General features: G+C 41.0%; 3 protein-coding genes across 10 annotated transcripts; 2 read left to right on the forward strand and 1 right to left on the reverse strand.

Annotated features, from left to right (window-relative positions):
- Window positions 1-811: 811 nt before the first annotated feature.
- LARP4B (La ribonucleoprotein 4B) lies at window positions 812-36,568 on the forward strand (the record flags this gene model as incomplete). Its single annotated transcript, XM_082015349.1, has 16 exons — window positions 812-940; window positions 13,413-13,560; window positions 13,741-13,902; window positions 16,144-16,225; window positions 17,123-17,259; window positions 17,850-17,953; window positions 19,737-19,847; window positions 20,348-20,401; window positions 20,756-20,965; window positions 26,096-26,202; window positions 26,706-26,960; window positions 28,411-28,456; window positions 31,603-31,767; window positions 34,843-34,967; window positions 35,648-35,759; window positions 36,287-36,568. Exons 1-16 carry the CDS (start codon window positions 860-862, stop codon window positions 36,566-36,568), a joined length of 2,181 nt encoding a protein of 726 aa, XP_081871475.1. The 5' UTR covers window positions 812-859.
- Window positions 36,569-103,240: 66,672 nt separating this feature from the next.
- DIP2C (disco interacting protein 2 homolog C) lies at window positions 103,241-433,400 on the forward strand (the record flags this gene model as incomplete). Its single annotated transcript, XM_082015390.1, has 37 exons — window positions 103,241-103,325; window positions 285,122-285,193; window positions 297,398-297,508; window positions 313,468-313,593; window positions 314,453-314,662; window positions 320,715-320,846; window positions 322,189-322,308; window positions 323,248-323,445; window positions 333,465-333,556; window positions 337,461-337,571; window positions 349,786-349,909; window positions 350,536-350,645; window positions 351,998-352,100; window positions 352,454-352,518; window positions 354,329-354,422; window positions 354,540-354,659; window positions 355,483-355,597; window positions 360,044-360,183; window positions 361,777-361,913; window positions 364,138-364,346; window positions 365,165-365,279; window positions 370,396-370,597; window positions 372,723-372,832; window positions 373,562-373,642; window positions 378,638-378,761; window positions 380,397-380,518; window positions 383,221-383,332; window positions 383,451-383,560; window positions 385,816-385,946; window positions 395,550-395,718; window positions 396,689-396,859; window positions 406,141-406,202; window positions 423,694-423,751; window positions 424,864-424,938; window positions 426,049-426,223; window positions 428,082-428,205; window positions 433,148-433,400. The coding sequence occupies 37 exons, from the start codon at window positions 103,241-103,243 to the stop codon at window positions 433,398-433,400; spliced, it is 4,668 nt and encodes a 1,555-aa protein (XP_081871516.1).
- Window positions 433,401-448,348: 14,948 nt separating this feature from the next.
- On the reverse strand, window positions 448,349-514,439 carry ZMYND11 (zinc finger MYND-type containing 11; the record flags this gene model as incomplete). 8 transcript variants are annotated; one of them, XM_082015549.1, is made up of 15 exons in its annotated part: window positions 448,349-448,471; window positions 453,241-453,426; window positions 454,493-454,765; window positions 456,715-456,783; window positions 458,653-458,860; window positions 465,122-465,240; window positions 465,794-465,871; window positions 466,586-466,641; window positions 467,837-467,924; window positions 469,434-469,526; window positions 469,928-470,005; window positions 479,114-479,275; window positions 482,070-482,114; window positions 495,235-495,394; window positions 514,324-514,439. In XM_082015549.1, 15 exons carry the CDS (start codon window positions 514,437-514,439, stop codon window positions 448,349-448,351), a joined length of 1,854 nt encoding a protein of 617 aa, XP_081871675.1. The 8 variants fall into 8 exon arrangements, with proteins under 8 accessions (XP_081871675.1, XP_081871676.1, XP_081871680.1 ...); XM_082015550.1 differs by lacking the exon at window positions 482,070-482,114; XM_082015554.1 differs by lacking the exons at window positions 479,114-479,275; window positions 482,070-482,114.
- Window positions 514,440-576,716: the final 62,277 nt, after the last annotated feature.

Genomic DNA, 576,716 nt, shown 5'->3' on the forward strand with positions numbered 1-576,716 from the left:
TTCTCTCGCATGTTGTTACAGATGGGCTACTGGAATTTCCGAGTGAATAAGTAGCTCAAAAAGCATATTGCAACTTGCTCATAGTCCTTTTAGAAAAGAGAAATTAAAAAATTATCCTGATTTTACAACCCAATATTTACTTTCTGAGACTTAATGCTTTAAATGAGTGGTTCTGTTTTCTTAAAGACCAGATGTTATTTAAATAACAATATTAAATAATAGCCTCAAATTAATTTCAAAGTGAAGTTGCTGTCAGACTTTCAACTCTGTTTAGTTTTCTACTTGTCTAATCAAATAAAATAGCATTTTAGGATGTTGGAGCAGAACAACTGGCTGAATGTTACTAATCTAGCAGAACTGTTGCAACATGCTGCTTAAGATTTGCAAAGATTAGGTGACTCTCAGAGTAGTTGAAGACAAGGGTTTGTTTGTGACTAAATTCTTCTTAATAAGTTAAGTAAATCTACCAGGTGGTATGAAGAAATCATGGTTTGAAAACCAATCTGAGTAATTAAGGTGAGAATCAGGTGAAACTTTCCCAGTGGAATTTACCTGCTTGGTGCTGTGGCAAGTGTTCATCTGCACTCCCAAAGGCAGCCAGCGACTGAGAGCTGAGCGTACCTGCAAGATAGCTTTCTCCTCACCTTCTGCCATAATGTTTTCCCTGAACGCATAATCCTGACTGTATTGCATGGAAGTTCTTTGGACCTTCGGTCTGTATCAGCATGGTACATCTGGAATGGCTATGAGATCTCGGGAATTTCAACGACTACTTACAGAATCTTTTGCCTTCCTGTTTCCACAGCTTACAAAGGTGACCAGTAAAGTTCTCTCTGAGCAGCCAAAAAGTAGACAGCTCATGACTTCTGATCAGGACACTAAAGTTGTGGCTGAACCGCAGGTGCAGCAGGTACAAGAAGTTAAAGACGGTTCTCATCTAGTAAGTATTATAATTACATATTCTCCTGGTGTAAGTGTTGAATGAAACAGGCTTTTTACTATGTGTTAATCAAAACTGTATCTTGAAACATTTTAGAAAGTAGTTGACTGATAACATTGCAACATGAAATGCCAGAACAGAGCTGTTGAAGGTGGCTAACTCTCCATACCGAGTAGGAGCCTCAACTTAACTTTTCTTCAGCCCTACAGGGGATTTAAATAAACTGCAAGTTATGACAGTTTGCACTTATTTAAGATACAGAGCTTTTTAGACTGTGCAGGAATTGTATTGTCAATCTTGAGTTAGGTTCTACCTTACAAATTAGCATGTGAGGAAAATGCAGGAAATGCACTTGGCATGTATCTGTAATTGAAAAAAAAGTACAAACCTGTAAAATAGGAAATTGCATTCTGTAATGCGAATTTTGCTCAGTCAGTTCTGCCAAATGGCATGTGCTGCTGCTTCTGTGCTACTGTGCAGAATCCACTAAGTTGCTTTATGGGATGCTTTTGGCAGATCATACAACAGATAGTACTGCGTGTATATATGTTGCAGTAACTGTTACATACGTATATGAAGACACATGTATATATGTCTTCAAGAAGATTGAATACTTGATTTGTCTGTAAGCTCTACTCGTTATATTTTCATCTTTGATGGTTAACTGTATATTGGGAGGAATGTTTCCTCTTGGGACATCTTGAAGGGTTTGGTTTGAGTGTATGTTCTGCTAGGCACTTAGCCTGTCCTGTTCTGAGCAGCAGATACTTGCTGCTTCAACTTAACCTTGCAGCGAGCTCTAAGGAGCATTTTGAAAAGCACTGTAAACTTGTGCTTTTCTTTGCTAAGAAAGCTGGTGGGTTTTTTGTTTGTTGTCTTCCCCCCCCCCTTTAAATTGGTATTCTGGATTCTCTTCTGTTCTTTTTACCTTTCTCAAATGTGAATTCTGTCTATTTGACAGTAGAGGAAAAAGTTGAACCAACTTTTGTGCCATACTTTTGAAAGTTGGGCTTTTGCGATTTCTTTTTTCAATATTTCCCCCCCCCCCCCGTACTCAAGGCATTCATTCCAAGAAACCAGTGTGTAAACTTGAGTAAGAGGCTCTTGCAGATTTGCTTCAAAAGCTTGGAACTGTCAGTGCACTTTCAGCAAGTGCATTAGTATTAAAGGTGGTTTGATTAGTCTTCGCATTGATGCTAGTTCTTTTAATTTGACATACTAGAGTTTTTATAAAGCTACATATAAACTGGGATCTAAATCTTCATTTCTGTTCTTTCATGCTTATTTGGAGAGAGAGAGTAACCATTTCTTTTAATTTCAGAAAATCTGTCTGCTCTTTTCCTTAATAGAGGAGACTAATGTCAATTTGGGTATCTTGGAATGTAGACATAGTGCTATAATGGTGCATTTCAAATAACTACATCTTTGAGATTAAAGCTTTTCCTTTGCTGAATATTTTATTCCACAAAGATGAGACCTGTAGCTTATTAAGCTTTTTTAATTTATACCAGTATCATGCTGTTGTACGCACAGCGTAAGTAATTTTGTTGTACGAGAATCACTGCCAATATATGCTGTTAAAAGTAGTGTTCTCAGGATGATCTCTTCCATAATGGCATGCTTGCATCAGTATATTGTGCCAGTGCTGGAGGACTTTGCTTGCAAGTTTTGGGAACAAGGCTATAGTTTGAGGAGAACGTCATGGAGTTTAGGAAGAAGTTAGCAAACTAAGATCATTGAAACATTTTCATGTTTCCAAAAATGAGATAGGGAAGGAGAAAAACTTCTGAAGTCCTGACTCAATTGCATTTTCAAGTACGTGCTTCAGGTTAACTGGAAGTCTCTTGCCGTTCCTTGTGTGTCTTAATTATTTTGAGATCAGAGGGCTAGACTGCATAATGGTTTAAGTTCACATCTGTGGCGATCCCTACTTCAGTGTGTATTTGGTACAGGGCCATACTGCCATGGTATCTAGTGAGATTTCTAGGAGTCGTGGGTGTTTTTTTAATAGACTTAAAAGAAACTTGCTGAATTACATTCCTTAGCTATTTTAGTTGTGCTGTTCTACTAGGATCTGGTGATAGCTAGTCTGAGTGCTTTTGTGGCAATTCAGGAGGAAAGCTGTAAAATTTCTGCTGGAAATTTTGATACACCTCTGTAGATCCTGGAAAAATAACTTCCTGTATGCTAGTCTTAATTCTGAAGTGATGATATAAATATAGTTTATATGTATAGCTTAGTGGAAATTCAATATAGCATAGAATCCTCGGATCATTTGACAATATACAGTATTAGATACAGTATGTGCCAATTAAGAGTTAAGTAGCAGTTCATATAACATGCAGGTGATATTTAATAATTCAAGAGATCATGAATAGCTTTAAATGAGAGGTGGGTGGATCAGACCTTAAACTGAACATGTTTCAGTATATTGGCATCGTGAAGGATCAATACTGCTTAGTGTGGGTTCTTTGTCACGTTATTGTAGATTTAGACCATAAGAAAAGTGCTGAATAGTTCTGTACCTGTAGATGACTTCTAATGATAATGTTTAATTGCTTTAATGTGTAAAATGTGTATTTAAACCCTTAACAGTCCATTTAACCTTGATATATTGGAGGGAAAGTTAAGCAATCTGACCAGCCATTTCCGAAAGTTTGCAGTAGTGATGTTGCAACATCTGTTGTGATGCTGCTCTTCTCTTTTCCCTTAACTGGTGGTGGGCATGATATCAGGTATGGTCTGGGAGTGCAGGTTAATCACTGTTTCTTCAGGACTAGTTATGACTGCATTACTTCATAATTAAAAAAAGGATAAACGAAGTTGGGTGTCAGAAGGTTGTAAGTACTGTTTTAACTTGTGCAATTGTAACTCTAAAGCTAGACTAGATTTTATAACTTGGGTCTGTAAGACTATATATGGGATAAACTCTTACTTGTTGATAAGGAATAGGTACATGTAGAAATGAAAGTAGATAGGTGGGTATATTCCTGTTAATAAGCATGTTGACTTCTTGCCTTCTGCATAGGTGTGTGCAGGATGTAGGACTAAAATACTTTTTAAAAAAGAAAATTGTTCAATTTATGAAGGTACTGCTTCAGAGCAGTTTTGTTTCATGAAGAGGGAAAACCTGTTTAGGCTTTCAGCAGATGAGAAATGTACCAGAGCCAGAATATATATGTATAAGGGGAAAAACAAGATAAACAAAACCTAACCCACCAGCTGACCTGGGCTCTGAAGTGGCAGAGCACAAATTCTGTTAGTTTTTAAAGTGCTTTTCAAGTCAAGTGGCACTGTTTAGCTTAGAAGGATTTTGAGATGTACTGAGTCATGGAAATGAAACAACCAACCTCAGGTGATGTAGAATATCAGTGTGGCATTTTCTGCCTAAATTTTATGTTACTGTTTTTTTAGTGCTGATCCCACAATAAACAGTATTGAGAAATGGGACTTAATGAAGTTCTGTAGGTGCTTAAAAATAGAAATTATCCTTGGAATTCTTCGATAAAACCTTTGCACATAAGGAGAAGGGTATGGGAAAACTGGAAGAAGTTTCTGCTTGCCTGAACTGCTTCACCCATTTTCTTGCCTTTAGCTGATAGCAGAATTGCTTGTTAAGGCACTGGAAAAGTGGACTTTGCCCTGGTCCATCTCTTAAAAGCTCTTAGTTCCTCTCTAGAAAGTGTGTCATTAGTAATGGTTAAATCACAGAGGGGAAAATCTTGCTACTTACCTGACAAAGGAGTTTTCTGAATAGTTGTAAACTTTGCAAGTATTATTGTGGCTTTATACTCACATTAAGAACAGTTGAATTGTTTGCTCATGGCATTTCTTCAGAAAAACTATTATAAGTAACTCCCTCCCCCTTTCCCTGTACTTGGTTCCAGGGAATGCTAAAGAGAGGAGTGACTTGGCATAGTTTTAGGTCTGGATTCAAACATGTTGAATAACTTTGTCCCACTGGAGAATTAAAAAAAATGCAGCAGATGGCAGCAATGATGCATCAGACTTCTGTCCTTAAGAACAATGTAGCTGCAGGCACTTTGAGGCTTCACCTATTGGATAAGCTGGGAGGGGGAGCAGGGTAGTCATCCTCTTTTCTTACTTTGCAATTTCAAGGCAGACTTGATGAGGAAGGGATGTATTCCCTAGCCAATTCAGCAATCTTTTTTTATGGTCAGAGGATTAGTGGTGAGTAGGAGGTTTCCCCTGAAAGTTAGCCAATATGTTTCTTTCACATATACAAATCTGAGTCTGCCTATGGCATTTAAATTTCTATGGCATTTAAATATATGGTAACCTGTGTTTAAGAATATAAAGCACATTATTTTTTTGTGATTAATTTGTCCTATGAGCAGAATACTTGTCTGGGAAGAAAAAGCTGCATTGGCAGCTGTAGTACAGCTTTGCACTTTTTTGTATTACACAGTATTTATAAAGAGAAGTAGGATAAGAAATGACTCAAAGTAAATATTTGAATACCTTGGAAAAACTTCAGAGAAGAGAATAGAAGCATTCCGTGCTGTATAAGGAAGAACCGTTCACCTCTAGTCTGGTTTATGCTGCTAAATGTGAACTCCACTACTGTTACTGCAGGAGTGCTTCATAGTGACTGCAGTGCAGACTTAAAGTGAAACATTTCAATTTCTAGAGTACTTCTGCACTTGCTCAGTACTACCTTGTACTTGCAAGTTATTATCATAAGATTGTGAACAGTTTGGGATAACAAGAAGGCTTTTTTATGTTCTCTTCTACCTGATTTTAATACAGCCTGGTTCTGCTTACTGGGGTTCAGAGCAGCATCATTTTTTCCTCAACCTTCAGGTGACAACAGGAAACAAAAAATGGTTGCTTCTCTTTCAGTTCATTACTCCAAATAGATGTGAACTTAATTTACCAACTGATACAAATGACTAAAAGAGAGTTTAGTTGGGGTTGTTCAGCCTGGAGAAGAGAAGGCTCTGGGGAGATCTTATTGCATCCGTTCAGTACTTAAAGGGGGCTTATAAGAAAAATGGGGACAGGCTTTTTAGCAGGGTCCTGTTGCAACAGGACAAGGTGTAATGGTTTTAAACTGAAAGAGGGTAGATTTAGACTAGATCTAAGGAAGAAGTTTTTGACAATGAGGGTGATGAAACCCTGGCACAGGTTGCCCAGCAAGGTGGTAGATGCCCCATCCCTGGAAACATTTCACGTGAGGCTGGATGGGGCTCTGAGCAACCTGATTTAGTTGAAGATGTCCCTGCTCATTGCAGGGGGGTTGGACTAGATGAGCTTTAAAGGTCCCTTCCAACGCAAATTATTCTATGATTCTATAATTTATTTCTATGTTGACAGTAGTAGATTTTCTTTTCAGAAGTCAAGTAAGCAAAGGAGATTGAAAGCGAAAAAGTGACTGGACTTCTCTGGTAAAGAGCTTTTTTCCCCTCAGAGTTTTGGAAACAAAGCAGAAATCTTCCAGTGTGGTGGTGACAGGGACCATATAGACAATATAGACAAGACTGAACCATGTCTTAAGCCTAATGTAGGCTTTGTGGCTTGCCATGAAAGCAGCTGTAAAATAAGTCACAATAACAATCATGGGAAAAAAAAAGTAATGGTAGTGGAATATTAGAGCATGGATCTCTCTGTGTTAAGCAGCCTTCAGTCTGATAGTATAGTTTACGGTAGAAATTAAAATAGGTCCTTTACTAGTTAGTTGAAAGGCAGCTGCTTTAATTAGCCTTACTACCACTATATACTGCTGTATGAATTCAATGAAGCAATGAAGGCAAGTTGCCAAGCTAACTTGAAACTCTAATCAAGATGTACTTGAACTAAACTTGCCATAAGGTGCACAACCACTTGCAAAATAGCACTCAGCTCAATATACAGCTGAAATAAAGTTCAAGGATCTGTCTTGTCTTAACTTTCATCTGTGTTTTCAGTATCTTTTAAGTAACAGAGTAGAATGGTGCTGTAGTGGTACAGTCAGCAAGCTCTCTGGAAGATGGGGTCCAAATCTGAAATAGTAGCAATGAATTTGAGAGCAGATCTGGGTGACGTAAGGTTATGTAAAGGCAAGTAAGAACAACTCTGTTTAGAGCAGAGAAGATTGCTGGGTACTTTCAGCTTTTTTTACAGGGTTTCTATTTTTGAAGAAGCAGAACCACTTTTTTAGCAAGTAAAGGGACTTACAGTAGTAGAAGACTTCCAATATATAAATGCATATGTAGAAAGATGTTCTTTGCTACCATAAAGTCAGAAAGAAGTCTGTTTACATACAACAAAGAAAACACTGGGGACAGACTTTTGGAAGAAGTAGCATTTAGTCGAACTACCTTTTAAATCTGTCAGAGGCTCTTTTTTTGTAAAAAGAATACACAAATTTTATGGAGGTTAAGTATAACCATGAGATGGCCAGATGATCATGAGGCCCCTTCAGTGCTGTAAGTCGCTGAGGGATTATGTATTCTTTTTTTTTCATGCAGATAACAAATGAAAAAAAGGCTTGGAACAGAATTAGCTTCTGATAACGTACAATGACTGTTCAATGGAATACATGAGGTCTTATCTATCTTTAGCCTGTTTTTCCTAAAGAAGTAATCTTGGTGTAGGTTCAACTCTGGGGGAAGGGAGGAGAAGGACAAATTAGTCCAAAATGTGTTTGATCTAATGCCTTCCACTAGTGTAGTCTTCAAATCAAACTTAAACATATGAAGCCAGACTGATTTATCCTTGTGTAGAAAGTGGGAGTTGTATTAAATATGAAGGCAAGCAATTTTTTGGCACTTGTGGGCACTGTGAAAGAAGTTACTTAAATATTTTAATGATTTGCATGAAGGAAACTCTTCAGGAAATTGAACAATGGAATTTCATAAGACTCAGTAATACTTGTAAACAGACTGTAATCTCATTAGGAGAATTATTTGGCTGGAATATTACAGTGCATATGATGAAATACTAAAACTGCTCAGCAACTGGGATTTGGACTTTGAGTGGCAATGACATATGAACCCCTGCATGGTTTTAAAGTGTGCTATTTTTGGCAGCTGGGTGTTGGCTTGTCTCCTCAGTAGCAGTAGAAAATTAGTTTAGTGTATAGTCGAAGGTGATTTGCAATGAGAAGACTCCTCTGACACTACTTATTCAACATGGGCTGCTGCTTCAGTAAAGAATTGAGTAATGGCACGAATGAGGAGAAAACCAGCTTGTTACAAAAATCTGTGGAAGAGGAAGCACCAGAGTCAAGGATAAGTAAAACTTTATCTTCAATTTTAGGAACTGTGGAAGGCCAGGATATGCATACAGTGGGAAGGACAGTTAATGGGGCAGCTGCGATAGTCAGCATTGAATGCGTTCGTAGCGATGATTGTGCAGCGTCAGATTCTAAATCTGGGTTCTGGGATAGAAAAGCAAAATATCAGTCATACAAAAGCACGGAGAATATGCCCTATGAGAGCTCTAGGAGAACATATGACAGACCTTTTAGCTTCTTTAATTCCTTTAGTCACCTCCTGAAGGTCTCTGGTACATATGGAAAACTGCAGAAAAGTGAAGAAAAGAAAGATAGGATTATTAAAAAAAGAGCACCTAAAAAATCTAATGGTAATGCTCAGCACATGAACAATACAGAAAATAGTAATATTAATAATGAAAATATAGCCGCAGAAGAGCGTTGCTTGTTTGATCGTATTTCTACTTCACGTGTACCAGACATCCTAGACAAAGGCTTACAGGGTGAAATTTCCTTAAACAGAAATTTTCTGGAGGATTATGCAGCTACATGTGACCATTCAAGGCAGAATGAAACAACAGTACATGTTGAAGACAGCAAGAGTGACAGCCTACAAAAAGTTTCAAGTTCGCATAGAGACATGTCTCCAATATTTTCCTATCTTGATGTAGACAACAACCAAAATACAAAAGGTAGGGAGTTTTACAGTATTTGTGTTGTAGATGCTGAAGATCTGAAAGGGAATGAAGAGGTGCCAGCTACCGTGCATGAAGAGACTGCAGCAGACATAGATAACTCAGCTGTTACTGATGAAGGAATGTGCAGCATGGCACGACCTCTAGACAGTGGGGAGGAATTTCCAATGCAGCAGTCGGCACTAGTGGAAGCTAACTTTAATTCACAGAAAGAACTGTTTGAGTCTAAAAAAGAGGCTAGGTCAAACATGCAGAAAAAGGAGACAAGGAAATATTGTAGCATAGACATCCAATCTTCTTATGGTAACTTACTGGCTAACAGGTGTCAGGTGCATAGGTTAAATACTGACAATACAGTAACAGATGGCTTAAAAGTAAAAGTATACAATGAAGTCATCCCTAAGAAGCTACAAGGTGAGTTATATAGCATAGGTAATGCTGTCAGTTGGAACGAATCACTTCATAGAGCTTGTGATTCTGTACAATTTGCAGATGCTGCTGAAGAGGACCAATACAGCCCTAATTCAGAAAACATGAAACACAGTAATTGTGTTTCCAGTGCATTGTTAAACACCGAAGCATATAATTCAAAGAAAATTGAGGGAAGTCATGATTCTGAGATTGTACCATTTGATTTAAGTAAGCATCCCTCAAGTGTTGTAAGGGAAGTAAATACTGAACAGGTGGCAGAGAATATGAGGAATAACTTTAAATTATCATTAGAGTTACATGAAATGGACAATGATTCTTTTTTGGTGAGTCAACATGTAGAAAAACTTGCTGAAGAAGGCTACTTCCTAAAGCCAACAAATGAAGTAAACGCAACTGTGGAAAAGACAACATTTCAAGGAATGTATGGTGATAGCCAAATGTTTGCACCTGACTCTAGTGAACAACATACCATTCTGGAAGAATTCTTGAAAGAGAAAGAGAAATGTACAGGTACAGTTTTGCATAGCTGTGAAGCTTTGAATATGACTGAAATGCATGAAAACTTGGAAGAAAGTTCTGATTTTCAAACTCAAATTAAGGGTTCGACTGAAAACAAGGCATCAACTGAAGTTGCAAACCATAGTGGAACGGAGGAAGATGTCCGTGTGAGTATCACTGAGCTAAAAGGTGACATTCTTGAGGAAGCAGATAGCTTGAGCAGAACTCGATCATGGGTAAGTGATGGCACTTTGACATCTCATGAACTACATAACACAAGCACAGGTGAAATCTTCCTAAAGGAAGACAGCCTAGAATCTCAAATTTCACAGGAGTCGCTAGGGAATAAAGGTAAAGTGTGCAAATATTCAAATTCAGATAACAAAACCAGTGTGTCTTTTGTGTCTGTGGAACACGAGGATATGAATAAAATGGACATGAACTGTAGACAAGATGAGCAACAGGATGTATGTTTCTTCCACACAGTGGAAGCTCAATGGAATATGGGGACTGACTCAGCCGAAATAGCTGGGGATGTAGCAGAATCTGTAAAACAGACAAAGCTTGAAGTTCACCTAAACAAGACAGTTGATAACAAGGTAGAAAATGTAAAACAGAATTTGGATGCTAGCATTGTTGATCATGATAAAACCATCTTAAATTGCAATAAAGGCTTGACTCACGATCAGAATGCTTACTGTAACTGCACTGTACCTGTAGCTTTGAACAATTTTATGTGCAAGAGTGTAAAATTGATAGATGACACTAAAAATCTGGAAGATGCCAGTAATTTCTTACATAAAGCCCATAATTGTTTACCATCACTCTGTCAAAATTCATATTCTCATGTGTGTGATAAATCAGTGGAAGAGCCTGAGTTATATCACTGTACCAGTCCAGAAGCAGAGGTCGGGAACACCCAAGTTTCTGTTGGGCCTTTTACCGAAGTAGGATCAGAAACTCATGAAAAAGGTGTGTGTGATGTAAATGAATGTAATCTTCAGGATGGTGAAGTAAAACAGTGTGTCAGTATCCACTCAAAGGAGGAGAACCTCGCTGGTTTTAGTATGTCAGCTGGGAAACTAGAAGCTTTTACCACGGGGAATTTAAAGCAGTTAGAAGCCAAGACTACTGAACTGAAAAACACCAGTTACATATTAAATACTCAAATGAATGACTTGACCACAAGTTGGGAACAGATGCAGTCAGATCACAAGATTTTCTCAAACAAAGGGCTTGGAGTTTTTGTTGACCCAAAGCAGGTAGACAAATACGCTGCTACTCCTTCCTATGAAATACACAGTGCCTCTCCTGGTGCTGCAGGATTTCAGCAAGACAGTGAGTGGTGTGTATTAGATCTGATGGAAGACATATCGAGTGACCAAGAGCATTCCTATGAACTGGACAGACAAAATCCCCAAGTTGAAATATGGTCACATTTCATCAGTCTTCAGACTGGCAATGCTGATTGGACAAATCAGCTATTTTCTGATGCCGTTACTGTGGGTAATGGCGAATATCTCATGGGCTTTTTATGGAATAATACAATTTTGAACAATACCATGAAGAATGACAGACTATGTATAGTTAGTGAAAACTTCCAGAATGAACCTGAAGATTCAACAGGTGCTTCATATGCAGTCGGAAGATACCCATATCAGCTGCTAGCACCAGAAAATGTTGGTACCTGGGGATGGCAAGATAAAGATGAATTTGTGAGTATTCTGCAGAAGTGATTTGTTGTTAAAGCTTAAAGCTGAAGCTAGGAATTTGAGTAAGCCAAAGCAAACTTTGGTTTCATTAGATAGTTAAATATATCAGCTGTTATTTTGTTCTTAAGCTGACGACTCACTCTTTCTCTGGCAAAACTGAATGCTGTACAGAATGTAGTAGTTAAAAATGTTGCTGAATATTGATTTTGTTTTTTCTTTTTGGTTCTGTTTACCTTGTGTGAAAGTTTTTAAACATTGGGAAAAGTATCTTGATTGCAGATTCCCAATTCTAGATGAACTTGAGATTAACACTTCCATATGCGGAAGGGAAACTTTCTACAGACTTAATTGTGCTCTTTACCTTCATATAGGAAGAAATGTTTGTGGATTTCCTGAAATCTTAAAGTTCTTCTTTGGTGGCAGTTAGGAAACCTTTTGCCCACTTCCGGAGACAGTCTTCTGAGGTGCTGTAGAAAGGAGTGGCTGCAGGAGAGGTGTGGGGAATGAGCGAGGCTGCACCTTGGCTAGCTGGGGTCAGAAAGGAGCAAAGCCAACCTGCGGCAGCTGCTGCTCCTCTTCCTTCCCCGCTGAGCAGAGCCAGTGCTTGGTATCGCTCTCCGCACCGACTGTGTTGCAGCAGCTGCTCTGACCTTGCCCAGCAGTCGCAGTGCCGGCAGTGGATTGTGCTAGGGGCGAAGTTTGCTGTCTCCTGGGGGAACTTTACATATTAAAAATGGGAACTGATGGAACTTGCTGTCATCTTTGAACCCTTACTATTCAAGTAGTTATGTCAAACACTTCCACTCTTCGTAAGTCTTCTCTGTTATTCAGTACATGTGTTTAAGCTGAGATCCCTTAGATCTTTTTACCTTCTGGATGTATTTTCTATGTACTATGTTTATGAGTATCTGAGTGCATGTGTTTCAGAAAAAGTAAAGATTCATGGAGTTTTAAAGTGCCTGTCTTAAACTCTGTAATGTTCTTAGCATCCTTAAATTCACAAAACAAAATTTAATAAGCTCTTTTAGTATGTGTTGTCATGAGCAATACTCTTTCCCAGTATAATCATCATATTAAAACATGCCGAAGATGTTCTGAGTGTGGAAGAACTTAATGCATTTTTCTCAGACATTAGCAAAACAAGAGAAAACTGTCTCATGTTACTATCAAAAAAGTATTGTAGATGTTGGCACTGTAGAGAGCAATCTCTCTGAAGCACAAATACAACCAGTTATATAGTGGTTGTATATAACCATATATGACCATTAAATGTGTCCATTTCTAATCCAGGTTAAAGGAGATGGGCCTGAGATGATTTAACTGGATCTGGTAATTTATTCTTTTTGTCCTGCCTAGGGGAAAACTAACCTAATTTTTTGTTAATGCTCTATTTTTTCTCTTGAAGTAATGGAAGGAGTTGTCTCTCATTGCTTTTATTTTCTGTAATGGTTCCTTAAAACTGTTATATGTTTGTGTAAGTCCCAAACCCCCTGCCCTGTGCTTTTGTATTTTCTTTTTTTTAATGTTATTTCACAGAAACAGATGTGATAACAATATAGTCAACATTGAGTTAACATGTATATTAGAGAACTGCCTGAAGTCTAGGGCAAGTACAGGTTGAGTTAGTCTGTCAAAGGTGAAGAATGAAATTTTTGTTGTAGTTTGCTCTGCTTGGCTAGCCCTTTCTGGTGATTCTTCATCAGGGAAATGAATTCTGTGCTGCAAGATTCAGTCGTTTTTGTACCTGAAACAATTATTGAGTGGCAATTCAGTTAATATAGTCAGATGTGGAAAGAAACACTTGACAATACAATCTTGAGTTGTACATCTTATACTGTTATTTGAAACTGTACATACATATGCACAGGTACATGCTGTGCATCCACAAAGTGCGTAATCAAATAAATTTCTTTTTGTAGGAGTCAGCCAAGGTTTCTGAGTTAAATCCTAATGCAAAGGTTTGGGGAAATCATATGTTACACTTGGAAGCAAGTGGTGCCACTGATGGTAGCGTGAGCAAAACGTGGGAAGAAATACCTGACCAACCTCCAGATTGTTGTAAAAAAGGTATGAGTTGTTGCTCAAGCAAAAGCTAAAATTCAGTGCAGAACTTTCTCAATTGTAATTGCCTGTTTAAAAAAATGAATGCAAGTATGTAAGCAACTGTATTTCAGATTTAGTTTTAACTGTGATGTTACTGTGATTAGAAGGAATGCTTTTTGAGTGTGTTTGTCATCTCTGCTGCAGGACTGGATGCCAACGGTGATGGTGACAAAAAGCATCAGAATGCAGTGCTGACAGAGCTGCAGGAGCCATCACCAGCTGTTTCAGTGTCAGACCAGACAGATATGAACCCTTTGGCTCTCGATCATTCTGAGTATGAGTCTATGCATGAAACCACCCAGACAGGTAAGAGAAAGCTGATATTTGCTTGGACTTGGTCTAAAATAAGAAAACATATTTTGAGTTGAACAGCGAGCATCTATTTAAAAACAAAATAAAACAAAAAAACCCCCAAACTGCACCACTTTTATTGTTCAGTATGTGTTCTGTAAACAGACCCCAGAAAGTCCTGTCTCTCTTGCTCTCCTGCTTTGACATAATTTGGAAACCAGTCTCCTCCTGTTTGAGTATAGGCCTTATGAGGTACTGTACAGAATTGATCATAAGTTCTGGATATAACTGAGTATTGTTTTCTGGAATGTTACTTGGAATGCAAGTCCCTGGTGTAGTTGTTTACATTTAGATATCTACCTGTGTAAGCTGCATGTTTCTAGTTGGGTTGGATACTGAGGTGAAATTCATGTATCATTTGTGTCTCAAGTAGTAATGTTAATGTGTTTAAAGTTCTGTCTTGTACTTAAAATGCGAAAAAACCAACTTAGTCCAACTTCTTTGCATTCTTTTTTACTGAACTTTCACGATTTTTTTCAGTGCAACTGTTAGTAGCTGTAGGCTATACCAGATGGCATGTTTTAAGAAACTTCTGGAAACTAGGATGGTCAGCCATGCTTATATTTCACTGAAAGGGACAGAAGGTCTGCAAGATGCATGTAGGATTACTACTTGAATTGAGAAGAGGAAAAAGAAAAAACTTCAAAATTATCAAAAAATTGAGATGGGAAAAGAGGAATTTGTGTTGGGTGGCTCTTGAGATTCATGAGAGGTTTGCTCCTTTTTCATGGTGCTTAGCCCTTTTTATAACGTGTATTTAAAATGACCAGTATAGCATCCACAGTAGTTGGAAATCAAGACAGCTGAAATAGGACACAGTTGTGGCATCATCCTCGCTTGTGTTGAAAACTGGAAGTTCTCTGACTCCTCTACTTAAGGGTACTATTGGGGAATAACAAATAATAACTAACTGGCAAATAGAAAATTACATTAATGGTGCCTAGCACTCTAACAGGGAACAGTGTTCCTCAGCTTAGTGTTAGAACTTGTTCAGCATGTCCTTTACGTGCCCAAAATAGTTAACTTTTAACAAGAGTCAAATAGTGTTGTAGATCAGCTGAACAACAGGTCAGACCTATTCCCCTTGATGAATAGTGACATAGGTGGTCCCAACTCTGAAATCTGATTTTTATTTTTTTAATTATTATTTTTTAAAATGCATGTAATTTTGGTCTTTGCTAGGTTTTAGGCAAGGAAGAAAGAGGAGATAGAGAAGGGAAATAGTGGATAGTACATGATATGTGTATTTCTCAGGTGTTGGCATTGCCTACATCAGAATAGAACACGTGAAGGACAAAACAGTGGGAGGAAATTAGACATTGCTTTAGGAAGAAGAAAGGTTAAGGAGAGCTGAAGAAAAGGATGAAAGTTACTGAAGAAGGGAAGGGTATAGAGGGTAATAGTTGGTGTGAAATAATTTTTTTAAAAAAATAATTTACATTTATGTAACATGTTACTAAATGTTTTGTAAATCTCTAAAAGCTGCACTAAACTTCTGATCAGTTTATCAGTTATCCCACTGACACAATTAGTTTACCCTCAACTGACTGCAGCATATTGGGTCTAAACTAAAATGAATGTGAAATTAATGTTTTCCAGGTGATAATTTTGAAACTTTCAGGTATAACAAAAAAGTTTATTTCTCCTTCTTAACCAAGAGATTGTTAATTGATCACACATCTCTTGTTAATTGATTGGATATCTGCTGATACTTCATAACTACATTTTTGAAACTCTCTTTTCTGAATTAGTGTGTTGGGACTTTAGAGTGAGGCCAGAAGTGCGAAGTGCCTCCATTACATTGCTTGCTTGCAGTTAGTCAGCTGCATTAGTCAGGGTTTAATCAGCTAGGAATTGGTTAGTATCCTAAGACTGGAAGACAGATATACCAGCTAAATCAGTTCAGTATTTACTCTGAGATGTATTTGTAGCTGCTTTTCTAAAACTGCTTCAAATTTTTATATATTTGTAGAACAGAGGTTAACAATTGAAGACAGATACGGTTTTTCTTTTTTGTCTTAAACAAAAAGTGGTCCTGTATGATTTTGGTGCATGGTGAACTAAAACACAATGAACATTTATTGAATTTGAAAATTTGTTACTAGTTATATAACCAGTAATAGACATGATGGCTTGATTAAAATATAAGCGTGATATAGCAGAACTAAATTTTAAATTTAGTATTTTAATTATTAGGTGGAAGCGAACAGTTGCAGCCAGAAGGTCAGGAAGATTTACGAGAATTACTGAAAAAAACACTGGAATTCTGCTTATCTAGGTATGTATGTACCTAAATGTAGCAAACTGGAGAATAACTAAGAAGATCCAGTACCTAACTTGGGATGTATGTTGATATATTTCACACCTGTCACTTTAAAACTGAGTGGAAAGGAGAATTTCGGGGGAGGTAACATAAATTCCAGACTATCATGTTGATGTTCCTCTTAAAGTTTACATGAAACTTCTGGACCTAAAACATAAACTAGCAAATATACTGTTTTGAAGTGAGAGTAGTTGCAAGCAATTACAGATCAAGTGAATTTTTATGACTGTTACTTTTTTTTTTGCAAATCAAAACTGAGTAGTGTAAACCATTTGGTAAGCTTTGTTTAAGCTAATAATTTTGAAGTTTGCATTGATACAAACTAGGATTTTTGTACGTGCATCTGTAGCTCCCTTTGTATTTTAAGTTAAGGCTCAATTTAAATAAGAAAAAAATATTCAGGGCTCCGAATCATATACATTCCAGTATAGACTGATGCAAGATCATCAAAGGAGTTCACTTGTACTTAATTAGTCTCAGTGCTTGTGTCTAGGTAAAAACATCCTAAATACATGTCTTGTCTTAGAACAATTCCTAATCTGTATACTCCTGCATAACCAGTTACAGTCAGTGGTCATTTGAAGTAATAAACTCTTAACAATATTACATGTTTGTGGGGGTAATGTGCTGCCTGAACAGGAAGTTGCCAATACTATTACATGAAGGGAAAAAAAGGCAATTTCATGTTTTCTAGGAAGTGAAATATAGTAAATAATTGAATGGACTGGGAGTTGGTAAAAATGCTGAAAACAAAATTTAGTGTAGGAATCTGCCTTCTACTATGTGATGAGTTTTTGTCTCAAGTTTATTGATGAAAGTTACATCTGTGACATTTTTTTCCTCTCCCAACAGAGAAAATCTTGCCAGTGACATGTACCTTATATCACAGATGGACAGTGATCAGTATGTGCCAATAATGACAGTAGCAAACCTTGATCATGTCAAGAAACTCAGTACTGATATGGATTTGATTGTTGAAGTGCTGAGATGTAAGTAAAAATCCCTCAATGCTAGAAAACATTTCAGTTATTGCCGTAGGACTATTAATATGGATTTTCAACCTCTCTCCCTTTTTTTTTTTGGTATGTATCACAATCAAATGCCATCCTTTTTCTGTAAAGCATTAAATAGAGCGAGCAGCTTCCAGTTTAGACCATCACAATTATAAGACTGCAGTTTTATCAAAGCTACTTCACATTTGAGGTATTGAGTAATGATCTGTGTAAATGAGAATAATATGAGTTTAAATTCTCATAAAAGGCTACTGGACATTGCCACTAAGGTAAGAATCAAAAAAGAACATGACTCCATGTGTGCCTTAGAAGAAAAAGCTAATGAATTGGGATTTTCTAGGCTGGAAGAGTAGGAAGAGTGTGGAGATTTTAAAGGAACATGTCTACTCAGTTGCATATGTCTGAAAGTATCCTCAGTCATCTTCTGCTTGTTTCTTAATACTCAAAAATATTTGAAGTTTAGCACAAAAAGCTTTGCATTGTAAAACTGTCCACAGCATCTTTTGGTGTGCAAAACTGTTTTGATTGCATACAGCTAAAATAGATTTTTGTCTTTTCTCTCTTAGCGTTGCCTTTAGTCCAAGTGGATGAGAAGGGAGAAAAAGTTAGGCCAAATCAGAATCGCTGTATTGTGATTTTACGTGAAGTACCTGAATCTACCCCCATTGAAGTAAGTGTTTAATTGTTCACTAAAGAATGCTTTTCTCTTAGGATTTGTGAGTTAGATTTCTTCCAGATTTCAATAGGCATATCACATTTCTTACTACATTGTTAGTTTCTAACAACATTTCTAAACCTCAGTTTATTGTGTGTATTTGGATAATAAATACATTTGATAGAAGCAGTTGCTCATAGGAAGACTGCGGTAAAACCTTTAGTGCTACAGAGGGCTGAAAAACTGACAGTGCTGTGTTTGGTAGAGATACCGTAATTTTCTTCGTCTCTGGCTTATCCACGTGCACTTAGCTCAGCTTGTTGGATAAATAGCAAATGAAGATGAAGGAAGGTAAGTCTCAGAATGGAAAATGCCACTGCTGCAGCTTGAAGCTTGTTAGGGTAAAGTACTTAAAGCTTTGCAAACATTTCCATAATGCTGAAGGTAGAGGTGTCAACAAGTCGCTAAGGATCTCTGCTGGCTTGTGGAATGAGTGTGAGGGGAAAACTTGATCTTTTTGAAAGTTTTTCAATGCAACTCTGATGTAGCTGGGACTATGACTAACAAAGTCTAGAAAGAAATGATGGGGCCATGGATTAAACCATCTTGAATTTTCAAAAAGGAAGAGAAGGCATAGATTCTTGATGATGGGGAGATATTTTAATTTCCCCTCCTATTTAATTACACAAGGAGGAATAAAGATTCTGAAAGAGTTGCTCTTCTTGATAGTCTTCATACAAAAATAAAAAGTACTGAAGATTAAGGCCATTTCTTTATGATAAGTTTTTTATAAACAGCATGAAACAAAATACTAAAAGGAACTGGAGGGAAGAAGTTAGATATGCTATATACATAGTATAAAAATATCAGCTGCTTTTAGCTTTCTAAATAAAATGTAACCTTTCAAAGGCTGCCTAGATTTATAATATTACAGATTTTTTTTTTTTGCTGTCATCAGTTTGTCAGGTTGGATATATTAGCGTTGGGTGGTCATTCTTAAATGCTTAACAAAAACAAAGTTCTGGGAAGTCTTTATTTTCAAAAGAGGAGATCTGAAGTGTTTTATACATTATGTGTTTAAATTTGCCAGACTAGAAAATCTAAACTTAATCTGACAGATCTAATAGGATACATTTTCTGGCGTAGCATGATCAGGCTTCATTTAAGCTGCTAAGTTCCAAAATACTATAAGGCCTCCCAAGTTGCATTGCTTTTTGATGCTGCTCGCTTCAACTCTCTGACAAAAATAAATAATATGCAAATGGATTAAAACAATATAAAGTCCAAAGTGTGTTTTTTCTGTAGAAACTAGCTGACTGTTTTTGAGGTACCATAAAACCTGTTTCAAATACGTTAATCTGTAGACACTTGAGCTCAAGTGTATCTCCAGGTTTATGCTGAAAGGACAGGGTTCTCCTATCCCATGCAGCATACACAGGTTCTTGTGTGGCTCCGTGGTTTTGGGGACAGGGGAGAAATAGACATTTTTCTGCACTTGATGCCAAATTTAAGTGTCTCCTTACAGCCTAAAGAGCTTATCTCCCCTGATTTAAAGGGAGCAGGCAACTTCTACTTGCAGTACGGCCTGTTTGTATTCCTTCTAGCTAGTGGGGAGATTGGAGACTTAATGCTACTTGTAGATGTTCTGAAATTCTCAGTTCTGTTTTGTAAGCTTGAAAGTGCTTTTTGTCTTTCTTACTTGGAGTTCCAGAGTTCTGCACTTTAAATTGATGTTTTCTTCCATCCTTTTTTTTTTTCATCCCACCCTTTTCCTTCTTACCAAAACCACTTTCCTTAGGAGGTTGAAGCACTTTTCAAAGGAGATAATTTGCCTAAGTTTATCAACTGTGAGTTTGCCTATAATGACAATTGGTTCATCACGTTTGAATCGGAAGCCGATGCACAGCAGGTAATGCTATTTTTTGGAAGCATTTTGGAATATAACAGTAACCGAGGGTGGGATGAGGGTGGATTGATGGGTTGTAAACTGTATTACAAATGTGTAACAATTTAAAAAGAAAAATAGCCAAAACTCTAAAACTAGTAATGCTTACCCTTAGCTAATATCCAGTTATCGATACTATTAAACATAACCCTGTAAGAGTTTTATCTTGTTCGTGTATCCTGGCTTCCTTGGTAAAGCTATAATTTTTTTGTGCGACGAACATTGATATTTTGGATGACGCATTGAAATGCTTCAATTATAAGAACTAAAATCTTGTTTTAATGCTACTGACACACTTCTGTGATGATAATTTAGATCTTGCTGAATGCAGATTACATACGAGGGTTTTTGTTAGTCTAACATTAGCAGACATTTCAAGAATTATTGTTAGGCTTAGCCTGTCAAAACTTAAATTTCCTTTGTTTAAATTAGATTTGACAAATGTTATAACTAATCTTTTAAAGGCTTACAGATACCTTAGAGAAGAAGTGAAAACTTTCCAAGGAAAACCAATTAAGGTAAATAAAGCTTTATGGGTTTTTTGGGGCATGTGTGTATGTGTTCTGGTTTTAGTGGGGTTTGCTGTGTTTTCTGATATGAACTTAAGTGGTCCAATCTCCGCAGCCATTTGACCTGGAGATGGGTTTTGAAATGTAGCATGTGCCATTTTACTTCTCCTTTTCCTCCTTTCTGGCAGTGGTATATCCATCCCAGCATCAGGCCAGCAGGGAAGCATTCAGCTGTTCCTGCCTTTCTTGAAGGACAAAGCAGTGACTGACAAGCATCCAGTAAAAGTTTGAGAGCTGCTAGTTTGAACCATCCTGATATACTTTGAAAGGCTGCTGTAATAAATAATCTAATCTCCTTTGCAGGCAAGGATAAAAGCAAAGGCAATAGCTATAAACACATTTTTGCCAAAGAATGGATATAGACCTCTGGATATGAACCTCTACACGCAGCAGCGTTACACAACATCCTTTTACTTACCTCCAGTATACAGTCCCCATCAGCAGTTTCCATTGTACAGCTTAATTGGCCCACAGACCTGGTCGGCCACGCACAGCTACCTTGACCCTTCATTGGTAAGTCTTGATTATGAAACAGTTACATTCTTTTCAAAGTTGGTATTTTCTTACAAAGTCTTGAGGTGTAGGAAGCATGTGTATCCTGAAGAGAGGAGTTTAAGATACTGATTCTTCTTGAAAAACAGTTCTTCAACATTCTTCCTTTGGTGTACAAGATTAATTATTTGAAAATTGTATCTGGTATCAGATTGCAGTGTGATTCTTGCCTTAACCTTTAAGTTTTTGGGGCAGTTCTTTACTAAATATTATTAATCAGCCATTGCCAAAAGAAATAATAGGATGGTTGGGCTGGAAGGGACCTTAAAGATCATCTAGTTCCAACCCCCTGCCATGGGCAGGGACGCCTTCCACTAGACGAGGTTGCTCAAAGCCCCATCCAACCAGGCCTTGAACACTTCCAGGGATGGCGCATCCACAACTGCTCTGAGCAACCTGTTCCTCACCACCTCATAGTGAAGAATTTCTTGCTTATATCTAGTCGGAATCTGTCCTCCTTCAGTTTAAAGCCGCTATGCCTTGTTCTATCACTACATGCCCTTGTAAAAAAAAAAAAAAAAAACAAAAAACACCTCTCCAGCTTTTTTATAGGCCCCCTTCAGGTACTGGAAGGCTGCTATAAGGTGTCCCCAGAGCCTTCTCTTCTCCAGGCTGAACAACCCCAACTGTCTCAGCCTGTCTTCATAGGAGAGGTGCTCCATCCCTCTGATCATCTTCATGGCCCTCCTGGACTCACTCCAACAGGTCAATGTCCTTCTTATGTTGGGGGCCCTAGATCTGGATGCAGGACTCCAGGTGGGGTCTCACCAGAGTGGAGTAGAGGGGGAGAATCACCTCCCTTGACCTGCTAGCCATGCTTTTTTTGATGTAGCCGAGGATATGATTGGCTTTCTGGGCTGCAGATGCACGTTGCTGTCTTATGTTGAGCTTCTCATCAACCAACACCCTGAAGTCCTCCTCAGGGCTGCTCTCGATCCATTCTCTCTGTAGCCTTTATTTGTGCTTGGGATTGCCCCAACTCCTGTGTAGGACCTTGTACTTGGCCTTGTTGAACTTCATAAGGTTCACACCTCTTGAGCCTGTCAAGGTCCCTCTGGATGATATCCCTTCCCTCTGGTGTGTTGACTGCACCACACAGCTTGGTGTTGTCAACAAAGTTGATGAGGTTGCATTCAATCCCACTGTCCATGTTGTTGGCAAAGATGTTAAACAACATCAGTCCCAATACGAATCCCTGAGGAATGCCACTTGTCAGTGGTCTCCACTTGGACATTGAGCTGCATACCGCAACTCTTCTGAGTGCGACCATCCAGCCAATTCCTTATCCACAGAGTGGTCCATCCATCAAATCCATGTCTCTCCAATCTAGAGACAAGGATGTCATGTGGGACAGTGTCAAATGGTTTGCACAAGTCCAGTTATTACTAAAGACTTCTTTTAGTAACGGTTAAAAGCCTCTTTAGAAATTAGATCTTCAGAATATGTGTATGAATACCAGAAGAAGCAATTCTGATATATACTGAATAAAGTTAATGGAATCAGATAAATAAGCATAACTTGGTATTTTGATCTTGCAGCAGGAAAATAAGTTCTAGGTTAACATGCTGAATTACCCTATCTGGCATGTTATTAAAGCAAAATATTTTCTGTGCAGCAGTAACATCTTTTTTGACAATAAAAAATAAAATTACTTTCGCTAATAAAAAGATACTTGACTTATAAATGGCTTAATTTTTTAAAGTTTTCTTAAAGGGGCTATCAGTAAGCCTTAGAGCTAGGGTGGTAGCAAGAAAACCTTCTGTACTCTAATGGGACATCTGTTGCACCCTCCAATGCTGCTTCCATCTTCTCTCCCATTGTGACAGTCCTGTGAGAATTACCTTGGCCCCTTTTAGTCTGCCTTTGTTATCCTACAAAACCTAATATGAATCTATTTTTCTATAATGACTGGGGGACTAAGGTTGTCCTGTGAGGAACCTCTTTCTCCCCTCTGTAAATGCCTCTTCACTTGTGGCTAAAAGAAACTAGGCTAGCAATGCTCAAAATTAGAAGCTTTTTAGAGTTTTTTTGGCAGACAATTAAAGTGTCCTTGAACAAACTTGAACAAACTTCCTGTGTACCGAACAGCAAGCTAATTAAAAAGTTGGTGTGCTAAACACTGCACACACAGGGAAGGTAGCCAGAGCCCTTGCAGGGGAAGGCTTTTTAAGGGGGATGAAGAATGCAGAGGAGACAAATAAATGATGTTATTCCAGGAGAAAGGTACTGTATTAAGCAGCAATGAATGTGATTTTTCCTCTAGATAAACTAAGACTGACTATTGCACAGTGTTGCTGTAGGATAGTGAAGTAATTGGGCAGCACTGGTGTGGAAGACGTAGATTAACTGGCCATAGGTTGAAGCACAGTGTGTCAGTAGCCTTATGTCATCCGGGAACTTACGTGTTCCAGAAAGCTTACTCGTCCTGGCCTTTGGGGAAGACATTTCAAGCTTGCCAGCATTAAAGATCTCATACCTTTCTTAGTAAAAACAGAAAACTAACTGGCAGATCTTTGCCTCCCACTGTTTTGCAGCCTATTGTCATTGGTTAGCTGCTTTTTTTGTACATTAGTGTGATACGATGTTTCTTGAACCTTTTATAGGAAGAGCTGTATTTTGCTTCAGGACACGGTTTAGGGGACATGGTGGTGCTGGATTAATGGTTGGACTTGATGATCTTAAAGGTCCTTTCCAACCTAGTGATTCTGTGATTCTGAATAGAAATTACTTATGGGGAGAACAAGGACCACAAGGAACAATGGCACAGGAATAATTTTATGAGACAGGGTTGCAGTTTGCATGTGGACTTGTGTGCAAATATAGCAGAAGTTTCTCTCCTCTTCTGCCTCAGCATAAAGACTCACAGTGCTTTGTCTTGTCTCTAATTTGGAATTAAAGACACCCAGTAGTGTGGGCATACAGTTTTAGTTCTGAAACTAGAATATGGCAACACATGTCAAAATTCTAAAACTACCTACTTCTTCATCAGGTACTTAATAGTATTTGAGGAAAGATCTAGTTTGGGAAAGAAAGATCTGCTTGTGGGGAAAAAAAAAGTTACTTTTGATGAGGCAGATGACTTCTATGGAGAAAGCAAATTGATGCTTTTGGTGTTATTGGAATGTGAAAATGACATTTTCCTCCAAAAAGATCACCCATCGATAAAGAAGGAAGGAACGAATATTGTTAGTGTCCTTTTCACAGAATCACAGAATCACTAAGGTTGGAAAGGACCTACAAGATCAAGTCCAACCATTAACCCAACGCCACCATGTCCCCTAAACCGTGTCCTGAAGCGCCACATCCACACGTTTTTTGAACACATCCAGAGATGGTGACTCCACCACCTCCCTGGGCAGCCTGTTCCAATGCCTGACCACCCTCTCAGTGAAGAAATTTTTCCTAATATCCAATCTAAACCTCCCCTGGCGCAACTTGAGGCCATTTCCTCTTGTCCTATTGCTAGTTACTTGGGAGAAGAGACCAACACCCTCGTTGCCACAACCCCCTTTCAGGTAGTTGTAGAGAGTGATAAGGTCTCCTCTCAGCCTCCTCTTCTCCAGACTGAACAACCCCAGTTCCCTCAGCCACTCCTCATAAGACTTGTGCTCCAGACCCCTCACCAGCTTCGTTGCCCTTCTCTGGACACACTTGAGCACCTCAACATCCTTCTTGTAGTGAGGGGCCCAAAACTGAACACAGGATGACTCACCAGTGCCGAGTACAGGGGCACAATCACTTCCCTACTCGTTCTGGCCATGCTATTTCTGATACAGGCCAGGATGCTGTTGGCCTTCTTGGCCACCTGGGCACACTGCCGGCTCATGTTCAGCCGGCTGTCAGTCAGCACCCCCAGGTCCCTTTCCGCCGGGCTGCTCTCCAGCCACTCCTCCCCAAGCCTGTAGCATTGCATGCGGTTGTTGTGACCGAAGTTTAACTCATTTTAAGCAATGAGTTAAACTTGTTTCCCTTTAGTATGTTCAGTGTCTTTTCATTATTCAGGTTCAGTAGCTGCTTACTAGCTTTGATTGAATTTTATAGCGTTCAAGTTGTAACTATTAAAGCAGAAGGCACTTCAAAGCAATATTTTGATGAAACGTCGTTCCTAAAATAGCTTTATTAAACTCCTAATGACCTGGTTTTGGAGTCTGAGGTAGCATTTGCTGTCGTGTGCTAGGGTAGGCTAACAGTAGTTTGGCATGACAGCTTTGGTGTTAAATTTTATTTTTGATTAATGATTTGCTTTGACTTTTGCAAGAAAGGTTATACAAGCTTAAACATATCTTTATAGAAAATAGTCTTAATCCCAGCTCTTTCTTATCATTTAATTAAGTGTAGAAAGAGTGCTACACAAGACTTACTCTTCTGCATTTTAGTTATTTTCAGGGGGAGGAGACAAACAAGTATTTGCTAGTAAGAACACTTCTTAAATGAAACTCATTCATACATTTAAAAAAAACTGTGCTAGTGAGGTTGGAGAAATTACTATGAACACACTTCAAATTCTGAGGTATCTTGTTAACACAAAACATTGGGAAAACTTTCACTAATGTTGCTTCTTCAGGCAACAAGACAGTAATTCACATGTAGAATAAGGTGGTAAGATGTGAGAAGAATCAGAGGTCCACTTAACATCACTTATTCTCTAGGCTTTATTTAGGTGTCACATGGAAGATGAGTAGAATGAGGAACTAAAAAGATTTTTTGTTTTGTTTTAGGGAGGGATTCACATGTAAGAAAAACAATTACAGGCTGTGTAGGTTAGAGAGTCTCTGGCAAAGAAGTATCTCTATACTCTGATCATGCATAGTATGATGTGAAATAGAAGGAGTGTTACTTAACTTACAGCCATGAATTTTGGCTCAATGTTTTTCAGTTGTCTTACATTATCAGAACTTGAATACGTGTATTGGCTGTCTTCTCAGAAAAACAGCATTTTGTAAGTTGGTTACAAGGCACTGGACAAATGTTCTATTGCTGTTTGAGCCAGTCTTTTAAGTACTGCCCTGCACAGAATGGTATAAAATATGGGATTAGGAAAAAATAGTACTCAGTGGAGTTTTAATTATGACCATACAATATATTCTTTAGGTAACACCATTTCCAAATACTGGATTTATCAATGGGTTCACATCTCCAACCTTCAAGCCTGCTGCTTCTCCATTGACTACACTCAGACAATATCCTCCCAGGAACAGGCAAGTTCAACCATCTTCTAACAATATACATTCCATTTTATTATCTGGCATGTGGGGTGTTAATCTGCTTGGTTTAGTTACACCAGCTAACTTGAAGATACTTGTGAAATTGAACCTGGTGCAAGGTTAAGTGAGGCCAAAGGGCAGATGGTGCTGCTGTTAGTGGATGTACTGTTTCTAAATGTAAATGGACTGTCTGAAAGCTGAGAACTTGTCTGTTCCATGCTTTAGGGTATTCAGATGAAATACTCTGAATGATGTCATGTGATCATTCATACAGTATTTTCAGTTACAAGTAGTTTTTAGTTATGCCATAGTTGAAAATAGCAAAAAGGTTAATTCTGATAATTCACGTGACCTGTTAAAATGAATATTTATCGATATTATAAGTGAAATATGCAATAAAGGACTAAAGAGCTTGCTGCTTCTGAATTCTGTGTATAGACTTAGGCCTCAGAAGATCTCTCATAGTACGTATGTTGAAATGACTTTTGAATTTGTAGGAATCCTAGCAAGTCTCATATACGACATACAATACCCAGTGCAGAAAGGGGACCTGGGCTTCTAGACAGTCCTACAATATTCAACTTTTCTGCTGATCGTTTAATCAATGGCGTCAGGAGTCCACAGACGCGGCAGCCGGGGCAAAACAGGACACGGATGCAGAATGCTACTACGAGTTACACCAAGAGGGAAGTAGGAACTGGACGGATGGAACAGACCAGCGTTGACTCGTCTCCTGGATTAGGTAGAGGAAGGTGAGTCAACTCTGTAGTTGTCCTCTGAGCAACCCAATATTGCTGCTTCAAAACTACTTCTTTTAGTAAAGAGGTATGGTACTAGTACTGTTCTCATTACTCTTGGACTGAGACTGTCTCTTCTCAAAGATAAAATCCTGGAAAGTATTTCAGAGAAAGTGATAAATATAGAACAAATGCAAAGTAGACTTGCATACTTTCCTGCCCAATTAAAATCATTAATAGCAACTGATGAACAATTTACAGCCATAAGATCTAATCCTCTATCCTTTCCTTATCTGTTGTTAGAAAGTTTTTGCACGTTGACTTCAGTGAAGCAGTTCTGCCCATTCCATTGTTCAGTGGTGTAGACTGTGCACCTAAACCTCTACTAGCAGTGCTCATTGTTAATTTTTTCAGTTGACAGATGAGAATTTTGCCCAAATTAGACACTTAAAACCACAAAGATGATGGACAGGTATGGAGGGAGGAAAAAGGATTACATGCAACTAAAAAACCTATTGTTATGTAGTTAAACAAACAAACAAAAAACCCTACCGCCTGGGGAGCTGAAAATTGGTGGCACCTGTATTAATGTGAGAATTTAGCAGGCTTATTTTGGAATTTTTAAAATACAGTACAGTTCTCGTAGTGCTTTATAAAAGTACTGTGCAGCTTTGTTTATTGTAGGCTGTGTTTGCATCTCCAAGTAAATCACATTTTGAGTAACTTAGTGAATTGGAAGATAACTTGAGTCTTTTGCAGATGATCCTATATTAGACTTGTATCATTGCAAAATTCAGTGGGAATTTTTTACAAGTATTGTAATACTTCTCTAAATCTAATTTGCTGAACTGTGTTACAACTAATGGATGAAAGCATGATTAAGGAAATAGAAAACAAACTGTAGAATACAAAAATGTACAGGAATTGTCAGTACTTAGATTTATATTCTAATGTTTCGGTATTGGATACATTTAGAATATTAAGTCAAACAGAAAACTTAGAAAATATATTGAAACTGAGTTAGAAGGCATTGCAAATGTTAAACTGCTGCTTGGAGGGGCTTTACCTAAAGCAGGGCTGGGGGAGAAGTGCTGAAAATGTTTTGGAGGGCTTTATCTGAATTGAAAATAGTTAGGCATTTTTTCAAAGGCATAAAAAAAACCCCAAACTAAAACTTTTACCTTGGATATTGAAAGGTTTTGCCTAAGCCTTATATGTAATCAGCACTGAGATGCTTTTAACACAGGAATTATTTGTAACCATTATATTCTTATGCTGACTTGTATAATATCTGTACCTTTATTTTAATGAGAGCTTGCTAGAAGATTTTCCCCAAAACATTTTTTTAACAACCTGTCTAGAATGAAAATGGATGAAATAGAAATTTGAATTAATTTTTCTGTTTCACCAACTGCCTTCTATTCTTGTATAGGGAAGGTTCTGATAACTGCTTTCTTTCCCTTAGGAAGAACTCATATGGCTACCGAAAGAAAAGGGAGGACAAGTTTACAGTGAGTGTTCATGATCATATTCGCCTATAATAAAAGCAGGGTAACAAGGCAATAGTATGGATATTATGTGGAGTAGCAGGTGAGATAAGTTATTGCACAAGCAATTGTATGTCTCAGTTGACTGAAAACAGCGGCTTGTTAGTCACATGACTTTACTGCATTTGGGTATCAGAGAAGGTTGTCCATTAATGCAGAAGTCAGGAAGAAGTTAAAATTACTCTTTTACAGTAGCAAAAAATATCCATCTTAGTGTTAGTTTGTCAGCATGCCAGTGTTCACATTCAGGGAGAGCTAAATAGCTGAGCTAAAATTCAAAACAATTGATACTTGATTATAGTTTATGTAGATGATGAACAACATTTTGTAGATCCGTGTGTCATAATGTATAGAATCATGGAATGTTAGTTACTTAAGTGGTCAGTTCTATTTTTTTAAATGCCTCTCCAAGTACCACTTGGTAAGCGTATTGAAATATACAATATATAACACTATTGAAATACTACAGTTTTGGTAAACTTAAATTCAAGGTGAATGCCTAAATAGCCTTGATACTTGAAAAGGCTGGACTAGATGTTGTGTAGAAGGGAAAATAGTAATTTTTTTGTAGGACTTCAGGTTTGATTTGATAAAATCAGACAATTCTCTGCAATTCATTTTTGTTACACACTGCATGTTCATGAAGTTGAACTGGATTATTTCCTTATTCATGGTACAATTGCAAAGTTATCCCACTGCATGAGCCATAACACTTTCTTAAAGGTCTATAATTGTTGCATTTGTGTATTTGAGGCTCCTGCTGTTGAGCAGCCTTATGGGACTTGGATAAGGAGCATCAAGGTTTGGAAAGTACAGAACAACAAATGGTTCCTTCCCTTTGGTTGCTTTTAGTTCTTGTCAAATGTCTCAAAGCTCAGCGACATCAGGTTACATGTAGGATCCATACTTTCTTTTGCCCTTTCAAAGCTGCTTGAAATTTTAGACTGATGTTTTCCTATGAACATTTTTTCTGTCTTTGAAAGAACAAGGAAGTGGTACAGGTTAGGCATGTGAGTGAGTGCCTGAAGTGAAAGGATTACTTTGGACACTTACGGAGAAGAGAGGCTCTTCTGACTCAGATGACTTCAAAGGTTATTTTAACTTCAAGTGTAAAACTGGTAGCCATGATTTCTTTGAAGACTCACCTTTCCCTTCTCTGATCAGCAGGCTTTAACTGCAGTCTGTGCAGCCAGGTTCCTTCTAGTGTCTTCTGGCCCGTGAATCTTTAGTTTGTACTGTACAGTGATGCAACTCAAACAGAGGTGATAACTGCTGCACACCCACAGCTGTACACTGGGAAGGAGCATACTCTGAAGTGAAAGATTGAAATTTGACCCCTTTAGACTGTGGAAATAATTGATTCCAGGATTCTATTTCTTGTGTGATGCTGTAGTGATTAGATGGTTATGTAGGACAACACTACAACCAGTTGTATTGGAATGATGACTTCTGTTGATTTTTATTTTTTTTTAAAGGAAAGATTATAGAGAATATACATGAGAGAGAATGAACCTTTCTGATTAGATTGTATCTGAGGCTATAGACATAAGCCGATTACTCAACTTGTCATAAGTTGACTTGAGAAATTTTATGTAGTTGGCAGCTTAAAATCCATTTAAGTCCCCCCTGGTCTCACTAATTTAAGATGTTAATGCTACTTGTCTCTTAATATGTTGGGGTTTTTTAGGACTCCTCTGTATAACTTCAAATCTTTGTATAACAAATACATTATCTACTTCAGGACTTCAGTCCCCTTTAAGAAAACTAAGTGCTGTGATTTGAAGAACTGGTCTTAAAAAAAAGTGTCCCTCTTGCGGTTTGAGCTGGATAAGTGTAGTCTTGCTCCATGACCCTTTGACAGGTCATCTGACATCTGTTTTTGGAGGTTTGCAGCTTCCATTGCTGTAACACTCTTAGCTGTGTTCTGGGGAGTAATGCTGGGTTAGTAGCAGTCCTAGGATTTGCAGTTGTTCTTGCTTCTGTATGTATGTATTCTTTCCCTTATTCCCTCCTGACACACACTTCTTTTGAAATAAACTGTAGTCTGTGAAAAGACCTTGGGGGTAATTTTGTATCTATTACTGTTTTTTCTTCTTCCTTCTCATGAAGAGCAAGTAATGCAACACCTTTATGTCCAGAAGCATTGCTCTCGCATTCAGACCATCTTGATGTGCCCATAAATATTTTCCTTTTCAAAACAGGAATTGTCTCAAAGATTGCTTTGCTTTTGGTATTCTGCAGCAGAGATCATCTTAGCACAGGCCTGAGCAGTCATGAAGCAGTTAACTTCTTTGTTTACATAATGTAGATGAGGTTAATGGGTAACTTCAGTTACAGCATATTACAAAAGGAATTTTATTTTTTCAGTGTAAATAGAATTTAGCTTTACAAATCCTTAAAAGCAGTCCTCCCAAGTGATCTTTAACTGTGGTACTCTTAACTCCTGAACCGCTGTCTGTAGTGCAAAATTAGTTGCATTTAGCCCATTGATGTTTTTTGCCTGGGACATTGTTTTTCTTTTTAGATTTAGTTAAAAAAAATCTCCATTTTTTGACATTTATCTTTGCATTTTTATGAAGTGACCATATAAGTTCATATTAAGTAGATGAAAATTGCTGTTGTCTACCCCATGTGAGGCATGCTGCCTTGCGATTTCTTAATATATCTTAAAATGATATAAGAATTTTGTTGACTCCTGTCTTTCATTTAGAATGTTACTATCTGCATATAAATGGATTGCATATTTTCACTATATCGTGATATCTAACCAGTCTGTTTTACTTTCTGTGTCAGTGTAAGAGTCTATTCTGAAGGAAGGATCAGTGAGAAGACTTTTCTTACTATACCAGTATCACTAGCACTTATGAATATGAAATTTGTAAGGATGCTTATGCCCTCCCATTTAAATAATAGTTAAATATTTTAAGGGTAACAGTAGAAAATGAAAGCATTTATTCCTTGGTACTGTGTGGCTTTCTTGGGAGGTGGGATGGGGGAGACCTCTCTAGGACTTCACAGATATAAATCAAATACGAAATACAGTTTAGGGTCCCACGTCTGTCTTTTGTGTCATCCAATGTGGTAACCTCAACATGTTATTTCTATTCCAGAGAGGCCAAACACAGTCTCCACCACCCCCAAAACCTCCATCTCCTAGCTTTGAATTGGGTTTATCTAGCTTTCCTCCATTACCTGGGGCTGCTGGCAATTTAAAGACCGAAGATCTTTTTGAAAACAGACTGTCCAGTGTGGTAATAGGAACGTCAAAAGAAAGAGTGAGTAGCCAGCATTCATTTTTGTTGGAAAAACAAAGAAATGCATACCTCCTTGTTTTCAGATTTGGTGACTTATACATGGAAAAAACTTATGGTTTTTGTGGGTCATAAATGCTTTAAAAAAACAGCTGTCAAGCAACGTGTTGCTGCCGCCTTCACTTATAATTTGTTGGTTTATTCTCTTTGAAATGCGTGGAATATAAGCGCCAGTATAAGTAGATGTTAATAGCAGAGATTAGAAAATATGCTCTTCGCTGTTCATAATTACCTCAGGCTTTTTGATATACTCAGGTGAAAAATATGTGGTAAATTTTTCTCCTGTTTGAAACTCAGACTTTTGAGTTGCATAGAAAACACTTTAAAGTGAAAAAGACAAACTTAAGCATCGAGATATAAAGAAGCTGCCTACTAATTTTAGTACACTAGGAATCATAGCTGGAAAAACTGTTACCAAAACCAGCTGGATCCCAGTGTTGTCTTGTCATATTTCTTGGAAAGATAAAAATATACCAGAATGATTTGGCAACCACTGCTTTCTAGATGTAGTAGAGGTGCAGTTGAAAATGAATGTTCAGTAGCTGTTCATAGATTTCATTCTTAGAACTGTCTCTACCTTGCCATCTGTGAGTGACAGTGTTTTTCTCTCCATCGGGACTCATATAACCCTGTGCGCTATGGAACAGTCTAGGCTGTGGAAGGCTATATTGGCTGTTTTGCTAGATCTAATTTAACTTGTGTTTTTCTAGCTGTATCGCAACTGAAGAACTTAACCCCTGAATACAGCAGTGCAAGGCAACCTGATGAAACACCAAAATCTCTCTCGTGGCTCATCTCTAAAACCAGTCTGTTGCAGAAGTGTTTTCTTTGGTGCCCATGTATCAGGGGTGGGTGGGGAGGGTGTCTTTTGGTAAAGGAAAGAGGAAGCAGCAGGGCAGCCTGCACCTGAAGCAGTGATTGTGCAGACAAGCCACACGTTCTGCCTCCTGCAAGTGGCAATAGGGACAACTACATTCCAGGGTTGCGTTTAGGAGCAATGTGCAGGACAGTGCCATGGTAAGAGCAGTGTTTAACTGACTGTCAGCCAGTACTCCAGACTGTAGTTTGTTCTTGGCCAAAATCTATTTTAAATGTATTTTACCTCTCTTATTTCTGAAGTGCTTTTTTGGCTATCATATTTCAGGTTTTAAACATAATTCCAGCACTTGCTATTGATGTTGCAGCTGAAAACCTATTGCTCCTCCCATTAATTGCTCCTCCCATTACAAATCTAGTACTTGCTTTGCACTGTACTTATTGTGAAGAACTTAGACTTCTCCCCTGTAGAGGCAGTCTTAATATCAGTCAGGCACTGAGGTTTTATGATAGTGCAATGCACTGTCACATGAACAAACTTCCTTTGGTTTCCCAGTTTCTTTTTCTGGCTTGCATGAGTGAGTCTGTACCATTGTGTGGAAGGGATTGAGCTGTCTTTCCTTATTGGTGTTAATAAGGAATAAGATAACAGCAACTGGCTCCAAAGTGGTTGTGGTGTTCTACAAAGGTGTTTGAGTTAACGTTAGAATCTTGCCAATGTCTACAGCCTGCTTTTCACTTTGATCTCAACATTTTTTCATGTCGCCTAACATAGAGTTATGAAGTGCTGAAGTAGAGTTACACTGTGCTACTCTTGTTTTATAGATGGGCAAGTCTGGTGTACAGAAGCTGAGTGAACTTAGGTTGTATAATTTCCAGGAGTTGTTATCCAAGCATCATATCTCTGTGCTCTTTGTTTTGCGGTGCTCTTCTGGATGTAGCTCTGGGGAATGGCAGGTGTTAATCATCCCACATTTTCTAACTAGGAACCTGCAGTGCTGTCAGATCAGGGGCTGAGTGTTTTGGCTTAAGGAACAGCACTTGCATATCTGCTTGACTTAAAGCTATTCACATTTAACTATGTACCTACAATTTTTGATGACCTAGGGCCAGAATACTCAGCAACTTGCAATTGCAAGCCTTGGCACACTCTGTTATAGTGAGTAAAGCTACAGAAACTGTTCTTTTATTTTTAAACATCCACCTTTTATGGTTTAACTTTTACTTTGAGTAAAAATAGGGTTGGATCTACTGCAGTAATCTGCTGCCTGATTTAAAACAATGTCATCAAGTACTATTTCCCTTTCTAACAGTGACGACAGGGGTCTCATGTTTTATAAACTTTGAATGGTGGCTGTGCCTGGGGGAAAGGGGTGGCTGTCTTCTTCCTTTTGTGCTTGTGTTCTCCCATTGCTTTCCTTTCTGCTTACCAAAATCTGTTCTGGTTCTATAGTCAGACAGGTCAGAAGCAATACAAAAAACATAGCACTTTTTAAAACAAACAAAATGGTTATAAATGTCAGAAATATGTTTTTCAGTGTACAAAGTTGCCTTTCTTTTTTCTTATTTTGTGACAATTTAAATTTACACGTGCATCTTGAACCTATTTGGCCTTTATCTGGAAGCATAGTGTCACCTGGCACTAGCAGAATCTTCTGAGATAGGAAAAGCTTCTTTTGGTAGCAAATCACACTATAGCATAAGAAAGGGACTTTTAAAGGATGGTCATATCCTAGTTTGTAAAAACTTCAGGATTTTTTTTTTTTACAGTTTGGGTGTTTTTTAGCACCAACTGTTAGGATGATGCAGAGTTAGAGCTTTGAAGAAGACAGTTCTTGGTGCATAACTCTAGGAGACTTTTGACTTAATAGGCTAACTATGATTATGTGAACAGGCACAAAGCCTACTTTGTCACCAGCAGGTGCAAAATTCCCAGGTTGAAAGAAGGGATTTTGTCATCCAGATGTGTCCCAAAGGGAACTAAGCTTCCAAATTTTTGAGAAAGAACCACAGTGTGTGATTTATTTGTCTGTGTTTCTAAATAATTGTAAAGGAAAAAACTTATCTGTTACAATATATATGTTGGATCCTTCTATATCTTCCTGTAGTTCATTTAGCCTTATAAATCAACTTGTAAACTGTTTCTTGACTGTGTTAATTTTCCGGAAAACCATATTAATTGGATATTATGATTGCCCTTCTGTGCCTTTTTTCCTCCTTCAGAACGTTAATGTGGATGCAAGTACAAACACTATTCCATCGGGAATTCCTCGAGAGCCGTTGTTGCCAGTTTCTTCTACATTGCCCAGGACGTTTGAAAGGTCTCCTTCGCCATCCCAGTCTTCTGAGTAAGCATTTAATTACGTGGCTGTAATTATTCTGCTCTGAATCACGGTTGCATTTTCTCTCATCAGAAGGCTAGGTAGAACACTGTGAATAGCTATTAATATCTTAATCAATGAAAGCAATACTATTTTGTTGTATATTGTACTTATAGTAAAGGCAATAAAGCTTAATTTCTGAACAATATCATAATAGTGATTTCATCATAATAGTCATTCAGCAGACAAATTTAATGTTGTGTTTTGGTCTCTGCAAGTATTTAGAAATTTAATGAATACCTTATTGTCTTGTATTTAAATAGCTTTGAAACATAGAGAGCAAACCCACGATCCTGTGGGTAGTGCTGTTGCCTATACAATAAAGAAAGTTTTCAGTAAAACTTTATTTGGAACCTGCAAATCAAACTGAGGTGTTTGAGTAACAGGAGTAAGATAACTGAATGACCAAATGCTATCAGAATGTCATAAATACAGGTAGTGTCAAATTCCACAGGAATATCTTCTCTTCATATTTGATAACACTTTTAAATGCAATGCTAGTCATGATGGCAAGGGAAATTGCCTTAGGCAAATTATAGCTATAGCTTCTTATAGTAATAGTCAAAGTTTCAGACCTGTTATTAGATCACTCATCTACCATGAAGTTTCACTTCTCATGAGCCTTGCTTTCTCCTGGGTGCTTACAGGGACTCCAAGGTTGTGGATAAACAGCAGAGAGAGACGCAGAGTACAGAAAGGCTTTCTTCTTCCACACTCAGTACTGCATGTAAATCGGTACAAGTCAATGGGGCTGCCATAGTAAGTGACCTTATTACTTCACTTTCTCTTAATGATCCAGTTTGATGCATTTAACAGAATATTACTTCCATTGCTAACCAGTGTTGCTTAATCATGTGAGCCCAGCATCCTTAAATTTGTGTGCTGGTGGCCTCATGATTACTTGCATGATACAATTATGCAATTAACAGGGCAAAATTGTTCAAGATAACATGATGAATGACAGCACTTTATCTGAATTCTCTTCTTGGTAGTATCCTTGAGGTAGAAGCATCAATACATATGTTGATATTTAAACCAAAGTATTCATCATCTTTCAGCTGTTTTGGAGTTTGCTTGAATAGGAAGTATTTTGCCCTATGACAGTACCTCACTTTGGTGTTGTCTGTACAGCTTCTGTAAACTTCATATTCAAGCCCTCATCTGCATATTTTAGTGCAGCGGTCTTTTGGGACAAAGACTTTACCTTTTTTGTTCATAAAAGTAAATTATTTTTCCTCAGGATGCTTTGTTTAACTCTGCTGTCTTGTTTGCTTTCTATTTCACAGGAACTGCGGAAACCTAGTTATGCAGAAATTTGCCAGAGAACAACTAAGGATCCTCCTACATTGCAACCCCAGAAAGAACAGAAGCCAAACACTGTAGCATGTGGGAAAGAGGAAAGAAAGCCCACAGAAACAATAGAGAAAAACAGAGAACCTCCTCCTGCAAAGTCACATCCTGGACAACCCAAAGACCAGAGGAGACAGTCAGTACGCAGATCGTCCCCTCCAGCCGTTGGCAAACGCTTAAATAAAGAACAGAATACCCCTCCAAAATCTCCTCAGTGAAACTAACACCTGGGAGGGATTTGAAAAGAGGTCTGCTTCCCACAAATTAAACCCATGTTCCCACTTAAGATACCTGAGAATGAGTTGCTGGTTAGGAGCTTGCAGTGATACTAGGCATATAACAATGCCTGCAAGTTATTTTTCTGTGAAATACTCTTTCCCCTCTTCAACAAACATTCTTTTTTTTCTGGATATTTCTGGATAGTTGTTCTAAACCTTACACTTAGGTTGGTGCTTAATTGGAGGTGAAGCTTAGTGTGATTATTTTTTTCAAGATGTAAAATATTTGTCTTTAAAAAAAAAATCAACTTTTTATTAAGCCTCTCTGTGGCTGTGTGAGTGCAAGCTCTGTATAGTGAGTTTTTTCTAAACTGTTAAGCAGAAATGTGCTGCTGCAATATTTTTAATAAACTGGTCTGCAAGTACATATCTGAAGTGTCCAAAAGACTGGTAACGGCAGCTAGTGTGTAGAGTGCAAGAAAGTAGATATATTTTACGAATTAGTATGTGACCTTGAAGATTTTTTTTTTATTGGGCTGCTGTACAGTGTCAGCAAATGAACTTGCACTTTTAGGTTCAACGAGTAGTTGTTTCTAGCATTTTTAAAAATTTAATCTTTTTTTGATGTTTTGCACACACAAAATGAATCCTACGGAGCACCATAGCAGTCTTTCTAAAATATTTCCTTTTTTGACTTACTGCAAGCAAGTAACCATCTTCTCACTCTAGAAAAAAACTGGTGTTATAATTTGCGAATACAAAGCACATTGTGAATAGAAAGAATTAAGTCTGTGAGCTTCTATGGTGGTGAAGCCTGTTAGTGGATGTTATCAAGAGAAAGCACTGTAGCCTTCTTGTGATAACCTGAGCTTCCCTGTGCTTGTAAGGGAGTTAACTGAGTCAGCGCTGTATGTTCTGGTTACCCCTGTGCTCTGTGTAGACTTTTTTTTTTTAAACTCTGCCCCAAGTGCTCTTTGAAAGAGTTCATATCTTAGTCAGCCTTGTGTTGACATCTTCCTGTAACTACAAGCATTGGCATACGGATTTAAATTTTTTTCAAGATGTGAGATAATGGTGTTTGTTTTGTGTGGTGGAGGAAGAGATCCCTGATATTTACCTCTGGGATGAGGTTTCTCACACTTATTTACTTTAGAAGTGATGCGCTTTCTGAAGGACAAGGATGCACTAAATTAGCAAGTTTCTAATAAAGTTGAATATAAATTATTTTTGTTTTAAAATGCCTGAAGTTTTTCCTTAAGTGTTTAAACTGCAGGAAGTTCAGACAAAACTCATTCCTGCTGACTATGACAGTGCAGTTTATTCCACAAAAATGTTTATTTAAACAACTGATTTTTTTAAAGAATTATTTCCATCCAATATTTAAAGACTTGAATTTTATTTAAACTTGAAAATGACTTTGCCTTAACTTTTGTACAAGACAGCTTAGAGTTAATGAGGTCTGACCCTGTGGAGGGTTAGCATGAGTGGAATACAGAATTACTCAGTTACAGTATGTATCTATTGTCACTGGTCTTACTGGGTAAACATACTGTAGTACAGGAACTAGCAGCAGTTTTTGTAATATACCTTAAAGATCTTAAACAGTTGATCTTTTTCAGATTGTTGAAAAACCTGTAAATGCAAATAGTCAATACTGTATTAAATATGTGCACTTGGAAGTGTGTGCTTTGCTTGTACAGTTGTAAATAATCAGAACATATAAAAAGGTACCCTAAAGAAAAAATCTGATAAAAATTATTGATATTATAAATGTTGCTGTTGAGCTGGATGTAGATAAACTAAATGTTGTGGTTTGGATATTACTTTAATTTGTTGTTTTTTTCTTTTTCTTATTTTATTCTGGTGTGCTGAACTGACTCTGCCTCTTCACTGCAAAAGGGAAATGGAACGAAAGTCTTATTTGAAAGCCCTCAAATGTTTTCCTACGTCCCTCTAAAAACAGGCAATTTAACTAATTCGAAAGTCTTCTGCAATGTAAATAGTGAATTGCAGCAAACTAATTTAAGTCATTAATAAAATCAAATTTAATTGGAAAAAAAATGTAGACTGCTACAAAAATATACACTGAAGCTTACTTGTCTGCTTTCAAGAATATCAGTGCTTTCCTTAGTGTATGATTCATAGAACTGTAAAGTAACTATAGAAGATGACTCCCGATAAATTTCCTATTACAAGCACCAACTGGTAACTAGTTGATCTTTTAAATCCAACCTGTTGTATGCTGCAGAATTGGTCAAAATAGGGTGTGCTGGAAGCTGTTGATTTTTTTCTTGTTTGAAAAGCACACTTTGTGAATGCTGTGGGAGGAGATAGGACTCTGACAACATCACCAAAACCGCTCAACTAGTTCTGTCATTGGATTTTTAATATGCTTCTCCTTTCCCCAGTGGCAGTGAAAACGGTAGCTAGATTTGTGTATGGTTTAGGCCAGCTGTATGATTCATTTTGTTTGTCTGCTGCGAGTGGAAGGCTTACCAGCTGCAAACAAGCACAAGTGGTTCCTTACAGCGACTGTGTACAGCTAGTTATAATACTCAACTGATACCTAAGGTGAAACATTGAGACCAGCGGGATGTGTTGTGCTGTTCTAATGTATTCTGCTGCCATTTGTGCGAGGTCAATACACTGTAATTACTGCTTACCCAGCAACAGTCTGTTGCATCGAAAGTTTAAACCTTCCTCTGATGTGGTTTTTATAGCTTTTTTTTTTTAAAAAGAAGAAAGTGACATGCCAAATAGCTGTGTAATATACAACTTATCCTTACTGCATTTTACTTTGAGGGTTTTGGGGTTTTTTTCCACTCAATGACAAAATGGAGTTTTCGGAGTAGAGTTCAGAAGTTGCATGCAGACTGTTGCTACAATACATAGACAGATTAAAAATGCGGCTTTTAAAATGAAACACCTCCCAAAAGCAGTAGCTGAGTAAAAAGTTCAGGGATACGGTAATTAAAATTGGCATTCTACCTTGTAGGATTGTGTGTAGGACGCTTTTCATTTTGGAAATAAGTCAAAATGGGATCTGAGACGCTTCTTCCAGAAATTTAAAAAAAAACAACCAAGAACAAAGGTTGCTTTTAAAACTTAATATTGTTTCAGATCAGTCCCCCACCATGACACTGTCATTTGCCATGTCGAAATCTGTGAACAGTGGCAGATTTTTTACGTTGCTGCGTTATCCTTCAAAAGACTTCAGCAGCTGGCATTGAGAGGCCCTTGTCCCAGCGTGGTGCAGCGTGGCACGAGCGACAGCTGGCTGTGATGGTGCATACCCATCTCTGTATCTCCTTCCGCTAGCGACAGTTAGGGGGTTTTATGTGCTTTGTAACCTATTACACTAATAGCAGCAGACAATCGAAGATTTCTAAGGAGACCTAACAGCTGCCAATTCATGAAATGGAAGTGTAATATGGGAGCCTTCTTGAGGGTTTTTGTTTTTGTTCTTCTTCCATTAAGACTGGAATCAAGCTTACATGTAAACTATCAGTAATTTAAGTTTCCTTTTGTGTCATAAAATGTAAAACTGTCTAATTTGAAAAAAATATGTAGGTTATGAAAAATAAAGATTTAGGCACTGTTGAATTCCTGATTTTTTTAATTAAACCTTTCTTCAGCTGTTTTTTTCATTACCTTTTGTCTTTTGCTCCCATTTTTGGAAATTGTCTATTTCTAATTTTGGGAAAAAAATATCTTTGCTTTACTGTTCAGCACAACTGTTGTAACTATTACGTAAGGCTGTATAGCAGCAGCAAGAACACCTTATAATGTAACTCTGAAGGCAGCAATATCTATCTTTAGTAGGTAACTGGTTAAAACACACACAAAAAGCTGATGTGATGTTTTGTTTACTAGAGGTTATCTTCAGTAGTGGTTTCCTCAAATTATTAGATAAGGTCTTGACTTGGTCTTACATATGGATTTTAAAGTTTGGCTTAGTGCTCTGGTTGCATGGCTCTTGAATCTGGAGATGTCCTGGCATTATTTTCAGCTTTGGCTGGTTTTAGAGGTTTTCTGGTTATGCCTCGAGGGAAGAAGAGCATCTGGGATATCCTCCCGCTAAGTAAAAGGTCTGTTTTGGAAATACTTGAAACCCTCCCCCCTTTTTTTTTTTTTAGGTTTGTGTCTCATTCAGCTATGTCTGACCAAGCTTAACAATGGATGGAAGCATGGAAGTATTAACAATTGCTGTGTTTTACAAGCGTATTGGGAAGTACTGCAGTAGTATTCTTCAGGCTGGATGTTCTGTAAGCTTCTGGACAGGGTAGACTGCATGCTGCTTCATTTCCCTGCTACTGTCCGCTCAGAGTAGAGTAACGCAGGAATACCAGTGTATACTGGGCACTGCAAGTTCCTCCATGTTAGAAAAGCTTGGTATGTCAGTTAAACATTAGGCTTTGGTGGTGACATGGACTACAAGTAGTTGAAGACAACCAATTTTCACCTGAGCATATGAAGTATCCTGTTCTGTCTCTGGAACTCTGTTTTCTGTTACTTACTGTGTAAAAATGCACAGAACTTTGTCAGCAATGTTGCCATAATCCTAATGTGCAGAGATTGTGGATTTATTTGTTCACACAACAAAATTGGTCAGCGTCCTCTTTGTGCTAGTTTTCCCCAATACGAAGTGATGTTCAATGACGGTTGCAGCACTGTTCATGTTGAACAAGTTATTTTGTTTCCTCTTGGGCATGAGGAGGAAGAGTGAATATGGAAGATCACATGCAATTGAGTATCCAGAGATAACTTCCTGTCACAGAAACTGTGACTCACTGCATTTTGATCCTAAGGCTGCTTTAGAAAAAAACATTACCGATTTTTAAGTTTTCTAGTACGCTTTTACTTCACAAACCTCTGGAAGTTAAAACATAGTCCACTGATTAACATGGCTGGGCTTTTATGAGTGCAACTGCTGAAGTGACCGAGTTTCAAATTTCGCTGGTTTGTAGGTGGAAGTAACGCTACCCACTTCATCTCTGCTTTTGAGAGAACAAACCATGTAGCAATATAGTGCCCTGGTGCCACCCGGCTGTAGTAGCTCAGTTACTGCGACACCCAACCCAAGCATGGATATACATCTTTCATATAATTCAATGTTCAACTTCAGTTGATCAAATAGAAATTTGCTCCTGTTGAAGTGGTGGATGGAATACCGTTACTGAAATGTTATGCCAAATAAGCAAAAAACGCTGTGAAGAGGCTGGCCTGCCTGAGCTGTGCCATGGCCTTCCTTTCTGTTCACTCCCTCACGTCATCGGCACACTGGCCTGTCCGGAAAGGGTCCGAGAAAGAGGGTTTTTTTAGAATAGGTCAGAAGCTGCTGTTGTACCATCAGGAGAATGGAGGAAAACGTGGGAATCCACAGTCGGTGCCCGGAGGTGGCTGGTGTGGGAACGGCTCTGGCAGGGACAGTGTTCTCCGCTAGCCGAAGCAAGCTCAGTGTTTGCACAGTCAGCTTGTGACGAATGGAAGGTGAAAGGTCTTGGCTTAGACGTGGCCTGGCTTCTGCTTGCGTGTGTGGTGTTATCCTAGCTCAGGTGAACGGGCTCAATTCATCAAGCTTGGTCATTTTTGAGCCTTATTTTCATAACAGGGAGAAGAAGGGAGGAGAAAGGATCTGGGTTTTGCTTTAATGTTTTTGGATATTCTTATGTACGAGCTGTAAATGTGCTAAATCTTAAATCTGGCTTATGGTGATAGACTCTCAGAAGTCCTTGTGCATCATCCTGTCACAACTGGTTTGGGAGCAGTTCACTGTTTTGCAAAATGGAGAGCAAAACGTGCTTGTGCTGGGAGAAGGGAGTCCTAATATAAAATTGTCCCCTAATCTCTCTTTAATTCCTGTTACTTCGAAGAGCAAACTGCCTTATGTGCTTGTGTTATGCCCGAAAGGTGTGGAAACCATCCTGCCGCCTGGTAGCTTTACATCCCATTTACTGTAGGCAGACTGTTGTCTGCAGGGTAGTTAATCTATCATGGCTAAGGATATTCTGAGGAGGGAGGGGTAAATGGATGAATTTTGAGTTGTAAAACATACTGAGGCTGGAAAGCGCTCTGAAATCCACATGGATGGAATTACTCGAACCTAATAAAATTTCTCCAATGTCTTGCAAACCTGGAGCCAAAGCTGTGTGTGCTCTCCATGCAGCATGAGATGTCGGCCCAGGCAGAACAAGTGGGTGAAGTTCAGCAGGTCCAGCCTATCTGGCTGCCTCATCTCCAAGGCTGAGAGCCTTCTCCAGGATCTACAGTTCATAGGCTGTGGCACACATGAGAAACCTTCGTCACTCTTGCTTTTTGTCTCTGACTTCAACTTAGCTTGGGCTTGGGATGCCGGCACGCAGCTTGTGCAGCAGATCCGGCTCCGTGCCCTGCAGCAGCTCACAGCTCCCACCAGCCAGCCCCGCGTGGTGCTGCCGGCGGGAGCAGAGGTTCGGAGATGGGCAGTTAAATAGGCTCTCTGGGAATGAGGTCCGTTTCCTAACTGACACTTCTTGGGGGTCCACGGTATCTGTGGCTACCCTTGCCTACACAATCTTGTACTCCTCTGCGAGGAGGAATGTGATTTCTATCTTGTTCCCCTTCAGAAATAAGGTGTGTAAGATATTTTTTAGTCATTTTTTCTCTCCTGGTATATTATTCTCCCTTCTAGTGATTCAGTGCTCTCAAGAATGAGAGCTGCATTGCTTGTGGAAGATGGCAGCTCTTGATCCCTGCTCTTAAGAATTACACCTATTTTCAAAAATACAGTAGGCTTGGCATTTTGAAACATTTCTGTTTGCTGAAGCTTGGGCGGTTTTTTTGTCCCACTTGTTAAAACAAACTTGGTACTCAAAAAAGGATTGTCTTGATATGTATCAATTCTTAGGATCTAGGTTCCCAGACTATAATGTATACAACAAATTAAAAAAGCATGCTCTATCTTTAAATATTTATAGCTGTTGCAGGGTTTATGGTGTTTGTCTGATACAAAGTTCTTAATTTCTATGTTTGCTGGAATCTGTGTCCTTCCTACATACTGGAAAAATACTCCATATTCTCTAGGATCACTCCTGGTGGTACTGAGCAAAGATGCCTGCTTTGAAGCTATGGATAAGTGCTGGAGAGACCTGTTGATTCAGACAGTAGACACTGAAGTGATCGATTTGCTCAAGTGATTTGCTTGCTTGGACGGGCAGTCCAATGCCTCCTTCATAGCAAATCCTGTTGGAAATACACCTTTGCATTTTATTTTTCATTCAGATCGGCTCTTCCCATGGAGACCTAAGCTCAGCTGTGCTGGGGACGCATTGCTGCCATTCTACGTTACTGAGGCATGCTTTCATCCTAGCTGAGAAAATCGGAAGGTAGCAGCAGTGGAAGTTAGGTGCCAGGTGTAATGTACACTGAGCTTGGAAAATCAAAAGAACAAGAGATCCTCTTTAGAACTGCTTTTTAGTTCTGACATGGGAAAGGGGATATAAGTACCAAAAGTGGTTCCAGAATGGGAAGTGGGGAGGAAGTACAGCAGAGCTGGAAGTAGCAAGTCGTACTGGCAGCGCAGCGCAGGCTCCACTGTTCAGCCACAGCAGGTGCTGCTGTTCCAGTGGTTCTGACACCCTGGGACGCAGCAGACATCAGTGTGGTGGGCTGACCCTGGCTGGGCGCCATGTGCCCACCAAAGCGGCTCTGTCACTGCCCTGCTCAGCTGGACGCGGGAGAGAGTATATAACGAAAGGCTCATGGGTCGAGACAAGGACAGGGAGAGATCACTCACCCATTACTGTCACGGGCAAAACAGACTCGACTGGGGGAAATTAATTTAATTTCTTACCAATCAAATCAGAGTACAGATGATGAGAACTAAAACCAAATTTTAAAACCCCTTCCCCCCACCCCTCCCTTCTTCCCAGGCTCAGCTTCACTCCCCATTTCTCTCCCTCCTCCCCCCGAGCGGCTCAGGGGGACGGGGAATGGGGGTTGTGGTCAGTTCATCACACCTGGTCTCTGCCGCTCCTTCCTCCTCAGGGGAAGGACTCCTCACCCTCTGCCCTGCTCCAGTGTGGGGTCCCTCCCATGGGAGACCGTCCTCCATGAACTTCTCCAACATGGGTCCTTCCCATGGGCTGCAGTTCTTCACCAGCTGCTCCAGCCCGGGTCCCCCCACGGGTGCCGTCCTTCAGGAACAGGCTGCTCCAGCCTGGCCCCCGCGGGGTCCCAGGTCCTGCCAGCAAACCTGCTCCAGCCGGGGCTCCTCTCTCTCCCCACGGGGCCACAGGCCCTGCCAGGAGCCGGCTCCAGCACGGGCTGCCCACGGGGTCACGGCCTCCTTCGGGCATCCCCCTGCCCCGGCGTGGGGCCTTCCCTGGGTGTGGGTGGAGATCTGCTCCCCCATGGAGCTCCATGGCCGCAGGGGCACAGCTGGCCTCCCCGGGGGCTTCCCCAGGGGCTGCCGGGGACCCTCTGCTCCGGCACCTGGAGCCCCTCCTGCCCCTCCTGCTGCTCTGACCTGGGGGCTGCAGGGCTGTTCCTCTCACATCTTCCCACTCCTCTCTCCAGCTGCAGTTGCTGTTGCCCTTCCCCCCCACCCCCCTTCTTACCTCCGCTCCCCCGCAGGTGCTGCCACCATGGCTGATGGGCTCGGCCTTGGCCAGCAGCGGGTCCGTCTTGTAGCCACTGGCACCGGCTCTGTCAGACACAGGGAAAGCTTCCAGCAGCTTCTCACAGAAGCCACCTCTGTAACTGCCCCCCTCCACCCCCCCCAGGCCAAACCTGGCCACGCAAACCCAATACAGTTAGCTTTGTTTTGGCATGAAAAGCTTCTATTTTGTTTCTGCATCAAATATCCAACCCTCTTGGAGAAGGTCTAGAAGAGGCCACAGAAATGCTCAGAGGGATGGAACACTTCTCCTATGAGAGCAGGCTGCGAGAGTTGGGGTTTTTCAGCCTGGAGCAGAGATGGGTCCGGGGAGACCTTCTTGCAGCCTTCCAGTACTTAAAGGGGTCTTATAAGAAAGATGGGGACAGGCTTTTTAGCAGGGTCTGTTGCAATAGGACAAGGGGTAATGGTTTTAAACTAAAAGAAGGTAGATCTAGACTAGATCTAAGGAAGAAATTTTTGACAATGAGGGTGGTGAAAGCCTGGCCCAAGTTGCCCAGAGAGCTGGTAGATGCCCCATCCCTGGAAACATTCCAGGTCAGGTTGGATGGGGCTCTGAGCAACCTGATCTAGTTGGAGATGTCCCTGCTCATTGCAGGGGGGTTGGACTATATGACCTTTAAAGGTCCCTTCCAGCCCAAAACTTTTATCATTCTTTGAGTACAGAAATGTCTGAAAGCAGCTGTACTAACTCTTCTTCCTGTAACTTTAAGCTGTAGTTTCTATTGAGGGCTGCTCTTTAACTGTAAGAGGGTGAATTGCTGATGTTTATCTGTTGTGCTGCTGGCTATGAAAAGACTTGTATTATTTACCTGAATGTCGTAGATTTGGTGATCTCAACAGGCTGGAGAAAGGGGCCAACAGAAGTCTCATCAAGTTCAACAAAGGAACATGTAAAAGCCTGCACCTGGTGAGGAATAACCCCATGCACCTGGGGGGTGACTAGCTGGAAAGCAGCTTTGCAGAAAAGGACCTGGGGGTCCAAGTGGACAACAAGTTGGACATGACCCAGTAATGTGCCCTTGCAGTGAAGAAGGTCAACAGCATCCTGGGCAGCACTAGGAAGAGCATTGTTAGCAGGTTGAGGGGGGTGATCCTTCCCCTCTGATCAGCACTAGTGAGGCCAGACCTGGGGTGCTGGGTCCAGTGTTGGGCTCCCCAGTCCCCAAAAAAACAGTCATAGATGTACTGGAATGAGTCCAGTGAAGGGCCGTGAAGATGATGAAGGAATTTGGAGGGGTTCAGACTGGATGATCTCCAGAGTTCCCTGCCAACCTCAAGCAGTCTGGGATTTTGTGACCCAGCTGCTAGCTGGGAAGGCAGGTAGTCCTGTTTTGGCTTAGTTACTGACAGAAAAATTCAGATCATACTGTTCACTGTACTCGGCACTGGCGAGGCCGCACCTCAAATCCTGTGTTCAGTTTTGGGCCCCTCACTACAAGAAGGATGTTGAGGTGCTGGAGCGTGTCCAGAGAAGGGCAACGAAGCTGGTGAGGGGTCTGGAGCACAAGTCTTCTGAGGAGCGGCTGAGGGAACTGGGGTTGTTCAGTCTGGAGAAGAGGAGGCTGAGGGGAGACCTTATCGCTCTCTACAACTACCTGAAAGGGGGTTGTGGTGAGGTGGGTGTTGGTCTCTTCTCCCAAGTAACCAGCGATAGGACGAGAGGAAATGGCCTCAAGTTGCACCAGGGGATGTTTAGATTAGATATTATATTATAGATTAGATATTCTGTACTGAGCGGTCAAACATTGGAACAGGCTGCCCAGTGAGGTGGTGGAGTCACCATCACTGGAAGGTTCAGAAAACGTGTGGATGTGGCACTTCCGGACATGATTTAGTGGGCATGGTGGTGTTGGGTTGATGGTTGGATTTGATGATCTTAAAGGTCTTTTCCAACCTTAATGATTCTGTGATTCTGTGATCTAAGCCCCAGTGACAGCCACTGTTAGTTCTTCAGGCAGAGGCCTTTGGAGATGTAGTTTGGCTCCTTTTACTTATCAGCAGATAGTTTTCAATGTAGGGTTTTTTTCCTACCATGTTGTGAAATAACAGTTCATATTTTATTAACTGTTTCAAAGCCATTAACAAGTGTATTATAAAGGTGAAATATTGTAAAGAACATATTATTAAATAGCTTCTTTTAAAGTATCTAAATTGTATAACCAAATCTGAATAAGAACTTAAATTTCTACTGAAAATGGTAACATTTCTCAATAGTATTTCCCCAAATGTCAAAATAGAAGCTGAGTTACTTGGGTAACTAGTCCAAATTCTGATTATTGACCATTTTACAGCATTTACTATCACTGTCCTTTTAGGAACACAGGTAACATACAACAAAGCCCTGAGTAGGTAGGGACAAGGACTGATAGAAGATGCTGGTGTTCTATGGCAGCACATGGGACATGCCAGTCAGTACCAAATAAATACCAAAGAGTTGGAGAGTCTTGCTAGTGTGATGTCATGTTTGCATGCATATGGGGATCTTCCTGTACCTTCCAAGTTCTCCGAACATGTCCTGAGACAGGACATGTTCATCTGTGGGTCCTCAGGCCATGGGCAATCTGGGTGATTCAACAGCATGAATGGTGTTCTACACAACCACCTTCTGGCATTTGGCAGTATTTCTGGGGATGCCTCAGTGTTCTCTGGCTTGATTCCATTTCTGTAAGAACTGGTGGTTTAAAAATTAATAAAAGGTACTGTCTGGTAAACAGTAACAAAGCAGAGTGCAGAGGAAATTACATGCTTTGCACTAGGAAGCTTACCCAGGTGACTGCAGGGGCTTCTCACACTCTGTGGAGACATGAGCACCATGACTGCAAGACGCTTCTCCATTGAGATGTATAAAAGGCTTTGCTGGTCTTCTCTGCTTCTTACAATGTCTTCGATCCCTTACCCACAGCTGCCAAGTCAGACGGAGCTCAGCATGGTAAAAACTGCCATCAAATGACACTAGAATTGCCTCATGAGCAGTTAAATGGGAGATTGTGTTAGGCTGTTGTCTGCTAATACAGCATAAAAGAGCAAGGAATGTATATATAATATACAGAAATTAAGTTATAAACTACTAGGCAGTGGTAGGGACTCAGCTTGCAGACGGACATAAATTTAATTGTCTACTTAGTCGGTGGAGATCAGATCAATAGGCAATGGAACCTGGAGAGCTGTTCACCTGCATCCTGATCAGCTGAATTTTGATCCTGCATCTTGAGTAGCTCTTCAGGCTCCACTGAAACTTGAGGACATGCAGATACCCAGCTTGTATAGACACCTGTATCTGGATGTCTTGATCTGTGAGGTCAATTCCATGACTTGAATATGGCCAAGTGATACAGTTCTTTATTAATATAAAAATATATAGCACATTTTTAGTGGCCTCAATGACAGTTAATTGATAGTCTTTGTTTGGAAGCAACTGCAACTCATGGTTTTGGATTTGCGTTTAAATCTTTTCCTAGCTGCAGATACAGTAAAAACTACAGAATCATATAGTCTGAAGGGATCTCATGAGGTCTTCGGTTCAACATTTTGTTCGAAGCAGGATCAGAGGAGATTTCTCAGGGCATTATCTGGTTGGGTCTTGAAAACCTCCAAGGATGGAGACTGCACAACCTCTCTGGGCAATCTGCTCCAATGTTTGACTGTCCTCATGGGGAATGTGCTCCTCCTCAAATCCTTGTGCCTGTTTCCCCCCATCCTCCCTCTGCTCTGTTGTACAGACCCCAGTCCTGTTTTCTTGATGGCTCCCTGTACGGAAGGCTGCAGGTAGGTTTCCCCAAAGCCATGCCATCTCCAGACTGACCAGGTCAAGCTCCCTCAGCTTCTCTGCCCAGGGCAAGTGCTCCAGCCTCACCACTACTTTGGTGATCTCCTCTGAACTGCCTCCAGTTTGCTGATGTTTTTGTTTTGTTTGGAGCCCAAAACTGGTCCCAAAACTCTAGCTGCAGTCTACCTTCTAGAACTTTTCCACACAAAGGAGAATAATTCTAGTTGTCTTTTGCCTTTGCCTAATTGGAGACTTAGAAAATTTCCTAAGCCCACTTCTTTTAAGAGGCTGTGTAACACTTGACAAAGTCTAGTGAGGTGCAGTAGCTGCTTACAATCCTGATCACTGCTTCTCAGACTTGATGAGTACTTTTTGTTTGGGTTTTTTCTTGTACCCCATGGCTGCTGTTATGAGGCAGTAAGTTTTAGCAAGTATGGATTGCTATCTCAGTGTAATAGGGGAAAAAATGTCTAGAAGGGCCTTCAGGAAATGATGACCCTATCGCCTTGCTCTTGTACCCTCCATGCCAGACAGATTATTTGTTAGGTTTATTTTGTTTCCATGATGGAAACTATCTTCCCAAGCAATCTAGACCAGTGTTGCGCTGTCCTTACCCGGCTCCCAACCTCCTCCCCTATCGCCCTTCAGCCAGTCACCCCAGCTCCTCTTCCTGCTCCTCTGGGACAGGAGGAAGGAGTCCAAACCAGGCATGAGCACGGGCAAAAGAAAGGACAGACAGGGAAAAGCTGAAGAAAATTACAGTCCTGAAGAACGAGGCTTTTTGCTCCTCTTGCTGGAAGGAAGTTTTCAGTACACCATACACCCCTGTGCGCCAGCAGCAGCAGAGAGCCATGGCCAGCGGTGGAGGGAGGTTGCACAGGCTGGCTGGTCGTGCTGACCTGCTGTCCCACCAGCCTGCCCCTGCTGGCCCCACCATCGGCAAAACAGGGGCGCTTTGTTGAATGTCTCTCCCAGCCAAAGCTGGCTTAGGCCAAATACCTCAATGTCAGTGAAGTAAAAGGGTCATTCCCTGTTGGAATTTTAAAAATCCAGTTTATAAAAAATAAGTAGTAGTGCTGATTTGCATTTCAGCTGCTATTTAATCTGGTAGAAGAGAAGAAGCTGAGAACTTGTACAACATGATTTATGATGTCTTCAGTGTTTTGGCATTTATTTCAGTTGTACATATTATAGAAACCAAAGACTGTATCTCTTCAGCCTTAGGAGTGACTTTTGCCAGAGACGCATGACAGTAAACTAATGCTCCGAATGCCTTTTTGACTGCATCTGAGAATACTTTGCTATATGGAGCAGTTGCTTTCTCAAAGTGTTCTTCTTCCAGGACTGGGAAAACAGCCCTGTCTTATAAATACACTTCTAGTGCATTAAACCATTGACAAATGCAGCGTAGCATTCTAAACTAATTTGTCTTAAGTGGGCATCTGATGACTCAATTTATCTGAACTTAGTCATTTGGATGTGGCTCAGCTGCTCTGTTCAAAGGAAATCATCTGGATGCATCTGCTGTTTCTTGCTCTCAGTGCTGGTCTAGGACTGTACGAAAGAGAGCTGTGCTAACTCAGATAAGCTCGCATTTGATAGAGACAAAGAGCACACATGGGGTCAATTACTGCACATTGCCTGTTCCCTGGTGGTAACTCTAAGTCTAAGCCCAGAGGTCTGGAGAGAAAGCAGTATTCTTTCAGGAGAGTGTCTTTTCAAAAGAAATAGCCACCGATGTTGCTAAATCTACTAAGTGTCTCTCAACCACTCTACTTCGACTTAAGCCCATCCTTAAAAAAGGGATTTGCCAGACCTAGCAAATTGCTATGCTATTTAGAGTATATTGATTCTTAAAGTTACTGAAATGTGGTATTAAATACTAAATTATCAGTGTCAATTCTCTGACTATGGGTAATGTGTTTTTTACTAAGAAATCAGCAGATAAAGATTCATAGGATCCCTTTTATATTTTACAATATTTAAGAGATTGTCCAATTACAACAATATTCTTGGACATAAATTGCATAGCAACCTGGCACACCAGCCTTCTCCCACCAGCTTCCAGTGGAGAGCTCTACGTGTTGCCTCTCAATGTTCTTCTCTGTGGGAGGCACAAGTGAACTATCCGCAAGGTGTCAACTTCTACCCAGAGAGATGCCGAAGCTGTTTGTCATTAGTGATACAAAAAGTCATTTCATGAAGCACTTCACAGAAATGCCTGCAGTATGTTCTCATGTGTAGATATCTAAATGAACACCCTGTATCACGCTGTCTTTTGTTAAAGAGACTTAGCCTGTACTGGGGAAGCTTTAATGATATTTTTAAGAAGAAAGCACTGATTCTTTGACTAAAAGGCTGTTTTTACAAATACAAAGAAAATGAATGCTTTCATGCATGTTTTTAATGAGTTTGCATCTATTAGCTTCTTTTGCCTTTTATTTAGGGAGATGACTGGCTGATGAAATCACTCCCCCAAACCCACCTCAGGCTCTGGAGTAGAGGAGGTTAGACCCATGCTGCTGGGCTTTGGATATTTTCTGACACCGAGGAGGGGATTTCCAGACTTCTCCAGGCTAATGTTCTTTTTGGTGATCTGGGCTATAATTAGGCTTTCGAGAAGAATTGCTGGGAGATCTGACTTGAGCTAGTAAGAGCTAGCTTATTGCCAGGGCCAAATAAGACTCTACTGCTTATGGCTGTGAGGTGAGGCTTTAGTCTTTCCTGTGTCTGGCCATGTTACTGGAAAGCGGGATTAAAATGGAGACATGTGGGACACCTAGAAGTGCTAGGATTGGGCAAATACCCCTGTGTTGTCGTGTACCCCTTGGCTGGGAATATAGCCTAGCAGACTTCCATCTAGGCTAAGGTTTTTTAGGTTCTTCAGCCTCTGAGGCTAAGGGATGGTGATCATGTTTCCAACTCAGGTGAGATAAAATGACAACTTTTTGGAGGCTGGGAGCAAAGCTAGGTCTGTGCTTGTGGGTGCACAGCTACCTGGGGTCAGTAGCTGCAGAGAGCTCTTTGGGGAAGCCTTAGTCACAGGGCCTGAAGGCTTTGAACCCAGGGCTGGACGGGAAGGTGGCATTCACTCCTGCTGCAACAGGGATCCTTAGGGCTTCTCCCAAAGGCCTTTGGGCTGGCATGAGTAGGAGGTTCCCGTTACACTGGTTTGGGTTTATGCAAGGAATTCAGCAAAGCACCAGCTCCTGGTGGTTGTAGCTCTCCCTGAGGACATGGGTATCATGATTCGCTGGAACAAAACATTTAGGAATTTCAACATGTTTTGTTGGATTGAATTATTTTCTAATTAAAGTGTTCAAGCTTAAAATGCTAGGTCTGTGCCTACATGTACCTGAATAACTGCTGCTATCCTGAGACTTTACAGTCTTCCCGAATCTAGTCATTAAGATTTCCAAACATTAGCTGTCATCTCCCTGTAAAATTACATATTTTCATAGTACAAAAAATATTTTAACTAATGCCATTAAAAAAAAAAGGGCAGGAAGGCTGGGTCTTCACTGGTTAGGGAGAATGCACTGAGTGATGAAGGACTTGCTGTAGGAACTGCTGCCTGGTCGTCCACAGCATTTGTAACGCAGCTGATCTAGATCATGCTGGTTCCTTCTGGATTTCCGTCTACAAATCTCTGCAGAAACACCCCCTGCCCCATGCTCTCTCAAGCAGATGGTTAGGCAGATGAAGAGCAGAGATGTGCTACTTCAGCAGGAGCCTTATTGGTGCCAGAAAATCAAAAAAAACGAGTTGGTGGAAGGAAAATGTGCAAGAGAAGTGCAATAGAACGGGCTGAAACTTCCCAGCGAGGCGCTCTGTGCTGGAAGGACACGCGGGATGGTGACCAGGGAGGAGCAGTGACGTCTGTGGAGCAGTAAATTGACTCTAACTGAAGGAAAAAGAGGAAGGGAGGGAAAAGTGTGACCCGAGGTGTGAAGGGCTGGGATGGTCTCTGCTGTGCTGAGCATGGTGCTTGTCTCTCGGTGGCATGGGGGATGGGGAATTTGCACTGCTTCTCTACGTTAGATGAGGATAACAACATCAGTTGAGAGTCCCTTTAAATAATGTGGCACAATGGGCACATAAATGTCTCAGACAAGTGTGAATTTTGATATGTCAGGTGGGAAAATTAAAATTACAGAGAAGGCAGCTGAGAAGAGGGATGGTAGCTGGGATCACAGTGATTTTAGCGATGTCTAGCAGAGAGGAAAGGATACCAACAGGTCAGGGAAAAAGCAAAGATACGGAAAGTGGTCTATCAGCCGAGGCAGAGGAAAGCCCTCTGTAAGTGCTATAGCTCTGGGATTTGTCATGGATTTGGGAGGACAGTGACTTACAGCTGGTCCCAGGGCTCTGAGCAGCAGGAGAGATGATGTCTTGCACAAGACACCTTCAGCACTTTAAACCAAAGTCCATTAATAAACACCGCAGCGCTGAATGCATTCTGCTGCTTATTGGCACGAAGAGAGAATTGACCTTTTTGCTTTCTTCCCCTCTCCCTGGGAGCCTGATGGGCTGCGATAACCCACTTAGCGGGCGCGTGGGCAGCGGGTGATGGCGTCAGAGTGACGAGAGGGAAGCAGCTATGCCATATCCTTAGCGCTACGGCACTCTAAAAATAAACGGCATCTCACGTCGGGAGCCTCTGGCTGTGCCTCGGCTCTCCTCGACTGTTCCTCTCCCCAGCGTGTCTGTCAGAGCTGCTCTGCGGCAGCTGATGCGCTGCGCTGCCTCCGAAGCATCTGAGTCACCGGGCATCAGGCTTCGGGGAATCGGATGTTTTGGCACGGCAGGGGACATCGAGGAGCCATGGAGCCATCATCGGGCCCCACTGCTGAAATTTCAGGGACGTGGGCACCTGCGGCAAGCAGCTCCTCTGGGTGCCAAGCTGGGAAGGGGAGATTTGGCCTCATCCCAAATCGGCACCAGCAGCAATGGGCCGTAGAGCAGGTTTAACTCAACGCATCCGGCACAGTGTGGCAAAACCGCGCTGGGTGAAGGGAGCATCTCTGCTGCAGAGCTGGGGCAGGCAGGCAGCTGAGCTTGCTCAGGTACCAGCAGGTCCCAGGCAGGGCCTGACCAAGCACCAGAGGTGGTGGAGATGGTGGAAGGTGGCTACCTCCACAGGCCATGTCTGGTCCCTGCTGTGCTCACCATTTAATGCTCCCAGCGTGTGCAAACACAGGCTGTGCAGCTCCAGCTGTCACAGTTAAATACCCCACCATGGGGTGCGGCAGCAGAGGGTATGACATGGGGCTCGGGGGCATCTGGCACGTTCAACTTCAAGACCAGAAGGCTTATCTGGAGAGGCAACACTTTGACAGGTGACTGACTGGCACATAGCAACTGTGAGGTGGTTTCTGCAAACACAAATATGAAAAGCAGGAAAGAACAAAACAGAAAATAAACCCCAGGAGGACAGTATTGCTGTAAGAAAAGGTACACATGCCATCATCTCGCTTTCCTTGCATTTCAACTATGGCCCAGCACACCCAGAGCGCTCCAGCCCCAGTGCCTGTGGCCAACCACTGGGGCAGATTGGGCTGGGCTGGGAAGAGGCTGTGTTGGGGCTGTGGAGTTCATGCCATCAGTGAGACCAGCAGCCCCTCAGCAAGACCTGCTGCTGCTGAGGTCCTCACGCTGGCTCTTTATCCATCAACTACATGGCTCCTGCTGCATCTTTTCTCCAGTCCTAAGCTGTGACTGTTCAGCTTGGAGAAGAGAAACTAAAGGAGGATCTTATCTGTGTGTATAAATGCCTACTGAGGGAGTAAAGAAGATGGAGCCAGGATCTCCTTGGGATATCTATCTGGAGAATGGGTAAGAGGCAACGGGCACAAGCTGAAGCAGAGGAAATTACATTGCAGTATAAGAAAAAGCTTTTTTATGGTAAGGATGGTCAAGCAGTGGAGCAGGTTGCCCAGAGAGGTTGTGGAGGCTCTGACCTTGGAGATACCCAAACCCAACCAGATGCAGCCCTGAGCAACCTGCTCTGGCTGACACTGCTTGAGCTGGGGGGTTGGACTAGATGATCTCAAGAGGTCTCTGTTGGACCCCAGCCAGTGTGTGGTTGTGTGGTCCTACTCCATCATCCCTCCCCCAGCTCCTGCTGGCCATCTGACCTGCTGGCACAGCCATGTATAGTTTTCAGCAAGCTGTTTCTGGTGTTTCCTTTTTCCCCTTGGAGCCCCTGGGTCCTCCCCTTTTTGAGCAGTGTCAGGTGAGGTGGATGCCTCACCTTCACTAAAGCACAATAGAGTGTCGTGTCATCTTTAGATTGAGGGAGACTGAGTGGTAGGTGACGGAGAAAGGAGCTTCTCTTCCCTTCTTTAATTGCCTGTGTGACATGAAGGCAAAGCTTGTGACTTCCAGCACTGCTTTCCCTGAGCGGTCCTATCTCAGAGTCTGTCCCTAAGAAGATAACCAGAAGCTTGGATTGTTTTTTAAACAAAAGAAAAAAAGCTTTAACTAGTAGCAGATCAGAGATTCTAACATAACTTCAGGCTGAGATGGCATTAGAATGTACCAACTTGCTGAGGAGAAAGATGTCAGTCTGGGGTAGGAAACTACCCCTGGCTGCAGCAGCACTCGTTTGGCCAGGCAGGTTAATGATGGATGGGAACAGGCACTGCCGGGCTGGGGTCAGTGTGGGCAGGCTGCTGTGCCTGTGGACCTGGCACAGCACTGGTGGAGTTGGGACTTCATCTCGCTGGGTGGGGAACAGGACACTGACAACTCTCAGCATCAGCCAGCGTGCTCTTGTGACCGCTGCTGCTCCTGGAGAAAGCAGCAGCACATCGCCTGAACTGCATCTGAAGTGTTCTTGTGTGGGTGCAAGGGTAAAGAGCACACACATGTGTGTATATGCATTACTCTTTATGTGACCTGAGAGTTGTCCAACAATCCCAAAGAGCATGTAACGCTTTCCTGCATCACAGGAGTAACTGAAGTGAACCTCTGATGGGCAAAGATGAACCTCGGAAGTACTCTTCCTCAGCTTTTCCATCCAAGTTTGCTTGTACAAGTTGCCTTTTCTGGTGTCCTCTTCCAGTTTTTGGCCCATGTTTCACAATCTTCAGAGAACCCCCCCCGTACCTTGCCTGTGCCGTGTTTTCAGGTGAGCTCAGGTCTTTCTTGGCGTTTTGCTGTGGAATTGTGACTATTTCCACAACCTGATACTGTACAAGAAGGCTGGGGCTTCCCACAACTAGCTGGAAAAAGGAGCAGTGAGCATGTACCATGCTTACAGCACAGCTTGTGGGGGCCGATATTTGAAGGCATCACTAACTTCCCTGAAATGTCCTCCTGCACCAGCCCGCAGAAGCAGCTGCCATCGGAAGCTCCCATATTGCATAGTTTCTTCCCACGGAGTGTATGTCAGATTGTAAGTCCCTGAGAACAGTAGGGAGCAGAAGAAAAAGGACAGAAAACAAGCGTCCTCCTGAAACCCCAATTCCGATGTTGGGAGGAAAGACCTCAGCAGATCCCTGACTAAACTGGGGGTTTGTCCTGTTATCTTTTCTCCAGTAGCAATATCATAGCCAACTCCTTGCATCGTAGCTGAAGCTGCGCTGTTGCGTCCTCTCCTGCATCCCCTCAGTTGCAGACCCCCATGGATCGGGGTTTTGGCAGGGCCGTAGACACCTCAGAACGGCAGTGGCTTCCCTGGAGAGCTTCCCTGACACCTTGCACTGGCCGTGCCTTGTGTGGGCAGGAGTCCTGTTTGTAGGACGATGTGAGGAACTAACCGAACAGATAAACAGACCGAGAGAAGTAGAAATTTAAAGCTGAACTTCTCACTGTGTGAGAAGCACCTTGCAAGGCTTGGAGTCGAGAGGGTAACGCACTGGAAAATTTATGACAAAGTTTCAAAACATCCTGATTAGGATGCACAAGAGAAACAGGTCAAAAACAAGAATAAGCATTTTGAAATTGAAATTGAGTAGTTAGGCAAAACGCATATAATCACAACATGGTTTTTTGAAGGGAGGATGTGGCTTAAAGCTCCTGTTTTGTCAAGCAACAGAGACAAGAGGGAACACTTGGTTCTGGTCACTCCTAATTGCTTCCTCTGTGACTGCAAGATGTGCACAGAGGAGGAAAAGGGAGAGAATGGGAAAAGACCGGGGGGACACAGCATTTTCGGGATATTGTTGGTGCCCATGGCAGCTCCAAGGGAGCCACCGGTGGCAGCCAGGCCCCTGGGTCAGTGTCTCTCCTCGCTGGCCCAGGGGAAAGGCAAAGCAGCAGGAGAGGAAGGCAGGACAAAAATGGTGGGGTATGGAAGTAACGCAAGGAGGAAATGTTCATGAGTCCCAGGGCAGTGCTGGGAAAAAAACCCCCATCTAGCGTGTTGCCTTGAGCATCAGAAGGACCTTAGAGCTTCAAAACTGCAGCCTGATGGGAGTCGAGGCCAGTGCGACCCTGCTCCGTGGCTCGGGGAGTGCTGCCTGTCCTCTTGCGGGCCCCTTGTCCATTTGGTGGCCAAGCCTGCTCAGCCACATTGGTCCTCATTAGGCCGGGCATCGGTCACCTTGGGGCAATTAATTTCCAGCCCCATGCACGAGCTTAGCAGGTCCTCAGCATCATCCTTGGGCTGCATCTGTTGTTCAGACCGAGCCAGTCCTTTATCTCCCTTTGGCTTCTTCTCCTGTTGGTGTTTTTACCTGGGAGGTCCTGGAGCTCTCATCTACTTTTGGCAGTTGAATTTGCAGGTGACAGCTCCCCTGTTTTACAGAAGCTGCTGGAAGTATAGCAGCATGGCTTTTCCCTTACACCTTTGGTGAGCAAAAAGATGTCAAGTACTGAAGCACACAAAAGCAAATGCCGTCACTGAGAGCGCTCCCGCGGCGCAGCCGCCTTTCCCACCACAATTTTGGAAGAGAGCAGGCGGGGTAACAGATCTGACTCAGCCCCATGAGGTGGTGTTCAGAGACAGAGATTAAGAACAAGTGTGAATTAAATGAGGTTCAAAGTGTTAAACAGCAGACACTTCCCTAGTGTAAATATTTTGGCACAAAGCTTTGACAGGGTTTTAATCTAAAGGAAGCAGCGAGGCTGGAACAGACACATCTTCTGGCGGTTACAGGGGTACCCCTGTCCCGACCTGCGGCGCGAAGCGGTGAGCACCTGCCACGCTTGGGAGCCTGCATCACCTTCGGCAGACGTGGGTCCCATTCGATGGCAGAAGCTCTACCACCGCGTCCGGTCCCCAGCACGCCCTTTGCAGCGGCCTGGGTGGCTCCTAATGGCACCATAAACCCTGCCGGACAGTGGCCCCCTGACGTTACTACTTCTGGCAGGTTTTACCTTAACCGGTATCAAAGCATGCAGCTGCAAATAATGTTTTCTCCCTCCTCTGCTATTTGTCTAGTGCACCGTGAGAAGAAAATTGCAGTCTCCTTTCTCTACATTTAATTTTTCTATCTGGCACTAGAGGGCAGAAAGAAGGTCGGTGGAGCCTTGCAACACAGACCTGTCTCAGCAGCGGTACGAGGGTGCAGAAATAAATCTGTCTTGAAAGGCTTCTCCCTTTACGCATTACAAATGCCCATGGAGGGTTTCATGCCCCAGCCTCTTTAGTGCTATTAAAGTTTGATAGTTCAACATTGCATTTCAGAGGTAATACCATGCGAAGCAATTCTCCACGCTCCTCGGCAGGCACCGCGCCAAAGCAGCACCTCGGTTTGCTCTGGACGTAAAGCCGGCATCTGTGGTTTCTGCAGTCGGGGAAGGGACTTTGTGTGATGGAGAACATGTTTTCTCCCTTGCGGTGAGGCTGCCTGCCTGCCCTTAGCATCCCGTGTCCCCCCAGCCCAGCGCCTGCGAGAGGGTGCTTCATAGCCCCACGCAGGGCAGGGGGGAGGCACAGGGTGATGCAGCCAGATTCCGAGCCGGGAAGTACAAGCTCTTCACACGTTTGAGGGATTTCTCATTAAAATCAGTGAAGATGGGGCATTTTCATGGTGCACGCAGCTGGACGCCTCATCACATGTTTCTTCTCTCTGCCAGAGGAAACACTGTCTGGGAGCCACCGTGGCTGTGGCATGGAGGATTAAACCCCGCCGCGACGCCCGGTTCCCAGACTGCCTTTGTTGGGAGGAGAAAGAAGAGAGCACGTGAGCCCGGGAGGCTGAGCGCCGCGTGCCCTGGTCAGGAGGCCCCGCGGCCACGGGACGTTTGCTGTGGTCTGTAGATAAGGATGGGTCGCCGTGGGAAAGCCACGTGGGTCTAACGCCAACGGAAGAAGCTGGAAAACTGACTGAAGCAGCTCCTTCTGCCCGCCCAGCTGCCGCTGTTTGGTGGCTGAAGCGCGAGGGGCAGACGGCAGCGAAGAGCAGCTCGCTGGTTTATACACCCCCATTGAGCTAATTCATTTTATTTTTCTTCTGATTTTTGCAACGTCTGTAATTAACACGCATGACATAAGTAGTTATTTAATTGACAGATAAGACTAAAAATAGTCTTCCTTTTTATTTCTCATTTGATTCATCTCTTCAGTGTATCACTTACCAGGATGGAATGATCTGACAGTTATGGGTAGTGGAGAGAAACTAAATTTCTTAAATTCAAATGAAACTGTGCTGAAAAGGGTTTTCACAGTCTGCCACACTTTTTGACGTTATGAATTTTATTCTGTTTTCTACAGAGAAAAAGGAATCTTTCATATGCTGACAGTAAAAAGGACTCTAAAAGAGCTAGTAAATAGTCCACTGGTCAGGACACTTAATTTGTGGAAGAGCTGACACTGGGTTTATTGTCTGCTCATGTTGACCTCTTATGCACAGTTTTTCAAGAAAAGCACTATTTTTTCAAGCAAAACTTTGGTTTCAACTGATCAGCATTTCCTGAGGGGAGCGAACGACTGTCAAAACTCCTGACCACATCCTACCGCAGGAGCACCGAGTGCTGAGAGAAGCTGGGACTGAATCCAGCACTGCCTTGTCTCACCACGCACTGCAGCAGCACCTGGGAAAGAGTGATGTCCTAGGTCCCAGCTGTGCAAAAGCTCTGTACAGACCCACCCCAACACTGGTCTTTTCCTGAATTATTTTGCAAAGTCAGTCTGCTGATATTTGCATCCTGAAGCTAATTTAGCAGATCAGTTTTGTTCATGGTCTAACGTGTAGTTGTTCATTCCTGGACTGGAAGGGCTCGTGCTGCTGGCCCTCAGGAGCCACTGCAAGGTCCAGCTCCTTCTGCTGGCCCTAGGGAAGGGGAACAGTATCAAGGGAGAGGGGTGTGTGTGGTACCTGAACTCTTTATGTTTGGACAGCCAACACTTCTGCAGTGAGGTCTGATTGCTGAATTAGCCTTTGTTTAACTCGAAGACTATAGTCTTTACGAAAGAAAACCTCAGAAACTGGTTAACAAATGATACACACTCATACGCAGATTTTCAGGTGAACAAGTAATCCATTGGCTGAAATGGATTTGTAAGGCTTCTGCAAATAACACATATCTTTATGGGAATTAGGATTATTTCTCAAATAACATTTAAAAAAAAAAGTTTGTCATAAACTGCGGATAAAAAGCATAAGGTGTGCAAGTGGCACCTAGGCTGGGGTTTCTGTGTAATCTCAGCAAACACGCAGGAGGCTGAATAAGTCATTGAGTGTTTTACCCAGGATAATATTTGAAAGATGTCAGGAATATGTGAACGTAAACAAAGAGATGTGGGACAGTCATAGGAAATGATCCTCACATAGAGAGAATGAAGCTTATTCCTTCTCCAGTGGAAATAACCAATTTCAGGCAGAAGATGTTTGCATTCAGTCCTGTTGGCCTTAAACAGCCACCAAACAGTCAATGTTTGCTCTGTTCCTTAGCAAATGTGTTAGACCTATGTGTCCCATGGAAAAGAAACTTCAGCTTTACCTCTGATAGTGTTTATACATAGCATAAAATGTACCAGCTAACTCAAAATCACTGCAGGGAAATAGCTAACAGCATCACTCTCTCCTGAGATCACTCTATGGGGCAGATGCACACCCTTCCTAAAATTTCTGGAGTCCAAGATATACCAGACCCTCTTACTGTTTGGCAGAATAAGCCAATGCTTGGCTGGTCATCAACTGCTCCATGAAATATTTTGGTTAATAAAATATCTGCACATTTCTGTCCTATCTTTTATCCTTCAGCTGGAAGCTCTTTAGGACAGAGACTTTATTCTCTTTACTCCTTCATCCTCAGCTCAAGGGACACGTGGAAACGTGAAGGAGGATGGCACAGGCTGGTTTGATTTGTATTGCCTATGGGACCGGGAGCTCCCCAAACCGTTTTGTGGCGCAGTACAAGTGTTTCACAGGAGCCATGCCAAAGGATGAGCGTAGGGCTCGGTAACCAGGGCTTCCTCCAGCTCCACGCATTAGCCTAGGGCTCCGTCTAACCCAGCTGTGGCATCTCTAGCACATAAAAGCCGTCATCATAGTTTGTAGTACAACAGTGTACTCAAGAGAGCTACAGAAATGCAAGCTGGATAAATAGTGTATGTTTTCCAGGGAAAGAGGAAAAAGGGAATTTCTGTGGGTGCAGGGTGTGATACTACAGTTCTGTTGTTCTGACCAATTTTTAGGAAGCGAGAGAAACATTTTTTTTATATCATTAGCAGTGGAAACCCGGGCACAAAGTGACTGCTGGCCTGGCTGCAGCTACCCCAGGACACAGGAGACTCCCCCAGCCTGTCCCACCACCTCCCTCACACCATTGCAGCAGATTGTCACCTCCACAGACCTGTACGTGCCACTGCTCCACCCACCTGTTCTGCCCCCAAAGCCCACCTGTTAAAGCCTCCGCTGAAAATATTCAAGTCAAAAAAGTGTTTAACTTAAATGGCCTGATGAGAGCTAGGGATCAGCTGCAATCCCCGCCGTGCCAGCGGTCCCGGTGGTGGTGCTCCCCAGGGAGGAGACACGGCTCTCAGCAGCCCAAACCAGCCTGGCCTCGACGCGGCTGACAGCTTCATCATGTAGGCCTAAGAAACCCTTCCAGGTGTTCATCACCTTCCTGCGTTTCAGAGACCAGCACAGCTGCTGGTGGACCAGCTGGGTGCTGCTGGGCCAAATGGGCTCTTCTACAGGATGTGGCTCAGCGCCGCTATGTTGGGGGCTCCTTCGGTACAAGACGAAAGGGGAGGAAAATCTGTATCTCTGAGCAACTGTCACTGCTTCGTTTTTTTTCTGAAGGCTAAAGATAGACTCCATATGGGCTGTGCGCAGCGCGGTCTGACCATACATACCGTGGATCTTTTCTCTCAGCCTTTTTTTCAGGCGGCAGCAGACCTATGGTGAGAGGTACCCCAGTGGTGGACCTACTCCGCCAACAGCCTTGACAATGAGTGCATCGGATGGCTTTTCAGTCAGGTCAAGACAATAAATACCCTTTTATTTTACCAACTATACCTTACAAATATGACCTGTTACTGCAAGTTGCTCTTGCCAATCCACAGAGGAGAGATGCGCACAGGAAGGGAAAGCGGGGCGGGTTTGTTTCCCGCTGCCCCTGGGACGGATGCAGGGGAGGATGCTGAGGCCAGTCCCACCGCCTGGCTCGCTCAGACAGCCCCAGCCTCCCGCACAATGCAGCAGCACAGCCAGCTGCTTCTTTCTTTCTTCTCCTCCTCCTCCTCCTCTTCCTCCAGGAGAGACAGCCAAAGCCAAAGGAGGTATGGGGCTTACGGTTGGGGAAGGGGACCCCACAGCTACCCCTGCGCGGCGGAGACGCGAGAAGGCGGTGCTGGCGCTCAGCACCGCTGCCCCAACTCTCCTGCAACACTGCGCCGCGGCTGCCCGCGCAAGCAGGGTCCCCCAGATTTGTGCCCTGGAAAGCTCCAGCCCGGTGCGGGAGAGGGACCACGCTGCTGCTGCCGAGGGCTGCGACATCCAGCGGGGAGGCTTGCGGCTGCTGCCTTCATCACCCGCAGCCCCTGCCATTTTGGGGGCTGCTCGCCCAAGACCACACCATCACCATGTGATGGATGTGCAGAGCTTCCTCTGTGGGGAGATGAAAGTGCGGAGGGCTGAGTAACTCTCATCTCAGTTTGAAAAGCCAAATGAGAAAAAAAAAAAATCACTTTCATGTGTTTTTGCTGACATGGTTCTGTTAGCGGGGCTTATATCATTGCTACTGTCTGGTTACAGAAAAAAAATGCCCACCTGACTATTACCGCTTCCGCTACAATTTTTTCAACAGTATTTGGCATCTTCAGTCTCCTGCTGAAATGATCTCTGCAGTGATGGAAAGGAAAACTGTTCCAGGGAATGACAGACACCAGGCCAGAAGTGAGGCAGCTTTGCTTCTGCTTTGACTTGTTTTACCTTGACATTTCTGGACCTCACATATGCAGCCAGCAAGTAGACCTATGGAAAGGTGCTCTCCAGCTTCCGAGTCTCATGAAGGTTTTTGCATGTTCCAGGCATGGAAATAGGAGTAAACACCGGGGCTGAACCAGGCAGCTTTGCCTGCAAACGGTTTTTGCAGGCCTGGTTCTCCCACCGCTGCTGTTCGGTCTCCGTTCGTTGTGCTCACTGCTCAGCACGGAGCTGCTCTTCTGCCGGTGTGGGCGCCGGGCGGGAGGAGGAAGCCTGGTCCCAGGGAAAAACACAGGACAAACGTGCAAGGCAGCAGGGAAATCGCAAAATTCAAAACCCAAGCATGGAGGCTTCCTCCTCTGAGCGTGCATAGCATGACATGATATTTTTTAGGGAAATACCTGGTCATGGCTTACATGCACCTGGAGACATAACAGTTCCAGGACATAACTTTGCTTTTCCCTGTGTATCTGTAGTAGCTACCTGTGGTTTTGGGTCTCAAAGAGCCTCTTCCAGTGGGAACCACTGCTCAGTACAGGAGAGTTTCTCAGTGGCTGCAGTGTACAAGCAGGTTGTTTCCTCCCATCGCACATAAAGGTACATGTTCTGGAGACAGCCACCTTCACGCAGCCATTTTCCACTGCTCATTTTCTTCTCCCCTACCTACTGAGCTGTGAATTCCCTTATGCGCCAGTGGAGCTACTGCTCATTAAAACTAATCAGCTGAGCAGATGCTGAAGGAAATAATGGGCTGGGGAATAAAGAGGATGTTGGTCATACATTGCCAAAAATCTCTGCAACAGGTTTTTGTAGTTCACTGAGTTTTCATTCTACTCCAAATCAACATGCAAACCAGCTCCACTGGGAGGAAAGCAGTTCAATGAGGAAAGGAAACTTCAAATTATGAAGGATTGATTGCCAAATGATACAGAAGGAACCCATCATATAAAATATTCTGCACTGAACAAAGCTTGCAACACAGTAATGGATATAAGTGCAAGTCAATCTCATCCTACGGCCACCACAGCCATAATTGGCAAAATGAAAACTCTCTCCCTGCCCATGCCCTGAATGTGTACCTGTGATACGGGAAGCTAAGAAGGATGCTCTTGCTTTCAGTAAATTGATATACATTGCAGCGAGGAACCAAGCTCAGAAAATGGCCTACATTAAGTTTATATCCAAGTATACAAATAACTTAGGGCCAAAATTAGCCTTCAGTTGCATTAGTGTAAATGCAGCATAGCACCACGGGGTAGATGGCACTTTCTGGACTGTAAGAGGAGGGAGGATTTGGCCCTTAGAAGAATGTAACGGGAAGAAGGGAGAATGAATCCCATTATCTGGCTTTGCAGGGGAATTGACAGCGGTTTCCGTACGAGCGTGCTGCTCCAGATGGCACGCTGGCGAGAGCCCTGACACGCAACAAAGGCAAGGCTCAGGTATCAGCCTGCAGTGCAGGGGCACGCCAATGAGACTGGAAAACATACAGCAACAAAAGGTGGGGAGGTAAAGCCGTGTTTGCTAAGGTCATTTTTTCTAATGATGCCAGTTAAAACTCAACATAACAGCAGGCACGTTTTTAGCATGTCTAACGTACCCACTGTTTTTCTGGCAAGGATGTAGAATGGGGCTTCATATTTCATCTGTTTACCTTAGTGATGCTGCCTGATGCTCTTTTGCATCAGATGCCCAGAAAAACATATTTTCCCTCCTAACATAATTTTGTCCTTTTGCTTTATAACTTTATAATATAAAGAATTTTTTGGTGAGGCTTTATTTGAATGCAGCAAAAATCTCTGGTGACATTTTTATCAAAAATACTAGCTCAAACTGCTCCAGGAATGAATTGCCTCTCTCTCTCTTTTCTTGGTTCTTTGCTTGTTGCGTGTTGCTGACTTTTTTCCTCCTCTTTGTTCTTTTTTACGTATTTTTAATTCATTTTTATAGCCAAGAGCACAACTGATTCTCAATCAGAGCTGTACAAATAGCAAGCTTTCCAGTTTAGTTGGCCAAACCGGAAAACGAAGGGACAGTAAACTATGTGCATTTGGAGCTGATTTGAAACAATATTTCATTGGGAGTTAATTTCTACCCCCTTTAAGAAATCAGCTCAGCATCAAACAAGAGCAAACGTTTCATTTTGCAAGGTCATAAATCCATCTTTACTGACTTTTTTTGTTGTCTGAAACACTTTGTTGGGCTTCATTCCCCAAAACTGCTCTCAGTGGAGGTGAATGCAAGACTGCTGGGAGGAGAGATGATAATAGCACGGGGTAAGGGAGAAGACGCTTTCTTGGAAACAGATTTCCTGGGGCTGTAAATTAGGAGTCAGGCCAGACTGGAGGATTAAGGTCTGAGTGTCCTCATGCGTTTTGCGAGTTCATCCAGATTTTCACTTTGGGGATCTGCCCTGTAATTAATGGGCCTGAAGTTCAAGTCTGAATGGGAAGCTTGTGAACAACCCTTCCTGGAGCCAAACTTTTATAACCCCAGGGCTCAGATTCAGTGTCACTAAAAGCAAGTTGTTTTATTTCGTGGAGCTGCCAAGAGGAAGCACTCAGGACTGCTGGGAGATTCGAGTCCCCAGTGCAATCTTAGAACAAAGACTTTGAAACCCCAAATCCCCACATTCCCTGAATTCCACATGTCCTCTCCTTTCTGCTTCCCATCTCCCTCTACACATTCTTCTCTCCATCTCTGTAACACTGTCAGAGCTCCCTTTAATCAGGTTTCCTTCAGTGGGTTTCCTTCTTTTGCCCATGAGAAGCTTGGTTTGCTCCCTCAGGCTCGGCATGGATGGAGCTGCTCTTTCCCTCCTCTGCAGCCAGCAACGGAGGGTAGCATGGCCCCCTTTGCTTTTTATATGAGTAGTACGACGGTGACATAGGAACATCTGTTTCCCAGATAATTATTATTCCCAGTGAGGCTCAAATGTACAAGGCCTTTTTGCATATGTGCTGCAGGTCTTAGTGGCTTCCTGGTGGCTTCTGAAGCAGACCACAGCGAGGTTAGATGGCTGGCACACAGATGGCTTAAGAAGACAGAACCTGATTCTCATACCCTACAGAAGTCACGGACCGATCCCTTTTCCTCATTCATAATACCACGCCTGGGCTTTTCTTCACTACCCCATTCACTGGCATATCCCATGACTACAGCATCTCTCTTTCTCCCATCAGCAACTCTTTTCTTTTCTAAGCCTCTTTCTTTCTGCTTACTTTGCTCCATCATCTCTGATTCTCTTTACAATTTTTTTTTTAATGTTTTGCCACCTTTTTTCTGTTTGTATTTTCAGTAACCTCAATCTTGGGGTGGGGGAGAAGGAATAAAAATAACAACAAAATCCCTTATTCTTTTAATTTTTTAGATCAAAGATGACTGAGCAACAGAGGGGGAGAATTCAAGGCAGCCTTTGATGCACAGTATTGATGTTGGCTTAGCATGAAAATCTCCTTGTGCTATATTTGGGCCAATTACCAGAGGTCCACACAATTAACCTGAGACACACTAGTCCCATGTGAAGCAATGAAATTTAAGGCCTAGGGAGGTTATTTCGAATCTTAGATGTTGCTATGATAGGAGATTACTTACCCTGTTCCTTTGTATTTGATAGGAATTTTTGTGCTGAAGATTTTGATACTCCACAAGTTGTGCTCTGGCGGCATGCCCCTTGCTGTGGTACGTGGTTGCCTGCCTGCGCTGTTGGACTCTGAGCACCGTAACTGGGTTGTTTCTACGCTAGAGGTGCTTTTGCTCTCACACCTTCCAGATCCCCATGAGAAACGCCTCCCAGACTACTCAAATGGCGTTTGCGCTTCTGCAGCACTCTTCACAGCAATAAAGCAACACCAACCCTCTTCGTCATCCTGGTTCTGTTGGATTTTTGCTTTTCCTTCTTTGTACAGGATTTCTGCTGACCAAGTTTTGGTCAAGGCAAGATGTCACACAGCAGAGACGGGAATCTCTGAGACCCACATGCAGACTGATACAGCTTTGTCTCTGATGGGTGCCAGGGTTTTCTGAATCCAGCCACACCTCAGAAAACTCACTATTCACTGCAACTGTGAATATAATTCTTTTGTAAATGAAAATGCCCTTTATTTCTCACCTGCCCTACAATTAAGTAGTGCCAGTCCTCCACCCCTGCGCTACATGGTCCATTAGAAAGGAAGAGCTTCTGGTTCAGACAGGAACTCCTGGCTGAGCTCCAAAGCAGCAAGGGACTGCAAAGAAGGTAGAAAGAGGGACAAGATGAACATATCGGGTTGCACTACTGAGAGTGCAGCCAGCTGGTCAACGGAGGCAGTTCTCACAAGTCCTCCATGCAGGGCCTGTAAGGCTGCATCACTGTCCACTTTGGGGCTCCCCAGGACAAGATACCAGCAGACTGGAGTGGAAAGCTACCAAGACAGTCAGGGAGACTTTTTTTTAATTCTCGGGCCTCAGTGATTCTGTAGGACATCATGGCTCTGATCCACAAAATAATGTATCCAGCTGCCTGGGTCTCTTTGGGACCATTGATTCAGAGCTGCTGTGAGAAAAGACCCCTCTGCGGCTTGACTCCTTGGAGCTGGCTGGTGTTTATGCAAGATCAGGTATGTGAACATGAAAGATGGATCCCCCTCCCTCATAACATCCTCTCTTGGTGCTTACTTCATTACAGCTGGCTCTTCCCAGGCTCGGAGCCATGACAACTGACCTCTTGCCTCTCCCCCACCTTGTCTTTGAGAACAGAGTTGGTCACATCTGTCCGTGCTCTGGCACTGGTTCAGTGCTAAAAGCCAGCCCAAAGTACACTCGTCAGTCTCCAGAGGAGAAGCAAGAATACTTGCCTTTGCAGGTGTCCTGAGACTCCTCCTGGAAGAGCATAGACAAGGTCTGGACTGCATCAGAGCCAGATCCTATACACATTCCCCCTCCAGGGGCTGAAGAAACTCCTTTTATTGCTTGTAGTCTGGCATGAAGCCTGCTGGCACACACAACCTTCCTCCTCTTCTGTGGGCTCTGAGGCAACTGGCAATGCTTTTATCTCCATCTGACAGGTCAGACCACACTGGACAGCTGACGTGGTTTCCTACGAGGACCTTCTCAGGACCTGAACCTTGTTTCTGCAATCAGGTTTCTTCTGCCAGAGAAGGAAACATTCCTCTCAAGCCCTTGGGGTATAATCCTATATATCAGTTATGGACACACCTTTTGTGGGCTGGAGGCTCCTTATCTCTTATTCCTAGTAGCCTATGGTGAAAGCTTAGTCAGCACTTCTACCCTTTGTCCTTGTTTCTCCTATTTGTACCGTCAGTTGTTTAGTGGGCGGTGTGATCCCACTCTGGCTTGAAGAGAGCAAACTCTTCTTTTAGGTGGACTCAGGTCACTTTTGAGGTTTCAGGTTGCCGTTTGCGTCACTGAATAAAGCAGCGGTGCTGTGTTACCCTTAGTCCAGCAGTTCATATTTTTGCTGCACTTATGCTAAGGCACTTACCTCAAATTGAACAGGTTTGCCTTCTGTCTTGGTCTTGTATTAAAAAAATGTGTGAAGAAAACATATCTTTTTACCTATTTGTGCCTTGGCATATGGCAGCCATGGCTTTCCTTAGCGTTCCTCTTGTTCATTGTATCATATTTTGTTACATGTTTGGCTTCCACCATAGGGACAGAGATTCATCAGCTGATGTGGCCACCAAGCACTATACATACACACTGACTGGGCTTTACAAATCCAAAGTGCTTCAGAAGACTGGACAGCTCATTACTTTACAGGATCATTAAAGCTAGGAAGCAGATAATAAATAGCCCATTAAATCATCCATCCCCACCCCTGGCAATGGGCAATCTCTTTTTGTACTCATCACCAGCCATTTCACCTTGTTGAATCAGCTCAAACCCAAGGCTGATCCATTGTCAGGTTTACCAGCAACCTGCCAGCAGAACACACGAAGGACGGGCGGGCGTCAGACCTTCTGCGAGAGGAGAGCCGGGTCTCTGCCTTGTCCCCCACACCACATATCGTCCTCATCGCCCGTTGCAGCAGGAGCACCCGGGCTGCACGGGCAGGGTGGCAAAGCAAACTTGTTCCCCTCAGGGGCAAGAGCTCCAGGTCAAGGCTCAGGCAGCCACAGGAGCTGCCTGTAAAAGGAGCTTGGTAATTTTGTCACTTTTTATTCTACAGCAGTTTTGCAGATAAAGAGAAGACTTGAGTCCCCAAGGCTGTCCATCTGGCACCTTTCATGAGCACTAAATAATTCAGTAAAGAAAGTCTTTACATGTTCAGTGCTCCCTTCCTATATCTGACATGGTTCACCCAAAGCCCTCTTGAAAATAAAAATGCCTGAAAATAATGTTTTCTCAAAATAGTCTGAACTCCAAATATTTGAAAGTTTTCATCTTCTGACCTTTGGTGACCATTCTTTAATAATGTCAGATCTATGTAGGATTAAAACTAGAATTACACCAGTTGTAATAACCTTGTCTTTGTTAATTGCCTATGCAGCAATTTGGATGTCTTAGCAGGTACAGTGGAAGTGCTTTTCTTTGTGAAGAAGTTCTTCATTTCTTTTCATATTCTGCAACTTTCTTGAGCATAGTTGCTAACTGCCATTTTCCTATGCAAAATAGTTTCTTTTTTCCCCCTATTCCTCATGTTCTTTCAGTTTTATATAGAGAAGGAACAGGCTGCCCGAGTCTCACATCCTAAATGCTCAAAAAATGATTGGTATGTCTGGACAGCCAATTTGAGAAGTCTTCAAAGAAACCTGATTTGAAAACTGAGGTGCTCAGTACTTTCTGAAAAAAACTCTGAAAACCCAAAACCAAAAGACATGCCACTGTCAAGGTATTTCAGTCAGGGAATCTATTGCCAGTGGTATTTCTGAAAGCTTTTATCCACTTTCCTTATGTCTTCTCCAGACACAACGCATCCAAAAAAAAAAAGCCCTGCTGAGAGGGGACCTCCGTGGTGAAGTGGACTTTCTACCAGATAAAAACACATTTATATTCAAGGAAAGTGGCAAATATTTGGGCAGACTGCATTGAGTTTGTGTGGGAGAAGGGGACTGAACTGACTGCAGATGTTCAGAGGAGCCTCATGGAAAACCATTTTTAATGAGCCACAAGATATATTTTTTGAACCTGAAAGAGCTTGTTATTTCTCTGTCCAAGTTTAATCCAAGTGTATTTACTCCAGTCAGAAGCCCTATCCAGCAGGTCCTTACAGCCCACTGAAGCCCATAGGAGTTGAACACATGCTTCAATGTTCTCAAAGCCATAGTCTTGCATTATTTTTTTTTCCAGTTTCTGTGTTCCTCACACACTGGTCGGTGCATGTACCAAAGCAACACAAACAAGTCAGTAGGGCTGCCTGCAGATCACAGCGCTTCATCCCCTGTTTGCTTGAAACGCGCGGCCAGTGCCAACTCAAATTTCACCAAAAGTGGCGAGGAAATATGCGACGCACTTTGGCTGTGAAAGACACAGAAAATGGGTCTTCAAAGGTTTGATGGCGCATTAAGTCAGCAGACACTCAAAATGTGTCTGGGGAAGGTCACAGCCTGGCAGAAAGAGAGCCACGGGAGCAGAGGCGTGTGCCGAGGTGCACGGGAAAGTCTTCAAGGGACCACGCGCCCCGTTGGTGTGATCCTACACAAGGCTGGTGAGAGCAGTCGCCTCACGTGTGAGCTGGTCTCTCATCCAAATTCTGACCTCCTCCGCTGCCCTTCCCGTCTCACAAGTAGTAACTGCTCTCCAGGAATCATCCCAATCCCCAAGGCAAAAATTTTAGGTAGGCATCGTTTTATCCCTCCATCCATCTATGCATTTCATGGTAGCACTGGCTTATCTACAGCCTGAAGATTCAGGTCTCTTGGAAATCATCTGCCTAGTCTCTTTGGCAAGGGTGTGCTGGATAAGTCCCGCCATGTCCTAGTCCAGGTTAGGAAATTGTACCTTTATCTGGAGCAGGATCTGCCTCAATGGAACTTGCTGCCCCACCATGAGCAGTTGCATTTAGAAACGAAGAAGCGTGTATGGTGCTACAGGCATCAGAGCCCAGTGTGGGTGAACTGGGCCGCACGGTGAACACGAGATGTATTTATACCGCTCACCGCCCCACAGTTCAAATTCCCTTTTGGGAGCAGAAGCTCCAGCTTTCTGGCATGCAGACCATTTCAGAGACGTGGCTAGGAATACTGTAGGCTTGCTGGGAGGCACTGTGCTCCAAGCCCTTCCCAAGCTCATCGGAGAGCAAAGGAAAAATGGCAACTTCTGGAAATGCACCTTTCAGGAGCCAGGAGCAGGTAAAATGCAGGAGCTTTGCAGGGTCTTGCTGGAGCCGAGGGGAAAGCTGCGGTATGACGAGATGGCCTGAAACAGGAGGCTCGTGTAAATTAATGTAATTTAATGTAATTACATCTTTGATCTTCTCCATATTTACAAAATAGTGAATGTGGAACCCTGAAAGAATGCAAGGAAGAACTGACTTTATATGAAACCTCCCCGTAAACCAAGATCATTGTAAATCACCTTTCTCAGCTGCCGGTACCTCATCGGAAGGGCTGAACCTGCTCTCAGTGCTCCCAGCCCCATTACTGTCAGCACTGCAAGCTCTGCCAGGCTAATGCTGGCCAGGCTACATTTTGAAAAATCACAGGAAAAGCAGCATAAAATGATTACTTAGACTGCACGGTTCTGGGGACGGGGGCTAACTTTTTCTTGTGTCTCAGCACCCCACAGTGCCGTGGTATTAATCCCTGACTAGTGTCTACCCAGGATCCCAGGCACTGCTCTACTAGCTATTCTTGCAATTATAAGTATAAAATTTGAGAGAAACCCACATCATTCAGGTATTTAAAATAAGGCCTTTTAATTTCAACCTTAATTTCCTTGAGAGCTGGAAGGTTACATGTATATGCTTGTATAACCCTCTTATTGCAGTGCAAAATGTTTGTTGTCCTGCTAGATGTTTTGAGAACACCAGGGGTAGTTTTGCTACACAAATAAACAAGCAGAGGAATGAATGGAAATACTGTTCAATCGGGAGTCCCTCATTGATAAAATACCTGTCACATACCTCTGCCTAAAGCACACAGAGACACTTGTATAGCAATGTGGCAAGTGGCCCACTAATCATATTCCAAGTAAGTCCTAAAAAGGAAAATTTCTACAGTCTTCAAATCTATAGAGGAGCAGATGGATGATGGTAAACTCTAAGTGCTTTACTGGCTGCCTGCCTGCCATCCTCTGAACAAGGGCTAATAATAATATCACTTAGAAGAGCCGCTGAAAGGTTAGATTAGTTTCACTGCTGCAATTTGCAGTATCTGAGTTTACTCCATCCTTTGCTGTGACCACAGTCAACAAATTCCTGGGTGCAGTATGTTTACCCACTGATATGGGCTTGTGCTTACTTTTCAGGAGAAAGAAATCAATAGAGTCAATCTGTGTCCTAGTGAAGTCACTGGTAAAATACAGACAAAGCTTCACCAACCGTTTTTTTTTTTTACAACTCCCAGTCTCTTCAGTCAGGGGGCAGGGAGGAAAGCTTGCTCCCACTCACCTTCTGGCTGTTTCTCCAGCTTTTTAAGCCTTTCTTGATGGGACTTTGGAGTCTTTGGTGTTACATGTGCATCAAGGGAATCACAGTCTTACCTTGCACTCCTGGTCAGGCACGTGGCTAATGCTGGAGTGGTTTGCACAGCTCTGCTGTGATGCACAGCTCTGCGATGGCCAGGGGCACAACTTTGCCCTCCCTCTGACACGCTGCAACATGCTCCAGGATGCTTGGGACTGCACTTCACCCCAGGTAATCGTGAGGCAACCAATAAATAAAAATGGCTGGTTTTGGTGCAAAATTTCCTGTGCTTACAGTTCCAGCATCCTTCTGTCTGACTCACCGCCTTTTTGGAAGAGGCTTCAAGCACGACAGGCTTCACGCGCTGGCTGCTCCCCCACTGCACAGCCCTATGGCCAACGTCCCCATCGCTTGATGTGTGGACTTGGGGGCTGCATCACCTCCAAACGGAGGAAGCCTACCTAGACAGACAGGAAGGATGTGATGCTGAAGGGCATCCCAGTCTTCACTGGAAGAACCGGGAAGAAATGAGATTCCCTGAACACCTCATCCACTGCTCCAGAGAAAGAGGCAAGCAGGCAACGAGACAGATGGATGATCTGGGCTCCCACAGCTCTCCATTTCTTCATTTGCATGGCATCTGTAGCTTTGATCGCAAGACACCTGCTCAGAGGACTGTGTTTCTAACTTGCCAGTCAAATCAGTGCTTACCACAGCTGGAATCCAATAAAACTGGTATGATTTCTTTGTCAGACACATATTGGTGTAAAAATGTTCCTTTTGGGATTAATACATTTACTAACTGGGTGAAACACAGAAGGCCATATTTTCACATAGAATCATAGGATCATTTAAGTTAAAAAGACCTCTAAGATCATCAAGTCTAACTGTGAACCTAACATCGACAAGTCCACCACTAAACCGTGTCCCTAAGTGCCATGCCTACACGTCTTTTAAATACCTCCATGGGTGGTGACTCAACCACTATCCTGGGCAAGCCTGTTCCAATGCTTGCTAACTCTTTCAGTGAAGAAATTTTTCCTACTATCCTGTCTAAACCTCCCCTGCTGCAACGTGAGGCCTTTTCCTCTCATCCTAAAAATGCTCGTCATAGACTTCCCTACATAAAATGGTCATTCTCTACATGAAAGGTCCCATGAAACAGTCATCACAGGATTCCCTACATCAGGGAATCAAATGATCTTGCAATGCCTTAATTTCAAATATCTTCAGAAAACATCTGAACAAAACAACAAGGAAGCCTGGCACGTAGAAAAACGACTGTGGCACTTGGATCTATCTGTTTGAATTGACTAGTGCAACATGGAAAACGCTTGTTCTGCGTTTCCTGAACCTGAGATCTGAATGAGTCTCAATGGCCCATCCTGCTGATTGTTTAGTTATTTCCTTGTTTTCAGCTCTCTAGAAATGGCTATTGCTTCCATTTTAATTGTGAATAAATAGGAGCCATCCCAACTGCACCCACCTTTATCAGTTCTTGCTCAGACCATTGGCTTTCTTGGTGAGAGGACGAGGTTTGGTCCGTTTGCCAGGAGTTTGGTCACCGTATGAATCCTGCAATCTCCTGGGCAGGACAGGCAGGCTGTGATGCTCTTGTCACGGGATGATGTTACCAGCAGGTTTGCAATCCTCTACACCATCTTACTTTTTGATACCGATGATGACATCTCTGCCCGTTGCCAAGCAATCCAAACAACACAGGCAGGGTAGGCATTTGCTGTACAAGGGCTTTCTTATACTGTTGTTTAATACCAAATGGAAACAAAATAAATCACAAAAACCCCACGCATAACGCTACACTGACCTGCATTTTGCAGAGTCAATGAATGTTTTCTTTCCCCCTGCAGCAGGAGCTGCCAGCACTCCCTAGGGAAGAGCATCCGACTGACACACCTCATCGCATTCAGGTTTCCACAGCAGACATGTCTGATGCAGAGGACACACACAACAGCACGCAGGCACCCAGTGACACCCACGCACACAAGGAACCCCAGCAGCCTCATGCTAACCTAGGGCCTGATTATAGCAGCATCCAAATGGGCTGTTGCAGGACTGTGTTGTTACCACTGCAGTCAATACTAGCCCATCTATTTCATCGTTTAATACTTTCTGGTACTGAGAGATTCTGCATTGCTGGTGTTTGCAGCCAGCCTTTGAAATGTTGCAGAGGGAGTCCCTGGAGCTATGGAAATGCATTTTCTTTTTCCGTAAAAATTCACCTAAATTTTGCGGAGTTATGAACTTTGAAAACGGCAATTGCTCTTCTGTCCTTTCCCATTTCCCCCAGAAAAAGTTAGTAGTGGAGTTTCAAACTAATTGATCATGATTGTTCTGGTGCCCCAAAGCACGTCTACGTCCGCACAGCAGGGCTGGGCGCACTGAGGAGGGCCGGCTCCAGACCCACTGACAGGACGTGTTCCTCCAGCAAGGGCATTGCTGGGGCCTCCAAGTTAGCAGAGGCAAGGCGGGTTGGAGTAGCCTTAGCTGCCGTGTGAGGCCCTTCCAGGTCTGACGACCAGCACCGGCTGGATCAGATGTTGTGGAAATGGAAAGAAAGAGATCCGAAGCTTCATCAGTCCTCCCCTCTCCTGCTGTCACCTGGTGGGCCACCCCTCATCCCCTCAGCAGTGCCTTACGTGGCAGCTTTGTACGCACACCACCTGGTGTGGCCAGACACCGGCAGAGGTGGTAGCAACGCTGAGTAGTCAGCATGCTCTTTCTGGTGATAGAATCATCGTAGAATCAATACTGTATAACGAATGTATACAAAAAAGGACATAATAGTTAGACATACAATAACGGCATTTTTACCTCTTTATTTAAAATTATATAGAAAGTGACGGTTAGCAATGCATCAAAAGAATTCTATTTAGGCTTCAAAGTCAAGCATTGGAGATGAAGGAAAGGGGTTGATTAGTGTGCAACCTTAATTCTGTCCCCTATCTGCATTATGCTACAGAACTTAATTGTCGAATCACTTGTGCCTCAGGGATAGTCCAAAATGGAAGTTCAAGAGGCAGAATCAAGGCAATTTTAATGCAGCATTAATTTCCCAACTTTGCAGTACAAGTTTTTGCATCCTGAGTAGCTTTTCTTGAATATAATTTGTAAGACAAAGCAAAAAAAAAAATCTGCAGGAAGGGAAGTACAATTATTTATGAATGGGAAACTGAGACGTGGAGCAATGAAGGAGTGTGTTCAACATCACACAAAACAAATGGCAGCGGAGAGGGAATTGAACCTAGTTTCACAGTAGAGTTTTTGATCACAGGAAGCTGACCCATGGTGGAATACATCTGTGCAACTGTTTTTTAAATTAAGATGATTTCTATAAACAACTTTTGTCTACAATGCCTGTATTTTTATAGTGTTGGACTGTCACTTTCTCCTGAAATAAAAGCAGCCCATGTCCTAATTCACACGTAACGATGACTAGAGTAATATAGGAACCTCCTCTCTGTATTTTCTATTCTCCAATTTATTGCCCATCCAGGATTTTGCTTGCATCCATTTCCTTTACTGAAAGATGAGTTAAGAAAATGATGGCACTGGGACAAGCCTTTCCTGCAGTCCACCCTCTCCTCCACATTCTGCTCATGATTGTGGGGGCCCTGCCTGATGTGGAAGGCTTCTGCACTTCTGGCAAGTGATGCTCAGCACTGTTTTCCAGGAAAAGTAATTGCTTGTTAGTTTTCCATCCTTGCACGTGTGCAGACCTGGCAGGTGTAAGCTGGCCTTGGCGAAGAACAAGGTGCTGCTACTTGCAGCCGGTACCAGGACCCCGCTGTCCCCCCTGGCTGGCATGGATCAATATGACCAATGAAACAAGTGTGTCTGGAAAGCTATTGTGAGGTCTGGTTGTCTCAAAAATCCTGCTCAGTAGATAAAGGCTTTTGTGGTGTGCTGGGTGTTCTCACTGAGACCTTTCTGGAGCCAGGAGCTGCTGTGAAGCTGCTCTGACCACTGAGCATGAAGCCTTGGCCTCTCCTGGGAGGAGACTCAATGGTGGCATCTCAGCAGCTTCAGCAGAAATGTCATTGTGGCTACATCCCTCTTTGGTCCTTCTCCTGCTCGTTTCCGAAACACCCTGTCCAGGTGCCCTGTGGCCAACACAGCGCCTGCAGCCTCCAGGGAAGGACAGGGTAGGAGTTCCAGCGAAACATGGCTTTTCCCTCTGCTGATATTGGAGGCGTATTTCCCCCATCACCCTTACCCCGCACTATGTTCCCAGCCCGTGGAGGGAGCGTAACTGCTTTTCTCTGCAGCCTTCAGGAGCTCCTTCTCTTCTCTCCCTCTGCCAAGCACCCAGCCCTGACCTCTTCACGTACAGCAGCACATACAGCCCTGCCCCTACAGACACCGCGCACATGTGTACAGGCACCCTCCGGCGATGAGGCCCCTGTGCAGGCACCCTCCGGCGATGAGGGCCCCGTGCAGGCACCCTCCGGTGATGAGGCCCCTGTGCAGGTACCCTCCGGCGATGAGGGCCCCGTGCAGGCACCCTCCGGCGATGAGGCCCCTGTGCAGGTACCCTCCAGCGATGAGGGCCCCGTGCAGGCACCCTCCGGCGACGAGGGCCCCGTGCAGGCAGCTGGCAGCCAGGGCATGGCAGCACTCGGGGGACCCCCTCGAGCAACCGAAACCTCCCTGACATTAAATCCAGGCTCCTCCAGGACCGCAGCCCGTAATTCCTGCCAGCGTTCTCTGGGAAGTGGCTGTCAGCTTTGGGGATTTGTCCCATGCCGGGACACAGCTACGAAGCCTCCGTTTGATTGCACAGACCTGCTCTGCCGCTGGCGCCGCGCTTCGCACCAAGAGCAGGGGAGCAGGGCTGACGGCAGACGCGGAGGTTCCTGCTGCTTGGGGCAGAGAGACTGCGCTGCGCTCACGAGGGCTGACGCTACAAGGGTTAAAAAACATGCCTGAGCCAGCAGGCATAAATCAAAAAAATCTTCTCTCTTCAGTCTCTCTTTATCTACATATATGGCCTTCAGCTCTGCCTCCCACCAGATGACAGACGTGTACCCGCAGCTCCCTGCGAAGGAGCCAGGGTTTGACTGAATATCTCAGAATACTTTAGGTACAAGATCATCCTTCCCTTAGCCTGAACTCTGAATTAAACTGTCCCGATCTCGGAAAGTGTTGCTTAACCAGTGCTTTTATTTTCTGCATGCCTTGGTTCTGCCATTGGGACGCCTAGTACACACAAAAGCCTTTACTTGCTACAAGGGATTTACGACGCAGCCAGAAATGGAAGGGAAATGCTACTTGATGCCTTGAGATAACTTTGCAGCTCTCATCCCACACAACCACCTTGGAAACTGTGAGCTGCTTTGTGGCCCCTGTGGCAGAAAAAATCCATCTTTCCTGGTCTTTCCAGGTCACCCCTCTCTTCCTCAACCTCCTCGAGGAAATATATTTCCTTTACATACACAGATGAGTAACTCTGCAGAAAGCTGGAGAACTTCTCAGGACTGTTGGGTAAATGAGAAGTGAGAGAAGCTGGGCAATCCTTTTGTGAAGATCTCTGCTGTGGCATGGGTGTTTTCCTGGAGCTCAGTACAAGCTCACTGAAGTGACTGGGATGCTTAGCAGCGAAAGAAGATCAGCCCTTCTATTTACTTGGAGAGTTGCTGTGTCTCCCCTTTGATGAGGTGCTGACTGCGGCTTTTTCTCCATGACAGGCAATGGGTTAGAGGGCCAATGCAACCTGTGGTGGGACCAGACACAGAGCTTTGAAGTTACCAATACTGATAACAACTTAATTCAAGCTTTTATTTTGCAGCTCATGCCAAGGGGATCCAAGGGCTCATGCGTATGGTGAGGATTGGCTGTGTGCTCACACCCAGAATAAGAAGCTGGACTCACTCAACCCAACGTGGCTCCCATTTATGGACCCGAGTGACGCATCAGCCGAGTCAGACGCAAGGAAGATGTAGGCTTCAGCTATCTCCATTTGACACTGAGGATGTCTCCATGCTAAAAAGCAGTAGCAGAGGCAGTGCTGAACTTCCTTCTGACTTTTATGTTGCTACCTTTTAATGACCAAATGAAAGTTGGACAGATTGGTCATAAACTCCAGGGAATGTGTGGAAATCGATGACAAATTCCAGCAAGTTCATAACATAATTAATAAGCAGTTAATTATCTTCGATGGGAAAGCCTCGCTACAGGACGGCAGCACAGAGAGACACTGTGCGCTGTAAAAATAGAAAAAAGATAAAACTGTGATATTAAAAAAAGCTAGTTTTCAATTAAACAGATGCTAAAATATTACAAATACCCTGACAGACTAAACAAAGCTACAAGCTGAAATGGAATTCTATTTGTTAAAGAGAGGCCTTGACACAACTTTCTGGACTGTTTCTTCACCAACTTTCTTTCACCAAGGGCAGGGTGTCTCTCCAAGGATGTAGTACAGTCTGTGACACAGGAAAAATTAATTCCTACCCAACACTGAGCCAAGACATTGTTTTTTTTCTTTTGTGACAGTGTCCCACACCAACCGTGGCAGGACAACAGTGCAGCCCCGGGCTGGAAACCCATCACCCACACTCACGCTTGCCCAGGTGGCTGGTGATGCTCCATCTCTGATACCAACCCAGGGCCACCTCTGCCCTCATCCTGGGGCCGAATCCAACCCTTGGGCTAAGTCATCTTGGGATTTATAACACAGTACGTGGGTTGGAGGTTGAAGGTTGGAGGGGGTACCCCAAGGCATGGGGGTACCTCTTTCTGCTCATGCTGCCCTGTGGGCACAATGTGTGATTTTCATTTGCATAACCCCCATTGCAGGGCCCTCTGTGCTTTGCATGTGTGAAACAGCTGCTGAAGCACAGTTTGGTCCCGTTGTCTGTCTCCTGGGCCTGCCTCAAAGGCTCGATGTGGTGACATTTCCATCTTATCTAAATTAGACCCAACGTCATCAGACCCCGACTGCTTCCAAGAAGTGCGGCGTCACGGACGGTCCCCGTGATCTCCTGGGCACACACCACTGGAGGGGTTTCTTCTTACCACAGCTTACAAGATCTGCTTCTCACTGCACTTTATCCTGTGCATGTTTACTCTTTTATTTTCTCCCTGGATTTAAATGTTTCATCACCTCACAGTTTGTATTTATGACTGGCTCATAGGGGTGATTGCTGGGCATGCCATTGTACATCCACCTCAATGGTGAGATGCAGGCAGCTTCACTCTTCCCATTGTTTCATTGCTAAATCACTAATTCATCATACGTTAAAATGTCACACAAGATTTTGAAAGCCTTACTCACAAAGACGAGCATTTACTCATATGAATAAGCTTCCTTAAGTTATGGGTGTGATTCTATGCCCATTGAATTAAAGGGTATGACCTCTCAATCATGCTGTTAGGAGGCAAATCTAGCTCTAATTTTGGTTTTACCCATTCCTTATTCTCCCAAGACTTCCAGAAAGTCACATCTACCGGTGATTCTTCCTGAGACAGGCTGGAGGCATGCAGAAACACAGGCAAGGAGCTCAGCACCAAGGTATGAACCTCTTGTGCAATCTTGCCAAGGAAAAAGGGAACATGGCAGGTTGTTGGGCCAAATTTGTCCTTCACAACAGCTATGGGATAGATTTAACCATAACCAATTACCACTTCTGAATGCCATGCAGAGCACAATTTATTCTGCTTGACTCTAATTTGAAGAGAGGACATAATCTTTTCTTAGGACTTTCTCAAATTCTGAAGAAGCTTAGAATAACTGTAAGGTTAAAAACAGGGGGCAAAGCAATTACGGCTAACTTGCAGTCTCATAATTCCATGGAAGATCAAAGTAACCTATGTATCCCAGGAAAGACTTATTCCCAGTGTAATGTTTCTTACCATTTCTGCAAATGTTACTCTGTCCTTGCTTTAAATTAGATTTTTCTGTGGGAATTATTCTTCCAGCATCTTGTATTCACATGCATTTCCATCTCCCAAATATATACAGACATATATATATATAAAAATTTCAGTTGGATCGGTCCCATTTCCTCTTCATTTTTTGGAAGTTGCTCTTGTTACACAGAAGTAACTGCATCTTTGGGAAACAGTCCTAACTTGGCAGGTATTTTATTAGGAACATGGTGGGTTTTGACCATCTGAAGAGACATTACTTATAATGAACTCTCTTGCTCTAACTCATTCAAGATGATTCTGGAGATTTAAGCTAAGAAACATCATCTTAAAGTAAAAAAAACCTCGAGATTTAAAATGGTGCTTTATTAGTTTCAAAGCTGTGATATGTTACCTGTAAGAGCAGGAAACTCAGCTGAATTCAGTAACAGTAAGTAGACCTGCCTATCCACCTCAGGTGGTCTATCAAACATCCCTCCCTCATAGCCAGGCAACCAATAGCTATGACTAAGGTTGAGATTACACACAGCAAAGCAATGACTAAAGCAATCTATTATTTGGAGTACAGATGATGGCTATGGATCCATAGTGTTGAGGAACAAGTCAGTAACACTCTGTATTTAATACTGATCTTAGTTTATCACCTTGGGTAATTTTTAAGAGGAGTACAGCTTGTAGCTCTGAGCTTCTTGTTTTGATTTTAAGGTCACAAAAAACTAAACAAAAGCTTCTTTAAAGGACAGTTTCAGTTATTAAAAAGATGGTACTTCTTTCCATGGCACATTTTCCTAGCCATGAGATTTACATATTGTACCAGCCTATCCCATTCAGATTTATTACTGAGGTTTGCTAAATAAAGTTGCTGGAGGAACTAAGCTGGAAAGTGGTCAGACTTCAGCCTTAGTGCATTTAAGCTCCTAAGTCTGACACTCCCTCTCTTTTCCATGTTTGAGCAACTTGAATAACATTATTTTAATACCTTTTGCATACACAGTGTATATTTGCATGTCACCATTTTAAGTACAGTTACATTTTGGCAGCAGGGTGATACAGAGAATGAGTCGCGATAAAGAGTCCTTGGTTAGGCTCTAAATAACTGACTAACGCTCAGATTTTATGTCCCCGTTTAACTTTCACTGGCTCGAAGTAACTCAGTGGGTCAATTAATCCTCATAAAAGGAAGTAATTGCATTGCTGTTCTGACCTGGTCTGCAGAGAAAAAACAACATGCTATTTTCAAAGCAAGCAACTGCTGTACCAAGCCAGGGTCCTGGGCAATTTATTTAGTGTCAATTTGTGACAGCCTCCAAGATCTGTGCTGCTACGTCTGTGCATTTAATGTCATGGACCTGAACATAATTGCTTGTCTTGAATGCTGCAAAGTCCATTAAAGACCGTATTCCCTCCAGGAGGGAACCAAACCTGCATCTGTGATCTGTGTGGCAATGGCTTTGTCTGCATAGACCTGATGCAGCACGTGTTCTATGGCCCATCAGATATCATAAGCTATTCCTATCAGCTCAAGCAGCTGATAGATTTGTCCTGATGGCTTGTTGAGGAGCATGCTCACTCAGTGTGCAGGTATTTTGTGATTCATTATCTGTATTGCAAGAATGGTCCTATGCATTACGTACTGCAAACTGCTTATACTCTGCTCTAGAGAGAAAGATTTTTTAGACAGAAAATTTCCTTATTAGTCTTCCTGTTATGTTCACCACAATAGTACCTGAGGTCTATATCTAAAAAAGGAGGCGTGAACACACTGAGTGTGGTGGGGCTTCTAAACAACTAACAGGTTGAAGATGTTTCCTACCCACAGATAGGAGCTGGGTAACACCTGGGTACCTAGAACAGGAGGTACCAACACTAAGGTGAGATAAAGGTGTAATTTAATTTTTTTGCACCTTCCTCAGATTCTTGTGGCTTCTAGTCCTGAGTCCCCTCCAAGGAAAAGTGAGAACTAAGCACTGCAAAAAGAAGATTATTACATATGCTTTTCTTTTTCTGAAGAGGAGGCAGTTCTCGTTATAGCCAGTAATGCAATATATGGAGCATTCACCCAAGATGCAGGTGACAGATTAGATTCCTTTCTCTTACTGTGGAAATGTCCCACTAATTTCACATATATCCTCAGTTCATCTTTGATCCAGTGAATGTGCAGTGAATTGAATTCTGTGTGCTCCTTGCAAACTGTCCATGTTTGCTGGCTTTACCTCCTTCCCATGTAGACTTTGCATCATGCCTTGTCTTCTCTGAAAGTGTTAATAGTGTCTTTGCAATTACCTTGGTGCTGGGAACCAGCAGTAGACCCAAACATCAATCTTGCCAGAATTCATTTAGACAATGGCTTGTTTCATTTTCTCTTTTATAATTTAAATAAGCCATCTTTCACATACCTCTGTTGCTCTGCATGAAACTTTACATATGCGGGCCTGTGAGTAATGCCCCAGCACAGTATAAGTCCCTGAGGTTTGTTTCCCAGCGTCTTTCCCTGTTACAGGCAAGAGTAGATGGTCACTGAGCAGCATTAGAGAAAGGAGAGAGACATTCCCATGACTGCTGAGGAAAGACAGGGCCTGTGGCTGCCGTTTTATCGATTGCAATGCAGACATACACTTTCCTATGAACTGATGCAGTATCACTGTAGAGCAACATGGGAGAGTTTTTCTGCTGGAAACTCTGATGCAGGCTCAGAAGGTACGATGGCCATCTGCCCGCTGAACATCGAGTACCTTGCTTTAGTGAGTATGGTGCACTTTAGCTGTAGGTGCAAAGTTTAGGGGATTACTTTTGAGGTATGGACGTAGGAAGGCTTTTTACAATAAAAACAACAACACGCAGTTGAAGGTGTATTTATTATGCATTCATGTCCAAGGTTTCAGTGGGCCAGATTCACCTCCCTCACGTGTGTCTGCGGAGTAGCTCCAGCGAAGGGCACAGGATTACCGCAGGTTAGGCACAGGACTCCTTCCACAGATTCACCACTTTCATAAACATTTCACCTATGTAAAGAGTCTTATGTCCCTTGGCAGGGACAAGAGTTTTTGCTTGATATGTGAAGCAGCAGCAAACAAGGCTGCTCAGGATTTGTCTTGATAAGAAATCTTGGTTTTGTTGTAACTTCAACTGATTGCCAGTTACATCTAATTAGCCAGCACAGTCACCAGTGCTTGTCCAGATGAGACTGAACTGGAGGAAAGCTGATGTTTCTAATTCATCATTTGCAACTGTGTGAGGGAAGATTCAGATGTCCTTTTATGAATATGACTGACAAAGTTTAATAATTAATGTCTCCAAAAAAATGAGCTGACAAGATGAACAATACTTGTTTCCTTCAATGAAAAATCAGCCTTTCTGGTATAAGCTAATTCATAATCATCCGCCTTGAATTACAACACAACAAAAATTATTTCTTCCAGTCTTCTGTGTAGAAATAGGAAAAGAAATAATTAGCATGGGATGACACAACTGCAAAGGGTGTCTTTAGTTCAGCCATGTAGTCTGCTACACTAGCCACATGTGGAATTCAATATTTCGATGACAAATGAGAGCACTTACTACATTCCTCATTGTATAAATGACTCTGCAGCCATTGGTAAATAGAATTACGTAAAGGCCTGACTCATAAGATGCTATATTAAAAAGAACACATTGATGGGGAAGATCCCATGAAAGGCTTCAACATTTATACAGATTGAATAAAATTATCAAGGAATTACAATCATAAATTTTGCTAGAATGTTTTCCTTTTAATACTGAATGACAGACTCCCTTAAAGTAGCATGAAAGAAGAAACTAAAAAGGAAAAGAGTCTATTATCCTAAATTGATTCTTAAAGCATGAAACAATTTAGGAAAAAAATAGGAGGAGGAAAGGAAAAATTGGACTGCCAGGAAAACAATCTTCTCAATTTCCTAAATAGAAATTGTATGAAGAGTGATACACAATAATCTCTTAGACTGGTTCTCTAAAATTATATATCCAATTCTCATCAAGAGTAGTTCAGAAGAAAAGACTTTATGTAAAGCTGATACTGCTACTTGACAAATCCAAGATCTGAATGGGACACATCATTGCTTTCTCAGTGCTATGAAATGAAGGAGAAAAGCTACGGTTGGTGTTCCTGCTCCTTCTATTATCTTTTATAATGAAAGAATGATATCCTACTTGAATACACTTCAGTTCAATCACTGATGAATCAGGAGTCCCTCCCATACTCCCATCAAAGATTCTTGAACATCTGCAGAATCTGAGCTTTGATTTTTAAACAAAATCATTTCTAGGCTCTGTGTTTGAAGAGAAAGAAAACTTTCAAGTGTGAACTGAGTGCAAACTGGTGCTATTCTCTGCTACGAGCTGAGATAGTAAATCAATAGTGTTATGAAAAATTAACTCCCTCCCCATCTTCCACCTTTCATCTCAGTAGGCTGAAGACTCTGAAGATTGTCTCTGAAGAGTGATTTTAGTGTCAATGTTGTTATCAATTCATTTTTCTGACAAAGACTGTGAGGAACATGGGAATAGGACTGAGCGATCCTTCTGGGTCACTGAATTGACTCCCCTGCCATGGCAGTACTGCTGTATACGACTCTCCCCATAAATACATAGTACTCATTTTTTAAAAATCTAACTCTATTTTTTGGCCCCCACTATTCAGATTAAAGGCTTCACCGCTCCAGGATAGCAGGTACTTTCTTCTAAAACCAAGGCCAAATGTATTCACGAGCAGTTTATATTTGGTAGTGTGCCAGTATCACTCTTCAGTGTAAATAGCTCTTCTCCTTTCTTGATGTTAACCCACAACGTATTTAACAGTAATCATACCCCTTTCAGCCTTCATTTGCCAGACTAAACAAGCAAAGCTCTGCGAGTGTCCTCGAAGCTGGCCCCAATTCCCTGATCCTGCTAGAATTGTACAGGCTGTTTCCAATGAAGACTCACCAGTATATTGCAGAAGTGGCAATAATATTTTCCTAGCTTTCTTGCGAAAAGCCTCCTGAGAGTTTTTCTTTCCTTAATTATGGCAGGTCTGAGACTAAGAAGCTGATGAGAATTAGCCAGACTGATGAGGCTATTTAGAATATGCCTATGGACACTGGGCTGACGGAGTAGCAACACTTTTGACTGCCGAGAGAGAACTGGTGAGGCTCGAGGTCCCCAGGCATCTCAGCCCACACACAGTCTGGAAAGGAAAAGGGAAACAAAAAGCATTAGTTATTATTTCTTAAGTAATTGTTTTTGTAATCTATATTTTTTTAAAGCCTAAATGCACCTCTCATATTCCTTCTCCCCGCCCTGATGCTTCACAACAGAAACCAGTAAGGAAAACCAGGAACCGGGCAGGGCAAGGAGGAGGCTGGGCAAGCCTGGCAGGAGGGAGGGGGAGCTGGCAGAGAGAGATCCATCCCGAGGACACTCCTCGTCCCAGCGCTGCAACCACAGGGTGCTCCTGTCAGCCCAGCGCTGTACATTGTACACCTAGCCAAATGGTGGCCTTATGCCATCAATATTAGTTTCCCCGATGTCCCCACCATGATGAGAATTTTCAGAAAAGACACATTATAATAAAATGCAAACGGCATCTTTTCTCTGAAAATGCCCATAGCTGAGCGGGCAGCATAATGGTATTAATTCAAGCTTCTAAACAACATCACTGCTATTGGTATTGATCTGACACCCATAATTGATATTAATGGGTTGTATATTCAGTTTAGTTACTCCCTTCTAAAATATCACCTTGAAATTTTCCACTGCTGATAGTATGCAGCAGTGAGTCCCTTTCCAGAAGAGGCAACTGAAATGTGGTCGGAGACAGAGAAGCAAAAAGCAGCAGAGATGGAGACAGAAAGGCTATGGAAGAGTGTCCATAATGAGAGGAGAGGAAAGGCAGAGGAGAAAAAGGAACTAAAATGTGTCATACTATAGACTGGCTATATTTATATATAATGGTCGTATCTCTTGCAGGGGATGTCTCAGGCAGATAGAGGATAATAGTCTGCTTTTGCTAACAGCTTGGCCCAGAAGAAAAGCATTGGGCCTCTCACTAAGGAGAAGTTCCAGTAGAAGGAAAAAGGGCCAAGCATGCTTGGTGCCTCATTTCACGCAGACCTGGCCGTTACCAAACAGCTTTTGTCAAACTGCAGTAACAAGCACCACTGTTGGGAGCTCTCACATGCACTGCACCGCTTGGAGCACCAAGTCACCACCAGAGAGAGCACTCCCAGATCTTCTGGTCAGACAACAGAAAGCTTGGATTCAAGTACTGAGGTGAATACTTACACTCGTGATCCATGCAGACCTGCTTCACAAACAAACAGTTTAAATATAACTGACGTGTAAAGCATGCTACCCGCTGGAGTGTGCTGATGGAGATGCAACTCAAACACCATTATGGCCAAGTCCATAAAGACACCTTCGGCTGAATTTAAAAGCACTTTAATAAATCTTCCACCTTTATGTATGAATTCTAGATTAGGCTTAAAACACAAGGTGTGTCGTTTGATCTCTGAGACTGAGCACTCAGGACCGCTTTCCCAATGTTTCGTACTGGGTTGAGGGGAAGATGGAAGTACCAAGACTCGATCTTGGGAAAGTGCGTGCTGGAAGCCAAGCTCAAGTGAAGAAACGGTTTCATTACAATATCTCCCCCAACCTTATAATGAAGCATATTCAGAAGCTTGCTTCCACAGGTTTTCCACAGTTGACTTTTTTCCCCTCTTTTTCTGGCTGGATATATATTTTCTCTACCTGTGCTAGCTTGAAACTACAATTGCAAAGCTCATTGCCTTCCAGTGCCTGATTTCCATAATTACTGACCCTATTGAGGATGACAAGGGAAACCAAGGGTTTATTGTCCCCATGTACCTCCCAGAATGTCTGGTAGAGACATAGCATTCTGGAAAATTTGCTGATCACCTGTAATATTCAAGAATCCCATACAAAAAAACCCCATGTAACTAGAAATTTGAAGAAAAGGGTGTTATCTGAACGTAGTTCCAGTGTCCTCAGAACTAATTGCTTGAAGTGCTTGAAAGAAATCTGATGGAGTATAATAATTGTTGAGATGTTTTCTCACTGCCCCGGAAACACAGTGCTGATTTTACTGGACTTTGCATGTCAATTATGTGCAGTATTTCTGATAATACTCAGAAACCTCCTGCTGTGTGGGTAGGATTAATGCAAGATGGTACTGATGCAAATATAGCTTACTTGCTGAAAGTGAGCTGAAAAATCGTTTGGCATGTTCGCTAAGCTATACCCTTTTAGGCACATATCAAACTGTGTTCAGAAGTTGATGTTATTTCTGTGCATCAAGAACATAAATTAGAATCCAGACTTCATAAAGACAGCAAAAGACATTTCTACCAGAATGGGAGAAAGTATAGGTTAAGACACACAATTGAGTTTCCCCTGTTTAACAAGCCACCACAGACCACCTGAGCTACTGCAGCCAACCATACACATGCCCTTGACCTGTGGCAAACGTGGAGTAAAAGACCATGCAGAACTGATTTGCAAGCTGGCAGAAGCGAGCATGTGCTCCATGGCAGTGTCCCAGCTGATGTTCGGTAGCATGTCCAGTCAGGAGTCACAGTCCGTGGAAGACAGGCAAAGGCAAGAAGAGACCCACCTTGCTTCTCTGCAGGGTGGACACTTACCATTTTTCTGTTTTGGACTCAATGAAAATAGGCTGCTACCAGCACTCTCAGCCTCCAGTTCTGGGGAAGAAAGGAGAGCCGGGCACTCTTCACTGCAGCGCTGGTAGCTCAGTTGCGTGTTTGAGGCATGGATCTCCAAAGGTCTTTAAAGGTTGCTTTGATCTCTAGTGGTGCTGAATACAGCATCTTGCTGTGAATTTAATGGGATCCAGGAGAGCTCAGCACTCCTGAAAAACAGTTGGCTTGAATCTATTGACATGAAATACATTCAAGTTTTTTTCCTTGTACTAATTATTTAAGATGTTGAGTCAGCATCTTAGTATCAGGGATAGTAGACAACCTGCTAGCATTTCTACCTCTGTCTGCCCTGAACCAGTCACACTTTACATGAAGTGATTAGGGCATATAAGCAGGAGAGACAAGAGCTAAACTGATGCCATATAAACCTTATCTCATAGGATAATCACAGCCAGTGCACACTGATACCACTGTTGCTAGCTTACAAATGCAGCAGTGGATATCTCACAAGCTGTCATTACCTTTTCACTGGATGATACAATGATTTCTGTTCTCCAAAGAGAGATGTGAAACTTGCTAGCTGGATGCTCCTGTGGATTTGGAAATACCCTGCCGTACCAGCAATCCCGGCTGCTGAAGAGCACTCGGGTTTCAGGGCTTCCTCCCTGACGTTTTGCGCATTACCCAGCATAGCTTGATTTTATATGAAAAAAGTCATATTAAATAATAGTCTACATCCACTTTTTGCAAGAGACATGGCCAAGTATCAAGGTAATCTACATATTAAACTGTGTATTAAGGTTTGTGATGAGCTCCATTCCATGTTCTCATTTTAACCATTATCTCATCTCCATTTCCTGACCCTGCACCTCTTATGCTCTCTCCCAACATGAACTGCACTGGGTCTGACTTCATTTACCCTCATTAAAGACAGAAACCATCTTGTTACATATCTTAAAGACAGTTCTGAATTAAGAACTACATTCGATCTTTTTATCTGAAGGAATTTCTACTCGGTGTATGTATGTCTTGATTAATGTATAACTTATAATGATATCTTATGCAAGAGCAGTATCAAATATTCTTCACTGTGGCCTTTTACAGCATGATTTGACTACAATATGTCTGAATATTCAGTGTATTTAGAAAGCCTTTTAAACTGATATGGTGATTTTTCCACAAACCAATAGCTTTTACTCACGTGTCAATCTTTTTGGCATCGAATATCGTCTTTAAGCTTTTTGACTGTAAGTGACCCACAAAGACGAAAAAAAAACGTTAAGCTCCTTTTTGTTTCTGTTCTTTTTTTTTAATAAACCTGCCTTCTTGCCTTTATCCCTTTCTGCTGAATTTGACAGAGGAGGGAGAGACACTGGAGTCCTGCAGACTTCATGGAAATGGGTAGTGGGCAGAGGAAGGAGACCCAAATTACTGCCTGTCCCAGAGAGAAAGGCAGTGGGTCAAGCCCAGGCGTGCTAAGACATAGCACCCTGCTATGGGGACTGGGCACTGAGGACGAACGGGGTTGAAACTCCCACTCCTTTACTAAGATAGGAAGACAGTGAAAAAGTGTCTTTCTCTCAAGCTCTCCAAGCAGGGAAAGCCAAACACAACAATTCTGAGATATATATTTACCATATAAAAACAAACAGAGGAAAAACAGTGCACATTTTTAGTTTATATTGAAACAGAAAGGATATAAATCCAAGCCAAGCAAAAATCTCAGTAGTCACTAGTTCATCATCCCACAATACATATAACACCTGTTGAAAACAGTAGGTATTTACTCTGTCTCCCTAAGAAAAACTCAGCTCCTTAATATACTACCAATTACAGTTAGAATTATGTATGGATTATTTTACTGGTTTACTGACATGCTAGCAAACTAAGTACCTTGTTTTATTAGTAACATTTAAGTCTGTATTAGAAAAAGCATTTAGAATTCCATTCCTAATAAGAATAATAACATAGATTTTTGAAGGAAAGGCAAAACTGTCTCTATGTCATTTCCATGATACAGCCACATAACAAGGCATGATCCTAAAAGTGTATGAAATTCTGAGTTGATCATAGAACTGACAGCAGAGTAATTAAAGAGTTTCTAAATGCCATTTTGTTCACAGTGGTATTTTACTCTTCATGTGATATCTCTATAATAATCAATCATACCTGCATTGCACAGGTCATTTTTTCTGATGTATGCCTTTCCACAAATTTATCCACCATAATTGTGCCTCAGATACTACCTCTTTCCCTAACTTGCACCATTTTTGAAGCAGTTTCCAATTAAAAAAAAAAAAATGTCCACGAATGGATAAACTGTAATGTACAAAAAAGGCTATTTCAATTAAGAGTATGCATTATATACAATAACAGTGATTTGTTTTGCAACATCTATTTTATGCTGTCAAGCTACATAAAAAGCACTCTTGTCCTGCGGTAATTAAAAACAAGATAACACAGACAAGTGTTTTTACTCCCCTTTCTGTAACAGAAACGAGCCTGAAAGGACAAAAGTTTGGCTCGCCCTTTTACGTGCCTGGAAAAACAACAGCTCAAATAATGGGGCAGGTCGTGAGCCATTCAGGTGTCACCAGCAAAGGGTGAACAGATGCCACCAGACCTTGCCACTAATACTGTCTGGGAAGGTGAATAAATGGCAGTTCCTAGGAGCAAGAGCATTTGACAGCCCTTGCTTGGTCTGAGCCTGAGAGCCAGCAGCTCTGCGGGTGCGGACCTCCTCACCCACCAGCAGCAGCTCCTTCAACACCTGTCCTGAGGGACCGGCCCCCTCAGGGCTCTCTCCTGCTTGCCACTTGAAGGTCCTAGGCTGTTCGGTCATCACAGCCCAGGCTGATCCCTCATTCAAGCTGAGCAGAAGGTGCAAAAAAGCCCCTGGGGCTGGAGTTGCGTGCTGCCCAAGGCTTTGTGTCAAAGAGCTGTGGCTCTTCAGAAGCAAAGTCACAAGGACCACAAGGTCCCCAAAACGGTGGCAGGGCCCGGGGCACAAGGGGGCTATGGGAAGCACGGATGACGAGCAGCAGTGAAGATGAAGACATTTGGCTAAAGAACTGGCTGAAAAATCAAGTTGGGGATCTGCGAGAAACAAAACTGCCCGTGAGTCATCTCTGGTACATTGTGAAAACATGGCCTTTGCTAAATTAAAACATTACATGTGACAATATATCAAATTCATATAATCTTGTATTTTCATCCTGCAAACACACTCAAGCAAGATATCAACTGATTACTCCAGCTAAAGAGGTGATAATATCTTCTTCCCTTATACATGTGAAATTGTCACATCTGGATTTTTTTTCAGATGAGCTCCCAGAAAGCATTATAAAAAATCTGGAGTTACCTCACTTCTGCTGAATCAACGTCACAGCTCAGAGAGAGGTGAAACCCTGGAAAAACCGTGAATCGAATACTTTCCTGCAGTACGAATGGTGGTGTTTTTTTTCAGGGGAATTACCTAGAAGAAACCCGAGGACACAATTTAACTCCAATGGGAAGAAATTTTTCTTACTAATAACAAAAAAAGTGACAAAGTGTTGGGACATTTAACAAACTGTCTGTGCAAAGAAGGTTGGAGAAAATGAAGAAATTACTTGAATCCCTCCCCTGGGCAGAATTTCGTCTGAATAAATTATTTCAAGAGTGCATGACACTAAGTCTTCTCTATTATAGACAGTCACACCAATTAAACTGGTGTAATCTTTCTCATTTTGGATTAAGGGTACTTTTACTTCATCTTAGTTTTGATTTGTTCCCAAGTGATGCAACCTAACTGATATAACTCCAGTTTAATTTGAAATAAAAGTGTTTTAGATAGGTCTTAACTAAAACTGCTTAGAAGCAGTCTGTAAGTTACTCTCGTGTGACCTGGAGGCCTCACATCAAAATAAAAGTGTTCATATACCGACTTGCACCAAAAATATCCAAAGGTTTGAATTTCAGCCCATCTAGTTATTTCCCTTCTTCTTATCACTCAGACAAACCTGTGGTCGTGTACTCAGTTACTCTCAGTGGTTCGGCACTACGTACATCTGATAACGTTGGAAGTCAAAGCAAGAGTCCTCCTGAAGTGATGCAGGAGAATTTTTTAAAGGTCAGTAGATAGATCAGTTAAAAATCAGACAAAGAAACAGTAAAAACAGAGCAAGACAAGAGAAAGAAGCAAGATCAAAGTGTGTCACTGGAAGATTACTGGTTCTTGGGATGCACTGATGCCCTGCTTGGAGAACACTGAGCTCTCCTGCTTTCCCTGAAAGCCAAGGTTTAAATCCCCGAAAATGAAATGCTTTCCCTTTTAATGATGCTGAAGGGGCATTTTTGTAAAATCTCAAGGATATTCTTCTTGAAAATAGAAGGAAATACTGCAGGCATTTTAATGCATAGAATTGTCATAGTTTTTAAAAAAATTAGAATTGAATGGAATAGAACAGAATAGACTATTTCAGTTGGAAGGGACCTACAACGATCACCTAGTCCAACGGCCTGACCAGTTCAGGGCTGACCACAAGTTAAAGAGTGTTGTTAAGGGCATTGGCCAAATGCCTCTTAAACACTGACAGGCTCGGGGCATTGACCACCGCCTGTTCCAGTGTTTGACCACCCTCTCTGTAAAGAAGTGCTTCTTAAAGAAGAATTGCTTTCTTATATTGCTAAAGAAATGTTTAGCATTAGATAAACATGGCATCTGTGGCATTCATGGTATTTCCTACAGAAATGCACAAGTACTGTTAAATAACTGGTCCTCACAACACCTGATGAGGTAAGTAAATATTGTCCTGTTTCTTTGTGGCTGGATATTACCCCATTCTCTGGGTGATGACGACCCAGAGAAATTAAGTGATTTCACTGTCAGCCCCAATGCCCCTGGAAGCCGACAGAACTTAGACAGGTGCCTGTACTTGAATGCATTAAGATGATGAAGAAAAAAAGTAATTTTAGACTTGGGAACTGAAGTTCCCAGCTGTCAATCCTGCCGTGAATTTCCTGGACTATTTAAAACACAAATGTAAGTGCTTGTCACTGGAAGTTAAAGAGGAGAGGGATGATTAATCTGAGCCGCTGACATGGGGTTGTAGGCCAGTGCTGTTGTGTTGTGGAGTTTCAGTCTTTTCTGGTAAGAATAGCTCCCAGGGCCAGAGAGAAGAGGGGGCAGGAAGCACTGTCTACTGTTATTAAAATGGTCCACTGATCTCATGCCTTTAAGGAGGCTCAGATGAATAAATAGTCAAACATTAACCTTATTAGCTTAGAAAGGAAAGAAAAACATCGGTGCACAACGAAAAGCAGCAACGCGTGAGCCATCCTCTGCGGCTGCAGCTCGCGCTGCCCAGCTGTTTGGTACCCCTCCGCTGCCAGATGTGACGGCTCACCGTGGTGCTCACCGTTGGGTGCGTTAGTCCGCATCAGGGACACCGAGCACCGGTTTCTCATTTGAAAGGTATACTTTAATTCATTAATTTGCTGTGTAAGCGAGGTGAAGGCTAAATCAGTGACCCAAGCATTTGCAGCAAGCACACAGAAATCGGAACAACTGCTGGTTAATCCTGTTCCCAGCACTGAATTCAACCTCCATCTAATCATTTAACAAAACAAAAAAAAAGACATGAAATCACAAATAAGACGTTCCTCTTCTGTGCTGCCCTGAGGTAGTGTTAAATCATGCACCTGAAATAAAAACTGGGGATGGGGCTTCATGTTGGAGTCTTTGCCAGCAAAAACACGGTCGCATACTGTCCCTGGCTTTGAGCTCATAACTCAAGTAAGGAAACCGCATGCGAAGAAGAAAACTTCTGGGCCTTTCCATCAATAGCTATGTACACAGCAAGCGCCTGCCACTTAAGCCCTGGGGGGATTTTTTTGCAAAGGGTCAGTAAGAATAGTTTTTGTAGGGTACAGTTTTAAAAGACAGTAGCAAGGCTGCTCTTCCAGGAAAAGCATTTCTACAGAGAAGCTTTAGTACAGTTCTCTGCAACTCTTCTCCTGCGCTCAGCAAGCCCTAAAGGACTTCAGCCCGTAGAGAAGCTGGTACTGCAAACTTGAATCTTGAGAGAAATGCTAGGAGACCTCCTTCAGAGCCTCACGGTAACAGTGGAAGTCTCCTTCTGAGACAAAAATAAGGATGGAAGTTTCAGGACAGGATGAAATCAGATTTTCTGAAAAAACCTATCAGCCTCCCTGTGGAGATGGCTCAGAGGTGAAGAGCCAGGTCAGAATGAGGCAAGGATCTCGGGACAGCTAGGAGGAATATCGTTGAGTGTTGACTTCCCAGAGAGCATCCTTGTGTCCGCACTACGTTTGCTGAACACTGACTGAAATGTGTACTTGGTTTTTTGGAACAAGTATCTAGATCCTGTTGAGCCGGCACCAAGGTGCACAGACTAAAAAGTGATAAAGACCTAAGACTGAGTCTAAACGTTATTTATTTCTATTTAATGGAGTTACATTCTTACATGGATTGTGACGGTGAAAGTGATGGTGATGGCGATATTTTCTCAAAAGTCAAGTTCCTGCCTTAGAAAAGAAAGGGCTTTCAAGCTTCCAGAACGATAGAAGAATTGACCCTATGCAGTTAAATCGTGAGATCAGTAATTGTCATTCGTTTACTGCCTTTGTGCAAAATTGCTAATGGCAGATGTCAGATGTAAAAGAGTATGCAATTGGAGCAGACTGTAAAGATAATTATAACACAGTTTCTGAGAACAAAATTCAAGGTTTTTTGGTTGCTAAGTAGGAAAAAAAAGAAAATTTAAAGGTGGTCCCACTGATTATGCAAATATTCCAGAATATTTCCACTATTTTTCAGACCGGTCAGTTGGATGTGGCAGCAAAGAACTGTTGCTTCCAAGAGTCACTGATAATTAAACATCTATGCATTGGTGGCATAAATGCTCCAAGTCTTACCAGCAGTAAACCATCTCTCATTTCAGCTGGGAAAACAATTAAAAGATTGAGAAAAGCATATTTTTTCTGTGATCACTGATACTTGAAACAACATAATTATTCAAATGTTTTGGATGTGTATCTGTTAATCTGCATCAGCAAAGAGTAATCTATTGTCTTCTTGATTACCTTCAAGAAAGCATGAAACTGCTAGGACTATCTCAAACCATCAAAAACATTCAAAAGTAGAATGTTTTGAATTTTTACAGAGCATCATCATTGCAGATGGTATCCTTAATCCTAACTTGGGGTGATAACAATCAGGCTGACATGGATTTAACCTATCTTGGATAGTGCAAATTGGGAAAAATGTTCAATGGTTAAAATATCCATTTGTTTGCATGAAAAAATGTTAGTAATTTTTTCTCATTTCGCAAAGAATTTCACATTTGTAAAGGACATTTCATGTTTTCTGCTGTGAATCCATGAAAATATTAAGGCATATCCAGCGAGGAGTTTATCCGTGCTGTAGTAGAAAGAATCTTAAGGTATTTTCCAGGTATTAGAAGTTATTTTTGTACTTCAATTGAGCATCGACCTGTTGCAGTTTTAATGTTCTTTAGGAAAGGTGAAGATGGGGATCACAGAGAGGCATATTAAGTGACAGAATATTACTTATATTGCTTTTACGGTGTGCCAACAGTTTCGTATGACATCACCTTAAAGCAATAATCTGATCTTTGCTAAAAATTATGATATAATGCATTAGCTGGTGGGCAAGCTATTAAAAATTATTAGTTCTTTTTCCATGCAAGTTTTGTTTAAAAGAATGATATATGAAAACAGAAAAAATGGAAAAGAATTTACTCCAGGTTAAATTTGTTCTCAAATACTCAATTTCACATTTTCATTTCAGTAGACTGAAAAATTTTCTAAATCTAGTTTAAGAAATTTCGTTGAAGAAAAACTGATGACTTTTCAGGAAGCTGTAAGCATCACTGAAGTTTCAAACCTCAACCAAAGAGTGGACAGCTATTACTCCTGTGAGATGCGTGGCGCAGTGAGAGACCAGCTGTGCGTGTGCATGTGTTGGGAACCTTGTAGTCGAATATTGGGACATTTCCTTCCTTCAGATGACAGTTCCCTCAGTTTCTCTGAACTTGTGAAGTGTGTTATCAATTCCTAACTCAAATGCAGCAGTGGAAAGGATTGGGTTGGGGATTTTTTTTTGGTGTAAACAGGCTTGGTCTGACTGCAGGACCCTAATAAACACTTCTTACGTGTGGCTAACTTTCAAACCAAAGTTAATTTAAACTGTGCCAGTAAAGGCTTTTTATTAGATCTTTTGCTTTTAATAGAAAGAAAGATGTATGAAAAATATTAAAATGCATAAAATACCATTGTAAGAAAATACTTTTAAATTGATAGTAATCAAATTGTTCCTCTAAGAACAGCGGAAATGCAAACTGGAAAGAGAAATATCTAATATATTAAGAGAAATTATATTTCACAAGGTTTCTTTTTCTTTCCTTTTCCTGTGTGGTACCTCACAAGAAAGTTCCCTTTTATGCATCTTAGCTCAAATCCAGTTTCATCACCATGTGAACTAATAAGCCAGACTATGGGCAGAAGGAGCTCAGGCATGAATTTATGTTCCCTGCTGCCAGCTGTGCTACGAGGCCAGTAAGTTCTGGCACAGGGACAGGCGGGGAAAGGAAATTCTCAGTTCCCCCATCACTAGAGCTCACGTTAAGCAACGGTGTTAAGGAAGAAAATGACTGAAGGTCATAGTTCCTCTCAGCTGTCCAGGATTTGCCTGCACTTTTCTTTCTTTTTTATGATACCAAGCTGGGTGGGAGTGTTGATCTGCTGGAGGGTAGGAGGGCTCTGCAGAGGGATCTGGACAGGCTGGATCGATGGGCAGAGGTCAACTATATGAAGTTTAACAAGGCCAAGTGCCAGGTCCTGCACTTGGGCCACAACAACCCCATGCAACACTACAGGCTTGGGGAGGAGTGGCTGGAGAGCAGCCCGGCGGAAAGGGACCTGGGTGTGCTGGCTGACAGCCGGCTGAACATGAGCCGGCAGTGTGCCCAGGTGGCCAAGAAGGCCAACAGCGTCCTGGCCTGTATCAGGAATAGTGTGGCCAGCAGGAGCAGGGAAGTGATTGTGCCCCTGTACTCGGCACTGGTGAGGCCGCACCTTGAATCCTGTGTTCAGTTTTGGGCCCCTCACTACAAGAAGGATGTTGAGGTGCTGGAGCGTGTCTAGAGAAGGGCAACGAAGCTGGTGAGGGGTCTGGAGCACAAATCTTCTGAGGAGCGGCTGAGGGAACTGGGGTTGTTTAGTCTGGAGAAGAGGAGGCTGAGGGGAGACCTTATCGCTCTCTACAGCTACCTGAAAGGGGGTTGTGGTGAGGTGGGTGTTGGTCTCTTCTCCCACGTAATTAGCAATAGGACGAGAGGAAATGGCCTCAAGTTGTGCCAGGGGAGGTTTAGACTAGATATTAGGAAAATTTCTGTACTGAGAGAATGCTCAAACATTGGAACGTGCTGCCCAGGGAGGTGGTGGAATCACCATCACTGGAAGTGTTCAAAAAACATGTAGATGTGGCATTTCAGGATATGGTTTAGTGGATATGGTGGTGTTGGGTTGATGGTTGGACTTGATGGTCTTAAAGGTCTTTTCCAACCTTAATGATTCTGTGATTCTGTGATTCTGTACACTGAGTTGAGTCAGTCTATCTACACAATTCATTCATCTCAGATTCACTTTCATAAACTGTAGTGCATTAAGAGAGAGATGTCTACATGACTTTAAGGTATTAAAGCAGAGAAAGAGACACCACGATATACAGCGATTTACATCTGTCACATACCCATGGTAATTAACGGCACCTAAGGTGTCTAAACACCTGGGAGAAATGAGCCTCAGTTCTTGCCTGGGTAGCACAACAGAGAATGAAAATCATATGTGAGAAGAGTGGCCCATCCCTCCTCTTCTCCTTCTCCTTCTCCTTCTCCTTCTCCTTCTCCTTCTCCTTCTCCTTCTCCTTCCCCTTCTCCTTCTCCTTCCCCTTCCCCTTCCGTTCCCTTTCCTTCCCTTCCCTTCCCTTCCTTTCCTTTCCCCAGGAGAGGAATTAGAAGATGAGATTGGGTTTAATTTTTAAATGTTAAAAGAAATTAGAACCCAACTTGGAAATAATTATAGAACTATTTGCATGCCATTCAGACTTGATTAATGCATCTAACCAACTACTTTTCGCTATTTGCAGTATGGTAGCAGGTAGCCATCCCGCCACATTTGTGGTAGATACTGTAAAAGAAATAATACATTTCATGACCTGCGTGTGAGACACAAGCAGACGCATACAGGAGTGGGAGTGGAGAGGGGAAGGGGAGAAAATAAATTGAATTCAACTGGAAAAAAAAAGCAAGCAGTACATCTTTGCATGAGCAATGCCAGACAAGCACGTTCATGCTGTCCCATAGTAGGATTATTTCCTACAGCATATTCATGATTGTTTTGTCTATTCTGGTTTTATTGTTTCAAATTATGGGGATTCCACCATGTCCTTTGAGAGGCTCTTCCGCAGACTAATGCAGCTCATCCGTTGGAAGATTTCCCCGGTACGTGTTTCGGCTCCCTTTCTTATTTCCATCTGATTATTCAAAGTTGTATCCTCTTCTCCCCACCTTTTTGCCCCTTCAACTTCCTTGGTGCTTCCACCTTTAAGATAACCGTGGGCAGCTATCTGGGCCATCCCTTACTGTTGCTTAGCAAGCCGAGTAAGCACTCTTGTAATCTCTCCATAGAACTCAGTCCCTCCAGGCAGCTGATTATATTTGTTGTTTTGCTGTGAACGCCTCCTGCTTTTGACTTTTTTTCGCTACATTGGTCAAATCCTGACTCCCCACTCCCGCAGAGAGAAGAGAAGCTAACCCCTTCATTCACAGACACGATCATTTTACAACAGTGTCCAGAAGACACACACATCATCTTAGGTGCTTTATGTCAAGGTAGTAGTGCCTACACAAGAGCTTTTTCTTTTTCCTAAATGTCTTAGTGCCTTGCTCCCTTCCTAAAGTTATGATGCTGGGAACCTTTGTAGGACAAACCTGGCTTTGGGCTACATCTCTGCAACATTGGATACATCTTCTGCTGTGAGAGAGCTAGGAAAGAGAATTTCTATCTAGTCAAGGTCAATTCTACGTGGTCCTTCAAGGGTTTCACTCAGCTACCGACACCATAAGGTGATCTGTACAGAGCAGTCTTCAGTAGGATTTGACCTATTTGACTCAAATACTTGAATAAGTATTTTTAAGTAAAAATACATTTTTTTTCTTTCTTCTGTGAAGATACACATGTTCAAATGGGTCATTGCATGTAAATAACCCCAATCATTTTAACAAAAGCATTTGTGTACGAAGTCACTCACAAGCTGCCTTGACCAGGGCCTCTGCTGGAAAGGCATTACTGACTCCTTGTTTTTCTTGAAAGCAGACGAAACTGTACGCCATACGAATATCGCTGTGCCTTTAAAGAAAGGCATGTCTTGACAGAAAAGCATTTTACAAATCCTGACCATGCTAATTATTCACTGCATCCAAAATACAAATACTATCCTGCTTTTCTTGAAGTTGGGAGCGTTTCTACCACTTATTCTGGGGGGTGATCAGGACGCAGCCTCTTACCTGTAAATCGAAAGGATTCATGAATTAGGACCCGCTAGGGCAAATCTCATGACTTGCTTCTTTTTCACGGGAATTTCAGCATTTCATCAAATTCATTGTGCAAATTTACCTGCTTGAAATTTCAGTCCGCAAGCCTGGGCTCTGATCCTTTGCAGAATTAAGAAATCTCCCCTTATGAGATCAGCTGTAGGGGAGCAAGTGGGCTTTTCGAGGGAGGCTGCCATGGCCCCACATGTGTCCCTGTGCTGGGGTTTGGCTGCCAGAGCCCCCGGTCAAGCTTCCCGCAGCGCTTGCCCCTGCCTGCACCCAGCTCCGGGGGATGGGATGGCCCTGCCTGCCCAGGGGGTCCCCACAGCCCCCCAAATTCCCTCCACAGGAAAGAGCCACCACCCAGGACATCGCCTTAGCGGAACGTTTGCTGAATTCAGGCATTTCCATTTCTGCCGGATGAGTTCCAACCTCAGGTGATCGCTCTTCTGTTAAAAGCACCCGACGCCTGAAACGCAGTCTTGTGGTGGAAGCGCTGAGAAGATTTCAGGTGCAATGATGTGAACATTCAAATACTTCTCTTTAGGTCTTTTTATGTAACTTCACAAAAGGAAAAATTTGGAAAGCAGGGTGAACATCGCCAGTGTTGATTCTGCAGTGATCAGATAACGAGTAAAAGAATCGGTTCCTATCAGGATCGGGGAAGTAAAGGTGCAACTCGGAGATACGCAGTAGCGAAGGAAGCTGGATCACTGCAAAGCCTTGCCTTGCCTCCCTCTCGGCTGGCTCCACTGTACTTGAAAAGGCCGCTCCTGCAGAAGGCTGATACTTCCAGCCTATTTCATCCCACATAAAACAACAAACAAACAAAACTCGGATTCTCAGGTAGGAACCCTGGAGCACATTTGGATTTAATTGCTTTTCATTGTTTAGGTCTTAATGCAACGAACACGAAAGACCTGGATAATTTTTTGGATGTCTGTATTTGAAACACGCAGCGCACACCAAAAGGTAAAAATCTTACCCTTGTGTAGCACAGTGCCAGGGGAGAGGTATTTGTGTAGCCCTTAATGGCGTGTGTGTCGCCTTGCTTCTAAAAGTAATGGCCCTGCTGAAGAGACCCTAACCAGATGGCTCCCATCCTGCAGTGCATTGAAGAGTAGCTCAGGAGTGGTTAATACAAACCAACATATATGACAATAAAACAAATAGCAGCACCACAAAATGAAGGAACTTCGGGTGTTCAAGCCTTGTTTACAGCAGGCAACTTCAGCAAAGTATCCCAACCAGTTCTGCCACTGGTCTGGCTGAAGTGATGCTGGCATCGGCCGCGATCTGAGTGTAAACAGCTCTCCTGCGTCTGGGGCTGCCAACCAGCGAAAACAGGAGAAACCACCAGCCCTACGCATGCTGCAGGACTCGCTCCAGTGTTGATGCCAGCTCAGCACAGCTGGTAAAATGATGTAATTTGTTATTGTTCCACAACGTATTAAAAAATTACATTGTTTAGTATCGTCGCAGCCTAAGCTTTATCTTTTGAAGAAACTCCTACATCCTTGTTTTACTTCCACTGACTGAAGGTATAAGCCAAGACTGGCCTGCAGATGATTGCGCCTTTTTCTTTCTGCTAAAGTTCTGTCCTTCTAAGACCTGTTCTACCATTGAGACTCCCAAGGATTTTTGAAACGACAGGTGCCGTGGTATCTTGCTCCTTCCTTCTTGTGAGAGATTTAAAAAAGCAACCAACCAAAAAAAACCCCAAACAAAAAAGGGGGGAAATACATAGAGAGAAAAAGAGAAAAGAAAGATGCTCCTTGTGAAATGTAGTTGTTGAACCGAAGGGGAGTTTAATTAAACGTATTCAAAACTGTTCCCTCTTATGTTGGAGCGGTGTAATTCAGAGTACTGGTGCGTCAGTCCTTTTTACCATGTTCTCCAGATACAGGCTTGGTGACAGCCGGTACATGCTGGTGCCCAGCATGGGCACACCGCAGTGTCCACTCCGTTCTTCTTTATTGGACTAAGATTACGCTCCTCTTTCACGGAAACCTGCACCCAGGGTTTGGTGATAGGCGTTCCAGAATTGCCATGGCTTGTTTGGAATAGAACAGAATCGGACCATTTAGGTTGGAAAAGACCCTCAAGGTCATTGAGTACAGCCGTCAACCGAACACTGCCAAGTCCACCACTGGCTGAATGCAGGGAGCGTAGGTGAAAATGGGGGTACGCTGGAAGGTGTTCAGCAGGTGGGGAAGAAAAACAGGGCGCAGGGTGCCGCCGTGCTGTTCGCCTTTCTGGCGCCGACCTACTGCCTGGCCTTGCGCACACCCCTCCTTCCCCCCTTCCCCGCTACGGCACGGACCAGGAGCCCTGCTTCCAGCAGCGCTGCGAGGACGGAGGGGTAAAGCGCGTTTCCAGCCGCGCCCTGAAGCACGGTGCTGTGCAAAGCGCTGGAACACGGTGGCCCCGGACCCCGTCGGGGAGGGCAGCGGAACCCGCTGCGCCCCTGCGGGTGGGCGCGGCCCGGGGACCCTGCCGGGCGCCATCCCCGGCACCATGCCGGAGCCAGCCCGGAGGCACCCCGGCGCGCGGACCGGCGGCAGGCCGGGGTGGGGCGGGGCGGCCCCGCTGCGCGGCCGCGGAGCGCCGCCGGGGCTGGGGCGCCCCCTGGGGGCCGGCGGTAGGGGCGCGGGGCGGCGCGGTCACGTGGCTGTGACAGCGGCGCGGTGCCGGCCAGCAGCAGTCGCGGCAGCGGCACCGCAGCGCCAGGCGCCGCCGCCAGCCCCAGCCGGGCGGGGAGGAGCGGGCCGGGGCCGGGCCGGGGCGAGGCGAGAGCCGCCGCCGCCGCGGTGCCGGGCGGCGGGCAGGGGGGGTGGGTGGGCCGGGCCGGGCGCGGCGGGGAGCCGATGCGGAGCGATCGCGGGCGGGCGGCGGGAGCTGCCATGGCGGGGCCCCGCTGAAGGAGGCGGCGAAGGAGGAGGAGGAGGAGAGGGGAGGAGAGGAGAAACCTCCGCATTCCCTCCCTCTGCGCCCCGTCCCCTCGCGCGGACCGCCCGCCCGCCCGCTTCCCCCCCCCCCGCATGCCCGCCTGAGACCGCGGGGAGGACTCAGCCACCCGCCGCGGCCCCGCCGCCTGCCCGCTCCCCGTTCCGCCGCGGACAAAGGGGGAGAGCGGGGCAGCCTGAGGAGGGGAGAGCCCGTCCCCGCCGCGCGAGCATGGCGGACCGCAGCCTGGAGAGCGTGTCCCTGCCCCTGGAGGTGAGGGCCCGGCTGGCCGAGCTGGAGCTGGAGCTCTCCGAAGGTAAAGGGGCGGCGCGGCGGGCCCGGCGCTCGCGCGGGCGGCGGTTGGGGTGGGCGCGCGGCAGCGGAGCGGCGGCCCCCGGCCCGCTCCTCCCTCACGCAGCCCGCGCCCTGCGGCCCTGCTGCCCGCGGGGCTGCTGCCGGCCCGGCCCGGCCCCGGCGGCGCCCGCGGGCTCCCCTGACGCCCCCTCTCCCCCCACGGGCCCCGCCGGCGGAGGGTGCCGGCACGGGTGTTCTGTTCTGCCTGTGAATGCCCCCGGTCGCAGCGCTGGCGGGGGCGGGCGAGGGGTCTGGCAGCGGGGCTGGCCGCCCCAGCCTCGCACGCTGCGGTGTGGGAGGGGGAAAAATCCGTAGGGCTGGTTCGGAGGGGTTCCTGCCCTGCCACGAACCAGGCGGCTTCGCGGAAATCCGCCGCGTACCTGCGTGCAAAAACCCCCTCTTTGACCGTATGGAGGGACCGGCCACGGAGTCCACGCAACGTGTGTGTCGGTTGCAACAAAATAGCCCATGATAAGGTCGTTTTGGACAATGCGAGCTAGGTCGCTTAGAGGAAACGAATTTTTTTTTTTAATTGCGAGATTTATTTTTTTTTTTAAATATGTATAAAGCTTGTGGTGATTTTCTTGGCGTGGTTGATTTTGATGCTCCGCCGGTTCCTGGGCTGAGAAGGCTCCCCCGCAGCCCGCGTATTGCTGTTGCCGTGGCTGGGCGGGGGAGCCGCAGCCCCAGCCCGCCCTCGGCTCCTCGCCGGGCCCAGCTGCCCGCTCCCGTGCCGGTCAGCCCCGGCTGGGGAGCGAGGGGCAGGCAGCGATGCGTGCCCGTCGGGATCCCTCGCTGTGGGCACGGAGCGCCCGGAGTGCCGTCGGTCTTGGAGGCGGTTTTGGTCTATCGGATGGAATCTGTTCTTCCCAGAGGAAGAGAGTAGGGGGTATTTCTGTGTACTGATGCTAGGGCTGGCTCTTGACCGAAATGCAAATATGCAATTAGCTCCCCCACCTTTTTTTAACAAAAAAGGCAAATATCGGGGTTCGTTCACCACCAAGAGGCTACATCACTTCACAAGAAGGGGCAAATGACCCAGCGTGTCCCAAATTAGTTATTGGAAGTGGTCGATATATTGAGCTGTCTGTCTTTCTGTCTTTTTGTAACGGTTTGTAAGGGCTGCAAGCCAGAAAGTAAAATGCGCTCGAGCCAGTTCATCGGCAGGGAGGAGCTGATGTTGACATTGTATTTTCCTTTTAACGCTTTGAGGGTGAAGAGGAGAATGAGCTGCTGGGATTGCTTGTGGCTCTCATTTCTGTGCCTCCCCCTACCCGAGGGTGCCCTGAAAACCTGAAAGAAGAGGAGTTAAATACGATATTGCCTTTCTGTGATGCACTGCCTGTCGATTGGCCCTTATCTGTGGTAGTGAGAGTGGGAGGAAGGACTGTTTATATCACGGTATATGTAACGTTCTTGCTTTATGCAGAAAATGCTTCTTGGTGTGTATCACATCATTGTCTACACACTAACGTTAATTAAAACAGCTGTTAGTAAATGCTTGCCGAAGACCAAAATCAAACTGGCATAGACCTTCAATAAGAAATATGCTAATTCAGTATACTAAAGTTGTAATTCAGTTTTATGGTGCCATTTCTGTTGCTCTAAGCATAATCCAAGAAGGCTCTGAGGAAGTGGGACGTGGTTTGCAATTGGACATCTGTATCTGCACTGCTGTAACTTCCCTGCAGCTAGAGCTGGAATGAATTTAGTCCACTGACAGTATCTTTCCTTCTGTGCCACTGATGTTACACCCAGCAGATGGGATGGCTCGTGTTTTCTGGCTGTGGCAGCCTAAATGAAGATAGGTTGGAATTGGGAAGTGGGTGGAAAAAGGGTCAGCATCCCTATTTCACTGTCTTCCTCCAAGTTGCTCTGGATGTGCTCTTAGTCAAGTACATTACAGCGCTCAGTGCCTGAGAAAATGAAATCATTCATTACTTAAAGCTCCTACCTTTAGGCACCCGTGTTGCAACTCCTGGCCTGTTCCCAAAACTAATCCCTACAGATAATGGGATCAGTAATTTGTACAGTTTTGTTGTGCTGTAGAAGACTGGTCATACTCTGGCCATGCTAACTCTGAGTTAAATGGTTTTCAAGTCAGCTTTGTGCATCTTTATGCCCTTGAACATGCAGCACCTTACATATGTGCTTAACTTGACCATTATGAGCCAGTCCACTGGCTTCAGCAGAGTACATTAGCTGTGATATGCTTATGCATGTGCATAAATATTCACAAGACTGAGGTTTTAACACGTGTTAAGCTCATGATGTGTTAGGGTGTCTCTGCTGCCTTCGTGAAGCAGGAAACTCTTGAAGGCAATAGACGGGCAACTGCACACTTAAACGTGTGTTCGGGTCTCTGGTAACATTGGGACCTGAGGGTCTGCTGAGAATTGTGCCCCTTTTTAAAGTGTTTTCCTGAGTCAGACTTGCTAGGAGAATGTTTTTCAAATCCTAGAGGCCTGAATTGATCTGTTGTATTGTCTGTGAGCGTGAGTTTTTCAGTTCTGGAGGTACTGAATGCCATGGGTCTTACAGCTGCCGCTGTACCCAAGCAACCCAGTTCTCCAATGCCAAAACCTGTTAGGGACAGCGCAGCCTTAGGAACAGTTTCTGAAAGCAAGCTGCTGCTTTGTGGAAAAGAGAGAAGGATTTTTGCAAGATCCTGCAAAATCTTGTGGTAATCCTGCACCAGCAGGATTATTGCAAGATCGTTTCTTGGCTGTGAGCTAAAGCTGTCTCCTTCCTAGCTCTTGTAAGTGTCTTGTGTGATATGTGGGTCCTACCCATGCAATGCATCTGGAAACCTAACACAAAATAACTGGTGTCCGTGTGACCAGACTGCTAGTACTGTGACAGTAGCGCAGCGGGCACTGTGCAGGCATTGTAACTACAGTCTTCACTCATAGTCATCATACGTTTAAATTTGGCTGTGGTATTTCCCCCCTTACCTTTTAATCAAATTCCGAGTTCGTTGTTCAGCTCTGCACCAGGCATAGCCTCACTCGTGGCAGGGTTGCTGGCAGGAGAACCTCAGGAAGAGGCTGCCATACAGGTAGCACATGCTTTTCAGAGGATAGGGTAAAGTGTCTTTATTTGTGCGAGTGTTTCGGCAGTTGTGCACTGCTCCTTGGTTGAGAAGGAGGAACAGTTTGTCAGGAAGGTGTTTACTTGGTGTTCTGCTAAGATTCTCTCTGTGGCAGTCCTAACCCATTGGTTATTATGTGCAAGCCACATGCCTTCTACCTCCCCTTTGTTGTGGTCTGAATGGGCTTTTCTGTTTTAAACATAGCTATTTAAGAGGTACTATGGATGCAAATTAGGATAACCATTTTATATTTTGTTCGTTTAATTTCGTTCAGTCTGGAGAAGAGGAGACTGAGGGGAGACCTTATTGCTCTCTAACAGCTACCTGAAAGGGGGTTGTGGCGAGGTAGGTGTTGGTCTCTTTTCCCAAGTAACCAGCGATAGGATGAGAGGAAATGGCCTCAAGTTGCGCCAGGGGAGGTTTAGATTGCATATTAGGAAAAATTTCTTCACCGAGAGAGTGATCAAGCATTGGAACGTGCTGCCCAGGGAGGTGGTGGAGTCACCATCACTGGAAATATTCAAAAAACGTGTGGATGTGGTGCTTTGGGACATAGTTTAGGGGGCATGGTGGTGTTGGGTTAACGGTTGGACTTGATGATCTTGAAGGTCCTTTCCAATCTTAACGATTCCGTGATTCTGTGATTATTATGATTTAGAAGATGAAGATCGGTCAGAGTCAGAAATGCTTACCGGCGTACGCTGCACCTGTGTGCTGGTAGCCTGCCCCACACAGGGAGTGGGTGACGGAGATAGTCTAGCACTGATGAGTGCTGAGAATGACTTTCACGTTGATATGTTGGCATGTAATGTATTGTTCAGCATAAGGCATCAATAACACACTTCTTGACAGTGTTTTCGCTTCATTGGGGATGGAGAATTCTGTGCTTCTCAGAGCATAGGGGTGTGGCAGCAGTTTAAATTTGATGAATATTAGAAGTTGTGGACTCATCCTTACCCCATTAGATATTCTGAAGACATTTGTTTTGCTGTGTTTGAGTGAATATGCTTGATGCTGGCATGTTAACATACGTGTTCTTTGACAGTCAGTGGTAGTTTCCACTGAGCCTACTAAAGCTTGCATTGCTCAAAACTGTAGCCCTTCTAGGCTGATGCAATCAACATGTCACTCTGCAGTAGTTGTTCTTTAGGGCTGCTTAGAATTTTACGAGGCTTTAGTTTTCTAACGATGTATAAAATTGTACTGGGTGGTGAATCATCTTGTTTTTTAGAATAGCTTGGGGGCTGTTAACTGAAGAACTGATTTAATAAAACCAGGAGTCCTGAAATGTGCTCTTACTAAAAAAAAAAAAAAATAGTTCTACAACCCCTCCATTCTTAAAAACACTTAAGAATTTATTAAAAAAAAAAGCCCCCCCCCAATACTTTTATAATTTTCCCCTCAGTTTAAGGGTATACAAGGTTATATTTCCCTTCCAATTACTTCCTGAACCAAAATTAATTGCGAAAAGATGCTTTATAGTTCTTGCAGTATTTTATTCAAGTGTCAGATAACATAGCAGGAACACTTAAAGAACCACAGACGCCACATGGAAAATGTGAAAACCATCCTGTTCAGAAACTATTCTCCCTATATTCCATACTGTACTTCCAGGCATCTTCCATTTTAAACATGAGGTGTAGCAGGTTTGGCTTTTTTTGAAAGTCTGAACTTTTCTCCAAAGAGACTTTCAAAAAAAGTGTCATCAGATCTTTAATGAGTGGTTACTTACTCCCAAAGGCACTGGACACGCATTCAGCTAATTATTTTGGTCCTCAGCTTTCATTGTATTGACTGGCTCAATTGTATTCGGTAATATTGTTGGGTTGATTGGGTCAATGTCTGTCCAGGTTTATTATTTTATTTGGTATAAGTTCTGTCTTTTGTTGTCTGCATGTAGCCACTGGATTGGGGCCAGAGAACTGTAGTTAGCTCCTCTAGTTATTATTTCTCCGTAACATTTGCCAGCTGACTCTTCACCCTTGGAGAAGTTTCAAAGTGTGAAAATTTCAGTAACTACCACACCTCTGTGATTTGAGACACAAATCATCCTTTTAATTCACTCCTTGAGAGATAGTGCTCTGCTTAGCAAGTGAGTATCACCTGTCCAATGACAAAGTGTTAATACTTTCTGAGTTTAGGTGAGAAATGAAATAAGAAATTCAATACTCACGTTTGCTTCTTTTTGTTTTTTGAGCTATTAGGGTGCAGTTGGCTCATGTTTTCAGTTCTTTTTCTGGCAAAGAGAGGACTAATTTACTCAAAATACATAAAGCTGAAGTTTTCACATAAGTTACCTGCAAGATCTAAGGCTTTAAGAAAATATACCAAATACCATGGGGATTATGATAAAATCAAGAGACCTGGCAAGAGAAACTTTTCTTTCATTGTAAGATGACTCTCCTCTCATCAGCTGTTTCTTGGATGGTGCTCAAGTTTGGAGAGGGATAGTAACTAGCTTTTTTTAAAAACAGCTTGAATTCACTCACAAGTTAATAACTATTTGCATTTTAAGGCACTGGAATTTGAAGTTTGTTTTGTTTTGTTTTGTTTTTTTAAATATCTACCTACTTCACTTTACTGTGATATTTGGACTTAAGGGCTTTTAATGGGTGGTGTTTTGTCAAAAGGATTCTCTGCCACTCATTCAGTTGAGTACATTGTAATGCCTTGTAAAATAGACTATGCAAATCTCCAGGATGTTCCCAGAACAGCTGTCCCGAAGGCATGCTGTAAATATACCTTTATTGCCAGCTGATGCTGAGCAGCATTGATGCCCAAGGGTTACACTTAATAGATCACGCAGATGATCTTTCCTGTATTACACAACAGACATACTCAGAAAACTTTTCCCAAGGACGTGTGAAAATTGCCAACGGGGTGTCAGTTTTCTAGGCAAAACAGGCAGTAAGCGATGTATTTATAAGGAGAAGATGCATTGTAAGGAGCTGCCCTTTGCAGCTTCAGGGTACGTCTGTGTGATTCTGCTGCGCAGTGCAGGGAGAAGAAGCCAGCGCTGCTTCCCCTTGCCAAACCAACAGCACGACATACACCTAATGGTTGTGAGTCAATGTGCTGCTTTTCTCTAGAAGGGTAGTGACCTGCTTTCATTACTCCATTATAAGGGGAATGGTGCAATTTTGATTCAAATAGTCTTTTTTCTAGCAACCCAAATATCCATTGGTATTGAAGGAATTCAGATTTAGCACGCCTCTTTCCTTTGTGTTTAATGGTTGGACTTGGTGTCTTGAAGGTCCTTTCCAACCTTTGTGATTCTATGAATTTTTTGCAGGGAAAAATATTTTCAGGCTGTATAAAAGGCAGATAAAATAAACTAATTTTTGATGCAGGATTTGGATTGGGAGCAGCAGAAAGATCAATGTTTCTCTGAAGGGACATCAATAGTCTCCTTTAGGTTTTCATAGATTAGAATGGATGTTTGTGGTGTGGTACAGAGAATCCTAAACGTACCATAGCTCTTCTATACTTAAAAATGCATTGACTGCATTTTAATTTTTTAAGAGGCTATTTGTATAATGCGTCAAGCAGGACATATAATTTTTTAAAAATAACTGCTTTAATTCCCCGGCAACTGTCAGACAAGATGACTCACTGCGGTATAAGAATTCACCACAGCACATCACAGATTTGACACAAACTCTTAATCCATGTAAAATTATGCATGTATATTCCTCTACCTTCCTGGTGGGTGAGCTTCATTTTTGCCAAACTCCTGATGATCCCATTCTGACTTCTCTCCTCCCCTGCCTCCTTTTTTTCCCCTTTCTTCTTGAGAACCTCCTTGCAGTCTGTAGCCCCAGCTGTGGGCCTGGATGCCACAGTTTTCCTGGCTTGGCTTGTTAAGACACTTTTCGGATCATTAACAACAGCCCCCAATTCTCTCCTTGACTGTGGTGGTATGGGGGGCATTGTCAAAACATGGTTGCTCACCTCAGGGTTATTTCTGGTCTTTCTAGGTAGTTAGGATATTACTAGGGTAAACACAGACTAAAAAACTGGAATTAGTTTCATTTAACTCCACTTGGTGGAATGAATCGAGGAATTGCTCATTTTAGGCATGTGTAAATACATTTTTTTTTCCCGGTAATCTTATTTAGGGCTTCTAATTGCTACCCAGTATTATTTATCGCTAGGATTAAGTATAATTTTAAAACATGTATAAAGCATACTGAGGACATCATGATCTTCTGCAACAAAAAAGCAAATATAGGAATACTCAAAGCAATTCAGCTTGAGACAGATGCTGGGAAGACTGTGGCCATGGCTTTGGCTGGAGCCTCTTGCCACAGAAGAGGAGGCTTCTGCCCTAAAGCCACAGAGAGTCCTACCAGAGCAACTGTGCACGGATGGCTCTTGGGGGATGAACGAAGACGTGTCATGGTGCTTTCTTGTAGTTCCTTTTCTGAGGACTGTTGGTTGCTGGTTCATGGCAGTTTGATAGGCATAGTCTATTTGACACATAACCTGCAGTGCTTAGAGCAGCATTAAGTGCTGGGGTGTGGATAATTGTCACATTATTTTACAGCAGATGTTAACATCGAAAAGTATATGATGTCTGGTCTCAATGACCTCTTTTTAAGAGTATCGTGTTAAATGGTTGGATGACTAGAGAAAGAAGGAATTCTTACAAAGTATCTTGATAGCTTGGAGGGGAAGGAGGTGTTTCCTAAGAGTTGAAGGGTCAACTCATAGGAAAAAAAAAAAAAATTTGTTTGATTTCCAAAGACTGAACTGGACCACTAATAGTCCATCTTTTGGGATTCTTGAGGTGGTGTTAGCTTTTATGTGTATGGCTGGGTCTGCAGAATGGTGGCAGTTGAAGGGAAGAAGGGATTCTTCAAATGTTGTCTGCTTATATGGAAGTAAAAATGGGTATTAGAACCTGTGTTTGATTCTGTTGCTCTCTGGATCCGGAAATCATACCTCCACACTAACCATGACATCTGCAGTTTCTTCATTCAAATCTTGGCTTGATTTGTATAAAAGATTGAAATATCAAATAAAGATCTTGTAAGTCTGGTCTGGTAGGAGCTGTTTAGAAGCCAGGAAAATGTTTCTTAATGAACTCTGTGACAAATACTGAAGCGTAAGTAATGGAGCCTGCTACTTCACTGGTAGGCTGGTGGTTGAAAGCCTGCCTAGACTAGCAAAAGTTTAGAGACTTTTGGTTGGCTTAGAGACCCAAACGAAGTGTGCTGACACTTTTTTTCCTAGCGTGTGGATGCCCATGTGTCCATGAACAACCTGGCAAAAAGAGACCCTAGCAACAATCTCTTCACAAAAAGCAGGCCTGGACTATCCCTTCTGTGTGACCCCTCCAGATAGAGTTACATGGTATTAGGAGGATGATTCCAGGGCTATTGCATTTATCGCTGTTTAATGAGAAAATAGACCAAATTGGCCTTCAAGATTCTAATACCTCATTATGCAACAGTTTTGAAGTTGTACAGAAAGTTTCCTTACAAAATTCCTTTGCTCTATAACTACAGTCTTATACAGCTACATACCTTCAAGTTCATAGCAAATAATGAAACTTCACCTTTTTTTTAGGGGATACCCTTAGCCATATTAAGTCATACTTTTCATTGCTGTAATTACAAGGGGAATGAGCAAAATCTAGAATCTTGCATGCCATGCCTCTCCTATCCTTGTTGAAAGAAATGTTATTCAAATAGTGGGATAATATTTTTGATGAATGCTTGAACAAATAAAATTATGGCATTGTGGTGACATGTGAACAGTTCAGCTTTGGTAAAGAATCTTAAAATGGAAATTGTGTTGCAAATGCTAGACTTGTTTGATAGATGCCTGAGGATGAACGAACAACAGTTTCCTAGTGAAACAGCAAAATGCACAAACGTCCCTATTCTGAATGATGACAACAGCAAACCCCTCTGCTGAATTACTGACTTTTCTGGAAGAGCCCAGTTTCATTTGCCGTATTTTTTAGTCTAAAAAAAATGAATATGTTGTTTAGAAGATGGTGTAAGTTTTTCTAAGTGTTGTGAAGTAAGGAGTTAACTCTTTTTAGGAAAAAATTAAAAAATACTGTTGGACTGTGGAGTGATTTTTACTTCTAAGACGGAAAATAACAGGTTGGCAATACATTTAATTGGCTCTGCTTTTAATCAGCTCCATGTTGTAATGGAGAAAGTTGGTTTGTTGTGTTGAGCAACAACAGTGGACTAACAGGAATTAAATGTCTTTTTTTTTATGATGATGGAAAAAGTCTTGCATTTCATGTTTATGAATTTTATGCTGCTAAAGCATTTGACACATTCCAGTCACAAGGTTTTATCAATCTCTTTTACAACTCTGACTTTAGTCATACGAGTATCCATACCACAGACTCAGGAGAATTTGACAAAACAGTTCAGAAGAGATCTTTAAGAGTGACTGAGAGTAGACACAGAGATGTCAGGGATTAAAGCAGTCCTAATAAACATTGTTAAACCAGGAGAAAGTTGGAGAGTTTATTTTGATTATTTGATGAACCTTGTCTTGGGGAAGGAAAATATTTTCTCATAATGCAAAGTTACTTAATGTTAACAGTCAAAAATATGAGAAGATCCAGCTCCTAAAATTCAGACTGGAGATAAGACAGAAGGTATTAATATGAGTAGATAAACACTGAAACACTTGCGTACCAAAGAAGACTCAACAGCTTTACAAAAAAAAAAAATCTACCCACTAGTAGACTGGATAGAAGGCTCCTTTCTAAGAAAAACTGAATGATAAGAAGTTTGTCTATGTAGATAGAGACGTAAACCACTGAATCCACCCTTGACCAGAAATATACCAGTTTAAGTGTGGTAAGTACTTTTGTAGTGGTGTTTTATAAACATATTAGTCCAGTATTATGATACATATTTTCCTGGTAACTTAAAAAAATGCTGCAACAGTTGAGAATTTCGGGTTTAGTATGTTTTCAGTAGTTTACTAGTGATGACTTGACATTTACTTGCAGTAGTAATTTGTTTTAAATCAATATTGAACACTGTAAGGATGTGCATACACTACAGTTTGAGAGGATATCAAATGCTGCTCTGGTAATACTTGCTTAAATACTGACTACTCAGGTATTACCTGTACCTCAGGGGACTTCCGTGTAAGCATGAAGTGTCAGAACAATAAAATTTTTTAAAGCTGCCTTAAAATTTATCATATATGGCTGCATCATTGGCTTTTACATAAATGTATTGTCCTTTTTAGTAATTTGGAGAAAGAATAAGAAAGCACTCACTTCCTCTGAAGATTAATCCTTCCTGTATCCTATTCCCTGATACTTTAGGGACGTGAGGTCTGTACTCAACAACAAAATGAGTTACAGTAAGACAGCTAGTGTATTATTTTCCTTCTTTAGTTGTGTATTTCCTTTTAACTTTCATACAGTCGATATATACCATGGTGTATGTTTTTATTTAACAGATCTGTGAATATTGTTTCTTTCCTTCTCCTTTAGTGTTTCTTCAATTTCTTATTACTATTTGTAATTCCGTATGTGATTTTAATGCACCTTGAATCCGTGCTTTTTCAGCATACTAAGTTGCAGCTAATGAGAAGCCCCTTCCGACGTTGAAGGCACACCCAGTGCTCCTTGGAAGGTTTTGTCAGGATGGCTGCTCTTTGCTCTGATGTCTTTGCTTTGCCTCACTGGCCAGTCATGGTAACTCGGATTTGCTCTCTGCGTCATGATGACAAATGACGGCTGTAGCAGCAGTAAAAATGTCTCTGTACCTTTGTGCTGTCATCAGAAGGTCTGTGAAAACTGTTTTGTTTATTGGGAGTTTCACAAAGCTGGTATCTTTGACCTCCAGAGGCAGCCACTTCTGGAGCACAGTGAAACGTAGAGAGAATATATTCTTCCCTGCAGTGGGAGAAATAAGGTACTTCCTTTTGCTTAGCCCAGACACTCTTTTTCTTCTTGAGCACAATGATGCCTTGGCCGGTATTGCCTGCTGATGGTACTTCTGAGGAAGACTAGGATTGCTGTCAAGTCTGATATTTCCTCTTCAGCTTTACAGGTCAGCCTCCTTTCTGTTTTTTGTTCTGCAATGGCTGCTGTGTGGCCAAGCGAGCTGACTGGGGTCACCTTGTGGAAGAGTGAAGAAGCTGTATGGGGGATGCCTTGAGCCTGAAATAGGCACAGTGATGTTAAATTTCATCTTTGACTGCTGGACCTTTTACGGACGTTTGTAACTTCTGGTAACCTAGTCCGTAACAGTTTTCCCTCCTTAGTATACTTTTAGAACAACAAGCGTAGGAAGCCTGGGTTCTTTGTCATTAGTGCCAGTTTCTCTGTCCTTTTGGGAGGAATCTAGGCTGGTTCATGCACCAGCTCTTTGTACTGTTTAAGAAATATGCTGGGCTCTTTGCTGTCCTGAAGATCATGAGAAGACCACAGCATCTCTGAAACTTAAGGAATTTCAGTCTGAAGTCCTCTTACTGTATAATGCTGTTTGTCATTGCTAGGAGGTGGTCTGGCTTTGGCTGACCTGCAGAATGCTGTTCTGTGTATTTTAATAGGAAAATACCACCTGCGCTGTTAGGTCTATTACACATTATTCAAAATGTCAAATTGCATATGTATGCTGCTTCAGATGCACTTTGGCTGTTCATGACTGTAATTGGTTACTTCGGGTAAATAATAAATGTAGTTTCAGATTTAACTTGCTTTATGAACCATTCTGCTTTGGGACATACTAGAAATAACTCCAGGCCTCATCTGCCAACTTGTTCCTCTGTACTTTTTAGGACTGAAGCAAATTGAGTATCTAGGATTACATTAGACTTAAATTGTGAAGAAAGAAGACGGCTCTTCTTGAGAGTCAGCTTTTTTAACAGGATCAGCTTTGTGATCTGAATTTTACAGTCTTTTTACTTCTATCATAAATCTGCTGAGAGGCCCAAAGAAGTCTCCCCTGACTTCTCTGTACATACATAGTTGTTTTGCTAGTGGGAGGCCTTAGGAAAAGTAATAGTTTAAAAATGGTAGCTGATAGATGCTACCTAAATGTCTTATTTATGTAATAATAAAATGTGTTATGTATGCTTCTTCATCAAAAATTGTTCACATGGGTATGTTAGGGTTGAGAGAGAGAGAATAAAGCAACTAAGTAACATCATTCTGAAATACTGTGGTGTCTGTTTTACTCCAGGCTCCTTTTTGAAAATGCTATATGACTGTTGTCATGGACTGGGTCACCCCCCTTATCGGTTTCTGCATTCCACCTCTGAGCCCAGCAAGGGCGATAAAGCAGCCACACCTCCCAGAGCTGGACTCCTATGAGTGTACAGCAGGAATTATGATAAAATTACAATAGGAATTACAGTCAAGGGGGTGACTGAAGTCTCCCCAAAATAGAAATATGAGAGTACTCTCAGTGTAAAAGCTGAAGCTTCATTTCCAGGGGCTTAATTAAGGAGGGAGTGTAAGTTTTGACAGCATATATTCTTATATTTATTTTTTCACTCAGAATGAAGTCCAGTTCACCTAAAAATAAATGGCAAAAACTACGTTGGCATCAGGACTGAACTACTGGGTGTACTTCACTTAAAGCTATGTCTGTGAATAGTCAGAAACAATCTGTGATATTTAACTATCTATGCCAGGGTGTATGGCAGAAGGAAACAGATACTTCTTCTCCTTCTCTCTTTGTCTAGTCATTGCTGGTACTAAGAAAGCATTTTGTGTTTCAGACACAGCTTTTACATATATGGAACAGCAGGCCAAGATGTACTCCCAGTAGAAGGAGGTGGACCCTGGGAAACCAGTCCATATTTAGAGTTGTTATTACCAATTTTCTGGAAGCAGCTAGTGGTCACAAAAGCTCTGCAGCATTTCTGGTACTTTGTGAAAGGTAACATGGTCAGTATGTGGTCTCTTCCTATGTGACAGAGAAAGAGAAAAGCAGTGTATGTTCCTTTTGCTTTCATTTTTTCCTTGTTCTCACCTCTCTCTCTGTTTTTTACCTCTTGCTTCATTGTAAACTCTGGCTTTTTGGGCTTCTCTCCAAAGGCATCTGGCCTTGGTGTGGCAGGTCAGGGTCAGTCCTGCCCCATGGATTTCTGTTCTTGGGTCATCTGTCTTTCCACCAGTCCTCTTAAATGGCAGACTTGGTGGAGGATCACAGTGTAGCTAATTCATGGGATGCCTCCTTTTGCGATAGCTTCTTTTTTTTTTCACATGTGAAAGAGTGCTCATGAGGCATGTCAGGACCAATGTGCTGAAAATTGAAATCTTTTATTCTTAAGTTGATTTAAAACAAATTCTCATCTTGGAATAACAAACTTGTTAACTACTGAAATGTAAAGACTGTAGAGACACTAGATGAGGTGTATGTGTTCTGCTATTCATGCTTGATGTTTGCTTTTTTGGTTATTGCTTTTTACTTCTACTTTATCATGCTTGCTTAAAGCTAGATTAGGATATTCTCCATGCAGTGTGGAGCATTTATGGAGAAACATGAATCTTAAATTTCTTGAAATCTGATCTGGAGATAAGTCATGACATTTATTTTCCATCTAAAAATGCATTTCTCATAATAATACCCCCATTCAGCGTGGCGTTTTTTTTGTTGTGTTTTTTTTTTAATTCATGTGAAACCCACACTAAACAAAAATATAGCTTATAGGGCCTAAAATTGTAAAGAAACTACTTGCTGGCAATGGTGTCTGGGCGATGAAAGCCATTTAAATTGTTTGGGCATAAAGCACGGATTAGAACCTCTACCTTTGAATCATCTGTGCATATTTATGAGTACACCTGTTATATAAGCAGTGGCAGCATTGAGATTCCTCCTGCCCTGTGCCACGGTTTACAGGGTGAAGGAAAACAAGATCGTTTGTCAGCTTAAGTCTTTTAAATCCAAAGTGGAGCCTTATCTGCCTAATAGCCTAATACCAGAGAAAGATACTGTTTGTGTTCAGCAAGGCTGTATTCATGTGACTGTCAGTGGCTGAATTACTGCTCTCAGTTCTATATAAAGATTCCTGCTCCCACTCTGCCCCTCCCCGGTACTGTCATTCAGCACAATGTGCAGCATGCAGTATGGCTGTAAAAAGTCCCTGAAATACTGAAGTGTGTCTCCTTTCACACTTGTATATGGAAAAGAAGAAACGAATAAAGGGCCTTCTTGGTTTATATTAACTTCTTAGCTCTGTTGGGTTCAGCGCCAGCTGAGGCTGAGTCATGTAACTTGCACGCATTTTCAGGCATGGCCTATATTCAGGGGAAGAGCTGGGGGGTTGTATGGTTGCTATATCCTGCACTTCTCTGCTCAGTGCAAGTGTTCTGCTCAGTTTAGACTTTGGTGTTAATTTGAGAACCTACAAAATACCACTCCCTGGGGAGCCCAACTTGCAGCAACAGTGCTGAGGGTGCTACAGGATGTGGGATGAAGCTGGCTTTTCAAAGTCCTATCCAGTGTCCTAGCTGCCGTGCTACTGTTCGCAGGTTGATCATGATTCCAGTGATGCTTGGGGTTTAAAAACAAAAAAATAAAACCAAAAGAAAAAAGAAAACAAGAAGAGCAAGAAAATCTTGTGTTTTTCTTTTTTTTTTCCTCTGAGGATATTTCTTTTTGTAGCTTTATAAAGTTAGATCAATTCAGCAGTCTGCTACATAGAGCAGCTTTGTAAATAACTGCACCCTACTTTAAAACAGGGATGTGAACAATGTGGATGGTGGAAAAGATGGATGCATAGGGAAGGGATGTGTGTATGGAAACATCTTAATGCAATTTTGCTGCTGAATAAAGTATTTCATATAACTACACTATCTGAATATAAGGAAAAACTTTTCTTACTGTGGTGCACTGGCATAGGTTGCCCAGGGAGGTTGTGGACTCCCTATCCCTGGAGATATTCAAAAGCTGTTTGGACATAGTTCTGGGCAACCTGTTCTAGGTGGCCCTACTTGAGAAGGGGGGGTTGGACAAGATGTCCTCTAGAGGTTTCTTCCAGCCTCAGCCATTCTGTGATACACCTTTAAATTTCCACCGTTTCACTAATACGTAATTTTGTACTTCCCAGTACATTTCTCCTGGATTTTGCACTCTATGTGGTTCTTGGAATGATGTCCTCAGCGTCTCTTGCAGTATGTTCATACCTGCTATCAGTGGCTCCCCAGATGAGATCTTCTGTAGCACCAAGTTTTTAAGTTTCAGTTGTAATTATACCATGGGCACATTAATAATAGTCAACAAAAAAATGCAACATTGGAGGTGAAGCACACTGCATTAAACAGATACTTGATTTTAAAACTGTTTCACTTAAAATAATGTTACTGTTTTTTGTATGCAAAACCTGATAATGGCAGTAAATGTACACCTTATGTAAATGATCTAGAATTCAAGTGTGGGTAAGGTTGCTTGTGATGATTTTAATACTGTCATTATGATCATCACTCGGGTATATGACTGTCAATTAAACAATTTGTTTTTTTCTGTATGATAGAAGTATATGCCTGTTGATATCTGTGAAAAAGTAATTCCTTTGATTCTGTCAGGAGTGGGGAAATGAACAGAACTGAATGGCTTTGAAAATCAGTTTGTTTGATTACTTACTAACACCAATTTTAGAGATGAAAATATCTTGCAAGTTGATGAGATCTTTTATTATTTTTATTGAAACCTGTTTTGGGAGTTGCATGCAGCTGTAATCATGCACTTAAATATGGTATATTCTTTCAAAGTTTCATGTCAGTAATGCAATAATGAATCCTGGCTAGAAAGCAGTCACCGGACGCCTTGGCGTTGTAGAACCACCCGCAGTAAGATCTTACAAAAACACTTTGGTGGCTGTGGTCCTCAGTTAAATGTGTGGCCTCACTATTAATTCTTTCCTAGCTACCAGGCTTCCTCTTCCTCTCTATAAAAAGTGCAGTCCGAAGAGCTGGACTGTATTTTTTGGGGTATGAACACAGCTTTCAAATATCCACATCATCTCCTGACTATTCACTGAGCAGCTGGACATAGCTTTTGCAAGAGAAAGTTATGTAGACTATGGGCCCAATTCAGCAAAGCATTTTAAGTGTGTGCTTCAGTCTCATTGATACTACCAGTTTAACTTAAACTAAATTGTCACACATGGAGCGAGTGTATCTTTCTCCAGCATGGAAAACCCAAATCTTTGCAATCGTCATTGGTTGCTTAAAAATGAGGGTCAGCATTAATCAAAGGATCAACAGCCTTTCTTTTGGATTACAGTGTGAAAGGTTAGGGATCTTAAAAGCATTATTTTTTTTTTTTAGATGATGTTCCACTATATATTTAACATTGTCAGGTCATTAGATGAAGAACAACAGAACTGCCCATATCTAGTTCTCATTTTGTGTGCTTTCTCTGTGCTTTATTGAATTTATAAATTTAAAAATTTTGGGTGATGACGTTCTTAATTTCTATGGTATGAGGTTGGATGTCCTCAGACTTAGCTTGCGTCTGTACCACAGTCTCAGAAACAGAATTCCATCAATCATCACGCGTGTTCTGTCTGAAGAAGTGTCTTTGGTTGCCTTGAGGGGAAGGACAGTGATTGCAGGTGTCAGGATGGCAATATTGGATTCCAAGACCTGAAATCAGGCTGATGCAAGTAAGTCAAAAGCATGCTCTGCAGGGCACAGTGGTAACCCCAGTTCTCAGATGAGCAGGAGAGGAAACTGTGAAGTCTTGTGATATTTGAGAATCTGCTTTAAAATTCAGACTAACCAGATAACAAGGAGCCATGAGATAGTGCATGTCAGCCGAAGTATATAATACAATAAATGTCTTGGTGAAGGATATGTTCAGTATGCTTGCGGTGAGTTGTCAGAAGCAACGTGTCATGGAGAGGGGCCTCCTGTCTGCAGCCATACAGATACAATCACCTTTAAAGCCCAAGGCAGGTCCTTGTGTTCAATATATGGGGTGCCTTGGAGTGGCAGTGAGGAAATGAGGGATTACAGCAATTACCTTTACTCTTAAATACAAGGAGATCTAGGCACCTATTTTCTGGAAAACGTTTTGAGTCTGTTTCTCTTCACCTTTTGCTGTGAGGCAGGGAGGGGGAAGAAGCAAGAAAGAGCGAGCAAGGCTGGTGCCATTTTTTTTTTTTTCTTGTATTGCCTTAACGAAAATGGTTCATAGGCCAATTACTGTCATCACAAGCCAAAGACAAAAATGCCTATCTCCTGTTTTCCAGGGCTGAGTTTGCAACTCAGGCATATGGAAAATCTAGATCCCACTGGGTAGTTTTCCAAAGACTGTATTCAAGCCATTATTTTATGGGTAAAAGAAGCAGTTGAGGGATGGGTGAGAAGATTTTTTTTTTTTTTTCCCCTTTTCTTTTCTGGATTTTCACAATGTCAAAAGAAGAATGGAAGAGGCCAAGTGATAGGTATCTCTTTCTTTGTACTTTGACATTGTATAGCAAAAGCATAAATTGTATCAGTTTTAGGAAGTTGATAGTGTATTACTGTGATGAGAACATGAACTAAAAGATTCTGTTCAGGGTCACGGAATACCATTATGACTTGTTTTGCATTTTTATTTTCATCATGGCATCTTCCTCAGTGTACTTGTGGTCTTCTGAACTTGATCTAAAGGATCACTGTTTTCCCACCGAGTTTGTTTTGCTTCATTAAGCTGTATGAAAACGTAGTGGCTGCAAGGAGCTTGGTCCTCTTGTAATATCTCACATCTATGATTTAGTGGTTTAGGCCTCCATTACTGTGTTTCATGTGATCTGAGTAACGAAAGAAACTTTTTGATTGTTTGTGCAGTAAAAGGAATGGTCTGCAAAGCCTAGTACAATATTCTTGTTGGTAGCCACTGCTATGGGGTGAGGAGAGTAAGTTGTTACTCCATTACTGTGATGGAATAACTAAAATTTAGGCCAAAAAAATGTATTTGGACAAGGACTATGTATTCCATTAAAGGCTTTTCATGTTTTAACCTGGCAGGCAGCTAATGTGATACATTAGAGAACCTAAGAATTTAGCTGTGGAAACATCTCTTGACACAATGATTTATTTTCAGTGATATTTAAGGAAGTAGCTTTTTAAGTTGTAGAAATCAGTACACAGATGTCATTATTTTTACATGCAGTGTGTGTGTGTAGGCATATTGAAGATGTAGAGGAATATATGTGCAGAGAAAGATGGGGAAGGAAAAACCTCACACACTGACTCCTCAAATGAACAAATCTTCCCACTTAAGGAAATGTTATGGGAAGCAGCAGCTCCCTTAGGGATAGGCATGCGCAAGTTACCCCCGTTCTGAGTCATGGATTCTTCCTCAGCTTTGTGGCTCAGATGTGCAAGCCCCTTCCCCACCACGCTCCCAATTCCTTAAATAACAGCTGAGGTCAAGAAGGACAAGGGAAATATCACTGTCACTAAGAGGCCTTCTAAATCATACCAGGGTATGTGGGGTTTCTTGATGCTTGGTCTCAACTGTCTGGTACAAGAAGATAATTTTAATCCTATGTTATTTATCGCCTCTCAGTAGTGTTGTGGCTTTTATACTGACTTTCACCCTCTCTAATGAGTCGCCAATGCTTTTGTTGTTAAGCGGACTTAACAAGTATCTTTATTCCAGTTAGTTTTGTGATATGTATGTTTCTACTCAGTCACACGAAATGAATTACACGCTGTTGCTGAATTCACAACGATGTCTTTTGGCTCGGAACAATTAACCATAATGACCCTTGGTACGTCAAAATACACAGTGAATAAAGTAAAACTCTATTGTACATATCTTGAGGCTTATTTTAACACATTGCACCTTTCCAGTTGCAGTATCTGGTGATCTCTGTAGGGGCATTTTGTTACAAAATGCTTTGGCTTCCACTGAACTAAATTTAAAACTGGAGCAAATTCAGACCCGTATAATTGGTTGGGAAAATAATGAGAGAGGGAAGATGAATTTGGCAGACAGGGACACAGACATACAGAAAGTCTTTGGATGGAAGCAAAAGAACTTTGACATCCAAAGCTGGCTCAAAGACTTTGCAGCAGCATTCGGCAGAATTGAACCCTAGGAGAGGTGAATGCTGCTTCTGAACAAGAGCCCTTCGTCTGTCCTTGGGGTGGTGGCTGAACGTACATGTTCAGACCTCCCTGCCAGTGGCAGAAGCAGTGTTTGCTTCTCAGAGCCTTCGCATAGGCAGCAAAGCTGCAGTGGTTTCACCATCTGAAGCAGCGGCTGTACCAACAGCAGCTTGATTTGCCGGTGTCCAGGACCAGTTCTCCTGAAATGCCTCTAGACGAGCACATGCCCTTAAAATTATGTCTCCAACCAACATGTCAGTAAGTGCTACAGCATATAAATAATGACATATCAGTAGCTCAAGACGTGATCAGTGATTTTTTTTTTTTCTTTTAATTTTCTTTTTTTTCTTTGTGATATTTCAGGGATTCATAAGTTGATAGCTGTTTTGTTTGAGTTTTTTTCAGGTCAGAAGAAATTTGTATGTCTGCTGATCACACACACAGAAAAAGGTTCTCCCAGTAATTCCTACCTCTGGTCTAATATGCTGCATGCACTACAGTTCTTGTTAGATGACCATCCTTTCATGTGCTCGGGAAAAACTGTACTTTTGTTTCCAGCTTGAAGTTTTCCAGTGGTGATTCATCCTCAGGTCTTAGAAAAGGCTCTTATGTTTAGGAAACTAATACTGTATACGGCTTCTTAAAAAAGTATTAGCTTTGGACATGAAGTTTTGTCTTATTGACAAGCCTGAGGTGGAGATAACTTAGTCTATTGAGGTTGGACACCATTATACTTTAAGAAATGAAATTGCTACTATGGGAGCACTGTGCTACTACTTAAAGCCAAGAGCAAATACTTACATCTTTCTTTACAGTCTATTATAAAAGGCTGTGGAGCATTTTATTGTAGACTGTCCTGTGAAAACCTGACCAGACTGGAAATTGCAGTATGACATCCACATGGAAGAAATTCATATCGAATAGTGTTGTGAAGTTGTGCAACTTTGGATTATATTATTTGCTTATGGAAGTGTGTAGGTACAAAGGTAGTTACATGGGACATACTGTTTTTATTATGAGCTTAAATCATATTGACACCAATTAGAACTGAAACACACGGTTAAAAGCGGGTATATACTTAGGGCTTGCATGGTTAAGGACTCTGCTGTCTAGGGATGGATTACAGAACTGGAGCTAGAAGAAGAAAGCATCCACAAGAGCATGTAAAAAGAAAGGATACCTGGAAAATCCTAAAAGAGTTCAACTGATGATATAAGGGATTCAGTATGGGGAAGTCCAAGACTATATGAGGCATCTCAGCCATTTTGGGAGACTACACTGTATCCAGCTTTTTTAGTGTGAATAAGTGAACGCAAAATCTGCTTCTGCAACTATTTTTAAGCCCCCTGATCTTTCCAGTATTGATGTGGCATTGAATTCTTCATCCTCAAAGACTTTCACATTTGGAATAATTTTATTCATATTTTTTAATAATCTAAACAATATTTGATTGTAATACTGTACACTGCAAGAGAAGTCCTAAAGAAGGAATAAGCCTGAAGGTCCTTTAAATCTTTTTTTTTACTGGACTAAATGCTCCTACTTTTAAAGCTGGATAAGTAGTATTCTGGATGTAGCTGTAACTTTTTAAAAATGTTCTTTTAATAGGCAGGAACTGCAGTTCTGGAAACACATGGTTCTTCTTATTTCCTCTTGCCCTTTTTTATATCTGGCACAGACAATGAAGGAAAAACAGTAATAGTGTCCAGTGGACAACAAGAAAAATATGATGCTGGAACATTTTAGCAGTGAAGCAACAAGCATCTGTTCTTCAGCACCAAAGCTTAGTTTAACCTTCAGCCATGTTCTGTTGTTCAGGTGGGAATCCATCAGGGTGACATTGTCCTCGGCTGTCTGCACTGTCCCTTTGCTTATGAGTGAAGCTGAGGCAGCTGAGGATGTGTTCTTGTACCCAACTGTGCCACTGCTTAGTTCTGTACATTCACTAATATCATGATTAATATACTGTGAATTGAAGGACTTGGTGGCACACATTCACTTCTGCCACGTTTGCTGTGGCTTTCGTGGCTGCATTCAGAGGGAAGTGGTGGCAGCTGAATGCCAGCAAGAATGAGAGCATGTCTCTGCAATTAACTTTACCAAAAAGGATGCATCAGGGTTGAAAATATTTAGGTTGGTGTTCCAAGTGACTTATTTGACTCTCCCACTGTTCTTCAAGGATTTTAAAGCCTGTCTCTACTTCAAATATAATTTGGGGGGTTATTTTTCATGCCGGGTATAATACTGAAAAAAAAATGGTTCATTTGTCAGAGTTAATCATGGTATAGTTTATCACAAGCTTTTTTCATGGCTCAAAAACATTTAGTGTTCTTGCAGCTTTTAGATTTTCTTCTGTTAACAGAAAAAGCTCATCTAAGTTTGGAGCATACTGAAGAGGATGATCCATAGGATAGTCCAGACTTCTGCAGGCAGCCAATTTAGGTAGAATCTCAGAGCACCCTGTTGCCTATTTTTAAATGAGATGTCCACATCACTCCTGTGAAAGATAGTATCCAAAAATAAGGCAACAATTTACCCAAACAGCATTTGGTTTCTATTCCCGGAGCTCAGGTTTGCATGATCTTCATAAGTGCAGTATATACCTAAGTAGTTCCTTAGACCACTTTCTGCACAATTTCTCATAGTTCAGATTTGATATGTAAAATAAGAGTTTAATCAATATGTTGTCTTTCCTACATAGAAATATTTTTCTTTTGGTGTATGCTGTAAAAGTAGCACGTGAAACCCTGGGCCCTAATCTGTCAATACTAGCACTGAAAATCATCCAGGGCCAGGGCCAGTTCTCTGGTCCTGTGGTTGAGTGGCCCAGCCTGGCTCATGTGTAGGTATCTAAACCTTTTTGCAGCATATGGTCATATCCAAACCGCCTACTGTGAACAGTCTGTGATACATGCTATTCCCTGAACTGTGTCTGGGCATTATCTGGGACAGTGCTGGCTGTTGAGGGACAAAACTGTGTCAGTGAGAGCACTACCAAACAGAAGTGTGGGTCTGTGCTTCACCCCATGCCCTGGCCCAGCTGTATATCTTGGGTATCTCAGCCACAAATGAAAGCCTTTGTTTTTAAGAAGATAACATGACAACAGCCTCAAAATGAAGCTCTTCCCAAAGAAAAGAAAGTCAACGGAAGAATGCAAGCCAACTTGAATACTGTCCCACAGCAGTCCCATGTGGGGCTTTTGCCATCGCATTTGCCTTGCTTCTTTCCCAAGAGAGGTAAGTAGAGCACTCATGTTTCCTAGAGATTATGTATTTAACAGAATGATACGACAATGATAAAATAAGCTTGCCTTGAGATGTGGAGGTTTCAGATGTTAGTATTCACACCTTTTGTTGAAAGAAAAAGAGGGAGTATCATGCAAAGGATTACTGCAGTCTCTGCTGAGAACTGTGTGGTGCCAGTTCAGAGTTCATGAGCCCGTAGTTGGTGACTTGGCATGAAGGTGGCTGCTTGGCTTCCTTTTGAGGAGAGGTCATTATTGAGAAGCAGGAAGAAGAAAACAGAACTGACAGAAAAATAGTTTCCAAACTGAAAGCATTTGCTTTTAATCAGAGATGTTAATAAATACTTTTTTCTAAGTTTTGACATCCTGTATTTTGGTCAAATCTTTTTTTTCCCCGCATTTTTTTCCATGAGCTGATGTCATCACTGGATCCACCATGCAGTTTCAGAGCTATTGCTTTAGATTGCATCATAGTGTTAGAACTTCTCAGTTTTAACACAGAATGTCTTTCTTAGAACAGTAAGCAGATGGCCCATTTTAATCAAATCATGTCAATTTTAAGCAATATAAACTGTAGAACCAAAAGCAAGCTGGTTGAAACTGTGACTTCAGTTAGTACTTATTTTGGAAACTGCAATTTTATGCTTTTATTTAGTGTATTTCCAGAGGCTTGGGAATATGGGGGGGGGGGAAGAATGGGATATGGAAGAGTATTAATTTAAAAATGCTGTCTCCTCTTCTTGATTTCTATTTTGCATTTTCCTCCCATGTCACATCTCTGAAAATATTATAAGTCCTTTCGATCCATATTCATCCAATGATGTGTTTTTCAATTTGATTAGGATTTGGAATATGTTATTAAAACACAAGGATAGCTTATAGTAAAAATTAAGAGCCAGACAAACGCTTGTGTGTAGTTTGAAATTGTCATATTAAAAAAAAGTTCACACGAAGCTTAAGACAATTCAAGTGTTGCGATATGGTTTGCAAAATAAAAAGCAATCTGGGGTTTATTATAGTGTGAAATAATGAGACAATACACAACTGAATACATGCTTGGAGTTGGAAAAAAAAAAGTAGCGATTGTAACTACAGATCCTTGGGCTTAATTTCAAAAACAAATAAATGCAGTGTATCTGAAGAGAAGACTGTTCTTCTGCATTTGTTGTTGGTTTTTACACCCATCTAATTGTTGCACTCATTTCAGAGAGCAGCAACAGAAGTTCTGTCATAGTGTCTCAGTGTTTTGAAGTGTAAACCCTTTTTGTTTCAGACTTTTCTCGAGTAGGGAAGCGAGTGGTGCACAAAAATGTAATTTAGGAAGTTATTAAAGTGCTGTTCTAGATAGGGATGGTCTTGATACTGAGGCATAATACTTCTACCCTAGGCTACTGAAGTACCTCATTGATAGAAAAGCACAAACATTCTTTCAAATATATGGGTGTTTCTATTATGTGATGTGGTTTGTGTTTTTTTAAAATTTACTTTATGAGACTTCTGTTCAGGTACCTCACCTGGATATCGGACTGCTTGTATACTTACCTCTAAGAGGGTGCAGTTATGCTCGGAGGGAAGGGATTGACTCAGGTACATGACTGACAGTGTAGATTTGCCATCAAGAAGGTGTAAAGTCTTACTTACAACTGCTTTAAATTAAATAATCATAACCAGAGTTATTAGTAAATGACAGTAACGACTGTCATAGAAAGGAGCAGTAATTTCAGATTTGAGAAGTTATTTATTATACTCTCTTAATCTAAGAAGCAATAATGTTAACATTTGTGGATATTTAAAATATTTCTCTTGCCTCATAACACTGATACATTCTTCTGTCTTAGTTTGTGTCCTGTCTTAAGTTAAAAGAAGTGAGGTTGAATGCCACTTTGTTTCAGAATAACCGGACCCCAGCTATTGATGGCAAAGAGAATTTGTGATATCTGAAACTACACTGGGTCTAGCATTTTGATTTTTGCTGTATTTTCAGTAAGACCAAAAAAGGAAGCAGCAAAGACAGCCTTAGAAATCAAGGTATGTTGGGAGATCTCCTGTGAAAGAGTGTATTAGTATTACCACGCACCATTTCTTCAGTCCCTTAACTGCGACATGATTCAAGAAAATGCTCTGTTTTGAGCTTACATTAACCCATAAGAAGGGTAGTATTTAAGCATGTTGAAAAGTTGTCCTGTATATTGATGCTTTTTCGTAATCAAAACATTTCTGTCACATCAAACACAGGTTGGACCCCTTTCACGGTAGGGCAGTGTGTGTTAGGGGCCAGGGTGTTCTGAGGAGCATGGACAACAGCACAGAATTGTTCAGTATTGTTATTTACTTGTTTGTGTTTAGATTCATAAATCTTTTCTGTTTTAGCAAACAGTATTTTCTGTCTTAGCAAAAGGAAAAAAACCAATGGAACCATGCCTGGTTTCCATTCTTATTCCAGATTTATATGAATTTGCTGTATTAATCTAGTTCCATTTGCTCATGTTGGATCTCCTCATAGAAGACTCTGGTTTTGGCTCTCTTGTGTCTTCTAAATGGGTGCCACTTACTGCAACAATGCGCCTAATGGAGCCTAACTCTGTGATCTGCAGTTTTGGGGTTTTATTGTTATTAATGTGTGGTTTCAGATATTCTGGATATTTGTTTTTATGAATCGTTACAGTTTGCTTTATAAAATGATAAATAAAGTTAATAATTAACCACGTTCTGCCAAGAATTAATGTGTTTTTTGGTTTTGGTTGAGTGACAAACTAATAGGCCATAAGTATATCCCTGAATTTTCTTTTAATGCTCCCAGCCCTAGATGGGTGGGTTGCCTCTCGTGCATTTTGGTGGTATCATGCCACATCTGTGAACATCTGTGTGCCACACCTATTTGCATAAACTGGCAAAAATTTATTCCAGGTGTACAAAAATGATGCAACATTACAAAATATCTTTGAAGCAGTGGCACCTTTAACAACAGTGTATACCCTGATATTTGTTTAGTATTTCTCATTAATTCTTAGTGCATCCATGTATACATATCAACCCAGAATAAAAACTGTAGGCCTGGCTGTGATGCTGGAGATGCAAGTTAGTTCATTTGCCTTAAAGTCCCTAGAAACAATATGGTCAGATGATGTAATCCCAAATCTCATTGTTAAATTACTTATGTCTTGCAGAGGAATGTTCCGACCACATGTTAATTTTCAGTGGACAGTGTTTCTTTCTGTGTATGAAATAGTGCATTGTGTTGCAGAAAACAGTGCCATACAGTATCAGACCAGAAATACAGATGGAAAAAAATTCTTATCAACATTCATGTTTTCCGCACTTGCTCTGGGCAACATTATCTTCTACTGGGTTAGCTATATAAAGATCTGATGTGACAAAGTTTCCTATCATCTCCTTCCTATTTCAGTACATCTTCAAAATCTTAACGGTGTTAGATATACCTTGTACCTCTATGGTACTGTTTTCCCTTCCTATATAGATTACCGCTTAGGGCATATCCACACAGTAAATTTAGCTGTGTCCTAGCTCCACTGACAGCCACAAGATTAAATGTCTGTGTTCTAACTGGTGGTGTTTTGATGCGGAAAGTATCAAAGATATTCTTGAATTCTCTGGAAAAGCATTCTGCCTGCACCCCGAGCACTGATGTGAAAATTTCCACACCTGCTGCATCTGCTTGCTCATGTTTTAACTGCAAGTTTTAAAGGAAAAATGCTTAAAGATCTGGGATTAGCTGGCATTCATTGGAGATTCCTTTAAATCTTTATTAGTCAAAGGTGATTGACTAGTAGAAAGCATGAATCTGCCTGTTTATCAAAAAAAGTCATGTTGTTAAAATTTTTCGTAGCACACATGTCTGTTTTAGTGGTTTCATCTCAAAAAAGCAAGCTAGATACTTAATGTGATTTGAACATTTTGGACATGGTGCAAACTCTGCAAACAGTGTATGCAAGAGGTCCCTAATGGTTTTGGAGTCACCTGGCTGAGACCAGTCGGAAGAGTGGTACCCTGGATGCCGGACTGCACCTCTGAGCATGAACAGAGGTTGCTGAAGGCATGAGAATGTCCTGATACTAACTTAGACCATTTGTCATGGATGTCACTTGACTCTCCGTGTGAAAGCCTGCTGCTGTAGAAGCACAACTTGGCTGTCCACGGAGGGCGGTTAGGTAAAGAGAAGTTGGAACATCTGTCCTCGTTTGCCATCTTACATGGAATATTGGAAGGGTCTTCAGAAATTGTTGACTGGGAGAACGAAGGTTTGAGATTTAATATTGACGTGAGATACTACAAAAAACCCCAACTTAAGTTATTGTTCCCTGTATCCTTTTTCCTAAAAGGCACATCTTTCATTTTCATTTTATTGTTAGGTAAAACTGCTTTTACCTAGGAGAGAAATACCAGGAGGAGTATATCCTCAGAAATACTGAGGAGCTGTTACTGGAAAACTCTTGACTCCTACTATGTTTCTCAGAGAATATTTCAAGTACACTCATTTTTTCTAGGCATATATTCTGTTGCGGACTGATTTTCATTTATTTATTTATTTATTTATTAGTATTTGTTTTAACTGGTTTCAAACATGCTTTATGTGACAGTGCTACAACTAATTTCATCTCATCCTCAGAACAAAGCCAGGCAGTTTCCTGCATGAGGAGTGGGGGGACACATGTTTGACATTGGTCATTAGCAGCAATGAGCTGTTATTCTTGATCTTGCATGGGGCCTTATGGAGTTGTCTGCATCCTGAATAACTACTGCATTTACTTGTAGTTTAGAGATGCAAAAATCCCTTGATAGTGCAAAGGTAAACTGGCCTAGATTGCTGGGAAATTGCTTACAGTGCAAAATGCTCTATTTGTGTCACCCAGGCTAAAGATACGAAGCTTTTCAATAAGGTTGCAATCAGTTGTATATGTCTTAATGATTTTTTTATGCCTTCTATGACTCTGTTGACTTAAAATGTTTTGTAAAAAATCTGTTCGACCTTCAGATATTATATCCAGCTGACATTTGTGGATTTTGCTAGAAGAACAGAGAAGTATGGGGAAATTTTAATTGTATTTTTAAATTATATTGTATTTATCTTTTTAATCCAGGTGTGCTGGACACTAACAAAGTAATATTGTAGAAAAATGGTAACTTATTGCATACATTATAGCAGTGATGTGCTTCTTATGCAAACTATTTCTAAGAAGATTGAGTATCAGTGTCTGTTTTCAGTCTTACTGCAAAAATGTTATGGTCTGATGACTTGAGAAATGGAGACTTAAAGGTGATTGTGTCCAATATAGTTTGTGTCAACAAGAAGCTTAAGAAGATGCTGTTTTTGTCCAGTGTGAAAGTTAGAGGTACATGTATATATTCCTAGGTATTACCTCTGGATATGTGTGGAGATGGTATGGATGCTGTTTTCTCAGTCTTTGGGTGGTAGCTCAACGTGAAGTTTTCGGTACTTGTGAAATGGAGACAGAACTATTTTTCTTTCATTATTGTTGGGAGCATCCTTGCTTTTGGTGAATGCAAGGCTCAGTCACTAATAAGGATGGAATTATGTAAATACCCTGTCTCCCTTCCAGACAAGATATATAGACCATGTTTTTCCCCAGATGAAATTTCTGAGTGAATCTTAGCCCAGACAAAGTCAAGGCAACGCTTCCATCCATTTGTTTGAAGCCACGGTTTAATCCCAGTAGTTTGTTGAGTAACAACAGAGAGGAATTAGACTAGACTAGACTAGGCTATTTCAGTTGGAAGGGACCTGACCAAATCAGGGCTGACCAAGTTAAAGCACGTTGTTAAGGGCATTTTCCAAATGCTTCTTAAACACTGAAGCTTGGGGCTTTGACCACCTCTCTAGGAAGCCTGTTCCAGTGTTTGACCACCCTCTTGGTAAAGAAATGCTTCCTCATGTCCAGTCTAAACCTCCCCTGGTGCAGCTTTGAACTATTCCCATGCGTCCCATCACTGGATACCAGGGAGAAGAGCTCAACACCTCAGCTGATGGGAGCCTTGTCAAGTTTACTGCTGCTTGCACAGGGATTTCTTGCTAGCAGCCTGGGAGCCTTGCAGGGTACTGTGTGCACCATAATGTATACAGCAGAGGTGTGGCTCGAATGCAAAGGCATTTTCTTGAGCTAGAATACTAGTATTACTAAATCTCAACTGAATAGTCTAGAAAAGTGAATGTTCTTTTAACAAAACGTCAACATTTTTTGACACTCAGACACTCAGAGCAAATCATTACTTGTTCTACTATCAATTTTTTAATAATCTAAAAAAAATTATCAAAATCACAGAAGCACATCAATGTGAGAATATCACTGAATGAATTATTATTCTAGAGATATATTTTTGCTGTCTTATCACACAAACAGAATTATAATGCATGTTTCTGAAGATGGATACATTAACACCATTGGTATGTCTCTCTCTGTTTTGAGAGTTCTATATTTGTACTCCAGGGACTGCAGGGGAGACTTAAGGAAGTATCATTACAAGCATCTTGTAGATCTCAATCTCTAAACGTTGGTTACAGTAAACGTCTGCTACTGTGGTTGAAGACCAAGGCTTGCAAATCTGTTTTTCTGTTTTTTCTTTACTTAAAATTACTAGATCCATAAAAATCTTCCGGTCCTTGGATTAGCTGCCTGGTTGCTAGGGTGGCCTTCTCCGTAAGAGAGGTCTGGAACTGTATCAGTGGGTAACTTGTGCCTTGGTGGATACGTAGCTCACCAACTCGTAACAACTGGCTGTTAGTCGGCAGATTGACTGATGTGAATAAAATGATACTGAAGGGTACAATAAAACCACGGGAAATATACAATAAAAGTAGTTAAGCAATGTGTGTTTGATGCAACTGATGATATTATTCATGATAAAAATTCTTGCTAAGATGATTTTTGAAAGTGCTAAATACATATATATGGAAAAACAAAAAAGGGCAGAGCAGAACTCCACAGTAGAAGTTCCAGCTGTTACTTTTTGTTATGACATGCTTTCTGGCCAGATGGAGGTTTGTGATCTTCCTGTTTGTTAAGTAATACGTAGCTCTTCTTTTTTTATCTAAGTGTTGCTACTTTTTTTAATACCAGGAGTTTTTAGCAGTGATCTTTGAAGTGGTGGGTATAACGTGTTATACTTACTGCTGCTTAAATACATATGGTCAATTAATTATAAGTGCAGAATCTTTTGTAGAGGGAAACGTTAAGTAAAACAAAAGGTAAAATTGTAATTAACATGCCATCAACTTGTATCTCTTGCACCGTCTATGCAAAGAAGTACACTGCTTCAGTGTAGTGTTGTAGGCTGATAGTATTTTCTATCTGTAATTGCAAAAACAAATGGAAATGCTGTGTTGCATAGAGCAATAATTCACATACTGTGTACCGTAAAAGTATGTGAACAATACAACACAATACTGTACAATGTAAACAATATAAACTGAGTCATATTAAGATAATAGGAACAGAGCTCTAATAAAAGAGCGAACTTGTAAAATAGGCTGTACTTGAGATCAAAATTGTACCCATAGTCAAAATGGGAGTGGGAAACTAATACTATTTCATTGTGCATGGCTTTACTTGACACTGAAGTCGTCACAGGAAGCTCAAGATATGTTTATAGGGTAGTTTACAGCTTGCACTGCTTTTAAAAACATCAGGGGAGAAAAGAGTTAATGTCTTGAATAGTTATTTGTGGCCTTTTTTTTACTTGTGAGTTTCTCACATCCAGGAAACAAAGCTTTAGACAAAGAAAAGCTGTTTAAGAAACACTCTAGATCCTTGCTAGTAACAAGGACCTTGCTATTATAAATTAAGTACATCAGGACATTCTCGCTCTCTTCTGTGCTTCATTATCATAATTCAGCTTGGTGAAGACTGATTCATCATTGCTACAGTAAGGTGTGGAGAGCAGCTACCTGCAGGGTGCTGTTGTGCAAGGATTGCACAAGTACATAACCCCTGCTCTGAAGGGCTCCAGAGCAAACGAGCAGACAGCAGAGGGGTGCTGCGGTGGGCAGCAGAAACCAAAATCGCAGACTGATTTCGTTATTGACCCGGGTGCCCTTGGAGCGCTTGTTGGTTGCTGGTTTCTCTGCTGATCCATTGTCGCAGCTCAGAGGCTCTCTTCCAGCAATCATGCATTTGCAATGCACAGCCCACCCGGCTCCTTCCATCGTAGCCCTTTTCACAGGATGCAGCTAGCGCTGGTAGCGAGCTAACATCCCACCTCTTCCCACACTCCTTTTATTTTCATCTCCAGCCTGCACAGAAGCACCATGGGTTAGGTGTTGGGAAGGCTCTTACCAGCAACAGTCCCAGGCCGCAGCTGCAGAAATGAAAGAACTGCTTAGAAATCTCCCTGGGCATCATTTGGTAAGAAAGCAAATGCTGCTTCACACTTACTGCAGGGCTTTATCCTGAAGGGTTCTTCTTCCCAGCTGGTGCCAGTAAGGGTACTTTGTACCTTTTTTCCCCCCACTGACCTTCCACACTGAAGCTAGATGCCTGCATATCTTTCACATAAGCTATTCTGCTTTTATTTGATGTTAGTCAGAGACTGACTAACTAACTAAACTAATATCTCCCCCAGGAGATCTGGCAGTACTCGGTGCAAGGGTAGTAGATTGAAAGTGTGGGCCAGCTACTTCCATGTCTGTAAGTGATTGCTCATCAGAGGGAAGATTCGGCAGTACCTGTTAAACTAGAGGGTTTTCTCTCTTTTCAGCTTAAAGAGCTTAAATATAATTTTGTTCAGGAAAATTGTTCAACTCTTTCACAAATAGTTTTTATTGATACAGCTGTTTTCGTTAGAGAAAGTACTCTCTCTGCCCTTACTTCCATATTAACCAGATCAAAGAATGCCCCTTTTAGTTCTTGGATGCTGCAGAAATGCTGAAATTCTGATAGCAAATAGTCAGACTTGGACTCATCTTTCCATTTAAAAAGGTCTGAAATATCTGAAAATTACTCCAAAGGAAAATCTCTCAAACATCAGCAGAGTTTTTGCATTCTGGGGTAGACTGTAGTTGTCTTACGGTGTGCTCTAACATTTATTTCCATTCCTATTTTGAATGTTTCCCAAAATGAGCTTGATTAGAAAAGATCACAAAAATGCTACTCTTGGATATATTTAAGCCATATAAATACATACTAATACACTGATGAAACTTGCTGACTGTTCAGACCAATTCTAAGATACTGCCAGGACTAATGAAGGACTTACCATGAAATCCTTTTCAGTCCTACTTCCTGCTCCCTGAATACATTTAGTTCTGCAAGCCTGTGATGGTGAGACCCTATCCCATTTCCAAAGTCATGCGCAAATCTGTTGATTCTGATGGTATACTTCTTTGACATAATATCTTGTCCTGTCTAGAAGATCTGTTTGTTTTTCAAAAGATACGCATTCTGCGCAAGGACAGCTTCACCCAGTGTTCTGGTAAAGAGCCTGTTTTGAAATGCATGGAAATAGTGCACATTAATATGAAGGAACCATCTAGATACACAGTTTTTAACACAGTCCAACTTGTTTTTCCTAATCAAAGCCTGAATTCTTAGAGGAAGACTTTATGTTACGTTATAATGATATAGCAGGAGGTGAAGGAATAGGGATCTTTTTGACATTATGAAGTGTCTGCCATCCAAATTCTAACAAGCACAATCACTTGTACTTATTATTATTATTATTATTATTATTATTATTATTATTATTATTATTATTATTAAAAGAGGAAAATACAGTCATCACACTACAGGAACATGCTATGACAGTGTCTTCTTTGCACTTCTGCAGTGATGAAATGTATTTAGCTCATGTTAAAAATATAGTACCCTAGCTAGGAAGTGATAGCATGACATTCTGGAGACTGTGCTCAGGTATTCTGAGGTCATATAACTTCATTGTGTGGGTTGCATTCAGAATGGGCAAGTGTCCTGCACTGCATGTGTGGCTTTTTAGTGGTATATACTCTTACAAAGTGGCAGTGGGCCTTTTTTGTATTCTGTTGATGTAGCTAGCAAACAGTGGCTTACTGTTAGGAACCCATGATACTGTAATTTCAAGTGTGCAGAGAGAATTTAGTCTTTGAAAGACTGGAAGCTTTTTTGAACCTTTAATGGATTTTTTTAAAAGAAGCAAGAAAACCATAAGCTGTGCCTGAAATACATTGCTGAAAAATGAGATCTCTTGAAAACTTTTTCTTTGAATTAGGTATTTGGGATACCACCTTAGCTCAGTGCTCTCCAGAGATATCAATAGAAAAGCCCCCTGAGGCTCTGCACAGCAACTAAATTTTCATTTCCATTTTTCTCCTTCAGGGTGTCCTTGGGGCCTTGGAAACGTAGAGGATGAGCAGAGACATGCATCTGATACAAAGCGATAATTCGCGTGACATTTAGGCATATAGTTCTGCAAGACTCTAGCAGGGAAAATCTGCCCAAATTGGATCCATACTATCCTATCATCCTTATTGAGTGGTATAGATTAAAATCTAAGATGATATTTGGTTAACACATTTCAAATTTAAACTCAGGTAAGATATAAAAAAAAGAAAAAAAAAATTAATCTAAATCTACCAAAGGGAAAAGATTAAACTTTGGAGAAAATGAAGTATTTCTGTGTGTTAGAGCACATACAGAATGTCACACCATTTAAGTGCAGTGCATTTGGTTTCCATGATGTCTTATCCTAGCAACACATTTTCATGTTTTGTTATTTTCTGTTCTCCCTTACTTTTGCTGCAGAAGATACAGAATGCAGTGTGTCAGTTGAGGTCTCTGGGTGATACTGATGTAGGAGGATTAGATGAATTTCATGACAAAATATGTAGCTAGGATGATACCTTCCACTTTGATGTTTAGACTTCTTTAAAGTGAGAGTGCAATAGCGTTACATATATTAAATATTAAGATATAGTAATTTATCCCGTATAATAAATTTACTTCTAATTTATGTAGAGTATTGGCAGAACTTTCATGTGTTATTTAGTGATTTGGGGACAAGGTTTTCTGTGTTCCGATGTTGCCAGGCATTGCTTACTTTGGGGAGACATAAGATTTGCACAGCTTCGGTGTAGGTGAACTCTGAAAGTGTAATTAGAGTTGTGTGGTGGGAGGTATGAATTTGTCTAAGTGTTTGGTATTGTGTGCCGAAATGCATGAAATTAGATAGCAGGACCCTTTCTGTTCTTGGTAATTCCAAGTAAGGATTGCAGAAATACATACTTCTTCAACAGACTAAAGAGAGGTCAAATACTCAGTGTTATATAGCCTGGATGACTAGCTGCAGGGCCTAAAGCCATGCTATGTATTTGGAGCCCTTTGTAGTCCCTTCTTTCTGCTTTTCTTCCCCCCAGACTGCTGGTGGATGATGAGTAGGCTCAAATGGGACCCTGCATTCATGAGCTCAATCGAAAGCCTTTGGAAGCGATTCTGAATCTTTCCACCAATTTCAGTGGCACTTGAACCAGGGCCTGTGTTATTAACTGAAATTTGAATGCAAGCCAACTGCCTTGAGAGTAAAGTTTAATTTAAACTAATAATTTAAGCTACCTTATAGGACAGGGATCTACTCTGTTCAGCATGTTGAATCAGTATGTCATGCATTTTCTGTTTGAATAACTCCTACCACACTATGATTCATGGCCCATGCAATGCTTAGCATTGCGGTTTTGTCATTAAGCAGTGTGAACGAGACTGGAGAGGTCATAAAAGCAGCCTCCAAAGACTGCAGCAAGATACTTGAAACCACCTATTTAGAGACTTACCAGCTTCCCTCCTCTGGAAGAGACCTTGCTGGGGTCAGACCCCACTTCAGTTGAAGTTATGTGTGTAAATAAATAGGAGTTGTAATAGTTGCAAAGATTTGTACATTTCTGAAATGCCTCAGAGCATGCAGAGGCTTTTTTGACACCTTTTGGCACCAGGATCTCTCAATTTCTTGCTTTCTAACTCTTCAGCTGTAAATTCTGGTGTAAGGCGTGTTGGGCCAGTGTAAGTGTTAGGGCAGCAGTGTGACTGGGGTTGGGTTTAATCTGGTGGTGGTCCCGCTCCCTCTGTTTTGAGTGGAACATGAGTTTTTCCATATAACTTTTTCAGAAAAAGCAAATAAAATGAGCTTTTGAAATTTCCACGGGTCTGATTGGTCCCATTGCCTGTGCGTTGTGGCACAGCAATGATCTGTAAGAGCTTTGGATTTAGGATGTGGATGTAACCAGTGAAGTTTCAGCTGAGGTCCTGCTCATCTCATCTCAAAAAAGGGGCTCTGGGCTTTGCTGTTAACACCTGGGATCTCCTCCAAACTCTGACCGAATTTGAACACGTGCAGCAATATCCCAAGTCAAAATTCCAACTCTGATCATAGTATTGAGGCTTTCTTCTCTCTTGCCCTCAAAAGTAATATTGTAGTGCCTTAGAGGTGACAATGTTTTATTTATAAAATAAAACCTGTTAAGTTTATTTGGTTTATAAAGTGCTCTATAATGTATTCTGAGATTTGCTGCATGGATTATGCTATGCAGCAAAGAAGGTTTGCTGACAGTTTGATTAACCTGTACTACTAGATTTCTAGTTGCTTTATTTTCTGTAAATACATAATAACATACCAGTTAGTCTTAGCTCCAAGTAATATCATTAAATCAACGTAGCTCAGAACTATTGACTCAGACTGTATAATGGCTTAGTAAGCTTGGAATTTTTCACTAGTGCGTTTTTTAAAAGGACTTTTAAGAAAAATGCCCACATTCTTCTCATCCTTCATCAGTTTGTATATGCACAGAAATAAATAATGATTTGGATATATGCTAGTATGAATAACATGAGAGTATGCATATCCAGATTTAATCTAAGTATATTTTCACTTCCATGTCTTTAACGAACAAAACGCATGAGTTAAAAAGCTTTAAAATACAGCATTTGAGGCACAGCATTCTGATAGAAGTTCCTGGAGCAGAGATTTCAGCTGGGGTGCCCTGCACATGTCACTGCTAGAAAAGTGCTGGGCGAACCGTGTTTAGGCCATGGAGGATGAGGAACTCCTGTAAAAGCTGCCAGCGCTGCCCGATGAGTGGTGATGGTCATGGCAAGAAGACCGGCAGCGTGGGAGTAGGGGGAGACCAGCTTAAGGCTGCAGTTGGGTGGTAGGCTTGCTTTCTGCCGTGAGCCCTGCTGTTCCCTTTCCCCGAGCACTCACTGCTGTGCTGTCCCTACCTCCCTATGCCAGGGAAGATCTGGCTTGAAAGCTTTGCAGAAGTGTTTTGTAGCTGGATCAGTTCTTGATCCACTTATCAGCATTACTGTGTGACGGGATGGGAGTGTCAACACAGTGAAGGGGAGAAGGTGAGCCATAGGAGTGGCTGAGGTGGGAAGTCCTTGCTGAACCATGGCTACTCATGGGTGCAAAACCACAAGCTACTAGTGAAATAGGGGACACATTAATAGCAAGAGGAGGAAGAAGGGGAGAGAAATGGAAGCCTACAATGAATGCAAGACAGAAGTGAAACGAGAGGTTAGCATCTGGGGTGGTGAATAGGATCATAGGCTCAGACTGGGAGGTTAATACACATGGTCAGTTGATAAGTGACTAGTAAAATACTTTGCTCCATCTTCCCTCATGTTAAGCCTACGTACTTAGAATCCTAGAATAGTTTGGGTTGGAAGGGACTGCTAGAGGATATCTAGTCCAACCCCCCCGCAATGGGCAGGGACATCTTCAGCTAGATCAGGTTGCTCAGAGCCTCGTCCAACCTGACCTGTAATGTTTCCAAGGATGAGGCATCTACCACCTCTCTGGGCAACCTGTGCCAGGGTTTCACCACCCTCATTGTGAATTTCTTCCTTAGATCTAGTCTAAATCTAACCTCTTTTAGCTTTACACTGTTACCCTTGTCCTATTGCAGCAGGCCCTGCTAAAAAGCCTGTCCCCATCTTTCTTATAAGCCCCCTTTAAGTACTGGAAGGATGCTGTAAGGTCTCCCAGACCCTTCTCTTCTCCAGGCTGAACAACCCTAACTCTTTCAGCCTGTCCTCATAGGAGAGGTGTTCCATCCCTCTGATCATTTCTGTAGCCTCTTCTGGACCTACTCCCAATAGGTCCATGTCCTTCCTGTGCTGAGGGCTCCAGAGCTGGATGCAGGCCTCCAGGTGGGGTCTCACCAGAGTGGAGAGGTACTTGTCTGTGTTCCATGTCTGGCTGGAATGGAAGTGTGAGAAACAGAGACACGTCTGTTGTATATGTGAAAGTATGCACAGGAAGTGCAAAGCCATTTCATTTCACATTGAGGAAGCTTCGTTTTACTCTTGGAATTGAGAAATAAAAACCAGAGCATGCAAGTAGTGGAGAAACTAGATCTTGGTTGCTGGGTTTGGCCTTCAGTGGAATACACCTGCATCGATCTGATCTTTAACTTCCAACATACAAAGATATTCTAAGGTATATATTATCTATTTCTGAACATTGTTTTGCTTTTCTCTTTGAGGCCACAGTCTTTTAAAAGACTTATTTTATCTTAGCTTATTTTTATTTATCTGTATTTTATTTCATGTTATTTACAAATGTTGATCAACGTCATTTGCAACCTCCAGTTCTGTATTCTCTTGAATTTTTATTGCTCTATGAAAGAACACAAGCTCTAATTTAGAGTATGTATTTAATATTCCAGGTTTCTTACCAATCAAAGATGATTAAGAGTTGTGGAGGTAGACTAGTTAACTTCTGAAACACATTTAGCAGTTGCTTTGTAAGATTAATATTACATAGCGCAAGTGCTGATTTCTCCATCCCTTGCTGTACTGTCCTTTTGTTTCTCTGGAGATGCATTTCAGTGGGTGTGGAGAGATCTGAATTCATGCACTCACACTTTGTATTGCATTCCTGCCTTAATTTAGAACCTCTTGGAGACCAGCTGCAGCCTTATTTAAAAAGAGGAGAGGGTGGGTGCTTAGCTATGGAAGTGTCCTGCAGAATAGGAACAGTCCAGAATGAAGGTGTTTGTTATCTTGTCTTGAAACTGTGGGGTGTATGTCTTATTTTTTTAAAGTTCAAACACTCTTTTGTTTTTTCAAAAACTAAAGCCACCATTTCCACAAAATTATAGTAAGCAAGAAACCTAAAGTGAGATAAAATAGAGAGATACGGATGCCAGTCACAAGATTTATTAGAATTTTACAACTGTTTATTAAATTGAGTAGCCCTTCAGTAGAAGTAGAGATAGTTACTAAAATAGCAGATGTTAAGTACAATGTTTGGCTACTCATTCTGTTAGAACTGCCCTGCTGATATTTAATATGAAGAAACTATTTCTGTAATGTACTTACTATAAAGAAGCGGAATTTGTAGGATGTTCGGTTGCGTGCTTTTTTCCTGAAAATGGTGACAGGGGGTTTAATGAGGTTGCGCTGGGAACTTGTGTGTCCTTTGAAAACAACCTTTTAGTCAAAACACGATATGCATGGAAGGGCAGAACAGAGAGGTCACTGTGTTTGCCAGTGTGTGCCTAAACAAAACTTTTGGTTACAGTAAAGCTGAGCGTGGAGCCTGGAGACCATGACTTCACCTGCAGCTTTTACCCTCTGAATTCTCTCACGGGCTGCTAGCCCTATGAAACCACCCTGATTTATTTAGAACTGTTCATTGTTGTTTGTATCCGTTTGTTTATTTCTTTACCTTCTCCCATGTTATTTCCTGGTGTGTGACAAACCAGCTCAAATGAAATAGTACAGAAGTCTTTCTCCCAGCAAGAAGGAAACAGAGTTGGCTTTTAGTAGTGAATTTAAGATTAATTTCCACTGAGTTGGAGCTGATTTTATTGGGCAGATCTTCAGGGAGTTTAAACTTTTTCATGGGTCCAGTCTCCTGTAAGGACGGGGCACCTGCCCTCCCTGGCTTGGCTCTCTCTGCAGGGGCTGCAGGCTGACCCAGCCAGGGCTGGAGCCCGTCCTGCCTCCCCACTTGTGAAGCTGCGGTTGTCAACCTCCTGCCACCCTGCAGTCTGAAACAGTCTGGTGTTGCTAAAGACTGTGCTAGTGCCAAGTGTATCTTCAGGCAAAGATCAAAATTGCAGGCCTATGTATTTCTGCAGCTAAGGCTGCAAGCTGGTAATTAAAAGCGATTTTCCTTTCTTAAGTGGTGGTCTGACTTTGCACCTGCCCTCATCCTCAGGCTTGTGGCTTGGGAGAGGGTTCCTGTAAGAATAAATGAAAGCGAAGGATTCAGACTTCTGCAAATGCGATAGATGGGGATACATTTGAGGGAGCTGATTAGCTGTAGTATGAAATGAAAACTTGGTTAAAATGAGAGGATTTCAGATACACTGTCAGGTTCCATACCATGCCTTGGCTGTAACCTGCAGCAGTGCCCTACCAGTAACTTAAAACACTTAATTCACGCGCTTAAAAACAACAGTGTAATATGTGTGATGCTTAGTATTTAAACCTAGTGCTTCGGAATTGTTTTTTTATAAGCATGGCATAACTAAAGGACTGTTTGTTGTATTTGAAGTAAGAAGATGACATGAAATGTAATTTTGAAGCTGCTACTTCCCATAAAAATGGACTGGCATTTTGCTGTAGTCGTGACTTGAAGGGCCAGATTGTGGCTACTGTGTAAATGGAGGTGAGGGCAGAAGATGAATCCTCTCTGGATGCCCTACAAAGAGCCAGACCCATTCAGACTATAATTATGCATTTTTTGTTAAACTGGGATTTCAGTCAATAATAAACTCTAATCATCTCCTCTGGATGGGTTCTTACACCTTGTCTTCCGTTTTCTCCACTTTTCTCTTGACTCCCCCTGAACCCATTTTAAATTCTACTATTTTATCTTTATTCCTTTGGTTCCTTTTTTGATAACTTATTTTAAAAGATAACTTAGTCATTTGATCGCTCTCATCTTAAATTAGGTCTTTGGGGCTACTATTGTCAGGTTTTCTTTTTTCTTGGTGACTTACTGGTGCTTAATTAGAACCTTGTTTCATTTTTAAGGGCTAGTGAATATGTGTTTTGGTAGGATTCTATGATTTTTTTTTTTTCTAATACTTAAAGAAAAGATCTAGAACAATATTTGCATTCATATAGCAATTTCCGTCCTAATTCCCAGGCTGAAACCTATTGCTTTGCTGAATTGCAGCCACCTCAGAGGCTGTAGTAGCCACTGAGAATGAGGCAGGAATCTGGTTTTTTTCCAAAAAGCCCCGAGCTATCTTCTTTGTCCAAGGCAGGCACACAGGGTATGGGTATTTTAAGGTCTCATCTGAAAGATGCAAATGAACAGACTGCCATGAGTTAGAGGTAATTAAAACCACATATTGAGATAACTGGCCAATTCAGTTCTTGCTTTACTGCAGTCTATTTTCTAATCTGAGGGATATGTTATTACGGTGTTAAATTTTCTGTATGTTCACCAACGCACAGAAAAGGTAGGTGCATATAGGCTGCTTGTGCCAGCAGAAAAGAAATCTGTTTGCAAGCATGAATGATTTGCATGCCATCATTTGTGGGGTGTATGTGTGAAGCTGTGTATGGACAAATGGGGAACAGGTGAAAATCTGGTCTGAGATACTTCGTTCCTCATGAAATACAGAGCAGACCTGAGCCTATAGAGACTTTGGTCGCTTGGAAATGTCCAGGCAGAGGATTCTTTATACTGAAATTGTAATACTAAGTTGTCTCTTTTATGCTCAAGCAAATGAGTCATTTTCAGTGGCTGGTAGTAACGGGTGTAATTATCTCCTTGAGAAGTGGGATGGTAACAACCACATTTTCCAACAGCGAGGCTGTATAAAGCAGTTGTTATAATGTGCATGTTTCTGTGTCTGTTGTAGTTTTAAACTAGTGTTACTCATGATACTTGAGAACATTTTCACAGGTGGTGTAGGATGGACTAGTTTTGATTTTCATCTCTGAAAAATTTGGCTATTATTTTCTAGACATCTCTTTGAATCTGTGCTGGTGACTTTTCCGTCCTACTCCACCATACAGATGTCACAGGCTGTGAACACCTCTTGCTGGGGAAGGGCTTTTGGAGCACCAGCTCCAGCCCAAGACTCCCCCTCCAGCCGAAGTGTGGGACCGGTGCTCGGCCACACACTGTTGCCTCTGCAACGGGAGCTGCCCCAGCTGCATCCGAGGTGGAGGTAGCAAGCTGTGCTTGGCATTTTCCAACACAGTCAACAATTGCTGGTGGGATGAGTCCTTAGCAGTTGGCTATTGCACTCCTATTTTTGAAGCTCCTTCTGGTACCTCATTCGCTACAGATGATGTGGTCCAAATGGTGCTCTGTGCTTCATTTGTATTTACCTTGTGAATGAAGTCCCTTTTGCTTTCTCTGAATTTCTTTAATGAATAGCTGCTTTTAAGCAAGCTGGACCTTAGGTCTGAGAGGAATTAAGCCAGAAGCAAGAATAGCAGCAGTAATCGATGCCACTGTTAGTGGCTTAGCCTGATGCAGGTAGCACTTCAGTACTTCCTTGTCCAGGGCTGAGGAAATGAAGGTGAAGTTAGTTAGAACAGTATGATTTCAGTCTTGCGAATAATGAAAGATAATGTGATAGCCACACACAAAGGATTAATTTTTGCTTGGTAAGTTTAATTAATAACTTGCAGGAAGTCAATTCGTACCTTCAGTCAAATGGATGAAGGGCAGAAGATCAATTTTCCATTCGCATCTAGTTTCTGGCAGGTTTAGGACTCCAGGGGTCCTTTTTGCCCTCGCTACATTGAGAGGCAGCTTCTTCTAAAATGTGTGTTTGAGCCACGGCGGGGCAACAGGTGGAACTGATATTGTCAAATCTTACCTCTATTCATTAATCTCAAATAGTATTATGCCAAAGTGTCTGTATAAAAGCAATTATCATAACCTGTCTTTCTAAATCAGTATGCCACGGCTAATGTTTTGGCCTCCTTCCCTCTGATGCTGTCACGCTCTGGTGCATCCTATGTTTTTGCCTTGTAAGACTTCATCGCAGAACAAAATGCTTGAGGGTATTTTGTTTTCTTTTTATTCCCCTCCAAATAATGGATTAATTCTGTTTAACTGGGTTAATTGTTGTTAGCTAGGAAATAAATCTGTCCTGGCAGGGGGGTTGAATTGCAAACTGAAGTGACTTGTATTACCTAGGAATCTTAACACTCGGATATGATGGTGCAAGAAACTCCTGTGTGTTGTTGTGAACAGGTCTCCTTAACAAGGAGGGATTTCCCTGCGCTGCCTAGGTTGTAGGAAGCCTCAGGTCGAGTTGCTGTTGTGGACTGCTCTGACACTGGGTTTCTTGGGTACGGAGTGGGAATGAGGGTGCTGCTCTGGCCGTCAGGAGTGTTGCCAGGTGTTTTCAGTAATGGTGTGACTTGTCCCTTGATAAGAGAGGAAGATCTCGGTATATGAGGATCTTGGATAGGAAATGGGTCAGTTGCTCATGATGTATGGGAATGTCGTATCTTTATCGTGGAGCTTAATTTTCCTCCTAGCTCTTCACAAATCTCAGCTTTGATGTCTCTTTATACTATAAGGAGAAATCAGGCATTTGAGTTATAATGCTCTCTCTATGATTCCTTTTCTTATTTTCGGACTGAACTTGAGTTACTATTTACCCTTTAGCATTTCCTACAGAAATAACTGATAATATTTAATATTGACTTATTATCTGACGGAATGAAAGCTCTGGGAATTGCATTTTAGTGCTTCACAGTAATATTACTGGTGAAGCCGTCTTCAGGTTTGTGCTCCATTTTCCCACCTTAGTGCTTTCACAAAAGAGCGAGCGACTTAACATGATTTCTTCTCCTAAGAGACTGTTCTCTACAAATAAGATTAGTGAGATTGGCACTATTTTAGTTAATTTTCAGCTTGTCATAAGAATCTTCTGCCTTGTGTTTAGGAAATACATTGCAATTCCCGATTGCCTCATCTTTGTGGCCTTGGGTTTGTGTGGTATTACTGTGGATTATTAATGAAACTTAACTCCTTCAGCAAACTTTATATGTAAGTTTAAGTTACAGAGACTAGTGCCTTGAAGCTACCACCCTATAGCTAGTTTGGCTACTCTGACGACTGCAGAAGCATACTCAGTTTGTTTAAGCACAGTACCTTTTATGAATAAATCAAGAAATCAACTAATAAGTAAAGGGTAGATTCTAGCCTGAATTTAATTTTTGTTCATGGTAAAAAAACACAGGATGCATTTGTAACTCAGAGATAGTAAAACTACTGTCTTCTCATACTTTTCCCATTGCTTTTTATACTGTTTTACAACTTCTTAATTTAGTTAACAGCTTTGCTGTTTGGGCAGTCAAGCAAACAAATGACTCTAGTGTGTGATTACAAAGAGTATAGCAGATACTTGAATTTGAACATAACAAAAACCTGGTAACCTGTAGAGTATCTCGTGCAAAGTATCATTTTGTCCAGATAAGAATTAAGCACTTTACCTGGCCCAGTTCCCATGACATTGTTACCTGTGTGTGCTCTCTGTTGTAGGGAAGTGCTGATGTCTTTGCTTCACTGGTGGACATAGCCTTATGAACAAATCAAGAGAGAAACCTCTGGAGGTCTGTGGGCATGACAGCACATCATTTGTGGGTGCTTGACCCCAGCAGCTCAGTGCAGAACCAGAATGATCGACCTTCACATGCAACTGGGTTGTGCATGAGACAAAGTTGCCTTTACATGTGACCTGAAAAGAAATGCAGAAACAGTATATAGTGATTACTTGGGTTTTATCTTACCCCACAGACAGTCTTCTTTATTGATTAAATAATAAATAGTGTTTGTTATTGATTAAACAAAACAGTATATCTGAAATTCCAGCTCCTCCGTAGAGCTAGTTTCTGCAATCATGGGGATGCAAAGATGCCTCGCTCCTACTGGAGTCACATCTTACTTCCCTTCGTGAGTTGTCTGCAGCTCTTACTTCCAAGAGGTGTTTGGTCTTGCTCTCTGAAGGCATACAGTTAAAATATCAGGTGGTGATTCTCCATAGCTTTTGCATTCAGTTCCCTCCACTCTCCACAGTTGGCACTGCAGGTTTGCACTGCCTTGATAGTTTTGGAGTTCTGGTCAGTGGCTAGATGAATTCCCAATCCACCCCAGTGTATACGGGAGTAAAACACTGTGTAATGGGCTATACAGACAGGGCAGGCATGCTAGAACAAAGCGGGCAGAGAATAGGCTTGCAGAGCAATTTGTCTCCTTTTAGTATCTTCTTCTGCACATTTCATAGTGATGAATTAGCTTTCTATGCAATTCTAGTTTTCTGCCTCCAAAATATCTTACTTGAAACAGAAGGTTAGACCTTGAATTCACTTGTCTTAAAATAAGTTAACATCAAAGTTTTAGAATTCCATAGATACTTTACTTTTTATGTAGAACAGGAGGAGAAGGCTTGAGAACATACAGTCTTTTTCCAAGTTCATACAGTCTTTTTCCAGGTTCATACAGTGCTGTTAGTATGTATATAGAATTTCACTGCCTGCGGCTCAATGGTGCTGTCCTTCCTAATGCTTCATTTGAAAATTCAATCTGTTCTCTTCTCACCTGAGAATAATTATTAAGAGAGGAGAAATATGTGAAGTCTTAATGCCATTTGGATAGTACTTCTCAGAACTGCCATGGTCCTGGTAATTCCTAGCAGCACGAACTGTGCTAAAGTGGGTTCAGTCTCTAGCAGTCTGAATGTCACTCGAGAAAGTGGAAATACTCCAAGTCAAATCTGTGTGTGTAGCTAATAGTAAGGGTGATATGGCTATTTCACCAGGCTGCAACTTTGAAATAGTTCCCTTTCCTTTCCTGTGAATAGGAAACTGTAATAATAAATTGGGTCTGTAACCTTTTTATTTTTTTTCTCTAACATCAGCAAGAAACTGTTGCATACACTGTTACATACCATTTTTGTGGGTACAAATGCTACCAAAGGTTGGATGTTCAATGACTCTACCCAAATCATTCAGAAATGAACAGGGCATTTCCTTATAGCACGAGGTGTAGTAGTTAGAAAAGCTGTAAGCCCGTTATTTACTAGTAGGCAATGAAGCCATTAGCAGTTACATGCACACTCCCCGTTACAGACTTTCTAAAAGAATAATACAATTCTGTAATGGTTCCAAATAAAACTTGCAGGGATTATTCTGTAGAAGGTCTTTAGCCCAATGAGGTGTGAAAATTCCTTCAGTTTGCTACCTTAATTAGTCATTAAGTACATGAAACATTTCTTTTCGCCTTTTTTTTTTCCCTGTGGAAAATGTACACACCTCCTACTTAAAAATAACTTCAGAATGACAAAATGCCCTCTGTCTTAGAAACTCTAAGCATATCACAACAGGCAGAAAAAGGTCTTGGATTTCTTTTACTGTACCTTACTGAAGCAACCATTTATTTCTGAAGATGGCATCCTCATTGAATGTAGAACATAAATGGGAATCACATATTCCATAAAAAGATATTGTTCCTGAAAAGGTACAAGTCTTCATAACCATATTATCAATGCTTACCTGAGCCATAGACTTCCTTCAGGAGCAGGGCTCGTTTTGTTTGTGGTATTTTTTTCCATTTGCTAGCTCAGTATAATATTGCAAGTAGAAATTCCACTAATGACTACTCAGAAACTGTGGTGGTGAAGATTTGGTAGCGAGTTCATTGGTAAAGTATTTATGATTCTTTCTGAAATGAGTAAGGAATGTTCTAAGAGATGTTTATTCAGGATCATGGTGCAGGAAGAAACTCCTTATAGAAATTTTAAAAGGAAGATTTGCCTGTCAGAGTGGGAAGATTCTTGTCCATACTTCATAGGTGCTCATATATTCACATCTGGATGTTGTGAAGCGAAGGCAAAGTGACTGAAGTAAGGTGTGGGCAATGTCAACTGCATATTTCTTTCTCAAGTTGTTAGGATCTCTGTTGCGATGTGTGTTACTGTCATAAGCCTTTCCAGTTAGCAGAAATCAAAAGCACAGTTTCTGAATCATATAATCAAGTGGTTGGGATTGGGTGGAACCAAGGTGATTCAGTTGTTGCTTTGCCTCTTCTGTGGATGCAGTAAGATAGTTTCAGCTGCTCTAAATCAGACACCAGTCACAAACATCTAAGTATTCCTACTTACTGCCCTTAGAAAGCTGTCTGTACTAGTCCAGATCACCACTCTGTAGCAAAAACACTCTGGCAGAAACATGGTCATCTCCACTGTTGAAAGGGCTGTTGTGGTTCAGGTGGTTCAGTTCATGCTCCATGTGCACTCGGAAGAGACACTTCTAGCAGTGTCAGTGGGACACTCAAACCAAACTGATAAGGGATCGGAAGCTTCTTGGGGCTTCTTTGAGAGGACATTGATTGATGTTGTGTGTTATGTCTTCCATAAAAAGTAGTAAGGTGACAGCCTTTCCTCCTCCTCCTCATTTCATTAGTTTTAGGAACCATAGTTGGTAGCAAATCTGAAGACAAATGGGAAGAGTAAGTCTGGCAGTGATTTTTTTATAAAGTAGAATTGATTTCTGTGGAGAATTGGTTATATTTTTTTTTTCACCTTTTCTATGAACCTGGCTAATTATGTTCCACAGTTTAAGTCGTATTTTCCTTGTTTCATCTTTTCTTTCTTTTAAAAAATAAAAAAAGGCTGTATTTTTGTCTCCTTACAGTAACACTTCAAATACATTTTGGCAGGATGTATGAATTTGGAATGTGAAGCTAAGTTTTATGAACTATGTGGCTAACTAATAGCAATGCAAATTGGTTACCCAACAAGAAAAAGACATCAGAAGATACTTGTTGAAGGGTCTATTGAAAGAATAGCATCATCCTAAATCTCAGCAATGTCTGCCTAAATTCAGCTTACAGCAAGCCTGTTCTGTGGGGTATCTTGGATTACTTTAGCTCAAGAGATTGGGGGAAAATGTTTGAGTTCTGTTTTCCCTCTCCTGTTTGTTTTCTTTATGTACTTGTCACCACATTAGGTTTAATTTTATGAATGGCTTGGAAAGGCAGGCCTCATTGATTTGCTGCGGTGATTGAGCTTGTAAAACATTAGACCCTTCTGGAAATCTTCCCTGATGGTGGGGTATCTGTAGCGCTTCCCCAGCAGGGTTAGCCGGTGCTCTGCCTCTGTGGGGAGCCTTACTGTGGCTGGGGGCTGCCTTTGCCTTTCGCCAGCGAGATGCTGCTTTGATTCATGCCCTCCAAGGCGTGGCAGGGGACCAGGCTGCAGCGTTGGCAGCTTGCTCTGCTGGATTCTGCCCTCCAAACGGTGCTGTGCTGCTTGCTCTGCTTTCTACTGGAATGCCCAAAACACCGTTGAAGGAATTAGTACGATGATAATTATGTAGGCTCATGTCTTGGTATTTCCTGCAGCTAAGAAGCCTCATCGGCTGCTCTTTCAGGACGAGTTTTAAGGTGATTTTTAATATAACATGGGATTTTTTCCTGTATTAAGAGGCCATGCTATTTTCGGGTGAGGCAGTTTCACTCGAACTATAAGTTTCTTAAGGGAAGAGCACTTGTCTCAGGGGATGACAAACCATAGTTCCACCAAGATACTGCCGCCTCATCTCCATGTCTTCAGCTCAAGTTCTTGGGAAGCCCAGCAGAGGGTTGGAGTCGCAGGCTGTCCTTCTCCCCACATCACCTGACATGTGGCAAGGAGAAAAAATGTGGCAGGGCTCCTCCCTCCTGCCATGGAAAACAAACATCTTCCCAAGTTTGTGGAAATCCAGTACCTTTCCATCTTAGACACATGCTAGGAGAAAAAGACGTTCTGTAGGCTTAATTACATTTATTTTTCAGCCTCGTCCTTGCCAGTGTAAACTTCGTGCTTTCCTTCTAAAAGTGATACTGATTGGTCTGTCCCTTAGTGAGTCATTTTGCGTTCTCCACTCCAGAGGGAGGAGAGACAACTTCTAATGTTATGTTTTTAATCTACCAAGCTAGGAATATATGTCCATTTGTTCCTCAAAAACAAACAGTTATTTATGCATTTCTCTAAAGCTTGTAGTTTCAAGATAATTCCATCCAGTGGCTAAGGTAAAACTTGTAGTGCACTTGTGATAAGTTGTGATGAACACTCTAAGATGTAAGTCCCTCCAAAATATAAACTTCAAGTATTAAATATTTCATCTAGTGTCTACCATAAAAACTTACTTGCAAAAGCTCAGGTCGAAATGCTTTTAGGCATTTCTGCTAGAATCATAGAATAGTTGGGGTTGGAAGGACCTTTAAAGGTCATCTAGCCCAAGCCCCCTACGATGAGCAGGGACATCTTCAACTAGATCAGGTTGCTCAGAGCCCCATCCAGCCTGACCTGGAATGTTTCCAGGGATGAGGCATCTACCACCTCTCTGGGCAACCTGTGCCAGGGTTTCACCTCCCTCATTGTGAAAGATTTCTTTCTTAGATCCAGTCTAAATCTGCCCTCTTTTAGTTTAATACTGTTACCCCTTGTCCTGTCGCAACAGGCCTTGCTAAAAAGCCTGTCCCCATCTTTCTTATCAACCCCCTGTAAGTACTGAAAGGCTGCAAGTCTCTCCTCAGAGACTCCTCCAGGCTGAACAACCCCAACTCTCTCAGCCTGTCCTCATAGGAGAGGTGTTCCATCCCTCTGATCATTTTTGTGGCCTCCTCTGGATCCACTCCAACAGGTCCATGTCTTTCCTGTACTGAGGGCTCCAGAGCTGGATGCAGGACCTCATATGGGGTCTTACCAGAGTGCAGCGGAGCGGCAGAATCCCCTTCCTTGACCTGCTGGCCATGCTGCTTTGGATACAGCCCAGGATACGATTGACCTTCTGGGCTGCAAGCGCCCATTGCCGGCTCATCTCCAGCTTTTCATCCACCGGTACCCCAAGTCCTTCTCTATACGGCTGCTTTCCATCCCTTCATCCCCCAGCCTGTACTGATACCGGTGGTTGCCCTGACCCAGGTGCAGGACCCTGCACTTGGTCTTGTTGAACCTCATGAGGTTCATGTGGGCCCATTCCACGAGCTTGTCCACGTCCTTCTGGATGGCATCCCATCCCTCAGGCGTTTCACCCACACCACTCAGCTTGGTGTCATCTGCACACTTGCTGAGGGTGCACTTGATCCCTCTGTCTATGTTGCTGATGAAGATGTGATGCCCATCTACAAAGAAGGGCCAGAAGGAGGATCCCAGGAATCACAGGCCTGTCAGTCTGACCTCGGTACCGGAGAAGATTATGGATAGGTTCATCTTGAAGGGTGCTCACAGGGCATGTGCAGGACAACCACGGGATCAGGCCCAGCCAGCACGGGTTCATGAAAGGCAGGTCCTGCTTGACCAACCTGATTTCCTTCTATGCCCAGGTGACCCGCCTAGTGGATGAGGGAGAAGCTGTGGATATTGTCTACCTGGACTTTAGTAAAGCCTTTGACAGTGTCTCCCACAGCATTCTCCTGGAGAAACTGGTGACTCATGTCTTAGACAGGTGTACTCTTCACTGGATGAGGAACTGGCTGGATGGCCGAGCCCAGAGAGTTGTGGTGAACGGAGTCACAAGCGGTGTTCCCCAGGGCTCAGTTTTGGGACCGGTCTTGTTTAATATCTTTGTCAATGATCTGGATGAGGGGATAGAGTGCTCCCTCAGTAAATGTGCAGACAACACCAAGTTGGGTGGGAGTGCTGATCTGATGGAGGGTAGGAAGGCTCTGCAGAGGGATCTGGACAGGCTGGATCGATGGGCTGAGGTCAGCTGTATGAAGTTTAATAAGGCCAAGTGCTGAGTCCTGCACTTGGGTCACAACAACCCCATGCAACGCTACAGGCTTGGGGAGGAGTGGCTGGAGAGCTGTCCAGTGGAAAAGGACCTGGTGGTGCTGGTTGACAGCCAGCTGAATATGAGTGTGCCCAGGTGGCCAAGGCGGCCAACAGCATCCTGGCCTGTATCAGGAATAGTGTGGCCAGCAGGAGTAGGGAAGTGATTGTGCCCCTGTACTTGGCACTGGTGAGGCCCCACCTTGAATCCTGTGTTCAGTTTTGGGCCCCTCACTACAAGAAGGATGCTGAGGTGCTGGAGCGTGTCCAGAGAAGGGCAACGAAGCTGGTGAGGGGTCTGGAGCACAAGTCTTCTGAGGAGCAGCTGAGGGAACTGGGGTTGTTTAGTCTGGAGAAGAGGAGGCTGCGGGGAGACCTTATCACTCTCTACAACTACCTGAAAGGCGGATGGGGCGAGGTGGGTGTTAGTCTCTTCTCCCCTATAACTAGTGATAGAAGAAGAGGAAATGGCCTCAAGTTGTGCCAGGGGAGGTTTAGACTAGGTATTATGAAAAACTTCTCTACTGAGAGAGTGGTCAAACATTGGAACGTGCTGCCCAGGGAGGTGGTGGAGTCACCATCACTGGAAGTGTTCAAAAAACGTGTGTATTGGCACTTCAGGGTATGGTTTAGTGGGCATGGTGGTGTTGGGTTGATGGTTGGACTCGATGATCTTAAAGGTCTTTTCCAACCTTAATGATTCTATGATTTTATTCTATGATTCTAAGATGTTGAAGAGTACTGATCCCAATACAAACCCCTGAGGGACACCACTCGTCACCGATCTCCATCTGGACATTGAGCCATTGACCACTACCCTCAGGATACGACCATCCAACTGCTTCCTCATCCACTGAACAGTCCACTCATTAAATCCATAACTCTCCAATTTAGAGACAAGGGATGTTGTGGGGGACTGTGTCGAAGGCCTTACAGAAGTCCAGGTAGACGAGATCCGTAGGCCTTCCTTTGTCCACTGCTGTACTCACTCCATCATAGAAGGACACTAGGCTGGTCAGGTAGGGCTTGCCCTTGGTGAAGCCATGCTGGCTGTCTCAAATCACCTCCCTGTCCTTCATGTGCCTTCTAGGAGGATCTGTTCCATGATCTTCCCAGGCACAGAGGTGAGGATGACAGGTCAGTAGTTCCAGGGTCCTCCTTGCTCCGTTTTTCAAAAATGGCTGCAATGTTTCCCTTTTTCCAGTGCCAGGGACTTCAGCTGACTGCCATGACTTTTCAAATATCACAGAGAGTGGGTTGGCAACTACATCAGCCAATTTCCTCAGGATTCTGTGTTGTATCTTGTCAAGTCCCATAGACTTGTGTATGCTCAGGTTCCTCAGGTGGTCTTGAACCTGATCTTCTCTTACAGTGGGAGGGACTTTGCTCCTCCAGTGCCTGTCTTACAGTCCCTCTACTCGAGGGCTCTGGAAAGAGACACTGCCAGTGAAGACTGAGGCAAAGAAGTCGTTGAGTACCTCAGCCTTCTCCTCATCCGTTGTTACCAGTCTGTCAGTAGCTGTTCGTGTCAGTGCTAACATGCTAAATATAGAATGCAAATTACCTGTTCTGTGCTGCAGTCATTTTTCTAGGTATTGTATTCATAGAGCTTCATTTATCGTAGCTTCTAGGCAATCAAGTGCAGCAAAATAAGAGCTAGGACTTGGAAGAAAACTAGCTTTCAGTGACACTTTTTGATGCATTTTTATTCTCTTGTTATTTTATGTCTGCATCAAGTTAGATGCAAACCTACCTGTTTTATTTTGATCCATTTGCATTTCTGGTTCTTGTTCGATCATATTAAAAGAGGACGGCTGCTTAACAACTGAGCAGGTTTTAATGTATGACTCAAATGAAGTGTGTGAGCCCAGAGAAGCCAGTTGCTTCTAAGAAATGCAAATCCCATGTAAAATGCGAAGGAATAGAAATGCACCATTGGAAATGTGTTATTTTAGAATTAAAATGTGATTAGAGACAGTGTGAAATTGTGTTAGCGATGACAGCTGTAGGTATGTTCTAACGAACACAGTCACTGCGGCTTGGAGGGCTGCGTGTTCTAAACTGCCATGATCCTTGCTGAGGGCTCATCGCTGCACAGACTCTGGGTGGCAAGAGCTTTCGTAGCCAAGTAACAAAGGTGTGGGACTTCCAGTACTTAGGCATTCTGCTTTGTTTCCTGCATACTCCAGTCTTCCTTCATCGGCCAGTTGTACCACTGGCTCGCTGTGGTTCCAGACTTGGAGACCGGAATTTCATATGGATGTCCTTAGACTGAGCATCCGCTGTAGCATGTGGACAGGCAGTGTTCCTGAGGTGTAAGGCTTAAGGAAGGTTGCCTTTTTCTGAGTCCTGATCTGCTTTTCTCTGACCTCGCAGTGTCTGAGCCCTGTGCTTTTAGTAAACTGGGAGAAATCCCACTGGAATCAGTGTGGCTGGACTAGCCACATTTAGGACATTTGTGACTGTCCCCATTCGGGGCAAAAGATATGCATGGCAAGGTAAACAGAAGTGAGCTCATGAATAAATAAAGACAAATACCCATTTATATCAAGGGTTTGAGTTCCCTACCTGGTTTCCTTGCTTTTGTTTTTCAGATAGAGATGAAAAATGTTGTAGTTGGGAATAAGCGAGCTACTTGATTCATATAGTGTCAGGCAGTCATAAGTTTGATTCCGCATATGATAGACTGAATGCATTTTACTGAGCAAGTTTCTGGTGAAAACGTGGACTTCTCTCATGTTTCATGTCTTTGAAGTAACCTCTGTGCTTGAAGGATGAAGTTAGTTTATACTAATTTTTTCTTTCTGGTGTGAATAAAGTAGAATATAACTAATGTTAGTGGTTCCTTACAGCTATAATCATGAACAACTTCTTGGCACAATCGCAGTAAATAAGCACATACCTCTTTGTAAGTTACAAACAACAAGGTATATTTCTTAGTCTGCAAAAAAGAAGTCATCTTAAAGATTCATGATGGGATTTTTTATATTTTTTCATCTTGCATAATTATCCAAGCCTTATAATTAACCTTTTCATTTAGTTAAAATACATCACTTAAGTATGGATATTGTTGCAATGGTCTAAAATGTGTTTATTATATAAAAGAATTAAATATCAAAGTTATGAAATGTCTTTAAAGAACAGAGGCCTAATTTGTTTTTCTTTTTACTATTTTCTTTTCTTCTGACAACTTATTCTTTTGGTTGCAGGCTGAAAATGTTTTTACTTAACAGCAAGAAAATGAAAAACTGCAAAAATTGCATGCCTTTATTTCTGACTCCTTTTTCCACTTTAGCAATTTATAATGGCAGTGGGTATTCTACTGAATAGAAAAAGTGTTTCGAAAGAGATAATGCCTTAGTTCCACACTAAGATTCACGCTTTGTTTCTAATGCTAAGTATTATGGTTTTGATTTTTTATGATGAATAGATTTGCTTATGCAAACTCGCCAGAGCTTAATCTGATGATAGCATTTGTCCAAAGTCTGGTTGTTGCCTCTGGAAGAGGATTCTTTTTAGATAAAACTTTGTCATCCACTGTGGTTGTTAAGTTTCCTTGACTTGTGTGCTTCGAATACTGTGTTTATGGGAATGCCATTGAAAAAAATCAGCTGGTCCCTGTTGACTGCCCACTGTACTAGAAGTGGGTGAAAGACAGATGGAGGTGTCAGCTCTAAAAGAATATGAGCCTTGCTTATAAATGATGTTAAACCCCAGTATCCTTAAAACAGACAAAACAGTTCTTGCATGTCCACTGAATTGCTGGCAGAGTACAGTGTAAGGTAATCTGCTGTAAAGATTTGTTGAAATAATTTCGGTGTATTCACTGTTGGTCGATTTTTCTAAACCAATCCTATTACCATGATGCAAATTTGTTATGTGGACAAGGCTCAAATTAGGTTCAGGACTGAATTTTTGCCCCCTTTCACCACATGGTTTAGATGTTCAGACTGTGCTTTATCAATCGAGGTTTTATGAAAGTGAAAATTACTTATTCATTGTTTCCTTGAAGGGTTTTAATTTTTACTACCTGACCAGTCCTCAGCTTGCCACATCACCCCTTAATATTAATTTCCTTTTTACATGGATCTTGGGAAGTCACCATTATAGACTCACAAATAGCTCTGTATTGACTTCTTTAATAAATCTACTGCATTGTCTTCTGTCTAATATAGTGGTATTGATCACTAAAAAGATTAAGTAGATCTTTATGTTTTCAGACATTTTCAAAAATTATTTGTACAAGTTAAGGGGATTTAAACTGTAGTACAGTTTATCATCTAAAATGGCGAAAAATCATTCAGAGTTAAGGATGTAACATCACTGGATGTGTTTTATGAGATTCTTTTAATCAGTGGCTGTGCCAGTGACTTCCGGTGGGTCAACAGTGATTTTATATTATGACAGGTTTTAGCTCTTCAAAAAAAGTAAAAAATTCTTGCCAATCTGCATTATCCTTCTTGCTTTAGAAAAAGTGGTGATTCATATTACACACTCCTAAGATACCTCTTAGGATTTCCTGTGACTGTAGCTGAAGTTCAGCTGGGAGAGTCCTACAGAGAAAAACTGCTGAAGCTTGCTACTTTAATCATTATTCCAAGCGCAAGTTACAGGCTTAAGCCTATTAGCTTGTATTAAAAAAAAAAAAATAAAAAAAAGACAACTAACTCCTACAAATTACCCATTATCCTTTTCTTTAAAAACTGTGAGCACTTCTGTATTCGGGCCAGTTTCCATGCTTGCTCTTAGTCACTGTCATGGGACTCGGCGTTAATTTGACTGGAGCTGGCAGATGCAGGGTGTGCTGCTTAACGTGCTAGCCAGAACCCAATCGGAGGTTAGTTTGCAAAGAAAGAATACAGGATTTGTTTTCGGAGAAGCAGACTTTGGGTTTGAGTGTTTTCCTTTCTTCACATTCATCCAGTGGCCAGCTGCACAAGTGTCTCTCCAATTTTAGGGCTGTACTTCTGTTTGGATATCCAGGTTTAAACCTGACTGTGCAAGCTGAAATGCCTGACTGATTTCAGAATCCACTAAAAAACAGGAATAAGTTTTTTCTTTGTTTTTCCTTTCTTAAATACAACCTATTCTGTCAGTAGTTCGTGTGTGGTATGGGGTGGCTGTATTTTCAGAAAGTGCCTATCTGAGAGAATTGAATGGAGCCTAGGGACAAAGTGAGTTACTTTTCTCTGTCCAAGGAAAGTAAAGGAATACTTTCAAGTGTTTTTTTTCTTTTGTTTTCCTACATAATGGTATAAAGACTTTCTTTTACAACCCATGGATTGAATTCAGGTCTTCTCAAGAACATGTCTGGCTCTGGCCTTTCACGTTTTTGAACACAGATCCAAAAAGGGAAAGAGAAGGGATGCTGCCTCCCTCAAGTCACTCCAAACCCGAGAGCTGTATGCTCAGAATTCAGCAGGCTGTTGTGAGAGACATGACACCAGGTCATGAGGCTATGCTGTTTCATGCTGGGACAGGCCACGGTGAAAAGGACTGTGACTTGGTGATGGTGCTAAAGGGTTAGGTCTCTTTCCATGTAAAGCTCTCCTAGGAGAGGCACTTTTGTGGACGTGGCTATTCTCTTTCAGCACAGGCTGGCTGGCTGTGTCTGACATGCTGGATGACAGAGTGAGGTTGAGATGCTGGAGCTACATCACCCGTCTGCATGGGGAGCACGAGGTAGGGACCACTGGATGAGGTTCGTGGTCACAGGGCAGAGACTAGATGAAAAACAAGAGTTAGAAATGCAGTCAATAGCGGAGTGTATCAGGGAAGCATGAAGAGATTCAGTTGTGGGGCACAAAATTAGATGCCGTATTTTGGAGAAGGGAAAGATAAAAACCAAGCTCACTGTACTGGAAGTAGCTGTCTGTTATGTGATTGAACTGGCCAGAGGTAAGAAAAGAGTGGGCAGAGGTCAAGGGGGTGGCAAGCCTTTAGCAAAGGTTGAAAAATATAAAATGTCATGGTAGCACTTTCTTGCTTGAAAGGGGAAGGTTAAGTCTGGAGATTCACACTGGCTCTTTCTGGATCACCAAAAACATTGAACGGGATTTGAGTGTATATTGTGTGCCAATGCCACCTTCTTTAAGAGGGAATTTCTCTGTTCCTTACTTAGGCAACGTTGCCATTTATTTCAAGTAAAGTGCTGACTGTAATGGCTGAGAAAGCCATCAAAAATTTGGGCCTAACAGAGCAAATAATTACATAAGGAACAAGCCTGTAATCATTCCAAATAAGAACTGGGACATTTGAACTTGAAAACAAGATTGCTGTGTGCAAAATTTCTCCTTGCTTGATGATCGTTAACATTACCATTGGATTATAAAGACTGCAACGTTTGTCTCTGATAATTTTTTGTGCCCTTTTGTGCTGCAGAAGTAATGGATGGAATCAAGTAATGCAAAGAGGAAGAATTGACCAGCAAAAGCCCCTTTTCAACATGTATTCCTAATGGAAAATAATGGCTTCCAGAACCAGTCTTGGATGATTTCTAGAGATCTGCTTCAGGTTTTCTGTGGATTTGAGCCAAATTGAAAAAAAAATTCATTCCAGGTGTCACTGTCAAGATTGTAAAGGAAGAATCATACTGACTTTAATCAAGTGAACAAACTAGGCCTTTATTTCTTCCCTGATTAAAAGCCTCTGAGCTTGTGATTTTGGTTTTGGCCTTTTTTTTTTAGCAGGAAAGGTAGAGTGGAAGGAAAATTGAAATATGAAAGCATGGCTGATGCAGATATTCTAGTGTCCATCCAAGGCTTTGCCAAGCAACAGCTGTATGCTTGCTTTCTGTAGCAGGTGTCATAGCGAGACATTGCTTTTGGAAATAACAAAATAAGTTAGATGGAGACTTGCAAAACTTTGAGAGTATTTAGTAGGAAAGCAGTGATGAGGCGAGAGAGGATAAACAGTAGTGCAGAGACTGCAGTTATTGTCTCCTTGTATTGAATAGTTCAGAATGCCATAGTGAGAAAAAGCTGGCTGGTCTGTTGTGCAGTACTTAACAACTAGTGTATCATGCTGATTGCCTTCCCCTGCAATGCCCAATGTGGTGTTCATAGTCCTAGCCTTGTGTGGGGAAGTAGTGTCTGTTGAAGCAATGTTCTCAGAAGGATCTGTTAAAGTGGTTCAGAATTACAGTGAAATTTTTATAATCCATTTACACTTGATTTATAACTTCATTAAGCAAAAAGTAACCCAACGCATCATGACCTCAAGAGCTTTGTCATCAAAGCCCAAATAAAATTGTTAAATTTCAAAGCACTTGAGAGTTTTTTTCCCAGTTGCATTAGTTACTGGCCCTAATAGGAAAAGCAAAAGCTGAAATCAAAACATTCAGGCATTTTATTGAGGAGGAATCGTACTCTGTGTTGCAAAACAAACTGGTGATGGATTATGCTGTGTTTGGGGAGGAACCAGGGTTAGAATATGGCCTTAGACTGAGTCAGCAGAGTCTTGGGCCATCTTGTAATGGTTGTCATCAACTATGGCACTTCTGTCCCATTTTAATTTTACTGAAAAACACATTGTGGATAAAAGGCTGGAATCTTTCAGTCTGACCTCCTTTTTTATTCTTTGTCTTCAGTAGATTCATAGAAAAACTGAAAGCAAGACTATAAATTAGAGCAAACATTGATACTGAAATTTGGTTAATTACTTTTGTTTGCGTGCCTTCAATTGTGAGTTTAAATTTACTTAAACACTGAATTCTTCCCTTACGTGGAGGTCTTTCATTATATCTTTCATATCCAATGCCCCTGCATGGATCACAGGCCGACATTTTTAATAATTCATAAAAGATATTATTACAATTTTTGCTATTATCTTATGTTGTTTTCAGTTGCTTTTGAAGATTCACAAGTAAGCAGAGTCACACTCTTTACATATTTTTGTTATTGCCCTGTTTTGTTTGATGCAAAAAAGCTCCAGCATATCTGTCTTTCACAGTTTGTGTGTGAAAATCTTTTTCTAGTGTGCTGTTCACACCGACAAGTTAGAAAATGTGTTTTGGACATTCCAAACTAAAGGTATTTTTTCCACCCGAATAGAAGAGTGGTGTATCTTATTCACAAAACCCCGTGCTGTTAAAGGATCGTGTTCAATATTATTCACTCATATGACTTACATGTCATCAATTGTTTCACAGCCTCAAGGCCATTTTATACATGGTTGAACAGTTGAGTGTTTAAAATGAATTTGGGAAGGGCCAAGAGCTAGGAGTCATTGAATTTCTTACTATTGTGTTTGAAATGTTATAAGCAGCAGTTGTGTTCTGTGCATCTAAGAATGTGGGTAGGTCAGCTAATCCAGCCATGGGCTGATGGGCGGTTTTGCAGTTCATCTGTGACAAGACCTCATTAGCAGTACGTAGTTCAGCCGTTGTGGTGTTGTGCCATCTGCTTGCATACAGTCTTGGATCATACCAGACCTTAGTTTGAAGGCATCCCTTAGATCTGTCTGAGCATCCAAGTCCTGAGAACACGCTCATAGAGGTGACAGTTGTGATCAGCAGGAGCATCACACAGGGATAACCTCAACAAAAAGCAGCAAAAACTGCACTGAAATTGCATTGTGATTTTTGTGAAGTTATTCTGAGAAAACATACACTGGACGTAGTGGAAATAACACTCAGGTGAAGTCAGCAAAAAGAGGCTTCAATTATAGCAAGTAAAGTAAGTGGTGGAGATTATGGATATAAACTGTCATGCCCAGGGGCTAAGACTAGTTGTAAATGAATGAGTAGTATGGAGAAATTTCCACAAGAGCAGATTATTGTATAGTGGTTTCCTGAACCTTCACTACAGCATTTTTAAGTCCCTGTTGTCAGGGATAGGATATTGAACTGAATAGCTGACTGGTTTGATCTGATATTCTAGATCTATTAAAAAAAAAGGGTGAGCAGAAAGATACTGCAGTGTGAATTCTGATAGCAGAAAATTGCTTTTAATGAAAAGTTATTTAGGGCTCATACAGGAAGAACATGAAACGGGGCATTTTTATTGCAGATAAGAAAATGCATACAGCAAAAAAAGCATTGTTTAACTGTGTGGAAGATTGAAGTTGAGCAATTTGAGATTTTAATGAGTCAGGAATATGGAGTACAAATACACTGATATTTCGGCTTAGAAATGTTTTGCTGCTTTCCTTTTTTGGCTGAGATGCTGTAGTGTATGTAAATTCTAAAAATACCACTCTTGAGTCCCCTTGTCAAAATAGATTTCTTTCCCTTTAAAACTGCACATAACAAAACAGTATTTTCAGCATCCAGAAATACGTTCGTGTATAGCTGTGCACATTAAGCTATGCACTTGAATTTATGTAAAAAAACATCAAAAAGAGGTTTGCACAGTGAAATCTGTACGGAAGGCATTGCTTAGCTCTGTCACCTGCTTTGCCAGTTAGCAAGGGCAGCCACCCCACGAGGTGAAGTTGAGCGGTGGTTATCTGTGTAATGCTAGGCTCAGAAGTAGGAATGAAGCTGACAAATTTAGAACTAGTGATATTTTAGGCTGATTTTTTTGTTTGTTTTGTTCTACTTAGAGTTATTTCATGTGTGAAAACTTTGAAAACTTCCGTGGTGTTGCTAATGGTGGTGGTTTGGGGTGTGTATATGGAGGGCTGGTTGTTCCCCACCTTCCTAGCTGGTGCAGAACTGTCACCCTGTGTGTAAACCCTCGATTTTCCTAACCAGTGGGTGAAGCTGTGTGCTGCATGACGGAGAGATCATTGACATGCTGTGGATTGACAGGAGTGAGTTTTTATGCCAGTGAGTTCTGACCAGAGAGAGAATATTTCCACCCAATTATTCTCAAACAATGAATTTCTTACAAAAATATCACACATAATTTTGTCCTTACCTGTATCTGTGTAAAGAAAATCTACCTGTATATATGAAAAGGTGTATTTATAAGGAAGAAATCCCTCTCTGCTCATGGAAGGTTTTTGGGTGAGAGACTGTAACCCCTCTTTTTTGTTTCAGGTTCAGTTATTTCTCTCTCTTCCTTTTTAAATTGAGTAATGTGTATTGTCGCTCCTAATTCTGAACAGCAGTACAGGTCCTGTTTCAATCCTGTTCAGAACAATAAGATATCCAATTTGCTGCTAAACGGCTTGACAGACTGTTTAGTTCTCCACGAGCTCCGAGTGAGCGTGAGATCTTCCAATGTGGTGTTTGTATGTCAGCTGCAATTTTATAGAAAGTCTTAACCACTGTAAGTATATAAGGACATTAGATGGCAAAGAGAAAGTGTTTGTTGGTATTGTCTTCTGGAAAGAAAAGCAATTCAATGTTTACAAAACTCACATGTCAGTGAGACAGAGTTATTAATGTTTTATTTTTGCTAAGAGAGACTTGAAATTGTTTCAGTTCCAGAATAGAAGAATTACATAATAAAATCCTGACACTAAATTAGGAAAGGATTATGCTGAAGAGAAAGCCCCATTCATTACTCAGAAATCCTATCATAGACAGAGGGAGCGGATCTTTACCGTTGGCTGAACGGACTGGAGGTTTTGCACATGATGTATTGCACCGTTGTATGACAGATGCTCATTGTTTAATGACTTTTATACTTCGGCAAAATTCATACAGCTTACTTTGCTAACAAAGACTAATTATTAGAGTTAATATGCCGTCAGCAATGCATATTATAGGCTTACTGGATTTGAGAGCTTCTTTAACATTCTTAACAAAACTAAGGCCTTTCATTGAAATAGGTGTATTTCCCTTTTTTCATCTTCAAAATAATATGCAAAAAAAAAAATCTCTAAATACCTCAGAAAGAGGGAAATTGGCAAACTTATGCTTTGAAAGAAATCGGATTGTTTACCACTCATATAGATACAGTCTAGCACTGTGCCTGATGAGCATAATTGGTCTTTCAAACAATGTATACAAATTAATTGACATTTCTGTCTGGCATTCATCTAAGATGTAAATATGGGCTGTGATTGTAATTCAAATTAGTCTGAAATTTAATATCTGGTTAGAATTGCTGAAGATGTCTGGCTAATTTAATTGACATAATTGTTATAAGATCTCTAATTTTATGTTGAAGTCTGAGGTAATGACTGCTGAGTCACCTCTGCTTTGGGAGGCTTTTAAAATAAATATGAGTGATACATAGGACTGGGTTGAAAACCTGTAGAAGAAAAGAGTTTATATCAGTTTTTCTCTCTCTTTTGGTAGGTTGCTGGAGAGGAATGAATGAAATCTGGAGGTGTACAGCAGTATACCAGCCCTATCATTCTCTAGTAAAGATCAGCATGAAAAAGCAAATGGCTCATTTATTGGACTGAATCACTGTTACTTATTTACAGGACCAAAATAGTTTCCTTCATATAAAAAGCCTTCAGCAAGTTCTCCTCGGATAGGAGGATTTATTTACGAAGTCTCTCTGGGATGATGTAGGATGATTCACTGTTTCTGCTGCTTGCCAAAAAAGACTCCAGCAGATTAGTAGAATTTAAGCTATTGAAGTATTGGGTAACTTGTAAAAGTAAGCCAGGGACCTAACTCTGCCTAAAGTGTTAAAGGACAGTTAAAAATCTATGTGATGTAGAGGGCATGCTGGTGGGGGGGCATGCTGGTGGGGAGGCATGCTGGTCGGCTGCTGACATCCCTTGTGTTGCCACGGCCAGTCCCAGCTACTTGTTCCAGGAGTGACTTTCCAGTGCAGAAAGGAGGACATGGACATTCCCTGGCCTTCCGACTGTTGCAAAAGCTTAAAAATTTTCTTAATTCAGCTGCAATAAAGCCGAACATTGGTTTATGAGCTAAAATTATCTTAATTACTTGACCGTGGAGATCATTCTCCTGACTTTGACTTCACCCCATGTCTCCAGCTGAAGACAAATGTGTGATTGTGTGTGGAAGACGAGATACCAAACTGACTGCTTAATTCAGTACATGCTGACAGATGGGCCCGGTTCAGAATTTGGGGGAAGAGGGAAGTAGGGGGAAGCTGTAGAAACAGTAGAAGAGGGAAGCTGTCGGCAGTCGTGCAGCCAAGCTTGGCTCTGGGGGCTGTGGGCATCGCAGGCTGTGCCTGCTGGTGGCTGAGGTTCACAGACCAGGATGGTGCTTGGGAGGCAGGCATCTCTCTGGCTGAAGCCTGGGATAATACTGCCTTCAGTTCTCTGCATGTATCATATTTTTCCCCTTGGAAAGTAAAGATTCAGTACAGAGATAATGATTGCCAAGATTTACTTTATCAGTGCTCTGTGCAGAAGAAAAATACGTGTGTCGTGATCTGTCTGGGTTTCATTTTTGGAAGGTTTCTCATTTCTAATAGACTACCTGAGTTTAGTCTTTATGTGCTGTTCTCAAAATTCAGATGGTCTCTATAAACGAAATGATTGTCTAACAAACTATCCATCCTGCTGCTCTTGGATTGTCAGTAAGTTTTTCAAGTGTCTGAGAAGATCAAGCTCTTCCTAGCACAGAAATTATCTTTCCTCTATCAGTCAGGCTTTTTTTTTTTTTTCCCTAATTTGGCAAATGTCAGCAGACGATGTCAAATGTGAGAAGATGCATCTACTCCCTTGTCAAAGATGAAGGTTTTTTGCAAACAGGAGGTTATATCCAGGCTATCCTGCAACAGTGGTTTGGATCACCCTGCGGCCATGTCGGAGGGGACCATCACAGTGTTTGTGGGCAGCCCATCCTACCTCCATGGTTTTGTATGTACCACAGAGGGACACGATGCCATGTATTATTTTAATATTGTTTTAAAATGGGAAGAGTGGATTAATATTCCCCAGGGCACAGCAGGGTGGTCTGCTGATGTCTCCATCCACTCTTGTCCCTCCCTGGAGTGACTGAGAGATGAACTTTCTGAAGAACCTTTTAGCGTTTGGGTGCAGTGTTTGCACAGAGATATCCGTCATTGCTCTGACATCAGACATCTAATAATAGCTTCCTAGCAAGTCGTCCGCTCTCTTCTGCTTCACCCACTCTTAGTCACTATACCAATTTCTGTAGGCTACAAGTAGTAGGCTATTTATTAAAAGCAGTAGCTAGTGAAAAATGGTTTTCTTAATCAAGTTTCTCCTGCTAAGAATGTAAAATCAGTGAGACCATTTTTAGGTGCCTTGAATCCTGTCCAAGTCAGATTACTCGACAAATCATGTTACCTCAGCTGCTTCCATACCTTCCATTCACATTCTAGTTGCTCTCGGCCAGAGCACTAATTGAAAATTTGTGATTATTAAAAATATTGCCTTAAAATTCTTTGTAAAGGAATAAAAGTATTTGTCTAGTGTCCTTCCTGTGTCCCATCCAAATCTAGCACTGCATTGCATGATACATAGTCTTCATTTAGTCTGAAGAAGAGAGTCAAGGTTATCTGGGAATAAATCGCCTGCTTCTGTATCCCTCTCACCAAAGCGCTACCCATGGGGTCATGCCTGGAAATGCCAAGGCAAAGCATGAGACTGTTGAAAGTCTGCCTGTAGGCAAAGGGGTTTGTATTTTTTCTGACCATGTTGGCTTAACACGCCAGTAGCTGTGCTTATGCCAGTTTTCTAGGTACACTCTCTTGTCCCCATGTTCTTGCAGGAGTGTGGCATTTCACTTTTTTCTAATCGGTCACTGGTTGACAAGCTCTTTGCACGTGGGAGCTATTCTGGGGGCAGGGGAACAGCACAGCCGAGCACTCACTCCTTCGCGCACCGGCAGAGGCTCATCCTGCCTGCCAGGGAGGATGGAGAACTGGGAATGCTCTGGAGAGTTGCCTTGAGTGGGATGCAGAAAGTTTGGGGTTGTAGCAAAATATACCTTTCTGATTTAGCTTGTTCAATTTATAGGTCAATATCCCAGTGGAAGATTATTTCTGAATAAAAAAGCTTATGCTAGCGTAACTCATTGCTCATAAGGTATGACAATTTTTGACACCACATGATAATTTACAGTGGAAGCTGTCTAATGGTACAGGGGAGTGCCCTGGAGCCTCCACCACATTGCTATTTTACTTCACCTTAGCTATATAGGTTTGTCAGTATGCTAATTAATGGAAATGTTCCTCCTTAATTTTTGCGCCATCTTTTTTCTGTATTCAATTTTCTATTTTCAGTATGAATTTGTGTTTTTGTAGTGCATAATTTGTGACAGGGAGCACAAATGAAAATTTTAAATTTTAGAGTGTTTCCTTCAATTTGGTTTATGCTCTGTGTTTCTGGGCCAGCTTCCTAGTTCCCTGTGTTTTAAACCTGAAGAGTAAACTTGCTCCTCTCATGGAGGTCATTGTTTTATTTGTCTTCTGGAGGTAAATGGCATTTTAACAATAATTGTGTGGTCAAACTTTTCTTATTTCTGGAATATTCCTCATTTTGTCAGGTCATTTGGTACCTCAGTGCCCAGTTTTATTTTTGCTTTTTTCCTTCAACTTCCCATTTTTTGTTTATTCCTACTATTTATTGCTGAAGTATTTCTGCCCATAAATTAAAAGTAAGAGGTATTATTAAATAGTATTAGGAAGATCCTGGCTTTGAGTTTTCAAAGAGTCATATACTACTGGAAAAATACAGATACTCGGATGAAGTTGGTGAAGAGGATGGTTGGAGTTAAGGGTTTGGAATAGCTTTTTTGCCCCCTGCCTTCTTCCAGCCAAGTTTTGGACTTCAGAGATTCAGGGCAGCTCTTTGGTACAGAATGGGTGTGTTTGCTGAGCTGGCTGATGAAGGGAACTCAGTTTTTAAAAACTGGCTGCACTGAAACAGCTGGAAAACATCTTTCCCAGTCCAGCTTTGAGAAAGAGTAATAGATCTGTTTGACAGCATTGATGTTTCACTACCAGTTGCCATTCATCATTAGAATGAAAGCAAAACCTGTGCAGGGAAACACCGGGACACAAACGGGAGTTGGTTGAGTGTTTGTGCGAGAGGATGCTGCTCCAAAAGAAGGTCTCCATAGCTCAAAAGGGGTCTGTGCTTCGATAAAGGACCAAGTAAAGCCTTTGACAGCATCTCCCACAGCATTCTCCTGGAGAAACTGGAGGCTTGTGGCTTGGACAGGTTTACTCTTCGCTGGGTGAGGAACTGGCTGGATGGCCGAGCCCAGAGAGTTGTGGTGAACGGCCTTAAATCCGGCTGGCGGCCGGTCACAAGCTTTGTTCCCCAGGGCTCGGTTCTGGGGCCGGTCTTGTTCAATATCTTTATAGATGACCTGGATGAGGGGATCGAGTGCTCCCTCAGTAAGTTTGCAGATGACACCAAGTTGGGTGGGAGTGTTGATCTGCTGGAGGGTAGGAGGGCTCTGCAAAGGGATCTGGACAGGCTGGATCGATGGGCAGAGGTCAACTGTGTGAGGTTTAATAAGGCCAAGTGCAGAGTCCTGCACTTTGGCCACAACAACCCCATGCAATGCTACAGGCTTGGGGAGGAGTGGCTGGAGAGCAGCCCGGCGGAAAGGGACCTGGGGGTGCTGGCTGACAGCCGGCTGAACATGAGCCGGCAGTGTGCCCAGGTGGCCAAGGCGGCCAACAGCATCCTGGCCTGTATCAGGAATAGTGTGGCCAGCAGGAGCAGGGAAGTGATTGTGCCCCTGTACTCGGCACTGGTGAGGCCGCACCTTGAATCCTGTGTTCAGTTTTGGGCCCCTCACTACAAGAAGGATGCTGAGGTGCTGGAGCGTGTCCAGAGAAGGGTAACGAAGCTGGTGAGGGGTCTGGAGCATAAGTCTTCTGAGGAGCGGCTGAGGGAACTGGGGTTGTTCAGTCTGGAGAAGAGGAGGCTGAGAGGAGACCTTATCACTCTCTACAACTACCTGAAAGGGGGTTGTGGTGAGGTGGGTGTTGGTCTCTTCTCCCAAGTAACCAGCGATAGGACGAGAGGAAATGGCCTCAAGTTGCACCAGGGGAGGTTTAGATTGGATATTAGGAAAAATTTCTTCACTGAGAGAGTGGTCAGGCATTGGAACAGGCTGCCCAGGGAGGTGGTGGAGTCACCATCTCTGGAAGTGTTCAAAAAACGTGTGGATGTGGTGCTTCAGGACATGGTTTAGGGGACATGGTGGTTCTGGATTAATGGTTGGACTTGATGATCTTGAAGGTCCTTTCCAAACTTAGTGATTCTGTGATTCTGTGATGGAGAATCTGGATTTTCTGTTGTGAGTGCCTGGAGGGTACCTTAATAGATCACCTGGAGTTTTAAATACCTTACGAGATCTGCTGTACGCTTTCTGGCTGAGGAGTTTGCTGCTCCTTTCCTCCTTTGCAACCGCACTGCTTTGCAGCTGGTCAGCCTCAGTAGCGCGTGCTGGTGAATGAGGTGGCCATGCAAACTGATAAGACATCTGAAGCAGGCACCTAAGACCACTGTCTTTTTGGTCCAGGATCAGGCAGTGAAGCTGTATTTTTATATTCGTTTAGGTTTTCTGAATTTTGGCTTCTGTCCATGAAGTGAGGAAGGTGGGGCTGCATTAGGAAGAGCGTGGCCACAGCATGCTGGACTGCGTTAGGAAGAACATCGCAAGCGGGTTGAGGGAGGCGATCCTGCCCTCTGCTCAGGAGTGGGGAGTGCTGGCTCCAGCACTGCGCTCCCCAGTGCAAAAAGGACACGGGCATGCATGAAGGACCATGATGATGATTAAGTAATTTGGAGCATCTGTCACATCAGGAGGGGCTGAGGTAACTGGGGCTAAGGGGGATCTTATCAGTGTACATATTAATACCTGGTGGGGGGAGTAAAGAAGCTGGAGCCAGGCTCTTCTCAGGGTATCCAGTGACAGGACAAAAGGGAATAGCGACAAAGTGAAACACAGGAAATTCTCCTACAACACAATGAACAAAGCTGAGGAGTCTCTGTTCGTGGAGTTATTAAAAACCCAATTGTTGATGGCCCTGAGCAACCTGCTCTATGTGACCCTGCTTTGGGGGGGGGGGTTTGGCCTAGATGATCTTCAGAGGTCCCTGCTGATGTCAGCTACTCTGTGGTTCTGTGAATTGATAAGAGCTGATCTGGAGGGTCCTAGACACTGGTACATGTGAATGGAGCATTCACTTAGATGTTGTCTAAGCAAAACGGTTGCAAGGGTTGCAAGCTTAGGTTGATACAGCCTCATTTGTATGGACGCCCCTAAAATACTTGAGGGATGTCCATACAAGTTTGATAAAGTCAAGGTAAGTAGGTGTAGGGAAAACTTTCCTGTGTTTCAGGATGTGAATTCTCTTTTGCTGTCCAAAATTCACACTTGACCCATAGAAATATTTTTTAATATATGTCCATTATTGGGGTTTTGTACTTTTGTACAGATGGGTTGAATGAAGAGCCTTGTGGAAAAACAAATAGGCTTTTCTAATTCCTTTGGCTGCCCAGACATTACTACACAGGATAATACTACCTATTAAGAACTTGGGAGAAAAATTCATTGCTCAGGACTGTATACAATGAAGATGGTTTTCAGTCCTTTGAGATGCAGGCTTCTTGTTGCTGTTTTCAGTCATAGGAACAGACAAGCCCACCGTGTTCCTGGCCAGTAGCAGATAGTTCAAGGAAGGGGTGAGCACAGGGCAGCTGGTGAATCCCCTGAACCTCCCGCAGCTGGCCAGCCAGAGACTTTCCGAGCTTGGTTATCTTGTTCAATAGTCAGCGATGAACTTATTTCCCCTGAATTTTTTCCATAAAACTGTTTATACTTTTGGCCTCTGCAGCATAGAGTTTCACAATTTAATGATTTTGTTTGTGTGGAAAAGTCCTTCCTTTTGTTTTAGTTCGATTTTTTTTTTTTTTTTAAACCTGCTGAGTGATAATTTCTGTGCGTCCTCATGAGTTTTCTGTGTTTACAAGAGAGGGAATAATAATTCCAAAAGTTAGATAGATTAAGAAACTGCAAGAGAAAATATTCTCAGTCAGATGGACTTTTGGCTTCATCCAGTATGACAATTCATTCGTTGCTGCGAACTATTAGGTAAAATTCCTGTGAAGTCCTATAAGTGGTTCTTAAGGAAAGTGATGCTTCAGACAACTGAGCAGCTCCAATCTTTGTGTTGGCTTCCTATCCCTCTGAGGGTATGTTCATGTTCCTTTGGTTTTTGCCTCTAACTAATCATCTGCATTCAAGTGAAGTAGCTCAGTCAGCAAAAATATCCAGGAAAATGGAGAAATCAGCACATCGCCAGGAGAGCTGTATGTTTCCAGGAACTTGGTACATGTATCTGAGGTACCCAAGCTTCATTTGAACAATAGAAAATGTAAATGTTCCTGGTTTTCTGTATATTGTTTCTCTCTTTAGCTTTATACAGTGACTTTGAGATGGGAGGAGGTGAAGTGAGGAATTAATGCAGTTACAAAATATCTCAAAGGTTAAAAAAATCTTAGCTATTTCTGTTCTGACTCCAGAATGACTGAATAAAATGAGAATAGGAAACTAGGGAACGGCATTTAAAAGCAGATTTGTCCCAAAAGGCGAGTTGAAAATTTTTCAGTTTGCTTTTCTCTTCTCTGAGTTGTGTTTTAGCAGAGAATATGCATTCCCCCTCCTCATGCTTTCATCAGCTATTTCTTTTTACAGTGGTCTTACAGATTTAAGAAGAAAATTGCTGTATGAAAACTGATGAGATCTTTTAGAGTGTCACACTCAGAACATGCTTTAATAACCAGATACCAGGTGATGTTCAGCAGCAAGGACAAGCAGGAAGGGAATTCGTCTGGGTCCTACTGCAATGTGTTTTCAAAGCAGATGATTTTGTTTCATATTAAAAAATACCCAGGCTTATTTGGAGAAGGATATTTTGGTGGTAAGGGTTTGAAAAAGTTGAAAATCTATTCACGATCTTGACAAAACAAAGAAACTTCACATTTGATGGAATATCTCTCTTATACCAAAAGAGTCTTAGTTTATGGTTATCTGATCATAAACAAATATAACTGTCCTAGTTTTTCTTTTTGACTTGGGGATGGAAAAACTGATGAAAGTCTGGGAGAGGAAACATAACTCTCCTTTTCCTGCCTTTTATCATCCTTCCACCCTCAGCTCCCCGAATATGATTTTGTCAGGATTAACTGAGTCTGTTGGTTTGTGTAGTACTTGTGTTTGCCTTACTGTAGAATGGTAGGAGAAGGAAATACACAGTATTTGAACTGTATCCAATGCCTTTTCAAATTTGATTATACTTTGTAGTTTAATTCAGCTAGTCAGTTTTTTAATGAAGACTACATGTGAAGTTATTTACAGCTGTGATACAGATGGATGTTTAAAATAGCTTTCTGCTGTTTGGTGCTGGATTTCATATAGCTCAGCTGTTGCAACGTACATGTTTTTAGTGATGTGTACCTTGTAATAGGTACGTTATCCCTGTGGTCACTGGATCTTACTATTTTTATTTAACACTGCTGGTTCTTTCTCGTAAAGAATAACCAATGTTTATGATGCAACTTTTTCCTGTATCATTAATTGTAGGGTTTTTGCATTGACTCCAGAGAGTCTAAATGGCACAGCAGAAAACTAAAAGGAAAAGCATGCTTCAAAGGTGGAATTACAGTATTAATATTAGGGTAAAAATACCGTAAGAAAAGTTTGATCATGTCAATGTATGAACAAGCAGGAGGACCTTTTTTGTGAGATAGCTTTGGTTACCGCTTCCATGGTGGAAGTATGATATCTAGAAAATGAACTGTTGTGTTTTCAAGACTGTTTTGAAGCATGGGATTAAGCAGCAAGATTAATTCTGTATGGGATCAGTTCACAAGGTTAACATGAGCTAACTGGGTTTTCTAAAATGGATTTATTTATCCATAACATGTAATTTCAGGCTTGTGTATTTTCACAGACCCTTTACATCTGGGGTTTTAACTTCTAATTGCACTGCTTTTCCATACAGCTTGCCACCAAGACTTTAAAATGTGTCACAAAAAAGATTTGAGCTAAATGTAACATGTCCTCTTCATTTGAAAATGAAGGCAGAAGAACATAAATGTGTAAGTGATTTCTGTGATGTGGAGCTGGAGGATTACTGAATGGCTGCTCTCTCCCACTGCTCTCTCCTTTCTGAGCTGCTTGCTGCATCTTCAGCTTGTGCGCTGTGAGTCATGCTGATGTCATTCCCTGCGTTGGCAAAGCAAAACTCAGCAGATCTGTGACTCTTTCTATTTTGGGCTTTACAGATTTGGGGTTTGGTAGCATTGTAAACATCTGAATATAGGAGTAACAGTTTTACTGTTGTCGCCCCTTGCCCATGACTTCATATGTCATACACGTGATTGCTTTCCCACTCAATAACACCTGAATACCATTTTCTCGGAGTTTTATCTCTTTCTGTTCCTACCCCTTATTAACACTTTTCATTAGAAGTGTTAAAGCTTTATCGATTAAATCTTGTCAATACAACAGAGCAGTCTGAAGCCCGGAGGTTGCATGAAGCCCTCCACAGCTGTTCAAGACTCCTCTGCGGTGTGAGAACACCCACCCCCGCAAGGATCGTTCCTTTATTGAAGTGGTGATGGTCCGAATGCAACTAAAAATTTCTGTTTCAAGTAACTTTTCTGTGGAGATTCATCATATTGTGCTGCTTTTTGATAGTAAAATTGGACAAATTACTAGATGTATTGAAAATGAGAATGCAGGTTGCTAAAGCCTAAAATCACTCATCATGATGAAAATGAATTTTTTTTAAAGGAAAACCATGGTGTCTCTCCTGTGGTGTGCACAGTTTAATGACTGAATCATCATCTAGCAAACACCTTCAGTTTCCAGGTCTACTGGAAAAACTGGGATATTGCAGTTGGGCTGGATGATCGTTGTAAGTCCCTTCCAGCTGACCTCTCCTCTCCCCTCTCCCCTCCCCTTCCCTCCCTTCCCCTCCCCTCCCCTCTCCTCTCCTTTTTGCTCTTCTGTAGCTATAATCAAAGATACTGCTGACTAGTTTTTACATTGAACTAACTTCTGATTTAAACTAGCACTAGGTTACCATAGTTTAATTATTTATTTTTTCCCAGGTGTTAGGAATGTAGTCCATACATGCAGGCAAATCCTGCATAGCATTCCTGAAGGAGGAATGTCTCTTCATGTTCCATCTTGGATTTTGTTGAAGTGCTGGGTGTCTGTCAAGCTCACTTTTGCTTAATCTCTAAAATTCTTTGAGCCCTCTGCTTTGCTCTGTGCAAGCCTGACGGTAACAGGACCCCTCAGGGGTTAGTTTACTCACAACACACAATGAAGTAGGTTGTAACTACACCTGAATGTTAATAGCAGCCGTAATAAAATAAATGTTCTTTCTGCTTTGCGTTACTCTTGTACATATTGCGTTCCCACTAGAAAATTATGTTCTAATTCTTTTTGAATGGCATTTCACACAATAAAGACCTTTTCAATAGATTATGGATGTAAATGTGTTCTACTAGTGGCATGTATGCTGTATTAAAAATACTGCTGCCTTCTTACTGTATTAAAAATCTTGCTGCCTTCTTACTTTTTGATCTTATAATAGATGTCATGAGACAGAAATCAGAAGGTACCACCGAAGGTAATACAACTAAATAGTTCTTTGATTTTAAGGTCATAATTTATGGAGGCATAAACATTTTAGTCTTTTGAATATTACTCGTTACCACTCATTGGTAATCAAAAAATGTACAGAAGATAACATGGCTAAAATTGTCCAAAGCATGTGGCATGCACTGCGAAAGGAGTTACTTGAAGAAGACTTCAACAGGGTCTAAACAGTGGCAGAGTTATTTATAAAGCATTAAATCTTCATAACCTCTGAATTTTGGTTGCTGTGTAGTATGTGACTAACTGATTTTCATTCAATGAAGGTAAAATTCAATATGGAAGAGCTTATTGCAGTAATCTCTTAATAAGAACATAACTACAGACAGAACCCATCAGTATTCAAGGAACATTAGCGTCTTTTAAGGCGCTGTGTAGGTTGAAAGAATGAGACTGGCTTGGAAAGAAAGAGTCAGTAACTGAGATGGCAAAATGTTCCCTGATTGACACCGCCATTTTGGTACTAGTTACACTTTTGAAATTATGTTGTCTATTTTAATTTAGATTAATGACAGGAAGACAAGGAAAGATAAATGGTGATGATTTTAAATAGACCTTGCATATTGCTCTTCAGGCACAGTAATGCTGTGGCAGACTGATGGGCGAACTTGGTCTTGTGTTTTTGACACTCGCTGCGTATGATGCATCGCCGTGGCCAAAGCAGAGCCACGCAATCTTTTCAATGGAGAAATGCAAAAGTGTGGCCATTGTTTCCTTATTTACGTATATACAGGATCACACATTTACTTGGGATTATGCAAGTGTAGCTGGCTGTAATGGAAACTGGATTCTTTGTGTTTTGCAAAGCAGAATAATCAGTGCGGTGAGATGTAATGGTGTCAAAAGTCTTCTTGTTATCCTAAGTAAATGAAATGGATTTTCTTGTTAAGAACTTAAACGTCAGCATTAGAGCTAAAATATTTACTGTGCGATTTAAGAAGTTTCTCAACAAAACTTTTGTTCTTGCTCAATAAAAAGAACTTCACAGTGGATTAATGGCATTGAAACTAAGGCTGTGGAAAATAGTTTTAATACCAAAATAATTGTTCAAATAGAGTCTTAATTACAGTGATTAGTGTAGTTCTTATTGAGTGATCATATATTCCAACTCAAAATCTTATCTGGGTATTAAGTATTACTGTGTAACTATGCACTGAGGAGTTATTTTATTTAAAACCAAAACAAGAACAGTTTGTGGTAAGAAAGTAAAAGACAAGTTTGAGTCAAATACGTCTAGCATTTTTGTTTCATACAGGTTACCCTGAGAATGGGATGCCCAGATGTGTTCACAGGGGCAGCTCCCCAGCAATCCAGAATTGAAAGAAAAATGTGTTCCCCCTTATTTCAGTTTATAGCTCCTGCTCACGTGGGGTTTTCTGGAGAGTGTTACAGTTCTGCTTTCCTCAGGACAGGAGGTTCTCCAGAATAGGGGCCTTTTAGGTGCTTCTTAACGGGTCACGCTTTTTTTTTTTTGCATATTGCATGGCAGTGGACCAGGGTTTGAGCATGTCTTTCCTCACATGCATTGCGTATCTGCTGCTAATAAATGCTGTGGCAGCAGTGCTAGAGACCGAGAGGTCCCTTCAGTCAGAAGTGCCAGGGTGCTCCCAAATGGGATGGTTTGTTACGCTTCATCTTTTCTATGCCAATTTTTAAACACTACTTAAATTCCTTGGCTAGTCACTCCTGACTTCTATTTTCTTTTTCTAATTACATTTATTAACAGAGTGGTTCCATGTAATAAGCTTGAAGAATATGTTCACCATAGGGTTTAAATAACAATGGTTGGAAGGCAAACGTTGCCTTTTTTTTCTCTGACACACTGGAATCATTTTGTGCATCTGAAACAAGTCTTGGGCCTAAAAGCAATTGTATCTGGCGTGGGTTAGCTTCAAGGCTGTGGCCGGCAAGCTGCAATGATAGCCAGTTTTGGCAGAAGTAAAAAATTTAACAGGAATTTTTTAGTGTGATCTGATTTATGTTCTGACTATTACATGTGAACAGCTAAGCAGTGAGCCTGCTTAAATTTAAATATGTGAGTATTCCCACTGGCTTAAATGAGACTGCCCATGCTTAAGTGTAGGCATCGGAGTTGGCAGAGCTGGGAGACAACGGAAAATGCCCTCCTGCATTTACTGTTTTATGCTTAAAAGGGGGTGTGATCTCTCAAAAATGTAACCAGTGTACTAACAGCCGCAGTATATTTAATTTTAGAGAGAATGTAAACCATCTTGAATTAAGTTGATTGCAACAACTTATGACACAAACTATAACCATGGCACACATCAGATTAAATGCTGCATTTTTAGAACAGGGCATTTGATCATTATTTGGAGTCCTTTATTGTAAATATTAGTGAAGTTTCTAGTTATATATACTTAAGGTAGAAGTGTGTATATGTTAATCTCATGTCTTTTACTTTATGCTAGGCATAAATTAAATGTTTTGGACTCTATTCATCAAGAAGTATGCTTGTCCTCCTCTGGTTTCACACTATTTAAAGAAAGAGAATTGGCTTATTGTATTATGTTAAACTCTAGAAAGAATTCAAAATTTAGTAATAACATTTTGGATGCATTCTCAGGGAAATGGTTTCAAAAGAAAGCTTGGAAAATCTTGATTCAGTAAAGCTCAAATATAAAAGAAGCAGGATATCTGGGAAGTGATTGATCTTGGCAATGCTTTTTCTAAGAATTTTTGTAAAACCTAATTAATGACCTGGAAAATAGGTGGTAATTAAGAAAGGTCACAGTTCCTCAAGCATAGGCATGAAAATTTGTATTACAGCAGTTGACTCAAACTGAATTGGAAGCATGGCTAGGGTGGCTGCTCCTTTTCCTGACTGAAGTCTGAAGGAAGCAGATGAGGCAGCACGACTCACAACTTCACGTGCGGTTTTAGGTCAAATTTCCATAGCTTGGGAAAGAATGTTTTAGCTGAAGGCAATCAGAAAGCATGCAAATGAAGAACAAGTCAGAAAATATACCCTGAGATCAGAGCTGCTTTATCCTTAGATAATTTTGCTAGTAGGACCCAGATATGTCTTTCTCCTTTCTCATGGATGTTGTAGTTGTGAGATGAAGAAACCCTTAATACCATAAACAATGGTAAAAGCTCTTCAGATAATCGTTTACCTTCTCCAATATACAGTTTGCTTGTAGTTATGTTTTCTTTAAGTACACCCAGGAATTGTCATTATGTATGTTTTTATTAAAACCTATTTGTATAAGAACTGTATTTGAGGAGTCCAAATAACCTCATTTTCATGTTAGACAGGTGAGAGCTTATGTCCCAATGTATTTTTTCAGGCTTACCAACAACAGAAGAAGTATGTCAAAAAACTAATATGCAGTTACCGGTGTGTGTGTGTGGGTAACAATGCATACTGTGCCAGTGCATTAACATACATAGTTCAAGTTTTCTTTATTGTTAACTTGCTAGTTAACATTTATATAGCATTAGTGATGGGACAGTCGATTTGCATATCGACAGCAAGGGTACGGTCTTGGGCCGGACATTACAGCTGAGAAGCTAGTCTGGTCTCTGTGGCATTAGTAATTGAGACATTACAGATTTTCCTCAGATAAGAGCTGTCTGGATCCATGTAACAGAACATGAAATATGTTTTGTAAAGAGTAGTTTTTACCTCTTTGATCACTGGGGCAATTAAATCCCTGATTTAACATTCGTATATAGTTAACTGTGCCATTTTTACCGTCTGTATTATGTCCATAGTTGCAAGGGGCCCTTATCTTTTAGCTAGCTTGTTTGACTGTGTCCTTGTCGTGAAAAATGATGTCTTTTAAATTTAAAGGTGGCTGAGCAGTAGGCCTTGATGCAAGTGACCCAGCCTCTTCTCCCTTCCCCTTGACCAGCCAACAAGCTTGCCTTGCCTTGCCTACTGTACCCTACCCTACGCTACCCTACCCTACCCATGGCAGGTGGTTTCAGGACTTTATATCCACTCAGAAGAGGGTGGCCTCAGCTCTATCTGCTTCTCTTTATCAGACTAGGGGCCTGCCAGAACAGAGGAGATCTGGTTGCTCATGCACTGTTTGCATCTCAGTCATCAGTCCTGGCTCCCCTGAGGGTGAGGGTGAAATTTCTTGCAGCTGATGTCCTTGCACAGGGTGAGTCCTCGGGCTCCAAGGTGGGATGCGCTTCCTCAACCTGCCATTCCTCAGTTCTGATTCATTGTTACGGGTTTGTCCTGGCATTCAAATTCTGTTGTTTATAAAGGTTTACTAAACACTTAAAATTTATTTACTATGTGGTAAGACACATTTTTCTTCTTGCCTGGCTTTCACTGCATAGATTAGTGTTTCGCCAGGGGTATTACAACACTTCATTATTTAAGTGGAGCTGTTACTTTTATAATGTATTCAAGGCAGTGCAAGACCTATTGTTGTAATGCTCTCAAATCCTGGCGCTTGGTGATGAATGCGTTCCTAGCCGACAGAAGAAATCTTCCAATTTCCTGAAGTTTTATGTGCAATCTGAGAATTTAACATAAAAAACGTGTTGGCTTCCTTTGACCTCTGTCAGGACTTTTGGAGCAGAGTGGTATTTGTTATCACTAGTGTCAACAGTTCCCTTCAGGGGACTTTCAGGTTGACTGGCTACTGCATTGGTGTCCTCTTTCCTTCCACCACAGTCTTTTTGGTACATCTTTTATGGTTTTATCTAGGCTGTTTACTTGGTTGGGATATACTGCGATAGACATCTAGTCTTGCAGAGCCATCTTGGACATTTTTCTGGTCTGTAGGTAATAAATGGTGTAGATTCTTTCTTAATTAACTCCGGCAGCATGTAGTTCAAGCCACTGCTTTTGTGTATTGTGGAAAGTAAGAGTAAGAAGCAGTAGCTGTCATATGAGTTTACAATATAAATAGATGTGAGAAATGAAAGCTGGTACATGAGATGCATTATTATCTCCCCCAGGTATGATCAGGTAGGGTAAAAAAGAAAATTATATATCTAGCTTGAGCCACCTCGGTGACATTTGAGGTGAGACAAAAGGAGACATTTAGAGCCCTGCCATAATATAAATTGTTCTAATTAATCTCTCCTGAAGGAACCATATAAATCTGCAATGCTGATATTTATTTGTGTTTAATACAGTCAGCATCAGGCCCAGTTACTGCAGTTTATTATACAAATACATAAAAAGAAACAATTTTTACCCAAAAGACTTTACAGCTTTAGCGAAAGTCCCAGTGAGCAGACACTGCAAGAGGGGGAAGCAGGGGAAGGAAGACGTGTGTATCGCAGTGTTGACAGATCTCACGGCTACACAAGAGTCACTTTTAAACCACAGGCAGCACTTGGCATCTTGCTGGATAAGGTCTCTTCAGTATACTCCTTATTCCACCAGGTGATAAATGTCTTTTGAGCACTCTAGCTCCACTGTTGTTGATAAGAAATGCAGATGCTCAGCATCTTTCAAGTATTAATTTAGAAAGAATGAAATGGAGCATTATGCCTATGGTGTTTGTTGAACTGTTTAGTTTACCTAACTTGTGTGCATCCTTTCACCTGTTTCTTAAAAGTACGTGTGAATATGCTGTATACTGACTATCCTGTTGGCTGTTGTGACATTACAGAAGCATAATTGTGTAAACTGCTGGAGGGAATATTTTCTATATAGGTGTGTCCAGAAGCACTGACTGATAAGAATAGCTAGCGTTTCTATATGAAGCTACTTGCATCAATTATGTAATCATTTTGCTTTTAGGCTTGAAACTCAGTAGAAGCTCATGGCAACACTGTATGAGGAATTGATAAGAAAAGTGAAATACGTTTGTTAATACTGCTGATGAAATGAACCCAGTGCTTAGGATTCTGCTATGCCCAGGTTGGTCCCATTCATCAGTGTAATGCGGAACTTCATCCCAGTTTATCACTGTATCCTGTATTTATTTCACTGGCTCGTGTCTCCTGTCTCTTGGTCATGTGTATTCCTGCCTGCTGTACTAGTGCTGTGTGTCAGGTTTAATCCTACATGTTTTCCTCAGGACCAGTGGTGTACCTTTATTTCAGAATGGGATGAGAATACTTAGCTATAGGACTCTTACCAGCCAAACAAAAGAAGCGTGACTTTTGGGGGAATGTAGAAGAAAACCAGATCTAAGCAGGAGACCTTGCTGCATAGGTTTTCATTGAGTCTCTGAGCAAAATGTAGGCAGGCTGCTTTAACTTTGGAGGTAACCTGCTTGCCTGTCTTGTTTCAGGCAGCTGCCTGTGTGCTGCTATGCTGTAGGATCACCCAGATCATACGAGCGAAGGGACCACAGTGTGGTTTGTCACGAGCTGGGATTTTCATGCATTCCTGCTACTTGGCCAGAACTTTGAAATCCAAGACATTAGAGCTTGGATTCCATATAGAATTTAATTTAAAAAAAAACCATATTTGAAACAAGATGTTTCTGTTTTTACATTTCTCTTCTATATAACATTTTAAAACACTTTTTAAATATAGAAAGACTTCCCATAGGACAAAGGGCTGTGGTTTCTAGCTGGTTGTGATAGCTCAGTCCCGACTTAGCAGTAGGGCTGAACGAGTACATTTAGTTCTTATTCTGCCAACCAGCAGGATGGTCAGCTGTGATTGCAGAGGGATCTGGACAGGGTGGATCGATGGGCAGAGGCCAACTGTATGAGGTTTAATAAGGCCAAGTGCAGGGTCCTGCACTTGGGCCACAACAACCCCATGCAACGCTACAGGCTTGGGGAGGAGTGGCTGGAGAGCAGCCCGGCGGAAAGGGACCTGGGGGTGCTGGTTGACAGCCGGCTGAATATGAGCCAGCAGTGTGCCCAGGTGGCCAAGAAGGCCAATAGCGTCCTGGCCTGTATCAGGAATAGTGTGGCCAGCAGGAGTAGGGAAGTGATTGTGCCCCTGTACTCGGCATTGGTGAGGCCGCACCTTGAATCCTGTGTTCAGTTTTGGGCCCCTCACTACCAGAAGGATGTTGAGGTGCTGGAGCGTGTCCAGAGAAGGGTAACGAAGCTGGTGAGGGGTCTGGAGCACAAGTCTTCTGAGGAGCGGCTGAGGGAACTGGGGTTGTTTAGTCTGGAGAAGAGGAGGCTGCGGGGAGACCTTATCACTCTCTACAACTACCTGAAAGGGGGTTGTGGCAACGAGGGTGTTGGTCTCTTCTCCCAAGTAACTAGCAATAGGACAAGAGGAAATGGCCTCAAGTTGCGCCAGGGGAGGTTTAGATTGGATATTAGGAAAAATTTCTTCACTGAGAGATTGGTCAGGCATTGGACCAGGCTGCCCAGGGAGGTGGTGGAGTTGCCATCTCTGGAAGTGTTCAAAAAACGTGTGGATATGGCACTTCAGGACATGGTTTAGGGGACATGGTGGCGCTGGATTAATGGTTGGACTTGATGATCTTGAAGGTCCTTTCCAACCTAGTGATTCTGTGATTCTGTGATGGGTCCTGGCAATTGAATGGAGAATATTGGTATATTTTGGCTAATGGCTGCACAGAGGTCTTGGGGTAGAGTCTGTTAAAGCTACTGAAGCTGTGAATCATCTTGCATAATGTTAGATAGCAGTTTAGGTGTCTACCTCTGATCAAATCGTACTAGGATCCATATATAATCAAGGGAGAAGTACAGTTTTTTCTCGGACACAATTCATCTGATCCCTTTTTTAGACACCTGGGGGTCAAGTGAATTGTAGCCCAGGAGTGCCTGTCCCTATCCATTGTCTAGGAGTGGAAACCAGCTTAATGAGATGGATTCATTTGACAAAACTGAGACATCCTAACCAGAGAATCTCACTGTTGATTTTAATAATGTTTCTGATCAAGCCTCAGATGGATTGACTCAGTGACTCTATTGCCAAACAATGGAAAAATGGAACATGAATTCTGACTAGAACTTTTATGTGTTGTAGAAATCCAAGTAATTTGATAAGTGGATTTTAGTTAAAGTTATTTTAAGTACTGTATATATAACCAGCAAAGAAGAGAAGAAGGATTTTTTTTAAATACATGGCTTTTCATGCAAGAAAGAATGGTTTCCTTTGTTACAGTTGGAATAAGATTTGTTTGTTATGATCAGAATAAGTCCTTTTGCTTCAGGTTTCAGGGCCTCCAAGAGCTGCTTTACAGCTTTTACAGCTATCCAACCTCAGACTGATAGTCCGTGGATAGATGCATCACAGGAACAGTTACAATGCAGGGATGCATCATAACTGATTCCCTTAAAAGACTTGCTTACTAGAAGGGAAAATTAAAAAAAACAGAGTATTTGTTCATGGCTGGCCTGCATCTGGAATCATTTCCAGGTGTGTTCTTCTATTCCTGGGTTCCTAACATGTCCAGAAAAGGAAAGGAAAGAACCAGCATATTCCCAGTTCCAAACTTGCTGGGAGCTATTTTGGTCAACAGACAGCTAGAAGGGCCCGTTCATCTGGGATGCCACAGACAGGGACTGCTGCGCCAGCCACTGCCTCCTCTCCCACAGCAGGGATATCTGCGGAACCCTTCCTCTCAACCTAGGGGGCCTTCAGTCTAATGTCCATTCCCATCCCACATCCAAAGGTCTCTGCTCATTGGTGCCAAGAGAGCAGTCTTGGCTTTAGTGCCATCAAAGTTCATTTCACAGCCCTTTCGGCTTGTCGGTTGTATTTTTTTGTTGTAGGAACAGAAGTTTCTTACAAGGTAATTACATATTTATATGCTGGTCAGAGAGGCCATCCTTGCCTGAACGTCAGTGTAATTGTCCTGAAACTCGTAAGGCCTGCTTTGGAACTATGTTGCATGTTGCCTAGAAACCTATGAAACTTCAGGCACTGAGTTAAACATCCCTATTCAGGGAGAAGGTCTGAGATATGGCTAGAGTTCATTGCTGAGTGCAAGTTAATTAACCTGCCCCTCCACTTTCTGAGGGCACAAGTTGTCCCTCAGAAAAAACAGAATTGCTGGATATATCCAAGATTTTACTTTATTTTACCAGGTGGACTATACTGTCTGTACCATCACCGCTTTCAGACATACTGTAGGTCGAGATCTCAACACAGAGGATACTGAAAGGAATAACAAGAGTGCCACTCACCAAATTACCAGCTCTCCCTCTGGACACTGAGGTTGTTTTCACCATGGTGCAAACAATATTCTCTATCTGCTTCAGGATTGGCACAGGACCACAAATTGGTAAAGCAGCACTATCATGAGAGCCCACTGACCTTTGGTCGAGCATGCCGCCCTGCTCTTAGCCGCTGATTTCAATGACTAATTTGGGAGAGCAACCCTGTAATCAATATTCTATAAATACAGCAGAAACTCTTTATGCCTGTCATCGTAAAGGGTACCATTGGCCTGTCACTGCAGGGGGCATACCTGCTGACGGGGGCTGGAAGTGAAAAAGATGGCTACTTGCGCTATGGTAGCTGTACTTCCCACAGATCCTGTTTGTTTATTCTGAGAGCTGGCATCTGTCGCTGCTTTCCAGAGACCCCCCAGTGTCATAGCAGTGTGTTGTGTGGAGCTGAGGGAGGGTCATAGGCATTTCACCTTCCAAGCCATCTTAGCAGAATAGGAGGAGACCCAGAGAACATGTAAGACCTTGGTGCTGCTGCTGCCATTGAAAGAAAAGGTGCTGTTTTGGGTAGGTGCTTGTAAGGATGTTCCTGAACGCTGCTGTAGCATCTGCACTGCCTGTAGTATCTTGAAGTACCAGTTACTCACTGGGTAAGTCATACTGGTACTTTGGTATTGGTATTTTCTCAAATCTACAGAAGGCATCCTGGCTTCTCGGCATTCAAAATGAAATCTGCTTTGGTTCTCTTCATTTAAACTACATTGCAGGTACCAGCCCATCGCCTAATTTACATTTTGATGTGGTACTTAAGGAAAAAATATTTCTCCCGGAATGGAGAGAAGTTATCTGTTAACATAGAGCTAAATTATTTTTATTTTGTTACCGATACAATTTTATCGACTTCATTGGGACAATTTTATATCAATGAGGCACGCAGTGTTTGGTTTGTAAGCAGCTGAATTTAACATGCTATGCTTTTTAAACAAAAATGCAGATTCTTACATCCATTTGTCCTTTTGAGATCTAGAGTATGCTAATTTAACTAGTGTTGCGTCTTGTATTGATTATAGTGCCTTTAGATTTTAATGAACGTTTACATCTTTGGCGTTTCAGCTTTGGAAAGCTAAATGCATTTACTTACTGGCAAAAAAAAATCATTTAAGGATTTTTGGTTTATTTGTTTATCAAGAAGTTTTTAAGTCAATCTTCCAACCATTCACAATTGTTCTCTGAGCTGGCATCCCCTGAACACAAGAAATCACTGAAGGCCATCTGTATCTCTTCCTGACTTGAACGGGACTGTTGTAAAATAACTAGATGCTTTTTAAGAGCTTCTGGCCCATTTTTTAAAAAATGAGATGGGAAGGACTGGCACAGGGGAGATAAAAAAGACCAGATTATAATTGGTACTTTATGAGCACTTGTGAGGTTTGTGTAAACTCGGTAGCTTGCAGTGGTCTGGGCATGGTTAGGTGGAAAAGGAGTAGAAGAATGAATACATTTTGGATTGAAGAAGCTACACAATTCCCTGCAAAGAAAGGGCTGGAATTGGAGATGCTGCAGCACAGTGGATTGCTTATGCCTGAATTGTAGTGGTTGTATACAGTTTAGACTTTTTGGACTTCAGCTTGTGTTTGTCTTGTTTGTTTGCACTTTCCAACCATGCTGTTGAAATAGTAGTAAAAATGCTGGGTTCAGAATGCCTTTTAGGCACCAAAATTTGCCCTAGATTTGCCCTAGATGAATCGAACTAAGCTACTGAAACCAGAGGGGCTTAGGGGGTTGCCTTAATTGAGAGTACATGAAATCATCATGGGAGCAGATTTCTCAAGTTAATCCTAATTCTGTCCAGTTGAAAAAAACGTACTGAATTTAACTTGATTATGTAAATTATTTGTATGATTGAAAACATGTTAGGGACTGCTTGAGGGAAGGGTGTATAGGGCATTATAAGGTGCCAATCTGTGACTTTCAGTGGTGAAAATCATTCATTCTAGGTTTTGTGCCAGTAATTGTTTTGTTTTGAGGATACTTCCAAGGTCTCACCTGTGGGTCAGGAGGCAGAGAAAAGGGATTCAATGACTGAAATACGTCCTCCCACTGGTAACTGTTTTGTCCCTTCAGATACTCATGGAAATTCATTCAAGTGTCTAATAATTGGTTAATAGCACCCATAAAGTTTTGGTGAGGAAGACTGAGATCCCATTCAGTTATAAGATAGGATTTTAGGGTGTACCTGTCTAGGGTTCATGAGCATGTTATGATGGAGGAAGAGGGAGTTTTATTATGGAGATATATTGGTGAGTTTTGCATTTGTTGCTTTGGCATAGTGTAAACATAGGCATTATTCAGCAAGTTGAGGGAGGGGATTCTGCCCCTCTACTCCACTCTGGTGAGACCCTACCTGCAGTACTGTGTCCAGCTCTGGAGCCCTCAGCACAGGAAGGACATGGACCTGTTGGAGCGGCTCCAGAGGAGGCCACCAAAATGATCAGAGGGCTGGAACACCTCTTCTCTGAGGACAGGCTGAGAGTTGGGGTTGTTCAGCCTGCAGAAGAGAAGGCTCCAGGGAGACCTTCTTGCAGCCTTCCAGTACTTACAGAGGGCTTATAAGAAAGACGGGGACAGGGCCTGTAGCGATAGGACAAGGCACAACGGTTTTAAACTAAAAGAGGGTAGATTTAGACTAGATGTAAGGAAGAAATTTTCACAGTGGGGGTAGTAAAACCCTGGCACAGGCTCCCCAGAAAGGTGGTAGACGCCCCATCCCTGGAAGCATTCCAGGTCAGGTTGGACAGGGCTCTGAGCATTGCAGGGGGGTTGGACTAGATATCCTCTAGAGGTCCCTTCCAACCCAAACTATTCTATGATTCTGTGATTCAACCTTAGCTACATACCTTTCCTTGGAGATACCTGTTGTACTCCATCTTGGATGTGTTTCACCATCAGGAATGGATGAAGGCAGTGCGTGGGAGCTTCATGCATGCCTTATCTTCAAAATTGTGACTGTGTTGTGTGTCTGGCTTGGCAGTGAGAGACCTGAGGCTAGTGGTATTTTCTTGTCTGGCAAAGCCTGGGAACATGGCACTGAGCTCAGCTGCTGGAGGAGAGAAACATCTTACTTTCTTCAGTAGCAATTCCTCTGCCTAATGATCCAAATTAGATTTTTTGGCCTCAGAGGGAGTTGTGTTTACTCAAGCAGAACAAGGGTCAAACAACTGAGTCTCTTGATCTCTGTAAAAGCAAGAAAGCCTGCAGAGAGTCTTCTCAGATTTTCCCCATTCCCCCCAGTGCAGGGGCTTGTGATGGGAATGAGGAACCCCGTAGGCTTTTCAGAGAAGTTCTTCAAGCTTTATCTGGTAGAGTGCCATGGTAAGCAGCTTCTCATGAAGAAAATTTTTGCTGTTGATGTTGGAAGGTACTTTTATTGCAGCACACCAGTGCAACTCAATAGCAGGAATGCTGTTTTAGCCCATCTGACACTTTAAAAGGAGATTAATAGAAACTTTCCCTAAAAAAACCTTGTGTGTTTAGACACGTCATTTCAATGGTAAAGCCCACCTCTTCTTTCTGTGATAAAATGAATATATGAAGTAAATGCAAACTACAAAGAAGGCCAGAAGAGGAGTTTGTAACAGGGCCAGCAGCATTTCTTTCAGAGTAGTGTTCTGAGCAGCACTCATATGTGAATGTTTGCTGTTTTGTGCTGCTTCGCTCTTTTTTTTTTTGACACAGAGGGGCTTGTATCCCTGGGACAGGAGTACGTACTGATTCTGGCTAGCTGTCGTAGAACTCTTGAAGCAGCAGTAAACTTGTGGTTTCTGCACCTGTCTTCATGGATTAATGCCCAGAACCTGTAATTAATGTGAGTCCTTGTGTGTCTAATCTGCCTTGAAAAATTAGACTTTCACCCCAGAATGCACTTGGTGCAGCATTCGAAACAGCCCGTGCAGGCTACGGCACTTGACAGGGTGAGATGAATACACGGTGAGATGGTGGCACCGACTCCGCACCGTTGTGTAGAGCAGGCCTGGCTCCCTGGGTGGCTTCTTGGCCTGCTTTTGCCAGCTCTTACTGTCCTGTCACACAGCGCTGGTTGTATGTCCACTGGGACATCCCAGATACATGTATTTGCTCTGTGGCAGGTCCCCACCTCCAGTCATCCCACACGTCCTTGTGGTGACATTGCGAGGCAGAAACGACGAAGGAAGTGTGTTTTGGCAGTTGTCCTAAAATCCTTCCTAGAAAGAATATGAAATCGCTTGTCAGAGAGACAGATGGGACTTGCCTGCTGCTGGGCACAGGTAGTGCGTGGGCTCTCCCTGAGTGTGGACACCAAGCCTCAGCGATGGCCTGGAGCTGGGGGAGCTCCCAGAAGGTGCAGATACGCTGTGGGTGTCGCCGTGTGCTGGTTCCTGGGAGGTGCCTCGAGGTGCCCATCAGCTTTTAAGCTAGTGTGTCCTGTCAGGACTCTGAAGAGCACGTGTATAGCAATGTCGCTCTAAATTGCAGTAACCGGCTTTGGCAGCCGGTTCTTGCAAGTGGCTTCGGCCCACTGAGCGTCCTTCTTCCTTGCTCGGCTCCCGTGACAGGTAATGAGTATGGATGTGGACAAGGAAGGGGTAAGGGCTATGGGACATGCTGAAGAGTTAGAGACTGATTTCCCAGTGAGAACTATTGTTGCCATTGATTACACTGTATAATTGATATGAATTTATGAATACTGTGAACTTATTCAGCAACAGATTACCAAATTAAGAAATAATAGGAAGTATCATGCACGCAAACCAGAAGAAAATGCCAAGAAAGATGATTAAAAAAATACGAGGTCTGGATTTTGTATTTTAAACACAAGAAATTTTTTAAGAGCTACACAGCGATAGCTGTGCAATACTTGAACAACAACTTTGTCTCTGTGTAGCTGACACTAAATGCCAACTGAACACTGTTGGTTGTGATTTTATGCTCTCTGGGAAGAGCTGAATTGTGAGCCTGCCAGCCCCCGAAGACTATGTTGGTAGGATTGTTTTCCAGAACCAATTTCTAGAAACGATAGTCAGGAAAAAACAGTGGCAAGTCGCATGTGCTCATCATAACTTTGTAATAAAGGGACTCTATTTTAACAGGATTTGTGGAGTCTTTTTAGGAGAATTAAAGGTCACTGTGGCCTGAAGGTAATGAGGTATTGCTCTTGGTTTCATTTCAGCTGGGATTTCACCATCTGAGTTAATTGTTGTATTTGGTGAGGACAAAATAGTGCACACAAGTACCAACTATGTGGAGCTTGTTACAGTCATATTTTATTTTAACTAGGGATCATTTCAATGCTTGGGTAACTCTGATTGCCAAACCCATTTATTCCTTGCCCAAAGTGGCTGATGAGACTATGTTTATGAAATGACTGAAGGGAAACTACTGTGAAATAATATAGCATGGGATTCTCCTGATTCGTCCCAACCTTTTTTTCTCTGTCTCTGTGCTATAGTGTAGACTTCAGAAGTGGCATGAATTTGGGTTTTCCCTGTATCACCTAGAGCTGCAAAGTGGAGCTTGTGTAATAGAGAGAGGCAGAGTAATTGAACCAGCGGTACAACTGCTGAGATACACAGTGCTTGATGTTGTTTGTGATAGATGTAGATAATTATTTTGCTTTTAGCACTGAAATTAATATAATCTGTCTGCAGTGTTGATCTAGACAGATGCAGTTGTAGAAGTAATGTTTTCTTCAACTCAGACCTTAGCATTAGCAGACTTCTTTTGCATGCTGTCGAGGAGGAAAACCAGATTCCCTGGTCTAAGAAATAATGGATTCATACTGCAAGTTTGTGTTGGTCATTGATTCTGCTCAAGCAGGAGCTAGACACCTGCGCTGCTAAATAACCTTTTTTCCCCAGCCTGCACACACATAAGCAATATATTACATTGCAGAAATGGTATTGTCACTGTTGAACTTAAAGTTAGCTGGGTGTTAAGGTTGTTGGCATGCATGCAATGCCATTCTAGTTTTAATTTTCTAATTTGGGGTGACACACACATGATGGGCCCCATTGCAGTGAGAGAAAACGTGCTCTTGTGTGTTGGCACATTTCTACTTTGGAGGAGGGCTTCAGCATCGCTTCGCAGCAGGTTGGGTGTTGTGCTCTCCTCCGCGGCTCCCGGGTTGTCATGGGGATGTGTTTTCAGCTGGTGAGCTGAAGCAGAAGGGGGTTGCACTTGGAATCAGTGAATCAGATCTTGCAAATACTGCAACAATATCGAATAAGGGTCTGGAGGCTTTGTAATTTCAGGCAATTTAAGCATCGTTTTGTTATCCGGCACGTTGTCTGTTAATGAGGCCTCAGGATGGCATCTCCCTTCCGGAGGTTGGCTACCTGTAAAAATATTGCCGCCTCTAGCTCACATTTTTCCATTTTTACAGTACTCATCGTATCTTACTTAAACATGCTTTTGTTTGCATGGTCAAGATAATCTTCTGCCTTTCCCTACTACTCATTCAAACTCAGAAGCTGACAGCTACTATAGCTGAAGCTACTCAGCTGTGTAGGGACAAAAGACGACTTAATTGTAAATGGGTTCGAAGTGTATCAGCATCAATCCATCAGAAAGGAAAGCTGAAATCCACGAAACCATTGTAGAAGCTGGCCTCCAGTTCTTGGCTAATTTCCTTCCTTCAGTCCCACTGAAATAATTTCTTCAGTGTTTCTTGCATATTCAGTCAAACTGAAAATAAATCTCAGTGCTAAGAGAAAAAGAAAAAAAAGTCCTACCCTTTTTATAGATCAGTAATGTTTTATTGGAACAGCAGTCTTACTTTCATTTGTTTTATTAGAAAGAGGAAGAGGTTTTAAATTTTCCACAAATAAGGCCATAAGAGATTTTCTTATATGTTATGTGTCTATTATAATATCCACTTTATTACAAATTAAATTTGTAATTAAATACAATATAATTTTTACAATATAATATTTATTATATAAGAATTTATAAATAAAACAGTATAATTTTTATTTACTAGAATCTTTTGTCTTGAATAACTTAAGCCTTTTTGATGCCTTTGGAAGCATCAGCCAATCCATTTACAAAATAACTCTAGATTATTTTCTTTTGTCAAGTCATCTTTTCCTTTCAGAGAAAGAATCTTACTTGATTTCACTTCTGTCCCTGTGACCACTAAGCTGATTTAATCTTGCTAACAATATGCTGTGTTATTAGTCTACCATAAAACAAATTCCTTAAGTCTTGATATAGTAATCACAGAATCACAGAATCACTAGGTTGGAAAGGACCTTTAAGATCATCAAGTCCAACCATTAATCCAGCGCCACCATGTCCCCTAAACCATGTCCTGAAGCGCCACATCCACACGTTTTTTGAACACTTCCAGAGATGGCGACTCCACCACCTCCCTGGGCAGCCCGTTCCAATGCTTGACCACCCTCTCAGTGAAGAAATTTTTCCTAATATCCAATCTAAACCTCCCCTGGCGCAACTTGAGGCCATGATGATACTCAGCTTCCCAGGATTGTCAGAATTTATTTTCTTATTTTGAAGATAGGCATTTGGTAATACAGCAAGCTCATTGTTGGTGCCATCTAAGAAAAATACCTGAAAAATGCAGATAGTTAATTCAGCTGTCTATGCCAATGAAGCATTAGAACAACACCACCACACATAAATAATTGGTATACCCAAATCTCTGTTGGTATCTAAGGCAGAAAAAGTACTTCATGATAATCTCTGGACCAATTCCTTGAACATAGTAAGAGGAATCATAATAAAATATTAAAATCTTAAACTCAGGTTTGACTTCTCTAGAGCAGCCTTGAACTAAAAATGTTGTCTATCACATCTCAGCTTTGTAGCTGCATTTCAAATCCCCATAGGCAAATGCAAAGCGAGGGGTGTTGAGCGTGCTGTCCAAGTTAATAGTTTGCCCCGAAGTGCATGAGAGGTGAGGAGCAGAACCCTGGAGTCGCCTGCGCTAGACCTTCCCCTGTCTTTCTGGTACTGAGGGCCTGATTAAGTTTTATTTTAAAACAAGTTTCTTTTCAAAACAAACTCAGCTGGAATGATTCTTTATGGCCCTTTGCTGTGTTTGTAAAATTTGTATTTCTGGCTGTTTGAATGTTATGGGAAAATGGCCAAAATTCCTTTACTTATTTTCTGGCAGTGTCTTTACACAGCTTAGGAACTCTTCTGTTTTCCTGTCAGTGCAGAAACCATTAAATACTGGGTTTGAAATAATTCAGCTTACCTTCTTTGTGAAGTAGATACAGGTTTCATAGAGTAGTATTAGGAATCTGGAGGGTAGACATAATAACCGAAGGTCATGTTTGATCCGTCACTGTTTTCTGAAAACAGATCTGTTCTGGGCCAAACCATCCGATCGCATGGATGCATTGGTTGCTCTTGGTGCTTTCTTTTGCAGAGGTTTTTATTTCCTTGACAAAGTGAGTTTTGCTTGTGTGATGCATATAGACTGCTCTGGGACTTAGAGATGAAGAGATTTGAAATGCACATTGAAAATGTAATTTCATTAGATAAATTACTGTAATGTATATGTATTATGGAAAAAGATGAAGTCAGTACTGTATCAACAGAAGGGCCAGAATGCAGTAGATAGATACTAAAGCATGTGTTTGACTGTGAGAGTAGGGATACCATCATTAATTTACAGTTTTGCTGGACTGTTGACCAGAGTCTTGTATACTGGTGAGAGTATCTTCATCTGAGGTTGGGCACAGAATGTAAGCAGCTTGGAGAAATGTATCACACATTTTTTTCACATTCCACACAACAATAATTTCATTGATTTCTGTAATTATAACTTTGCATAAGGCTGACATGGAATCATGATTTCCTCTTTTGCTGTGTTTCCTCTAATTGCTCATATTTAACCAAAGATTGGATGCTTAAAAAATGGTAATTCAGTGCAGGGAGGAAGTGCAGTAGAGAGAGTGCTGAGATTTGTAGAAAAATGCTTTGAAATCTGTAAATTTTCTAAAGTATTTGATTCAGCCCTAGCCTTTTCTATGTTGATGGAAAGAGACTTTTTCACGCCTTTCTAAGCAGTGATTGGAAGGAAGTGAGAAAACTGTTCTTTACTACGAATTTTCCTCCTTTTCTCTCGTCTTGTTTTCTAGCCAATTGAAACAAGGTTTTATCAGTGCATCGTACCAAGTGGAAACTTCTGAAGCTTTTTATGTCTTGCAAATGTCCTCCCACATCTTTTTCTTCCCCTGCAAGCATCCAGGAGAAAGGGAAAAAAGTGAGCAGCATGTTTAGGTAGAGGATGATTAAACAACCGTGTTTCTGAATAAAAGCAACATTTCTTTCACAGCAAATGACTTTAGTATCATTCTCTGTAATATTATTAAAAGTATAAAATAATGTGCTCCTCATTTAAGCTGGAAGAACCCCACCACCAGACTGGTTAACAGATCAAGGCAGTCAGCTGACAAGCCACATATGGTAGAAGCTGCTGCATATGAATTGTTAATGATCTTCACTGAGGAAAAAAACCTCCTTCCTGTTGGTATGGAGCCCAACTGGAGTGTGGAAAAATCCATTAGATGTATGAAGCTTACAGTGAGTCAGACTTTATATATCCTCTTTCAATAGACTGTTGTGTGAAACGGGGATTTAGAAATACTTTCTGGTTTTTATTATATTCTCTGGCATCATCTGAACTTGATATACCACTAGTTGACATGCCATACCAAAGGCTAGTTGTTCACCTTTTTGAGGCAAACCCCCAAAACCGGATTGTCTCAAGACAGGCGTTTGCACTTCAGCATTTCACTTACTGTTGCCAGTGCTGAGTGAAGGATGGGTGTTCGGTCTCGCTCAGTCAAGCGCTGTTCCACCTGGAGGGTGTAAACCAGAAGGGTTTGGGCATACACGTCACCATTTAGGGAAGGTCATGGAGAGCAGCCTGGAAGTTCTGTCTTGCAGGCAAGCAAATCATGGTAGTTTAACAACACCGTTGAAGTTTAAATGAGATTTTTGGGGAGAGAATTAGAACTACTCTTAGAGTTGAGGCTTGGAGCATCCCCCTCTTCTGTTGGTAACATCTGTGGCTTTGCAGGGGGAGGTGGATGTGGCCAACAAACCCTGTGGGTCCCTACAGAGCTCCCAGGATCAAGGCCTTGGATCCTGTGCCTTGGGGAAGTTGCTGTTGTGAGCCCTTGCCTGGCTGCTTGCCCTGGTCCCTTACTGTATGGAGGTAGAAGAAGTAAAGGGGAAGGTTAATGGTGGGGGGTCTTGTTTCTGTTTTACTCTGGCTTTGGAAGCTGTTTCCACCTGTGCCATTGAACATGTCTTCGGTACTGGTGGGAAACTGTGTGGGTGAGGAAAAATTCCCTGTCCTCTGAAAAAATGAATTGTACCATGGAGTTACTATGGCCAACTTTCTGCTGGCTTTGGATATGTTCTGCTGTTATTATTATTACAGTAAAGACATTGCAGTATGCTTGGTTGTAGGCCTAAAAGCAAGGGCTGTCTTTATTTAAGAATAAGATGTGGTTATATAAGAGCAACCTACTGTTTCGTTGTTGATGCCACTGACTTTACTGCACCTCAATACGCAGGGTAAATTCAAGAGTTTCTTTTAGCAGCCTGGGGACCCAGGCAGGCAGGAGGACGGGCAGCTGGCAGAAACACCTGACCCAGATCATCTCTGTTTCGTGTTGGCACATCACTAATCCATTATACTTCCCAAAATATTTCAAGCACTGTAAATCTTTTCAGTGAAATTAAATGACAATGATACCAGTATTTCAGAGAGATTTTAATTCATCATCTTAGAAGAATATTTCAGTTAAGTCTGCCCTTCTGTAATTTTTGGTTGAGTTTATAGCAAAACTTTTTTCGGGAAAGGGAGGGAAGACTGGCGTAAGGGGGCCGTAAGTGCCAGTCTTCTTTCCAACTCATCATCATCAGATACTAGGGATTTGTAGATACCGAGAAAAATAACAGTGCAAATTTGTCACTTTAAAATTCCATCAAAAGTGAAATGCATGAAAACAGAATATATTATTTCTAGAGCTGTATTATCAGCCCCATTTAGTGCTCCGTTCTGCAGTCCTTTCTTACTTAATGCCACTGGGTAAATTCAGCTCTGCAGAATCTGGCCTTCAGTAAATATTTTAAAATCTATTTATAATCTGTTAAAGTGACAGCATAAAATTGTTACAACAGAAATGCTTTCTCTCTGCAGCTTCAAGTATCATCTCCTTGTTTTTGTCACCAAAGCAATTTTTATGATGACTTTTACTTCTCTCAGGATTGCAAAGCTAATGTGGCATTAGCAATGGGGCTGACGGTGCTGTGTAAACCAGGGAGACTGCAGCTTTGGTGCTTTGATGGAGGTTTCAGCCCTGGCAGTCAAATTAGATGATAGTTTTATCACTGAGGAGCAATAAACATATCCCTACAATATTGTGTTAAAGTTAATTTTCAGAGGAGATCTGCACTCCCATTACAACATACGGTTATCTGGCAGTAATTGTTTTCCCTGCATGGCTTCTTTTTAGAAGGCCTAAGGGCTATTTATGATAAAACTGTCAAATTTTGTATCCTCCCTTTTACAGACCGCTCGTGGCCAGGATGTAATTTTAAGTCTTGCCTGTGGGTGTTACACAGTCGTGCAGCCTCAGGTGAAAAACCGGGGAGGAACCGTGACTCAGAGGTGACGAGTAGGATTCATTTACCTTCACTCAGATGTCCAACTTCGAGATGCCTAGGTCTGAACTGGTCGTTCTGGCTCTCCTTGTAGTCACTGGACAGAAGTGGGTGCCTGCTGAGGATGATGCACCTCTCGGCCTGCACCGTGTGGCAGGGGTGGCACCGGGAGGGGACCCGGCTCCTCCATGGCTGGCCCTGTTGCGGTGGGGTGCACAGCTCCGGTGCAGACGGCCAGCAGTAGCCAAGGCGGGTGTGCTTCCGACCTCGCAGACATATTAAGACTCGCATTTCCCCCCACTTGTTGCATCTGCGTAGAGTTTTGCAGAAGAAGCTGGCAGCTGCCCGTTGTCAGAGGCCATCGTCGGGGCTGGGGTCCGGTGTCACTCATTGCTCCTGCCCACTGGTTTGCAACAGAAGCTGCAGCCTGCCTTGATCTTTAATCCCAATTTTCTATGGCTGTGGCTTGGATTTGAGGTTAGAGAGGGAAACGCGCATCCATGTAGCTGGTTGGATTATATACCCTTTTAAGACTGTATTAGAGCTATGAAAATCTAACTTTTGAAAGGTACTGCCTTTAGAAGAGGGACCGTATATTTTATCCTTGATTCTTTCACATATTAGACAGCATGTAAGATAAAAGTAGCTAGTGAAGACATTGGATATTAGGAATTTTTATCTCTGTTTTTATTTTTGTTATCTGGCAATACAGGTATGTGCAGATACGCTTCCAAGTGTTTAATCTCCATAACAGATAGAGCTGAGTTGTTCTGCCAGTTTGGAAATTGATGTTATCTTTACATCCATCATTAAAACTTTAGTGGTTCTTCATGATACTTTAAAATGTTTTTGTTTCTAATTCTGTGTTCTGATAGGATTGCAGTTTGTCATGCACCTTCATTGTCTAACATAACTCTAAAAACAAGGGGTTTTTGAATAGTCAGATGTAAAATTATGGCTAGTTCAGATGAAATTAAAATCTGTTACAACTAGTTTTATATTTGTTCTTTTTAGTTACAGTATTGAAATTTTTGTAACAACATGTATTTCAGAGAGTTTCTGCTGTCTCCAGGACTTTAATAGAACATCACGACTTGTAACACTAAATCCTTGATTCTGTACAAATGATTACTGCAGAGGAATTACTCCAATGGGGCTGTGCAAGTGGTTTGCTTTGCTTTGTTTTTTCCCTGCTTGGGGATTAATCTTTGCAGTGTATTAGAAGTATCCCAGTGAAGTTGTTCATAATGTTTATTATGTCATTTCTACAAATTAGTTATTTTTTGTAATTATTGTTTGAACCATTAACAGTAAACTTGAGATGAGAAACTGTGTAGAAGTGCTGCAGCTGATAGAATTGCACAATAACTTGCACATTAAGTATTTTCGTTAAATGTTTGACTACTGTTGTGCTCCAGTGTGGTCCCATTAAGGACAGTTTTGATGCTGACGCCACCCGAAGTGTGAGCAGGGCTTCTGGTCGCTTCAGCCCTGAAATGCGGAGATCTTGACCAGTGTGGAGTTCTGCATTGCCCTATGGCAGGCCTGTTCATTTAAGGCTGGTTGTAGGAAGCTGAATTGCTACCAAATAGCATTTTATGTAAATAATGCTAATTAACAAAGACATGTGGTTCTGTCATGGGTATAATGGGTGTGAATGCAATTTATGGGTGAGCGCATCCCGTTGTTACTCTGAGGAAAGCTTTTGTGCTGTGGCACTTTGGTGTAGAGAGGAGGGAGGAAAATTCTGCCTTCTGGTCCGAATAAAACTCAGAGCAGCCCTGGCGTCGAGGCTTGGAGCAGAACAATAAAAGTTTTACAGGAATATTTTTCACTAGGCACTTCTCCGTGCAAAGGGAAACACTGTGTTGCAGCACTGACACAGTTCCCTGCTGTTACGTGTCTGGGGCTGAAGAGGAGAGAGGATTTTTATTTGGGATTTGCTCTTGAGGCTAATTCCTCGCCTTTTTCTGGGTGTTTGTGCTTCAGTGAAGAGGAGAGAGGATTTTGATTTGGGATTTGCTCTTGAAGCTAATTCCTCGCCTTTTTCTGGGTGTTTGTGCTTCAGCCTCCCACCGTTTCCATCCAGGCTCTTCACTGCTGCCTAGTTTTGGGGGATACCAAACCACTTAACGTCTTTCTAGGGATACGTGTGCCAGGGTAATTCGGGATTAAGGACACCTCATTTCTGCTGGGCTCTGTTGAACTCACGTGCTCCAGAGGCTCCTGCTGGTGAAAGCCAGTCCCAGTGGAGCTGGTGCGGGAGCGGAGAACCACCCGGTGACATTGTGCTCTGGACATGCCCAGTGCCTGGGTTTGCCCTGGGCAGCCCCAGGCTCAGCCGGGCTGTGGGGCTCTCGGTGTAGTCCTGACCGGTTGCCCTCTGTGCAGCGTGCCGCTACGGGTATACTGACGCGTTCAGTGAACAGCTGTGCTTCATTATAAAGTTGACTGATTCCTTAACTCACTAAATGACATATGAGGTACCATATTGTTAATTGTTATAGCGACAACTTAAAATATTAACAAAGACAGCAGTGTGTATAATACTGCTCATGCGTGCTCTTTGCATCCTATTTTAATAGTTATTGCTGTTGGAAATACACATCTATGTGAGTGATTCATAGTTTCAGGCTACAAAAAGTGACGTATTGAATGACTTTTTGTTAAAATGTAATTACTGGTGTTTGAGAAGAAGCCTGAAAAGAGTCAGCCATGTCAGAGCCATGGCTAAATAATACCTTAAAATGTATTTCATGTGTAATGTTCTGGTACTAGCAATGTCATCTCAAGTCAAAGCTGCACTAGTTAACCACTGCAGTATCTTAGTGAGCTAAGTTTGTACTTAATGTCTTTCTGTAAAATGGAATTGTTCTCGTTCCAGGCTTTACCAGTAATCATGTCTGGGATCATTAAATGGGAGCTACGGGTGAATTTCGGTGAAGTCCACGGAGTGGCTGTGGGATGTTTTTGTTTTTTGTGTCTTTTTCTCTCTAATTACTCTTTGCAAGTGAAATTAAAAGAGATCTGTAATGAAAATGTTCTGGTTTTGAGCTTTTGTCATCTTGAGTTGGTGGGCAATACTGATGTATTTCCTTTGGTGACGGAAGCATGGTGTACAAAACCAGGGTAATGAAGGAGGCTGTGAGGGAGAGGGCTGGGTGAAGTAATTTTCTGCGGTGGAAAAAGAGTGATTTTTATGTTGTGTGTAGAAGCAATGTGATGGATCTAAGTTAGCGTTTGGGTTTTGTTTTTCAATTTTGGAGACTAAAATCCTTTGCCCCCGAGTCCTACTGCTCATCTGGACTTTCAGGGCAGGTTCTACAACTGAACAAGCTGGCCGTCTCATTTCTTTATTTATTCACTGGAGAAATTAAGTGGAGCAAGCTCCCGTTGTTTTCCTCCTTGACAATTCAGCCTAGTGAGATTAAGCCAGGGAGGATTGGCTGGGCAGAGCTTTCCGTCGGCGCGGCTCTGGGTTGCCGGTTATTAGATGACCCATATACATCAGGCCCCTGTTGTGACATGTGATTTTTCAGCTCTTTGGTGGAAACGGATGGTACACAAAGCCCCCTTTGAGATGTGGCTAGATGAAAGGAGATGAAACAGCTGGTTTGGTTTTATCCCATTCAGGTCAGATTTTTTGTAGTCAGTGTGCAGCATTAATAATAATAAAACCAGCTGTTGTATACCAGAAAACTTGCCATAAAAGGGACATAATTACTGAAGGGGCCGGTACTGTCATTTAACCTATCCTCACTTCAAAGCAGAGATCTTAGTTTTAAGATCAGGAATGATGAATAGCTATGGCATTATTATTAAAGTATTTGCATTGATTATTTTTGTGTTTGAACAGGGGAGGCAGAGATCATCCTTGATCCTGGAGTGTCACACAGACATACTTGAATGCGTACATAAAAACCACCTCATGTCACAGAGATGAATGGTTGATAATTAACTTTTAGCTCTTGAGGTTTTAGTAGGAAAAGGAGAAGCCTTGAGCAATCAAGAATCAGCAAAACCAGGAAGGTGTGAACTCCATAGTGGAGGGAGAAAGACAGGCTTGGTGGGTAGAAGGAGGAGGATTGTCTATGGAATAAAATCACAACCCCAAGCCAGTGCAGTGGTCAGACACTGCTTTCCTTCCAGCTCTCCAGCTAGTACCCTTCTGCAGCTAGTAACAAAAATACAAAGGGTCACTGCCACCACTTGTGCCAGGGGTCATTTTTTTGAATGGAAAGCGTAATAAATTTGACAGTTGAGGACAGTTACTTATAATGCACAGAGGAATCTGGATTCATGTGAACCAATTAGTGAAGACAGATGCAAATCAGGATTTGATAGCAGATATTTTTTAAACCAATATTAGATATATTTAGCCTAATCCTGGCCTGAGTTATATCTGTGCAAGCTTACTGAACTTATTCTTTTCTTTCTGGGTTACGAACAGATGTCCGTCTGCAGTAGGCTATTTAGGATAAGTCCTTCAATGGAAGCCGGGGAATTTTATGTTGAGAGTCACAAAAATCTTCATATCACTGACTCTGTGTATAAGCTTCATAACCATCTGATTCCTTCAAATATGTCTAACTTTCAGTTCTTTGACTTAAGTAAATTGCTGTTATAGCCTGTGCATTCTTATTTGGGTATTCAGCAAGTATCTAAGAATTCAGGAAGAGATGACAATCATACCTGACCTTCCTCACAGATGAATATTGAGATCACCTATACATTTTTCTGAACTAGTTGCTTACATGCATACAGTGAGGCAGCCTACAGATAATCTTCAGTTTCCTCAAATGCTGTTCTGCCACGGAAAAGAAAGGAAAAAGAAACAACTTCAGGGAAGCTCACCAAAACTCCCAGTTAAGGAATTATTAACTTCACTAGATTTTGACTCTCAACTCTTTGTTTGTTTGTTTGTTTGTTTGTTTTGCCTGTGAAGAACTTAATGCAAACTGTAACATCTTAGTATTTTCTAAAATTTTGGAGTATTTTGTGTAGTCAAGCATGGAGACAAAGGTCTAACTTTTACTTGAGACGGGAAGTTGTAAGGGCAGTCAGAAATCCAGAATGCTTTTGAGATCCAACTCTGCTTTCATGTTATTTTAGGGGCATCTTCAACTCCGGTTCAGATTGTCTGTAAACCCCACCTGCCTTGTGCCAGGTGATGGCACAGCTCCTCTAAGAAAGGCATTCGACTGCTTTTCCTGTCTGATGTTATTCAAGTGGAATTGAAAATCATATGATGTTCAAAAAAAGTTTATAATCTCTTATCACCTAAACAAGACCAGAGAGGTATCTGATGTAGATTTTAGACTTAATTTCAAATGATGCTTGGCCTTGCCTGAGTTTGGTTCATATTTTTGATCACAGGGTGAACAGTAATTGCTAGAGATTTTAAAAGCTTTTTAACATGAACCATGCAAAAGGTATATTGAAATTACTTGTTGTACTATTTGCCTTTAATGCATGTGATGATTGATATAAAACACAAACTTAATGCTATTATTTGTAACTTACATTTGTTACCTGACTCATATGTTAACTCCGTTGATTTTTTGTGGCTATTGGGTCTTCTGTGCTTAATTTTATGGCCATGCTAATGAAGCCCAGGAGGTTTCTTCCACAGCAGCTCAGGGTGTGCGGCTCGGAGGGAGAGATACTGCTGAGTTGACACAGGGAGGGATGTGCATGGTAGCGGGAGAGCAAGAGACATTTTCTGCCTAAATGTGGGAAATGTGCCTAAATAGGCCATTCCCATATTGATGGAGCAGACCCGAGATTGTTAATAATTGTAAGTCATGCAAAGGATGATATTAGCTGAGCGTATGGCTGTATCATGTTTCACATCATTGGTTTTCTACATCTGCTAATAGACTTTTCAAGTTATAGCTTGAAAAATCTCTTTATTTGTAGATGGGTAATATGAGCTGTGTAGCTACATAATGGTGTGGGTAAGGTATATGTGTGTTTATGGATATAAAGTAAATATTTATGCTAGCAACACCAACTCAGTTTCAAATAAAACAGAGAAAATTCACTGATGTCTTAGTAATGACTGTGAAATTATTGTGGAAAGACTTTTCATTTGTCATGTATGACCTAAATGCAAACTGGCCAGTTTATGGCATATCAAGGGAGGAAAGAGGGAAAGACAAGCACAGTTAAGTTTCTTGGGCTTCAGGAGTGAAGCAGCAGGATTTTTAACCAGCTGGGAAAAGGCTATATTGCAAAATTGGCTGAGAAGAGGTCCCAGACATGGTTGGGAGTAAAAGAATAGATTTTAACCTACATTGTACAGTTTGCTACTCTGAAAATTAAGAGTGATGTTTTCCACCTTTTTTCCTTAGGCTTTTTTCCATTTATTTTTTATGAATTTCCCTCTCCCATTAATCTTTGCTGAGGACAAACTGTCCTCTAATATCAGAACAATGAAAAAATAAACTTAGTTTTACCAGATTTTTTTTAAAATCATATTATTTCTTTCTCCTGCACAACCATGAATGTGTATCCCATTTGGTGATGGAATGTTTTTAATCACTGGATAGTGTTAAAAAGATGGTCTAACCTCTAGAGAGATTTAAATAAAGTGGTTTAAATACTTTTTTTTTAGGAAGGTATTCTTTAAAGAAAACAACAGCAGTGACATAGCGTTAAGTTTAAAAAACCATAAGACTGTTCTCGTCAACTTTAATATTCAAAATTCAGAGCATTTAATGTTTTCTACTCCATGGGAATTCTTTTCAGCTGGATAGCTTTCTGAAAATATTTTCAGAGAAATAGCTATCCAAACCACCAAGTGAGTAGACTGCAATAGAAGAGTGATCTATAAACACACATTGGTAATGCTGTGGGATCAGTGACTGTTAGAAAGTGTAACTACTTTCATTAGTAAAAATTCCTCAAAAATTGCATGCTTGCTGTAGTCAGCCATATGACTTCACTTTATTTGTTTCATGGGGTCATTAGCAAGGCATACAAGCAAAACTTGTTCATCTGATCATTTATTCTATTGCATATCTGAATCTTTCTATATTTGCAGCTGAGTAGTGATTTGAAGTCAGTTGATTTGATGGAGAAGGCAATGTACTTATTCAGAGGTCAGGCTGCAGACTTTGAATGTCTTGGAAAACTGGAAAACCGCATTAACTTCTTAGGAGAATGTACACAACAGGCATGTGATTGGATCAAAGCAAAGCTACATAAGCGTTACCCTAAAGAAAAAGAAAATAATAGCAATATTTTGTGTATCATTGGATCTGACGACGTTTGCTGGACACTGCTACGTTTAACAAAAGGATCGTTCCTTATAGTTCTACTTTGTTTTTCTGCTATCTGTTGATTCTTTTTATTTATGGCGGAAAGTTGCACGGGTAACACCAGTAAGACTGTTTTCTAAGCATCAGCCAGATTCTTGGTTTTCTTGGACTTGTAACATACAGTAGAGCACTGAGCTGCACCTTAGCAACAGGTACCTACATCCCTCTGTGGCTTTATTCCAAGAGGGAAGCAGGAAGACTGGGATGCTTGGGTACCCTATGTGTGCTGCACATTCCTGCTGTCGTCTGTGTTGTCTGGGGTGATCACGTTACCCTGACAACTAAGAACATCCCTGTTTTCAGGGCTGGTCCCCGCATCTCTCTGGATTCTACAAACATAACTATTTTTGTTAGATGTTCATCAATTTTGTATTGCATGCTCTGCAAGCTGGACATCTACAAACCACCCCAGCAGAACAACAAAGAGATTTCCATCTAGGAAGATGGATGACAGGCTGCCTTGCCACATGTGTATCACATTTGCCTGCCAGATCCTAACTCCTTTGTACTTTCCTCTCAAGCCGTTTCTTATATTATAGCCTTCCTTCAGTTCTTCAGAACGTAATGATCCCAATTAAAGCCAGTTCCTGTGTTCTTTCTTCCTCGTTAAATCTTTCGTTATTTATTAATCTTGGTCAGTCTAATGGTGTCACACGGCTGGAGCAATGAGCAGTCACCTGTTTATTCTCTTGGAGCAGTCAAAAATAACAGAAACTAGAACCAATGGGGGAAATAATGGAACATTTCAAGTCCTTTAGGAAATCACAAGCCTTTGTAAGTGTAATAAGCACGTAAATTTTCTACAGAAACTAGGTATTTGAAAACATCCCTGCAGACATTAGTCCGTATTTGATTTCTTACTGGGTCTCTTTTTACTAGTGCAGAGTAAGAAGTTTATTTATCTGATAAAGTATTTCTTTCGTATGACAGATTACTTTAGATTCACAGAACTGTACTGCAGACCAGTGTCTAGAGAGCTTGTGCATTCGGTTTCTTATTTTAAGAGTTATTGGTTTACTGTCAAAATAGAGTATTTTGGCAAATGTGCCTTGTTGGTTCCTCTTTTCTAGAAATTGAACACAAGATTGTAAAAAAAAAGAAACCCCACAAAACACTTCTGGGGAAATTTTGTAGGTTAAAGGAATGCTTAATATGTGACAAAAATCTGAATACTGGTTCTCTGAAAATGGCATTCCTTATTCAAGGCCATTTAATGACTTCTAGCTGAAATATGCATCATCTATGAACAATTTTCCCTGTCTCCATATGGCAAAGTGCCAACCCTCCAAACTGAATGTCAGGCCATGTTTTTCATGGCTCACACATTCCAACCAGGAATAGCACCTCTGCAACTGGAGTTTAACTAACAGATCTAACGATGTATGAGCCAGAAACAGTCCAGTTCCTGCTTTCAGTTTGTGTTGGGTTTTGCGTTGCAAAGAGCTGCAAACGAGTAGAAAAGTAATTTTAATCCCTAAAGGAACCAGAGCTAATATGGATGTCACATGCAGAGCATGTCTATTAGGAAAGGGTGATTTTCTCATAGCTGTTTTTCTGAACATCAAAACACTGTTATGACCATGAGACTGGTTTTCCTGTGGCTAGGAGCAAACAGTCACAAATAAAGTGGGACTTTGCTAACTATGAATTTAAGAAATAGTTCTTTTTTTCCCCCAGAATATATTAAAATAATTCCTCCTCCTGTTTTCTTTTATGGAACTCCTTGTCAAAAGATGTTCACATGTCAGCAATCATCTCACTCTTTACATGGATTTAAAGTGTTACTGGAGCCATCACTATTTATCTTTGCAGTTCTGTATTTTATCTCATACAGCTGTGTTGCTGAGATCCTTAGGCAGGTATAGTGCAATGGACATTGAATTTATAGTAGTAATAGCAAAAGTGTTTTGTGTTGAGGTTTAAGGCCCTTAGGTCAAAACCAATTCACTTGGGATTGCAGAAGGGGACTTTACTGTTAATGTTCTTAAGAAATAGGGTTTGGATTGACCTAGAGAGATTGTCCAGTCTATTCCTTTCTCTTGGCTGGAATCAGCTGCGTATATATCTTTGGAGTGACTTGTAATAGCTTTACCTGGACACTAAACAGGGCACAGATGAAAATTTCTAGACCTCTGCCATTCGTTGTTGAGTAACTCCAGACTGTGTTAACAGGTGCTCAGATAACATATAGTGCTCAGAGAGGATCACAAGGTTTGATGTGAGCTCTAGCAAAGCTGAACAATGTGGAAGGATTATTCGTGTGCTTTGCAGGCTAAACACCTATTTGTATTTCCAAAATGGGGCGATTAGCGCTTGTGCAATCGCATGGAATGAGTAATATGTGTCCTGCAGAAAACTAGTTGTTGCCCATTCTGTAGTTTTGTGTGTGATTGTTCCTTTTCATACTGAACTATTGAGAAAACAAGTAACAGGCTAAGAATGGATAAAATACCACAAAATTTAGGATACAAACAACCCCTTCTGTCCATTACATTTCCTGTTTGCTGAAGGCAGATTAATAGAGATCTCTTTCAGTATCATTTTTTTTCAGCAGAAACACCCTGCTCTATGCAGTTTTCCTGTGGGGCCAGGAATATTAATTTTTTCATTTATCCATGAAAACTTACAAAAAATGGAGTATAATTATGAATTTGAATTGTTTTTTAAATATTCCTCATGTTTTCTGCCATTACTCATTCTTCTTCCCCTTTCCTCTCCTTCATTTTGTATGTGAAACATGTAATCATAAGTAATTTTTTTCTTACATGACAGAGGCATTTAAGCCCCAGTAAATTCACTGGGTTTTGCACAGGGTTATTCTCACTGACATGAACAGGAAATGCATTTGTGTGTCTTAGGAGATTAGATCTCTGTCTTTTTTTATGACAGCTTTCCATCATGTTTTATTCATCATAAATAAATGAATCATTTAAAGACTATTACTGTTAGTTATAATTATTTTATTCTTTACTTGTGCATTTCCATAGATGGGGTGCTCAAGAACATGGGAAAGATTTCTTTCTTTTTCAATACAAAGAAAGTAGAAATCTGCTGCCTTTTTTTTTCTTCAGTATGACATATCACACCAGAGCTAGTGACATGTGGGCAGAAATTAAATACAGCTCACCCTCAGAACCCCATCTACATTCTTGAATTTGTGAATGTATAATTGTAAGTTAGTTTCCCAGATCTACAGGTTTTGTGGCTTAATGGTTTTAAATCTAGAACCAAAGTGGAAAAAACCCTTCATATTTTCTCATTTTATTTCAGAGTTGTCTGAAATCTGATGTGAGCTGGGTCTTACTGTCATTTTTACAGACTTACAATGCTGTACCAGCTGACTGTACTGAGTGTCTTGCCGCTTTGGCCATCACACTCCTAATGTGAAACTGAAGTTATGTTTGCCACATCTTTGTTCCACCATCTGAAGTACTTAAATAAATAACCTGAATGCAAGATGGCTTACGAGTTCTGTTAGTGAGTGCTGGAGTTAGCAGACCCCTGCCTTGTAGCACAAGATGCAAGACCAGTGGTCCATGAATGGCACTTTCATTTCCATACAGGCACTGGAGAGTCAAGGCTTCTTTCTTGATTTTCATGACCCCCTCTTACTGTAAGAGAAGTTACATCAGCAATTCAGAAATTACTGCTTTCTTTTCTTGGGAGATGGTGTGTTGTGATGATGGTGGGTGACCTGGGAAGAAGAAAAAAGGAGAGTGATAGCTTTAAAATCTCTGGTGACACCAAAGGTTTAATTTGAGATCTCTGTTTCTAAGTACAGTCCGTGTCCTAAAGGCTAGGAAATAAAAGAAAGTGGTGTTTCTTTCCCCAGCCTTAAAAGCATTAAGTTTTACTTTGATAATTAACTCTCCCTGCAGTTCTCTATAAGGAAACAATTGAGCTATTATTGGCTAGATAATCTGAAAAATGCAAATATGTGGGAGTTTGGTTCCTGGTTCTGTTCTGTTTTCTTTTTTGCTATGGCTGTACCATCATGAGTCGTAGGCTTTTGCATATATTGGTCTATGTAGGTACAGCATAGGTAATGGCTTCTGTGGTACTCGCTTTTAATTACTCTACAGTGAACCGCACAGTAATAGTCTTAAAGATTTGATTTAATAAAATGCTGTGATGATTTTATTGTGTGTCTTGGGCGATTTCTGAAGTATTACATTTGCTACTTTATTTAGGACAGGCTATGGCAAACCTTGCAGCTGGAGACTCGTACTGTGGTAGGTGGTGTAGGAAATCAGCAGGAGCCTCATGGAGGAAGACTTGGTGCGAATGATTTCTTAGTGAGGTAGGTTACCCAGAGGGACTATCAGAGCCCTTTGGTGAAAACAGTTAGGTTTTCACATCACTGTAGTTGTACTGTGGCGATTTACTTGGGCACAGCCCTTGGTGCACAGTTCTGCATGATGTTGGGTCTTCTTCAATCTTAGCCCTACAGGAGCATCTCTTAACGGGGGTTGGAGCACACTCTCCAAAAAGCCTGATTCTTTGTTATACAAATATGTCTGCTGTGGTTGTCACTAAAGCCAGCAGCAAAACAGCTTTGTAAGCGTTGCATGCAGTATTTCTTTTTAACTTCAGACATAAATTTGCTTGTAAAGTGTGATAAAATACCGAGTTGAAGGTACCCAGCAGTGAAAGTTCATACTTGTGTAGCAGTTTTCATGTCCAAACTCTCCAGAAGAACATCTGATGCTCCTCTCTGGTTGATGTAACACAGCAAAGCTGGTTGCTGCTGTTACGGTGAAGCTGGCAATGATTTTATTAGAAATCTTGATCTTTATCCTCCCCCTTACATTTTTCTTTGTTTATGGAGAAACCCTGGCTGCCCAACCTGTACCAGCTGTCCCTGGGTCCCAAGGGAGTGTCCAGCAGCTGTGAGTAGCTGGAACAACTTGGTCCTGGGCCAGCCCTTTCCTTGGTGCCCGGCTCCTGCACGCCCTGTGCATGGCGGAGCGAGGCCGAGGCTGCTGAGTAAGATACTGCCGTAAGTCCAAGGAACTGGTGGGCTGTGCCCTTGCCCTTTCCTATCCGGGCAGGGCTGAAGACCCACCGTGGCTGAGGTTTTTCCTATTACGCGTGGTGTAAGTTTGTTAGCACCTGCGAAGCTGCTGCCTTGGGACCCAGTGTATCCTTTTGTGCTGTTTTTTTTCCTGACAAATTATACGTTAAATACATAAGTACTGGTGTAGGTAGTGGAGAACAGAGCGTGTATATGCATATGTCAGACATGCTTTCTTACTATTTTTGGCAGCATGTTTTCTCTGCCTGAAATAACAAATTTTACATAGCTCTGTCTCCTTTGCTACCACTCCAGCTTTTTTTTCTGTTCATAGGTTTTTAGATTTTAAAGCTGGAAAGCAACCTTAGATCCTCTAGTCTCCTCTCTTGTATCACACAGGTCATAGAATTTCATCCAGTTATTTCTAACTTTGTTAAAATGTAACTATTCAAAATGCCTCTGGTCCTGTTTAAAGGATTGTAGATAATCTTTCTGCTTCCCTCCTTCTTTCTTTCTTTTCTCTCATGGTCAGTAAGTTTATCTTCTGTTAAAATTTTTCCTTCTTTATGTCACATCTCCTTTTTTGTCTTATTGTGATTTCTCATTTAATATTAATTTCTCTCTGGTTTTGTGTGCGCTCTCCGATGGGATTGTTTATGGATCAGGAGAAAAGTTTTAGCATTGTTCCCTAAAATAAACTCCCAACTGCTAATGCTGCTGCTCCCAGTAGTTAATGGCTGCTTGGCTGAAATACATTCCTATAGCTGTGCTTGATTACCTAATTGTGCTTAAAGTATACTAAGGAATTCATATTTAGAGCATGTAAATGTTACCTTGAAATCCCAGGTAGAAAAAAATGACCTAAATGGGCAGTTCATGTTTCCAAACCCTGTTATAAGACTGAATGCAAACAGGGACTGCTGAGTTAGTCATTCCGAGCTCCCAGAAAAACAAACAAACAAACAAACAAAAAACCAGCTTCCAAGTGGTGCAGGCATAGTGCATGTGAATGCTGCCTCCAGTTGCGTCCCCAAACACAGTGCACGGTGGTTCTGTGGGATACCAGTGCTCAGGCATGATTTCTGAAGTCGCTTGACTTGCATCTGCCATGCAGCCACTGCAGCAATTCAATGTCAAGTATCAGGTGTTTTCTGTACGTGGTACCTCCGTCTGCTTCTGGGGGTAATGGGAACCCTGCCCTGGCATGAGACTTCTCCTGCCTTTTCTTATAAGCACAGCACTGACAGAAATTTATGGGCTCTACTCCTGCTTACCTGGGTGTGCTCAGGTGCTCTTCACCACTCTCTGGAATACCAAATGATGACTAACGTGTATTTCCAATTCCGTGCTTTGTATAAGGTGACCTAGCACTTTGGAATGTTCATTCATTGGGCTCTGTATGGAAGAACTGGGAACCATTATCGCTAGTGTACTGGTGAAGGCAGGCACAGGGAGTGGAGCCAGGAAGCTGAGCGGAGCCTCCGGAGAGCCTTACATTTGGCATTGAGTTTCATGAGGGCTTCCCACTGAACGGAGTCCGTAGGACTCAACATGTAAGTCGGATGGTAGATGAATGCGGTCTGCTGTTGGTTGTGTGCATTAGACCCTCATGATGTATATCACATGGAAGTATAGATTATAACTGGTAGAAGGATGCAGCCCAGAGCCACAGGCTGGATGTTGCTGAAGTTCAGCAGCTTCTGGGTTAAAGGCATGGCCATTTGGGAAGGAACACATGTCTTGGTCTTCATTTGCCAAGAAAGGAGACCGTAGGCATGTGAATAATCTTGTCTGGACTGAAATGTTAGTAATTATGGCTGAGGTTTTATTTTAATGCTGCATTTTGTACAGGGAGATTGTACAAATAGTTGGTTGTTACCGGGGAATATAATAAATACTACTGAACAGCTGCTGGAAACTTTGGGCTTTTTTGGTGGGGTTTTTTTTCTTTTTTTTTTTTCTTAAACATGCACTATCAATTTGGGTCTGGATTGGAACCAGTGACCAAGTGGTGAAATGCTCTGTATCTGATTAACTGCTCCCCTGCATCATTCAGTCACCTGTGAAAACGTCTTTCAGTGTGGCAGATGTTTACAGGTTAAAAAATAGAAAACATTTGACTTCAGTTATTTTCATAGCTGCTGAGTTCTGCTGGGAGTGGGAGTGGAAGGGATACCCATGAAATGAATCCAAATGGATATTAGGGGCACTGACTTTTTACTCTAATACTACTCTAGTGGGAACAAAAAGAAGTGTTAGTACTTGTTACTCTGTGTGTAATGATGTAATGCTCTGTTTAGTTGATGTGTTCTTTTTTTAAAGAGTAATTTTCTTTTGCCAATTGTTTGATTCTCCATTTGCAGCTCAGGATATTGGTGACTACAGTAGTCAAAGTTGGAAGATTTTGCCTCTAGTAAACTTGTTGTGTAGGCTTAAAAATTACTATATATGAAGTCAAACCTTTGCTAAAATGTTTTTAGAAGTACATTTTTCAGTGTTATCAACCATTGTGTATCCTGTTACTTCCCTTAGAGGGTATCGAAAAGATTAATTCCCATATTGCTCTGTAGTTCTGATCCTCAACTTCAGACCTGGAGGCAAGTCTCAAATTTGCTCACACTGAGTGCTGTCGTAAGCTGCTGTCATCCTTTGGAATGGCTGACCGGCATCTTCAGTTTGCAGCCAGGGCTTCACTCTCTAAGAATATGTGAGACTCCAGATCCAGAGCTACGTTTAATCTGAGTGACCGAAATGCGGCTCAGAGCACATATAGGTCAGGCTTTTTTCACGGGAACTTGGGAGACATAAGTAGTGCCATTTCAATAAGGTTGTCATGGGTCAATGCAGTTTTTGAATATAGATGAATTCCACACCAAGCTGTCAAGAAGAGTTAACTCTGAAGTTTTGGAACATTTTTCTCAACACCTAGCCAGCCTGGTAAATTATGAGATTGCATCTGTTTCCATTAAAACTAAAACAAAATGTTTTTTACATCACAACTTTTGAAAACATGACCCAAGTGTATAGCTAGCAGTTCAAAACAACAAGAGAAATGAACCTGCCTAATTTGGTGACCTAAACTTAAGATTTTGGGGGTTAACTTCATTAACCATTTCTAGTTTCTCAAAATGACAAGCCCCTCAGACTGATACTTCTACTGTTACTTTTTCTATATGTAAACTCAAGTGAGCTCATTCAAGAACAAGCATGTTTCTAGAGTGCACTGAAATATATTTGAACTTGGTTCTTTCAATATCTGGCTACAACTCAATATCAATGAAATATCTTAATATTTTAATAAGAGTATCTTTGTTTAGTTTATGGTGCATCTTCAGAGGGTGGTTTATTGTGTAAAAGGCACTAAGAGGATGTCTCTGATCCCTCAGTTCTTTCAATACATAGAGTCATTTGGGAGTTTGCATTAAAATAGTTTATTCTCTGTGCATCAGTCATGGCTGTCTTTCAAATGCTCAAACATATACATCTCAGGATTTTAAAATTTTGGACTTTTTAATCCAAGCCTTGCTTCCTAAAGCCTGCTCTGCAGAGGCTTTAAGTCTAGTAGAAAATTTCATTTTAACTATCATTTATCACTCCAAAGCCGTTGGGGAAAAAATGTCACACTGCTTCCTTGCCAAGTACAGTAGCTTCAGTGAAGAGGAAACAATCCCTTGGGATGGTTATGAAATATATTACTCTTGAAAATGAACTTTTAAATATTTCAAAGAGTTGCTGAGAGGAACAAGCGTGTTTCTTAGATACCTTGCTATCACCTGCAAAATACAGCAGTCTTCCAGGCCTTCCCAACTTATAGTGTCTTGTGGGATCCAGCACAGCAGAAGACTGGATTTTTTTGGATCCTCAGTTTTTGATCATACACAATGGAAGAGTTGGTTGCTGCCTGGCTTCTTCTTGTGGGTTGCTTCTAGCCTTATGTGGTAATTATCGATGATCGCCGAAATCTTCAATACCAGCTCTCCAATGATACACCAGCAAGAGAAAGTAGGAAAGTGTACCTTGCCACGCATAGCTAGTACACATCTCAGTACTGGGGTTATAAATAAAATAATAGGACTTGATGTATAGCATCAGGCTTGTCTTTGCTTTAAGTGATGGGCATTCGACATCCCGTCCTACCTGATCAGGCAGGCAGTGCTTGTCATGGCAGCACTGCTGGGAGTGTTTCCATGATGGAGCATCTTTCAGCTCCCTGTTTTCAGGGTGGGTGTAAATTAATTGTGTGTGCCTGCACGTTCCATAATGTATCTGTTTCCTTGTAAAACTGAACTCTAGCTTTAATCTCAGGCAGGGAACTCTATTGCAGTTGCCATTTGTTGTAACTAAGCTTCTCCTGGGGTGCAGCCCAAGCAGGGAGACAGAGCAGTTTCTGCTGTAACAGAAAGAAATCATAATTTCTTCTGGTCTCATGCTAAAGAGTTTCTGTTCTGGCAACGGCTCAGGCCCCTGTGTCGAGTAGTGTTGTGGTTTAGCCCCAGCCGGCAACTAAGCCCCACACAGCCACTCACTCACTCCCCTGTGGTGGGATGGGGGAGATAATCGGAAGAGTAAAAGTGAGGAAATTCCTGGGTTGAGATAAAGACAGTTCAATAGGTGAAGCAAAAGCCACGCATACAAGCAAAGCAAAACAAGGAATCCATTCCCCACTCCCCACAGGCAGGCAGGGGTTCAGCCATCTCCAGGGAAGCAGGGCTCCATCACGCGTAATGGTTTCTTGGGAAGACAGATGCCATCGCTCCCAATGTCCCTCCACCCCCTTATTCTTCTTCATACCAGCTTTATATACTGAGCATGACGTTATGTAGTATGGAATATATCTTTGGCCAGCCTGGGTCAGCTGTCCCGGCTGTGTCTCCTCCCAGCTTCCCGAGCACCCTCAGCCTTCTTGCTGGCAGGCCAGCAGGAGAAGCTGGTCTGTCCTTGACTACTTAGCAACAGCTCAAAACATCAGCACCGTATCAACATTTTCTCATCCCAAAATACAGCCTCACACTAGCTTCTGTGAAGAAAATTAACTCTACCCTGGCTGAAACCAGGGCAGGTAGATATTGTGCTCTCTGTTGGACCTCTGTGGTCTGAACCATATCTCGATGGAGGGCAAGAAAAATGAGGCTCAAGCAGATACAGTTGTTTAACCCAAGGCATCACAGGCAATATGGCACAAACTTAGGGGACACACTATCTTGAGTTTCTCTTTTCGCTAGGTATTTGTTTTCTGTTTCTAATAGGCATAGCATGCAGTGCATAGAGACTTTCATTGAGCCCTTTTGCAGCTGAGTTTGTCTTCTGAGGATCTGCATGTTAGTAGTGTGCAGGAAAATTTCAGGTACCTCAGCCAGCGTTTATTGCTCTTCACTTCCCCATACTAAGTTTCATCCACTGTCATCCCTGAAACTCACATCTCCCCAAGCACTGGGACTGGTAGGAAGTACCGCACAATCATTTGCAACTCCCTTTGTGCATTTCCTTTTCTTGAAAGAGCTCTGTGGAACTGAGCTGAAAAGCTTCTATCGGAGAAAATAAATACTTCCAAGTGACTTCTGAGCTTATAATCAACCTATGTAATATTATGACTGTATTAATGATGCCTTCTTCTTTCAATTATTTGTGATAATCATTAGTTTCTTTGATTTTTTTGTGTTTCCTAGAATAACTCTTAACCTGATTGAGATCTCTGATGGTTATTGCATTGCACGTAACCTTAAAATACTGGGTAGACCTGATCTAATAGAGGGCATCAGAGAGTAGGCACAAGGCTGCGTCTCTGCTGTGGGAGTTTTCAAAGGATCTGCGCTTCCTCCAGACCTTTAAAGTGATTATACTGTGTCACACTTATGAATGGGGTGCAAAGGCTTCTGTGGGGGGAGAAGGGGTTTGCTTCCTTAATGAGTATGTTTTCAAAGAAAAATTACATTTCCTTGTCACATGAAAGAAAGTAATGTGTACACAAATGCTAGCCATTATTTGGGAAATGGCTCGAGCTCAAAAATTCTGGCTGGAAACCATTAGGAAGAAAAACATTCTCCACCATCAATTAATGCATTGTTTTTCTTTTCCTTTCATGTTGCTAAGCAGGCCAAGAGATAAGGGGCCAGCTGTAATCCGTCTTGTCAGATGAGTTAAGTCACTCCGTGTTATACCAGTCATCTGGAAGATGAAAACTCCATTTCACTCTGAGTTGGATTTTTGGATCATATTTTTCAAATTACCTTTGCTTTTACCTAATGTTCTTGTCTTCTACTTCTATTGACTGAGCATTCTGATCCAAAAATATATACTATAGAGCTAACTTTTACACCACGTGGTGTTGATGAAAAGGTGTTACTACATGTTTGATGTGATACTGAAAACCAGCAAAGTAGATTCTGGTGATTAATTGCCCTCTCTGTCTTGAGAGCACCATTTTTGTCTCTGACTCTGATCACAGAGGGTGGGTTTCCGTAGGAGATACCCAGCTCTCCTTGGAAGCAGCTAAATCAGGCACGGCCAGCGCTGCAGCCCAGGAGGAGGGAGGCTGGTGTCAGACGCTCTGCAGAGCTCGGAACCTCTGGTTCACTGGGACAGTTTGAGACACTGGTGCCCTTGGCTGGGGTGCGCACCCCATTGTTTTTGCCACCTCCAGCAGAAGAACTGAATGAAGGCTTTGGGAAACGATGGTGAGATGTCAGCTAGTCCAGTCCAAAGGGAGGGAAACACAGGCTGAATGTGGATTTGACACCTTCATCTACTGTATCTGAGGTCCCAGTGTATGTGGCTTCCTGCTCTGTCCTTCACTCCAGCTGTTAAGGAAAATGATGACAGAAGTTAGTGTTAAAAAACAGACTTACTGGAAACTTCTCTGGAGTTACCTTTTGTAGACACCTCTGACCACAGGAGATGGATGAGAGACCTAGGAGCAATACAGGTTTGAGTCCTGCGAGCTCCATGATGTGGAACATTGGCTGGTGAGGAGACTAACACCCCCAGATCGCTTGTCTTGCTCTCTTAATGTTTGTATTTTACTGAAACAATAAAATCAAATCGAGTAGCATATTCAAAGGCATGTCTGACCTTTCCTGTGTACAGCAAAGTGTTTTGGGTGCAGAAAGGCACAGAAATGAGCTTCATTTTTCATATTAAAGAGCTACAGTCGAGGCATTTTTGAATGCCTTTGCTGAAAACCAGGGTCCCCCTGCTCGGTGCAGCTGTAGAAGGCAGCTGTACTTACAGCATGTGTTTTGTGTTCATAAAGTCACTTTTAAATAACGGTTGTACATTAGGCAGGAGACCGTTAAAGACACATACATGTAAAACATCACACCCTGCGTGATGCTGGTGGTCTGCTGTTGTGGTTTGTCGGTGCATCTAAACACTGGGGCTGCTCTGGCAGCAGGGCCGGCTGGCACGGGGAAGCTCTGGCCAGCACCATCGAATCTGTTACACTCCAAAATGGGTTGGTCACATCCCAACTGATGGATGGGCAGAGCTCCCTCGGGAGCTGGGCCAGAGACTGGCTTGGGAGAGCACTGCTCAGTTTGGGGCCAGGCGCTGCCAGGGACCATCTCCCACCATGAGAGTGTAGACGATCAGGTTCCTTCTCCCGGGAGCTTTCCTTGGTACTGCTTAATGTGCCGGGATAGAAGGAGCCTGCGATCCTCAAAGAGTGATTCCATTAATACAAGTCTTACGTAGGAGGACAGCTCTCATTTATGAAATAGGTTCAATCTTGTGTGGGAAGCTGAGGAGAGGAGGAAGATGAGAAGAGGGATTTAACCCCTTGATTTCAGACGAACTTTCTTTATTCAGAGGAGGTTGAATAAGCTATTGCTAAGTAACATCAGGGAAAAGTTTGCATAGGTCATTCATCGGCTGGGACACACAGTTACTGTTCTGCTGCCTCTGAAGCAGTTCAGTAGTTTGTTTGGTTCTCTGTAGACTGGGAAGAAATGCACTTTGTCCTTCTCTCTGACCATATTTTTTCAACCGAAATTTGAAATGTTAATTTAAAAATAATTCTTCCTTTTCTGTCAAAGATGCTCTTATTTTTATTTGTTTTTTACTTCATTTTCCCACAGCCACAGAGTAGGTACAGGACACAGCCTGCTGCAGTTTTTTTGTTGTTTAGACAAAGAGCCTCCGTGTTTCTCCAACACTGAGGTTGTCGTATACAACTCTGAAAACAAAAAAACATTAAGAGCTGTTTATGTGATTCCTGAGTAATTGAAAAAGGTGGAGGCAAGCTCTACCCTCCCTCTCTGCCTAGCAATTTGGGAGTAGATTTGTAGTCCTTTTGCTTTACTTGGGCTTTATAGTATCAGTTTTTAAGAATAAGTTAAATAAAAAGCCTGTTCTGTTTGCTTTTACACACATGGTCAGAGTTTCTAAGAGCAAACTTACAATCAAGAGCAGACGTAATAGTCTTGGGTGCCATCTGCAAAGCATTTTAGCTATTGCTGTGTTTCATTCCAGTCTCAACAATTACATAATTTTGTTAATATCTATAGACTTGCTTGGCAGTCCCAGCAATATAATATAATGGGAGTAAAGTGTTTATTACTGGGTTTTGATGTGGTGAGCTTTTTCTCATATACATATGAGTCATTTGTTGAACACCTTCATTCCCCTTTTTATCCCTCTTTATTGCGTGTTTAAATTTTATCTGAGGTTATATAATCCTTCTGTTGTGGTGAACCCATTTTAGTAGGTTTTTCTCTTTGACCTCTGTCTTCTTCAGTTGTCTGAAACAAGAGAGCACAGTCGGTGTGTGTTTCTGTCACACAAACTCTATGGGTGAGGTGTGGGGAAGAAGTCATCTTCCTTAGCAGAAACTCATTCTATATAGAAGCTGGTTGACTTCTTAGCAGATGCAGTTAATGAATTAATTTTAATTCTGTTTCAGAAGAAATACAGTGTGGTTTCATTTGTGGCTGGCAGGTTTCTCCTTTTTTAAAATCACATCTTCTGAGGCTATTTACATGAGATTTTATTTTTTCTTTTTTTCCCCTGTTGTCATCTTTTTTTGGCTACAATCTGGAGAAAAAAATCTCCATCAAATAGATAATACCTCCCACACCAGCTTCTAAAGGCTAAATCAAAGAAGAGAAAAATGTAAAGCTCTGCAGAGCTGAAAACCATCAGAACCAGACAAGACCTGGAAATTCAGTTTCCTGCTTTGGAGGATAATTTCTTTGCATTCCGCAGTCGTGGATTTCTTGTACTACTTCTTTGCTGCCTTTCCTAAAGATTTATCATATGTGACTGTGGGTCTAGGTAGAGAAATTGGTAATGCATTCAAACAACATTATAAAGCTGGCGATGTAAATTAGATTTCTTGTTTTAGTTTCTTTTTTTTAACTAGAAAAGGAAAAAGATTTCAAACATGTATTTATAATTTGGAAAGCATTATATATCCAGCAGAGATATTGTATTTGAATTTCTTGTCATATGATGGAGAAAAGAATATGCCAGATTATTTTATGTTTCACAGAAAATGTCGTTGCATCAATGTTATGCATTTCATCTCAAATTTCTGCCATATATGTGCCAAGATATTTTAACAAAGAAACTTAATAAACATACCCTTCCAGTATTAAAAAGTGAAATCAACCTTTGATGGATTTGTGTGAATGTAGCAAACCAGCATATTTCGTGCTATTAACCAATTTATGCTCCGATAAAAGTGCACTCGTTCAGTCTATAAGTGTAAAGGTTCATAGACCTAAAAATAAATCTAACCAATTAATTAAATTTGCCATTTCGGGGGCAAGTTACAGAGCCTGAGCAATATGTGATGTACTCAGTATAAAGAGAACTTCTATTCTGGTTCAATACGTGTCAGTCAGAATATTTCCAGATTTTGTAGACCTTACAAATTAATGTGCAAATATTTTAATCAGGAGCATGCAAACCTGCCTGTCTGTTGGGCATCGCAAGATCACAGATTCTGAACATGGTGATTTTTGTGGTTGATTAGCCATTTTTGAAGCGAGTTAAAAAACAAGTGTGCAAGTAAGAAATGTCAGCAAAGCATTCCCCTGAAACTTGGAACAATAAAAGGAATTGCATTTGCAGAATTAGCTCTTTTCTAATGCATCTTGAAGGCATTGCATTGGCCTTGAAATGTTTTTTTTCTGAGAAGATAAACCCTTTTTGTTTATGTCTCGTCTGAACCATTAAAATCAGGTTTAGGCGTTAGTGTAGAGCAAATTTCTGTGGAGAGATTTCTGCCAAGAAAAGGAAATCATTGTGGTTAATCTGTGGTACGTGCTGGCACAGACTGGCTTGTTATTAGCAGCCAATGTATTTGAAAGGTTTTCCGTTAGTGTGTGATGCTGCTTTAATGCAGTCGTTAGGCCTCACCATAATGACTTTCACAGGTAATAGCAATAACATTTTTTTGTGATCCAGTTTCCTTCATGAATGCATTATGAAATAGTTTCAAAGTTCCTGTGATGCTGCATTTTTGGCATACCGGCATCATTTTGAAGTGGGATGCTAGGTACATTATTCATAACCCAAATGCCTGTAAAATCTGTGCATGTATCTGTTGAGTAGAGTGGGATTCTCTTGAAAACCCTAACTACAAACCTGAAATAAAGTAAAAAACTTCAATAGAGAGAAATGGCAATATAATTATTTTCTGCTGTTCACAGAGGTGTTAAATGGCAACTGTTAGATTCAGAGTTACTTCAAGGTGTAATTTCAAAAAAAGAGTTGTTTAAAAAAGAAAAAAGGTGAAGTTGGGTGAGGTCAGAAAATAAACAAGTTCTTGTTAATGATTTTCACTGCAGGGAGCCAGAAGGTGGAAAAGTAATTTTAAAAATCAGTTTTCAATGGAGAGATCAGGGCAAACAATAAGCATGTGATATAACAAGTGTTGTCAAGGTGATGGGCGAGTCTGGCTGCATGGGAACGGGATGCCGCTGCCTTCGTGTTTGGGACCGTGGTTTGCCGGGGGATGCTGCGGCAGGGCAGGGAGGCACCGCTGGCTGCAAAGTGCAAAAACCTCAGAAGAGGGAGAGTTACGGGAATAAAAATGTTCTAGCTGGGTCTTGTTCGTTTAAAGGTAACTCCTCCAGGACAGCTGGAGTTCGAACATGGCCTTTCACGCCGACCTACCGCTCTGCTGCCCTATGCCTGCAGCAAAAAGTCCTGCATGTTGATTCTGAGGCAGCAGAGTGTAATGGGTGATGAGGTTTTGGGTTATTAATTTGTACTGCTGGTGCCTAGATGCTGTGAAGTAGGACAGCTTTATGCTGTTAGTAGTGCAATACTTTTTTTTCTGAATTCGGGTATTTTCAGAGAGGCAATTACCTTTTCTTTGGATTCAGGTGTGCTGCTTGGGGCCAGGTGGGTTGAAGGAGAGGCTGATTTTTTTTGGTTTTTATTTGTCTCTCCTGAAATGACAGAAGAAATACAGAATGATTTTACTTTTACAGAAAATGTTATTCAGTTGTCCTCCTAAAGGGTAAGGGAAAAGGAAGTCATAGAATCACAGAATCATAGAATAGTTTGGGTTGGAGGGACCTTAAAGATCATCTGGGTCCAACCCCCTGCCATTGGCAGGGACACCTTCCACTAGACCAGGATGCTCAAAGCCCCGTCCAACCTGGCCTTGAACACTTTCAGGGATGGGGCATCCACAACTTCTCTGGGCAACCAGGTGTTTTGGGAACTGGCAATTCTCATTTCAACAACAGCTTCCTTTGTCTTGTTTTCATATCTCTTGTTTGGGGTTGTTTTTCACAGAGCATTGTTCCTTTTGCTCCTTTGTGTACAGGTTTCTCTGGTAATTACGAGAGCCTGTCTTTGAATGTATCAGCTTTTTGGCAACCAATGTTGATCTGCAGACACTGTTTCTGTAAAAAAATGGCGTATGTGAAGCATGAGGAGGGAACTCGGGCTCTTTTGCTTTGGAGCAAGCTTCTGAGCCCAGACCCAGACGCTGCATGGAGCAGGATAGGTGCCTCCATCTGCCTGGGGACACTGCGTCTCGTAGCCACTCATTGCTGTGTGACTGGCTTGGTTGTATTTCCTCTTTAATATCAATGAGAGCATATACTAATAGCAGACACTTGGTGGTCCAGCTATGAAACCCCATTACCCCAAAAAATCATCTTCCCCCAAACCTTTCCCATCTTTTCACCCCAGGCTTTATTCACGAGGGTAAAAACAGTGTTTATAAGAAGAAAAAAAAAAATCTATTATAAGGGAAAAATAACAATTGCTCAGACTATGAAGAGAAACCTGTGCGCTGTGCCACGATGGGTACCTCTGTCTCCTCTTTGACTTCCAAGCATCACCAGGGAGAGGCAGAGGCACAGGGAGAGGCTCCTCGCCCTCCCCTGGGTACCTAATTAGAGCTTAAGTCTCCAGCCCCGTGCCGTGCTTGCGTACTGCTCTGCAAAGTCTGGCCAGACTCCTGCTTGCACAGCATCCCAGGACGCAGTATGTGTAAATGGCACAGATACCTCTGCCACAGCTCATTTCATCTTTCTCCTCCTTTAATTTCAATTCAGTTTCAATTTTGGAATTAATTGGGGGGGCGGGGGGGAAGAACTCGCCATAGGTTTTCCAGTACCTTTCCATCACAGCAAGAGAAATGACCAAAATCACAAGTGTAACCACTCTGACTGCCTAACCCTTTGCTTTGCTCTGGTTATGAAATAAATAGCCCAGCAGGTACAGGAGAGATTTGGGATAGTTTGATTTCTTTTTCTTTTTGAAAGCTGTTTTCTTCTGTGTCTTATTATCATCTGCTGTGTCAAATTATACTTTATTTGCTTAGAAAAAGAGTTGTAGCTATAATTAGGGAAAAAAAAGATCAAGTTATTTTTCAACATTTTAATTTTATTTAGTATTTCATGCAAAATTCTGCTGTCTCAGGATGTTGATTGTATTGTTCTTACCAATTTGGATACGTGGCTAGATGGCAAGAATTACTAAAAAAGTAGAAGACCAAAGACATATCCTGAAGTTCTGTGAGCAGATTACATAGCCTTTTTGAAACGCATCTTACTGCAGCCATTGTGTTAGTTTTCTTCACGTGAAGATTTGCAAACTCTGTTTTTTTCCAGGGAGAAACAGAATCACACAGAATCACAGAATCACAGAATCATTAAGGTTGGAAAAGACTTTAAAGAGCATCGAGTCCAACCGTTAACCCAACACCACCATGCCCTCTAAACCATGTCCCGAAGCGCCATGTCCACACGTTTTTTGAACACATACTGTTTGGTGAAGCTGGGTGAGGCTGCCCGTTAAGTAAAACCAATCTGTTGACAACTGCTAATGGGTGGAAACAACTCTGGCAAGTAGTTACTAAGGTTGGAGTCATCTGAGGCTTGTCTTCCTCGGATAACCATTTAGAAACAAATAATAACCTTTTTTTTTTTTTTTAGGTTCTTAGCACCTCTCATTTCTAACCATTCAGAAAGCAGAGTGAATTAGGCTTAGAAAATGTAAACATGGGTCATCCTTGCCCTGTATTACAAGTAGTTAGAAACTTAGGGAGTGTTGATTTGAAGGCAGACTAAGTGGTTGTCAAATTATGATGAGATATCCAAAGTGTCATTTTGGTTAAAGAAATTGGTTTTGGTTAATGTTGTGCGCTTCCTTAGACACAGAAGGAAAATTAGAGGCATTTAAGTGTTTCTCATAATTTTTAAGAGTGTTGTGTTAGGTGGAGATAGGGGTAATAAAACTAATGGAAATACCATTGGAAGCTGCAGCAGAGCTTCCTTTAATTTTGGCTACCCCAAAATTTCCATTGGTAACAGCTTCCAATCTGAAAACTGCTTCCAAAACCGTTCAAGCTAGTTCTGAAATAAAGAGCAAGGAAGAATTTCTTTTTGCCTGTTAAAACCGTGCTTTTTTGACATATCAGTACCCCATAACAAGGTTTAACTTTTTTTTTTTTGTTCTTTTCCTGTGAAAGCATGCCCCAATTTTTGCCAAGTTTATAAAGCTGTAAAAAGATACCTTCTGAGAGTGAGTATCCAGGCTGCTAAAGCAAATACTGGGACTGTCTGGATAAGGTAGGAGACAGGAGTGGGAAGGACAGGCGGAACCTGCCTGGAGAGGAAGACTTGGACAGGACGCCAGCAGAAGGGAGGTGAGCCTGCTACCAGATTTGCAGCCAGGCAGTCTCAGCTTTACCGTGACTCATGGAAGCTGCAGATGAACATACAGTGTTAAACCTGGGAAAAATCCCGGTATGAAGTGTCCTGGCCTCTTTCCTTCAGCTCTCTGTAGGACATGGCCTTGCTGAGTTGCTTTTCTGGCCCCAGAATCGAGCCAAGGGGAACTGGCACCCCGGCAGACTCCAGTCTCCCTTCCTCCCCTCGGCAGAAGTCACCTTCATGCCTGGATTGTGAAAATGCATTTGCAGTGTAACTGTTAGAGGGAGGAAATGCCAGGCGAAGTTTGGGACAGTACCGTTAGCTGGAATATTAATCAGCTCACATTGGGAAACCATTCGTGAGAACGGTTCTATTTTTTATGGAAATACTGCAAAGCAGCTATACACCTTCTAATGAAACTACTCATATCGAGTCTTTTTAAAAGCTGCCTGCATTAGGGTTTCAGTGCAGGAAAGATTTCCGTAGCAGATGAGCATGAGCAAGGAATTTGGGGGTGAAGTATCCATTCTCTCACATTTAATGTGGGGGCTTTTAGAAACAGCACACCTTTTGATGTGGACTGTTGACTTTTCTAGTTGGCATCTTACATGTGAAATGCTTTGTATCTAATTAAAAAAAAAATCTCCTTTGAAAAACATCGGTATCATCTGATTACTTACATAGTACATTTTCCCCAATTAGAGCCTGTCAGAGCTGCAAGGTCACACGGCCATCTTCTCGCTTAGAAATCCCCCCTAACTATTTAACCTTGATCTTCACTTTGCAGTGCTCCTGCGAGCGTGTGACTTGTGATGGAATAACTTAGCATGCTGTATCCGTAGTCATCGCTGCAACTGGCAAAGAGGGGACTTGGTTATTTATAAAGCCTTAGGCCATCACACAGTTTTAATAGACATTCATTTCCATTCAGATACTAAAAATACTAATCTCAGCTGCAATATAATCTGAGTTTTTGATAGTGATAAGAAAAGCTGCCTTTTAGAAATACCTTTAGTTATTTAAGAGATCTAATTCTGCTTCCTACATAGGTACAAGCTCCAGTTAGTTTCCCCTTGCTATGCATTTTTTGGCACTTGCTTTTTTCTGAAATGATAAAAGATCATCAATACAATTTTGCCATTGTGGGGAGGAAGAAGTGCAAATTTTGAGCATATCTAAGTCACTTTCTGTGCACAGGATAGTGAAATAGACACATGAAGCATCCGCTTTGTCATTGATCTTTTAGTGTCTGCAACTTTAGGCTTGAATTATACTGCATTGTATCACTTGGAAAATTTTATTTGTTTGTATGCTTTATGAAAGGGTTCAAATTGTACTTAAATGAGAGTATATTTTGTAAACTTCTCCCTTCCTAGAGTGTCAGCTCCTTTGGCTTTATTCTCTCCATTTTTTTGGATGTGTCCATGTTTAGTTATTCCACGTAATATAAATCTGTTGCATAAAATTTGTGTGCTACAGTGCACTGTAGCCAAGCTGCTTCTCCTCTGAACACAGGAGGCAAGCGCTGAAGGAAGCAGGAGCGGTTGCAGTGAACTTCAGGCAGGTGCTGCATAGAGAACCTGAACCACTGAAATGGTGTTGGAAGGCAGGAGACACATGCCTGTGTGCCTCTGCAGTCATCGAGGGAAAGACATACAGATGGTTGTTAAGGGGGGAAAAAGTGGGGAAAGGGATTGACAGTGACAGCAGTACGCCAGTAGTGTAGAGCAGCATGATGTGCTGCCTTTTGGATATTTTTTTCCCTTACTGTTTTATATGCTGTTCCTTTGACAAGTAAGGAGTTTGTTTTTCAGATGTCAGTGAGCATCTGCAGCCCTTCTTTCTTGTGGAGGGTTGTGTCTGTGTGTGGACACAATAATTGTAAAAAACAGACCTTTGGTATTTAGATGGGAAGGGGCAAATACAGCAACTGGGTGTTCTTTAACCTCATAGTCTGTATATTAGGTGAATTGCCATTTTGTAATTGAAGATTTTAACCTAGTTTCAGCCACTCTTTTGAAGAGGCCAAGATTCCAGCATGTCTTTGGACTAGCAGGTGAAGCCCTACTTTTTCTGCCTTTTTCCTATATAACTGAGGATGCCATAATTTCTGGAAACAGCAGTTGACTGAATATCCAGATGACTTTTTCTGTGATTTTGTGACTACTTCTACCATATGGTGGAAACATTTCTTGAAAGAAGGACAATGTTGGTGGAGTAAAAAGAAATCCTCCAACATCCCCATCCAAAATAGTACCTTGGCAGAGCGTGACAGAAATAGGATGTTGTTCAAATTCTTCTGTCTTTCCAAGACGCTGTTAATGTTGAGCGTCGTGGAGGGAGAACCTCACCTGATGTTTTACATCCTGCTGGGCTTCCTTCTCTGCTGCCTGTTCCTACTCTCAAACTCTTCCAAAGGAAGACTCTGGAAGAGGCTGAAGCTGAACAAGTGTATCTCACGGTGTCACTCCTGAATCATCCTCACTTTATCCCCAGCAAATCTGACGTAGAGTAAACCTGTACCGAATTAATCTATCCAGAGGACTTCCAACATAGTAAGAATAAAACATACATCCAGTGAAGAGCTCTCTAGAGTCTATTACTAGTCAAAAACATTTTTTCTTGCATTATAGTATTTTCCAGTCAATTCACGCATTATGCAGCTTTTTATGTGTGCATAATGAGAAACAATTAACTGCTAGTGAAAATCCCAATAGCCCTTTGGTAACTGAAGTTTCAGGTACGTCTCGTGACAAACCTGGGTCTGTTGAGAAAGGTTGAACTTTGCCGTCCTCTTCGTAATGGGCTGTGGTGCAACGGAAATAGTTACTGCAGCTTTCCAGTCCCGGAGCATATCCTGCTGGCAGACTGTTCCTGTGCTTAGGATGGAATTAGCCTTATTAATACAATTATTTCATGAAACAAGGGTTCCTTGTTGTAGCCCTTGTGGCCTACTGACACGTTTAGAACTTAAATTGCTGCTCTGATTTATCAAAGGCTAATAGAATCTGTGCATCTCTCCATATGTATATGCACGATAAGGTCCCTTGGAATAGTTGCAGGCCACTACCCCAGCTTCATCTTCCTGTCTCTAAACAAGCCCAGCTCCTTCCATTTGCTGGTCATGTGCCCCAGGCCCCAGTTACTTTGTGGAACCTCTTCCCTTCTGCCTCATGCCTCTTGAACTGGGAGAGGCTTGAAAATGGTCACAGTATTTCATGTGGCCCAGGTGGGGTGAGTCAGTGGGGTTTGTCCCCTGATCTGCTGGCCGTGCTCCTCCTGACGCAGCCCAAGGCTTGCTTTATTCACGCCGAGGGCGTGCTGGTGGCCTTGCTTTTGCCAGCGTCTGGTCTGTTCCAAACTTGCCATGCCATTGGGTTGCTTCTGTGTCTTCTCCAGCTGAAAAATTTTTGCACAACTGCAGTACTACTTGGGGTGCTAAAAGCTGTAGATCTACTTCAATCTAAACTCATGATTATAAAAATGCTGTGTACTTGTAAAAGAACAAACTTTTCTTGTGAAATATTTCTGTATGAATATAAGCACTGGTTAGCAAATCCATCTGTTTGAAAACACAGTATCTTGAATCGTATATAAAAATCACCAAAATGGTCACATACTCCTAATGTTAAAACTTAATTATTTTAATTAATCTGATCTGGCTCAAAGTTTTCTTTTTTTTCCATCTCTACTATATATCATTCATCATTGCAAGTGAGTCTGTACTTCAGAAAAGTACATAACTGTGGCTTACATAGAAGTGCTTTTGCTAATACGCATTTTTTTGGCAGAGTCATTAGTGTCCTTTCAGGATGAAACGGCTTTCTTTTGAGGTTTTCAATTCTGGTGATTGGGAAGATTGAAAACCTTTGGGAATTAAGCATATCTTTGTTTTATAGCTGGCAGGGCATTAAAATTGCAAGCTGAGGGAAGGAGCAGGAGCAGTTTCTAAAAAGGACCATTGGCAAAACCTGATGAAAGAAGATTTTATTAGAGTTGTAATTTCTCCGTCATTATCAGGTGTTACTTTGAACACTTGTGATATCAAGTAGCAGTAAAGATGTAAAAAGCTACAGAAAATGTAAAGATTTTGAAACCACTTACAGTACGGTGAGGTATTTGGCCTAATTTGCATACTGCTAATAGCCACTATTAGGGAACATAGAGCTTTGTAGTAGTTTTGGAGGGGAGCTGCAAAACGTTAAACTTAAAAAAAAAAATTCCCTTTGATCCCTTCTACATATTTTTATGAACTAGATAGTACCAACCTCCAGAATTTCCAACCTGGGCTTCTGCTGCCACAAAGCAAAGAGAACCCCTACAGCTTGCTTACAATAATTTTTAATATGTTTAAAAGTGAGCATGCAGTAATTAAGTCTCATTTTATTTCTTTGAAGCCAACTAGGGTCTGTCTAGGTGTTCATAACTGATCTTAAAGATTGTATGTCTGGGACAGAAAGGGAGTATTTTCATTGCACAATTTCAGATCATCAGGAGATGGGAGGGAAGAGCTGATGTAGTATCTTCTGAGTGACAGAAAATTTCTTCAGGGCTGCAAAGTAACACGGTTTAAGCTGCTAGCATTTTCCTTTACTGAAGAGTGGTTACTAGCCCAGGAACTAAGTCTTCCCCAGCCTTTGGTGGCTCTCGCTTCAGGAATCTGTGTTTGGAAGAAGAGGTTTTCTACAGCAGTTGGCATTTGAGTCAGTTTGGGAGGCTGGGATGACGGGTGAAGTTAGGTATCTAGTGTCTAGATGAACCTTGAAAGGCTTCCTGGCACTATGACCCATGTCAATGTGGTATTTGTATGTCGGCAGCCTGTATCTTAGTGTTCTCTGGTCTTTGGTGATGTGTCACAAGGATCAGCTGGATGTGTTCCAGAAATACGTCTGTCCAGGTTTTGTTAATATGAGCAATTGCTGAGCTGTTTTCATACCATGTACCCTGTAGGACTTTATTTACTGAGTAGTTCGTCTTCCCATGACTTATTCTAGAGTTTTAAACCCTTGGTCAGGTCCTGACAGCTTCTATTCAGACAAAAGGAGGAACTTCGCAGTGCATGGGTTATTGTCACTGTCAACCCTAAGCCCAAACAGGCACCCACTGACGGCGTCCTCCTCAAAACTCTGCTAGTTCACCTGTGTGCTGCAATTGTCTAGGTGTCACACTACGAACACACGAGTTAATAAGTAAGCAGAATTTTAAGCAGATTATACAGACAGTTGAAAAACACAAAAAAGCCCAAAGCCTCAAAATAGCTGTTTTCAATTTTCACTGCTTGAATAGAGTTTCAGAAAGATTTAACCTTTGTTCTTTGATCATGGCACAAAAGAATATATACATGCAAACGAGCGGGCTGAGGTAATGATTATATGCAAAGATGCTGCTAAGTATATAATTAAAAACTGCCCCGTGAGACACCCCCAAATTTTATATCCTAATTTTATTTTACACTGCCATTTAGAGGAGGGATGAATTCACCTCTCCCACGCACTCTTTGCACCTGTTTCATATAATGGGCAGACTCTAAATCCATCTTTGTAGGAATTCTGCTCCATATTATTCAGATAATATGCAGTATTTGTTAACCTGAGTTTTGCCCCCCTCGGATACTTCAGTCTAGACTAATTGGCTGCAGTACTTAGCATTTAAATTATCAAGTGATGGGGTCTGTGAAAATTGATCTCCCAACGTTTGATTCTTTGTATTCTACTTCTTCGCTGAGAAAATTGCAGCAATTGTTCCACAAAGCTTGAAGTGAAGGAAATAAACATACACTTATGGTCGCATGTACGAGCGTCAGGAATAGATTTTTATTTTAGGGCATCATTATTTTATGTGATGGGATGCTGAAACCAGGAATTCTCTAACCTTAGAATTACAAACTACCGCATTGTGACACACATCAGATAAGTTATATGCTGATGAAGTATGTAAAGATGCAAATATTGATGAACCAAGACAATTCTACAGTAGTCCTTGTAGTTACTGTCCTGTCACCAATATTTTTGTTTTCCTGCTCATAACTTCTACATTTTTGTCACCCCTAACCCAACTTGATGTCTCTTTACATTTTTACATCCTGCAGAGTAGGGCCTTGATACCAGCTGAGATATCTGTAGCAATACAAAGACTAATAGTAGAATTCGGAATATAATACCAGAAACGCTGCTGACGGTATTGCAGTGAAATTCAACAGCCAGGATTTTCTACTGACAAAGGGGGAAATTTACTTTTGCTGGGATTTTTTTTTTCCTAATCCTGAAGTTGCTGCATTCTTTTGAAATAACTTTCCCTGTAAAAGACATTTTTCATATAGAATCTGACCAACGGAAAGCACTTACTCCTGTGATAATATGTGCTTGAGATATTACAGACATCCATTGCTGTTCTTCCCACACAGGAGCATTTCTCAGAGGTATTAGCAATAGCACTTCTGGTGCATGTGTTCCTGGCTTCTCCATCACAGATACCTGTTTTCAAGAAAGGGAGAAAGGCTTGAGGAATACCAGATACACTTATTGATCCGCAATGTCTAAGATTATGTCTAGATATCGGAGTGCTCCTGTGACCCTTGCTGTAGTTACATAGCTTCCAGCTATGAATGTGTGTTAGCAAAATGGCTATTTGCACTGATAAACCCAGACATGGAAATAAAAACTTTGCCTCCTGTAATTTTTGGCATTTAGTAGATACTCTACTGACTGTAGTCGGAGCAGATTTCCAGGTGGGATGAGGTCTGAGCCATGAGCTTTGTATTTGGGAAGAGGATTTCTCTGAACAGTTGGCAGCTTTACCAGAACAGCCAAGGGGCCAGCCAGCCAGCCGGGGGCTGCCGGAGAGAGGACGGGCTGTTGCACTGGCTGCAGTTACCTGCTAGGTAACCCAAATTATTATTCCATCAGTTGAAGTATACCAAGGAGCTGTGCTTCTGCACTAGGTACTGTATTTTACAAAACCCAGTTCTATTTCTATCCCTTTATGACTGTGTAAATGTCTCCCTTTGTCAGTTCGATACTTCTAGTGTTTTGTGCCCTAAGTTATATACTTGCATTTCATTGATACTGCTGGCAATTAATCTAAGTGGAAGAGCTGCGGTCCATCATTGCTGCATCTCAGATGTCTGATGAAAATGCTTTCATGCCCCTTGTTTGCTATATTCTCATCCGGCACGAGATCACTGTGCCTGCAGTATAGTTGACATTGTGCTGCCCCGTAATAACAAATGATTTGTCCTTTTATAATCTCTCTTGATCACTTGAAATCACACACCACCTTCTCGCATGGCGCTGGATTTTCAGGAGCACAGCCTCTGTGAAGAGCCAGCCCTGTGCTGTCCCTGTAGCTTTCGCAGAGCCTGGGGAAGGACGTGGGAGGGATGTGAGGAGCAGCCGGGCACGGCCAAGGAGGCAGGAGCCAGAGCGGGGCATCTCGGCGCTGCTCCCCGGAGCCTCTGGCTGCCCCGTCGTGCAAACAGCAACATGGCTGGGGCTTTGTGGGCTCTGGAGGAAGCAGCCAGCTGCAGGGCAAGCTTTGGTTTGTGAATACAGAAAATAGAAGGCAAAGGAGCGTGGGTGTTTCATGCACCGGGTAGCTGTAATTACGGATTTGGATTCCTGGCAGCATTGAATGCACTGGAGGAGCCAGGGCCAGATGGGCAGAGTCTCCTGATGTCTACCAAGAATTGTTTCAATGCATTTTCCCAATATCAATCACCAATTTGTGCAACTCTTTTTTTTTTCTTTTTTTTTCTAAATAGGAGCAAATAAATATCAAACTCATTTGCCTTACAAAGCATGTCTTCATTACTGTTAAAACAGTGTCACATGAACAGAAATTGGAATGACTCCTTAATTTGTGATGACCGCTGTTTATTTCTTGGGGGAAGAGGGGACATCTTCCTTTGTAAACATTTCAGCTATCTCCCTAGAGGTACTGCTTTTCTGGCCCACATCTCTGTAGCATGTGAGTGTCTTGCAAATGATAAGGTAATTACTGTTGTAATGGTGCTCAGGTAATAGGTAATGTAAAAATGCCATTATTCACAGCCAGAGAGCAAAATGCAAAGGAGAGGTGAGGTCATTTCTTAAGGTTGTACAGGGTGTTCGTGGAAAAAAAGTGTTTTGGACTAGTTTTGATAATTTTGTACCAGCCTTTTCTGGATCATTTGTGAGAAGGCAGCTTAATCCTGTCCATTCTCAAGGAAAGCTTTGCCAACCATTTCAGGATGCATTAGGAATGGCCTTCATTTAATTCAGTTTTATTTATTACATCTAAGGTTTGGGCACATGCTGTGGAAGATGAGGTAGGGTTTAGACCACCAATATGTGAATCAACTGCCGGAGAACATGCTGTGCCCTATAAGAAATGCCAGTTTTCTTGTTCCGCCCGCGTTTTGGTTTCTGCCACACCATGCAATGTACTCAAGTGTTGCTGAACTCATTAATTCAATGCAAGAAATCCTGTACTGATGTATGTGCGTTCACTCTTACACAGAAATACACTTTTAATCGCATTTTTAAACTGAAACAGAAGTCGTAATTTTTAGAGTATGTTTTTTGTGGTTTTTATGGAAGGCAGTTTTGCTTTTTTGTCATTACTGAAGATTGTTTTTTTTACACAGCAGTGACTGTAACAAAGTATTGAGTGATGTTTTGGCAAAACTCTCAGTGAGCCACAGCAAATTAATTATTTCCTCTTCTTGAATATTATGTACTGATGCTCATTGCCATTGAACAGTTACTCTAAATCAGTGGGTAACAGAAGGATTGACTATATATGTGAGCACAAGATAGATAATGGAGGATCTTCCTTAATGAAGGCTGCTTCTGTATTTAACTGTCACATTGCCAACCTTCCTGATCTTGCTTGGAGTGCAATCCTTGCAGCAAACGACCAGAGACTTCAGTAGGTGGGAGTTTGACCCTGTGCCCCTTCCTTTTTGGTTTACTTCCCTGTGCTCCAGTGGTTATGTCAGAATCTCACCTCTCTCTCTCTCTTTCCTTTTAAGTAAATCAATAATCCTCAAGGTGTGGAGAAAATTTTGAAAACGGGACTTTGACATGCACTAGAAGTGAAGAAGCAAGGGGGGAGGAACTTGAGCATGTCATATATCAATCTCATAATTTGGAGGTTGAAGTCAAGATTATTTTTTAATGCTAACTGTAGAAGTATTGCAGCACATAAAGTAATTGCTTTCTTATTACTGATGTTAGGGAAATGTTAAAAATGAAGTTTCTCAATAAAAAATGTGTAAATCCTCATTCAGCTTTGGCTATACTGCCTGTGCTTCTGATCCTGGCTGGGTGGCCAAGATAAATAGAGTTGTGCTGTTATGTGAATGACTCGTTTGTGGCTGAAAGAATTGGCAACAGTGTTATGAATCAATTTGCATGAAGGAATTACTGTGAACATCTAATTAATAGAATTCAGGCCATTTTACTGTTCAGAAACTGTACGTGAACAAAATAATTCCATTGTTTTCCCTTCCTGTCTGCTTCTTGTAATTGTTTTTCACATGTTTTTGTACACGGTTTAAATCCTGGGAATAACTCACGAATAATTCATTGCACCTGTTCCATAGGGTGGTTAATCGTTGAGATTCAGAGAGACTGCCTATATGGTCGATCACATAAATAACATACTGTTTCTGTTTTCCTGATCAGATGATTGTTCTGCAACACCTTGTGGTCCATGATTAGAGAAACCATAATCATCAGCTCAAGTTTTGCTTTGTGCAAGCATTTGAATAGAATACTTTTTGATACAAACAAACCGAAGAAGTAAATAAAAGTGTTGCAGAAGTCAAAACAAAAATTCCTAAATTCTGTAAAAGTTTTTCCTTAATACTATCTCGAGTAATCAGTACCAAACCCACTATTTTCTGAATGTTCCACAGAGCTGCCATCTTTCTTGATGTGGGTCTGTAGGCTGGAATATCATTCATTGATACAGTGAAGCTGATCAGATTAAAACATCAGATTCAGGCTAGGTTTCCGTGACATTCCTCTTACAGTCTGGTTCAGGACTGGGCTCAGTACTCTAGAAGTGTTGTCAGAAATGCCAGATAGAGGGAAATAATGATTTCCGTAAGCCTGCTGGTTCCACCTGCTCATACACCCGAGTGCAGTCATGTGTTTTTGCCACCAGGGCATACAGCTGACTCGTGTTTCCCACTGTGGTTCACCAGAATTCTCGGGTCTTTTTCAGCAGAGCTGCTTCCTTGCCAGTCAGGCCCACTCCATATATTTGCACAGGGTTATTCCACACAGGATGCCGGATTCACACTTGTCATTACTGAACTTCAGGAGACTCCTGTCAGACCATTCCTCCAGCCTCTTGAGGTGCCTCTGAGTAACAGCCCTGCCCTCCAGCATATTGACTGCCGTCTTGGTACCATCCACTCACTTGCTGAGGGCATCCTCTGTCCCAGTGTTCAGGTTATTCATGAAGACACTCAACAGTATTGATCTCAATGTCAGTCCCTCAGAGACACCACTAGAAACTGGCCGCTTGTTGGACTTTGTACCACTGGTCACCATCCTTTCAGTCGAGTATACTGTCAGTTTTCCACCCGCCATGCCCACTTTTGTAGTCCCTGTCTCACCAGTTTGGCCATGTGACTTAAAGAAGAGAGATCTGTGTCTCAAGTAAGGGACTCTGAATCCTTCCCTGCCCTTCTCCTCCCACCCCTGGAACCTCCTCCAAACAGTCAGAAAAAGTCCTAGTTCAAGTTCATGTGAAAGATAACTCTAGAGAAATGATTCCTTTTGTACTGACGTTACATGCTTGGTGTTGGATGCGCCAAATAAGGCATGTACACCATGGTCACCATACTGCCTGCTTGACAGTCAGGTCCAGGACCTTTATCAGAGGCCCCAGCTCTGCAGCTCAGCTATGCGGACGCACTCACCCCAGTTTGATCTCTCTCTTCTTGGGTGAATACAAATTTATGTGTCGTCTAGCAAATGGAGATTATTTTGGCAGTCATTAGTCAGTAGATCTGATTCATCGCTAACATGACCTCTTTGAGTTTATGTGTCTATCGTGTTGATTATAGGGACAGGGCTCCTCTTGCCTTTGCTCCTTCCCCTTAGCTCCCTGGGCTGAGGCTCATCACTGATCTCCGTTGCTGAAATGCATGGGCAGGACTGTGACTAAAAGTAGGTGTGATTGCTCAACACCAGCGGGTGGAAGCTTTGAGACCAACACCCACATGGACACGTTTAACGCTATATGCTAGAATGATGATCATATGAATATTTTACACAGCGTATGTGAATTACAAGTACTGAGCAAGAAATTTTGGCTAAAGAGAGTTTAGGAAAAAACAAGTAATGTGAGTGTTTTCTTTCAGTCTGTTTAAAATGTATTGCCCAGGATTACCTGTACCTGCTTATGTTTTATTTCTTCTGGTCACTTTGACTCGCCTTCTCCACTTTCTTTCCATTATTCTTTACATTACTTCTGCCATCAGGTTGTACTCCTCCTGTTAGGAACAGGATGTGTGTTTTAAAATACAGATTATTCTGTTAATGTATGGGTGAAAGGGCTGCAGCTGTTTGCCGTTCAGGTATGCAAACGATGGAGATAGTCCAAGGGCAGGTATCTACATTTCTTTTTAATCATCTACTCAAAACCTAATTTAAGATAACATGAAAACTTTGGTTCAATCATAATGGACGGCACATCAGAGCTTGCTGGAGCCATTTCAGTCAGTTCTAGCAAAACGAAAAAGCTGTTGCAGTTTATGGTATCAAATAGCTCTTGCTTACTATGGTAACTTGGTAACTATGTGGAAGAGCTCAAGTTTATAATAGAGCAAAAGCTCTCTGGAATGTTAACAGTCAGAAATAGATATCTCTGGACACTTGGACATGCCTGTAATTACCCAAATTGTGTTTCATGCTTCAAGAAAGTCACTCCCTGGGTGTGTCGCATCCAGATTTAACTGAAAAGTTCAAGGAGAGATATCTGATATTTTTTCTTTCTTTTTTATATAAAGAGCAGAGTGTAAAATTTAAGCATCAAACATTGAAATTGTGAAATTTCTTTTAAAAATACATTTAGATTGTCAACATAACAGCAAAGGATTTACAGGAAAACTAAAGTTGTGTAGGCATGAAGAGCTTTTAGATTAACAATCCATTTGGAAAGTGTTTTATTCCTGTTTTCATTAGGAAAAATGAGTAAAAAAAAGTACGTTTATGAAGAAAACATATTTGAATGCAGTGAAATACATATATATATGTATATATACATATATATATATATATGTATGTGTATACACACACACACACCAGGCTGTAAATTAGACCAATGTGGCTGCTTTTGTTTCAGATGGAGCTGGAGCTCTGGTCCAGGCTACTGAGATGGAGTTTCCCGGTAGAATTACACAAGTGGTGCCCCAAACACATGATTTAGGGAGAAAGAAGCTGTGTTTGGGAAGACTGTCTTAAATAGTCTTCATTAGTACCTACACATTTTTGTCATCTTTATAAGTGTTGAAGAGCACAAATACATTAAGTATTTAATAAATACATTTTAGGAGTTGGAGAAATGGGTTTGGACATGCTGCATTTCAAGGCAAACAAGACAAAGCTCCCGCAGGATCCCAGGCACGCTTCGTCCTTAAATCTAAGCACTGTTCTCTTTGAGTCAAGTGATTAGTTTCCTTGGTGATCCTCACATGTCAAGCACTGAAGATTTAACTTTTTTTTAATCCTTTTCTATTTTAAAGAAAGTATTCTTAACAAGAATCAACAGTGCATGCCAAAGGCACGTTATTAAATAATGGGTGCTCCAAATGTAGGCTTCTGAGTTAGGGTATCCAGAGTTTTTTGCTTAAACAGGCACTTACTGTATTTATTTCCAGATAATAGAAGTTACTAGAAATTCTGTGTTCCCAATTTATTATTAAAATAAGGAAAATTTCCATGTGCTGGTCTGTGAGCTGGTGACTGATTTTCAAAGTTAAGAATCTGCAGATCCTTGCATATACCTAAAAAGTGAAAACAAGGGAGCTAAAGATTCAGATGTGTATGTAATTTCTAAAACCCATGTCTTTCGTTTATTAAGAAGTTATACTCTTGATAGAATTGCTATTTATGAATTCTGATTTTTTTCTACTTATCTGCAAGTAGCCTTGGGTCCCCTCAGCTGTTCATGTGTGACTCTATTCTCTTTAAACCCCAGGAACACCACAGGAATCCTCTTAAAAACTCTTAGTGCTGTGTATGTGTCCCAGTGCAACTGGAGGGATATTCCGTGCAGGTAGTACTGTTCTTGACAGAAGGTGGAGAGTAACAAGTAGAGTTTGAGTCCAGGTGGAGGCCTAGGTTCTGGCTGTTGGGTGAAAATACATTTTATTTTGCAAAGGAAGCAAATGCAATGTGGTAGTGTCTGAAATCCTTCAAGTACAAATCCAATAATGTTAATCTCATAAAGTACTTTTTTAGTGTAGATTTTCCTTTACTTTCACTGTGGTGTTTGTCCTTATCCCTTGCAAAAAGAACATGGCCAGGAACAGAGTTAATCAAGCTGTTGGCAGTTGACTTGTACATGAAGAGTACGCAAAGAGGCAGAAAGGTACATGAAAATGGAAAGTGGGACAGAAATAAGTTTGTCTCCCAGACATGACAAGACATGCTATCTGGACTGAAGGAGCTTGAAATCTAAATTTAGGTTAGAATGAGAAGCAGCAGTTGAGAGAAGAGGAAAAGAGAGGGCAACAATATGAAAGTCATGCAGTGTGTGCATCCACATAAGCGTATGCTCACACCTCCATGAGGTATGAAGGTGTGGACTTTGAAGGTAAGTTGTAATCATGATGCTTTTTTGAAATATTTTCCCCTAAATACAAGGAATTTGGAGTGAGATTTAGAGCCAGAGCAAAGGAAAGGGAGATGGAAGGTCTAAGGGTTCGAGGTGGTTGAGCAGATGGTTGAAGACTGGCAAAGGTTGTCTTCATTGTCTCCAGTGTAGCTGAAGCTCCCTGCTGGAGAGGGCAGCTACAGACATGGCTGGAGGGCCAGGCAGAGCTGGGGAGTCCGGCTTGCCATGCAGCCACGCATCATGGGAGAGACTGGATAGCTGGTCTGGCCAGGCATGGAAAACAAATCCTCTGCCCATAGGATTTCTTGTTTTCATCATCTTCATGGCTGTGGAAGCCACCTGAAACATTTGATAGAACGAAATATGGGACCTACTTGTGTGGATGCTCATCGCATCAGAGTGTCAGAAGGAAAAATTGGAGCTGATCTGATTTTCTCATCATACGCAGTGCTTTACCTGGGGTGCACACCAAAATGCACTGTATATACAGTTACGTTCATGTTCTATATGCTAAAAGCAGATATACTTTTAATGGACTTGAGGAATCTGTAGGGTATTCTGAGAAATTTGATCTCATAAATTTAGTTTGAAGGCAACTCCGTCGTGCTGTGGCCCTACCCTGGGTGGGGAGGGGAAAGATGCAGAGACCTGCTGCGTTTGTTTTTTTTCCTCTGCCATTCTCCCTCTGCCATGTTGGACATCTAGATGATGTATCCCAAAGTAACCACCCACCATGACCCTCTCCTGAATGATTTTTCAACCACTTCAGAGCCTCGACACCAGCCATTCCCCACGTCCTTCCTTTAGAGAGAGCTTGTGAGGAGGTTTCGGCTAGGAGCTGGGATTGGGCAAGTAGTGGAAAAGATGCTGATTGTAGCTTAATTTCGTGAAGCCCATACCAAGAGGCGACATGTAATTAAGCCACCATTGTCTTGCATAAACTATGTCCATCGTTAATGGAAACATGGTTAAGTGTAACAGGATTTCTTCTGTTAAGTGTCCTGGGTATTTATGTGGCTTTGCAAAGACGATAAAAACTGTTGGACGCTTTCCCCATCCTGTGAAGTAAGGCTTTCTTAGTTATCTACCCTGAGATCATCCGTTTCACAGAACTTATTTTACTTTTTTTGTTCTCTCAGCCAAACAAAATTCAGCTTTTAACACTGTCCTGCAGTCGGAGTAGCTCCTCTCTCCTGTTTCCTGCCTCTTTACTAAGCCGTCAGATGGCAGCAACTCCACCATTAACTATCGGAGATGGAGGCGCAAGTTTACGTTAGTATCTTCTTTGAAGCTCACCCAAGAGGAGTGGAGCAAAGGCTGGGGCAGCTCCATGGGTGGCACTTGCTGCCCCGAGGTCCAGAGCCAGCAACGCCGGTCGCGTGCTCATGCAGCTCTTGGCTGCAGAAGGGCGCCTGGCGGCTCCTGCCGCGCTAGCAGATCCCTTTGGAAACATCCCCGTGAGAACACCCTCCTAGCAGCCCCGCGAGGAGCTCCTGGCAGAAGGATGATCTGCGCATGGCACGGGGAGCAGTGGCGCTTTGCATGCCGTGCTGGAGGTACAGGTCTTCTGTAATCAGCTCTTAATTACATTGCATTTAGCTCCTGACAGGGTTTCTTGGAGCCTCTAGCCAGAGTTTGACGTTCACTTTCCTATATCCATCTGATAAATGGCGACATAGATTCTTTTGTTAGAGGCATTGGCTGAATTCCTTCAGTTATCTCCTACTTCAATTACCGATTTCTTAATGATGAGAAATGCCTGACTGATATGAGGTTGGCAATCTGATACTTGGTTGTAATTATGAACTAGCAAGACTGTGCTTCCTTAACATTCATGATCTTTAAGAGAATAATCTTCTTTCAGTCGTCTTCTCAATTAGGGAAAAAAGTGAAATAGTGGCGGGATTGAGGAAAGGTTGTTCCAAAAAGCATTGCCCTGGGGGATATGGAGGAGCTCTGTACTGAGAGCTGCTTTTCTTCTTTCATCTCCAGTGGTGGCATTCAGAAGCACATAATTTAGGACATTAATATTTTCCTTAGATATATATTTCATAAAACGGTGGAGGCCCTAACTAAATTCTTGACTTTCTGCTGTAGTTTTCAAGATCAGTATACACCACCTCATATAATTTGAGACCTTACAAGTTCCCACATACCATGATAGTACGTCTAGATGAAGTGTGTAGATAGACATCCAAGCAAACATAGCCGTAGATTAATTGCTCTGGATTTTCTTTAAAATATCACCCACAATTCCTTAAAGCTGCCATGCGTTTACCACAGCTCTTGCCAAAAGTGCTCTCCAGCTGCCTGGATGGAGCACCGGTCCCTGCTGATGGCAGGGGAGCAGTGGCTTGCTGCCTTCCCTCAGCAAAGCTCCCTCCCCACCCTGACTGCTGATCTCACAGGCTTTATGCAACGAAGCTGCCCAAAGGAGATTGCAGGTCACTTGGCCAGTGTTAACTCGTGCACTTCTCACACCTCGGCAGCGTGGATAATCCACAGTGCAATAGATTTGCTTCTCTACCTCATATTTTTAAGGAATGCTCAAGCTGAGCTCAAAAGAATGAATGTACCTCTACGGCCAGGGACTGTGGCAGGCAGAAGATCATTCTGCTGTTGGTATTTAGTTGTCATAATGGACAACGTTGAGCTTCTTTCATCATTGGAAAACCAACTACGTTCAATTTTTCCCAAGTTATCTGTCCTCAAACTGATAGTGCAGTTCAAGAGTGCAGCCTGGAAGCCTGTCTTTGCCAAACGTGGTTACACTGGGGAGCTTGCAAAAAATAGACAAACTTTCATTGTGGGTTTTTTTCAGTTTTTTGTGGGCACCTAGTTATTTTAATAGATCTGAATTAGAAAAGGCAATATATATTAAAAATATATATTATAAATAATACATATCTATTCCTTGTCCCTGTTAAGTAGGAATTGAATATTGCAGTTCTGCAGAAGCACTAAAATAAGAAAGGGGAAACTAAAAACTAAAAAACTAAATGGGAAATGGATCTACTTGTTTCCTAGTTCAGCTATTTATTAATTTACTGTTTTTCCTGGGATAAAATAGATTTCCAGTTTTAGAAACAGATAGGAAAGGTGGTCCTCACCTTTCTGCGTTGGTATTGCTGACGATCTGATCAATCTGCATTTAGCTGTAAAAGCATTTTATTTCTTACCAGAATAGTGTCTGTGGTGACACATTTCAGTTCAGAATATTAAACTTCTCCAGGCTAGAGGCGGGGAATGGGTTGAGTTATTACTCTGAAAAATGCTTCAAAGCAGCAAACCAGTTTGGAAGCACTCTGCCTCGTGCTACCAAGTAGCTGCTGGAGGAGCTGCCAGTTGACTTGAACCGTGGAAAATTTTCACCTCCAGCGTGAGCTGGGCTTCGCTTTTCGACATGGTTGTGTTCCCGGTGGAGAATAAATGGTGTAAAGTGTTTCTTCAGTGGTACTGTGATGCAGGAATAGGAAAAGATACCTCATCTAAAACATGTTGCAAGAGAACGGGGAACTTGAGACCATTTACCTTCATCCATCCTTGATAACTTAGAGAGCGATGGATTTATTCATAAGCATGTTAAATATAACTAAAATCACATACAGCGTGGCAAAAACTTGAGCAGAGTAAAATAATACCAAAAAAACCTTGTATAAAATGTAATGTATTTGTGTATGTTAAAAAAAAAAAAAGATCAGGACACAATTAAGAACATACACTGTACTACAGAGATATTTGTTTTAACCAGATGGTCTTAAGTAATGCAGTCAGAGCTGTGGTCACAGCACATTAGTTTTGTTTCCATAGTAACACTAGTTTGGCAGAGGGAGTTATTTAGATCTGCACTGCAGTGTTCCTAACAGTCTAATCCGTATATACGTGCTTTTATTGAAATTGAAAATGATACTTAAGTGATCGTGCACGCCTAAAAGTATGCAGACATCACGAGAAGTCAAATTTCCCCAAAGCAGAAATTGGGCAGAGAAGGCTATATTTGCTTGACCAAGCGATGACTCCAAAACCAATTGTAAAACTATTCATCAAGTTTTGATTTATGTCAGTAAATAATACTCTTTTAACCTGCCACTTTGGAAGTCGCCATTGTTCTAGAATCTGAGAACAGCAGACGTAGTTGTATGTGTGCAGTCCACATGTACTAATGGTGTTTATTGTTTAATGTTGTATTGAATTTTTATTAAATGTAGTGTAACTATAAATATATAAATTTAAATATAGATGTGGAATATGTGGAAGCAGCACTGGGCTGCGCTGTGTGCTAGTGAGTGTGCTGGAGGTGCCTCTTGAGTGGTGAGAGACGAAGCTTAGCTCCAACTTTTCTGTTCCTGTGAAACTTTAAAAGAAGCTAGAGGGAAAATAACCATAAGCAGCGAGTACAGAAAACATGTTTATCAGCTGATCTTAAGTTATGACATGCGTACTGAGTTGTGTTAAAGAGCTGAATTGTGCAGTAACTTCCAAGATTTCTCAGTAAAATGAATTTAATTTAGATAGAGTAAATCATATTATTAGCTGTGATAAGCTGCATGCTTACAGAATATGCCCCAAATAATTAAGAGTGATGGTGATTTATGAAATTTAAACTCAAGCAGTTTTGCCAGATGGCAACAGCCAGAAAAGTAATATATTGTTTATTGGAGAAACGCAGGCAGATAGCGCAGCACTTCGGGACACAGATTAGATGTCCAGGTCCACCTGCAGCTGGAAATCCCGGTTTATACCACAGCAGAACTAACTTCATATCTTTTCCAAGCTAATCAAAGTTTGAACTCTTTCAGCCATTTGTGAAAGTACTGTTCCCTTGAAATGTGGAAAGCAAGAAAGGTGATGGATTTTCGGTACACTGCCACCAAAAGGGACTTTGGCTATGGGTACTCTAAACCAGCAGTTTTCCTTTTGCCCCTCGGCACGCCAGCACTACCCCAATTATAGCGGGCCTTGAGGCATTCAGAAGCGGGAAAAGATTCAGAATTGGTTTAGCAAGTTTTGACAAAGGCCAATAATCTAATTAAAAACAAATGTGCTTTCCTTTTTGGCTACAAGTGAACAAATCAAGTATAAATAAATCTTACTTCTAATTGATCATTAGGAAAAAAGAAAAAGATTCTCTTAAGATAATCTTAATGTGTCTGAAGTAGATAAACAGCAAAATTCATATTTTTAACAATAGTGTGTTGAGCACTTGTACAGAAAGAGAGAACATATTTTACCATATCAAATTATGGGCCTGCGTACTTTTTCCAGGGTCATTGTCTTGCTTTTCATTCAAATTACAAGTATCCACTTAGTTCTAAAGTTGTTTTAGCAAAAAAAGGCTTAGCAGAGGACGAGTTTAATACTCGATGCGTCATTTCCCTCTGCCACAGCAGAGTCGCTGGTCACAGTCCTTATTTAACATCTGAGAGCCCTGGGCTACGCATTGTGTGCCCTGCGGAGGGAGAGTCGGACGGTCTGTATGAGCCCAGTTTTCCGTTAACCTTTGGAAATGCCTCTAATGCTGAGATTCTGGGCAGGCAAAGGACTTGCCTGAGGAAGGGTAAGCAATGCTTACTTCTGCCGTGTCAAATCTGTTGTACGCAGAACAGTGGTTTCCCCCTGTGCTTTGATTGTTTTTCATAAAATTAGTATTGTTTTACAAACGTTAGCCTAGTTGCTGACTCTGCTTTCATTTTGAAAGCTTCTCCCTGGACTTTGTGTTGCAAAATTTTGTACCTGTGGATATATCCGTAAGCAGCATCCTATAATGCAAAAATATATAAAGTTACTTTAAACCAAAATGAAGTAAAGATGTGGTAGGGAAAAGCATACATACCATTTTTAATACACCGCACTTTGCCTGAGTGTTGCAACATACACAGAAAATATCATGACACTTTGGAGTTATCTTGGACACATAAGGAGTGATTTGTTTAAAACATCAATATCAGTTTTGAAATGACGCACATAGAAATATTTTTATTTCCTTTAGAAGAAACACTGAAGAAGTCAGTGACTGAAGTAGGTTAGGGGAAATTGTTTTGTACTGTTTTTCATGGGCTTTTTGCTTTGCCTTTGATGTAACATTCAGCAGTGTTTGCAGAAATAGCTAGGCTCACAAATAATTTATGTCCCATTGATCTTTAAGGTGATCCTGAATTAAGAAAAAATGTTTGTGGTCAGTTTTCTGCTCCCCATATGGTTTTGTTGTTGATTTTTTTTTTTTTTTTGCTAAAACTTTGCTTAGCAGAGGAAGAAACTTGGTTTGCCTTTTTGAGTAGGAAGTGTAAGCTAAGGAATGCATTTCCAGTGCAGTAACTAATAGTAACAGATTTTAGGTGAGGACTGCTGCAGGGGGCTGTTGGGGAGCGGGGTCTCTGCTGGCTGTGCGCCCCGCCTGCCCGGCAGCTGGGGGTGCGGTGGGACCTGCAGCCTTAACCTGGCTGCCCCATCTTCGGCTAGCGTGGCCAGCTCAGGGCAGCAGGCTCCGCCAGCCCGCCGTCACCTGCAAAAGATCTCAGTGGAAGTGCACAAGTGTTTGCAAATCTGAGCTCTTAAGCAGTTTTAATATCTATTCAGGCAAAAAGCAATCACGAGTTGTAAGAGAAATGTCCGCACAAGGATTGCTTTTAGAAACGTAAGTTAAAGTAGTGCTGGGACAAGGTGTGATTACATTTTATTGGTGTAGTGTGTGATAGTATTACAGCAAAATACAATTTTAATAAACAATTCCAAATAAAATTTTTCATTAAAGAAGTCTCTTCATTGAAAAAAAGTTTTTTCTAGTAAAATATATGAAATTAAAATACATAGTAACAAAACCAAACCCAGTTTCCTAGAAAGTGAGCACGCACTTGCCTATTGCACTTTCTCCTGAACTGCAAAATCTTATTATAAACTTTTATTAATATGCTCTGAGTTAGAAAAACAGAAAAAAAATCTTTTATGGGCTTTAGAAAGCACATGAAATGACCTGAATATAGGTACGCACAACCATGTTGTGTGCAGCTGTAACACAGCCAGCTCACCAGCATGCTCTGATCGATTTTCACCCCTATTCCAAGAGCAATGAATTGTTGCTCGCACCTGTAAATCCTGTTCTTGAGATTCAGTGTGTTTTGATGAAATACATTTTATTCAGGGCAATGAAGACACTGCGATTTTTGATATATTGTCCCTTCAGGAAGGCGACGACTGGGTCCTAGAGGAGGCTGAAGTCAAAGCATGCAGGTTTTGTGATTGACAGTGTTTCATTCCTGATCCCGTGCTAGCAGCAATCATGAGCTCTAATTTAGACTATACTTATGTATGCCTATTTAGGCTATACTTATATATAAGTATACTTACATATAAGATGCCTCCAACAGGCATCTGTCTCTTCTGAACTTGCTGGAATACATTCACACAGGCACAAACACTAACTTGTAGGAGTTCAGGCTGTGCCAAGGTAAAAAGCAGAACTTTAAACCAAGCTGCTTTTTAGGCAAGATGGCTTTACAAGAGCTAAGCCAGCCAAAGAGCCCTCCATGTGATATTTGACAAATGTATTAACTTAACACCTTTAAATATACCGACTTGTCCTATCTAACCATGTGAGGTGTAATAGTGCCGCGCAATACATACCATCCATAGCAGCGTGCAAGAAAATTTTCCATGGTGCCTTGATATTTGCTATCAGTTTGGCTGGCAGATACACTCAGACTCAGTTGACAGCAACTAGCTGAAAGAAATAGTGAGAACTGGTAAATGCATCAAAATTGTTCATAACATTTTGTCATTTTAAAGCATCTTCCTGCTATAGCTATATTTTTAGGAACAGAGGAATGAGTTGTGACAGTCATTTAGACCTTCCTCAGTGCTCAGAAATACCTATGACCTGAGCAATGTGGTGGTTTAATTAAATGATGAGATGGGATATGGAACCAATACCTCGAAGCACTTGAGCACGACTAATTTTAAGCATGTGAATATTGTGCTCGTACTTGGCTGTCGTCAGCTGAGTTGGAACGGCAGACTGTCAAACTGATAAACCCTAGCTACTGGGGTCAGCTGAGGGCTTGAAGTTAAGCGTGAGCTTAAGCATCTTTCTCTGCTGGTGCCAGTGGTGGAGCAGGAATGCTGTCCTGGAGCATTATGGCCTCTGTCAGGATGGCTGTCTTGCAGTTCATATGTGCTTTTTTAAAGCACTGCAGATTTAACTCTTTTTTTCACTTCGCCTTCTGCTCTTATCTTGTATTATTTTTCCAGTATTGTTATTTTAAAATAAACTGCAGCTAGCTTCCTGTTAGGTGAACGTAGGCACACGCCATTTTTCTGCAGATACATTAAAATACTGTAAGATCTCATTTTTATTTCCAAATGTCTTTTCACCTGCAGTCTGTATAGAGCATTCTTTGTCCGCCTTGAGCTTTTTATCGGTAGATAGTGTTAAGTTGCTTCCAGAAGGAGAAGATGCACTATTGAGTAAGTAGGTCATGGGAACAGCCAAATGATGGCGTTTCTGCAAAGAAATGAAGAGGAGAGTTAAGAGTAGAAGTGGAAGGCTGCTCTGGAGAAAGACGGGTATCTCCTGGGATGGAGAGCTGCGGGCTGCCCGCGGCATTTGGCTCCGCAGAGTGCTGCGTTGCCGGTCATGCTCGCTGAGATGATCTGCTCGGTTAGTTTGCTACAGATGTCCAGTTTAGAGGTTTACTCCCATAGATTGCCTTTCCTAAAGATAACACTTTTTTCTACATTTAAATGTACAAAACCTGTTAATGCACAGTAGTGGAGGAAAAATTGTCTGTGAGAATGAGTCTCTCCCCACCCAGGAGAGCCTTGGTTGCTTTTGCAAATCAGTCGTGAGAGTGGAGATAAGTCACTTGAATGCACAAGGTGTGGCTGCTGGAGCCTTCTGGGAGATGGTCATGCATTAATTGCTGTAATACTACTTCAGCTGATTTTCTTTTCTTTCAGAACTCAGGTTACAGCTTAGAGCTTTGTTCTCAAAGTCACTGGACAAGTGTGGTATTCTTGATATGTGTTACATTTGGTGTAACGTAATTTTTGTTTGAATTATTTAAAATCTTTCTGATAAATGTGTACACGGTGATTGTCAAAAACTGTGTAAACTCAAGTTATTATGATGCTAGCAAATTTTTCCCTTAATTTTTCTTAGAATTTTCTTTCTTGCTACCCTACTTAGAAAAGGTTCACTTTGCTCCTAAAAAAATAAATAAAAAAATAAAGACTAATGATATTACCTTGATGATTCAAAAATGGAAGAACGGAATGGTACTTTGACGAAGTCGGTGTACTTTAAAAAGCATGGAACAGCGCTGCAAAATTTTTAAGCAAGTTGTTTTTTGAGAAGCTTTTGTACTTCATTTCCAGGCTCTATACCAGTTACAACCATCATCCGTGTCTGTGGGATGGGGGAAAGTCTGAACTGCTGACAATATCTGCAGAAAAGAGCTTTGCAGTTGGCTTAGTTCAGACATTTTTTAAAAAGAGGCTACAGACGGAAGAATACAATATTGTAGGCCAGATGTGGCTGAATATGAATGTATGACTAAATATACTTAAATGGTCAACAGATAATTTATATGGTGACAGACTTCAGTATATTGTATAATTAGGCAATAGTGTTTCGAGTGTTCACACTACTGGAAAGTTTTCTTTAACTTAGCCAATGAGTTGAATTGCTCCGCAACAGAAGTTCCCATTTTTTCCTCTTGTTTCACATTTACATTTTAAATACATTTAACATTTCAACATTTCTTGTCAGAGATTTTAAATAATTACTACATTGAGCTAAAAATGAATTTTTAACCTCTTTTCTTCGGAAGCAAAGAACATGTAAATTTACAGTTATTTTCCTGGCCCAGTGCCGAAACACTTCTTTTGTTATAATGAAGGAAAATAGAGAGGTTTGATTAAAACCTTGCTCAGTAATTAAATGTCTGTAGTTTTTCTCTTGTAGATATTGTTCCATTTTGGTGGTACTTGTTGTAAGGCTCCGTGGAATTTTAATAAATCCCTCAAATGAACCCCCAGACAGTTTTCAGGATTTTTATACTACATTACCAATTACAGAAATACACTGCAAAAATAATAAACGCCTGTTAATTGCAAGCATTTAATTGTGAAGATTATTAATTTAGCATGAAGAACAAATTATGAGCTGTATTCTGCTGTCTGTTGCAGAAGTCTTGTACATATTTTTAAGTTCTCTAAGTAATTTCATTTGGAATAATGAATGATGCATCTGGTACTTGGATCTTAAACTGAACACTTGCTGAACAAATTTATTAATACGCAGCCCTGCTCAGCGCTACCTACTCAACATTGCTACTGAAAACCGTAAGTCTGGGAAACCTACAGTAGAGAAAGCTCACTCCTGAGCTTGATGACATTTTAAGCTACGTGATGTGTAAAGGTTGTAGAATAACCTGTATTTAATGGGGCATTCAGGAAGCGTGGGGGATTAAGGCTACTTTCGTGCAGAGGGAGCTGGAAAAGAATGCGAATACCAGGAGGGGAAAGGCCGTAGAGGAGCGCGTGATTGCTTTAGGGTTGAAGTTGACTCTTCTGAGCTAAAATTAACTAGACCTTTTTCAAGTTTTGCTTACACATGGTTACCCCATTAAATATCTGTAGGATGTTTTTTGACGGTCAAAAAGCCATGGCCAGTATCAGTCATGTTTCCTATATTCTGAGCTTGCAGGCAGCAGTGCTTCAGGCTCAGCTTTTAATTTGCTCCAAAGAAAAAACATTACTGCTGGATAGAGAGTTGCCTGGGAAGGGTTTTAGAGATGATGGTCCATGGGTCCTGCACCAGGGGTGAGAGCTGATGCTTTCTTTCATGGGACCTTCCATGCTTTCCAACGTTAACTTATGAGAGAGAGTTATTTTTTAAATTATTCTTCTAGTTCACCCCAGGCTGCATCCCAGTGGCTGCCACCTTCTCCCTCAGCTTCCCTTCTGTCGTTGCATGGTGCTGCTGGGTGTCATTTCTGGAGCTCCTCTCTCCTGCTTCTGGCCTTCCTGGCACAAATCACTCTTTTCTGCATTTCGTCCTCTCTCTCCCCTCTGTCCCCTCTCTCCCCTGTCCTGTCCTGTCCTGTCCTGTCCTGTCCTGTCCTGTCCTGTCCTGTCCTCTCCTCTCCTCTCCTCTCCTCTCTTCTCCTCTCCTCTCCTCTCCTCTCCTCTCCTCTCCTCTCCTCTCCTCTCCTCTCCTCTCCTCTCCTCTCCTCTTCCCCTGCTCATGTTAAGCTGTTAAAGGACTGCATAATTTTTATACGTTTTTATACGTTTATCCTCCACCCATTTTACTGCAGACGTGACCCTCGTGATGAGCCTCTGAATTTATGTACATAGATTTCCTTGACCTTCAAGTGGAGAAGAAACCCTTTAACTTCCCAATTCTCTTTTAAGGAAACAACTGAAAACTGAGCTATTTAGAGAGAAAAACCAAGTCCTGGCATGCAACCTCGTGAAGGAAACTGGAAAACTGTTTGTACAGGCGGTGGCAGCAAGTGGAGTTGCTGGGCAGAGTGAGCTCTTGCGAGGGCGACAGCAAAGCGCTGCACGGCACGCGAAAATGGATTAATCTGTGACAGCGCACAAATCTCTCTACGTTGACTGCTATGGTGTTTTGCCAAAATACATGACTGTGATTATAATATATTTGAAGAAAGAGGATGTAATTGCAAAGGACATCGAGGTTTGGTCAGCTGGTGTAGTTAGATATAACAAGCTGTTCTCTGGGATATGGAAGTGTTTTGCGTAGACATCCCTGTAATTTGATAAAGCAGAGACAAGTGCTTGCTAAATCAAGGTGGTAGCTTCTTTTATTTTAGGCAGAACTGCTTGCATGCTGCCGTTAAAGCATGAGCAGTTTCAGTTCTATTTGCAACACTTCTGTCTCAGTGTGCATTAATATGCTAAAATCCTTCAGTTTGAGGTTTAGTATTTAAGAAAAAAGAAAGAATATTTGTTGGATTTTCTATCAGCTGTTTTTAACTTACATAGAAAAAATGAAGGTTGGGAGATGTTTTGTGGGGTGACATAACAGCTTGTACTAAAGCAAAATACTTGCAAGGAGCTAAGAAGTTCCTTGGACCCACAAGTCTTTTGTGAAACAAGTACACTTTTGGTGATCTCTGCCTCTAAATGCCACTGCTCTTTGACATTCTTTCTTGCTTTCTTTTTTATGGTGCCGGTAAGAAAGCCGGGCTGTGCTGCGTTTTGAATTTCCCTTTCATCTAAGTGTGCTGTCTTCTACCTCTTATGGGAGTTCTTTGTGTGGCTGGGGCGTACGTGACGGGAGGACTTGCTTCTCGTTTAATTAGGGACAGGGGGTGGGCGTGAAGGTTCTTTTCGTAGCTTTGAGATTGTTGTACACTCCTCCAAACAAGTCAGCTAGTCACCTGCTACATCTTCTCTATTTTTATATAAAACTGTATATTTAAGGCTCGGGGTGGGGGGGAGGTTATGGTGTTTATTGTCCCACTGGGAAGGTTTGTTACTGACAGTTGGTTGGAGAGTCCTTGGTGGTGGTCAGCAAAGCCGCGGGAGGGGAGAAGGAGCTCTGGCGAGTTGGAAATGGCAGAAGGGTTTTAACTGATGCAGCCTGGAGCGGGTACGGTTGCTGTCTGCGAAAGCCTGCGGTGGCTGCCCGGCGCGGCTGCCCGGCGCGGCTGCTCTGCTGTTGACGGGCAGCCGAGCTGCAAGCGCGCGCTGCGGCTCGAATTCAGCGGAATGCTGCCGGTCCTTCCCAGCGTTACGGGTCTTTCCCCCCAAGGCTCAGCCCTTAGCTGTGCACTTCACGCTTTTCTCTGGTATGATTCACGCTGTTGGCTGCAGTGGTGTCAGTGTAGCCCCCGTGAAGCCAGAGCAGGACCAGCCTGTTGAAGCAGAGGAGGAATGTGAAACTCCTGGTAATAAAAATAGCCTGTTTGCTATTTCACATGTAAACTAAACTTTGCCGTTGGTATGGAACTTTGCCAGGTATGCATACCGTCTGCTTCGTGACCTCTGTAGGACTAATGCAAATAGCAGTTGACTTCCAATAATTTGATGTTATTTAGCTCGTTAATTTATGTCAGTCAAAACGACAGGAGGACTTTTCTGCTGGCGATAAATTAGTTTCTGGTATTGATTTACTGGTAGTGACATGGAAGAATGAGGAATGACATTTAGTATGGCTACGTCAAAAACTATTATCTTAATATCACAGTGGTCAAATTTTAATAACAACTGCCATGTTACTTCCCTGAATAGGGAGTACTTTCCAAGGTGTGGAAAAAATACATGGTATTACAGGGTAATAATGGGTGAGAAATACTTTTTTTATACTCCAGCAGGGCTGCTTCTCTGTGGAGCAGTTGAGATCACTATGTACTGCTCAGGAGAGGTTATTTTCTGGTTCCAGCAGAATTGTTGGGTCCTAGAGATGCCTTCAAGCCATCTGGCCACATCTCACTGCATTCGAAGAATGCTGCTGGGCACGTTTAACTAGGTCCCCATGCCAGGCTGCTCTGGCTGGGGGTGCTCCTGGGGGCTCAGGAGGATGGATGCTTCCCTACTGCAGGGTGCAGCTTTTCCTCAAAGTGTCTAACTGGCTTCAGTTTATAGACATATTTTACTTTTTAATTACCATTAATCTTTTTCTCGGAGGTTGTCTTTCTTTAGTTACGTATAGCTGGCTTTCTTTTTGGAGATGGTGAATTTTCAGCACATTTTCAAACGGTTTCTTTCATGGCGTTTTGAAGAAATATGCCTACAGTGTATTCTGTAAAACATTTTATGCATATTAAAAAAAAATACCCGTGAAGGTCTTGTCTGCCAGAGATTATACAATGAGACCTTTGAGTTTGCATGATGTGTCTTGTTTATGGAATGAAGATCCTTTGCTGTGTTGCTCAGCCTTTGCAGCCAGGTCTGTGCAAGGCCCATTAATTTTCCATCAATGCAATGTTAGTAGGTCCCAGGAGTTCTTTTACTGATGGTGGATGTTTTGTAAGTATTGGGTGGAGCAATCTCTCCACAATATTGTTGTTGACTGTTTCTTCTCTTTTGGTGATACTTGATGCTTCCTTTTATTTTGCTTAATCTGTTAATCCTTCAGCCTTCTTACAGTTCAGAAAATACACTGAGTTTGTTATATGCAAAGCTGTTTTTTTATAAAAAAGAAGAATGCATAAACCAAAAAAATCTGACAAAGTTATGTAAAAAAAGAAAAAAGAAGAGTTTTGTGTTGCTTTGCCTGTATGCCTGACTTTTGCATGGGTATCTGTAGAGAAGTCCCCTGAAATTAAAGTCTGTTACATTCTTCAGTGTATTCATTTTAGTTCCATAGAAGTAAGTTATGCATTCGTACAAGCTTTATGACTTTGTCTATAATTCTATACCCCTAGAAATTTAAAATGGATGCTGTGTTATGAGCAATTTGATTGTGTTACTTATTTTCTTATTTTTCCTATGGCCTTTTACATAAATTGTGTGATTAAAGTGTTAGCTTTTCAAGAGGGAATGAATGTTAATTGTATGTAATAAACCTTCCTAATGAAACATTCTACCCTGGTACATGAAACAGAGTCATTTCATTGTTGAGTTGGATATCTAGTTGTATATAGTCTACTTTTAGTAATACATTTTAATTTTTTGTAATTTCTTTAGAGATCTAGTTATTCTGCCACAATCAGAAGTTGGACTTGTGGACTTAAATGGACATCTTTACATTTGTGGTTTGGGAGACATTAGGCTGAGTGAGCGCACGTGGGTGTTTTTTTTAAGGTTTCCCAAGGGCGGGCGTATCTGCTGCCGGTATAGTTTCTGCCAAGGTCAGGAGGGCAACATGCACTTGCCAGATCAAATTAGATTTGAGAAGAAAAGGTAATACCTAATATGGCACCTTCTTTAGGAACTGGATGCTGTTTGAGAAAGAAAACTAGATATATAGACAGTTTATCAGAATGAAAAGAAATCACATGGGAGCTCTACATGGAGTGTAGCTGCATGAATCAAAAAATCCTAAATATTAACAGATGAAGCATGCCAAAAAATGAGGCTTTTTCACTATACCTCCCTTCAACTTTATCTCTTACTCCCTGGCTGGCAAATACTCTTGTGCTGCGATTGGTAAGTTCAGATGGGATTTATTTCATTTACCTTTAGCTGCTAATTTCAGTCTTAGTCAGTGCATGTGGATTGAATCTTCCCTGGAGATTCCTGTTTTATAAACCTATTTTAGGATCCAGTGAATCACCAGCTGAAAGTGCCTGTCTCTTATTGCTGATTCTAGAGGAAGCATCAATCATTACTGCAGCACAAATGTCAAGCATATATATGGCTAAAATTAAGTATCATGAATCCAATCTCGGGACTAAATTAAAAAAAAAAAAACAACCCACACCTTCATTTCTGAAGTGTAACAGAGGGGAAGTTTAGAGTTACTCCAAAAGTGAAATCTGTAAAATCCCATCTACCCACGTAGGTGTCGGAGAGGCCCTGGGCGTGAAGCCGCCACAAGCTCAGGGGTCTGCGGTCCCACTGCCAGCCCCTCCTTCCAGCAGCGGTGCTCTGCCTTTCTCCCTTCCAGTACACATCTGTGCTGGTTTTGGCTGGGGTAGAGTTAATTTTCTTCGTAGTAGCTAGTATGGGGCTGCGTTTTGGATTTGTGCTGGAAACAGTGTTGATAACAGGGATGTTTTTCCTATTGCTGAGCAGTGCTTACTCTGAGCCAAGGCCTTTGCTGCTTCTCACCCCACCCCACCAGTGCGTAAGCTGGGGGAGCACAAGGGGCTGGGAGGGGACACAGCTGGGACGGCTGACCCCGGCTGTCCAAAGGGATACCCCAGACCATATGACGTTATGCTCTGCAATAAGATCTGCGGGAAGGAGGAAGGGGGCACATTTTGGAGTGATGATGTCTGTCTTCCCAAGCCACCATTACACGTGATGCAGCCCTGCTTCCCTGGCGATGGCTGAACACCTGCCTGCCCATGGGGAGTGGGGAATGAATTCCTTGTTTTGCTTTCTTTGTGTGTGCGGCTCTTGCTTTATCTATTAAACTGTCTTTATCTCAACCCATGAGGTTTTTTTTCTGATTCTCTCCCCCATCCCACCTAGGCAGGGGGAGTGAGCGAGCAGCTGCGTGGTGCTTTGTTGGGGTTAAACCACGACAAGATCTCACCAGGCTTTTATACTTGTTCTTGAATGTGGTTTTGGTCCACATGACCATAAACTGGCAAATAACGTGGCATTGTGGCTTACTGGTGATCTGGGTTGCTTTCATGTCTACAGGCAACCTTTGCCTTCTGGAGTTTCAGAAAAGAACTTGCTTAGTTCACTACCATTTAATAGAGCTATTTGCTTGTTTCTCAAGGGATTTATTTTGGTGAGATTTTAATTTTTATAGGACTGTGTCACCTAATTTTTGATACCATATAGAACTGACAAGGCCACTTGAAACAAGTAGCTATGACCGTTAGCTATCACGGATTGTTCCAGTTTTTGTTCGATGGCTGTTTAAATGCCTTTAATAGTTTTGTAAGTGCTAAGTCTTTTTCTTCTTCCCCATTGGCTGCTTTTCATTTCCAACACAGGTATTTCTTTTTCTGTAAGACACCAGAGGCATAAATGCCCACAGGGAATTGCCACCGGGAGGTTGCGCAGAGAGGATTATCCCAGCAAACTTCAAAGTTCAATCTTTTCCGTTTAGTACCGGTGGGCAAATGCCTTCTCTTTGGTCCCTGCTGCCATATTGCATTAAATAAACAGTGATAGGTGACAGCATCTCCTTGAAGGCTTTCTGCTGTCCAGACAAAGCAGATAACAGATGTATAAAGAGTTGGAGCCACTTTTTAAATTTTGTTATTCTGGAATAAACCCAGGGTAAGTCAAAATGCGTCGTTTTTTGTCGCTGTGCTGCAGTCGGCGGCATTGTGAGCGAGATGCAGTACAGTGGCGGCCGGCGGCAGTTCCTTGACGTACCAGTTCTGTCTGGAAATACTCTGACCCTGTACCTGGCAGCAGAGAGGTTAAACCCCTTCAGCTGGCTACCAGTGATCTGCTGGCAAGGAAATGAGTTTTCCAAAGTTTTGCGTTAAGGGGACCGTTGAACAAATATGTTTTGAAGCTGGAGGTGCAGAAAAGCTTTTTGCTTTAGCATTTCTGTCCTTTCAAAGACAAAATGAAAGCAGGGTGAAGCCTGGAAGGTTAAACACCTGCATGGTGAAGTGAAACATTGGCATTTCAATTGAAAGCCGAATGTTTCTGCTCTTAATTCCAGTGATTGTGGTGTTTATGGTACCAACACCTGGCTTTTGTCTGTGTGTCCACAGTACTGAAGTAAGTTTATCATTTGTTTTCACTGCTTAATGCTTTCACCCTCCAACTGGTAACTTCTTTTTCCTCATCCTCTTGGGGTCATTAGATATTGCTGGGTTACTCTTTTTGCTGGATTTATTTTGTGCACATCAGAGAAGCTTACATTTTACTGTTTTTTTATCAGACTTCATAAATAATTGAACTGTAGTTACAGATCAGCAGATGGCTGTCTTTAAATGTGCAGACCTGAAAGAACATGGTTGTGTTGAACTAAAGAAATCCAGCAGATAACAGCGCTGGCCAGAGCCTGGCTGCTTCTGGGGCACGGTTTCTATTCCCTCTGCAAGCATTTGCATCCTCCCTTCAGAGAATACAGAATCGATACCTTGAGGAGGCTGGACAGCCAGCCTGCCTTGCCCAACACCGGCTTTGTGAGCAGCCTCTCTCCCCCGCCGGGTTTGCAGGGCCACTGGCCAAAGGGGGAGGATTTCTCCTGGGTTTCATCCATCGCCTTCCAGGCTATCCCATCTGCGGTGGGGCTGGAGCCCAGGCCATCTCCTCCTCAGGCTTTTTTCTGGTCCTCTCAATTAGTTTAGCACTTTGAGAAAGGACCTCACTGGAAAGAAGGGTCTTACCTTAATGTCCAACTTAAAAAAGATCCTGGGATGCGTGGGATGCTTGTCCCATGCCTCTGTGACTGCCTCGTAGCCAGCTGGCCAGCCAGCACTCGTGTCATCAGGTCATCCCAGCTGCTGGAGTGTGGATGCAAACCCAGTTGCTCCTAATTCTTCTTGCTTTCTAATTACATATGGACAGAGAAAAAATGAACATGAATATATCTTTGAACAGGTTTTCCTTGGAATTATATGTCATTTTGCACCAGATGTGTTACAAGGAATATGCAGAGATACTGATGCCAGAACTTACGGAAAAATAGGAAAGGGTTAAATGAATGTGGAAAACCTAAATGAGGAAGGTTTACAAAAAAGACCAAAAAATAATACTATTATTGACCATATGATGGCTATAATAGAGAATAACATAAATAGAAAATGCATAATGGAAATAAAATGTTTTCAAAAGGATAAAGGTAAATGACAGAGTAAACAACATTAGCTTCTTTGGGAAAAAATACCAAGCTGTCCCAGCAGATAAAGCCACCCTATGGGAAACAGCGATGGAAAGAATAAGAGGGATGGGTGTTGGCATTTCAGAGTCCACTATCTAAAGGCTACAGTGTGACAGGGAGACATGTCTGATGGCTACTGGGCTTATACCGCTGGAAAGGGTATTTAGTGTTTCAGACATGCATTTCTGATAATCGAGAAATGTGAAAATACAGAAATGCGTCCGATGTTCTATGATCAGAAGAGCCCAGGCACCATTCTGCATCAGGAACGGTGGAATGGTGCTTAGCTGAAATATTTGGTTTGCCTGTATTTCTTTTGCCGAGCTATGAAAGCTATTTTCTGTAGCTTTAGTTATCGATGTCACCTTCCACTGTTGGCATACAGTAACGGCTTTCATGGGGGTGATAACTGTACAAAGGACCACGCTTTTTGCTTAAGTACATAGACTCTGGAGGGAAATGCGGGGATACGGGGGAGCGGAGAGCTGAGGGAGAGCTTTTATTGATTTCCTCTCTCAAACTGCTGCACACTGTGTGCAGGACCGAGCCCCTGGAGAAACCTGTCCTGGTACATATATATCACTGGCTTTGACATCCTAGCGTGGGGTAGACAAAATCAGGGAGCGCATGGAAAGGGCAAAGCGTTCGCTCCTCCTCCGCTCCCACACGCAGGCGCTCCCGCTCCCCTCTGTCCTGTTAAATCGCGACAATGAAAAGAGAAATGCAAAAAAAACTTGCAAATGGGTTTGTGCTTTTCAAAGTGATGTATGCTGGGGGAGAAAAATGTGTTCTAAGTTGAGTGTTAAGCTTTAAGTCAAAGCTGGCGGTGGAAAGGTTGGGGTGGTGTGCCTGAGCAGCAGCAGGGCTGATGCCTCCCATCGGCTCTACCTTCTCCTCCCACAGCCGCAGGGTCCGGCCCCGCTCCCAGAGCCTTCCCTCCATTGCCTGGGAGAAGTCGTCCAGTGGTCAAGTGGACATTCCTGGGTGGAGGACCTGGCCCCCAGCTGGAGTATATTCACACCAGCCAAAGGGCGAGGGAGGAAAAGCAAATCAGCTGAACTCCATTGCGCGCTTCCCATCCCATCACGTCTTAGGGGGGAAGGCTGCCTGATGGCTTGCTTCTGGTTTTAAAGGTGGAGATCTCTGCTTGCGAGCTGTCTGCTGCGGCACTCCAAGGCTGCCATGGCATACTGTGTACTACCGGAGAGCACGCCTCGGATCTGCACCGGGCTTGCTTCCATGGAGCAGTGTCGTAACGACCGGGGCCCGGAAACGTGGCAGCCGCACGCCCCTGCGTGGGGCAGAACGCTGCCCTGCCGAAATGTCAAGCTGAAGAAAATCCCCCCCCAAATTTTTTTTCTTCCCCAGAGAAACATTTGTTAGGAATTCTGCTTTCAACTAAAAATGAAGGGGTTTGGATTTGTTTTTCCCGGCTGGCAGAATGCTCTCTGACCAGCTGGACGTTTGACACTAGACGGGGTGACAGCAGAGTCTTGCCGAATTGGACCGAAACAAAAGTGGCTGGCTCTGAAGCACTGCTCGCTGGGCCTTGGGAGCGCAAGGGTAAACTACAGGTTTCTTCACTGACACATATACTGTGTTTAAAGACTTGCCTGAGGAAGTTTGCTGCTTTTAAAGCTATTAAAAACAGGAGAGGCTACAATTTTAAGTATCAATGCACCAGTCAAATGTGGAGCTATGTGAACATTTGTTTTTATTTTCAAATTTGTTTGGAAATTGGATGATGGAAGCAATCTTTGATGCGTAATAGCCTGTATTTTTGAAAATACGCAAAGAATTTTGAACCAAGCCTTGTACGGCTGTTGAAGCGGGGATGACTCTGGGGGCGAATAGGCCAGAGACTCTGCACGTACAGACGGTGTGTGGGCTGTATCGGAAACCCTGCGCCTGCGAGAGTTGCTTTGGCTGTGGAGAGCTGTCGGAGCTGATCTACGCTCAGTTATCACTACCAGCTTTCAACAAGGAACACGTGGTACTTCTCTACAGAATTAGTGCGTCTGTTCCATAAAACATGCTCCCTAGCCTAGAGGAAGGTGCTTTTTCTTCATTTCAAACCTCATGAATGAGAGGCAGCCATTTAATTACGCATACTCTCCTTTTTTTTTCTCTATATATATTCACTCTAATGCCTTTAGTAATAACATCTACTTTTTAATAGCTTAAAGACTGTTTCCACAGATTTTCTACTGTTGTGTAAGCCCTGTCTCTTCCGTGAAGGAAAATAGCTACCGTCCTCTGCCAGCGCTGCTGCAAGAAAGGACAGGGCAAAAACGGGCGCGGGTGCTAGAACAGGACAGGGAAATGGCTCTGAAGAGCCCCTTGACGCACGTGGTCACCTGTCCTTCCAAAGGGGACATTTCCTCTAAAAAAAATGTATTAAGAATGGTTTCTTTATGTTAGGGCTATGTGAGGTGTAAGAGAAGACATGGTAGTGTTATAGAGGTATTAAGGGGAAAGATCTGCTTAGACTTCTGTTTCTCATTGCTGAAGCTCCTGTAGGTTTGTTTGCAATTACATCTGAAGGAGATGTTTCTGAGCAGGCCAAAAAGGTTAAAAAGTGTAGAGGAGAGTGATGGACGGAGGAGCAGTGGAGTAAATATTTTGTAGACTCTCCTGACTAAACACCTGTTGTATAGATACTTCAGGCTGTGGGATGTGGTACATGATTGCCCATGTTGTTCTTTCAGCCCTGGTATGCCTGTTTTTTCCTTTCTAGTAAAACAGAAGACTTAATATAACAACTACATTGCAGTTTCTTATCATTCATTTATTTTTAAATGGACAGAAGATTTGGAGCACAAATGTCTTGGTGGTCAGTGGGAAGAGAAACATTAAATTTCACGAGCTGTGCTCGGTAGTGGGAAGAATAACTTCAATATTCATGTTACTGTAAATATAGCTTTTAATAATACACTTGCTTGCCTTACGTACAGACCTAGGCAGATATAAATTGAGCAATGCTATGCAACACCCAACATATATATAATAAACATGAACACAAAAAAGTGGTCTGAAAAGAGGGGTAGAAATTTGAAAGAAGTGATATATTTGCAAATACAACAGCATTGTCCTGCTGTAATGAAGTATTGTCTTATAGAGTGAAGAAATACATTGCTACCACTTTCCCAAGGATCTTCTTTCCTAAACAGTCTGAAGACATACATGCAGCTGCCAACTTGATGAAATAAAGATTTGTATTGCTTTTATATTGTTACCCTAAGAAAAAGCTTTTTAATGCCAATATGGGGAAGAGAAGGAAATAAGTTCTGAACCACCATTTTAATAATTTTATTTTTCAGTATGGAAAGCTGTGGATAAATTTTACAGTGTTGCTACCTAAAAAATGCAGACTTTTGCTTTTGAGTGTCACCGGTAAAGCAATAGGGTGAAGGGAACAAAGAAGATCAAAGAGAAGTAAGAGAGTTTATTTTTCAAAGACATCCATAAAAATAGTGGGCTTTTAAAATTTTATTAACAATGACCTGAATTGAGCATAACTAATTTGGGTCCTGATCTTGAAAATAATTTCATGCATGCTTAACCTCAATCATGTTTGTTGTCAACTAATTACGTCTGTTTACAAACTATTAAGCAAGCGTAGAATGTTTGCAAAATAAGCACAGTAGAAAAATTGATAAAAGCCACAGATATGTTAATGTGAAAAATCAGGCAGATACACAAAGTATAAATGTTATTTCACCTTTTAGCACTTGGAAATTCAAGAGACGTAATTCCATGTCTTTTCAGCCACTGTTGAATTGGAGAAGACCTCATCTGGACCTGAAGGAATGAATTTAAAAAAAACCCTAAACAGCCCAATTGTAAGCTGATGGAAGAATACCAAACTTAAATGAATGTTGCAGTAAATTATGGAGCCCAAGTAGCTTTTTGGCTCAAGGCCAAAAGCTGTTGTTTTGGCACGAGTCTTGCAGGTGCTCGGCTTAGCACTGGCTATTTGAAGACGTATTACATTGAAGTCATTAAAAGAGTTCAAGTACCACACACGAAAAGAATAAGTAGCAACATGGCAATTAACTGTTATAAAGAATTCGTTGCAATGCCCAGTAAATAAATCAAAGCGCTGGGATGTAAAATCAAAAGCAGAAATCTTAAGCTGTGGCTTCTAAAATAACGTTTAGTTCAATCAGACTTACCCAAATGAAGTTTTAAAATTGCAAAGACGGGTAACTCAGGTTGAAGGCAGGACCAAAGACTGCACTTCTTTTCCGTGCATCTTCTACTTGCCAATGGAGAACAGGGTCTTTTGGGGATGGGATTGACGGTGGACTATATGTAAATGCTATAAAGCAAAACAATAGCTGAAGAACAGGCACTGTGCATTTTGCCTTTGAATAATTGACCTCTGTGGAAGTCATGCGTGTTAAACTGCAGATGCGGGTGCGTAATGGATGTCGGGGTCACCGTTCGGTGGCACTGCTGGCACTGCCACACGGCTTTGACAAACGCCCAGGTTTGTATTGTCTCTAAATTAGTTTCCTGCAAGTTAATTTGTTTTCTCTCGGTTTATTTGGTGGGCAGAAGCTGTACTGAAAGGCCCTTTCATCTGGAAGCGAGTTGGAAATACTGTTTTAGGGAGACTGTGACTGATGCAGGCTGGGTCATCTATCGAGACTTCTGTCGTGGTAATTCCTGAGCGGAGCCCGCTGGAGGGGTGAGCGGCCTTCGCAGGGATGTTTGGAAATAAATCATTTCCACTGCATAATATGCTCATCTACTCTGTTTTGCTCTGGAATTGAATGAAGACAAATTTAAATTCTCCCAAATTTGCAGCTTTTGTATGATTTCGGTACAGAAACCAGATATAGCACAGATTGACGAAATCAGGTTCAGGTTTCAGAAAAGGACTGCAAACCTTTGGTTAGCCTCGCCTCAATATTGAGTTCATCAGTATCAGTCCAAATGATGTCAGATTTTGGATGTTGTTGATAGGAATTCCCATGAATTTAATTCTGCTGAATTAATGTCTGCTATATGTGGGAGCTGAATTAGAGCCATCGCCTGTCATTGCCGCAATGCCCCTTCTTTGATGCGCTTGCCCCTTAGGTCACTGAGCTTTCCCTGCCTCTGGTGTACCTGTCAAATGGGAAAAACAAAGGCACACCACCCAGAAGAAATAAAAGCAAATATAAGATATGCAAATTACATTTGGCATACAAATGCCAGTCTCTCTCCAAAAAAATTTGAAAAAAAAATCAGACACTTTTGCTAGTGAAAAGCACAGGGAAAGGCCAGCAGCAGAAGAGGGATTAGAGAAATCCCGTGGTGATTCCTCAGTTCCTACCTCAGTTCCCAGAGAAGGTGGGACTCTTCTAACACAAACGGGTGGTTGCTGGGCTTTGCGTTATGGGGTTTAAATGCCCACATAATTCCCCTTAATATCATTTTCCATTGGACATTTCTGACAGTTTGGAATTTTATCTGAGGAGGTTTTTGGAAGGGAAGATGTTGAGGGTTCTTCCTAACTCTCCTCGCCTAGTCTCTGAAGGAAGCCGCAGGGAGCAGCTCCAGTCCTCGTTCGCTGCAGTACACGTCTCTTCCATGCCTGTGTCTGCTTTTATTCCGCGGTGCAACTCCCCAAAGCTGCAGCCAGGAGGGACTGGCGCTGCCCAAATCCCACCAGTGACATCGGGCGCTCACAGTGGAACAGCTGGTGTTTCGCTTGTTTTCCCCATGCCCTCAGCAAAGGCAGCTGACCCAGAGACTCCGCAAGTTGACTGGGCTTCTGTTTGGGAAAGGTCGCACTAACAACGGGCACACTGGGGCTCTGTCTCATGTGACGGGGAGGGAGAAACCTGCGCTGGGTCACAGGGAGCCATCCGTTTCGGGGTGATGAAGGCAGCATTGTTTCCTACCAGAAGCTGTCATTTCTCCAGCCCGTGGTTCACGGTTGCCCCCGGTGTGTGATGGAGGGAGCTTTGCCTTCCTGCTGGGGCTGCTGCATCCCCCAGTTACCATGCCCTCAGTTAACTGGGGGGTGTGGAGAAAGGACCATCCTTCCTGGCTGCAGAAAGCTGCAAATTACACCTCGCCTTTGCTAAAGAGGTCCATTGTTTTCTGAGCTGGCAAATCACCCAGCTCAAATAAGCTTTAATTTCTCATAGGACACTATTGTTACCCTGTGGTAGAAGCTACTGTGGGAAATTTCCATGATAACAACTGTAAATTCTTGCCTGCTCTTTCCTGCCTGCGTGGCACAGGGCGGCAGGGGCAGGGTCTGTCCTGCAGCAGCCGGCTGGCCACCTCCTGCCGCGGAGCACTCGGTGCTGGGGCTCCGCTGGTCCTCTCTGGCCCCGTGGCAGGACTGTTTGTGTTCGTCTGTGTGTTGCTGGTCTTCTTCCCCCAGTTCAGAGGCCTGGAAGATGAAGCTTGCGAAGGGGGGATTTTTGCCTATGTGCTCGGTGCCCTGGCACAAGGCACGAGGCAGGTGAGGGTGCTGGATGGTGCTGAAGGAGCAAAACCTGGTCCCTTGTCCCCAGTGCCCGTCCACCGTGATTGCCGTCATCCCACCCGTCGCCACCACCATGCCGGAGCCTGCCAGCTGGCACCATCAGCTGCTCCGTGCCGGAGCTCGTGCCCCAGCCCTGTACACATAGCGCTGCAAACGCCGCCGGAGGCTGCTGGTCTGCAGACACTGCTGAATTTGATGGAGGCTTCGCAGGCAGAATGCACTAAACTTCGTATTTAATTTAAATTCCCAGCAGAACAGCCATGTGTGCATGCACCAGCATACAGCCAAGGCACGCGCCAGTGTTTGCCTGGCTTGCTTGAAAGCCTTTGTGTCAGACTCTGGCATGGGCCTCGGCGAGACCCCGGTTGTCAGTGGGCAAGGGTACCCAGACCTGCTCCCAGCTCAGTGCTTGAAGCGGGAAAGTGAAACTGCAGTTTTGAACACTCATTGAAGCAATTTTAGAGATTTAGATGTTGTGGAAACACATGCACACCACACAAACTTATTTTTTAATTTCAGTGTGTACTAGTTGATTTTTTCCCCCTGCAAAATTCCTGGGCTCCGTTTTGACTCCGTGGTCCTCTCTGTCTGCAGAAGGTGCTGGCAGGTGCGCAGTTCTTCATCATGTAAAATTGCATCCTGTATTCCCATTTTAACATTTTATTACAGTGAGCCACTTGTAAGAAGGGTTGGTGACTATCTGAAATACTTCCGCACCCTTTTTCTCAATTAGATAAGGCGTTATTTTTATTGCATTGCAATAAAAAGGCAAAAATTGTGTAGGCAAAATAATGTTTCCGAGACAGCTCTGAAACCATAAGCTTCTATTTTAGTCTTGCACAGAAATAGGGGAGGTCAAACAATTTCTGAAGTGTCATGTAACTTCACATTTCTGAAGACATTGACTGAAAAAAAGTTTATCTAAATATTTGTTCTAATTACTTACTTATCCAAATGTCTTTTTATAATAACTCCCCGTTCTTTTTGATTCAGAGATGGAGGGAGATCAGGTATCCCTTTGAGTGGTTTCACCCTTTCTTTCGTGGTAGATGTTAGCTGTGAGACATTTTGGAAATGCTTTACTGTTTTGTTTCTGAAGTGTAAGCTGGAAATCATGCTTCAGTATCTGATAAATGCACGCTCTCCATTTTAAATCTTCCAGACAAATATTTTGGTAATGGTTTATAGCTTTCTTTTGCCTGCTTCAAAGCTTTAATGTTCCTGACTGTAACCTTGTTACTACTCTCTGGCATATTTTTGTTAGAATCTTAAACAGCCTGGAAAATCACTCACTTTCTTAACAAGAAAACCAAGGACTGGGCTTTTAGATTTCTGTCTTTATTCTTCAAAGTCAAACTCTCTTGAACTTGGCAGCAGTTGTAGTTTTTGTTTTACTTTAGTTGCCCACTCCTCTGTGGATTGTATTTTATGTTTTCAAGTAAAATCTAAAAAGGGTTGGCAAACAACATCAAACAAATCTATATATTCTAGAAATATTCCAAATCCCATGGATTTTAACTTTGTCAGGTGCACCGTTTTTAAGTTCTGTAATGCAGAAGAATTTCATCCTGATCCAACACCATCTATCCTACATTCAGGAAGGAGATGTAAATTTTAAAAAAGTGCTATAATACCAGTGAAACCAGCTCCACTTCATTTCTAATTCTTTTTAGTTCTAATATTTCCAGTCTCTCATAACTCTGAGCACACATCTATGCTTTCTAAACATGCTCACTCCAAGATATACTATGTAATGCCATCAGGTTATAGTCAACTATTTCCCTGTTGTGAATAGTTCTGTCCTCAGCTACTCACACGATACTGATGTGGGCACCGGCACAGGCAGCCAGACGCAAAGATACTTAAGCTTGTGCTTAGGATGCAGGAATAGAGTACGTTTGCATGTGGGTGTGAAGGCTTGTGGATCTCCAGAAAATTAAAAAGCCCTGTCAGTGGATTGTATAAAGCAACAAGGGAAGGATTTCCTTTCCTTGTCAGAGCTTTATTCTAAATCAGTCTTGCTCAAGTAGCCCCTTCTGCACACATTGCAGAGCTCCCTATGCCTGCTTGAGATAATGATACCTTCCTCAACGTTGCCTGCTCAAAAAAACTCATAAATTTTTACAGGTTTGCTAGATTTTTAGTTTAAGCAGAAACTGTACAGCAGAAAAAGGCTTCCCCAGCTCTCTCTTGTTTTTGGAAACAGCAAGGAGGTTTGCTTATGGGATGCCTTCATCAGACGTGGGACTACCGTTAGCAGCAATCCTGTGCGTGAGCAGTTCAGAGGTAGCGTGGCTAGGATTTATGATGAGCCGTCTTCTAGCTCAGCAGTGAGGGAGAGGGGGACTTCCAGACCAGCTACCCGCTTCATTTAACCACTTCTTTTTTTTTTTTCCCCCCTTCTTTTTCTCTCAATCTTCTGACAAGTTCCTTGGGTGGTTTTCCCCGCAGAGTGGTCACGCTCCCTGTCCCGCAGGCATGCTTTCAGAGCCGCTGCCATGGAGGCTCCGGAGACTTCCTCCGCAGACATCAAAGGGCCTTTTAAAAACCTCTTGAAATTTAAGCTCTTGGACTGTTTTCCAACAGCCTTGAAATCCTTTATAATTGACTCATGTTATTTTTTTTTTCAGGGTTTTTTTTTTTGTGAGAGCGAAGATGGGCATAGATAGAGTAAATATGTAGCAGTAATAGAAGCTGCTTCCATTCCAGATAGAATCCAGCTTCCATTATTCCATTATTGTCCCATCAGTCTGTGCACTCAGCAGAGACCATGAAAGTGTTAAAAACACTCTTTACATTGAAGTTGTTGAGTGTCCTCACAGCTTTGGTCATGTGCTGAGCACACAACCACCTCCATTTCATGCTGATGAAGTCTTCGTATCAGCCTGTGTTTGATATATATGCAAATACCTACAATCAACCCAATTAAATACGAGTTGCACATTCAACATCCTTTGCAGGGTGACCTGTCAGACCCGCCACACTGATATCGGCCGACGCTGTCATTTGCTTTTTAGCAACTACTAGAGTCACATGGGAAATAGTGCTTTTTAATTGAGAACTCATTTCTCAGAATTAGTACTGTAGTTCAAAAGATTTCTCATGATTACTGGTGCGTGTGTCTCACCTTCACAAGTCTTTGTTTCATGGATTAAATCAACTTCCTTCTGTTGACAATTGCGTAGGAAATATTTTTTCCTGGAATATCTATTTTTAAATTGGAAACTCAAAATAAATGGGTCATACACAGCTTACTGTTTAGATTGCTTATATATATATTTAAAAATACACTAAATTATTTAGTTATGACATAAGATGAAATGCAAGATGTCAAGGGAAAAAAATCTCATTACCTGCAGTGACAACCAAGGAAGCTTTGAATTGCTTGTCTTTTAAATTAGTATCTTGCAGCTTCAAGCTTACGTTCATATATAAAATGAACATACCTGCTAGTTTAGATTGCAGATATAATGTGTGACTAATATATGCTTTAATTTATATTCTCCTTCATTTTCCAAAAATACCCATGCTTATGCTTTACATGCATAAACACAAATCATACAAATGTAGTAGGAATTCCTATGCCTAATTCATATGATTTGTCCTCTTGCTTATTGAAACGACTGTGCCCGAAATGACATGAATAGCCATGTGTCCCTCCAACTCTCCACTTCTTGGACAACTGAAAGTTTGAATTATATCATCTCCGAGGGAATGGGAGAAATTTTTCCCTCGTGGAGACGCCCCGGAGAAAACAGACTGCTGTTTGGTCCTGCTCCTTCTTAAACTGAGTCCGGGCTGTTTGGTGTCAGTGTCCACGTAGCCACGTGACTCATTTCTTTTCACCATTGGCCTCACACACACTGATAAGGAGAGATGATGGAGGAGGTCCCAGGTGACAGCCTTTTCAGGCACTCCAAACAGTACCCGGGATCCACTTTGCAGTGATCCAGCTGGTATCTGCTGGGGCTACAGGCTTCTTGATGAGACTCCCTGGTTGATGGCAGTTGATCTTTATCCATTTTAAGGAGAAGATGAGCCAGTGCAAACAGCAGCTTCTTCACTGAGCCATGGCTGAAAGCAGATTCAGTAGAGGAAAGGAGCCAGGAGAGCTGAGAACTCCTCCACAACTCTGCTGCAATCGTTCATCTCAGCAGCAGCCTGTCTCTGCACCATCACCCACTGGCTATGGGTGATTAGGGGAAAAATAAAGCACAAGTCAGGTGTAATGTGACTCTGCCCCTCACAGAGCCTCTTAGTTTCTGAAAGTGAGAGGCTTAAGTCATTTTATGTCTGGTCCAACATATGTCTGGACCTCCTTTTTCTATAGGTACCTTTTTGCAGCTAATCTTACTGATGTCCTTTACAACATGCTGGAGCAATCAGCTCCATGGAGGAGTTATGTGCTATGTAGAAAAGTAGGTGCTTCTTCTATTTCTTCTAAATCTGCTGCTTGATAGTTTCCCTGGGGTACGCATTTCTCCTATTTTGTTAAATGGGAAACTGTTGTATCGCCATGTATCTGCTATTCACGATCGTAGAGAAATCTGTCATATCTCCTGGAGGGAACGTGTCTTTAGGGACTTTCAGTATACAGAAATGTTTCTACAGGTCTGTTCACCCTCACTGTTGTTGTCTCCCTGATACATCCTCTCTACATTGAGGTGACTACTAAGTACGCTGCAGGATGGGGCTCATCACAAATGTAATGATTCCTACTATCTGTTTGCTTTTGGCTTCTGGTTATTTCTAATTATATTTCATAGGCATATTCCCAATAATTTACACATTTTTCTCTTCTTGAATTGCTGTAGGTACATTATTATCTAAAACAGATGAGCAGAGATGATTTTTCATGGGTTTTTTTTATGTTCTTTTGCCAGACTGTTGATGTTTACCACAGCTCAGTATTTATCGTTATTCTCTATGGTGGAGACGTTTGAATGCAACCTCTTGGGACAGGTCCTTTCTTCCTTTCTTCACAGAAGATGTGAATCTCTGTCATTAATAGATTTGCTCTTCATTCTAGAGCTTGTCCCCAACAAAAACATGAGTGAGCTAGTAATGGTATGCAACCAACCTTGCCAGGACTACAGAAGATCATTGTCAGACATTAATCAGAAAGACCATTTAGGTCATGAAGAAAATTAGTGGGTCCCAAGCAATTGTCAGCCTCTCTACTTAAAAAAAAAAGTAAAATCTCAGTCCAGCCAAATTCAACCTGCGTTTTCTAAAGTGTCTTTTTTTCTCATATGGAACAAGCTGTTTGCATAGCTTGGTGACCTATGAAGGCAAGAAAGAGGGAACGCAGGATCTGCTTAATCATCAGAAAGGAAAGAAAACGACATGTTCTTAGGAATCTTCTACTTTTTTTTTAAAGGATAGTTTAATAGCATGGGTAACGTACTAGCTGGAGATCTACATTCAGTTTTCTTCACTGCTGTGGACTGCCTACATGACTTCTGGCAAGTCACACTTACTGTATTTCCACATATACTAAAATAAGTATAACAAGAAGATACGATAATCGCTCACTACTTTACATGGAAACATTTGAAATGGGGTATTGGCACTGTCGTGTAGAAAGACAATGAAAATGATGCTGCATTCTGGGCTCAAACTGAAGGAGACAAGGGCTACTGCATATCAAACACCTCATCTAAATTATAGATGGGTAGATGGATGTGTTGAGGCTATAATATCCATGGTTTTTGCAATATGCGGGTGGTATGTTCTTTGAGAAACAATTTCATCAAAACTCCATCACCGTGCCACTTAGCAGGACCCACATATGCATGCAAATACAAAAAGTGAAATACTTTCTGTATTAGGTGCTTTAGGAAGGCAAAATTGGTTCTATATAGTTGTCCTTCTGTAGTATTGCTTTCTGACATTAATATGTATCTATAATTATTTGTAGTGTAGTTCCTTCCTTTAAAGAATGATTTTTATATTTTTTTCTGAATTTCCTTGTTATTTCTCTGGAGCAACTGAAGGGAGATTTATGTAAAACAGTGATTTGCCATCAGTTTGGCTGTGGTTGGGTGCCAGAGAGGTAGGAGTTTGCAGATAAATCATCTTCCTTGTTTTTCTTCTTACGAGATAAAATTGTGCTGAGTAACATGGCAAAGCCTTCTGCACCTATGATCAAGAGTTACTTATGTGGGTTTGTGAAGTATGTGGAAATGTCTTTTCATTAACTAGAGTTTCATTTACTTATTTCATGTTTAGTAAGCGCATCCATCTTTTTGCACCCACCTTAAATGCTGAATGGACAAAAGACTTGGTAAAGTCAGGAGGGGAAGTTACAGCAGTTCCCTTGCATCATGCCATGGTAAAATTTGGAGTATAAATCTCAGTATTCACTCTGGAAATGGAACTAGAATGTAGTAGTATTTTCTAGTTTTTGGAAAGAATAACATAAAAATTGTATAGAGATGTACATAGGAGAACTCATTCACATCACAGAATTCAGTCACATTTTCTAGCACATTAGCATTTATTTCTGTGAGAGCAAATTACAGATGCAAGTAACTTGACAACAGTACACAGAAAGCTGAGCTTTCAGAGGCTTTTTTCTTTGTGAGTCAGTACTGGGATTGCTGCTTGCAAGAAACAGAGGCAGTAGCTGAAAGGAGAGGCAATGTAATACCAAATTAGGTTCGTATAAATGAGAGCACAGCCAGCCTCCATGTTGTCCAATGTAGCATTGTTATCGAAGCTTTGCAACCTTTTGAATTTTCATGAACAAAAGAGGAAAAGTGTTCTTTGCTGAGGTTCACAGATCTGCAATCCATCTCCATCACTCTCCTGAACTCTCTACCTGTGTAGCTCATTTTTCTCAGCCAGAACCAAAGACTTCATCCTGAGCCTTGCCTTTAAGTTTAAGAAGGGAGCAGCAGCAGAGTTCTGCTCTTAATGTCTTTCAGAGTGGCCTGAAGTGCAGCGGGAGCACACTGAAGGTTGTCTCCGCGGTAGCTGAAAGAGAACAGGGTGAGGTTAAAAGGAGGAACTGTAGGTGGTTTAAATGCCATTTGGGCCTCAAGGTTACATCAAGGTTCTCCTTTTCCTCCCTATCCTAGAACGCAGGGTAGTTTTATTCGGTTTTTAAGTTTACTATAGCTCTGTATTTTAGACTTTCTCGATGTCTAACAACTGTAACAGACTTTGTTAATATTTTACTTATTTCCATTTATTAGAACTTTTGTATTAATTTATTATTATTTATTTATTTTATCTTTCTTAGAAAATAAATATATAGTGGAATAAATACTTATTATATTATTATAAAATATATTTATTATATTTTATTATATTGCTTTCCACTATTCTCAGATAGCCAGTGCAGCCCATAGCTTTGCAGGAGGCTGCAGCCCAAGTTTTACCAGATTCTGTTAGTCCCGCGTGGGTGGGGTAGCCAGGTGAGTAGGTAGCCTGTTTACCTGAGGATCTTCCTAGGATTTACTATTTAGCAGATTTGTTGGAAACGGTGCAAACGCACTGCGTGGAAGGAAGCAATACCTGGTGAATCCGTCTCTGAAGGTCCACCAGTGGATTAGCCATGCCCTGCAGTTGCTGCGTGGGCAGAGCGAGCTGCCCAGGTTCCTGCTTGAGGAGGACAGGTGGAGGGGAGAAGTGGTCTCCAGGCAGGGTCGGGTCACTGAGGCTCAGTGCTGTGCGGGAACCCGGCGGCTGAAGGCACTGCCTGCCTGCAGGCTTGGGTGTGGAAGTTCGGCTCCGGTGCGATCCCTAGTAACATCACTGCCACCCAGGGCAGGCTCCAGCAGGGACCTGGCGAATTCTGAGGTAAAAGGAAGCAGTGCCATTTTCTGTGTGACAAAGAGAGGACTCTGTAAGGTTGCGGGTACACTCTGGTATAGTCCTGAAGAAAGTACACTGAATTGACTCTTACGGGGAAGAATAATTCATAAAATGATTAGGAAGGTATCAAACACAAAGTTTTGGAGGAGAGAGGGTGGTAGTGAGGCTTGAGCAGACCTCTAGTAGTCTTTTAGTGAAAAAAAAATTACTGAGTTGAATTTCAGGGATGCATGTTGGGTCTTTATGTATTTTAACTGAGGTGTGTGTCCCACCCTGTAATCTTTCCATGTAACGTTAAATACTTTGGCCGTATCAAGGGTAGTGATTTCCCTTGGGAAGTGAAGGATCACAGAATCATAGCATCACAGAATCATTAAGGTTGGAAAAGGCCTTTAAGATCATCAAGTCCAGCCATCAACCCAACACCACCATGCCCACTAAACCATGTCCTGAAGTGCCACGTCTACACGTTTTTTGAACACTTCTGGTGGTGGTGACTCCACCACCTCCCTGGGCAGCCTGTTCCAGTGCTTGACCAAATAGGATACCTTGCTATGTCTCCTTCTAATCATGCATAGCAGGCATCCTTCTCATCTCACCTCTTTATATACTCTTTGTTGAAAGAGAGTGAGCACTGCTGCAATGCATCTAGTATTCCGTACATACACAAGCAGAAGAGAAGCATGGCCTTGGTGTGCCTGGAAGGAGCAGGGACTTGTCTTTCATTACGTTGAGTCCATGGCAAAGGTCATTCATCTGTCACATGGGAAAAAAAAAAGTGATTGCTCTCCAGTGACTTCACTGGTATGGTAAAAATGAATCCAATCACCTTTTTGATTAGGTGACCAAAAGACAAATAAGCTGAGCTGCTTTTTTCTGTAATTTCTTCATACATATGTATGCGGAATGTAACTTCTGAAACGAGCCATTATGCAGTGCCTGACTTTGCAAAAACTTGTGATTTTTAAAGGAGCTGTTTGACATACAGGTTGCAGAGGTTAAAGAGTAAAAATGTATACACAGCCTGATTTATAAAACTTAGGGCAAGTGTTTTTTCATAGTGGAGGTGCAAATGTGCTGTTTGTTATTATGCTTTCTTCATATTACAGTGGTACTTAGAAGCTGCAGAGGAAAGTGCTCTCCCAGGCTCTGTGTGACCTGATACGGCTCTGACAGTGCACCTGGAACTGCAGAATAAGGCAGCACTGAAATGTGGTGGTTTCTCGGTATGAAGCAGTCAGACTCTCAGTTTTGTAAATTAATATAATGTAACACAAAGACATTTCAGTTTGTTCCAAGGAGCTGCTAGCTTTACAGAAGCTCACTTGGCAGGCAGGAACTTACCTAATAAAAACATCATAGCCGATATATATTTTTTTAAAATTTAGACTTGTATCCTTGTTGTTCATGCTCCTTCCCTTCATCAGCTATTACCAACAGTAGTCCACTGGTAGGTAAAGATACCCATTCACCCAAATTTTTCAGGGCATCAGTCAGCCTTGCCTGGATGTGCCTGCAGTATACATGTAATCACAACCCTAGCTGCCGCTTTAGTAGCCTCCAGAATTTCAAGCCCTTGCAGCATTTATGAGTCCAAAGAGTGATTTTATGTTGTATCATAATTTTGTGCAAAGGGAGTTTCAGAAACCTTTACATAAGACAAATACTTAAATACCAGTGCAAATGCAAGTTGAAAAATGAAGGACTTCAGAGATTCAGGAATTTATTCCTCCATTTTACTGAGATGGCTACTAATTTCACATTGGTGTTCATTGATGTAACATTTGCATTTGAGTTTTTTACAGTAATCCTGTATTTGTGCAGAGCTCTTGTATAGGAGTAGCCCTGTCTAAAGAAACCAGCAAACATTTTGTGTATAGATTCTTGGCTGCATTTCTTTCTAGATTTAAGTGGAAAACTGGTCTGGGATTGTTTCCTCCAACTTCTTAAATAAGAAATAAATTGATATCCTCTGGGGAGAAGACATGCTGTTGGTCTGTTTTGGACTGCTGCATTGCTGTCTCTAGTTTCAGCTCTTGAGTCTCTCTGGTTTCAGTTCCCTGTATTATATACATTATATATAGATGTGTATTGCATTTCAGAGAAATAAAAAAGAGAAAACTATATGTGCTTATCAGATTTAAAATCACAGAATATGAAGAGATTTAGAAATATTTATACATTAGCCACTACATTAACCACATTTTGGAGAGAAATTGTAGGGAAGGCGGTAGTAAGAATGTGGTGCATTCAATGTTATTTTTGTTGTTGAAAGATTTGGAACAGAATCCTAACAAGAAGCAAGGGGAAAAGAGGTTCTTTCTTTTATTAGCTAAAGTTTTCTTTCTAACTTGGAGGAAACGAAAATACGTCTTTTGTCTTCACAATCTCTTCAACCTTCTTATTCTTCTGTTGTTAATATTTTCAAACAAGATAGGCTTAGATAGAAGTGGATGTTCAGACCACTCTGTTTCAATCCAGACAGTATTTTGAGGTAGCATAATGTTTGACTGAAAAGAACCAAAGAAGTTTTGCCATCCTAAAGAAAAAGTGTTTTTTGCATCAGAGCCCTTGAAAGTCAGAACTAGGCAGCCAAGGAAAACAGGGGGAAGTACAAAGCAGAAAAAAAGAACCAACCAACAGAAAAACTCAATCCTAATGAAAACATAATGATTGATGGTATTAAATTTGCAAGCATCATATGGAAAGAGTTTATTAATATAGAAGTATATATAATATAAAATTAAATCATACATATAATATTAGAAAATTTAAAGGAGAAAATTTGTTTTTATTCAGATAAATGGAGTGCTCCAAACATGTTCTGTGTGGGATCTGCGTGTCAGGATGAATAATTTTTATTTTTCTTTTAAACCTCTGGCCTTGGGCCACCTGAGTCTTAACCTTAGTATAAAATGAGATCTGTCAAGTTTTATCAGTTAAATGTAGCTGATCTCTGCTTTTGGGAGCTGATAATATGTTGTAAAAAGTCACTCTGGGATAAAGGTTTGTATTTAGAGTTTTTTAGATGGAAACAGGTCAGAAGAGAGACATGAACATGGATGTCGGTAGTTGGGGTAAGTGGGCAGTGCTGTGCAGGGCTGGCAGCTGGGAGCCATGGACTGGGAGCACTGGGAAACCCTGGGCTGGAGCATCGTGCTGAGTGGTTCTCCCTGCACCACCCACTGCCTCGCCTTACCCGCGGGGAAACCGGCCCGTCGCTGTGGCAGCGGGATGAGAATGATGAATGGCATGGAAAAAATCTCTATCTAAAGCATGTTGAAAATCTGGAGTTAATTACCTTGCAAGGAGCCAAACGAGGAGGAACTGACAAAAGTGTGTCAAATAATGAACGCTGCAGAGAAGGTATGTCATGAACTTTTCATGGCAGAGGGTAGAGGGATATTTAATTAACTTAAAAGTTGGCAAATTCACACCAAGTGTAATTACATTGTGGAATTAATTCTTCATTGTAAGTTATTGAGGCAAGACTTCAGCAAGATTTAAAATAGGATTCCAGTTTTATTTGGGCAACAAAAGGTACTCTGAGCTGTAGCAGTGAATCCCAGAAGGTTTCTGCAATGTTGTGCTCTGAGTTTTAGGTGAACCTCTAATAGCTTTTGATCCAATGATGCTGCAAGGAGAAGGAGGATAGATTATTTACATTTTTTGTTTCAAACTTTTTACTGTACTCTGTCCTCTAAGTATCTGTAAGTGCTGAAATACATGAAAGAGCATTGGAAGGGATCCGCTGTGACCATGCCTCTGTTTCTGATGCTGGACGGGATCCAGTGTGATCATTCCCGTGTTTCTTACGCTCTTCCAGCCATAAAAATTAGTAACTACCTCTTCAGACGTCCAAAACATGATGTTATTAGAGAAACAGCAAAAGCCGTTATTTGTCTTCTGGAAGACACAAAGATGCTGTATCTTCCCATCTTACATGTACAGGTTTTCAGATGCCTCTCACTATGTAGGTCATATAAATGGGGTGGGAATCACCTTTTAGTTAATGAAAGCATCTGATTCTAGCTGTGCTGTCCATGCTTGAATTATAAAAATGAAGACTGTAGTGAAAACTGAGATGGGGAGATTTGCAGTGCTACCATGGTAAGAAATGGTAAAAAAACGTGTGGACGTGGCACTTCAGGATATGGTTTAGTGGCCATGGTGGTGTTGGGTTGATGGTTGGACTTGCTGATCTTAAAGGTCTTTTCCACCCTTAATGATTCTGTGATTCTGTGAAACCCTACAGCAGTGGTGGCATCAAGTGCCACCGGTGAGGCGTTGCTGGGGGCAGGCCGTGGCACGGCCAGAGTGTGTGCAGAAGGGAGCAGTTGCGAGGGCTGATCTCAGCCTCGGCCATGGAAAGCCTTAGCTGGGCAGCAGCTGATCCGTGAAGATGTTAGGATGAGCAGTATCTTAGATTGCAGATGATTAATAAAGGTAAATTAAAAAAATATTATAAGCCTTGTGAGCATTAAGCAGCCAAGGGGTGGTGAACGGCCTTTGCAATGCAGCTGTAGGGTCATCGGTTCTGAGTGTGGTCGGCCAGTGCTCAAGTAGTGTGTGGACACCCGGGCCTGGACATCCGTGTCCTCAGGCAGAGCTGAGCAGCTGATTATTTGCGAGGCAGAAAAGAATGGAGATCACAGAACACGTGATTCTGACACAGCCTTACAGCATCAGAGTCCGCTGGAAAGAAGAAGAGAGGAATGAGTAAAATATCAAGTCTGGATAAGAAATAAGCAGAAGAAAATAAAAGCATGGTTTGTGCCTAGTATTTGAGGATTATCGAGTTTTTTCTTAAGCATTACCTGGGCCACCAGCTGATCTGAGTGGGAGTGTTCCTCTGCTGATGAGGCCTTGGAGTCAGAGGAGGTCTGTTTGGACGTACGGATCTGCTTGTGTAGGACAGCAAGCAAAGGTACAACTTCAGCTGGTACTTTGTACGTGACTTTGTCAGGTTTACGTGGACAGTTGTCCACCCATGCTGGGCGCTCAGATCAGCAGCATGTGGGGGCCAAACAGGTGCTTGAAGACACAACTGCAGGACTGAGTGTCTTGGATTTCAGGTGACAAGTTTGAAGGCTGATAGATGTGTGCGTGTTGGTCACATGCATTCCTGTCCAAAACAATCTAGCTGTATGTGCTGGCTGAATTACGCTGGAAGGTCAGTGTTTTGTGTATATTTTACAAGAGGTTGTAAATCCTACCTTAATTCTTGCATTCTTAATGTCTTAAAAAATGACTGCCTTCCCAGGATCTGCTAGTCCTCTTTCCCAGGTAGGACTTAATAACAGAGTATTAAATGAAGTCTCCTGTTGCTTTTCTGCACGTTAAGTAATCTTTATTGGCACTTCTAAAGTATAGCTGTATTGTAACTGTGAAAACAAATGCGCTGATGGGTTTTGTAAGGTATGTTATTGGTGTTCCTTCGGTCCTCAGGCTGGCATGTTTGCTGATTTACCTACTGATTCCCAAAATGAAGTAAGCCACAATGGGAATTCCTGCAAACCAGTGAATTAAGAAACATTTGTGGTAATAATTAGCTACCTGTCAGCTCATGGCAACTGAAGAACAAGAGCAGGATAGTATCTGTTTCGATGTATTGATACAAACATACATTCATGGGCTTTCTCAAAAACTTCTACTTCCAAACCACCAGCACTTTCTGTGAAAGACAAACTCAAGTGCTGAACTTTATCATCATGGGAAATAACCTTTGCTAACACCTGCTTCTAGTACAGATGAAAACAAAGACTACTCAGTAAAAGTTTGCTTGATTTTATTAAGTATAGCTATGTTTTAATGCCAGCTTCTTTTTGAAAAGAACATACTGCATGAAAGAATGTAACAAAGATGTGAAAGCAGTGGCTTCTTTTGCGTTTGAAATATTTTACTATTTTTGAAATCTGAGGGAAAAGGCTACAGAAATCACAGAATAACCTCGTTAACATATGAAATAAATCATGAACTCGGAACCAAGGAAGAAAATAAAATGTTCGCACATCTGGCTTACTGCAGCAAATTTCTATATCTTGATCAAGAGTAGTTGTAAGCTCGAAATGGAGAAAAATAAGAAGAATGGGAGTATGGAGATCTGGTTTTCCAGCTGCATAAGTGTGTGCCTCGGACCTGGCAGAAACTTGCAGATTTCCAAGAGCCAAATTTCACAGGCACTGGAGGGTAATGCCTCCTATGAGAACAGCTGCCGTGTGCTAACATCCGTATGAGCTGTCGCATTAGGTCTGTAATAATGTCACGGACATTTAGGAGCCTTTGGAGGTGCTACAGCAAGGGAGAAATGGAATTGTCTGGTATTGTGAAAGCTGTGGAGAACAGGGACATGGATTGTGTCTTTAGGTAATTGAAGGTATGCAACTATTTTTCCGTTTTGAGTTGTTTTGCAGGCTTAAGAGAGTAGGATCTGAGCCAGTCTTTGGGTAATAGAAGTCCTTGAGTCAAAGGATGCATATTTTCAGTGCTTCATAAACACTTTGCCCACATAACAGGAGAATAGCGAGCTGCTTTTGGGCTTTTCTGTTCTTTTAGTACATGCTTGGAATCAAGTTGAGTAACCAGATGATGTTAATTCATCTTGCTGTTTGAGGTCCTTCTGGAACAAAGTGGGAAAATGACATGAATACATTTTAGGTTATTTCTTTTAAGAGTGGAATTTCAGTACTTCGGTTCATGCAGAAATTATGCTACAGACATAGTTTTTTACAGAGAAAAGATTAAGTGATCTGGGTACCTTATTAAGAGGTATTGCAGTTCACGTATTGCGGATGCCTTTAAATAGCTGTTCGTTTATCGTATCTGGCTGTTGGATCAAATAAGCTAAAATAAATAAAATGTATTTTAAAATATCAGCCTAAATTGCATTTGCAGGCTGTAAAATAAGGATTTTTTTTTTTGATTTCTTGAGACCAGACACAGATTTCATTTACTCTGCATTACCAGGACAGGGATATTCTAATATTTATAATTGGACATACATAAATTTGTTCTGCATACATCTTCCTTAGTCTTGAGGCCCAGATTTGGTTAAAAATCTGAACTGAGTTTTCTTTGGATTGCAAATTAACTGCAGTGAATATTTAGTTTATCTCAGATTAGTAGGGAAATAAATACTTCCAGGAACTGTACAGTTTGGGAAACCTTTATCTTTTTAGAAACAGTTTGGATAGTGGTTATTATATTCTAATAACAGAAGAAAAACTCAGTTTAATTTGATGAAGCAGGCAACTAGATAATATCAATGCTGGAATACTAAACACAAAAATTCTGGTGGAGGAAAGTCCAGTGGGAACATTTGTAATTCTCAAACAATAAGTGGCATTATGAGACTTATGAATAATGACTAGTAATGATGTTTAGGAATGGGAAGAAAAGGTGTTCTGAGCCACTTGTCTAATTTTGATGGAATGGGATACTTTAAGTACATTTGGAAGGAAATTTAGTGTAAGACAGGGAGGTAAATGAAAAACTTGATAAAATACAGCCTGAGTTGCATGAGTTATCCAAGACTGGCCTGATCTCTTGCTTTGTTAATGGAGCTCATCTTTTTAGACAAATGAAGTTTGTCTACCTGGAGGCCAGGAAAGCCTGTGATACAGGGTTAAAAGAAAAAGAATTATTTCAAGTTGAAAAGATGAAGATCAGTGGAAAAATTGAAAAAAAAAGGCAAAGAAGATGCTATAACAGCTTGGAATAAAAAAAGGAGTCCAGATGGAACTAAATTACTTTCTGAAAGGGTTTGACATGCTGTCCTGCAGTACAGGGGACTGGACTCAGTGACCCAGAAGTTGCCACATACCTGTCTGACACCTTTTAAGACCTCCTAAAGGATAAGGTTAGTAAAATGGGAGGTCAGTTTTTCCTCAAGTGGAAGTGAGCAATGAGGTTTATAAATAAAAGTATAATCCTCCCCCCTACAATGCTTCTTCAGTGAAGGCATCACTCTCCGGTCACTCTGTTTATTCCACGTGCCGTCTCCATGTTCTGTCTCAGCGGGCAATTGGCCACCGACCTGCAGTGGGAGAGATGCAGTACTTCAGGTGATCTGCTTCAGAGCTGGTATCTAAAGTTGTGCTAAAGTGAAGTTCTGAGGCACAAAATTACGAACTAATTTCCTTCAAAATACAGCATCAATATGTATGTACTACGGTATTACAGTTCAGAAATTTCTGAGTGTTGTGTTTTCTGTGTCTAGCAGTAATACCAGAATTACTTTTCAACTGCATGAAAGGAAGAAACACAATTTTGTAATTGTTTTGGATTGTTCGAACTGTTGGATGTGGGTCAAAGAATGTTGGTTAGATCCATAAAATGCACCTGAATGCTAACTCTTGCTGTGTCTAAGATGTAAGTGCTCTTCTGCTTAGTGAAACCTGTGTTCCCAGGTAAAATAACATTAGGGTCTATGACAGCCATTTAGCAAGAACATAATTGAAAGCCAAGAAGAAATAGAAAGAGGGGTGTATTTTTGAAATTTGAGTGACTTATTCTGTACTTTGGACCATCTCCAGCCTGTCTCACAAAATACAACTGGAGAAAGTGCTTTCATTTAATGCACATGTTAGAGCACGTAAAACTAAACTCCCTTTTCTCCTCCAGAGATTTGAAGCAACATCTCACCTCTTAAGTAAATCCATAGGTAACCATCTTTCAGAGGGCATTCTAAGAAGGGAACTTGAGAATATAAAGAGAACTTTATTTAGAAATAAAGTAGTTTTATTTTGCACAGAATAGTTAAAAATCTGCCAAGACAGAGACATAAGCAGCTGTTTAGTGTTGTTACGAGAGCATTCGTCACTCAGAGGAAAGGTGCTCACTTTGGTCGGCTCTTCTTGCATAGCGGGACGTTGGACTGGGTGTCTGAGGAGGTCATTCCCTTTTGTATGCTTTTGAAGTGAATATGTTTGTATACTTTAGATTTTTACCTGAGTTACTGGTGACTGGAATGGAGGTGACAGGGATGTGGGGTAGGTTATCGGAAGAATTGCTTATCAGAACTTGTAGGTGCCTGGAGGCTTCCTCAAGCATGACATAACGTGGTTCACATTAGTTGTGTTTGGGCACTATGAGCTGATGATAGGATTGCATCTCAACTGTTGGAAATACGAAAGCAGATGATGGGTATATCAGGCGTTTAGGGGCAATAGGCATTTATGATTCTTGAACGCTGGTGACGGAGTTTGTGATTGATGGGGATTGAATTGAGGGTTGTAGAAAGTAACTTAATAACTGGACTTAGTAAATTAAGCACTATCATTTCAACAGAAAAATGCGAATATTGTCATGGAAGACATGAGAATGTCTTGTCATGTTCCCTTCATAAATGATTCCTTTTTTTTTTAATTCTTCAAAATCATATGTGTCATATAACAAAACATGGTGTACTAAAATCGTAGACCAGATTATTGAGCTCGATGATCCCCCAAGTGATGCATTTTTAAAGACATTATGGTCACTCAGCACAGTCATTATGGTAATTCAAGTCCCTCTTCACAACTACTTACAACTGCTCAATATTCTTCCACAACGATTAGCGGTCTTCTGATTGTTTGAAAAGGGGTATTCCTGCTTCCATTTCCCCCGTGATAGTTAAGAAATCTGGGCTTTTCTGCGTTTTCATCCAGCTGTCAAAGTATGTGGAAATTTGCATTTGCATGCAGGGGTTGTTTTTTGCCCAGAAGAGGTTCTATTTTTACAAAAACTGTGGGAAGAGATTTGGACATTTTGGCATTCTAATACTATAGTACAACTGCTCTAAATTCCTATTTTTTAAATCAACGTGATGTCTTTAACCCACATCAGGGTAAAATAAAATTATTTTAGTAGTGCTGAAACACTTCTATTATTGACTAGCATAACTAATCTCAATCACAGAAGCTTTATGGTGAACCCAAGTCAAAAGGAAGAAAGTTGCAATGTGTCAGGTAAAAGCCATTCTTTTGCTTTTTTCCCACCATATGAAAACAGAAGTTCCAAATTTCTGTTCTGAACTGAAATTTGGGAAGGGCTCGTAATCAGACTCTTTGGTGCATAAAACCACTGGAAGCAAAATTATGGATGACGGATTTCAAAATCTGTTGCTTTTTAGAAGATTTGTATTCTCTTCCAAGAAGATTAACCCATTTGGACTTTTTTGGTTAAAATTAGTAATATCCAATGTAGTGAAAAAAAGAAATAGTTAAAAATATAAGATGACAAGGAGGAGAGTTATTTTCATAGGCTGCTTCCTAGAGAAGTGGCAAAATAAAAAATTTCCTTATTAATCATTTTCATCATTTTATTTAGATATTGCAGATTTTTCTTTTGGAAAGCCTGGGTATATTTTTCTGCCCAGAGGAGCAAATATGCTTACAGACTGGTTTGGGTAATGTATTCTTGATTTTGTTTCATACATCTATTATATGTTCCTCCTTTAGCATTCCTCCTCCTCTGTTTTGGTGTCCCCCCCCAAGACATTTTCAGGGCTGGGAAAAAATCGGGACACAAATTTGCAGTACCCAGCGCAGTGCAGCATTTATGGAAATGTCTGATTTGCTCTGAACTGTAAATTCTAAATAATGATAAGTGGAATTACTGCTGTAATTATCTTTCTTTAGGGAACATTTCTAACTTGAAATATAAAGCCTGTCTATTAAATAACATTTATCAGGAATGTTTCCTTAGGCATACTTTTCAGAATTTAATTTTATTTTTATCTTGAGCAAGATCGGACTCTGCACAGTTTGTGTTAGAGACAGGGAGAATAACTAGAACAGGCAAATACCTCATAGGCAACAGGAAGGCGAGTGGAGAGATGAAAGATGAGCTTCCAGCAGCTGCAAAAAGGATATATACTTCAAGGGTGCCCTATAAGCCTTATGAAGCAATAAAGGAAGGAAAACAACATTATGAAGGGTCCCAACAGCCATAAAATTAAAAAAATGGCAAGGACTACTTTCATTATAAAGTGTTCGTTAAAGCTTTAAATAACAAAATAAACTCTTGACACTGAGAACGGAAACCTTCACTGTTCAACCAGCCTCCATTTACTTTACCGTAATCCAGGCCATAAAAGTAGAGTCGCACAAACACTCCGTTCTGGGGAGCTCCGGGGTGCCCGAGGACCACACAGTTCTCCGCCTTGGGAGGAGCGGGGTCTCCAGCAGCACGCCCGGCTGCTGGCCTGCCGCCGCGCTACTGGCAGCCGCCCCTGGTCCTCGGCGCGGCCGCACGGTAGAAAGTCTGAGTCAGAAAATCCCCAGGATTGTTTTCATTGGCTTCAGTTAGGTGTTGGGGGGGCTGGGGGGTTGGTTTCTTCTTTCTTTTGAAGGAGTATTTTGGGTATTGAAAAAATGTGCTGAAGACTTTGGGACCAGAAAGTAAGTGGAGAAATTCATTAAGGGGTCTTCTGGGATTCAAGGTAGAGATACTCAAAAACGTCTTCGATGTAAAATGATTTACTACTCACTTTTCTAATAATGTAGAATTTGAGTTAAAACTAAGACCTTAGCAGACTATAAAACAGGTATTTAATTTGTCTGTCAAAATAGTGGGAAGAAAATATTTATTTTGAGCAGGAATACTTTTAAAATTCAAAAGACCTTGTATCTGTTGTTTTAGCAGTGCTAATATAGTTTGTCTCATCTGTTAATAGCATAATCTGTTTAAATATTTTTTCCTGAATTAGAAGCCACTTTAGAAACCATAAGCTGTAAAGTACACATGGAGCACTCTTCCTTATCTGTCATTGAAATTCAGCCATTTTCTGCTTTGCTTGCAACATACAGGAACAAAATGTATCCTTGGGAAAAAAAAGAATTCAGCTATAAGTGGGTAAATCTTTGAAACCTGTAAGCTACACCATACTCCCTTAAAGGCACGTGAGCAGTACTGTAATTTATGATACTGTTTACAGTGAAAGTATGGGATCCCATCAGTTTTTCTGCCCAGTGCCATAGTTCACCATTTATTTCTTCATCATAGTTCTGAGTAGTTTTCCAAGCTGCTGATGAGGTTAAACATCTTTTTTGAAAGACATTGGAAAAGAAGACGGCTCCCGATATGTAATTTTGTGTTCATGTACGTGGTACATGAGATATATTTGTGTAGTTTTGATATCTCGCTACTTGCACCATCCAAAATTAAATCCTTTGTCTCTTGGTATATTTTTGGGAGAGCAGACAGGGAGACTGTCTGCATCATGAGTGGGAGAAGTAAATGAGTCACAGTTCTCTTTATGGGGAGCTTTGTTTCATTCAAATCCCTCTTGCCAAGATGCTGACAGTGAATTTGAGTCATCAGCAATAAACAAGTCGTACAGAAAATTGAATCTTTAGAGGGCAGAAAATCATGGGCAAAGGAAAGGCACTCACCGGCAAGCTCTCTGTTAGTCTGTGTTTGAGAGGAGTTATTGATCGCATTATTTCCCGTGGCGGATTTTTCCGTAAGTGCCTTAAACTAATTCAAAGTCCCAGTCTGAAATTTCATTTTGGAACATGCATGTGTAGTGAAAACCAACAGCATCAGTCAGGCTTGGAGATCACTGAAAATGAAATTGAGTTTTCACCGCACTAAAGAAGGTGATTGTAGTCATTAGCTTCTCACCTGTGCTGTGCCCTAAAGAACTGAGATCAGTAAGGAGTACTGGCATCTTCCAGGAAAAGGAGAAGATTGGGTGAAATTTGTCTTGTGTTGGGTTTGGTGCAGTTTTTTTCCCCTGTATAATGCAATTATCTTTTGCTTGAATAAATTTAGTTCATATGTCATGGTAGCAGTCCATCAGGACTGGACATGTTTGTGTTCAGGAAGTGATAGTAGATAAGGTAATATATATTTCAATCGAAAAGGAATTATTCTATATCATCTTTAAGCAGTTTACTTTCACGAAAGTAGCACAGCACCTTACTTGTCTATGGTACCACCATTTCTAACCACTCTCACCTTTTAAAGTTTAAATGCTTTAAAGAAGAATGGTAATGTACAGATATTTTTCATCCAGAAGTATTTTCACATTTAATAACCCTCCCACCAACAAAATGCTAAAATGTCAATATTTTGCTGATTACCTAAAACGTGCCTTTTTATCATTTTTATTTTAAGGTGTAACTTCATGATCAGTCTAGGGCGTGACAGGTACATGGATGGAGCTGACTCATGAAGGGGCCAGGAAAGGGAACAGAATAATGGGAACAACTTCAACATTTATGGGCATTTCTTGCTCTTCAGAATGTCTTGTACAACGTGGAGTACCCAAGAGGCTCTCTATTACCTAGAGTTCCTTCCTCGCTTGTGATGAGCGTGTGTACTGTGCTTACATCAGTCTGACCCTCCTCCCCCAGCTTTGCCCCGTCATCTTTGTAAAGAGACAGAAATCCAACACTGTTGAAGGAAAGAGAAAAATACAGTAAATTTTCAAAGAAAATGGAGGGTATAATGCAAACAGCCGTTGTGGTGAGCATAGACAAATGAACTTGCACTACAGTGCGACTTTGCTAAATACAGCTACAAAGCACTTGTTGTCTGTGAGCGCCGATGTAGGAGAGCATTGCCGTCTGCAACTTGGGAAGTTGCAGAAACAGGCACAAATCCAAGTAAAGAGATGGCAATAGGATTACGGAGTGCCAGAGCCCTGGTCCTCACTCAACCGGGCAACCTTCTTCCTTGGAGGGTTGGATGGTCTTTCACTTGTGCTGTCCCTTTCATTACAAAAGTGGCATTTTTCCTCTTGGGCCCGGAGAGACTCTCTGGAAGAGTAATAATAAGAAAGGAACTTGTTTGGTGGCAAGAGGATCAGTGTACTGCATGCCTGTTGTTCAGCAGTCCTTAAATATGGATGAGGAAAAAATCAGGGTAAAGTTCCTCACTCTTGGTGTGTTCAGATCTCTCAAGCTTGTGCTTTGCTCTCCTCCAATGACCCTAGGACACACCACCCTCCAGGGTATACATCTGTGGTCCTCCGATGGTGGAAACCTGTCAAATCACCAGTGGAGGTGAGGAGGAAAAGAGCAGCAGGTCCAAGACGAAAAAGACATGGAGAATGCTGATGCAAATAGGAGGCTGGAAACCTTGAGTGCAGTGAAGTGAATGCAGCCTGGGAGGAAGGGAGCGAGGAGGAGGAGGGCCTGGGGACTAGCTGTGGGATGAAGCTGAGAAGTAGTGGAGCAGGGCAGAGTGTTCGGAAGCAAAGCCAGGGCCAGGGAATGGGGCAAGAGCCGAGGACGGAGACAGGCAGACAGAGCAGAGGGCTAAACGCAGGTGCCACCTTTCAGCTGCCAGACATTATGTGGTGGTGTCTTGTCCCAGGGAGACCCATCCCAGGGACACAAAGCTCCCTACAGCCATGTGCTCCTTCTGCTCCTGCATGTCCGTAGTGCTGGAGTCTTTTCATCATCCCTTCATCCATGGCCTGGCCTTTTTCCTGTAATCTGCCGCCAGCCTTGTCCCCTGCTCCTACTGGCTTGCCTCCCAGAGCTGTTCTGTGCAGCTTTGCAATGTGGCTTGGAAGCGCCACACAGTAGGCAAAGGTGTCATGAGAAGAAAGCTAGAGCGTGATGCAACGAGGAGGTCTAAATTTGCAGGGACTTTGAAGAGTTTGTTCATGTAGTAAATAGAAAAACCAACACCTACTGTCTGCTCAAAAGACATTGTGGCTGACGCCCTTTTCCCTGCTGTCTTTTGAGTTGGACTTTGCATGCAGCAAAGTCCTGAGAGTGTGGCTTTGCCAGAGTAGAAGGGTTAATTAAAAAGGGAAAGGTGGTATAAATCCTGTATTCTCATGGCAAGGGACTATGGTTCATGTAATCCTGTTGATACTCTCCAAAAGCCAAGCCTAAATTCAATATTGTACTGTAGAAGAGCATGAGTTAGGTAGACCTAACTGAAAAGGGGTTTTTTCCTCATATGATACTTGTAAAATTATTGCATTAATTTGCAAAGGAACGGTAATTGATGATAAGAGCAGAGTTTAAGCTCACGTAACTTTTGCTGAGCTGTGTTTAGTATATATTAGGAGCTTATACAATGAGTTCAAGATAGCTTTGAAATGCAACAGTTTTGCATATATTATAATAATATTTTAATGGTAATCGTTCATATTCTGAAGTCAATCTATCTGAAAAAATACAAATTAATACAAATACCATTAATCCTGATAAATAAAATGTTTTTGTATACTTCCCCAGACTATATGATACAGTTGACTTCACCTTAGAATAAAAATAGTGACAGTACAATGAAAATTCTGGTGATTTGATGTTTTACTTTTACATGTTTTTTAGATTTGGTTACCAGGGTAATGATGAACATGATTATAGAAAGATTAGTGATGATTCTGAATGATCTTGGTGTTTGCTCCCAGAAGTTGAAATATCTCTGTTCTCCTTTAAGAGCAACAGTAAACTAATTAAATCAAATTTTTACTCAAATTAAGATGTGTCTGGAATGCATAAGAATTTGGCATTGAGGAGCACAGTAAATTAATCGCAATTTGTTTAGCAAAACTTTAAAAGAAAAATTTGTTCATATTTTATAATTTTCAAATAGAAATAACCACATTTTTTCATTAAAACTTTTTAATGAAGTGGTATCTGTAGTTACCGTCTGTTTTGTGAGAAGCTGATGATTACGATGGAGAGGCAGCTTGTTTCAGAACACATGCCAGAAGTATTCAAAACAGGAAGAAATGTGCTTGAAGAGTCAGTGGGTTTGAACTTTAAAGGCTTAGGTCCTCTTGCCAAGTCTGCCACCTCTTCCCTGGGTAAATATGGGGCGGTTATCATTTGAAGTGCTTCATCTCACTTTCCTCATTTGAAAACACAGATATTTTAGCTGACTTCTTATGTAGAGCAGTTTGAGATATGGTAATGAGGAGGACAGATCTTATTTTAAGCACTGTTTTTTAACCAGGGATGAGAGGTTGGCTCAGGACACTGGCAGAGAGGCTTGGAGAATTTTGCCTCCTTATTGCTTTTTGGACCCATCCCCAAGAAACGGTCTTTCATCAAGGAATAACATTTGAAGGTGTTTTCATGTATTTATTGATCTCAGACCAACCCACAGGACACTCTGTCTATAAATTGGCGCTAATTTAGCTGCCATTTACCAGAGTGGCTGGGATTGAAATGAGTTTGCGAGTCCTCTTGGCAAATGGTCTCCTTACGTGAAGGTTGAACATAGGGATCGAAGAACATGAACAGACACACGTTGCTGTATCTAGCTGAACGTTATTGCCAAAGCTCCACTGCTTTTTGTGGTTTCTGCCCTCCTAAGCCCTCAAACTTTTACAAACGTACAAGTCCAGTGTTGCAAGTGAACTTTAACTGCATGATGAGTCTCACAGTAGCAGATACGCGTTATTGAAAGGGCAGGGAATATGGTGTTGTTTCAAAAATCTTATCGTTGTAAAACCTATCGCTCTTTTTAGCATCTGAAGTAGCTTGTATTGAGTTTAATACATATGTATACGTATGTGTATTTGTGCTCCCACACTTGGAAAGAAGAATCTGGATGTTTGAATTACATTTGAACAAGCACTTTAATCATTAAAGGTAGATCTAGAGCTCCAGAGCCAGGCCTGTATCACAGCTTCAGTGCCAAACCTCTCCTGAACTCTAGTAAAACTAAAAGTACATGTTTTGTTCTACATATGTAATTATCCATCACTTTCTTTTAGGAAACTTTTACAGAATTTTTTTTTTTATCCTTCCTTTAAAAAAATATTTCCTGAGGAAACTGCAGACACATTGAAGGGTCATATTAATTGAATTTAAGAAATTCAAACATTTGTCTCCAAAATTTTGAGATTTAATTGGAAAGTCAGACAGAGAGTCTTTATGCTACTATTTTCTAGTGGATCTGTGGTAATTTGTTTTGGTTTGGTTTTGTTCCTCTCAGTACTGCTTAGAAATCAGCTAAATTATATTGCAGAAATGATACAGCAGCAGTTTCAAGTCTTTTGTGCCTTACATGCTTGATGAGAAAAATCCCATTAATGATAGAAAATGCTAATCAGCGATGTGTTTTGCCAGCCACCACAGGCCCACGCACTCTATGCAATCCGTTGTTTATTAACCCAATGAAGGTCATTGTAGCTTTTGAAAGCTTGTGTGACAGCATCTCAAAGTGGTTTTAAAACTCAGTGCCACTGGACTCCAGTGCTGGAATGAATCAAGGCTGGGTATTTACTTGGCAGGATGGCTCTGGCGTAAATGAGTTTTTTCTGGATGGAATGATCATACTGTGCTTTTCATTTGTTCATTATAATTGTCAAGACAGACAAACAGTGCAGTGGTGGCTAAGCTGATGGTGCTGCCATTAAGCAGCTAGACACTGTCTTTATCCACGTCTTACTGATTTTCCTTTTCTTTTCTTGGCAGGTGACATCACACAGAAGGGATATGAAAAGAAGAGATCAAAATTAATTGGGGCCTACCTGCCACAGCCTCCCGGTACGTGTATCTGTGCTTGTGATATATGAAGATGTCAAGTGTACTGATAGTTGCCACAGTAAAATCTGCATCTCTTAAGAAATTTATGTGGCAGAAACAAAGCTATTGTTATGCAGAAAAGCTTATTCCATCCATTTTATGTATATTTTTTTATATATGTCTGCTTTGATGTGTGTGTACATTTTTTACATATGTTGCTGTGGGTTTGGCAGTGGTTTCTGGAAAATAAAAATCAGCCTAGACTCATTAGAGAGGCATTGTTTGCTGTAAGTAATGCAGAAATAAAGAGGAAAACATGGTGTCCTAACTCATTAAGACCTCAGCCAAGTAAAGCTTCCTGAACATAGGTGAACATTCTCTTCCACAACAGTGGAAGAGAACCTTGGGGCTTTTGTGCCTCCTCCATTTCTGGGTTTCCTGCCCAAATCTCCCTTTCAAAGACACTGGAGAGACCAGCAACATCCCTAGAGTTCAGCTTGTCCTATAACACATGGGCAACCAATCTTTCATAGATCCTTGGTGTCAGTGTTGAGGGATGGGTGGCATGTACTTGCCCAAAAGGTGTAAAAAAATCTTCAAACAATTTAATAATGTATTGCTGCTTTGAAATTATTTACTGTATATATTTAAGAACTCTTCAGAGTTCTTTGACTCTTCTGAGGCACTGAATCATGAAGTTGAATATGCAGTTGTAGGCATTGGTATGGCTTCCATTTTGTGTTGACTTCACAGGAGTGTACCCCACATGCTCGTGGCATCTCACTCTCCTTATGGAGGCTCTGCTTGGGTTTGGCTGTCCTCTGAGCCCTGTTTTTATTGCAGGCCTGGGAACTAGTTTCCTCCTTTTACAAAATCCTGCCTTTATGGTTGAGATGATGGTTTTCTATTCAAACTACTCATGTGTGGAGGCACTGCCTTGTTCACTCATCCTCAGGTGTATATATATTAGCATATATATATATATTCTCCATAGCAGAATTGTATTTTGTGCCCTTGGATTTCACTTGGTCTGCTCCACCAGCAGGAACTCCACAAAAGACATCAATGTTACACACACCTCTGTTTTCTGACGTGATACAGCCTGATTTGAGGGTGTCTCTGACATTTCCTAACCATTGGGAGCCATTAGAGAATGAAACAAATCAAATCAACAGAATTACAATACCAGAGGTGCAGTTATTTAATTTCTGGGTATTTATTGGTCTGACCAGACTGTCAGACATACAGTAGTCTTCACAGTATGTTCTCATGAGACCTACTTCGGTTTACTGAGTTACGGAGAGACTGTTGCCTCACATTAATCCTCCACACAGTGGTGCAGTTGGTACCGGCATTTGTTTATACATTTAGTTGTAACTTTTTTTTTCTTCACAGAAGAAAATAACAGCTTTTTCTCCAGAAAGCTCATAGTCTTCTGGTCAAACTATATCACTGAGTGAAATTGTTGGGGATTCATCATGCATGTAATGATGAAAGAGAGGAGGTGGAGAACCCTCTGAGCTTTATTTTTCAAGGTCTCTCTTGTGGTATTAAAGTTTTTCAGTGTAAGGAGAAGCAGAGAGATCTCTGTAAGCCAGTCTCATAGTGGGATCCATTCAATAATTTGAAGTGGTCATGACTGAGGATGTAGCTGATTTAATGCTGTTTTAAAGATGCTGAGAAACGGAGCAAATGTTTCCTGCTCTACGACTTCCCGGAAAATCCTGCACTGGGTGTGTGGGGTATGGATGAGTGGAGGAAGATGATAATGAGATGAAGAGAAAAAGTACTGAAATATTGTCTGTTACTTTCTTTTCCATATATCAAGCTCAGTCATTTAGCTGATGGCTAAATGAATTATTTTATTATAGTGGAAGGCACTGCTTCTACTGTATTAAAGTGTTTTCCTCCAGAAACTGGTATTATTTGTGCTTGGGTCTTTGCTGTCTTTGTACTTTTTGTTTGTTTTGTTGTGTTACCTTTTGGACAAAACTTGAAACAATGCAATTTGATACTGTCCTTCTAAGACTTCACTCATCTGAACGGTTTGAGGTCCCTGCTCACCAGGAAGGGGGAGATTAATCCTTTCCAAGAAGAAATAGGATAACAAAACAGATGCTGCCTTTTGAAAGCTTCTGTTAATATCTGAATAATCACATACATGACCAATTAGTCATTTGTTTCTTTGTTGTAATCTGTTTTGATGGGGAGCTGCAAGAATTATAAGCTTTGGTGATCTTGGATCTTGCTATTAAAAGGGAATAGACTTTTTCAAGATATTTTAAAAGAGTATGGAAATGGACACGGCTCTTTTGCTGGGGTTGGAGGCATTGGGAAGTGGTAGGGATTTGCATTCTGTGACTGTGTTAAACAAACTAAAGGAAATCCAAAGGCAGTTCCCCTCTGTTGGGACATCGAGTCCCCTTGCTGCACCTTTGCTAACATTACTAACGCCCATGTTGGCAGCGTGGAACATTGACCCACGTTGGTTCCGTGAGTGTCCTGTAGTGTCTGTGTGTGCGTGTGCGTGTGTGCTCTACTGCATGGGGGCAGCAGCTCCATTCATTGCTGTAACAAATGTAAAAAAACTAAACATGAATTAATTAGTTTTTTTGAACTTGTTACAGCAGCGAATGGAGCTGCCGCGGTACGGTGTAGACTGCAACACAGTGAAGGAGCTGCCAGAAGAATGCTCCGCACTGCCAACATTGGTGTCTGTGACATCCGGGAAGCGGCCGCTAGAGAGAGAGCAGCCAGCACGACAGGAAACCGGCCTCTCTTTTATTTTCGTTTTGGTGAGCACAATGAATGTATCTTTTCCAGTCCATATCTGTCTGTAACTGTGCCTCATCCGGAAGCCTCTGGTAGACACCTACATTGCTCTGATAGCCTAGGAACTGCCAGTGAAAAGGCAGGAAAAACGAAGGACAACATCTGGAGGGCCGTTACCAACTTTTGTCTGCCTAAGAGTGCAGTGATGGGAAGGGAGAAGGAATAGTCCTTCTTGGTAACATTGGAACATGTTAACGTCTCTCTAGCTTCTATACTGTGGATACTTTCACCCGTACAATAAGCGGGTGAAACACAGGAGAGCACGTGTTTCTAATTCCCTTTTCGGCACTGCCTTTCTACAGAGCTCTGGACAGGTCCAAGCCCACCAGAATCCGGAGGAAGCTGTAAAAATCCACGCACCCCTAACTCTGTGCTATTTTCAACTAGAGATCTCCGCCTGAGCTCCTCTCATATCAAAACCATTCAGAAGCAGACTGACTTTTAGGAATGGGTATCAGGCTGGTAGAGCAGAATGGAGGAAGAACATTCTGCAGGGCTGCGTGTCCGCAGTGTGGACGGGCAAGGCGTGAGCCCAGTCATGCCTGCGTAGCTGTGCCCTTCAGCAGGTGCCTGTCCTGCCTTCTGGGGGTGACCTGGGGCTGGGGGCAGACAGTCTGCTCCTACTCCCTGGGTTTGTAGCAAAGATGCAGAGGATTCACAGCCCCTCAAGACACCAGATTTTCTCTTGCTAACCATGCGGGCACACGGAGGACATCACACTCTTGCCTGTGTGCTTGTCCACGCTCCCACAAGGCAGTCCAGACATGGTGTAAGAGATGGCTAGAGGGAAGACAGGATTTGCAGTTCCATCAGGACAAGACATGCCAGTAAAAAGAGGAGACACCCTTCCCTGCTCATTTTCAAACCAATTTGCTGTAATACTATAGAGGTGATCTGTATTGGATTCTGACTGTGGTGTTTGTATTTCTCCTCTTAGGTGGGGCTGCTGTAAGTCAAGTTCCCTCAGTCTGACAGGATTAACTTCCTCTGCCTAAGATTTTTGCAAAATAGGAATCATTAAATTTAAATTGCAATTTCAGGTTTAACAGAATTAATGATATAAAATCACGTAAGTGCTAAATGTTGGCAGTTAGAAGGGTTGGCTATATAACATATATAAACATATATGGTCTTTTTGTTGTGCTCATTGCGATGCTGTGATTTTAGAAAGGGAGACCTGTTACTTTTCAGGAATGGGACTAATGAAACGTGAAACTGGGCAACCATGTGGTTGATGCTCTAGCAGGTGATTTGGGAGTTCACTCTTAGGCTCCCCATTTTTGACAGGACAATCCCAGAGAGTATATTGTCACATATGCTGTACAACAGACGTGCAGTGAGTCTGACACATGGGGGACGTGCTGGGACTGCTGCACATCTGCAGGTTGACTCCGCAGTGCATGCACAGAAGGTCTGACACATCCAGATGCTGCACAGACTGCAGATACGCAAAGGACATTTGTACTGTTCCAGACGGACTGTCAAACGTCCAGAAATCCGGAACGGATATGCTGTGTTTGGCGATGTTAATGGGAGAAGGGATAGGGGGAGCCCCCTTTTTCTTTCCCATTAAATCCCCACCTGCTTTAACTTAGGGAGGCAAAAGTACAGCTTTGTTTCCGCAAAATGCTTTCTCAGGATGTCAGTTTGTAGCTGGAGATGTTCTGTGTGCTGAGTAGTTTTGCTTTTCTTAGCACACCTGTATGTCTGACGTCTAAAAATAATAGTGAATCCAGACCTTTATATCTGCGCGTATAGCCTCGTCTCTCTTGTTCTGTGACCTTTCTCTTACTGCCTTTATAGAGGAAACATAACAGCCAAGAGCTGAAAGAATAACCACTTAAACCGGCATTTATTTCAGAATATCTTTCTGAAGATTTTCTTGATTAGATCAGTCAGTTGTGAGTAAGATAACATGTGGACAGCTGCGTGCACGCTATTAAGAGAAACCCTCCCTAGAAGAAAAATAACTAAATTACCTGCATCCCCCATAAGCTGTGTTTTGCCCAATTTGCTTCCAGTCTTTTGCTAGGAAATTTGGTTATTCATTCACAGAACAGAGACGATGTTGTTATCAATTAAGCTCTGCTTCTAACAGCTTAGACATGGGTGGTTCATTCTCTCTTAATCAAGTGCTGTGTCTACACTAGATTACTTTCTGAAATTTCCCATCATTGGTACCACCAGTGTAGCTCTATTTGTAGCGTAACCATGTAGACCAGTCACCAGTGCTTTATTTATTATGGCTAGTAAACTGGGGAGATGCGGTGTTTAAAAGGCACCTGCTGCTCCTTTCACAGGCCTAGAGACAGATCACTGCATCTCCTGCTGCTGGAGCCCCAGCAGCACCAGCATGGGGAGATTTCAAGCTACGCAGTGCGGAGAAGGTAACGCATTCACGCAGAAGATCCCTTTACCTTCTAAAGAAGCAATTTTCTGTAGGATTACAGGAGTCAATTTTCATAGCCTCTGTTACTAAGATGACACATATATTTATATAGATCTGTAATGTGTGCACACATTGGCATGCTTTTCTCTGTGTCTGTGTGCATACATTAGCCTTCAGCATTCCTTCTGCTAGCCCTTCGGGCACTCAGACTAAACTTGGAGATTGCAATTGCATTTTCTCTTCACAGACATTATTTGGATTGCAACTTTATTTGGATTGCAGAGATTGCAAGGAAATATTTAAACAAAGCTTGATTCTGGAATTGAAAAAAGCACTCATGTATTCACTTTATTAATCATAATGAATGTTCCCATCACATCTGCCTTCCTAATTCTTAAAGATCTTATCAAGGGATAACCATGATGGGACATTTCAAAGCATATATCTGTGTTGAGAACATGGATCTCATTGAAAAGCATATGCATGGCACAGCTCCTGGACACATTTCTGAAAACAGTGTGGCAGATGTTTCACAGATGAGAAACTATGGCACATAGATGAATACTTAGTAAGTCTTGTTTTTAAAAAAGAATCTGTGTTTGAACTGGTGGATGCCTTGCAGAGCCTAGTTTGGTTAAAAATGAAGATTCTGAAAGCATCTGAGAACTACCCCTTGATGTCATCACTTAAAGCGTGATGGTTACTGCTTCGCTTTTGCCATGCTGGCTGAGAGCCCAGTTATCATTTTATGCATTCTCTGTTTTATGATGGCACTTCTGTTTCCTATACTGCAGAATAACCTCATAATATTAAACCTTGTTCAAACGCAGAGCAAAAAATACCTTCCTTCAAAGACTTTACACCCTAATAGTAAGGCCAAAAAATGTGTCTAAGGGAAGACATGAGTACATGATGAAATCAGTTAGTAATGCGGGTAGTGGTTTCAGCACTCAGCATGATGGATTTTTTGGGGAGGATATTTTTAGTACATATCAGAGTCAGGGTGTTTTTCAAAGAATTTGAAGAATTTCAATGAAATATCTCTTGATGTTCATGGAGACCATCTGTGAAACATAAGAGCATAGGAGGAAACATGAAGATGTTGGTCTAAAAATCTGACAAATGGGTGAGAAAAGAGGGCTGAGTCAGAAGTGAGCAATGGAGGAAGGGAAGTAGACAATTGAGGGCCTTGAAACAAAGCTTGGCTGTGCTGGAGCAGAGGAGGTGGAGCCAGTGGAGACCTGTGAAGAGTTGGGTGCCGCTGTCAAAACAAGAAACTGCTGGAACTCACAGTATTGCCCAAAATTTGGCTGCAGTGTAAGCTGACCAGCACATTAGTGAATGTGTTTGCTATGTGAATGGATAGCTAGCATTTTTCTACATACTCTCCTGAAAGAATCTTCAAATGGTACACTGAAGCTGTGGGACTATCTAGAGAAAAATGGAAATCAAACATCACATGTGAATTGGAGCTGTAATGTCATGTCCACCATCACTGAGATAATGGAGAGAAAAAAGAAGCCCACAATAGCCATGCTAAGCTTGAACTGAAAGCTAAAGCTTGCAAGGAAATGCTGGAAGGCAAGATCGAGATAAGGAAAGAAGATCAATTTGAAGTATGTACATTGTTTGAAATCAGAACCAAGTGCAGGAGTAAGTGTGAGAGCTCACCTGTGAAGGAAAGATTGTTAATTAAACATATCTAATAAGAAATCCCATTTTCTCCAGATTTATTTAGCAGAAAGTGGCTCCACTTTCCTGGGTGTCTTTGATTAGGAGTATCACATTTTAAGTCTCCTTTGGCTTATCCAGTGAATTCATTACTTAGATGTACATTTGACGGGAAGAATGAAATGCGACGCTAAGTAACAAGTTCCATGGGGGTGGTGTGGCATTTAACCTGTTTACAAAATACACGGTGTGTTCATCACTGGGCTTCGCTTTCAAAGCTGAGCCACCAGCCATTGCGTAGAAGCTCAGGAAATACTTTGAACAGAAGGTAAATAGTGTTTCTTAAAACTGCACTACGAACACCGTTTAGCTGCCTTCCCACTAGCCGTGGAGCTGCTGAGTTTATCCTACAGCTCTCTGTCCTGGGGGCACATGCTGTAAGTTAGTTTTAGAACAATAAATGTAGCCTGTGTGTAAGAATGCCTTCTGTTTCTTGTCAATTAGACATTTCAGCTTTTAAAAATTTTTAGATTCAAAAATTTGACATAGGAATGAGATACATCACAGCAACTTGTCAGCTGTCATTAAGGAAACAATTGTCCTCTGTTGGAGAGGGCAATGCAGCTATTGCCACATGCACTGCAATTTAGCTACAAAAAGAAGTAATAAAGAAGGGAGGAACAAAGAGGTGAAGGCAAAAAAAAAAGGAGATGAAGCGTGCTTCCAGGTGAGAGTTTTGTGCCTTCCATGCACTTAAAAATAAAACTATCCACTAGCTTGCAGTGATGTTGCTCAAATAGCTTTACTGAGGCTCTTGCATTTTTAGCTAAATACAGTCAAGGCAGGATCCAGCTTGCAGGTTAGAATTTGTAGATTGATACATTTGCATTAAGTTGTCTGCCTGTGAACCCAGTATTTAAGCTCCTATTCTTATGTGAAGAGACACAGTTAATTCAGTTGATGAAACCCAGAGTGCTTTTCAGCCTATTCCAAAGGAGATACCTCCACTGACCACCTGCAGAGCTCTCCAGGCTCCCCTGGGCTCGTGGAGTTGCCTGAAGATACATGTCTAATACTGTTCAGGATTTCCTGCGGTATCGGAGACATCTGCACAGAGCGAGCACATATAAACCAGGGCTTAGAGGGGACACATGCCATTCTGGTCAAGCCAGGTATCATAGTCCAGAACATCTGAAAAGACATTGGACACCTCTGTTTAGACTCCAGAGTCCTGGCCTAGGTCTCTGTTTTTCATAATGGGAGCATAGCTTAAGCACCTTCTTGTAGACACCTAAATATAGGTGTCTTAATCTGCAAGCCGAGTCCCACATTAGCAGCATTAGATAAAAGAACTAATGCTTGTATTAAGACCGTGTCTCTTTGCTCCAGTGTACTTGATAATGCTTACGTGCAGTGTGATGAGCATAAAACACTGATTTCTCAGCCTTCTATATAAAATAACTGTGTTCAGGCATATATATTTTGCTAAAATTCTTCATGACTTGTAACAAGTCAATCATTAGTGCTAATTACACTTATCTGTTAGAGTCCTGCTTTAGCTGCAAGACTGGCACAGACTATGATTTTATTAAGAATGATGCCAGCTTTCAGTGACAGTGATTGTGTCTGCGCATAAGGCACCGGAGTGACACTGTCCTTTCTTTTATGAAAGCCATTTTTGCTCTGCCACCCCCTTAAATGTAGGAATCGATCTGAGTATGAATTCTCAAAGCCCATTATGCCACCACTTCCACTGATTCACAAATGCATTTGGGTGAAGCTGCACTTGAACAAGCATTAGCACTTAACGTACAGAGCCTGTGTCCTGGCTGTGAAATTTTTTGGGTTTAGTTACGTTCAGAAGTAGAAGTGAAAAAAAAAAAAGATGCTGGTTACTGCACTGTATTGCTAGAGCCTTCATGGAGGTGAACAACTCTGCTGTTAACACCGCTTCGCTATTTATTGCAACACTTCACTGATTTCATGGTGTTCGTTATTCTGTATGGCTTTTACTCCTACCCATCGCTCAGGAGTGGCAGCATGTAGGTTCTTGCTGTTGTGTACTGTGTCTCACCCCATTGCTGGTGCTGTGCGAGGGAGTGGGTGCTCGGGAAGCGAAGGTGTGAGTCCAAGCCATGCTGGCTAATTCCTGCTCCAGCCCCTTCAGTAGGGAACTGTCACCAGGTTTCTTACTGTCTCTCCAAAGTGGGGCGATGCTTTGTGTTTTCTCACGTTAACAGAACTTAGTACAAAGAGAGGTCTCCCTGCAGATGGCTGACGGAGAGCTTCTCCTCTGTATTTAGTGCAGAATTCACTTTCTCATGTAAATCAGTGCTATCGATGAGCCAGGTTCACACGTCCTGCTCCGTACTCGGGTAGAGTTTTATTCACTATTTATATATTCATGAGAAAGTGGGAAGTAAAGCCGTCAAATGATCCCCAAACCTCATAAAAGCAGAAGATATTTTGATATTCTCATTTAGTTTGCTATGGTCTTAAATGACTGCTACTGTAGGACGTTGGGGCTGACTCTTTCTTAACTGCATGAAGAGACTCCGTATTACCCATTGTGTCGGAACAGACTTACTTGAAGACCACACACATAGAAAGTTGGAGGGAGGTAAACTATTTAAAGTGTCTTAATTTTAAGAATAAATGAGAGATTTCTGTATCTGTAGTAAGAACAAGTAGCAGCATAATATCTGCAGTGAACTGGAGGTGGGAAGAAGCTTCTGCAGTGTCAGGATGCCTTGGGCAGCAGTGCTGCCCAGCCTGTTGGGCATCCTGCTGTCTTCTGCAACGGTAGGGTCAGCGTCTGAGGTTACCTTACATGCACTGTCTGTTTTACACCTTGAAAAAGGGCTTTATGCACTGCCCACAGCTGCAGAAGAAGAGACTGAGACACCTGAGGTGTCTTATAGCCACATGGCCAAGAGAAGGAAACCACAGGCTCGAACGCATTTTGTCCAGTGGCTTTCAGGTCTACCTGAAAGGTCTCCTACAGCAGCTGCACACCTCTGAACTGATGCTTTTCCTCACAATTTATTTTCCTCTCAGTGTTTCTAAAGCCTATTGCATGTGATTTTGTTGTTGGAAGGATGCATTTAGTCCATAACCATGATGCTGTACTTCAATAGCAACATCTCAATTATTTTTGTTTGTTCTTCTCCACACGCTGTTGCCCTGCACAAGTCATTGGCCATGGAGACATTGTGGCACTTCTTGCCTCACAAAACCTCTGTCACACAGCAGTAATTTTAGGTGCACAATTATTGAATGTGGGCTTTTTAGGATTTTTGTAAATATGTGTGATTTTCAGGGAGTATCTCATTCCTGACAGTATGGGTAAGGACTGAGATGAGTAATGGTGGTTTACATCTTGTACAGACTGAAACATAATTTTGTAAAAAGTTTTCAGTCAAAACCAATGTTATTGTTAACTTTATATTGCTGGTTCTCCAGGTGACCTAATAAAGAAGGAAAAACTCTAAATATACAAATGAGGAGAAAATATTTCTTCTGATTATTTCAATAACTCAAAAATTAGGTTCACCTGCCTTAAACAATATGAAGGCTTGAAGGCAAGTGAAATTATACAGTACTATAGTGTGGAGACACAGCAGTTAAATGAAGACATTTTATTTGATTTAAGAATATGAATTATTAATCACAATCTGAGTAGAAGAAAATTTATGGATTCGCTCTGTCTTTTATGCACCTATGAGATTTTACTCCAAGCATGACTTTTAACCAACCATCCACTTGTCCACAAAATCAAAGCAGACTTGACATTGCTGATATTCCGAAGATTTAAGAGAGAACCTCTATTCTGAGTTCAATTTATTTTCACAAAAAAATAAGTGTACAATGCCAACTTTTTAAAAAGTTGCTTTTTAAAGAGTCCCTTGAAACATAATAGACACTCACTGAAGTCAACATAGCATTTTCTGTTGGTCTGCATTCTACATAAAAATTCTTGTTTTCACAAAAGTAAACTCTTACCCCTCTCCAATAAGCAGGCATTGAGTAGTTCAGAAATAGTAGTGGAGAGTTTTTACATTGTGTTTTAACTGAAAAATACAAAAGTATTTCCAAGCATCCAATTTCAATTTATTAGCCACCCATTTCAATACTTAATTATTAATAATTTCATTAAATAATTTATCAGCTCTTTCCTACCGTCAACCCTAAGCACAAGAGGCCAGTTTTACATCTGTCCCTACAGTTACACAGGGTGTATAACTACTTTTTAAAGGAAAAAAATAAAAGGAAAGAATTAATTTCATTTCTGTAGGTACTCCTGGTTTTTTGCCCCTGTGCATCACAGCACCTAAGGCTTTGTGCTTTACTACCTCTAAGCTGAATGCATCACCTACTGGGCCTGTCTGCTCAGGTTCTTCTCTGGAAGAGAGCAGGGTGGTATATTATGCCACTGTTGCAGATGCATTCAGTGGCATATTCTTCTCCTATTTGTTTGAATTTTCTTGCTTAAGTAATTCACTTCATTCTTCTCTGGAAGTTACCAAGGGACATTAGTTTCTAGAAGTGTTTATACACAATACTGCTGTTGTATCACTACTATCGTTGAAGGAACCTTCAAGAAAATACTTATTTTTTAAAAAAAGCAAAATTGCTATAGGTTAGGCATGAATACAAAGTTTGAATCTTAAATACTGGATGTTTAGGCCCAGCATATCGAGATGCTGCAGGTATATATTATAAGGCTGAGTTATTTTTATTGTCTTGCTGGAACAGATTACTATTTTTATCCTGGTTTGGTGCAGTTATTGTTTACTTTCTGGCCTTTGGTAGCTGAAAATGCCTATAGATATTAATATAGTTCTCTTCCCACAGGGTATCTAGTTTCCATAGATTAGTATTGTGTTGTCACCAGCTGATACCATCCAACTGCGTGAGGTTTTAGACAATATGCACTGGCTAAGTCTTCTTAGGAACTGTTTTTAACCAATTTGCAGAAAAGCTTCGAGATCCATTGCAGTGATATCCACCTTTATTAGCACGTTAAAATATTTCCTGGTTACTACTTTAAGAAAGGTCACCTGTTTTGGAAAAAAAGCCACCACCAAACTTACTGTCTGTGTGCTCTTCATATGTAGTCTGTGAGCCTGGAAAAAGTTTGTCTTAAAGCGAACCAGGAAAATAACCACACCAGAAAAGCTGACCAGAGGCAAGTACTGTGTATCCAATTGACATGACATGGTTTAGCCACTGAGTGTTCACTTTCTACTTCTAGTGTAGGCTGAACTCCTCCTCACTATTAAGCTTCTGAAATTCAATCACAATGAGCTTGTTGGTTTTTTTTATTAATGCAGGGGTGGACCAGGCATTACCACAAGAACGTCGAACTCCTGTTACTCCGTCCTCTTCCTCTCGCTATCACCGTCGCAGGTCCTCAGGGTCACGTGATGAGCGCTATAGGTCAGGTAAGTACAACTGAAGGCCACAGAGTGGGAGTGAAAATTTCAAATGGCTGGTTCTGTTCTTTGCTTTTTTAAAAATAATCTTGTTATAAACTCTTGGAGCAGGGGACCGGGTGACAAAGGACATGGAAAAGGCCAAGATACTTAATGTCTTCTTTGCCCTGGTCTTTACTGGTGAGACTTGTCTTCAGGAATCCAAGGCCCCTGAGACCAGTGGGAAAGTCTTGAACAATTAAAACCTACCCTCCATGAAGGAGGATCAGGACATTTGAACAAACTGAACATGTACAAGTCCATGGGATGCATCATTGGCTGATGTCATTGTGAGGCCACTCTCAATTCTTTGAAAGGTTGTGGCAATCAGGGGGTGTTCCTGAGGACTGGAAGAAAGCAAGATTCATTCCTGTCTTCAGGGAATCTATAGGCCAAACAGCCTCACCTCAGTCTCTGAGAAGGTGGTGGAGCAAGTAATCCTGGAAACTGTTTTTAAATATATGAATGACAAGGAGGTGATTGGGAGTGGTCAGTATGGATTTATGAAGTCCCCTTATTAGGTTGGTCAAGCATGGATTGACCGACCTAACAGCCTTCTAAAACCAGATGACTGCCTTGGACCTTGACGGAAAAGCAGTGGATGTTGTATGCCTTGACTTTAGTAAGGCTTTTGGCAGTGCCTCTCATAACATCCTCATTGACAACCTGGTGAAATATGGATTAGATAAGTGGACAGTGAGATGGACTGAAAATTGGCTGAGGTGTTGAGCTCAGAGGATTGTGATGAGCAGCACAAAGTCCAGCTGGACACCAGGAATGAAGCCTCTGGTATGTGAGGAGAGGCTACGAGAGCTGAGGTTGTGCAGCCTGGAGAAGAGAAGGCACAGGGGGATCTTATCCATGTGTATAAGTACCTGATGGGGGAAGTAAAGATGGATACAGTCTTCTCAGTGGTGCTCAGTAACAGGACAAGAGACAGTAGGCACAAACTGAAATATGAAAAATTCCATTTAAACATAAGAAAAAACTTTTTTATTCTAAGAGTGGTTGAGCACTGGTACAGGTTGCACAAAGAGGTTATGGTGTCTCCATCCTTGGAACTATTCAAAACCCCGCTGGATGTAGCTCCAAGCAGTCTGCTGTAGTTGACCCTGCTTTGAGCAGGGAGCTGGACTGGATGATCTCCAGAGGTTCCTGCTGACCTCCACCAGCCTGTGGTTATGTGGCACAGCTGCATTTTATTGCAATGATTCTAATTTGGTGAATACCATAAGAAAAATACTTGATTTGAAGTATAGCAAGTTGGAAACATCATTATGCCCTAAGTAGAAGCACTGATAACAGGAAGATAAAACTAATTTCAGAGCTGAACAAAAGGGTAAAATCTCATTTCCAAATGAATGAGATCCAAATTTCTTCACGATTCCGCTCCAGATATAACATGAAGTGAAAGAAGTGATTGGTTTATAACTGAAAGAAATGTGAGTTCTGAAACTGGCTTACTCTTGCCTTTGAAGGTGTAAACTGCATGTACTACACCTTAACTGGATGAAGGGTAGGGGTGTTCAGCTGTTGTTTCAACTGCTGCAGGCACTGCTGCAGTATAAGCACTCTTCTCAGATGACAGCCAGAGGCTACAGGCTGGTCTTTCTTCTGCTGCCTCTCATGCAGCTGCAGAATAAGGGAGCTATAGACAGCAGCACCCATCAAGCATTGTGGCAGAGAGACCCTTGTGAGCCAGGAGTCAGGAGCAATGGGCTGAAGATTGTGGGGGGCACGGAGGGGCCAGCTGTGGAAGTTCTGGATTGTGTCTGAGAGATGCATCTTTCTGGACACAGTCAGATGCATTATGCTGACACAACTGGAGAATTATAGGGAACTCCTTATTAAACCTTTGGTAACATACCTCTGGTTCATTCCATTAGTCCCAGAGCTTGCCAGTCCCATTTAAAGGAAAATGTTGGCAGAGAAAGTGCATGTGTGTGCAGGCCATTCTGATAAATTTGAAAAACTCCCCTCTCCCGTCAGGAACCTTGGATTCATACTGTAGATGCTGCCAGTTTTTCACTGAGTAATGGTTGTTGGATCTGCATAATAATTCCTTGACATATAAGATCCTAGAAGCTTCTCCACATTACACTAAAAATTGTTTTATTTCTACCCAGTGTTTTTAAACAGGTAAAAATACTATCCCTGAAATTGTCTAGTTTGTGGGTGTGCAACCCATGGTCCTCAAACCTCCAAGCTGTGACTCTCCAGAGCAGTTCTGTTAAAAACGTATATTTGACTGTGTGTTGAAAGTCATCTGCTTGAGCTATGCTTGCCATTTGTAAACTGAGGTGTTGGGTCAGTTTGGGGATGGGTGAAAGGAGACATCATGCACATCTTCCCTGTGTGCCTCTCCTGATGCCCCAGGAGTGCTCTGAGTTGGTGTTGCTGCCTCTTGCTTTCAGTCGCTGCTGCTGACTTAAAAGGCAGGCATTTGTTCAGTGAAATGGTACGTAAGGCCCTGCCTTAGGGGTAGGGTGAAGTGTTGTAGTGATATATGTAAATAATGAAGACACGCACTGTGTTGGTGGGAAGAAAAGTATGGTATTGAGTGCAAAGGGTTGCTTGTTATTAGTGCAGGAGTCTCATCTTAGGAGAGTCAGGACTATACTATAAATTCGCATCTCTTGCTGCTCTGAAAATGTCCTTGGTGTTAAAAAGGGAAAGCTTGGCAGTATTTGGGGGGCTTATGGCAGGGCTTTGAATTCCTACCTTGATTGCTGTATGGCACGACTCCTCAGCAAGTCACCAAGCTCTCCAGCAAATCATTTTGAACAGCTACCACATCTTCACTCAGTCAAAAGAAAACTGTATGTAGCAAATGTCAGTAAAGGTAAATGTAAACATCCATTTCAATTTTGAAAAGTTATCAGGTCATCTTTTTCAAATTTAGTTTCAGAGGAGCTTTGCTAAGATACAGGGCAATGTTTCTATCCTGAATGATGTTGTCCCCTTCTATACATTGCCCCTGTGAGATCAAAAGTGTGTTTCTTTCTTGGTCTCATGACTCATACTCTCTATAACTGCAGGTAGCAAACTTGCAAGTCAGATTTCTTTCTGGTTATCTTGTCTTCAGATTTAGATTTGCCTCAGGCAGAAGCCTTTGTTTCACTTGTTTTGCTGTGCTCAATACTTCAGCATCTCTGCTGTGATCATATTGTGATTATTAGAGCCTAGCTGTTACCCGGTTTCAGTGCTTGTTGTCATATTTGGCACATCTTCTTGGAGAGAGCCCAAAACAAAATGAATGCACAGTCTTTAACCAATAAGTAATTTACTTCTAGGAAAACATTTCCCTTCCTTATTTTTTTTGCACAATTTATTTCAATTAACATCTGCAAACAAATCCTCTACTCCAACCCTGATCAAAGTCCTTTTCTGTCTCTTCTTGGTAAGGTTTTCCTAATGGGAAACCTAACATCCTGAAAGTCATCCAACTCTCCTTCCATGCCTTTGCTTTTTACATAAATTTAGATGTCAGCAGAGATTGTTTAATGAACTCTCTTTGGAGACTCAAAATCATTGCTGCCACTAATACCACCTTCAACGTAGGCTCTTTTATTATGGGAAATGTCAGACTGTGACATTTTAAATCCCTACCTATTTTCTCACTTCAGTCTTTTTTATTATTATTATGTCATTAATGTTGCAACAGAATTTTTCAGCACTATAATTTGAAAATCTGGTTTCTAAGATTTTTATATTCTAAATAGAATTGACTCTAAGTTTATGGAAGCTATTTTTTTCCTGAATGTTCCTGGTATACTTTGTGTTTTAAGATAATTTGATTTCAGAATTCAGCCTATATTGGGAATTTAGTCTAATTCTTTAAAACCAAAAAGGTTTAAAATTTCCTGGGTGCTTCTTTTATACAGGAAGGGATCCTGAAATCATTATGTTACAAAATGTCAACTTCTTTGATCATTTTTCGGATGTCTGGAGAAATATATAATGCTACAAGTGTATCAGTGCAGGATTAAGCTCTATTATTTACTTTATACAAATGTGGCAGCTAGTTTAGCTGATACTATTTCAGAAGCATTTTTTATTTGTTTACTACTGAATATAAAAATTCTCTTACTATTTACTCACTTAGAAACAGTATTTGGAAAGGTTTGCGAAATGTAGATCACGGCAATGTTTTTCTCTTAGCAGCTGCCATCCCTTAGCCGGTGCCTGTACTATAACATTATCTGGGGGCTCAAGATGGCACTGAAGCCAAATGTTGCTGTAGGCTGCATCAGTAACTTTTGCCAAGAGGCTTTTCTGGCCAGTGGCTTTTCAGGCAAGAAAACCCAGTCAAAGGAGAACTGGCTTGCACTTCATTTCTGCCTCTGCACGCAGAATAGATGTCAGCGTCTGGCTTGATCGGGCTCAAGTGATGTGACTGCAAAATCAGACGCAAAATTGAGTATGAAGTTGATAATGGTTGTGGAGATGTAGCTGCAGTTGGACGTACAGCTTTGTTTCCTTAGTGCAGTTTAGGTTTCTCAGGTACTTTTGGAAGCTGCAAATCCATGGATTTGGTGTGGTGTGTTGAGATAAGGAGATAGGAATTATGTGGAGGAGTAAACAAGTAGGTAACCTGAATGGTGTTAGCTTTCGCATTCTTACGCTGCCTAAAGGAACTCGGCCGAATACTGAGGGTTTTGGAGGATGTTGGCCCTACATGTCTTCCATATAGTCACTAGGGGCCTGTTTGCTCCCTGGTTAGCATTGGCTATGTTCTGCTTTGTCTAACGTTGAACGACCTGAAGCTTCTGCCACTGTTATTTAAAATACCATCATATAGGCTGTCTTGCTTTTGGAAGAACGGTCTTACTGCTTTGGTGCTTAAAATCGTGAGCTGTAACCTCTCCACAGTGTAGCCCTGAAGCAGTGCTGCTGCTAGAGGTTGGCCCCTTGCCTGTGGCTGGCTGTTCTGGTGGCCTGAAGCAGAGCTGGGCTCTACTGCCACGTAAAGGCTGCAGCGCAGTACGGCAGCATCTGCTGCTGTGGCACTTCCTAACGGAACACGCCATGGGTACACTGGGCAGGTCCTCGTGGTCAGAAAGTGTTTTCTTGATGACAATAAATATCCCACAGATCTGCATTTCTCAGCCAGTCACGGCCTGCGGGGTTCAGAGAGCAGCTCTCCTTCAGAGACCTTCAGCAACCTGTTTTAACTCCTCTCCAGAGAACAAGTATGCTATCCTCCCTCAGCTGGGTGTCCAACACATCGAGAAATGAAACATCAGGTCCTTACCAACTTTATTTTTCCGAAGAGACACCCCTGTGGTCTTTAGATTATGCCAAAACAAAAAGCTTCAGTTCTCCATCCCAATGCTAAAAACCAGATCACCTTCCCATGTTCCAGGACCTGGCTTTTACTTTTACTTTTCCATGCCTGTCAGTACAAAAAAAAAAAAAAAAAAACCCCAAAAAACCCCAACAAACTCAAAAAACCACACAAAAAGTATGCACCAGTAAAAATTAAAAACTAAGAAATCAACAGTAAATAATAGGCAATGTGGTGTAATATGTTCAAATGCACATGCATGTGTTAGGAATGAGGTAGCGGCTCTTGGCTCTATGATTTCTGCTGTAGCATTCTCCTCTGATGAGATGAGGATATGACAGATGAGTTGGGCCAAGTTTATTAAGTCCCTTGTTTCTCATGAGGTCTCTAAAGGCCTTGAAGATGACCAGTGTTGTGCACTGCCTGGAGCAAGTATAATGCTTAAGAAAAATGAGACAAGTGAGCTCTAAAAAACTGAGTTTTCCAGATGTCAGACATGATGTGGGAAGTAGCAGCGTTTAAGTGAAATTGCACTGCCTCTATGTCTGAGGATTCACGGCGTCCTAGGGCAAAGACCAGCAAATGAGAGCACATGTGCAACATGAACTATGTGGACAGATTTTAAAAGGCACAGCAGTGGATGAGCATAGACCTGGGAACTGAGAAATGGAGTGTTTTGAGAAATAGCATATGTGGAATCAGCATCTTTCATCTGAGAGCATGGAGAAAGGGTACTGCTGGTAAGGTGGCTGTGGTACCTGGACTCCTGGCAGGGAAAACCTCCCTTCTCCCACTCATTCTTGCTGAATTTTTTTCCCATACATTTAACTTCTGAAGATGAGAAAGAAAAAATCAGTCTGGTACACCATTCTTGGAAGACTGCCAACCCCTGCCCCAGAGATACCACCACTGCAGAGAACAGCTTGTTTTCCAAGCGCACTCAGCACTTCTTTTAAAAGACATCTTAATATAGGAGATTTTTGGAGATACTGCCAACACAAACGCATTCTAACTACAACTCTCCTGGCTCAAATTCCTGAGCCACCTTTCCCACACTGTGGTTCAATAGGGAAAAGGCTGAACGGCTTATACTGAGCATGAAATCATTAAACTTCAAAACAAATCATCCCAGGCTAGGTTTAAGGGACATTTACAATAAGGGAGCTAGCAATGGAAGAACATTCCCTGTAGACCCAAATCCTAGAGGAGAAGTTGGCACCAGACCCTGAGTGGCTCTGCTCTAGGAGCTTCAGTCCACGCCTTACCATGTATTTGTTCTCATTTACCATGAGGTAAGTGTGTGTATGAACCATAACAAAGGTTGCTGACATTTTGCATGTTTGCATCTTATCTCATGGTGATTTTAAAATATATGGGAAGCTTATATTTTGCTTTTTTGAAAGGACATTCAAGATCTCATTCTGCAATCTGCCAGAACTGACAAAAAATAATTACACTGTGAGAATATAAGAGTTGTAGTGTGTGGCAGAGGAAAGGATGGAGTGGGAAGATTTGAGGAATCGTCTTTATTGAACCCTTCATCATTTAATATTTCTCCAAAGAATAAGGAGAAAGAAAAATATGATGAATGTACTGTGTATCAAGACGGGACTGCATCTAAATATTAAGGTAGCTTGTCATAAAATAAAGAATTTGTTAACCCTTCAGGTGAGTGAGGGTTACTTGGAAGAGTTTTGTATCAGTTAATTAACCTGTCTGTAGACACACTTATTCAGAAATTAATTTCCTATTTGATTTAGCTTACTGACAAACTTAATTTCAAGCTACATTAGGGCAAAAAAGAGGTTGAAGAAAAACGTTTGTAAAGATGTAATTTATACGACCACATCCTTGCTTTTGACCCAGCAGAAAAATTTGTAAGGGTAAGTGCAGAACGCTTGAGGAAAATTACTCAAGGCTCTCAAGAGAGAAACAAATACAAAACTGATTTACTTCAGATCACATAATAAGGGGGCCTGAGATGAAGTCACTATGTGAAGCTGACTTCCAGATTGCATTACAAATGTGATAATAAATAAATGGAGGGATGGAAATCATTAGCGGGAGGCCTACATGTTGGTTTTTTATTTCACTTATGAGTATAGTTAATACAGTTTTAAATCTCAGAATTTAGAGAAAAAGATTTTAAAATCAGCTTTATTATAATAAATGAAGAATCCAAAGTAAAGCAAAAACTATGCCTTTCAGCAAAACTAGCAGTGGAATCATAAGGAGTTCAGTCTTCTGTTTTGGTGTCCTCTCTTTCCATCACATAACCTCTGTGTTTCACAACCTGCCCATACAGCTTTCCCAACTGCGTGTTCAGCTTTTACCTTTCTTCCACCCAGAACTACGGATTATCGCCGCTGCCATCCAAAGTGGGAGGTGACAGCGATGCTTTTCTTCTTTAGAGTTAAGCTTTCTGGCCACATGGGAACATATGAAGCTTCTAGCTTCTTCATGTGTGCACCAGGAGGTGGATAGAAGATGCCTGGCAGGTCCCCAGCAGCACAGCACAGCCCTTTGCGGAGTGCACAGACCACAGTTCCCTGCACCAGTGGAGTTTGTTGGCTGCAGCATCCTAGAAGACCCAGGACTTTTTTGGTGGCACATCCATGGGAGTGCAGATATTTTCTAAAACGCTGACATTTCATTATCAAAAATTGTGCAGGTCAACAAAATCTGTCTCCAGATTCATGAAAACTCAGTAGAACTTCCATCCCCAGTTCCCAGTATAACCAGAGGCCCTGTATATATAGTTTAAACGTCCCAAAGAATGAAACTTACACACTTAAATTGTCTTTTGAAATGTAAAGAAGAGTTTATTTCTGCTAATGACCTCCACAGCCCTCGTATAAATGAGTGTCGTCTTAGAGCAGATGTTCTTGTGTTCAGTCGAGTGTTCACTGTGTTTGTTGTGAATGCCATATTTCAGAATTAATAGCATACCTGCTTGCAGCTGGAGAGAAATTAGGTGTCACACTGTTTGGGCTATGTGCTTGCCTATCTTAATACACGGAGAGATTGTGAAAGTATGCTGAGACTGCCTCATTATAGCATCACCCACAGGAAAGATCCGTTATTATATGGACTCACTTACTTTCACATTCCCAGGGGTGAGGTGATTTTCTAAGGACTGATCTGTGTTGGATGAACACAGCAATTTTTATGAAATTACTTGCCCTATATCTGCCTGAAAATAAGTCAGTGCTGTCAGCCCAGGACAATCAAAAGACAAAGCCTGACTGTAATCTGTTCTGATGATACCACATTTACCATGTCTCACCCTATTTAGTACCTCCTGATTGCATTTCCAATAGATGTAGCTACCAAATTATCTCTACTCAGAGTATTTACAGGCCACATATTAGGAAATGAATTCTCAGTATATCCTTCGTTTCCATGGTAGCTACAACAAAGGTCTGATTAAACTCGTAAGAGACTTTCATGCTTTCAACTACTAGTTTCCTGTAAGGCAGCGATTGCCAACCTTTCCTCTGTATAATTACTTAGCATACTATTGCTATACTTAGCATTGCCTTATCTAGGATTTTCAGCCAAAATTCACCTTTGATAGTGCTGGTTTGATTGTGCTCTTTTCCCATAGTATCAGTTGCCTCCCTGTAATAACTCAAAGGCTGTTAGGATTCTTCTGTTGCACTATGTGTTGACACAGCAATAACTGCCCTTGCTCCTATTGCCTCCTGTAGGCTGCCTCTCTGCCTGTTGTTCCAGCTGTTTTCCTTGATCCCACCCCAGATGCTGGCTTTCCTGAGACAAAATCTTATTTGTAGTTTTACTTATTTGTTAAATGTCTGACTTCAGGGCTGATCCTCTACTGCAATATAAGTAGATATACAGTGGTATCTATACTAGTATACTGTATAGAGTAGTAGATATACATAAATATGTATTATAAGAACATAAATAACCTCTTACTAAACCTTGTTTGGCCTTCTCAACTCATTAGTGCACAGCATCAACCTCCTTGATCTTCATAAGCTGCCATTCTGCCAGCAAGTCAGTTGTGTTTGTGGACTATCCCATAAAAAGCAAGGATGCTAAAGCTTCTCAGCGTCATCGGGCCTGTCCTGCTCCCAGTCATATCATCGTGTCACCAGGAATTGGCTACTAAAGCAAAGGAAGAAAGATTGTTTCCAAAGGCTAAATCAAAAAAAGATAAAATTGCTCAGAGGAGAGGAATTGCATGAGGCAAAAGGAACAACAGATGAAATGGATGAATTCAGATCACATCTAGGTATATCTCCCAGCAGTTTTATTCTTCCAGGCGTAAGGCCTCTGACAGGAGCGATGGAAGTACTGTTACTTCAGATCTGGAAAACCAGACTGCAGAAGATGGTAGTGACTCTGTTAGATAATTCTGCATCTGTACAGCAAAAATTAGGCAACAGCTTGTTTTTCCATATTTGTGTTTCTTAAACAGCTGATGATTGGGTGTCAAGGTTTTATGATTACTGAGAAACTGAAAATTTGAGCAAAGAAAATGGAAGTAATGCATTTTAACTGAAGCATAGGTAGAAGCAGACTTATGCTATCTTTATTCTAGCAATGTACAACTCTTGTCTACAGCAAGTCTAATTCCTTGCCTTAAGAAGAAACAGGGCTGCGTGATAAATTAGGTGCAAGAGAACTACTTGACACACAACTGCAAGACCTGATTTCAGTGCAAAAGAAGATGCTGTTTTTCTGTTGTATGCTGAGGCATTTTATGCAAGGGGTGTGAGGAACAGTTTCATAATGTGGAAATTTTTAATGTAGCTGATGCTTCCCATAGGAGGAGGACCCTGTTTCGTGATCCATGCAGAACACCCAGATCCCTGATCCGTGAGGAGGTATCACTTTGCTTACAGTTTGTTGAGTGTTTGACATGCCTATGGAGCAAATGCAGCTAGTACTGAATAAAGGAAGCCGCTGAGGCGTGTTAAACTCATATAGGAAAAGAATTTTAACAACCCCTCCACACCAAGGAAAAATGCAACTCTCATTTGTGGAATAGATTTTTTGTTTTTTAAAAAAGAGCTGAACAAAAAGGAGCAAAGTCATTCTCTTGCTAAAAGCTGCAAAATGTCTGTGGGAGGACTAGGAATATGCAGCATATTTCAAGTGTCTCAGTTACAGTTCATAGCTTTCAAGGGCACTCTATCTGGCCCAAGTAAGGAACGGGGCATCCCTGTTCATGGGGCGTAAGGGGAATGGTTATGCTCCATGCCAAACGAAGATGCACACTTCAGAAGAATGCTCTTCCAGCAGCTGTAGAGAAATGTGAGATACTGCAGCATGACTCCGTATGTGGACCAGGAAATGGCTGACCTTGTTCATTGCCCAGCGATTGCTTTCTTGCTTCAGGAAAGGAAGGCTGATTTGCTTGTGGAGCTCATCTGAGCCTAGAAGAATCATATGTACTGCCTTCCCCAAAGCAAATAGCTAGGAGAAGACAGCTTGTCACAGAGGAAACTCGCTACTTATAAATACATGTCTATTTGTGCAAGGAGAAGAGAAAGTACATTCTACAAAAAAGACTTGAGTAAAAGTTTAGAAGAGACTTTTCCTATCCCAGAACCAACACAAACCAGGCTAAAACTCCTAGCCAAACTCTTTCTCTGTGTGCCAACCCAACTACTGACTAAAAAAAAATTGTCATGCCCCCCAAATTAGTTTCAGGTCATCAAAAATGGAGGGAATAAATAGTTAAAGAACATTGTGAAAAAGGGGTAAATAGTATGAGCAATCTGTAATTAACAGTGTTCACTTCCATATTTCTGGGCATTAGAATTTAACCTTTGAACACTGCCCAGCTATCAGCGGTTAATACAGTCGCCTCCCTCATACCTTCTTTCACCCAGTTCTCCCTGCTGAGAATAGGCTGCTCCCTCCCACATCGCCATGCGCTTAACGCGAACAGTCTCTGAGCACAGGCTCAGCCCTCCAGCATGGCTGAGTGCCGACCACCGACTCGCCAGTCTCCCGCTGGTTTGTTATGCCGGTGGGATCCCATCGGAGCAGCGTGCCAGCGCACGTAGGATGTCACTTTGTTCCACAGAAGCAGAGATGGGCTGGCTCCCTTTGCCGTGGACAGTCAGATGCACTGATGTGTTGAACACGCAGCCAGTGGATCACACCGAGGGATAAAGCTGGGAAAGACCATGGAGCGCACGGTGTCCATATCAAGGTGGTGCTGTGTATTAATGTAGGTTAGTGGGTTGTTCTATTTTTTCCTAAGCCTTTTCATTTAAACAAGGAGAGCAACATTGTGTCAAGTTATGAGAGAAACCAGATGAAAAGAGTGCCTGCGCCCGGGCAATGCCTCCTTTTGTGGACATTTACCTCTGCTCGCGACGGATGAGAGGTTCTGATTATGGAGCTCAGTGGCCAAAGCCATAGGCCATCGCTCTGGGAGTCTGAGCTTACGGACCCTCGTTCTCTATGCCAGTTTTAATTTCTCTGCCCTCTGTTTTGAGGCCTCATCTCTTGTTTAATAGATCGTTAGCTCTTTGAAGGGAAACTTTCTATCACGTGCATGTTTTTACAGTTCCACTTCCTTTGTATTTCACTTACTGAATTTGCTCCCACAAGTATGCTTGCCCTCTTTATCCTGTCATGGAAAATAAAGGGAGCAAATAAACAAATAAAAATGCTTGAACGCAATGGAGAAAAGACTGGGGACAGAGCTGTTTTGTCTGAAGTTTGCTAAGTATTAACAGGCAGCCTATACGAAATGTGTGTCAGGTTGAATACTGAACACCAGGTTGGTTGCAGCAGCACGAGTTAAGCAATTAGCCTTCCGAAGCATGTTCCTTTACTCTTTCCCATTTATTGGTTCCTTGAGTACAAACTTACAAATTTGATTCAACGTGTGGTTGGCCGACCTAAAACAGTGGAGGACAACAGCAGATAAGGAACTATGCACTGGTTCCTACGATTGCAGATAGAGGTGGTGATACTTTGCTCTAGATTTTCCGTTGAGACTTTCTTGTGGAAAAGCCAGGTGGGAAGAGTATAAAGATTTTCTTACCTATAAGAGTGCTTTGAAGTGTCGGGACCTGGAGTCATTTTATCAGCTGTAACAGTGTAGTTAGAATGTCACAGACTTCTACATGAAAGAACATTTTGCCTAAAAGCATTTTCTTTCCACTTAGACCTCAGACTTTTCCAGAAGGCTTCAGTGCAACTACATCAAGGTATATCTGTGTTTGAAACTCTATCAGGAGTTTATAATAGGTGAGAAATTGTAGCACGCCATACTATGAGGAAAGAGAGGAGAGGGGCGTTTTTGTTGAAAATTTTTTTTTTTTTTAAATGCAGTCTCCTAACTGTGTGGTGTTTCTGGACAAAATCTTGATACGTGGACAAATTTTTTCAGGAAAATTTAACAAGAAATCTGTGTTTTAAAGCAATGCTCTATCTCAATATGATTCAGTTAGCCTGAGTGTGCCAGGGTAGATTGAGAAGACAGTTCGGACACTTTTGTCAGCTCATATTTGGTGGGAACAAACCTACTTACTGTTTCTGTCTTACTGTGGTTACAAGATAGATGTTGTAACCCGTGAGTTGTTCTCAGGTGTAATTCTTATCTGGCTTTCCTTCACCACTGATTTCTCAATACTTTGGGACTTCATCTCTAGGTATGAATGGCTTGAAGGCGGTTCATTAGCTTAACAAGTCCAACTCATTACAAGATTGTCACATAGGTTGAAGAGTATCTTCAGAACCCATCAATAGGCTTTCATTCAAAAAGAAGACCAAACAAACAAATAGGCTGTTATTCATTCTTTACCTAATCCTTAGCCTTTCTTTATATGCTTAGAGACACTTCATTTAACAAAGAGTTTTATTCCTGGGTGAGAACGTTGTGAAAAGATTTTTCATCGAATCTTGACTGTTTCTGCTGCCTTTTTGTCTCTCCTCCTAAAAGCCTGTAAGCTCTTGCTGACAGTCCCTGGACAATCTCTGGACTGTCTGTCCTCAGCCTTTTCTAGACATGTGTCCTGTTTTTTTTTGGTAGCCTCCATACTCCAAATAATGCCTTCAGAATAGTTGACCTTGCAGGCTGGGCTGGGAGCAGGTGTGCGTGTTCCTTCTCCCCAGCCAGCTTCCCTGTTGTTTATTCAGTTTCTTATCTTTTCCATTGTTTTTGCTTTCCGGTGGGTTGTTTTTTTTGTTTTGGCTGGGGTTTTTTTAGTGATCTATAGTGGTTTATTCCACAGCAACCCATTACAAATAAACATATGAAGCATGTGCTTTATTAAGAAAACAATTCAATTCCTGGACTCCTGTGGATGCATTTGAAAATCAAAACCCTGCAGAGTGTTTTTTAATTAAGCTGATGAGTTTACCATCTCACATCAAAAAAGCATCAAAAAAGAAATCAAAGAATTCACAAGTTATGATTCAGTGTCCAGCTGTCACTAAGCATTTGAATAATGATTTTCTGTCTGCTGTCTGCCTTTAAAAACCTTCTGAAGAATTTGAGTTACACCTCATCTCCCTCCTAACACAGTAAAAAACAATTCTAAATACAATAATATACAAATAATTCTTCCTGTCTTCATGAGCAAAATTTATTCTCTTCCAAAAATTGCTGTAGAGTTTTGTTCTTTTTTAAAAGGGAAAGCTCATTTTTTACTGCTTGATATCTAATTGATATCCTTTGAAGGAAAACCAAGAATTTTCCCTGTTTGTTGGATAAGAAACACAAGCTATTAGTGAACGTGTTCAGTCCTGTATATGTTATTGACATTGGTGTGGAGTGAGCAGGTAGGAATTTATCTTGGGGACATGCTGTTAGGTAAAGACTTACATTGTTTATTTTCTTAGCCTGATACTTTTCACATAAACTTTTCATCAGGTTTTAATTATAAGAAAGATCTTAAACCTTCTATTTGAAAATAATGACTTGACAGGAGAGAAATTGTTTTCTAGTTTGATGTTAGCATTGCAATCTTCCTTCATTTTGGTCTGTTGGCCACACAGTTCTCTTGCCCTTTGAGGGCAAAAAGTATGCTTTTCCAGCTTTGCTGTTTGCTTTTCTTGCTTTGCTTTAGCTGACGTGCTCATCCTCTTCATCATTTAAAACAAAAGCAAGAAACTCCTCACAAAAGCAGCTGATAACGTTCTTTTTGTTGGACTTACTCTTCCCTACAGTCTTTCAACTGAGAGGTGCTTACACCCTGGCAGAAGATAGGGAACGCTATTATTAGAAATGAGACATTGTGGTTTTATCAGCAGTGTGTATCATCTAATGCTCCTAGTCATCCTTCCCAGTTGTTACTTAAAACAAGTTTCTTATACTGATGTGATCCAACCAACAGCTCTTTAAGTAAAGATATATATACTCTTCTCTTTCCTGTTGCTTTTCTTGGGGAGCACTGCCTGTCAAGAGCTGCCACCATATCGACACAGGAGTAGGAAACAGGCTGCGTGCTGCCAAACCAACCTACAAGGGTAGTCTTCAAGCAAACTTAGCAGCAGCAGAAGTGGGATCACTCTGGATTAAACCTGCTTCACTATGCTCCTGTTTCACAAGTGGGAACAGCTAGATAGTGCACGCAACTTGCTGCGTTTTCTACAGCTGACTAATGGCAACTCATTAAAAGGCAACTTCTAATGTGCTTCCAGTTGTGCGTCAGATGTCAGTGTGTCAACATCTTTAACCATAAGTGACTTGGTTGGCTGCCATGTGTTTTGCAGCCAGTCTCCTCTTGCGTGTCTTGTCCCAAACCTGTAGAAATATGCAGACAAATAGTGCAAGGTAGGAAACTAAAGGCAGACTTACTTCAATGTATAGTTATGGTAGTAACTAAAAGATTTGCACAAAACAAAATAATTAATCAAAACATGTCACTAGTGTCTTTTAGATGTGATAAATGGCCTTTTTCAGACTTGGGGAGGCAGACAGCTATATATACACGTGAAAGGTAGAGAAGCTCTGTCCCCATGGAGCATGGTCCATGGAGCATGGACCTGTTGGATGCTTTGGAGCAGGCTGGTGTGAGCTGTGTGTAAGCACCTGCCTGTGAAGCACCAGGCCTGTGCTCAGGGTGCTTTTTCTTCTCATTCCACCTCATGCCAAGTCCATGTAATACTTAATTTTCTGTGAATAAAGCCAAGTGAAGGAGGCAGGAGGAGGATTTGGGAATGGGGGACCTGCTACCATTTCTGTTGTGACATTTCACATACCTCTTGCCTTTCAAGCAAATGTTCCTGTTCACTTAGTCTGTGTAACTTTTATGTAGTGCCTCATTCATTTTAAAAACAGGCAGTGTTAATACACCATGCTTTCACTGACGGTAATGGTTGCTGAAGTAACAGCTCTTGGTTAAGGAGAGGTTTGCTCCAGGGAAGCAGCGTTCCTACTCTTCAAATACTGCAACACTGTTCTGGGAATATTGTACAGCTCTGAGAGCTTGTTTGTTGGTACAGCACTGTTCACTATAGCTGCATTTTCTACAGTGAGGACTCACGCAGTCCCTCTGAGAGCCCGTGCATTCCTGGCCTTTCATCATTTATGTATGTTGTCAGCCTAGCTGGCATACAGACGAACCTGCGCGCAGGTGCGCTGAATGCACAAACAAACAGCTCGCTTCTGTCTGAACGCTAACTTGAAACCTCTCTTTCCTTCCAGATGTCCACACAGAAGCAGTTCAGGCAGCCCTTGCTAAACACAAAGAAAGGAAAATGGCAGTCCCCATGCCCTCAAAACGACGTTCATTGGTGGTGCAAACATCAATGGATGCCTACACACCTCCAGGTGAGCATGTCTGTGTATTTTGTGAGAATTTTAAAAATGGTTCTTTGTGCTGCTATGAACTAATAATCTGCCTGCATGGATAGTAATGAAAATGTCATTTGAAGCACACTGAGCATAGCACTGACGTATGTTTGAAGAGAAGGTGAACTGAACAGTTGAAAAGTCAACAGGGGCAAATCGCATGACTGCTTTGCCCTCGGTGGTACCTCGACTTGCATCAGTCCTTTTGGTCTTATGAGGACCTAACTATGGCCAGCTTGTCATATTTTATGTGAGTCAAAGTTCCTTTCACGTTTCTGGCTTATTCCCTAATGCTATAATGTAACATTGTCTTTACAATTAGTCATGCTATCCCTTTTCAAATTTATCTGCTCTTTTACCTACCAGACTGTTAAAATACCCCACATCTCATGCATTCTCATACTCACTGAATCCAGCTGTGACTCCATTTCTCACTGAGGGGTGGACTTTCTACAACTGCAAAAATGTTTCAGAGAATTTGTGGAGTGAGCTTGCGAAAGTATTTTGGGTATTCTGTACTCTTAATACATGGCTGGAGATCTTCCAGCTGGAGAAGATTCTCAATCCACTTTATAAAGGAAGACTCTTTTGTTACCCTTATTTTTCTACAATAATACACAAGCCGTGGCCTTAGAGCAGGAAAGCTCTCTCAGTGCGCAGTTAGCAGTTGACTTCATTTCAAGGCTTTCAGTATTACAGACTTGTCTCATTATGTTCGCCTACCTTCATGAGTTTTTCTTAATGGCAGTTATCTTTAGATTTATAATATGAACACGCCTTATTTCTATTATGAAAACCCAAAATCACCACAAGTTAACAGGCTGTTTTTAATTACTAGATACTTCTTCTGGGTCAGAAGATGAAGGCTCCGTACAGGGTGACTCCCAGGGAACTCCCACCTCAAGTCAGGGGAGTATAAACATGGAACATTGGATCAGTCAAGCGATCCACGGCTCAACCACGTCAACTACTTCCTCCTCCTCAACACAAAGTGGAGGCAGTGGTGCTGCACACAGACTAGCTGATGTTATGGCTCAAACGCATATAGGTTAGTATATGGATGTTTTGAGTATGTCCAGTTTAATATGAATTTTGGCTCTCACATTCAGCTGATGCTGCTATATGAAGTCTTACAAAAGTATTTCCTATGCTTTTTCTTCTTTCCTTTTTTTTTATTTACATATATTATATGGAGAGATAATCCTATGTTCTTATTTCAGGACGGGAAAAAAAAAAGTAGCAATTTAGATTTTGGAGTAAACTTATGTTGTGGCAAACAAGGCTTAGCTATTGGCTCCCAAATGTCTTAAAATGCACAGTTGCATGACTTCCATTATTTAGCACTAAAAAAGATCTGTGTATGATCCATCAGTAAGGAAAATCAGTGCACGCAGCATTAGGGGTTGCTTGCATACCAGTTTTCCCTACTGCTGCACCACTTTAATTACATAGTTTGAGTGATTTTTGATAAATCTGTTAACAGTAGGTCCTCTTAAACTCATTTTTTTCCTGCCCTTAATTGAATCTAGAATACTTAGGCTGTAATATCTAGCTATTATAGTCCTTGGGTAAGATTATTATATACCTTTGAGAAGAGTTTATTAGTAGCTTGTTTATATCCTTTGGAAAGATCCTAGGAAGTCAAAGCTTTCTTTCCGTTAGGGGTAAGCTTCGCAGACATTAATTTTTTCTGAATATTGTGCCATTAACATTCGTCTTTATTAAAATGAGGCAGCTACAGGATTAGGCACATGGAAAGCAAGGTTTGTTTTCCCTTCATTCTCCAGTAACTGCTGTTTATGATATGAGGCATCTGCTTTGGGTGCATTCTTGCTGGGGCTGTGTGTTTTGGGTTGTCTCACTGCAAATCTGTTGGAATGTATCTTGGAACAAATAAAGCAACCTTGCTACTGTTCTACTACATATGAAATGCGCTTTTGTGGGACTGTTCCTCAACTGATCATTCCTTTTCAAATATATGTCATGAGATACATGAAAGCATCTTAAATATTCCTGATTTTATGTGCTGGAACAGTAGTCCATATCCCTTTATTTTTTTTGCTATGAGTATAACTTGATGTAACACCTGTGTTTTCAGATAAGTAATCCTCTCACCATGGTCTGGAATTGCTGAATTGCAGTCAGGGGAAGAATTTGTGTTGTGTTCTTAAATTCATGCTAAATTAATAGCTTAGAACCTTGTTCTAGAAACACATACACTTCTGAAGACATTAATCATTGCATTTGGTTATTTTCTGTGACTTCATCTTGAAATGCTAGAGGAAATTACAGCAGAAAGAATTAAATTTGTCCAAACTCTGAAAGGTTGCATTACTCACACACCAAGTCTTAATGTGTCTTTAAATATAGCTTCTTTATAATGTGACATTTCAGTAATTTTAAATCTGGCACAGTAAGTCTTCTTTTATAATCACTGAGTTTGCGGTAAATAATACAGAAAGCTAAATTAAGATGGCAGTATTCTGCAGAAAAGGAAAAAGTCTACTACTTTGACTTGTTCTATTTTGCCTTCTTGTTGACTAGAAGGTTCTTTCCTTTGAAGCAAACAGCTAAGCTTACCTGAGTGTATGCATGTTTTTATTCATTCTGACAATAAGATACCTTAAATTGCATCTCTAGTTGGACAGTAGTTGTGATGTAGTAATGTGAAGGTCATTTGGATACAAAATATTGTGATACCTGCTAGCAGGTTGAGACTGTGATCTTAAGGTTACTATCAGTTGTTGTTGCTAAGATCACCAAAAATCTAAGAGAAGCTGTACAGATGATAACTGTAAGATGTATTTCTTCATGGGTGAGCTGCTTTCTCTAAGAATTTGAAATTAAATGGCTCTTCTTGTTTTTCTTTTTCAATTCAGGGAGGTGGATTTTGCATTTAAATGTATTCTGAGAGGTAATAGATTTGAAGTATTCCCAGAGATAGCCTTGCTCTTTCAGAGGCAATGTGCCAGTGATGGTAGGTGAATAATCCTCTTTGGTAGGAGAGGTGAGAGAGAAGAGTAATCCTGTTCTCTGAAGCTCCTCAGCTGCTGGAGGCAATTTGTTCTTGATCACGAAGAACTTCTATTCCCATGGCTTGAGGTTTGTTTGGTCCAGAGAATTGTTCTCCAGAGACAGATCAGCCTGCAAGAGAGAAATCATCTGTAAATATGGAAGGACATATTGCCATACTCTGAAGATGCCAATTTTGATAAATACAAATTTAAGGGGCAACAGGAAAGACCTTTAATGATAACCAGAAAAACCCTTCATTCTGATACCCTTTCTGATTTGACCTCCAGAGTGCATCACAAAATCAAAGGGAGATTTTTCCACTTTAAGTACTGTAATGCAGTTCTGAGACGGGATTTGATAAAAAGCTTTGGCTATAATATAATCAGAGTTCAGCTTTGTGAATGATTTAGAGGTCAAGCCAGTGAAATCTGTAAAAAATATCTGATGTTCTGACCCATCTTTAGGTCAGTATTCTATGAATTTCTAAGGTTTTTAAGCTTTCATTTGTCTGTATATATGTTTTGGATCTATATGTATATAAAAATCGAGGAGAGAGAGCACATCCTAAAGCTCACATAGTTCATGTAATGAAAATCACATGGCGCTTGCCTATGACTGTAAATTTATATAAAGTTAAGCATCTCACTACAAAATTTTGAACCTGTAGGTGTATTTAATGTTTCTTTTTTATGCTTTGAATATGTTTCTGTTTGAAAATCAAAGGCCTTTGTCCAAATTAAAGGCTCCATAGATTTCTAACCAAGTAAACATAAAACCATGTGCCATAAGGCATGACTGATAGTTCTCTGACAACCTTAAAATTCTTACGTGTTCTGAGGGGAATATCAACTTATAATACAGACTAGTTTAAAATACTGTCACCTGGACATGAATATGGGAGAAACCGAGCTGATTGAAATAGCTGCGGCTCTGACTCTGGATTTCCCTTCCCTGACAACCAAAAGGCCCAGCTTGTTTGAGAGAAAAACCTGCATTTTCTTCAAGTATATAGTATTGCATGGATATTTCTTGAGTTCCTGGAGACTTTTCAAATACATGGTGCTTATGTGTGCTTCCAAATTTCCACTGGAAAGTATTCCTACACCTATTTGCTTCTCGTCAAACACGGGGCTCTGTAAATGCATGTGCTCTATCTCTACGTGAATGCGCTCTGCATTGTTGGTTCTTTTGGATTTTCGTTAAATGGAGTAAATTACATCACTTCAGTGGCAAAAATGAAGAGCGCCTTATCTGGAAATAGCTGTTCTGTCTGTGATGTTGTAATGCAAGAATATTGGAAGAGATGGGAAGAGGAGGTGATGCAAATATATATGTTTGATGGAGGAAATGCTTTGAAGTCATGCAGCTGTCACAGTTTCTACTTTTCAGTCAACAGATGTGTCAGGATCATTATTCTTAACTACACCTCAAACAGTGCTTCAAGTTACCTGACATAAGACCAAGCAGATATATACAGATTGTGTCCATAGTCTAAGCCCAGATTGACTGTTCTATACCAAAAAGGGTATATTTCACATAACATAACGAAGATCTTTTTCTTTAGAAGTCATTCAGACCAAATTTTTCTCTGTATGACTTTCATTTCTCCAAGCCTGGTTTTGAGAAGGGAACCGACTGATGATTTCTAAATCTAATGGATGAAGCTTACAGCTGTAGATATTGCTATGATAAGACATCTGTTAAGCAGACACTATAAAGGAACATGGCAGGACAAACCGTAATGTTCCTCTTCTGCTGGATAAGAGTTCTTCTTAATGGAAATGCAAATAGAAGATGGGCAACCAGGGTACTAAAACCCCGCTCTTTGGCTAGCCAGTGGTGGCCACCTTGGGAAGGTAGTTTCTTTTAGGTAATTTCATGTGCCAGTGCTGCTCGTTCAAAAGGAAACCCTTTTACAAAAGAGCTGGAAGCTTCTTTCTTATGTCGTTTCACCCTACTCAGCACAATGTGTTACAAAGAAGTGTTTGGTTTCAAGTGTATAGGTCTGAAGGGAGAGCATCTCTGCTCTGTGGTTCTTTGCATCACATATCTTCTCTCCTATACATTAAAAAGAAATAATCTCAGTGCTAAAACCTGAACAGAGATACTTTAACTCCAATTCAATTTGCCTTGTAAAGTCTGAAAGATGGAAATACTTTACTGAAAAGATGTAAACAGTTAGAGCTAACTTTAAAAATACTTTCTCTTGTTACTAATAGTTGACTAAGTACAATTATTTTCTTAGTCATGATCTCTTCTCCTATTTGCATAGCAAAACTGCATTATAAGTAAAAGATAAAAATATAAACATCAGCATTTTTTAATTTACTTAGTTATTGAGTAATTCAATCATGATCTATAAAAAGCTCTTGCCACTTAGCAAGCAAAAATTTTGCTGATTCTAGAATAGTTGATAATAACATCTAAAATGAAGACATTATTCAAACAATTACCAGCATAAGCTTCATTGTCCAAGCTATTATACTTCAGTTAGTCACTTGTAGCACAATATAAGGTGTTTGCTTCAGTAAAATTATAACAATGGATATGATGAGAATCAAAAGGCTCAACTGGACATTGTAGGATGCAAGGTGTTTTTGAGTTGCACGATAAAAGCCATCTTGTGTTTTCCTCAAACAGATACTATGGTTGAGTGATAAGGTTGAGTCCTTATGATATTAATGAATATAAGCATTAAATAACAACTACAAACATTAATATAATGTCTTAATTTTTCATGATCACTGTCTGTCAAATGCTACCTTTAAATGACAGGTATGCAAAATAAGCATCTAATATAGCATCCTGTTACTGTATGTGTAGCCATAAAAATTAGTTATCTATGTTGATGGTACATGAATTTGGGATTGAATGCACACAAATTACCATGATCCAAAGTTCAAGACTCATTAAAATGCCTTATAATTACATTTAAGGTGACATTTACTGTAGAAGGTGGTGGTGTAGTAGAGTTAGGGCACCATAATGCTTATAGGACAGGTTTAATAAAAAACACACCTTGCAAATAGTATTGGAACAAGATGAACTTCTTCGAAAATTTTTACATTTTTAAAGACTCTTACCCTATTGTAAAATGGAGTGCATTCCTCTTCACTTCAGTGGCAGCAAAATGAAGACCTGCCTCCTTTTGTATCTCAGAGGCTGTTGTGGATCATTTCTTTCAATCAAAAGAGAAGTTGTTATTTGCTCATGGTATTTATCTCCACCTACTCTAATGCGGATAAAAACCCAGAAAAAATTTATGAGACAACCCATCAACCCATAAAAATAGTACAAATACGTAGGTAATACAAATTCAGACTTCAAAACATGGGAAAAAAAACTGTGGTAGCATGCTGAGTTATCAGGCTATGAAAGAGAAAGATTAGCTCTGTGGAATTGGTTAGCAGTGCTGGCATGAGTCAGACCAAATTGTGTTTGCCTTCTGGAAGGCAAGTCTTTGTTATGCAGAGGAATTGAAATAGCTCTGTCTAAAAATAGTAGACAAGCAAGTGTCCATGCAGAATGCAAAGTTCATGTTTCTTTACATTTTATTTCTTTCCCCTGATTCCAACCCTGCTATGATTGATTTTTTTCCTAATATATGAACAAATTCTTTTCTTAACTAAAATTGGCATATTCAAAATACAGAGGTTACACAAGTGTTATGCATTGGCACTTGCAAGTGATTGAGAATGTGCTGTGTTCTTTTTATTCAGAAAAAATGACGCAGTAATCTATCAGAAGTATATTTGTCTGGGTCTTTTCTATTTGAGGCTGTTCACAAGCTTTAACTTAGCATAAAATTAAATGTCAGTGGAGAACCTACAATCTAATTGTATCCTTTTTTTTTTAGCTTATTGCTTCTATGATTGCAGATATACAGCCCCTGTTTTAATCATTGGAAACTTCATTAAAATCATGCTGTATATTATAGTTGTATACATTAATTTTGTGTATTAACTTTAACACCTGTTCAGATGTTGGGGAAAAAAAATCAAATAGTATCCTCTCCTTTCCCTTTTGCTTTTCTGCCCTTCAACACTAGAGGTTCACAGTTAAACTTTCTAACTTATTTTTCACAGAAAATCATTCTGCCCCTCCGGATGTTACCACTTACACCTCAGAACACTCAATACAAGTAGAAAGACCACAAGGATCAACGGCACGGGTGGCACCAAAGTATGGAAACGCTGAGCTTATGGAGACTGGTGATGGTATGTCACAAAGTAGAATTGTTTTCTTTCCGAGTATTGTAACCTTTTTAGTGGTTACTGTATGCATCTGGTCTTTATTTCTTCTGGGCACTTTTCACTTCTAAACACGTAGAAAGTTTCAGCATCTTTACAGTCCTAAAATAAACTGGTTATAAATGAAGCCAACATGGAGAAGTATTTCTTAAGCAGCAGAGCTGATTCCCTGTAGAAATTGTTTGGCAAAAGAAAGCAGTGAATCTCTTTTAGATTTGCTTTTATCATTCTGCCTGGTTACAGCTGGTCTGTTATTTAAATGGCAAAGAATGTGACGTGGTAGGATAGCTACATCTTGAAAAGTTTGAAGTTTTATTTTCTTTTTTTTTTTGAAAAACAGTTATTTGTAAACCCTTTCTTATTTACTGCTCCTCTTTTCTAAAACTTGTTAAACAATATTTCAGCAAGGTGTTGAATTGTTGACTAAATGTATCACATCTAGACTTAGCAGCTTCAGCTCTAAAAATCGCTTGGTAATGGTTTTGGAGCCAACCTTATGGAAAGGTAGGAAGTTGAAATTTCTGCAATGCAGTGACAGAAAGCTGTTAGTTCAGGAATGGATGACATGAACATCGTAGAGACTTCGCACTCTACTAGGAAAAAGGAAGGGGGAGGTGATTGATGGGATTATATTATAGAAGTGCCTCTTGCCCCACGCTCCTGTTTAGAGTTGTGTTTTTCAAAGTGCTGCATGGGCAAGCACGCTCCCTTTGGAGATTGCTGGCTGCTGAGATTGGCTGTAGGGATGTTCAGTGAATACAGGGTGAATACAGCTAAAGTAATACAAAGATGTGAACCATGTTTAAGATGGATACTGGACAGATGTCCACTACAGTGTAAAGAGCAACCCAGAATAAATGATGGGGCAGAGCCTATGACCCACACTCCTTGCTGAGCTGCGGTCTAGTCAGACAATACTGATATGACCAGTGATCAGGAGGAGAGCCAATGCCCGTCTTCTCACTGACCGTTGTCAATGCCACCTAGAAGAGTTCTCTAAGGTTACTGACATTTGCTGTCGGGAGGTTTTTCTCACTATGCTTCTCTCCCTCAGTCTATGTGCTGTTTCCCCTCTAATTTTGCAAGCTCACTCTGACATTGTTGTATTGTTTTTATTTAAACTAGGCTTCATTGTTCCTTTTTGCTGAAATGATCTTAATGTCTTAATGTTGAATACTTGAGTCACAGTATGGCATGAAACTGTAGTTGTGGTGGCCTTGCAGTCCTAGCCTTTTTCTTACCCCACTTAACGTCTGGTGGTGTTCAGCGTAGCAGTCGACTGATGTCTCCATTGATCCCTGTCCTGCAGGAGTACCAGTGAGCAGCAGAGTGTCAGCAAAGATTCAGCAGCTGGTCAATACACTAAAACGGCCCAAACGACCACCATTACGAGAGTTCTTTGTAGATGACTTTGAGGAATTGTTAGAAGGTAAAATGACTGTTTTTCAAAAGGTTTGGGGATCTCTTATTACAACTCTGTAAAATGTTTGTCTCACACATTCTAGAAAGCTAAGTAAGCCCTCCCTGTACTGACAAGTACCAAAAAGCATTGGTATTCAGTGGAATCTGCTTGTAGTGAGCTTGGACATAGAGCCGTAGAGTCAGAAGTCTCTCTTGTTTGCTCAGCTTCTGCTTCTGCTTGCAAAGAAACCACAGAAGAGACTGGAGGGAAGCTTTGCTTTGAGAACATTCAGCTGTGGGTTACAGCCATAGCTTTTGAACATCAATATGAGAAAAAGTGTCAGTGAGGGAGCGTATTAAATGTTTTACACATCCTTTGTGTAAGAGAGAAGCATTGAAAAGATGAACTAAGTGTAAGATAGAAACAAGGATAAAGCCAATAAATGGAAATTTTTTTTGGAGGCCAGTGCTTTGAGAATTAAGATTTGCCAGGATGTGGTGATTTAAATAGTCTTCATAGTGGTTTATAAGAAAGCACTGTAACAGAACATGACTTAAATCAATCTATTACTTATGACTTGTTAAAGTAGATTTTTTCAGTAGCTTTGCAGTTTATCTCATTACTGCATTTTTGCCGGGAAAAAGTATTCTCCGTCTCTCTTTAGGAGTAAAGAAAGGTTGATTATTTCAAAGGTATATACATGCATGCTGCCTCAGCAGTTTCTTTCCCTGCTTCTAGAGCTAGTGTAAGGATAAGCACATGCATCCCTGAGATGTTTCAGTTACTTCATCTCTGTTAAAGTTTAAAGTTAATTATTCTGTTACATTTCTCTGTTGCTTCTCAAAACCTTCTAACATGTTATTATTTTCAGGATATTTTGCAAAGGTAACTTATTCTCTTGGTTACACAGGTGTACACAAGGTATAGAATTTACATGGTAACTGTATATCTTTTCATAATCATAAGTTCAACAGCCAGATCCAAACCAGCCAAAGCCAGAAGGAGCTCAGATGTTGGCTATGCGTGGGGAACAATTAGGTGTGGTTACAAATTGGCCGCCTTCTCTGGAAGCAGCTTTGCAGCGATGGGGGACCATCTCACCGAAAGCTCCTTGCCTAACCACTATGGATACTAATGGAAAACCACTGTATATTCTCACTTACGGTGAGCACTCTTCAAACTCCTTGTGCTTCTATATATTGTATACAACGTCTATGTGTATAGTAAATGCATAAATATACTGTGAAAAAAAGCCCTCCAATGATGCATCTGTTCCATTTCTGAGTAGGGTAAGACAATTCTGAAGCTGTTGGTGTCTGAGTATGGATTGCTGATATGTTATAGTATGATTTATTTCACAAAGATGAAAAGAGCTGACTAGATACACCCATGGTTTCACAGGTTATAAATTAAAACCACCTTTTAAATAGAAATACAACCTAGGGCAGATTTTCCTGGAGATTAATGTCTAAATCCATTGCCCGTGGATATTGCCCAGGCTTTCTTCCACAAAAGCAGAACCTGGTATTTAAAATTCACCAGCTTCCTGAAGAAGTTAAAATAGGACTTTTCCTGTGTTCTACTGACATTATAGTAAATGTGATTTGAATTATTCCTCCTGATACGTAGTTGCACAGCCAGCAAATGTACCCCTGTGACATAGATTTGGCAGGATACATTTCAGTGTGATCTTTGGTGTGTTGATATAGTTCAATGTGTACTGCCTGACAATCTATTGCAACCAAGAAAGGCCAAATAAAAATAAACATAAGCATATCTCTGACAAATAACTCCCATATAGCTTCTAATTTTGAGATGTTCAGGGGACATTTGGGAGATGTTGAAAGGAATTATTATGAATAACTGTCAAACTTTGAAAGCACATTGGAACATTTCCATATGCTATTGATATGGATATAAAAAATGGTTTTGCTTTTTCTTTTTTTCTGCCTTCTCAGGGCCCTAGAGTTGTGTGCAGAGAAAGTTTTTACATGCTGTGAGATAGAAGTCTGTCTGTTTTGTTCAGTGCTGAATGCTCCTTTCCATTCAGGAGTCTGACTGAGTGAGGGTCCCTGGCCGAAAAGATGTCTGCTGCAAGTTTGGCATTGTAAATGCAGTTAAAAGCTTTTAAAGCATAACAAAACCTTTGCAACTGAAAGTCAGGCGTGAAACATTTTCCTTTCAGGTACCTTAAAGTTAAGAAGTAACTTAAATTAGGGACCAAACCTATGATTCACCATTGATCAATGTTTTTCTTCCTTAAGGACATTTACTTGGAAGTAGAGAAGACTTTTAAAGTTTGCAATTACATGTTTGCAGAAAAGCAATTCATATCATCTACTGAATGCCCTAAATAAATTGGACAAGAAAGGAAATGAAGATGTTAGTGAGAATCAGACCATTTTTCCGAATATGGGATTCTGTCCAGAGAGTCTGAGCATATGTCCTGCTTTGCCTGAAGGGCTGTAGGCTGAGCAAATCAAACTGAGGAACTCATCCATACGGCTCACGGAGCCACCTGGCCTGCTTTCCTGTCGTAAGCTAACTTGTTCCAACCCCCTCTTCTAAATCGTCCAAATCCCGAGAAAAATGGGACTAAAATTCATGTTTTCATTACTTTCATTTTGCAGCACTTTAGGATATGGGTTTTGCTGTTGCCTTTTAGTAGTTTCCTGAGGTCAGAAAAAATAAATTCTTGGGGTTTTTTCCTTCCTTTTATCAATAAAAGAAACTACAAACCAAAACATTTCATAGGAGATTTAATGAATTCTTCTCTGCTAGCTAGATTTCAGGCTGTCATTCTTCTTCATGGGAAATGTCCATTTACTGTGCCATAGCAGTTTTCTTAAATGACAACTCCTTTTGAAACATCATTAACATTACAGTCACCTGCCATTTTATTGGTGACTTTATGAATGATTTTTCTGTAGCTATTCCACCTTTTGTGTCTGTAATATTTTCTAGCAATTGTGGGCATGGCATTTTTTAAAGTTGAACATCAACAGACATTAAGCCTTGAACTAAGTGAAGACACTCTTATTCACGGATTTTTATCCATGTGTGTAGTTCCACTGGCCCCAGTGGTAATAAACTTCTGAACGATGAGCTTAACCCAGAATCCTACCACATGGTATTAATGCTTTATTTCCTTGTGTGCATGCTATGATAGATGACTAAAACTTTTGAATATCAAAACTGAGGACTTTCAGTAGCTTCTGAGCTTGTACCTCACAGTTATTTTCAAGTTCTTTGCCAGTCTAAGGAAACACCATTACCATATTTTCACTGTTTTGACAAATATTCAAGAGTTTTAAGAATAATTCAAAGTTTCTAGAGGCTCAGAATTCAAAGTTTCTAGAGGCTCAGTCTTTGACATGTTACCAACATGATCACTATGCACGTCGTCTTGAATATTTTACCTCTGTTTACTGTTTCTGCTTCAGTCTCTTCTCACACCCTCTTGCGTCTTTATGAAAATCCTCTTAATTCATCCTCCAACTTTCCAGTTAAGAACCGGCTTCTGCATGATGTCTTTTGATCCCTACTTTTTTTATACACAGCATCTTCTCCAGTTTCTTGTCTCTGCATGGATGAATTGTAGGTTTGCCTGCTTATTCCAGTCTTCTTTCCATCTTTCCAAACTGGATTCCAGGAGTGTCTCTGCAGCTGTCAGCTATGTCATAGCCCATCTGAATAGGAGTAACTATTCGCTTAACACCAAGTGTATTTGTCTCCTCCTTTGTGAATCATTGTAGACAACATTGCCATGTTGCCCGTCACTCCGGCTGTAACTTGAGTATCATACATGACCTGGACATTCCTTTAGTTTTGTGTCCAAACCTTGCAGGTTATTTTGGGAGGAAATCTTTTCAAATGCAGCCCTTTTGCTGCATCTATATGGTGAAATCTCATCCCATCTGTCACCTTAGTCTTGATTCTTACAGCAGGCTCTCTCTGGCCCTGAAAAATGCAGTGTTGGCCTGTTGAATCTATTCAGGATGCTTTCATACTTCCCCTTGGTGGTCTTGCATGTTGAAAAGGAGCTCTCTGAGAGACTCCACAAAATTGTCCTTCTCCAAAGCCTTCCTCATAACTCTTTTTCTGTCCTGTCCAGAGACATCTGAGAGTAGTCAGACAGATGGCCAAGCTATGACATGCTTGGTAGTGGTAGACTAGTGATAAGACCACCCTGTGTGATTTACTAGAATGAATTTCGCTACCTAGCAGTGGCTGATGTGGATATCATACTGTTAGTGTGGATTTAAGTAGTGAGTGCTCTAGATCATAATGTGCTGTTGTGCCATAAGGGGAACTGATTTAAAGAAGCTGTTCTTTCAGCTGTTGCTTAAAATCATGTTTGCCTTCCCATTCCTCTGCAGGAATTAATCTAATTTGTAATGCCTTATATCTCCTGTGTCTTTTTTTTTTGGCATGTTTTTTTTAGCTTTTTGCCTTCATAGCATGTCCGGACTGTTTTCCTCCACATGTCTCATATTACTGTAGATAGAAGAAATGAATAACTGCATTTGTAGACTTGATCTTTTCAATCAAGTTTTTGAAGCAGTTTGCCTCATTTCTGGAAGATCTTCTCAGTGCCCCAGTTGTAATCTTTATTTAATGTACTCAAAACTCCTAAACTCTTTCTAGTGAATGAAACACTATGAATATTACTTATTTCTCAAATATTTTGTTCCTCTGGGAACTTGGTTAACTGGAGAACATCATAGTTAAGTTATTCACAGTCTCTTCATAAATCAAACCACTGAATATGCATAAATTGAAATGTCTGAGATACGGGAAGGAAAGATTTCTTTATTGGGTTTTATGTAAGTCTGATCTCTAACTAGAAACCTAATATGTGCTTTGAGGAAAAGGAGGACAATTTCTGGCTCAGACAAAGTTAATTGAGTAGTCAGGCATCTGGTTTTGGTATTGTTGGTATTAATAATGAAGCACTTAGTGATTTCTTAGAGGAGTAACATGAATAAAGGACAATTAAATCCTATATAGTACTTATGCTATCACAGTTACTTTTCTTACTTAAAATTATTATTCTAAGAAGAATCAGAAAGGCTGGTGAAAAAGTGAAAAACGGAAAGTAATTTGGGTGTGAGTAAGTTTTCAACTTTCTTACTGTAACCATTATTAAAAACAACAAAACAAGTACCAGTTAACTACCTCTGATTCAGAGAATCTCATTTCCTTTATCTAACATTTTCTGTAATCAGATTTTTTGAAAACCATTTTCAGTAGCTCCTATGTATTGTTGCCCACATCAGAGGCCCATTGGAGACAGCAATGCTAGCAAAAAAGAGCAGAGAAGGCTCACTGGATAGAGAAATATTTTTTCTTCATCCATCTGGATTCTGCAGAGAAAGAAACGTTTAGAAAATGGCATTTTTTTCAAATGAATTGGCCATTAAAAAAAATACTCAACGCAGCTGTAAATGTTTTGAGGCCAAAGTCACACTGCCTTAGCAGAGGTGATGTAGCTTATAGTGGAGATAGCCTGAGATGGCTGAAACTTAACAACAGACCAGAAATAGCCAACCTCAAGCCGTGCTGCACCTGGCGTGTGACCTGGCCCCCACGTCCTCTTGTTGCCAGAATCTCCTAGGCCAGGAGTTTCACAATTATCAGGAGAGAGAGGGAATCAAGAGTCTTCTAACCAAGTAACTACATATTATCTCTGAAATAATTCAGTGCTTGCAGAGGTATGTATAGTCACAGTTGAAGTCCCTATATAGATAGATATCAATCTTATGGTTGTTTAATACTTTAAACCTTTATTTCTTTAATAAAAAGACAAAATTATTTTTAAAAATCTGTATTACAATCTATGATTAAGACTGGAGTATCAAGCACTGTAATAGCAAGGTTACCTCTATTCTGAATATGTCTGGAGTCTTTTTTTCTCTGCAACAGAACATTTTATGTTCTTTTTCTTTGGATTTTTTTCTCCCAAGAGACAACAACTTCATTTGCTGCTCAGGATGGCTTTAAAGAGTTTATGAAGAAAGAGTTAACAGAGCAGCAGAACTGCAAGTTATTTTGCAAATTAAAAAAAAAAAGTATCCCTTTACCTGCATAGCATTAGGAAGTTTGCCATTTACACCAGATGTAATAAATACTCTTATTTCTATTTAATATAAGAAATGTCGTACTGTGATATTGAGAAAATGAATATTTGATAAAATTATTTGCAGTTAAACTTTGGCAGTCTCGCAATTGCTGTGCACCGAGTTTGGTAAGCGACCACTGGTTTGGCTTTGTGGAGTTAGTGCTGTGTGGTTCTGAAAAGCATCCTAAAAATGATAAGGAAATTGATTGTGGTTTGTTTTCTCTCCTGAGTTTTCTCCCTGATACAGCTTTTCTCTTACAACCTTCTTTACATTCAACACAAACATATACTCCTTTTACAGATTTGCAAAGGAAAAGTAAGGGGTTTTACTTCAGTGTCACATGGAAAGCAGCTAATTTTTGTTAACTGATCCCTTTTTGTGTGGTTTTTAATACCTGGTGGTTTCCTTTACCCTCATAATGTGTTGCTTAACCAGATGGGACTGGCTATCAACTCACTCCAGCTTGCTAAATTTTAGTTGGTAAATATACTGCCCTCTGAATAGATTGTTAAAAAAAGAACAAGACTGAATACAAGTGAAATGTAAAATAGTGTGGTTGCTGTTGTAGATTCGCTACTATTCAACTAAATCAAAATTCCAGCAGCAAAAGAAAACGGCCTTACCCCATGCAGGTGTTAACAGTGTTTGTCACAGCTGCCAGAAAGCAAGGTGCTGTTTTCCATCCTGTCGTACCTAGAATATCTGCATATGCAATGTCTGCTGGATATGGCTCGGCTTCAGAGGCATAGCAGTACTTGCTGATACTTGCTGGGCAATGGGAACACTCAGCTCAGTTTGCAAGTGTGTGAAGAGCATTAAAGGTGACTTGGCCTCCCTGCATAAACGGACTGCCAGGGCATGCAAGTCTGGCAGCAGCACTCTGGGCAAGCGACAGAAGATACAATCTGGGCTAAGGAAGGTAGGATCGTCTTTGGAAGAAGATTTATTTCAGTAAATGCTTAAGCAATTATAAGTAAGTTAGGCAATAATAGATGCAGAGAAAAGCTTAATTTCTTACCATCTTGTGGAGTTATACAGTTAACTGCACCACAGTTAGCAGCTTGATAGGAGGTAGGAACAAGGTTATAATTTGTAGTAGCAGCAACGTGTGTGTTAACTGGATGTTGTTGGCTTTTTTTTTCCAAATTCAACGTGGGAAATTCTTCTGTGAACACCAGTCTGTTTTGTTTTGTGATCTCAAAACTGAGGGGTGATTCAGGTACTTAAACATCTGGTGCCCCGCATTACCCACGGCGTGTGTGTGACTGGCAGACACGGCAAGGGGCTGCAGGGCCCAGGCCCCTTCTGGAGAGTACCCTCATGCCTGAAACACCACGGGATGCTCAGATCCCTCACTGATGACTTACCTCTGCAGATGACTTCCCAATTTTTCATTTTTAAATGCAAGAAGGTGCTCATGTGTGGCTGGTGAGCAGCTCTGAGGCTGGCAGGCACAAGTCCTGTCCCTGGCGAGGCAGGGAGGAGTGCTGTTCGAAAGGACCCTGCTGCAGCGGGGACGCGGGCAGGAAGGTGAAGAGGAGGAGGGCTCACGGGGTCTGGTCTTCACCTGAGGAAACGGCGGGGAAGCAGCAGCAGTGCTCGAGGTGCCTGCACCCAGCAGCACGTGCTTTGCCACCACAGGCCAGGCCGAGGGCAGTCTTCTGCAGCGGCAGCACAGCTGGAGAAAAGGAGCTCTGGCACAGAGCTGAAACGCAGTCTGGTCCACTCACTGCTAAATGAGGCTGTTGCTTCAGTTTTCTACATCTGCCCTCCTGTCTTGAAGCCAAATTATTAGAAGATTAATGGCAGTGTGTTTATCTGAGGAGGGCCGGTGCTTCATTGCACTCCGGCTGAGGACAACGGGCATATCCTCAGCGACCCCGAACAGCTGGATTTCCGCTGCAGCCCCCGTAACGAAGACAATTTACCGCGCACAAGGGTCGGCCCAGCGGCGCTAAGCCCTCTCTCAGTGCGAAAGCCTTGGCTGAAGCACAGCTGGCCTCCTCGCCGGGGCCCCCCTCTCCCGCGGCGCAGATGTGGCACCGCACGGAGGTCGCGGCAAGGTTGCAGCATCGGGATTTGTGGGAGAGGTTTTAGCAATGGGCTTTTCCCAGCAACGTCTAATCTCTCAAGTTTACAAAGGAAGAATTACACTGAATTGCAACCTAGGCAGAACCAAGGAAGGAAATACTTCAAAGATTTCCTTGTTTATAACATCCTCCGTTACTGAGGGCTTTTATCCTGCAGCCGTGGAGTCCTTTGTACATGTCAGTGCTGTTGGGGGGCCAAACAGCCAAGGTAGCAAAATAAACGCATGGTTCAGGCTGCCTCTGGTCAGAAGCTCGTGCCTCATCCAGCAGCCACAGATCTGGCCCTGACGATTCACACATTCCTGGCTCCAGCTTCTGGATTACTGCCCCCTTTGTGGCCCTTTTTTTATTTATTTTTTGGGACGCAACTATATGCCCTGGAAGAAAAATCACGGGCTTCCTGTTGAACACGATCCAGTTCAAGATCTGCATGGCCTTTGCTCTGCCTGCTTGCGAGGCTGCCTTGCCTGCCCTGCCTGCCCCGGCTGCCGCTGGAGCAGAGGCAGCAGCAGGCAGGGGCGGGCAGAGCCTGCAAGGGGTAGAGCGAAGTTACAGCCTTTAAGGGCCGCAGGAGAGACTGTATGTTCCAGCTCCTTCCTGGCTGAATGCAAACTGGTTTCTTTGTTCCAGTTTTCCACAGTTTCACACCCAATATGCACATGCAGTTAGCTCGGCTAAGTAACGTCATTTGGTACTGCACCAGTAAATAGAGCGGGAAAGGGCTGTGGTGAGAGAAAATTCAAGTACTTTCTGACAATTAGAAAATACAACGGCCATTTTTTGTGCAGTTCAAAGCGTGTTTAAACAGAAAGGTGAGGAGTTAGGGAGGCAGCCTTATATGCTCTGTGTTTCAGAAGCTGAAATAGAATTCTGGCAATAAAAGAGCATAATGACAAAATATATTTAAAAACTTAGTTCTTTAAAAAATTACTAGAAAGTAAAGCCTTTGAATTTTCTTAGTCTTTGAGAAAATTTAATTTCTGCATTTACTCAGATCACTTACATGGAGCGTACCCAGGTACTTTGGAAAGAAGGCATCTAAATATTTTAATATGAATAGCCCTTAGATTTCAAAGAAAATATCGTAAGGTGGCATATCGGTAGATGAAAAATCAGTGTGAATACATGACAAACGCGAACTTAAGACTTGTAACAGATTTAATCTCCGTAGTTCAGACAGAACTTTTCACAGCAGCCCCTTATGTCTTTCAGAAAAGGGATTAAAAACTCAATGTTCATTTCAGGCTTGAAAGTGTTTTGTGTAAAGATGGTTCTTTCTTACAATTCAGAACTTTTGCTAGGCTTTTGATTTCCATTCTCCAATTTTCTGTAGCATTACTAATTGCTCTTTTAAGTTTGTTGCCACTGAAACTTTAATGTTGGAAACCTTTAAGAAGAAGAATATTTGCTTTCTTAAGGCATCCTTGTTTTTATCTTACCCACTTGTCAGGTGTTGACTGTAACAGCAGGGATGCTTTTAAAGACTTTCTTTCCATCAAATGCAGGTAGTTCTGCTGTAGTGCTGTGAGTGTCACTCCTGCAGAGGTACTCCTGTATCCATGCTGAGTTCCTAGTGGAAGAGAATTGAGTCATGTTTCTTTCTGAGCACCGAGATGATTCAGCATGCGAATACTGGAGTAATTTTAAATAAATTAAAAACTTTGCAAAACATAGTTTGGTGATACAATATTACCGTTTTCATAAGAAGTAATTGCATTTAGTACTTTCTCAGTAACAAGCAGCAGTGACCCTTCCAATTTTCCCTAAGAGGAAAAAAAGAAAATCTGGCCTTCTCATCATACGTTATATTTATATCAGATTTGCACTTAAAAATAATTCAGTAGTATTGCATTTTATAACCAGGATGTGGAGGAACTTATTATAACAACTGCTTGGCTTAGCTATAAATAGCAATACTGCCTGTTTGGGAGCCTGAACTGCTAAACTCCATAGGTAATCCGTTGCCAGAACCTATTATTGTTTAACTTATTGGTGGGCATGAATTAAAGATTTGTTACTGTCAAGCTGCATACTGCTTAAAGACAGTACCTAGGGGCCAGCCAAGAACAAGGGCTCTTATGCTCAGTATTGTTCAAATGGAAGTAACAAGGTCTCTAAACAAAGGCAATCTGAAAGAGGTTGCATAGTTGGAAGATGCTGATCACTTGAAGGATTAATGAAAGGCATGTAATGTGGCCAACAAGGTCTTGATGAGAGACTTTTTTCTTTAGAGAGTATTGGGGTAAGGTCTTGGTAAGGATCAGCTAAGTGTGGAGATGGAAAGATGAAGCAAGGGAGAAGAGAGATTGTTAAAAGGAAGGGGCCTTGGGGCAAGTGAAATGAAACTGAGGGAAGGGAGACTATGGGAGAGGGTGAGAAGAAAAAGCCAAGTTAAATGGAAGAAGGCCCAGAGTTGAAAGTGAAATGCAGCATACAGATGTGCTAAGGATCAGAGGGTCCCTGCTGCTTCAGTCTGCCCCTGTGGCTGCGGGGTGTTCTCTGTTTGTTGGTTTTTTTCCTTGTCTCTGCTTCTTGGGACTGCTTTCTTTTTTCCCTTGGTGGCTCAGGGTGGGGGAAGTGCCATCATGAAATCTCAGTAATACCCTCAGAGGTCAGCCTGGGCTGAAACACGGCTTGTCCAGCTTGCCACGGCTAGGGGTGTTACCGTGATCTGTCTGGCATTGATGATGTTTCAGCCACAGAGTAGGAAAACTACTTCCACCATGAAGAAAACTGTTCTTACTTTTAATTTTCTTCTTAAAAATGATGCTGTCTTGAAAAAAAGAGAAGTTCAAAGAAAGCTTCTGATGAGTATTTGAATATTGCCACTAGTCCTTTAGTATTGTCATATTTAGTTGGAAAACTAGTAATGTTCCTACTATTTTTTTCACTGCTTAGATATTCCTTCTCTTTAATAATCTTGTAAAACATAAGAATTTTAAAATTAATTTCACAAATTTTGTGTTAATAGGTAAACTTTGGACCAGAAGTATGAAGGTTGCTTACAATATACTACATAAATTAGGCACAAAACAAGAACCAATGGTACGACCTGGAGACAGGGTGAGTACCTCAGTGATTTTTACTTACTAATAAATCAGATCCCATGCTGATGAAGAGAGAAAGAGATATTTGGGGTGCTCAGAGGAGATCAATGAAGTGAAATGTTGGGGGGCTGAAATCTGCCTTTTACTCAGAAAAAAACTGATCATTCAGACAGATATTTTGAATTTCATAATAAATAACCTGACCTGGTAGTCGCTGAATGGTAAGGTGAAGTTGCGGCAACATCAACAATAAACATTCCCATGGAAAATTATTTTTGGACATAGAACAGCAGTCTGTTTAGCAAAACTTTGCTTATGGATCCTGGAGGTGTCATGTGGGTAAAAAAACTTACTTAGTAGTGACTTTGTAGTTGTTGAGATGGTAGAAACAGGAGAAGCATTGTGGAGGACAAAAACAAGCAAAGTAAGCACATCTTGGCAGCCAGTTAAATAAATAAGTTACGCTGACTGGTAACATGGAGAATATTTCCATTCCTGCTTCCTGACTCTGATGTAGCTACTGCTAGAGGCTGAATCAAGGTGAGTGGATAAAGTCCATAGACAGCAAGGTTTACGGAGGTAACACTTGAAGTTGTTAAATGAAGACAAGGACATCGTATGGCTTTGCTGCTGACGTACTTACAAACCTAGGACTTCTGTCAAGGCTGGCTGAGCCTGCTGCCCCTTTTCTCTGCCAGCACATGCATAGAAATTTCCACAGGTCACGTTCCAGTTTGGCTTTAAGGCGTAGAATGGAGATTCCAGAACAAATTTGTCAGAAATGCAAATTTTAGTCCTGTCTTAGTGCTTAGAGTTGTGAGAGTGGGATTAAGTCTTCCTTACCCTGGGGTCTGATAGCAATTCTCAAATTGTTGATTCACTTGGTCCTCTTGTGCCACACGTGAGAAACTTGTCTGTTTGCATTACACGTTTCTTAAGGGCTTCAAAAATGAGAGCATGCAATAATGCTTCCCCCCCAAAAAAAAAGAAAAAAGATTTTTTTTTTAAATGAAACCTAACAGTTCTTCCTATGTTTCTTTTTTAAATAAATCATGAAGAATTTAACTACAGGCTCTCTAGATCCTTAATCTAAATTGCTTCCTACAATGGCATTCAGCCAGGAGTAAGTTGTGAAGAATCTCTTTTACTTGATATGTAAGTATGTCTCTAAGCAACAGCAGAAGAAACAAGTTGTTCAAGTGTACGCATCAAAACAGTCCAACCAGAAAGCTCCAAAAGGAATAAAGTTCACATATGGGCAGTGCACGTCTCTCCCTATCTATTGTGTGCTAACTGCTCATCTTTGTGTTCATTTACTGCAGCAGCCACTGGCATCTCCTAACATTAAGAAAGGATTTATGGATAATTCAGGCTGAAAGCTGAAAGTTTAGCTAGTGCAGGACACATAAGCAGCAAATTGCAGCTCTTCTAAAATAAGTCCACCTAGATTACCATGAAACAAATGTTTATAGCTGAGTGCTGAAAGCATATGCTTTGCGTTGTACAAACATCTTGCCTAGCATCCCTGTGTAACAGAAACATGATTATTTGAAGCAACTTCATGTTGAAGATGAGGTGTTACTGTGCTTCTGATGTTCTAGGCTGTTATTCTGGCTGTTATCCCCCTGTTGTAATAACATAAAAGCTTTCTGACCTCTTTGAAGACGGCTTTTTATTCTAAGTAATGTATTTTGTGTGACAACAGTAAAAGGTAGTTTTTAAATATTAAATGAAATACAGACATATATTTCTGGTCTTTTCTAAATGAGAGTTTAATTGTTTCCTTATGATAATATTATATAAAATTCAGAAAGGCCTTTTTCCCTTTAAAAGCATCTATCAATACAATCTCTATTGTTCATGACTAGCATTACCTCACTCCTTAGGTTCTTTGAGCCAAAAAATAGGTGAATGTGCCTGCATTTGATTCACTTTTTCTGGTATTATTATAGTACACAGTGAGCTGCATTTGCCTTCTATAGTAACTTCAGAAATTTAATCTTGTGTCACCCCAGACAGCTGCCTGGAAATTAAACTTGCCCTCTGAAATATCTACTAGATAACCAGATTCTCATCTGCTAATATACACTCTATGCTTTGCTTTCCTTCAACCTTACCCCTTTTTGCTTTTACACACTTTATTTATTTATTTGGTATAGGTCTGTCAGTGATTAATGTTTTTTGGAGGGGAAGTTAATGCCTCGTTCCCACTGGACTTCAGTGAGCTTTTTTCACCTCTGTCAGCTCCTTTGCAAAGATTCCCAGCCAAACCTTCACTGCATGTATGTAAACAAAGACCAACACAAGACCCAACAATCCTCAGAGTATCTTTTGGGATCTTTCAACATCTTCCAGATGTTTGCTGGGCTCAGCAAGCTCTAACAACCCCTCACTGCACCTAGCAAAATCCTTTCCTCTCCATTTCCCCTGAGGCTATTTATGCTATGTGCAGGGAGAATACATACAGTAAGCTCTGCATAGCCATCTCTGGCAGTTGGATTGTTTCACGTGCAAGCGTACAGATAAAGTAGCAATGCATTTTCTCTGAAGTTTCGCTAAACAGTTCTGAAGTTAAAGTCTTCACTTGGACGAGGTTGGTTAGATTTCTTCTAGTTTGAAGAAATCAAGTTAATCTATGGGAGGCGACTATCTTTGAAGCCATGTGAAATCACTAGAAACACTTTTAATCTCCAGTGACTGAACCTTGGAGCGTATATGAAAACATGATGATTTTACTTCAAGAGATTGAAACACAGAACTCTTCTGGATGACAAAGCAGCCAAAACTCAAGAGTTATTAAGTAGTTTCAGCAAATTTTAAGATGCTGTAATAATACACTCTGATCCTGTGTGCAAGCCCAAAGGAATTAAGTTTGAAGTCATTCTCCATGCCTTTTGCATGCCGCTTCAGTTGACTGTGCAAGATAGTTACCAGCTGCATTACAGCTGTTTAAGATGTGAGCTGAGAATGTGCATCTGACTGAACCAAAACAAAAACGTAGGCAGGATCTAGCCACTGAGGTCATTCAGCAGTAAGTGAGAGCAGTAGTTTTTCCCTGCCCTTGCAAGGAGTGTCGTGGACTCTCTAAGTTGCTGGATCCTCAGTGAGACCGTGCACTCTCACCTCTTCTTCCCCTTTGCCCTCTGGAGGATCTAAGACACCGTCTGCAGTGCCCACAGAAGTAAGCTGCACAGTTTAGCTCACTGGGGGAGGAAGGGCACCCATTGAGCATACAAGTGATTTACTATGATATTTTCTCTTTTCTTGGCATTCTTTTATCAAAATAGTTACCTAGCCCTAGCCCTAAAGCTGTGAAGTTTAGCAGGGCTATCTTGGCGTGCTATATGGCCAGCTCTGGATGTGGTGTTTGCTTCTCTAAGTATCAGCTATTGATGTGCACTAAGTACACAGAAACTCCTACGCTGGGACAACAATCCAATCCTAAAATGAAATTGTTGTATGAGGCAAAACATAGGGAGACAAAATGTAATGTGTTAGTGATTGACATAATGGCATAGTAAGTCTGGGTAATCTGAATTGGTCACGGATCCACTTTGTTTTCAGTAACTTCAAGCAAATTATTTAATTAGAGTGTAAAATTCTATTAATTCCATTTATGTGGTTATTTAACATCTGTAAAGCAATCACTAAATTGAGAACCAAATGAAAGGTATTGTCAATGTAGGAAACAATGCACCATGAAAATATTTAACTCCATCGTAAGTGAAAATGTTCACAAAAGGAATATCTATCAGAATAAATTCCTTCTTATTCTTAATTCATCTTTCATTAGGTATTTGAGTAGTTATCATAGAAATGTTTTGGTAATCATCTCTCTTCTAAAGGAACCATGGAAACTCTAATTATCATTATCTGAAACCTTGGATAAAACATTTTTAACATAGGTCTTTTTGTTTCAGGTAACACTCGTATTTCCTAACAATGATCCTGCTGCTTTCATGGTAGCATTTTACGGCTGCCTGCTTGCGGAAGTTGTCCCCGTCCCTATTGAAGTGCCACTTACAAGAAAGGTAGGGAACTGAATTTCTTCTCTATACTGCATTTTAAAACTTATGTCAGAACAAATCACAACTGAACATAGCTTTTGAATACAATTTTGTGGTTAACTAGCTCTGAATCTGAGGATACAAAAATAATGCCGTGTGGTGAGTTATATATAGTTGCTTCTTGTCTGTGATGGAAACTTTTCTAGATGTGCTTGCAATTTCAGCAAATGCAGGTCCATCCAGAAAAGGAGAGGAAAATTTTCCAAGACAACAGCTCTGCCAGTCCTAGATGGATTATCTTTGTAGCCTCTCAAAGCATTCTGGCGTTGGCCAGTGACAAAGAATCATTGGCAACAACTGCTGATTTTCCACCTGTCCCTGCAACCCAAGCTATGTTATAATGTGACTAGTGCTGTGTATGCTACTTCAAAGCACTTATGGAAATGCGTTCTTGTGTGTCTGTATATGCATATGTCGCTTCTGTTACCATGGTCATCACTGCTAAGGGTGGCACTTGAACAGATTAAATTTGGGAATTCCTGCCACAAAACATACATTCATAGAGAAGACTGGCCATTACTAATCAAAAGCCTTTCACGTCCAGTATTGGTTCAGAGATTCAACTATGTATCCTAGGGACGTGTTAGTAGACAGATACAGAGTTCCACACAGAAAGAATGCCTGGGGGCAGTGAGGGGAGGGGGCTCAGTGATGTAGGTGAGCCACAGCTGGGAAGCTTACATAGATGCTGCTGAACTTGCATTTTTTTCTGAGGATATATGCCTTGAAGGCTGCAAATACAGAAAAATGTATTTATTCATCACAAGTTCTTTTTATCATATCCCCCTAATTTTACCATGGCTGGCCACAATGCCTGTTGTAAAGTTCTCACAAATATGCACTTACATAATCCCTTTTTTATTGGCTAGCACTAATAATGCCTTACTTTAATTATTTGGTCTGGAATTGTCCACACAAAGTGCGTTCATTAATCCTTACAAACTTTATTTTTTAAATGAAATTATTTTGGAAAATGTTGACTGAAGCCATGAGGTTTTTCCAAGAAAAGGGCTGGAGAAATGTATTGCTTTGCTCACATTTTCAATTTTTCAGTTGTCAAGGGCTTTTCTTTGAAATGCTCTGGTATCACAGCACCCTGGAGCAGAAGCTCAGATCTTTGTTTCATGGACAGGTACCCTGCCTTTCAAATGAAAAGCCACAAAAACAAGTTTCCAAGCCCTCATAAAGGCTTTGCAGTTTGCACAACTCGCATAGCAATTTAACAGCTATAAATATCTGGAGATTCCTTCCTTCCTTACTGAATGTGTTTGAACCTTCCTCATCTCTGAGAAGCTGAGCTGATCTCATCATTTCTCCATTATGTTCACACATGCCCTGGCCAACATCTGTGGTAGGCCTGTGCAATGGTGAAACCAGAAGCTGGCAGGGAGAGAAGGGATGGTAGCTGGAGGACAGGATGGTTGTTGAACTGGTGAAGGAGAAATGGGGGCAAGTGAGTGGATCAGACAACAAAAGGCCATGATCCAGTTGAGCAGATGTGAGAGTAGCTGAGCAGAAGGAAGGACACTGGGAACCGAGGAAAAGAGGAGACAGGAGGTGCCCCAGCTTAACTGGCTAAGACTGGAGGAAGGGTGCAGGTGAGCTAGAAAGGCCATGCAAGGAGAGAGGATGGGACCTCAACTAGTCTACCTGCTTTGGGGAATCGGGTTATGCTATTTTATTTGTAAAGTGTTGTATTTGAGAGCACGGAGAGGTGGACGTGACTATAGAATGACAATAGTGATTTTCGCAGAAATGCAGTGCATTTGCATCAGGCTCTCACCATGCTTTCACACATGAATTCAGTACCTTAAGATAGTTTGAGGCAGTTGCATAACATGGTGCATTATTTCAATATAAAACAGAGATTTTAAAAGCATCAATAAAAAAAGGTGAGCAGACTATGTACATTTTAAGATCATGCAGAGTGCTCATGTGGGTAAGCTTGCTTTCATTCTACAAAAAAAAGAAGCAACATGGCTTTGAGGGATTAAAAAAATCTAAGATGTCTTTCCCTGTTACTTATTTTCCAAGGTTTAATGACATTTTAAAGTATATTTGGTAGGTGTAAATTTGATTTATTTTGGACCATCTGATACCACATCCATCCAGTAAACTATAAAATCCAGCTGTCCAAGTAAATACTCTATTTAACTAATTTGACTCTAAGTCAAATTAATAACTTACCCTAATTTGGTGAACCTCTTGGGTTATTTTTAAGAATATGTGTGTATATATGGATATATAAATATACACTTACACATGCATATATATGTATATTTATATAAAGTATTATCTACAGACTTAGACTGTTTAACAATTCATTCCATAATGTTTAAATATCAAATTAATAAAACAATAACAGTGATACCAGTGCTACAGTTAAAAAAGTGACATGGTCTATGATCTATAAACAAAACTATGCAATCTCACAGCATATACTATTGCAAATATTTTTGCGTTTGTTTATATGGAATGGGAACTGGAGTGGAAACAATGAGATGAAAATCACGTTCTGAGTAGTCCCAGAAGGAATACCTCTGCTTGGTCAAATGGCAGCGGATTGCTTCTGGCATCCGTGGGAAGATGTCATTCATGTCATCACACAATGGCCTAGGCTGTGTTTTTTACGCTTTCTCATTATTTGTTCTTTTTTCTGCATGCTTCAGTACGTTCTGGCAGTGGAGATATTTTGATTTGCTTTTTGGAAGATAGAGATGTGAACTAACAAATAGAACGACAGTTATATTATAGGCTAATGCAGACTTACAGAATAACAAGCTGACACAGGATGAGCTATTTCAGGGACTTATATTATGAGCACATTTTCAATATTAAAAAATTGTGCTAGCAGCTTTAATACTGTTCTGCATTTTCATAAAGAAGATTTTTTCACAGCTCTGTGCAAATTGCTTGTGCCTGGCAGTTTGGAATTGAACAGTAATGTTTGCAGCCAGATAGCCCTTTGGCTTACATAGTACTGTGCAGACATTTGTGTATAAATGTGATTGATGATTGTGTAATAATGTGATTGATAGTATCGGCTTTTGTTTTACCAGCCTGTAGACTTTTGTGTGCATTCCCTTTTCTCCGTATCATGGCTGTTCGGGGGTTTTTTTTAGATTTTGGCAGAGTTTTTTTCTGGTTCATTATTAGCTGAGGGTCCATCTCTTAATGCTCTTTTGTTCTGTATCCCATCTTCGTGTTGATAGAATACCTAGAATTAGTTGTACTTCCCCCAAGTACTTCAGGAGACCCGTCTGACATGGCATCTGGGATGGATTGACTGAATCCCCAGCAACCATGCAGTGTTGTCCAGTTTAGATTTATTCCCAGAATACTTCCTAGTGTTTCGCAAAGACCTGGGGATTGACACGCATATCAGCATATTTTGGCTCTTTAGACTTGGAAAATCAGATCTAAAATTAAAAACTGAAATCCCAGTGTTTTTTAATGACGTCAAAACTAAGTGCTCTTACAACTTAACTCTTCTTACAACTTCTCTTCTATACAACAGCTCTGAAAGCTGCCACTTCTGTTAATCTTGTCTGAAGCTAGAGTATTACAAATTGTTTCATTGTATGTGTGGTATGATGTGAATTGCAAACTATATATCATAGAATGTGCCATCAAGGTAGATGAGACGGGATTTTCCACATGTCAAGTTCTAGTTCAAATAGCAATTTATTATTTCCCCTGTGAAAAGATATAGAAATGTGGTTTTGATTTCTTTTTCTTCAGATTTTTTAGGTCAATGGTTTTTTCCATTTGATGGGCACCATGAAAATTATTATTATTCTGCTCTGAAACAGTCAGGGGAGCTAATCAGTTTTAATCTTAAAATAACATTTTTGTTCTCCAAGCACATTCATAGTTATGCTCAATCGCATGCTGTGAACATATGAACAAAGCAATCCCACATAGATCTTTATGGCCTGCTTATTACAGGCGGTGAGTGTTTGTAGCAGGGTATGTCATGAAAGCATGTCAAAAGCTATTTCTCAGTCAAAACACTATTTCCTAGCCTGTTAGATTTAATGCTACGTGTGCTTCCAGCAGGCATTTCTGTGCCCTTCCAGGCACTGGCACTGACTGTGTGACTGGAGGAATGTGCCTGTGTATTGTCATAGGAAATCTGGAGATACCCACTCCAGGACACTTGGGCTTTTTAAAGGATGCTTCATACAGGGTAAAAACTGTTTTTCAGGAGCTCTTTCTATTAAATCCTGAGAAGTTAGGTTATTAAAGCTTTAACAGTAGCCAAAGAGACAGATATCTTTAAAGATAGTGAAATTGTCCCAGTCTTGTCTTGCATTTGAAGGCAGAATTGTATTCCAAAGGAAATACACCTTGATGCCTTTCCCAGTGTTTCAGGACCCAAGATAAAATGAGCTTTGTTTCCTCCTAGCTTCAGTCATCTGTAGTGTGCCAGAAACACTGGAGCTCTACATACTTTTGAACATCTTTTGACAAGGCATCTCTTTCTCCACTGGATTTAAAATATGCATAAAATATTATATATTTCTTTTCGGTAACATAGTCTTCCAGTGCTCCAAAGAACACAAGTGCCCTCAGCGCCACGTGAGCTCCTGGTGCACATTGCTGGGCCCCTGTAAGCCCTGTGCCCATCCTTCCCTCTTCATGCACTTCAGGAGCTGGGCACTGAGCAGAGGTCTTTGCTCAGTTGGCCACAGTGAATCTCAGGTCCTTTAAAGTCTAAGTTTTCTTTTTATGTTTTCAAGTTTAGAAAGTGGTAGTTTTACATTTCATGCGGTGTCCCCTGCCAAAAATAACCTTTGTCTTGCTTTCATTAAGACTTTTGGACATTAAGACTGCTCATAGTTGCAGATTTCATGTGCAAATTATAGCTAGATACCAAAGCTCTGTCCGATGAGACAGCTGATTTCTTCATCATAAATCTGGTTATGAAAATTGCATCTGCTTTGTGCTTATTTTTATTGAAGTCTTTGATATTTGTGTTTTAAAAATTGAGGGTTTCCTTGATTCTTTCTCACTTTTGGTTCAAAAGTGGTGATGCTTAGCCTTTGTGTCTGATGGTTGCCCTACTTGTTCCTTACCAGCAAATTTTTTGGGGGGTAAGGGCTGACAGAGCTCAAATAAGCATCGTAATAAAAAACAAGATTAGTTCAGTCTGTGATGCTTTGCCACATAATTCTCATTTTGAAAGCAATCTGGGGTTTGCAAGTGGACAGGAGTAACCTTTATCCAACCTTTGCACAGGCTGTCTCTTCCTTCCTTCCTTATTAGATAAGGACATGCACTCTCACTCACAGAGAAAGGATCATAATTGTTTTCCTGCACACAGATACTCTCACAAAGCATTACAGAAATGACATTAACAGCATGCTGAAATGCAACCACACGTGAGATTTTTTTATCCTGACAATGAATTATCACTCTCTGCAGCAGGAAGAAGACAATTTGCCTCCAGGTACTGGTGAAAACCTTTAGGGAACCTTTAATAAAAGTCTTTAGAGAACCTTGAATGGCTACCTACAGCAGAGAGGATTTCCGGCTCGCTTCATCTGAAAGATTGATCTCTCTAGGTGTGTGCAGACATAGTCTAAAGCTATGCAGACCTCATTTTTTGTACCTCAGCAAGTGCTGTGCCTTCAAGAAATGTAAAATGATAGTTCCAAAGTCAACAATTGGTCTCAAACCTCAAACTCCAATACCTCAGCTCTATCTTTTGCCTTCCACCTCCGTTACGTGTCATTTCAAACTGTGAATTGTGGAGGATTTGACAATGAGCATTGCTGGCGAGTTTCTCCCTGTCTGCGTTGGGACTGCGTTGAGTTGTTTCACTTGGTCTCCAATCGGTCCCTGAGGTTTTGTTTGCCCCCCCAAAATTCAGCAAAATGAAGTGTTTGTGGCAAGTGGGGGGTTGCCAAAGTAGCAGATTAGCATAAATTGTCAAAATAGCAAATAACACTGCTGACAAAACAGTGTGTCCTGAAAATATATTCCCGTTATGGGCAGGAGAGTGATTTTATTTATGGGAGGAGCATCTGCTTTTTTTCCAGCAGCAGATGATTTGATTTCTTTTTTTACTACTTACAAAGCAGTTTTCAGCATTGCAGACATTCATTTTACATTACTCAAAAGGGATGCCGATAGCTTGTCTCTGAAATCTGAAACAATCTATCTCTTTAAAGCCAGTAGTCTTTTTCCCGGCCCACATGGAAGCTTTGACTGTTTCACGCAAATGACTGCATTTTCAACTCAAACTTCATTTTTCAAACTTACGAGTTTTACCCAAGGTTGTCACTGCTCTGCGCCTGTCATGCTGAGGTATGAGGAACAGTGAAGACTATAGTGTTTAGGTGCTTGAGCATGTAAGTAAGGTTGCAATGTCTCTGTGGGATGCATAATGCTCTCAGCTTGAGATGGTTTCAGATCTTCCACCTACTGGCTGTCAGTCCAGCAGCTCAACACCACTTAAGTAGTTAGAAACAATTGCTTCTGTGAGGCAGCAGGTATCACAGGGGCATCTGCATGGGAAAAGGGGTGTCAGCCCTTTCTTCATGTCTCCATTCTCTGCAGTACTTTTTCCTTCTAAGTCAGAATGAAGCCACCAGAAGGAGGCAGGAGGTGGTGGTAACTAGTTAGGAGGTGTGAGACTGAGACTCAAAGTGGGACTGATGGACACAGACTACCAGAAAGCTTCAATGTGTTCGTACCAGAAGATCCTCAACTGGAGCTCTGTGGCCGTTGAGAACAGTGTCTATCACAGTACCTCTATTTCAGCATCTTGATTTGCTTTTTTCTCGCAAGACACCAAGGGCATGGCATAGGATTTGAAAATCTGTAAAACACATTGGATATTGTACACACATGGTGAAATTCTTCCAATCCCCTGTGGTAGTGTTGTGTCACATAATTGTTTAGCCATGTTGTCCTTTCAAATGAAAGAATTAACTGTACAGAAAAAAATGGTGTGAAGATTTTAATGCTATTTGAGATGGGGTTGTCCTGATGTAAAACAGTCTATTATTAGAAACTCTGACATGTGAGTCGATTCTATACATGATTCTCTCTGCTTGTGTGTGAAGTACTACAAAGGAATGAATAATATTTATGTTGACATGATCTAAACTGGTTGATACGGTACTAAGTAGAAGCATAGTTATCGTTTCTTGTGTTATCTAAAAAACTTAAACTGTTAATAGAAGTTTCCTTTTCCTGTTGTTTTGTTCTGCTATGAGAAGAACCTGACAGATCATTTCTTAACTGATCACAGAATCACAGAATCATTAAGGTTGAAAAGGACCTTCGAGATCATCAAGTCCAACCGTTAACCCAACACCACCATGCCGACTAAACCATGCCCCAAAGTGCCTTGTCTATACATTTTTCGAACACCTCCAGTGATGGTGACTCCACCACCTCCCTGGGCAGCCTGATCCAATGCCTGACCACCCTCTCAGTGAAGAAATTTTTCCTAATATCCAATCTAAACCTCCCCCAGCACAACTTGAGGCCATTTCCTCTCGTCCTATCGCTAGTTAGTTGGGAAAAGAGACCAACACCCATGTCACCACAACACCCTTTCAGGTAGCTGTAGAGAGCGATAAGGTGTCCCCTCAGCCTTCTCTTCTCCAGACTGAACAACCCCAGTTCCCTCAGCTGCTCCTCATAAGATGTGCTCCAGACCCCTCACCAGCTTTCATTGCCCTTCTTTGGACACGCTTGAGCACCTCAGCATCCTTCTTGTAGTGAGGGACCCAAAACTGAACACAGGATTCGAGGTGGGGCCTCACCAGTGCCGAGTACAGGGGCACGAACACTTCCCTACTCCTGCTGGCCACACTATTTCTGATACAGGCCAGGATGCTGTTGGCCTTCTTGGCCATCTGGGCACGCTGCCAGCTCATATTCAGCCGGCTGTCAAGCAGCACCCTCAGGTCCTTTTCCGCCGGGCAGTTCTCCAGCCACTTCTCCCCAAGCCTGTAGCATTGCCTGGGGTTGTTGTGACCCAAGTGCAGGACCCGGTACTTGGCCTTGTTAAACCTCATACAGTTGACCTCTGTCCATCGATCAGCCTGTCCAGATCCCTCTGCAGAGCCTTCCTGCCCTCGAGCAGATCAACACTCCCACCCAACTTGGTGTCATCTGCAAACTTACTGAGGGAGCACTCAATTCCCTCATCCACATCATCGATAAAGATATTGTCAGAACAAGACTGGCCCCAGAACCGAGCCCTGGGGAACACCGCTTGTGATCGGCCGCCAGCCAGATTTAAGGCCGTTCACCACGACTCTCTGGGCTTGGCCATCGAGCCAGTTCTTTACCCAGTGAAGATTACACCTGTCTAAGCCACGAGCCACCAGTTTCTCCAGGAGAATGCTGTGGGAGACTCTGTCAAAGGCTTTACTAAAGTCCAGGTAGACAATGTCCACAGTCTTTCCCTCATCCACTAGGCGGGTCACCTGGTCACAGAAGGAGATCAGGTTGGTCAAGCAGGACCTGCCTTTCAGGAACCCATGCTGGCTGGGCCTGATCCCTTGGTTGTCCTGCACATGCCCTGTGAGCACCCTCAAGATGAACCGCTCCATAATCTTCCCTGGCACAGAGGTCAGGCTGACAGGCCTGTAGTTCCCGGGATCCTCCTTCCGGCCCTTCTTGTAGACAGGCGTCACATTGGCAAGCCTCCAGTCATCTGGGACCTCCAGGTCCCAGATGTATCCCCCAGGACCATGATATGCTGATGCTCTAAGGGCCACACTTTCTACTGGTTTACATATGTTAGATTTCTTAATGGAATTTATTAGGGTAGTTTCTGCTTGTAAAGTCCTGCATTAAATGGAGTTTGATTGCTTGAGAATCGACATTTGCTTGGTACAGTGGTGAAACAGTTTGCTAGCAGTCTTTTTTACGAGGCATACAGTTACAACAACATTTTCTTTTTAATTTAAAAAAGTGATGCAGTTGCTGCATTCAGTTATGAAATTCATATGCAATGTTTTTTTTAAATTGGTAGTTAGAGATTCATACATATACATACATTGGTAACCATTTTTTAGATTGAATTTAGTGGGAAATTTTGGGTAATGGTAGTATGGATCTGATGTTTTAAGAAACTGGCAACCTCCCTTTATACATGATAGGGTAGCAGGTCTCAGAGGCTGCATCTTGCCCAAGGAGTGATGTTTTCCATGAAGCACTCCAACCCTCATCTTCCTGCCATTCCTTCTGAGGGACCTCTAAGGAGAGCCATCTCTCCTTGCACTGTTCAGGCACCTACATTTCCTTCCGTTGAGCAGACTCCAAGAGTGGAGACACCAGGTCTCATCCTAATGTGGAACCAGGATCCGATCTGGTTAAGGAGTTGTCCCAGGGACTTGACAACATAATGTGGACCAGCTAACACAAGAGTCAGTGAGGACAGTAATGCCTGACAGCCCTTTTTGTCCTCTGGTGCAGGTACGGTGGGGTTGACAATATGGTTCCCAAAATGTTGTTCATTGATACACCAGTATTACTCTCTGTTGCTCAAAAGATACTCTCCTTGTCTATTTTTTTAATTGGAAAAGATGATGCACAAGCTTGATTTTAAAAAGCCTTCCTGAAAAAGTAGCTTATCAATTTTTCCTGTTTTTATATGCATTCTGGTTGTAGTAAGTGAAAGCAAATGAAGCAATTCTGGGCATAGTTACATAGCATAGTTTTGACAGATCAGTTCATTGTCCCACATTGTTTGCTCAGCTGTCACAGTGCTGATAATTGGTGCCATATACATATTTTGAGGTGGTATGGAAAACAAGTAAGGTTTTTTTTTTCACCATGATCACATTGCTTCCCTATTTTAGATGGTTTTATTTGACTACATAAAAATTGCATTTAAAATTAGTCAGATAGGCTTTGGGGCTTTCTCTCCATCATACAGTTTTGCTTTGAATAAATCAATAGATTAAGGCAACTGTTCTGTATTTCTCGTTGCTTCCATGGTTAAGTATGCTTTATGGTTGATTTGAAAGAAATTTTTTAATTTGATCTTTCAATACTCCATAGGCTATTTTCTGTAGAATCATTCTGTGAAGAAAGGGTTAATACTTCTATGTGCATTTACATCTAGGCCTTTGTTCTGTTGAAGAGCCTAGTGCATATATGTAAAGTTCATGAAAGAATCATGACAAGACACTATATATAATCCAGACATAATGCTGTAGAAACCCAGCTTCTCTTAAAGAACAGCTATGACCTAGACTTGAAAATCATTACATGACTTTTTAGCCTCACTGTCTATATCCCCTTGATGAAAGTAAAATGTAATGTGCTTTCTCTAATGGGCACTTGACTTTCTGTAGTGCTTCTGAAATGTGTCCATAACTACTCAATGAAATGCTTATTGACAAGTCAAGTTAGATCAGCATAAATAGTGATATTGTCACCACTGTATGCCCATCATAACATCTTAAGGGTTGAAAGCTTTCTCCGGGTGGAAGCATCTATAACCTGTGTTATATCCTAGAATCATAAAAGAATCACAGAATGGTTGAGGTTGGCAGAGACCTCTGAAGGTCATCTGGTCCGGCTCCCCTGCTCAAGCAGGGTCTCCTAGAGCAGGTTGCCCAGGACTATGTCCAGGTGGCTTTTGAATATCTCCAAGGATGGAAACTCCACAACCTCTCTGGGCAACCTGTGCCAGTGACCCTCACAGTAAAAAAGTGTTTCCTGATGTTCTGAGGTAAGCTCCCCTGTTTTGTTTTGTGCCCATTGCCTTTGGTCCTGTTGCTGGGCACCACTTGAAAGAGCCTGGCTCGGTCTTCTTTACCTCCTCCCTTCAGATGTTTGTACACATTGATGAGATCCCCCCTAAGCCTTCTCTTCTTGAGGCTGAGCAGTCCCAGCGCTCTCAGTCTTTCCTCATAGGAGAGATGCTCCAGTCCCTTAATTATCACAGTGGCCCTTCACTGGACTCTCTCCAGTAGCTCCCTGTCTTGGAAGCGCAGAACTGGACCGAGCACTTGAGACGTGCCTCACTAGTGCTGAGTGGAAGGGAAGGATCACCTCCCTCAACCCACTGGCAATACTTTGCCTGACACAGCCCAGGATACCATTTGCCACCATTGTGCAAGGGCACATTGCTGCCCAACATTCAGCTTGGTGTCCACCATGATGCCCGGGTCCTTTACTACAGAGCTGCTACAGTCAGCCCCCAGCCAGTGCTGGTGCAGGGGGTTGTTCCTCCCCAGGTGCAGGACTTTGCATTTGCCTTTGTTGAACTTGTGAGACTCCTGTCAGCCCATTTCTCCAGGCGTCCCTCTGGATGGCACAACCCTCTGGCATACCAGCTCCTCCTCCCGGCCACTTGTTGTCATTCCTGAAGAGATGTGAGAGCAGATGCCATCTGATGTCTTCCATTCTCTTTATGATTCTTTTGTTACAGACAAGATGATATCTAGGTTGTTGTCCTGGTTTCAGCTAGAGTTAATTTTCTTCACAGAAGCTAGTGTGAGGCTATGCTTTGGATTTGGGATGAGAAAATGTTGATAACGTGCTGATGTTTTGGGTTGTTGCTAAACAGCCAAGAACTGTCCAGCTTCTCGTGCTGGCCTGCCAGCAAGAAAGCTGGGGGTGCACGGGGAGCTGGGAGTGGACACAGCCAGGACAGCTGACCCAGGCTGGCCAAAGGGATATTCCATACTACATGACATTATGCTTAGTATATAAAGCTGGGATGAAGAAGGAGGAAGGGGTGAAGTGACATTTGGAGTGATGGCGTCTGTCTTCCCAAGAAACCGTTATGCGTGATGCAGCCCTGCCTCCCTGGAGATGGCTGAACCCCTGCCTGCCCGTGGGGAGTGGGGAATGGATTCCTCGTTTTGCTCTGCTTGCGTGCGCGGCTTTTGCTTTACTTCTTAAACTGTCTTTATCTCAACCCTTGAGTTTCCTCACTTCTATGATTCTCTCCCCCGTCCCACCGTGGGGGAGTGAGCGAGCGGCTGCGTGGGGCTTGGTTGCTGGATGGGCCTAAACCACGACAGCTGTGCAATTCCTTTGTCAGTCTCCAAATGAGTTTTGCTAACCAGCTAAGTTGATTCAAGGAAAGAGACTGTTTTCCTCTCAAGATAATGTGCCAAAGGACAATAACGTTTTCAGCCTGTAATCACTTCTAATCAATTCTGTGTATTGCTTTTATTTTGTCATGTCTTAGGATGCAGGAAGTCAACAAATAGGCTTTTTGCTTGGAAGCTGTGGAGTTACTGTGGCCTTGACTAGCGATGCATGCCATAAAGGACTGCCTAAAAGCCCCACGGGGGAGATACCACAGTTTAAAGGTAAGCTAACCCTTGCTTATCGTGGATATCACAGGTCATTTACTACAATAACAGTCATTGCACTTGTTTAGTTGTAGCGGGTGAGGATCAGGCCCGTGCTGAAACCCTTGCCGCAGGAGCAGCCGTGGCTGCTGGGGCGCGATTGCCCCAGCTGTGTGTCACTGTCTGGTAGAGATCTCTGCTCCCGCCTCGGCAGCATGACTGCTCCTGATCTGGTTCCCCGCTGGCTCAGCCGGGCTGCTGAGATCATCTGTTGCCACAAGTGAAATTAAACCAACAGACTTAGGACTGTAGTAGGTGAGAAGCATTTGTACAATTCAGTCCTATAGCTACATGATAGGCGCAGTACCTCTGACAGGAGAGTGGTAATAAACTATTTGGGTCAATAAAAGCTTAAACTGCCCAGCCATTTCTTCAGGGATTGTCTGAGAAGGCCACGATAGCCATATTAAGAAAGCAGTTCTAAAAAATATTCTTTCTCATGCTGCGCTGAGGTTTAAAAGAAGCAATGTTTAGGTAATGGTGACACAGGCATTTGGGAAAAAACCCCCTCTGGCAGAGGAGAGTTTTGTCTTGTCTTATCCAGCAGAAACTCAACAAAAAGCTGACTTTTCTTTGTACCTCAGGCTGGCCAAAACTGCTGTGGTTTGTCACAGAGTCTAAACACCTCTCCAAGCCGCCTCGTGACTGGTTCCCACACATCAAGGATGCAAACAATGACACAGCTTACATTGAGGTGAGTTAATGAAGATGCATCTTCTGCTCAAACCATTGCATATGGCACTTCTGGATTAGGTAAACATCATTATTCATTCACTAGTCAGAGAGGCAAAGAACATCCTGTTTTAGCCTGTTAATAAGTAATATTTTCTAATAAATTATACTGGACATTGATTTCAGAAAAGTTAATGAAATGTTAAATTGCATTTTGGGTGTTTCTAACGTTAATGTTTTTACATCATCTATGTGGCTGCCACAATATTATATTAAACTTGCCGTGACCAATATTGGTCTCTTTCACAGCGTGGGCTTGCCCACTAGCCTTGAGATGGGCAGGTGGGAAGTTTCACAGTGAAATTTCAGTTCTCATATCACAACCTTCAGACCCTTTGAAAGAGAAGGAACTTCCTGTTCAAATGCTTGCCTGTCACTGCTTTGTGAGTCACACTCCCCACAAAAGACCAGCATCAGAAAGGGAAGATTAGCAATACTGTTAAATTCAATTTTTCTCTTTTTTTTTTTCCCCGTTCTTTTTTCCCACTTCTGCATAGACTTAAATGCCTCAAATTCAGTGATGTTAGTATTGAATTTAAATGATTATTCAGAGGGAATAAGTTCAAGTGAATGGAGCAAAGGAATTTCCTGTCTTTGCACAGTCTGGACTAGAGAAGCAGAGATGCCTCCATTTTCAATCTTGCTGATTATCTTCATCATGGAGAAAGATAAATATTTAATTTACTTTAATTACCACAGATAGTTTTCAGACTCTTACATAAAGTTGCAAAAGTTGCTGCAGTCATCAGCAATGATCTCCCACCTCTTTTTTATGCTTCTCTTTCATGACTCTTTTATATTCTTCTGATCAAAGAGCTTGTGTCTTTCAGACTGTATACGTATGGATTATTATAACAGCATCCAGCAAGGATTCTGCAGTCAGCTGTTATCACATGCCTTATAAGACACAGAAGGGAGCAGCTCAGGTTTATTGGTTGGCCTATAAAATCTAACGTGTGGACACTGAGCAGACTGAACTAGGTTATTCTCTGCTAAATCTAGCCAGTCCTTTAGTCATTAATGTGATCAGAATTGTTAGAATTATTCTTCCGTAATGCCTGTATTCAAACAGCAGATGGACTTCTGATATCAAGCCTGGGAAGCTTCAGTCAAAAAGAGAAAGCCTATCTGGAAAAAGTGTCTTTTAACAGAAAGATGCCTCCCAAGCTCCTCAGTATACTGCTGGTTTCTTAAAATAGAGTCATTAGATGTGTCCATCATTCACCTACATAGGAAACATTTTAAATGTAGCTATTGAATAATGGAAATAGGGCAAGTATTGCACATTGACTTTCCCTGCTTATTTCTTTTTAGTACAAAACATGTAAAGATGGAAGTGTGCTTGGGGTGACTGTGACAAGGATTGCACTCCTGACACACTGCCAAGCTCTGACCCAGGCATGTGGATACACAGAAGGTATGGAGTACACTTCCCTTTCTTCACCCTTAAAATCAAGTGTGAATTGTAATTTGTTTCTCATCAGGCTCCTGTCTCATGTTTTACATAAATCTATTTCAAAGACTTCTAGACTTAGAAACCTGATTTTTTTTTCCATTGGTTTTAGAAAATATGTACACGTTTAACATACCTTTGTGAGAGGTACAAATAATTTCCTAGCCAATACAAATCCTGCAGCGGAGACTTACTATGAACGTTAAGCTTCGAGGTCATCAGTCATGTTATACTGAAGCTTCCTTCCTTTGAGTGGGTTTGCCTTGGGTTGATGCCATGTTCTAAAAAATAAACTCTGTTTTGTTTTTGTTGGACAGCTGAAACAATTGTGAATGTATTAGATTTCAAGAAGGATGTTGGTTTATGGCATGGGATTCTTACAGTAAGTATGTTTTTTTATTTTGTCTGAGCATTTGAAAATAAACTAACCTAATATGCTTATTACTGTCACAAACTGAGATGTCCTACAGTTTCTTCTAATACAAATTTTTCTGCTTTGAAAGCAATAAATATGTGACTTAAACTCATGATCTTCTGCTAGTGCACTTAACCGTAATGTGCACGGTGTGCTGGCCCCATTCTTACCATGTTATTCTGATCTTACTGGTGCATAATTTTGAGATCAGACTTTATAGTGGAAACAAATTAAATTAGTACTTGCCTCTGTAAGGATATGATCCAATGGCATAGCTATATTGTCACTGACCACTGTCACTTCTCTATCAAAACTCCCACCAACAGATGGTTTTGCTAACATTAAAGCTTTTCTGATACTTTAAATTGCATACATTGTCTACTTGCTGTTTGAATGTCTTTCTCAATTGACATGGGAGGCAACTGACATATTTTTAAGGATTGCTTCTAAAGGTACTGCTGCAGTCAATGACTGACAAAATACTTAACTACTCACTGATAATTTTTGAGAACAAATAGCAAGTTTTAAAGGTTCACTCTTTGGGGGTCCCAGGATGACATGATTCTCAGCATACATGCTGTGGTTCCCAGGGATCTGATGTACTTTTCCTATGCAGTGTTATACTGTTCTTAGTATCAAAGGGCAGTAATAACTCTTCTGAAGCAGAAAGGATCTATTAGGCTTAACGACTATAAGTATCTCATGTTAAAAAAACATCTTTATCACTGAAGTTGAAAGCAAACATCTAATAGAGCTTTTCTATGCCTGCCTTTGCTATTAATCTTCATTTTTTTCATGACTTGCGTGTAAGTGCTTTTCCTGTACCTACACTTGTGCCAGACTGAAAGGAGAACTATCTTTCACAGTTCTAGGAGTGTTTAGATGACTAAACCATGGGGGCACTTAACCTTTCTTAAGACTAGGTTTTCCAAAACAAATACTGTATTTAACCTGAGCTGCTATGAGCGGAGATGTGTTGCCCTCAGAATATGTTTCTAAATGGTAACAGAAGTAAAGCAGGAGCTCATTTACAGGCTGTTTGTTTACTAGAAACACTGAGAAATCACTAAAGCAATTGACTGCCTCAGACTGGAAGATCAGTTTTGGATCCGTCATTGGTTTTACTCAGCTGCTTTTTCTAAACTTCCTGCAACTTTTCATGACCTTGTTGAAAATACTGGAATTAGGCCACCTGGAGAAGGACTAAAAACGCCTTCATTTATTTTCTGATAGGATAAATTGATCTCTGCTTAGTCTAGGATTCCTATTTCTCTCTCTACGGTCTTTTAAATAATTTGTGCCTCACTACCATTAGTAGCTTTTCAGTCTTCACAGCGATGGATTTCTTTAGACAGATATGTTGCTGTTACTTGTCCTTTTGAGTAAAGGGTCTTCATATATACTGAAGTTTAGCAGGCTTCAGGATAATATTAACCTACATAGCAAACATGCAGACATTGTTCATCCAATGTTTTGTTTTGTTTTTTTTCTATTTCAAGTGAATTGCTTAGAGTATAAATAGCAAATCTGTTTAATTTTTTTCAGTACTGCTTCGAAGTTATGATCTGATTAGTCTAAATCTTTAATCCTTAATTAAAGCATTAGAAAATGGGGGTCTGTTTCATCTTAGTGTAGATAGCTAGATAGGAAAAGATAAATGCCAGCACTGACAATAAAAAAAGCATAAAGTGATTTGCATAGATACCCCTGCCTATAACACAATATAAATAATTACCACAGTTGTTGTATAAAACCCATTTATCTTATTTGATTTCAGAGTGTCATGAACATGATGCATGTTATAAGTATTCCATACTCCTTAATGAAAGTGAATCCACTGTCGTGGATACAAAAAGTCTGTCAATATAAAGGTAAGGAACAAGAATATATAAAAGTATGCTTGATAGTCAAAATCAAAAGTACAAATTGATAATACAGCTGTGTAGCTTTTATATGGTGTATTAGTAATCCTCCCATTCTTGTTGCAGCAAAAGTTGCCTGTGTAAAATCCAGAGACATGCACTGGGCATTGGTGGCACATCGAGATCAGAGAGACATCAACCTTTCCTCACTGCGTATGCTAATAGTGGCTGATGGTGCAAACCCATGTAAGCTGTGTTACTGCAGTCCAATAGAGAATAGGAAGTGTTTTTTCTCTTGCATTTAATGTTTCAATCTTCAGTCATCCTAGCTAAAATATTTACAAAGTATGGGGTTTGTCTACTGCAGCCTACATGATATATATGGAAACAGTAATTAATTTTGCATTTTTTAAAAATATTTTTTCTTTACCTAATCCTGAAGCAAACTTGATATTCCACATAATGTAAGTTGCAGTAAATCCAGTTTTGTTTAACATGACAGTCATATATAAAGACTGAAGTAAATAACCTTAAGCTATAGAAAGGATCAGAACATTTCTTCGGAGTGATGGTGCTCAGATGGAGAAGTAACTGAGAATTTTAGGGGAATACTTATCCTACTCTGGAGAACCACATCTCGGTCATTTCATGACAATTCATATAATGAACTGTTTCTCTGTATTATTTAAGATACCAACGTATAGATGTTCTGCTTGTCTGTAGTAGTTTGCTTTAAGTTTCTGAATGAAATCTTTAATTTGCCTCATCCTAAAAAATAAAACTGTAATGGAATTCGTATTGTAAATCTGGCAGTAATGGCTTTTCTACATAAGCTTGGTGAAAGTACTTTATGCTCAAACATTAGTCTTTACTCTCTGTATGCATGCACAACTGCATATACATATATGTAGTTGTAGCAGCTATGACTTCTTTCCCAGTGGACATGGGTCCTTTCAAAATTTTTTCTCCTGCAAAGCCTATATATTCAATAGTAAGTTTGCAATTTGAATAGCATCACTTCAGAAATCAGATTATTTTTCTCCTCTGATCTTTTTTTTCTTTACCCCAGGGTCTATTTCTTCCTGTGATGCATTTCTCAATGTCTTCCAAAGTAAAGGTCTAAGACAGGAGGTCATTTGTCCCTGCGCTAGTTCACCCGAAGCTCTCACTGTGGCTATTCGAAGGTACTGTGTTACACCAGTGGAAATAGACCCACCATAGAATATATGTGGTAACTTGTAAAGAAAGGAAAACCTTGTCCAAGTATGAATCTGCATAACTAACTTCTGAATGACATTTTTAGTTTTCATTTTGCTTATGTCCAAAGAAGACATACAAGAAGAATTTGTAGAGTAGTAATTTCACTTCAGTGCTTTATAATATAGTTCCCATTTCTGTAATTTTATCTAATTTTAAATTAAATAGTCTGAAATGCAAAAGCTAATTCTGTAAAAAGAAGTGGAAAAATGCCATCATAAGCATAAAATTAATTAAAATGTGGGAATTTAAGTGGAATTGCTATCAAGGAAAATCATGCTTTAAAGTAGTCTCTTTAAAGAGAATTATGACATTCTGCAGGTTGTTTTTGGCTGACTGGTGCTTTTTAACTATTCATAGACTCTCAGCAATCATCTGGAAATGCCCTTTGAGTCTGGGGGATTTGTGCCTGGAAATAAAATTGATAAATTCTCATAAAATTATTAAGCCTTATGTACATGAATGTCAGTGTGCAGCAGTCGCCTGTCATGAGTGTTGTGGCACAATGTATGGCGTAACTGTTGTCTGTTTTGGCAGAGTTTTCCAAAAGTCGTACGTTGAACAGTAGGCACTTTGTTTTTAAGTTCAGATTTCTGCAGCCATTTATAATTGTTTCACATGTTAAAACATGCAGTATAAAAGTGTCAAGCACTGTAATAGCATTAATTAAAATACTTCCTGCCACAAAGTTTAAAATACACTGTCCAAGTGAAATTTAACTAGATTTTCAATTAGCTTTCCAATGAAACATCACAGGAAGAAAGACAAGAGGCCAAGAGTGTGGTTGATTTTCAGCCACCTAATTATTAGCTTAAAACATCTGAAAGCTATCCATCCAGGGGCTTATCCTGTCCAGGTTAGTTGTCTTTCTGTGAACTACAGGGTCTCAGAGAGCCCTTCATTCAGCTCCACTAGCCTTATACCAAGAAGTACATTGTTTTTCCCTTGCGATGGGTTTCCTTGCCATAGGCTGTGCCAGACCTTTGCTCCCTTGGAATGAGCTCTTGCTTGTAAGTGCAGAGGGGAGGTGGATGGGCAGCAGACGTTGCTTGTGCTGAGCACTCATTAACGGGAGAGGGTTTTCATTTCCTGTGCTAACCCTGGAAAATCTGCCCCAAATTGCAGGTTATGAAGTGCGAGAACTCACTGTGTCTCAACGTCCAAAGGCCGGCGTGCCCTTTCTAGACTTAAACTCTATCCTTGTAGCCCTCTGAAGCACTAGAAATTGATTTTCAAATCAACTAGCACTGAGAACTTACATTAAAAAAAAAATATTAGCTCATGAAATAGCAGATAATTAAAAAAAAAGACATTTTTATCTTCATTGCCTTGCTGTGTAATTACAGAGCAGTTCTTCCTACAGTGAATGTTACTGAACACGTATCTCCTTTTTTTGAAGTCTGTTTAATGGTGGGATAATGCCAGCTGAACTTGGGAGCTTTAGTATTTTTCATTTTATTCAAGCTGTCTCTACTGACAGTAAAGTCATTATCATACAAGTTCCAAAGAGTTAGAGCTGAAGTATGCATTAAAACGACTCCCCGCAGAGCAGAGATCCAGCGAGCTCCCTGATAATGCTCTGACTCTTTCAAAATATATGGTGTATTTTTACTGATCTTCCTACAAGGAAGAGTAACAGAACTAGTTCTCAGATGAAATACCCTTATAGTTTAGAAAAAGACAGTCAGTAATAGACTAATAGGTACTTCAGCCTTAGAGCTGAATCATGAAGCCTAATATTTAAAGGAATGTGTCATACAAGTAATTCTTTATGGTATTCCCCTTTGGTTTATTGCATATTAGTCTGAACCCACTTGCTTAAGGGAGTGCAAAAGTTTAAGAACAGCTCTTTTCCCATTTAAACATCTGGCAAAAAATAGTGGCAAAATAGATTGTATCTGTAAATGGTAGTAAACTGTTCTCAAAATGCTCTATGGCTACTAAGTATGAACAAACCAGGCTTGAAGTAGGTGCACATTGTCCCTTTTTCATGGTTAAGAGAAACTAAAGGAGTAAGTTTGGTGGTTTAAGCTAAATTTACTTGATATGTGAGGTAGGTGGAATTATACCTTTGTTCAGTTGCTTCTACCTTAATCAAAGGATTTATCTTTGTCTAGCAAGCAGTCTTACAGAATTCCAAATCCTGTATTAGAAATATTGAATGTGTAAAGAAAACAAAAAATGTGAACTCTAAAATAAATTAGAAATACAGTGGAATGGGGTTATTTATATCACATCTTCGTTCCAAGTGATTTCTCTACTTCTGCTCGGCAGAGATACTTGTTTTCGGGTTGTTCCCATGTCTGTATCATGCACGGGACAAAATAAGATACCATATATTGCAGGGTCAATGCTGACAAGATACTTCCTAAGAGGATGTATAGGTGTTGCCAGGTGCCTAGCTCCCCACCTCACTCCTCTGTCCTGGTCCTCTGACTGTATTTGCTTTTGGTGTCAGATAGCTAGTTGCCTGCAAGAGGAGACTCGAGCATTGTTAACTGGTGTCTCATTCAAGGATCCACCTCAGACTACCAGGATACCAGAAGTACTCTGAAATAGCAGCTCAGAAATGCCTGTCCTGTGGACCCCAGGTCCTCAGCACCAACATTTTCCTTCTACCTACCTACTTCCATTGCACGGCGCTTCTTGCTAACCTGGGCAAAGCTGTTATCTCACCCCAGCCCACAGCAAGCATAGCTCTATTGACAAATCCGCCATCATGATCCTAGTGGAAAGGATCGTCCCTCCAGCTTCCCTCCCTTGCACCCCTGTCCTGTACACAGCCAGTATCTTTCCAAGCTGCACCCGCTCTTCTTTTGAGCAGGCTTTGGATGTGATAAGTAATGCCAGAAAATGTATGTGATTGAAGTATGAAGTCTAGGTCAAGGCGGTGAGAAGCTGCATGTGCCTGCAGGAGGCCTTTCTTCTCATGAGCAGTAAAATGTGTGTTTTGGGGAGCAAGAGTGAGAGGAAGTTGATCAATAACATCTCTGAAAGTTCCTTTTACATGATGGGAATATTATTTATCACAGCTGCTTGTTTACTAGCACCATTTGTTATACTCTAATGTGTTTTCAAGCGTACCCACATCCTTCTTTGTTGACAATGTCACCTGAGAAATATGCCTCGTAAAACCTATTAATTGAAATTTATAGTGCCAATCACTGCAAGGCTTACGTGACCATGATTGGCTAAGGCCCACCTAGTATTTCGAGCACAGTAGAGGAGAAGTGTCATATAAAAGGACATTAGCTGTTAAAAAATAGTTGTATTATGATGGACTATTTAGGAAAAATGCAGAATCTTGAACTAAATATTGGCTGTTTTATCCATCTTGAGAATAGCTGGGGTCTGGCTGCTCTACATGGATGCATTATCCACACTCAAATCAGCATCATGTTAGCTTCCAGTTTTGCATATTAAAATGCAGGACAGTGTAAAAATCTTTCCAGACACAAAAAGCCCTCACGTATTCCCTTGACTTAATAACTTGCATACGTCAACATTCATTTGCTAAAGCAATACATATAATGTGAAACAAGTTGACAGACAGCTTTTACTGACACGGTGGAATTGTACAGCGTGTCGGCAGTGGAACTGAGCAAACTGAGGTGTCACAAAGAGGCCGCATCCACAACATTTTGACCATGACTGATGAAGGTGTACTTTGTTTTAATTTTCATGGTGTAAAGTAGGATAGGAAGAATTCAATTATATGCACTAAAATAAAGGTGGTAAAGTCCTTGCAGCTTCCACAGGTACTTGGCAGTCAATCTATTACAACGTAATTTCTTCTGTTTAGTAATTTTAAATGCTTAAGTATTGGGAGTGGGAAGTCATGTCTGTTATTTAAACACAGCATACTTGTATTCTAATCTTGGCTTTGACACCAGTGTGCTAGCATTAGGCTTTTAGTCTGGCAGGTGAGTTTGGTTCCTAGGTTGCCCCGAAGTAGGTAACATATAGAGATTTTATTGAGTTATTTACTGATCAGTTCCAAATATTTAGACAGCAGTTTCCCTCCACATCGTTTGCACTGCCTTTCAGTATTTTTAAAACAAGGCAAAAGGCCTTTACTTGGGTAGTCAAACAATCTTCATAAATCTATCTGAGAATTAAATACAAGTTGTTTTAGGTGTTACTTTCATGTCTACATGCCCATACATGTGGGTGACCACTGAACTGGAGAGCTCACAGACATAATGACTCAGTAATGATGGAAGAACAGGATTCTGTCAGGTCTAGTAGGGGAAAAAAGAAGGTTAAATTTTAAACTGTCAAATAGAAGAGTATTTGCAATTGTAGTCCCTTAAGAATAAGTAAATGCTTACGTTTGCCTGATGGTGCACTGATGTTATAACCCATGGTTGCAGGCCAACAGATGACAGCAATCAACCACCAGGCAGAGGAGTTCTGTCCATGCATGGTCTCACTTACGGAGTGATTCGAGTGGATTCTGAAGAAAAGCTTTCCGTTCTGACTGTCCAGGATGTTGGCTTAGTGATGCCAGGAGGTAAGGAACTTTCTTTGAGCCTCCCATGTTTCATCAATTTAAGTAATTAGCTGTAGAAAGTCATAGGTAGGCGTACTTTGGTGTTAGACCACAAGCTTTGGGATTAGAACATGTGTACTTGAAAACATTTTAGTCCAAAAGCATTACCTTGTAAAACTTCATGGTTTGGAAATCCCAAGATTTCTTCTCTGTGTTTACTTCAGTGACTGTCTTTACTTGCATTAGCAGCGTGCTTTAAACAACCTGTCACCACATCAGAACATCCGTTCCTTAACTGAGAGATACTGGTATAGAAAATAAGAAAGTTGGATTCTGATGTATGTAGTCTATAAATATCCATAAGCCTGACCCTACTACTTCTTGGTAGTGAAAGTTTTAATAACCTATGCTAACAGTCAACAAAATTGCTATCTTGCAGAATGTTTTTCCAAAATCCTGTGCTATGACCCCTTTATTAGAAAGAGGAGGTATGACTGAACAGTACATGTTGATAAATTCAAACTGAATTTATCAAACCAGTGCTTCTAAAGATGGATATAAGATTTTTCATGAGAGCTAGATTTTAAATGAGATGTTACAGAGACTAGAAAAGGATAATACCCTAGTTTTTCATAAGAGAACATCTGTTATGCACTGAAGGAATAAAACATAATGATGCATCCTATAAGATTTCAGTTGAACAACTTAAAGTAAAGGAAGATAAGAGTGGTTGTTGTCTAATAGTTATCAGATAAGATATTACTAATGATGTGCCATCTTGCACTTAATACTATATTCTGATCTTATTAAACTCCTGTTTATCCTCAGAGTGAGAGAAAAGTCATTCAAAATTCTTTACACTTGTACTTAAAAGACGTGCTGATTCATTTCTGGTCTCCCTTGTTCATCATATCCTCTTTCTAACTGCAAAATCCAAACATGCTGGACTCTAGCTCCAGGGATTATAGCTAAAGCAGCATACCTGATTCTTACTCACATAGCTGACATAAAATAGTGCTTCTTCCTTGGACCAGTGCTTTCTAATCCCTCCTGTTTAGCTCCTGCTGTCTCTGCAGTCCTGTAAGACCGGTGAGAGGGAGTCTGAGCTCTGATAAATACTTAGTAAAATGACTGTGCTAGTCTGCTTGAATATCTTGATCTTTCATATGGTGTTACTTGCTACTTTGTGAGAGGTGGATTTCCTGGTTGCCTGCCTCCCTGGCAGTATAATTATTATCAAGAATTCCATTAGGGTATTGCATTTTGCACTGACTGCAGCAAATCTGGTCTTCAGTATGCAAAACTGGGAACACAATCTTCACAGCAATATTACAGATCAACTGAAATTTTAGAGAGCAAGGCAAATTAGGTTTTGTTATCAGTGTAAAGACTGAGTTTATGTAAAGATCTTTGTATTCTTTGTATAAATATCATTTATAATGTAATAACACTTGATAATGTTGAAGACCTTAAAGTTTGAGAAACCAATTGTTAGACGTTAGTCTACATATAATTTATTTATGTCAACTCCACCACGATGTCTTTACCACAGCATTTATGTTATTCTGTAGTTCATTTTATAATATTTTTTAAAGTCATTTGCTCTCTCTCTAGCTATAATGTGTTCAGTGAAGCCAGATGGAATTCCTCAGCTCTGTAAAACAGATGAAATAGGAGAACTTTGTGTATGTGCTATTGCAACGGGTACATCATATTATGGACTCTCAGGCATGACCAAAAATACTTTTGAGGTAAGCTGACCAAAAAATGCTATATAAAATCCTTCCTTTTTAACTTTTTCTATTTTGGGATAATATTTGACATTAAAAATATTGATAGTAATAGTATCAGAATAGCAGTAATAATCAATGCTTGTGGCTTGGGACCTGTACTCTAGCCATATAATCTGCACTGAAGCCCATTTCATTAAGTGCAATAGTAGCTCATTACATGGGTTTAATTTTGGCTCTGAAGAGCTTTTACTTTAATTTTGAAAGAATATACCAGGGGCTGAAACAATCAGAAGGAAAGCAGGAAGAAAGACATAAGTTCAAAAGGTAATACTGTACAAGTCTATGAGCTAGGTATGTGCAGAATTCGATCGTTGCAAACAGTAGGAAGGCTGCTGGATATCTCTAAAAAGCAGTTTCCAACATTTCCACAACACAGCCAGCATTGAAGGCTTGCATTTATACAGAATCCTGACAGATGTAGCCTTCAAGAGGTATCTGAATAGCAGATACCTTTTCCTAATTAGTCCCCACCTGCTTTTGTTTGAATTGCCTTAGGTGAAAGCGTTTTTGCTTTGTGGAATCTGTTTTCCAGTAGGCTTCAGCTCCAGTGCAGACAGCTGTATTGATAGCTCTGTTGTACGTGTTCACTCATTATCATTAACTTCTGCTGAAGCCAGTATGAAAGGCTGAACAAATCAGAGAAATAATACTGAAAAAAATTGAGCTGAGATTTTTCTTAAGTTCTGAACCTTTTCTATTCTCATATTTGAGAAAAAAGAAAAATACATTTACATTTCCCTTAACAAATGCTTTGATACTACAATTTTTAACAGGCCAAACATGACTAGTATCTCCTGCAAAATGCAAATCTGAATGTTGTAAACACTATACATTAAATGATTAATAGAGACTAGTGGATACGATTCTCTATCTTGCTATCGAAGTCAGGAAGACTACTATGCTGTTGTGATCTGAAATTTGTGGATAGCTGATTACTGTGCCACAAGTACAATTGGCAATACCCAGTGTGAATGATAATCCTGGATTTGACATATTTCGCGGTAGAAAGGTGCTTCCGTTCATTTTGTAGTACTTCCTGTAATTACAAAATCATTCATAATTCATAACTGGGTCTGCAGTTTAACAGCCTATTTAGACTTATTCCTAATGGTAAGCAAAGAAATTGCCATTGAATGAGCAAGACCACTCATTTTTAAAGTTAAACTTGTTCTTAGGAGTCCTCTCCAAATGGGCCACTTTTTTTACTGTGTAATTCACGTTGCAGCTCTAAGAGAGTCAAAGAGTTTTGTGTTCCTGAAATGAATTATGGCTGAGGAGGTATAAGCCTTAAATCCGTTCAATAACAGTCACCCATGGGTATCTGGCAGAAGAATTTGACCTTTCTTTTTAGATTAGTCTTGAGGGAGACTGTATAGCCATGGTCTTCCACTTGCCATTGTCTTAAATAACTTCCCTTTAGACTATTTTGGTTTAGAGAAACAACAACAAGAAAGTGTGGTTGTGTCAGAATGCAGCTCAAAGTAGCTCACGTGCCGGGCAGATAATGCTGTGTTAGTTAGGATAGAAATAGCAGTAGAAATCAATCCTGTGGAAGTCACGAACGTGTCTGGTGTTCAGACATTTAGGGAGGCTCTGTATAGAGCTGTATTTTCACTTTTAGACATGCTACAGGAGACATTATCACTGGAGTTGTGAGGACTTAATTGACCTTAGATAAAAATGTGGTCAGCTGCAAGAGTCATTGAAGTACAGTACCTTAAAAAAGCTTAATTTCTAGCCTGCTTCTTCCTGTATACTGTGCTGGAAACGAGCATGAAGTACTAAAAAGAACCCCTGCTGTAATGTTTGCGGTTTAATCTCTCAGTAACCTATACATAGCACCTCAGGCTAGCTGCACTCTGTAGAGTGTTTTTTTTAATTCACTACTGTTTTTGTTGATTTATGTATTTTTTTAAGGTCATAAATGATTTACAGAGCCACGGTGAGGGAAAACATGTAGTAAATGGAGTGTGATTGAACTTGCTGGAACACAGGTGTGGAAAATTACACACGCTAGTCTAGGAGTTTCCTGACACTCTCTATGGTCAGTGAAGAGTAAAGAGCATCACCAGCAACCTACCTACTTCATTCCCAAAGAGCCATCTCAGAGAGCACGTCAGAAATATTTTGCAGCATGGTCTCTGTGTATAGAATTGAAGACCTGTGTTTCTCTGTCTTACAGGTGTTTCCCATGACCAGTTCTGGTGGCCCTATCACTGAATATCCTTTTATAAGGACTGGACTACTGGGCTTTATAGGACCAGGTGGACTTGTCTTTGTTATCGGCAAAATGGATGGTTTGATGGTTGTCAGTGGAAGAAGACATAATGCTGATGACATTGTAGCAACAGCATTGGCCGTGGAACCAATGAAATTTGTCTACAGGGGAAGGTTTGATCCTTTCTTTTCTTATATTATGTAGAAATCCTTGTTTTGCTTAGACCAGGTGTAAGTGACCCAAAATGCTTCCAGAAGGCGGTGCCTAATCTGCACTGTGGTTTCCCTCCATTGCTGTTCATACTGCTAGAACAAGGAGACAGTAGAGGGAAGCCTAAAACAGTGTTGAGGCAGACTTTAGATACCAAGGTCCAAAATCATGATTATTAATATTTCCAGTTGAACAGCTGGTTAATTCTGAAGGTGTTGACTCAACAGGATCCTTTCTGTTTGAGTTGAACATTTCCAATATGCCTAACACTGAAGTTCTTGAACATGGCAGTGGTTCCTTGTGTGACCTTCCTAATGTGCTGAAAGTGAGCAGGAAACATCTAAAACTTCTGAAGAGCCTAATGCAGTAACATGCACTCACACTTGATCACGTGGCAGACCTCTCACAAAATGATGTTGCAGTTACTTTCTTATAAGATGGGGACAAAGAAGGTGTTTAAGCTGGCTGTTCTATAATAGCTTAACAACCTTGGTGTGAACGAAATTTAGTGCTTTTCTGCTCCCAAGAAGGTTCACTTCTCCAACCCTGCTGTGACATTATGCCTGTATTTACATGATTCTAGAACAAAGACCCCTATTTCACCTCCAGAAGTTATCCAAAATTGTTCATGTTGCTTTTTCCCCATAAATAAGATACTAATTGATGCACCTGTTATCTGAGTAACAAATAACAAAACCATATTTATGAAAGATTATCTTAGAAGACAGGTTTTTTTCATCTGTCCTGGCACTAAATAGTCTTCTATCCTTCTCTTCTATAGAATAGCAGTGTTTTCAGTGAGCGTGTTGCATGATGAGAGGATAGTTATTGTTGCTGAACAAAGGCCAGATTCCACAGAGGAAGACAGTTTTCAATGGATGAGTAGAGTTCTCCAGGTAATGCTCTTTACATATGTTTTGAAGCTATATTTCCTGCTTTATATTCTTTTTATTGATCTTTCAGGCCCCCAAGGGAACTGACATTTATTTTTGAGCAGTTTTAAGTCCGCCTTCAGTTGCACTTGCCCCTAATGAGCACAAAATTAGATTCTTCTGAGTGACAGTTCCTGTCTGGGCTGCCCGTATCCAGAGAGTGATACTTTTCCTAATCAAAATGCTATAAGAAAACAGGGATGAATTGAAGTAAGTAAGAGCAAGGACAGAGTAGTGTATGGTTTATAAGGATATAGTCATTCATTACTTCAAGAGAGTAATGAATGAATATATTATATACTCTTACTCTCAAAAGCTACCAAAGTCTCTTACTAAACTCCGTATCATTGGCACTGATATGGAGTTGACCTCTTCAAAAGTAGGTATATGTATCTGAACTAGATATCCAGATATCTTTTTTTTTAATCAGGGGGAGAGAATTATGTGTTATTAGTGCACCATGATGACAGCTAAAATAAACGGAATGCAACACAGCCTAAAAATTCTGATTTCTCTCTACTGAAATGAAGTGATTGATTAGCTCAGATCTAGGTACTTACGATGAGGTTATCTGCATAGAGGATGCTTATTGCAAGGAATCCCATTCCAGCTGTCTTGTGGATCATGCAAGGCACATAGCACTGTGATGAAACACACCTTGGTGGTGGTGTTCGACAGTTTGAGCAGAAGACAGAGGCTACTGAATAATAAAAAATTGTGATCTTCTCCTTACATATAGCAGTCCAAGTTAGGGCAATATCATTACTATATTCAAAGTTTTCTCAACTCTGATGTCCACACACAAAAAATTAGATACTTTAGATAGCAGTCATCTTCCGTCTCCTCCATCTTTGTGGTTAAGCCAATTCTCACTCAAAAGCAACAAGCTTAATGGAGATATAGTCAAATTAAGTCTGTCTATTGCTACCTTATGAAGTGGTCTCAGCTCTGTCTACAGCTGGTCACGTGTTACTTCCACTCCCCTTTCCTACCTTCCTTTCTGTCCTTCCTCAAGGACTCTTCTCAGGTAAATATATTGCAAACATCTTTTTTGCTTTACCCAAGAGCCAAAGAAAAAGATCCCACACAATTCAGAGATGTTTTTACTCATTATTGCTTTGTATTGAATAAGAAAGGGAATTGGTCTACCGTATCCTTGAAGAAACTGAACAAATAAGCTTTCATCCATCTCAAGACAGGTTTATTTGCTCTCTTGATTTAAAAGATAGCTACATTTCATACAGCTAGAGGCATCTCATATTCACAGTAGATATAAATTATTACCAAGAAAAGCTAGAACCTCCAGCTTGTCCATCACACAGAAAGCCTTTGAAGCACCTAGTAGCACATAGGGCAACTATTGTAGAAGGAAAAGGTTTTGGATTGCCCGTGCTTCGACAATTTTTATCAAGTAGCAAGCTCCTAAAGAAAAGGTTGAAACTCCAGACTTAGACTTCTCTTGTTTTGTCAGCTGAGCATTTTTGTGACTTTTACAGAAATCATGTCTTACACGATCGTAGTCAGTAGAATTCAGTACTGAACACTGTGGGAATCCTGTGTCAAGTTACTCCTGCCAAAAGTCAATCCTGTTATTCTGCGTATGATCAAGTCACAGCAGTGTCTGAGAATGGTAGGCAAAGTACACGTGTGGCTGCTTTCATCACCCATGTGTGAAGTCTGCAACTCTGGCATGCCATCACTATGTGAACAAGAAGTTTCTGGTTGAATTTCAGCTGAGAGCGGAGATGGAGGGCAGAAGCCAGGAACACATGGGATGCTTTGTGCCTCCTTCCCAATCAGACTTTAATGACAGATGTCAGGAAATGGTAACCAGTTGTATCTGAATCATCTGCTAGTGATGAGCAACACAATGATACCACGCTTGTGTCATGGCTCTCAATGACATCCATGATAACAAACTCTACCAAATTGTAACTCATTTATGATGATGTTTGTGAGACTTGACTGACACCCTGCGTGTGCTGCCCTGTGCCAGCCCTGCCCTGTGCTGCCTGCTTCGGCTGTGCCTCGCTGTGTCTCTGCATCACTTCCCGAGAGGTGAGCTGCATCTATCTGCAGAACTTTTTTCCAGTGGGTTGCACATATTCTGACTCTTCCTGCTCCTCAGCAGAGGGCATAAGGATGGTAGAGATGCTCTGCGCATGGAACTATGTTGGACTGCATCAGTGGGTTTTAGCAGAGACATGGTTGGGAAGGAGTGGTCAGGCTGAATACAGCGTTTCTTGAGAGTAGTGGAGAAGGGCGGTATCTTAGTGGCAGTGCGAGTGAAGATCCCGGGTCATCCAGCAGTTCAGTCAGATGGATCCCAGATACTCATTCATCTCCCAAACTGCTGCAAACTGATCTGACCCTTCAGGCAGAGTTGGGGGTCCTGTACCTGGCAGACTGGATGTTAGTTTTACCAGTGCCCGTGCACTGGCAGGACTTGACAGGACTAGGCAAAACTAGGACATCTCCTGCAGAACTGGAGAGTCTCTGCCTGGAGAATTTTGTCAGAATGTGATGCTTTCTTAGCTTGAACAATGTAGCAATCTGGACTCTGCAAGTCCTGGTATCTCTAATCTGTTTTCTGAATGAAGCAGAGCCATAAAGATTTCAGATACTCTGTTTACTTCTGGCTGGACAGAGTAATTTAAAAAATCAAGCCTTCTCATCAAGAGGCATAAATGCCAGCAGTATTAAAATTGACTGGTACTCTTATCTCACAAAATTTTACGTCTCAGTTCGTTAGGCCTCATCCTTGTGAAAAACAAAGTCATTCCCTGCCTCCATGCCAAATTCCAAAATACAAAAGGTGACAATTTCGAATGACCCATGACATTTTATCAGGCATTGTGCTGCAGAGGTATCTATCAAAGGAGACAGTTCAGAAGTCACTGAGGAATCACTGTATAAACGCCTCTCATCCCACCCCAGCTGAGTATTGCTTTCCATTCAACCAATTCTAGCAGCCACACTGTCATATGTTTGCATAAGAATGGTTACTTGCCCCATAACAGTTTTCCTTCAAGCTGATGTGAGGTTAGGGTCCCATGATTTATCACTGCTTTTCAGAACCTACAAATAGCATTTTGATTAGGAGGTTGTGATGGTTTCTGCCACAAACATGAGACATAGTGTGCTAGCTGTCATATTGCCGATCTCGCTGTTGCTGATCTTTCAGGTAACATGTCTGTAGACCAGCAGTGATGTCTTCCAATACTACCATGAGATCTACCACTACTAAAACTGCAATGTTTATAAAATGAGTAACTGCTTTATTATTCTTTGTTATTAAATTTTGCAATCAAATAAATAGAAAATGAAGCAAGCAGAAGCAAAAGCAAAGTATTACTTAGGGTCTCTGTAGAAGTAATCAGTAACTTATTGGTGCACACTTTAGTATATAACTATAATTGATTATTTTATCTCAGAATATAGATTGTATCTTGAAGGAAACAGATGTATATGTTCACTTTTTTCACAGTTAAAAATTAAATTGCAAGTTAAATAAATTATATTTTTGAACATTTAACTACTCATTAGAGATGCTGTCTGTAAGTTGTTTCTCAGTCTGCTTGGACATCTGAAGTTGTTTTTCTAACTTGCTACAATTTTTGTTACCAATGTGAGGGAAAAAACTAGTTAAAATGCGTATGGAGTTAAAATCTGAAGTGCATGGATATTAATGTTTAAGTAAATAAATTACACAGACTGTGGCTGAACATGAGCCAAGCAGGCTGAACATGAGCCAGCAGTGTGCCCAGATGGCCAAGGCGGCCAACAGCATCCTGGCCTGTATGAGAAATAGTGTGGCCAGCAGGAGTGGGGAAGTGATTGTGCCCCCGTACTCGGCACCGGTGAGGCCGCATCTCGAATCCTGTGTTCAGTTTTGGGTCCCTCATGACGGAAAGGACACTGAGGTGCTGGAGCGTGTCCAGAGAAGGGCAGCAAAGCTGATGAGGGGTCTGGAGCACAAGTCTTCTGAGGAGTGGCTGAGGGAACTGGGGTTGTTTAGTCTGGAGAAGAGGAGGCTGAGGGGAGACCTTATCGCTCTAGAACTACCTGAAAGGGGGTTGTGGTGAGGTGGGTGTTGGTCTCTTCTCCCAAGTAATTAGCGATAGAACAAGAGGAAATGGCCTCAAGTTGTGCCGAGGGAGGTTTAGACTAGGTATTAGGAGAAATTTCTGTACTGAGAGAGTGGTCAAGCATTGGAACAGGCTGCCCAGGGAGGTGGTGGAGTCACCATCACTGGAAGTGTTCAAAAGAGGTGTGGATGTGGCACTTCAGGACATGGTTTAGTGGGCATGGTGGTGTTGGGTTGATGGTTGGACTTGATGGTCTTAAAGGTCTTTTCCAACCTTAATGATTCACTTTTGAAAGTGATGCAATTCACTCCACTTGTCAGACAGTGAACATGGTTACTATAAGATTCAAAGATGCTTATTTTTCAGGTTTTCGTTCAACAGATTTTTTTTCAAGTTTTGTAGTTTTCCATTATATTGTACCAATTCCCATTCCTGCCTGTGGATCTTTTACACAGTTATCAGGAAGTGAAACAGTGACTATCTTAGAAAATTTTTTTTTAAATATAAGCTACATACATCAGTAGGTATATGGTGATATATGTGCAACTTCTGAAATTTTTCTTTGCTCTGCAAGATGGACTGGATGTTAAGTTGATAGGAATCCTTTGAACTTTAATTCTGAGAAGTGCACCAGTTAAAATCAGTTTCACATGAGTTGCTAGCCCATCTTAGTCATAAATCTCCCATATACGTGCTACTAACGTGTGCCTAAGAGATGCCTAGGTAGCATTTCTTAATTGATTCCTCTGTATTTATTACCAGATTTTTGTTTGCTTTTTTATCTTCTGGAATGAGTGTAATAACATCAGCGTTACATTTCCGTTCACCTGTTCCCACTGAAAAGAACCTCCTTATCACTGACATTGCTGAAGTGTCTTTCCATTGCCAGTTAATTATTAGACTTGTTTTATGCAGTAATTCAGAACAACGTGTGCTTATTAGAATGATGAAAAATTAGCCTCTCATTAAAATTGACTTCCTGCTTTTTTTAGGCTATTGACAGTATTCATCAAGTGGGAGTCTACTGCTTAGCACTCGTACCAGCAAACACGCTTCCCAAGACGCCGCTGGGAGGAATACACCTGTCAGAAACGAAACAGCTCTTCTTGGAAGGATCGCTGCATCCTTGTAACGTGCTGATGTGTCCCCACACCTGCGTAACAAACCTGCCTAAACCAAGGCAAAAACAACCAGGTAAGATGAGTGAAGGCAAAGGGATGAGGACACGCTTAATGCTGTGTGTTCACAGTACTGTATGGAGCAAAACCAAGAAACTGTTAATACAAGTGAGAATCAGCTTGATCAGCTGTTACTGTTAAATATTCCAGGTGTGTTAAGGACATCATTGTATTCAGCAGAAACTAGAAGTACCTTCACAAAGAGTACAAGGAAAAATGCTCCAAAAACCTAACTTCAGTAAAGATGAAGACATTTTTATCACCATACAAGGCACTGCTGAGACCACACCTGGAGTTCTTTGTAAATTCATGATCAATTATGTTTCAAGAGAATGAACTGAGACCAAAACAGTGAAAGATAAAATCTTGGCTTATTTGAAGGCTGAGTTTGTAAAGTAGAAATAGAGAGGAGGAGGACTGTTGACACTAAATAACAGTGTTGGAAGAAGAGCAAATACTTAAAAACTGATCAAGAATAAATTAAACCTAAGAATGAGGATAAAGGCTTTACCTGAGTAGGGAGATTCTGGATTATTCTTACAGCAGGTATATTTGAGGGAAAACCCTAACTAGTTTTAGGGTGGTTCTTCAGAAGTTCTGCCACACTTTATGGAGAATATTGGATGAAATGGTACAGCAAGACACTGCCTCAAGAGACCGAGAAAGCCCTTGTAGCCTGCTGTAGTCCAGTTGCTGATTACTCATGACCAACAAACAAGCAAATTTTAGCAAATCTTAGACTCTGAATCCAATTGCAGATTTTATGACTCAGATTAATTTCAAGGATTTCTGTATCTGCAGCCTCAGGCTTAAGACCTGAATTCAGCTACATTAGACTAAGTGTTGATTACTCTCCACTTTGGAAACCTTGGAATAGGAAAATGTTGGAATAGGAAATGTTTTTAGCCCCTGGATCTCAGATGTGGGAACTATCCATCATGCATTCAGTGCAAGTTTGACAAAACCGTCAGCTTCTTTCTTTATTTAAAACCTTTGGACTAATGTTTCAGAAATCAAAACCATAATCTAAGTTCGCAGATACTGGGAATGTCAGAGGTTAACAGTGACTTCCACTAACTTACAAAATTAAGCCTTTAACTGCAGTGCTCATTTCGGTATTTCCTTGTTGCTGCTTCACAAAGTAATCATTGAATTAGGATCAGTGCAGTGGAGATACTTATAGATATATTATGTGTACATTATATATCACTATGGTAAAAACAATGCCAAGAACTCAGAAACCAAACAGATAGCATCACATTCTCCCATTTTGCATACCTGTGATATACCCAGAGGATATTGCTTTCATCTTTTTAAAGCAGAGTAGTCTGTAGATGTTATTGTACATTATCTGGTTACTTACACATCTCGTATTTTGACACTTACACCACATACCATCACTGAGACGAAGCTTGGGCATCATAGACTAGAAGGAAAGCCTGGCATCAATTGCAGTTAATCAGTAATCCATGCTGAAGAATCCATGCTCGTGTTAACATTAACCAACGTTAATATGAGCATAAATGGTATCAGAGAGACGGGTATTTTTCCCTAGCAGCAGCAACAAAACATCAGTGAAATCCACCTCATGGGGAAATGTCAGCTGTGACATCTTCCTTTCTTCTAAAGTTAAATTCTTTTTCTTCAGTTCCTACCTTGTGCTAAAGGGCTTGCATATATTTTATCATATGCACCATCTGCCTTTCTAATCCTTGCCACTTCATGTCTATAGCATTACAGAATTGCTGATACAGATGCACCTTAGCCCAGGGAACAGCAGAGAGAAATAGGAACATTGTCCCTGAAGCCTGGATACATCTCATCTGGTTTTAAGCACTTGAATGGACATCTCTAAAATAGGAGCTGAATTTTCCAAAGATTCCTCATATCAAAGCAAACAGGATGTGTCTCTGGCTATAGAGAGCCCATGCTAAATGGCTGCCTCAGATATATTTAGAGAGGGTGAATCCACCCCTACATATCTTCCGGCTACTTCTGGTCCATCAACCAAAGTGTGTATCAACAGAGATGTGCTCAAGGTTTGGTGTTGTGGATAGCAATGAGGAAAATATCCTGTAATGCAAAAGAAATAAAAAGAATTTTCATCCACAAGCACTTAGCACATTTCTGATTTGTTCTAGAAATTGGCCCTGCCTCTGTGATGGTGGGGAACTTGGTCTCTGGAAAAAGAATTGCACAGGCCAGTGGTAGAGATTTGGGGCAAATAGAAGATAATGATCAAGCCAGAAAGGTAAGCTAAACTTTTCTGATACGGCTTATATTTAGCTAGTTAGCATCAGCACACTTAGCAGTACGTAGATTGTATTATTATTATTATTGCAGAATTTGTTGATTGCTTTTTTTTTAATTCACACTAAAATATTTCAGAATCCTCTTTACAGAGGAGTATAAAATAGACGTGAGGGGAACAGAACAAATGTGGTGGAAGTGTTAATGAGGCTTCTACCAGAAATCACTCTCTATTAGATCTTTTTTGCTAGTACAAGTGGAGTCCAGGGAATTTTGTTTTCATATATGGTCCTGACCTTATTTGTTGTTATTTTGATCCTGTAAAATTAAGTTAAAATTCAGCTCTTTTGGGGGCTTATGTTAAGTTCTAAGCTGTATAAATATTTATACATTTATAGTAAGAAAAAGAGAGGAAGCTAAAGAATTAAAATAGTGCTTAAATTCAGTGATCAGTAAGAACTGATTTATCGCTTTGAAAGTATGTATAGTAATAGATCATAATCCCAGCAGTGGTTTCAGTTCCAGAGAGGCCGCTGCTACTGTGCAAAAGCACCTTGCTATAAATATGTGGGATGACAAGAGAATTAATTCATGTTTACAGCTTCTAGGTATTGATGTAAAATGTAGCATATAAATAAGACAGACATAGTCTAAATAGCAAAAATAGTTATCTTGTTTTTAAAGCCAAAATGTCGTTCAGTGTCATGACTATCACTCTGCTTTATTTTAGTTTCTCTTCCTCTCAGAAGTATTACAGTGGAGAGCTCAGACCACTCCTGACCATGTGCTTTACACTCTACTCAACTGCAGGGTAAGAAGCTCAGACCATTACTCTGCCTGTGGTATGGAAAACGGCACGCTGGTATTTCAGCTGCACCTCCTTGTGCTATGGCTGAACGTGACCTTTCTGGGTTTTTTCCCATTAATACTCAGGTGTTATATTTAATGTTCACTGAGGCAGAGAGGAAAAGAGAATAATCATTGCCAGTTGTCAAAATATAGATTGCTTTTGTATCAGACAGCACATTTCTCATTTCTTTTTCTACCACAGAGATGTTGTGGGTGAGCTGACACTGCAAATCTATTTCAATACTGATTGTTGGTATACCAAAGCGTAGTATTTAATACTGCTCACCACCTGATTTCCAATTTGAAAAGCACAGGCTTGGCAAAATCAAAGCATTTTCCCTAAATAAAACAATGATTGTTGTTTTTGACCATCTGGGGGAGGTGTAAGAATGGGGAAAGGAAGTGAAGAGAAAAAGAGTTTTGTCCAGAATCCAACTAGGTCTACAGAGGATCACTAATAAATCTCTCTGCATAGCCTACATGAGGTTCCAGCCCGGCACAGCATTTCATTGCTTATAAAAAATGAATTAATGCATGTCACATGGTACAGAACTTGGCTTTACTGAGAGTGGGTGATTACAGACTTCCCAGATGGTTGTAGATGACAAACCAATAATTCCCAAGACCACTGTAGAAAATGAAAGGCTGATTTCAAACCATTCCACCACAGTACATCTAGACACATCTGTCAAAACTGGGAAAGATGTGTAGTGTGTGAGGGTCTCCAGGAGAGGAGAGGCCTGGAATAGTGCTAGTTCCCTGGGCCACCTGGAGTAGCTGGTATTGTCTCAGCCCATGTGGTCCCTATGCAACTTGGATGGGTTCTTAAACCTCCAGTAATTTGTGAACCTCTGTGAAATGGCCACTTAGTTTATTTACAGGATATGCTTCCCCAGCCCATATTACAGTGCTGGTACCAAAGTTCCATTTGAGGCTACCAATAAGTCATTAAATGACCTTTTTAAAATTCATATTAATAGCTAATATTATGTGAATATGTGCAACTTGACAGATAATAGTGAAGTAGTAACGTAGTTGTCTATGGCAAAGTAGAAAACTTGAGAGGCAGTGGTGCTTAAAGATTCAATATTACACCATTAAAATAGTGCATTGTTCTGCCCTGTAAGGTAGGAGCAAAGATGCCATGAGAGAGAGACAGTGATACGTACTGTCCCATCTCCTCCACACAGGCTGTTACTTTTGAGCTTTAAATAAAGCCAGACTTCCCATGCTGGCAGAAGGGTTCAAACAGTGGGAGGGAAGGACGCAATGTGCAAAAATTTTATTAAGTAAAATAATTTAACAAGTATAAACAAAAATAATTATTTTAACAAAATTATTTATTAAGTATTAATATTAACACAATAATTTATCATTCAATAGAAGTGAAAAATAGTTGAATTTTGAAATTCAGTTTCTCCACTACTCTCAGTGTGGAGTATCTTATCATAGGAAATTTGTTTTGAGAGATGTAATGCTTTATGGAGAGATTTAATGTTTTGTGGAAAGAAGTGTCAGGTTTGGTGAGTTTTAGCCTAGGCAAGTTTCATTACCCATCTTGAATTTTAGTTCTGGTCTGTAACTTTTCCCTTTTTTTCTTCCTCGAACATGTCTGTACACTTTGTTCTAAAACATCCAGGCATCTTGCAGTGGATGACTAATAGAAATCCACTGAGATTATTCTTTTCCTGTTACCCAAGCTTTTAGAGAATTTGGAATATTTCAAAATTAGTGTAGTGCATTGTTTTTAGTGTGTGTCACGAAGGATTGCAACACCTTTACATTGCAGGACACCTCGTATAAAAGACCCGAAGGGAATAGTTGCCTGGTGCTTGCCAGTGATTCTTGTCCAACAAAAGGATTCTTCCCTACACTTCATATAAACACTGTCTTTTGGCTGGTTCACGTGCAGAAAGTGCCAGAAGTCTTAAATGTAAACAAGTTTTGCACAAATTTATATGATTTGGAGCAATACCCTTGATATGATTTGCAGCAATACCCTTTCTGTGTCAGTGGGGCCTATACTTCTGATGTATGTGGGGATACAAAAGGTCCTTCTTCCCATGACTGTGCAAACAGACAATTTCTTGAAAGAAGGAACAAGAGTTTAAGTGTATTCCTACTGGCAGGTCTACAGTGACAGGGACACACAGATGTCAGGTCACTTTGGTAATATTTAGGGCTGGACAGATGGAAGCCATCTCTAGTCCAGCATGCATATAATTGCTGTGGTGGGCTGACCCTGGCTGGACACCAGGTGCCCACCAAAGCAGCTCTGTCACTGCCCTGTCAGCCGGGCAGGGGAGAGAGAATGTAACAAAAGGCTCGTGGGTCGAGACAAGGACGGGGAGAGATCACTCACCCATTACTGTCACAGGCAAAACAGACTCGGCTTGGGGAAAAAAATTAATTTATTCCCAATCAAATCAGACTAGGGTAATGAGAACGAAAACCAAATTTTAAAACACCTTCCCCCCACCCCTCCCTTCTTCCCAGGCTCAACTTCACTCCCCATTTCTCTCCCTCCTCCTCCTGAGCGGCGGAGGGGGACGGGGAATGGGGGTTGTGGTCAGTTCATCACACCTTGTCTCTGCCACTCCTGCCTCCGCAGGGGGAGGACTCCTCACCCTCTGCCCTGCTCCAGTGTGGGGTCCCTCCCACGGGAGACCATCTTCCATGAACTTCTCCAACATGAGTCCTTCCCACGGGCTGCAGTTCTTCACCAGCTGCTCCAGCCTGGGTCCCCCCACGGGTGCCGTCCTTCAGGAACAGGCTGCTCCAGCCCGGGTCCACCACGGGTGCCGTCCTTCAGGAACAGGCTGCTCCAGCCTGGCCCCCGCGGGGTCCCAGATCCTGCCAGCAAACCTGCTCCAGCTGGGGCTCCTCTCTCTCTCCACAGGGCCACAGGCCCTGCCAGGAGCCGGCTCCAGCACGGGCTGCCCATGGGGTCACGGCCTCCTTCAGGCATCCCCCTGCGCCGGCGTGGGGCCCTCCCCGGGGTCGGGTGGAGATCTGCTCCCCCGTGGAGCTCCATGGCTGGGGGCACAGCCGACCTCACCATGGGCTTCCCCGGGGGCTGCCAGGGAATCTCTGCTCCGGCACCTGGAGCCCTCCTGCCCCTCCTGCTGCTCTGACCTGGGGGCTGCAGGGCTGTTCCTCTCACATCTTCTCACTCCTCTCTCTGGCTTCATGTGCACAGATTTTTTTTTTCCCCTTCTTAACTCTGTTTCCCCACCGGCGCTACCACCATGGCTGATGGGCTCAGCGTTGGCCAGCGGCGGGTCCGTCTTGTAGCCGCTGGCACTGGCTCTGTCGGGCACAGGGGAAGCTTCCAGCAGCTTCTCACAGAAGCCACCCCTGCAGCCCCCTCACTACCAAAACCTGGCCACACACACCCAGTACATTTGCATATGTCTTTAGAGGAAGCTTTCTTACTGTGATGATCTCTGCATTGTTCATAACACTGATTAAATTGCCTGAAGTGGATTTCAGTAAATGTGGTTGCTGAAGATGGTGAAGAGGAATGCTAAGCCCTGACTTTGTCCTTTTTATTTTCAGTTATGTTGTTCTCTTTGATGACATTTTATAATAAACTTTGTAAATGCCAAATGATGCCTGGTAACACACCACTACTTCCAGCGCTAGACCTTTATCAAATTGCTCTCTCCTCTCTGAAGCTCATGGTCAATAGATACTGGTGTGTGGGATGGTCATGGTGGATAGAAAGCAGCAATCAGGCCAACGCTTACTATTCCTTGCCTTGTTAAAACCGAGTGTAAAAAATATTTCTTTAAAACAGTAGACCTTCTTGCTTTCTCTCTTAATAAGGGTAGTGATACGATATTTTTGATTGCATTGCATTTTTGATACATTGTTCTTTTTAAGTGTATATATTTTCTTACTTTTTCCCCCCCAGTTTTTTCAGACTCCGTATTTTTAAGTGGACTTAGTGCTTGTGTTAGGTGCCAGGTATATCGTAGCAATACTGGAGACTGAAATCCTCTTTTCCCACAGAACAGATGCACAAGCAGAGTCACAGCCCTCCCCGTGCTGCCCTGTCCCTTTATCTCAGCCTCAGCCCAGGTCTAGGCACAGTCACTCTGTCCCGCGCCTTCACTTTTAGATTTCTCTTCTGAGGTGTCAGCTGTGGTAGTGAATTTTGTGATACAGTTGTATATATTTCTGCAAGTGTGCATTTGTGTGCATGCTTAAATACACATATGTATATATTTAGGAAATGCAAGAACTGTAACAGTCATCCAATTTAAAACACTGGACGTGTTTGATAATTTTGGGTTAGCACTATTTGAAGTGCTTCAAAAAGCCCAACTCTGTAGCATATTGTCACTTCCCCTTTTTTCCATGCTGACCAGAGTTACTCAAATTCAACAAATGCCTTTCTTCTGTTTCATTTAGATGCGTGTTCTTAGTTTTTGTTCCAGACTAATTCTTTTCTCTGTCACGAAGTATTGTTTTCTCCTCTGTCTTTTGTCTCTTGTCTTTTAAGTATTTCTGCTGTGCCATTTGGCTTCACTCCAACGTGCAGACAACGAAGTGCAATTTTCAGGATTGCTCTTCACAGATTCTCCAGATTGCTGCAGAGACCATAAAGGCACTTTCCTGGCTGTAGCAGGAATGCTGCCTGTGTAGCAAGGGAGGTACAGGTACTAGTATCCTGGGCAGGATACTAGCGTACTACTGTACTCCCTTCATTAGAGTGAAAACACTGTTTAGGGCAGAAGATACAGAGAAAGGAATAGAGAACATTCCTCTGCTTTACAAAGATCTTTCTTCCTTCCAACTACAGTTTGGAATAAGGCTGAAGGTTTCTGTATTTATATTGATTGCATGACATATTGTGGCTGCACCTCATCCAGTAACTTCTAAGGTGCAGATGAAAATAGAGTTTCAGCACACTGCATTATCTTCTGTGACATCTATGTTTCTTCCTATGCAGGGAACAATAGCCAACTCCCTAACATGTGTCCAGCTACATAAACGAGCTGAGAAGATAGCTGTCATGTTGATGGAAAGGGGACATTTACAAGATGGAGACCATGTGGCTTTGGTTTACCCACCAGGTAAAGAACTGCCATGTTCAGTACCTTTGTAGTCCTGAAAGTTTATCTAGATCCTTTAGAAGGGTGCATTGATGGTGTTACCAACCTGTAAATGATGTTAATTGCCAAAACACAAAATATTTGGCTTATATACATTTAGTTGAACTTAGTCAAACATATTTAAAAGAATTTCTTTTTGCATATGTGCATAGATACTATTTCTTTGGGTTCAGATTAAGATTAACCTGTGCTTTTAAAATGTGTCTCTTATAAGCAGTCAAATTTAATTCCTGCTTTTCTTTTGATTTGCTATTTCATGAGCACACAGTTTTGCTAAAATATTCCATCTGCTGAGGGTTCTTAGATCCACCTGTTCAATTCCCTCTTGGAAGTGCTGCGTTTCATGAGGGTAAAGCAGCAATACTTAGGAAGTAATACATGTTTTTTTAGAGGAGAAATATGATGAATGAATAGCACATGATTAAGAAACACCAAATTGTTATCACTATTTTCTCTATAGATCTTTAACCTAGACAGCTCTCTGTGGCTTGGGTTTCATCCTTTGACATAAGGGCTTTTAAGCTTGTGTTAACCGGTACTGTGTTTGACATTTGCTTGAAATTATTTCTGATCTAGTGCTGTTCTTTTATCTTTAGCATTTCATGTGTGTTGGTGAAATAAACAGTCTGATTTAAGGTCTGTATTGTGATACTTGGTTTGCAAAGGCTGCAAGATACTGGTTAAATCTTTATAGTTTATAGGAATATTTTCTCAACAGTTAATATGAGAAAACCTTTTCCACAAAAGAAGACTGGTATTTAAACTTAAGTTTTTATTTTCTATATTTCACTTCCCATGAATAAAGCATTTTATTGAAAGAACAATAACCTACCAGTCCTGCAGATCTTTTTCCACTGAAAGAATAAAACAGCCCCCATTGTCATCTTATCACAGCCTGTGTACAGCACCAGGGAGCTATCAAACAACAGTATTCAAGGGATCTTTGTGCTGTTGTCTGTTCAGCCTCCTTAGATAGCCTGAAGTGTGCTGTCCACAATTCGTCACCTGCAGTCAATACTTACATAGAAAAACACCTAATTTTATGTTTGAAGCAGGGTTTCAAAATCATTACTCCCTTTTCTACTGTAAAATTTCAGGTAGATCCGTCAAAGCTGCATAACAGAGGTTAAAAATGACACGAGGAAGACAGAATTTAATGAAACCTCTAGATGTTCTTTCTGCAGCTGATAGGAACAGGCATCATCCTATCTCATCCTTTTACTGGGGCATTCCTCTTCTTGTAGACTTTCATTTATCTATAAATGTAAATTTAGGAAGATAATTAATCTGTAGAAATCAGTCTTTTTAACAGGTTACTTCCTGATCATAAAAGCGGGGCTCACCTAAATGATGATATCTGGCTGCATCTTTGTGTGTTGCCTTTAGTTTTTCATGCTCAGAAAAACAGCACAATTGAAAGGAATCAGTGAAGCTGAACAAATACTGACAAGGGGCTGAAAAAGAAGTCTGTTAAAGGGCTTAGTCGCTCATTTAACCTTCTGAGTTGAGTTCCAAGTAATGTTTATGCTGACATAGGTGTCTGTGATTAAATGATTTGATTTTCAGGGGAGGATTTTTGTTTTGTTCTTTATGCAGGAATAGACCTGATTGCCGCATTTTATGGATGCCTGTATGCAGGCTGTGTGCCAATAACAGTTCGACCTCCACATCCTCAGAACATAGCTACCACATTACCTACAGTGAAGATGATTGTGGAGGTGAGCAGACACCTGAAAGTGCACAAGTAGATTAAATGGGCAATGGATTTGTGTAGTCTTTACGAACGGTAGTCTTTACGAACTGGAGTCATGGTATAGGTTGAAGAGTTGCATTCCCTCCAAAGATTCAGGACTTCAGTGTGTTGCAGAGTCAACGCTGCTTGACAGCACACAACCTTATGACTGCCACTGTCACACTTTGCCACAATTATGCTTCTCCTTTCAAGAAATAACATTTGAAGTGTTTTCCTGTATTTAGCTATGTGCCAAGAATGGTAGGATTCCTCACCTGACAACGCTATACTGATGAGAAAAATCCCAATGGAAAGCTTAGCTTGACCTGAAGGTGCTCAGGTCTGTACATCTAATTGTTTTGCAGTTTGAAGCAATTTCAGAGTTCTGTTATGAAGATGTTGGTCAGTGTTTTGTTTCATCCAGAGAAGTGTTACTCAGACTTTTTCATTCAGTGCTTTCTTTTGGTGTTTTGGCTTTATCTAATAACGTTTAGTCTTTGTTGGGTGTAAATAACTGGATTGTGCTTGTTACTGAGGGAAATAAAATGTTTGCAGAGAGATAGCCTTTTACATCTGGCAGTTTCTAATCTAGTGAATGGAATTCTGGGTCTCTGAAAAAACAAGTTGAAATGAATGTGATTTTAACATTTCTACTTCATGTTGATATTTTAAAGTAATAAGTACTAGAGATAGTTATAAATTGTGTCTTTCCTTATGGCATCAGATGCCACAAAGTATCAGCACAGGTATGAGAAATTGTCCTATTGTCTTCAGCATTCTCATTATTTAATATTTTGGCACTAACAGTTTTTAAACATCAGTTGTTAAAATTATAGAAGTGGTATAAAATGTGTTACTTTGTTTTTCCTTTGATCTAGTTTGAAACCAAACTAGATCTGTTTGGTTTCATGATGAAAAATTAGGACAGGTCTAAGCTGAGTTGTAATCATTGTCCCTTCAATAGACTAAATAAAATGTTGACATTTATTAGCCATATTAATGCCAGTTTGACTTAAAAGCCTCTCAGCTCTGTTTTACACAAGATTTTCTTTCATTTTGGAGAGGGATGACCTTGTGGAAATTAAAATATTGAGACTGTTCCTTCATCACCAATGCAATCTCACAAATTTCATGGTACGATCAGTTCAAAACCTGCTCTGGCATGCTGTATGTCTACACAGCACCTTTTGAAGTCAGTAAAAATGACTTCTGAGCAAAATTTGGCCTACATAATTGTGTTTTGGTGATGAACTAGTAGTAGCAAAATACAACCGAACATTATTGAGCCTCATCTCGAGCAGTTGCTAACCTGTAGCTAAGATGTCTTCTTTCTCCTTCCCACTGTCCCTATGTGTTTACCTCCAACTTTCCAGGCATGGGCTTTCTGTATTTTAGTAACCTACTGGTCTTCCAGATGATATAATTCCTGAGAGGACTAGTAACCATCAACTATTGAAATTCCTTTTGTTTTGTGACTTCACTATGGCCCAGATCAAGATTTTCATAATTAAGATTAGCTGTATAAGCACTACCTTGCCTTGTCATGACAGTGACATGATTGGATTGAGGGATGCTACAGTAGCTTCACTTGTCTTCACTTTTAGCTTTAAATATTTAGATTGTCCATACAGGCAAATCATGGGGTTAGAGGAACTAAGTAGAGCCTAGGTCAGTGCTTGTATGCTCCTAATTTCCTAATGTGCTCTATAAAGTTGACCTCCATGAGATTACTGTCAATAGAAGCTGATTTCTTCTGCTCAGTGGTAAAATCTACTGTATGTATGGTTACTGATTTCCTTAGGCTGAACACTGGAAACCCAGTGTGCAATGAAATGTTTCAGATACCTTAAAGAAAAAAATACTCTTAGCATTATTTGAACAGATTCCCAAAGTTCAGGGAAAAGAAGAAAGAAGCTGCCTTGTCATTTTTCCCTCTGTACTATCTTCAGTGATTAACAGTGTTCATATTAAAGTTTGTCTGAATATTTCCTTAAATATATTAATTTTTATAATCAACAAGAAATATTCTTGTAGTTGCTACTTACGGTATTTTAAAAATAGCAAATCTAAAAGGAGAATACCTTCAGCATGTGTCATGTAAAATTCGGTGCAGATGGTATTTGCAGTAAAATCACCATTTCATTTCTTAGTGCCACTTGCACAATTTCTGGTCAAGAGCTACTTTCGCCAATATCAGAAGAGTTCCCAGTGGTTTATCACTAGCACAGGATTTTGAAATACATGGCTAACATAAAATTGACTTAAGATAGTAGAATTATTCATATAAATGTCAGGCTAGGTTTTGGTTTATGTGAAAATATTGTTTATAAACCAAGATATATTACCATCACATACGAAATGTTTTGGTCACAGTCTTCTGTACTGGCATTCTGGGTTGATAAGTGATATAATGTGTTGGAAAAGTCACATTCTCACTGTTAAGTTGCTTTTAGTTTCATTACGACACTCTTTTGAAAGTGCAATTTTCATATAATTTGTAAAACTCACATGACTCTCTCTGCTTTGTGAGCTGCATTTTTTGTGCATCTTTCCACCTCCTGATTGGAAAACATAAGACTAATATACCTGTGTCCTGTTCTGGCAGAAAATAAATCATGGTCTTGCTCATTTTCATGGGAGAATTAATCAGTATCCCACTGCGTTATTATTTATTTCTTAAATTCCTAGGTGAGCCGCTCTGCCTGCTTAATGACAACACAATTAATATGTAAATTGTTACGGTCGCGAGAGGCGGCAGCAGCAGTGGATGTCAGAACATGGCCTCCGGTACTAGATACAGGTGAGTACTAAGGCAGGGGACCTCTGTGTCTTCTTTTATCATTGTATTTGTCAAGCACTCAGAGGTCTATCTGTCATGGGAGTAAGATACACATATTTTCTTTCTCTATTTTCACTAGATGATTTGCCAAAGAAGCGACCTGCACAGATCTACAAACCTTCTAACCCTGAAACGCTTGCTTACCTTGACTTCAGTGTCTCCACAACTGGCATGCTAGCAGGGGTAAAGGTAGGGATTTCTTGTTAAAACTGGCATTCCTGCTATCATGCCTGGCTGGCAGGTGGTACCTTGCTCCTGATTTGTAACTCTTCTTGATTTTTGGTAATAGAAATTGAATTGCTTCCTCCTTTGCAACCTTGCAATCATTATTTGATTCCATTAACATGAAATTAGTTCTTCTGTACTCACTATGGTACTGTGTGTGGTGAGTTTAGCCCCCCTCCTCCTACTCAGACTAAAAATTTCATTCCGATACCCCTGTGGATAGCCTACTAGCTTGTCTGCCTGAAGCATCCTTCAACTGACACATCTATTCTTTCCATTTTATGAAGGAAATGAGACTCAGTCATCCTTTTACTACTTGTTCAAGTGCCCATTCATTGTTTCCTCCTTATTGCAACTCAACTACTGGCCATTGGTTTTCAATATTCTCTTCTTCATGCAATTAAGGGAACTGCTGATGTCTCCGGTATATTAATATATAATGAAAATGCTAGAGTAAGCAGCAAAAAAATCATGGATGAATTCGTTTGATAAGCTCAGGCATTTTGAGCTCTTTAAATCTCTATTCTGCCATTTTCTCCAACCCTCTGGCCACAACTCATCAAAGCTGTTTTACCTAGCTGCTAACTTACTTACTATGCCAGTGATGGTTTCACCAACATGCAGGCAGAGGTAAAATCTCTCTCCTAGTCTTACCTGTTACTTCCTTACTCCTATCTGTTGTATATCCAAGGATTATGATTACTTCACCAATCTCTGCTGACGTATCACACTTTACAGCCTGTATTGAATTCCTCATACTTTTTTGGCATCATCCATCTATTTTCAGAAGCTGTCAGCCTATATAAACAAAGAAGGCATCATTTTCTCAGTTTTCAAATGGAGAATTTTAGGCACAGAGCAATGAAGTGACCAGCCCGACGTTGACTGACGGTTAAATGGCTGAGCTGGCTGATGGTCAAATATTGGACACTCCTGGAAGATTCACTTCATCTAACTTTAAATAGCTACAATGCCTACAGATGTAGACTAGTCATTGGGCTCCTCAATAAACCAACAGAAGCAGGGACTTTTAGGGTGTAATTTATCTGGCTTACCTGAACCATCTATTTTTGAATGGGGTGAATGTCACATGTGTCTTCATTTCTTCTAAAGGGAGCCTTAGATGACTGTTTTGGATGCAGTCATCTGTATTAAATCAGGTCTGAATTCCACCTTATCAGACTTGCAGAAATGACTGCTAACTATGCAAAGTCAGTATTTGGAGAGCTTCAAAGACAGTCAAAGGCGGGGCAAGTCGACGAACCTTTTCATAATGTGGCTAAAGGGAAATCCAGATAAATCTATCAGGGAATTCTTGATTAGCTTCTGATATCTGGGTAACAAAGCCTCCAGAACACTGACTCATCAGGTTTATGTAAACAGTTACCATCTAAAAGATCATCACTAGTGATTAATTAATTATAAAACTATCATAAGAGGCCACAAGGCTTATACTCATAATGTAGTGGTGTTAAATTTAAAAAATAGCTAAACAACTTATGTGGTTTCTGAAAATTTGGTAAATGTTTTGTCATCACTTTGGAAGAAGTAAATTCCACTTATGTTTACTCTCAGCTTTTTCAATAGGTTGCACCCAGTATAGTGTAAAAATTCACAGAATAACACCAGTTCTGGACCTATAGAGTTCAGTTTAATCCTGTGTGAAAAAGTGGTCTTGATTCAACTAGACTAGAATTAATCTCTGCAAACTGCAGATGATCACCATGTGGACACCTGTTTTGAGCTGGTCCTTTTGCATCCCTTGGAACATGTCCAGCCTCAGTGGCATAGAGTAAACATAAGTGGAATTGTATTAAGAAATATGTGCTTAGAAATATGTTACTGATGATCAACAAAATACTTTGTCCAGATCCTGCAGTCATTCCTTCTTTGTTCTTCCAGAAAGTTTAGCTCATTATCATTAGCTTTGCATACAGCTGGGAGCACAGCTTTAAACCACTCACAGCTTTTTCCCTAAATCACTTCAAACTTATCATTCATTCTGTTTCCCCTCCCCTTTCACGGTTATTTGGATGTCCTCTTGAAGGAAAATCATGTTTTCTTAGATATAAATTACATGTGTGTTTACACTGAGCACAAAGTCAATATTTATTTGTTTTCTTTATTCTGTAACTGATTTAAGCACTTGGAGCAATTTGGGAATGAGCCTTCCGAATTACATAGTTGATCATTTTAATTACTTTGCTGTTGTCTTTCAGATGTCTCATGCAGCCACTAGTGCCTTTTGTCGTTCTATTAAGCTGCAGTGTGAGCTTTATCCCTCCAGAGAAGTCGCTATCTGCTTGGACCCCTACTGTGGACTCGGGTTTGTCCTCTGGTGCCTCTGCAGGTGAGGTTTCTCCTCAGCCTTTTGAAATACTGTTTCCATTGTTCTATAACACAACAAACTGGGTGATGTGAGTGATAAAAGGGTGGGAAGAACAGACAATACCTCTGGGACTGACATAGGCAATTGGAATTGCTGGAAGATCTATGGAGAGTGCTGTATGGAGAACATGCTTTGAGTGGGGCATGGCCATAGGTATTTAGACTTATGAGTCTAAGCAGAGCAACACAGCTGTTCATTGACCTCCTGCTGTTTTACTGCTATCCCTGCAGAGTCTGGCTAGTTTTATTTGATGAAGGCAGCGCTCTACCAGTATTACCTTAAGGAAGTGGTTTTCTGGTGTCCTCTTTTTCATTCTCTAATTTGAAAGCATGAGTAGATATCGGGAACTTCATTGTTTGTGGGGCGTATGGATGCAGTTTTTGCAGAGATGTGGAAGTGTATATCCTTCTTGCAGGATACTTCTATGGCAGTAGCAAAACTATCAGAAAAGAACATGTCTAATGAAATGAGAATCAGCTTTTTTTGTTAATAAGAAGTTTAGAAAGTTAACAATTCTGTCAGTCTCTCTACTCCAGGGAAGTTATAGTTCAACACTGACAGCAGTTCCATTGATTTTCTTCTTTCTTTCGTGTTTTAAGTTAGCTGGGTTGATGCAGAGGCAAAGGGGAAGAGCTGTGGGAGTGTTAATGGAGCACATTTTTATGAAGACATCTTAGAGTCACAGTAGCCCGACATCTTTGCTCCCTCCATAGAAAGTTCTTTGGTGTTAGCAGTACTGCTGTTTTTAGGGGGGAAATAAAAATACTCTGGATAAACTTTTTACCAATTTACTAAATAACTGAAGGAAGCAATATTTGATAACAACTGCAACAATTCATTTTCAGCAAGTGTTATTTATTTAAAAGTAGGCTATCAGCCTGTTTTATTGCCCTTTTGAAATATTTGTTATTAAATATTAAATGGGGCAAGGATTAACAATATGATCTTACTCATTCTTTATAAGTTTTTCTTGATTTAAACTATACTTGCCCTGATATTATCTCAAATTTTACATAGGGATTAAATCACAGAATCACAGAATCACTAAGGTTGGAAAGGTCCTTCAAGATCATCAAGTCCAACCATTAATCCAGCGCCACCATGTCCCCTAAACCATGTCCTAAACGATACATCCACACGTTTTTTGAACAATTCCAGAGATGGTGACTCCACCACCTCCCTGGGCAGCCTGTTCCAATGCTTGACCACCCTCTCGGTGAAGAAATTTTCCCTAATATCCAATCTAAACCTCCCCTGGTGCAACTTGAGGCCATTTCCTCTCATCCTGTCACTAGTTAGTTGGGAGAAGAGACCAACACCCACAATATTTCTTTGTTTTGAAAACAAAGAAATATTTCTTTGTTTTGAAAAATCATTTCATTTCAATGTCTTATTTCCCCAACACAAAAATAAAAATATTGAGGCTGCAAAAAAACTCAGAAAACCTTTCAGAAATTTTGAGAATTTAAATTAAATGACCCTGTTTAAGTTATATTTTTTAAATGTTGACTTTTTAAAGTCAGCTGAGTATTTCTTATATAGATTTAAGTGTTCCAGCATGCCCTGGTGTCAACACTGTTAGGCCTTTGCTCTGTTGGGGGCTGAGCCAGATCTGCCATGATGCGTTCAGTGAGACCAGGGAAGGACTGCAGGGCACCATAGGAGAGCTCAGCTAAGGAGTGTATTGTTGTGTGGGATAATATTGGGACACGGAGCATCCAAGAATAACTTCTATGCAACATCATGATAGAACCATAACAGATAAATGTTGACCTGTCCCAAACCCAAGTAATTTGTGGTGCCCATGACTCCCCTGAATACAGAAATGTTTGTTTCTTCCAGAAGCATATTTGCAACAGATGAGCATTTGCTGCACTTAGATCCTTGCCAATACTGGTAGTATTCCGCCTTTTAGGAGAAGATTGTTTATGGCTGGAAAGTGCATAAGGCAGCAAACCTTCGGGAGAAAGCAAGAAGGAATAGAAAATTTTATACCATTTTCAAAGAAGAGAAAGGAAACAAGGGAGTTGAAGGAACTGAGATCAGGCCAGCAACACTCCCATCTTATGAACCATCATGTCAGTCTCTTCTTTGCCACTGATCTCTTGTTCCTATAAAACCAGAAATATTGCAGGCTGCTTGAATTGTGACTGTCATTTAGAGAAAGCTGACGTCAGATACAGCTTCATTAATTCCACTTACAAACTTAATTTCCATTTCATTACCATTTTAGAAGTGAATACTGTTTGATGTGATAGCAAAAAATACATCCTGGACGTTATTAGACTCTTATTCTTCACAGCTTAAAACTTTTCAACTTTACATTTTAGTCTTTGTAATTTAGCATAACAAAATCCTCCCCAACATCTTACAGGCCAGATTTCTACCTCGGAGGATTCTACTGTAAAGTTAAGATTTTCTGTCACCACTCCCATTAACAAAGTTACTACTTCTAATGGCATATGGAAATGATGTTAGATCTTCAATTTTTGATCAACTAAGGGGCTTTGAGAGTTAAATAGAAACTTCTTGTTTTAGGAACCCAGCAGGAAGACAAAGCAACCTCCTGTGCTGGTGTGGTTAAAATGACAAGTACATTTTAATCCCCTTATTAAGTAGACCAAAGGAGGCATTGACCAAAGAATGAAAGAAAAACTAACCTTTTATCCCCGTTGTAGGTACTTAGACGTTGTGCTGGCCTGCTCCACTGCGGTGCCCCAGAATGCCCTATTCTGTGAGGTCAAAGCTACTTAGGAAAGCTGCTGGAGCATGGAGCCAGTCCTTTGGTAAGTTTGGAATATATTGCATAGTTTTGCAAAGTTTGGGGTTTTTTTAATTTATTATTTTATAGCCTAAAGGGTATAAAATAATAAAGAAAAGAAACCTTGCAAAGCAGAGCAATACATTTTTTTAAAAATGGAATTTACCGTGTTCCCTCTAAACTGGCTGCATGCTCCAGCAGGGTTTCCTTGGAACATTTGTCATTGAACAGCACGTCCTGGGTGGCAGTCATCACCTCCATGTGAGTTCACGGACCTGAAACTTCCTAAGTTTAACAGGTTCTTACTAATGACTCAATAAAAGAATACAATATTTTTGCTTTTTTCTCTTTAATAATCTAATTTATCCATTCTAGAGAGGGTGATGATAGTATTGTGACTTGTGTTGCATTACATTTTAGAATGTATTACATTCTTTAAAAGAAAAAAAAGTGTCCTCCAATGTACAAAAAATCAGTACTGAATCCCATTGTTCAAAAATGCTTCCTGAAATTAAGATGTTCCTATCTCAATGCTGCTCACTATGGAGCAGAATAGAGCATTTTACAGTTCGTTACTGAGTATTTACTTAATTGATAGATGCTGAATGATGCAATAGAATAAGAATTTTCCCTCCGTTTTAGCCCAGCTAAGCCAACCCATATTGCAGTTCTGCTTTTACTACTGGAAGAAAGAATTGTCCTTGCTGAAATTAAAATTAAGTACATTAATACTTTTAAATAATTTTTATATATATTCTCAGAAATTGAGACTGTAATAGTGCGAGTCAGTAAGACTCAGACTGAGCGAGAGGAACTGAACTTTCCAGTCCACAGTGACCACGTAATAAATAGCATGAATGCTATGGAATGATCCTGGGAGGACTTTCCGGGTAAGGTCCAATGAAGTGGCTTTCTCCTGTCCTGCTCCTGCTGTCTCTGTTCCATAGCCACAAGCTGAAGTCCCCAGTGGGGGTGCTGGTTAGCTTCTGCAGCGAGAGACTGCAGGGTTTCAAGTTAAGCAAACAGGTGGAATGGTGCAAGAAGTAAGCAAGGAATTGCAGCATTAGCATGAGAACTGCATTGTAGAAAACTTCAATGTGCTAGGACTCATTAATTATTGTTAGGTTTTTTAGGCTAACTTGAAGGTATCTGACAAGCATGAGCATTTCAATCAATTTCCAGCCCATTTATAGTAAAAAAGGCAAGACTGCATAAAGAAGCCTAAATATCACATCAGAAAAGGATAATTCTGACATGGAAGGTAAAGGATACAAACATAGCCGATTTTTAAAACTTGCTCACCTGCTTTAAGTATTTAAATAAAGGAACTTTGTGTTGAAATGGCCCTGAGCACCCCAAGTTCCAGCAAGTGACTGTATGATTCCCGCTCCTGGTGCTGCCAGGTGATGTGTTTGTGCTCAGGAGCAGTCAACAACACGCTTCCCGATGAGAAGTTACACATCTGTTCAAAAGTGTCCAGGAGCAACCTGGAGCCATGTTACAAAGCTTCCCATATGAGGCTCAGAGGTTGCTCAGAGGTGCAAACACCTCTCTGAAAAGGGGAGGTTAAAGCCTTTTGAAGACATGCCAGTAACAAGAAGTTTGAGTTAACCTCTGGCTCTCCTTCTGGGCAGACAGCACTGTCCTAGCTGGTGGTGCAGGCACTACAGGAGCAAAATGCTGCATTTCAGTGTTAACTAGAGACAAGTATCCAACTGGGGTACCAATGCCAGAGCTTGAGTTAAAGCAAAGTGCTGGGTTATGGCACTGCTCTCACCAGCTCCTAGTACACTGATGTGGAGGTTGCAAGGACTGGACCTACTCCTGTAGGAATAGGCACCAGAAGCCTATCAAGATTTATGAGTGAGATCTTTTTTTTTTTCATTTCTGGGCAAATCTGCGTGCCCTACACAGTGATCCCTTCTGCTGTACATGAGTTAAACTTCTTGTGAGGTATCTGTCTCTTTAGTACTGGTTGCTTATCTGCTTACCATGTGCAGTCATGTTGTTAGTGCAGTGTATGCCAGCTGGGCATCTTTGGACTCTGCAGGTGGTGTGAGGTCCTTTACTTTTTCTCCAAAAGCTCTTTTCTGTGCACATAGTGTGTCTCCAGGAGAACTAAAGGTTTAATTTTGGCCCAAGTCCTATGAAACCTAGTCAGACATATGAGCAAACACTCTCCTCTGTGGCATGTACCATCCTTCGTACAAGCTATGGTCCCGATGATTGTGAAGGCTTTTGCTCAGTCACGTTCAGGTTCCCTCAGCATGCAGACTCTTTTCACAGACTTTGAATTATGGGCATGGCAACTCAATTATTTTGGGCTCTACCAAATGCCCAATTCGCATACCTGTCCCTCATCATCAAATGCCAAATACCAACTGTAGAAATGCAGAAACTAAATGCATATACTTCTAAGACTCAGCAGTAGCTCCCTGCTTCCTGCAGTTAAGAGGGAAAGCAGCTCCTATCACTTGAGAAGGACACCAGAAGTAAGGGCAGGGACAGGTCAGCAACCTGCCAGAATGCAATTGCAAATTGCAGTTGCCATTTGTCAGCATTTATTGCCCTGCTGAAATTATTGGAACTATAATAAAACCTCAGACTTTACTGTTAATCTGCCTCAGCACAACATGGGGTAAATCTTTGATTCAGTGGAACAGTTAATTGCCAAGATGTCCTTCCAGGCATCTCCATATGCTGCCAAAACAGCCTGCCAGGCAGTGGAATTGGGGTTGTGATCAGATGGCACCGTCATATCGAAATACATCCTGGTGCATTTAACTGTAATATTCCTGTCCTTGGGCAGCCCTTGCTTAGTGCAGGCAGACAAGGCTCTCTTCACTTACTGCCAAAATCCAAGGCTGTGTCCACCATGTGAATACTTTTTTTTCCCCAGATTGCTTTGCAGTCCCCTAAAGGAAGACAGCATTTTTAAAAGGTGATCTCCCACCTCAGCTACCACTGCATTTCACTCTGCATCTGCATCCCAAAAGTCACGGTGACAGGATGATGCAGGCATGCTCTGTAGTCTCTCTCCTTTTTTGTGTTCTTTTTTGCCTACTCCTTTTGCATTTTCTAAAAATGATGGAGACTGATAAACAGATATCCAGGTCTGTCAGATAGTCTCTGCAGTTCTGCACTGTGTCTACTCCTGTTAAAAGATTTGTATCAGGAGATGCAGCTACTTTTGTGACAACCAATTTCTATAGCAGTGGAAGAAACAATCTTAATTCAATTCCTTCCCAGTATTTGTATAACTAAATTCTTGTGCCTACTCCAATATATCATAATTGTTGCCATTTCAGAACAGTAATTTTAGCTTCTACAATTTATATTTAAACCCCCAACTTTTCCCAGTGTCCCATCTGATTCCCCTGATGCCACAGTGTTCATGACAATTTTATTGCTTCCGGTATGAGAGTAAGAAAGCTGACAGCTTAGCCATCTCTTGATGACTATCATGTTTCAAGGTGAGATGGAACTGTCTATTTTTTCAGTGCCTCAATTTCAGTATTAATTCTACCACCTGTACCATACCTAGATGCACCTAGCAAACATCTCTAGCATACCTAGAATTACACGGAGGCAGCACTGACAGAACTTCCTATAGGTTTGGGACCGTATCTAGCTTTATCCAGCATCTCCAAAGCAGCCTTCCACAACTGCAGTCTTGTTGGCATCCATACTCTTAATATCTCACAGTGATTTGAAACCGCCAGTGGTAGAAATGTTTCAACCAGCTATACAAAGGAGTATCTTTTTTTTCTGAGCTTCTCTCCACCGAAATGTTGGTGACATACAGCTTCTCAGGGGTTATCGTGGAAGTATAAAGTCTGCAAACTTGCAAGGATATGTGGCTACCAGGAACATTTTGTAGCTTGGAGTACAAAACCTGCATAATGTTTCTGAGATTGATTCAGGGAGCCAAGTTATGACTGACATCGTGGTGGCCAGGTGCTGTATAAACTACTTCAGCTGTGGAACCAGCACATTCATCCCAGAAATAGGGCTTTGCAGTTCTCCTCCTAGCTCCACCAACTGCTCTAGCAAATCAGATGATATGGATGGGTTATTAAACCGTAGCTCGGTAAGCAAAGTCTGTATTGGTCATCAAGTTTCCAGGTATAATTATGTACTGAGACAAGAGCAGCGCATGTCTGAGTTCTGCACCACAGAAGTTTCCTTCCTGCTAGATATTTCCAGTTTAATAGATATTGCAGCTAGATATTACAGTTTAATTCTGAACTCCTCGGTATTTCTGAGGGATTAGAAAACACAGAAAAGGTGCTAGCAACATCTTAATTTATTTCTGTCTAATCAGAGTGATTTTTTTAGTCAAAGTCTGATCATAAGAGTGATTGTTCCCCTCAGTCTGGAGAAGATGGGATTATTTTGCATCCAAATCCTTATGCTTTGCTGTATGGCTGTTTGTGGGAGGTTAAGAGCAAACACAAGTACCTTTCTTACTTGTCAGCATAAGTTGATCAAGAGAGGGAGACAGTTGACCTCCATTCATTAGTGCTGCTGAGGAGGAAAAGATTTGTCTTTGGTGTAAATTTGTGTTCCCAAATTCCACCATTTTGGACTATTTCCTGGTAAAATGCCCTTGGAATCAATTTTCTCTTCTTCTACTTCTTTGCTTTCTTCTACTGAAAGCAATGCAGCTTCTTCCTCCCTTGTTGCTGTGGAGTTTGTGTGAGCATCTCTCAGTACAGGGATAAAGTTTGTTCTTTTGATTTTGTTTTGATTTTGGGATGATGTGCCCAGTTGAGTAAGTGGCACTTGAAGGATCTTAATGTGGTTCTGAGTAATAATTCTCTCACATTTGACCCCCTGGCAGCTTATTTATTATTGTGCAGATATTTTTTTACCTCCTGATACTGGTTGCATCAACTAGAGGAGTTCAGGGACAGCGGGGAAGGGTTTGATGCTGAATTGCTGTATAACTGCATTTGTACAGATTGGAGCCTACCCCAGGTTCTTACTCGAGTGGTTACAGCTTCCTGTTTGTAAGAATTATGTATTTACTAGACAGATCACACACCTTGATTGTTTGTGGGGCCCTAAACTTAAATTTATAAAAAACTAAGACCTTTTGGTCTTCTCTGAAAAACTTAATAGAATTGGCCGAGAAAGAAAGCGTGAAGTAATATTTATGATAAAAACTGTTACTACTCCCTAGCTGGGTTTGATCTGTCACTCAAGCTCAGGGGTTACTCCTTTCAGGCATGGGTAACTTTGCCAACGTCTCTTCTCACATGTTTATGAAGTACATGCTCAAGGTTCAGTCATACTTTATTCTGATTCCATAAAAGCAACATAAAAGCATAATGCTTCATTTGACCGTCCTGTGCTATAGTCGTTATGTCAACCTTATCTGAGAACACATTGCTTCGTGGCAAGTCACTGGTCATGAATCATCAAGAGTGGCGTGAATGTGGACAAGCAGTCAAAGATAAAATCCTTACTGTAAGATAAATGAAATTAGTTGAACTGTAGTTCATACATATTCCATGACATCCTCTGGCTAATACTTCAGCAGAGACCTAAACTATTTGGATTATTAACTGCCATTGTGGCTGAACTTCTAGACCTTTTATGCCTTTAACATACCAAGTAAAGACATCCAGGTCACACAAACCTTGTTCTAAGTTGCACAGCTTTTGAAAGCATTCTCATCTGGGTTTGGGGGGAGTGGGGGACACTCAGTCACCAAGGAGGGAAACTGTGTGAGCAGCCCATCTTCAAGAATTTCAAAGGTGTGTATCTTCTTCCTAACGTCAAATGTTACAGAGATGCTTATATTCCTGAAAATAAATTTCCATTTCTTGTCTTACCTCAGGCACTTGGATTTGAAAATGTCCATTTTACTTTACCAAGCTGATATTTCAAGTTTTCAAGTCACAAATTGACTTCTCTCATGTGCCTCATAAATCTCTGGGGCTTTATGGCCCTTTCTCAGAACTTCTGTAATTTGGGGGTTTTATGCTATGACCATTCCAATTTGAAATATCTACAAATCACAAATTAAGATGTGAGGGGGACTGTAAAATTGATGGTAAATCTGCCTGTCTGAGATGAGTGAACAACACAGGGCCCACGGGAAATAGAGACATCAAATTGGGAATATGTTTTTCCCTTGTGGAGAATCTTGGGTACCAGAGAAATTAGCTCTGACATAATTGTTTCCTTCAGGGACCCTGATAAGTGCCTCTTCTCAATACTTACGTGCACTGGGTATCCAATAAACAAGACATGTAGTATATTCGGGTTTTAAAAGTTCATAAAACTTTCACAGAAGAAATTTAAAGCCACAAGGATTGCTAAATTGGGGCCAGTTTTACTCCTTTGAAAATGATTGCAAACCTCTTGCTTGCCTCAGCAGGAGAGAGGTTATTTCCATATTAAGAAATCAAGTATTCTTTTAATCAAGGTATCTTAAAATGGTAATTACTCAATCTTAATTATTTGTCAGCAACACATAATTTTGTTGATATTATGATACTGTTTATTAGCACCATTAATAACTGAGTTATTTTTCTCTCTGGTACAGTTCTAACAGCAAAGTCCATGGGCCTTTTGATAAATTAGTATTTTAGGAGCATGTTCTGCTTGCATTCCTCATGATTAAAAAACAGAGTTAAACTTTCATGTTAAACTACTGGACCTGTAGAGCGCCGTAAGACATTACATGGTTCATCCAGTGCTGTGATAAACTTTATATTCTAGTACTCCATAGCTTGTAAACATCTGCAGACACAGGCATTTAGCCTGCGTTAACTAATCTTGTGTTTTTACAGTGTTTATTCAGGACACCAGTCTATTTTGATTCCTCCCTCAGAACTGGAGACCAATCCTGCTTTGTGGCTTCTTGCTGTGAGTCAGTACAAAGTGAGAGACACTTTTTGTTCCTATTCGGTCATGGAGCTTTGTACTAAGGGACTCGGTTCGCAAACAGAGTCGCTGAAGGTAAGTAACTCTGCTGTCCCGCACAATGTGTCGTCTGCACGGTGGTGTTTGAGAGCCTTCCCTGCCATGAACGGCTGTGCTAAATGTCTGCAGCGAGGAGAAAGTCATCAGAGGGCAAGGGCAGCTTCCACAGAACCTGTGTTATTCCTTGCCAAAGGCTATATATGAATATCAGTCATTCTCTTTCAGATCACCAGGCTTTTAAACATCAAGGAAAGGCTTTTATTTACCTAAGCTTTCTGATCTGTGTTGCAGCTTGTGTTGATAGGCAAGCGTTGGAAAACAGAGGTGTAGACATCCAAGAAGCACAAGGAGTATTATATTATATTATATATTATATTTTATGAATTCCCTGATTATATGAAGTACTAGTTTGGTTTTAGCCCCTGTAGTTAAATAACCACATACTTAAAAATACTGTATTGTTTTAACTGGATTGTCTCCATTGAGGGTGAGGGGGGAGTGTATCTTCTCTTTTTGTTCCCCAGAATTAAAAGCCAGGTAGGCAGTTACATTTCTGAAATCATCTAAAATTTCCAGTATGCTACTGAAATAAATTAGATCTTGGGATACTGATATTTATGATGTCTCCAGCCCTTACCATCCTCGCTTAATAATTTCCTAATCAGTTTTTCCAAGGCTAGACACTCTTTCCTGTTTGCTATTATTCACTAGCTTTCTGAATTAGTATTGGGAAATAGTATTACTTCCCTTCAGAATTAGCATACCCATCTCTTCCTACGTGCTAACGTTGAGATGACAAGCAAGTATGTCTGCTCTTCTACGGCTATTAGATTGTCATCTGGCCATCCGGCCTCCGGGAAGGATGGAAATTATACTGGCAGCTTAGCCTCTATTCCGCTATTCCTCTTGAATCATAATACCTACCTAATACACTTAAAGTACTACTAACTGTTTTTCATTAAATCTGACCATTTGTGGCCTTTGTTACTTTTTGACTTCTTTTTAGGCAAGGGGACTGGACCTTTCACGTGTACGGACATGTGTAGTAGTGGCTGAAGAACGACCTCGGATAGCTCTTACTCAGTCATTTTCAAAATTATTTAAAGACCTTGGTCTCCATCCGCGGGCTGTGAGCACATCACTTGGCTGTAGAGTTAACCTGGCAATATGTTTGCAGGTAAGATTTTTCACTCCTTAAGCTCAAAGTTGGTTTAAGAAAATGATTTTCAGTAAGAAGCATTCATTTTATTTCCTTTGGTTGCTTGGTTGTAGACATATTAAGAAAATGCATGTGGTACTTAATGTTCTTGCATATGCAGGTGGTAAGTTTCTGTTACTTTGTCAACTCTTCATCCCTCTCATGTTGCAATCGTAGCATTTATTCTGCCCATTAATACAGTAATTCAGAAACGTGTACAGTGGTGACAGAATGCATACTCTGTACTCCAGAAATTGTATTTAGTCATGTAATGTAAAATACAGTGTCCAAGTGCTTTAGTATGGTACAAAATGGATTCTTTCTGTCTATAAAATAATTCCAACTATTACTTAATTAACTAGATAGATATTTTCTGCACACAGTTAATTGCTTACAATGGAAAATAATTTTGCTACATCTCTTTCATTCTGTTTTGATCCACTAATCAGAAGAAAGTACCTAGCGGTAGTATAGGATTTAACTTGCATTCTCCAGGAATATTGAGTCGTGATTTTAAGGACAGATGAAGCACTGTAGCTATCTGGTCTGAATTTCTGAATAGCCCCTATGTTTTGACCCAGTGATAACTACACAAAGCAAATGGTTTTAGGCTGATCTACAGTATATTCTTTTATCTTTCAGGACTTCAAGTGATGAAAGTTAACTTGCCTTTTTATAAGGTGTTCAATTTTTAATTAATTTTGTCTTATTTCTAGTTTAAATGTACCTGGCATTAGATTCAACCATTTTTTTATTTTATTACATTTTTCTAATCTAGAATAAAGAATCTCATTTCTATCATGACACATCTTAGTCTTTGGTAAATAGATAAAGAATCCTAAGACATGCTTTCCTGATCTGTGTCTCATTTTTATGACTCCTGATCTCTTCCTGTCCTTCCAAACCTGGTATCAGACCTTCACATATTATTCCTGTAGTAATGCCACAGATGTCCTACTCAGATGTAATATGGTTTCTGGCTTAATAATCTTTTTAAATAGTACAATAACCATCTTCTGTATTGGCAGCTGCATTGGCTGGGAAGTTCCATATCCATTTGGTCACCTACCATGTCTCCCCAGTAGAACTTGCCTGTGCTCTATATGGCGCATCCCACATTTCAAATCTTGCGGTTACCCCTAGTTTACGTTAAAGGATTTCTCATGCATGTAACATGCATAATTGCTTAGGTGTGGAAGCTAGAACAGATTTTCTCAGTGAAACTGCAAATGAGGCATTTGCTATTCTTTTCCTGATTGTAAATGTAAAGATTTTTTTTATTTTATCCAAAAAATTTGACAAATACAGGTTATGGTTTAAGCACAGACCAGTATGTCTGTGTGTTAGGCCTGCCTTCACCTCTTGCCCAGTTCAACAGCACTAAAGAATCCTGGCTTTCATCAGACCTCAGCTAAAAGTGACCTTGTAATTCAGCATGTTACCAGAATACGAATACAAGAGGTATGCCACATCTCCAGTACTGCTTGCTTTCTCTCCGACTACCAGCAGAGTACCCCTTCAGCCCAAGGTGACTTTAATTATTATTATCAAAGATACAACAAGGCAAAGCTGAGCAGGTTTAAAAGTCATTCTGTGTCCCAGAGGTAGAGTTCCTTAGCTTGATATTCTGTAATTGCTGCCATAAATATTCTCCATGAAGAAAAGTTTAAGAAAATCTCCTGTAGTCTCAGAAGCAGAACTTGGATCCTTCAAAACAGTTTTACCTTAATAAAACTTAATAAATAGTCTTGAGAAAAAAATATCTTGTAGAAGATAGAAACATCTATGAACTCAAGCAGCATCTTCCCCCATATTTCTGTCATGGATTTGATACAAAAAGTACTGACAGGTTTTGAAATCTCTTCTACTGAATCTTTCTTAGCAAGAATACAGCCCTTTTCATTTCTTTCTACATATCTAGACTCTTGGGTGATGACAAGGCAGAGAGGACAACTGAAAAAATGTCTAGGATATCTTTAGGCACTCCCACCCGAAACAGCACAATTTGGACAGTACCAGTTTAGGCCAGTTAGCAGATGCAGGGTGGTGTGCTTTCTCAGTCAGCAACCCAACCAAGCTTAAACACTTGGGTGGGAGGGGCACAACAGGCAGCAAGGACACTACTTTACCTCAAGTAGAAAGGGAAAACAGAGGAGAAAGAGGTGAGCTGGTTACTTGATAACAATAGTTTTCTAATCTGCTCCTGTATCTTTAGCCATTTTGAAGTGGCCATGGGATGTCTTTTACAGAGGAGGGGAAGGAGGGAAGTGATGGCATACCTTCGTGGCTGACTGCTCTGACTTTCCCGACAGATCAGGATGGGGCCTGTCAGCTCCCCCCTGCAGCTGTGGTGGAGCTGCTTCTGAAAAATAATTGAACTTCTCTAGCTTCTGGTCCACGGAGGTACAAGGCATGAAGGATGCTGTAGATAACAAGGACAGATTGGCTGCAGAAGTTTGCTTGCCAGTAATGTAAATCTCCATTTCAGGCTTGAAGTGATCTCTGGACTGTTTGTGGTGGTTCCTTCACTTACTACATAAGTCATTTGTTCAGGACAAATAATAAAACCAGTGAATGACACTAAGCAGCAGTAAGCCAGGTTCAATGACCAACTATGCCTTGTTGGAAGTAATATTGTACTGGGTCTGCCTGGGATGGAGTTAACTTTTTTAATAACAGCCTGTATGGAGCTGTGTTTCAGATTTGTGACTGAAACAGTGTTGATAGCACACCAGTGGTTTAGCTATGGTTGAACAGTGCTGCACAGCACCAAGGCTTTCCCCCTTTCTCACTCTGCCCACCACACCACCACCCCAATGCCGCCAGCAAGTAAGCTGGGGGAGAGCAAAAGTCTGGGAAGGGACACAGCCAGGAAAGCTGTCCCAAGCTGACCTGGGATATTCCTACCATATATTGTCATGCCCAGCACCAAAAAAGGGGGGGTTGGTCTTCCAAAGTACCCATTGCTCAGAGACTGGCTGGGCATTGTTCTGCTTGTGGGAGGTGGTGAGTAATTGCTTTTGCATCACTTGGGTCTTTTTTTTCTTTCCTTCACTCATTAAACTGTCTTGATCTTGACCCATGGGTTTTCTCACTTTTGCTCTTCCTAAGCTCTCCCCTGTCGTGCTGGGAGGGAAGTGAGTGAGCGGCTGGGTGGGTACTGAGCTGCTGTCTGGGTCAACCCACTGCAAATGTGCAGGAAAGCTGAACACACTCAGAGAAACTGGGAGTCCTAATCAGCATGGAGTTAGGCTGGATTTTTGCTTGACTATGTATATCTGCCTTCTGATTGTGTTAACTCCTTCGCTGAAGTTTGCTTCCTAGATGGTTCTTTACCAAATCTTGAAAGAGTTATTGAATCAAACTGTAAAAGTGGATATCTCTCTGAAGGAATATTATTAATGATACCAACTATGTTAAGAACAGCACAGAATGAGAGCCTTGAGTGAGGTGATTAACAGCCTAGCTGATCATATAGCTTAGTGTCAGGCTTCACTGAGTTCTACCAAGGTGTTGCATCTCAGTCCGTAGGACAAATTAAAAGCCATACACGGTCTAACAAGTACTGTGGCTGGAATGAAGAAAAGACATTTCAGAACAGGCAATATTTAGTAACGTTACTCATCCAAGTGGAATCATTTTTGAAGCATTTAAGCCGAGGGTAGGTTGGCAAGCTTTAAAGGGGTTTGAAAAATTACTAAAGATGTTGCATACAAGCATCACCGCAAAACATGTCATTTTGGTAGAGAATATAAAGATACAGGATTGCGTCCTTTGAAGCATCTGGTAGTAGACACTGCCAAAGACTGGATACTGAATTAGACTGACTGCTCTTTCCAAACTGTCTGGAAGTTTATGGCTAGTGATATTCCAGAATAGCTTGTGGACTATTCTGTTTTCTGGGCTGAGGAACAGAATGAATTTTAATTCTTCATCAACAATGTTCCTGAAATCAGCATTGTCTCCAGTATGTTCCAGAAATGGGTCATGATTTCTGGATTCTTCACACTGCATAAAGATAGTTCTAAAGATGTTTGAGTCAATAGCATCTGCCTTTCCTTTTTTTCTTCCAAGTTTTGTCATCCATGAGATCAGCATGTGGCTCCAGGAACACCATCTTCCACAGGGATAACTGTGATCCAGCCTATTCTATGGTCTTTCTAAAATATGTATCTACTAACCACCTTTCTAAACATCTCTCAATATTCAGCTATTGATCCTTACCAGCAAAAAGCCTATCCAGGCTTTCATCTCTATGGGCTGCCTCTAACACAACTTGGATGTGATCTTTGATACCTTCTTCACTTCATTTCCAATTTTTTTGACAAATTGAAAACTCAGGTGTTTCAAGGGGAAGGTATCCTGATTTTTCAAAAAGGTTTTACTGTTTTTCCCCCCTCCAAAAAGAAGAGGGGAGGAGGTGTACCTACATGTATGTGTGTGTGTCTGTGCGTGCGTGTATAAAAATTTCATAGCAGAATTTTACCTTTTGTTAAAAAGATTACTTTAAAAAGGAAATCATTGTAATAATGCCTTTGGTACAAAAGAGCCTTAGTCTACCAAACGATCTTAATTTCAGGATTAAGATCACTGAGAGACTAATGCATTGTCATTTGTATTCCTTGCCTCTCAAATTTAGAGCAAATTTACTATGTTTCTTTTGATGTAGTCATTTTGAACTAGATTTTGAGAGGTGTACTTTTGAAAATAAATAATTCTCTCCATCTTTAGGCACTTAAATACTATTAATATCTGACCTTTTATGGCTGTATAGTTACAGATAATGGTCCAGGGATTTCTGAGATGAAAAGATTACACCTAGCATATTTTAATTCTTATTAAATAGCATTCTAGCCTTCGAGAGAGAGAAAAATAGATCTGAAAAATAGCCTGTTTCTTGCAACAGCACAGATGGTTCTCTAGGATTTTAGCTAATTTCCATTTGAAATAAATATTTTAATTTTATTCAACCTGCTACTCAATTTCAGTTGAAGAAAAACTTCTAGAAGTTGTTCATTTTCCTTAGTTAACCCAGAAAACGTACTAACAAATCTGCCCAAGCTAGGGCAGGAGAGCAGGATTCATCTTGCTTCTTGTATGTCACTTGTAAGTGAGATGGCAAGGTTAAGTGAGTTATCCAATATCCACCTGTAGTCAGTAGAAGTAAAGAAATACTTGAAGAGAGAGCTTCATTCAGCCTATCTCAGGTGCCCATCTTGGGATGGGATTCATCACCATCAGGGGATACTGCCTACCTTATACTGCGCGCTTTCGTCTCTGATGGCTGACATTGTATGAAATGAATCCTTCCCTCACTGTCTAGCAAAGGGAACTTTGTTAGTAAGTTTAGGCTTAAAGGTAATGTTCCTTTTCACTTAGTGATAGATCACACTTTTTTAGGATCTTCCATATTAAAAGTAATAAGGCATAGCTCTGCAAAGCTATGTAGGAGACCATGCACTTTATCAGAGGTATGATTCACACTTAGCAATGTAGTACAGCTCTGGGTGAGTTCCCTAAGATTCTGTGTTTTCCCACCTTTACTATGAGTCATGCCATGAAGTTCTTTTCACAGCTCCAGCTGCTGTGTTTGCGTATGTGAGATTGTTAAGTGTACATCAGAATTCCATTTCTGAACATCAGTGGAGTAGAAGTAGACTCAGGAGTAAACATTGAGGCCACATCCTTAGATAGCAAAACAAAACAAAATGTAAACCAACAGTTATTTTTAAATTCTCAGGACTTCTGATTGCCTAGTTCCAGGGTTTTGACTCCAGGGATGGAAGCAGGGGAGAGCATGCAGCCATGCAGCTTGGCCTTTGACTTCAGTGGAAATTAGGTACAGGCTGAGTGCTTGCACATGGTCATCCCTACTGTTGACTTGTTGGGCTAGTCCTCTGTGCAGTTTTGACCTGCAGTGTTTTCCCAGAGAATAAAAGCCTGGCATGTTGCAGAGGCTTGCACAGACCAGGAACTATTCACTGGTAGCAGCCTATGCATGGGCAGGAGATTTATTTAGTCCAAGGCATCTGACTTAAGAAGTACCTGTTTTCAGACAGAAAATGATGTTTGGCCCATTTTATTCCCCTGAACACTACCTAGCATGTCCTTAGTAAGTATCAGATACAAAAGAAATCACATTGTTTTTTTCCTGTTACCACCATTACAGATGCTCTTCATCTCTTGTCTCACAAAATAAATGTGCGCAGACAAATTGAGTCAGTCGCTCTGGTCTTGGCTAAGACTCTGCTTCTTTTGAAACACTTTCAGAGTATCTGAGCTGCAGCTGGCCACAGAATGATGATGCTGAGACTTCAACTGCTGTTTCTCAATCCCTTCCTTAGTTAAAAGCCATATGAGGCTCTGGTAGTCTCAGAGTCCTCTCTGGACCTGCAGTATAGTCACAGGCAATGAATTATGTAACTGATGGATTTCAGTAATTCTCTTGCTTTATTGCAGTTACACTGCAGTGTTCAACCTGCATTATTACTAATATTTCTATTTTGGGGCAGCAATGTAATAATCAGATCCACCCTATTTTTTTTAAATGCTTCATCTTCCCCTGCATCCAAAATAAACCTGTTTTAAGATGCTGCTGTGGCTGCTTCCTGTAGTCTTTAACTTTGCTGGAATTCAGAAGTTTGATGAGAGGGCTATGGGACACCAGTGCTCTCAGAGCTGTTTATTTTCACAAGATGTAGGGCAAGTCCCATCTGGTGTTAGATGCTCCATGTAACAGTAGCGGCTTAGGACTAGTCACCACTGTGTTTTGTCTTTTTGCTGCTCTATCGATCATGGTGAAGAACTGATGGCTTTTTATCGACTTTTATTTTTTCTGTTTCTTTATATGTATCACACTGTTTATCATAGCAAATAGACTAAGGATGAAGAATTATTGAACTATGAAATTACTCCATTTAGTTATGATCTTCTAGTAATTAGGTTGTGCACAAAGCCTTGATTTTATTTCACTTTAGGAGCAGGTTAATCTGTATGAAACAAGGTGTAAGTATCTTTCTCTGTTGTATACTAAATTTTTTTTCCCCCAAAAGAGAGCTTACTTTTGATTTCCAGAGGACATCGGTTACAAACTTGTTTTAGACCTGGAACCCCTGTCTCAACGGATGTGCATTAAAACAACAGGGCCATAATGTTTACTGACTTCTTCACCAAAAACAAACAAACAAAAAATCAGTGTGCTAGACTCATGTTTTCCACTAACAACGTTGTCTGTAGTGTCCTAAAACCATTTAAGTCTGTTTGTCCAAGGTTAGCAGTCTACAGCTGTCTCTTCTGTTGCTCTACTAAAATGTTGACACCTCATTTTTTACTTTTTTTAACCTTTAATGGTATAATGGTTAATTTGTAAGATTCCTGTATTTGACATTGTTTTTCTTTTTATTTTACTCCCTGCTTTTTGCATTCTCCTCTTTTTTTTCTCCCACCCTTCATTCCCATATTTTTATTATTATTTTCGTCTTGTGTTACCTTTTTTCCTTCTCTCCCTCATCCCTGCTATTCCTGCTGCTATAGCCTCACAGGCTGGGGAAGCTGGCCGAGCAGGTAGGGGATTTTCATGTTCCCTCAATACCCACCTATCAGCTTCCAACAGTGGGACAGACTAGAAATTGAGTCTGGAGATTTGAGGATTTTCAGATCCTTCTATAAAATTATAAACAAGTCCAGTATAGCTTTATCTGGATGCAGGTTTCATCAAATATTAGCTGTCTGTTGTAACTATTTCATTCACACTGAAAATAATAAATATCATAGTGATTGTCTTTGATTTTCAAACTTGACTGTTTCCATTATTTTATAAATCAATTCAGGTTTAGTTTTATTTTTAAAGATAACCAATTTTTCCTTGGTTTTTTGTTTTGTTTTTTTTAACATTGCATATATTTCAAATAAGTTCTCCACTCAGCACTAGTCTGTTACACTGCTGAGTTTACTAGTAGACTGAAAATCGTGTCGTTAATAGCTAGAGAGGATATTGTACCTTGTATTGTGTATAACAAGCTAAAGAGGCTAACATGCATGTGCAGCTCTATTACTCTTTTTCTCCTCTGGTGGTGGGTCACTATCAGTATCTGTACAGTAAGTATCTGTTGGTAGTGGTAACTCTTTTCCCCTTCAGATATAAAAATTATCTATTTGTGGAACTCCATCGCAATTTTTAGTGCTCAATAATTTGTGAAACTACCAGCCAGAATTGCAGAAATGCCAAATTTAGACCTAGGCATTCCTAATGTGAAGAATTATACTCTATAATATATCCCAAACAGGACAGAAAGCACTGGGAGTTAATGTTGCCTGCTGTGTTAAGTAGTAAACATCTAAATAACTGATAAAGGAGTTCCTGCACCTGTAGATTACCGAGGTTAGGTGTATTTATCTGCTGAAAAGAAGATTTCCAAAGTTCCAGTGTTCCAAAAGGAAGTTGTGCTTTTCTTCTAGCCTTCTGCTTAGCAGTGATAACGAGGTATGCAGCAGAGAACGCTAGACTAGAGCATTGAGAGTTCACATGATGTTCAGTGGTGATGAGTTTGAAGTTTTGGATAAGGCAAGATCATAGCAGGTTACAAAACTGCAGCAAAGCTGTGGGTGGAAAGGCCTAAAAAGACTGTATCATCTCTGCATGAAAGGAAACTAAAATTAGTCTACTGCTTTTCAAGTAACTAAATATTATGACATAAAGCAAGGATTTAAATTATGCAGTGGAAGACTGAAAAGGAACAGAATAATTGCTTACAGACCTTCAGTCCACATTGGTTCATGTCATGCGTGCTACCTTTACTATCTTTAGCTTCAAGTGTATCCTCTGTTGCATGTATGGAAGACTCTCCGTAAACCATGCTTCACATTCTTGACCATGTGCTTCTGCCATTAAACTGTGTCTCCTCAGCAATTTTCGCGTTCCTTTATATGACAAAACATGTTTAACATTTTTTTATGTATCCACGTGCTGATTATTTGGCCTTTTGTAGCAAATAAAACCTGTGTTGACATGTGTTTGGTTAAGTAGTATGACCGCTTGATGTTTTTCCAAACCCCAAGGTAACAAGTACCTGGCGGTAGGTATGTTTTCCAGTGCTCTTTCTGATTCTGTAAAGCTGAGCTTTGTTTGATGAATAGCTTAAATACAACTTCTCCTTTGATTAGCATAATTAGCAGTGAAATGAATGTTTGGGTTTTTGGGGGGTAAAACTTTTTTTTCTCCCAGCCTTCAGGTTCTGATTAGCTGATGTTGTTGTTTACAGGGAACATCTGGACCAGATCCCACCACAGTGTATGTTGATATGAGGGCACTGAGGCATGACAGGTCGGAACCACCTTTTTCTTTTCTCTACACACAAATAACAGAGCACACCTCCCGGTCCCTGAAAACCTTTGTTATCCTCATAAATAACGTGTGCTAAATCCTACCACCGAGCAGTCATAGACACCTTTATTATTTGGTTAATTAATTTTACCATTGATGAAACTGAAGCATCTGACATCACCACTGCAATGATTAACAAGATTCCCTGCTTTTATTGCCTTCAGGATTTCAAGGCACTTGTATTCAGGTGGTGCAGCCTAGCCAGTCCCTAAGAAATGGAGTCCCATTAGGCCCCCATTAGCTTCACAGAGGGGCTTCTCTTGGGCTGGCAGCATTAGCCAGCAGGGAGACCATAGAGGGGATTTTGCTGCAATTCTTAATGCTGCAAGACTATGAGGGAATGGTTTATTGGGTTCAGCCATAGTGAGCAACCACATTCTGTAACTGTGGGTATTTCCTAGTTCTGTCTTTAATGTTAGCTATATGTACAAGAAGCAAGAATGAAAATTTACCACTAGCGGTATTAAGGAGATGTCTGAAATCTTATGGTTGGAAAGAAACTTGTGATTTTAGGTGTAATTTAGAAAATACCCATGCACCTGTATTTCAGTTTTCCAATACTCTGGTCAAAAGGCTGGCAGAGAGTCTCTTTACAAAATTTTGACAAAACAAAATGTTTTCTATGAACTGTGGAAAAGGTGAACATTGAATTGACAATGTTCACCAGCCCTGGTTCCTTTAAAAAATCTTTATCCACATAGGACTTTTTTTTTTTTCTTTTTTTTTTCTTTTTCTTTCATCCTTCTTAAAAGTTTAACTGAGAATTTGTTCCCCTTAGGTGAATACCAACATTGGCTATGTCAAAGTGACCAGCTCACCTTGCAAGGTGCAGACCTTACGGCACTGCTGGTCCAAATTATTCTCTGGATAGTTAAGTCAGATACACATATAGATATTTTCTTGTAGCACATGGAGTTTGGCAGGTGGAAGGAAGGAACTGCAAGATACTTGACTCTCTCACCATTTCTTTATTCTTTTTGCACACATTACCAACAGTAATGTTTATGTTTGATCCATCCTTTGGGATACTACTGTCTGCATAACTCAGCCATAGAAAACTTGGTCTTCCTGGCCCAGCAACTGTGGTACTGCGCAGACAAAGTCCATGCTCATACTCAACCCAACCAAAAAAAAGGGCTGTTTTGTAAAAAGGTGTTACTTTTATGTGAGCCTACCATCTCTGCATTACACTTTTGAAAGGAGCTTTACTTGAGAAGTTGAACGATTTGGGTTGTAAAAAAGAAATGAGAAGTGTAGCATTTCTTTACCTAAGAGCAGAGCAAACACTGTGACCAGGACAGATCTCATCGAGCCTCAGGTGGTCTCCTAGGCTTCTTCTGCAGTCACTGGAAAGGGCACGCACACCACCAGTGTATCACAGCTATCTATCTATCTCAGACATGCACCAGCATGGGATGAATTGACCTTTAGGTATCTTTCTTTCTGTATTGATGAGGAAGGAAGCTTACATAACCAACTTTGGAAATCAAATGTTTGTTTTTTAACAGACGCAGTAAGCTGAGACTTAACTTACCCACAGTGTTTGCTCTAATCTCATAGCTCTGAAATGATTGAAGTTGAACACAATGTAGATAGATACATGTAAGCATCATTCAAGTGCAGGAGAAAGAGCTAATGGATCATTAAAATAAAGTTGTAGCTACAGTGGGGGAAGAAAAAAGCAAATGTAAGTTAATTCCTTATTTGGGATTATTTGTTCTGGGAGGATAAATAAATGTATACAATATTCATTGGAAGGGAAGTATATAGAAAGCAATGTATATATAGAAAGAGAATATAACATTCACAGTTAGTTACAAAAAATTATAAACAATAAAAATAAATTTGTATATATTTATATAGAGGAAATAAGATCTACTGTTCATAAAAGCTGCATAAACATAAACTGTGGGTATGCTATTTCCCTGCCTTAGCATGCCATTTAGAAGTAGGCATTGTTATCGAGATCAGACTTTGCAGTGTATTAATTTACATTTAGTGACTAGTTCTACAGAACATGAAAGATGATCTTTAGAGTTGGCTTCTCAGATTGTGGTAATGTAGATTTTAATTTGATGGATTAAAGCTGTGCCTCATTTACTCAATCCTGTGGTATTTAAAATTAGATTCATGGGTCATGAATTAGGGGAGAAAACAACTTTCTTTGACAGACTCCTCACACTTGCTGTTTCTAACCATTTTAGTGGAACTGAATGTCACTATTGCTTAACAGTAAGTGGAAGATTGCTGTACATAGCTGTGAGACTGTATAGTAACAACCCACCAAGTCTTTGCAGGTCGGCCAGTCCCCCAACAAGATGAAAAATTTACACCGTACACTTAATGTGAGAAAATTTTTTTCCTCTTTCATATTTTAGAAGATATTTTCCAGAATTTGAGGAAGACTGAACATCTGGTTTTTTTCTTGGCATCATAACACATTCTAGTTGCTGCAAAAAGCAGCTCTAGTTCATCTCTCTGAGATTATTCAAATCCTACTCACATCCATAAAAATTAATAATATATACAACTATTTCAAACTCATCTGGTAATTACGTGTTTGCACACTTCACAGCTTATGAAAATGTCATTGGCTGATGGGAGTTTAGATCAAAATACCTGTGCTATGTACAATTTGGGTAGAGATCTAGGTGCGGTCTGTCAACCAAACTAGACATTTCCTCCCAGCTCTCACTGGATTTGGATGGTTTGCTTCTTAGGTCAGGTTGGAGGAGGTTCATCAAAAACCCCTGTGTGGTTTTGAGCCACCAGCCCACTGATTTAGCTGCTGGGACTCTGCAACTCTGACTGTAGTTGCCAGCTGAGGGAAATGGCTGGGAATAGGCTCACCTGGTGGTTCAGGAAACTTGTGTGAAGGGGTGCAACCACGTGGTCAGTGGCTGCCATCAGTTATGATACCGGGAAAAGGCTTGATTTCCTAGATGTAAGCACCTAGTGCAGTTTCAGATGCTACAGCTACTCCAGCAGGGTCTCCCATAGAGCTCATGTTGTATTTGCTAGCACTAATGAGATGTCCCAGGCACCCTGTGCTGTCTCAAATGGCATTAGACTCCTCTTGTTGGAAACTGAGTAACAACCTAATAGCAAGAGTATACAACTCTACCTTCCTCTCGATGACAATACATCAGTATTGTTGTACTCAGCATCTCATTGGTTTTCTAAAAATCAGAGTGTCCTCAGGATGGCCAAGAAAGAGTGAGCAAAGACAGGCAAGTCCCACTTGGACTGTTTAATAAAAAAACAGGAGAAGACTCCTAAGTTGGCACCAAGTGCAGGGTCCTGCACCTGGGTTGGGGAAAGCCTCAGTATCAGTGCAGGCTGAGGGATGAAGGGATTGAGAGCAGCCCTGCCAAGAAGGAGTTGGAGGTACTGGTGGATGAAAAGCTGGACAGGAGCTGGCAATGTGCGCTCGCAGCCCAGAAGGCCAACTGTATCCTGGGCTGCATCCAAAGCATCTGGCCAGCAGGTCGAGGGAGGGGATTCTGCCCCTCTACTCTGCTCTGGTGAGACCCCACCTGGAGTCCTGCATCCAGCTCTGGAGCCCTCAGCACAGGAAAGACATGGACCTGTTGGAGCGGGTCCAGAGGAGGCCATGAAAATGATCAGAGGGGTGGAACACCTCTCCTGTGAGGACAGGCTGAGAGAGTTGGGGTTTTTCAGCCTGGAGAAGAGAAGGCTTCTGGGAGACCTTCCTGCAGCCTTCCAGTACTTACAGGGGGCTTATAAGAAAGATGGGGACAGGCTTTTTGTCAGGGCCTGTAGCAATAGGACAAGGGGCAATGGTTTTAAACTAAAAGAAGTTAGATTTAGACTAGATCTAAGGAAGAAATTTTTCACGATGAGGGTGGTAAAACCCTGGCACAGGTTGCCCGGAGAGGTGGTAGATGCCCCATCCCTGGAAACATTCCAGGTCAGGTTGGACGGGGCTCTGAGCAACCTGATCTAGTTGGAGATGTCCCTGCTCACTGCAGGGGGGTTGGACTAGATGACCTTTGAAGGTCCCTTCCAGCCCAAACTGTTCTATGATTCAAGTGACTGATACGCCCCTGCACTGCAGTGCAGTTTGGAGAGGTTAACTCAGATCCCAAAGGCAAAATAGGTGGATTAATGCTTCACTGCACATGAGTTGGCCTCGCAGCAGGCTGCGCTGGCACATCACGGCTGGTCCCAGTTGCTGACTCACTGTGCAGCTCAGGTCCTGCAGATGTGCCCGTGTGCATCTGCAGGGAGGGCAGATGCAACAAAACTCCAGGCGTGAGCACCCTGTCGGGTTGTTGGCTGCATTTCTCTGCCTCTGGGTAAACAGCTTTATATCCCACCCCACCCCACCCTAAGAAATACAATAAATATATTCATATTCCTAGCCCATTGTCTAAACTGCTGATTTTCAGATCACTCCATTGTCATTTTAGATCAGTCATGTTCTCCTCAGAAAGCTTTTCAAGTGACTAAGCACAAGATACCTAAATATGTGAAAAGCTGAAAACTGCTTGGAAGATAAAAAAGAGAGAGAGATACCCTTTTCTTCGTCATACCAAAATACCATATACTTGCAAGTTGTTGGCTTTTTAACACTTTCATACTTTTGTGGCAGTAAAGATGTAATTTTAAAGCCCAAGCATCCCTCTTATCCAGCATGTTCTAAAACAGTATGTACATGTGTTTATAAAATTAAAAATGTCTAACAAGAAATACATCTCTGATACTAGCATAAAATTTCACAGCCTCCTCATCCTTAACAGCAGGCTACTTCTTGGTAGAAAAATTATTTATTGGCAAAACAAGCCACTTCATCAAACTGAGGATAGACCTCATGTGTATTCCAAAATAAATCTTCCTTTCAGATAGACAGGGCAAAATTATTTTTTAAGTGTTCTTCCGGAGGTCAGGCTGTATTTTCAAATGTTTCAATATATTTGCAAATGTTCTAAAACATACTTGTTTTTGAACCATTCAAAACTGTTTTCAAAATGTTATTATTTTAACCTGCTAGTTTAAATTTTGAAATTACCTTAAATTCGAAAGTAAGCTGGTATGAATAGGAAATAAAATATCATGAAAAATGTTGAAATATTTTGACTGCTTTGAATTTTCACTGCAAGTTTTAACATAGGAATTTTTTTTCTGTGTTTCTATATCTTTCATATTTAAAATGTTGTATAGGGGATTTCCTCAGAAGTTTTGATTAGTCAGCTGAAGAATCTATCTGATGATGACTGAGGGTGATCACTGATCTTCCTCTAAAGTTGAAACTTCCTGCAAATCCTATAAACATCCCCTTGCATCCTGATATTCTTGTCTGTAGCAAAGCCTTATCCATAAAGAAAAAAAGATTATGAAAAATACTGTCCTGCCCAAAGTGGGCAAGGAAAGATCTACTTTCATATCAGAATTTATTTTAAAAGGATAAAAAAAGTAAAAGGAAACAAATTCAGTACAATCTAAGTCTACCTCCAAAAGAAGGTAAAAATGTCACCTGTCTTCTTGTTCAGTAGCAGTTAGTGACAGCTTATGAGCTCTGATGGAGTTGGAGGCTTAGACTTCTAGGGGGAGAGAGCCACTAATCAAGTCACACATGTATTGATGAAGATTCTGATACCATTTTGCATGCATTTGTAATAGGTAGTTTCTTTATTTTGACTACAAATTGTATTTAATCTGATTATTGAACTACATCCACATTTTGTATCAAACTGTGTAAGAATGAAGACTTTAAATCAGTGCTGGTAAACACTGTTCTCAGTTTTATTTTATACCATCTCTAGCTTCACATACGCAACCATCCTTACCCCTTGTATCCTTCTGATCCCATCTTTAAATTCCAGTATTCCCTTTGGTGAAATAATAGGTGTGTTAAATGATCATTTAAATTATTCGGTTTCATCTAGTTAAGTCTGTATTTTTTTCATTAGGGTTAGAAAAATTGAGAATTTAATTTGTTAAACTGTTTCGTGGTTTACTAGATTTCCTTTTGAGCTACATGTAATGGAGAGCTGCTTGGATAGTTTCTTGGTCACAGACATGGTGAGGGAGCCAGCACCAAAGAGGGAACCAGATCCAGATGTAGGATGTTGCCAAATAGACTAGAAGCACCAAGATGTATTTGGGTTCAAGTTACTCATTCTTTAGTCTGGCTATCATTCAATGTGTGGCTTGTGGTATCCAGACTCTCTCATTGAAATACTCCCACTCCATCATTAGAACAATTATTTTAATCTGATTACCTCTGATTATTAAACAAGCAGTTTGTGGAGCTGTACAAATAAGTGTCTTCTCTTCCTCTGTGGTCACTGACATCTTGGAGTGATCCAAATTAGTGTCTCTCAAGAAAGAAGTGATCCTTGTATATACTTATGTCATTAGTAGACTTGATTTCTTAGGAAGTCATTTGTGTGTTGTGTTAAATCTTATTTTTCATTTTGGACTTCGGGAGTGTTCAGAGAGCTCTGAACTTCCATCAGACTTGCTCAAACATTGTCTCATTGACAAAGGTGATTTTGGAGGATGGAAATTCTGAATCTCATTCCCCAAGAAAAGAAGGGAACACCTGTAGCATTTCAAAGATACGTGAAAACAGTTACTTAGGATTTATTTTTACAGATTGTTTATATGCTGAGCCCAGTCTCAAATGCAGGCTCTGTCAAAAGGAATCAGTTAAGGCTTTGGCTTCATTTTAATATATTCCAGCGTTTCAGACTTCATGCGGGAAAAGAAAAATAGCCTTTTATTCTGGCTGTCAGTTGTTTATCCTTCTCTGTATTTTACTGAAACTTTCATGTTGTGTATACATTGTTTTGGGTAATACCAAGCAATAAAGCCACAGGAGCTTTTTTCCTAATTCTCAAACACTTCTACTGCATCTACCTTGAAAAATACTCTTATTATAGGGTTACCAGACAAAAGAACTACTTGGCTAAATTATTAGCTAAGCTATAGCTGCAGTGGTGCTCTGTAGCACAGTCGCAGCGTGGAGAATAACCATTTTATGGTCACATAGTAGGGAAAAGAGGCTGGGGGGAGATATGTCAGCAGGAGACATGCTAATAGCAAGTGACAGTAAAATAGTTACCTTTTGTGAAACTTTAATTGATTAATCATACTTGAAAGCCATTTGCCAACAGTAGCAAGAGAGAAACTTTGAAGAGCGCTCCCTGATGCACTGGGGAGCAGTGTTTTTTCCAGCTCTTATAATGACTTACAGCATACAGAGCCCAGTCACAGGTGGCAGAAAATCCCAGTCGTCAATTATTCACTCTGTGTGGGATCCAAAGGAGTAATTAAAAACTATTATTGCCCCCTTTGACATACAGCCACCTTTTACCTTGAGTAGGTAACGTGAGTAGAGTATTTTGAGGTTTGAAGTGCTCTATACCTGGCAAAGAGTTCAAAACACAGACCTCACAAGTCATTGGCCTCAGAAAGCCACCAGTGCTTCGTACGCAATGAGCTCTTTTACAAGCTGAATTGTGTCAAGTCCCACCTCCAGCAGTGCCATTCCAGTCATCCTGAGCTTTGAGGATCTTCTCATATGGGTAGCTCTAATTCCAGGTTTCACACATTACCCATGCTTTTCTTTTAGATTGTCTGTTGTTTAACTATCTGGGGGTTTTCCTATTATTAGAGAGACAGGTTTTTCATGGAAAAAATTAAAAGCCTTTCACCCCTGTGAAGTCAGTAGAAGAGGTTACTCAGTTGAGAGGAGGCGAGGTTGAGGTCTTTAAAATAAAACCTAAGTCCCTCAAAGTTTTAAGTATGGTAAGTTACAATGCAGTTTGATTTTGTGGAGTCTTTGTCAAATCGTATGGCTTTAGGGCATTTTCCCATTAACTTGCAGAATCTCATTAGTGAGCTTAAGCTGTCTGTCATGGTACTGGCAAAACTCTCCTTGCCCTTCATGTTTTTGCTCGGGAGAAGATACAGCCTTGGCCTTATAGTGGCATTGTGTTTTGTTTCTGCCATGCAAATGCTGCTGTCTCAAAAATCCCATTGGCACTTTTTCTGATCTATGGGAAACAAATCTCCCAGAAAGAAAAGTTTATTGAGAATGATAAGCATCATATCAACACTTCCAATTCTGACTTAGAGGAGAAGTTCTGGTCTGTCTAGCATGGATGAAAGGTTCTCTCTTGCCGTTCCTGCCTGCATCAGGGGACGAATCAAGAGACTTGGTTAACCTCTGCATGCTGGATAGTCAGTGACTAGGAATAAGCTGACAACTTGGGAAACTGAAGAGGAACAAACTGTTCAGAGCATCATCTAAAGGGGCTGTACTGTTTATGTATGGGGATCTAGACTTATAACCAAATTTGTAAATGTACCTATTATAAAAGTTTTGAAAGATGCTTCATGTTTCCAGGCATAAAGCAACTTCTGTTGCAGAGCAGGAGAAAGGGACAAACTTCAAATAACATTCAGATAGGAAGGAAGTCACCTGCTCTCGTCCCAGTCAGTCTGAGCTGTGAGACTAAACTAGCAGGTTGGGAGCCCTACAAAGCTATTTCTGTGCTTTTTAAGCCTTTTTAAGGCAAGATTACTGGCTCTTCAAGAATTTCCTCCCTTGAAACAAGTCTATTTTTTCTTCAAGGGACCGTAGTGATTTTAGTGGAACAGGACAAGAGTTGGCTTTAAATGTGGTTTTTGAAAGAGGATGTGGGTTAGCATACTTCAACTACAAATCAAGAAATTCCAGTTACATTTCCCTGGAGGGCTTAGGGGAAAGAGAATACTGTAATGTGTACCAAGCAAGACAGAGACAAAGGGAAAACAAAAAGCCGTAGCTTTCCAGGAAAGTAGCTGTACTGCAGTTGTACATTTGTGTAATTGTTTGCAAGTGCCATTTGCATGTGTAAAAGAACTAGATGGAAAATGGTTCCATTTTTGTTTGTTTTTACAAACCAGTTTTAAATTTCCCAATAACATTTCAGCTTACGAAAATACACCAGCATTTTTACTCCTGAAGAATGTCTGATGCTGTTAAAAAAGGGGATTTCCTATTTCAGAGTATACTAAGCTGCTTTGGTGTTACAGGTCCTCCTCTTTCAATCATGGTCCTTACAGAGGCTGGGAACTGATAAAGGAAGCTGGCTGCTTACATTTCTGAGGAAGATTTATTAAAAACTCTTCCTTTTTTATCCTACAAGCTATACTTCTTTCTTTCTCTCTCCCAGAGTTTGCCATGAGTCTAACCATACAGTTACAGGAATGTCTTAAAAAAATAGAATTTTCATTCTTCCATTTTCTTTACAAATAAAGTGTGTTATATATTTGATTTTTACAGGTAGTGTATTCTGAAGCATGATTTGCTTTGTTTCCCTCCTTTTGGTATATACTACTAATAGAGCACTAAACAGTCATTCTTTAAAAATGCCGAGAGTGATCAGCATAGAGTACATTTAATGTTTCAGCAGTGGTGGAAGGAGTGCTGCTTTCTCATACTGCTACCTTAGAGTGCATTTCACAATGGAGACACCTGCTTTTGAAGGCAAAATACTTAATGAATACATAAAAAATTTAGAGCAAGCCATTGCAGTTTCTGCAGACCTAGCCACAGACTGTGGTGTGCTGTAAGAGATGGAGTTTCTTAAGTACTTTCCATCCCTCTTTCCTTTCCCCTCTTCTCTTGCCCGCCTTTGCAGGAGGACAGAACCCTTGCTGTCCCACACGCTGACAGTTTTTTGCTGTGAATAGCTCAGCAGAGGGTGCTACACTGGCCTTAGCCCTGGGAAATGGGCTCTGTCACCTTTGGGACCCACTCCAGCATTGCTAGCCTCAGGCTCTCATTCAGCTCCTGTCGGTGGAGTCTCTGGCTGTAAGAATATTGAATGGTTAGGGTTGGGAAGGAGAGCTCTGAAAAACAATGAAACATCTTTACTGACTTCGTTAGAGATGTAACATCCTCTTAAATAGCTCTTTTCAATAGCTCTTAACATATGACTTCAAGCCTTACATACCATTCTTTATATTAGATATACTAGAAGTGTCTGTTGGCAGATGAGCTTACTTACGTGAAGAGTCTTGTGAAGCTCAGCCAGGGTTCCCAGTAAGTCTCCTGGGAAAAGTCCCTTTTCAGTGCCTTCAGGGGTACAATGCACGGCTGCTCGTGGCACCACTGACTGTTTCTTCAGAGCAGTAATCTGCCATCCTAATTCAACTGAAAAAATCAGCTCCGGGTGTTGAAGTTTTCCATGCACAGCAAGTCTCCCTGGTGTTTGTTAAGGAGAGAGAACTTTCTGCAAGTTCTTCCCCAAAAACACAGGGTGCCTGCTCCATGAGTCAGCTGGTGGTGTGAATTTTGAAGCTTTTAGAAAGATAAGGAGGCAGGTAAAAGCGAATGACTTGATTTCAGAAATTTTACCTTTGAAAATATTGTATGAATATAAAATACTCATATTGCATTGGGGAAACTAAATTTCTTTCCATCATTTGTTAACAACAAATAGGGTAATTCAATTAGCTGAAAAAGTTTTCAGATCCCAAAGCTCTGAAGCTTTGAATATCCCCTTCCTGGACCTGAATTCCTGCTTCATTTCAATCCCTTTGCAACTTTCTGAACTGTCTTAAACCCTTGTGTAACCGTTTCTGCTTCTTTGTTCAGGCATCTGAAGGATTGGAAGCTTTTGACCTCAGGGAATTTGGGGGACATGAAATATAATTTAGGTTTATAGTGAAGAAAAGTCTTTACATTAAAGGAAATGATTTAGTGCTAATTCTTTAACTGAACTTGTTGATTATAGAATTAGCAGGATTAAAATATGTCCTAGACATATGGAAGATGTAATGGTTGTTCATTTTGTTGGCTGAAGTTTGCCTCAATCCAAAACCTCCCTTTTTCAGTATCAGTTATCTTTATCCATTATCTGAATTTGTCGTGTAATGGAAGGAAAACTGCTCTGAGGAAATCAGGAAGATGCAGGGAAACTCTCTTTCATTATCTAGATTTTTCCCTTCAGCGTGGGTTCAGCTATGCCGTTTTCTTACTTTTCTGATCTGGCTATGTGAACTGGGTATGTCATTTTGTAAGGCAGAGCTTATGTTCTTTGATCCATGGTTCCATTTTTTGGTAGAATGACCTCATTGACTTGTAAATTCTGGAATAGTTCTTGTAGAAATATTTTATTATTTGAGTAAAGAGAAGATGCACTGAAAGTCTTGAGTGTCAAAGAGCCCTGACCCCTGCCCAGGATCCCACTGTTACCTACAGTGCCCATCTTTCCTTTAACAACAGAAAATCAGAACAGGCTTCATCAGCCATTTCCCACTGTCAGTCTTACTCAGGCACCACCTCAACATTAGACAGTGATATATATATCTCTCTCTATATATATATCTGAAAGGTGTTGATGATGGCAATAGTTTCTGGCCATTGTAGTCAGAACTGGGAAATCACTGTGCAGTGGGTATAGCCACACGAAAGCACATGTGCTCTCTGGCATTAAATGCCTTACAACTAGATTTTGGTTAAAATTTCTAAAGAATTAGGTGGTTGTCTTTTTTCACCAGAAAAGACCATGTTGTTGAAATCAGAAGAGATCTTTTCCAGCTTAAGGAAAAAGATAGACCTCTCTAAGTGGTCAAAACACTCTAACTTTTGCATTTTTGCTGATGATGGTGGTTTAAGTATTTTCAGTTTGGAGAGTTAATTAACTTAAACTTCAAAACAAAACAAAAAACTGAAACACTAAACATAAGTAACCTCCTTTGCTGACCTGCAACATTTTTTCTTTCAGATTCAGTTTACAGCTTCCTTCCATATTTCACTTTTTTTTTCCAGTTTAATACACAAAAAATTTCAAAACATCAATTTCTTGCAGAATAGGAGAATAGCCACTTTTCCCTCACAAGCTCAACTTCTAGTGAAAGATGACGATTAGCAGGAAAACTTAAGAAATAGGACTGGAATGAAACCAAAGAGACCATCAGCTGTTTCTTTCTGCCACAGAAAGGCTATGGACAAGGAGGGGACTTAGGATGCATATACTGGTATTTTCTCTATATACAGTGTATTTTCAATATATGTTAGGTTATACTTGTATCACGTCCCATCTGGTTTCCTCTACTTTTTTTTGCTGAAGGTTTTCAAGAGTGGCAGCATCCTAAACAGTTACTGAAATAAATTAGTGTGCAAAATAGCCCACTGAATATATTTAACAAACCAAAAAGCTGGACTTCCAAGCTGGCATGACTGCAAAACGGCATCGTGTGAGAACAGACCGCTCAAGGCAGGAGGAAGAAGAATTAAGGGTCGATAGGGTAGACAGGGAAGTAAGAGCTTGAGGTGATGGAAGATGCAGTGCTTCAGTACCCAAGTCTGGCTAACAGCGGAAGATGCTGGCACACGGGCAAGGAGGAGGAGGGCAGTTACCATGGTCAGCTTGTGGAAATGTCTATAAAGGGAAGAAAAAAGTTGAAGATGTGGTTTTTGTCCAAGTTTTAGGGTAAAAGGCAAACGCTTCAGCTGCGTTACATTTAAAAAGAAAAGGGACAGTGGGAAAATCTCTTCTGAACTGGACGTGGAGAGCTAGTTACAGATAACAAGAGGAAGCTAAGAACAGTTTGTACCAAGCACCACAGTAAAAAGGTTCCTGACTATGAAATACGTTCAGCTGAGAAATAAACTCTGAAGGGAAGTAGAAGAAGCCCCATCATTTGAAATACTGTAACAGGAGTAGACAAAGCACTCAAAAGTGCACTGCAGGGAACAGTCTTTTTTTGGCAGGGAGCGAGGCTTGGATGACCTAATAGCTTCTTTCCATCTCTATTAGAATCACAGAATCCAAAGTCTTTCTCAGAGCAACAGCACAGCCAGCTTTGAAAGTTTGCCTGGTTGGTTAGTACCACTCTGCACACTCCAGCCCCTGCAGATTCCCAAAGCAGCAGTTAATAGCTCTGCTGACAAACTCTCTGATTAGTGCGAAATACTAGCAAGCTGTGGAATATACTTTGGAGAGTTTTCATCACCAAACGGACCAGATCTAAAAAGGAACATAAACAAAACTTGCAGTTTCATGTAAGATAGTTGGGCAGAAAGACATTGTTACTGTATTTCGATATCCCTCACATGCTGCACAGCAATGACAATGCCAGTTAGTTATAGCTTGCCAGTGTTCATTCTGAAGTCAGATTTCAGTCCTACTTTTCTACAGCAAGTGTTTGATTTAAAGGAGGTGAAATCTGTCCGATGTATTAAATTGTAAGAAGAAGAGGTTTAGCACATACTGGTGTTGTAGCTGCATTCCCTGTTAAGTCCCAGTAGTCAAACTTTGAAACATAGGCAGCTTTCTCAACTGCACATCTCTAGTTAGAGAGTTTTTTTGAGGAAAAAGACTGATTCTTAGGAACAAGTGAAGAAAATTCTAAAAATTACACTGTCTTATACTATACAAATATTACAGCTTCATTGCCTATCGTCGTTGCTTATAGCTTCGTAGCAGTGCAATGACTCTTAAACATCTTCTGCCTCTCCCCTCCAGTGAGACATTTTGGTGGGAGAGGAAGTCCATGTCTGCCCTGCATTGGGTCACTCATTCATATTTTCCCTCTCAGCTTGGCTGCAAACCACCAGAAGGTGCAAAAGTAGCTTTCACGCCCAAGGGCAGCATTTTTCTCCCATCCACTTGATTTTCAGGCTCTTTGCCCAGGCTGGCTTTACTACATGTTGTCCTCTGCCTGTTCCAGCACGCCTAGAAGAAAGCAGAAAGCAGCGGGAAGGCTCTGTACTGACTTTGTAAGAACTTGTTTTCACTCTACCAAAGAATGGCTGGAGCGCTGCAGAGAAACAGGACTTGCCCTTTCTGGACCTCTGCTGTCTGGGAGGACATTACGATTATTTGTGAATTTGGAGAAGGTTTACTAACGTTGTCCTAAGCAGGCTGTAAGGAGCCGTGGGTTTCTTTGCCGGCATCACCTGGGTAATTCAGAGGTGTTGATTTTCCAGGATCTGACGGGCCCTGTGCTCTGCCTTTTTACCTTGCCTGCCAGACCAGCCTTGGTAGCGATGCTGCTCACTCCAGAGGGGAGGTGAAGAAGTTTTCAATCGTGTCTGCTGTCTGTGTTTGTCAGTGGAAAAAGGGAAATCTCTTGGGGAAGACTGGGAACAATTGAATTATTTTATGCTGAGGCACAGTAAAATGCTTTTTAAAAATTATTGCCTAATGTCCATAATTTATTCACAGTACTAGTCCCAGCAGAGTTAATAAGACTATTACGCATTTAAAATTAAGTATGCACACAGGAGTCGGTAACATCAGAATCTAATGTTTTACTTCTATTTTTTTGAAATCTCTTTGTGGCAAAATATCTTTTATCGTTTCAGAGTTGTTAGAGGTTTTACAGCATGTTCCCAAATGGTTTGTGAGCTTAGCAGAAACTTTTTTAAAGGGAGTCCAAGTTTTTGAGCACTAACAGGGCCCTTGCAGAAAACCTCCAGGAGAAGCTGTTTCTATGTTTAGCGCGCTGCTGTAATAACTCTGTAGGGATGTGAGGTGGAAAGCACAGAGTGGGAGAGGTTTAACAGAATTGGAAACTGCGAAATTGCGCCTTCTGGATCGGCATGTGCTAAAAAATCAGACGAGATTAAAGGAAATAGGTGGAGAAGGGAACTAGAAGAATATGCTAGTGATAATAAGAACAAGGTGGGAGGCACAGATGCTGAAAGCAAAGAGGAGAGAGATGGTCGGATTTATGAATGTTGATTCATTTCCAGTAGTCGCTTCATTGACTGTTGAATGTATAGCTTTATTATATGTGATTTCTGCTAGGCCCGGAGTTCAGCAACACTTCATTGAGGCATATCTTAATAACAGGTAAGGAGCAAAGGCCAACAGAATCTGTGGGCAGCTCTGACATACTCTTTTCCTGCCCCAGGGGTTTATTGCTACTGTTATCCAAACCAAATTGGTTTTGAACCAACCTTAAATTCACATTAAGTATTTCCAGACCTTTGTTACGCCATCTTTCTTACCACTGCATATGGCTGAAGTCTTTTCAATTGTCTCTTTTTTAAGACTAAATCTATTTATGTTGGTAATATATGTTGGTAAATAAATAAATAATGTTGGTAAATAAATAAATAATGTTGGTAAATAAATTAGCTAACTCTGTTAAAGGACATACCAAGTGGTTGAGACGATGACTAGTTCTTGTAGGAACGGCTACCTGTCTGCAAATACGTATCTAAAGATCGGAGATATCAGTTGTTTGGAAGAAGTCAGTTAAAGGCATTTGCTATTTCTACACTAATATGGATTTTACAAAACAAAGATATATAAAAAGGCAGAAATACAGGCATTAGTAACAACTGGGTTTTGCAATACATTATTTTTGTTCAATATGCACGGGTTTATTTTTAAAGCCTTTGCTACATACTCCTAAATACCTGTGATTTAGCTTACGATTTGAACAGCGACGCACGTGTGGCTTATGTAGGCATACCCTTTATAGAGTAGCATTAATTTAGCCGTGCATGTACACCTTCTAGTGAAGTTCCTGTGGCCTGGGTTTCTGCTGCCCTGGTTGAACAGATGGATGTTGCAGCTTCACGTCTTTTGCTGTGAAGCCAGCGGTGGCCCTACTGCTCGTCAGCTAGCGGGAAGCTCAGCAGAAAATGATGTAGTAAACAGGGGCACGTGTGTATGCCTGTAATACAACAGAGGTTTGAGAGCAGTAAGGACAATACAAAATTGAAGGTAACACACGGAAGTGGTAAGTAGAGCAACAGGCTCTGTCTGGGAGTTTTGTGGCAGTCGAACCACACTGCAGGGTGGTTCCTCTTAACGCACCCTGCGGGAGAGCAGGTCAGGCTGCAGCTTCCTAACTGTGCCTGCTCCAGGCAGTGCCCCTTGTAGGGCGCTTTCCCTCCTTTTCCTCTCAAAGTGATACAGAAAAGCACTCTGACATCGCTGGGTATTTGGGTTATATTTCTTGCTGTTAGTGCAAGGAACTGTTTGCACTGCTGTGCAGTGCCTCAGAGCTTAGCCCTGCCCTGTCCATCAAGGTTGAGACACTTCCAGAACTGCAGATAAAATACTATTCACTATTCCTGCCTTGACCTTGACAGTCCCAGCTTTTATAGAAGACTTCTGGAGCAAAGAAATAGTAAAAAAAAAAAGGAGGAATATCTTTTTCCATCTTCCTTATGTTTAGGGGCTGAACTTGCCAAAGCTTTCTTCTTCTCCAAAGGGACCTCTAGCTGAGGTCTCTCTGTGTCTCATCCTTCCTTTCCAAAACTGAGCACTGCAGTATCTGTCTATAAAAAGACCTCAAAACAGTCCAAAAAAGATCTATCGTGACTGCTCCTAACAGACTGCAGTTTTACAATCAGTTTAACCAGATCCAGTTCTCCACCCATCCACTCCGACCTCTGCCTTCCTCTCTTTTGATGTTTCATCTTTACCTTTTACAGGGTTGGTTTTTAGGCATCTTGTGGTGTTTTTTTTCTCTCTAATCACAGAGCTGAGGGGAAGAAAGGGGTAAGAACAACTCTTTCGACAGAAATCCAGATTTAGATTGGTTAAGTAGATTATGAAAAATGTTCAGAAGTGGGAAGTTTAAGGTTTTCATGGGCTGTTACAGCTTTTAAGTATCTCACTTAGGATACAGGAATGCCCAGATGTTACCAAATTATCTTCACCATGTACTGGCTGAGATCATCAGCTATTTTAGGACTTTAAAGTCTCTCTCATTCTAACCTGCTGAGTACTTTTCTAAGGTTAAATGAGGAATTCCCTTCCAGCCCATCATACCGTTGAAGGAGAGCTGCCATTTCTGTTCCTGTAGTGGGAAAATAATTTATCTAAGAAAGGAAGAGAGAGGACCAGAAAGCCACACTCGGAGAAAGGGTCTGACCTCAGTAAACATTTTTCTTTTTTTTTTTAACATTAAAATGTTTATCAACTACTGTCCATTGAAAATAATTAAAAGATTGCAAATGCAGATTTGAAGCTGAGGCCAGGTTATGAGTTATTTTGATATGACTTTTAATTTAACTGTTAGCTACGCGTGGAATGTGGTTGCTCACTCAGCTCACATGCTTTTGTGACTGTGCCCTGGCATTTATGATGTTCTTGTGGGAAATCAATATTTTAGATTCCTCTTGTTGTACATAAATTTGTGCATGGAATTCCATTTACAAAAGTCTATCAAAACCAAATAAAAGGCACCAACTACATTTGAAGAATTTAATATTTAAAAAAACATTCACACACATCTTTTTTTCATTATTTTCCCAGCTGTAACTCTTGAGTAAGATTAAATATTGGGCCTGATTATGTTCTACAGGATATAAGCTTCATCTGTTCCAAAAATAACATTAATCTCTGCGACCATTAACCATTCCTTTTAGAAATAAATGTTAATGAAAAGCAAATAAACACAACCATGTATTATGCATATTATTTTTACATATATTTTACAGAGTTCGTTTAGTTGAAAGAGGATCTCCACATAGTTTGCCCCTCATGGAGTCAGGAAAAGTAAGTACTGAAAGAAGATTTAAACGTACCTTTTGTGATAAACATTTTCTGTATATTTCCATTTCTGTTCATTTTTACGTGAATGTAGTATTGAGAAAGGCTTTATCAGCTGTGCAGACCGAAGACCTTTCTTTGCTGTTGAGGTTATGGCACGATGGTGGTAACCAGTGCATTACTCCTCCCTCAGAAGCTGTACCTCCCTCTTTTATGCAAAAAGCATTTCTTGTTTTATGCAAAAAGAAGGTATTTCATCCTCCACATCTCAGTCTTGAAACAGCCAACAAATGTGCCTCTGGTGATGACAGTTTTATTGATGTAGACCCATCTGCACGGAGAACCGGTGCAAGATTACCTACGCTGTGCTCATATCCCCTGCAGAGGGACGGTCCGGGTGGGTGGCACGGCTCTGGGGACAGGGTGCGGACACAGGACCGGCATGCAGAGACGGGGTGCTGCTCTCCGCTCTGTCCCGGGCTGCGCTCTCTGGCCGTGCGCCGGTGACCGAGGTCTACTGCTATGCGTGCGCTGCCTTTGGGAGAAAGGAGAGGTGCCGTCGCTGCAGCACCGAGGCACTCCCTGCTCACTGGCTGCCCTTCACGCTGTGGATGTTCATCTAAAGCTTTCTGACCATAGCTTTGCAAGCACTCGTGGTCAGGGGACGCTCCCTTTTCTATTGTAGGGTGAACGTCCATTACATGCAGTCATTGGCAGGGCCTCCTTCTGGGGAGGTGCCTCTGGCTTTCTTTTTGTTTCAGACCAAAGTCTCATGTGGCTAGGTGGTTGTTTTTTGCTATTCTAATGTATATTAGGGCCGTTCTAGAGACTTGGGCCATGCGGTAGGATTTTTGTATTGTAGGTGAACATTTGATTTCTGAGGAGTTTTTAATGATGATGATCATTAAAAATTATTTTAATGATCTCTTTGCAAAGAGATGAGGTTTTGTAGCATTTCCCAGATATCTCAGAATTTATTACATTTATGGACTATTTTAATTTTTTATAAGTCTACTTTAATTTTTTAAGGATTTCTTTTCGTTTCTAATTAAGGTTTTTCGGGGATGACTGCGTAAGCAGTATCTGCTTTCTTACTGCCTCATGTTTTCTTTCAATAGATCCTCCCAGGAGTACGCATCATTATTGCTAATCCAGAAACAAAGGGACCCTTAGGAGACTCTCATCTTGGTGAGGTGAGTGGTGAAAACTTAACCTTTGTATGCTCTGAACTAAATTGCAGAGATAAAGCTATCATCATATATGCCAATGGCTTCCTATAATACGTCTTATCAAATGCCCAATTAAGAAAATTGTGAATTCTACAGATCTTAATAGTATATGAAGTATGTGGCATGACATCTGTATCATTAAAATTGTTAGTAACGTACTTGATAAATACTAATAATAGCTCAGGTTTGTTAAAAAAATCAACAAAAATCTGCTTTTTCTAACTGTATTTTCTACTTGGTGCTTGAGTAATTCTGATGGAAACTTACATGAAAAAATAAGTGTATTGATTAGTCTAATTTCAGCTAGATGGTTTTCTAGTGCTGTTCTCTTTATAATCATTGTGCTTCAACACACTGAAGTATTCTCATTAGCGGAGTTGAGCAAGGCTATATGTTTTTCCAATTTATTTTATGTTTCTAGAGAGAGAAAAAAATGTTATTTTCAATGAAAAATTAAAGATCTAATTAACAAAATGAAGAATTTGCTTAGTCAGGATTAAAACTACAATCTAATTTGTGAGATTCATCTGTAAGATTTCATTACTATGAAATCGTAAAAACTTCCATGATGCCTTGAGTTAGATGAAGCGCATCCTTCTCCGTAGGTGAAGGTCCCTGGCCTCACCCTTAAAAATAATCTGTCTGGTGCTCATGGAGGATGCCCTGCTGGAGTAAATACACTGAACCTGGGGGACTATGGAAAGAGCACTGTGGTTTATAGGCCTTTCTGAAAATTGCCATAACCAAGCAGACCTCAGAGCTAGCTGAGCCGTTCAAGGAGGTTGCGCAGGTCGCCAGCTGACCTGGGGCCAGAGGGCTGCAAGGCAGGTGTGCCCTGCAGCCGTGAGTCCGGCATCCCTCTCCACCAGGCACAGCTCAGATCCGCGCTCCGACTTCAGCGAGGTTAGACTTGGGTTTCTGTGCCTAAAACTGGGTCAGTTATGGGTTCAGAAACAGTCTTAAAAGGCATTATAGTATCATTATGACTAAAATTATTTGCATCAAGAATTTTACATAATGCTTCATTCTGGAAAGCTACTTTAATTAATACCAGTATAATTGCTTTTAACTTAGATATGGGTTCACAGCACTCACAATGCCAGTGGGTATTTTACCATCTATGGAGATGAATCTTTGCAATCAGATCATTTTAATTCAAGACTCAGCTTTGGAGACACACAGACTATATGGGCTCGAACTGGCTATTTGGGGTTCCTGAGAAGAACAGAACTCACAGATGCAAACGGAGGTAAGAGCTTTCTCGTCATCTAGGTCTATGCACATAATATGGATTATTTTGAGGCTGACACAGTGTCTTTTGGCCTGTGCTACCTGACGTGTTCCACCTGTGAAACCTGTAGAACTGCAAAAAAGCCTTAGTTAAAATAATAAAAAAAAATAAAACAGAGGGCAAGATTTGCCTTCTGAAAGTTGCTTTTCCTTTGCCATACCTCCGGTGCTATAAAGCCCCCCCACCAGTGACTTGTTGGCATTGTTAATGTGCCAAGTGCTTCAGCTTGAAAAACACAAAATGCAGCTTAAAATGCCACCAATTGTTCTCACAGTCGTATCCGCAGGAACGCATTTGGGCAGATAGAAAAAGTCTTGTTGTGAGTCTGAGCCCTGTCCCTCCTGTGATGACCACCTTCTTTGATCATTCCTCTATTACAAACTTAGTTACAGAAGCTGTCCATTTCTCAAATTTCCCTGTCTTTAAACCTGTGGGGACGGTTACTGAAACGTGATACAAGTAGTAGCCTGCAGGAGAAGCTACGGGGTGTTTGGGTTTACTGTTGGGAACGTACAGAATTTCGTTATTTGTTTTTATGACATTGCTTATCTCATGTACACACGTAAGCAAAGCAGCGCTGCCAGGCACACACATTCTCTGCTTGGGAAAACATTACTTTCCTGTGGTGTTTTCTGAGCACGGTGCCACGAGCGATGGCTGGCTGAGGTGGCAGTCGAGGCTATTGGCAAAGTAAGGTTGCTGGCAGCGCTGCAAGCACCTCCCGGCGATCCCCAGGCCCCCATGCCACTGCAGTTAGAATAGCCACTATTCAGCCACAGAATGAATTCATCAAATCTCAAAGCATTTTAGTAATCACTGTGGATTACGACTGCTGTTTGTGTCCCGACATTAGCATCTTCCTGAAGACATTGACTTTCAGTTGCACAGGCTTTTTTCATTTCATAATGATAGCCCAGCCTTGAGCAAATTCAGGATTCTCTGAGGATGTTGTAACTGAAGCATCCAAATGGCTTAAATCTTCTCCTGGCAAAGAGCTGCTAAGTCTCCGTTCTCCTCTCACTTTTAGCTCCCAGTGCAGAAAGTTCTCTGCCTGTTATTACTGGTAGAGGTTATATTGCCATTACATTACCACTGTGCAACTATCTAAATTAATGTGAAAAGAGCCTGTTATCTGTTTTTAAGTCTATTAGTGAATATTATTTCTTTATGGAGGACATGCAGTCATTCATTATCAGCCTAATATCTTTTTAAAAGTGTCATTTCAGCCTCATTTATTTCTTTAGTCAGTAAAAATTTGTAGGATAAGAGCATTATGCCTCAGAGCTTGCCATTTGTCTGAATGAGCAATTTGCTATCTGGCACATAGCACATATTTTAGTTTATAAACACCTTTGTAATACACCTTAAGCATCAGTACTGACCATCTCAAAGGTACTGGAAGAACATCACCCATACTTTTAGGGTCAAATCCATCCATTCCTTTCTCTTTCAAAAGCAAGAGAGAGAAACAAGGAGCCTATTGTCTGTTTAGGGCACCTTAAAAAAGAATGAGTCTGTTCTGCATCCACCTGGGAGAAAAACAGGAATTTATACCTCTGTCTTTGGATGAAGACTCCCAACTTTCTCTTCTTCAAATGGGAGTAGTGTTTCTGCCTTCCTTTCTTCTGCTTTTTGCTCTGCATTGCACTTCAGTAATGGAAAATCCTCATTAGTTCAGAAATCACTTTGGGGTTTCAGAAATTTGAGGATAACTTATAAATGTTATACTTATTTTACTTACTTATTATGGTGAACATTTTTGTAATTTAATGTACTGGAGAATGGAATCTTTTTTTTTTTTTTTCCTTAAAACCAGAACGCCATGATGCACTTTATGTTGTGGGTGCATTAGATGAAGCCATGGAGTTACGAGGGATGAGATACCATCCGATCGATATTGAAACCTCTGTAATTAGAGCACACAAGAGCATCACAGAATGGTAAGGATTATATAACACCAGGGCCCTTATATAAAGCTGAAATATCTATAATGTCTGAGTTTTTTTCCTGGCTACTGCAATTGATCCAGGAAATGGCCTGTCAGGATGGTCACAGGATTTATAACCCAGCTGTAAATATGTCCTTAGGATGAAACTTTTCACAAACAGATTTAATCAGGAAGGACTGTTTTCTGTTAAGATCATTCACTATGTTTCTTTTTTTGTGTGGTTTTAAGTACAAGTGAAGGATTAAACTTTTAATTTGAGAGAGCCAAGCAGCTCACAGGTGGGTCAGTAGCTGTTTCTTGGAGTTTGAGATTTACATTCTAACCAGAAAAAGCAAACTGGTTTGAGTTCAAGCTTTAGGAGTGTTGTTATTAGAAGGAGTAAGCCAGCAAACATTTCAAATAAATGAACACACTAATAAACTCTATTAGTGAACACACTGTTACTTTTGAATTTGTTATTAATAAATCAAGCAGTGATCAAATCAAGGTCACAATGGAAATTGAAACAGTATATCAATGAGTTAATAATGATGTTGTCTTAATCAATGTATCACATCATCACATGCACACAGCAGGTAATCATTTCTTGAGGCCGACAGGAGAACAAATTGCTTTTCATTATTCTTGCATCAGAAGACTGATTCAGGTAGTTGTTTTGTTTTGATATAACCTCAGCTCAGCTCTTCTCCTTTTAACTAAAATGAACCTGTCGCAACAGCCAGAGTAATTTAGCAAGTATAAGACATGACTCTCCATTTTTCTCTTCAATCCTGGCTGCAAAGATGTGGCCTGGAGCAGTAAACTTAATAACGAAGCACAGCGACTGCACTGGTTTCTTTAGTCAAAACACCTTGCCTTTTTCTTAAATGTCTGTTCAAATTAAGGCAGTTAATCGCTTGGCTGACTGTAACTGAGGTTTTGCCTTATTGCCTCCTCCGTAGAGCATTATTACTGCTGGTATGGTCTTGTGCCAGCTAGCCATTACACAGGCTGGCAGATTCTGTGTCCTCATTTAGACTAGTGTGAACACTTTAAGGATGCTATGCTGTGAAATTCTCCTTGAAAATGTGTCAGATCAATATCAGCAGTGGATGGAAAGTTTTCAGATCAAGCTATTTAGGGACAGCTCTATTATAAGATGGCCACAGATTCATAAATTGATGTGTTCAGCAGTACCTGTTTGTCAGAGATTTGTGTGTCCTCAAAGTGTGAACTCATGGGCAGTGGATGAAGCAGCCATATCACACTGCAGAAATGGTCATCATGGGTTTCAGTGGCCAGAAATGCGTAAATTATGCAAGACCACTGACAGCACTTTGACGATCCTTTTCCTTCCATTATCATGGAAATCTTGAGTGGGATAGTGGCAACTAAAAAGGGTTAGGGTAAGCTGGGAGGACGAAAGAAAAAGGCCACTGGGTTTCTGCAAGAAGGTGAAAGTACATGCACATAATTCTCAGTGCCTTAACCCTTCCCAGTAGTTGGGTGATAATGTACAAGGCACATGAGTGAGATTTCAGAAAACACGCTGTACTATTACTACCCTTTGCCCAAAGGCCAAGATTTAAAGTCTTCAGGGTTTTTTTTCTCCTCAAAGAAGAGAGATTGCTGATGAGTTAGATGTTTCTCTGATGTGGTCTCTGCACAGACACACAGTAGTTCAGAGCGACAACATCTGGTTTGCTCACAGTTCCCAACCTCTTCCTAACCAGTGCTCTGCCTAACAGCTCTCTCAAGCCACCATCATAGAGTTTTCACTCATAGTCCTAGTCCTCACTGTCCTTGACTTCTCTCACTTCTCTTTCATCGTCTATTAGAGATCCTCCTCTTGTCTTTGTGGAACATCCCTTGACAAAATAACAGCCAGTTAAATCTTTCTTTTTAAATATACTTTACCTTTCTTGGGATGGGGGCATGAGCCTCCTTCTTGTTGGAGGCCACTGTTGTTTTGGTTTCAATGACCCATTGAGGATTTAACTGCATCGATACCCATTGCAAACAAAAGGTACTGATATGTCCAGTCAATAGCCTCAGCCTCCCAGAAACACATGCTCATTTTGTAACATTTAACACTATTGAGGACAGCGGTGACTTGTTGACTGACAGGTGATCCTGCTGTGCAACTGTGTCATTGAGGATCTGATCTAAAAGGTCATTTAAAATTATTCTTGTCTCTTGAGAAATTTTAGCACAAAATCAACAACTTCTAACTCCAGACTTCCCATGTCTCAATACATAACAAGCAAAAGAGTGGCACAGTCTGTTTTTATTGTGATTTATAACTTCATCAGGCATTTTTGAAAGTGTTTTTAATATTGCAGAGTATCTTGAGAAATAATGTATGTGTATATGTTTTAATTAAAGCACGTTGTTGACTCATTTAAACTTCAAACCCTTGAAAGAGGAACAGAACGTAGCTTCCTGGAATTTCCTAAGAAGTGGTTTTGTCTCTCTGCATAATGACAAATAGGTAAAGCTACACAAGACATTTGGAGAAGAAAACCAGTATGGACCTCTTTCTCTGGAGATGTTTCAACAACTTTCTTGTTTTTCATGAAGCATTTGGTGGGATGGAAGCAGCAGGAGGGGACATTCCCAGCTCAGTGCATTGGCTGTGTTGCATCTGTTGGGTGTGACTCCATAATTTCTTGAGAACGTGCAACCTTTCTGGGTCCCTAGTTTTTTGTTTGTGGTTTTGGGTTTTTTTATTCATCAGGGTTAGAAAGTTAATATATTCATAAGTGATACATGTTGGCCAGTACATCTTCAACTCAACTGGTGGGAACATAAAGGGCAATATTTCCTTGTACTTACAGTGGTCACCAGTGAGTTGTTAGAATCGTGACATACGAAATGAGTTTTAAATCAAATTGAAACCCTCTTAGGAGTGTTGATGACTGTAGGGATTAATAGAACCTTCATGAAAGCTTTGGGAATCAGTCTTCTGAACTCAGATAAGCTCACTTCTCCTAAGCTATGTTTTAGGGCCCTGCTCCTGAATCTTGCCATTAATTGCTTTCCCAAGTAACGAACTAGCAGTAGGTTTAAGGCATGATTTCAAGTGCTAACTTACATTTTAATAAAACTTCCCCAGGCTTTTTTGTTAAAACGTATATAATACTAATTTAGATACTAATTTGGACTTGATTATCTTAGGGGACTTTTCCAACCTTAATGATTCGATGATTCTATGATTCTGTAATTTAAATGTTTGTACAGCAATCCATAAAAATTCTAGGACCTCACTGGAGATGGTCACCTGTGCAGACCGATACTTCATTTTGTTAATATTCCGCATTAAACAAAACTTACTAGAATGTCTGTGAAAACATAATAACAAATTAAAATTCATTTAATAGCAGTACTAAGTCAAAAGGAGCCTGCACAGCCTTGCTTTGGCTGCCCGTTAGTTTTCCAGATCAATAAGTACATAAGAATTCAACCTGGACTTTGGCAGGATCTGAAAATGATTAATTTTTTTTAATAGTAAGTGCTTTTCTCCTCAAATTCATTCTCTTAAGCATCAACATAGAGCACATTTTCATAGCTAACTTTTCGGCAAAGTAAGATGTGTTTCCAAAGTACACGATTTTTCAGAATTGTCTTAGTAGACTAAAACAGTGCACTTCTGTCTCAGTCAAGCCTTAACCGTAGGGTAGGTAGCTTTTTTTGAAGTTGGTTTACATACATAATACATTAACTTGCAGATGCTTATGCTCATGACAGTTCTGGGAAATTATTGCCTGGTTTTATGAGGTAAAGGACGGTAAAGTACAGGGCTTGATGTATGAGTTACATTTGTAGAATATTATTTTATGCTATGGAATAAGTTAGAGGAAGAAATAACCATTGTCTGTGTCTTAAAAATCTGCAAGGAAGAATGAGGCCCTCAGTCCTGCTGATCGCCAGTGAGACTTAGAGGCTTTGGAGGCATTTGAGACATGAGGAGGAGGACAGAGGAGAGCATACACCAGACTTTCATACCCTCCCAGCCTCCATATGTGGAAGGATAAATGCATTACCCTTATCCAGAAAAGATGCCCAGTAGCAGGAACCCAAATTTACCTGCCTCAGCTCAAGGGCTTAACCAAAATTTTGGGGTACAAATTTCTTTTAGTAAAGAGGAGATACAGGTGATAATGATGTTCCCTTGACCATCTCACGTGTTAGTAAGAAATGTAAAACCTACTGTCCCTTAAACCTGACAGAAATAAAACACAGCCCAAATAAAACAGATGGAGACACTGCTTATTTCTGTATAAACCAATTGGTGCAGAAGAATTGCAGCTCTTTTGTGCTGAGCTCTGACCTGTCTCGATAGCAGCCAGCCCAGTCCAGAAGGCACGTAGCCATGTTAGCCTAGGACTGTGCAAGCGAGGAAGACCCCTCCCCAGCCACCCCAGGACCTCTGCACAGCCTGCAGTATGTCATGTGAACGTTCCCAGAGCTGCGTACCCTTCGCTAGGCAGAGTTATACCAAAGATCTTTCAGTTTGGACTATGACTGGTGTTTCTTTGGTGCTGTATCACTGTCTCCTCTTTTAACCTCCTTTGCTCTTCTGAGAAGAGAAGACACCTCCGCCCACACATCGCTCATGCGTGCCTTCATGAACGCAGCAGTGCTGTGACAGCTCTCTGGCTTCAGAGGGAACCACACGTTGTCCTACTACCTCCTTACATGACAGGCAAGGATCAGACTTGAGTTTCTGTAAAGTTTAGCCTTTTAATATTGTGGCGATATTAAAGTGAGAGCTAGTGGGGCTCTTCTTCCCCTGCCTGCAGACATGTTCTCTCTTGCTACTTATGCTTTGTGGTGAGCATACAGAAAGAGCCCTAGGAGTTGAAAGAAAAGGTAACCAAGGTGGAATGAAAAGGACAAAAAATGAAATGGGTAAAAAAACCCCACAACTAATACTATTTTTTCTTTCGTTCCAGTGCGGTGTTTACCTGGACAAATTTATTGGTCGTTGTTGTTGAGCTGGATGGATCGGAGCAAGAAGCTTTGGACCTGGTTCCTTTGGTCACCAATGTGGTCCTGGAGGAACACTATCTGATTGTAGGGGTAGTGGTGGTTGTGGACATTGGTGTAATTCCTATCAACTCCCGTGGAGAGAAACAACGTATGCACCTACGAGATGGATTTTTGGCAGACCAGCTAGATCCCATCTATGTGGCCTACAACATGTAGTCTTGTACCTTAAAGCTTCCATGGACTTTATCATAGATGTATAAAATTTTTTGGTGTCCACTAAAAAAGTGTGCAGATAAGATGCTGACACTCATCAGAATGGAACTGTTTCTATTACGACTTTTCAAAGCAGTCATGATTGGCAGGAAATAAAATGTGAAATGCTTTCTTTTACCACTAAATTTTAGAAAAGAAGGACTATGGGGTAAGGCCCTTCGGTGTGTTGGAAAAGCCCATTTTAAACTTTTTTTTTAGCTTATTGGACAATACTGCTTTTTGAGTAAATGTGGCTTTGTATTTTACATTAAGTAAGCTGAAGTAGATTTTTTTTTATTCTGCCCTCCAAATGGATTCTTTTAAAACAATTTGCATACTAATACAAATAATTGTTTTCTTCATTTGTTCTAATATGTCATAAAAAGCTGATGAATACAGATCCATTACTAGCTTAAGCCATTTTAGGTCCCACATGTTAGGAAACTATGTAGTGGTACGACGAGAATACCCAAAGTAGCACCTTTCAATTAGAAATCTTGCAGCTTTCTGTTGGAGATGCTGAAAGCCCGAAGGCCAAAGAGCCTTTGCTGTTAGCATTAGAATGGAAGAAATTTATAAATAAGGTGTATTTCGGCAATGAACTTGCAAATATCTTTGTACTAAACTAAAAAGATAAAATAAGTTAACTACTTCTTCTGTAATTATGTACAAAACGTTTAATTTATTTTGATCTCTTTAGAAGTATAAAAGAGAAAAAACATTCAAGAATATTAAATTCTTGAAATGTTTGCTAATATAAAAAAGTGTTGTATTATCTTGAGTGGATAGTATCACATCAAATATATATATATGAAATATAAATTCACTAATGACAAAAGATTTTAAAGTTTAAAATGCAGTACTTGTCACTTGCATGGTGTCTCCCACTGTAGATAATCAAATGTTACTCACAAATTTTTTGAAAAAAAGCAATCCTGGATTGCTAAGTATCCCTGTTGAAAAGAATCCTCTAGATACCAGCAAGTGGAATTATTGCTGCCTTTAAGGCAGTGAATGAATTTAAGACTAAAAATGCACTACAATAATTTTCTTTTCTTTGCCATGGAGGCAACAATAAATATTCGTGCTGGCATGTGCATACACTTGTTAGACTTAGAAAAGGCAGGTTGAGGAATAGCACTGTTGTCTAGCTGCAGAACTTTGTTGCACAATTTTTTTCATTCTTTTAGCTGGTGTTTTTATTGCTATAACAAAAAGTTTTGGGGTTATTTGCACAGAGTTATCAATTTGCCTCTCAGCTAGGACACGTAGCTCGGTGGCCAATGCATCCAGTTTACATTTACAGGAAACGATTGTTTCGATGGTCTCTAATTTATTCCTTAACAGAGAGGAGCGTACAGTCACTACAAACCGTTTGGCACGAATCGTGCATCTGCTAACTAGTCCCTAAACGCATTAAAACATCAGAGGAACCGATCTGCCTGTTTAAAGAACGGAGTCGTCCCGCGGTCTCCAATCTGAGGCCATCGCGGGAGAAGAGTAGGAAAACATGCATCACAGCTGCCTTCATTTTACTACCTTTGGATAAAAGAGAGGTTTGATTCCCCAATTCTGTTGTCTTCCCTGCACCCGGCACCCCTATTTTTTTAAAACCTCCCCCTTCCTTCATGTGGTTGTAACTGAATTGACCTGTTTGTGATCGAGTGGGATTTACCAGCTGCAGTCCAAGAATGCTTTTCTTATTGTCCCAAATGACGTTCACGTGCTGGCTCTCATTACCGGATATGCATGACTAAGGTTGTTGCGGGGCAAATGTAATCATGTTTATATCATGTATAAGGGAGTCTCGATGCTGGGTGTTTAAAATCTTTTTAAAAGGTAGGGACGTTTTAGTCTGCATGTACAGTACAGAGCATCTTGCCATGTCAGACGCATTTTCTTTCAGACCATCCTCTCCGCCTTCACTGTCCTGTGAATAGCCCTATTCATGCTCTGAAGACCAATCCTATATTTTGTCAAATTCATTTTCTGCTCCCTGAAAAGAATAAAATCTGTTCTTAATGGCAAGTTGTTGTAAGGTTTCGGACAAGATGTTGATTGATTACGAACATAATTGCAGTGTGTGAACTAACTTGTGAAGTCCTGCTATCGCTGATCTCAGTACTGCAAAACAAATCTCGCTGTCGTTCAAAGCATCACTTTAACCTTCACGAAGTCAACTTTGCATTTGTAGAGAATAAAAGAACTGCAATGCAGTTGTGAAACGCAGTTAATAACAGCTCTCTTCTGCAACCTGTCACCCATGGTTGTTAAATCCTGAGTTAAGAGAAATGATAAACTGAGTTTCTGGTTTTGTTGTGCAAGCAAAAGGAAGGAAACATTTAAGCACCATCAGACTGAGCAATAAAGAAGGATTGTTCTGTATTAGAAATTGTACTGTAGATAAACCATTCATGAGAATGTATAAAATGTTTGTCTTGTGACCTTGTGCTTTTGGAGTCAGACAAAACCATGTAATCAACTTGATGCACATGCACAAAAAAGAGGGTACACAATGAACATTTAAACACAAAACTAATCAAACAGGAGCAGATTCCTCATGGTGCTTGTTTATTATATATATTTAATCCTGCTTGACACTTTACCCAAGGGAAGACTGTCCCTTTTATCAGTTGAATGTTAGCAGCGTTATTTCATAGAGTGTGGTGACTGGTTAGAGAAATTCATGTAACTCAGCCAATCACAGTTTCAAACAAAAATTTTTATGTGCAAAGGACAGCAACCTTCTTGTATGTTAAACCACCAGTACGCTTTGTACATCTGTGATAACGCCTGTTTTATATTCAAATGAACAAATAAAAGCTTTTATTTTTGTTGCTCTGAAAATATCAGTTTCTTAATTAGTCATCTAAAACGGAGCTTCTGAGAGCTGCGGATGCTCAGTGGAGGAACACGGAGAGCTATACTGTAATTTTATTTTGTTTACCTCTCGTTGCATAATTTATTAGTACAAATCATTATACTTTTAACAATGTTTAAATACTGGTGTGGGCATTTATTGCTGAAAGACTTTCATATGGCAACAAATGTTTTTTGTGAAATGTTTTTTTAATTCTTTTTAATATATTCAAATATACTGTTCACATTTTTGCTGAAAGTGTAAAGATTATTGTAAGCTTGGTAACATTTTGTGAGAAGCAATAACAAGCATTAGTACTGTAAAACTCCTCAAATTTGTCACTTATCACTTTTGTTGCAAGGTCTTGCTCCTGGCACATTGCTGATCAGTCACTTAAGTTATTGATCCAGGTGTCACAGCTCTGCTGGAGCTTTCTGCCCGGGGAGATATCTGGGTAACTGCTTGGTCACACATGTGGGGCTAGAACCTCCCTATCAGTTCAGAAGCCTTGGACGACCAGATAAAACCACTAGGAAATGTGATCTGCCCATTTCCATCGGCCTTTTCCAAAAATACCTTGCTTGCAGAGCCAGCTCCCAGCCGCTGAGCAGCAGCATCCCCAGGGAAGAGGTTTGGCCGTAGCTCTGGTTTTCCAAGTGTGATTTCAAAGGCTGAAATTCCAAGTCCCCATTTCTTTGGTAGCCCATCTGAGAAGCCCAAGGTATAAAATCCCACCCCCAATGGCTCAGATTTCAGGTTGCTCATCACAAGAGGCGGATGCAGGTTAGATGACCCACAATTTTCCAGAGCAGAGGGTGCAACTCGAAAACTGTGGGCGGGAGAGGGCACGTTAGGGGTGGCAGGAGGAGGAGGAGGAAAGAACGGCAAGTTCCTGATTCAATTTTACAGATCATTTTAGAAACAAAAGTTTTTTGATGGTTTGTGCTAATGATGGTGAGGATTTTTAAAAGGTCAAAATCTTTCAAGAGCACATTTTAAAAATCCTTTTGGCAAATGGTGGCTATAGTGCTGAAAAGCTGGTGGGGAACCTCACAAAAAAAATTGTAGTAGGGTTAGAAAAGTAATTCATGTGCAGTAAGAACAGTATAATTTATTCATTATCAGGTTGATGCTAACAAGGTAAGAACTGGAAAAAAGCTTGATAAAAGACCTTGAAGCTTTTTTTGTGTGTTTTCCACACAAAAATTTTCTTTATGCAGCATTACCATAGAAGGTGGGGAGGGAGGGCCGTGCACAGAGATCAGCAACAAATTCTCACCAGTCACCTCGTGAACGAAAGCGCAGGAGAGACGGGTTTGGGGGAGCTTCTAACTTTCTCCAGCACAGCATTTTGCAGTCAGCCTGCGTGGTCACAGACCCCTCTCTGCAGCCTCGGGGACACAAACCCCTGCTGTGGCTTCTGCGCGGGGCGTGCAGCGGGATTTGGGGCCTGGGCTGGGCGCTGGCGTGGGCCGCGGCTGCCGGGGCAGCATGGGGAGAGGTAAAGCCCAGAAAGATCATCCCAGTGGGGATGGACCCCACTGTCCCCAGGGTAAGAGCCAACCCTGATTTTGGATTTTCTGTTTGTTTTAATAGAAGAACTTGCTTAAAGCTGCATGAGATTTGAAGAGGGGGTAAAAAACATAACCAGATTCTACATTCTGAAAGTAGAAATTAATTATTTCTCTTGGGGATAAAATTTAAAAGTTCAACTTGAGCTATTTTTTATTATCCAGAGTGCTTCATTTGGCAGCCCACCTTCCCAAAAGCTCTCCCTCACCACGATTTAGATAAGCGTGCTTTCCTTTCCAGGGCTTTTCTGTTCTCTTTTGAGGAGTATCGCCTTAAAGCTGGTCCAAAAATCATCTCAAGGCTTGTCTCATTTGAGCTGTATCTCACTGAGGTCAACATCTTTGAAACAGCAGCTCTCCCTTTCTCAGCCAGCAAGCCAGCATCAACTATTTCTATACAATTTTGGCATGCATCCTGTTGCTGGAAACTGCATGGCATTTAAGATCAGCCATAGACTGATGACCCTAAGTAGGTCATACTGCCTCACGCCAGTCAAAATCAGTACCAGGAGGACTCGTACTTCCTTCTGGTCTTCATGGACAAGATTTCTTCAACGCCAAAGCCCTACTGTCTTCTGTATGATCCACCTAGGGAAAAAAGAGTCTTTGCCCCGGGGATCCCACAACACAACTGATAATTAAAAAATTATGGCAAAATTTTATACATCTATGGCTAGGTAGTGGGCTGATCCTAAAGGCACAAAGTTGATCTTGCTTTAATTTCATGCTTTGGTAGATAAACGATGATAGGCTTCACACAAGGGAGTGTCCTGTGGAGGGGTCTGAAGGAGGGGATGAAGCCGGTGGAAGCACCACGACAGGGAAAGGCTTCCAAATGTGAGCGGCAGCATGTGGGAAAGGTTTGGAGATGCTGGCGAGAGGCAATGAAAGAAGAGTCGTACTGAGCCATCACAGCTGAAGAGGACACCAGTGGAGGAAGCCGTAAGTGAAGGGCAGGTTTAGGAAAAGCATTTGGTGCAGAAGGGAGGTAAAGCCAGAAAAGACTTGACCCTGCATGTGGAAGTAAGAGTCAAGCAATTGAGACCGTCTAACCCAGTGGTATCGGGCACCTAATTTTCGCTGCCTGCATTTGTATTTTCTCACCTAGGTGAGGCCATTTCAAATCGGTGAGCTCCAGCTGCTGGGACAGACAGCCCTGCCGCTCTTAGCCCCACATCCCGTCTGGAGGCTTGGATGAACTACCTACCACCTGCTGAACTTAGCCAAGGGGCTTTGGGCTAAGACCCAAGAGAGGGAATGTATGGAGGTAGGAGGGCAGACATGGTGCAAGACAAGGACAGAGATTATCCCAACCTGAAAGGTTCAGAAAACTAAAAAAAACCCAGGTCTATATCAGGGAAGAGGCAGGACTGAAGCACGGAAGTGCTGAGAGACTAGGGTAAGAAAAGCAGCTGCATGCAAGAAGAAAATAATGTTTCCATGAGGCAAGGTCAGGAGGGGAATATGACGTGGAGCAGAGGAAGATGAGAATTTGAGCCAACAAATGCCTGAAGGAAATTAGCGGCTGAGGACATACAAAGGAATTAAACGTTCCATTGCAGACACACCTGCTCGGTAACATTTCTAGGATGCCTCTCACAAATATTTGGTTTCAGATACTTTCCTGAAATCCACAGGAGGTTTTTTTTTGCATGCCCTCTTCTCTCCCCACTGCACATAGCTGCATGCCGGGGTGAGGATACGCACTCGTGTGCATTTGCAGGCTCGCACAGTGTGCACATGCCCTGCGTGGCCGGCACAGGTTGGCTGCCTGCACGGGGGCAGTGATGGAGATGCACAGCCCGAAGATGCCCGTGTGTGGCAGGGGCAGGCTCTGGGCATCCACCGTCGTGGGAACCAACAGCCCACCCTGCCAGTCCGAGGTGTAGGGCCAGCAAAATGGGGAATGTTTAAGTTCTTCCCTTCCCTCCTCTTACAGGTCTTTGATTAGCAAAGAGAAAGATAAAAGCAAATGAAGTGTTGCCTCAGCTATAATAATTTTTTTCATTCAAAGGGTGGAAGAATTTTTTCATCTGGGGCAAAGCCTTTTAACAGAACAAGAGGCTTTTAACTGCTGTTTTAAGCCATCATAAAATCACTATGAGAGATCACTCAATTTTGAGCATTTTCTAACAGAAACCACATTTTCTTAAATGAAAACTTTTTTAAAAATGCTCCCATTTCCAGTGGATCACATAACAGGGTTGTAGTCCTTCTGTGAACGCAGTGCAATTGCATTTTTGCTGTGCGTGCCTGTGGACACATGCATGTTCATTGCACTTCACTTACAACTAGCATCACCGTTTACCTCTCCAGCACAATAAAGCCAACACATCTGCAGGAGAGAGAGACAGTCAGGATGCAATGTGTCCAAGTGAGACATGACAAAGCATAAGCATCGGAAAAGCAGTCAAAAATGTAGGTTACGATTGGTCTTGTTGGCAGCTTGACTTAATTTTAGGTAAAATATATTTGCTGTATTTATCCAGTTTTGATTTTAAAATGCTGAGCTGCAGGAAGAATAACAACTAGAGGATATGTGAGAGCACTTGCTTGATGCAGACCTGCACTTGAAGTCATACTCTTTAAAAAACAAACAAACAAACAAACAAACAAACAAACAAACATCCCTGAGCCCACATTTAACGTTTTGGTTTTGAATATGGATCAACTCTGTTTCAATGGGAGAGCATTTTCATCAGGGTCCTTAAAGAGCAGCTTCTGTGCTGTGCCCATATGGTTCCTGATAGGAAGTACACAAGCGTCTTGGAGGGCTCTTCTGAAGTTTGGCACTATCAGTCCCACTCAGCTGACACGGAGCTGATAGCCTGCACCCCAGTTCATGGGGAACGGCTGGGCTGGAGGAGCACCCCGATCCCAGTGTCCCCCATGGGGGACGAGCAAGGCAAGGAGACTCGTTTTGTGGCACCAATGGAGCTGCACACCATCTTTGAGGTGGGAGGGATGTGATCGTGCTATGAACTTGAGTTCAGTAAATCGTAAGAAATTTGGCTGAAATTCCCTTCAGGGCAGTGTTTGCTCCAGCGAAAGCCTTTGAGGAACTTCCCCTGCACTTTGTGAGTGCCTTTGCACAGGAGCATTCCTCCTCTGAACACAGGATCAAGTCAACTGAACCATGGATTAAAAGATTGCTAAGAAAAATAAAAGTAGAGGATAAAAGAAAGTCAAAGCAGAAAAAAGCCCCACCAAAATCCCATGGTTATGTCTTTGGATCGAGTTCTTCACTTCCTTTATAGTCAGCCCTTGTGAAGTCATGTTAATAGAGATTGCAGAGCTGGCCCATGTAAAAGATGCTCAGGAATGTCCTGATGGGTGTCTCTAACCCTGCAGCTGAGCTGCGCACCCTGCGCAAGCAGAGACCCCAGTGACTGCTGTGGAGGCCTAAGGCAACTTCATTAAAAAGACCTATGGTGCCGACGTGCGAAAGGACAGATTTCACCCACGTGCCAAATTGCCATCCTGTCTTCCTACTGCATCTTCTGGATGGGCAAATCAGAATGGTCCTCCTCTTCCTCCTCTGCCTCCTCCTCCAAGTGCTGACACATTGCTTTGAATATCAGCCGTAGCTGCTGCCGTTTAGTGAAGCTCCTCCCGGCTCCAGGAGCTCACAAGGCTTGGGTGCTCAGTCAGTCAACAAGCTGGAGGACGTCAAACCACCATGACAATGTCACAGTTTCTGTTCTGAGGCACTGAGCAGTAACCTACACAAAGGAGTTTCTAAATGCTTTTAAGCAAGGGTTGTCGCGGGACAGGGGACTCTGGACGTTGCTGTGTTGCACCCAAGGGCGATTGCAGTAGGTGGGAGAGATGGAAGCAGTCCCTCTGCCCAAGGAGGTCCTGACCAGAGACCAAGATTAGGTGAAGAATTGGCAAATGCTGAACAAGCTGTCACCAGAAGAGCCTGTAAATAGGTTATACCTCTGCAGCTCATTCTGTACAGAGAGTCTGCCCCCTTCCCAGGAGCCTTCTGCTAAAAAGGGAGGCCCTGGGCACGGGTGTCGTGCCCAGGAGAACCCGGGCTATCCATGCGGCTGTGAGGACACCATGGTTAAGCTTCACCAAAGGCCCCTCAGTCAAAGGCAGCGAGCAGGGTTTGGGGTGAAGGGGGATCACTGATTATTTCTGAGGCGTGGGAGGGTGTCACTCCGCAGGGCTGCCGAGTCAGCCGCCATGCCGTGCCGGGGGGCCAGGAGGGCTCGCTGCAGGTACCAAGGGCAGGAGGGTGCAGGCCGGGCTGTGCCAGGGCTGGGGAGGACTTTGGGGAGGCCGGTAGCTCTTAAGCGTGACTTTCTGGCTGCTCTGTCCCTGCGTGGGCCTTTTCCTACAGCGGTCGATGCTTATTAATGTCGATAGTTTCCAAAGGAGGCTCCCGCACCGGGCCAAGCTTGAGGTGGCTCAGAGCTTTCTCGGCGGGAGCCGGTGGCAGTGCCGTCGCGTTGGCGTGGCACCGCGGGCCGGCTCCAGGGATCACTCGCAGGCAGGCAGCCGGTGCCCAGCACCCCGCGGCGGAGCCTGGCTCTGTGGGCTGCCTCCTGCTCCCCTTCCGAAAAGCCAACATCACCCTGACCGACTGGAGCGAAATACAAGCTCCAGGGCTCGGCAAGCGCAGCGTTGCACCCGTCCAACTACTGCAGAGAGGCAGCGGCCATGCTGCTGGTGGGAAGGGGTGAGTGGTCCTGGGCTCCGGCTCAGCACCCAGCGCCGACTCCCGACAGAGCAGCCTCCCGCTGCTGGGGCAGCTGCTGAAAGGAGACCGCCCAGAGCTGGAATGCTGCTGGCTCCAGCGTCCACAGGGAAAAGTGACAAGCAGTATCATTGCTGAGTTGCACATCTTTCCTTTCTTTGGGGGCAAAATAAAAGGCTTTCCAGCACTCATGGTCTTTGCAGACTTGTGAAAAGAGGGGGAGAGGCTCTGTCACTCGGTCAAGCTCTGTCACTAGGTCACATCAGCCGAAGAATTTCTCTCTCTAGTGCACAAGCCACGCATGGCAGAGCTTCTGGCCGTGCTTTTTCTTCGGGAAGGAGCCAGCGGTGTTGCTCCTTGGCAGGGGAGCTCCCCGCTCGCGCGGCCCGTGCCGCTGGGGGTGGGCGCCTCGTTTTGCTCCCTCCTGGGAGCAGGCCAGGCCCTCCCCGCTCTCGCAGGGAAATGGCTCTTCTTGCTCCTCACAGGACGGTTAACGCGGCGCCCTGATGAGTTGAGGCGTGCGTGGGTGGCCCACACCAGGCAAAACCCTCTTTCCTGATGACAGAGGCTCGGAGAGCTGCTGTGTGCAAGGCACGGATTCCCTTTTTGCTTTTAATGAAGCCATTTTTCACCTTGAAGGCCCTGTCACGAGGGACAAAATGCGCATCGCTGTGGCCAAGCGCGGTGGGACCGTGGCTCAGTGCCGAGCTGGCTCCCACACGCTCTTCCCATGGGACAGGAGCGGAGGAGAGGCAGAGACGGCGCGTGGCCGCAAGCGGGGTCCTGAGCCACCCCCAGCGGCTGGCTGCGAAGGGTACTTTTCCTATTGATGAAGTAGTTTAAAATAGCGCTCTGGCTTTATTAATAAACATTGTTTTCTGCTGCAGCAGTCCTTCTCCAAACACTAGTAAAGCATTTCGTACAACCAGCCTCACAGTGGCTCCTCTACGCAGAACTCACATTTATTTTTAGGTACCTCTCTGGGGCAAATCCTCTTTCCACTGAAGCTTTACGCCAGCTGAGTTTTCATTTCCAGGGAGTAAACAGAAACTGGCCGCTGGCTTCGTAAACAAACACACGCTCTGCCTTAGTGCAGCCTGTTCTCGCTCTCTCCTCGGCCTTTCTTCTGTATTATCTTCAATTATTAGTCCCCTTTTAGGTCAAAATTATCTGCAAAGCAGACACTCTACTTCATTTCAACCCCTCCATCGCTGCTTGCCATCCCTGAAGGCATCTTTCCACACTTCACCACTGGCTCCAGGGCCGTGGGGCTGGAGAGGTGCCGGCACAGGCATGGCTGTGGGGAGCGGGACGGATGAATTAAAGTTAATTTTCTCTCAGTTCTTTCTTTTTCTGATTTTACAATTTTGAAGCTTTAGCAACCCAACATTTCTTTTTAAAGAGCATTGCTCAGAGTCTAACGTGCTTTTGAGCCTTTTGACATCTGGAAATAGGTTTTATTAAGATAATACATGAACTTTTTTTCAAGGTTTTGTAAGGTCCAACATAGTTGGGTTTTTTTCCTTTTACATTAGCTAAAAACATCTCCCCCTTAAAACCAAAAATACTATATTATTCTCACAAATGGATGGACTGTTGCACTTGCAACCTGAGTTTCCTTAACATGAAACAATGCAGGAAGGGCCTTTCTGGTTTTGATACCCCCCCCCAATTTGATTTATGAAAGCATTTGGAAAGCACATGTACAGCTTGCATATGTGCTCTCACTCAGTGAGGCTAAAATTGGCTGGGTAGCCCCTAACTACCGGTAACAAATCCCAAACATATTTCACATACTGGGTCATTTAAGATCTGGAAAGGCAACCAAGCCCTGAGCTGGGCAGCTCGCTCCACCTAAAGGAAGCAGGAGGCAGAAACCACTACTCTTCCTTACTGAAATAAACTAACAGCCAGAGTTTAAATTATTTCATAATAATTATAAAAAATAACAACAACAATAATAATAATGATAAAAAATAGAAAAAGCCACCAATAAAAAGCCAAATAATGCCTTTAAGACTCATGTGCTAGGAGCACTAAGATACAACCCTGTCTGCAACGGGGAAGACGCAGCAGCTCAGAGAAAGCCCTGCTCACCCCGGCCCGTCTGGTGGACGGGAATTTGCAGGGACAAATGTCCTGCTCTGCTTCCCAGGGCTGGCGGTGACAGGGCCCAGCCTGGGGCGTGCGATGGGGCTCGGAGCGTCACCGAGGACCCATGGTGGCGGTGGGAAGTTGCTGTGGCACCGCCAAAGCATTTAACCTCTTTGGCTCCGATACCGGCCCCACCGGTAACACCTGAACCGGCAAATGTGCGTGGGGAGGGGAGTGGGGGGCATTTCCACTGGGGGCTTCTGCCAGCGGGGTGCAGCGGAGCGGTGCTGTGCTGGGAGGTGGACCGCAGTCGTCGGAAGTGGAGAAGGGCTGGGAATGGGAGCTCGCGGGGACGCTGCTTCTACCCGATCCTGCTTCGCTGGCTGGATTCAGCCATGGATTTACATCACGTAAATGATGCGTTTGCAGTACGTGTGCTACGCCCGTCAGTTCCATTTCATCAAGTTTCATCAAGTTTCATCAAGGTGAATGAACAAAATTTGCGCTCTTGGGTAAAATGCTGTATCCCATGTAAGAACAGACAAGTTTGGATAGTAAAATAGTAAGACACTTTTGAGGGATCTTGAAATAATTAATTTTTTCCCCCCCCGCCCAGCCGGGGACTAGCAGACCTTGCCAGGTCTTCATTCCCACAGGGAAATTCTTAATTGCCACAGAGAAACCAATTCCCACAGTGTCCCTCCTGCAGCCCTGAAGTCACGACAGGGCTCCAGGACAACCCGCCCTGCCTGTGGCTCGTCCCCAAATGGCCCTTTCTCTTGAGGGTGGCAGTGGGACATGCCCCATGGGCAGCAGCACCAGCATGGCCCTTGGCTCCCTCGGGCACCTCGCCGGCAGCAAGCCCCGACTCGGAAGTAAGTGAGAGAGGCCACTTCCCCAGGCTGCGCTTGTGAGAGGAACGCTGCCGCCGTTCAGGCTGGCGCTGGACTCATAGAGACCCCTCAGTCCCTCCGGATAAAATGGCGTTATTAATGAAGCAGGGAAGGGGCGCAGGCACAGGGCTGCTGACTGGGTTAGGGAGGAGGCAGAGCGGGGCACCGGTCAGAGGAAGCAGAGGGAGAAGGGGTGGGCGAGCCCCAGCCTGGCTGCCGGCAGCGCAGCCCCCCGCGTTAAAACCAGAACACGACGGACGCAACCCTCGGAGGCTGCTGGCCCTGAACGGGCTGAAAAGGTTCACTTTTGGGGCAAAGAAGAGCCATGTTAAATGCTCGAGCTCTCGCACGGCCCTGCCAGCTCACCTCCGGCCAGGAGCAAGGTCCTGGCGAGCTGCGGCACAGCTCCCCCACCCGCAGCCCCGGTCTTTCTAGGTGAGGACAAGTAAAAATAGCAGCCTCGTGCATGCCCGCCCAAGGACGCGAGGCCAACTGGCCAAAATCAACACAGACACTGCCAGTGAGGGTGTTTTTTTTAAATACATTTATTAACCAATGTTAACACATTAAATGACTCTATATATTGCTAGTCAGAGCAGCTTACAAAATGCCAGAATGCATCATAAACTGGACAGCCACAATGAATAATTACAATGTGCATAGTGGCTAAGCTTAACACTTTAATATAGCTTTATGATTTGCAGAAAAATTAATTTTAAATCATGATTCCTAAAACAATCAATTGTAATTTTACCTAAAACTTATACAAAACCAGGCCACAATCTTTTTTTTTGTTTTGTTTTTTTTTTTCTTTAAAACACACAGTTTTCACGCTGTAGTAACTTGGAAATGTGCAACCGTGTCAACAGAGACAAAAAAGCCAAAGTAACACGAATCTTACTTTCATGCAGCTATCAGTTAAATATTACATATTCTGGAATGATTTTACACCAAAAATATTTCCACAATAACTTGCTTTCATAGGGGTGGATCGAAGTTTTGGAACTTGTAAAGTAATCGAACAAGATTGATTTTTAGTTGTGAAGTGTTTTACAGTCACAACACAGAGGCGACAAAAGTTAATTACACATTTATCAGGCAATAATGTAGCTGTGGTAATTCAAGTTACCATCTACTTACTCATTTTTCCAATCAACTTACCACTTAATTTCTGCAACGTATTGGGCATTATTTGGCAGTATCTAGTCAATTAACTTATATCACCACTGTAAGTAAAAAAGATCAGGATTTCAGTGGTAGTTCACAGAAGTCTTAGTTATATTTTCATCTTTACAATGACCCTGACAAATCCTAGAGAAAACTTTTCTAAAGGCTTTCCTCCTGATTCTTCAGCTTCCATCGTTCCATCATGTAATTGCTTTCAATAAATATCAAAGATCTAAATAAATATGTACAAATTATTCCTCTAACTTCTCAAAAAATAGCTGGATGATTAATGGGCATATGACTCAGTCTAAGACCAATCTTTGAAAGAAACTAAAATGCGGAGACACTTTAAAAAGAAAAGCTATTTAAGTAAGTTTTACATCTATTTAAAAAATTGTCTCTGAACATGGATGCAATTCATATATCTATATATAAAACAAACAAAAAGAAAATCATTTTTCAACTATCGATCCATTCCTATTGGTAATGCTTCTTAATCCAGACATTCCGCAAAATACAGACTTTTTACAAATCACGGCATCTTTAATACAAGAAAATTAACATGCATTATTCTTCATTCTGAGTACAGTGATGGAGCTCATTATTAGGCAATGACCCATTACTACAAACATAACGGCTTCTGTGAAACTTAAGTGCTTTTTTTCCTTTTGTTATCAAGTTACAATGGACCAGGTGACACCAGATCACAGGCAGTCAAATGACGTTGGATTGAGGAGGCTGAAGGGGGGCACAATAAAGAAATTTGTATGCCTCATAATCCCATGTATGAATAAAGGTAGTTGGGTTTTTTTGTTTGTTTTTTTGGCTTTTCTTATTCTTGTTACAAGCACTCATGTTAGGACAAAGATGAAATGTGCAAACTTCAAAATTTAAATATTCATTTTTCTCTAAGATCCAGCTCAGTAAAAGATTACCCCAGTTCCCTGTGATTTTAAACTACAAGATCAAAGCTAATATTTTGTTATAAAAGTTATATATTGAAAAGAAATAATGAAAATAAAACACAGTTGGGAAATATTTAAGAAAAAATACGCAGGACTAGCACCTGCTGTGTCAACCCTGTTCCCTAAATTCAATCATGTACCCACTGGTATAACCAATAGATAATGCCTTTAAACAGTAAAATTAAGCTGAACAAAACCAGCTCAACAAGGTTAAGAAATAAATGTTACATCAAGGTAGTATGCTTCGTTTTTCTGAAACAGTTCTATACTTCTTACATTCAGATCTAGTTTTTAAATGTTCCTTTTGTTAAACTTGCATGATTTTTTTTTTTAGATCTGCTGTTTTTAAAGATTAAAATCTCTGTAAAACCTAAAAATGTTTTAAAATTTGCTGAAAATGCAACAAATCCTCTAGTTTAAAATTATTTAAAGTAACCTGCTCCCACAGATGTTAAATTCATTTCGCTGACAAAATTTTGGAGGAGCATTAAACAGAAGATTGAAATTACTGTGCAAAATTTCTTTTACGAAAAGTGTTTAAAGGCTGGTGCAAAATGGGAAGCAAATTCTAAACAATTTTGGCTTCTTGGAAACAAAAACCGCTGTGTCTGAGAATAGCAATCATCGGGGTGGTTTTCTAGGGGAGGAATAACTCTTTCATCTTTTTCTGCGGCAGGTACGTTTGTGTTCAGCATGCCAGTGCTCCTGCTGACACTTGATGGAGCAGTAGGAAGTGTTCCAGCAGCAGTGGTACATGGCCTCCTCTTCACAGTTGTAGCACTGGAGAGAACAAAGGAGAGGAGATTACCACCCTGACACGCTCCCTCCTTACCAACGCACAAGTGTTCTCACCTGCTCGTGGATGCACCGGCACATGCAGAGCAATACTTCTCTTTTGGTTATGCTTGGGGCATCCAAAGGCAGGAGGGCATCTTTCACACGTGGTGAGTAAAGCGGCAATCTTTAGCAAATCTGCACAATGCTTTCGTATTTTCTGGAGTCTGGTTTACTGCTTTTGAAAAAATCATCTCTTATTTAAGAAAACTCATCTCTCAGGGCAGTGGAGTGACATTTTTCAGCCACACAGTGCAGGAACCACCTTTTATCCTATATTTGTATAGTAGCATCCTGATCAAGGTCTTAAAAGCTACGATAAATCAACAGGCACTTCTGGTGTGAGCAGGTTCTGCGCAAGCTTGAAAATTGGCGTTTCTGAGGCTTCTTTACAAGCCTGACCTGTCCAGAGGTTGCTGGAGAAGTTCCTTTTGGGCTAGGAAAATCTCAAAAGTCACAACAGTAACATTATTAGAGAAAAGAATAACTCATTACCGAATGGTTTGTTATAGCCCATTTAGGGTAGGTCTGCAAGGAGGCTACTGTCGCTGGGGTTTGCTGGCTGCCAGAGAGCACTGCAATCTGGTGAAAACGAAACCTCATGCTACACCAGTACTACAGAGGAGAGCAAGAAATTGCCTTTTCCTTTAAGTCTCCCAGAAACCAGAGAATGCCTGGCATATACTGGATGGGCTCTTGCCCTTTGTTGTGCCTGCCAGGACAGCACAAAACTCCTGAAAGAAGAGATGCTGCACAGCCCGTGACTTCTACAGAAATACCCACAGCTGGGGAGCGGTGCCGCAAAGAGGATTTCTACCCCGGAACACACAGAATGCCCCCATTTTCCTGGTAGCTGGAAGGGCTACCTGGAAAAATAACTCCGTGGCCTTTGAGGAGCTAAAAAAGGGAATCAACATGCTGGTCAACACTACTGGTGGTCAACAAGGAGGTATGGCACCCAGACAGCAATGCGCCCTGTCTCTAGGTGGTTTTATACCCCTTAAGGGAATGCTGCAAAAGCATTAACATTCTGACAAAATCCTATGAAGTCGGTTGGCATTGCTGCTAAAGAAGCCACTTGCACTCAGCGCCCTTGAAAGCCAGGTTCTAATGATCTCAGATTTGTCTTTCAGAATTTGGTCTGCTCAAAATCAGAAAGTACCTTTAAGAATCCAGTCTGAAATGCCTATTGCATGACGGGGAACAGAGGGAGGGATATCGCAGTCTGTGCAGGCTGCTGTCAAACCACGGAACAACACACAAAAGATTTACTTCTTATGTCCCGTCCAGCTACAGCATTGTTAACAAAACAGAGAATTACAAAGAAAACAAATCCAACTGCCTTGAAACAAAACAAAACCACAACCACCCTACACACTATTAAAAGACAGATCCAAGAAAGCCAACATTTACATTGACTAAACCGATAACTATTTATTTACTGTTTATTTACATCAGCAATAACGGAACTACCCTATAGCTGCATGAGGAGGGAACCCCTCCATTTTCCTTTTATGATCTAGCTCCAGGGAAGTTTATTTGTAGAAATGCCTGCAAACGAGTGTCCCTTGAGAGCTGTTTTCCTGGTTTTTCATGTTGCTGGCTGCCCACAAGCCTGTGGGAACCATTAGGATCATCTGCTGGAAAGGTGCAGGGAACAGCTGTGTCTCTCCATTACATACAGCATGGGCCTCAGCTCAGAGACCAGCTCCGCATCTGCTTGCTTGGAGAGATCAAACAAAGCTAAGACAGGAGAGGACAACTGATCTGTGGGTCCTGTACTTCCCTTTACATATGCTGGCCATAAGTGTGGGATGTAAATCTCCACTTACAAACGGAAAATAATGTCATCTAAGCTGGTACCAGCACATGTGGCAGAGAAGGCAAAATGCCAGCTGGCCTCAGGCCTCCTCTTTCCTTTGTATTTTCCTCTTTCTAAACGTTATCAATGTCTCGTTTTTTTGTTTCAGACAGTACACATCATGGACAATGCTCATTCACTTAAAAAGAACCTGTTGCGAGTTAGAATAAATATACATGTAAATATAACTGAAAGCTACAGAAGTTCAAAATGAACTATGCACCAATTTAAATGAGGTTTATATGCAAATAAAAGAACTGGGAAAAACTAAAAAAATAAACATTATCAAGACTGGCACTCTAGCCTGTATTCTGGAGGCCATCAAACTGCATAATCTCATGATCGTTATCCCTGCCTTTACATTTTTTCATTTCGTTTGCTATTTACTTGGGGTATCTGTATTAAATCCAAATTTTCTAGAGGGATAAAAATGAAACTGGGTTAAGCCAAGGGGACTGTGACCAGTTAGAGCAAGAGAAAATGTTGTTCTTTAACTATGCCTTAGGCTCCTGAGGGCTGTGAGCGCATCTGCTTGTGTACCTCTATACCACCAGAAAAACAATCCCTTCAACCTGACTGATGTTTTTTTTAGGTATGAGAAAAAGACAAATATAGCATGAATAATAGCAGCTGTATTCCCAAGCCTAGACATCTGCATTACGCAAAACCAGAGGTCTCTGCTTCTAATTAAAAAGCAAAGCCACCAAAACTCATTTAGTATGTGTGTTAATTACATGAGATTTTGGTAAGGAGGTATCATTATTATAATAGCAGCATACAAGAGTACTACACACCAGGGACTGTCATTAGTACCACTGAAGGAAAAATCACTGGGGAGTTGTGTAATTGGACCAACTCCAGCCGCCTGAGGCTGCGTGCTGTCAGGCAGATCCATCAGCCTGGATGCAAAGGTGTTTATCCTTGCCCTCCCTCCCCTACCCCATGCAAACCAGCTGCCTGCATGATGCCTTCATTTAAGGTGGTGATTGACAGATCGTTCTGGGGCCACAGAAATAGGCAAGACTGACAAATGTCGAATATATCTTTAATTGTCTTGCTCAGAAAGAGGCTTTATGCACATGATCGTAAGCTGCAGTGAGGTGGCACCGGGGCACTCTCTGATTAGCCTAAAGGATATGGTAAAGGCACATTGGAGCAGAATAAAGAAAGTCTCAGGAGTCTCTTTCGTAAGTTCTGCCTTCAAAAAAACCCAAAAAGCAGCTAGAGCTAAGAGTCCAGACACACAATCAAGTTACTGTGATTGAGTTACTGCATATCGGCTGAACGGTGGCAGCAGTTCACAGATGCACTCAGCTTTTGACAGAATAGAGCTAATTTGGCGTAGTTCTGTAGTGGGCAAAGGCAATTCAGTTTCCCTCTCAAGAGACGCAGGCAAACGCGTGCAGGCAGATACCGGCAGCCGGTGACTCACTAAACACAGGAACTTGATCGGAGACCTGAACAACTTCTCTGGTCTGCAGAGATAAGTAGACAGCAAGGAATTTCCTGATAGAGACCCAAGCACTGCAGCATCGTAACACCTACAGCAAAATCTCTACTAGGAAGAGAAAGGAAGACTCTACAGGAGCTCTGCCATTTGAAGTAATTCTTCTCTTCACAAAAACCCAAACTCTTAACTGTGATAGTCAGCAAATGATTGTCTCGCCTTAGTATTTATTTCACTCTTCTGCAGAGCAGAGTTTTCTCTGCGGGGACCATCGTTTCATCTGTAAGAACAAGTACTAATGAGGCCGAGCATAAACAAACAGCCCTTCACAGCAGAGGAGCTGCGGGAGGGAGCCAGGGCTGGCTGTCCCCGGGTGGCTGTGGCCGTGGGATGGCGGCTGTCCATCGCTGCTCAGATCAGCGTGCCATCTTGTGGCAAGGCACCCGCTCGCTTCTCCGCTGCATCCGGCAAAATCAAAGCTCAAAAGGAGGCAAGTAGAAAATCTTGTACCCGCCCCACTGTATTTCATAGACAGCTATTACAGTGCAGTGTGATTTCCTGAATGATGGCTTTCATTTCCTTGTTCTATGAAAATTAGCAAAGAAATGGCAAAGTCTGTCTGTGTGCCAAGCTCACTGCTCCTCAACGTAACAGCTTCCACCCGTACTCTGTTACAGGCTAGCAGCACAGTGCTATAGTACTTGCAATGTTTGAGGAGATGCTGTACAGCCACGTGGGAGAACACGTTTCTGGCTTGAGAAGAAAACCCAAGACACAAAACAAACAAAACTAGGGAAAAGTTTGCAGCATGTAATAGAATGGTAAGTTAGATGTCTGTTTTCACTTTTCTGAAGCGCGTACAAGCATGTTTTTTGTAGGTAATGCTGCAGATTTGGGCTTAAGGACTGAACAAGGGAGAGAAATATATTTCAGAAAGACATGTCTTAGATACAAAAGAACATAAAAGAGCTGCAGAAAAAGCTAGAAGAGGAAAAGGCCAAAAGGATATCACTACCAGCTTTATTAGCACGGGAATCCAAGCTGATGCAGCCAGATATTGTACCCTCTGGGGCCTTGAGATCAAAGGAGTGTGAACATAATGCAAAACATGTCTTATATGGAGAAAAATTGCATTTAGAAAAAAATATTTTGATACTAACGTCTGATTGGACTCAAGAAGACGGTGCTGTTAACAGCACATAATTAAGATAGGAAGTAATCAGAACTTCTAGTTGTAATTTGGAGGTTAAGAAAATCTGAAAGCACTAATATGGAGAAAACTTTAAAGCGGAAAGACCAGTGAAAGAGTGGTGCAGTTAAAAGTAAGGAAGAAATCACCTTCAGTTGGCCTTCAGTATGCATTATACATTTCCACTTACTCTCTTGTAATAAATTTTTGACACTTACCCACTGCTTCTTCTTGGTCTGGGAAATCAGTTGCTTGTGCTGGCCTGCTAGCTTCTTAATTTCTTCTAAAAATTCTTCTTTGCATTTCTCCTTTACCTGCTTACATTTTCTGTCCATCTCTCCTTGTGCGTTGGCCACAGCTTTATTTACAGCCTGCCTTTTCTCTTCTTCCATCTCTGTACGCAGCTGCCATAAGAAAGTCAGCAAAGCAAGTCAACAGACAGCTATTGGAATAAAAGTATATTCTTTAAACCTCTATTCTTTAAAACTCTATTACTGATGTGGCTGGAGGTCACATAATTAGAGATTCCTCCTGTTTAAAAAACAAAAATTTCTCTCCTTTAGAGTTATAACAAAACTTCCATCCCATAAGAAACATTCAAAGTATTTCTATTCTGCTAGGCATCTACAAAACCAGCTAAATAGGTTCCATGTATATTTTGTCAATGATCAGTTTACAAGTTCATGAATTTATCTTAGACAAAGATTTTGTCTTTTCCAAATCTACAGCTGCACATAAATCTACAGCAAGGGTGCAATGGAAAATACAAAACAGAACATCCGTGAGTTCAGTAAAAGGTACTTTTTAATATTGATTGTTGGTGGGATTCCTTTGCCCTTGCTCAGTTATCTAAAAGTTTGATGTCTTAATCCTACAGGATTAACACTTAAATGCCCTAGGTTCATTCCATAGTCCTTCATCAAGAAGGAAATTTATCTTGTCTTAAGACAGGTACTTAAGAGAGGTCAGACTCATCATCCTCTAAACTGTCCTGCTCTCTCCAGCCAAAGGTAACCAGCTCATGCTTAGATATTGAATTTTAAACAAGTTATCATTAGATAAGAAAATGCAAACAAATTTCAGTGAATTTTAATGTTTAGGTCAGAAGACTGACAAAAGAATTATTTATGAATAGCATTTAAACAATGCTGTTGTTTACAACCACAGTCGACAATGGAGACAAACGCTTTGGAAACAAATACTCAAGAATGAACAATTAGTTTTGGTTTTGGATCCCAAACTGATTTCACTGGACAAGAATAAAAAAGCCAGTAGTTTTCTGTTTAAACTAAGGTCTGTTGGTATAGAAATGGTCTAAAAAGCAAGAATGAAGAATATTTTTATGTGGTCTCTTTGGAAAAGGTTTTCTATTCATTTTCTTAAGGGTGGATATTACAAAAATAGGAAAGAATGTGAAATAACGCCTCCTCTCCTCAAGCCAGAGTGTAGATGGTGTTCGACAGGTGTTACCTTTTCCACTGCCTCTCGCACAACTCTCTCAGTTTCTCTTTTGTGATCAGCTTTCATCCTGTCCTTGAAATCATTGAAGATTTTGGTGTATTTGTCATGGCACATGTTCTGACACACTCCATCATTACTGGTCTGGGTGCTCCGATGCAGCATTTTTGGAGAAGAGGCACTTAACTTCTTGGTCTGAGTTGAGACTGAAACTTTTTCAATGGGCTGAGGCATTGTGGGAATTTCCTGGCTTGAACTTACTGCTTCAGTTTCAGGTTCTGGCTCCTAGAAAGAACAAACTTGTAAAGCCACGTATCAAAACAGAACAAGTTAACTTTAAGTTCTCCCCGGAGAAAAAATGTTACATGACTAATGCTAATGCAATTCATGTGAAAGGTGTCTGTTGAAGACCTTCAGTGCTAATGGGACGTGGGTGCTAATGGGGTGTGAGATCCCTGAGGAAAACCAGCAGGACAGTGGGTAGGCTCTTTGGTCAGGCTTTTCTGACTTCAAGTAGGAGCCCTCCAGAAGGAGGCACACGTATGGCATCAGTATGCCACAGTCACCAGCCTCACTTCCCAAAAAGTACGACCAACATCAGAGGCTATGTTGAACCACTGCAGATCCCTTGGGGTTACTAAAGGGTTGCTACAGATTTTTCCCCCTACCATCCTCCCTGAAGAGACTGTAGTTGCATGGCCAAGGTGCCTGAATTATTTTGGCAAACTCTGGGCTTACTCTGGCCCAACAGGCTCCACTGGAGTCTGTAATATTCCACTGATTTCACAGAACTGCTGCAAAGATTGATTAGTACTTCAAAGGTGCTTTGAAGATGAAAGGCTAATGAGCGTCTAAGTCTTGCTTCCAATAATGTAGAACTAGACTTGGATGACCACAGAAGCTTTCTTGTAATTACACAATTATCAAGAAAGAAATCATAGTTACTGTACTGAATTTAGCAGCCTATGTTATTACACTGTAAGACCAATTGTTCCTGCTCTTTAGAACAGATAGAAGTAATATCCCTGCAAACTCTTATTGATATTTGAAGTGTCTGAAGACACACATGAACAATTTTTTTTTTTTTTTTTTTTTTACTTAGATTTTTTAAAGCTCATTTAACACTGTGCAGACAAAGCACACAGTCCTTTGGTAAGAGCAGACTTGCTCGGGACTGGACTTTGTGCTTGTCTGTGTGATAGAGCACTGCTCACACCAATCAAAAGGCTGACTGTGTATTCCCTTTTGTAACCAATTACTCTCTAATAGGTCACTGTGATTGACTTCTGGATCACTGATCAAATATGAGCAGAGCTGACAAGGCAAATGTTAAGACATAAATATATGAAGCAAAATGCAGAATTTGCTTGACAGAAAACACAATAAAAATGACGAGACATCCTAAACTGTAGTCTCCCCATCTTGCACTCAAATATAGTTTGTGCCACAGGGAGCACAAACTGTGCGTCACTGCCTCCATCGATGAAGGTGCCTCACAGAGGTGGCCCTGCGGTACTAAGATACAACAGGGAGGCAGGTGCCCAGATATTAGGAGTGGAAATGTCTGTATTTCAGGCACCAGGGCCATCCCACACAATTCTGGTGCTAAAATACCTAAATCCTCCTCTGTAATGGAGTCCTGAGTCCTCTTCCGAGGACTGTGCATATGTGCAACTTTTTCTTAGTGTTCAACATGCAGCTGAAACAAGGCCAGAAAAAAAGTACTCAAAAATTAGGAAATATGAGATTTATGGCTGTCTCAGCAACTGCCCTCTTGTGTACAAGCATAATAATACAGTCCCTTGGTTACATGATCATAGGTTTCTGTTTCCCCCACTTCATTCAGTGTGCAAGTTGGTTAAACAAGGAAGGAAGTTCCACAGATAAAAGTGGATATGACCTTTTCTAAACTTAATATTCTTGATAGTGCAAAATACTTTCTAATTTCTGCTGTTTATAGACTTACTAACTAGCCTGAATTTGTAAAAAAAAAGTCATAAACTGACTGCTGATTTATTCATGATACAGAATATTACCACAATGACACCAGTGGCTTGCACGGGGGAGGTGCAATTATGTTTGTTAGCAAGGAGGACCAAGCTACAGGGCTGGAACTTCCAAGATTCATACTGTAAAATCAGTAAAAAGTGACAGAAACCAAAAGAGTGTCTATTAAAATTTCAGACTTTTTGTACTTTGCTACCTCTACAAACATGGTAATTGAGGTTTCTTACTTCTTTCTTGAGTTCCATACTCTGGTTACGTCGCCCTTTCTTTGCTCTTGGTTCCTGAGTAACCTTCAGCTGTGAACATTAAGAAAAGTATATTGAATCATTACAAAAAACAGTTCATGTAAGTAGCATTCATTGTAACATGACTGATGTACCTTTTATTTTCAATTATTTACAATTATTTAATTTAGCAAATAGAAAGTTGAGTAGTTCTTAAATGAGAAGTGCACACAATAAACTTTTGACATTATCACTGACAACCACCATTGCATGAGGGAACAAAATTCATGAACAAGTTCTAACATTCAATGTGTATTTGCTAACATACCCCTAACCATTCTCTTCTTCATTTCACACACAAGTTCAAACACTTGTTTTCTGGAATATTCTGATATCAGTGACCCATAATTAGGCAGAAGATCTTGTTGGAAGCCAGAAAAGAGCAATAATTAAAAAGAGAATGTATATATGTGAAGGTAGTAAGATTATCCAGACTTGCTATAATTGATGCATGCTTGAAGGGCTATGAAACTTCGTGCTTTAGCGTAAAAGCCAATCTCCAGCAACAGAAACAAGGGTGAGATCTAAGCGGATGGTGTATTACCTTACAACGGCTTACAGTAAAGTTCTTATTCCTGTCTTTGAAGCAGCCAGTACCAAGTACTGTTAGCGACAGGACACTGCAGATTACTGCAGAGCACTGAGTTTGACGGCTACTCTTATATTCTTGCATCTGGGAAACCAGTGAAACAGGTATAAGCATTAACCAAGTGAAGGATGAGCAGCTGGCGTGGAACAGAAAATATGCAAATGGACACAAACCATATGACTGACACTTCTGGAAAACTAGGAAAATGCCTCTGTTACCTTTCATAAATATTTTTCGTGACCATTTTCCTGTTACATCATACATTGTTGCATGACTGCATACATGACATTTAAATAAAGGGGCTACAAAGAGTTAGCTAAGCAAACCAGGCTAAAAAAATCTAAAACCACTTTAATAAGGAGCACCCCCTTAAAGCAACATCCAGTTTTATAAGCTTTAAGTTTTTAGCCACAATTTGGATGATAAGACTTGTTTGACAAAAGGGTAAAGGAAGAGGGCCAAAACATGCTGATTTTTTAAAATACAGACTTAGGGAGCGGACAGTGGTTTTAAATGAGGAAAACAGGTGTTGCCAGGGAAAAGGCTGCCAAGAATACAGAGAAGAATCCTGCAAGCTATGAAATTCTTACTGCCAAGTCAGTGATAGCGAATATATAACACCCTCTCGGACAAGGAGTGACTAGCAAGGTTCAGCTGTGATAAGCGGGAGCTTCCATATGGCAATGCAAAGTTTTCTATCTTGGCGCTTTGTGCTTTTCACCTTTGTTAAAGCAATGTAATTTTTCTTGTTTTGAAGAATTATTTTTAATGACTTTAATCAGTTGCTGGTCATGTGGTCCAATATTTGCACCTAACTTTAGTTGGACTTGCTGAAAATGTCACGGTTGGTGTTACTTAGGGATCTGTAATGCAGAATACAGTCCACAGTGAACATACTCCAGCTGTGAAAAGGCTGAACGGCTACAGGGCTGTCCCTTGATGGGAGTCCAAGAAGGCAGTGTTGCAGTCTATCTGATATCCATGACATTTAACTTGAGCATTCCTATTTTAACTTTAGAAATCTTGGTCTGCCTCATCAAAGTGCTGCAGGTGACGAACATTTTAAAACTTCCCAGAGGTCATCCAAGAAACTGAGGAAAGAGGAAAACTCTGTATTCTTGCTATTACTGAGCCACAAAACATAGGGAAAATAAGCCTTTGAACCCTCTACTTGTCACCACAAAACTGCAGACAGAACATAAGGTTAATGTAATAGTAGATTAATCAAAGATACATTATCTTTGCACCCTTTAATAAATTGCCCTGATTGCTAACATTGTGGCAGCACTCACCTGCTCATTGCTGGTGGAAGAGATACTTGACTCTGCCTCCTCTTCCCCTTTATCTTCATTCTTTGATTTCCAGAACCTCCCCTCACGAAGAAAACGCTGGTGCAGTTCCAGCTCATCACAGGCCTTCTTCCACCCCATACTGCGCTTCACGTGCAGCCGATGGATGTTAACTGTGATATCTTGAATGTTTTCAGAGGGAATCCAGGCCCTTTGGAATACACAGTTACAGACAGGTTCAGAAACATTAAATACAGATGAAGGATGTTGACCTGAGAAACTGACTTCAAAAGCAGTTTTTCACAGTGGCCAATCGCTGACAATTGCTTTTTACTCAGAATTTTTGTATATTCAACACATTAAAAAAAACAACCAACGAATTGCATACTGTTAGACATTTGTGTTATCACAAGCACTTGCCAGCTGTGAGTGCTATGGCTCAAAGTCCTTCATTTTTGGTGAGCTGCAAACCTCCCCCAGCATCAACAGCAGTCATATCTCCTACCTGCTCTCTTATTAAATGTCCTGAGTCAGACACAGAAACATCTTTACTGAAGGTTCGTATGCTAATCCAATTTAGTCCTTGACCCCTTTGCTAAAACTGTCAAGGAATGTACCAAATTATCACCTCGAATAGAGACATTTTGTAGTTTGGGTCCCTGTCTATCAGGACTGAACTCATGTGGGGACTGTCATGCTCTTGGATTGAATTCATGCCAGTGACTTGGTTCCAAAGGTACTCTGGCCTCTTAAATATTTTCAGGGAGTCCTCATAGAGTTAGATGGGCAGCTCTTGACATTTTGAAAGGTTATACCAAGCAGCATTGGACATTAAAGAAAAAGAGTCACTGCCACGCACATCTACATAACAGAGTAAATACTGTAACAAACTACATGTCTGTGGCCAGATTCTCAATTCTTGCAATATAAATTTAATTCCAGTTAAGTCAAGGAAACAATGCTGATTTACGCCAACCAGGAATTTGGCCTTTCGTCCAAGTCCAGAACAGTAACTAAGCAATGGCACTCTAGTGCAATGTATTTTGCCTATTCTATCAGTACACGTTTAAGAAGTTGCAAGCACCTCATCCCGTAAGTGCCATGTTACTTTATTAAATAGTTTGAAGCTATGTGAACTTAATGCCAAAATTACTAATGAGGTAAGCTGCATTTGCAAACAGATTCAAGGTAAATCATTCTGTGATTGCAACATAAATAAAGATCCTTTACCCATTTTATGCCTATTAGAAATGTCTATCGAATATCTATCTAGCGAAGCCACCGAGGCGAAGGGCTACGGAGTGAAGGATCGCGCCGGGGGACCCTTCCCGAAGCGGCCAAACCACGAAGGCGGCAGCACAGGGAGCGAGAGAGTGCCCCAGCTTCCCCCCCCGACCCCCAGCCGGCGGAGCGGGCTCCTAACGAGCGGCAGCTCTGACTCGGCGTGGACGGGGCCCAGGGCGGCGGCGGCCAAAACCCCTCGCCTACAAGAGCAGCCCCCGGGAGCGCGAGCGACCCGGAGCACGGCGCGTCAGTTTGCGCGGCAGTTGGTGCAGGCAGGGCGTGCAGGGAAGGCGTACGGGCGGGGTACAGTACAAGTGGCCATCATCCTCCCAGAGGAGGCTCAGCCATGGTCGCCACTCGGCTGAAAACCGGGGCCAGAAAGAATGTGGCGACACAGACGGAGCTCCCGCTCAGGCACGCGGCTGTCCAAGTATCCGGCTGCAAAGAGTGCCTGAGCCTGTCGGTTGTTCCAGAGACTGACGGGGACTACCTGCGTGCGGTGCGACCAGGTCAGCGACCTGCTCAGCCTGGTGGCAGAGCTGAAAGAGGAAGTGGAGAGGCTGAGGAGCATTAGGGAGTGTGAGAGGGAGATAGATTGGTGGAGCCGCACCCGGCCATCCCTGAAGCAGGGGCAGCTGGTGGAGGCTCCACAAGCAGCAAGGGATCCCCTGTCCTCTTGCTGCCGGGCAGAAGGAGAGGACCTAAGAGATGAGGGGAAATGGAAGCAGGTCTCTCTTCGGAGAGGTTGGCGAATTCCCTCCGGGCCTCCCTCACCGTCCCAGCTGCCCTTACACAACAGGTAAGGGGCTCTGGAATGTGAGGGACAGGAACATGAGGACCCTGACGAAGGTCCGTCCAAGGGGGTGTCTAGGGTGAGTCAACCAGCCCCACGCATCAAGACATCCTCTGTTAAGAAAAAAAGGAGGGTGATTGTCGTAGGCGACTCCCTTCTGAGGGGTACAGAGGGCCCAATATGTCGACCAGACCCAACTCACAGGGAAGTCTGCTGCCTCCCCGGGGCCTGGGTGAGAGACATCACCAGGAAACTCCCTGGTCTGGTTCGGCCCACTGATTACTACCCACTGTTGGTCATGCAGGTTGGCAAAGACGAGGTTGCGCTAAGAAACCCAAAGGCAGTCAAAAAGGACTTGAGAGCACTGGGGCGACTGGTCGATGGAGCGGGAGCACAGGTAGTGTTTTCATCAATCCCTTCAGTGACGGGGAAGAACGCTGAAAGGAACAGGAAAGCACACCTGATCAACACATGGCTCAGGGGCTGGTGCCGTCGTCAGAATTTTGGGGTTTTTGACCACAGGGCGGTTTACACGGCACCGGGCCTCCTCGCAGCTGATGGAGTGCAACTGACACCAAGGGGCAAAAGGATTCTTGCTCATGAGCTGGCAGGCCTCATTGAGAGGGCTTTAAACTAGATTTGGAGGGGGGAGGGGCTAAAACCGGGCTCACTAGAGTTGAACCTAGGGGTAGGTTCAACGTGCCAGAGTTGAAATCGATAGCCCAGCTCAGGTGCATCTACACCAATGCACGCAGCATGGGCACCAAACAGGAGGAGCTGGAAGCCATTGTGCAGTGCGACAGCTATGACGTAGTTGCCATCACAGCAACATGGTGGGATGCTTCTCATGACTGGAGTGCTGCAATGGATGGCTATAAGCTCTTCCGAAGGGATAGGCAGGGAAGGAGAGGCGGTGGGGTGGCTCTGTATGTTAGGGAGTGTTTTGATTGCATAGAAATTGAAGATTGTGAAGACCAAGTAGAGTGCTTGTGGGTAAGGATGAAGGGGAAGGCCAATGAGGCAGATATCCTGCTGGGAGTCTGTTACAGACCACCCAACCAGGATGAAGAGACAGATGAGACATTCTGTAAGCGACTGGCGGAGGTCTCGCATTTGCTGGCCCGTGTTCTTGTGGGCGACTTCAACCTACCGGACATCTGCTGGAAGTATAACACAGCAGAGAGGAAACAGTCTAGGAGGTTCCTGGAGTGTGTGGAGGATAACTTCCTGACGCAGCTCATGAGTGAGCCCACCAGGGGAGGTGCCTTACTGGACCTGCTGTTTACAAACAGAGAAGGACTGGTGAGAGATGTGGTGGTCGGAGGCCGTCTTGGGCTTAGCGATCACGACATGATAGAATTCTCAGTTGTGAGCAAAGTAAGGACAGGGGTCAGCAAAACTGCTATCATGGACTTCCGGAGGGCAGACTTTGGCCTGTTCAGGTCACTGGTTGAGAGAGCCCCTTGGGAGACAGTCCTGAAGGACAAAGGGGTCCAGGAAGGCTGGACAGTCTTCAAGAAGGAAATCTTAAAGGCGCAGGAGCAGGCGGTCCCCATGTGCCGTAAGAAGAGCTGGCGGGGAAGGCGACCGGACTGGCTGAACAGGGAGATTTTGCTGGGACTCAGGGAAAAGAGGAGAGTTTATCACCTCTGGAAGAAGGGGCAGGCAACTCACGAAGAGTACAAGGATCTCGTTAGGTCAAGCAGGGACAAAATTAGAAAGGCAAAAGCCCAGCTAAAGCTCAGTCTGGCTACAGTCGTAAAGGATAATAAAAAATGTTTTTACAAATATATTAACAACAAAAAGATAGGCAAGGAGAATCTCCATCCCCTACTGGATATGGCGGGGAACATTGTCTCCAAGGACGAGGACAAGGCTGAGGTACTTAATGCCTTCTTTGCCTCAGTCTTTAATAGCCAGTCCAGGTATCCACAGGGCATTCAGCCCCCTGAGCTGGAAGACGGGGATGGAGAGCACAATGTACTCCTCATAATTCAGGAGGAAGCAGTCAAGGACATGCTAAACCACCTGGACACCCACAAGTCTATGGGGCCTGATGGGATCCACCCGAGAGTACTGAGAGAGCTGGTGGAGGAGCTTGCCAAGCCACTCTCCATCATTTATCAGCAGTCCTGGTTAACAGGGGAGGTCCCAGAAGACTGGAGGCTTGCCAGTGTGACGCCCGTCTACAAGAAAGGCCGGAAGGAGGATCCTGGGAACTACAGGCCTGTCAGCCTGACCTCTGTACCAGGGAAGATTATGGAGCGGTTGGTCTTGAGAGTGCTCACAGGGCACCTGCAGGACAACCAAGGGATCAGGCCCAGCCAGCATGGGTTCATGAAAGGCAGGTCCTGCTTGACCAACCTGATCTCCTTCTATGACCAGGTGACCTGCCTAGTGGATGAGGGAAAGGCTGTGGACGTTGTCTACCTGGACTTTAGTAAAGCCTTTGACAGCGTCTCCCACAGCATTCTCCTGGAGAAACTGTCGGCTCGTGGCTTAGACAGGTTTACTCTTCGCTGAGTTCGGAACTGGCTGGATGGCCGAGCCCAGAGAGTTGTGGTGAACGGCGTTAAATCCGGCTGGCGGCCGGTCACAAGCGGTGTTCCCCAGGGCTCGGTTCTGGGGCCGGTCTTGTTCAATATCTTTATAGATGATCTGGATGAGGGAATCGAGTGCTCCCTCAGTAAGTTTGCAGATGACACCAAATTGGGTGGGAGTGTTGATCTGCTGGAGGGTAGGAGGGCTCTGCAGAGGGATCTGGACAGGCTGGATCGATGGGCAGAGGCCAACTGTATGAGGTTTAATAAGGCCAAGTGCAGGGTCCTGCACTTTGGCCACAACAACCCCATGCAACGCTACAGGCTTGGGGAGGAGTGGCTGGAGAGCAGCCCAGTGGAAAGGGACCTGGGGGTGCTGGCTGACAGCCGGCTGAACATGAGCCGGCAGTGTTCCCAGGTGGCCAAGATGGCCAACAGCGTCCTGGCCTGTATCAGGAATAGTGTGGCCAGCAGGAGTAGGGAAGTGATTGTGCCCCTGTACTCGGCACTGGTGAGGCCGCACCTTGAATCCTGTGTTCAGTTTTGGGCCCCTCACTACAAGAAGGATGTTGAGGTGCTGGAGCGTGTCCAGAGAAGGGCAACGAAGCTGGTGAGGGGTCTGGAGCACAAGTCTTATGAGGAGCGGCTGAGGGAACCGGGGTTGTTTAGTCTGAAGAAGAGGAGGCTGAGAGGAGACCTTATCGCTCTCTAGAACTACCTGAAAGCGGGTTGTGGCGACGAGGGTGTTGGTCTCTTCTCCCAAGTAACTAGTGATGGGACAAGAGGAAATGGCCTCAAGTTGCGCCAGGGGAGGTTTAGATTGGATATTAGGAAAAATTTCTTCACTGAGAGAGTGGTCAGGCATTGGAACAGGCTGCCCAGGGAGGTGGTGGAGTCGCCATCTCTGGAAGTGTTCAAAAAACGTGTGGATGTGGCGCTTCAGGACATGGTTTAGGGGACATGGTGGCGCTGGATTAATGGTTGGACTTGATGATCTTCAAGGTCCTTTCCAACCTAGTGATTCTGTGATTCTGTGAAATCTTGGTAGTTCATATAAGAAATGAAAACATGTTATATACTGTGCAAGTTACACTAAAAGCAATTTAAATAAACAGCCTCATAAAACACTGTTACTGAATTGTGTAGGCCTTTTTGGGATGCACCAAAATATACCACCTTCCCAACAACCCTGAATTACTTTGCAAATGTCTCCTCTCCTCACATTATAGACATATAAATCAAACGGCAAAAAAAAATCAGTACACCCACTGTAGTAACAACACTACTATAGCCCTCCCCAAACGCTGAACAAACAACTGGAAGTGGAAGCAAAAGCTGATCTTTAAGAGTGACGTTTCCAATATAAAGAGTTATTCTCTGAAATTGCAAACTGGCTCACAGCAAGAGCTCTGTCAATGTTCTAGCAGTGAGACAGAAACATTTGTGATGTATATTATGTTACTAAAACACAGAATTGCAATGTGCCTACTCAGAAGAGAAAATTGCACAAATTCAATACTGCTGGTGGTAAGAGTACGTTTCTGTCCAATTTTCACCTTGGCCTGGATTAGCAGGCTGCTGCTGATTTGAAGAAACAGATGAAGTTCACTTGCTTTCTTTAATTAAAATGGCATTAAGTAACAACCCTATGTCAACTGTGGAAAGGGAATCTCTGTGCCATTTGGCAACTTTAGATGTGTTAGACTGAGCATTAAATTTTCTGAAACAATTATGGCAAAGTACTCAGTCTTTCTAATGTTGGCAACTAGCTGACCCAGGATTTACAACATGATAGATGAGATAAATTCTTTTAAATATTGTTTGTAAAAAGCAGCACATGGAATTAATAAATTACCTTTGGTGGTGATGGCCAAAAAAGCGAACATCAACTTGATTGTCCTCTTTCTGCATGACTTTGGCTGGCCAAAACCCAAAGCCTTTCATTTTGGCCCAAACCAGTTCATGATTAGGTATCTGGAAAAAATGTTGTATTTATTATTGGATATGAAGTATTATATTGATTTATCCCACCAATATTTTGCTCTAATACTATGCTAATATCTTAAGAATATGGTTGCTGTTTATATCTAGTGCTATTTTAATTTTTATCTTCTTACAATATGTATTTCCCTGCTAGATGCATTGCTTGGATCAAAGTAAAAAAAATACAAAGTCTGAAAGGGTGTAACTGTCTATTGAAAACAGAGATCTTAAGCAGCCCAAAAATTAAATTTGTCTTTATAGCTTCATCCAGGAGCAAAGTTTTATTTCTGTAAGCTCCTTATTTTCTTGTGAGACTGTTGTAACTGGCTGATAACCAAGTTTTATAACCTATATTGTTATATATTGTTACAGCTTTGAACTTCAATCAACATTTCACTTGTGTAAAATATCTAGGCTTACAGAGTCTTAACCACGCTTTTGAAACAAGCCTACTGAAATGGAATATTCAATGCATTAATGACACCAAATCTGCAGGCTTTTATACAGAAAAGCAAACAAATAAAAATCTGTGTCAGCAACATACGCAAGGATAGCAGAACCAATTGTCAGGTCGTGCGTTTGACAAATAGAAACAGTTCTTGCAAAGCTGCAGTTCATCCAGCTGAAAAACAAAAAAAGGTAAATAAGCCCAAAAAACCCTATTTATGTGACTTCAGTAGTATCACTCTCTCTTAAGTAGTTAAATTTTTCAGCCCTGCTTGCTAATTTCGTGGGGTTACTTCTGTCTGTGCAAACTAGAGGTGTGAAACTGAGGTGAGCTGAGAGTGGATGAAAGACAAGCTGCAGAAACATTATTCATGATTTAGAAAAACAAGGCAGAGGAGGAGATTAATTCAACTCAATGATTTATTATAGCTAAAATGCAAAGAATAGTTCTTTAAATTCATCAAATATTTAAAGTACATTCTGAAAGAAGTAATTCAACTGTACAAATGGAGAAAGTGTGACAGATCCCCTAGCTTTATTTTTTGGTCTCCTCTGAATGTTGAGAAAAGATTCAATGCCAGTTACAGAATCTGTTAGGAATCCCACCTCAGGTTCAATTTATATTAGCAAGTACAATTACTTCTAGTCCAATTATGTATTACTAGATTATTTCAAAAACTAAAATTTGAATATAGGTATTTTCCAAATTATAGTCTAGTTGCAAAAGAAAAGGAAAAGGAATTCTGAATAAACTATTAGAAAGTAAGGGGAAAATGTATAACAAACTTCATACCCTTTTTGGTTTTGAAGTATGAAGAATAATTTTCTGAAGATTTTGAAATGAAAATCAAGTATCTTGTCTACATCTTGGTTACCTGCTACTACTTACTTCATGACATGTGTCTTTGTAAAGCATCCTCGCTATATCAGCTTGTTCACTGTCCGCTATAAATTAAAAATAAATGGTATGAACAATCACAGTATGATCACAGTGCTCACAAAGATTTGCAGCTGTCATTGCTATGACTTTCATGTTATAATTGTCTTGCTTGAGAATACAAAACACCATTTAGTCATTTGGATAACCCTTCCATTTGAAATTTTCTAACAATCAGTTCTATATTTGTTTTCTCTTTCATATTTATATGCAAAAACACTGTTGGGAGCTTTTAAACTGAACAATACAAGTACACATCTGAGGAGGAGCAGCAGTGGGGAGACAGGATTGCTCTTAATAAGGATCCAGTTTCTTTCTCTGCTAGTGTGTCAATGACACACTGCAATTGTCCTGAAACACGGCTCTGCTATCACCACTTGACCGGAACACAGGTACAATCACCTAAGTATTTCTGCTCAGAGTAATGCTTCACAGACTATTTATCACTATCTGTTTCCCTTTACATCTGCGTATGTCTCTATTAGCACATTCACTCTCTCCCTACCAACAACAGCGTGAATCTTCTGATGCTGCAAATAGACCGGTCCCACTCTCCTCCCAGTTTCCCTGATGTGGGTTGTGTCTGCAGGGGAGAATCACATCCTTCCTGAAGTGGTGGCTCTGGAGAACCCTGTTACAGGACCTGGCTATAGACTCTGGATGCGGTGGTGGTGGTTTTTTAACTTCCAATCAGACTGTCCCACCATATCAGTCACTTACTACCTTCGCAGTGGCTAGCAGCTTCTCTGATGGCTGTATCCTCACACCCCGCACCAGCACGGCACTTCTAGTGTCAATGCAGCTGTATTTGCTGTCGTGATACCGCAGATATTGCCCACGAGTGAAAAATATGTGCCTATAATACATGTTTCTGCTGACACAGCACATCAGAGATCAGACAGGTATACTGGCAGAAATCTGCAGTATAGACTGACTTATGACTTAGGCTGCAGAAGAAACAGGGTGGCAAAGGTGCAAATTCCCACTAGCAGGTTTAGCCAGAGAGGATGAAAATAGCTGTGTAGTAGGTGGGCCAGAAAAGACCCTGCGAAGTCCTCTTGCAGTTTACTTTGATTTTTAAGGGCTCTCAAATGACCTCATCCACACGTAAGATTATCTAATAACAAATTCAATCCTGAACTTGTGAGTTCCCTACAGATAAAGATAAATCAAATATAGCAAGCAGTAAATGTAGTACTTTACCTCCATAGAAAATCACTGTGTTGTGTAGAAGCAGCTGAGCATCTGCTTTGAACTCCTCATAACTCCTATACTTTCCTTCATTTACTTTCTACACAAAAGAAAACATGGAACTGTGAAAAAACTGTTAAAGTGCTGTACCTGTATGCAGAAAAGCTTTCACAGAAATCTGCATTATGCAACACAGGTCAAACACTGCCTTTTCTGCATACAGAAGGAATACTTACAATTCTTTGACATAGTTTCTTAGTACCTGAACACTGGCTGCAGTGGTCACTTTATGCAATGCCCAGAAGTAGAACAGGTGCTTGACTAAGTTTAAAAAAAATTCTCTTGGATACAATAAGGTAAATTGGGAGTAGCTTCATCATAAGGTGTGGCCCAGAGCACTTGTTCAAATTAAAATATAATCCCTGAGGTGAAGATTTTGTACCTTAAAATACCAGCTAGTTTCAAATCAATGTTGACTGCTTTTACACTTCCATGCTCTTCACTTGACAGTCAGTGTTTTCTGATGAAGGCTGATTGTCTTAGTCTTCCAAACTCATAATAAATGCCTACATGGAGCCATGCAGTTCATTTTCATAGTATGGTCTTTTGTCTGATAAGGAATGCAGTATTTTCAGTTGTGCTCTGTCAAGAACACCTATGAGAAATCCAATCATCAAACAAAACATCATCGGTTTCTAGGATGTTATCAAGGCCAGAAGACCTTCTGTGGAAGCAGGTGAAGGTGACACAGTGAAAGGAAGGCCTGACCTGTTTTCAGGCTCAACCAGTGTTGCCAGTACTTCAAGCCAGCCAGTAGTGTTGGTCTCCAAAACTACCAGTTAAGCTATTGTTTATCCTGTTGTTTCAAGAATAATAACAAAACAAAGGCTCTTCACATCTGTGGTTGTAAAGGGCAATATACACTACAGCATTGCATGGTAATCCAGTTGCAGCAATGAATAAAGATGAATGTGCTGTTCATTTTGGTCATGTGCAGTTGATAAGTTACATAAGTCATGGTCAGACCTTTGGTTCAGAAAAAAAGGACAACATATTTACTAGTATTTTATTTTTGGAGCAGTTAATGCAAAACAGATGCTTTAAGTGCATTTTGTTTTTTCATGATCAACAAAACAATTGGTTCTTTATGAATCATTTAGATGTTTTTAAAGTTACCACCTACTCAAGGCCTTAATGACTGAAATGGGAATATGGTCAAAAACATTGGGCCAGATATGCAAACATGGGCACTCAAGTCCATATACAGTGACTTAGATAAAGGGTACTTTCTCTGAAGATTTCAGACACCTACAGCTCCAAGTAAAACCTTAGTACAAAAGGAATTGAGGATACTCTATGTCTGAAAACTAGGCACCACTCAAAACGGTTTTACATGGTTACCTGTTTATGAGGAAAAGTTTGAAATTTTAAGCTCCTACATCCAGTGCTGGATACAATACTGAAATACTGATCATAAGGAGAATTACACAGGATTTTTTTTTTTTTTTAGTATTTATTTTTTATCTTTATATTTATTATCTTTAAGGTTTATCTTCACTGTTGAAAGACACCATAAACAATGTGGAAGTTAGAAAGCAAGTCACTCTACCTCCTGTATAGTAGGAACATCAACAGCTGAGTGCACCAGCCTTCTATACATTGGGTGTTTGTTGTCCTTCCCTTTCTTGTTTAGATCTATAGCCTGAAAGGACCATGAGACAGTGTAAGTTACTGCATTTAGAATCTGCTTAAAACAAACAAAAAAAAGATTAAAAAAATGCAATAGTTTGGAATATTTCAGGTGGGGAATACACAAGGCCAAACTGTAGATCCACAATCTGATGGATTACACGTGTCTCAAACCTCAAAAATGACCATTTCAGAGGAGCCACAGGCCCATGGCATAAACTACTCCTGCCAGAATGATACTAATCCGAGCAATGAGACATGGGAAGTGCAGGCTGAAACACACACACCACTTATGACAGAGGAAATGACACCCTCTTGTAGCCCTCCTCCCTGCACAGTCACACATGGCCGACCACAATGCGTCCTCTACAGTGCAACCCAACACTTCCATACACTTCCCTGCTTCAGACTCACCCGCTCCTTCATACGAGAGACTATGAATCGCAGGTATGTGCTCATCTCTTGTTTACTTGTGTTTTTCTTCTTGATACTCTGTCAAAGAAAAACAGGATCATATTATTATTTCAAACCTGACTTCAAAATTCATCCAATAAAAATTTTCTCTGCATCACAACATTATTTGAAAAGGTAACTCTGAATCACAAATCACACAATTTTTTAGGGAAAATCTTTTCTGGGAAATTAGTAACACTAACACGTCACAAAAACTATATATGTTGCTTTGAATTATGTCTGGGCCGAGGAATTGAGCTACAGAAGAATTACAGGGTTGATGTCCACTTGTATTCCATAATACTTTGTCAAAACCTCTCATATAAAGAAGTGTCTAATTAGAATAAAGCAATGAAGAAAGGCATTTTAGAGAGCAGTTTAAAATTTATTTAATGGTCTTTCTATTAGTAAGGCATTAATATTTTTTGAAAAATAAGAAATTATTTTAAAAAGAATATCCTGTACCATCTACAAATTATGTGCTTACTGGGCAAAATGACACCGTCTAGGAGGAAGCCAAATAGGCTCCAGCCAGCAAAAACTCAGAGCACTTCTTACTGCTCGAGAAACATAGCAGTTGTTGATTTCTGTGGTTCTTTCTTCAAAAAATCTAACCCGGATTCCAGAACACAGACTGCTTCTTTTTAGCAGTTCAGCATCCAGACTTTTTCCCCCTCATCTTAGACTAGTGTAGAGACCTATCCCCACCCTTCAAAGTCAACGCAGGCCGGCGGGAGGCGCTGCGTACGGAAAACGCGCTGCTGCAGAGACGGTGGCTCCCTGCGAACGCCTGGCGTGCTCTGCGGACCCGCCTTGCCCACCCCAGCTCACGGCAGCGGGGCACCGCTCCGCACGGCCTCACGGCAGCTGCCTGCAAAGTGCTCCCTCCGCCTCGCTCTTGCCTACAGTCGTTCTCCAAAGCAAAAGCACAGTGAAACAACAACACGGGTTCCAGGTTTGTTATCCTGAAGTGAATTCTAACTGCTCGTATCTCTTGCAAAAATGCTCGTCCCTCCTCGCACCTCCAAACGCGCTGAGCGCCAAGCTGAGTTCTGCCCTTCTTGTGCCTCCTATCACCACCTCTATGCAAACTGTGTGGACCAAACTGGCTTGGTTACACCTGCATCTTCAAATTTTGATGGTCTCTAGCAAGATTCACGTAATTGTGCAGATGACTGTTGCTTAGCAAACCCAAGAAAAAACAGAATCCATGTCCTAGCAAGTACCTAAAAGAGGTATGATGCTTATGAGGCTTAATCACTACAAATGTGCTACGTTTTACTGAATTACTTATATATGACTCTGAACATACAGAGGGAGCAGACACATTGAGTACAGAGCAACTACTTTTACAGATTTACTTGGCAAGAGTATAAATTACACATTAGTGCAAAAAAAAGGTAAGATTTGATTCTGTCTCTTCTGCTTCTATTCCTCCTGCAAGACACTGAAAACACTGAAAAACAGGCTGGCCCTTGTGCTACAATAAGTGTGCAACCTATACATCTCAGCATTGTACTTACTACCTCCTTAAAACAAAATCGTACACAGCACTACCTGTGAAGGTGTTTTTCTGGTTGCTGAAGAGCATGCATAGAATCATTACAAACTGTGCTGGAATATCAGTTCAGTCATGAACTTATATAGATACTACAGTATACAGAGTAACACTAGCTTTTTCCTGACAAGGCACTAACACTGTTGAGTAAAACCCACTATTGTGAAAAGGGCCAGCACCAGGTCTTTCTAACACTTACAGTGCATTTAAGCATTATTTTCATAGTATTAACAGTTCCCAGACCTTCCTTCCAAACTCTGGAACAAGACTGAATTTCACCCTGTGCTGTATGTCTGAGTCACCTTCTGTATATTCACGTTTTGCTTTGTCTGCTGTGAGAACGTGCATTCTGCTGGAATTCAATTCACCTATTCACTTTTGCGTAAAGCAACATTGCTACTGCAAATGCAAACCCAAATGTGCATTAAATTATCTGCATTATGAAACACTGCTGTCACTTTGTCATTTTAGGCAGTGGAGTGCTGTATGCTTGCTAATGACACAGCGTTTTAAAACTTATTAGGGCACAATGAAATTCACTTGCACTGACTAGCCCTTCTACACCTCTTTTTCTGACATGGTTCTGAATTTATCATCCTTTGAAACTATTTCAGAATTCATGCGAACTGTTTTTCATGCCCTGCTGGGCAAGACAGTTTGTAAGAGACTGTCAAAATAGATGGTTTACAGTTTATCCTTCAGATCATAAGAAAAGATAGATAGCTGGCTTTGTATCGTTATTGATGTCACCAATTAATATTATCTTAAGCACCACTGAAAATTATATAATTAACTTGCCAATTCAGGCAAACTTGAATTTCTCCACTTTTCCTTCAATTCCCTACATTGATTTATTTTAAGAAAAAATTGATCTCCAGGTTCCTCTACTAAATGTTGAAAGGTAATGAATTTAGGGAATCGGAGCCTATGAGCCAGCAAAGTGTCTTTTTATAGCAAGGTTGCTCACCCTTTGTAGAAAGCAAGTAATAATCCAACCGCTTCATTCACTTTTCAACAAAGATGAGCCCTTTAGGAGGTACAACTCACAAATTCTTTGGAAGTTATAATAGAAAATGCATAAATTTTTAATAAAAAAACACTATTATGTATTTTGAAGGCTTGTGGTGTTCACAGAGAAGTCAACCTAGAGCCACTTAAAGCAAGGAAGTAGATAATACTAGATGGGGGATATGATTTGCATAAAATCTATTCATATTGCTCTGACACAAGAAAATATACGCACTTTCAGGTCCCTTTATAGCCAGAGTGATATACAAGCAGGTATAAATGAAAACTATGTCTTTTAATTTCCTACTTTGGGGAAATGAAAACAATGATGGTGGCTTGTGAATCTGTAAAAGTAGCAAGATCCACTGCATCTCTTTTCCCCGTCAGATCTACTAAGATACACTACTGCAAAGCTTGTTTATGTACAAATTTCTTTCAAGGAGACTGCTAAGATTCAATCCAGCCCCAAAAGATTATCAGAATCTTTATATTTGTATATAACCTATTTGTAGGATATATTATCTTAATATGGGATTGTACCGGTCTGCTGGGATGAAGTTAATTGTCTTCACAGCAGCTCATGTGGTCTTGTGGTTTAGATTTGTGACCAAAGCGGTGTTGGTAACACACTGATGTTTTAGCTCTTGCTGAACAGTGGTTGCACAGTATCAAGCCCTTAGTTGTTTCTCACTCTGCCCCCACAATGCATGGGCTGCGGGGTACGCAAGAGGCTGGGAGGTGACACAACCAGGCAGATGACCTGAACAAACCGAAGAGATACTCCATGCCATATAACATCATGCTCAGCAATGGAAAGGGAGAGGAGGGAGTTTACTGGGGTTAGTCATCTTTTGCTCAGGAACTGGCTGGGCATCAGTCTACCCATGAAGGGTGGTGAGTGATTACCTTTGCATCACTTCTTTTGTTTTGTTTTCTTTCTCTCTTCTTCCATTTCTTCACTTATTACACAATTTTTATCTCGACTCAAAAGTTTTCTTGCTTTTACTCGTCCTTTTCCTCTGCCCCACTGAGAGTCAGGGAGAGGTGAGAGAGGGGCTGTGTGGTGCTTAGCTCCCTACCAGGGTTAACCCATAACAAGGATGATTCCTAAGTCTCACCAATTTTTAGAGAAATCTGCAACCCTTCTGTTTTGAATCATGGTAAACCGAAAGGCTTTGTCAGACATACATGTTTACACAGGGGACGCAGGAGTGAAGCAATAACCTTCACAACAGCAATCCTCATGTAGAAGATTAATGAGATCTGGTAGGTGGAAGGCCAAGGCTGCAACCTAACTCTTTGCTTGTGGGTGCAGGGAATACCTTATATATGCCTTATTCTCTGCGGCACATCTATTTCTTAGAAGCTGGCACCTGAAGCTTAGATTTACATTGCTTTTTGTATTCAATATTCCAGATTAATACTACTGCTTAGCTGTTAAAGAGGGTAGCAATACGTTGCACTGTGCAGGTGTGATTTATTTAGCAATTCTGACATGCTTATAGTGCAGGAATTCACTACAAGACTTTATGAACCACACAACGCTAGCAGCAGTGAGGGGTAATGCCAAGAAACACTCCATCCTGCAGTAGCACCATTTATGATGGAAGTGACTATCCTTTGCACCCTGAGTTAGCATGTAGCTCTCAACTCTCAGGATGACAATGGTCCCTATGCTGCAGTTGCTGCAACCTTCCATTTGAAGCGAAAAAAAATAGAGAAACTTTAAGAAATTAAAGGTCTTAGTGCCAGCATTCTGTGTAGCTATAAACATTTCAATTGCATTTTCTCCATGTAAAGAGTTTTCCCTATAACCTCCCATTAATGAATATTTTTTTTCCCTTCCTCCCTTAACTAACATGTGTATAGACACATCAAAGAGCTTCGCTGCAGTTCAGTGATGGATTAGGTGAAGGCTGCTCAATGACAGATGCATGTTTCTAAGGCACTAGTTCCTTTTTCAGAAGCAGTTCAGGTATCCAGGGGTGTATCTGCAGCGTGGAACTACGTGCAAGAGTCTAGCATACGTTCATGACTGCTGTTTAGAAACTCCTTGCTCTATCCACCGACCCTTGGATTTTTTCAGGACTTAAATTTCCAGAGGAATTTGGTGCTACATATGGAAAGCTTTACTGCTCTGCCACCCTCTTAAACTCCCAACACTCAGGTCCTCAGGTTTCCTGTACCATTAAGAAAGGTATGCAGGTATGCAGGATGGCTCTCAGAGCAACCAGTGCGCTGTATGCCCCAAGCAGCATACAGAAAAGCATCTGCATGAGCAGAATATGGCATAAGACCTGCCTCCTGCCTCTTTCAAGATCATATACAGACAAACTAGACTTTTCAAAGCATTAGGTGCTTTTGGAAATGTTACAGCTAAATCCACAAACTGGTTTGTACATGTATGGTGCATTAAGCACCTTCTGAATATGAAGCATCATATGAATTAAATATGCTTTTACATGCACAGAGAAGGTGGTAGGAGGCTGTAAGTGGAGGTTTTCCAGTTTGCTCACTGCTGTGGAAAAACTCCTTTATACTTTATTAAATACACCTTATGCAGTGCCCAGTTCTGCCAGCTCCCTGATTTACCCAAGGGTGCATGTGGCTGCAAGGTGAATGGGAGGGACCTGCCAAGCACTGTCACCTCCCCAGGTGTGTAGTATCGGTCCCATACCAGGGCTTCTCTTCACCCACCAGTCCATGGCTCTTATTTGTATGATTATGCCCAATCCTGTCTATAGAATATGTTTCATCACACAGTTATCCAAACTCCTACCATAACACCCCATAAAGTGAGACATAGAGCCATATTCTTCCTTCCTTCCTTGTATTTTACATTAACCATCTTGACTGACAGCTAATACCTAAAATGCCTTGACCTAAGTTCTTCAGCTACTTCACTTAAGTAACCTTCACCTTTTTGTGCTTCTAACTTTCTCCTGTTTGTCATCCTCACTTGTCAAATTATGTCTAATGTTGATTGTGAACTGCATGGTGGTGTATTTTTATGTACTCTACAAAATGCTTAGTACAGTACCAGAACTCAGAAATAGCCTATTTATAGAATATTTATCAGCACAGCATTTAATATCCTAAGCTCTACAGTTTACTTCACTGTCATATATATAAAAACCAGAAATATTGAAACACCCACTATGATAGGTGAATTGGTTATAATTCTTTGCAAAGCACATGCATGGAAGATCAATCTCTGATCAGATGATTGTAAAAAATTTAGAAGTCAAGTGAAACCATATGAGTAATTCTTTCTTTTTGCTTCACAAATCAAAATCTATTCCTCTGAGACAAACTATATGTCACCATGCATAATTTTGCCTTTTTACAAAATTATTTTTAAATACGATTTTTTTAAAAAAAGAAGTACTAATAGTTGGTTACCCCAACATGTGATCAATATTCTCCTATTCAGATTTTTGTATGTATCTATTTCTGCCCCCCAAAAACACCAGTATTTTTGCCGTACTTTCTGTAGTCTTTAGGTGCTAAATTAACAGCTGGAGAAAATGAATTTCCTCCTTTTATCTAACCAAAGAGCTGCAATAAATGTACAAGTCTCCCGCATCCCTCTTAGGATCATCCCTCATCCCAAGTTGACTAACCCTGTCTTGAATGGGCCATTCCAGTAGTGGGGAATGTAATCTCTAAGTTCATTTGATATTAAGTCTTTCTCTCGTGACCTGTCTACCAGGAATTTTGCTGACAATAACAATTTATTTCACTTAAGACAATGATTAGTCAGCAGTCAGGGAAAATTTTCAATCACTGCAATGTGGTTTGAATTGAACTTTGCTTGACTCTTGACTCCTGCTGAGAATTATGTAGGGTACAAAATATTCAGATTGGTACAATCAAGTTAAAGAAAAAGCCGCGAACTGGACATTTCTTGCTTTTGGATGCAGTGGAGAAAGAACATCAGCAGGGAAACAGAGTTCAGAGCAAGGTTTGCAAGGGACTGTTATAAATGTTATGGGTGGAAAAATATTTTAAAGTTATGAACAAATCCTTGGCAATGTCCTTTATAAAATGTTTCTGAGTAGTCAAGTGTGCAAGATAAAGCTGCACAGGTTGATTGAACTAGTACAACCAGCAATTGTGAAATGAATAATCCAAAGGCTTGCTGACCTTGGCAGCATTACAGAAGCAATCTTTACATAAGAATGAAGTGTTCTTAGATTATTTCTCCCAATATATTAGATTTCAAACATACTTTTACTTCACCTTTGCAAAGAGCTTTGAAATTCCCAGGTGAAAAGTGCTATGTCCAGTTACAAGAATAAAATATGAAAATATATGCATCTCTTTGTCCCAGCTATTACTTTTCTTGAACATACATATTTACTGCTGATAATGCAAAGTAAATCCCATCGCCCTTATGCAAGATAGTTAAGGTCTGTTACATCCTCTGGACATCAGCCAGGGCTCTCCAAATTACCATAGTCTTTTAATATGGGCGTCTCTCTTGCTTTTAAAATAAAATTAGAGCATTCATTTCCTAGGAAGGTGGTGAGAAAGTAGTGGAAGAATACTGAAGTCTGAAACAAAGATGCTAACTCCCATGCCAAACCAAATCTCCTTTGCTTATGGGGACTGTGTAAGCCTCCTTAGTCCAAGTTTGCAGAATTAGGGCTTGAAGTGATTCAGATTAATTACAAGGAAAACAGGAGCTGCCAGCATAGGGGGGAAAAGGATGCCATGGCATTCAAAATGGCAATATTCACAAAAATCTGCTGATCATCATCTGAGGCACTGAGCAAGTCAAAGATCTCTGGGGCAGAAAGTATTTAAGAGCCCCCAAAACCCCTCCTTAGTCTTTGAGGAACAAAAAGGGAACCAATATGCGGAAAGACAGACACAGTGCACATGGTCTGAGTTTCAAAGGATTTTAAGAAGGTAAACATTTGTTTATCATCATTGCCATAAAGGAGTCCAAGGCTCCAGGATGAAAGTCAAACTGTTCTCCAAGCTGACTACCCTACGTATCTGTGCATATTTCATGCAACAGTTCAGTATTTCCACTCTGACGACACCCACGTTACAAGACAGATGTTACAAGCCACTTCATATACAAGGTGGCTTAAACCATTACATTCCCTACTCTCACCACGTGTCATCTAAAATTACTGGTAAACTAGAGTGGAGACTGGATTCTGTTTACCTAATTTTCACTATTTCTAAGAACTACCAATACTTATTACGAGAACCAAATTCAAGAGATTTATTTAAAAATCTGAAAGCAATTCACCTATATATGTCCATTCTTTGTTTTTAACAGAGGGAATATTGAGTAGCTAAATTAAATGCTAGTAGTTCAACGTGGAGAGACACAGTACACGTCCCTATTCTTATCTGTTTCTTTCCCTGCCATTACTTCTTTTTCATTCCTTTCCACTTCCTTGAGGCAGGCTCGATTTTCTTGCTATTTACCTAAACCCTGAGAGCTCCCAATCTGAGGCAACGAGCAACAGGTTTTTTACAACTAGTTCTAAGGTAACAGCACTCAGAAAGCACTGTTTTGAAACAAAACAATCCACGTGTTTTCAAAAACTGCTTCACTGGACTACAAAGCGCCTGAACCCTTGCATTCCTTGCAGCACAGATCACCTGAAGGTCAGTCTGCTGCTCTACAGCTAGATCTAAGCTTTCAGCAAGGGAATTTCCTCTCCCTCCAGCAATCCAACGCGGAGCACAACTGGCAGTTTTACGCCTTTCTGTAGCAATAATTTTATCCTTACACATTCATATGCATGATTCCCTCCATTTAAAGAAGCCTAAGAATGTGCTCCACTGGGAGTGGTGACATGGAGATGATGACAGTGAGGAGAAGTAGCTGGCTGATTCAAGGCCAGGTACCACTAAAAGCCATTCTCACTAGAATGTTTAGTCTTCTAAAGACATGTAGAAATCATACCTGCTCATTCTCGGAAAGTATATAAAAAATTCTCTTTGCTCTCTCCCTACCATGCTCATAAGAACAGCAATTTTAAAGAAAAAGCAATATAGATATGGATGCGATGGGTGAAATCCAGATTGGCCTTTTCACACCAGTAGAATCCATAGAAGTAAATGAGAAGCAGGATTTCACCCCATATTTTTTGATACTGTCCTCATCAGCAACATGATTGTGGCTTTATAATGTAAAATAAGATTCCAATAAAATATTAAGAATGCAGTCATCAAAATACAAAAAAGTTACATTATGATTCATTAAAATTATGTTAAGTAAAAACCGTAGCATCTTATACAGCAATTTTTTTACTCATGTTGAAGATTTCCACAATATACTGCATTCACACGTGGCACACATACGTACACACATTCCCACACAGTATACTGTGTGCGTTCAAATGCATAAGTAAAACTTGCTGGAGTCTTAAAAAATGACCATCTGCTACATGCACCATATTTTGGTATCTCTGTATAGATGCTCTAGGTATGTACCATCGTTTCAATATTCAATTCTTTATCCATTAACCTGGCCAGACCATCTGGACACCTTAATGAATCTATTAATGAATATCAATCCTCTAATCAGCACATGAAATCTCATAGGTACTCACCCTGCAAACTGGGCACTGCCAGTGACTACTGCTGTCTCTAAGCCTGAACTCATCAGACAAACACTTGGAATGATACACACGAAAACACAGGTCACATATCAACACCTCTCCAGGCAAATGGCATTCAAAACAATACCAGTCATGATTTTCTGTTTCCCAGTCCTACAAAAAATACAAAATATTTTGGTATGACATTCTGTCAAAATCTGCAGGAACTAAGAACAAAATTGATATGTCTTGAAATCCAGCAGCAATTAGACATTATAAACATTTTAAGAAGTGTATAATGTTTAAAAAACAGGGGAAAACCTACACACTCCATCCATTTAATACACACTAACTCCAATAAAATATGAATGCCAAGTTTTAGTTTTTTCAAGTGTCTGATTAGTAACAAGTTCAAATATGAGCTCTGTCCACAATGAAAAGTGGGTTTGTTTTCTACCTTTGTGTAAAACACTTGTTGACCTCTCTGTATCAGACTACAAACAAAAGTTTGTCCACCTCAACAGACCATACCTATTTTCTTGGACTATTTCCTCTCGCTTTCATTGTTACAGTGTATTTTCAACTGTAATTTTCTGAAGGGCAGTCCCTTCCAGTCTTTACTCTCTTAAAACTGGCAACTTTTCAGTATCAAAGTGTTGAGTTGCAAACAATAAATGAAATCATGAACCTATTGCTGCAAGAAATGTTTCTGCTAAGCAATCCCAATGCAATTCAAAAAATAGAAAATGTTTCTCTTGCAGTGCCCAACAGCACTACGCTTACTCTTGAAACGTTCTACAGAAAACAAAGGATATAGTTCTGCTGATGCACAGATGTCTTTAATACACTCTTCCTTGAAAATTCAGCCCCAACGGCCAAATTCTGACCTTTGAAACATGTGCATAAGCTTTGCTGAAGTAAATGAGAGCAGCATGCATATAATTTGGAGGCAGAATTTTGCTGTAAGAATCTATAGTACTAAAACCAAACAGAATTGCCAGTGGCCACCGTTATATGTTTATGTTTTTTATCTGAAATGCCACACTTCTCCCTACACTTAGAAGACAAAATAGCTGTCATTTCTCAGATAAAACTCCCAATGCCTCTTCTTGTCAAATGTCACTTTTCAATGGGTTCAGATCTCTGAAAAAATTACTCCTATTCTTCCATAAATTATCTTGATAAAAATCTGATCAAGCTATTTTTAATGTCATGTTGTAAAGTGGGGTTAGCAATTCTCACCAACTGCCAGAACTGGCATTTGTCCGAATCTCATTTTCCCGTGCCTGGGAACTAGTCATTTAAGTCCTTGTGCGAGAGGTCTCCTCCAATGGAGCAGCGTAAGAAGTGCTACACAGAAGCGGCACTTCCAGTCCCTCATGCTGAAGAGCAGCCATGTTGTGTATCTAATTCATCTGACGAGAGCCCCCTTGAATGTAAGAGATTTAGGGACAGTCTCAACCCAGAGTGCCTACACTAAAGTTTATATGCTGTGAATGCTGGACTGCAGAGGCAACAAGTTTAGGGGAAAAAAACCCCAACCAACCACTAACCAAAGATTTTTGAACTCAGAACTTTGCCCTCCTTTGTTGTTCAGATTAACAGCGTAGCTTGACTCTTCTATCATTTCTCCTCCTTGAATTTTACTTGCCAATTCTGTATATCTCAGAATGATATAATACTACTACCAAATTTGGCTGTAAAGAACACAGTCTCATTGCACCAAATCTTTCCCCTTCCAGAGTCCAGCGGCAGTGCACTTTGGGAGCCTCTACTTTATGATATTTTTGGAACAACTAAAGATACTGCATTGTTGATGTACTTGATTTGCTTTGTAGACTAAGAAAAATCAGGATATATTATTGATTTATATTTCTTTCATATCAAGTGTAATACTTATCTTCTTTATGAAACTAAATAAAATAATCAGATGGCAGTAAAGGGCCAATTATGCAAGAAAAAGAGTCAGTTTTGATTGAAGACCTCTCCAGATAAAAATCAAACTGAGAAGATCCCAACAGGTCCTGGCTACTGAGGAATTTCACCAGAGAATCAGGATTCCAGGATTCTTAATTTTTATTCATACTAGTTACTTATTGGTATATCCCAGATATTCCATTGTTAGGAAATATGCTGGCAAAGACATGTAGAATTTCATAAACATACGGAAATATACTTGCTGGCAAGAAAAATCATACACTCAAGCCAGAAACCATCACGTTATATAAAACACCAGAAGAAGCTTCATTCAGTACTCACACTGTAACGTTTTGAAAACACCATTATTTCTAAATATAATCACCCAGGCTTTTCACAGAAAAGATTTTTAGTTTAATGCAGTATATTTAGTGCGTAAGTATATATAAACATTCGTTTATGCAATATATTTGAAAAGTTAATAAAGAAAATAAAAAAAGTATTGTGAACAACTACACTATTGAGTTCAATAGCAAGGTCAGAGGCATTAATTTTGCTCCAACAGCAATGAAATGTTATTGCTTCTCTTGGTTTGCATAAGGTTGAATGGGAGAGGAATGTGCTCCCAACACTTTTTTTTTTTTTTTTTTTTTTTTTTTAAACGCAGGAGATCAGATTCATTTAAATTACTCCAAGTCTGACTGTCAGTGCTCGGGGTAGGACAGGTCAAAATTCTCCACCAGCTGCTAAGACGCTTAAGTCTGCATTTACAGAACGCACCACCAGGTGTCACCAGCCTCTCCGGGAAGGACTGATGAAAGGGCAACCATCCTGACAACAACCGTAACGTGGGAGTAACCACTTCCAGCCCCCAGGAGAGAGAAAAAATCATCAAACTACATACATACATAATGCAGACTAAACTCAGAATTGGAAGTGATATGGATGATGGTGGTGGTTAATATAGTAAACTAAGCTATCCTAATGGAAGACAGAAACGTAATAGAAAATATGACAGAATTCAAAACCACATAGTGCAAAAATTGTTCACCTTGTTTTTTGCTGCTGTCTGGGAAAAAGGCTGCATACCGTAGGCCTTTCAAAATAAAAACAAAACAAACTTTGTATCTATACTGTAAGCCATCCGATTATCAGGATATACACAAGGCTAGAAAGAATTCATGCACAGTGACCAGGAAATCAATCTGTTATTTCTAACACCTGGTTGCATACATTTATTTCCTCCGGCATTTCTGGAATGCTACCTAATGCTTTCACCACATTTTGTTTCCTTAAAATATCCCATGTATTTATATCATTAACAGAACCCAACACCCATCTTCTTCCCCATATATACACCCACCACCAGGCCAACTTAAAAATCATCAAGAATATTAATGATTGTCATTTAATGCACTCTCTTTGATAAAGACAGAAACCTTCTTTGAGTATCTAAAAAAGATCCCCGTAACGTTATTTACTGCATAGGGAGTGGCCCCACCAAAATCAAAGCAACACATTCTTTGCTGCATATTATCAAAGATTAAGCTATCACTTTATCAATAAAACTCACAGTCCTTATTTGTGTATAAAAGGTGATACATTTTCCCAGGGCCACGCGGAATGAAGGCAGGATCTCCGCCACAGGGACTCAGTTTGCCAATATCCTCGTTTCCTGACGCAGGGCAGGGAAAGCCTCTTGGGTCACCGCGCTGGCAGACGAAGGGAATCCTCTGCCAGCAGCGCCCGGCTGCCCAAGTTCAGCAGTTCAGCAGCACCCAGTGACTGGCCACAACCCCCAAGAGGGAGCGGATTTGGCAGCAAAGCTGCACAGCTCGGATGTAACAGGAGGCCTTCCCCCTTCATTCTACGCAGCTGCCCACTGCATGAGGAGATATATGCACCAGCAGGGCAGCAAACGTCTGTTTGGGGGATTGTATTTAATAGCCAGAGCTATGCTCTGTTAAGCAGAGTGGGATCTTGCAGTGATATGGGCCACTGGTGGTCACTTGTTCTTTATATTCAAATAAGCCAAACATTATATCATAAAGGTCACTTTGCACTGACATAAATAGTTGAGATTTCTCAGCAACATGAATGAAACAATGCAACAATTTCAAAAACACAGCTTAATTTATGACCAGCATGTAAGTTTACTTTTTTGTGATTTGTCTTAAGTAGGTTGTCTTAAAGCAAATACAAAATTTATTCTGGAAGTACAGGAAAATAACATGGGACAGAAAACGTCAGGCTATCCAGAACATTTGACAATTTAAATACAGATAAACCCAACAGAAAGGAATGAATCATCATGTCATAGCCTTTACTGTAGAATAAAATATATAACTGTTGTCAAGGAAAGAATAATTTTAGTGCATAAAGAAAATGTCCATTATAATGCAAATGTACGTGGAAAAGAAATGCTTACTCATTAGTAATGGAGATTTACTTAGCTGTAATTGAAATAGGGAATCTGTATGTTGGAGAATGTGACATCCTGCTGTACAATTAGCATACCATTAAGTAGGAGATGTGAAGCACGTATTGACAGTAAAATTAACAATAACTTAGAGGTCAAAATTGTAACTATTAGGTCACTTCCATACCTTAGCAAGCCCATGATTATTGTAAAAAAAGATGTAAAAACAACTAGTAAATTTTTATTTTCCTACAAATTATATGTAGGCATAGCACATGAAAACAATATAACCTCCTTTCTTAGACTTTGCCTAGAAGGACCACTTTGCCTTTTTATAATGCATATTCCATTAACATAGCTCATTTCTTACCTGTTAATCTGTTTTCTCCAGGTCCCTTAATGGTAGCCCAGATACTCGGTATTAAGTCACTCTACTATCAGGTGAAGAGAGGAAAAGGGAGAGGGAAAAAAGGCAAAACTCTATTCATGAAACTCCCTTTTATGGGGATTTGCTGGTTTCACACTGTTGAACTACATTTCCCAAACCATCCAAATTATGGATATCCTTTGGACCCAACCAGTAAGCTAAAAAAAAAAAAAAGGTCACATAGATGGGAAAAACAATTATAAGTCAGTTATCTCTTTGGTGCAATCATGTTTATTTATGAATAGTATACATACAGTTCTGTTGTCCTAAATTCAGTATGACGCAAAAGAAGGAAAGCATTTTCCATGGAGCTCACGGTTCCCAGCATTTCCTGCATGGCTGTTGTTGGTAGTCCATGGCACTCTCTGGACTTTTTTTTCCCCAGGTGTTCTGTTTCAAGTTATTCTCCAGCGTTTCTTTGCTGCTTACCTATGCACTGCTGTGGTGTGTTTCTATATCTCTCATCCACACTCATGCACACACAGCTTCTTCCAGATCACTGGACTTTCATACAGACCCACCTGTGCGCAAACTCATGGTCAGACCTGTGTAGTGTCTATGCTTTAAGAGCCCCTAGAGCTCCAGCTGTCTAGCGGATAAAGAACTTAAAACAGTTTTTCACATTTAGTCTGAAGGAAGAGCATTAGCAGATACACAGCAGATTTCACCCATTTTGTATCGTAACACTTTTGGTCTGTCACAGTGGTGGAATCTAGAATGGCAACAAGGTCCATGCCAGCAGAAAGAAGTTGTTTACAAAATATAAACTATTTAAAAACAGTAGTATTTGCATGCTGCATTTATTTCAAGATGTTTTCAAACCACCAACCCAAAACTTCAGTGTAATCTCTTCCTGACTATTTCATAACCCTGTGGAAAACTGAAAAGGATCTCAGTGAGTAAGTTTCTACTATTTCTCAGATTCCCGTTTCTTTGACATCTAATGAGATAGGCCATGCCCAATTTGAAGATATCGTTTCTGAGGCAAATGTTCTGGATTCTGGTATTTTAGGATTCAGGAACACTTCTTTCTCTTCTCCCCACCTCCATCAGCTTTAAGATCAGAGTTCTTTCCATTTTCCAATCCTCATCTGAGAGAGAAGCTTTTAAAATCTTAGATTCTGCTGTTTAGGTTTCTTTGTTGGCTTTCAGTAACTCTTCACTGGAACCCAACAAAGTTGGCTACCCGTCCATATCAAGTAGACAGATACATTGAAAGAAATGCCTCCCACAAGAATTACACATTATTTTTTTCACATTTTTCATTTTGCTTTAGGTTTTGCAACCTGCATCCATCATCATCTGCCGTTGGGAAGTAATTCCTATCTTCTTTACTTAATCTTTCATATTTCAAGCTTTCTGCTGTAAATGAAAAGCCTTTATTATAATAACAAGTAGTGGTACTGCATTCTAGCACGGGTGTATCTACTATACCGTCACTCTTATCTGGTATTCGAGTCCTCTTCTTAAGAGGTCTCAGAGTATGCCACAGGAACCTATGTCCCCACTCACGCTAACCAAAGCAGCACCTATTTCTTTCTAAACACATTCTCTATTCTTAATCCATCAGTTCCATTCTGTCTTTTTCAGGCTTTCTCGATCAGACGCGAGCTTTAGTATAGGTAATTGTTAAAACTTTGCAGTGCATTTTGCAGTCTTTATGACTCACAAATATAACAAACTGCTGTGGGGACACACTACCTATGTACACTACCAGTACAAAACCTGAAGGAAATGCTTCTTACTTACACATTTGTTGTAAACAGCTACTGCACGCTCAAATTATTTGTCTAGTATTTCACCAATACTTCTCTCAAAGTGTAAGTATCAGAATTTGTGCCCTATACAAAAGGCAGTCTGAAACAGGCTCAAACAACAGCAGTTGTAAGAGCCCTTACGAACAGTGGAAATGCTAAACCATGCTCAGCTTTGAAATGTCTCCCTTTGCCCACCTATCCACTGCTTTTGCAATACTGTTGAACTTCCAAGTAACTGCTCTGTAATAAGAGTTTTAAAAAACGTGGCTGTTTATCTGTAGAGCTGGACGGATTGGTGCCTTACTCTTTTTTTTTTCAGAGGAAGACTAGCATGTGCACCTTGTATGTGCACACTGGCCTCTTTTTTAAACAGGCCGTATCTCGTTGGGTACAGTAGCCAGTAAGAAATCTTCAGCCTATCATGGCTCTCTGGCAAATGTATTGGTTTTCACTCAGACACCAGCATGCATCAAATACTAACTGGGTCAAACAGACATAATGTGTCCTGGAATACCATTCCCAGCATTTTTTCAAATGCCATGGGGACACTGTGTATGTTTTTCGCCAGAGGTCCTAGCCTGCCGTGAGGGCAGTCCTCCTCCTGCCCTTTGGGTCAGCCTTCTCTTCATGCCACAACATCCCTGGCTCCGTCTATTCCTTAACGAGCATGAATCCTCCTGTAAACTTGCTTTCAGTAGCCCATTGAATCTGCTTTTATCTTTTCATCAGAACGACAGGTTAGGCTCCGAACTGAGGAAGGCATGATTAATTCCTCGATGGCTCAGAGGACTTACTCCATCTTTGCAGCAGGTAAACGGTGAGCTAGCTGTTTAATAAAGTATCTCCCTTTGCTATCACTGCCGTACAGGATCCATACTTGATCAAGATGATTGCTTTACAATGATAAAGTTTCTCAGATCATCTCATGTTTTACATTTAATGTTAGAATAATACATTAGAGGAAATTCAGCATCAAAAGAAGCTTATTTTCTCCCCGGTAGTTTCCTTGTATATATGTATTCACTAGATACATTGCCTCCTGTTTTGCATCTATTTTTTTCTACTGCTTTTGCTCACCAGAAGTGCTCAGAAAATAAACAAGTATCCATCTCTCCTTCAAAGTCAAAAAGACTTCAGCAGTTAGAATCCCTATATGAAAATAGTTTCACTTTATCTTCTGCTTCCTTTGCTAGAAAACTACCACAGCAGGTAGCTACAATGATGTGTGCTTTTACAGACAGGATAATCTGTCCGTTGCAAATCAGTTGCCTTTATAGATCCTTTCCTTTGATGACCTGAGTTCATCTTTAAAATGGATTTCCGTAAACTGACTCTGTAGGACACTTTGTAGGTCTTCATTACTCACATTTTATCACAAAGAAATCCAAAGCAATTATGAGTTCATATATCCTCACAACTACCTAGGCATCTTGCTTAATTTCAAGTACTTTATTTATTTATTTATTTATTTATTTATGCCAATATTTTAATAATATTGGCAATTAACTGTTTTTAACATTATTTTTAATCTCTCTCATGTTAGAAATCAGTTTTATTCTAAAAAGAACCAACACAAAACCATCAGTCACGAGACAGACCAAAATCTCCTCCTCTGTAGTGCAAATTAAACACAGACATATTTATAGGCTTGTGATAATCCATTTCCATTTTCTTCACTGATAACTGCTTCCTTTTCTGATGCACTGATGGAAGAAGACTCAGGTTCTGCAGTGAATTCCACAGCCTCTCAGAACACTTTTGGCTTTCTTTCACTGAGTTTAATTTGCAAGCCTAAATTTGTCTAATTAAATGTATTGCCAGTTTGTCTTAGATGTCTTCTGTTTCTGGCAGAAAACACCAAAGTCTTCTCTGGATTCCTGACAAGACAGGTAGATTTTTATTCCCTCTCCTACCTTGTAGTGATATTCTGGACAATTCAGGGTGATAGGCTCCAAAGTATAGAGCCAGTCTCTAGATCCCAGGGCTAAGAAGAAATGAAGTTTTTTCAAGTGTAGCAGCATGCCAGCAGCCAAAATGACTGCTAAAACCCCTGTCGTGCTTATCTTCTCAGCCTATGAGCTGTGTTCCCGAAGTAATGAATAAATCTCAGTTTCCCTCCCAAGAAGATCATGTTTGGGTAGCAGTAGTTTACATTATTTGAGGTGAGACAATATAAGCATTCTCCTCCAGGATATTAGAAATAGAAAATAGTTTCAAGGTTTTTTTTTTCTTTCTTCATGTTCCAAGTGAGTTCAAGGTTAATGGAAACTTTCAACTTATCTCTTCAGAAACTGGATTCACTTCTGCTGTTAATGTCACCATTTTTTACATAGGCTGAGTCAAGAGGAGGTTTGTAGGCTATTTTCATTAGGGAGATAAATCAGTGATGGAGTGAAGTATTTATTAGGTGCAATGCCTTTTATTTCCACATTATGTATGTGAAGGTTTTGTTCCCCTAGAAAGAGGATGAATCCAGACCAGAAAGAAACCATCTCTTTCCTTGTAGTTCCAAGTCTCCTTCCAATAACTGTGCATAAAAGGGGTCTCCTTCCCCTTTCTTAAAATATGTATATATTGCTTTTCTGGCCTTCTCCATGGAATTTTGTAGTGTTTTTCTAGGTTGATCTGAACCAACAGCAGAACCTCCTACACACTTCGCTTACATCTCCAACTTCTTGTCCATGTCCCCTGTGCTGTAGGTGTGGCTGGTATTGTTTCAGCTGTCCGTGATGTAAAGGCATGAGGCCTGCATTTATTGTGAATGAAGCGTGAATATTAATAAGCCCATCAGCTTCAATGAAGTTTCATTCAGTGACCAGCATGACATAATAATAAAAGATTCAAAACAGTTGCCAGAGATGCAGAGCATTTTGAACCCACAAAGTTAATAAAAGCAACATTACTAGGTCAGGGTTGGCACAAAAGAGGTGGAAAAAACCAAGATGCATATTTTCAGGACAAACTCAAGATGGACTGATGTATGTCATTTAGTCCATTAGCATAATTTAAGTCCCATGATAGAAGCATATAGATACAAGATACAGACTAGTTTACCTAGTTTACTTCAAACCTGTAAGTAAATTATCATTCTTCAAAACACCCTTTCAATCAGAAAAACATTCTGTGAGATCTGTGAACATCATCAGTATCTCAACTCCAGAACATTGACTGAAAGCCTTAAAGAAGAATACAGCATTACAGTGACTCAATTTTTAAAAGTCAAGTTGGCAAAGCTGGGAGAGGCAAGTGAAGATGCTGATGATGTTGTTTTACCAGTTTAAAAGAAGCATCATCTCTTAGGTATGCAATAAGATGGACTCTATTTGTGTCATCTTCAGTAATATGAAGATCTTCCCAAACAGTGTGAGCTCCTTTTTTAGGGGATGAAAAATAAGGATGCGCAGAGAAGAAGGAAGAAATACTCCTGAGCAGATGGAAAGAGAAAAACAAGACTGGAAGAGGAATGCAGAGAATTGTTCATGATTCTTAACCCATCTGGAGACAGAAAGAGCCACTGGAATGGCAGTGGGGCCATTCTCATCAGCTGCGTGCTAATAGCCTTAATACAAAGACAAAGGAGGGTCTTGGCTTTAATACCGAAAAAATTTCTCATCCGTGAGGTGGGAGTTCAGAATTCTAATTTGCTTCTCAAGGACAAAATAGCCTATGCTTTGATCTGGCAATTTGAAAATACTTGCTTTTCTGAACTTTCACAAATCCACAGCAGGATACTACACCAGAGGACACTGATTTTTGGTTCATTAATAAGCAGAATTTTAGACTAGCACACTTTGTGATAATAATTTGCAGGAAAAATCACTTGCTCTTAGCACATAGTAGATTTATATGGTGGAAGTCTCTTGGCAAAATAAGCTCTGGAAGATGGGACCTTAAAGGATGGAAAGACAGAAAGCAAAGAAAGATTCAAAGAGTTCCAGAAGCTCCTTTCCCTTGAGTGCTCTTGTGTGACCAGACTGTTAAGCGGCCTGACCCTCAAAGACTCCTCATACTTTCCCTGAGGTGTGGGATAAGAGATGGAAGCCAGTTTGAACTTTTTTCTCCCACAGGATCATTCATTAACTTTTCGCATCAGTCAATCACCAAACGTAAATAACACTGGTATTTTCACAATAATTAGGAATCTGTCTGGAATGTTCCAGCCTGAAAAATCCTCAATTTGTTACAATATGCGAGAAATAGTAACTATCATGGTTTGGGCTACGTTTGGCTTTGGATCAGTGAATTCACACTGGACTTCAGATTAAAGGCAATATGGACGGACAAGACAAATGGAGAATATTTTAAACACTGAAGGAAATTTTTCTTCATTTGGTGCGACATGCTCTTCCTCTCTGTGCTCTGTAGTTGTAAGAGCTTAAGAGCTTTCATGATGAAGGTACTGGCTGTCTCTATTGCTGTTTCATATTATCCTTCTGCTCCTAACTGAAATGAATGGGATGCACATTAAAACCATTACTCAATCTAGGCAGGTAGAAGTACCTAGCTTGCTAGCAATAACTGGTAGCTACGTAGGTTGTTACTGTTTTGTTTTGTTTTTAATTTAAAGTGTATTTTATGTATAGAAAAGATTCAAACCCTCACAGTGACCATTCCTAAGCTTTTTACAATTATCTTTATATTTATTAAGACTCAAGATGACATAGCCAGTTCCAAAAACAGCTTCTGGCTACCAATACTGACCTAGCACGGAAAAACCAATGTAATTACAAAAGCAATTAAGCATGGCAAGAAAGAAACACAGCCTTTACTCAATCAAAAGCAGTTTAGATTAACACAAACATAATAGCCAAAATACTCCTTTCTCATAGACTGATCCTAGCAAAATTGAAGCTGCAATACAGCAAATCACAATAATCACTGGGTGTGTGCCTAAGGTCACTAGGGTTAACAAAATCACCTTCAAAACTCACAGTGCGGGCAGTGGGTTACAACAAAGGTTAAAATGATGGAAGAGCAGACAGAGCGAAGAGATGGATTATTTAGGCAGACTTCAGCAAGCACCAGAACTTTCTAGATAGAAAATATCAGAAATTCGCGAGTATGAGTTAGCAAGTTATGAATACATGGGTGTGCACGTTTCTAATGTTTTCTGAAAACAGGACAGCAAGCAAACTGCCCCTCCGAATAACATGCTCACCACTAAACTAAAAAGTATTTAGAGGGAAGAATTGCAGAGGCAATAATTTAGATATGGAGAGATACAAACGCACAGAGAAATGACTGCAACTAAATCCCAAAGTCAGACTTAACTAGCCAGAAAAGTTGCTGGCTTTTTTTGATTATATTTTCATTCTTGAAAATATAATCACCTTATATGTATTTTGTCAGTGAAGAAATACCTCGAAGTGCCTTAACTAAGTGTGAAGCCTCACTCTTCACACCTCATTAGAGAATTTGGCCACTATGAACCAACTTCAAACCACTGCAGTGCTACGAGATGTTGCATTCAGATGCAAACAATGAACCCGTGTTACTAACAATCTCTGTTTTAGAAGAGAACAATATTGTTTGGCTTTATGAACACATGTAAATTTAAATTATACATTCATAATGCCTCTCTCCGGGTCAGTGCAGTTTTATGACTTTAATCATGAGGAGAAGAATTAGCACATTAAATGCTCAAAATAGCTCCATGCACACTGTCTGTAGAAAAATCACAAAATATGTGAATGTGTAAGACAAAGTAACTCTAAGAACTGTATCTAACCCCCCATAAACCTACATGACATTGGTGCTTTAATTTGATTTCTTTCATTGGGATTAGACTGACCGCTATTTCACACAGAAAAAAGTACATAAAAATCATGGCATAACTGAAAATAGAAATGAACAGGTAAGGAGATTCATGATTCTTTTCTTCAATAACTACATTTCTCTTCTATTTTCTCCACTGCATTGAAAACATTGTTAACAACACTGATTTGCAAATTGTTTTCTAAACCAGAAGAGCAAGGAGATAATTTCTTTTATGTTAATAAATAACACTTCCAAATTTCACAAGTTCTGTGAGAAACAGAAATAAAGCTTTCAGTAAGAAAAAATAAACTCCCATTACCGATTTCAGGACTGTCATTTCCCTTGTAAGGCAAGAACCTGCAGAGATTTGGTTGAACTTCATAATAATGGCATTGACAAACAGTAGAAATGCAAAATTCCGAACTAAAATCCTGGATAACAATGGAAAATAATTTATTCTCTCATTTATTTTGTGTCAAATGCATTAATCATCTGCAAGATGAGAAAGCCTGTAAGATGAGAACACATTTTGAAAATCTGCAAAACATCTGTATAGATGGCAAATGAGCAAACAAAATGAGTACCTGCACAAGTCCAGGAAGTATAGTATTTGCAGCAAAGTTCTTCTACAGATACCAACCCTTAAATATCAGCTGGAATATAGTACATTTGGCAACTGACTCCATATGTTAAATTTAGTAACTTGTATAAAAATATTTCTCCCACATATATCTGAGAGAAAAAGAGAACAATTTTATACTCTTTTAAATCTGGTCATTCTTTTTTCCAGTTTTTCAGAATAGTTGTTTTCACATGAGTTGCCCCTTTTGGAAGGGCCTCCCAATGGCCTCAAACTGTTTTGTCTTTGCACCTCAGCTTCTTCTTTTGTATGAAATCTCTATAATATACGAAATTTTCCTTAATTTTTTTCATCACAGCTTCAACATACTGATAGAACAATGATAGCAAAGTAACATAATTTTTTTAACACAATCCTCTGAAGGCTAAGAGTAACCCTATCAGAGACTGTGTCCTTACTGCATAGATCTATCATGTCAAACTATGGCATAAGGCAAATGTTTGGAAACGTAAGAAAACACCACAGATTATGTAATGAATCTTTTCTAAATAGAGGTGTGTTTTCATAATCTGTATGGTTTTAATTAATGTTACCATTTAGCAATCAGTCCACAAGTCATCATTAAAATCAGTATTTTCAGCCTTGTGGCAGCCTCTAGCCAGGCACCTATGTAAGTATCATACAGGTGCTCAGCAGTTCTGCAGGTCAGGACAGTCACTTATTTACTTGAATGTGGATTTGAAATGCTAAAATTTAGATCCAAAACTTTGATTTGATTTTTCAACCAAATGCTCAAATAAAAAATGAAGGAGCGATGGCAGGAATGTGTCCCCTTTGCTAACTCCTTGAAACAGCTGGTCCTTACTGACTTCCACTGTAGTGCCAGAAAACAAGCTAAAATCCAAGGGCATTTTTGTTCTGATGCCAATAGGTGGCAGATCAGTTCTCGAGTCTTTCTCTTTCACATTATGAGCCTTCCAAGTCAAACTGAGTTTGACAATTGGGTCAAGGGTCTGTCTGTAAGTGCTGAAGTCTGATAAATCTGAAACCCCTGTTCCAACATTAATAGCTCTAATTCATAGACTCCTATCTCCTACAAGTGGATCTCTGAAAAGATTTCTGTGTGTTTGTCCTCACTGAAATACAACTTAGGCTCATGGTTTAACAGCCATTAGTACCAGATCTGGGCATTACTGAATTACAAAGAACTACAAACTGCATCTTGATCAAGTGCAGACAAAGCATCTGTAAAACTACCCAGCGTGTCCAATGTAGATAACATACCAAACTTCATGGTTTTGCACCCATTGTTGGAGAATGGAAACTACTTGACTTGATGTCCAGTGATGACAATGACACTTTGTTATTCATTAATTTTTTTTGAATAAAAGAACAAAGAGAATGACTTTACACCAAGTCAATGTGTTTTGCTTCATGTCTGCAGCATTTTGATTCAGTATTAGGATCAAGAAGTTGGAGGTTGGGTACTGTTGAAACATGGCCTGGATTAGAAGCTGATTCCTGTTTTTGCATAGAACTGTTAAGTCAAGTGCGCACTGGTGTTCTGAACAACTAATGGCCATCAGACATATGGACACAGCACAACGCATCAGTCATGCTGAAAATACAGTCAATACTTCTAACCAAGGGGCTATTCATCATGCGACTTAAGCAACATCTTCAGTCAAGTCAGAGAGAACTCTTCATTCTGAGATAAATTAATTACGTAATTCTTACGACTCACTGGGAATTTACATGTTGGTTGTCTTACAGTTTTTGTTAGACAAATGTTGCTAATAAGTAGGAGGAACATTTTTTGAATCACTATTTAAGAAATGGCTATTGTGAGGCATTTTGATTCTTTTTTTCTTTTTTTTTTCTTTTAGCAATAGAGGAAACATACTGAATACTTGAGATGATAACTACAAATCTCAGACTTTATGTAATATTGAGTCTACACAGTTTACATCATCCCTAAACTGATAAAACTGACATAAGAAATACATGAAAGAGCTAAGCTGGAATTTTGAAATATTTACTCACAAGGAGAATAGTAAAAACAAAGCTATATACACTTTAAAGGCTCCCTTGAGGGTTTCTAATGAAATTAGAATGAGAATCTTAATAGTAACATAATATACATTAAGTATATATTTCAATACTTTAGATTAGTGTAATTGGGATAATTTTAACCATAATGTTTTCTATTATGGATACTGCCTGTTTCCACTTTCTATTTCTCCACGTTAAACCAAAAAAATAATCTGTTGTTTCACTATCAATATCTTATTGATGGCTGCAATAATGCAATGAGTATTTCAGTGGTTTTTAGAATTTGTTTTCCTGTAGAGTTTTTCTGGTTTTCCTCAAAATTTAAATTATTACCTATGTCCAAGATAGTGCTGTCAATTTTACCAGTATTTAATGCAACTTATATTTTCCAAAGCAACAGTTCCTGGTTCAAGTATTTGAAAGCTTTGCCAAACTCTCTTTTTTTTAAGTAAGAAAACGTGGTCTTATAAATACAGAGACCGGGCTTCTGAACAAGGCAAAGCAATTGCACAAGCTTTTTTTTTTTCTTGGTCTATAGGACTATTCTCAGTTAACTTTGTGAGTGCTTTCCATCACAGCTATGGAGGGATAGAAAACATGCTTTTCTTTCCTTCACAAAACTTTCAGCCTATTTAACTTGATGTAAATATTTATCTTACACATCCAGTGGAACAATGTCTGGATGCCTGTTACTGATGTGCTACGAAAATCCTTCCCAACTGGGTGCTCTGGTGTTCACAAATATCTTTAAAACACATCTTTTCATGTGTGTTTGTATATAAATGTACAACTTCTTGTTGCACTTTTGAAAGGGAGGAGTTCTTCCTTCCTTAGATTCAGATTAAAGCAAGATTAATAAAAAATTCTTGTGGTTTTTTTTTTTTTTAAAAGATACCGTCTTCAGGATTTGAGGATGTTTGAGGATTTCAAGTAATACCAACAGCATTTACTGTCTTCCTGTACAGCTGTAGAAGAGAATACTACATAAAAGTGAAGGATGACTGAGCAAAGGACTTTGCCAGTGCTTCATAGCAGAAAACTCAGAATTAGCGAAGAAAGAGCTTCTATGGAATAGAAAAGGTTAAAAAAGTTCAAGAGTGCATTACTTCCCTGTTCACAATAACCAACACAGCATCTATAAATAACCTTCAATAGAAATTAAAACAAGTTTCATGCTAAGACACCAGAAATCATGATTTATTTTCTCAAAGATTTTATACTCACAATCTCATCTCCTGGCAACCAATATCCTTCTTGTTCAATACCAGCTTTTGACCCTTTACATCCCACCGTCAGGGTTTCAACAATAAGACCATCCTTGACTGCTAAACTCAGCTGACGTGTGGTTTCTTTTGGATGCATACCATGGACTCGAGACATATACCTGCACACAAAGCACAAAAGTCCTTAAGTATTAGTGTTAAACTATAAAAAGCATCAGCAAAAAAATACTCTTTTCCAAATGATTTAAAATAATACACAGTCTAAGTTTTAGGTTGGTTTTAAACCCTCAAAATTTATACAATTTTATACAATATACAGCACACATTGCTTGGGCTTGTCTCTGCTAAATTTCCACATCCATTTGTGCCCCTAAGGAGACTTCTTTAAATTAACTGAAACTTGCATTTGTGTAATACTTCCTATAGCATACATACTACAGAATGAGTCTGGAGATGTACCAATGAATCTATGCGATGCTTGTAAGTACAACACATTTATAAAAAAATGTGAAGTTTATGCATCACATATGAAAATGCAACAGCTGGAGTTACAGTACTAAGTGGTTTTTCTCCTTTTCTTGAGATGATCACAGTGATCACACTATGATTAACTGCACTGGTGAGAACAAAACATATATAGCCTAAACTGTATATATGCATGAGATTCAGTTGTGTAATGTTGACCTTTACCCAGTATAATTGAATTCTAGACCAACACCAAATATTAACTTGGAGTAAACAACATAAAATGATCTTCCCTCAAATAAAGATGACCTCCCTTTTTAAAGATCATTACACTTCAGAATTTTTTTAAGCAGAATTCCAAGAACATATCTATGAGTCACTGCACATGAGGAAATGAAGAGAGCTGCAATCGCATGCAATCAGCAGATAAGTGAGCTGACTTGGAACCAAATGTTTTGTGGACATATTTTTCTAGTTATAGCTCTCTTATAGTTACAGGGCTAACTGAATTTCTCCTTCTTTTTTGGGTTTCTCCGGGTACTCTGTCTTTACCTGTTTCCTACAAGAAAAAGCTGTAATTTGCCTGCTTTAAGAGAAAGCTGTCAGCTATAGGGATTCTCTATTTCATGATTAATAATGAGTTCCAGCACCCATGCCTTCTGCAATTTCTACAAGTCTTTAAGAGGTCTCAAAATACATAGCATAGGTACTAACTATCATTCTTCCCCTTTTCCTGATAGAACAAATCAGGCACTGAGCAAGGAAGTCGTTTCCCTACAGTTACACAGCAGGCTGCTATAGGTCTGAGAACAGAAATCAAGTATTAACCCAGTGCCATAATCTTCAGTGCACCCTGCTGAAGAAACCATGTATTTTGCATTGCATCATCAATAGTTGCAGAAACACAGTCCAGCAAAACTCTTGAATGTAAGATACAGGTTTTGTGATTATTTCTCGCTCACATCTCTGAACAGAACAGATATAGAATACAATCCAAAAAGTCTTAAACCAACTCTAATCAGTTAAGAGGTTTAATCTGCCTATTTCTACTGTTGGCAGGGTGTGCACTAGTCAAAAGGAGCACAAGGCTCAGAATCTCCTTTCTCAAATCCAATCTGCCTTCTCAACCAGAGTGAAAGTACTGCCACCAACTAAACAATCCCCTCATTTTCTCCAGCTGTAAATCAGGAATAATAAATCCCCAGTGGCTTTCTGAAGAATACTTCAGTCAATGTTCAGACTGTGCAGTCTGGAGATCTACAAGGGCTACGTTTTCCACATTTAAAGTATAATGCTATCAGCTTTCACAGGAAAGCACACACATGTAGAGAGAATGTTTTTACTTTGAAGAGTAGAATTGCTGTTAGAAAAGTACCCCCTCCCCCCTGAACTTTTACTTATATTAAAACCTGTGAAGTGTAGGTGGGTAGACATTAAGAAGACTATAAAACAACACTGGCAGGGTCTGGATGAAATCCTGTCTTGTTTCTTTTCAGCCAGAAAGACAGCAGCTAAACTAAGAAGCTATTAAGACACAGGATTTGAACCAGAAAAAATAGTTCAAGTTCTTTAATAATGAAATGTGAAAAACTGTCACAAGATGTGAAAGATGCTGGAAACACAAAGTAAGTTGAACTCCAGCCTAGAGACAGAATGCATGATGTCTGAGGTCCTAACTACCACATCAAACTCATTACTGGATCGGGGAAAAACAATATTAAATGTCTTTGTGCAAAAGTGACACTACTAGTCCAGGGAGCACAAGTCTTTTCCTGGCACTGCATGCACTGAAGCATCTGGCACTAAGAAGTTAAAAAATAAGTAAGAGAGATAAAGCAATCCTTGAATGCTGTTTTCAACAAAAGCTGATTAGCCTTACCTTGGAGACAGGGAGTTGAAGCAATACTGGTTTGTTATGCTCTTGTCCAGTCCTCCACATTGACAGATTGGGAAGTGTAATACAATCCCTATACTACTATTATGTAGCCAGCTACGAGAAGTAAAGCAAATACGCTTTCAGATGGGTGAGAATAAGGCATGGAGACAAAGCAAAATGCCCTAAATCAGCAACCAGCCCTAATCAGATAGAGGGTTGAAACAACCATTTCAAAATACAATTTAACTGTGTTAATCCTTACTATATAAAATGAGGGTCTGTCTGATGAAAAGAGGAGGTTTGGCCTGATAATCTGCATGTTAAATTCCAAATCTCACCAAATGAGTCTGCCTGTCTGCAGGACACAGAAGCGACTGAACTGCTGCTCAGTATTACAGTATTAATAGGTCAGTATTTTCTCCATTTATAAGCTGGCAGCACAAACCACCTTGACATTAGCATAGAAGAATCTAGCAAATCTAGCAAAATTACAGTTTTTGTAATCAACTTCTAAGAGCCTACTAAAGCATGTTTTCAATTATTGCAACACCACTTGGCAAGGAAAGGATAAGATTTAGCATGCAGGTTATTCATTACCACTCAAACAAACCTCAGCATTGTCACACCATCAAATGTGTAGGCAAAGGTGCTGACCCTCAGAAACAAGATACTACCAACAGAATCGGGTAAATGCACATGTGCACATAGCTAATATATGTGCACGCCTCTCCGACAGCAAAAGAAAAATTTTAGTGGAGTATGATAAGAGGATAATCATTAATAGATTTGTAGATTGTATGTGTGTGTGCATGCTCATCTGTGTTTAGTACACAATATACCAATCAAAAAAAAGTGAAAAAACAATTTTCAACCTCTTTGGCACTGCACTTAAACAGTAGTCAGGTCTCTTCAAGTTTAGCAGCAATGAAATATCATCATATTCTTCTGTTTATATAGCTTCTTCTTGTTACCCATCCTAAAATCTTGACCATCTCTCAGACGCTACAGGGACAGCCTAAGGGGCCACCACAGCTGGACGTGAGGACTCGAGCAGTTCTCACAGGCCTCACGGCATCCAGGAGCCACGAAGCCATCTGCTGCACACCCCACCTGAGCCACGTTGCAATGACAGGGGAGGAACGATATGGTTCGTGCCCTTTCAGAGTCTCTCTCCTTCATAACAACAAACTGCAGAAGCCCCTGCAACTCATGCCAGTACTAAGTGACAACTGGATCTTGCCACCTCCCTTTGCCAAACAAAACCGGACCACAGGAGTACCCTAATCCACCTCTAAACCACTTGCCTGCCCAATATCCAGGAGACATAGAAGCACCAAAACCTGTCACCATATGAGCAAGTCATACCTAAACCTTTAAAAAGAATTTTTATCAAACTAGCATGTCTTTCTATTCAAAACCTGCATCTAACACATGTGCTTCATAAAATACCTTAAACCTTAAGGAAAAGGTTTGTTTTGATCGAAGGGGTGTGGAGGAAGCAGACCCTGAAGCTGCAATCACCATGGGAGCAAAACAGACACAAAAGTAGCTGGCACTCACAGGGGATCAGATGGTGAACTTTTCGCCTACAGCTGTCACACAGATCACAACTCTTTTGCTTGGTGCTGTGCGAGACACAACACAAAGCCAAACCCTGTCCCAAAGAGCTTAGTATGTATGGCCACAAAATAATGCACATAAATAGCTAACTCTGCCCCAAAGAGTCCTCTTGAAGGCAACTGTGGTCAACTGAGATACAGCAAATGGGTGCTGCTGTGTTGTGGCCCAAAAAACAAAGCTGGCCAAGGAAGGAAGGATGGAAGGAAGGTTACTTAAGGTGGAAAGCTGACACAGATATTTAAAAAACCCTCAGTTTTCTGGACTCAGAAGGAATTGGATTTTCAGCCACCTGAACTTATCAAAAGGTAAATACTAAAAAAATGCTACAGCAAGCATCTCTATAAATATAGGAAATAGCTGCCTTTTATAAAATACGACAGTGTGACAAGTGTAGGTAGATGCTAATTTTAGTGGCAAACACTGTAATCTTGGTCTGATCAACTATCTCTGTCTATGCTGGATGCCTCCGCCCTCCACGATACGAAGAGAAGTAGCGGATTACTGGCAGCAGCAGACTATCTGCTAAGCAACTCATCCAGGGAAAGACAGAGGTCTTAAGACTTCCTTGTACACATAGCTCATCTCACAACTGAGATGTGATAAAATACAGCAGATCCCATTAAACTCAACTGAAAGACTGCCATTAATTTTAAATGTTACCTACAGGTATATAAAGATGTCCTGGATTCAGGGACAGACCTTAAGGAATAATACATAAAATGGAAGGAAATTGGCCAAAATCTGTTTGGAGTTTTATATTGTATTCCTGCCTCTGGTGAAAAATGATGCCTTGTGCTTTAGATTCAGGGTATGACAGCAGTTTTACAGAAAGCTGTTGTGGTTTAACCCCAGCCAGCAACTAAGCACCACGCAGCCGCTCGCTCACTCCCCCCTCCCGCAGTGGAACAGGGAGAGAATTGGAAAAAAACCTGGTGGGTTGAGATAAAAACAGTTTAATAGGACAGCAAGAGAGAAGGAAACAACAATAACAACAATAATAATACCGACAAAGGAATGTACAAGAATGAGTGATGCCCAGTACAGCGATTGCTCACCACCCGGCGATCGACAACCCGTCCCAGAGCAGCGATTTCCCCCCTCCCGGCCAACTCCAGTTTATGTACTGGGCATGACGTCATATAGTATGGAATATCCCTTTGGCCAGCCTGGGTCAGCTGTCCTGGCTGTGTCCCCTCCCAGCTCCCCGTGCACCCCCAGCCTGCTCGCTGGCAGGCCAGCAGGAGAAACTGGACTGTCCTTGACTGCTCAGCAACAACCCAAAACATCAGCACATTATCAACAGTTTCTCATCCCAAATCCAAAACACAGCCTCACACCAGCTTCTGTGAAGAAAACCAGCTCTACCCTGGCTGAAACCAGGACAAAAGCCCATGCAGTTCTTCTAAGACTTTTTTTAATTTGCAAAGAGTAGGTCACTTGGTCATACTGAAAGTAAAAATGGAAGAGATGGTTGTGATTTTTTTTTTTTTTTTAAACAAATACAGCTATGTAACATAAGAACTTAACATACCCAGGCTCAAATCTCAGGAATCCACTAGCTATCCTTGCAGAGAGCCAGGTGAAGATTTGTGCTCAGTTGTATCTCATAGAATCATAGAATCTTTGAGTTGGAAGGGACCTTTAAAGGTCATCTAGTCCAACCCCTCTGCAATGAGCAGGGACATCTTCAACTAGACCAGGTGGCTCAGAGCCCCGTCCAGTCTTAAGGTCTCAACTCCGAAGCGTAGGCTGCCTGCTCCCCACCAGAGCAGGCAGTGATTTGTACCACTGTGGTACAAATCAAATTTCACAAAACATGGGCTAAACATTATGAGCATTTTATTTCAAAACAATATATCTGCAATATATATTCCTTGCTTGCCTGAAACAGAGCTGGTCTGAGCGCTGAAGACAATACAGACACACAGAGAAAGAAGAACTGTTTACTGTGGGGGATGTAGCAGCACACTTTTGTTTTCTAAGATACATTTTGATACGCTTACAGTTTCTCAAGTTTTGATTATGGATTAAATTCACTAAGATAAAGACAACCAAAGCATAACGTTCTTCCTCTGTATTTACACTTCACAGAGAGACATGCATGAATATGAACAGGCTTGATTTCCACTGCACTTCACATACCAACAGCCCACTCCATAGACCACACAGGCATTGACAGAGCTGTTGCCTGTGCAATGAAACACTGATTATATGACCTAGATTTTGTGCAGTCCAAAATTCCAACTGGAGGACACAGAGAAACAGAATTACAGAGAAATGATGAATTTTCTTTTCCCTCTGACATCAGTATCTGCAACATTCAATTTGAAGACACATACACTATCTAAGTAGGAAGTGTTTTTAGAATGTGTTTCATCGCTCCTTCATAGTCTAGAAATACAGCATTTGTATTAATACGGAATCTAATTTTGTGTACTCTTTTTATAAAACAAGAAGAACACATAAATTTGATAGTGAAACAGTGAGATCCAACAGGTCAATGAAACTCAGATCTGCCTGATGTTTCTCTGCTGCTGCTGAAACAAAGCTAAAGAGTAATCTTTGCATGTGCTTTAGACACCCCAGGCACCATGCAGTTTCCTATAACCACCTGCGTCATTTCTGTCAAAAACATGGTAATTTTAACTCAGGTAATTCCTTGGTTCAGTAATTTAAATTCTCAGTCATCTAACTTCACTATACACTTAAGATTGTGTAACCCACCAATATGACCATGAACAGCAAGTAATTAAGGTACCAAGCTATTCATTCCTGATCTACAAAAATCTCCCTTTCAGAACTACTACTGCCTTCTTAAAGATGAACTTATCTAAAAAAGGCCTCTACTCCCATTTTCCAACCTACAAAGTTGTATGTGATACTGCTGGTAGTGCACACGTGCGTACACTGAGCACTACTGGCAAGCAGAAGCACTAATCGTTCAGGGGCATTGCACGCATATGCACAATTGCTTGTGTGTACGCAGAACCACTGCTCCATGCAGCACTTTTCGGTGGAGGTACTGAAGAGACAAACGAGACTCAGAATATAACAACGTGGCTTAACACCTTGCACATGAAATATTTAGTCAGCTCATATTGAGCACCTCAATTCAAAACATGCTTTAAAAAAATATACATTCAAGTGCTTTCACGATTCTTTTTTTTAGCGTTTTCTATCTAATTTGATTTCCATTCTTATCTGGGTTAAAAGTAACAAAATCTTTTTTTTGGGGGGTCAGATTAGTTTTAGCTTGGCTGAGTTTCAAAATCATCACACTGCCACACAAATGTTCATGTAATTACGAGCTAGGGAACAGCACAACGGCTGGAAAAGCCATCAGGGCAGGGCTGCTGCTTTTGGTGATGATATTGTTTATATGAATGGGAATATGAGACCACAGCCTAAAATAGATGGTATGAGTAGTACTTCAGAGATCATTCTCTCTCCACAGATTACAGAGAAAGCTTTGATGAGCACTTCAGACCAGATAACAACCTGTTTAATGGCCGTCACACTCATTTTTATCTTTTACTTCTAATAGAAAGCCACATTTATTTACAACAATGAAACCAAACATAAGCTGGAAGTTTCACTTTCAAATATTATAAAGATCTTATGATTCAAGCAAAAATCAATACTGGTGGTGACACAAAAAGTAAATTGGCTTGCTTTTAGTAATTAGAAATAAAGATAGCCGGTTAGGTATTTTTCTGTGTAAACTTACATAACTTCAACATAAATATTAATAGAAGCATGGAGTACATGAGAACATTCATTAAAATGAAAACGGGGATAGTGATTTTCAAGTCAGTTAGACTTCCTTGACTTTCCTTCTCAATATTTATACTGGAGTTCAGTTTGCATGTATTATCCATGGAAAGTATTAAACATTGAGTATTACAATTTTTGTAGCAACACACAGTAAAGCCAGTTTAAATGAGTTTGCACTCATTAGCAAACATCAAACAAAGAGTATGGCTGTTGTCGATAACTATGGGTTTGCGCTGAATCATTTTATTTACCAGTCACATTCATGCTCAGCCCAGAGATGACTTCACCTACTGAATCAATGAATAACATTGACCTCTGAGATATAAAAAGAAAACTGTCTTACTAGTAATACCACATAAGAGCATTCTTAAAAGAAGAATTATTAGATAAGGAAAATTGACCAGGCAAAAATTGGTAGAACATCTGAACAGCTATTTATTTTTTTCAAAATGAACTGTAGAAACTAGATGTGTATGTGTTAATATTCCTGATCAAAGCAAACAAAGAATTTAGCCTCACCTCAAGCTCTAGTCCTCAACAAAATAGCTAAACCCATACAGGTGTAATGGTTGCACAGTCAGCTACAGCACCCTTTCCATTCCATGTAGTCAGCATAAAGCAGGAAAAAAATGTGGCAAGGCTGGAGGAACCTCTGTCAGTCCCATGGTGAAGAGTTTTCTCCACTAGGCACTGAATTAGTCTTACAACAGCCAGCAATGAAAGCAGACCCAGCAGTTCAGGTGGCAGTGTTCTTTTTCACATGGCGGGACAGTGGCTCAGTACCAAGCTGAAGGAACAACTACCCCTAACAAAGCACAAACAACAATGCTTAATATATCTCAACTTCTTTTTATGTATTCCTTTAATCAATTTAATTAATGTAATTAAATAGAATCATTACACGAACTGACGAAATCCTCTATATCAAGGAAAGAGCCTGATAGAAAAAAGAATAATTATTAATATGCATTATAAACTCAAGATGACGCTTTAACCAAATCTCCAAATTCAGAAATTTTAATTCTATTACCACTCAGAGCAAATGCAGCTAGACTCTTTATAGCCTTTTTCCAAGAAAAGTTGACAAATTTTTCCTGTCATCCCTGTTTCCACTCTCCTTGGTCAAAATGGTCTAAAAGCAACAATTAAAATTGACCATTAATACCAGCAATATTAAAATTACGTAATATCCGAAACAGAAAATCATGATGAACTCAGAAACTAAATTAAGATTAAACATAATATAAACAAATAGATAAAGGCTTTATGACAAATGCAGCTACCTGTGGGTAACACAGGTGAAATTTAATTAACATATGCCATTGCGAACATTCCTTGTGCAATCAATGACAATCCATAATTTCTTCTTAAGGGTCTTATAAAATATGAGTGTATAGCTCAGTTCCTGACACTCTTCAACATTTTTGTGAACCTGGATGTTAAAAATTCTTATATTATCTCATTGGTCAGTCTCAGTACAAATTTACAAGCAAAATTGTGTATCAGTTACAATGCAAAAGCTGTTGAGATTTTCCTGCATATATCCAGTTTTCAGTGTTCTTTTTATTACTTCATAGCACATATCTGAACTTTTGAAAATATCCAAAAATTTCAACCTGAATGCATCATTTAACCTCACTGTGAAGCTATCAGTATAAAAAATAAATGTTTCAACTAAAATATTTTGGTGTCCATCATATTCATATGCAAAGTATTGCTATACTTCTAACCGATAGTTATGCACACATAATGCAGAGATACATATTTTATATACATCTATATATATATATAGATATATATAAAATATATAAGTATATATTTATATATATTTATATATATTTTTTGGTCATTTTATATATGACCAAAATAGTATTTTGGGAGTCAAACTATTAGTTTTAGATTGCTTTTTGTTTTATTAATGTAATGATTTTTAACCAAATCAATCAAAAATTGCTGAAAAAGCACAGATTTTTTTTTTTCCCCCAGGATGTTCTATGACTAAGTATTTACAAGCTTTAACGCTCTAGACTTGGTTCATTCTCTTGGTTTAACACAAAAACAGTGTTATGAAAACAGAAAAAAACATTGGTTTTGGCCTAAAAGAAGCATCTGAAGTTTATCATGGGAAAGAGAGAAGGAAAGTAAAAGTAACAGAAAAGGAGATTGACTTAGTGGTGCGAGACAGAAAGAAGTGCCTTGTCCTTGACTATAACAGAAAACACGTAGAGGTTTTTAAAACTAAGAGTTTTCTACCCTGCCATCACCTGGTGATGTGTTTCTGTGTTTGTTTGCTGTAATGCATATATCTATAACTAAGTCAACCCCATACAAACGGAATTCACTTCTCAGAGGTGAGCACTCAATAGACACCTGCCACTAGCAGCAGCAATGTGGCCTGCTGAGGAAGTAGTATGACATTTAAAACATACATGAGGATGACGTAAAGATGTGCAAAAGGAGCCAGTAACACTGTTTAAAAGTGAACTCATGCAACCACTGCATTCTTCCGCATAATAGGAGGATGTTTTACTTCAAACAATTGTTTTCAGATGACCCTACTCTCCAGTAACAAAAAGACAGGTATTTTAGGGGAATGGCTTCACAAAGGGTAAGAAACGAACAGAGCAGAAAAACATTTCTAAGCTTTCATTTCAGTCAAAGAAATGAAATACTTCTGCTCATGTAAAGTTAAACACCAGGATTATTTAGTTATAAATCCAGAGTCATCTGCTCTCCTAATCATTCTTATGACTTACTATTTTTGTTTATGCATGACTATTCAGTTGCAACATGCAAAATACTAGGAAGATTTAAATTTTCATCAAAGGTACTATAAATAGTGACAATTTTTCTCCTAACAAGTTTCCGAGCTTCAAATAAACAATACTGTAAGAATCTTGTTCTTTCAATTTTTTTTCTTGCCACTGCATTGCATATTCTTATTTATAGACTTGTGTGATTATTCCTACCCATTCAAATTGCTCATTTTCTTATTTATACTCTCTTGTGATTATTCTCTACCTGTTCAAATTGCTCATTCTCATCTTTGCTTTAATCAGTGCTTCTAGAAATTTTTCTCTGTTAAAGCAGACAGCCTAAAAAGAGAACTGCAGAAGAACTAAGGCAACAAAAGCAGATTTATGGATGGGAGAGGCCCTTAACTTTAACTACTGTCAGAGATTGACTGGAGAATCATAGAGTGATATTTGGAGAAGAAATCCCCCTCCTAGGACTGAATGTCAAACTGAGAGGGTCACATACTCAATCTGCAATTGCTTGCGACTCCACCTTAACTGTGGGACCAGAAAATCTCATCATTTTACAGTTATCTTTCATACTGAGTAATTCCTTTCTGGCATGCTATCCCATCAATGCTGATTAATGTCACTCCACACAAAGCTAACAGGGTACTGACAGAGTCTACTCTATATAGGCTTGGGATCTGCTCATTTCTCTTAGGTAATCTGAATTTGCTGCACTTACTTACATTAAATTAGAATGTAACAAAAATCAGTCCACATCAAAAATAGGGGAAAAATGGTTAAGCCCATTTGGGGACCTAGTACTGGACCACCCCATTTGAAAGCCATTAAAAAAAGATGAGAGTCTTTGTACCTATTTATGGAAAAAAAACCAAAAACAAACCAAACATTTTCTTGTATCACCAATGTTGTAAAACAGCTTTCTGACTGATGAAAATGATAGTTTCAGTTTTGCTCTTTTTGAAAATAACAAAAATTCTCCAATTATAGCATAGAGGTTTTATCCTAGCTAATGTTTTTTCATTCAGCTTCAATCCCCAAAAGCTGGGATTCCTCTACCCTGTGGACTATGGTCACTCTTGGCTTCATTCCCAAATTAACTCATTCTCAGGCTCCATTATGGAGAAAGCCAACTTGTTGCCAAGTTACTCTCCATGTTATTTGAAAAGTCATGGCAGTCAGGTGAAGTCCCTGGAGACTGCAAAAAGGGCAACATTGCACCCATTTTAAAAAAACGTAGAGGACTCTAGGAACTAGAGAACTCTAGTCTTAACCTCTGTGCCTGGGAAGATCATGGAGCAGATCCTCCTAGAAGCTATGCTGAGGCACATGGAGGACAGGGAGGTGATTCGAGACAGCCAGCATGGCTTCACCAAGGACAAGTCCTGACTGACCAGCCTAGTGGCCTTCTATGATGGAGTGAGTACAGCAGTGGACAAGCGAACAGCTACAGATGTCACCTATCTGGACTTCTGTAAGGCCTTTAATATGGTCCCCCACAACATCCTTCTTCCTAAATTGGAGAGATTTGATGGGTGGACTGTTTGGTGGATGAGGAATTGGTTGGATGGTCGCATCCAGAGGGTAATAGTCAACGGCTCAATGTCCAGATGGAGATCGGCAAAGAATGGTGTCCCTCAGGGGTTTGTACTGGGACCCTCATCATTAAAACCCTCATCAATGACATACACAGAGGGATCGAGTGCACTCTCAGGATGACACCAAGCGGGGCAGGTAACACACCTGAGGGATGAGATGCCATCCAGAGGGACCTGGACAAGCATAAGAAGTGGGCCCGTGTGAACCTCATGATGTTCAACAAGGCCAAGTGCAGGGTCCTGCACCTGGGTCAGTATGGGCTGGGGGATGAAGGGACTGAGAGCAGCCATGCTGGAAAGGACTTGGGGGTACTGGTGGATGAAGAGTTGGACACGATCTAGCAATGTGTGCTCGCAGTCCAGAAGGCCAACCATCTCCTGGGCTGCATCCGAAGAAGTGTGACCAGCAAGACATGGAAGGTGATTCTGCCCCTCTACTTCACTCTGCTGAGACCCCACCTGCAGTCCTGTGTCCAGTTCTGGAGCCCTCAGCACAGGAAAGACATGGACCTGTTGGAGCGGGTCCAGAGGAGGGCCACCAAGATGATTAGAAGGATGGAACACCTCTCCTATGAAGAAAGGCTCTCCTCATTGCAGAGGGTTGGACTAGATGACCTTTCAAGGTCTCTTCCAACCCAAACTATTCTACAGTTCTATGAACTTGCTCTTCCTGGGAAAAAGGCAAATCATGGCCAAGAGGTTAGTTAGCTCCTGACAGAGAACATGAATGCAAACAATGCCAAGATTGTCTCCTTCTACCAAGGGCACTCCAACACTGTTTCAGCATGCTATGTGTCCTCAGATGCCTTCACACCATACCTAATGGCAAACTATCATGCCTCTAGCTTCAAGTTTCAAGAATAGCATTGCTGTGGGCTGCATTACCTTTGGCGCTTAGAACTGAAGAACCACACACACATATAAAACAAACAAAGAATATGTCAACGCCAAAGGAATACTCCATGAGCCAAAGGCAATGCACTGTGGTCACAGCGTGTCTGCTCCACATGATGCCAGGGCAATCCCTGTCACAGTACACAAAGACAATATAGACACCGCCTTTATAAGACAGGGAGAGAAACCAATCAACTAAATAAATCATGAAACACATCAAAGGGAGAGAGAAAAAAATATAAGGAAGGAAGTATGGAAGAAAAGAATTATGTTTTGGTTTTTCACATTAGTCTTCATGGAATACTTTAGAAACCAGAAAATTATCTGTTTACAATGACAAAATCTTGAAAGCGGCCAGTAATAGTTCTAGAACACTGTATTTGCGAATTGGGTATTTCAATAACATTAACTTAATAGATAACAAACTCTGAACTAATCATAAAGATCATGAAATGTTCATAAATTGCTACTGAGGAAACCCAATACCTTCACAGAAAAAGGGTAAATATTTAATTAATATTTAATTAAATCTTAGGACTCCAATTACCTGTAAGGGAATTATAAAGAAAATGCTAAAAGAAACTGGAAGACTGGAGTAGCCAAAGAAAGAGAACTTCAAAAACATGTCTGTACAGAAATACTTACCAATCTGCTATGCAAGTGAATGTCAATAGTTCATCCTACTCATTTAAATATGCATGCCTTTTTTCCAGTGTGTTTTAAGGCATTTTATTCCATAGAATCAATTTTTGAGGTTACCCCAAATCCAAAACAGATGGAAGATAATGAGGAAAAACCAGAAAGTAAAAGCATAATTACAATTTTTAACATAATTTTAGGGATGAACAATTTGTCAAGCTGTGCTCTTGATAGAGAATTCTCAAGGTATGGGAAGCCATTTCTCCAGTAGTGTTTACAGCACAACTAATACCAACAATATTCATCTAAATAATTGACATACTAGGGTCAAATTATCCCAGTATCAAGTCTGGACAGAAAAATAAGTCATATTTCTTGATAAATTCCTCTTAGAAATATTATTTTGTTATTATGTAATTTGGTAGTTTAGAAATGTTAGATATTTCTAGTAGTTAGGTTTTAAGTTGTTATAAATCACCAACTTGAGATATGACAATAAAAGCTGAGTGAGAATATTTATTTTGCATACCTTTACAGAAATGTTACCACTGCCTTCAAATGAGTTTCACCGTTAAATAAAAATGCACTGAACACACTGAAGACTATGTACAAAGATAGGAACTTTATATATAAAAATTCTCTTCAAAAGGCAGTTTGCACTTTTAGTACTAATCCCTTTAAATTCACTACACTGTTACTTTTTGTTAGTATTGGTTTTCAGTCCTTCATTTAGTCTTCAAGGTACTGAAGAATGCTTATCTCCAACCAATGGAAAGTATCTTTCGAACTATAATGTACCCCCACACATATAGTCACTAAAATTGCAGAATCCCGTTCATATAATGATTTGTTGATCTTTTTTCTTTTTGGAGTTTGTCAAGTCTGTGCAGTGTAGTCTCTTCCCTACCAATGCTTTTTTTTTGAGTATTTATATAATATTCCAATTAACAGTGTCATATTCTTGCTATTTTTCCTCACACATATTTTTAATTCCTTCAAAAATAGACACCTTTCTTGTGTTTATTAATACTTCTCTGCATGCAATGACTTTTCTGAACGAATTGCCAAAAGTTCAGTAAGCTTACTAATTTCTTAAAGGCTCTAACTCGTGTATTCAAATTTTCCAAGTGACTCTTTCCTCAGTCTAAGACAGTTTTCAATCACTTTCTAATCACACATTTTTCTATTCTTGCTTTTCCCCCTCATCAATTTAAAAAGCAAAGCATACTTGATTTAGTCTACTTTTAATTAAAGGGACTCTTTCCTTGCAGGTTTTTCCTGATAATATTAGCAGTACCTTCTAGTGCTCTTGGTACCCCCTACACCATCCTCCTACTCTTTTGTTCTCTACAGAAAATGCGTGGCTAATTCTATAGATTTTTCTTGCGTACTTTCCATTGCCAGTATCCTCTGGAAGTCCTTCTTTACCCCAGATATTTTTTAACAATTACATACAAAGTGCACAGGTTACATTTGATGTATATTAATGTATTATATTAATCTGTCTCTTTTACATACTGAGTTGAAACAGTTCATAATCTATAAACAATTAATTCTCTTTTTATATTACTAACATTTCCTCCCTGGTCATAAAAAGTAAATACTCCTTGATATGTACAGTGGCTTCTACTCAGCACCAGAAGACTAAGAAAAGCAAGAAGTAAATGAAATAACCAGGAATATGTTAGGAAAACAGAGACAACCATGCTGAGCTGCCTTTTAGGAGAAAAGCCAACAAACAGATTTGCCTAAAAGTAGCAAAACAGCTGATGAACAAAGCAGCAATGGAGATTCTGCTCTGAAGGTGTCTGGATTAACAGGTCACAAAATATATAGTACAACTTGTCTCTAGCAACAAATGAACCCTGAAATTATGGCAAAACAAATAAAATTTAAAAAATCATATAATGAATCATCTTTTCAACTTCTAAGTTCTCTGAAAGTACGTATTTGTCATCCACTATACGATACGGTAGGATGACTGTCACCTTAAACATGTATTTATAAAAAAAGATTATCTTGCTCTTTTTTCTGTATTCTTACTTAGGAATAAGACATGCTTCCATAAATTTCATTATCATTACTGCTTGCAAATACTTGCAATATGCAAAGCCACTCTTTCAGTCAATCCGAAGAGTTATTAACACTTCTAAAACATACTACTGATCCAAGTATGAGAAGCCTCCCTTTAGCTCCAACTATGTATATATGGTCATAATTTTCACTTTTGATCACTGTTTGGTTTTGATCTTTCTTATTTTTCATACATTTGCCTATGTGCCCAGACACTGATTTATCTTTTAAGGAATTGCAGTTGTACTTGACCAAATAATCTTCGAGCCTGGGAGAATACATCAGCTGCTCAGTTTTCATGAGAAGAGATATTCTGAAGCCCTGCTAATTTCAGAACTTTATTTTGAATATTATGTAATATGCTTATTCATTTCACTACGTCATCTGTGTTTCTTCATCAATAACTAGTACTGTAAAGCGACTCAGAAGTCTTTATCTTTTCCTTGTCAAAAGTTATCTCCTTAAAAATATCATATAATAGAAACTAGATCACTGTTCATCACTCTTGTCACTGATGTGCATGTGGAGCATTTACAATGTCCAAGCACTTTTCAGATTACTCTTCACTGCTAACACCTTGCACATCTTTCTGAAAGTACTAAGGCTGCTTGTGTCGCTGTTTAGTCACCTATTTTTCTTCTGATTAGAGATGAGTCATACAATCTGTATCTAGACTCTGTTTTAAAAAATGAAACTATTCTTCAGTTACCAAGAGCAGTACTTCTTTTTCCAGTATCTAATTACTTGTTTTCTTAACTTTGTTTGTAACGACAGGAGTTGTCTTACCTAACTTTACCCAGCTAAACGTTATTCACACTATCTTAAAATAGGGATCTCTCATAAGAGTGGGATGAATCCCCAGCTGGATGTGCCTGTCTCCCTTTATAAAAACGAGCATAAACAGCTAACAAACTCAGCTAATATATGGCCTGGAGCAAGTAATTTGAAATGTTAACATGGAAAGTGTATAGCACTGGTTTACCCACTTGTCTCCTTGGAGACATGATGCAAACATATATGCTTTAATGCATTCCAAAACTCAAGTGCAACGCTGTACTGGGTTTGCACGACAAGGTTTTGGTAGCAGGGGGGTGCAGGGGTGTCTTCTGTGAGAAGCTGCCAGAAGCTTCCCCTGTGTCCGACAGAGCCAGTGCAGCTGGCTAAAAGGTGGACCCGCTGCTGGCCAAGGCCGAGCCCATCAGCCATGGTGGCAGCGCCTCTGAGGGAACGGAGTTAAGAACAGGAAAAAAAACCCCTGCACAACTCGCGTAGCAGTCAGAAGAGACGAGTGAGAGTATGTGAGAGAAACAACTCTGCAGATGCCAAGGTCAAGTGAAGAAAGAGGGGGAGGAGGTACTCCAGGCACCAGAGCAGAGATTCCCTGGCAGCCCCTGGGGAAGCCCATGGTGAGCCCGGCTGTGCCCCTGCGGCCATGGAGCTCCACGGACATCTCCAACCACACCCGGGGAGGGCCCCACGCCGGAGCAGGGGGATGCCTGAAGGAGGCCGTGACCCCGTGGGCAGCCCGCGCTGGGGCCGGCTCCTGGCAGGGCCTGTGGCCCCGTGGGGAGAGAGAGGAGCCCCGGCTGGAGCAGGTTTGCTGGCAGGACCTGGGACTGCGCAGGGGACCCAGGCTGGAGCAGCCTGTGCCTGAAGGACGGCACCCGTGGGGGGACCCGGGCTGGAGCAGCTGGTGAAGAACTGCAGCCCGTGGGAAGGACTCACGTTGGAAAAGTTCATGGAGGACAGTCTCCCGTGGGAGGGTCCCCATGCTGGAGCAGGGCAGAGGGTGAGGAGTCCTCCCCCTGAGGAGGAAGGAGCGGCAGAGACCAGGTGTGATGAGCTGACCTCAACCCTCATTCCCCGTCCCCCTGCGCCGCTCGGGGGGAGGAGGGAGAGAAATGAGGAGTGAAGTTGAGCCCGGGAAGAAGGGAGGGGTGGGGGGGAGGGGTTTTAAGATTTAGTTTTTATTTTCTCATTACCCTAGTCTGATTTGATTGGTAATAAATTAAATTAATTCTTCCCCCAGTCGAATGTTTTGCCCATGACAGTAATGGATGAGTGATCTCTCCCTGTCCTTGTCTCAACCCAGGAGCCTTTCGTTTGATTTCCTCTCCCCTGCCCGGCTGAGCAGGGCAGTGACAGAGCCGCTGCGGTGGGCACATGGCGCCCAGCCAGGGTCAGCCCACCACAAACTTAAAAAATGAAATTCCCTAAAATACAATCTCCCTCTCAAGCCTGCTTGGAACTCTGTCTCTGGGAAGGTGCTTTTCAGTTTAACGGTGCATTTTTCTTTGTTGTAGGAGCCAGGTACACAATAATTCATTTGGGACATCATCTTTTTTCTTTTTCCTGTTTATTGTTCACTATGTTTGGAGAACCTATAATGTTACACTTCTTCCACTTATGAAGCCAGTTTTGCCTGTCGCTTCCACCCCAGAGCCTCCAAACTCTGTCAGTAGACCATGTTATAATGATTTTCACTTCCTTAGTCACCTACACTTTTTATAACTCTCCTTAGTGGTCTCTAGCCTCATTATCAGTTCACATGGGTTCTGGCAACTGAAGAGTTGCCAACTGGTTACTTTTGCTCTTTTAAATTATTCATATTGATTACTTTGACAAATGTGACGTATGTGTTGGCCTGGAAATGCAGACAAAGCAGAGAGAGGTACACAAAATCTCTCTCAGGCTTTTATTACAGTGGCTACTCCAAGTCATCTTAAAAAGTATTTTAATGTTGTACAACTTTTTACACATTGCAGACTCCACAGAACAAAGAATATACATTTCTCTGTGTATACAGCACCTAATACATTTTGAAGAATATTTTAATATTAACAATAGTATTAGGCATAGGTGGTAGTCATTTTGTGTCTTCTTTAATAGCATTCTATGCTCATCTCAGCAAATACGGTTTCTTACTTGCTTGAGCAACCTAACACTTCAGGTTTATCTTTGCCTTCTGGAAAAGAGTTCTCCACTGCCCTATCACATTTTCCTAAAGAATTAGATTATTTACAGATTTTATTGCCCTTTTCTCCTTAACTGTTATATCTACTTCTTGTATTTTGATCAAGCTACCAAGTGAGTACAACTCTGACATGCTAAACTCAGTTCAAGTACTACAAATATTGCGTATTTCCTAAAGATGCTTATACAAAACAAACACAGGGTGAGTGCGATCTCAATTCAATGATTAAACCTCACTGTAGGATCTTTAGGTGTGCAGTTCTATAAGTTTATTTTGTAATTAGATAAGTAGTAACAGAGAAGTGCACGTAAATGTTTCACAGTCTCTCACAATATTTACTGTCCTTGTTTCCCAGGGCTTTTAATAACATCAACCTTCCCCCTCATCAAGACTTTCTTTGGAACGGATCACTTACTTTGTAATACGGTCAATGTTAGCAATTTGCTTCTGGTTCCGGATTATTTCTATAGCTGCCCAAAGATGCTGGATAGCCTTTGTATCTGCCTGTCGTCTCTTCGTTAAGCGTGCCATGACCTGTTTACTTGGTCAGCTGCAGCCGATAAATAGAAAAAATATACCAAAAAGTTAATCATGAATTAAGAAATGGATTACATGATGATCATATTGCAATAAATATTATTACAAAGAAAATTTTGTTAACCTATAGCAATTCAATCTGTATACAGCAGCATGGTTTTTTACGCTTAAAGAGCATTAAAGAGAAAAAAAGTAGTTTACAAGAACCCCTTTCACATCACATTATCTCTACAGAAGACAAAAGGCGAGCAGTAAAAATTATCAACTGAACACCAAATATCTTAACTTAGCAAACTGGTTATGAAAAGTCACCTCGTTCATATCTCAGTTCCCTAAAATTTGTTAAAAAGCAGAAGCTACCCTAGCTTGAAGCTTCCACAGCCTCCTGCATTGCCCAAAACCCTTAAAAAGGGCGAGTGGTGCTTGACTACATCACATGGTGCAAGCATGAACTTTGAACACAGAGAAAAAGCTGGGCCCACAGTTTAGTATACAGTACAGTTCTTAGAGTACTCTCTCCATATTTTTATGACTTACAACTACTTTAAAAAATCCATTCTGTGAGCAGAAATTAGCAGTATATTTTCATGGGTGATAAATATTTAAAAAAATATTTTGGAGCAATTCCATTTCCTGTAACATGCTATAACCCAACAGGACCAAAGTGCTTCTGATGGCATTTACCCATCTAACCAACCCTGAGTGGGAACATAATGAGCATCTGGCTTTGTTTACAAATTTTCCAAAAGCTCGAGGCAATGAGTACAGATAAGCCATAAATCGCCTACAGCTCTACTACAGGCACAGAATCCCTTTTTAAAAGCTTAACGATGCATTTTGATCACTAAATAACTTTCTTCCAGTGCCACCACTTTCTCAATGAAAGAGATGACTGATTTATGTCTGCTAACAAGGTCTGTAATTTATTTTGGAGCTCTGTCCTCAAAATGAACTCTGTGGTATGCACGTTGATACTTGTAACTAGCAGAATATTAATTTCAGTAACCCAAAATAATATAGAAAATGCAAAAACATTACACCCATCTGTGCAACATTAAAGATAGGAATTTAAGTATTAAAAGTGTCCCTCCTTGAATTGAACGGATTCGAGTATTCCATGAGTCGCAGCAATGCAATTTTCAAGTCCATGGGACTTGTCTAAAAGGACCGTCAAGTTTCAGATCTGGTATTAGCTCAGCAACTCTCACTCACTCTACAGCTGTAATGAAATATAAGTGCAACATTCTATTATTAAGGAGACGAAATGATTTAACAGCATTATATTTCACATTCTGCAGCCCATTTAAAAAAAAAAAAGAGAAAAAAAAAAGATGACATGAAGTGATATGTGTTTGTCCAGTTGCAATTGTATCTCATGCGTGAGGCACCGCTGGCTGCCACAGATAGCAGGGAAGGGCAGAACAGAGCGGCGCTCGCAGGGACACGGTGTGGTCACACATCGACCACATATTTCTGCTTTAGAAAACTCTTCCCGTTGGGATTTAAAGCAAGGGCAACTGGATGGATCTCCCAGAAAAGAAAAGCCAAGAATATGTTTTTGAGGGAAGGGTAAGAGGGAATATGACAGACACACAGCTAAGAACGACAGACAGTAGATAGCATCGCCTAAGAATGACTGAGAAAGCAAGCCTCTGTTGGGAATAGTGGGGGAAAGACCCTGCAACCCTGTGAGCTCCATTGCATTTGTTTCACAGAACATGAAGACGTTACAAGTAAAAAAAGCCCTCCTAATTTGTAAGAGAAACATATGATTAATTGTAGAATTTAATTCTTAAGGAAAATAGACATGTAAAATACAAAGATGGGTTAGGCACTAACGACAAGCTTTACAGCCCTACTATTTTAGCATAAAACTCCTTTCTTAATGCAGAATTGACTAAAAGTGATAGCATTCTTTTTATTCTATCTCTCTCCAAAGTATCTGCTTTAAAAGCTGTGAGCCGATATAGCAGTCGACAGGCTCGACATGGAGCCTCTTATGCAGTATCATGTCCACATGCAAGGATCAAGGAGGAAACACTCATCCTTGTGATGCTGGTAACAGTGTGAAAGAACAGACCAGTTCTCAGTTTATTTCATAATAAATGAAGTGGCTGCTGTTATCCCAACTACTTTAAAAATAACTCTTATTTTTGGCAGCCTGGCATATGGCTGCCCATGTGAGCCACACTCGATGTGCCTGGCAGAGGGGGAAGGAGGTGGTTTTCTCTCACACCCCTGCGACGTCTGGGCCCCAGGGCCCCAGCACAGGGCAGGGCCCTGGGGAACCCATCTGCTGCCTCAGCGTGGCCTCATGTCGCTGCTGTGCAGGCGATGGAAAGGCTGACCTTGGGGCTAAGGAATTCCCTCTTGTGTCTCTAGGGTGGGAGAAGAAGCCCACATCCAAGACAAGGAGATGGAAAGTGAAGGATTGCTGTAACTAGGAGTTCGTGATGCCCTGTGCTTGCAGAGCTGCACATAAGACGGCCACCAGCAGGCAGTGGAAGGCCTCCTCCTGCAAAGGCCCTACGGGCTCCCTGTTTCCTTTGGAGCGCGCTTTTGGAATGGAAGCCCTGACCACCCATATGCCGCATCCTTACCACACTTTGTGGGGCGGAGCATGCAAATGCTATGCCCTGTGCCATGGCTAACTCCAACCCACAGTACAGGCATGCACCTCCCAGGCCCCAGCCGCTACAGGGAGGTCACTCCATGGGACCAGACTGGATCTGGTCTGAAATAGTCCCCTCAAAACACAGCCGGTGTGGATGCCCGCCCAAACTGCTCCCTCCTGGCTGGTGCCCTGCTCACCACCACTGCTCACACAGGCACAGCCATGGCTCTTCCCCCCCGTTTGTCCAGAAATAAAAGCAGTAAGGGTTCTTACACATGGGACACGGCAATCACACATGTTCTGTTCTGTTCCTCTTTTTTTTCTTTTTTTTTTAGTAAGATACAACAATTTTAGCAGGCATTCTGCCTTCAAAGAATATACATTTCATTTTTACAGCTTTGGTTTACTGCTTAACGGCACTTTTGTTAAACTCAAGAGTTGACACTCTGCTACTGAAACAGCAGTTCTTATACACCACACTTCCAAAAATATAAAACTAGATTTATTTTTTTCTAAAAAGCCCAGACCACTTTAGCATTATTTTCATCTTTTAATTGCGCAGTGTAGAAGAAATATAGAACCTTTTGCATTAAAGAAAAAGATCAAAAAATTGTGGCATATTTCTTGCTTGTTCACTACAGTCACTCTTCCTCCATGGTAAAACTAATCCCGGCAGTCTACTCCCTGCATTACTGCAAAAATATAAGCAGTTTTCTATATTATTATACAATCCCGAAGACAACTTGTATCAGACTGATAATAGTTCATAAAATGCTTTGGAGTGCTACTTCCAAGCAACAGAAAATGCTCCCAGTGCTTCAACATGCACAACTTACTCATGCAAATAATAGTTTAAAATTTAATGGGAGACATATTAGATTCTTAAATCTATATTTATCACTCCTGATTACTTGCTTATGTGTGGGTGCACACACACACGCAAGAGAACAAGCATAAACAACCAGTGCGTGTGAGTATGTGTAAGAATCTATGGCTTAGAGGTTAAATACCGAAACAGGCTGATTCATCCATGCAGTTTTTTTAAAGAAGTAAGAACTCCAGAGGCTCCGTAAAACCAAAATACTGAGATGTATATTTACATATAAATGTTTGAAGATGTTTCTCATTCCCCTCTTTCGTTGTAGCATTCATTTCAATATCCTGGAAAGAAAAACTAAAAGCTGAAGTAAACATTAATCTCCCACTTGTTATTTGCCAGCCATCATGCTTGCTTAGCTATAGTATTCCCTGTCCATACAAAATCATTTGCTTCATGCCACTTCTGCCAGGTTCTGCTAGCAAGTTTACGGTAGGATACAGCTCTTAGAGAAAGACTGGCAAACAAAGGATGGCTAAAAATGTAAGAATTTATATTAGCAGGATATGTCTTATGTTTTGTAGACATCCTTGGGATCTGCAGACTGTAAGGAGGATTCTCCTAATAAAGCAAGTTTCATGTGGCTGATGTGCCAGCTCACACACTTCCATCACACACTCACTCACACAGGGCCCAAAGCAAATAATTAATCTTCTCAAATTTCAACTCTCTAACTGTTCCTCAGTAACGTTTTACTACATTTTAAATCCCTCTTGAATGTTCTGTGTACAACATCTTGAAAAGCATACCACTTTACCGTACACAACTTTCCTCCAGAGCTAAATGTTCCCCCGGAATGGTGAACAAGCATGTTCAACAAACTGCACTTTATCTTGTGAATACACACAGCATGGCTTATCTTCTCAAAGCCCAGAGCGAAGAGTGCATTGCCATGCGGTGGCCATGTTACGGCAGTGGCAAACCATACTTACTGTCAAAACAGCAAGGCTACTAGTTGTTAGACACACATTTGGCCAAATCAAATGCTGTACGGCTGTCTGTTGCAACAGCAGTGGATATGGAAATCTGCGCTGCAAGTCAAAACAAAATAAACAAAAATCACCTTGCAGCACGTCTAGGGATTTAGCCCAAGGAACCTCCTGACCTGCTGTTTGCATCCAATTTAGCAGGTACTATCAGGTACTAAGTTTAGCTAGAAACTGTCCCCACAGACACAAACAACTGAAAGGTAGTCAAATCTTGCCCTGCTTTAGCTGTTAAATACCATAGTCCAAGCAAAATATGCTGCTTCTGAAAATTTAACTAATGAATTGGACTTTGCACAGAAGCAGACGGTGTTGCAGTTGGGTGCTGCTGCTCTGATAGGAGCTGCTAATTAAGAGCTGACAAGTAGTAGCTTGTTAAATCTTCTGTTCGTACTTCACGGTAAGTGAGGGGACCCGTGGTGCTCGTCCCTTTCAGTGCAAAGTCAAACAGGTTAAACTTCATCCCTGTTATTAGCCACCATTTGGCTGAGATTTGGTATGCAGTTAATTGCAATGGCAAGACAGTTTAAGAAGTTGATCCTTGCCACTGCTCAGCTGCTAGTTTCTGCCTTTCAGCCCCACATCCCTGGGGCTTGCTATTATTTCTTCCACACTACATGTTGAAAAGATTTCAGGCTCAACAGGAGGAAGAAGCTAGGCTCAGTCTAGTTTTTGTGGGGTTTATGCTGTGAGACTGGCTGAGCTTGAGCAGTTAGGAAACCTGGACACAGATTTAGCTTCATATTTATATGCACATTATAGTATGGACTCTACTATTTCTTAAAGTGTAACTTTTTATAGTAAGCATAAAACTGTATATATTAGCAGTACAAGTAGTACCAAATGTTTAGTGCTTTGTTCTTGTATTAAATAGGAGTTTCCTATTAAAATCCAGATTACAAATTTGCGAGTTGATGTAGAGTTTCAATCCCTTTCAGACCCTTTACAGGTCTTTGTTGTACTCTGAAGTTCTGCAAGTTTATAAATTACACCTTAAACTGCTGTTAAAAAGTGTCTTTCATCATCGGTTAAGTGGGAGGGTAAACTCTTTAGTCTTCCCCTCCTAGAACAGCTGAGAGCAAAAGTGATAACTATCCTATTTTTACATATGGAAGGTACATGTGAAAATGTTTTGACTGAGCAGCAGTGAAGGTCAGGCATGGGAGCCGGGGGAACACAAGAGAAAGTTTAGCTTCAGGTCTGCCTTCCAGATCCAGCAATTCAAAAGTGTGGGGAGTAGCTGCTAGAGTGAGGACAAAACTCTGGGCAAGAGTAATCCCACATTTCGCTTACCATTCCCTTGCCTTCCTGAGTGTGCAATACTACGAGCATAACCTAAGGATTAGCTGGGCATCTGGTAGCAGGAGACCCTCTTTTTCAAGAGTGGAGGTTACAGAAATACAGATTTTGCATACAAACTCATTTTCAAATATTTAAGAACAAGCAAGTGTTCTGGTATCATTAGATATTTATTCTGGACTTAATCCCAATCCCCTAAAATCAACAAATGCCCTTCTGCTGACTTTCATGGGTTTTGGAGTAAACTTTCAACTGCTGACTGCTCTTCCATATCCTCACAATGAAAAACTGAGGGAGGTGTTCAATTATGTTAGTGAAGCTGAAAGACACAACAAAGGCATGTGGCTGAAATAGGCAAAACTTCTTTGTTAATTAAACTAAACTTAGAAAATCAGGCTATAAACTAATAAAAGTTACTGAATTCTTCAGTGCACCTTTTTGTATTAAGAGATTAGTTCATGCTGTAATGCTGTCATTTTGGAAGTTACTAAAATACAGAAGATTTCTGGATGTTGAATGTGTGTCATTCCTAATGAAAATCTTTTCATTTCACTGTTAGATTAAGGTGCACACAGTCTATTCAAAAGAGATGTTTATTAGCATAATTATCCTAAATATTTCACATGTGCAAGTGAAACAATTGTGCTGTTATGCCCAACCCCACCTTTTGCATTTCCTGATGGCTAGGTTTGTAACCTTGATGTCATGCAACTTTCTGAGTGAGGTTTTGCATAGCTCCATAAAGCGCAGTACAGACAGAAAGCACGACTACATGAATACAAAACTGTAGTGTTCTGCTTCTTTCTCTCTGCAATTTTTTTTTCCAGCTTCAGTATGCAGAATACAAGGAAGCTTTTGCTATTATCTTGTGCCATTCCAAGATGGCAATGAGCCACTGTAGAAATCAGAGCCAAGGACAGTGCAGAATTGAAGACCCCAAGAATATTTCTACTACACATATGTGTAAGCTCTATTTTAATCCCTGATATCGCATTTACTTAATTTGCATTGTATTTCATTCAAAATGATTAAGTAAGTGTCCTTCACTGAGGCTAAGGCATATGATACTTGAATTTTAAGCTCAGGCATTCCAAATCATCAGTGTACAAATAGTAGAACTCTCTTTTTCTTTTGAAACCAAACCTGGACTTTCTTCTGTGATTAACTCACCCTGCAAGAGAGAACTTGACACAAATGTTGAGGCACCATCCCAAAAGAGAATTTCTAAGAAAGTGTAAATGTAAGACAGTGTAAATAGACTGTTAACAAAACCTGAGATGAAGCATCAGCAACAGCTTCTGAGAAAGACAGAACAATATCCACACACTCAAAATAAAGGCTGTCAAAGAGGTTTTGTTTGCTACCTAATACAAATATATGTACAGGACTAACATGTAACCCTGTATTCTGCTGCCCCTCCAGCCAAGCCCAGTCTGGAATTTCACAGACAATAGCAAATGCAGTCCTAAAAAATGGAAGGAGACTATCCTTTGTTCCCATCGGTGAAAATCACTGAACAATACTTTACCTAGCAAAGTAAGTTTGGAGAAGTTTTGGAAAAGAACAAAACTGCCAAAGAAAGTAATATAGTTGAAAGGGCTAAAAGCAAAGAGCCAAATCTATTACTAGCAATGTAGCTACACCAACTTCTCTCAGTTGGCTACTTTTTTTTTTTGGTAATGGTCATCATGTTTTACTCCATGTCATCTGCCTAGGTATGCTGAAGCACATAACACATTTTCTGCTAAAGATTTGTCTCAGTACAACTTTTCATGTGTACAGGTTCCACATTCATGTTGTAAAATAAACAGTATTTTCCTTAATATTTCAACTTTTAATAGGTATTAAATACATGGAGCATATTTTTTTTTTACAGCTATTAAAACTAACAGTTACATAGGAATATCAAGAACCACACAAGTTTCTCTTTACATGAGAAAATACCATCACTGAAAATGCATGCATTGTTAATGCATTTAGCAAACTTCTGAATTAACGCAATTTCAATTAAAGAACAGTTTAGTGTGGTTTGGCTAAGGCTTAGTTAATGAAATTAAGCTACACTAAATAGTTTCCACAATGGAGCTTGTACTAGCATAAATTGCTTTAAAAATACGGTTCTTGTAAAGTGATGCAACTTTCTTGTGAAGATTAGCTTTAGCTGCCATAGTAAGAAAGGCCCTTTTTTCCAGGCTGATGATACACTAGTATTAAACAGCCTTTAAGTTGTTCATCTCTGGAATACTGCTCATCTTTGTTCAAAGACATTTTCTACAGAAAAGATGGTCCAACGTGACTAACTTCAACATCAGTAAATAATAGATGGCTCATACAAGGTGTAGAAGATCATCCTACGCACTTCTTGTCCCATATCATGGCTGAAAAATAATGGGTTCTCCTCAGATTTGTTTACCTGGGGACTTATAAAAAGTAATACTAGCGCACAAATTGCCATCAGCAATGCTCTGGCTTCTCTGTATGAACGCACAGACGCATGGCCACACAAGCAAGTTAGTTACACACACATGCCTTGATATAAGAGGCTTGAACTAACACGTTTTACCTTCCATTTGCCACACACTAAGAGCATGAAGAGGGACAGTTACAGAAGATTAAGTGACACGTGGAGACAGGATCATGTTCTGAACCCACGCTGCACACTAATATAGGCTTTCTGTGGTTTAACTACACCCACTACCAAATTCTGTACTTTCCAAAGCAGCCTAAGGCTAAGCCACAGGAAGATGCTCAAGAAGAGTCCATGGAAGGAGTTAAGGCCTCAGGAGCAGTCCAAACTATTTCCCCATGTAGACAAGCCCTTAGCAAATAGATAGTTCCTGTCCACTCGCTCGGCTGCGGCGAGCAGAGACGATTAATGGAGCTATGCATCCTGACAGGCCCCAACGCTCACTTGGTCATAACAGGGGAAAAGTCATGGCCAAAGAAGGCTGATGGTGAGGGCTGGAATTTCAGTTTGGATGAGAAATGGATGCCACTTTGATTCTGCAGCTCTCTCTAATAAAAGTGAGGGGTGGAAGACATCTTAGAAAATGCTAACAAATGTAAATTAGAAGAGTAGCTCTTCCTCCAAAAGCAAGCTTTTGATCATCATCTTCTGTTCTGTAAGCTAAGGAGCCTGATTATTCTGTAAGCCTCAACTGAACTGATGCAATACATTTCTCTGTCAGTATGTAAGGTATAATAAATAAGGTATGATGACATAAATAAATAAATAAAATTTCATGGTATATTAGCAGGGAATGGAGTACTGCATAAAGTCAAATTTCACACTAAGCACTAAGAAAAAGAGATGCATTTTCCAGGTCAAAGAATTAGGAATGTACAGAAAAGAGCTAAATCAAGAAATAATGTAAATTCATTGCAGATTATGTAAGCTACATGGTAACATAAGGAATTGGTGTTGACTTTTTGCGATGTAACGTGAGATTCCAAATTGCTGTTTTTTTCTTCTCTTTCTCTGAACTACACACAACTGACATTATCTTTAAAGTACAACTTGTGATTCTGCTGTTAGCAACAGGCCTTAAACCTTAGGTGTTTGTAAAAACTATTCCTCCACCAGGCTGCATTTTTATTGACAAAAGGCAGCTGAATCAATTTTCGTTGCTCCTTAACAAAAACGAAGACTGCCTGAACTTGTTTCTTTCAAAGCTATTCTCTTTGGCCTCTCCCTCTCTATAAATAAAAGCACAACTACACAACTTCTAAAACTGCTCAGATATTGAATTATTCGTAAGTCAGTGTGAAATGCAGGCACAACCACTCTTCTCCAGACATCAGGCCATGAGCAACATTATCCCAGAGGAGACTTTCTCTTGTCAACAGTCATCTCAGGGAAAGTTGATACTATATAAAGAAAACCAGTGCAAATCTGAATCAACTAAGGTTCCCAAACAGAAGGTCCTTCAAGCCCAAAATGCCTGGTATCACCCTTGGAAACCTTCAGAAATATACTCAGAATTTATGGAGTTAAAATACATTGATTTGTAATGCAGGTAAGATGAGCCAACGATAAACACTGTCAAAGCTTACAGGCTTTTACAGCATTAATCAAAAGAAACTTTAAGGCAGGGAGAGGATCTAATTGTAAAATCTGAGCTTTAGATCCTGCTTCTGAAATTCAAGGCAAATGTCAGAAATAATGGACCTGAAAGTTTCATGCAACACTCCTGCAGCTGTGGGACAGTTCATCAAAACAAGAGCAACAGAAAGAATATTATATTGTAGAAGTGGAAGCCTTTGCCCAAGTCTCCACCTCGCTTGGTTTTCTTCTGTTTTTCAGACAGTGTATTTCCCAGGTTGAGCACAGACATCTGGCTTAAAAGTACACCCTGAAGTGTATTTGGAGCATATGCTCTCTCCTTCACAGGGAGTACCAAACTCACCAATTATATGCATTCCAATAAAGCTTTCCTCTCATCCTGCCCCAAACCAAGTCTATCATCACTCCTTAGTGAAGCCTTAATCCCTATCCATTTCATTTGGTTTTTTTTTTCCATTGACATTTCAAAAAATTTTAATACCTCAAAAGCACGTAATTTATTTTGTTTGCACTTTCTTACTTCAGATTGCCCTCAGCTCTCCCCCCAAAATGTTCATGTTTGGACAAGGACGAAGCGTGCCTAGAGGACAACCTACAGACATGTGAGAACAGCTTTTCATGAAAACCAATGTGTAGTGATAAACAACTGCATTCATAAGTAAACAAATCCTTAAGTGGAAAACAGCTGAGTATAATCATGACCCTTTTCTTTTTATCTTTGCTGCAAGAAGTTGATAAATGAAAAGTGGAAAAATGATTAAAAGTAAGTTTCACAACCAGAAACTTTATAAAGAGAAACTTTAAAAGCCAAAAAAATTATTCAGAGAAATAAAGATCTTCCAAAGAAACTGGTCAAGTGATGAAAATATGTTACCATTACTTCAGATAACACCAGTTTCTCAGCAAACCCGGTAACAGCTGACATCAAGAAAACTGCTCTACCATTGCAGGTGAGCATTGCCTTCCTGTAAGTTGTTTAAAAGAGACAGGACTGAGGACAGGAGAAATACACCACTTAATTTTCTAACCAGCTCTTGGTTTTGCTGATGGCATGGGGAAGGCTAGCAAATGGGCTTTTCTGGCATAGAATTTTTTCCCAATACCATACATGCTATCTTGAATTGCAGTCTCAAATTTGTTGAACTGTTTCTTTCAAAGATCTTCGTGGTAGCTCTAGTGTGATCACTTTTGATACTTTTTCTATTACCTATGACTTTCAGATGCTTTCCACTTTTATTTCTCATCTTCTCTTACCTGAAGCCAACTTACAACGTGTCTTTATTTTTTAATGCAAGGAATTCTTCTCAAGGCTTTTGCAGGACCAGTTGCGGGTGAAATGAATTAAGCACTTTTTTGATACTAAAAATCCATTTTACATCAGTATGATTCTTGCATTTTATATCTGTTCTGTATTACTTCTATGGGAAACATTACTTTGACCAATGGTTCGCTATTATATTCATATGCACATCCATGGCATATGCTAGAGCTACAGGTCAGAGAGACTAAAGAGCTCTGCAGCTCTGCGAGATTATGGTACTTCTCACTTGCAAAATGATGTTCTGCCTCTCCTCTGGCAGGTGCATCTGAAACCTATTTCTTCAAGCATTGATGATGATGGCGATGACACAGAGAGGATTACAAAGGCCCTTCAGGGAGGAAATTACTTCCTGAGCGCTCAAGAGCTCTTCCTGCTCTATCATTATCTAGGGCTGAGGTTTATTAAAGGCAACAGGACCATACTGTTCTCTTCTCAGCCATTTCCTTCAGACACAGAAATACAGGATTAATAATTTTGTCAGCAGATGCAGGACTTCATTTTTCAGATTATTTCAGCTATTCTACTAACAACATTTGGCTTTGTTTTTATTTTACTCCTTTAACTTGAATGCAGATGAATGAGCCAGAGCTCTGACACGGAGATTTAGCCCTACAGGGTGAAGGAAATCCATGAAAGTGCAGGACATGACTGGACAGCATACCATCCCTGTGGCTACCAACAGAAGTTAAAGCCCAGCAAAATTAACTAATCCTACCATCAACCTAACATAAATTTCAGAAAATGTCATTCAGGAAATACAACCTCCTGTTGTGATTTCTATGAAAATCTTTTCTGCCTAACCCAAAGAAAATGAACTGCAAGAATATCGTAACATTATGGTGTTACAACAAAGGGCAAGCCTGTTGACTGGAAGCTTGGATTTGCAATATAATATTCTGAAGGAAACAGAGGAATTAAAATGCTAAAGTTCTGGCAGTCTTTCCAATCAGTATCTTATTTTGTCATGTGGTGTGCTTTCAACCGAGGCAGAAGACCTGGAGTCCACTGTGCTGCTGAAGCACCTGCCCAGAACGACTCCAGTTGTGATGCCTGATGCTGAATGAGGCATTTAACTCTGGGCTACTTCACCAAGCACTAGAAACCACCTGAAGCACAGTCTAACACTTCATAATCCTCTCAAGCTGCATCCTGTCCTACAAAACTGAGCCCAAAGTGGAAAGAGAGAGATGAATATGTTCATGACAAGAGTTTTTGTAGCTGCATTACCAGATCGTTTGATTTCAGACAGCTACTCCTTAGGAAAGTGGTTATTTTCTTACAAGGGTGGAACTTTTATTCTCACATAAATCAAATCCATTAATTTAACTCCATAAACCAAGTCTAAATTTGGGAAGACTTCATAATAGTAGTGATTTCTTTACAGGCTTAAGTAAATATTTCTTTTTGATAAACCTACCCACTGAAATTACTTCTAAAATGGTTTAGCGTGTGCTCAGCCCCTATTCCTATTTCACTTGTTCATATCTCTTTCATAAAGGTTTAATTTAATTTTTCATTTTGCTTTCTTGACTATGACATGACATAAAGCAAGACTATGAGAGCTTCTTTTGCTTTGAGGAGCAAGGTTTCTTTGTTTCAGTGATACCAAGGCCCCTGTGGGTGCCCACAGTTAACGTGGCCAATGCTCTACCCTATACCATGAAATCCAAGACGTTTTTCGCTGTTTTCACCTCCATTAACAGAAACAGAATGTGTCTGTCCAAGTGATGACATATGCTGAAGGAAAAACATAGGGAACCTTGAACTGGTCATTTTAAAGTGACGAAAGACCACAGTATTGTTTTTAGCTGTTTTACATCTATTCTTCCAGTGCTGAGAGATTCTGACTTTCACCACCTTCTTTCTATTGAAGATAGTCTGCTATTTTATTTTTAGACATGAGGTTTCCTAACAAAACCAATTGTGGGTTTACAGTCTTCACTGAGCTCCAACAATAGAAAAAAACTCCTTTTGGAGAGACTTTTCCAGGTAGTGTTTGTCTGAGGCTGCTGCCACCACAGTGGTCACCCGTGGTTCAAAGCACTAGTTTAAACTGACCGCAAGAAATTTTCCTCCCCAGTCTAGCAGCATGGTTGTTAAACCAGACACTGTCCTGTCTTCCTTAGGGCTCATGCTCTTTCTGCAGCTTTCGAGCATAATGTTTTGGTGTGTTAAAGGAGACACTGACATTCATGTCAGTGTCTGGATTGCAGCTTCTGAGTTTATGACAGATGGGAAACCAACAGAGGAGTTAAAATCCTGTGAATCCACACACAGCTTATAGCCAGTAGCCATCTGGCTGGGAATCTACATAATACCATGAGAGGATGGCAAAAAAAAAAAAAAAAAAGCAGTTGCATTTGCACTTCTATTTCTCTTCCCCTTCTTTGTGGTTCCTGGTTTGAATATACTTAATAATTGCATTACAAATAGTCTTTCAACTATTTCATACAGGTTAAACAACTACAGTATTTTCTTACTAACACTTTCCACACAGAAAAATAAATTCAGTATTAGACAAAAAGTCCAACATGTGACAATATATAATGTTTGTCTGTGCTAGGTAACAGCCAAACAGACAGCATTTAACAAAAGCGTAAGCATTCGAGGTGAGAACAGAGAGTGGAAAGCACCAAGAAACCCCATTCAGCAGCGCTGCCAGTTGCTCTGTAAGAACACTTCAAGGCAGAAGTTGCTACAGAGGGCCCCTAAAGTATAATTACTTGCGAAAAAAATGTGGCCAACAAAAGTCACCTAACCTGTTCAGAGAAGAAAGCAGTGATTTACCCCTAAAATGTGGTGGGAAGGCTGAAAATCTGGTTTTCAAAGGAAAAAGCATAAGCTTTGTTAAAACCCCCTTTTGCACAGCAGCGTCTCCTGCCAGTTAGAGCCAGGAAACAAGGAAACACGCAAAGCTCCTTCAAAGACAAAAACCATTTTTCACCTCAACCTGCTGAAATGTTCAGCTAAGCGTTTTTCACCCGTAAATGCGTGTTTGTTGGGGTTTTAGTTTTCTGAAAAGAGCAGATTTCTGATGTAAAGAGAGAGTAGAGCCACTAGACCACAGATTCCCTTCCCTGCATGCCGTGTTGCAAAAACGAGAGCATATTAAGCAACTCGAGAACAGGAAATAACACTGACAAACAAACTGATATTCTTTCCATAGCATGGTTGCTCAGAGGAGGACATTTGAAACTTCATCTCCCCAAATCAAGAAATGTTTATTCTACTTTTGGCAAGGCTACTAAATGCTTGTGTACTCTTTCTAGTCCAACTGGTTTACGATCCTTTCAGCAAAACAGATAGTCACACTAGAGTAGAAATGAACATTGAGCTGAAAATTTTTTTAAGAAAGCTCTCCCCTTCGAAAATGTTGCACCAAGATGGTTTGTGGAAATACACCAGTTCTAAATGACGTGTACGTGGGAACGTATCTTAGACCCCTTCACCTCATCTGGAGTGTCTGGCACCGCAGGTGAACACTGTAGAAGCTCCAGCTATATAGCCCGTGTCCTATAGCGAGTCTGTTATTTCATTAATGTAACCTCCAACATGGGCGAGATTGGAAAAACTCGATTAAATGCAGGCATCTATTTCTGAGCTAATCACTCTGCGCTCCCTTCACACTTGACATGATCTACTCAGCGCAACAATTCACCTTGTTGCGAAGCAGACAGCACAAATAGGTCAAATGAATTAAGCCCTAAAATTAACCATTTTTCTCCACGGAAGATAAAGTGAGATTAGGTTGACTAGTTCATGTGGCTGGACGTAAATCACAAACACTCCACTCAGGACATCTTTTTTAACCATCTTTTTTACACTTGACTAGTTTAAAGTCCTGCTTGAAACTGAATTTCTTATATCTCAGCTAAGGGCTCTAGACACCATATTATTTATTTTTCTTCTACTTTGCTGATTTTGGATTAAAAATTTCATTGATATGTTTTCAGTTTCCATATGGACATCTCTGAATCTTATTTACCCCACCTGTTTAAAGTAAAAAAATGAAGTTGTGTTTTTCATTGAGGAAGGCTGAAATAACTGCTAATTATTTAGCTAAATGCTAAAAAACTAATTTTTATTTTTTCTCAAAATTAAAAAATAAACAGAGAAATTTCAATTATAACTCTAGTAATATTGTTGCAATTCTAGTAAAATGGATGATTAATGGCAATGTCTGATATGGATTCTAATTTTCCGTGTGAATAATGTATATTTTGAATTAATTTTTTCTTGACAGATTGAGTTTTTAATTAAGAAAAAATTGCAGTGTAAGACATTTTTTCCTTTTTCTTACAAGAAGTGTAATTTTTATAGACATGGCTATCTAGCCAGAGAAAATGAACCTGCAAAAGCATAACCATAGAATTTTCTTCAGTGTTTTACAAGAATACCTTGATCAAGTAGAAACTGAGCTAAGAAAGAAAATTAATATCCTTACTTATTTCAGGAGGCTCACTTTCATTAACTTTGACGCCTAGGTCACAAGGCTGTTTATTTCAGATCAGCAGTACCTTCACTTAAGGTAAAGCACAAATCTTTCACCCCTTTTTATAACTTTGTAGCCTTCATCCTCCACACCATATCACTACTGGAACCATCATCACACCCTCCTGACTTTATCAGCATGCAGCTAATCAAATTTATTTGGTTAGTCTGAGTTTGATTTCTACATGCACTGCCTGCGACTACCTCCAAACAATTTAAGAATTGCAATTAAAAAAAGCTGCAAACATATAAGTAGCAGAAATTTTCATACTGATATCTCTGTCTTCAATAATTTAAAATAAATGTCTCCCTTTATTCACAAGAGTTCCCTCCATTTGACCTTGACTTTTATGGACTTCACCGGAAGTTATACAATGGAATGTAAAATACGTAAGAAAAATATTGAAGCCATAGGTACAACCTCCCTTCCCAGAGTTGTACGTTGGAACTACATCCCATGGGCCAGCGAGCAGCCCACCGAGGAGCCACCCTGCTCACAGGTGATGCCCCAGTCCCTGCAAGGGCTCCACTTTAGAGAGGGTGCTGGAAAAGCAGTTCAGAATATTTAGGATTCACCTGACACTATAATTCAAACCTTCACCCTCGGAAGTCATCTTTATCTCTTTCTGTGATTTATTAAGGGTTAACAGCATGTTCTTCTACCTGTTAAAACATGGCACTCTTTCCTAGTGTGATAAATAAAAAGACACAGTATCTGAATTCCTTCCTATAGGTTTTACTTACAAAGGAGGAACTCACATATGATTCAACTCTGTATATACTCCTCATACTGCGTTTTAAATAAAATATTTTAACTTCAGCAGTTGCTATTTAAAACAAAGTTCAGAAATAAATAAGCAAAGCAAAAATCAGATATAAAATACACTTCCATTTTTATTTCAGAAGAAATTGCCTACTTCCATGCATTCAGTTCTTATCTTACTACTGTTTATAAATGCAGGGGTTTTTTGCATGAACCGCAACAAATGATTTACAAAAGAGTTGAATTAAATTCCAAAGTAACTTGTAAAATCCGTTCAAGTTCACTTCTATTTGATGGTGGATCAGGCAATTTTGTGCTTTTGCAGGTAGCAGCACCACCACATCACCAGGTTCAGACCATGCTGGTGTCATTCAACACAGCAGCACAGAAAGGCAGGGCAACAGTCTGTGCAAGTGTTTGATATGATATGATGACATACAAAAGACTGTATCCTATCCCTAACGATTGCTAGTAGCAATGCTTCAAAAAAATTAGACACTACAAATACCCACAATGAACCTTATTAATTGAAGAAGGCTTTCCAGGTGACAGAGAGGAACGAGGTCTTTCCAGATGCTCAAAGGTAATGCGCTTATGTCTTAAATCATGAGATTTGATTACCCTTCTCTAAGCATGCTTTGCTGCCACTGTTATTAGCCTTTATATCACCAAGCCCTTTTTGAAAATTGAACCACTATATTTAACTATATGGCCTCCACGGTGAATTCTACAGGCTAAATGCATGCTGTCTGAAAACACTATTTATACCTTATAAAATTACAAGCTACTCTTAAATATCTGATTCCTTGATCTTGTTTTATGAAGCTGGAAAAGAAGGAGAAAACAACATAACCTGATCATTTCTCCTCTTATTTCGTATTACTATACATCTCAAAACTAATTATTTTTACTAATTCATTTCCAAAACAAAGAGAATGCATCCCCACCTCACTCCCTGTCATCTCACAGACAGAACCTGTTACTCCTCTGTATACTATTTAGTAGTCATACACTTTATAGGACTATGAAAAATTTAAAATTTCAATTTTATAGGCTGAAGCCTTTAAATCTTTACCTCTTCTTCGGTTTTTGGGCTCTCTCTTACGGTTGAGAACTGCAGCCGGATGACTTCCTGATACAACACTTTAATCCAAACCCCTCCAGTAGGACCACAGAGCAATGAAAAGGCGTTCCAGAGTTGGTTTTTACCCCTTCAGCTATTCTTTTTAAGAGTTATGGATTTTTCTTTACTCTTTGAAGACATCTGTATGAAATTACCCACACAACAGTAATCCTAGCAAAACCAAGATTTATTAAAACAAAGAGAAAATGGAATTAAAACAAAATAAATTGTTTGCTTAACATAGCTGAATTTACAATTCTCATAAGTTAAATTAGATAAGGCATAAACCAGATAAGCTTGACTTCAGATAAAAAAGAAAAAATGAATCCTGTAGTTTATCCTTTGAAATTAAATATCCTTTCTGACCACACCAGTCAGCCTGTCAATGCCGCTTGCTGCTTGGAGACCAACAATTCCCTCTTTTGTCTCCCACAGATATGCTTAATAAACCCCGGTTCAGGTTTCCTAAACACTTTTCCAAAGACAAAAAAATGGGCTTTGGTAAACAGTTTCATTCTCCATCTCTGAAAAGTTACACGACCCAGGAAACGAAAAACCTTAATTATGATTTATGACTGCCTTTTCAAGGTTTATGACCCAGCTCAAATATTGCCTTTTGCTAACCACCTTGGCTGGCTCTGTCTAAGTTTTGGCTAGACCCATGGGCAAACCTCACCTAAAGTCATTCCTTTTCTCTTCCACTTGTCACAAGCGATGAGTTATAGACAAGGGCTAAGGCTTGCTCTTACAATCAGCTACATCTCAAAACAAAGTCCAATGGACCTTTAGAAAAAATCAGTTATGGCTGATGTCTCAAATGACAGATTGTTCTTTGTGGCTTTAGGGGTTGTAGGACTCACATATACATAGTTTTTGCTTGAGTACGCTGCATCATTTAGCGTGTGGTATTTCCCTGATATAAGAAGACTATGACTCTTGGACAGCTATAATAAAAACTGATTTGTAATACAAACTTTTGCCATTTTGGAAGTATAATGAAAATGGCAAGCTTGCTCCTTCTCATACTCAACCATGGATGCAAGCATGCTAGCAAAAACGGCTTAGATCAGCAGAACTTCTTCCTGTTAAACAAATAAAGACCAACTGAAAACAGTCCCGCTGAACAGCCTCCACACTGGGACACATACCAATACAGATGTACCAGAAGAACAAGGAGAATGGTGGTGAACAGGTCACACCCGTACCCTGCATTACTAACTCAGTGTAACTCTTCTCAACCTAGAGCATGGCCTAAGCCATTCTCAACCCTTTGTTCTTCAGCCTCACCAATAAATTTGAAATGAGAAAAAACAACCCAAACAACCCAGACAAGAAACCCTGAAGGCAAGAAAGTAATGGAGATATTATTACAGAGCTACTTAACAGTATCCACATAGGCTTGTCCAGCGCTAAACCAGGACTACTATAGGCAGGCAAGAAAGAGAAGTAATCACGACTTGAAAGCAGATTCCTATAGGACAAGGTTAGTTTGTGACTCCCAGACCTGGAACTATGTCACATATCATTTTTTTGATATAACGGGATGCTTGGAAGAAATCTTTCAGCAGCAGGAATCCAGGGTGCGGCTATACTTAGGTTCCCTAAAGGCAAAAGTAAATGAACTTGTGATCTCAGATCCATTCAATAGAACATTGTATTAATTTTTTTTTTTTTAATTATGAAATCATGCACAGGACAGTCTTTCCAAGCTCCAGATCAAGTTAATTTCATTCATTACAGAGGCACATAGACTTACTCAAACATTCAATTAAAATAACCTTACAGAACTGCATTTAAATTGTATCATCACTCTGACAAAATCCAAAGCAAAACATAAAATAAAGGTCAAACTAGAGAACGCTATGGAGCAAGTTAATACCCATGAAAAATGAGCACAAGAAAAACAAAACTATTCCCCAGTGAAAAATGGTAGCAGAGGATGTGAGAAGGGATGTTATTCCTCTCCTTTATTGCTGCTCATCTAACAGAAGAAAAGCCAGAGAAAAGGAACTTCAACATTTGTAATGGGAAAAGAAAAAGACAACTCTGCCTTACCACGTAACAAAGAAAGAGTTAGAAAACAAGTTGCCTGACCAAAATAGGATCTTGAAGCTTGCACATCTCTCTCTTGAGCCCTAGGACACAAAAACCCTGGTATAGGTGATTTTTTTTTTTTTAGTTTGTTCAACAGTTTCTTACAAGGAAATCATTTTGTAATTGACTTAAGGCAAGGATTTCTTCTAAAAACAACCAGAAAAAAATCTTAATGCTTTGGTAATCTCTCTCTTAATCCTCTCTATGCATATCACTGGAAAAGACTTCAAAAACCGATTAATCCGAAGATAATTATACTCAACTGTTCCCCAAAGAGGAATAAAAATGTATCAGAACGCAGCTAATACACAATGTCTTCCTTAAAGAAATAAATTAAATATTTTTTTCAAAATGCTTTCAGATGAATATGTTGATAATATCAATAGAAGTTAATGAATCTCACCTAAAAATCTCTTAGTAGATTCCTTTCAAAAGAAAGTTTTTCTCCATTTTATAGAGTTTCTGCAGACATTTGAGATGAGTGCAATAATCTACCAACACATCTAATTATTTCTAATGTAGAAATGTTTAGATATCATGCCTCTATCTGTGAGGAGAAGGGAACGGCTCTCCTTGTTTTTACAGGAAAAATATGTAATGTATTATCCATAAATTAGCATGATACTTTGAGGAGTAAACATGAAAAATCAACCTTGATACAAAATTGGAATCCAAAAGTTAATATATTCAGAAATATATTAATTTTAGATCCTGACCTTCTGGCTACCACTGCAGCAGAATACAATTAACACTCTTCTGAGGCTCCCACAATGTATGTTCACAGAGGTTTTTTATGACTAAATGACACATGAAACGATACAAGGGAACTCTTTGAAGTACTGCATACTAACAAAACATCGAAAAACAGTATCTGCCGTGTTTGCACACAAATATTCTGCATAAGCAATGCTGAGCTAAACACACCACCAGGACAGATTTTCTTTACAGGTGGTGAATTTGGACAAGCTTTATTGGCCCTACATTAAAAAATTCGACAGAATGGCAGAAGTCTGTTAGCAGGTAATGTTTTAGAACCAAGGTTTGTCTTCAGTGAGGACAGAGCCTATTTTAAAGACTCATTAAAATGCTGGTGTCAGAAAGGTAGGTGGAGTTTTATAGTTATCCACAGCTTGAGGTGGATTCTAGTACAGTGGGAGTTGGGGCCACATTTCAGGGGTATGTAGGTATGTACCAATCATGATAAACACGCCGAGATTTTTTTTTTAAAAGCCCAAGTAATTTTAATTTTAATAACTGAATTACCCTATTGCCAAATACCCAACACAGAGTGATTAACAATCGTCAACCTGCACCTACATTCTATACAAGCATTTGTGGACCACTGTAGGATAACCAACAGATGTACAACTCAAAATAAGTTATTTGTAAAGTCTCTGGCTTAGTATTTGCTAGCATTTACTTGACTTAAAATGGGATTTTTCAATATTTGGGTTATAAAGATGTGATTCACCAGGGCACTTTACAACATGGTTTACTGGGGATTCGGAGAACCCTCAGCAGCACCCTCCACAGCAAGGAGATGTTCCCCACCAACACTGGAGCAGCTGATGGACAGCCCAGGCTAGGGAGCGCTCCACTGTCCTGCTGGAGTACTGCCACTTGCATGAACAATTATTTATTCTAACACGGTTCAAACCCTCAAATCCTAGATAGCTGCACGCTCCCTAAGGTTAGAAAGCCGGTGTCTGTGTGCCTCGCTTACCCACTAAATACAAAAGCTTAAAATCATACTAGGCAAGAAAAACGAACCCTCCCGTACATTATAAAAACCTCCAGTGAAAATATATTAATCACTGTGATATTGTCCACTGGTTTGCACCTGGTATTTAATTTTGTTTCATCCCTAAGTAAGGAAGAATTAAAATTATGGTGGCTTTTTAAATTTATTTTTACTGAGCAAAGAAAGCAAAACTTATAAAAACAGATATTCGTAAAAAAATACCTATTTCAATTTTCACAAAAGAATCTGGAGAAGTGAAATTATGTACCACATTTTCTTAACACTTTATGCCTCCAGTGACCTTTATCTCTGATGAAAACTGGCACCACTCTTTTTTTTTATTAGTAACACAAAGCTCTAGATTAGTTAAAGAGCTTATCAACTCTTCACTACTTCAAATACGTTGTTAAAGGGAAAAATGTAAAAGATCTTCATTCGTAACATTTTAAACGCAAAAGGTGAAAATTCTCATGATGGCACCATAGGAGAGCAATGGAAATAGCATACGGTGGTTTTGAATTGCACCAGGACAGAAGCTGGCATGTCCAAACCAGTCTGAGAGGGAAGGAGGTGGCTGGGAGATGCCCACCACCACACAAGAGCATAAAGACAAACATGAAAGGAAAGGCTCTTATTCACATGTGCCTGGCGAAGGAGAGGTCTCGCAGGGGCGTAAGATGGAGAGTCCTCCTTGGGCAGGTCCCCACAAGAGGGGGAGTGCAAAATGCTTTCATTGGAGACAGCATGGCCCGACTGTCCTCAAAAAGCAGCGTGATGATGGGGATGGTAACAAGAGCTGCACACAGATAGAGATAGGCAGAAAAAATATTCTATGGGATGACTCAGGCTAATTCCAAGAGAAACCGTTATCCTCCACCACTGTACTGGGCAGCTCATGTCCACAAGACAATCCCACTGCAAAATCCCACAGTTCAAACCACAAATGGATGTATTTGGCCAACACACTCAGTACTGGATTTGCCATAAGATACAGAGCTAGCTCTAAGTTACTACGCATTATCCAAAACCCAGAAAAATACTTAATTTCCAGAGCCCACAGATAACCCTTCAAGAAAAGATACTAAGACTGGATGACCAAGTAGCTCATTTTCTCCAGCGTATTTCCTAAAGAAGTTGGATTTTTTTGTTAAGATCTTCTAAAGAACTTCAAAATCCTGCCCACAATCTAAAGCAGGGACAGTTGAGTCTTTGAAAGGCTAAAGGGCTTGCCCAAGATTGTAAATAGCAAAGACAAATCTCCAAGCTCCATCTCTCCTCCTGTTCTTCCCTTACTCCACCGTCATGAATCAGATATAATCCTGCACCGGAGCTTTAGCCCAGGTATTACAGAAATTATTTTAAAAGACTGTATATGGGAAAAATATATAAATCAAAAATTCTGGCATGAATTCTAAATAATTTGATTTTAAGAAAACAAGAGTTTCAGTTCAATTCTCAGCATCGGTTATATTCTCTCTCCTAAAAATCAAGAAATTAATTTCAAAATAACCAAGATGAATAAACACTCTTTTCAGTACAGCAGCAAATCAGATAGATGGATATCTTAAAGATATGTGTTCGAAGTTTCACATCTCGTCACTGCCTACAGCCCTCCAGTCTCAATCCTGACAACAGTCAATAGCTTTTATGAATAAGCATGTTCTGGAAGAGACGCTGGACTACATGGCTGGATAAACAGGCAGATAAGATGGTAGAAAAATACAAAATGTCAAACATCCATTTACCGCAGGTATCAGCCTGGGAGCTTGCAGTAATGTTTATGCAGATAAGAAAAAAGATCAAAAAGAAAGCTATGCAAGTAGTTTGGTTCTATTATTTCTTACAAGATTTTGGCTCTGTAAATATAAATCAAATACAAATGTACAGTGCTGCCAAGGAAATAAATTATATTTGATATCTATACATTAATATATTCCAGTAAACCAGACTAAGGAACAAATCTAGTCATAATTCAGTCAAGAATCTGTACAGAAACATACTATTAAATTTCTGTGGTATGTGAAGAACAAAACAAGTTTAAGAAATACAGTTCTTCAAATCATATCAAAAGCAAAATGACTGCAAACTCCTACAGCAATGTTACTAATTTATCATTGTTACAGCTTTAGAATGTAGCCACATCACATAAATTGCTTCTCCCTCACGTAGTATCTTTGAATCGCTCAATCTGAAAAAAAAAAAAGTCTAAAGTGTATTACAGAGACTGCACTTTTATAGCAAAGGAGGTAGTAGACGGTGAAACAAGAAATAATATAATGGCATGAAGAATTATATGCATTTTGCATTGGACATCATTTATATGATAAACATAGAAGTGTACAAAAATTGAGACACTAGATTTTTTCTCTTGAAGGAAAAAAATATAGGTTTGGTATAGGGTAACTAGCTGGAAGACACATGGATTTTTTTAGTAATTCCGAAAGGGACCAAAATAGACAGCAAGAGCTAAACTGTAACTCATACTACAAAATGCCTTCCTAACAATTTTGGGCTCTTACAAAGTGCAGATCTACTTTAATTACAAATAGGGTAAAGATATTTGGAACCTTACACAACAGGCACATTATCACTACGAAAATTTGCAAACGAAACGCAGCTTTGCCTTTCCTGGATCTCATCCAGGAGGAGTAGTGGACTTCATCATTTTTTCTCGTGTAATTAGAAAAAGTCAGATTCCTCTTCTACTCAATTAGATATTTTCCTGCAAATCTTTATTTTCAAAAAAGGAGGAGGGAAAACATCAGGGGCATTTAATTCTTAATTTCCTTCAGGTAATCCATCACATCGATACAATTTTTTGTACTCTGAATTCTATGATGCCTCCAATATTCATGACCTGCTCGCCGCTGTTCTACTTAGCCATAGTATCTGAGTACTTCTCCGGTGACTTCAGTTATTTTAGTCATTTTCCCACACCAAGAGCCTCTTCAGTTCTCCAGCTGATTTGCTATAAATTTTCATGCATTATAGGCCACCTCCCTGACATCTCCCCCACTCCTTGTTGTGTATTGTTTCCTGCAATCGTGAGAAAGGGATATGGGACAATTCATCTGCTCTGCCTGATTTTCTTAGCGGTCCTCACTTTCTTTTATTTCCCATTTGCCAGCATCTCAAAAAGCCCAAAGATTTTCTAAAAAGCAGTACCAATGAATAAATTACAAATATTTTTTTAAATCACCCCAAAACTGTTTTGAAAGTCTAGTGCATATAGCGAACATGAAAATGTTAATTATGAGGAATAAAACATAAACTGAGTTGTGTTTTTAATTGGCCACAAATAACAGCAAGAAGAGGGCAAGCAAGAGAAGCACATATTGAAAAGAAATTTGATTATTTAAAAATTTAATACTTCTTTTTATTGGGAGTATTTTAGCTGCTGTTTCAAGTAAGCTTCATAAGGAAATGTGAAAAATAATTATATTGTCCCCACGTAGTCAATCTTTTTAAAAAAACACTATTTTTAATAATATACAATCTTAGATAAGAAAGTTTTCTTCTCAGTTTACTTTTTCTTGTTGTTTTTCTTTAAAAAAGAAAAAGCTTGTGTAAAAACTGTGCAACTATTTTTTGAGAAAGAAGAAAAAGACTGCCTGACCTGATAAGAACTCTGGAAGAATCTGCTAAAAGCCTAAGAAATAGAAAAGCTGAGCTGCAGGAAGATTGCACGGACTATTTTGGTACTAAGTCTCCTGTCTCATGTGCCACTCCAATCTGTTTGAAGCAGAAACGACACTGCATGGCCAGTTGCCGACAGCCAGCTTCAACAGTATAGCAAATAACTTTGATTAAGAAGGTCTATCCTGCAGGTATGTCCAAGTTCAATTCCTGGCAGTGCTACAGACTTGCTGTGACACCAGGAAAGTTTCTTAACCTCAGTTAAGAAAAGATATCACATCTATATGCTTTAGCAGTTCATAAATTGTCCTCATTTTTGTAAAATGGAAAAAACCCAACATATACATTCTGATTATAGCACTCTCTAGTCATTCTTGAAAGACGGGCATTCAGACTCAATGAGTGAACACTGAAGAAGCCATTCCTGTTTAATTACACTCAAGAAAGAAATCCAAGACAGTGTTTCTAAGCGTAGGGCTCATGTTCTGGAGCACAAGCACCCTCTGTGCTGAGGTTTGAAACCTGACAAATTCTGTAACAACAATATTCAGTTCTCTAAAAAGCTCTGAGGGCAGTTCCAGATTTTATCGCAGTGAATGCCTCAGCTCGCTGATGACAACAGCACTTCTACTGTCACGGCAAAAAGTAAAGAATGGGCTATGAGCAAATGTAGATCAAAGAAATAGTAGTAGAGTACCGGTGAGAGAATCAATCGCTAGCAAGGTTTGTTGTCTCTTGGAGAAGATTTTAAGGAAGATTTTTCTCTTGAGGAAGATGATGCTACTTCTTGTAACATTCTTTCACAAATTACTAGCAGTTTCAAAATTCATTTAGTTACCAAGTACAAGACTTGCTACCTTTAATGAAGTACTTTCTTTAAAACTAATCCGAAAATTATAGTAGCAAGCGTTTTTCACAATTTCTACAGCTTAAGAACAATTTCATTTCCTGCTACCACAGGGGTACCACCAACTTGGAAGTTCCAGCCAGTTTTATAGAGCCATGAAACAATTTAGTGTATTACAGCTGCTTGCCTTTTATTTTTGCACTTGCCTTCATTTTTATCAAAACTACTTTCTCTCCATCCATTGCTACGACAAAAATAGCATGCACTATTTCTTACTTCTAATTTTCTATTCTTCTAGTGCTAAAAGTATTGGCATATTCATCTGCTTCTGGTCTTAGAAGCAGACCTGTCCTCAGAATAAAATGGAAGTGTTTGCCTTAGCAACTTGTTCCCCTCTAATTTATACTCCAAATGCCTCATAATGTAGCAAAGTGCTGATACTGCTATTTTACAGGGAGGAAATAATGCCACAGAGAAGTATATTCAAAATCTGTAACAAGGACCAAAGTGAGACAGCATGACTGGCAAATCATTTCAGAAACCTGACGAGTTATTCGCGCTTGCTCCATACAGAGCTGCTGAAGCCCGTGGTGGCCAGTGCACAGCTCCTGAACCATTCCTGGCTCGGAATATTTCAGTTGTGGTTCCCGTGAGGCTGCCAGTCATGGATCTGGCAGCAGGGCCATGCTGATGCAGCAGTGGCTGAATATATTCAGATTATTGGGTTTGGGAGAAAGAAGTCAACAAGGGCTGCTGAAGCAAACATCACCCTAGCACTCAACGCTGAGACAAGTCCTAACCCGCATTTTGGGAGCCCTCGGCTCTCCAGCACATACAGTGTGGGGGTTTTGGCTCATATCCGTTTAGGAATTTTAGTGTGTAAGCCATAGGGTGAGTAAATTTGGCCGTACTTGCCCTATACAGTAAACACTGAAAAGCAGCCATGATGCAACATGCAACCATGACAGGTTCTTCCATCTGAAATGCTAATGATTAGAAACTACAGCAGAGCTTCCGATCTGCATTTACTCAGACTGGCTGTATACAGTCATCCTCACACCAATATTGGTCTGTGGCTTAAGTGGCTTTTTACTCTCTTCCATAGTTACCTTCTTCTAGACACTTTTATAGACGATCTGGATGAGGGAATCGAGTGCTCCCTCAGTAAGTTTGCAGATGACACCAAGTTGGGTGGGAGTGTTGATCTGCTGGAGGGTAGGAGGGCTCTGCAGAGGGATCTGGACAGGCTGGATCGATGGGCAGAGGTCAACTGTATGAGGTTTAATAAGGCCAAGTGCAGAGTCCTGCACTTGGGCCACAACAACCCCATGCAACGCTACAGGCTTGGGGAGGAGTGGCTGGAGAGCTGCCCGGCGGAAAGGGACCTGGGGGTGCTGGTTGACAGCCGGATGAACATGAGCCGGCAGTGTGCCCAGGTGGCCAAGAAGGCCAACAGCGTCCTGGCCTGTATCAGGAATAGTGTGGCCAGCAGGAGTAGGGAAGTGATCGTGCCCCTGTACTCGGCACTGGTGAGGCCGCAGCTTGAATCCTGTGTTCAGTTTTGGGCCCCTCACTACAAGAAGGATGTTGAGGTGCTGGAGCGTGTCCAGAGAAGGGCAACGAAGCTGGTGAGGGGTCTGGAGCACAAGTCTTCTGAGGAGCGGCTGAGGGAACTGGGGTTGTTTAGTCTGGAGAAGAGGAGGCTGAGGGGAGACCTTATCGCTCTCTACAACTACCTGAAAGCGGGTTGTGGCGACGAGGGTGTTGGCCTCTTCTCCCAAGTAACTAGTGATAGGACAAGAGGAAATGGCCTCAAGTTGCGCCAGGGGAGGTTTAGATTGGATATTAGGAAAAATTTCTTCACTGAGAGAGTGGTCAGGCATTGGAACAGGCTGCCCAGGGAGGTGGTGGAGTCGCCATCTCTGGAAGTGTTCAAAAAACGTGTGGATGTGGCGCTTCAGGACATGGTTTAGGGGACATGGTGGCGCTGGATTAATGGTTGGACTTGATGATCTTGAAGGTCCTTTCCAACCTAGTGATTCTGTGATTCTATATAGAGATAATAAGAACCATCGGGACTGATCAAAGACACATTTACCGAATTCCTTGAGTATGACATGAAGCTACTTAAATACATGGGATATTCATGGGCTAAAGATGGAGAAGGTAACACAGATAACAGCATGGTTCCAGCCTCTCTGTTGGAACACTAGAGAAATGTCAATGTCTAATTCACAAATCTAAATCCTAGCTTATTAATATAAGCAGACTGTAAATAAAAGTAATAAAGATTAGATATTTTTACTGACTCAGCAAACAGACCTTCATGTTTCAACCAGTTGCCTTCCCATCTAACATACCTGTAAGGCCCACAAATATCGGTTCTTTCTCTAAATCAAGCTCTGACTAGAAGGACTGAGTATGCTATGGGGAATCTTGAGAATCTTTTATTTTGAAGGCAATATGGAGTACACTGGGTCTTCCCTGGGGAGCCTTTTTTTTGTACACAAGAGAAGGAATCCTAAGGAGAAATGTGTCCTAAGCTTGGGGGGCCTCAGGTAAGTGTTGCCTAATTGAATCCTTGGAGGGAATGGTCTCTAGCCTTTGGGATCAGGAACAAACCTCAGACGAGCAAGTTACAGGATTTAATTTAAAGGAGACAGACCACATGTCTGTTCTCCTGACTGAAAAGTTTACTGTAATCCATTCTAAGGGATGCGGTAGAGAAAAACAGACAAGTGAGCCAAGAGCTCCCTTGGTAGCCACAGCACACACATCCAACATGGCCCAGTGTCCCTCCTCTACAGTCACCTTTGAGAAAGCAAGGAGAGAAGAGTGATAGTACTCCATGGTGAGCAGCAGCTGGATAAGGTTACTAGTGGTTTTTTTCACAAGCCATCTTGGCTGAGGATCTTGTAGCCTTGAACATTTCTATGCTCACAGTACTTTGTAAGATTTATTTTTCAATTTTTTCATTTTACAGTTGGGGAACCAACACACAAAAAGCTGTGTTTGGGAGGCCCAGCGGAGGTACCCAGCTTCAGCATCACGATTACCATAGTGTGCAATTTCAGAAGTCTGACAAGTGTGCTTTAGCCTCTGCCCCCAGTGAAATGAAAATAATTATATCCAACAACTAACACCATCCAGGCTATTCTGCTGTGAATAGTCCTGGGCATCGCCAGTTAGCTTACAGCTCGATGCATTATTTTGGTGACTTTATGCAAAACAGAAATAGTCCCCATCACAAATTTCTACTAGAGACAAAAATAACATGAGCACATTAAGTTGCTTTTGCTTGTCACCCCTGATGAACTTCATATGGCAACCAGACCAAAAGCCCCCGCTGAGCCCCCGAAGCTGAATGCGAAACGGAAATATCACAAAAAAACACTGCCAGCATCCCAGAACATGACTCACACCGCTCAAGTACCAAATCATTACATTTCAAAGATTCTCGTCTGGATATTTTGCAGGGATAGATGGAGCACTCTGAAGCTGCAGTAGCTGAAGCAAGCAGGCTGGGCGCCGAGGCTCCTCGCTTGGTACAGTCTCCTCCTGTGCTGGTTAACTTCAGGCAAGTCACTGCGTATCTCTGTATTACCATTTCCAAATGCAAAACTAATTACACTAATCCCCTCTGTGCAGCACTTAAACATCTACGGATGAAAAGAATTATCCTAAGAACTATTTATGTTATTACAGCAAAGAACTACAATACTGTGTGGAAAGCCGGGGCCAAGTCTCTTCTGTCAGTCTATCCCTCTTGACAGATACGAACTCTAAGCTCAGATATTACTACAAAATGCTGTTGAGAATTGATGGACCTTCCTGAGCAGAGTAAAATGGGGAATCGGTAAAGGAAAACCACTGAAACAACAGAGGGAATGATGTTAACTGTCCTAAGGGCCAGATTTTCAAAAGACATCTGAACACAGAAATGAGGTCCATACGTGGTGGGATTTTCAGAGCTAACATTTATTCAAAGTCCCACTAAAATCCATGGCAGCTAAGCAGTGTAGCCTTTGCAGACAGTCCCTGCAACTTTAATCACTTCAATCATTGAAAATCTGACCCCAAGTAAACAAACTAAAAAGACACTGTTTAATGTTACTTGTATGACTATTGTGTAAAACTTTTTTAGACAGAAATTTTGACTTTTAAATTGCAGTTTGTCAATCCATAAATGCTAATGAAATCCCGTGCTGTCTGCCGTGTGATAATTTTTTCCTATTAAAAGCTTATTCTTTTTTTAACCCAAACTCATCACCAGTCTAAGCACATTCATTGTTCAAAGTTTAAATTTATGGTTAAAATATAAAGAGAGGTTGCTTACCAGTAACCAGAATTCTTTGAGACATGAATTCTTCATGTATATTTAAACCAATAAGCTACATATATGTCCTTTCACTTAAGACTAGTCCTGTATCTTTGCAATGAATAAGTATGCAAGGTACAGACTGATTGTGCCACTTTCCGTTTCCTCCCAGCCACAGAAATAAAATGCAGGGAACTTCCAAAAATTCCGATGGAGAGCAAAGTAATTAAAAAGAAAACATAAATGTGAACTATACATGTAAAAAGAAATGCCTGTTGGTAAATCACCTCTTTTTCTCTTTTTGAGTGACAATGCACAAGTATAGCTTATCACAGTGGCTTAAACAACTACACCTGGCTACTAAGTACCTGAGGTCCTGGAGTCTTTTGCACAAACCACTCTAGCATTTCTTTAAGGATATATGGGTTTGAGTAATGTTACAGCACACGATGAAGGTAGGGATGGAGCTCCAAGATAGCATCGTCTCCAACATCGCAACTATTTCTTAACAATGTCGTGTGCTCTGGGGAAGTATATACTAACAGCTGGAGATTCATCTTAGCAGTCTGATAGTAAATTTTGACACAGTCTCAAACTGACTTCAACAGTCTGTGTCAAAATGGCTGAACTGTTAAACCCTTCAGAAAACACACATGAATAGCCCAAAGCACTTGAATGTGTGAATATAGAAGTAGATAACCCCTGGCGCAAAAGTATAAAAAACAAATTCTGCTTTGGAGGCAGAACACCAGAAATAAAATTTGGAGATTAAATAAAACCTGCTGATTAAAAGGTATAACACTACCATGATTTGAGGCAGAAAATTAAGAAGGTCATTCATAAGAACATATGTATCTCCTGCAAAAGCCTCTAAGGAATTGGCCTTGATGAAAGCAGAGGTAGTAAACACCAAGCCCAAGACCTTAATGAGGCTAAGTGAGAGTTCAAATTCTTTTAGCCTTAAGCAGATATTCCATAACAGCTTTAATAAATGATGCAGAAGGGAAAAAAAATGGTGAGAAGCCACATGGATCTCATTCCCAGAATGCGCAGCATGTGGGTGCTGGATGGCTTTCCTCATTGAAGTGTTCCTGCCTCTCTCCATAAAAAAAGCCCACGGATGACAAAAAAAGAGCCAACTAACAGACACCACTAAATGGGTAAGATCCCTGTCTGCCCCACAGCACTGGAAGATGGGTCTTCAACCCTTTCACTTACACACGACAGGCTGGCTGCTATCACAAGGGCTCATGATGGCATTTTCAGTAGGCTTGACCCAGAAGAAATACATAAAATTACTTAAGCTGGGTTACACAGGAGCTGAAGGAGTGATCAAAGTGATCAGTCTAGTTCTTCTAGATAAGAGCTTAAAGTTTGTTACTGCTGTGTATCTGTGACCTGAAGTGAAAAATATTTCTGCTGAAATTCTTTCCAAAAACAATGCCAAAACAGATATCCAAAAAAATGTTAAGCAGATCAAAATAAAAATAGGAAGAACCGCAACTTCCAAAAGCACATGCATTGTCCTAAATCTTTCATGTAAGTACAGAGCACATTATGTACTACTTTTATTAACAAATGAAGTAATGTAAAAACAACTAGTAACCATAAGAAATATCAATGTTAATCTGTAAACCCCATTATATTTTCAAAACCATTTTTTGAAAAAAACCCTAAACCGTCTTCTTGTGAACAATCTATTTGAGATGAGTATGATTTCACTCACAAGTACTATTCAAAAATATGTTTCTTGAGAGCATTTTAAAAATGAAAACTGTTTAAAACTTTTTTCCATGTACTTCTAATATCTGTGTCAAATGGGGTACATCTAGGCTGTGGATGAAGTGTCTCTAAGCAGACCTAAGTATTTTTGGAAGAACACTGGGACAGTTCTTGTAAATATTAGACTGCTATGGTTACACAATATGGTCCAATACTGGATTATTTTGAGCTACTCTGCAAATCAATTCCAGGTTAATATTGATTGTTAATATCAACGAGTTTTAAAAGTAAGCTTGAAGCTTTAAAGTTCATATTTCTACAGAACAAGTCTCCACAACAGGATGTGGCTTGGGTTCTTTTTTTCATCTACCTGTTACTCTACAGGAACACACAGAAACTTCTTCCTACAGCAATTCAAGCAGGATCCTGAGAGACTGAGTGCTAAATAATAAAATGTGCCTTTGCGTGTAGAAGAGGAACGTTTTTTCACCAGCAGATGATTGCCACATGCAGATCTGTGATTGCCTACGTCCTACTGACATGTATACACACTACCACATAAATTGACTCCCCATCCCATGTTGATACACATGTAAAATCCATGCTCAATAACCTTGTAAAAATATATATAGTTTTAACTACAATACAGACAGGTATTATTTCTCCTACCAGTGAATTATATCCATTCCTGCGGCACAATATATCGTACGTTTAACAGTGCATACTACTCAGCAACTTAACCCATGGTGTACCAGCTTTTGCCTTCTACAAAGCATTCTTGAACTACACCTCATCCAGTGTTTCTTTCCTCATCCCTCCTAGATCTATCTAGTTTTCTCACCTTTCTCCTTTGCTGTCTTCTTTTACACTTGCACTTCACAGATGGCACTTTCTCTTCTATTTCATGAACTCTGAAAACCTGCGTCTTCTATGAATGCTATTACTGAATGTGCCACTTTGCATTTTTTCTCTACTGTATCATGCTGCTCTATATTTATTCGTGTACAAATACTAAATGTAAATGTAATTTGGAGCAGGGATTTTTGCAACTTTTTTTATCCTGTTCTGTTATTTTGTAAACTGCCAAGTACATATGCATTACTATGTAAATAAACAAGAGTAACAAAACCCAGATGAAACTTTACAGAAATGCAGGTAGTCAGAATGTAATTACCCAAACTGGAACTTGGCCAGGATGAGAGGACAAGCATCCTTACTCCTGTGGAAAGTGCCAATGGATCATACACATGGCTTGGATGAGTCAAAATCCTAACTACATAAATATATACTTCAAATGCAATTTCCAAACACAGTACACCACCATCTATCACTTTTTTAATTATCCAGTGTACCTGTCAGGGGTGCCAGAGCCTCATTAGCAAACACCTTCTCAGGGCTACCTCCCACTGCAGCTTGCTGTAGCCTGAGACCAAGATGCGGGGCTCCTGCAGCAGCGGCTAACCGGCAGCTCTCCACCAAGTTCGGCAGTTCAGTTAATTTTAGTAATTCAGCAGAACTTGGAAGAAATGCTCTGTTTGTAATTTCAAACCGTCAAGAGCTCTTTTGTTTCTTAAGTTCACTAGCATCGACATTAAAAGGTTCAATATCCAGTGGGATATTGTGCTTCGTTTGCTTGTCTGATAATCACCTGGCCACCACACCCACCAGAACCGACTGATCCCGGCGGACCCTTGCTAACCCTCCCGCGCAGGAGGGCTCCAGCCTGCTTCACCCGCCGCGCAACACCCTTGCCCTCGACGACTCCCACACTGTAATTCAGCCACCCAAAACCCTTTTCAAGAGGCGTCTTCAGCTCCTGGGAAAAAACGCATGTATGTTGCACTGACTTTTTGCTTTTATTATCACTCAATTCTCATTTTCCTTCGCCATGCGGATAGGTTTCAGCACCCTTTTTTTTTTAACCTCACTGAGTTGCCTTCCATGACTTAAGTCCCTATTTACCAGTAAAGAAATACACAGTGTGGACACAGCACATTCACCTGAGCTTGCAGCCAATTCAACACTCTTCCAAAAGAAGCAGAGCAAAAGTATCAGATCCGTGTTTAACCTCCCTTGCTGCGCTGAGGTCCTACTCAGCAACGGGACGGCATTCATAAAACCTTTAGTCAAATTCCTCCTCTGCAGTCAGACTGCTCATGTATATCCATCATGGTGTGTTACTTAAGGAAAGGAATCACATCCCAGAGTGCCCAGATGAAAGTATAACAAGAAGTTGTACCAGAATTGTCGTAGACTAATATAATAAAGCAGAGGAGCTATTAAAATAGTCTGAGAGTGAAACCATTGAATAATTTGCTTATTAAGAGAATGCTGCAAGTAAGATGAACAACTGACCCCCTCCTCTGTTTAGAGTCTCTCTGATGAAGGTATAGTAACACTGAGAGATACTTAACATGATCATAACCGCTCATCTGACGAAGCTTTCCGTGTACGTCAGGAAAGCACAAGGAAATAAGCCAAGGGATGCAGATGCAGACAGATGGAATTAGCATCTCTGGATTCTTAGCCTTCATTTAACAAGAGGGAAGCACAGTTCTCATCTTAATATGAGCCATGACTTTCTTGTTCCACCTGCATTCAGACAGACTAAAACAATACCTCAGAAGAGCATGAACTTTCTTTTTCATCTCTGTAGGGAAATAACTGAAAAGCACACGGGTGACCCTTTAAAAACCGCTGCTGCCAAGTGCATCACTGCCAAAGAATTTACCGTCTCATTTTATACAAGATCCTTGCCTATTGCATACCAAGAAGAGGTTTATTTCATTGTGAGTAGCTCCCTCTCAGAAAATACAGGACACTTAAGAGCATCATGACAACCTTTTCCTCTGCTTTTCACTGCCACACATTAGCTGTCGCCACATTTATTTCCCTTTTTATCTATCTAGATCAATGGGCTTCTCTACTGCAGCACTTAGAGTCTAGGAAATTAGTTTCCTACTGCTGCTGAATACTGAAAATACAGACTTCTCCCACTTTTTTACATGATTATACTTAAAGAATAATCAATTTTTCAGAATATTTTTTCATTTCAGAAAGTTATTTGGGATTACAATTTTAAAATGTGGCATTCATTTTCATGCTTACGAACTATGTCTGTCATGAAAATATTTAATAGCAAGCTACTGCCTAACTAGACGACTTAATGTTGCAAAACTCTGTATTTAAAAGCAAAAGAACTGCCAAAGAAGATCAAAATAAGGGGTTTTTTTTCCCTTTTTTGCTATGATGTGCATTTTTTTCTACTTGTATTACATACAGGAAAAAAAAGTTGAATGATAAGACCATGAATTCACATTGTGTTTTCCTTTACATTGTTTGTAAGTTAACTGGGATGTTTGTATCTTGTTTGCTTTTTTCTTTTTGCAAAAGTGACATTTAGAAGCCAATAACCCAAAGTAGATTACTGAACTCTTTAACAGTGTCTGATAAGTAGATAACCTAGCTGCAGTGTGATTAAATAACATAACTGTTAGATCAATGAATGCAGCATGAATTAAAATGGCTGCAAGCTTCTTTAAGCAGAAGATTAGAGAGCAAAAAACCAGTTTCTCTTACTTTTTATTTTACATTGCAAAGAAAATGTAACCATTTATAAAAAAAAAAAAATCCATGTTTTCCCGACAGAAATAATACAGTATTATTCTAATATACGGTGACTAAACCTTGTATTTTTATTGTCAAAGATCAGACTACATTTTGCCATTCTCATACTGAACAACCTCATTCAAGGAAAAAGCAGTCTCTGCTCAAGAACATAATGGTGCTAGGATCTGGTCCAAAGTGAACTGTTATCTCACGCGTGAAGATAATGAATGTTAATTTAAAATAATGTTCTTTCAACTCCAGGGTTTTCTTTTTTTCCATATAATCAATCAGGCCTGAAAATGTGCGCATGCGCTCGCGCTCTCGCACGCTCTCTGTGTCACTCATACAGAAGCACTTCATTACACATTCTCATTCCGGGATATTCGGGAGAAAATCTTCTGCAGGTGTAAGCTTATACTGCTCCACTGAAGTCAGCAGTGCTGCACCAGATGATGTCAGCAAAGACAGTGGTCCTCCCTCCCTCACGTATGCTGTGACGTGTACCTCCACTTTCACTTACTGCCCACTGCACACCAAACTCTCCCTTTCTTCCTTTCATATGTGCATTTCCCAGCTCTTATTTGCACTCAACAGAAAACCACTACGGCCTTTCATGAACATCCCCTCTGGGTCTCTTACCTCCATCGAATACTGTGGGACAGGCAGGTATACACGGCTCTTTTCTGCAGCCAAGGCAGGAGCTCTCACGTAAATACCGGAAGAAAAAGAGCACTGCAGTGGGAGGCTGCAAGGCATTTGGAGAGGACAGAAGACAGGCCTGACCCAAAAAAGCAGTAGGTTTTAACGTTATTCAGTTACTGTAGTAAAGAGAATTTACAGCATTCCAAATCGGAGTTTTGGAATAAATGCAAATTTTTATGCGTAAAGACAGGAACCAAGTTCTAAATTATTATTGTCTGGGAGCTACTATGGGAAAAAAGTATTCCATAGCTTCCTGTATCAGAAAATTGGGTGATTTCTGGCATCTTTCTGGGAGACATTTCAGATTGGCAATGGCTGGAGCCAAGACTCCGGATTACACGACATGCTAGTTTGATCAAGAAAGGCAGTTCTCACGTAAGAAGAGCGAAGCGGAAATTTGGGTATCTTTCCTTCCAGGAAACACTGTAACTGCTCATCCACTAACCTGGCAGAGCAAACACCGTTGTGCTTCTGGGCTCCTTCATGCACCTGTACTCAAAGCACCTGCACCATCAGGTACCTTCAGCCGACATCTATCAGTGTTTCCTCTGCCACTATAAGGGAAAAAAATAATTTCATTCTGTTGAAAGCTACATGCCTTCAGAAGTTCGTGCTACAAGTTAGGCTTATGCTTGGATGATTTGTAAATGGGTTATTTTTATAAAACTTTTTAAAACTATTGAGAAAAAGCATGTCAGCATGGATTAGAAACCCTAATAAAACTGGCACCTGAAGGTAGCTGACTGATAATCCGTACTTCCTAAAAGGTACAAGATGAATAACAAGAGGAGACCTCACATCTGGAATCAGAGAGAATTTAGGAGTATGCTTCCAATTAGGAGGTTTTATAAAGATGCCTTCAGGGAGCCAGTGGAGTGGAAAGTGTACAGGAAAAGGAAGAATCTCTTTCTTACAACAAATATTTCCTGTGAGTCTATTTACTTCAGGTCAGTATAAGAAGAAGAAGATGACGACAGAGCTAAAAAAACTGAAAGATGCAAATACAGATGGAGAACATCCGTGTTTCTTGCCTCCCAACACTGTCATCTGAAATGCTTCCAGGTATGCATCAGCACTGTGCTTCAAAAAGAGATGTCAGTGAAATAAACCAATCTTTTTTTTTTAACAAGCAAACAAACAAGATTTTAATACTTATGGCAGCTTTTAAACAACCTGACATTACATTCTAGTCAGACTGATATGAGGTCAGACACTGTGAGTTACCAATGAGCGAAGTGTACATCCCTTCTCACTCTTCCCCACGTCTTACCAAGATCAAGAAAAGTTTTCAGAAAGCTATTTTGATTGTCGCAAATAATTTAAAATTTTCCTTTTTTAATTGAGAAAATGTTCATGTCAATGCCAAACTATTCAGTGTGCTGTATTATCTTCAAATGTCAGCTTGCATGTGGTGACTGACACTGAAACATCCAGCTTCCCGAGAAAAGGTTCATGCAGTCGGTTCTTAGGAACGTCCTGAAGTCTCAACTGTAGTTATAGGAAGCTAAAAATGGTGCCAGTTTTGTTCCTGTGAAAACAACTAGTAACAATTCTTTGCTTTTAATTAATGTAGAAAGGAAACAAGAGTTTTCTGAGATTTCTGAACTGCATAACAAAGAAAGAACAGACGCACAACGTGAGGAGAACATTACTCTTTCTAAACTCCTTGTTGCACAGAGCAAAAAGCATTGTCTAGATTTTGCAGGTAAATGCTAATAGGATGAGTAAAGGTAATTTTAAGAATTCACAGGTTTTTAATTTATGTTCTATGATACAAAAAAATAAAATCATGTGACTATTAAACTTGCTCTCACCTATATGATTTCCGTAACTTTGAAACTGTGTTACATTCTCAGTTTTATGTCGTATCTGTTTCCTAGCTTTCCTAATGTAAAAATCTTTTTTCTCATAACGGTATCAACCTTTCCATTAAGAATCCTTCTATTTCTTCTTTTACAAGTTTATTAATAATTAAGGCTTTCTATAACATACAGGCTTTAAGATATACAAAAAATGTTAAAAATCACTAATAGAAAAATTTTAGTTTAGAAAAAGTTTCCTCTGTTCTTTTCATAGGTACTGTAAATTCCTTCAAAGACTAACGTACCTGTAGGAAAAGTGCCTTAACTTCAATGGGAACAATCATCAATGTAAAATTTTGCATGTGCAAAAGTCTTTTTAAAATAACAATAGTCATACTGTTGATATTCAAAAGGCATGAAAAATGCCTATGTAACATTGCATACTCCATCAGAATAAAAAAAAAGGTAACACTACATAAAATTATATAGGCAAAACAAATTGTACCTGTGTTCTTCCTTGAATGTTGGAGTTGTACATAACGTTTTAATTTCTGAAAGTATTTTATGACGATAAAATTGATTCATTAGTATGCTGCAAGGCCTATGTATTTTTATGCCTGTGGGAAGCAAGAGCTTATAGGATCAAGCTCTCCATCGTTGTATTAATATTAATCTATTGGTAACAATGAATTTTCTGCAGTGAGCATCATCAATTTTCATCAGTGAACAATCAGTGGTCTGTGATTACATTTTATGAAATAGCAATTCTTTTGTTTTGATTTTGCACAATTTTGAACCTGAATCTTAAGTAATCGGTTGGGGAGAGGGGATTATGCATAAACACTGGGTTTAAACTTGTCCCTGAAGTCAACGCCAGCTCAGAAGATACTTATCTGAAACTTAACAACCAACCAAAGCAAAAACTGGAGAAACAAAACCCCCACAATTTTGAGGTAAAATTTCCACTTTAATTTGCACATGTGAATGCACGCCATGCAATGTTACGCAGCGAGGCACAGGCTCTCTCCTCTTTGGATGTTTGATTTTACTGGCAGTGACACCAAGAAACCAGTAATAAGGCACAAACAGTCCGTGCAGAGTTGGCTGACACTTGGTTTCTGACTTGAGAAACATCTGTAATAGTAAACCGATATCTGTAGTGCGAGATCGTCTCCTAAATGCATAAATGTTGTGAGACACTTAATAGAAAATGATGATAGCATGTTAAGAAAGATAAAGCTCTCATCTCTCAGATCTTGTCAAAAACTTGTTGAGCAATAAACATCTCTTACATCCTTTTAATTTATTTTTCACTGTATATTATTTCTAGCTACTTTGGGATTCTGGTAATCATTTTCTCTCAACTCCGTTTTGTTTCACTTCATCGCTTTTCCAAAAGGTTCCAGTAAAACCTAATGCTGGAAGATAAGAATCGCTCTGCTAAAATTAGTGAAGTAAGTACCACATCCCATGAGTCACTGCATGCAACTGCCATCCACCTATCTTTAAAAGACCAGATAATAATGCTGTGCTGTAAGTGCACGAGATCAAAGTACAAATACCCACTTTCCAAAATGCTGCTTTTGAGTACTACACCTACTAGCAGACCCATACCAGTTAAGTTAGCTGCATTAAAATCATGTTTGAATATAAGGCAAGTTGGTTTCATGTTCATTTTGAACATACCAACAAAGGAAAAGGGAATGAAGCATAGAAGAAGTGAGGTAAACAGAAATATGTTTAACTCTTCTTTTTTTAAATTACTAGATCTCACATCAATAGTAACCTATTACAGACAAAAGTGAATTAAGACAGTGAGATCAGTTCTTTGCATGCAAAAAATGCAATAGCCACAGAAAGAGTGAATGGGATGTTATTGGTATTTTTGTAGGTATGCTTGACTTCATTTTTTAACCAGTAAGTGGACTTCAGTACTTCAGATTTCACTGTCTCTGGTGCTAAAATTATTTGTTAAGAATTAGTTTTATATCATACTACAATAGAGAGTCGTATGCAGAGTCATAATCACTAATTCACTATGTTTTATTCTGCAATTATTTAATTTTGGAATTTAACATTGAATATAGTGTAAAGGTATATGCAAAGATATTCTGACTGTTGGTACACCAGTAACAGTATTTTATTTATACTTTTTAATATTTTTGTAACTTTGAAATTACAAATATTATGGTCCTGACATTTTAACCAGTAACATACTTTAAACTCAAATTCCATGTCTCTATACTTTCACAGCAGAAACTTCTGCACTTTAATGAAGTGGAAAATGAGAGATCAGAAGAAAATCAAAACCAGTCTTTTTGTACACAAAACTCTCAATAGCTACACTTTGGATTTATCTACAGTACAGCTATAGGATCAGGCTCTGATGGGATATTACCAAGGCTGGGTGACCTAAAATTAGACACTATGAGCTTTAACTGGGGTTCATGGACATGTCACAAGTGTATCATCACTGTGCCTGCTGTCGCCTGCCCACAAGACTAGAAGACCCTGTTCATCTCAGGGAGAAAAAAACAGGAGAGAGACAGAAAAAATACTGCCCTGGTTTCAGCTGGGGTGGAATTTTCATCCTAATAGCTGGTATGGTGCTGTATTCGGATTTGGGCTGAGGGTAACGCCGATACCACACTGATGGTTTGGTTGTTGCTGAGCAGTTGTGGTGCTTATGCTCAGTCACGGGCTGTTCAGCTCCCGCGCTTGGCCAGCGGGGAGGGGCACAAGCAGCCGGGAGGGGGCACAGCCGGGACCCCGGCCCAGCCTGGCCGAAGGGACGTTCCCACCACGTAGTGTCATGCTCGGGGTACGAACCGGAGTTGGCCGGGGGCGGGAATCGCTGCTCGATCACCGGGTGGTGAGCAGTTACTGCATCGGGCATTGCTTGGTTTTGTATATTCCTTTATTGTTGTTGTTGTTATTTTTATTTTCTCTTCCTTTGCTGTCCTATTGAACTGTTTTTAGCTCAATCCGTGATTTTTTTTCCAATTCTCTCCCACATCCCATCTTGGGGAGGAGAGGCAAGCAAGTGGCTGTGTGGTGCTTAGCTGCCAGCTGGGGCTAAACCAGGACAAATATGAAGGAAATCTTACTAAAGCATAAGGAAAAAACCAGCCTCTAGCACACCTTATGATTCAAGTAAGTTCACCTTTTACTAACTTGTGTATCTGAAGAAATTTATTGCAGACATCTTACATCAAAAAGCATTTCAAGCCAACTGTGTGTGTTAGCATGACTTCAGATACTCAGTGAAACAGCATAGTCGGAACAAGTAGCTTATTTACTCCTTTTGAAACAAAAATAGTGCTAAAAATTCATTATGCAGTTATTTGTCTAGTTTTATCCCTAAAAAAATTCTTCATATAAATCCATATGCACAGATTATTTAAAAATAAATAAATACTAAGACAGAGTTCAAGCTTGCTCAATTAACTTGATGGCAGACATTGGTTTAAACAGATGATAATACTATGTTTAAAGACTAGAATTGAATATACAGAAAAAATTGGCTCAACCCAGTCCTGGGGTGGCAGGGAGATGCAGGCAGAGAGGCCTCTGAAATCAGAGCGCTCCGTGTGCCACAGGACCTCACCCGATCAGGCTAGAGGCCACAGTGTTTATTATGCTGTACACAGACATTCTGGTACCTATCAATCTACTTCGAGTTACCTCCACTACATCCAGAAACTAAGGGGTTTTTTTCCGAAAGGTTATTTTCCAACATTTAAGGTCAAATTTGAGCTTTATTTCAAGAAAAAGTTTTCCACACTTGTTTTGCCTTTTGTATAGATGACAAGATACTCTTTCACCACTGCTGAATTTGCGTCCTTATACTGCACTGAAAATTATTGAAAATTTGTTTTAGGAATGTAAGAGTTAACTTATTAAGAAATTCCTGCAAAATGGAATCATTACCTCATCTTATAAACTACCTGTTTTGCAGGCTATTTTCTCCTGACTGGCAGATTAAACCTTAGAACAATAACCCAATTATGAGCTAAATTTACATTCAGCTGATCAAAAATCATCCAGAACCTGACAAGAACAATCTTTGCTCACAACATTTAGCACAAGCAACACTGACAGACTAAAATGTATGAGCTATATAAAAGATGACATATGTTGCACTGCCCAGCTACCAAGGGCACCATGCTCAAGTAGTACGCAAGTACTACACAGTGTTCATCACATCCTGAGACTAAAAAAACCCAACAAAAACCAACACAAAACCCCCTGCAGATAAAGAACATGATCAGACATTAGCTCCTAAGCAATCAGTGCAAGGAGAATGGCTAAGGAAAGCTGTATTCCATGGAAGGAAAACCACCCCAACTAATAAAATCAGTGGTCAGAATTCAGAAGAAATGTATATATTCACTGAATAGACATAAGAAGAAGAATTGCTCCAACAATTCTGATCTAACTCTTGCAAAAAATAAAAGCCATTTACTTTATCTCATTCAGAAAAGTAAACTCTTGTACGCATCTGGCTAGTAAGTTTAAACAACTCAGCATTTTATGAACCAAGTTTATCACTGGTGTGAGACATGTATACTTTGGATACAATAACTTTGTTTATAGTTCGACTTAGCATTTGTAACAACCTACAACAGGGATAAAAGACTTACTTTACTGACACTTATGCCACTCTGGAGCTAGCTAAAAAGCCTTCAACCAATTTAAGAAGAAAATCAGAAGTTTGCTCAAGACGTCTTCATCACCATCCTGTTCCTCTTTCAGAATGGATTCACTGCCTGAAGTCCTTACACACTTCCAGAGCTAAATGCTCTAGAAAATCGCAGAAGGCAGTTACTATGAAAACCAGTTACAGGTATGTCGAAGATTCGTGAAATTTAGTTGACTGAAGCTGGGTACCCAATTCAAAACCAAGTCTCCTGATTCCAAAATTTCCCATGATTCTCTTGTGTGTAATGAGATAATTTTCTAACAAACTAGACCTAGAGAGGTTTTGATACCTAAAATGGGGAAAACAATGTTGTCTTTTATCTATTTCTTTTTTAAGTATTTCATTGTAATCCAGAGATTGCAGCTAGGACAGTTCAGCCGTCCCGAAGCAGCATTTCACTGATAGAAATGCACAACAGTCTACATGTAGCCTAAGCCATTTCAAGGTGAGTTTGAGGCCAAATTCATTGTCCATCCACATGGTTTTCTTCTCCAGGAGCACCACACCATCAACAGCACCCAGTAGGTTATAGTTACCTGCAAGGTGGAAATGCCAAGCACCTTCACAAACTTTCACCATCTCATTTGCTCTTGAGATGATGTTAGACTGAAAAGATGATCCAGGCTCTTCCCCTGCAGCACCCTCAACAGTCCCTTCTATTCTTTGTTACAAGGGCAGGCGGGACCCCCAGGCAGCCTGAACACTAGCTGCATACAGACCACCTACTACCTACAAATAGTATGGACAGACAGCACCAGATTATAGTAAACGACCTAGCAGTCGCACATTGTGCACACAGCAATTACAGTCATGAAGTCTTGTTACTTCTGTAGTGTTCAATTTTTCCTGAAAAGTTAAGAAGTATTGCTCTGGCTTATACTACATAAGGACTAAGAAAAACTACTAAGAATTTTAGTTCATGGTGAACAAACTCGATTTTTTTTTTTTACATTTATATCTAAAAGTAATAGCTGTAAGTGCTTGCTTACATTAAAAAGAAATACACCAGTTTAACTGGTATGGAGGGCATTTCCCTGTTAAATTAGTGCTATAAAGTGCCAAACTCTGGAAGAAGAGCATCTTCCAGAATATCACCAAAGTCCCACCAGACCCCCACCCAATATCCACACACTCACAACTCCCCTAACACAGCTTGATCACTAGGTAATTTCCACCACACTATCCAGCTCAGGAGATGAGTCATTTTTCTCACTCGGTCCTTTGGTGCTGAACCCAATACCAATTATCAGTTGCAGATATGGATGGCAGAGACCACTATCCATAGCACAATCAATAAAGACTCACCAACACTGTAACTTTTTTCCCCACTCATTAAAACCAAACTCACCATCAGAAAGATAAACTGCTCTCTGTTGTACTACCTATCCCATGAACCATTCCCTTCCCCGTACAAGTATTTGTTCAAAGGAGAGAGGGTTTGTTAAGGCATGGAAAAGCTGGCATTAAACATAAATTCACGTTGGGAATTACTTTGCGGGTACTTTCATTTTTATACAAAACAGCAGTCAGCAAATGGTCTACTTCCCTAAAGACGTTCTGAGGCACGCTCAGAGTGGTTGATAACAAAATTAAATAAAAATATAAAGGTGGAGAGATGCCAGATCCTTCACGCTGAAGGATGAGTGACTAGAAAAACCCAAGGGACTGCAACCTGAACCACAAACTGCGATTTCCCCTCCCAACCCTTCGTCCCTCCCTGACACCTGTCTCAGCGATCACCCCTAAAGAATTAAACAATTTCCTACAAAGAACAGCAACAGAAGTGCAAAAACATCAGCATATCTAGGACAAGAAAGCGTTTTCTACTTTTGGTCCTTTCCACTGCAGTAAGATCTTCTACAATACAGACACTGTGGCAGATGATTCGAGGGAGTTAAAATGACAAATTATACATTTATAAAACCAACCAGCACCAATGAAATAGTGTTTCACCCCTTTTCCACTTCCACCCCAGCTCTAGCCTTTGCAAAGTTCTGTTTTCCACATTCGCAGAAGACAAAAGACAAATTCCCAAACAAAGTCTGCCGTTTTCAGGATAAGCCCCAAAAGGTGCACGAAGTTTTCCAAGTCCTTAACATCAGCATTTTACAAGGGGACAGTTCTCTGAAACGCAGGGAAGGTCAGGAGAGCGCGGCGAAGCTCCCCATCACCCTCACCCCACGCCTACGCCTGCATCCTTTCCCGGTAAAAGAGAAGAGACGAGACAGATAGGCCTCTGGTCAACCCCTGAGGTAGGGGAGGAAGGAAAACGCCTCACAAAGTGAACCGAAGGGAGTTATCTGTAGACACGGTTTCGGACACACACACACACATACAAAACCCACCAACACCACCAATAGCAAGCCCCTCAGTAGTTCATATTCTCCCGAAATCTCACCGCCGACTCCGGCAGCGGTGCGAGAGGGCCCTTTCTGGCCGGGGGCAGCTGGTTCTGGAGGGCCCCGGCCCGCAGGCTGCCGCGCTGCCCGCACGCCCCTCGCCCGCAGCGGGAGAAGCCGGAGGAATGGAGCAGAGAAATCGGCCCCTTCTCCCCCGCGCCCTCCCCCGGAGCAGATGGAGAAGGCGAAGAAGCCCGCGGGGCCATGCCGGCGGAGGAGGCGCTCCGCCGGTGGGGCGATCCGAGCACGCAGGGGCCCCGTCCCCCGCCTGCCCTCTCGGCAGGGCCGGGCGGCAAGGCCGTCCCCGCCGCGGGGGTGGTGCAGCCCGCCCGCAGCCGCCCGAGGGCAGGAAGGCTGGGGCTCTAAGTTCACCCCTCTCCCCGTCCCCTCTTCTTTCCCCCACGCTCGCTCGACGAAGGGGCGCCACGGCCCCTCGCCGCGGCCGGCCTGCGGGGGCCCGCCGTCTCTCTCCTGTGGAGACTCGGCGCTGTCGAGCAGCTGCCATTACTCGGGCCAAGACCCGTCCTCCAAGTAGACATCCTCCACCTCATCGAGAAAATGCGGGGGCGGCGGCGGGGGGGGAAGGGAAGGAAAGGGCGAGAGGAAAAGCGGGGAGCAAAGCGGTCGCCCCGCGTGTGGGAGAAGAGCGGGGCTCGGGGCGGGGGGGTGGCGGGGCTGCGGCCGGGCTGCGCCACACCCCGCTCGGCCTCGCCTCTCACGCGAGTCCCCGGCTCTCCTGCTCCCTGCAGGCCCGCGCGGAGCGCTGAAGGCAGCGACCCTCTTGTGCGCCTCTCTGCCCGCCCCATCGCCTCCTGCCCCGGCCCCGGGCTGGCTGCAACTCGGCACGGGGGCGCGGGGGACCCGCCGCCGCCGCCCAGCCGAAATCCGACCAGGGAAGGTGTGGGAACGAAAATAATCGCCGTTAATAATCACACGCGCTCCGCCGCCGTCCCCTTCTCCTCCTCGATTTCCAAGCGAGCTGCCAGATAATCCCACTCCGAAAAATGAAATAATAATAATAATAATAAAAAAATCCCGCCTTCCATCTCCCCCCCCTCCGCAGCCCCACACATTTTATTATTAAGTATAATTGCTCCCCCCTCCCCATATGGCACCCCGCGGGGCTGGATTGCCCCCTCCCCTGGTGCCCAGCCCTTCCCCTGTCCCCTCTCCCCCGTCTCCTTGGAACAGTGTGTACATGATTTTGTAGTTTTTTTAAGGCGCCATGTTTATAATCCTCCATCATATTAAAAAAAAATCCACCCAGCATGAGACACGGCGTCTCTCGCACCCCAAAGCCAGGCAGGCAGACACAGAAATATCCACAGGGCTGTAAATTCACCACCCCCCCCGCACACACCCCCCTCCTCCCCAGACTTAAAAGTCTCTCTCACCTTGTGCTGCTGCCGCTGCTTCTGCTGCTGCAGGGGGGGAGAAGTTAAGCCAGGGGAAACTTTTCAATCCCTTCCCCAGGCCGCTGCTGCCTCCTCCTTCCACATATTTTTCCCCTCAGAGTTTTATTGTGTCTGAATTTTCTCTCTCTCTCTCCTCTTCTGTCTGTCCACAGTTCAGGTTTCTGGGGTAAACAGGGTTTAGGATGGTGCTAGGGATATTTGGGAGAAGGAGAACTCTAGTGGTGTCTGATGGAGTTGCTGTTTGTTTCTTTTATTATTTTTTTTAAATAATACATTTGAAACGGATCTTTATTTATTATATATGTATTTTATCATATTCTTAGGTCTGGACCCTATCTTATTGCAGAGGAAAAATGTGCTGCTTATCTGGCCCTGATACAGGCAAATTCCTCCTATCATGAAGTCCAACTTGGAGACATTCCGGATAACATTTTCAAAAGAGGATACTCACCTTGAGCAACAGAAACTAAAACCATGGTCTGTCTGAGAGTTGGCTATGTGTTGCGAGCTGTAGATCCACACTTTTCACTGCAGGATTGGGAAATATATAGTGATATGAAATATATACATTTATAGGCACATGTATATATATCTAAGTAGCGAGAAAACATGTACATTTTGTCCTGTTTTTATATGGATTGTGAAATAAATATTATTAATAATAAATTTCTAAGATAATACATTGTAAAGTTTCTGAAATGCTTCATTAATTATTTAATGGAAAAGTAACATACTTCACAATTAATTAATCTTGTCCAGAAATGTGATGTACTTTATTAAAATACAGCGTAAGCTTAGTTCTATATACATTTATGCATGCAAATAGTTTTATTCACATGACTATTCATTAGCATTACTAAACTAGTTTTGGACTGCTAATGATGAAAAAGCTGCATCCATTGTGCCCGGTCAGTCAAAGATTTAACGGAGTTTGCACACTGAACAGTGAAAGTTTCTCCAGTGTGTTTAGTAAATAAGGTTTCTGGTAGTGTCTAAAACCACATTTTGTTTGAGACTGCTGCATCAGGGCTTTACATCCTCTTTTTAAAAATAAAATGCAAATGACAGTTTGTTGCACAGCAGTGATAAAGCTTTACTTCTATTATGTATTTAAATATAAAAAACCATTTTATATTATCTAAAATAAATAGATAGGAAAGAAAGTGCTGGTAATCTGCTTTCAAAGGGTGCTTGAGGAGTTGGGCAGATACCAAACAGTGGTACTATAATTTATTAACTGCATGATATTGCTTGTATTAATGAAAAGCAAATGACATTTCCAGGCAATTCTTTAAGTAAGAAGGGATTTACCATCAGCATAATTACAAAAAGGCTACCTTACGTTAAGAATTTAGTTTAGCTCTGATTTTGTTAAGGCATGTTATTTTCAAAAGAAGTTTGATAGAAATATATGCCAAGTTTCCATGGGATATTGCTGGCTTGGCTGTCTCAGGTTTCTTTGGAACCTTCTCTATACAAATTGCATCTGAGCTATATTTATATAAGAAAAAAATGTTTGGGTCCTTATCGTTTCTGCTTGTTTCTACCATGCAGTCAAGCTAACAGTTCTGCTCAAGCTGGAGTGGTTAAGGCACACCAATCTTTGCATCCAGAAGTAGAGAGAGGAGAAGCGTAGCTAGCAGCGTACCTAGCCAGCTTTAGTTCTTCAGCCAGAACAGCCGGGTACCCCCTACAGCTGGGTCGGCTGCAGGGATTTGCCATAACTCCAAAACAAAGCTCCAGTTCCAGTCCGGGTTCTGTAGCAAAAAGATTTATTACTTTGCCACAGTGCTTTCTCCTTACCTATGTAAATATTTACTTAAGGCAGAAGTTCAGCTATCTTCAGTATAAAAGGTTTTAGTCCTTTATCTCTTCAGGACCCACAGAGAGCTGCCAAATCAATATTTAGGCTACAGTTTCACCACTGCGGAAGCACATGCAGGGTTGAAGCCTTACAATTTGCCTACTTTACAGGTTTTTACCTGGAGTCTACTGCTTGCCAACAATTTGCTGTATGTAACATATTTGTAAAGGCTAGTCTGGACCGTCTCCAAATATTTGTTTCAGGATACAAATATTTGATTTTGGAAAGAACAAGGTATCCTAAAGCAAACACGTAGGGAGTGTCTGCAACCGCAGCCACGTTACCTTGCTGGAGCTGGTGGGCACTGAATTAAATCAAGTGTAGAACGACAGGCATATAGCTTAAGTATGGGTGCTTATGAGCCTTTTTTTGAAACATTTTGATATCCTCGTTAGGTGTTCTGGGTAACTGGGTTATATAGCCTTCGGGATGCACAGTGACGGGTAAAAGAGGATGCATTTTTTGGTCGTTTTGACGTATTTTCATCTTTATTGGTAAGACTTCCTAATGCTCACTAACGCACAGGTTTGAAGCCCTGCTAGCCGGCCTCGGTTAGCCCCGAACTCTTGCATTTGTCTGCATTTAGCCCGGTGTCTAACGCGCCCCTCGGGCGGCGACGCTCGCCCAGAGCCCGCGGCGGGCGCGGCGGCAGCGCAGGCCGGCCCCGGCCCGGCAGACAATGGGGAGGAAATCGCTCCCTCCCCGGCGCTGGGCAGCGGCGGCTGCCCTCACAGGCGGCGGAAAACGTTTGTCAAACAAAAAGCGGGCCCCGGTGCCGGCCCCGGCTCCCCCAGCCCCGGGGCGAGGGCCGCGGGCGGCGCGGGGCGGCGGGGCCGCTCAGGCGTTTCCTGCCTCTGCGGCCGGGAAGATCCCGGGAAGGAGGAGCGGGGAGCTGCGCTCGGGGCAGAGGACGGGCGCGTCTCGGCCTGAAGTAGCTCGGTGGGGGCAGGAGTTTGCTCGTCAGAAACGTCTGTCGAGCTGCAGCTGGCAGCTCGGGGTGCGGTGGTGGGGGGTCCAGCCATCCGCTCGCTTCCGTGGTTGCGGTGAAAGAAAACGCACGGCTAATGCAATGTTAGAAAAAAAACACGGTAAAGTTGTTCCCTGTCAAGTAGCAAGTGCTTACCATAGGAATACATGCGTGTGTGCCGCATGTCAGTACTGCTGCATGAGAGCAGCGGTTCTGTTCGCCTCCCTTCGAAAGGGCCTTGGCGGGTGGAAGAAGGAGATGCATAAGCAGCAGCGACAGTTTTGCCAGAATAAGCGGCATCCAGGCTAAGAATGTAATCTACTGCCGTGAATCAAAGGTGATATCAGGCAGATTCCTGGAAAAAAAATCCCTTGCAGGTTAAAGACACAGAAACTGTGACTTGGGAAATCCCTGAGCTGAAAGCAGCTGGAGGCTGGAGGCAGACCCTAGGAGACAGAGACCCTAGCTGCCTGGCTGCTACCGTGTTTTCCAAGGTATAGGGACTACTATGTCCACTATTTGTGCATGACAAGACTGTCCAGCCTAGTAACATGCAGGCTCCATTTTCCTTTTAAATGATACTCCTCTTCTCCCTCTTTTCAAAAGATCGTATAATTTTTTATCCCAATATCGAACAATACAATCCTGTCTGGGTATGACCTTTTATTCTTACCATGCTCTTTTGCCATTCTCTTGGTCAAGTGGTACAACCATCAAGCACGTGGATGAACAAGTACATCATTGCTGGCAGATTCTAGGCACTGGTCTCGGGACCGTGAAAACATCAGGTGAAAGCTGCCCTTCGTAGAGCAGGGCGTGTTGTGTCCTCTTCATCGCGGGACTTCTGCTAGGCTAATGAACGCATAGCCCAGCCTTCTCCAGGACTTTCTACCAGCTCCCTAGCTGAACCAAAACCACCCACTATGTGCTCAAGTCTTTCTCTGCTGTTGTAAGACAGCTGTCTCTTGCTGTTGGTGTCAACCCACTTTGCTGTGTGCTCCGCTCCCAGCCACAGTGAAACAAAAATAGTTTGAATGTGTTTCCTCAGAGGCAGGTCTGCTGTGTTGTGATCATAGAAGTACTAATGCAGAAAATTAGTGTAAATTTTTCATCAGAACAAAGTTTAGCAACATAGTTTTCTTTGCAGTAAAAATCTCAGCAGTGCATTTAATTTAGGAAGCTGGGGGGAGGGGAACAAAGCCTTAATAACAACAGGCTCAGGAAATCCACTGAGCTGAAAACAGTTGGAGGATGGGACAGTCTTAGGGAGAAGCTTACTCTGTTCCTTTTTCCCCCAGGCACTGAAAATACCAGGCTGAAGAGGGGGATGCAGAGCAGAGAACCCCCAATAATATCTGCTGCCCCATGAAGTTGTCTAAGGAATGAGTGCATGCCACCCAGAGGTGCTGTCCTTGCAGGCTTGACATGATGAGGATTGAATAGACCCTGCAGCAGCCAGGATCCTTCCTCCCTTTCAGCTTCCTTCCCCATGTCCCTGGCCATGCACCCAGTGCTGCCCAGCCACAAGGCTCAGAGGGCCTGATGAGGAATTCTGTGACTGGTGGGACTCGAGAAAGTAAGGGTATAAGTAAAAAGGTGGGAGGAAAAGTACAGGCAGAATTTCTAAAGAGGTTCTGGGGTGTTTGTTGAAGACAGTACATTGTGGGGAGGTGGATCTTTGGTCTGACTCTCTGCAGCCAGTACTCACACGTGTGAGTACCTTGTCGGTATAACTGGTAATACCAAAACCAGAAAAGCCTGCCAAGTATAGATGTCAAGTAAGATACCAAGTGCCTTTTTTTTTCACTGTGTTCTCTCTTTACATTTTCATGTACAAGTGGGAATAGAGGTTTATCCTAAAAAGTTTACCTGTGAGTAAACTGACATATGTTTATGACATATGACATGGCACGTGTTTACGCCAGCATTATGCTTCATGAAAACTGTATGCCTGATTCAGCACAGAGTCTGCCAAAGGAAGCAGATTTTTCACCTAATTCAAAACAACGGAGTGAGTTTGTACCGGTTTCATACTTTGTGTCAACCGGCTACTGTATTTTCAATACAAGAGCAGGTGCCATAACATGTCACATGAAAAGTTTTAACGTCCGCTTCCAAGTGTACATCAAATTTATCTCACACAGGTTTGTCCAGTCTTGGTGTAATATCTAAAATAATTTATATCTGTGCAAAATAAACACACAAAACAAATTTGCTTTTAGACTGAAATAGGATCTATTGTTATTTCATGAGGATGCAGTGACTGCAGATATATCATTTCCCAGAAAAACAGCTATAACTATGAGGAAATAAGTAGTACCTTTCGTTATTAAAATAATTGCGAAACTAGAGTTTTTACATAAGGAGACATTATGAATGTCATAATTGCACAGAAATATTAATTCAATTGTGCATCATATTAAATGCCAGAATAGGCAATAGTAAGAAAAAAATAACCTATATTTAAGGTAAGTGGGGTCCATCATCCCAAGACAGTGGCAATACATGGATAAGGGAGGTGTCACAGCATGCATTAGGAGCATGCAGAGATGCCCAAGTGCCTCTGCACTGAGTCAGTTCTTGACAAGCTCTGCTTGACCAGGTTTGGTCCAGCACTGGCTTTGAGCCTTCCACGTTCAAAGCTGGCTTGTTAGCTCCGACGTAGTGCTGGACCCAGACTGGTTCCACGCGCTCATGTGGCACTACTTTGGAATTAATAAGCCTTTCCAGTAAACAAAGCAGAGACTACAAATGTTTCTGAAAGAGGTGATGTGTTTTCACTAGTACTGAACTGAAGCTAATAAGCCTTGTTGGACCCGAGCTGATCATATGCAGAGCTACCCAGCTGCGGCTCTGTACGGCTTTTTCCCCAGCTCCAGTTTCCAGGAACACAGTGTTTTGCATGGCATTAGCTCCAGTCTCACGCAACTTATTATGCCAGTTGCGATGCTACGTGAAAGAGGCAAAATTGTTTCTGGAACAGAGCTGCTCTTGAGTCTAACACATTGCCGGAGCTAAAGATCCCTACCAGACTGAAGCTGGCCTGGCATGAAGCCATCTTGATGGGCTTGCAGCTTTGGTGTATCCTGATGTCATCTGCAGCTTGAATAAACCTCCTAGAGTTATCACTGGTTGGCTGTACAGGATAGGCATGATTAATAGCAACATTTGTGTCATTTTTGAACCATTATGATCATGATGAAAGCTAATGTAGGAACAAAAAAATCCACATTTGCCATTCTGTGATTCTGACACTCTATTTGAAAGCATCTTCTGTTACCCAGAGTTAAAGACAATATGCTAGATAAGAAAAATTAGTTTTGATCCAGTATCACCACTTTAATTTTTGCTGCGTTCTGTAGGGAATCACCCGCTCAAAACCAACTGTAATATTCAAGTCTAACTGTCCTATCACTAACAACCTTCTTACACTGCTGATAGAACTGGAAGAGAATGCCATGACAAGTTAACCAAAGTGGAACTTATACACTGTGACAGTTTGAAATGATGGGATTCGAAAAGAGTGCTGGGACAAATAGATTGTATATTGTTTGATCTTACATGTCACGTAGGATACATATTATGTACAATTCAGAAGTAAAAGATATTATTTATATATTTGTCTATTTATCTTAGCTAATAGCTGCATTATGTTCAGCAGATGGCAATGCAATCACTTAGAAGATTTCTCATAAAAAAATTATTAACAGCCTATTAACTTTAATAAGAATAATGTGTTTTTTTGATGTATCTCCTAAATGTACCAGTCACACTATTCAAAAGTCATGGTTAGCTATTAGCAGGGTAACTAAAATACAGTTACTATTGAAATAGTAACTTTGAAAATCCCAAATTGCTGAATTTAAAAAGTTCCAAAGTTCCACTGAATTTCCTCAACCCTGAATACAAAAATAAAAAGGATCATATTTTGACATGCTGAACTATATGCATGTGTCACTCAGGGCAATCTTGATAATACCTTTTGTGTTCGATACCTGCACTTAACAAATTCTTCACACTGAGAAATAAATCCACATATTTTATTTCTAGTATTTGCATGCTTTATAGCCTTTTCTTGGTGCTGGACTAGTGCTAATTTTGTTCATTTGTTAACATAAAAGGAAAGATCTATGATCCCTATATTTCGGTTCTTATCTGTAGGTCATGCTACTTTTTGTCTCAGTTATTTATGTGAACGTTTTCCCTTTCAGATGACGACAACTATATTGCATTCACTTTGGAAATAATGCTGCCTTGGTTTAGCACAGCACCAAGGTGTTGGGACAGACGTACAGCCACATTTTTCCTTCTTTCTCCCATAAGTCTCTAGAGATCTAGGGAATCCTGTTCAAGTGCCAATTAAATAAGTGTTGTGTTTCTTTTCTTTATTTTTTAGAAAAAAAGCACTGCATATAGTTAGGGAGTGTGCACATTCCTTCTCTAAAGACTGTTTGTGGCTCAAAAGCAGTTCCACATACTTAAGTTTCCTTGGACCATCTCAGCCATTTAATATTTCCCTCAGCACATATGGACAGATGAAGGGAACGGGCTACATCGACCAATCCTGCAAGCGCTCTTCCGTGTTTGCAGTGTGAAAACTGTGGTTAAAGCTATTACATTTCATCTGAATGAAAGTTCCTGTTTCCTTTATTCGAGCTCTGAAGCTTGCTATTATATGCAAAATTGCAAAGAGAGGAGCAGAGCCTGGGCAGAGCCTATGAAGCCCACTGAAGTCTCTGGAAAGACTTCCACTGAATTCAGAAATCCTGGGATCAGGACATAGGTAACTAGCTTTATTCTGGATCAAGCAAGATTTCCAAATCATTGGAACTCCAAATAATTTTTCTTCTGATTCCTTCCTGTCTCCATTCTGTGAAATGTGGTTGCACAGGACTTAAAGACATTTTCTGCCTTTGCTCTATTCCTCAAAAAGATGCAGCAATACTACTTTTGGACTACAAGAAATATTCTGCATTACATAAGATCGAGCTAAACATGAAGTGTGGTACCATTTTAGAATCTAAGCAATTTCTATGTGACATTTTAAACAAAAATAAAGCATAGTGTTAGTTCTGAAATCTACGGGTGAAGTAAGCAGAAAAATTGTGAAATTCCAAGAATAGAAAGAATTGTATTTAGAAAATGAATCAACAGAACTGGTGTTATGCAATCACATTGTTCTTATATTTAAAACTATTCTTCTAATGCTCTTCAGGAAAGTTGCAAAATGATAGATGTACACATGGTAGTAAGGAATAAAATGCCAGAACAACACATTTCTGCTGATAAAAACTCAGGAATTTGCAAGAAGTTTACAAAAAATTTCAAAGGGGATCCTGTAAGAAACATTAAGCAGCAAAGCATTGTGATAATTAATTATATTATTATTGGAAAAGGGATTGAATTTGGATTCTGTCAAAACCAGCACAGATTCTCAATTTGAAAAGGGGGCAGAGTTCCCCACAGTCGTCTTATTTAATATGCTGCATTTTAGAATTAACTTTATCATGCTTGATAATATAAAACCAGGACAAATAAACTCATAGAAAAGCCTATGTTTGAATTATTTTCCTGGCCTAATTTGTGTCCGTAAGAAAATTTTTCAGCGGTTTTAGACAAAACATTGTATCAATTGGTTTCCTGAGAAGGTGACAATTTAATTACAAAGTTGTATTTATTTGCTAGTACTGAACTGTAAGCATATAAGGCATTAGTGTGGACCATACATATGAGGAATAAAAAAGATGTGTCTTTTGGAAATCAATGGACTCAAGATTACTCCAACAGGAGCTCAAAAATACTAGGAGAGGCAAAAAAACCCAACCTAAAATCCTTCTAAGACCAAGACAAAAGTATTTTTTTTGCAAACGGCCAGAAGACTCTGACTGAACCATCTCAAAATATTTTATATATGTGTAGGGACACATGAAGAGCTAAATTAACCCTGTCTGTCAAATTGGAAGTACTGTCTAATGTGTATGAATATTATGTTCAAGCAAGGTTTATGAGAGTAAAATCTTTCCTCCCCCAGGAACTTAGTGACTAGAGAATGAACTCAAAGTACCTTTGTGGTAGCAGTATGGCTCCTATGCACCTTAATGTACGTGAATTCTGAGGTCAAGTGTTCCAGATTTGTATCCACACATATTTTACTGGTTAGTAAGGCCACCTAGATGACAGGCAACACTAGTGCTAGCAGTGAACTTCTCTTGCCTTTTCATTACCACAGGGAAAGGACTCAAGTCCCCCGATGGTAAAAAAGATAAAACATAACTGATTTATGCACACTATTTTAAAACATGATGTCCATAGGGAAAAAATGATAATCTACAAAACCCTTGCAGAACATTAGTTGAATTGTTAAATTGCACTATTTGCAAGCATTTTCACTGAGTCCTGAGGAACTCCCCGGCTCAGGGAACGTGGGGAGGCACGAGCTACTTGTGAGCAATTAACTTGCCATGAAGTAAGGGTGGCAGTTTGTCTGAATGGCTTCATGGAAACGAAGTGTGATAAGGAGACATACCTTCGGAGGATTGGAGTCTCGATTATTTTTGTCTCAGTTACTAGATTTACATGGCACAATACAGACTGACAAAATTCTGCTCTTGAGTTCTAGCTTAGCGTTCCTGGGGATGCAAAAGTCAAACCTGAACTCATTACAAATGACAGCAATGTAATTGTATGACCTTTATGGCAATACCTGCTCAAATTTGATACTGAAAAATATGAAAAAGACTTTAAAAACTGGGAAGCTCACAAGCTGCCAGAAGTGTTACAAAAAGATGCTGCCAAACTTTCTCACAGATAACCACTCCTTTAAAATAAAAAAAAAAAAATCATTCTTCCTTCAAGAAACAAAGAATACAGACCAGAGTTCTAAGGCTAGAAAATGTATGACATGACTCAGTAGTTTAGTAACTCTGAAAGGAGCTGGTGGTCATGCTGGATAATTAGTTGAACATGAACCTGTGTAGTTAATGAAGGGAGGATATTGTTGCAATAAGTAAGGTAAAGTAGAATGCAGTAGAGGAACAAGGAGTTGAAGACCAAATTAAAACCAAAAAGCCTTTGCTGTAAGTCTACAGGAAAGTTGTTAGGCCATTGACTTAAGGTTTAGGTGGTGTATATGAGCACTGTTGAGGAGCTAAATGAATTTGTCGTAGCTGGGGCTTCAAAAAGAGGTAGTAAGGAATAAAATGCCAGAAAAAATGCCCTCTGTAAAATTTTTTAATAGAAATTTGGGTTAGTATTTTAATCATAAGCAACAACACTGCCTGATTAGTAAATAAAACATGTCCCTGACTATTATCTAGCCCTGATACTAACCTGATACTAACAACAGGGCTTACATTCAGGTGGCTAAGTTCTGTTACCTCTAAAATACAGCCTATTGGAAATAGTATCTGGCTTGTACTGCCCTTGAGTCCTGCTTGGTCCTTTTTTTTTTTTCCTTCAGAAACCATGTTAACCATTTAACAAAATTGGTGACCATTGCCAGTGCCTGTGCTTGGACCTTAGCACTGCTTAGTTTATCAATATAGTCATTATTTATACTACCTGCATACTCCAATTTATAGAAATATATGTGAGTCCAGTTATTCTTAAAAAAATTCATCTACAGACAACCCTGAAATCAAAGCAGAATTCCCATAACCATTGCCCTAGAAAAATCATTTTGTTGCTACTAATGTGAACAAACTCTTTGCAAAGCAGCTATGAGCCTAGCAAGCACTGAAAGATGGATTTGAATGTGCACTCATGGAAATACAGTTTACAATTACTAGAATTAAATACATCATGTCTAGTGCCTGTTTGTGTGTGAAAGACATTAACTTGATTGTTTACTACTTAGTTCTCATCATAATGTATATTAAAAAACATCGAAAAACTTACGTTCTGTGTATTGAAGGCCCATGATTTTCAAGTGTTTAGGAACTTCTACTTCTTAAACACCTTTTTTAACTTGTCAAGACATGTTTGAGTTACCAAGTACAATAATATCTGAATAATTTATTCAAGTATGCACGTACAACATATCTTAACATTAGAAAAATAAAATAAATGTATAAAAGTAAGTTTTGTAAGTCAGAAAAGTTAATACAACCTTAAGCTCCTTATATTCTGTTTTTTAGAAGAACACAATGTGAAAAATGAAACTAAAAAAGTAGGGCCTGTAGTAATAGAAACAGCTGTCACATTCATTTTTGTCTCTTGGATATTAAAAACAGCTAAATAGAATTGATTAAACTTTTCTTTAGAGCTGCCCTGGAAAGGTAGCAGCTATGACAGATTTCATCCAACAAATTACGTATTTTTTAAATTCAGGCTTATAATGAAAATGCTTGGCGTTATTCTATAGTATTCCTCCTGTGGTATTATGAAATAGAGAGGGGATAGTGAAACTCTGCTGCTGTTTGTCATATTAGAAGTGTAGAAACCATCTGCACTCCAAAAGACTATTTTGCTCAGTATGCCTGTGGTTTACGAGAGCATATCTGTGAATAGTTTAATTCAACAACAGAAGACAGATCATATTGATTATTTTTGTTACACAGAAATATTACTGATCTTTGCTTATTCAGCAGTTAATTTTGGGAAGGTAATTCTTGTTTTTAGACAATCTAAATATTCATTGTGCTAACATTTAGAAAGCACAACAAGTTGTAAGTTAAAATCACTGAAATTCAGGAAAGGGACAATAGGAAAAAAAGCGATCTGATCCCCAACATGTGTTCTGGACATATCAAGTAACAGTGTATCCATCTTCCATTTATTAAGGCCATGAAGGTTGTAGTACTTAGATATTTAAATAGAGGTATAACAACGTAAGTTTAAAAAATCACATACAAGTTTTTTGGCCATGAACAAATGTCAAATCCTTAAACATGGTACGTAGGCGAAGAGACACAGAAAATTCAAGTTACAATGCCATTTTAAAATACTCTGTTACCTGCTGAGAACCATTTGTAAATGCTTAGAATTTGGAACACTTTTTGTAAAATATAGTAAGAGACCCTGCAATGACAAAGTTTGTAAGTGTAACTCTGAGAGTCAAAAAAAAATGAATCGTGAATAGTCCCTTATGCTTTCATATTTCCATTGCATGTGTACTGTTGGGCCCTCTGTTAGGCCACACTCTACATCTCTGAATTCAGAGGGAATTTAAAGCCCCTTAGAAGTCAAGAAAATTTATCTTGAGTGAGGCCTTTAAAGTTGTTCCGTTTCTTCTGTCTACGTTGAAATCTAGCAAAATAATCTCATCGTTTCGGAGGTTGTTTTTACAGGCATGCGTACAAAAGAGAAATGGGGGCCCACTTTTAACATTTTACAAAAGTGGTTTAGCAAGGCGGAACAGGGAACTTCATTCTTTTTTTCCTGGCAAACTCAATAAATCACTCGCTTTCTACTAAGTTTCAAAGTTTGCTGAAGCTAAATGAGCTGGGGCCTGCTTTTTACTTCGGGAAGTTTTTGTAAATGCTAAAATGACTGTAAGAAGAAATAAACCTCTCTGTGATATATAGTAAGAGGCTAATCTGAATTCCAGTGAAACTGCATGGAGAGAGTCCTCTGCCTTACAGAAAGGGAAAGAGGTCACTAATGACGTACACCATTGATACAGCCCGTGCTGTACCGACAGGAGAGTGACTCCCAAAGGAGAAAACAAGCAATATGCCCACGTACTTGGGGATGGTAGTATTCATCCTCCGTCTGTTAGGGAGTAGTGTTGGTGACAGCCAGGAAAGTGAGGACAGCAAGGACCTGGAGAGATCAACAACTGCAGAGTCAACAGACACACAACAGGGAAAAGAGGCCAAGAGAATAATGGTTTTTTTCACCAGCCTTGTTGTCTTGCTTATTTTTTTCTCATTTTATCTCTTTTCCGTACCACTCTTCATGTTGCTCCCTTAACTTCACTGACTGCGTGAGTCTTCCATCACAGAGAAGGACTTCAAGGAAGGAAGGAAGGAAGGCAGTGGAGGCACAAACCTTCACGTCTGAGTGGACATCGCTCAGGAGGGGATCAGCATTATGCTGGTGTGGCCTTGATCAAACTATAGTTATTAGAAATATTTGAAACATTAGAAACATTTGTCTGCAGCTGGGTCAGTATTTTATTTTCTAAGTTTTTTTTTCCAAGTATTTTGTAAGCTATCAGTTCTTGGGGGCTTTAAGCCTTTGCACAAAACACTCAGCCCTGTATATTTGTGCAAAATGTAAACCAGATGCCTGGCAGGCACACACAGAGTGCGTACTGCCACAGTAAACTGGCGATTGCTTTCAAACCATTGCTTTCTACTTCATTGCACATAAATATGATTCTCCTAACCCCTTTGCTTGAGTTTGATGGGAAGAAAAGCACCAGACTTTCATGAAAGAACAGCTAAAAGCAAACTAAGAAGGAGCGTCTTAGGGAAAAGGGGCAGGCAGAGCTCACTGCCATAGCTATGGGCCTTAAAGCACTAGTGCTCCTCGTGCATATGGTGTAAGATACCTTCTCACGGCCAGCTCTAAAGTATGAATAAATGTAGCTAGGTCTGCATTTCAAAGAACTGTTTGCTATGTCCTGGTGAGGCATTGAAAATAGAAAGCTGACCTGATTATACTGTCTGTGAATGGTTGCATGCTTTTCTATCATAATAGTGATTTTGTCATTTGGAGATGTTGTGGGTTAACCCCATCAGGCAGCTCAGCCCCGCTCCAGTGGGAAGGAAGAGAGAATCATATGGGTAAAAGTGAGAAAACTAGTGGACTAAGATAAAGACAGTTTAAGATGTAAAGCCAAAGCTGCACACACAAGCAGAGCAAAAGAAGGTATTCATTCCCTACTTTTGGAACAGGCTGACCAGTGAGGTGGTGGAGTCACCATCATTGGAAGTGTTCAAAAAACGTGTAGACGTGGCCCTTCAGGACATGGTTTAGTGGGCATGGTGGTGTTGGGTTGGTGGTTGGACTTGATGATCTTAAAGGTCTTTTCCAACCTTAATGATTCTGTGATTCTGTGATACTTCCATCGGCAGGCAGGGGTTCAGCCATCTCCAGGGAAGCAGGGCTTCATCATGTGTAATGGTGACTTGGGAAGACAAACGCCATAACTCCAAGTGTACCCTTTTCTCCTTCTTTTCCCAGCTTTTATTGCTGAGCATGACATCATATGGTCCGGGATATCCCTTTGGTCAGCCGGGGTCAGCTGTCCCAGCTGTCTTCCCTCCCACCCTGTTGCCCACCCCCAGCCTCCTCGCTGGTGGGGTGGTGTGAGAAGCAACAAAGACCTTGGCTCTGTGTAAGCCCTGCTCAGCAATACCTGAATCATCCCTGTGTTATCAACAGTGTTTTCAGCACAAATCCAAAACACAGCCCCGTAGTAGCTACTATGAAGAAAATTAACTCCATCTCAGCCAAACCCAGGACATGAGATTATGTTGTTATTATTCAGCATACAACTGAAATCCATTGGTAAGAGGGTTCAGTAGCATCCCTGCTAAGTGGAGTATTTACCATAAGCATTAGACACCAGTGCTCCTCTGATTTCCTTATTAAAGATCAGAATGTTGACTCCATCTGTGCAGATGCTCAGTCTGGGACTAGTTTGCTAACCAAGGGAAGCAGGTTCTTGTGATATTCTCTGTGTGCAGACCTTTTGAGTGAATTCTTTAAAAAATCTTTTTTGAAAATGTGTTTTACAAGCTGTTTATATTTGTTGCCACCCAGGGCATAGTCACCATTTTCTTTTTCAGCCACTGTTTACCTTGAGGACACAAAGCTGAGAACAAAGGGATTTAATTTTGATAGTTGGAGATTCAAATATTGAAGAAAATTGCTGCTTATCTAGTTTTAAAACAACTTCAACCAATGGCAATACATTAATTTTGAGGTGGATCTTCTTTTAAATGTTCTTATCTAAAACAATTTTTAAAAGTATTCAAGAAACAAAGCAGGGGAAAAAATAAATTCTATTTTGGGAAGAGTGAAGTTTTTAGTAACAGTATTCATATAAAAACTATAATATAATGAGAGATTGCAGGAGGTGATGAAGGGGAACTTTAGGGGGAGATGAGGAAGGAGACATACATAATTGTGGTTATGAAAGCTTTGTAAGAGAGAAGAACTTCAGACTTGGTACGTGTCAGAGGTGGAAACAGCACATAAGGTTTTAAATGGGCTGAGATGTTGCTGGAGGTGTACTCCATCCACTTTAGTACACATATCAAGATGTAAATGAGAAGGAAATCAAATCTTGCTATGGATACTAACACCTGTCCATCAGGATGTACGAGTTTGCAATCTATGAACATATCATTCAATGCTGAAAAACCTAGCTGCACCTTGTTTGCCTGGGCATCTTAAAAGCCTACTAGTTTTACTTACTAACTTCCATTACAATTGCAGTTATAAAAATAAGGTATAAAAATCCATTCAGTACGTAGTTTTAAGATTTATTTCTAATATCTTATGGGGATAGTTGTAGAGTCTGTTGGATTGTTTTTCCCCTCTTTGAAAGAACATGAGAAAGTTAAGGAGTATTTGCAATTTCTTCTCAGGTCTATAGATTGCTTGTCTACTAGAAGGCTACTATCAGCGACAGTCCCATGATTTGGCCTTCAGTGTTGAAAATGTTTTTCCTCTGTTTCTTCCAGACACTGCAAATGTTGTACTAGGTCGGTTGTTGACAGTACGGATTGGAGTAAAGTAATCAAGGTCAGTCTGGAAAAAATAGCAGTGGTGGTGAGAACGTGAAAGCACCTACTGGGTTTGGCCGCGTGACTTGCAGAGTTTGAATTGCCTCGGGACTGGGGATGTGAACGGTTATTGCCCGTCTTGTGCTCCTCACAGCATTCGTGCCTGTTTGGTTTGCTGGTTCAGCGTGTTGCCAGCACTGCACCTCTCAAGAATTCAGAGCTCATTTAGCGGAGGG

This window comes from Phaethon aethereus (assembly GCF_964289735.1).
Source record: "Phaethon aethereus genome assembly, chromosome: 2".
NCBI lineage: Eukaryota > Metazoa > Chordata > Aves > Phaethontiformes > Phaethontidae > Phaethon > Phaethon aethereus.